General features: G+C 37.9%; 2 protein-coding genes across 8 annotated transcripts; one reads left to right on the top strand and one right to left on the bottom strand.

The window, feature by feature from the left end:
• Positions 1 to 68,837: 68,837 nt before the first annotated feature.
• LOC127435417 (synaptotagmin-1-like) lies at positions 68,838 to 378,711 on the top strand. 5 transcript variants are annotated; one of them, XM_051688899.1, is made up of 12 exons: positions 68,838 to 69,043; positions 167,354 to 167,409; positions 227,916 to 227,996; positions 251,926 to 251,992; positions 316,872 to 317,060; positions 339,286 to 339,458; positions 347,767 to 347,892; positions 355,640 to 355,807; positions 356,801 to 356,968; positions 361,067 to 361,184; positions 370,963 to 371,096; positions 374,571 to 378,711. In XM_051688899.1, exons 5-12 carry the CDS (start codon positions 316,898 to 316,900, stop codon positions 374,778 to 374,780), a joined length of 1,260 nt encoding a protein of 419 aa, XP_051544859.1. In that variant the 5' UTR covers positions 68,838 to 69,043; positions 167,354 to 167,409; positions 227,916 to 227,996; positions 251,926 to 251,992; positions 316,872 to 316,897; the 3' UTR covers positions 374,781 to 378,711. The 5 variants fall into 5 exon arrangements, with proteins under 5 accessions (XP_051544859.1, XP_051544860.1, XP_051544862.1 ...); XM_051688900.1 differs by lacking the exon at positions 167,354 to 167,409; XM_051688902.1 differs by lacking the exon at positions 251,926 to 251,992 and having other exon boundaries at positions 347,776 to 347,892.
• A 6,551-nt stretch (positions 378,712 to 385,262) lies between these two features.
• On the bottom strand, positions 385,263 to 476,057 carry LOC127435421 (PRKC apoptosis WT1 regulator protein-like). 3 transcript variants are annotated; one of them, XM_051688910.1, is made up of 7 exons: positions 475,963 to 476,057; positions 475,057 to 475,689; positions 413,491 to 413,619; positions 408,234 to 408,262; positions 398,031 to 398,133; positions 390,194 to 390,298; positions 385,263 to 386,807 (listed from the first exon to the last, which is right to left on the bottom strand). In XM_051688910.1, the coding sequence occupies exons 2-7, from the start codon at positions 475,555 to 475,557 to the stop codon at positions 386,721 to 386,723; spliced, it is 954 nt and encodes a 317-aa protein (XP_051544870.1). In that variant the 5' UTR covers positions 475,558 to 475,689; positions 475,963 to 476,057; the 3' UTR covers positions 385,263 to 386,720. The 3 variants fall into 3 exon arrangements, with proteins under 3 accessions (XP_051544870.1, XP_051544868.1, XP_051544869.1); XM_051688908.1 differs by having other exon boundaries at positions 475,849 to 476,019; XM_051688909.1 differs by having other exon boundaries at positions 475,057 to 476,019.
• Positions 476,058 to 478,015: the final 1,958 nt, after the last annotated feature.

The raw sequence follows: 478,015 nt of genomic DNA, 5'->3' as shown, positions 1-478,015 counted from the left end.
AAAAAGTGAGACAACTAGCCCCAGTCTCCCCTACAAATGGTGGTCCACTATATTAAGAACTTCCATAAAAATTCAGATTCAGCATGTATGTATGCATTTAATTCCAACAAAATAGAGTAGGGTATTATTAATTGATTATGTATTAGGATATATAATTAAGGATGTAGTTCAATTAGATCAAAGGTACAAAAGAGTCAATAAAGTACAGTAAGAAACTGTAAAGCACTACTTAAAACAGTACCACCATGCACTTGTCTAAATAAACACCATGACGCATAACTTTGCATCAATCATGTTGCATTCCATACAGAAATGATCATCCCTATGCCCTACTCCCTTCAAAGACTTTACCATCCACTGTGAGCTAAGTGTTGGGGCTCAAAAAATTATGGTCATTGGGAACTCACGTTTTAAGCCTCCTATTCTGTTCAAGTAGGGACACTTACTTTGCTGTTTGCTGTCATTTTTGACCGAACACAGTACAGGTGTACTTTTTTTTTTTTTTTTTTTTTAAGAAATGGAAGCATAAGTGTTAGTTCTGTCAGTGAGACTCACGTGGTACACGTCATCGGTTCATTCATAATTTCCTTTAACCAATCACTGTTCACCTCTTGCTTTAAAGGCCTGCCAGCAGCCAACCACTCTGCTGCTGTCAGGTGTCAACATGGCAATAATTTCTACAATTGCTATGTCCGATGTCGAGCCAGCTTCGCTCCCCGATGAGCTAATATGGATTTAATCACTGCTCTTTAATTTTATTCAGGATCTGCAGTTCCTCGCCGCAGCGCATGTCTGCAATTCCGGAGTCTCAGTGGGATCGCGGCCCTCTTGGAATAATGCTGCCTTCATGTGCTATCGGAATGATCCTACTTCCCAATTTTTAAGTGGTAATTACAAGTATGTCGTGTTCACGTGCTTTGTTGTTGGAAAGAACGGGAAAATTGGAAGATGCCAGGATCATTCATACATATTTCTTGATGAACTTTTATTTTGACACCATAATACATATCACTCAGTTAGCTTGCAGACGATCATGGAATTTTGATCAAATACAAGTTATATTCACAGTGTAAACAAATGTGCAACATTAAAGAATGGTTGCTGATATACATAAATGAATTTGACCAAAACTGCAAGCACTTACAATTAGCTGTATTTAGAAAAATGAACAAAAACTGTCATTCATTACAGAAACTGTGCTCTCCTCCACTAGGACTCCTCCCATCTCGGAAACTCGGGTATCAAAATTGTCTCAGAGTTTCCCAGTCATAATTACGACTTGAGGTGTCATTCACGTGCAACTTCGGAGTGGGAAACTCGTATTTATGATAATTCCGATAGCACGCGAAGGCAGTGTTGGGCCTCATGTATTCAGATAGAAGACAAAGGCAGGCCTAACACAGTCGTAAAACCTAACTCAGGCCCCCACATAAGTCATAAATTATACTGATAAAAATCGTGCCAAAATCAAACAAAGGGAGTCCAAAACAGACTACAAATCCCATGAAGCCTTGCTCACTAAAGGATCGAACTCTCAACTCCTATTGGATGAGGCACACAACAGAGCGCACCTCAACCATGACATCATCAGGAGTAGAAATACCTCTGAAATGCTTCCGGGATTTGCTTCCAGCAACTTTGCTCGCCGTGTGTAGATGCAGCTCATCGCTGCTCTCAGGTGCAGCCTCGTGGCACAAGGAATTAATGTCCGACTTGAAACTGTGGCCATACAATTTCCATCTCGCTGGACGAGTTGAGATTACTCTGTGTTCCACTGAACACTCTAACAGATCCGAAGGAGACCGCCGAGCAATCCGCATCTTCATCCATTTGCCTGCAGAAGTGAAGAGATAAAAGATTTCTCTTCCATCTTCAATCAAGTCGACGTCACTGATTTCTCCGCCAGCCCACCGAGAATCAGCAGCTGTACCACCCGCCGACAGAGCGAGGAAACCGGCTTTGGGGCCGTCACTTTATTCTCTCTCTCTCTCTCGTACTAACCACACACACATGCGACCCCTCACAAACACTCTGGCACACATTTTTGGCTAGTAGATAGCTTCGTGATGAAGCTCAGCTTTGTCCCTAAGCTACCATTGACTGGTTTCTCTCCACCCACATTCGCGGCCATATTCCCTGGCCGGAAGTCTCGTGTGACATACTCTCCACGAGAGTCACGTCCGCCATTTTGTGCCCGTCCCTCCTTACACACAAACACACACACACTCTCACAACTTATGTGTTATAGGATTATTTTAGTTTCCATATCTAATCATATCACTGTTTTGTTTGTAGTTGTAAGTCGGAAGTTTATTGACTGCATTGTATTAATTATTAATTGATATTACTGCATAAATAAACTGTTATATTACAAAGAGAAGTGTTTTGGTTTGTTTTGCATACACCTGTGTCATGCTGACGGGATGTCAGTGCTCGGATTCAAGCCTTCATTCATTGTTTTTTTATTTTTCGATATTCTTCGGATGTTGATTTTCCTAAGAAAACAATCTAATATTGAGACTGGTTATTAGTCCCTGATTCCAGGGTGGTGCCCCGTCAATGTTAATCCTTATTAATATTCTATTTATTTTTGATAATTGATAATTATCTTTGATGATTGTTGAATTTGAATGATCAATAATCTAGTGTTAATTTTAATTAATGTTTCATCAGTGTTAATGATTAGTGATTATCTTTGATAATTGTTGATTTAAAGGATTAAAAAAAAACTAACATTGATACTCATCAATGTTCTATTGATTTTAATAATTAATAATTATCTTTGATAATTATTGCTAATAACCAATCCCGCTCCTAAACGTAGCGCACTACATTTACTGGAGCCCCATATGAGGTTTTAATGAGTTAGATTCAATTAATTAATTTAATCATTAATTAATAACTAAAGAAATAATTACCAATTATTTCTGATAGTAACACTGATCTAAACAACCAGTAAAGCCCTACAGCAGCATAATAATAGATATGTTAACGAGGCATCTACGTCAACCCTGATCTCTCCAGACCACAGATGAACCAGCTCACATAACATCTTGGAAAGCCCGCCTTCCCTCCTCAATGATGCCGCCGCTCCATCTCAACTTTCATCAAACCTACAGGGCTTAAACTATCAGCAAATCCAGATATTCATCCAGATCTCAGTCATGTAGGAGACCTCCCTCAGTTGAGCAACTGCATCTACCACAACCGGAATGCACGACCCGGTGCTGGAAGGCCGTCAAAAGAATCGTATCAAAGCAGCAGCTGATTACCATCCGAAATACGCTAAGTTCTCTATTATTTTCATCAATTCATATTTAGAGGATGGTTTAAAGGTCTTAGGCTTTCTGCTGCAATGTTGTCTGTTCATCGCAACCCTCATCAGCATCAATATCACATTCAAGTGGCAATATTTCATTTCTATACACGTTTCACAGCATGACAGCCGTGCCATGGCGAGTAAATGAGTTAGGTTCACAATGCATGACTCAGTCACCGTGTTGCATGCCTGAGTGTACCCCTATTGGGGAATCAAGATATATTATTCAGCATGTCGTGATGCACATGTACATATCGTACGGGGTCTATTACTCCATTCAGTTAAGATGATGCATTGTTTTGCTGGTCGCTCCTATCGCACATAAATCACGAAATGTTTCTTTCTTCATACGTCTACTTCCACGTTCTCCAAATATGGAAGCACCACTGTTGTTGTGCGCCTCTGACACCTAGCGGCAGGCTCCGCTCATTACATTTCCGTTGTTCAACATCTCATTTCATTACCAGCACAATGCATTTGGCTGCCTTTATGATCAGTCAAACGGGTGTGATTCCTATTCCACATTAGGGACTGGCGGATCAATACTAAAGTATCGATACTTCCAATACTGATGTGGTATCAAGAATTTCGATCCACAAAAAAATAATATTGATTCTGATTTATTTATTTTTTTTAACTAGTGATGTTATTATTTAGATAACATGAATATTAATGCATCTCATAATCTTCTAAGTGGAAATAAAAGAATTATATTAGCTATAGTTGCATGGCACCGGAACTATCTTTTCTTCCGCTCATCCTGATGCGCAGAAATGCTAAAATACACCAGCAGTCACAGATAGTGCTCACCCTTTCAGTCATAGCGCTCGTTTACAGAGGGAGCAGTGCTTTCCTGAGTTAATGACAGAAAAACAGCATCTGGAGTTATTTACACTATGTAATGACAAACCTAGACGTGACATTTATTATAATGGGCTTGTGTGACCGTTTTTACAGGTTTATTTATATTCAGAGTTGTTAAAACATTGATAATGATCTTTAATCCTCGTTAATAAATGATAACCTTATGAAAACTTAACATGGATTTACAGTAGTAATATCATATTACTATAGAAACCACGACTGAAGTAACCATGTTTTTTTATTTTTTTTATTTCTTTTTGGCAGTAACCAAGGTTTTGATACAATTAACCATGGTTTTACTACATAATTACGTAGTATCCATATGCCTCTTGGTTTAAGTAATAATAACCATATAATAATAGCTATGCAGAGGTGGGTAGAGTAGCCAAAAACTGTACTCAAGTAAAATTTCAATTACTTCAAAAAAATTATTACTCAAGTAGAACAAAAATAATTACTTGAGTAAGAGTAAGAAAGTATCCAATTAAAAGAGTACTCAAGTAGTGAGTAACTTGTTACTTTCACAAATTACATAATAGACGTTAACTCCCCTATATTCCATTACATAATAAACATTTAACATGTATTACAGAATTATTATTATTATTAATAGAAATTCTGTCATAATTCACCATCATGTTGTTCCAAACCCGTATGACTTTCTTTCTTCCATGCAACACAATAAGGAGATTTTAGACAGAATGTTTGCCTGAGTCACTATTTACTTTTCAGTGAATGTTTATATATATATATATATATATATATATATATATATATATATATATATATAGAAAGTGAATGGTGACTGAGACTGTCAGTCCCTAATATTCTCTCTAACATATTTTGTGTTCTACATAATACAAAGCATACCCACAACAACATGAGGGTAGAGAAATGATGACAGAATATTAAATTATGGCTGAGCTATCACTTTAAAGAGATAGTTTACCCAAAAATGAAAATTCTCTCATCATTTACTCACCCTCATGCCTTCCCAGATGTGTATGACTTCTTTTCTTCTGCAGAACACAAATTCAGATTTTTAAAAGAATATTTTAGCTCTGTAGGCCAAAATTTTGATGCTCCAAAAAGCACATAAAGGCAGCATAAAAGTAATCCATAAGACTCCAGTCCATGTATTCAGAAGTGATATGATAGATATGGGTGAGAAACAGATCAATATTTGTCATTTTTTGCTAGACAGGGGGTGATATGCAGAGAAAAATGTGAATCACAAAAAACACAAGAAGAAGAATGTGAAAGTGATCTGTTTCTCTTTCTCATCCACACCTAACACATCACTTCTGAAGATACTGATTTAACCACTGGAGTCTTATGGATTACTTTTATGCTGACTTATGTTTGTTTGTTTAGCTTTAAAATGTTGCCACCCATTCACTTGCATTGTATGGATCTACAGAGCTGAGAAATTATTCTAAAAATCTTAATTTGAGTTCAGCAGATGAAAGAAAGTCATACACATCTGGGGTGGCAAGAGGGTGAGTAAATAATGAGAATTTTAATTTTTGGGTGAACTATCCCTTATAGGGCTCTTGTCAGATCTGGAGGAAATTGTCAATAAGAAGAGAGGTTTGGAAACATTTCTAGTAATTAATACAGTGAAAACATGAAAATATACCACAAGGACATTATATATAATGCTGAAATATAAACCAAAGCAAGATCATGCTTTATTAATGCCTTCTTTCACTATTTCATAGCTTTTAAAGTCCTGCACGGATTCTTATTTCAGTGTAGTTACAGTTTTCAGTGTCATAAGTATTTAGATCATTAGTTTTGTACATCAGTACCACCGCTCTCTAAATGCAGAGTACGCAGCCTACGTAGGGCACCAACTCCGGTCGCGGAACACTTGCTGTGTCTGAAACCGCCCCTATCCACTATATAGTGCACAATTTCGAGTGTCTGCCATTTTGTAGGAGTGTCTGAATTCTGAGTGAGCCACTTGTTCCCTACTTTTGCTCACTCATTCTTACCCACAATGCACTCTAATTTCAAGTGTACATTTGATGTACACTCGACAATGGTTCATTTGGTTCACAATCCACCACGGGAAAGACGTACGAGCTGGGAGTTTACTGCTTCCTTCACTCCTGCAATGTTTTATTTCATGCTGAATGTAGTAAATTACTTTTTGACAAATCATTACTTGATTAAAAAAACATAATGACATATAGAGAGGCAAAACATACAGATACATTTTAAAATGTACTCTTTATTTGATCAAATGTGTTTACTCTTTATATTAACACACAGTATATATAAAAAATTACAAACAGAATGAAGATTTATTGTATTAATATATTATTTAATAATAATAACAAGTAAGTCCCAAGTATTTATGTGATGTTGTTTCTGCGACAGCCCCAGAACTCCAACACTCATGTCCGAATTCACTCATTTCGTTCACTTACTGCTGAGATATAGTGCACTAACTGCCATTCACTATATAGGAAGTAGGGGATGAGTGAACGATTGCGGACACAGCCACTCTCTTCGCCATACGATTGCCTTTAGCCCGCACATCTCACACGCGCAGAAATGCTGTCTGTTCACGCTCCAGTTGTTGATCACATGAATGGCAGTGATTTACACGTAACTTGGATGTTTACATGGATTTATACATTTAATCCGCCTGAAGTAGCTGCAATAGTTTCCAGTACCCCCGCAAGGGCGCGGGGTAAATGCGTAAATACTGCTTATTACATGCGGGATGCGGGACAAAGCGCACTGATATATTGCTGCACTGATTTAAAAATGTACACTTAAAAACTGGTGTCATAAGAGCCCAGTTACATTATCACCCTGAAAATGACCATCTCATTAAACAGAAAAACCCGCGTTAGGATTAGAGCCAAAACTTACCTCAGCGTGCTGCCTTAAATTGGAGCTGTGATTTTAATCTTGAAATATCAGCTTGTCTTGGTGTTAAATGAAGGCATTACATGACGAAACTATACTTTTTTCACTGTGCGGAGTGAAGAAAGTGTTTCACTTTGAAGAGTTTGATGCTGCTGCAGTGATTGAATGACAGTCTGTGACAGCGGCTCAGTGTGCGCAGCTGTGTGAACTTCCGCTCTCGTAAAAGTCCCATTCAATCAAATTAAACCCAGTAATGTAATGACAGTAACACCACCCATTGTAAAGAAGTAAAAGTTAAAAAAAATTTATTAGAAATTTACTTGAGTGAGAGTAAAAAGTACCCACTTTTAAACCTACTCTAAAAGTAATTTTTTTCCCAAAAATTTACTCAAGTAAATGTAACGAGTAAATGTAGCGCGTTACTACCCACCTCTGTAACTATGTTAATTTTGAGGTTTTATACAGTATGTAGCAGGTAAGTAAGATTTTGTTTCCTCATTGGATAAACCTGTGCCGGATTAGTTTTTTTCACAGGTTTGAAATTTCAAAGCTCATTATTTCCATTCCGCTACAGTTAATTTTCTGCATCGGCTGGTAAGACATAAACTTCCTCATAATGCTTTCTACATTATTTCTACAACTATGTTTGCCAAAATGCATTATTTTTTAAAGTTACAATGCATTTTGTTCTTCGATCCTTTCACTGTTAATATATTTGCGGTCAAGACAGCTTGCATTTAGCAGCAGGTAAGTAAGATTGTTTACTCTTGATAAACCGTGCCAGATAGCATTCTTGCAAAGCAGATACTAAATATTCAGTCGACTGAAGCTTTACATGTCATATACCATGCGTCGTGTTGCTGGTTTTACGGGCTTTATCAGAGCTTTGACTTCATCACATCTTCTGCTTTACATACTTAAATGCCATTCAATGCTGGTCATGGCACCCTCCTCACCAAATCAGACATAAAGATGCTCCAAAATCATACCCACTCACCCCGCTGATTGGCCCATTTCGGCATCATGTGGAAAAAAAATAATAATAATAATTCCCTGTCCGGCTCACAACTGAGTGTAGAAGTAGTCCCCACATTTAATTCTCTGTCAGCAGGCTTATCTGGATCCTTCTAATATTTTAAGCTTCTGTCCATATGCACCCGCTCTGATTCTCTGCTCCTCTATTCCTGTCTTCTCACAGCTCCACACTGTATGTTTAAACCATTTTTCCCCTGCTAGATTCCGCTAAAGATTTAATAAGGAATGGTATTGCCCCATCTACGCTCAAAGCTTACAATTCCGCTTGGTCTCAATATTCTTCATTTGCAACTCTCACAGGACCCCTTTATTCCCAGTGTTAGTGTCAACTGTCTGTGCTTTTATTGCTTGCTGTTTTAACGTCCAATTATTGAAACCTCATCCATTAATAAAATGGTGGCGGGCATTCAGTTTCAAGCTAGATGTCATTCACCTGAATTCCCCAGTCTTTTCTCCTTTATAATCCTTCCAGCTATTTCAAAGAGGTATCAGAAAAAAATTTCCCTACCTTTCCCGATAAATGGCTTCCTAACACTTTAGACATTCTACACCTCCTTATTTCCACTCACAGAGCAGGTTGTTTTTCTAAATTCAATGACATTCTTATAGAAGCAGTTTTTTTTTATTTATTTATTTTTTTTATGGCATTTTAAGGCTATAGTTTCCATGCCTTCTTGACATTTAACCTTTTCTGATATTTCTTTTTCTCCCCAGAAAAAATAAAATAAAAAAAGAAATAATACTTTTTGTACTATTTTATTTCTTAAACATTCAAAAACCAATTAGATCATGGTCGCTCCATATCAATATCTAAAATTCAGGATAATTCCTTTTGCCCATACATCTCGATGATAAATTATCTTAGGTCTCTCCCCTTGAGCGTATTCCATCCATTCCTTCAGGATAGGAGCCACTACAGCAGCTGAGGACTTCCTGAGTCTTCCATTAAGATGCCGGGACGATGGTCTTTTTCATCATACAAGACATACATTCATCCCAACCTACATTCAATCAACCAAGCTCAGCAAATAGTAAGCAACACATCAAAGGTACTATTTTCTTACAACTCTGGTGGTGGTAGAATCACACAAAAAATCTATGCAACCCCTTCCTCATACTCCTCCAAGCATTGTTATCCTTTTCAAGAGTATTGCACAAAAAATTTTCCCCTCCCTCATACTTCCTCAAGCATTGTTATCCTTTTCAAGGGTATTGCACAACAATGCTCCCTTTCCCCTAAATACGTTTCAAGCTTTGGTTATTCTTTTCAAGAATACTGCATGACCAAACGCTCGCCCAATCAGGGCTCAAAAGCATTGCAAGCATCGGTTACTCTTTTCAAGGGTATTGCACAACCAATGCCACCCTTCCCTTCATGTGTCATAAGCTTTGGTTATCCTTTCAAGGATATTGCACAACCAATGCCCCCTTCCCTTCATGTGTCATTAGCTTTGGTTATCCTTTCAAGGGTATTGCACAACAAATGCCCCCTTTCCCTTCATGTGTCATTAGCTTTGGTTATCCTTTCAAGGGTATTGCACAACAAATGCCCCCTTTCCCTTCATGTTTCATAAACATTGGTTACTCGTTTCAAGGGCATTGCACAACCAAATGTCCGTCCAATTCAGGGCTCATACGTATCATAAGCTTTGGTTACTCTTTGTGGCAGCCGGGGCGTGGTCGAGCGTTCGTCCAGAGAGAGAGAAAGTGGTAAGGGTGCAATCACTTGAGCCAGATAACGATTAACACCTGTTTCCAATTATAGTGAGCTTGGGGAGAGCAGCATAAAAGGGACCATGCCAGTGCCAAGGGTCAGAGAGAGTCAGGGAACAAGTGTCCTGCTGTGAAGCTGATGTGTAGTTGTGAAGCTGATGATATATTGTGAAGCTGTAAGCTCAGAAAGTTGCCAATTAAAAAGCCTTACCTGTGACTGGAGAAACCCTGTGTCCTCTTTCCCTCTTGTTGTGAAGTTTGTTACACTGGTGCCGAAACTCGGGATCAAGTTGGAGGAAGTACGCCCCATGGAGTCCTCCCAGTTGGCAGAAATCCTCAAATCCCTCGCCGGCCTACACCAGACCCACCAACAATCCCTGCTTGAGCTTAGGCAAGATCAAGATCGCCGGTTCTTCAAGATCCTTCGAGCTCAAGCAGAGGACCGGCATGCGATCCGGAGCCTCATCAGCCAGGAGAAAGCCCCGGCCGTGACTCCGGACACCATATCCCCCATGCCCCCGCCCATGCTCTTGAAGATGGGGGTGGAAGATGATCCGGAAGCATTCCTAGTCCTCTTTGCGTGCTCCACGGTGATCTGTGGAGATCCAGATTTTCCCCGTTCTCTTCTCCCTCCCATCTTACTCGGCTCTCTCTCCACAGCCCATCCCAGCTCCACGGAGTTGTGGAGTCCTGCCGCCGAAGCCGGCTTCCCGTTCACGGGGGTTTGCTCCCCCGGTGACTGCACTGCCCCACTGCTCTCCCCCTCAGGTGGATGTGCCCGCCAACGCGGGTGCGGGCGTAGCATCTGGCTCAGGTGAATGCACCCTTACCACTTTCTCTCTCTTCGGACGAACACTCGACCATGCCCCTGTTGCCACACTCTTGTCAAGGGTATTGCACAACCAAATGCTCGCCCAAATCAGGGCTCTAAGCATCAAATATCACAAACGATGCTCCCCTCCCTCTTTTCCTCATAGCATTGTTATCCTTTCAAGAGTATTGCACAAACGATGCTCCCCCAACCCCCAATATATATATATATGCTTGCACATACAGGGAATTTGTCTTGGTAAGATAATAATAATAAAAAAATATAATAAAAATAAAAAGTGAATAGAAAATAAAGTATATATAGAAATAGACAATAAGACTATATATATCTATATCTATCTATCTATCTATCATCTATCTATCTATCTATCTATCTATATATATATATATATATATATATATATATATATACATATATATATATATATATATATATATATATATATATATATATATATATATATATATATATATATACATACATACACATATTGTAATGTTTAATGTATATCATGTCTTTTATTTTGTATTCTAGTTCCTGTTTCATGTCATGTGTTCCATAGTCATGTGATGTCCTGTTTTCCCTCCATGTTCATGTGTGTTGTTTTCATTGGTTCATTGTTTGATTATCTTGTTTAGAGTTCTGTTTGTTCACTGGTTTATGTTCTCCCATGTCCATGTATTTAAGCCCTCCTGTTTTCCATTGTTGTTTGTCAGGTATTGTGATTGTAACATTGTAGGATAGTTCATGCCATGCCATGCCATGCCATGCCATGTCAAGTCATGTTATGTTTATGTTATGTTTATGTCAAGTCTATAGTCAAGTCATGTCATGTCATGTCATGTCATGTTAAGTTTAGTTAAGTCGTTCATGTTTTGTTTTGTTTTGTTCACATTTATAGTTAGGGTTACTGGTTATCACGTTTGGAAATAAACTGCACTTGGGTTCCTACATCATCGTCTTTGTCATTGCCAGCACCAGCAGCATCATTACACATATGTACAATATACAAATACAATGTGGGTCTCCCACTTCAGGTCCACAATCATCTCCACCGTTTTGAGCGTGTTCAGCTCCAGGTTGTTTTGACTACACCAGTGAGCCAGCCGTTCAACCTCCCTTCTGTATACAGACTCATCGTCATCTTGGATGAGGCCAATGACAGTAGTGTCGTCTGCGAATTTCAGGAGCTTGACAGAGGGGTCCTTGGTGGTGCAGTCATTTGTATACAGGGAGAAGAGTAGTGGGGAGAGCACACATCCCTGGGGGGCACAAGTGCTGATTGCACATGTACTGGAATAAAAGAATTGGAGAGCTCCACACTGTGGCTGCCATCCGCGGCGCCATCTCAATCTCTCGATTTAGAAATATATTTAGACAGTATCAAACTATTATTTGTCAAAATTTAGCATTTCTTAACTGTTTTGAAGTGTTACAATAATGGCACATTATACTTACAGTCAAACCTGACCTAGTGTTACAAAAAGAAGACATAAAATAATAATTTTGTTACCAATCATTTATTTCAAACATCAACATTAAATAACTAAAACGTAAATTAATAATAATGTCAAGAAAATGAACAGTAATAAACAGAAATGTTGAGCAATGGACTGTGAAAATTCAATGAGTGCATACAAGAGAAGACTTGTTCTCTGTGTGCATGCATGCATGAGTGTGTGCGTGAGTGCATGGGCGTACATGCTTGACTTTGTGCATGCGTAATTGTGTTATTTCTGTCTGTGTATAATTGTGTTTTGCACTCTACATGTTGTAAAGTCTCACCCCTTCATTTCTGCAATGTGGCTGATTTATATATTGTATTTGACAAATACAAAAAAATTGCTCTGTTTTTTAGTCTTTCCCATTCATTTCCTATGGTCGGTCAAAGGTGCAAAGGTGTTGTTTGTTTGTTTTGTTTTTACTAACACTTAGACTTATCGAATCAAGTCCAATTTGTGTGTGTGTGTGTGTGTGTGTTCATATGGCAAGTGGAGGAAAAGTCACAAAGTTTACCGCTCCATTTTTATTACATTTGAAAAATGTATTTCGGTCAAAAATGACCAAACAGAATAGGTAAGTTAAGTCATTTTTATTGGAAATTCTGTTTGGGGTGACCTTACAGCATGGCTATCATGATTGTTTTACCTTTGAAGTGCCCTCCAAAGGCATTATTTATGCCGTTTGGAATGCAGAGAACAAGCAGGCAACATGCAGGGAACATATGACATGTTTGAAAACTATCCCAGGTTTCCCCATATGTTATGTGTTTTTCTAGGCCATATATATTATTTTAAATACTCATCCAAATATAAACATAACAGAATAAAAAAATACTACAAATATAAATATGAGCAAAGATAGAAAATAAATATATTTTATTTGGATTCTACCTGTTTATTTGCAACAGGTACTAATATATTATTATTATTATTATTATTATTATTATTATTATTATTATTATATAAACCTACTTAAATGGGCAGGCATTTGGTTGTAATAAGGCCCTTTAATATTTGCAACTCTTTGTTTAGATTTGCATTCAATTAGCAGATGTTGTATTCAAAGCAATTTACAAATGAGGAATACAGCATAAGCTGTTTGATTCTATTTCAAGATTAATTTTCAAGACTGAGCATGCTCTCAGTATCACCCTGGGTCTTCACTTGTGAAATAAATAAAGGCCTTATCAGTGTCTAATTTCATAATAGCTAATTATTGATCTGCATGAGTTGGCAAGAGTTTAATTGAAATGAGGATGGAATATTGTGTCACAGATAGCAAGGAAAGGAGACAAGCTCATAAGTGAATTATTCTGCTTCACAATAGATGTCAGTAAATTTGTGCCCTCCGGCAGATGAAGACTCTTCAGTAGATTAAAACTCTCTCCATATTGATGACATGAAACAGAGGAGGTTATTCGATTAGCGAGATCATTTTACCTGCTTACCTCAAATGGACTATAGAAAATGATAGAATTCCCGTAAGAAACATTTCCCAATTAAAAAACCTATCTTGGGAAGGCGTTTACCAATAAATCAAATTTGGGATTTGCAAAACTCCAAAAAGATTTCATGATCATTTTTAACTTGAACAACATTTTCAAAGGCCTTATTTTTATGTAGGCTGTGGGCAATGGAGGTCAGTAGCTCATTATTATGATCTACAAAGATCTATGAGGTCATTTACAAAGATCACTAATTAAAACTTATTTACATTAATTACAGCGTACAGAGTTGCGGTGGTTTCTTGTGTGTGCAATGCACGATAAAGCCTACTTCATTAATTATGTATACAGTTGTAGGAAATTAGCGACTTTGTGGCAGGGTATATTTACAACTGCCAGCATTCATCACTAATAGTATGTAGGATTTTATATGTAAATAATTAGTTTAGGAATCTTGGCCGCATTCGACCACCATTAGATGAAGGATGAATGACAAATGATCAGATTAGAAATCTGAATAAGAATTCTCCACCATTAAATATATAATACAACAGGCTCGCAATCTGCTCACAATTTATATGTAAGGAATTTTAGCTCAAGAAGGGAATTATGATTAATTCGGGGAATATTAAGGTGTACGTCTGATCACTCGGCCACGCTGGGTTGAAATGACACATCCATTAACTGTTTTGAGTAAGTCTATTCTCATGGCCATTGAAAATAATATCACAAATATGTTGAAATATTGTTCAAGCATGGAGCGCAAATCTGAAGAATCAACTGACAAAATTATTTAATAAAAATATACCATAGTCATATCCTCTTTGAATACAAACAAGACTTTATTGCTAATCTACAACATCAAACAAACTAATACACATAGTAAGACATAAAAACAGGTTAGTGAGTGAGCTGTAATGGAAGGTGAATTATCTGTAACAGAGAAAATTGAACTTCATGGAGTCTACAGACAATGCCTTGAGAACTATTGATATTTCATTTAGTATACCTTGATTTGCAATAGGGTTACCCAAAGTATTTAAACAAAACATCAGCACTTTCTAGCAAAAGTCTGGAGGTGTATTTGCATTTAGTTGTGTTTCGTTGCGTTGCTTTGGTTCTTTGGCTGGGTCCGTAGAAAAATCTGGTTGCTCTCTGTCAATGTTTTGGACCTCTGTTTAAGATCGTGAATGCTGGATAGTTCGGTGCTGGATAGCCTCCCACAATAGTTCGGTCACGAGGCCTCCCACAAGGGAGGCTCGTGACTCCCCGTCATTTGCATAAGTTGTAGAGCAGAGAAGAGAGAAGGGCCAAAGCAGAGGGGTTTGCCTGGTCTTTTTAATCCTTTCAGATTTTTCACACCCCGAAGAGGCTCTAAACCAATCAGAGGCGGCTTTTCAGAGGGCCTGTGGTCAGTGTGTCCTCCCCTGAAGATAACTGATTTATGGTATGTGATGGGGGCATGGTCAAGCACCGGTTTGTGAATGGAGAGCGAGTTCAGGAGATGAGAGCGGTAAGGATTTTCACCTGGAGGGAATTATTTCTAACATCTATTTCCTATTTTGCAGTGAGAGCTCGAGGGGTATAAGAGGGAGCCAGACGCCAGAACAGGGGAGGCACGCAGAGTGCAATGTGTGTTTTGGGAGCTTCACTGCCTGGCTGAATTTTTGTTTGTGTTATGTTCAGACAGTGTGTAAATAAACTCACGCGGTTCGCTGAAGCCGACTCCCACTTCCTCCTTCCCATACAACAAGAAAACTGCTACAGTGGTGCTGAAACCTGGGACTTTGGAGGAAGGATACTTTGGCATTGAGACCTCACTGCTAGCCGAAGTCATCAAGACCCTCGCTGGCTTCCACCAGGCTCAACATCAGGCCCTGCTTGAGCTTCACATGGAACAAGGGCAGCGGTTACAGGTGCTGGTCCAGACTCAAGCAGAGGACCGGCAGATGTTACTGAGCTTAGTACACCAGAAGGGGTCTTCCACAGCAACCCCAGCCGTGCCTGCAGCCACTCCCCAAGTCTCTCTTGCCAAGATGGGACCACAAGACAACCCTGAGGCATACATCGAGCTGTTCGAGCGAATGGCCAAGGCGTGTAAGTGGCCGAACACTCAATAGGCAGTCCACCTGCTACCGCTGCTGTCTGGGGAAGCCCAATTCACAGCTCAACAGCTCCCGCTTGACAACCTTCTGAAGCATGAGGATCTGAAGAAAGCCATCTTGCAGCGGGTTAGTCTCCGCCTCACCCATACACTAATGCTGGGTACGGATTGGCCGGCATTTACAACTTTATTGAGGGGAATATGTGTGAATGGGCCCTGCAACAAAGTGTATCAATGTGTGATGTACGATTTGCATCAGCTCCACGTTTGGGAGGCTCCGGGGAGGTCTCGGCTTCCCCTGCCCTTAGAGGATTCCCTGCAGGGGATTTCCCTTTGGAGCAGATGCAAGACAAGACCCTTAGGCACGCATTTGTCCAAGTGAAAGTGATTGAATGTCAATGCCTCCAGCCAGACATTGCACTCTCATACCCATATTTTTCTATTATTAAGGATCGGTTGTATCGAGTGACACAGGATGCTCAGACAAAGGAGGATACAACCCAATTGTTAATACCGAAGAGCCATTGGGAAATGCTATTTCAGACGTCTCATCATAATCCAATGGCAGTTCACTTAGGGCAAGAGAAACCACTAAACCATCTAATGGCCCGTTTCTATTGGCCGGGCATTCGCAGTGATGTTAGCAGGTGGTGTGCGGCATGCCGTGAATGTCAGCTGGTGAATACGCCGGCCACACCAATAGTGGTATTGCGCCCCTTTCATTGATTGAGGTCCCCTTTGAAAGAATTGCCATGGACCTCGTCGGGCCATTAGAGCAGATAGCATGCAGGCATCGCTTTATGTTGGTTCTGGTGGACTATGCAACGCAATATCCGGAAGTAGTGCATCTGTGCAACATCTCAGCATGTAGTGTTGCGGAGGCACTCTTCAGAATAATCTCCCGAGTGCAGATTCCGAAAGAAATCATCACTAATCAGGGCACAACATGTATGTCACATACACTATGCGAACTGTACAAATTATTGGGGATTAAAGAAATTCGGACCAGCGTTTACCACCACCAAATGGACAGCTTGGTCGAATGATTTAATCAGACACTAAAGAATATGATTCGTAAGTTTGTGCATGAAGACGCTTGAAATTGGGACAAGTGGCTCAAGCCCCTATTATTTGCAGTACAAGAGGTCCCACAAGACTCCACAGGGTTCTCCCCATTTGAATTATTATATGGGTGTCGACCGCGTGGCATGCTTGACATCTGACGGGAAAATTGGGAGGAGGGACCTTCAAACAATAAAAACAAAATTCAATACGTTCTTGACCTGAGAGCAAAACTCCACACACTGGGGCAATTAACACAGGAGAATTTGCTCCAGGCTCAAGAATGTCAAAGCCGGTTGTATAACAGGAGTTCTCGACTATGGGAATTTACACCGGGAGATAAAGTCCTTGTATTACTCCCCACATCGAGCTCTAAATTACTCACGAAGTGGAAAGGGCCCTTTGAGGTCACATGGCGAGTCTGGGAAATCGATTATGATGTTAAACGAACAGATAGAGGCAGAGCACCTCAGATTTACCACCTCAATCTCCTAAAACCATGGAGAAAGGTGGTCCCCATGACTTTGGCGATGGTGGTTCTGGAAAGGGAGGAGCTCGGACTGGAGGTGAACTTTAAAAGCCACCAATCGAGTCACAATCACTTGCGGAGACCACCTCTCACCGTCACAAGTCACAGAGGTTTCCAGGTTGCAAGGAGAGTTCTCAGACATGTTCTTGCCTCTTCCCTGTCATACAAATCTCATAGAGCACCATATCAAAACCACCCCAGGGGTAGTGGTATGCAGTCGTCCCTACTGTTTACCCGAGCACAAAAAAGAAGTGGTTCAGGAAGAATTAAAGGCCATGCTAGATATGGGGTTAATAGAAGACTCCCAAAGTGACTGGGCCAGCCCGGTGGTGTTGGTACTGAAGAGTGATGGCTCGGTCCGGTTCAGTGTGGATTATAGAAAAGTCAATGCAGTGTCTAAATTTGACACATACCCAATGCCTCAGATTGATGAACTGCTCAATCAGTTAGGCGTGGCCCGATTTTATTCAACACTGGATTTAATAAAGAGATATTGGCAGATCCCCTTAACTCCCATGTCCCGTGAAAAGATGGCATTTTCCACACCGTTCGGATTACACTAATTTGTGATGCTTCCGTTCGGTTTGTTCGGGGCCCTGGCTACATTTCAGCGGCTTATGGACTGAATCCTCAGACCGCTGCATACACCGCTTCCTATCTGGATGATATCATTATTTACAACAATGTTTGGCAGCAGCACCTGCAGCATCTGAGGGCTGTCCTGAGGTCGTTGGATGAGTGGGGCTCATGGCAAACCCAAAGAAGTGCTTAATTGGGCGGGTGGAAGTATGATATCTGGGCTTCCACTTGGTTCATGGGCAGGTGCGGCCCCAAATTGATAAAACTGCAATGATTGCAGCCTGCCCCAGACCTAAGACCAAAAAGGAGGTGAGATACGGTCCAGTGGATGGAGCTGTGCAAACAGGCTTTTATGCAAGTGAAAGCTGCACTTGCAGGCCGCTCTTACACTCTCCTGATTTTTCTCTCCCTTTTGTTTTACAGGCCGATGCATCGAACAGGGGAGTTGGGGGCCGTGTTGTCCCAGGTGGTCGAGGGGGAGGAGCATACGGTGCTGTACATCAGCCGGGAACTCTCGGTGAGAGAGGCAAAGTACAGCACCATCGAGAAGGAGTGTCTGGCTATCAAGTGGGCAGTCCTGACCCTTCAATACTACCTCCTGGGACAGGCCTTCACCCTCTGTTCGGACCACGCCCCACTCCAGTGGCTCCGTCACTTGAAGGATGCCAAGATGCGGATTACCTGTTGGTATCTGGCTGTTCTGCCATTTAAGTTTGAGGGCGCAGATGGCTGTTGCGGATTTCCTCTCCAGGAATGGGGGGAGTAAGGGACAGGCCCTCGGCCTGAGTCAGGTGATGAGGGTATATGGTGATGGGGGCATTGTCAAGTGCCGGTTTGTGAATGGAGAGCGAGTTCGGGAGATGAGAGCGGTAAGGATTTTCACCTGGAGGGAATTATTTCTAACAGATGTTTCCTATTTTGCAGTTAGAGCTCAAGGGGTATAAGAGAGATCCAGACGCCAGAGATGGGGAGGCACGTAGAATGCAGTGTGTTTTTGGGAGCTTCAATGCCTGGCTGAAAAGCAGCAGATTTCATGGGATGCTGAAAAGTGCAATTTTTGTTTGTGTTATGTTCAGACAGTGTGTAAATGAACTCACGTGGTTTGCTGAAGCCGACTCCTGCTTCCTCCTTCCCATATAAAAAGAAAACTGCTACATATCCACTTTGTTCTTAAGGTTTGTCAGTTGTCCCGCTCAAAAAGTGTACATACTTTTATCCTGACTTTTATATAATGAAATCAGTGCAAGAGACATGACATTTGTCAACATCGACATTCTCTACATAAAAAGGCAAGCATTTACATATGAAACATGACATACTTTCTCTTTATTGTTACTTCACTACACATTAACATTTGAATATACATTATTATACATTGTATATTTGAGCATCATGTATGCATGAGGCCAGAATAATGCATTCTATGATTCTAACCACAGTTAGGCATCTCGTGATGCATGTTAGCATATAAAACTCGGTTATGTGCGTTGTGAAGTGAAAAGTCACAGATTGAGTCCAGCAATTGTGTCAAAGTTCATATATTTTTAGCTGCTGCTTGCAGAAAAATGATCACAATGTCTTGTGATCTCCTATGAGTTTCAATTTGAAGTGTTGCAAACTGGTCCAAGAACAAAGAAGCCTTAGTCTAGGATTCTATGTTTTCCATTGCAATCATGAGAGTTTCTTGGGAGTGTCTCTTGCAGATGGTCAAGATGGCCATGTCATGTGATGACCATTAAGTGTGGGGGTATTTCCTGATTTATAACGAGTGAGGAGGGGTCTGAAGGAAGGCTATGTGCTATCCTGAACAGTTTCCTTTGTTTAAACGATAGTTGAGAATAGGCAGATGTGCATTCTTACACATGGTTGATTCAGAATTTAGGACACCATCTTGGCAGAGTCTATAAATTGATTACCATGAGGGATTCCAGTGTGGACTGCGGGCCTTTGTGTCTTAGTTTTTATAGCTTGGAAGGAAATATCAGCGTAGATCCTGGATTCAAGTAATTTTTCATAGAAATTGTTCATTCTTCTGTCCATAATATATTACATTATATATATATATATATATATATATATATATGGGAGGGTTACTTTTGAAATGTATTCCACTACAGATCACAGAATACATGTTGTAAAATGTAATTTGTAACATCTTCCGTTAGATTACTCAAGGTCAGTATCGTATTATAAATACTTTGGATTACTTCTTCAGCACTGGTAGATTTTTTCATTTGTTTTGACTATTAAAAACTCTGCCAGTACAGTAAACCAATATACACATGTTAAAAATACATTCTCTGAAAAACCTAAATATCTTATGCAGTGTTGTTTCTAAAACAAGATAAATCAAATTGATCTTGTTTTAATGATTTTTAGATATTTTTTACAGGAAAACAACACAAAAATTATTATCAAGAATACGATTTTTGCCCTAATATCAAAGGTCTTACTAGAAAAAAAGAAATTATGATCCAATGTGAATTTACTTGATTAAAAAATATGATCGTGCCTGGTAACATGTGCATGTAAAATGGCTAGAAATAGCATTTTAACTTAGCATAAAGCTGACAATTTACACAAGGTTTATTTCTATTTCTTCTGCTCCAAACTTACTTCAAATGTACTTATCTGTCTGCTCGTATGAATGTAACACTTCATAAGAAACTGTTTCACCACTGTTCAAATGCACTTTGGATCGCATCATTTATATGTATACATTTTTCCATCTGAAAGGACTAAATATTAAGTTAAACAAATGACAATAAAATGCAAAGGAATCTCTTCAGTAATCAAAATACTTTTTGAATGTAACTGTATTCTAAATACCAATTATTTAAATTGTAACAGTTGTGGAATACAGTTACTTATATTTTGTATTTTAAATATGTAATCCCGTTACACCATTCAAAAGTTTGGAGTCACTTGCCTGAAAAGTTTCTCATGATCTTAAAAACCTTTTGATCTGGAGGCTATGCTTAAATGTTTGAAATTAGTTTTGTAGACAAAAAATATAATTGTGCCAACATATTAATTTAATTACAAAACTAAAATTTTATAAAAATAAAAAAACTTTTTTTTTTTTTTAAATGGATGACTTGGACCAAATGATTAAGAAAAGCAGCCACTAAGTGCCCAGCATACAGATGGGAACTCCTTCAATACTGTTTAAAAAGCATCCCAGGGTGATACCTCAAGAAGTTGGTTTAGAAAATGCCAAGAGTACATTTCTGCAAAATCTAGGCAAAGGGTGGCCACTTTGAAGGTGCTAAAATATAACATAGTTTTGATTTATTTTGGACATTTTTAGTCACAACATAATTCCCATATTTCCATTTCTATTATACCATAGTTGTGATGACTTTACTATTATTCCAAATTGTGAAAAAAATAAAAAAATAAAAATAAAGAATGTGTAAGTGATCCTAAACTTTTGAATGGTAGTATATATATATATATATATATATATATATATATATATATATATATATATATATATATATATATATACATACACACTATATTGCCAAAAGTATTCGCTCACCCATCCAAATAATTGAATTCAGGTGTTCCAATCACTTCCATGGCCACAGGTGCATAAAATGAAGCACCTAGGTATGCAGGCTGCTTCTACAAACATTTGTGAAAGAATGGGCCGCCCTCAGGAGCTCAGTGAATTCCAGCGTTGTACTGTGATAGGATGCCACCTGTGCAACAAGTCCAGTCGTGAAATTTCCTCGCTACTAAATATTCCACAGTCAACTGTCAGTGGTATTATAACAAAGTGGAAGTGATTGGGAATGACCGCAACTCAGCCATGAAGTGGTAGGCCACGTAAAATGACAGCGGATGCTGAGGCGCATAGTGCGCAGAGGTCGCCAACTTTCTGCAGAGTCAATCGCTACAGACCTCCAAAGTTCATGTGGCCTTCAGATTAGCTCAAGAACAGTGCATAGAGAGCTTCATGGAATGGGTTTCCATGGCCGAGCAGCTGCATCCAAGCCATACATCACCAAGTGCAATGCAAAGCGTCAGATGCAGTGGTGTAAAGCACGCCGCCACTGGACTCTAGAGCAGTGGAGACGCGTTCTCTGGAGTGACGAATCACGCTTCTCCATCTGGCAATCTGATGGACGAGTCTGGGTTTGGCGGTTGCCAGGAGAACGGTACTTGTCTGACTGCATTGTGCCAACTGTGAAGTTTGGTGGAGGGGGGATTATGGTGTGGGGTTGTTTTCAGGAGCTGGGCTTGGCCCCTCAGTTCCAGTGAAAGGAACTCTGAATGCTTCAGCATGCCAAGAGATTTTGGACAATTCCATGCTCCCAACTTTGTGGGAACAGTTTGGGGATGGCCCCTTCCTGTTCCAACATGACTGTGCACCAGTGCACAAAGCAAGGTCCATAAAGACATGGATGAGCGAGTTTGGTGTGGAAGAACTTGACTGGCCTGCACAGAGTCCTGACCTCAACCCGATAGAGCACCTTTGGGATGAATTAGAGAGAAGACTGCGAGCCAGGCCTTCTCGTCCAACATCAGTGTCTGACCTCACAAATGTGCTTCTGGAAGAATGGTCAAAAATTCCCATAAACACACTCCTAAACCTTGTGGAAAGCCTTCCCACAAGAGTTGAAGCTGTTATAGCTGCAAAGGGTGGGCTGACGTCATATTAAACTCTATGGATTAAGAATGGGATGTCACTTAAGTTCATATGCGTCTAAAGGCAGATGAGCGAATACTTTTGGCAATATAGTGTACATACATACACACACACAGTAAATACACTGGCGGCCAAAACTTTGGAATAATGTACAGATTTTGCTGTTTCGGAAGGAAATTGGTACTTTAATTCACCAAATTGGCATTCAGCTGATCACAAAGTATAGCCAGGACATTACTGATGTAAAAAACAGCAACATCACTATTTGAAAAAAGTCATTTTTGATCAAATCTAGACAGGACCCATTTCCAGCAGCCATCACTCCAACACCTTATCCTTGAGTAATCATGCTAAATTGTTAAGTTGGTACTAGAAATTCACTTGCCATTATATCAAACACTGCTGAAAGCTATTTGGTTCATTAAATGAAGCTTAACATTGTCTTTGTGTTTGTTTTTGAGTTGCCACAGTATGCAATAGACTGGCACGTCTGAAGGTCAATATTAGGTCAAAAATGGCAAAAAAGAAACAGCTTTCTCTAGAAACTCGTCAGTCAATCATTGTTTTAGGAATGAAGGCTATACAATGCTTGAAATTGGCAAAAAACTGAAGATTCCATACAAAGGTGTACACTACAGTCTTCAAAGACAAAGGGCAACTGGCTCTAACAGCAGATTTCACCCTCATAAAAGCCCACTGGCATGTCTCCATCCACTGGACCGGATCTGGCACCCCTGTCTGCCAATCGTTACTGTATATGATAATGTTGTCCAAGTAGGCAGTGGCATATGCAGCGTGTGGCCGGAGGATCTTATCCATCAGGCGCTGGAATGTGGCTGGAGCCCTGAACAAACCGAACGGAAGAGTGACGAATTGGTGTAATCCAAACATTGTGGAAAAGGCCGTTTTCTCTTGGGATAATGGAGTTAAGGGGATCTGCCAATATCCATTTGTTAAATCCAGTGTCGAATAAAATTGAGCCGCACCCAACCGATCGAGCAGTTCGTCAATTCGGGGCACTGGGTATGCGTCAAAATTAGACACAACGTTGACTTTCCGGTAATCTACACAGAACTGGACTGACCCATAACTCTTGGGTACAAGAACAACCGGGCTGGCCCAATCACTGTGCGATTCTTCTATTACTCCCATCTCAAGCATTGCCTCTAATTCATCCCGAATCACTTTTTTCTTATGTTCGGGCAAGCGGTACAGCCGACTACACACTACCACTCCCGCTGGGGTCTTGATATGGTGTTGTATGAGGTTAGTATGACCAGGAAGAGGAGAGAACATGTCCGCAAATTCATTTTGCAATTTGGCCACCTCCGTGAGCTAGGACGGTGAGATGTGGTCTCCACAAGGGATCCGAATGGATCGGCTTTGAGGTGGTAAATTTGACGTGCTCCGCCTCTATCCGTTCGTTTAACCTCATAATCGTTTAACCTCATAAACACTTACTGTGTAACCTCAAAGGGTCCTTGCCACTTGGTGAGTAATTTTGTAATACAAGTACTTTGTCTCCCAGTGTAAATTCCCGTACCTGGGTACCCCTATTATAGAGCCATCTTTGTGTCTGTTGAGCTTGGAGCAAATTGTGTTGTGACAACTGACCCAGTGTGTATAGATTTGCTCGAAGATCAAGGACATATTGAATTTAATTTTTGCTTTGGGATGGTCCTTCCTCCCAAGCCTCCCGTATGACATTAAGCACCCCGCGGGGCCGGCGTCCATACAGGAGCTCGAAGGGGAAAACCCTGTTGAGGCTTGCAGGACCTCCCTGACTGCAAATAATAGGAGTTCCAGCCATTTTTCCCAATTCCTAGCGTCCTTGTGCACGAACTTGCGAATCATATTTTTCAGGGTTCGATTAAATCGTTCCACCAGTCCATCAGTTTGTGGGTGATAAATGCTGGTGCGAATCGATTTAACCCCCAGCAATTCATAAAGTTCACGTAGTGTACGTGACATAAACGTTGTGCCTTGGTCGGAGAGGATTTCTTTCGGAATCCCCACCCAGGAGATAATTTTGAAGAGCGCCTCCGCAACACTGCATGCTGAGATGTTGCGAAGAGGCACCGTTTCCGGATATCACGTTGCATAATCCACCAGGACTAATACAAACCGGTATCCATGTGCTGACCATTCTAATGGCCTGACGAAGGGGACCTCGATTAATGGTAAGGGGCGCAATGGCACTCTTGAGGTGGTCGGTGGATTCACCAACTGACATTCGCGGCAAGCCGCACACCATCTGCGTACATCCCCGTGAATGCCCGGCCAATAAAAGAGGGCCATTAAATGGTGCAGTGTTCTTTCTTGTCCTAAGTGACCCGCCATAGGATTATGGTGAGCCGCCTGGAAAAGTGTCTCCCGACGGCTCCTCGAGACTAATAACTGGGTTGTAATTTCATGGGTTTGAGTGTCCTGCGTCACTCGATACAACCAGTCCCTAATAACTGAAAAATATGGATATGTGAGGGCGACGTCAGGCTGGAGCTGCTGGCCATCGACTTGGTCAAAGGCGTGCCTAAGGGTTTTGTCACGCGACTGCACTAGAGTAAAGTCCCCCTCCAGGAATTCCCTAAGGGCAGGAATGCTAGAGGATTCCCCTCCTGCATCATTCTGACGCTGAGCAGACATGGACTGCCCCAGCTCTGCCTCCCCAGCCATCGCATCACACACCGTGTTTTCGGTTTGCAGGACCCATCCATGGCACTGGATCCATTCCGCTGTTCCTTGGGGCAGGCATGCTGTCAGCTGCTCCAGCACCATCAGCTCGATGACGTCTTCCATGCTGGGGCCTTCCTTGACTGGCACCCATCTTCGGCATGTATCACGGAGCTGCTGGGCAAACACGAACGGGCCGTCGGCGTCACTCAAGGTGAGGGAGCGGAACCACTGGTGATGTTGTTCGGGGGTGTGGCCAACCCAATGCAGGACAGTCTTCAGCTTGTTGTAATCCAGGCGGTCCTCAGCTGGTAGTTGCTGTTCCGTGAGCTGGACCTCCCCGGAAAGTAGCGGTAGCAGGTAGAGGGCCCATTGGGTTCGCACCCAGCCGGAGGCGGTGGCTAACTGTTCAAAAAGACTAACAAACACCTCTGGCTCATCCTGGGGCCCAATCTTGGTGAGTAGGAGGTGCGTTCTCATCACTGCCTCCGGGGTCGTGGATCCGCCTGGAGCTAGCCAGCTCCATAAGGCCTGCCGATCCTCAGCCTGGGCTTCGCAGAGCTCCTGGAAGCGATGTTCTTGTGTGAGGAGAGCTTGGTTGTGAGTCTCCTGGATGCTAGCCAAGGCACGGATGACTTCGTCCAGTGGAGAGGTGTCCATGGCGACCAGTCTTCTTCCTTTATCCCGGGTTTCAGCACCAGTGTAAAGGTTCCAGCAATAAGGAAGGAAGCAGGGTGGCAGTCCAGGTAAGTCAACCTTTAATGGTATTTCAGTTTCACAAATACTGTCTTTGGGTTTTTCAGTCTAACAAACACGGCACTTCAGCTTCACAAATAACATAAATTATACACTTCTCAGTGGTCAAACACATCACTGGTCTGTCTCTCTCTGTCTCTCTGACAGCATTCTTGGCGGCCTTTTCAAGCCCGTCTCCGTCGTCACTGTAATGAGACACAGGTGTTAAGCATCAATAATCACCAGGTGATGGCTCTTACCGCTTCCTCTCACCCCAGTGACAGACACATGACCACGTCCCACTCCACACACATAGATTCATCTTTACAAAGTTTTGCGTAAGCAATTTTTTAGTTCAACAGGGTTAAATATAGTATGGCAATAAGTGTCGAGCACATACTTGTAAATACCCTGCCATCAGTAGCTATCAAATGCTGTACAAAGCAAAAGCCAAGCAGAAAACATCAATATCAGAAACATTAGGAAGAGTAAGCTTTGACCAAACATCAATGAAATAGATGTTTTATTATTTATTTTTTTAATGGAGCTGTGAACATAAGACATTGAAAACTACCAGCCTTGAGGATTTTCCCACATATGGAATCACTTTAATGCTTTTACAAGTCATAAAAACACACTGATTTTGCACTCTTGATTTACTAGTGGGAGGAAGAGAGATATTAAGATAGAAAAGTCATTTATTTTAAACATTTTTGCACTATTAAATATCCCTGAAATAAAGTACAATGGAGTCCCATACTGAGGGAAGGGATGCTGTCCTTCTCTAAAGAGCCTCAAGAGGGAGTTTTAATACAGAGAGCCCATCAATCCTGATTCCTTTGCACAGAATATAATAAAACCCATTCTAGCACAGCAAAAATACTCAAGTGGCAGGTTTTGTTATTATTTTTACACTTGCATTGCATTTTATGATATTGAGTGAGGACCAGGCCTCAAACAGCAAATAGCCCTGGCAGAAGAGCTCTATGCCTATGTGAAGGTTGCACAGGAAAGGACGAGTCGGGAAGCACAGTCACCGTCAAAGTAAGGCTTTTATTTTATGCCCTCTGCACAGCCTGTACACTCTCTCTCGTGTTTTCCTGGGTTCACTCAGATAGTTTCACCAATAACAAAAACTCTCCATAAACATAAACATAAACTTCTTAAAAGACATGCAGCTTTTTGACATTCAGGACACATGCCAACACTGGACTGATGTGTCATTCTATGTCTCCCTTCTGATGGTGACGTGGCTGTTTTTATGCTGTTCTCCCCAACTCACTGGAATTAGAGACAGGTGTTAGACATAATTTAGCTCAGGTGTAAGTGCCCTTACCGCTTTCTCTCTCTCCGGATGGGTGCTTGACCATGCCCCCACTGCCACAGCCTAGTTAGCAGTAATTATTAGGGTTGATATCTTGTGCGGCACTCTCAGTCAGGTCTGTTGTGTATTTGCACATACGTCTGAAGGCACAGGTCAATGGCATTATACTGTATGTGTTATCTCTGACTTTATCACATGTCTCTGCTACATATTCTTCTGACACTCTCAGAGGGGCTTCAAGCTCAAGAGGAGAGATAATGTGAGCGAGGATCTGTATGGAAAGATAAGACTGAGGAAGTAGGGAGAGAAAAGAGATGGAGAGAGAAAGTGTGAGGGAGGGAGACCGTTCATGACCATTTTAACCCCAAACACCTTTTTAGAAAATGGTTTGCTCTTGCTCTTCCATTGGTCTGATGTTAACAAACCTCAGTGAGTTGTTATAAATATACTGACTCTAACTTTATTTCTTAGCGATATGCTCTTCAAACTGTTGCACCGCCATGACAGTAGCTGACATGAGACAAAACAGCCCATAAAAGCAGAAAGTTTACATTATTGCCTGCAAGAGTGCCCCTTGTGGAAATGCTAAGATTACAATGCATACATGAGCATTTTGGAACACAACGGCATTCAAAATCAAGCTTGCATAGCTAGAAGCGTCTCGTTCACGTACCTTTGCAAAGTATGTTTAGAACTTCAAAACCATCACAACCCATTACCAAACCAAACCAATGGGAATCTTCATGCAATATCTTGTAACCTTATTGACTAATGGCTTATGGGCATCGTGCTTGCCTGCCTGTAAGCTGGTGTCTTAGCGATCATCTCCCCTCCTGTTTGACCAATGAGATTTGAGGCAAAGATGAGCCGAATGCCCTCCCACCACTTACTTATCTGCCACCATCCGAGCTCCATTTCCAGCACACAAAAGAAGCTATTAGTGCTTGGAACCTGCACATGGTGGAGTACTCAAAAGAAGGAAGAATTAGCAAGTCTAAGTGTGTGCAGACAGAGGAAAGAAGATCGACTGGAGGTCTGGCTCAGGTCACCTTCATAGATTGAAGGCATGAGAGTCACTTGGGCTCATACGCAAACAAAATCTCAAGAAAGAATGTGTTGATGTGGCATTTGCTCCCTGCTGTCCATATCATCAGCATTTCAGATTTGTGCATTTACAAAAATTTACATAAAAAGTCAGTTTTACTTCTTCCAACACCAGTACTGAAAAGTACCATGGTATTACCATGATTTTTGTTTTGTTTTTTGCAAAAGGTACTGTGGTAATACCACGATTTTTGCATATGTACAATGGCATTATTTAAAGTACCTTGGAATACCATGTAAATAGTGTATAAATATGGTAATCATTCAGTAACATGGTATACACACTACCAGTCAAATATTTGGACACACATACAACGCTTGTTCTTTATTAAAACTATTTTCCACATGCTTTCTCGAAGTAGCCACCCAACAGTATGAAAGGAGTTCCCATTTATGCTTGTCATTTGTTAGCTTCTCTTTCCTTCACTATCCAGACCAACTCCATTCAAAATGTATTATACATACTGACTGAGAACTTTATTAGGAACACTACGGTTCTAATAAAGTGCCCTACGTGGTCTTCTGATGTTGTAGCTCATCAACATGTGTCTAATAAAAAATAGTAAGAGTCTTTCTCTCCTACACCAATGAAAATACTTGAGTGATCATTGTATGCCGCTATGGTGCGGAGAGAGTTGAAAAGCCTTGTGTTTTAGATCAATGTCTGGCAATGTAACTGTGGGTTACATAGAGCATCAGGGACCGTAGAAAAAGAGAGCATAATGGACAGTTCACTAAAGAGACCCCATTTCCAAAATGTACCAATTGATGGAGATTTGTCAGAATTTTCAAGATAAATATTGCTGAATAGTAGCTGCTCATTTATCCCTGTACCACTTCTGAAATGGACCTGTGTACAGATAAATAAGAGTTTAGTGTATCATCTCAATTCCACACTTTGCATTTGTCTCTTGAGTCTTTCTAACATGCGTCTGGTAATAGGAGAATGAATGAATAAACAAAATAAAGAGAGAAATGAATGCAATTATGCTCATAGCCACAGTATTAGGCATGCCAAAATGTGTGTAACAAACTGTCAAACAAATCCAGAACACTGTCTAGGATGTGGAAAGAAATGTGGCAAACTGTAAAATGGAGAAAATTGCATTTGCACGAATATGCTACAACTTCCATAGCCAAAACATTAAGCAGGACAAATGGAGGGCACATAATTGAGAGAAAATGGACATGACAGGATGTAAACAGTCAAAAAAAAAAAAAAAAAAAATGTGTGTATATATATATATATATATATATATATATATATATATATATATATATATATATATATATATATATATATATATATGTGCGTGTGTAAAAATATTAAAAATATTTAACTGACTATAAGTGACTTATCCACTGGCTTGCTACAGCTAGTAAACAGTGTTTCAACAAACATTCAGTAGACTTTCAATAGCCTGTATAACAGCAGCAAAATAACAGCTTATCGACTGACTTGCTATAGGTAGTAAACAGTGTTTCAACAAACATTCAGTAGACTTTCAGTAGCCTGTATATAGATCTTTATTAATGACCTTTTAATGAACTGATGTTCTCAACAATAATGTAAGTAGTTCATTGATAGAGATCTATATACAGGCTACTGAAAGTCTATTGAATGTTTGTTGAAACACTTAACTAGCTATTGCATGACAGTTGATAAATGTAAGTAGGTCATTAATAGAGATCTATATACAAACTACTGAAAGTCTATTAAATGTTTGTTGAAACACTGTTAACTAGCTATTGCATGACAGTTGATAAATGTAAGTAGGTCATTACTAAAGATCTATATACAGGCTAATGAAAGTCTACTGAATGTTTGTTGAAACACTGTTTACTAGCTATAGCAAGCCAGTTGATAAGTCACTTATAGTCAGTTAAATATCTATTTGGGACCATCAAAATAAAGTGTTACCATAAATACTCACTATCCATGACGTGTCATCTGTCAATCATATAATAGCTTTTATATGGAAACTTTTGAGGCAAGTATGGGAACCATTGGACATGGATCAGTAGTCTACAGTATATACATATGATGTAATTCTTGAAGCAGGAAGAATACCTTATACATTTAGATATTTTGTCAAAATACAACCACATTGCTTGCAACGAATAAAAATAGCCTTAAGTAGCAGAACTATGAGCCGGAGCACAGTTGATCAACAACTCTTTTACAAAACTAAGTCATTATGACCAAGACAGCCCATATATATTTATAAAAAATATATATTTAAATCTGCACTATGTAAGATTTTTTCTTAAAAGGGTAGTTCACCCAAAAATGAAAATTCTCTCATCATTTACTCACCCTCATGCCATCCCAGATGTCTGCAGAGGTGGGTAGTATTGCACTACATTTACTCCGTTACATTTATTTGAGTAACTTTTTGAAAGAAATGTACTTTTAGAGTAGGTTTAAAAGTGGGTACTTTTTACTCTCACTCAAGTAAATTTCTAATTTTTTTTTTTTTACTTTTACTTCTTTGCAATGGGTGGCGTTCCTGTCGTTACATTACTGGGTTTAATTTTAATTCATGTGTAATTTATTGAGAGATTATTGAATGGGACTTTTACAAGAGCAGAAGTTCACACAGCTGCGCGCGCTGAGACGCTGTCACAGACTATCACTCAATCACTGCTGCAGCATCAAGCTCTTCAAAGTGAAACACTTTCTTCGCTCCGCACAGTGAAAAAAAAAAAATAGTTTCATCATGCAATGCCTTCATTTAACACCAAGACAAGCTGATATTTCAAGATTAAAATCACAGCTCCAATTTAAGGCAGCACGCTGAAGTAAGTTTTGGCTCTAATCCTAACGCGGGCTTTTCTGTGTAATGAGATGGTCATTTTCAGGGTGATAATGTAACTGGGCTCTTATGACACCAGTTTTTAAGTGTACATTTTTAAATCAGTGCAGCAATATATCAGTGCGTTTTGTCCCGCATCCCGCATGTCATGAGCAGTATTTACGCATTTACCCCACGCCCTCGTGGGGGTACTGGAAACTATCGCAGCTACTTCAGGCGGATTAACTGTATAAATCCATGTAAACATCCAAGTTAAGTGTAAATAAATGCCTTTTGCTTTGCCATTCACGTGATCGACAACTGGAGCGCGAACAGACAGCATTTCTGCGTGTGCACAGTGAGGTGCGCGGGGCGCGCACGTGTGAGATGTGCGGGCGTGAGCGATCGTATGGAGAAGAGAGTGGCTGTGTCCGAAATCATTCACTCATTCACTATTTCCTATATAGTGAATAGCAGTTAGTGCACTATATCTCAGCAGTAAGTGAACAAAATGAGTGATTTGGATGCTGATGGATACACCGAGTGTCGGAGCTCTGGGGCTGTTGCAGAAACAATGTTACACATTAAATTTTAAAATACTTGGGCCTTACTTGTTATTTTTATTAAATAATATATTAATACAATAAATCTTCATTCTGTTTGTCATTTTTAATATATACTGTGTGTTAATATAAAGAGTAAACACATTTGATCAAATAAAGAGTACATTTTAAAATGTATCTGTATGTTTTGCCTCTCTATATGTCATTATGTTATTTTAATCAAGTAATGATTTGTCAAAAAGTAATTTACTACATTCAGCATGAAATAAAACATTGCAGGAGTGAAGGAAGCAGTAAACTCCAAGCTCGTACCTCTTCCCCATGGTGGATTATGGCCAATTAACCATTGTCGAGTGTACATCAAATGTACACTCAAAATTAGAGTTTATTGTGTGGGTAATAATGAGTGAACAAAAGTAGGGAACGAGTGGCTCACTCAGAATTCAGACACTCCTACAAAATGGCAGACACCCGAAATAGTGCACTATATAGTGGATATGGGGTGGTTTCAGACACAGCAAGTGTTCCACTACCAGGGTTGGTGCCCTACACACTAGGCTGTGTATATGCATTTAGAGAGCGGTGGAACTGCTGTACAGAATTAATGATCTAAATACTTACGACACTGAAAACTGTAACTACACTGAAATAAGAATCTACAAAGGACTTTAAAAGCTATGAAATAGCGAAAGAAGGCATTAATAAAGCATGATCTTGCTTTGGTTTATATTTCAGCATTATATATACAGTGCATCCAGAAAGTATTCACAGCGCTTCACTTTTTCCACATTTTGTTATGTTACAGCCTTATTCCAAAATGGATTAAATTCATTATTTTCCTCAAAATTCTACAAACAATACCCCATAATGACAACATGAAAGAAGTTTGTTTGAAATCTTTGCAAATTTATTAAAAATAAAAAATGAAAAATAAAATCACATGTACATAAGTATTCACAGCCTTTGCCATGACACTCAAAATTGAGCTCAGGTGCATCCTGTTTCCACTGATCATCCTTGAGATGTTTCTACAACTTGATTGGAGTCCACCTGTGGTAAATTCAGTTGACTGGACATGATTTGGAAAGGCACATACCTGTCTATATAAGGTCCCACAGTTAACAGTGCATGTCAGAGCACAAACCAAGCCATGAAGTCCAAGGAATTGTCTGTAGACCTCCGAGTCAGGATTGTATCGAGGCACAGATCTGGGGAAGGGTACAGAAAAATTTCTGCAGCATTGAAGGTCCCAATGAGCACAGTGGCCTCCATCATCCGTAATTGGAAGAAATTTGGAACCACCAGGACTCTTCCTAGAGCTGGCCGCCCAGCCAAACTGAGCGATCGGGGGAGAAGGGCAATAGTCAGGGAGGTGACCAAGAACCCGATGGTCACTCTGACAGAGCTCCAGCGTTTCTCTGTGGAGAGAGGAGAACCTTCAAGAAGAACAACCATCTCTGCAGCACTCCACCAATCAGGCCTGTATGGTAGAGTGGCTAGATGGAAGCCACTCCTCAGTAAAAAGGCACATGACAGCCCGCCTGGTGTTTGCCAAAAGGCACCTGAAGGACTCTCAGACCATGAGAAACAAAGATTGAACTCTTTGGCCTGAATGGCAAGCATTATGTCTGGAGGAAACCAGGCACCGCTCATCACCTGGCCAATACCATCCCTACAGTGAAGCATGGTGGTGGCAGCATCATGCTGTGGGGATGTTTTGCAGCGGCAGGAACTGGGAGACTAGTCAGGATCGAGGGAAAGATGAATGCAGCAATGTACAGAGACCTCCTTGATGAAAACCTGCTCCAGAGCGCTCTGGACCTCAGACTGGGTCGAAGGTTCATCTTCCAACAGGACAACGACCCTAAGCACACAGCCAAGATAACAAAGGAGTGGCTACGGGACAACTCTGTGAATGTCCTTGAGTGGCCCAGCCAGAGCCCAGACTTGAACCCGACTGAACATCTCTGGAGAGATCTGAAAATGGCTGTGCACCGACGCTCCCCATCCAACCTGATGGAGCTTGAGAGGTCCTGCAAAGAAGAATGGGAGAAACTGCACAAAAATATGTGTGCCAAGCTTGTAGCATCATACTCAAAAAGATTTGAGGCTGTAATTGGTGCCAAAGGTGCATCAACAAAGCATTGAGCAAAGGCTGTGAATACTTATGTACGTGATTTTTATTTTTTTCTGTTTTTTATTTTTAATAAATTTGCAAAGATTTCAAACAAACTTCTTTCACGTTGTCATTATGGGGTATTGTTTGTAGAATTTTGAGGAAAATAATGAATTTAATCCATTTTGGAATAAGGCTGTAACATAACAAAATGTGGAAAAAGTGAAGCGCTGTGAATACTTTCCTGATGCACTGTAATGTCCTTGTGGGATATTTTCACGTTTTCACTGTAATAATTACTAGAAATGTTTCCAAACCTCTCTTATTGACAGATTCATCCAGATCTGACAAGAGCCTTTAAAGGAATAGTTCACCCAAAATTTACAATTCTCATTATTTACTCACCCTCATGCCACCCCAGATGTATATGACTTTTCATCTGCTGAACTCAAAGATTTTTAGAAGAATTTCTCAGCTCTGTAGATCCATACAATGCAAGTGAATGGGTGGCAACATTTTAAAGCTAAACAAAATCACATAAGTCAGCATAAAAGTAATCCATAAGACTCCAGTGGTTAAATCAGTATCTTCAGAAGCAACGTGATAGGTGTGGATGAGAAACAGATCACCTTCACATTCTTCTTCTTGTGCTTTTGGTGATTCACATTCTTCTCTGCATATCGCCCCCTGCTGTCTAGCAAAAATTGACAAATATTGATCTGTTTCTCACCCACACCTATCATATCACTTCTGAAGATATGGATTTAACCACTGGAGTCTTATGGATTACTTTTATGCTGCCTTAATGTGCTTTTTGGAGCATCAAACTTTTGGCGTACAGAGCTAAAATATTCTTTTAAAAATCTTAATTTGTGTTCTGCAGAAGAAAGGAAGTCATACACATCTGGGATGGCATGAGGGTGAGTAAATGTTGAGAGAATTTTCATTTTTGGGTAAACTATCTCTTTAAAGTGATAGCTCAGCCATAATTTAATATTCTGTCATAATTTCCCTACCCTCATGTTGTTCCAACCAGTGTGATGCTTTGTATTAAGTGGAACACAAAATATGTTAGACAGAATGTTAGGGACTGACAGTCTCAGTCACCATTCACTTTCAAAATATGGAAAAAAAAAAAAAAAACATTCACTGAAAGTAAATAGTGACTCAGACAAACATTCTGTCTAAAATCTCTTTATTGTGTTGCATGGAAGAAAGAAAGTCAAACGGGTTTTGAACAACATGATGGTGAATGATAACAGAATTTCCATTAATAATAATAATAATAATTCTGTAGTACATATTCAATGTGTATTATGTAATGGAATATAGGGGAGTTAACGTCTATTATGTCATTTGTGAAAGTAACGAGTTACTCACTACTTGAGTACTCTTTTAATTTGATACTTTCTTACTCTTACTCAAGTAATTATTTATGTTAGTACTTTTACTTCTACATTTCACCTCATGCTTCCTGTAGCACTTGTCATAGATTTGGCTGTCTTGTCGGGCACTTCTCACGCACCTTACAGTCTAGCTGATCCTACAAAAGCTCAATGGGGTTAAGATCCATAACACTCTTTTCCAATTATCTGTTGTCCAATGTCTGTGTTTCTTTGCCCACTCTAACCATTTCTTTTTGTTTTTCTGTTTCAAAAGTGGCTTTTTCTTTGCAATTCTTCCCATAAGGCCTGCACCCCTGAGTCTTCTCTTTACTGTTGTACATGAAACTGGTGTTGAGCGGGTAGAATTCAATGAAGCTGTCAGCTGAGGATGTGTGAGGCATCTGTTTCTCAAACTAGAGACTCTGATGTACTTATCCTCTTGTTTATTTGTACATCTGGCCTTGTTCAAGCCAGTTGTCCTTTGTCTTTGAAGACAGTAGTGTACACCTTTGTATGAAATCCTCGGTTTTTTTTTTTGGCAATTTCAAGCATTGTATAGCCTTCATTCCTCAAAACAATGATTGACTGATGAGTTTCTAGAGAAAGCTGTTGCTTTTTTGCCATTTTTGACCTAATATTGACCTTAAGACATGCCAGTCTATTGCATACTGTGGCAACTAAAAAAACAAAACAAAAAAAACACAAAGACAATGTTAAGCTTCATTTAATGAACCAAATAGTTTTCAACTGTGTTTTATATAATGGCAAGTGATTTCCTAGTACCAAATTAGCAATTTAGCATGATTATTCAAGGATAAGGTGTTGGAGTGATGGCTGCTGGAAATGGGGCCTGTCTAGATTTGATCAAAAATGACTTTTTTCAAATAGTGATGGTGCTGTTTTTTACATCAGTAATGTCCTGACTATAATCTGTGATCATTTGAATGCCACTTTGGTGAATTAAAGTACCAATTTCCTTCCGAAACAGCAAAATCTGTACATTATTCCAAACTTTTGGCTGCCAGGTGTACATTAAATATTGATCTGTTTCTCACCACACCTATCATATCGCTTTAGAAGATATAGATTAACCACTGTAGGTGTATTGATTACTTTTATGCTGACTTTATATGTTTTTTGGAACCTTCAAAGTTCTGGCCACCATTCACTTACATTGTATGAACCTGCAGAGATATATTTTTTCTTAAAAATCTTTGTTTTTGTTTAGCAAAAGAAAGAAAGTCATACACATCTGGGATGGCATTAGGATGAGTAAATGATGAGCGCATTTTCATTTTTGGGTGAACTATCCCGTTAAAAATTTACAAAATTCCATTATTAAGTAAGTACATACAATCCATGTTATATACTGAATATTATATACATATATTCTATCTATATATTCTATATATTCTACTTATTCTACATATTTTTATGTAAAGCGATGTCTGTTGCTGTGATAATTTCTACCACCGGGATGTGCTGTGGAGTTCCTTCAAAGTTCAACCATTGTGCTTGAAATTCCTTCTCAGGCCTTCTCATTAAACTGTTTATTCACCCATTTCCCCCTCAAGATTTGTGGTACCTCAGTGACATTCCTCCTCCAGGTTAGTTCTTTTTTTTACTGTTTGTTCTGGGACAACAGTATGAAGAATTTCACTGTTTGTTGTATTTTCGAATGTGGAACTAGTAGATGACATTACATGTTGGGGAATCAATGCCATCAGTTAACAAGTGAGAACCCACTTGGTTGAATGTATAAAGCAGCATAGAAACCCACGTGTCTTACTAGAAAAACTCAACTAGACATTTTACAGTGACTGAAAAATTAAAATCATTAGAAAACATTTAGTAAAGTGCTAATGTGAGCCCTAGCAACACACTTGTTTGCTTTCAAATTGGGTGACATTTAATTGTACATAATCACAGAGCTGCACAAACTATCAACTGGTTATTAAATTTGAATAAGTCTTGCTTTGCCAGTGTCTTCATAAGAGAGCAACAAATGTTTTAACATTTATTTAACCTTAGATTTAGCATCACATAAGAAGTTAGTATATCAAAAGGTCTGTAACATATTCAATTATTTTCCTTGAATCTAGCTAAAAACTTGGGCTGTCATATTTAAATTAGATGCTGATTAATGAATCAAATTAATCACTTATCAGTATTTGTTGAGAAAGGTCTGCAAATAAAGAATTCAATATATAATAATCAAAATCAATAATCATATCAAATAAATCAGATAGTTCAGATATTACAATATTGCGGCAGACAAGTGATTATAAGAAAGTACATAAAGTGGCTTTAGAAGTCAATATATTGTTTGTTTCATTTCCATAGCATTGAACATGAGCCATTTTTGGACTATAGTCCACAGCAGTCCATTTTGCAGTTGAGTCCATCAATCTGTCAGTGTTAGACTGGGCTGTTCTCATAGGACACATTCTTTTTTCATTGTACATAAAACATGCATCAGGCCGCAGGAGTAGGCTTTTGGAGTGTCTCATAGTTGCGTCGCATTTCACTGGTTTTCAGCGTCTCATGCTTAAATGCTGTGTTTTTAGGACATTGTGTCAAGATGGCACTAGGAAGTGTAATCTGTGATGGCATGAGGATGAGTAAATGATGAAAGAGTTTTTATTTTTGGATGAATTATTCCTTTAATGCGTTAAATAGACAAACAGACAATTTTACAAAAACGATGCGGTATCATTTAATGTTAATCACTGCATCATCTGGACATCTTGGAACATTAATTTGGACAATCACACCAGCTTCACAATCACATCCAAATGCAATGAATGCATCTATTTGCGTCAACAGATCGATGAGGTAATGGATGGCTGTGATCAAAGACAGGACTCTGCATCTCTTAAAGAGTTCAGCAGAGGCTTTTATTTACCTTAATAAATTATTTGGACACGTGCAGTGTCAATTTATAATGCTCAAATGTTTAAGAAAACAAGTCTGACCTTATCTGGAGCCTTATAACATCAGAATGGCTTGGGGGCGTGATCGTTTTCTCCCATTGATCTTCACAATCAGCGTCTGTCATGTTGAGAACTTGTACAATAGCCCAATTGTAATCAAATGCACAGAATTGGTCTCATTTTGTGAGTCTCTCACGTGTTTAGGTGAGACATCCATGTGCAAGCAGATGAAGAAAAAGGACAGACTGGCTGCTTAGTTATGCTTAGCATTTTGCTGGCCTTGGTCTTTGCACTGTGTCTTTTGCAAGTTGGTTTCAAATCATCTCTTTCATTCGGTTGGTATACAGGACATGATGTATGACTGATGGAGTTCTGGTACCACTAATGGTTGAATTTAATGTATTTATTTATTTCAGTGTTATACATGATGCATAAAATAGGGCCCAATAATGCAAAACATCTTATTTTACAGTAAAAATATCTAAACACCCTTAAAACAAGATACATTTACTTGACTAGAACAATTACATATCTAGATTCAGTGAGGTTTATACTTAAAAAAAAAAAAAAAAAAAAAAAAAAAAAAACTTAATTCAAAGGGAAAACAAAGTTTATTTTTCTTAACTGGCAAATTTTTTTTTTTTTTAAGCATAAATTAAATGTTTTATTATTATATTTTTATTATTATTATGTTATTTTTCTGGAAAAAATACACATAATTATGTTTGTCAAATGTATTATTGAATTTTCAAGCAGAAGTATTTTGTTTTTAAGGATGTTTAGATATTCTTACTGGAAAAAGACCTAGTAGTCATGATATAGATAACTATTTTTGCAGTGTGGGATTTCTGCTAGGTGAGGGCGATATGACCAAAATCTTATATCATGATATAAGTAATTTTATATCACGATAACAATATATATATCACGATATAGTCACATTTAAAGAAAAGGGGAAAAAAAGTGTGTATGTATGTATGTATGTATGTGTGTATATATATATATATATATATATATATATATATATATATATATATATATATATATATATATACAGTATTTCACTGACTGAATCATTCAAAAATAGGCATTAAAATATGGTTATTTAATATTAAATAACCATATTGTAATGCCTATTTTTGAATGATCCAGTCAGTGAAATACTGTAAATACTTTTATAAATGAAAACTACTTCCTCTTTTATAATTTGCTCTTTTATTTGGAACTTGACAAAGTAAAAAAAAAAAAAAGAAAGAAAAAGATTTGGTTTCAAATCGACCTTACCATATTGCTAAATTTCACATTATGCCACATTTCAGTCTGGTGTTTTTGACTAGTATTCTTATTATTATTAATAACTTTGCTAACTAAACTCTCCCATAGCGCTTTAAGGGAACGTGTATAATGTAAATAGAGTGCTGTGCACATTTCTTGCCACACAGTGGTGATTTTGCATAACTGCGATAGAGACGATAATTCAAACTGTATAACGGTTGTAAAATTTCTACCAGTTTATCATGTCTACCAGTATATCGCCCACCCCTGATATCTGCAATGTGGAAAATGTGGACAGAATTGTTGAATGCTGTCAGAAAGATAGAATTAACTGTAAAATGCAGAATTTAACTGAATTTGACATAATTTAACATTCAATGAATCAAAATCCGTCATAAATTGTTATGTCTGTTCTCTGCTGTGGTTTAATTAATTATCAAATAAATTGACAAGCATGGAAGCCACATTTTCGCTTGTGTTTGTGTAATTTTCAATAAGAAGTGCACTGAAGTGGCAAATCGCAGGCAGTGAAGAGGGTCAATGACGTGACACTATTTTTGTTGTTGTCTGTATCCAGGTTATTCAAAAATACATAAAAAATGCAATTCACACTAAACTTAAAGGGTTAGTTCACCCAAAAATGAAAATTCTCTCATGATTTACTTACCTTTAAGCCATCCCAGATGTGTATGACTTTCCATCTTCAGCAGAACCGAAGTGAAGATTGTTATAAGCACATTTCAGCTCTATTTTTCCATATAATGCAAGTAAACAGGTGCCATCAAGCTGCTGGCTATTTGACTGTGCAAAAGGCATATCTAGGCAGCATAAAATGCGCACGACTTTAGTTGATCAATTAATGTATTCTGAAGCAAACCGATAGGTTGGTGTAAGAAACATAGATAATTAAAACGTTTTTAACTTTAAATAAATGCTTCCGGCCAGCGCTGGGATGTTGTTTGAAATGATGTTCATTCCTTTTTTGTAAACAAAGTGTGTTTCTGACTTCTTGCATGAATGCGCCAATGCGCTTATTTCACTGATGCGTCAACTGCTGGCAGGAAGCAATTTTTTTAATTTAATAAAGTTTTAATCATCAGTTTATTTTTTTACACAAACCTATCAATTTGCTTATGAAGACATTAATTGATCAACTGGAGTCGTGTAGATTACTTTTATGCTGCCTAAATACTGTATGCCTTTTGTACTGTTAAACAGCCAGCAGCATCATGGCACCATTCGCTTATTTTGTATGGACAAAAAGAGCTGAAATGTGCTTATAAAAATCTTCACTTCGGTTCTGCTGAAGAAGAAAAGTCATACACATCTGGGATGGCTTAAAGGTGAGTATATCATGAGAGAATTATCATTTTTGGTGAACTAACCCTTTAGATACACCTACTATGATGAATGTGTTTTCAATTACTGAGTTCAAAGTCATTTTGATGTTTTCTGCGGCTTAAAGAAAAAAAAATATGTGGTATAGCCATCCGGAGACAGAAAAAAACAAAAATAAATCTCATTAAAGGCTGGATTTGTTTTAAAATTGTATTTATGTTTGAAACACGTCTGTCCAACAAATCAAAGTCAGGTGGTGTAATCAACATGTAGGTAGCCATTTTGTTGTCATGAAAAAGACTTTAAGTCGCTTTGGATAAAAGTGTATTCCAAAATGAAAAGGCTGTGGTTCAACAATGGGGGGCAGTTACAGTACATTGTATTGAGGAAATCTGATGTGTGAAATGGCCTAGACCACTAACTGCTCATGTCCATGAATATTCATAAAAGCTTGTTTATTTTCTATTCCTCTTTCCTTTCCTCCTCTCATTTAGCCAGCCCTTGCCTTGTCATGGAGTTCTGACGGGCAGACAAGCTGGCTGACGCCCACACACTCACTGTAATGTAACATAGCCCTCAGAACGAATCAGCCACATTGAAGTCACAGTGCAAGGGTCTCTCTCTCTTGCTTTCTCTATCTCTCTCTCTCAGTTCCATTCAGAGGCAACGATGGCAGGGTAACGGGTGGGTGTCGCACTATCCATCATGCACTGACAGACGTGTGGCCAAGCCTCTGGTAAGGAACGCTACTGATCTGTAAACCGAATGAGAGAAGCACGCGAGTCCCGGGGGCAAGGAAGGGCCTCCCCATGTGACTCACTCTTATTTTTCCTCCATGCAGACAGAGACAGGCGAATCATTACATTTTTGGTGGAGAATGACTGATCTGACATGTTACAGATGTGTTGGTCTGGTTGTACATCTGAATTTTGAAATCTCAAACCAGTGTTGGAGAAGTTATTTTGAAACTGTAGCTTTCCAAGCTACAAGATGCTCATAACTTAAACCAGTTAAACTACAGTCAAAAAGTAAAAAGTAGTAAGCTACACTGCAAGCTATAAACCAAAGGTAACTAACTACACTGAAGCCTTTAAATAAGAAACATAGAGTGTTATTAAATACTGTAATCTTTTCTGATTGCAGAATTCAATAATATCACCTGATAGTTATATATTTAATTAGGGTGACATTCAACAGATAGGCTGACAACATTAAATTATATACCACACAATTGTATACCAAGTAGCTACTAAAACTAGATAACACCCTGCTTTATATAACTGAATCGAAATATAGTAATAAACAACAGCAATAAACAAAATATTTCGCTTCAGATAAGAAAAACGTAACTTCTGGCTGCACTGGGCTCAAGTGAATCAGTGAATCGTTTTTGTGAACTAGTTCATTTACATGAATCGACTCACTAAATTTAATCTGTGTTTTCAACCCTAAATATAAGTGAACAATTTATTTTAACCGGTTAATTTACATTAACTGTCCGAAAGAGAAGATTCACTTAAATGATTTGTTTTTTGCGGTGCCACTACATATCTCTTACAAAAATAGAGAGTTCATGGCAAATTTGCCGCAAATTCGACACTGATAATTTCACATACAAATGAGCTTTGCTGCAAACTTGTGGCAAATTGTCCATTCTTGCCAAATGTTTGCTTACACCCTCGGCTCAATTGTGACAAATGTAGCATTTTTTTGATGCTATAGTGCTACTCGTTGGAAAATGTTGCTTGGTACTGGAAAAGCTACACTACTGAAAAATCTAGTTGTAAGAGCCATTATAAGAAACTATTATGATATACATACATATACATATGTATATGTGTATATGTATATATGTATATATATATATATATATATATATATATATATATATATATATATATATATATATATATATATTTATATATGTATGTATATGTATGTATATCATAATAGTTTCTTATAATGGCTCTTACAACTAGATTTTTCAGTAGTGTAGCTTTTCCAGTACCAAGCAACATTTTCCAACGAGCAGCACTATATATATATATATATATATATATATATATATATATATATATATATATACTGGTTGCCAAAAATTGGTACTTTTATTCACCAAAGTGGCATTCAACTAATCACAATGTATAGTCAGGACATTAATAACGTGGAAAATCACTATTACAGTTTGAAAAAAATATTAGCACTTGTCATAGGTGTGACTGTCTTGTCGGGGACTTCTCACTCACCTTACAGTCTAGCTGATCCCACAAATGCTCAATGGGGTTAAGATCCATAACACTCTTTTCCAATTATCTGTTGTCCAATGTCTGCATTTCTTTGCCCACTGTAACCTTTTTGTTTTTGTTTCAATGGTGGCTTTTTCTATGCAGTTCTTACCATAAGTCCTGCACCCCTGAGTCTTCTCTTTACTGTTGTACATGAAACTGGTGTTGAGTGGGTAGAATTCAATGAAGCTGTCAGCTGAGGACATGTGAGGCATCTATTTCTGAAACTAGAGACTGATGTATTTATCCTCTTTTTTTAGTTGTAAATCTGGCCTTCCACATCTCTTTCTGTCCTTGTTAGAGCCAGTTGTTCTTTGTCTTTGAAGACTGTAATGTACACCTTTGTATGAAATCTTCAGTTTTTTGCCAATTTCAAGCATTGTATAGCCTTCATTCTGATTGACTGATGAGTTTCTAGAGAAAGCTGTTTCATTTTTTTGACCAAATATTGACCTTAAGACATGCCAGTCTATTGCATACTGTGGCAACTCAAAAACACAAAGACAATGTTAAGCTTCATTTAATGAACCAAATAGCTTTCAACTGTGTTTGATATAATGGCAAGTGATTTTCTAGTATCAAATTATCAATTTAGCATGATTATTCAAGGTCAAGGATAAGGTGTTTAAGTGATTGCTGCTGGAAATGGGGCCGTCTAGATTTGAATACTTTTTTCAAATAGTGATGGTGCAGTTTTTTTACATCAGTAATGTCCTGACTATACTTTGTGATCAGTTGAATGCCACTTTGGTGAATTTAAGTACAAATTTCCTTCTGAAACAGCAAAATCTGTACATTATTCCAAACTGTTGGCTGCCAGTGTGTGTGTGTGTGTGTGTGTGTGTGTGTGTGTGTGTATGTATATATATATATATAGATAGATAGATAGATAGATAGATATAGATATATTACACTGATCAGCCACAACATTACAATCACCTGCCTAATATTGTGTAGGTCCCCCTCGTGCCACTAAAACAGTGCCAACCCAGAGATGGTATTCTTCTCACCGCAATTGTACAGAGCGGTTATCTGTGTTACCATTGACTTTGTCAGTTTGAACCAGTCTGGCCATTCTCTGTTGACCTCTCTCATTAACAAGGCATTTCCATCTGCTGAACTGCCCCTCACTGGATGTTTTTTTTTCTTTTTCTTTTATTTTTTTTTTTTTTACACAATTCGGGGTAAATTCTAGAGACTGTTGTGTGTGAAAATCCCAGGAGATCAGCAGTTACAGAAATACTCAAACCAGCCTGTCTGGCAACAACAGTCAGCCATGCGATAATCTAATCAGCCAATCATGTGGCAGCAGTGCAGTGCATAAAATCATGCAGATACGGGTTACGAGCTTAAATGATTGATTTTCGCTGTGTTGGACAGAAAAAGTAAGTTTGGAGCAAAACAGTTTTGATGAACAAGTTAGAATATAAAAAATAAGACAAAGAAAACAGTGTAAGATGTAAATTATTTCCAGAACTGTTATGAATGTTTTTTTTTTTTTTTCATTTTGAATTCTTATAAACATCAATAATGAAGAATCCGTTGTCCTCGGATTTTCTCAGTCAAACTCACTGTCACTACTTGGCCTAAGGACTTAACATTGGAACAAAAGGAGTGCCATTACAAAGTGTTAGAAAACTATGCTCGATATACATCAATAAAAAGGAAATCTAGCGATGCCTCTTGCTTGAAAACTGATTACAAAATGAACATGGAGAGTCTGTATGTCAGCAAAGAAGTATGGAAGCGTTAGCTTGTCTGAGTGCAGAGATTAACCAACGAAGCCTACTAGCCAAATCAAGCAGTGATAGTCGTTATGACTGGTGAACAAACAAAAGTTTTAACTTTTTAAAGGTTTGCACGTATTGAGAAGTTTCTGTGGACAAGTTCTTTTTATTATTGAAAAAGAAGTCTTTTTTTTACTGTCATCAGTGATTTGTGCATTGAATACAAGTTTGCAATGGATGAGCTTAGCCAAAAGAGGGCGCCAAAGCCCACTGAAAAGGCTTTGAATGAGAAACTGCATAGGCGAGTTGGAGCAATAAGTGGAAAGTCTGCTCAGCTGACTGGGAAAATGAGAGATAGTGGAAGATAGTGCAATTTAAGGAAAGTAAAAGAGTTAATGCGAGACTTTTCTGAGTTGCTCAGAGAGTTTAAAGAATTCAGTCATACTATTATGACTCTTGAGTGACGAAGAAAGAGAAGCTGATCAAGTTTGGTTTGAAGGCAGAATGTCCATCCTGACAATGTTTTTGGAAGATACTGAACAATGTGTTGTTGCATTGTATGTACAGGGTAATGTTGAAAAATAACAGTCCCTGAAGCTGTTGCAGCTGACATTGCAATTAACAATGTGCATGATGAGGTAGAACCTGAAGACAGCATCTCACAGGTCAGGGGCGGACTGGCCATCGGAAGAACTGGGACTTTTCCAGTTGGGCCGGCCGCGAAACGGGGCTGAATGGGCCACGATAAGCTGAAATGGGCCGCCGCATTATGCAGAACGGGCCACAAAACAGCACTGCAATATGCCGAAGGGGTCAGCGATATGCAGAAAAGGACAGCGACCCCCACCCCCAACAACTGTTGGGCCAGTTTCTATGTAAAATCCCGAGCCGATTTCTCTTCCCAGTCCGCCCCTGTCTCAGGTTGACATAAGACAGAGTTTAACCAAAAGCAAAGCTGGATCAGTTCTTTCACAGCTATCAGATTTTTCATCTCGAAGTTCAAGGTCCTCAGCACGTTTGAGGGAAAAGGCAAAGCATGCCGCCCTTCTTGCACGTGCTGCAGCTTTAAAGAAGAAACAAGCACCTGAGCTTGAAGAAGCACAGACCAAAGCTAAGAAAGAGCAGTTAGAAGTTGACACAGCAATTGCAGCATGCAATGCAAAATTGAAAGTATTTGAAGAAATGGAGGAACAAGATGTCAGGAACAGTAACATCTCAATGAAGCTGTCCAAATTTAAAAAGGAAGAAGATGATGAATATTTAAACTCACATTCATCAATTCAAAGACAAGGTGCAGTGCAACTATCAACCAGTGCAATTCTTAGCTCAAGAGCTAAAGACACACAGAGCAAGCTCAGGTGTAGCACTCAGCTACAGACTGAGAGGAAAGAAGATGGTTTATATCAGATCTTGCAGAAACAGAATTCTATCACAAATGCTTGTCAAGCAAAGGACGATGCTTTATTTGCCTCATAAAGATGTGCCAGTATTTAAAGGAGACCCCTTATCAAACAAATCCTTTATAAGGGCATTTGAGCATGCTGTGGATAGCAAGGTTGAAAGCTGTCATGACAAGTTTTTGAACCTGGAGCAATATACAGAGAGGAGCCACAAGAGTTAGTCCGTAATTGTGAGCATATGGCACCTGAGAAAGGGTATAAGGAGGCCAGGAAGCTACTTTGGAAGCATTATGGAAAAGAGATAAGTATAGCGAATGCATACATGGACAAAGCACTGCAGTGGCCGATCATCAGAACAGAAGATAGCAAAGGACTGAATTCATATTCATGCTCTTTTTCTGACTGGCTGCAAGAATACAATGAATGGTGTAAAGTTTATGGAGGAAATGGATAATCCAACAAATATGAGAGTGGTTATTTTGAAGCTTCCCTTTAAATTGCACGAGCAGTGGAGGGTGACAGCCTTTGAAATTCAAGAGAGGAGAGATTCATGCGTAATATTCTCTGATTTGGTGGATTTCATAGATAGACAAGACAGGGTGGCTATGGACCCTGTGTTTTGAAACATTTTGGAGATTCATCCACTTGCAGAATGGAAAGGTAAATCCATCAAAGACAAGGGCAGTAGGAAAGGTGTACAGAAAAGAAGTAGCTTTGTTACAAGTGTTACTGCCCTTAACAAGGATAGTTCCCATGACCAGGATGCAACAGACAAGAAGGCTGCTACTGTAACATTTCAAAAATTCTGTGCTTACTGCCAAAAGAAGCATAATTTGGCTGAATGTGGTAAGATCAAAGAACTCCCACAGCAAGTAAGAATAGACTTTTTAAAGTCTAAAGGATTATGCTTTGGATGCCTTACACAGGGACACCTCAGTGAGTCATGCAAAAAAATAATGAAGTGTCAGACATGTTCTCTACGACATCCATACATACTTCATATAGACAAGAAAGACATTGCAGCAGCTGATGTGAGAGAAAAGGTTGATGGAGACAGTAAAGAGATCTCCAGTGCATATGTATCTCTTGGTCAAGAGGCGTGCACCTGTAATGGGACCGGAGAAGAATGTGTATTGGCTGTTGTGCCTGTCAAGGTCAAATCCAAGAAGAGTGAAATGTATGTAAAGACATACGTGTTTCTGGATCCAGGCAGCACAGTGACTTTTTGCACTAAAAGCTTGCAAAGACAACTGAAACTTAGAAGAAAGAAAACAAAGGTTCTTCTCAGAACAATGGGATGCAAAAAGGCAGATGAATGAAAAGAGATTGAGTTTTATCTTATCGAATCTGGAAGTATGTGGAATGAATGAAAACACATACATTGAACTGCCTAAGGTGTTTGCACACAACCACATTCCAGTGAAGGAGAACATCACAAGATTGCCTTACATCAGGTTCATATTCCATGCATTGAAACTGACACTGGTCTACTTGTAGGCACCAATGTTCCCAAGGCAATGGAGCCTTGGCAAGTTGCACATAGTGAAGGAGAAGGACCATCCGCTGTGAAGACTGCCCTTGGTTGGGTGATCTACGGGCCTTTAAGAGGAAGATGTAATCCTAACACAGCAAACGATATGTTTCAGAGTCACATAGTGAATTGCGTCTCAGTAACAGAAATTGAAGAGTTGTTGCACCAGCAGTATAATATGGATTTCCCAGAGCACAGCTGTGAAGAGAAAGACGAGAAGAGCCAGGAAGATCATACGTTTATACAGTCAGTCACCAAGTCTGTAAAATATATTGATGGTCACTATTGCATAAGCTTACCCATGAGAGACGAGTCTGTCAAACTGCCCAACAACCATTGCATTGCAGAGCAGCGTGCCACTGCTCTTAAGAAGAAACTCAAAACTAACCTTTACTTTCATGCAGACTACAAATAGTTCATGAAGGACATTGTTGAAAGTGGATATGCAGTCAAGGTACCCAAGGGTCAGCTGAATCGCTCAGATGGCAAGGTGTGGTTTATTACCCACCATGGAGTATATCATCCAAGGAAAAAGAAGATCCATGTTGTCTTTGATTGCACAGCTACCTACCAGGGAACCTCTCTTAATGAGCAGCTGCTACAAGGACCTAACCTTACCAGTACGTTAATTGGAGTCCTGATAAGATTCAGAATGGAACCAGTAGCTTTAATGGCAGACATCAAATCCATGTTCTACCAGGTGAAGGTCCCGGAGGAAGATGCTGATCTTCTTAGCTTCTTGTGGTGGCCAGAGGGCAATTTGAATGAAGAGATTGAGGAATTCCGAATGACAGTTCATCTTTTTGGTGCTACTTTGTCACCCAGTTGAGCCTCCTATGCCTTAATAAAAACAGCAGAGGATGATAGAGGAACAGCTTGTCCAGAAGTGATAGATATAGTGCTTCACAACTTTTCTGTGGATGACTGTTTAAAGTCGGTCGCGATGGAGGCTCAAGCTATTGATCTGGCAAAAGAACTTCAAGCATTGTGTTCCAGAGGAGGATTCCATCTGACAAAATGGATTAGTAACAGTAACACTGTTTTGCAGTCCATTCCAGACAAAGACAGAGCCACTGAAGTAAATAACTTAGACTTAAGCCATAGCATGATTCCTATGGAACATGCACTGGGTGTCCAGCGGTGCACAAAGACAGATAACTTCAGATTCCAGATGAAAGTGTTGAACAGGCCTGTCACAAGGCATGGAATCTTGTCAAATGTTAACTCGATATATGATCCCCTTGAATTTTTGGCTCCAGCCATTTTGCCAGCTAAGCAGATCTTGAGGATCTTGTGTAAACAAAAGCAAAAATGGCTAAAGTGGTTGTCAAGCCTGCAACTGCTTGAATGCGTGCGAAGATGGCTATGGCACTGCGTCTTCTCCTGACTAGCAATGATGGCAAGAGGATCTGCTCTCTTTTAATGGGGAAATCAAGAGTTGCACCATTAAAGCACATCACGATTCCAAGAATGGAATGAACTGCTGCAGTTGTCGCAGTTAATGTAGACAAGATGCTGAAAAACGAAATTCAAATCCCACTCCAGAAGTCTTTCTTTTGGACAGATAGCACCGCAGTGCTAAAATACATTTCAAATGAAAGAACCTTCTTGAAAACCTTCATTGCAAATCGAGTCACAGTCATACAGAAGTATTCAAAATCTTCTCAATGGAAATATGTCAGATCTGTGTTAAATCCAGCTGACCAAGCCTCCAGAGGATTGAAAATGGAAGACTTTGTCTGCAGTAAGACTTGGTTACAAGGCCCAGACTTCTTGCTGAAATCTGAAGAATGCCCAGAGAGACCTGATCTTGAAAGCTGACTTACATCAGAGGACTCGGAGGACAAGAAGTGTGCAACAGTGAACATGGAAATATCAGAGGAAAATGCTGACTCTGTTAACAAGCTTATATCATATTACTCCAGATGGCCGCAGCTGAAAAGAGCATTGCATGGTTTCTTCAACTCAGAGAAATGCTACTGTGCTTGAAAGACAAGAGAAGAGCATTTGAAGCTGAAATCAGTCAACATGAAAACTGTTTAAAACAACAGAAAGTGTTGGTCAACAAGCACATGAAGAAATATAAGATGCCGATTCAGTCAAGACAACTCTCTGTGGAAGACCTGAGTAGAGCTTTAGTCAACAACAGAAATACAATGAAGAAATCAAGGCTTTGCGAGAAAAAAGCTCTTGTAAAGAAAGGCAGTCAAATCTGCATGCTTGATCCCATTCTACTTGAGAGTTGGAGGCAGGCTTAGTAAGTCAGCTTTGCCAGAGGATGTGAAGCACCCTGCCATACTCTCTAATAACTTGCATGTTGCTAATGTAATTCTGTGGCATATACATGCTGGCCCAAAGCTCTTGAACAGTCTGCCAGCTGATATTAGAATGGCTCCCATTCTACCTGTTTTTAAATCTAGGTTAAAAACCTGCCTCTTTTCATTGGCTTTTAACTTAACTTGATACCTTGGCTTGTGTGTTTTCCTTTGTTTTGTCTTTTAACTTGTCCTTTATTTGTTTGTTTTTATTGCCCTGTATATTATACTGTACAGCACTTTGGTCAACTTCGGTTGTTAAACATGCTCAACTAATAAACTTTGACTTGACAACTTGGAGAGATTGGACATTGCGGGCGTAATTACATGCCTGCAAGATTAAGACATACGTTTTGGATTCCTCAAGCAAGTCCATCTGTGAGGAGAATCATTTCAAAATGTGTTTGTGGTGATGGGGTGTGGCCGAGCGACATCTGTGGAGAGCGAGGCCGCAAGAGGAAGAACATTAAGGATTGACACTTGTGGGAAATTATCTCTAACAGCTGTTTGTGTTTGCAGTGAGAGCTAAGAGAGATATAAAAGAGCAGTCCAGTCTGCCAGAGGGGAGAGAAAGAGACACACAAAGCTGACTGTGTGTGTGTGCGTACAATGTTATGCTGAATAGCAGATCTTTGTGTGTGTAAAATAAAATACTACATGGATTGTTTACCTGGCTCCCGCTTCCTCCTCCAAGAAGAGATTTAAAGAACCTGTCACAGTGGTGCCGAAACCCAGGATTAGGAGGAAGAAAACGCCGTCATGGAGTCCTCACTGTTGGCCGAAGTATTCAAGACCCTCGCCAGCATCCACCAAGCCCAACATCAGTCTCTGCTTGAGCTGTGTTTGGAATAGGAGCAGTGGTTCCAGATACTCTTCCAGGCTAAAGCGAAGGACCTGCAGGTGCTTGGTACACCAGGAGGGGTCTTCATCCTCGACCCCGGACCCACCTACGACCGTACTGCATGTCACACTGTTGAAGCTGGGACCCCAAGACAACCCGGAGGCATTCCTTGAGCTCTTCGAGTGGACGGCTGGAACATGGAACTGGCCCAGCGCTCAGTGGGTGGCCCACCTCATGTCGCTGTTGTCTGGTGAAGCCCAACTCACGGCCCACCAACTACCTGCATCCAACCTCCTGGTGTATGAAGATCTGAAGAAAGCCATCCTGCAACAGGTCAGCCAAGACCCAGAGCAACATCGGCAACACTTCTGCTCGCTGATGCTTGGCGAGCTTAGTTGCCTGTTCGCAATCGCTCGACAGCTCCTCGACACCTGCCGAAGGTGGCTGCTGGCTGAAGAACAAGCACCGAGGAGGTACTTGATCTGGTGGTACTGGAACAGTTCATCACCTGGCTACCGAAAGGGACAGCAGAATGGGTCCAGTGCCACCAACCGGCATCGCTGGAAGGGGCAGACCAGCTGGCTAAGGACCCTCCTTCCCCTCATCCTGTCCCTGTTCAACGGAAATGGGGAATTCCTACCCCAAAACCGATTCCCCGGTCTCATGGGCCATTCAATCCTAACCCTCTCCGCTCTCCCCCACAGGCTGGTGAATCCACGGGTGTGGGCATGAAGTCTGGGCCGGTCTGCTGGAGCTGCGGGGAACCTGGGCATTTCTGCGACTGATGCCCCACGATGGAGGTGGAGACATTGGTCAGGGAACCCGACGTGCCACAGGCCACCCCCAATTGAGCAGGAGCGTACCAGATACCTGTGAGTATTAAGGGGGTACATATTAAGCCTTGGTGGATTCAGGTTGTAATCAAACCTCCATTCACCAAAGCTTGGTTCAATCCGAGGCTTTGGATACAAGGCGGTGAAGGTAAAGTTTGTAGACAGGGATATCCAAAATTACCCTGTAGTGACAGTCACTATTCAATTTTGAGGACAAAAACATAGTGTTGAGGCTGCGGTTAATTCCCGCCTCTCCCATCCACTAATCTTGGGAATTAATTGGCCAGATTTCACTACCTTATTAAGGGGAATGTGTGTGAATGGGTCCTGCAACAAAGTGTATCGATGTGTGGTGTGTGACTCGCTGGCTGGGAAGGCAGGCATCTACGTCAGCTCCATGTCAGGAGGACTTAAGGGAGGGGGAAGTCTCAGCTTCCCCAGCCCTTAGAGGATTCCCTGCTGGGGAGTTCCCTCTGGAGCAGACGTAAGACGAGACCCTTAGGCACACCTTTGATCAAGTGAAATTGATTGATGGGCAATGCCTCCAGCCAGACATTGCACTCTCATATCCATATTTTTTCAATTATTAAGGATCGGTTGTATCGAGTGACGCAGGACGCTCTGACAAAGGAGGATACAGGACAACCCAGCTGTTAGTACCAAAGAGCCATCGGGACTAGTTATTTCAGACTGCTCATTATAATCCAATGGCGGGTCACTTAGGGTAGGGGAAAACACTAGACCATCTGATGGCCCGTTTCTATTAGCCGGGCATTCGCAGGGATGTTCGCAGGTGGTGTGCGGCATGCCGTGAATGTCAGTTGGTGAATCTTGTGGCCACCCCAAAAGCGCTATTGTGCCCCCTCCCACTGATCGAGGTCCCCTTCTAAATAATTTGTATGGACCTCATCAGGCCATTAGAGTGGACAGCACGCAGGCATCGCTTTGTGTTGGTTCAGGTGGAATACACAACACGATATCCGAAGCAGTACCTCTGCGCAACATCTCAGCACGTAGTGTTGTGGAGGCACTCTTCAGAATAATCTCCCGAGTGGGGATTCTGAAAGAAATCCTTACTGATCTGGCCACAAAGTTAAAGAACTTGTCACAGTGTTGTTTGTAGAAGGCTCAACAGCAAAACTGGAGAACAAAATATGCCAGATCTGGACCCTTTGAAGTTAAACGTGGCAGGAACCAAGTTAAAAGATATATGATCTTCACCTGGTTAACAATAATAGCTGTGCACATTGAAATCACCTATAGCCTTGATACTGACTCATGTGTCAATGCACTACGTCATTTTATATGCAGACGAGGACAAGTAAAAATTATGCAGTCAGACAATGGGACAAACCTTGTTGGTGCAGAAAGAGAGCTTTGTGAATCAATTGAAAGCCTTAGCCAAAGAAAGATTGAAGGCGCAATGATGGAATGGGGAATTAATTGGATTTTCAATGCACCTATAGCTTCCCATCATGGCAGTGTCTGGGAAAGACAAATCTGTACAGTGAGAAAGGTGTTAAACTCAGTTCTGAGACAGCAGTCAATGGATGATGAAGGCCTTCATACGCTCATGTGCGAGGTCGAGTCTATCATCAATGGAAGACACCTCACCAAGGCCTCTGATGACCCCAGTGATTTAGAGGTGTTAACACCTAACCATCTTTTACTGTCGAAAACTCAACCAAACATTCCACCTGGTGTCTTCTCCAAGGACGACCAGTATTTAACCCTCTGGGGTCGATGGACATGCCGGCTCGTCCTGCTGGATTTTTTCCTTCTAACAGCGGAAACAACTTAAAATACTCCGTCATTTTTGGGCATACAGATAAGTGTAAGACATCATTAGAAACTATAAAGGGTCTACTTTTATTTGTGTACACTCACAATAACAACAAAACCTTGTGCTTTTGTAAAATAAAGAAAATAAACAGGGTGCGCTTTCAGCCGTCTCTGTCTCCGTGAGCATCTTTCTGAAACACGTCACAAAAATGAACTGAAACTCAGCAAATTCTTATCACACAAACATGAAACATATGTCTAAAGAAAGCTTAAAATGTCTACTTTTAAATAAAACAATTTAAATTTAAAACAAATATTCTCCTGCAATGTAATCTGTATGAAACAAAGAGATGTACAGTTTCTCCTGACTCAGCTAATTATCCCTAATGTTATCACACCCACGCACAGAGGGCGCTGTTCATACGGTAATGTGCTGAGGCGATCAGTGCAAATGGTAAACACCCCCAAGGCAAGTTTTTATATATATATATATATATATAATTTTTTTTTTTTTTTTTTTTTTAAATGCACTTTATTCCTGTGATGTAAAGCTGAATTTTCAGCATCATCACTCCAGTCTTCAGTGTCACATGATCCTTCAGAAATCATTCTAATATGCTGATTTACTCAAGAAACATTTATTATTATTATCAATGTTGAAAACAGTTGTGTACAATTTTTTTGATGAATAGAAAGTTCAAAATAACAGCATTTATCTGAAATAGAAAGCTTTTGTAACATTATACACTAACGTTCAAAAGTTTGGGGTCAGTAAGAATTATTATTTTTTATTTATTTTTTTTGAAAGAAATTAATACTGTCACTTTTGATCAATATAATGTATCCTTGCTGAATACATTATATTGGTCAAAAGTGACAGTAAAGACATTTATAATGTTACAAAAGCTTTCTATTTCAGATAAATGCTGTTATTTTGAACTCTATTCACTAGAGAATCCTGAAAAAAATTGTATATATGTGTATATGCCCTATATCAGATATGACAAATTATTCTGTTCCCAGGGGAGGGGTCTTTGTCTCCTCAGGTGTGAATCACATCAGTATTCATGATCATTCACGCCTCCTCGCATATGGCCTTTCTAACTCTAACACTAACACATTGTTTTGTGTGAATGAGTGATCAGGATGGTTTTCACATCATTTTGTAGCAAAAACTCGAAGCTACAAGATCCAGTTCTCAAATGTCTTGTGAACAAATGTTTAGTATGTGTTATATGGCCTTATTTCAGTGACTTAAAATTTTAGTTTTTTCAAAAACCATGCATAAACGTTAATTTCTCAAATATACAAACATGTACATACATGTTGCTCATATATTATTGTAGCCCAGTTTGTGCTGAGTACAGTGTTATCAGACTTTAGCCATTAATATGTTTTTAAGCAACTGAAAAAACCACAAATGTCAAGGCATGTCAAAACTTCTCCAGGGCCCAAAATACCCTCAGACCCCAGAGGGTTAAGAAGACGCTGGCGTCAGGTCCAGTAAACAGTACTGTGCAAAAGTCTTAAGATGCACATAAGGTGTTTCACAAAAGCATTTGTCTTAAAGGGGTCATGAACTGAGAAATCAAAATTCCCTTGATATTTTGACATATAAGAGGTCATTGTACTATAAAAAACATCCTGTAAGTTTCAGAACTCAAAACTTTCTCGTTAGTCTAAAAAGAGCTTATATTGAAGCCAATCTGCCAAAACGACAGGACGTGGAATGTGCCACTTTATTACGTAATAGTGTGGCTAAACACAGCCTCTGCAGAAGAAGATCAATGCCTGCTTGTACATCACTGCCTGTTTAGCCCCGCCCACCGATTCACGCATGTAGTAGGTAAATAACGAGAGAGGCAAACGCAGGCCTACGCAGAAACCAAATGATAAAGATGGCTCTGAAGACAACAAGATGCTGTGCATTGCCAAGTTGTGGAAATACGCAGTCTTTGCATTGCCTTCCTTCTGATCCCAACATTAGGAAAGAGTGGATGAAGTTTATTTTAAATAAAGTTCCAGACTGTGTCAGTAAGAACTTGGTCCTTTGTTCACTTAATTTTACCGCGGATTTGTTTACAAACAAGGCACAATTCGACACAGAAAGATTGAAACTAAAACAGGATGCTGTGCCGACTATATTGGATCCGACAGTAATGTCGCACCACACACATGTGAGTAACTGTTTTTATTACGTGGTCACTATTGCTTTGTCTGTTATTACAGATCGTTTGATATGTACTGAGTATTTATGCATTTTTAACCTAACTCACAGCAGCGTTCATCTATGAAGGATGTAGGATTTTTAAATATGCTAAACTGTTAGCCAATCATACCAGTGGGCGTTTAATTCTGAGTGTACAATCCGCCATGCCTATTTAAATGGTGTGTTACGATGAGGGGGTTCAAAACAGGACAGAAAATAGCCTATTACTTCTAAATTATGATGTTTTTTTATGTAAAAATCTTGATAACATTATAAGTGGACCTCAGAGAACAGTACAAAATAAAAAAGGCGGTTCATGACCCCTTTAAGATGGTTATTTATATCTTCAGCTTTAGTGTGTCAATAGGAAATATAAATGTTAGACTCCCAAACATTACTTTTGCAAATAGAAAATATTAGAATAGAAGAACAGGGAGCCCTGGAACAGATGTCATGGCCCCCACAAAGCCCCCCACTGAACATCGTGTCAGTCTGAGATTACATAAAGAGACAGAAGCAATTGAGACAGCCTAAATAGATAGAAGAACTGTGGCAAATTCTCCAAGAAGCTTGGAACTTCCTATCTGCCAACAACCAAGAAAAACTATTTATGTCATTATTTTTGAAGACATCCTCACTATGCAACATTTTTCACAAGTGCCTAAAATGTTTGCACAGTACTGTATATCCGATCTCTTTTGGACAAGATGGACCAAAGAGTATTTGCCGTTACTTCAGGAACATCAGAAGTGGTCTTGACCAAAGAGGAACTTTGAACCTGGAGATGTAGTGGTTATAGTTGATGATGCTGCCCCTCGCAGTTCCTGGACTATGGGGCGTGTTGTCAAGACGTTACCAGATACCAGAGGTGCAGTCCGACGAGTGAATGTTCAGACCAAAACCAATAAACTGGAAAGACTCGTAAATAAGCCCTGTCTACATCAGGAAAGAACCTGATCAGTTTAAGTTGATCAAGAATGGGTCATATTAACATGTGCTTATGGCTCTTGGCAGGTAGTATAATTAGTAATTGTTCCCCCTTTAGAACAATTAGGGGCTGGAAATTTAAGAGCCATTATACATATACAATTTACTTTGATTAGTTTATTTGTTGAAATTGAGAATAATTCAAGTTCTAAATGTTATTATGGAACTGTTTAGACTTCTTCAAAGGAGTTTTCTTTGTTATGTAATCCCCCTTTTTTGGGTAGGCATTGGTACGTGCTACCTCTTAAGTGATTGGTTTTCCCTGTGTTGGACATAAGTACGGGCAAGTTAGGAGCAACACAGTTTTCTGATGATCAAGCTACAACATAAAGCATCATACATAATATAAATATAAAGAATAAGACAAAGAACTATGTAAGGTGTAAATTACTCCCAGAACTGTATGGATGTTTATTTTTATTTATTTATTTATTTTTTGTATCACTTTCAATTCTTTATAAACATCAATAACGAAGAGTCCATTGTCCTTGGATTTTTTTCCGTCAAACTCATTGTTACTACTTGACTGTTTAATGGCCTAAGGACTTAACATTGGAACAAGAAGGAGTGCCATTACATTAGTAGTTAGTAGCATAGCTACTTTTAGTTAACTACTCCTCAACACTGGGAATTACTTGCATAAAACTTTCATTAACTCACTACAATTTACAGTTTTGCTCTAAGTTGAGAAAATGAAATAACAAATTTGGATTTGAAATATGCACTGCTGAAGTTTTGTTTTTGACCTTGACAAGACAGAAAAAGAATGTTTAATTTGCTATGCTAAATGCTAAGGCTGCTAATGCTGCCTCAGAATTGTGGTCAGTATTTGTTTCCCACTTGGAAGTTGCACATGTATGACCTCTCAATTCGTAATTATGAAGGGGAAACTCTGAGATAGTTTTTAGACCCGAGTTCCCATGTTGGGAGAAGTTGTAAACTTTCAACATGCGGATGAAGTACATTTTCTGTAGAGTGACAGGTTTTATTCATTTTTCTAAATACAGCTAATTTTATAGCGCTTGGTAATTCATTCAAATTCATTTATAACAGCAACCTTTCGATTCATGTTGTGAATTTTCACACCATGAAAATAGCTTGTATTTGACAAAAAAATCCATTATGGTCAGCAAGCTAATTGAGTAATATGTATTATGGTGTGACTGGTGTCAAAATAAAAGTTCCTCAAAATATATGTATGAATGAACCAGGTTGTCCATGTTTCTTGTTCTTTCCGACAACAAAGCACTTGAACGCAACAATCTTAATTACCACTTCAGTAGGATAATTCCAATAGCACATGAAAGCAGCATAAGAAGTGCAACTTAATTATTCTGCATAACAGTTTAGAGTGATACCAACAATTGTGCATCCTAATGTCCTGACAGTTCCCTAAAAACATTTAAATATGTCTTTGTTCCAGGAGTCAAGCTCAGTGAATTAAAATTAAATATCAAAATCATTCTAGCTACTATCTCTGGTATCGTTTGAGGTTCTCAATAGGATTACATTGCAGAGAAGGAAAGAGGTTTGTTTGCCATTCTGCCTAACATTTCCTTGTGTGTTCCTCGGAAAACAAAGAAAGTCATTTGGGTTTGAAACATCAGGGTGAGTAAATTATCATAGAATTTTATGATGGTCATTCTATACCAGTATATCAACCTCTGAACATTTGAAATGTTCTTTCTGCTGTGGGGGAAAGTTCATTACTGTTTACACCAAAAGCCTCAGGAGACCTTAGATATTGGAGTACTGATTGGCTTCTGATGGCTCATGGAAAAACAGTCCTGTTCACTTTTCCCCAACAGACTGATGCGCAATCTAGCACTACAGATGGCTGGAGGGTCTCCATTAATCTTTTATTATTTTGTAATTATTTTTTACACTGCATAATTAATAGCATCACTTTGATTTTATCGTCACAGTATTTGATTACAGAGACGTGTAAACACGGCATTCTTCATGGTGATGTCGACGAGTTGTTGTATGACAGTCATCCATGTCATTTAGAGTGACAATTGACCGAGGTTTGGCCATTGTTTGCTGGGTTGTTGGGAGGAAGGCCAGACTAATGAAGCCAGCAATGGGTCAGCGCTTGATACAAATCTTGTAAGCCTGTAGAGGGAAAGGACCATGTCTTGGTACTGCTAACACTAGGCCAACATTAGGGCTTAGTTTTCTGGGAGGCCTGGGAAAAGGCCAGGCTTCTGCTGGGTAAGGGCTATTTCTGAAGGACACTGGAGGGTACAGCTGGTGTCCATGCTGTTTGGAGTGTAAAGCAGCCAGCCTGCTGAAAGAAAGCCAATCCGCTGCTGCTGAGAGACCTTCTGTCCTCAACTGCATCAGACTCGTTTCTTGTTCTCTCACCTTGGTTGTGTGCACTGATTCGCATTTACTTAGTTACAGTAGAGTACAGGGGTCAGTGATGAATAAGGTTGTCTGATGTGATACAAAATTTAAATCTTTAAAAATCTAGTTTAAAACATATGTGTCAAGTTCATAGAAATAAATGTCAAAAATAATAATAAATAAAAATAAAAATAAAATTTGAAAAACATTTCCTACAAAACCTTTCAAAATTTCATGTGGTGCAACTAGGGCTGGGCAATTAAATCAATTCCTCGATGACAAACTTTTGAGTAATTGAGTAACCTTATGCAACATCACAACATTTATTTCCATCCGGCGTTGCATTAAATTTTGTCTGAGATCTTGTATTGATGATGGGAGAGTTGAACCACTCCGTAAAGTCTTCTACAGCACATCCCAAAGACTTTAAATGGGGTTAAGGTCAGTGTGAAAATGATTCCTTTTACTCCCTGAACCACTCTTTCACAATTTGAGCCAGATGAATCTTAGCATTGTCGTCCTGGAATATGCCTGTGCCGTCAGTGAAGAAAAAATCTGTACATTCAAGTAGTCATCTGACTTCGTTTTATTGCCGCATAATGTTGCTGAACTCTAGACCTGACCAACTGAAGCAACCCCAGATCATAACCCTGCCTCCAGAGGCTTGTACAGTGGGCACTATGGATGTCGGGTGCATCACTTTTTGCGTTCCCTGTGGCTTGGAATAGGGTAAATCTGGACTCATCGGACCACATGACCTTTTTCCATTGGTCCACAGTCCAATCTTTATGCACCCTAGCAAATTAAAGTCACTTTTTTCCAACTAGCCTCACTAACAAGTGGCTTTCTTGTGGCCACACAGCTGTTTAATCCCAATCCTGTAAATTCTCATCACATTGTGCATGCAGAAATGCTCTTTCACTATAAAACATAGCCGTGAGTTCTACTGTCGATTTTTTTATGATGTGACTTAAAGCGTTTTAGTGATCTTCGATCACGATCATTAAAGATTTTTTTCTGACCACATTACTTCCGCAAAGCCGACGGTTCACCACTATCCTTCCAGATTTTAATAATGTTTTGGACAGTTCTTAACCCAATTCTAGTGATTTTAGCAATCTCTATCTCTAGTGTTTTCTTTGCTTGATGCAGGCCAACAATTTGCCTCTTCTGAAACACAGTAACAGATTTTCCACGACCACGGGATACTTCTTCCGACATGGTTGTTTAAGAAATGAGAAGCTACACACTGCATCAGTTAGGATTAAAAGAATTATGCCAGCTGAAACATTAATTACTGCAATAATAATCCAATCATAGGCTCTTAAATTATCTGCTTATTTAAATCCATATGGCAATTTTTTTTGGCCAGGCAGTGTTCGTTCTACACAGAGGATCGGATCAGGTGCGTGTCACAAAAAAAGCAGTTCGGCAAAATTATACACACAACTAACTAACTGAATCAGTCATTGAGTGAGCCGGTTAGGAAGTATTAGCTGGCTGGTGGTTACATCACCCTGTTGTCATACAAGCATATAAGCTATCTGTTCGGCTAATATGATATCGTTGTGTACTGAACTAGACCGCACTGACAATGCAATACAGCTATCGACTAAACACAACTCCGACATCAACAACTCTGCTATTTATTTATGTACTATTAAACTTTTTTTTTAAATTTTTTTTTTTAATTTTTTTTATGATCCATAGCACTGTCACACCCGAAAGTACTTCTTTTTTTCTTTTTTTTTGTGATGGTTATTGGTGGGTGGTAATCTAGCTGAGCTGGAGTCGGAGCTTCACAATAAATTATTTTATTGGAGTCAAACATTTGTTGAAGACAATTAAATTGGCGTAATTTCATCGAAAAGAGGTCACACACCTTATGAAGGATTAAAAAAATACTTCTGAATACTTTTCAAATGAAAAGGTATCTTACCCTGTAAAGTTTACTGGTTACAAAAGTTATGCTTACATTAATTCTTGAGGACTAACAAACATGTGGAATGTATTTCCTTCCCCACTAATGCTATGAAATGTATATTGTGAAAAAATATAGATATTAAACAAAAATACATATTGTGATAATATTTTTGACCATATTGCCCAGCCTTTTGGTGCACAACATAATCATTTAAAAATAAATAAATAATAATGATATATATATATATATATATATATATATATATATATATATATATATATATATATATATACAATATATATATATATATATATATATACACACACACACACACACACACCCACACACACATATATATATATATTTCAAACAAATTTGTTCAAGGTAAAAAGTTTACGCTACATGACTTTGATTTGGTGAACAACCGATTTTCAAATATTAATTACATTTGTTTGTTTTTTTAAATATTAATAAAAGTACTCAACATTTATTTTTTAAAGAATGTCAAATTTTAGCGAGTAAATTTTATTTACTGTCTACAGACGGTTACACCACATGACATTTTAGACTTTAAGCCACAGAAAAAATATCAAAATGTCTTTGAACTCAGTAATTAAAAACATATTCATCATAGAAGAGGTGTATTAAAGTAATTGTTTTGAGTGAATTGCATTTTATGTATTTTTGAAAAATGTAATAGATCTGGACAAAACATTAGCCACAAGGTAGTAAGAGATATAGCATCATAGGCAAAGTTACTGCAAATAGTACTTACCATCCATTGGTAATGAAGATCATTATTAATATCAGAAATTAGTGCTCATCAGCAACATTATGCAGTGATGCAGATATTTAATCTCAAAGTAACATTCTTATAAAATTTGTACAACACAAGGTTTAACATATGACTTATGAATTGCTTCTGTTGTATTCCTCATTTGTAAGTCGCTTTGGATAAAAGTGTCTGCTAAATAAATAAATGTAAAAATGTAAATAAATGTAATATACCCAAGCAGGACATGTTCCTGGAACAAAAAAGATCATGATCTGGGAACAGTGGGAATATTTAATAACCATGGTTACACTAGGCATTGCGCCGACTAGTTGACTATTTGGTTTTGCCACTAGTTCATGTGTTTGGTCCATTCAGTCTACTCGTGGATTGATTTGCGCTTGTTCCATATTGTGGTACCAGAAGAAAGTTTCCTCAGTGTACAAACGCCATCCTGTGTATTTGCATGCAAATACATGTTAAAATATATTTGGAATTACGCTAAAGTGTAAATAACATGCACACCATGCTGCAAATATTTAGAGTGTTAATTTACACATACAAGCCAAAATTCTTGCGACGTGACCTGAAAACAATCTAGAAACTATTGGGACATGACCATTTTTGCACCATGTATGACAACGCAAGTTGGGACATAAGCGGGCACGGGGAGAGAAAGAATGAGCACATATACCACTCACAGTAAAGATGGTTCTGTGTATTTTATCTGTTAAAATTATGGACATCTTTGAAATTACCCATAAGTATTTTAAAACTGTGCAAAATATTGGAAAAATTTTGATTAGTTTAACCTCTGAGTCATTTACAGAAGGTGAACATTGACAAACAGAGTAACCGACTAATCTGCTACTTTGAGCGGTTACTCATAGTAGCCGTACAAGCCCTAGCGTATGCACCTTTTTTTGTGCATATGTGAATGTTTTCAAATATAATTCACAATTTATCAAAGAGTTCACACTTAGGTTTATTCTGAGTTTACAATACATTTTTGAATCCAGTTGAAACCATTCGTACAAAGAAATCGCCTTAACCCCAACCCTACCCATTAACCCTTAAAATCGGAGAGAAAAGATAGATTTAAAATATTTTTGAATAAAGCTCTATTCCTAAACATATTCCAAACTCTAAAATCTGATGTCGATTCAGAAACACATCCTTCTTGAAAAATATCAGTCACTTTTGAGTGTTGTTCCCAGTACATGCCTTGCTAGACATTCAATTATGATTTCAAAAGAGTGCAAAGATTCAAGCAAAAGTAGGTGATGGAATAATTATAAGGGTAAGAGTTCTCTGCATACTAATTAACATTATTGATATTTCAAACCTATTCTTTATATAGCATATTTATGACATCCTGTCTATCATCCACTCATTTCTTTTCACCCTCAACCTATATAAAGAGCTTCTTGAAAAGCATCTAATGGATTGGTAAGTAAAAAAGCACTGCTGACATTATTGCAATGTGTACAGGCACAGTCACAGCCACCTGCAGCACACTGCATACCAATTCAAAATAAACAATGATGACTATTATTAATATTCCAGTCAGCTTAAGTGCACATTAAATTACCTACAAACTGCATCAATAATGCATGATCTTCCATTTCGATTGCTTTTAAAACAGCATACTGTCCCGAGGATACAAAATCTGAAAGTGTTTTCTTTTAAAAATGCAGAAATCTGCTGGCTGTGCAGGTCTTGGAGTGGTTGTGAGTCAGGTTATCTCAAGGTAAGAGTCGTTATGCAGACACAAGTACTGACTTTATACTTTGCTGTTCACTCTTTGTGATGAGACAATTTGCTGCACTGCAAACAGAGTGGCATCTCTCAACTGTGACAGGTTCAATCAAAGCAGAATGCAAGCTCATTCTGTGTACAATAAAGAAACATTTGCCATTTATTTGTTTATGTAAGGTTACATGGTTAATATTAAAGTCTGGAGTACCTATTCAATTAGCAGTCTCCTATCTTGACCACTCCCTGTAAAAAAGATGGTTAAATTTGAGACTAGGATATATGGAAGATGTAGGGCTTTACTGGTTGTTTAGATCAGTGTTACTATCAGAAATAATTAATAATTATTTATTTAGTTATTAATATGTAAATTAATTAATTGACTCTAACTCATTAAAACCTCATATGGGGCTCCAGTAAATGTAGTGCGCTACATTTAGGAACGGGTTTGGTTATTAGCAATAATTAATAATTATCAAAGATAATTATTAATTATTAAAATCAATAGAACATTGATGAGAATCAATGTTAGCTTTTCTAATCCTTTAAATCAACAATTATCAAAGATAATCGTTAATTGTTAACATCGATGAAACATTCATTAAAATTAACACTAGCTTATTGATCATTCAAATTCAACAATCATCAAAGATAATTATCAATTAACAAAAATCAATAGAATATTAATAAGGATTAATATTGCTGGGGCACCACCCTGGAATCCGGGACTAATAACCAGATAGTATAACAGTCTCAATATTAGATTGTTTTCTTAGGAAAATCGACAACCGAAGAATATCGATTTTCGGGAAAAAAACAATGAATGAAGGCTTGAATCCGAGCACTGACATCCCATCAGCATTACACAAGTGTATGCAAAACAAACCAAAACACTTCTCTTTGTAATATAAACAAAGTTTATTTATGCAGTAATATCAATTAATAATTAATACAATGCAGTCAATAAACTTCCGACTTACAACTACAAACTAAACAGTGATATGATTAGATATGGAAACTAAAATAATCCTATAACACATAAGGTGTGTGTGTGAGAGTGTGTGTGTGTAAGGAGGGACGCGCACAAAATGGCGGACGAGACTCTCATGGAGAGTATGTCACGTGAGACTTCTGGCCAGGGAATATGGCTGCGAATGTGGGCGGAGAGAAACCAGTCAATGGTAGCTTAGGGACAAAGCTTTTATCCCTCAGAAATGCGGTGGACGGCTCGTAAACTGTCCCACGGTCTCTGATTCTTTAATGGATAAATAGCCCAATATGGTTGGACTACAATACAGCAAATCAAATTTGTGATAATTAATTCCCTGAGTATTATTAATGAGCGGACATGGCGGTCCGTAAACTGTACAAGCAATAACCTTGATACACAAGAATAACACATTATAATATTCTATCTCTGCCCAGACGTAAACCTCTTACTTGAATCGCACGAGGATGCAGAATGTGTGTTCATCCGTCCTTTAACTCAGACTCGGTTCCTCGAGGCTCGGGTGATGACGGGAGGCCGTTTCCTCCCTCTTTCGGCGGTCGGTATGGCTGCTGATTCTAGGCGAGCTGGAGTAGAAATCAGCGATGTCGACTTGATTGAAGAGGGAAAAGAAATCTTTTCTCTTCACTTCTGCAGGCAAACGTATGAAGATGCGGATTGCTCGGCGGTCTCCTTCGGATCCGTTAGAGTGTTCGGTGGAACACAGAGTAATCTAAACTCATCCAGCGAGATGGAGATTGTATGGCCACAGTTTCAAGTCGGATTTTACTTCCTTGTGCCACGAGGCTGCACCTGAGAGCAGCGATGAGCTGCGTCTCCACACGGCGAGCAAAGTTGCTGGAAGCAAATCCCGGAAGCATTTCAGAGGTATTTCTACTCCTGATGATGTCATGGTTGAGGTGCGTTCTGTCATATGCCTCATCCAATAGTAGTTGAGAGTTCGATCCTTTAGTGAGCAAGGCTTCATGGGATTTGTAGTCTGTTTTGGACTCCCTTTGTTTGATTTTGGCGTGGTTTTTATCAGTAAGATTTATGACCTGGTATGTGGGGGCCTGAGTTAGGTTTTATGACTGTTAGGCCTGCCTTTGTCTTCTATCTGAATACATGAGGCCCAACAAAGATTAACATGTAAAGTTGCTTTGCAGCTTTTGATTTTTAGCTAACTAGGTTTTAGTGCATTAATACATGCAACACACTTGCAAGTCATTGCAAATGAATTTCATATGTATTGTTCTTTTTAAAAAAAAAAAAAAAAACATGGGATCCTTTGAAATACAATTAAAAAAGTGAGACTGATAGTTCTGTTTAATCACAATGAGCTTCCTCTAAAACTGCAATGTAACATCATGCATGTTTCTTGAAACTGAGACTTGGTTTAAGAAGTCACTTCATGCTCTATTTATCTTTTTAAAATTAAGCTTTAATTCTACCCCATCATACAGTTAGTGACAAGGATACTTTATTAAATTGGGTTTGTTCAATGGAAACCCATTTTTACAGTTCTCGCAGACATGGATGCACACAAAAACACTTTTTTTCTAACATGATGGGGACTAGGGGTTGCAAGACTACTGATTTTTAATAGTCAACTAGTCAAGCCCATTAGTCGAGTCCAATTCGACTAGTCAGGATGTTATTCCACCCCCAAACCAATGCAAAACTGTCATGAATCGCATTCTTGAAGGAGCTAACAGCATCCAAGTCATATGTCCCAACATACAAAGTTGACAATCGGATGTATTCCGTCAGGTCATTGGACTCTGCTTTTCTAACTGTCACCGAATCATGTTCTTGAAGGAGTGATCAGCATCCAGGTCAGCATAACACTAGTATTTTGGTTGTGTTCGAAGGCCAATTTGCATATACTGCAGGTTACTATAGCATTTGCTAATACTATGCTATGCACATGTGCAATTTAGATACAGAGAATATGTAAGATTGTTGTTGACACAATGATGCATTGCGTTGTTGAGCAGAGTGACACAGTACAAACACCAGTTCTGAAGTGCATTCTTTGTGACAGTGAGCCTGCTTACATGCACACCAATATGCTGATTACTCCCTAAAATCAGCTTATTTAAAAAATCTGACAAGGCAAGAAATCTGCATTTACATGACATTTGAAATAATTGCGATATTCTCTACTTTTGAAGTCAAACCGTGAAGAGGCATGTACTCAACACGTTGCCACATTGCATGAACCGGTAAGAACACTGGGTAAGGTGTTTACATGGCACGCATAATGGGCAAAAATCTACTTGTGTCAATCGGTTATTCATAAGCCGTTTATGACCTTTACACCAATAAAGGAACGCGATTTATTGCATTTACCTGACCGCATAACTGGTGTAAGAACGTGCATGTAAACGCGCTCACTGTCTTTTAATGTGAGTCTGACAGAACATAACAATCTATATTTGAGCCACTGCGCATTTTCAGTGTAGAGCCATCGGACGTCACACCTGCTGTATTTCCAACAGACGCATTTTATAATACATGTGGTGAGCGACTTAAGGCTGACAGTGTCAACTACGTTAGTTGTTGGCCCTGTCCTAAATGGCGCACTTAATGTGGACATGCGGTCTTGTGGCCTTCATTTGTGCATTCCCACAAAGTCCACGAGACCATAGGGTGTCACATTTGACATTTTAGCGTTCAGAAGAGTGCTCAGGGGTGCCTCCATTGTGCCCTCGATACACCCTTTGTCTTAGCCCACAAACTTCACTGTGGTCTACTTCCCAACAGTCCATGCTGCATATCCTCTTGATCAATCACAGCAGACTGGACATGGTGTTTCTCTAAGTAACATGCTGAATTCAGTGTTTCTGAGTCAAAAGCTCACCATCTTTAAGCTTGTTCTCTATAAGTCAAGTCTATCATTCTATCATTCTTGCAAAATATAACATATTTTAAGTTCATATACTGTGTAAGAAGGGGTGGGGGAACATATGTACAGTATATTAACTTAAAATATATGTTATATTTTGCATAAAGGCAGTGAAGCTTACATTTAGGACAAATAAGACAGGGGTGTCCAAACTATAGAGATTTTAGAAATAGAACGGAATTTGGCCGGCTATTGAGGAATTATATGAAATTCATAATCTGAATTCTGGGTGTCACCATCACGTACAGCCACATTTTACAGCGCATTGTCTCCAATAGTGCGTTCTCTTTGCAGTTGCCACCAGATTGACAGGTTTTGTGAGAATTACCCACTGACCCCATGATATTGTTTTTATACTGAGCTAATAATATTTCCTATCCCCTAATCCAACTCTTATACTTCAAACATACATTTTTATATTTTCATTAAGATGTTTACTATGTTTATTAAACAGTTTTACTTGTAGAGACTGCTGGTAAAATAGGCAAAATCTGACCTTTTCATTTCAATACTTCTTTTACAAAATGTTCACACACTTATTTGAACAATTACATTTAAGTCATGAAATATCTGATAATAAGCATATTGGATTTTGTATTTCACAACAACCTCTTGCAAGCCTGAAGAGTCTGACATTTAATTTCCAACAAAAGAGATGAGTCAGTTACCCTTCTTACTTTTTGAATCTTTGTTCTTATGCAACAATCTGCCCTTTAGAATTAGAGGCATTTCACTGTAAAATAAAATGTCAAACTCAGCGCAGTGATAGAGGGGTGCCCAAAAGTGACATCAGGCAAACCACTGGGAACAGTTGTTATCTTATATCCACGGTCCAGATCGAGGCCATTTAGAAATGAATGAACATCGGACGAAATAATAGCCACTTTATAAGCATCCTTCTTGGAGACTGGTGGTCAGGTTAGGCCCAGAATTCATCTCTTAATTAGTACCTGCCCTTGTCTGACAGTGAGCCTCTCTTGCAATTGATGGAGCTCTCTCTGGGGAAATCACAACCGCTACACCTAGACATTCTTTGGAGACTTGTGGTGAGTACACACGTTTACAAGCCATGCCACAACTTGCCATATACACTTTCCTGCTTCCCACCTCCTAAAGTACTTTCACAAACAAGCACCAAGAAGGTTTCGGAAACACCCTTGCATGTTCTTGCCCTCTCTTCACCCTTTGCTTGGGATGTGCAAGAATGCTAGTTCTAGCTGAGAGGGTCATCTTAGTTTATATTTGTCAGAGCTATCGCCCCTGCTGACTGCATCACCACCCTTGATATCCAATCACAGCCAAGGACTCGGTGATGCTGTGCCACTCTCACTGGAGGGATTCCGAAGGAAATGCCTAGTGACGGCGCATGGTAGAACATGCAAGAGTCTCTCTCTCTCTCTCTATCTCCCTCCCTCCCTCTCTCTAATTCTGGACTAGATGCATGCACTGTCTGGTTTTTAACAGGGATAGCACATTACCATGCATGCTACTCTCTGCAGGCTCAGCAAAGAATAGTGGCAGCAGCTCTCAGTCTCTCTATCCCGCTCTTACTCTCTCCTCCTCCAGACAGGACTCCTCCTCTCCATCTCTCTGTGACTCCCTCTCTCTTGCAAATGATCTGCCCTTCACTTCCTCCCAGCTGAAGCAGGAGATAACAACAGCAATCTACACACAGGTAGGCACTCCATTTCCCCCTTCTCTATTTCCTTTTCTTTTTCTATTTCCTTTCTTTGACGTGCTGCTAAAGTTGCATGCAGGTGTTGCTGGTTTGTTTTGTATTGGATGCTATTTCTAAAGTAGACCCATACTGGGTTAGAGTAGAACGTGCCATCAGAAATTCCCGCCCCTACAGCGTGGCATTTGTTTTCACACCAACACCGATTTTGGCACCAGTACCTTCCTCTTTCGGTTGGATAATTTCTGCAAGAAACCCATCATCTACTGACATGCTTAGCTGAGATATGCTTAACCAAGTAGAGAAGAATGATTCACACATTACTGGCTAGAGATTGGAGATGTGTTTCCTTGTGTGTGGAAATGTGTGCGTGCGGGTGGATAGTTGGGAGGATGGAAGGGAGGGGAGCTATATTCATCCCAGAGAAACTAATCCTGCTGCAGTCCTGCGTATCCGATAAAACACTCTCTTCTTCTTTGCTCCTTCTACCCTTCACCTGTGATGGGTTTATCTGTGGCTAAGGATAGTGGAGAAAATTATTACAGAATTGAGGATAATTCCCACACTAAAAGAGGTTCTTCTCTAGAAACCCTTATTTGCTCAGCTCGTTGTGCATATGTGGAAACACATCATCATATATTCAGGAAGGCAGTTTGTTTCTTCTTCAACCTAGAGGAACAGGTGAAGAGAATTAGATGTATAGGAAAGTAGGTTTGTCCATATGTCATCCCTCTATACGAATTGCAAGACTGGCTGTTTGTAAGATCATTATCAAACCGTACTTGAGGTCCCTTCTTAACTCAAGCCCTCCCTTTGTTTGCACCCACGAATTGAGGATAGATTGTATAACATCCAATACATGTTGAAATCTCCTTTAGCTATTGTGTTCTGAAGGACTTGGGCCATTGTAGCTAGCCACACTCACAACTGAGTCTGAGCCTGGTCTCTCTTGCAGTCTGTTCCTGCGTCTGTCATTACCTCATATCTCTGTTGGGCAGATCAGCAGTTGCTATGCACGCCTAGTGAGAGCGAGGTGCAGGGATTGCTCAGCTGTAGCTGTGGGCTTATCCAATTCAACTGTGCTGATCCTCCACTGGAATACATTAGTGCTCAGGAGCTATGATTAAACAGTTGCCAAGCGATACCAGAGGAATAGCTCTCAAAACTCATCAGAACAGACCACAAGAACACATTAAGATGCAAGTTCTGTAAGATGCCATTATTGTTGTCTCAGCTTTGCTTCTCAGAATCATACTATATTACTGTATATTAGAATTATTGCTTTGATGGTAAGATATTTTAGCAGTCACATAATGTGAACTTGAACTAGTCAACAAAGCTGGCTGTGGCTTTGTCGTTTTAAAGAGAGAGTTCACCCAAAAAGAAAAAACATAGAATATTCTGGCAATCATCAACAACATTCTTTCGCCTGAGAGGAACTGTTGGCTTGAGTGGTTCCATTTTCCCAGAGGGCGTTATACGTAATATCGTCCCACGAGAAATTTCCTGGCAACCACGACAACACAGCGCATGGACCGTAACTGCTGGGGGATGGCTGATCCCCCAACAAATATTTAATGCCCCCAGCAGTTGCTAAGGCCAATGTCGTGCATTATCAGCCTTGTTAAATATCCATTAATGAGGGGAGATACAAGCCCAGTACTATCGAAAGGTGGAGTTAACAATCTCTTCTATTGTTGTAAACGCTCAGCAGGGTATCTCTGGAAGTCTTTAGTCAAAACCTTTTAGATAACGATCAGTCACCTTTATTATTTTGTGTCCGCTACAAATTTGCCTACACAGTTTCCTTGCGTGATGAAATTTGAAGGTAGAAAAATAATTGTTTGAGTGCCTGTATATATATATATATATATATATATATATATATATATATATATATGTTATAAATGTTTGTCTGTGTCTGCAGAGGCCAAAGCACTGTTGTTAGGAGTAATAGAAGCCATAATATAAAAATAGCATCTCTGTTATGATTTGACCTTGGACAGCTTGTTGCATTGCTGCAGATACCTGGACGAGGGAAGTATACGGATCACTGACATGCTCCACAAAAAGTCTAAGGGCAGCCATGATGAATGTGTGCAATAACAAAGCGGTATGTTTTTCGTCAGGTGCAGACACCATCTCAGTGACACTGACTGTGAGTAGCAAGGACAGATTCAAAAACCAATATCATTGTTATCACAAACATGGAAAGACACATTTTGTAGTCAATGCAATGGAACTTCTAGCGAACTTCTCATATTTTTTTTTTATTTTTTATTTTTTTAGTGACATACGTTCAATCAAACTTCACAGTATTTTTGGGGCAACTTCATTGGCCACTTCGTAATATGGTTAATACTATTACAGTATTTGACTGTGTGTTTGTTCTATGTGTTAGGCTGGTAAATCACACTTCTGCTGTTTTTTGGGACTATGTAGTTTAACGTAATATTAATACATTTCAGTGTTAGATTTTAAGGACATTTTTGTATAATAAACAATTTTGGTAGTGTGTTAGGTCACCACTTGATGTCCTATGTAAAATATGTCAAGGCTATAAGGGGTTGTTATAATTTATGTCCAGTGGATTGCTCACAATGGAAATAACTAATTCAAGCATTTCAACCTATCAGTGGCTTCTTTTGGGACCCTCCTGAACAGTAAGGCTATAATTCTTCACCCAGCGACTGAGATGGATAACAAAAAACAAGGCTATGTTTGTACAGGCAAGCAGCAGGAGTCATACATATCACAAGCAGGATAGCCTCATGGGAAAGGCTGTTGAATAAATATCGTTTGATGTATCAGAGCGCTGGAGCTCTTTCAAGGTCAGTAAAAGAAAGATGAGACAGTAATTTTTTTACAAGTGCTTTGCTTTAAAACAATATACAAGAACTGAAAAGGTTTGGTTTTTCAATACTTTTGTGCGAAATGTATACAGGACATTTTTACACTTTGTAAATACATTAGTTACATAACTCTTGACCTTGTGAAATGAATGTGCTACCCTAGCCAAAAGTGGTTCTGCTTCCGTATTTAGTTTTTTTTTAAAGACATTTAAAATGAAAATAGTATACTCAACGTCATATCATTTCAAACATATATTACGTTCTTCTTCAAAACAAAAGAAGGTTGTTGTTTTTTTTTTAATGCAAAGACAGTAAATTGCGACTGAGACTTTTGGTCACTTGCATTCTGCCTTTTGTGTTTCACAAAATAAAGTAAGTCATACGGGTTTGAAACAACATGAGAGTGAGTAAAGGATGATATAATTTTCATTTTTGTAAGCAAGATTATACGTCACTGCATTGTACAATATGCCCAGCATTATAAATAGACTAAAGCACAGGAGTAAAGTTGTTATCATAGTCAACTGCCAGTTCCACAATCTACCATTTCTATAAATGACCTTGTAAATTCATAAAGTCCACCTTTATTACAAAATATCAGAAAGTGTTTCTTGTGGATGCTACAGTATATAACTGAGTTTTGTCCAGTCTGTATATTTCTACTAGGAAATACAGTAGATGCAATTGTATTAATACGGCTGCTCAATGTTCCACATATTGCTAAGCAACGGAGGAGAGGTCCTCAGAGAATGTAACCAGCCTTCTGACTCCATAGCACAGCCTTGGCACATACGCACATACACACACAGATAGTAGTGAGCAACGCACGTTCCATAGCATTTGCCATACCCATGTTGCCATGAGCAATGAATGACTACAATACACAATTAAAACCCTTTACAGAATCTAATGCATCTATATTGTTTCTTACCAATGCTGATAGGCGTTCAAGATCTTGCTTTTATCTGGTTTTAGAGGGATATGAATGCCTTGATCGCTGTGGATCTACACTGATAATACTTGGATTACATGATCAATACTGACTTGATCAAAACAGAGGAAAACTGTTAAATGGTTTTGCAGAACTCCTCCTCAAGGTACTGCATCAGATGCAAGACAAAGCTCTACTAAGATTGAAATATTGTATTTAGTTATTTGTACAAATAATTATCTATTTGATGTGGCCCACTGGCCCAGAAATTCTCTTCCTGCATGGCTTGTCTCACTTCTGTTTTAGCTATAACAATTCAGCATGAGTGTACTCAAGTGACAATTAAAAATAATTGAATGTGTTTGCAAAAGTCACAGCTAATGAGCATCAGCATTTAATTTGGTTAAAAAAAATAAAGCCGTGAGTTATCAATTTGTCTTTCAGGTGACATTTCCCAGAAATAGTAGGGGGAATCCACAAACCATAATGCATCATAAATCTCGAATGCCATGTGCTGCCAAGTTTTATTGCATTTAATGAACAAATATAGATCAGCATCTGACGTCTTTTTAGCCCCAAGATCTCAAAAGATATTACAGGGCTAGGTGCGTGGGAAGATTGGGAGGTGTGGTTGTACGATGAAAAATATTTTCCTTTCTCCCCCGAGAAAGTTCTTGGAGGAAATTGCCGCTCCCACAACATTTTCAGATCCCGGTGTTCTCGCACCAGGATGACATCCTTCAAGCAGAAACTGATTTCAGTACTCTGTATGTCACACATGTCAACCATTATAACAGATAAATTGTGGCTGTATAGATGCCCCAGTTGTGCACGGCAGCATCCCACCGATGCCCCCCACTCCCACACCACTTCTTGAAGGTGAGTGTGTCAGGGGGGATTAATTATTACTAAAGGGCAGAGTCTGCCACAGAGGTGGGCTGGAGGACATTTTGAATGTTTTATGAATCTAATAAGGGAGGAAAGATAAAAGCAAAAAAAAAAAAAAATTGTATTTTTCTGCGGTTTGCTCATCGTTCAAAAGCTGTTCACGCACCATCAGGGGGGAAATTACAATATCCCAGGATGCATCAGGAAGCCGTGTGCTGCTGTCCGAGTTTCAAGGAGAGATTCAAACAAATGGAATTAGAAAGACTATTGTGCATGCTACGATATCCAGAGGTCTTTAAAGGTCTCTTTGGATTAATGCTCCTTGAGGAGTTGTAATTACGTTTTATAGGATATTTTAATTTTTTGTTGGCACAGCTAGGGCAGTATACCATGTAGCAGTAGAAATGTGTCAACCATGGTAGATATATCCATGTAGCTATTAGTAGGCTGGACTGCTTTACGCTATTTACACATGAGAGAGTGATAAGGTCATTTGGATTAATGCTAAAACACAGAGCAGGATACTTGGGTGTAACACAAAGTGTTAGTTTTCGGTTGCCAAGAAACATCACAAATTGCCGCATTAATATATAATTATAGAATTAATATAGTAGAATTGTGATTTGCTGCAGATATTTGCCAGAAGTTTGCAGCTCTTCACCAGTAGTGGTGAACCTGCAGCAAACCTTTGGCAACAATGAAGAGTTTGCCGCAAAGATCATTTGCATGTGAAAATAATGAGTGGCGATTTTGCGAGAACTCTCGATTTTTGTAAGGGGGCACATGTCGTAACTATGCCTTTTATAATTTTAGTTTTACTGTTTTGAGGATTTAAACTCGTGTTATGAAACTGAAGCTTATGTTGCATTGATGCAAGACTTATCATTCATTTGTTATGTATTCATATTCATCATTTGATTTGTGTCCATTAAGTTCCACATACAAAGTGATAATCAACTGCGATGAAGTACCTTTCATATTTCAAGTATTCAAATCACATGGTTATCAAAAAAAATGATATATCATATAGTGTACTATTTAGGCTACTTATTTTAAGGGGTATTTACACTTGGTCACTTCATGCATTTTTGCATGAAAAGACCAAGTGTAAATGCCCTCCAAGACAGTTTCAAGATGGATATAAATCCGATCACATCCTCCTTAGGCTTAGGTGGACGAAACCCAGTCAAAAAATGCATCTGGCTGTTTGAGCCACATATGTAAACTTTACTCCACCCAAATAGCACTATGTCAGCATGGGTAAAATGCAAAACATACAGCAGCTATCAAGTATTTAAAATTGGCTTACATAGCGCAATGAATAATAACAAAGTACAAAAACGGATGCATGTTGTAGGAGAGAGAACTTTTTTCTTAATTGATGCAGATCGCGGACGAAACCAAACCCTGACAATAAGCGCAGCTAATGCGCATGACACATCTTAACTACAACAAGCCCCGAGGGAAAAAAATACACAGCATGCAAACACATACATACCCGTGCATGGGGTAAAGTCACTTGGAATCAAATAATGAATCACATCTGAATGGGATATGTTTGCATATAGCACAGGAGTTAAAGATCAGATTTGTTTTTGTGGAGACATATTAATGTGGCCAAATGTAAATTGAATGTGCTTAATTGAATAGCAATCCAATCAGAAAAAAAATGCATGTGACAAAGTGTAAATACCCCCTTAGTCATACAATCTTTTCTTCTCACTTTTCGACTTACGTGCTCTTCAGGACTCGTGCCCCGGTCCTTCATATCGCAAGTGCAAAGCTCTATCTGTTGAGCAACTGCGCAATTCGAGCGCTTTCAAACAAGATTGTAAATGTAGCCGGTTATGTAATCCAAACATTAAAATGTATCTCCTTATCCCCTGCTATAATAAAAGTGTTTTGATGTCATACGATAGCAATGTATGAGGAACAGGGTGAAGTTTATAAACTGATAATCTGCCGTTTTACTCGTGATTTGTGAAAGTGAATAAAAGTCATTGATGTTGTAGCACCTCTAGTGTTTATTTCAACAAGAAAGTGGCACAATACATACAAAGAGCCATGTAAAAATCAGTCATGTGCAAAAATGTATAGTAACATGATTATATGAGACCATGTTGACCGTCCGCCCCAGACCCAGTATGTAAGCCTTTGAGTACAGCCGAGTCTGCAAATAGATATACATAAGATCCACATCCCCATCGTGAACTGCATGAAGCAAATTACTCTACATATACAACTCGCCCTCCTTAACAGTAATCAACAACATGAGTCACACAAAAGTGTGTGGGTGTGTGTGATTGAATAAGCGGTAGTGCAGTTTCCCTCTAGTGTGGACTAGTTATTGCATTTGCTCTTATATTGAACAGAACCCACTGTCTTTTATTAAGAGTGGTGAATCCACCATACCAGTTCACTGAAATGAAACTTCTTATGATGGAGAGAGAGAACAATATATGTGATATACGTATATATATATATATATATATATATATATATATATATATATATATATATATATATATATATATATATATATATATATATATATATATATATATATATATATATATATATATATATATATATACATACACACACTACTGTTCAAAAGTTTTGAAACACTTTTTTTTTTATTTTAGAATAATAGTAAAGTCATCAGAACTATGGAATAACATCAATGGAACTATGGAAATTATGTTGTGACAGGTGTATATATATATATATTTCTGTTCAATTTTAAAGTGTGAACTTCAATACTTCTTTATTATAACTAGAGTAAGGTGCACATATTGGCCACCTCTTTCCACATTCCTGTCATTATCTCTCATGCAAGCGTCATCGCTGTCGCTATGGTAACCAAGTCTCTTGCCTGCTGTAACTCAAATTCCATGAAGATGTACCATCCTCATTGCATTCGTGTGCTGTGGGACTTCTGGTGTAAAATAATGCTTTCACACTTAAAATTCCGGAAAATTCTGTCATCATTTACTCACCCTCATGTTACTTCAAACCCAACTTTCTTTCTTCTGTGGAACACAAAAGGTGAATTTTTGTAGAATGGCCACTAATTTCAAATAATGTAAACTGGTGGGAGCTGGGTCTGTCAATCTCCAAAAAACATGAGAAATGTTACTTAAAAGTTGTCCATACAACCCGTACACTATACACTATACAATGTGCACTATACCAGGGGTATTGAAACTGGGGTTCTGGGACCTCAAGAAGGCTGTCTGAGAAGTTTTGAAGTTTTGTCTGGAAAACAGGACAAAAATACTGAGTAGGAAAAGGATTTTTTGCAATGTAGTCACAAGACACCTAAGAACATTTGGTGTCAGTGATGTTGACACCATTTTTTAATTCCATAGACTTCCGTAGTCCATTTTAGAGCTTCCGTGAAAGGGCAGAATATCAGAGAATATGATTTTTGATCAGTACCAGTAGAGGTCGACCGGTAGAGGTTTTTGCCGATACTGATAACTAAGATGTTGGAAAAGGCCGATAATCGATTAATCGGCTGATAGTTTTTAAAATCGATTTATAGAATGTTTTTAAAAAAATTATCTTAGTCTTTCCTTACAATGATGGGAAAAAATGTTACAAGAGTCCAAAATTAATAAAATCCCAGATGCAGTCTATTGTGCAACCAAAATCCCAATAATAATTAGAAAAATATGAAGATTTTGAGCATAACAAGCCCGATTAACACTTTTTTTGGTACTCTAATTTTGAAATGACAGAGACTTGGCTACAATGCTCTATATTTAAGCATTTAACAAATTAAGCTTTTGAAAGCCTATATAGATATTCACCAGTTTAAGGATTTTGTATAAATATATATTGGAGACTCAATGTATGTGCTGACAAGGCACGATTCCATATAGTCACATTTTTCTGGTCATATGGATAAAAATATGGATGAATATTGTCAGTCAGTAAATGTTTTTATTTCACCTCTAAAGGCTGCTGTTATACTGTAGAACCAAGTTGTTGTAACTGTATACTCCTCCAGCACCAGCCAAAGAGGAGCACAGAGGAATAAAATAATAAATAAATAAAAATTGGAAACTATTGGCATACATTTTTGCCAATAACTGATTGTTCCAAAAAAGCAACTATCGGCACCGATTAATCGATAAAACCAATATATCGGTCTACCTCTAAGTACCACAAACAAAGGTAAAAAGTGGCAATGATATTCTTTAAAATTTCACTTTTTGTGTTCTACAGAAAAGAGAAAATGGATTTGGAACTAAATAATGGTTGAGAAAAGGATGACAGAATTTTCATTTGGGTTAACTATCCCTTTAACTCAAACAAACATTAATACAAGTTTGCATTCTATGTCCCATGGCATGCTGCCTTGGAGAGACGTGCATGTCTATATACTGTTTCTCTAGATCTGAGCCGATATTTTCCTCACCAGCAAGCCTGGTTGCTGTCTTCCTTTCTTTTTAATATTCCGTTGAAATGCACAACTCCCTATTTTAGCTTCCCGTGAAGTCAAAGCAGCACTCTTTTGACAGAAAACTAAATTGTTGGCGAGCAACGTACAACACAATTGCCGGAATAATAGTACGGCACAACAGGCCCACGGCATAGCTCTCACCATGATAAAATCACATAGACTGGCCTCACTCTTTGCTTCTCTCATTTTTCTTTCTTACTTTTTGTTTATCTTTTTCTTGTTTAAGCGTCTGACAGATTTGGGGCTCCCCTGAAGGACATAACGTTTGAAGCACTCGCAGTACTGTCTACACATGCTGTGCTGCGTCGAGACTAAAATGAGGCTTTCCCCTAAAACATGTCCACCCATCCCCATGTAAAAACACTCATTATCCACTTGCCTAACGGGCTGCTCGCTCCAGCAGGGAGCCAGGCCAGTACTATTATTGACTAATGTAATGGTTTATAAAAGAGGGTTTATAAAAGAGAAGCAGGCACAAAGATTATCTAATGAACAAAATGCAAGACTGCCAGAGATTAATGGCATTCTGAACTCTGTGCTACCCATCCATGATTGAATCACACTGGACAATCTAAGATGAATCTGTAGTTACCATACTAAATAATAATAACTACCATGATGGTGAGAGCTAAGCTTGTTGCATGAATGTGAAACAATTAAGGTTTTTAATGGCTTGTTCTCTCTCAAGTTAGTAATTTAAAGGAATTAATGTTTATTAGATAAGTATTTTGGGTTAAATACAATTTAAAGCTCTGTGGCATGCTGTCGATTACCATAGAAAAGATTTGACTTGTTATTTAGTTTGTAAAAAAACAGAAATGTGTTAACCATGAAGCCCAAAACATACTTTATGCAACTACGTTAACGCAGACACTTCTAGCTACTGTAATGGCATAGCAACAGTTTGAAGAGAAAACTGCTGAGCAAGTAAGTTAAAGTGCAACTTACCTGAATAATGACATCCAGTTTCATGGCACAAACTTTTGAAGGTATCTCTATCGCCTCCTTAAGTACTGAAGTTTGTTACCGCCACAGTAACGTAAGAATGCATGCTAATTATGTTCAACTGGACTGCGCATCTGTGTTTGTTTGCTTGTATAAGCATGTTTTTGGCCTAATGCACTTACTAAACCTAGAGGGTTCAAAAGCAGAAATGTGAAGCTTATGTTCTTGCTAAAGCACTTTCATGAATTCTTCAGTAATGTTTGCTATTTGAGGTAAAGTTGTCTAAATTGTCCTTATGAGTTGGGACTACTGTTCTAGGTGGAAGCACGGACATATACAGTGTCTGTCTCTTCTTAGTATTCCAAGTGAAAGTATCCAGGATTAGTTTTTTAGCTAGTCATTAAATGAGTAGAAACACTGGAATGATACCAGCTTACCAACACTTATTGTGCAAAGTTGTATCCAGTTTCATGCTAACACGTGTAATGTATTAGTGTTACGGATATACTTTAGAAACCAGATTGACAGTTGCATATTTTTGGATTTGCACGCTCACCTGCAAGGGTTTTCGTTCAAATAGTAAGTAAAGCAGTACTATAATATATTCAAGGGGTCAGCTGAAGACAGATCAGTGTTTCAGCAAATAGGTGAGAAGAAACAGAAATAACACAAATAAAGTGGTGGCATACATTATATTTCCTCAGATTATGGTGAATGAAAAACAGCAGGATCAAGCATTCAAACACAATGCCATAAATAAAAGTCAGTTGGGTGTTCAGGAAAGCTCCCCAGGTTTTTATATACAAGGGAGGCAACAACTGTGTGACCTTCAACAGAGATGGAGAGAGATGGGGTTACTCTCAAGGCAACTTATCTGAGAGACAATCAAAGCTTTGCAGGAGACATACTGTACATGTATATGAATTCTATAAAGTTTTTTTTTTTTTTTTCTATCAGTCAGGAGTAGTCGGTCGACAAGCCATAGAATTCGGAGAAAGCCAAAGTAGCCTATCACAGATTATTATTATTTTTTTTTCTGGATGGATGTATCATCAGATACCAGAGGGAGCATCAGATTCAAAATGAAAGTAGATGGTCCTGCAATTTCTCTCCCCTCAGCCAAGTTTATTGAAGCATATGGCAAGAAAATTGAGACTGGAAAAGAAAGGTTGATAGAGGCAGCGAGAAAGAGAGCAAAAGAGAGGTCGGGATGCAATCTCAGCTGGACTGAATGCTTTATGTTCCTTGCACTCTTGTGTCCCAGCATACGTACAGTCACACATACACACAAAGCAACGCACAATGTCTTTTCCACTCTGTTGGCAAACTGGACACAACATTCCCCTCTCATACTTTGTTTGATGGTTTTCATCGCCCTTTCTGACCGGTCCACTGTTCCCATGTGTTCCAACATGATGAAAACAACACATTACGTTTCATTCTGCTAACCTTAAAGGAATGTTCCAGGTAAACTCAGTCTACAGCATTTGTGGCATAACGTTAATTACCACAAAAATTGTTTCAAATTATTTTGAAGCAAATTGTGGTTACAGTTGAATGGGGCCAGACGATAAACATTTATATACACACTGTTTCAAAGTATAGTTATAAGGTGTTAACAATATACATGTTAACATGATTTTAGTGCAATAAAATCACTTACTAAACTTATCTGTGTAGAGTTGTATCCAATATTACAACTTCATTGTCATGATGATGTAATTCCGAAAACCCTGTAATCTGGTAAACGTAATGCCGGTAAATCCCTGATTTTATCACACTAAAATCCTGTTAACATGCATATTGTTCACATCTTGTGTCTATACTTTTGAATACTTTTTGTAGTAATCAACATTAGACCACAAATGCTGTCAATTAAGCTTATCTTGTATTGAATGTGAAACATTCCTTTAATTACGTATGCAGATTTGACAGGCATGCACTTGCCTGCTGAGTTATGGTTGTGCTGAACTTAATGAAGAAGCAGTCATTTAAACACTTTTAATTACACATGCAAGAATCTGAAAACCTGTAATCATTAATGACAATTACACCCAACATATATTTAAATAAATTAATGCCTTGCAGCCAGAGATACAGCTCTGCAGATGCAATGATGAACATCGATCTAACAGATGTTTTATATTCATGTAATCCACACAAGGGGTGTTGAATTTGGTAGAAAGTTTGTCTGTCTGTAATGGAGGGACTTGTGCACAAAACTTGACAATGGAGAGAAAAATTGGGATGATGCTAGGAGATTTGTCAGAAAGAATGGGGAACGTAGGTGTTTATATAACCTTAGTGTTGTAATTGATGGGATTACACGAACACACTCCTCTTTAACTTTCTTGAAGAACTCCATTAACACAAGGTGCGCATTCATCATGCCAGTCAGGATTGTCAATGCACAGTAAGCTAATGCTCCTGGGAAATATCGCCTGTCATTTTCCCATTGCTTGTTCATTTAATTTCATATTGTGCAGTTTTCATTTTTGCTTTGTGCTGGCGGTTCTTGCTGAATGCTTATCTACCTTTGCCGTCAACCTCTGAGAAACAGAAGAGACTAAGATTGATCATCTATGGCATAAAGGATGATAGATCGACAATCCAGCGGATATGATTATACTATATCAGTTCTCTTACTCAAACGTGCTTTACAGAGGGAACCGGTTATCGGAATAAAGAGGGCTAATATGGGTGTGTATGAGAGAGAGAGAGACTGCTGTAAATTACATGATAAAGGTAGGGCAAGACGGACGGGCAGGACATGCTGTACCTTGGTCTCCGGCAATAAGCATCATGTTAAAGGGTCACTCGTGTGTGAAGCAGGAATTTCAATCTGTTTTCATTTAGCATCCTTGTCAAGGACGGCTTCAATGTCAGAAAGAAACCCACCACTGTGCACTGAGTCCCAGGCCCTCAGGGGCCACTCACAGATTACCATACACTTCAATCAATAACCTTGGATCTCCTGTTTGCTCCTGTTCACACACAGGACAATGCAGGTCCATGCAGTACAGGTAAATGTGTATGGATGCAATGAAGATTTACAAAAGCAAAGGTGACCTCTGTTTTATGCCTTGACTCAAGGCACTAAACAATATGGACAAAAATATTTGGACTGTTTGTGAAGATTTATTTTTTAAATCATGGGAGTTGGACCTTTCTTTGTCGTTATACAGCTTCTACTCTTCTGGGAAGGCTTTTGACTTGATGTTGGAAAATGGCATTGGGGATTTGTTTTCATTCAGTCACACAAGCAATTAGGTTAGGCATGATTTTTGGTTTCAGGTTTTGTCTCACAGTCTGCATTCCAATTTATCCCAAAGGTGTTCAACCTTTGGTCAGGCACCTTTGTGCAGCTCAGTCAAGTTCTTCCACACCAGATGCAGTAAATACTTTCCTATGTGTATTTGTAGTATACATGATGGAACAGAAAATGGTCCTCACCAAACTGTTAATTAGAAAGGGTATCCACATACTTTTGGCCATGTAGTGCGTTCAAGGACCTTGGCACGATGTGATTTATACAAGTAGAACACGTTCCTCTATTAATATCATTTGTTGCTCCTTGAATAACATTCCTATCAAAACAATCATAACGCTAACCCTGCCCCTAACCCTATACCTTACCCCAAAAATAGAGGGCACTGATTAGTTGATAGGAAGGATGTTCCTGGATCATCAAATGATGTGTAATTCATATTAAGCTGTTAGACATTGTCCTCATACTGTAAATAATGATATGGCATTTGTCAACTCCTGCACTAGGGATGTGCCCGATGCCGAATACCTTATTCGGAAAGGCACGAATAATGACTTCAAATGGAATAGTTACATTTAAAATTGGCCTTTAATTTAGTTTAATTTAGGTTTAAGCCCTGCCCACACATGGTTATATCTGAATACAGATACAGATAATGTCTTCGCTGCACACTTCTAGTGTGCACCAACTTTTTCAGCTGTCTTGTTTCCGGAAGTGTTTCCTACAGGGATTTCATTAGATTCGTCATGAAATAATTGTAAGACATAATCCAAACCAACAAGCTCTGAGATGAATCACAAGACTGTTTACTTAACGTCTTTCATGAGGGTATAAACTACAATCACATGAAACATTGAGAATGACGTAATCAAATTAAAAACGATGGAAACATATAAAACTATTGATTTAAAGTTGTTGATTATAAGTATAGAAACAATATATTTAGATTTTATTCCAAAATATTCATATACATATACATATACAATTATACAACAGTTAGTTCCGGTCATCGAATCTGATTGGGCGAGAGGCATTCCAAGAGTGCTGATGTCTAGGAAAAGCAGCACTCGGAAGCTTTACTGTTTGTATCACTCTGCTTTTGTTCGTGGCGTTCTAATTAAAGTGTGAAGTTGAGGGTGAAGGAAGACTGACTCTAATGCGTCACTTAGAGTGCTTCATGAAAGAGGGTGGTCTCTTCTGAGCTTTTTTGGGGGGGCTTGCTTGGCCGCAGTTCTCTGATTGGTGGATCTTTCACTGCTGTACCACGGGTAGTGTAGTTGTTCACTAGGAATTCTGCTATTAAATGCAAAGACTGATGGCTTCAACAGAAACATATACCATGGATTAACAACCTCTGAGCTCACGGTAGGTCTTTAAAGGTTTATAAGTTATTGTTAAAAATCTATTTGTCTATGAAAAAAATGAATGGGATTTTTACTTCCAGAACCTGACTGTTTAGCTCTATAACTTGTTAGAAACAGTCAAAGCCATTGTTGCTAGTTCTAAAGCGACATTTTTTGAATTAGTATCAGAGGCTTGGACACATCTTTTGAACTAGCAATGGCAGATCCTGATCCATGGCATAAAAAAGTAGTTCCATGCACAAGTGTGTTTTGTGTGTGTGTGTGTGACAGTTCTTAGTTTTTCCTAATTTTTTTATTTTTTATTTACTTGTACGTTGAACTGTTGTATAAAAGCGATATCACACTCACAAGCGTGCTGTATGGCCCTAAATCAGCACGGGCCATACAGCACTCTTGCTTGTGTGATATTGCTTTAATATACAAGTAGTTTCAGAGTGTAGGTAGGCTGATTCGATTTTTTTACTGTACTGACTAATCCCACAGCGTGAATTATTTAATGCGCACTCTCCTTACACTTCACAGCAGACATACCGGAGGAAGAAATGTAATGTTATTGAACACAGTGTGATTTAAACATTTTATAATGATTATGATAGAAAATGTGTGCTTACAAAAGTGATTGCCGGTAAGTGTGCCGCCATGTTGTTTACATCGCAATGCAGCATGGGATTCTGAGTCACAGCAAAGATGGTTCTAAAACACTTGCCCTTACACTTTGTTGCACCAGAAGTGGTGAGAATGAGTGACGGTAGAACAGGGAGAAAGCTCAAGTGGACTAATTAGTATATACATTCTTTATTTGAAATCAGAAAACAGCATCACATCGCTGCATCAAAACAGCCAGATCAGACGGTAACAGCTTTAAACTTTTATTTTGTGATAACTGGAATATTTGTAACATAAAAAAATAAACATATTATAATGTTGAAAATACTATTTTAGCAGCTGTTTCACTGTGACACATTATGTTTTATTCGTTCTTTCCTGGTAAATAGAAGTGCAAATGCAGATTACACCAGTCTGATTGCACGCCTCTGACCCCAGAATAGTGTAATCTGACTGGTTTGATCATACATGCAAAGAGGTTTAAGGTTTATATTTTCCTATGAATACAATTAATGGAATTATTATTTCCGGAACTTGATTGTTATGCTCTACTGGCATTCATCTCCTGTCTGCCAATCTGAGAAAAGCTGACATGTAGAGCTGTTCCTGTATCTGAGTTTCATGGCTCCCTTTTAAAAGAAATATCTAAGACTAAACATTTAGATGCACTAAAATCACCAACAGTTAGCACTGATTGCCTGTAGTAACTCAATGTGAGATTATTCTCTTTAGTATAGTAAATAAACCCTCTTACTAAACAGCCACTGGAAAGAGTCAGCTCTTAGTTTAGTTAGGATGCTGCAGTGAAGGACTGCTGCCACTAGATACTGCTCCTACCTGACAACTGCAACTCTTACCTCTCATGACACACAGGTTGGCACCCGACAGTCAGGCGACTTAGCACTCAAGCACTGTATTCTGCATATGTCTGAGAGAACTAAGTCTTTAGTAGGCGGGATGGAGAGAATAATGTACACTGAGTGAATTATCTGCACTTCAACATAGGCAATTTAAAGCTGAAACACCGAGGAAATAAGTCAAAGTCATGGTGATTGTTCATAACTGTTTTATAAAATCCTTTGTTTTAGAGAGAGAGTCATGACGATGACTTGTGTGAAATCTGTTGGGGAAAAGTAGGACTGCTATGATGTGTATTTAGAATCCCCAGCTCAAAACCAGGATTTCACTGAGACCAGCCCATTCTCTTTCTCTGATCCGGGATCTGCAGCCTACTTAGTGGATTTCAACTTTTTCTACTGACTCCAATTAGCCTCTGGTTTTTCAGCTGCCCTGAAGTCTTCCTCTTTTCGAGAAGACTACGATTTTCTGAAGTCTTGTTCTGTAACACAAGGTGCTGCTTGTATTAAACTACGCAGATGCTTGAGGCATTACTGACAATAAATCCCCCACTGTTTTCAGTAGGTCAGTCTTGATAAAAACAACAATTCACAGCAAGAGCTTTGAGTAGGAGCAGTAGACTGTTTCCCTTCAGTTTGTGCTTTAACTTCAGTCTCTTTCTCAGAATGGCCATGGGGCTCAGTTCTAACCTCACTACATTTTACATTTACATTTATTCATTTGGCAGACGTTTTTATCCAAAGCGACCTACAAAAGAGGAAAACATAAGCAAATCATCTTAAGGAGACAGTGGTATGAAAAGTGCTGTGTTACAAAGTTTCACTAGCATCATAATAGTATTCAAAACAGAATAAAGTGCAACAGGAAAACATTTTTTTGTTTTTGTAATTACTGGTTAAGTGCTCATGGAAAATATGTGTTTTTAGTCGTTTTTTGAAGACAGAGAGTGAGTCAGCTTCACGGATGGAGTTGGGAAGGTCGTTCCACCAACATGGTATGATGAAGCTGAAAGTCCGGGAAAGTGTTTTGGTGCCTCTTTGTGTTGGTAATGGCACTATGGCTCTGTTCCAAAACCTAGGGCCTTACCTTGCTGTCAACTGCCTACAAAGGCAGCTGCCTTCTGCTGACTGGTATAGAACCTTATAAGTGACTAATTTGGAATTTTTAAAGAAGTAAATCCATCTAGAAGATGCACCCACAAATTAGCGCTATTCATATGAACACAGAAGACTAGACTCATAATTGATTGCAATAAAGTTTTGTGTCATCATGTGCAAAGCTAATAACGTGATACTCTAAGTCGAAAAATTCACAGTTCACCCAAATATGGATAAAATATTCCATTTAATTTGGATTTAATCATTTTTAATCAATTCACGCTAAAGACTTGACTTACAATTGATTTCAGTGGTGTTTTGCATTAACATGTTGCTAAACTAACAACTTGATACAGTAATAAGTGAGAAAATACACAGTACACAAAGATATTGGGTAAAATTTAGATTTTTTTTATATAAAAAAAAATTTATCAATGCTTACTGGAGATTCAACTCACAGTTGATTACAGTTTGACTTTAGCATGTTGCTAGCTATCAATGTGGTACTCTAATAATTGAAATAATATACAGATATTGGGAAAAAATATCTAATTTTAATTGACTTAATCATTTTGTATTGATGCGCACTGGAGACTCGACTCACTATTGATTCCCATAGAGTTTTGCATTAGCATGTTGCTAAGCTAACAACGTGTTTCTCTATTAAGAGAAAAAAATACATGATGCACCAAGACAGTTGTAAAAAAAAAAAAAAAAAAGAAAGAAATTGCGTTTTAATTGGATTTAACTTTTTTTTAATTTTTTTTTTATCAATGCTCACTGGAGACTTGACTCACAATTGATTCCCCTAAAGCTTTGTATTATTATACATGATACTCTAATAAGTGAAAAATACACAGTAAACACAGATATTGGTTAAAATATTGCATTTAATGTGTTTGAATTTTTTTTTTTTTTTTTTATCGATGCACAATGGAGAGTTGACTCGCAATCGATCCAAATAGAGTTTGACTTTAGCATGTTGCTAAGCTAAAATCATGATAGTCTAATAAGTGAAAAAAAAAAACAAACAAAAAAACAAACAACAACAACAAAAAAAAAAAAAACAGTACACAGATATTTGGTAAAATATAAAACTTTACTTGGATTTAACAATGTTTTTATTGATGCGCACTTGAGACTCGACTCATGATTGAGTTTTGCTTGTTGACACTACAGTAGGTTGCTAAGCTAACTCTACGATACTTTTATAACCAAAAAATACGCAGCACAACCAAATATTGAGTAAAATAGTCTATTTTAATTGCATAATTATTTTCATTATGGGATAAAATATATTTAAAATCATTTCTCCCTACAACTGCATTAGATTACAATTCAGAACACGGATTATTGAAAATGGGGGATTTTAGATTTTTACAGATGGCCCCACCCGTCTCAAGCCATGGCTCCAGGCTTCGAGCCATTCGCTGCATGGATGGCAGTTACCAAACGCTCGTCTCCACTCTCACCCCAGGCTCAGACCTAACTGCAGCTGGAACAACACACTTTATCAAATAAACGTCAAAGCGTGTTTGCCAAACCAGTCTGGAATTACCCACAATACTATTGCAACCAGCGGCAACAAGAAAAGACAATAAATGAATGTAACAATGTCTCTGACCTGATGACATCCTTTACCTTAGCTTATCTATTTCTTTTGTGTGCATCCGTGCACATTAAATGAAAGATGAAGGCTGCATAGCATACCGATGGGTATATGCATTGCGGAGTCCATGTACGGATTGCAGATGGGGTGCATTTTGATGTGTGTGTACAAAGGAAGAGATGTCTTAAATTATGCACCCTTCCTTTTGAAATAACCTGTACTTTAAAAATGTGTGCCTATAATGCCTTGAAATCTGGGTAGGAAGCTTACTAGGTTTTGCCCCAACATATATATGGGTGGAAGTCAGATGCAAGTCTCACCATCACACGAGGTGATGCTGTTTGTTATACAGGCAATGTCAGAGAGTGTTGGTGCAGAGTGAGGGTGGTCAGGGGCGGAAGTGACATCAGAAGGTGTCTGTTCTTAATCATGGAGTTTTGATGTCAGTCTGAGAGTAATGAACACTCAGCTGTGACAAGATGGAGCTAGTTATGTCATTCCCTTCCAAAATACTCATGGCAGACCTATGTGTGTATCAACATGGACAATTTGTGGCCCCAAGGGCTACATGCAGTGTGGACATTTTTTTTTATTTTTTTTATTGTTCTTACTATTTTATTTATTTTTTTTGTCATTAAATACACAAAAATGTCTTGTACATAATTTGAAGATAATTCAACTCATTGGATTCTAATTAGTCCATAGGAACAGTTCATTAAAAAAATAAAATTCTGTTATAATTTACTTAACCTCATGTTTTTCCAAACCTGCATGAGCACAAAAGGAGATGTTTTAACAAATACTGCAGTCTGTCTTTTTAATGCAATGGCAGTTAGAAATTAAAACAATACAAGTTCTTCTTTTATAATAAATATTTCAATAGTTATGTAATGATTCCAGCTAATCATGTCTGGTCAATCGAAATTAGAGAGAGAGAGAGAGAGAGAGAGAGAGAGAGAGAGAGAGAGAGAGAGAGAGAAGTGAGAAGTGAGAAGTGAGCTATGGTGCTCACGTGGGCATCACAAATTCAAGTCTGGCTCACTTGTGTCATTTCCCAATCCTGATCTCTCCACCACACTCAATGTAGGCAACTACAATTCCTTAATATTTCTTTTGGCTCATTGTGTGTTACAGGATGACTAGACCTGCTCTCAAGGCTGAATATGTATGTCTGAGTTTTTTTCTTTGAGTATTTAATGAGGTGGATGATTTTTTTGTATTCATGCCATGGCTATAATTGCAACCTCTTATACAGATATTATATTTCTATTCTTAAGTATATACAGTATAACCATAAAGACAGAGAGAGAGAGAGAGTTTAGCTTCACTCTTCTGAGTTCTGAGCCCTAGCCTGACTTTGGAAACTCTGATAGCTGTATGTAGTTACAGAGGCCACACTTGATAAGTGAGATTCAGCACCTGCATTGTGGACAGCTCCCTTTGCAATAGACAGGCAAATCTTGTTGCAGGGCCATAAAGAGAAAATAGTCCTCGTATATCAGACACTTCATTTTAGTGTGAACACCACAAATACATCTTAATAGGTTATAGAAAGTGACATTTTGCACATTTTTTTACTTGCTACAGTGCAGAGCATATTTAAACTCACTTCATATATTTTACAGCTACATTTACATTTATTCATTTAGAGGCTTTTATCCGAAGTGACTTACAAATTAGAAGGAAACCAAGCAAACATTTCTCATACAGAAGCCAACATTATTAGCAGTAATGCAATACCAAATTTCAAGAGTAAACAAGCATAGTACAAAAGTTAGAGCAGAAGTCTAATTGCAGAAAAGTAGAGAAAAGAATAAGAGACAGATCCTTACATTTCCCTCTGTTCCAGATCAGTACCACCAGTATCGTTCTGGTGTCATTTTCTAATCAGATGAGCTAACAGCATATGCATGTTTATTTTGTGAGTATATTTGTGTGTTTGCATTTGTGTGCTCTTTTTCCTGTGTGAATCATCAATGACCTCGCTCTGATCATGGCAAAACAGCCATGTAAATGCCCAATACGGCAGCATATGCATAGATCAAACAAACACGCTACACACACCTGTTCCAACAAGCTGTCAGTTAACACGTGCTTCGTTCTTTGAGGCACAAACCACTCCTAAAAAAAGCCTGTGAAACCATTTTGTTGTGACTAACTTCAGCTATGTTGAATATTATGGGTTGGGGTTATACTGTGTAGTGGTTATATTAATGCAATACTTGGCCTTTTGTTTGATCCATGTGTTAATTCACACTTATGTTTTTGTTTTTGTATAGACATAATTGACCAATTATCAATTGTCTTATGTTATTCCTATGCTCTGTTAATATTTGTGTAATGTTTTGGGCATATGCTGTTTACTCAAAATTAGTTCTAATTTAGTTTTGAATTAGTATTTTTTTATACTGTATTTTACTGCACTGGTATATTTTTTCACTTGTTTTATGCATAAACCAGTAGAAAACAGTTGAAAAAAATCTGCCAGTGCAGATATTTTGTTCTAAAAAATGACAAAAATACTAATACTAGTAATATTAATCAATTTCAATGTTTGACTTACAGACCACTTTTCATTGGGTTTGTCTTGTTTTGTGTAATGTGTGTCCAAAGATGAGATCCACACAATCCAATTGTCATTGCATAATGTCTCTTTAATAGGGCAGCGCAAATAAACTTTGAAGCATGCAGACTATTTATTAATTAAATTGCAGCCCTTTGCGATTTAATAATCGCATGAGGTCATATCGCGATTTCGATTTTATTTTGATTAATTGTGCAGCCCTACTCTTTAATATCCGTTTTGTTCTTTACAATCAGTTTTTGATCTAAAGCAATACAAAATAAGCAATCAATTGTAATCGCAAATAGCATGGATAAAGAAGCTCTCGTTACTGTGTGCCCAACCAAAACACTTCTGTGAAGCCCATTGAACTGCTGGTATTCTAAAAGAGACAGCACGTTTTCTGCAAATCAACCTAAATACTTTTAAATAGTACAAATTATGCATGTGAACATTAAACATGTAACAAGATAGATAGATGTTTAATATTCACATATTGCAAAAATAAATTATCGCCAAATAAACCCTGACAGGTTGATGCCTTATTTTGCATGTTCATTATCCCACTTATTACACAGCTACTAACCAAATAAATAAATAAATCAACATGAAATATTGATTTGCATGTAAGAAGACATAGCCGAACAGCTGATTTGTACCTCTGTTCTGTTGAACAGAGTTCTGTTGGTCTGACTGCCATTATCCAGCTTATTACAAGAATACTGCCAAATAAATAAATAAATAGACATGACACATTGATATTATTTTAATAGCTTACTTTTAGAGATCGCAAATTGATACATGAAGTAGGAGTGATGTCTCGCAATACCCGGATGACCGGTCTGGTAATACTTCATCCCCAGATGTGCGGTTCTTACTCAGAAATATCATACCCCAAGATGGTGCCATTGACAAATCAGAATCAAGGATACCAAAGACCTGTGTAATAAATATACACTGGCGGCCAAAAGTATGGAATAATGTACAGATTTTGCTGTTTCGGAAGGAAATTGGTACTTTATTTCACTAAAGTGGCATTCAACTGATCACAAAGTATAGTCTGGACATTACTTATGTAAAAAAACAGCACCATCACTATTTGAAAAAAGTCATTTTTGATCAAATCTAGACAGGCCCCATTTCCAGCAGCCATCACTCCGACACCTTATCCTTGAGTAATCATGCTAAATTGCTAATTAGGTACTAGAAAATCACTTGCCATTATATCAAACACTGCTGAAAGCTATTTGGTTCGTTAAATGAAGCTTAACATTGTCTTTGTGTTTGTTTTTGAGTTGCCACAGTATGCAATAGACTGGCATGTCTTAAGGTCGATATTAGGTCAAAAATGGCAAAAAGCAACAGCTTTCTCTAGAAACTCATCAGTCAATCATTGTTTTGAGGAATGAAGGCTATACAGTGCTTGAAATTGCCAAAAAACTGAAGACTTCATACAAAGGTGTACATTACAGTCTTCAAAGACAAAGGAAAACTGGCTCTAACAAGGACAGAAAGAGATGTGGAAGGCCAGATGTACAACTAAACAAGAGGATAAGTACATCAGAGACTCTAGTTTGAGAAATAGACGCCTCGCATGTCCTCAGGCTGACAGCTTCATTGAATTCTACCCGCTCAACACCAGTTTCATGTGCAACAGTAAAGAGAAGACTCAGGGGTGCAGGCCTTATGGGAAGAATTGCAAAGAAAAAGCCACTTTTGGAACAGAAAAACAAAAAGAAAAGGATAGAGTGGGCAAAGAAACACAGACATTGGACAACAGGTAATTGGAGAGTATGGATCTTATAGAGTGTTCTGGATCTTAACCCCATTGAGCTTTTGTGGGATCAGCTAGACTGTAAGGTGCGTGAGAAGTGCTCGACAAGAAAGGCACATCTATGGCAAGTGCTACAGGAAGTGTGGGGTGAAATGTCACCTGAGTATCTGGATAAACTGACAGCTAGAATGCCAAGGATCTGCAAAGCTGTCATTGCTGCACATGGAGGATTTTTTGATGAGAACTCTTTGAAGTAGTTTATGAAATTCTGAAAAAAAAAAATTTCACATTATTAATGTCCTGACTATACATTGTGATCAGTTGAATGCCACTTTGGTGAATAAAAGTGCCAATTTCTTTCCATAAGAGCAAAATATGTACATTATTCCAAATGTTTGGCTGCCAATGTGTATAACGTAATAATATATACTGTGTAGAGATATGACATCATATCTATTATTATACATGGATTTGTTCACTTTTAAACAGCTTAATATAATATACCCATATATATCTGAATGGAATCAAATTGAGAGCTTGTGAATCGGAATTGAAACGCAACAGGAAATCTGTATCAATACCAAGCCCTTATGTTGGGTCGCCACTTGATGTCAAATGTAAAATCTTGGTTCTGAGGCAAAACCACTTCAGAATTAATGATGTAGTCATTAGATGTTTACATGTTATCCAAAAACAAAGTCTCAAATCTCTTTGTGCAACACAATCCTGGATCAGTAATGGTCAGTTAGCTTTACTCCAGAGTTTCTCTTCAGGTCAAACTTCTTCTGTCCTTCTTGAAGTGAGAGCCAGAGGGTAGACATTTCCATTAGAGCAGATGTCAAACCACTCGCCTGTTCTTGTATTGTGGGCTATCTGTTTCTTCTGTCACTAACACAAAGAAAAAGGCAGTAAACTGTAGCAACTTGATGACCGCTCAGTCAGTAATGGCTCTTTCAGCTTTCCATCTACAAAGCAACAAAAGCTCTCTGTTTCACACCATCATCTTTATTCAATGCTTTTCAAAGCAACTCTGGCTTTTTGGACTTCACTTGACTTAATGAGATTTGGCAGTGGATGGCAGCGTTGTGTGGTGTTGTTTGTGTGTTCGATATAATGAAGTGCTTGATGGATGTAAAATACAGATTTTATTCTAACAACTTCTGAGATATCTGCATCACTTTGATCTTTGCCACATTGTTATTGCCATCCTCTAATAGGCAATCACACAGATGCTAAAACAGAGAGACTCCAAAATCACTTTCATATCCAGTATTCACCATAGCATTGTGATTTAGCTTTGACTGGGCTTTTATTTTTTATTTCCACCAATTTTTGGACCTCAGTAAAAGGCAGCACCATCACTCACAGAATACAGAGCTGCCAGAAATGTCAGAATTTACATCAAAGGGGCATGGAGTCAACAAATGTGACCATGTGTGTGTGTGACAGTGTGTGAGTGTTTAAAGTGATACCTCAGAGAACACTTCCTTTTTTCCTCTCTTCACTTTCTCATGGCTGTCGGCAGGATGTGCATATTTATACAGACTGTCATGGCTGAGGGATTCACAAAGACTCGCTTTCTAAAACAATGAGCCACCAACAAATATAACAATCAGCTTTAGAAGGTTCCATGTAATTAATATTAAATATTGGCTCTGTTCCAAACCCTTGTGAGCTGTCTACATAGGCAGCTGCCTTCAAAGGTGGCATCCAAACATAAATGGAATCTCATAAGAATTTAAACACTGCACTACATAGTAAACAAAATATTCTTGCATGTCACAGTACACCCTGAGATTGCCTTATCCGAAAAGGATACATGTGATTATGCCTTAAAATGTGGCCAAAAGCAAAGAATTGTTTAAGGGGGCATTCACACAGTATGCTTTCTTGGATTCTGCTGTGCTACTTTTTTATTGTTGCTCTATGTAAACATGCTAGACATCTTTGATGTGCAATTAACAGTAACATATTCAAGCACCAAAAAGAAAAAAAAGCAGTGCAGTAAAAAGAAAAAGTGTCTCAAGAGCTGTTTTTAAATGTTACATTTCTTTTTAACTTGACATGGCAACTAAAAAGCACACTTCTCAAGCATGAAATGCTGTAATAGCAGCAAGACGCAGCGCAATGATCAAAGACGTCCGTTTAGTGCATGTTTACATAGAAAAACAATTGCAAAAACGTGTTTGGTATGAGCGGACCCTTAGGCTCCGTATTAGCAATCTGTTTGAAACGGGACAACACAAAAGACAGGTGTAAACGGGGTCAAAAAAGTTTTAAGATTTCAGAGTTGGTTGAAAGTGGTTAAAAATGCATGTGACCACATTGGGCTCATAGTTAAAATGCTCGTTCGTTCCATCAATGCATTCGAACAGCAGGGAAGCACCTGTCAATCAACTGATGTGCTAAAACAAGAGTTTAAGCTTTGCCGGTTATGTGTGGCTTTAAAAATAAATTACCGTCTGATCGTCAAATTTTAAAAAGCGCATACATATACATGCACAAGACCTCACAAAACTTTTTTGGTGTGCCTGATAGCAAGAAATCTGTTCTTAAAATCATGTTTGCGCTTAGATTAAATGCAAGTCAAAGGGAAACAGTTCGGGGTGCTTTGTGCTTTGTTTACATGCAATTACACATTGACGTAATGATTAATGTACACTCACTGAGCCACTTTATTAGGAGCACCTGTACATCAACTCATTCATGCAATTATCTAATCAGCCAATCATGTGGTAGCAGTGCAATGCATAAAAGCATGCAGATACAGGTCAGGACCTTCAGTTAATGTTCACATCAACCATCAGAAAGGTAACAAATATGATCTCAGTGATTACGACCGTGACATGATTGTTGGTGCCAGACGGGCTGATTTGATTATTTCTGTAGCTGCTGAGCACCTGGGATTTTCACGCACAACAGTCTCTAGAGTTACTCAGAATGGTGCAAAAAAGATCAAGTGAGTGGCAGTTCTGAGGATGGAAACAGCTGGTTGATGAGAGAGGTCAACAGAGAATGGCCAGACTGTTTCAAACTGACAGAAAAGCTACGGTAACACTCTGTATAACTGTAGTGAGCAGAATAGCATCTCAGAATGCAATAAATGTCGAAGCTTGAGGGAGGCGGATGGGCTACAACAGCCGAAGACCACGTCAGGTTCCACTTCTGTCAGCCAAGAACAGAAAGCTTAGGCTACGGTGGGCACAGGCTCACCAAAACTGGACTTCTGAAGACTGGAAAAACATAGCCTGGTCTAATGAATCTCCATTTTTGCTGAGGCACACAGATGGTAGGGTCAGAATTCGGCTCCAACAGCATGAATCCATGGGTCAACCTGTCTTGTGTCAACAGTCCAGGCTGGTGGTGGTGGTGAAATGGTGTGGGGACTGTTTTCTTGGCACACTTTGAGCCCGTTAATACCAATCAATCATCGCTTTGGTGACACAGCCCATTTGAGTATTGTTGCTAACCATATGCATCCCTTCATGGCCACAATGCACCCATCTTCTAATGGGTACTTCCAGCAAGATAATGCACCATATCACAAAACAAAAGTCATCTCAAAGTGGTTTCATGAACATGACAATGAGTTCAGTGTTCTTCAGTGGCCTTCCCAGTCACCAGATCTTAATCCAATAAAACACCTTTGGGATGTGGTAGAATTGGAAATTTGCAGCATGAATGTGCAGATGCCAAATCTGCAGAAATTGCATGATGCAGTCATGTCAACATGGACCTTGTGGAAGATCATGTGGAATCCATGCCACAAAGAATTGAGGCTGTTTTTGGAGCAAAGGGAAGCCCTACCCAGTACTAGTGAAGTGTTCCTAATAAAGTGCTTAGTTAGTATATGTTGTCATGAAATCAGAGACACTCACCTTAAAATCCAAGTGGTAAAAAGACATGCAAATTACAACCAGGTGTAAATGATGATGTATCTCACTTGTCCACTTGTGATCAGAACACTCAAAATGCATATAAATAACAGGTTTAAACAGGGCCTAAGAATGCTTTTTATCTTTTGGATTGAACCATTATGCTAATAATTACAAACACCTTAATGCCAATGAAAATGTGCTTGTGTAGTGTCTAGAATTCAGCTTAGCTCCACAAAAGCATGGGCAAATGGTTGATTTCTTGACTAAAATATTTTTGTGTGTCAATAGGTGTCCATATTTTTGTATTGTCTGAGTGTGTTTGTGCATATCCCCTTTGTCAGGCTTATTAATTTGGAGTGAGCTGCTTTGTCCGTTGAGCTGGAGGGAATGACCTTTCACAAAGCGCTACAGGCAGATTAATGTGCTTCACTCTGCCACTGAGAATCATTTGCACATTCTAATAAACTGCAGGCTTGCCATTGAAAATTAATTAAACCTAAAAATCTGAAAGGCCCGAAATGAATTGAGACCAAAGCTGGATCTGTCTATCCCAAATCTCTTTGTTCCCCCAAATAAAACACAAGAGGTAGATTTATATAACAGTTGTTTTTGGGAAACTGCCGAGCAGTCACATTGGCCTTGACGTGCAAAAATATGCCATGAAATGCAGACTAGGTGTTGGTTTTAGTAGCTTTTTGAAGCAAAAGTCCACCATGTGTACTTTTAACATGCCGTAAAATGATGTCTCCTCTAATGTCTGCAGGTAGCCTTGAGTTAAGAGAACGAGTCAGTTAAGTTTTCATCAAGCATTAAATATGAAATCATAGCGATGTAATGGCACTTGCCACCTTTAGCCCTCATGATTTGAATGCCTGCTGCATAAATAATTCATAATTCGTCAGTAATGGCAATGCACCAATGTTGTAGTAACCCCAGTTAGTGTAATGGACTGAGGTTACTTTAATACTATGGCTTCACCACCAGCTATCTTAATGACTTGCCCCTGCCTTCACAGAAGTCTCAGTTTAAAGCACATGACTGTTTATAAAACCAATGAGTCTCCTCTGAACATGAAAGCCCCTTTGCTTTCACCTGCTTAAGTTTGGTGTACACCCAATCGATGGTGTCATTTTGTCGCCTTGCCTTCAGTCCCCATTGAATCTGCACAGCAAAGCGGAACTGTGAAAGACCATGAATATGGAATGCATCCTCAAAACGTGTTTCCAGTTATTGAAGAATAGTTAGTTACGTGCACACTGCTAAGTTTGGGAGTGACAAACACGTTTAAATGTGAGAGTGAATCACATATTTTTTACGGATTACAGGAGTCATGCCTGAAATTGCAGTAACTGACATTGTGAAAACCATAGCAACTTTAGGTATTCTTTAACATTAGGTATTTTTACCCAAAGTAACATTAGCGACTAGTGAGAAGGGAGACACATCTCAGACACACTATTCATTGTGTCATTAACAGCTACAGTAGTTGTTCAGTTTGGTTCTGTACACACAATGCAGAATCTATGTAAATGCAGTAGTCACTACCAGACATTTTCAGGAGTTAATTCACTTTGACAATGCAGTTGTTGCTCCCGTAAACTTTGTGTGTACAGAAATGTAATAAGTAGTAGTTATCATCTAATTTCACAAAGAAAAGTGCTGCCAAATTGGAAAAGATGGAAAGTGGATTAGCGGCAAACATTCCTCAATTTGTCTCATCAATTCTATTGATGAGACAATGTCAGGAAAGCCATTGAGTCTCTTATGTTGGCCATTCATCTTCTTTCAGACAAGACTAGGTACACTAACAATGCTCACTGATTACAGGACCTCTCATGGGCAAATTCCAATCGGTTCCTTGTGTACATCCACAGTCAGACTAAACTTTGAGCATGCAAAATTACTTCAGACCCTGCAATGAAGGAGATGATGTCACGCTCTAGGACTGCAGTTTTAAGTAAATAATACATCTGAATTTAAAATAATAAATAATATCACATTTAAAATGTAAAAAATATACTATCTACTCCTTTTCTGGCAACAATAAAAAAAGAAGCTTTGAAATTCAGTCAGTCTGTGACTTAATCTTCTTTTCATTACACATCTACTCGAAATACAGATTTGCATGTTAGAGTTCACCAAACATGGCAGAATGAGAAATTACTTTGTGTAAGCTTGTTTTTCTGGTCTCCTGTGTTCAGAAGTGTATGGAGCATGAAGAGTAGTGTGACCGCACCTTTAATGCATACCTCTGGTCTTTTGTGATCCGGGACTTCATTCCACCCCCTGTACCTCATAAATGATGCCCACACCTCTAGTATTCCTCAACCTTTCTCTTTTGAACAGTGTAATAAAAAAAATACAAAAAGAACAAATTGCATGTTTATGTATAGAACTGCTTAGTTACCATAGGGTCATTAAAGACCGTAGAGATGTAATAGTGTCTTATTTTTATAAAAAAAAAATTTTTATTTTTTTTTTTATTTTTTTTTTTTTTGCATTTCCATAAATCATATGTTTATGATTATTTCATATCTATATATGTTTACTTTCACAGGATATATATTTCTTTGTTGTGAATGGTGAATTATCAGTATTCCATATGCATATTATACATGCTATTTCTTACTCAAGGTGGCGCTGATGTGTCAGTGATTGACTTAATTTACATTTGACATTGCTATTTGATGAAGCAGCAACGTGGAAGGAAACTATAGCAAATGTAACACATGAACAACAGGGGCAGACTGGGAAGAGAAATCGGGCCAGGATTTTACTTAGAAACTGGCTTGTTGGGGAGGTGTCACTGTCCTTTTCTGCATATTGCTGCCCCTTTCGGCATATCGCGGCGCCGTTTTGTGGCCCGTTCTGCATAACGCGGCAGCCAATTTCAGCCCATTTCACGGCCAGCCCACCGGGAAAAGTCTCGGTTCTCCTGATGGCCAGTCCACCCCTTATGAACAGTACGATTTTGCCATTGTCATTTGGGTGTACTACTGAAATTATGTAAATTGTGTGTTTATTTAGACTTAGAAAGTGCATATGAAAATACATATGTGTAGATTATGTGTTATGTCTAGCTCAATATGCGTGAAATTTCAGCATGAAAGTAATGAATCATGTTTCTAGATTTGTTGCATCATCTCTTTGATATACTGTATGAAAATAAAACATCAAAATATATCAGAATATATACTATTCTATCATTTTGTAATTGTCTTGAAAATGTTTTGATAATTTGACACTATCTGGGTATTTTGTAGATCAACTGGTGATAGATACATGTGCCGGGTCTCTAAAGACCCAAGTATGAACAAATATTTGGCAAACCACCCATGCATTTAAGGGTTAAAGTGTTGAAGTTAAACTTCAAAAGATCCACTTTGAAGTTCATTACAGGAACACAATTCCGTTTGCCCAAACAGCAATGTTGGGAATAAACTAAATAAAGTTGCAACACATAAAACAGATAAAAACAAAATATCGAGCTACACTATGCAAGTTTTTTTTTTTTGTTTTTTTTTTTTTAAATAACAAAATGTTATTAATGAGAGAGTGCAACAAATATCTTCCAAACCATGTCTTTACCCAATTACACTTTGATAAACCTATAATAATAATTTATATTTTAGAGCTGTCGGGACGGATTTTGTGGGAAATTGCATACATACGCCATGTTGTGCGTGTTGATGTCATATCCATACATGGAGAAAATAAGCTCCGGCTACTGTAGCGCGTGTGTGGTGTGGGAGTAACGTGAAGCTGAAAGTTTGTTGTCACAACGAACAAGAAAATTGACCATGGATCATTCAAAACAGCAAACCTCCGGGGAATCAACAGTTGTAAAAACAAAGAAACCCCAAACAGATCAGAGTCTACAAGCAAAAAGGGAAAGCGGCAGAGTCCATAATAAAACCTGAATCAACATCAGCTTGGCTTTTCAGAGGTGGTGACAACTCCAAGATCTGAAAGGATTTAAAAGTGACCCAGAGATGGTTACTCAACAGGTAAGATATTTTATTGATATGGTTTATGTATAGTTGTGTAATCACACACACACACACACACACACACACACACACACACACATCTGTGTGTGTGTGAAGTGAAATATAATAATTATACTGTAATCAGTGCAGAACTTTTCACTTGCTAGCACACGTGTATATTTTTCTTTATAACGGCAATAATTTCTATATATAAATCCTTTAATCCTAGGCTTGCCAAGAACATGTGATTCTTGAAATGATGTTGAGCACTGGTTATCTATAAATCTATAAATTAGTTACTACCGTGGTCTATTTTGGCCAGAATATCCTGCAGTTATAAAAACTTTACAATGTTTGATTTTATCAGTCTAGCAATCATTGTCTAATATTAACATTGTTGCCTAACTTTGTAATGTAATTTATTTAAAAGCAATGTTTTTCAGATGACATGATTTCGGATATCCATCTTTTCCTTTCTTTTGTTATTGATTTGTCCATTTGCTCTGATAAGATCCTGTATCCATGTGTACACCGATTCCTCGAACCACATTCATCCGTGCAGAGGAGCAGAGCCGAAGCACAACTTATGTCATTACTAAAACAATGTTCTTCTGCAAGATGCATGTAGTTTTATTTTTTAAACGCTAGAGGGCCAAAGTTATATAGTATAGCTTTAAGTACAATTTTTAGTAGCGTGACAGTAGCTCGCTTGTTTTTACAAAGTACAGAGTAGCTTTTCCAGTCCAGTAAAAAAAAAAAAAAAGAAAAAAAAAAAAGGAATTCACAGATTCATGCAAGGCATTGACTGTAGTGAACTACTTTAAATGATGAGTAGCTTGAAGCTTGACAAGCTGCAGTTTCAAATTAGCTTCTTCTGGCAAGCAGCCAAACACAGTCAGAGCAACAAAACTAGCAAACATACTGTACTTTTAATAAACATTTTCATTTACTATCATCATTTTCCATTCGGGATTGCATTTAAATGGCCATTGTAATTTGAGACATTGGATACCTCCAATATTATATCCAAACATAATTAAATGTGGCACACCACAAACCTGTTTGGATTGGCAATTGTGATTCAATTGTAGAATTATCTCTCACTCAAGCTGTAAAAAACAAATAAGGAACATTGTTGGAAAGCTTCATTAGATATTGTCTTGGGAGTCTCAACAATTCTGTTTGTGCTCCTTAAAACGTCACTAAGACAGGCAAGGGTTTGATGAGCAATTTTATGCACTATGAATGGCTCCGGGAAGGGTTGTGATTGAGTGATTTGTTAAAGGACTGGTGTGTTGTTTATAGAGACAATGTGATCCGTGTGGTGAGCTCATCAACCGCAGAGTTTTTAAGCTTGTGATGATTTGCAGGGCTGTCTGCTCACTCAAAACTGGCATTTTATACCTTGGTGATACATTGCACTGGAGCAACAGGTGTCAAGTGAGGAGGTCTGCAGCCTAAAACCTGTAAAGCCTTACTCAGCTGATGCACAACCTGTCTTCTGCCATCTTTGTTTATGGAAACTATGAACATCTTTTGTAAAATAATGGACTATTTGCATGTATATGTACACAGCTACTTTTGAATGGCTGTCAGTGGAGAAAGATGCTTTGTAGTTACGACATCTACTAGCAGAGTCGAACTATTTCTGCTCATTGCTTTTATTTTCTTAGCATTTTTATCTCTTGGCTGTGTAAGAAATGTATAAAGTGCTTCAAACTCTCTCATGTACAGATCCCTCCTTAGGAAGGTTAAGACATTTTTGATCTCTGTGCAAAATAGCCACATTTGGATCTCTTGAATTACATGCCCTTGGAGAGGTACAGCTGAGTTAAGACTGTTTTGACAGTGCCATAAGACTTTATTTCTGCTTCGAAGTAATGGAGTATAGTAACTTTCTTCAAAAACTTGATGGATTGCATAAACTGATCCATACCAAACCGACATCTCTTGATTTACAAAAATCGAGAGTTCATGGCAAATTTGCCACAAACTTGCCACAAATTCGACACTGATTATTTTGACATGCAAATGAGCTTTGCGGAAAACTTGCAGCAAATTGTCCATGTCGCCAATGGTTTGCTGCAGGTTCACCACTACTGGTGAAGAGCTACAAACTTCTGGCAAACATTTGCAGCGAATCTAAAGCTAATTTGCATATGGAAATAACGAGTGGCAAGTTTGCGGCTAGTTTGCTAGAACTCTAATTAATAATTGTAATTATTATTATTACCCTTACAAAGAAACTCTAAGTTTCTAAGTAGGGTATGGAGGTAATAGATTTATGTAGGATTATTTTTAAATGTGTCTCCCAAAATAGTCCACTGAGAAATTATGAAAAAAATTATAAATTATATTCTTTGGCCAACCATATCCATTTGATTTCCATTGAAGAAAGATAGTCATATAGGTTTGGAACAATATGAATGTGATTACAGAATTAAATTTGAAAAAAAAAAAATAAGCAGCAGATTCATTTAAGCAGTTAGATTGCACCTTTCATACAATGACAATGCAAGTCCACTCAGGCCAAGTAAATAGCTACACAGATGAAATGGAAACAAGGCATTATAGATCTCATCGTAGATCTGTTTGCAGTTGTGGGTTTGTGTGTGTGTGTGTATTTTGTGCCAAGACACATTATCATCACTTTGTTCTAAAACACAGTCTCGTTTAACGAACAGGTGCTCACTAAATGCAGAACAGAGACACATTACAGCGGCTAATATGTCCCAGTGTTTCCAATGAAGGAGCTTTTTCTCCAGTAGAGTCTGCCGACCTTTGGCTAATAGGCCCTGATGAAAGTCAATGTACTGAGCGCCTCCCTGCTCCACTCAGAGGACAAAAGAATATGAGACTTTTATGCAAGTAAGGGAGATACTGACTGATGAAACCAGGCCTGCTGCACAGATTTCTTATGGGGAAGTATAAATGTCTGATCACTTGCATCGGAGGCTATTTGTAGCATAGGAAGCTATTTGTAGATTGCTGAAATTAACCGTAAGTAGCATCAGATCAGAATTTGATCATGGAGTGTGAGTTGGAGTGTGCATGTTTGATTCATTGAACTTGGTTCCAATTAGTTGAAGGTACATGCTTTACCTTCAACCTCTGTATAAAACCAAAATCCTTGTGTTAGATTGGACTTTGTACATTTTGATGACATTTCCAAGGTTACTGTCTCAGGTTTTACTTGGACAGGCAAAAGTGAAGTCTCTTTTCATATGAGGATTAGTCTGCAATGGCTGCAGCTCCATAAAACCGGAATCTACGAGTTGGCAAGTTTATTTTCAACCAATTTTATTGCAGGAATCCACTTTAATGTGGATTTAGCAAGATTTACAAGTGCTGAGCCACAAAAGGAGACTCATCGCAAAGTTTTGTTGGACAGAGATTTTGTTTTGTTAGCTAAAACTGTAAGGTGAATTTTGGGTATGCATAATTAAGATGTTAGTATGCAAAAAAAAAGAGAAATTCTTCATATTTATGTGCAGCTAAAGTGCTTGTCTAGGTTTACAGATCTTTCCTGACTGCTTGATCAGGCCTTCTGTTTGCTCTCAGAGTACACAATCACTGGCAACACCATCTGTGTTCTGGACTGTCCATTTGCATTGTAGCAGGGGTTAGATGGTGTCCCCTCTTGCCCTGAACAATAGTACTGTGATACCGATAATAAACATGCTGAGGAAATGGATAATGTGGGCTGGACCCACTCCATTCACTTAACATCTGATGCATAATGCATGCAAAAAAATGGCAAATGCTGACTGAAATTGTCAGTTCCGATATGATAAGTATGTTTGGAAAATGAGGGCACACATTTATTTATTTATTTTTTTTATCAGTCTGCCAAGAAACAGTTGTTTACAAGGTACCAGATTGATTCAATTAGTTTGTTTGAGGCACCAAATATCAAGTTAACTTAATATCCATGAGCAGAACTGCATATTCTGCTTTGCTTTCTAAGTTATGTCAGTGGAATAATAAGCACTTGTTACTTTAGTACAGACAAATATTCTGATCAATTTTTACCACACTTACAGGAAAACCAGGCTTCATTCGCTTTGCACAAATAAATGCACGCCTCAGATGAGAAGCATATTTAAAGTGTATAAAGCACCGAACACGAGTTGAAAATGATTCATTTTATTTCGGCGGTTCGAAATTTGGTTGGGCGGCTGCTGAAAAATTTTCAATGCAGGACAAACCCTGCTTTAGCAAAGTACCACTATCACAATTGTTCAGAACTTTTTTAGGAATTTTCCAAAATCCCTAAACCAATTCTTGTTCTTCCGCCAAAACTTTGCCATGTAACTCGTCCCACAACAATTGTTGTATACACATGAATGAGGTCTCAAATCCACCAGCTTTATGAGGAGAAACAGTTCCGATATTGATGATAAACTTTTGAGTAATATCCATATTTAGCCTATGTTCTACATCTAGACAATCGGATCAGGTGTGTGTCACTAAAAATGCGAGAAGTTCGGCAAAGTTATACATACAACTAGTTACTTGAATCACAGTCATGAAATCAGCCATTTAGAAAGTATTAGCAGGCAGCCCTGCTGTCATGGAAACCGGCAATGAGGCTCAGAAGCTGCTTGCTAGCAGGTAGCTATCCAGCTAAGATGATATTGTTGCGTAACCAAAAAGGACAGCACTTCACCGACTGCACACAGCAACATCTTTGACATCAACACCATTGCTGTTTATTTATGTACTATTTAGTTAAACGTTTTATTTATTTATTTATTTTTTCATGATCAACAGCACTGTAGCAGACAAGAAAGTGTTTTTACTTGTGATGTTTATTGGCGGTTGGCAATCCAGCTTTTGGTGCATTACTGCCACCTACTGAGCTGGACTGTGAAGCGTCACAAGAAAGTCTTTCAGTGAAGACAAACATCAGCTGAAGATGATGAAATTGGCTAAATTTCAACAAAAATATGCATATGTAGAATTAAATTCTAAACTGAGTGACCTTACCCTCTGGAGTGTAAACAAACGAGTTATGTTTAATTCATTCTTGATTAATGGAATGAAATGTACCTGTATATCGTGATAAATATCGATATCAAATGATATGAGAAACAATATTGTGATCATTTCTTTGGCCATATCGCCCAGCACTACATGGAGGTGGGCTCTTTTGACTGGGGGTGGTGTACTGATTGCCTTGGTGGGACATTGTGGCAGCAAGTTTTGTCACGGCAAGCACCACTCACATTTTTTTCAGACAATGTACCCCTGGTATCTAGTTGCAGTATAATCTATTTCAGATAACCCAGCCCCCAAACAGCATGGATGAACTGTGACTTGTTGATTAGACAGTCTCTTCCTATCTAAGTGGGTGGAGCTTGGCCAGAATAAGTTGTAATGAGGACCAGGGAGGATCTGTTAGTCTGGCTATGTGAGATTACCTGTATATGCTAGGTGACACTCTTGGTTACTGATGCAGTCCACTGCAATTGCTTTTGAGCACTAATATAATGGACATGTGGTTTTACAATGCAAGCTGCCCTAAAAAAAGAGTGCAGGCCTTGTACTTGACGTTTTGCAGGTAAGCCATGTGTTTGTGGCTCAGAATGGTGCTTATTACACTAAGTGTGCTAGAGGTCATGTTCGAATCTGCCCTTTTCTGTTCTCTATGGTGACAAAAACAGGAAATGACACGCACTGCTCTGAGAAGGTGAGGGAGAGAGTGGCCCGTGCACACGCACACACATCATCACAAACACAAACCCATACGCCATTCTTCTGTGATACAGCAATAAACAGACACTGATGTCTGTATGACTTCCCCTGGTAGATAAAACACTCAAGTCTTGAACCAAAACACAACCTTAATTAAAAGAATGTGTATGTTCATCCCATGATAACTCAATGTAAATCGTCTCACTGCTTACACACATTGTAAGCAGTATCTACTTACAGTTAGTGCCATTTATAAGACTAGACACCTAGATATAGCATGTAATATGTATGAGAACATGCACTCCTTTAAACACACTTCAAGAAGCGACAAAGAATAATAGAGAAAGGCGAAAGACACCAGCACACACATATGGACATAATAGCAGCACTCTGTCACAGGGACACATTAGTGTGCACTAGCAGCCTGATTAACCAGTATCAAATACAATGTTTGTCTGACTCTTTCAGGTAAAAGCCAAAGAAAGTAAAAGGCTATGTTTGGAATGGACTAGCATACTGCTTAATCCAATTTTGTATAAAAATGTATACATTTTTGGCCTTCCGATCAAATAATGAGCTAAGTAGCAGGTTCTTATTGCTTCACTTGCCACACTGGAAATGCGCTTCTCAATTTCAGTTTGAGTGCATAACATTGTGGGATACAGTAATCCATGCAGTGTACTCTGTTGTATACTGCACATGGTATTCCATGCATACTGATAACTCACATACTGTGCACAGTATGCATACTTCATAGTGCAAAAATAGTTTGAGTAGTGTATATAGTATGCTTTTCCAAACATACCAAAAAAGAGCGCTAGATGAGATACATTTTATGACGGCGTGCTAGCCCAGCAAACACAGAACATTCCCCTAGTGCATGGTTCCCATTTGGTTATTTTATTGAGAACCAATTCCTAACATTCTAGGAACATTATTTCTAGGTTTTAATTTTGATAACATAAATATAAATGTTCCCAGAATGTTCACCAAACCTAAAGGGAATGTTCCGTTTCTGTTAAAAAACAAAAAACAAATAAAAAAAAAAACCTTTGGCTAACCAATACCTAGCAAACCAAAAAAAGAACATTAGGACGTCTGTTCTGGAAGAATTAAGAGGATCAAAACCTAACGTTCCTGGAACATTCTAGGAAGATTATTTGTACGTTTTGTTTTTTATAACATAAACTGACATTTACAGAACGTTCACCAAACCTTATTTAAAATACAGTTTGGCTAACCAAAACCTGGCTTACCAAAACAAGAACACTAGGATGGGTGAACATTCTGAGAACCAAACCTAAAATTTCTGGAACATTCTAGGAACCAAATATTGTCAGATGAAGCTGGTACTGGCTCTGTTGTGAGCAGGTAAAGGTCATAGCATCCTCCTTTCAGACCACCTCCAAGTATGGAGTTGTAATCTCTGTACTTGTGCCAAACCTCCCACTGACCTCCAGTCTGCCCTACAACAGACACACACATACACCTCTTATCCTATAAAAGGCCTCTCGTCTATCCCTTGCTTTCTGTTTCATCTCAGTTCTTCCCAACTTTCTATCACATTCAGTTTGCCCTTTATTAATTTCACACTTTAAACTAATCCTAACGGCCCCTCAAATTATGATGGAGCGTGACTAGACGTGTTGGACCACATCGAGTTGATTATTTATTCCTCGGGTGGTGCTTGAGATATGACCTGCTAGTTTTCTCCCCAGTCTCTTTCATTCTGTCTCTGTCTGTCTCTCTCATGCAAATGAAAGAAGTTATATCACTATTTGGAAAATCCAGTTAAACAAGCTTTCTTGTGGTAGGTGGATTTACGTGGTTGTAAGGTGGTCATTAGCTGGTCTAGATGGTTCATCGGCTGGACTTCCAGCCAATGTTGCAGTGTCTGGCTGGTTGGGATGCTCAAACAGATCCACTGCATTTACACTTTTCAGGCAAATCAACTTATGAATTGCATACATAGAGATGTCTATGCATATTAAGTGGGTATAGGAGAATTTTAACATTAAAAAAAACACATCAATCATTCCAAATTGACTCTAAACTCTAACATCTTTAGGCTTTGACCCCATCATTAGACATGTAAGTGGCACAGAGTTATTTATATTTAGGTGTGTCTGCATTTCTCTGTCGTGCTGGGGCTGTTTTTCTGGGTCAGAGAGAAAGTGAGAGACGCGAACAGGCGGATCTTACAGGATGCGTCTTCTGCGCAGAGGGGAAGCGGGCTTATTCGGTTGGCACATCTTCCTCCTCTTTTCTCTGGCTAAATATAAATGTGACTGCCTGTCAGCAGGGGCTGTCGCTGTTGGTCGACCTTGGGGAGTTACCAGTTCAAATAGCTCACTACTGAAACAGTAGGGCATGGGTTGTGCTGGTAATGAGAAAGAAAGAGGGGGATAGAAAAAGAGGACAATGTGTAGCATATAAAACAATATTATTTTTCTTGGTTTCTTGCATTCTTCTGTCACTCACAGGCACATAATTGCTGTGGGCTTTGCAGTTAGAAGCTTGCAGGTAACATTACAACTTTAGAAAAGGTTACTAGGTGGACTCTGTATTGTAAATTGGATTAGAATGTCTGGATTGTCTGTTCCACATCAATGGATTCTGTATGGAAAAAGTTGCAATGTATCATTGTTTACAAAATTAGTAGTCATTTGTTTTTAAAGTTGTGGGGTCAGGGTTAGCAGTCTTATTTTAAAATTTGTATTTATTTATTTATTTTATTTGCCTTTAAATATGTTAAGCATTTTCTACCACTGAATTGTGAGTAAATATATTATAATAAAATTGTATAATTATAATAATAAATATATGTTATGCTTTTATCTTATTATCTTTGACTTTTTTAAAGATTTTTTTTCTAAAATGATCTTCTTCCTAATAATAATAATAATAATAATTATTATTATTATTGATAATAGTAATAGATATTTTATATATATCACTTTTTTCTTATATCCTTATTTATGGCTATTCTTAGTCTTTTATTGTCACTTGATGTAATTATTATAATTAAATAGTTAGATATTTGTGAGTGAGAGTCCCCCAGCCACCGGGGGTTGCATCAGGAAGGGCTTCTGGCATAAAACCTGTGCCAAGTCAAATATGCGGATCACGGATGGTCCGCTGTGTGGCGACCCCTAACGGAAGAATCCAAAAGAAGAAGAAGAAATGGTTAGATATTTATTGTGAAAATAAAAATGTGTATTTTATTAATAATAATAATTATTATAATTAATAATAATAATAATAATAATAATAATAATTATTATTATTATTATTATTATTATTATTAAATGCACACTAATCTATTTTATTATTACTAATAATTTTATCCTTTTTTCTATTTATGGATTTTCTTGACCCTTTAATGTCAAGCATTTTCTGCCACGTAATTATTAAATTGAAATAATTTTAAATGTATTTTAAAAATAAAGTATTATATTATATTAATAAAATAAAAATACTATTTTAATTAATTGTGTTTTCTTTTCTGTTCTGTTCTTTTGTTTTGTTTTTTTCTGTTACTTATACCCTTGAGCCCATGTTAGGTGATTCACACTAAACCCAAAGGCAACTTTGTGGAAAAACCAACAACACAACAGCTGTACGTAATGAAAAGCCGAGCTGACAACATGCAAGACTGCCCATCACCCCTCATTTTCACAAGCCCCCCAGTGCCGTATGATGTCCAGGGCCGAGTCTCTGTCTTCTCCCAGATGAGCAGGCGGAGTAAGCGCAAAATACTGAAGCCTCATCTGGATGCGGAGGCTGGCAGCTCTAACTGCAGCCCCGGGTCTTTACTTTGTCACTCATATCAATCATTCCAACTCCTCCACTGATGCCTCAGTGATCATTGTTTTAACCCTGAGCATTTTTTCAACCCCGTCCTCATCGCCACTATCAGTCACACAATGCCCTCCTCTCACTTCATCTCGTATTCAGGCAAAAAAAGAGTAAGTTGCTTTTTATTTTGTTTTGTTGTTTTTTTCCTCTGCTCTACCCTCTAATTATTATTTCATACACCCTCACTGTAAATAAATTGAGCATTTGGCCACCGCTGCTCAAATTGTGCTCCTGTCAAGAAGGCGGCAGTGTACTACACACGCTGTATTTTAAACATTTTGTACTCGTTGTTCCAAATCAGAGGAAAATTACTTTGATAAGCTGTGGTAGAGAGCTCTGGAGGCAGAGGTGGACTACAGCAAACATCACAATGCAACTTTTAAGGTTACATTTTTTGTTCCTGCCCTCTGTTGTGCTTGGGATACATCCTGTCCCAGTGAAAAGGACAGATCCCAGGACGTAAAGGTCAGAGAAGACAAAACTCAGCAGCGGTGACAATTTGTCACTCCCTGTTTTGCTGAGAAGTGCAGCAGCTAAGAAGCAGCAAGCAGCATTAGAGCTTAAAGACAGAAGCCCTCAAGACAGCACTTCAAAGAGATATTGATATTTGGCCTTGATGAAAAACTTGTCTTAAGCCCCCCACCCCACCCCACCCCACCCCAAAGCAAATGAATATGCTTTGGTTGTAATTTAAGATAGTAGTTTTATAAAAGGGTATACTAGACTTTCAAAAATATGTTCTGGCATTTAAACCTTATTAATTATACCATAATTATTTACACAATGGCAGTAAAATTAACAGGATGGAAATCAAGACGTAAATGTAGCCGTTGCTCAGTTATGGATTGTGTAATTAAGTTAATTTTGATATTTATCATGTTCATGGTGGAACCCATGTTAATTTAAGCAAATGGCTTATGTTTACAGGATGGAAAGTGAAATAGGACATGTAACCTTTAAAATGATTACCAATTTAAAATTTGATTAGAGGAATAAAAATAAAGTAAGAAATGCCAGAATATTTCTTAATAAATTACAAGTTTGTCATGTTAGAATTTAGTAATAGCACCCGTGGATATAGCAGGAACATCCATTCAAACTCAAAGTAATTGTTTAAAATTCATGCCTATATTCACTTATTTTGTGATATTGTGATTATAGGAAATACTTATATATGACTAATATTAGGGATGACTATCGATAAAAATTTCCAATCTAATAATTTACAAGATATGACAATTAATTAATAAAATTAATAACTTACATCTATATTTTCCATGAAAGTCCCCCAAATAAAACTAACTTAATATATAATTATTAAATAATTATATTTAAATAATTATATATATATATATAATATATATATATATCTCACTGATGAACCAAAACATTATGACCACTCACAGGTGAAGCAAATAACAATGCTCTCCTAACAAGGCCACATGTCAAGGTCTGGGTAGATTAAATGGTAAGTGAACAATCAGTTCTCATAGTCAACATGTTGAATGCAGGAGAAATGGGTAGAAGACCTGAGCGACTTTGGCAAGAGCCAAATTGTTATGGCCAGACGTCTGGGTCAGAGCATCTCTGAAACGGCAAGGCTTGTGGGGTGCTCCCAGTCAGCATTGGTGAGTACCTACTGACAGTGGTCTGAGGAGAGACATACCACAAATCGGCAACAGGGTGACAGGCACCCAAGGCTCATTGATGTGCGAGGGCAACGAAACCTATCCCGTCTGGTCCGAACTGAGAGAAGGTCTACTGAAAGTCACAGAAAATTGTAATGATGGTTATGAGAGAAATGTATCACAACACTGTGCATTGCACCCTATTGTGTATGGGGCTGCGTAGCCATAGACCAGTCAGAGTGCCCATGATGAACCCTGTCCACCGTCGAAAGCACCTACAATGGGCACACGAGCATCAGAACTGGACCTTAGAGTGGTAGAAGAAGGTCGTCTGGTCCGATGAGTCCCTTTTTTTTTTTTTTTACATTAGGTGGACAGCCGTATATGTGTGTGCTGTTTGTGCCTGTGAAAGAAAGTGTGATGCTCTGGGCAATGTTCTGCTTGGAAACTCTGGGTCTGGCCATTCATGTGGATGTCAATTTGACATGTGTCACCTACCTAAACATCATTGCAGACCAGGTACACCCCTTCATGACAATGGTATTACCTGATGGCAGTGGCCTCTTTCAGCAGGATAATGCACTCTGCCACACTGCACACATTGTTCGGGAATCATTTGAGGAACATGATGAAGAGTTCAAGGTGTTGCCCTGGCCTCCAAATCCCCTACATCTCAATCCGATTGAGCATTTGTGGGATGTGTTGGAGCAATAAGTCCAATCCACGGTGGCTCCACCTCGCAACTTACAGGACTTGAAGGATCTGATGCTAATGTCTTGGTACCAGAAACTACATGACACCTTTGGGTGTCTTGTAGAGTCCATGCCTTGGTGGGTTGGCGCTGTTTTGGCAGCACACGGAGGACCAATACAAATTAGGCATAATGTTTTGGCTCATCAGTGTGTATATCTATCTATCTATCTGTCTATCTTTCTATCTATACAGTATACTGTATATTTAGGGCTGTCGGTTTAACATGTTAATTCAGTGCGATTAATTATTTAAAAAAATAATGTGTTAATTTTTTGAATGCGTTATTTTGTATAAAATTCATTGCACTAAATTAACATGTTAAATCCAAAGCCCTATCTAGTATACTGTATAAGTTATATGATTTCCAGATTTTGTGGGTTGAATTTTTTTTATCTAATAAATTAAAACATGCTGTATATGATGGGCACATGACCCTCTATATAAAAAACTGTGAATCAACACCAATCTGTGATGACCTGCTGACCTTTCTATTTCAAGGTCCTTTTCATCTCCTGACCTCCTCCCGGTGCAATCAGTTTGAGTATCTTTGGTAATCGACTGTTCTTTTTCCATCGGCTGCAAAGCCATGACCTGGATTAAACGAGAAAATCAGGCAGTCGCCTATCGGTTTGTGATGATGTTAATAATGCCCGAAGAAGATAGATATTCCAAGGCGTTTTTTGTGAACCCTTCACCATTCACTCTAGATGAGGCAATCATGACTTCTTATTGGCCTGGCTATTGAGAGGTTGTCTCAAGGGGCACACTGTCAGACAGTTGTCTCCAGACCTTTTTAAGAAGCATTTGCCATTTGGACTGCAATTAGCTGAATAGCCTCAAAGGAACACTTCCATAAACTAGTTGACCATTCAGGTTGAATTAAAAAATCAGAAGCAACTCATTTTATAATGCATGGGGGTCTTTGACTGGGCAAATGCTCATGAAATACTGATGCTTTTCATGAATTACTAATAACTATGAGGTTTATCTGGGATTCAAGCATACTTTACGCCTTGCTGAGCAGATGAAGTGCATTCAATATTGCTCTCCAGTTGCTTTGTTTTCTAAGCAATACAGACTTCAAATTCAGTTGGTCTATTGTGTCAGTCAAATGACAAGATGAACATGAAAAAGCAACATTCTGATCATTTTTGCAGCCTTGTAAACAAATATGTTTTGTTGAAATACTGTACTGTAACATTCATACACTGTTTACGTCGTGTCCCACAAATGCAAATCTCATTTTGCAGAGTAAATTTACTATCTAGACATGACCCATTAAGCTTTATTCACAATATAGAAATGCTACATAATGAAGAACATTGAACATTGAGCTTGTTTTGACTGGATCTTCATTTTATGTGTGCTTGAAATTCGATGATCTCCACCACATTTGACAAATGCTTACTAAATTATTCGATGTGCTACTACTGTATAGATATTGAAGGGAAAGCCTGCTGTGATGCGTTGTTTCATAATCCGTCTGTTTCAGTGTATACACAAACACACAAGCACACTTAAACACATACACATATTCCTATGACAGGAGTGAGCCATACTGACATGAAGGGCTAAATCCAGCACAGACTAGTTTACATGATGCAATAGAGAAGGTTTACATAACACACATCCCTGTTGCATCCAGAGCACAGCTTCATGTGAAAGAGAAATTGAGAGAGACAGAAAGAGAAACACAAATCTATCATACCTATACAATCTAAATGTCATCATGAAATCGGTGTACTAGATATCCAAATATGGTACTACCTATGGAGTGTGAAATTCTCACCCAGCTGGGTGACAAATCTAATCACACAAACATATTTGATACCTGTTTGCTCAAAGATTACACTAAACTTTACAGTATAAAACCTGTGTCTGCTTGCGGACAGTAATAAAAATATCGAAATGCATTTTATATTTTGCCTGATTACTATTATTTTCATTAAGCTGTAATGAGCAATAAGTATGTGATTTTCCTGAAGAGGGCTCCATCGCACAACACTAATTACAGCATTCAAATTCCAGACAGGCAAATAGGATACAATTGGTTCAGACTCAGTACAAACCCAGGATCCTTTGTTTACCAAGCAGTTATAATGAATGTAATGTGGAATTAGGAAATTACAGTGCTCGTTTTGCTTTTGCCAATAGACATAAAATCCAAATTACAGCTGGAAATTGAGTGTTGTTAAATGAAATGATTGTCTGACATTGGTTTCACACACAGGATACAGCCAATCAAACTGAGAGGAAATACACGATTGTGCATTGCATAATATATTGAGGGTGCATAAAAAGTCACTTACTGATAAAGAATGTCTAGAAATAACAATGTTTGGTCCTTTTAGAAAGTGATAGAGCTATAAATTGTGGATGAATCATCTAATAGTCTGTCTAATCTGCCTTTTCAAAGAGTTTTGGGTTGTTAGGGTTAGTTTAAGGGTGAATGTCACAAAACATGTCAAGGACATGTCTGGGAAATATGTAAAAAATAAAATAATAATAATATAGTCTTTATAATATCATGCTCGCTATATATATATATATATATATATATATATATATATATATATATATATATATATATATATATATTTTTTTTATTTTTTTTTTCAGAAAAATATAAAAAGGCCATTATACATTAAAACACTAAGCTGTTAGTTGCAGAAGAAATAAAGGATATTTAAATTGTATAACATTTATACAGCACATAATGGTAGTATTTGTTGTACTGCATTCATCCAAAAATGAAAATTTGCTAATAATTTACTCACCCTCAGGCCATCCAAGATGTATCTGAGTTTCTTCTTCAAAACAGAAGACTTTTAGGATTTCATTTCAGGCCTCCTCCTTTAAACAATGCAAGTGAATGTACTCCATTTTTGACTGTCCAAAATGCATATTTAGGGTGCATCAAAATAATCCACATGACTCCAGTCGACAAATAAAGTTCTTCTGAACCCAAAAGACTGATTATTTTTAGAAACAAAACAATACTTATATATATAAGTATATACTTCCTGCCTCGTCCTCCACGTGACGCGTGACCTTACCAATGAGCTTACATCATCCCTCTCATGAGCGCGCGTCCCAGAGGTGTATGGAAGCAAATATTTGTAGTTAAAAAGTATATAAGTATTGTTTTGTTTCTAAAAATAATCAATCGTTTGGGTTCAGAAGAACTTTATTTGTTGACTGGAGTTGTGTGGATTATTTTGATGTACCCTAAATATGCATTTAGGACCATCAAAAAATGGAGTACATTCACTTGCATTGTTTAAAGGAGGAGGCCTGAAATGAAATTCTAAAAGTCTTAAATTCTGTTTTGATTAAGAATATTTAAGCATACGCCTTCAGATCAAAAGATGTTTAAGATCATGTGAAACATTTCAGTCAAGTGTTTCAAAATTTTTGACCAGTAGTGTGTGTGTGTGTGTGTGTGTGTGTGTGTGTGTGTGTGTGTGTGTGTGTGTGTGTGTGTGTATATATATATATATATATATATATATATATATATATATATATATATATATATATATATATATATATATTTATTTATTTATTTATTTATTTTGTGTGTGTGTGTGTTTTGATTGAGATGAAATGTGACCTGGATATGTTTCACCCATATAGAGAATGCCTTCATAAGGGCTGAATACATTTCCCAGTAATCAGAGGTCTGAAATAACATCCTGCATTCAGTCAAAACATGATCCCTTTTCAACCCTTCAAACTGGCTTATTTACAAAAACCCCTTCACTTCATTACATAGAAACAAGGTCTGACTGGCAGCACTCAATTTCCTTATAGGTATCTTTGAATTATACTGCCAAACCCCTGCTGGGAGGCACCAAACACAGCACTTGTTTTTGGGGTTTCAGAGGCAGGAAATACCCATCTTCCCATCCTCCTGCTCTATTGCACTGCTCTCTAGAGACATTCTGTCTGAACGGCCAAGGATGACGATAACAAATGGTCTTGATGAGGCAAAACTATATAATAGGTTCTGGGTATTTATCTCATTAGTCAACTTAAAAAAGAGCAACAACAAGCCCAAATGAAATGGCCAAATGGTGGGCAACACTGTGATATTAAGTTAGCATGCTAATGCTAAGTCCTTCGCACCGTTTGTGCCGGTGAGAGCTGCAGGGTGTGTTGTGTAAGTGCTGGAGGGTAATGAGCAGATAATTATCTGCGTGCCCCATGGGACCCCTGCAGTATAGACCCTGCTGAGGATTGTCTGTGTTATGAAAAAGCCTGTGTGCTAAGGTTAGCATGGTGTAATGAGTGTATACTTAGCCTTTAAGGTGTATATGTTTCACTAAACTAATCGCTAAACAATCAGCACTTAAAGAGAAATGTTACCTGACATTTAAACATATGCAGTGACTGACAAAATATTGAGAATACATTCACTGACCTTAAAGGGTTAGTTCATCCAAAAATGATAATTCTCTCATGATTTACTCACCTTTAAGCCATCCCAGATGTGTATGTCTTTCCTTCTTCAGCAGAACCGAAGTGAAGATTTGAGCATTTCCGCTCTCAGTTTGTCCATACAATGAAAGCGAATCAGTGGTTTTACCATTAAGCATGTCCAAAAAGCCATGGTATTACCATGGTACAATGTCTAAAATCTATGGTATGACCATGGTATTTTGTGGTACCCCAAGGTACTTAAAAGAATACCATGGTTTTACCATTGTACAAATCCATAAACCCATGGTATTATGATGGTCCCATGTTCAAAAACTTTGGTAACGCCATGGTACTGAATGATTTCCATATTAATATAGGTATTTACATGGTACTCCAATGTACTTAAAAGAATACCATGGTTTTGCTATGGTACAAGTCCAAAAATACATGGTATTACCATGATACTTAATGATGACCATATTTATAAGTCCAAAAAGCCATGGTATTACATGGTAATTTAAATAATACCATGGTTTTACATTGTACAAGTCCAAAAAGCCATGGCTTTATCATGGTTCCATGTCTAAAAAACATAAATGTCATGGTACTGAATGATTATCTTATTTCTCGTTACCATGGTATTTACATAGTCCTCTAAGGTACTTAGAAATACCATTGTTTTACCACAGTATAAGTCCAAAAAGCCATGGTATTACCATGGTACCATGTCCAAAAACTATGGCAATACAACATTATTTTCTGTTAAATTTTTTCGTAAGTGGAATGAGTTCATCTTCAACAGAATAATTCCCATTCTTCATGTGTGGGACCTAAAATGACCCTCAAGTCTCTGTTGATGAAGGTGATATATTTATCTGTGTGTTGTTGTTTTGCGTTTGTGCATTGTGTATAAATGTAATATTTTCAGCATTATTATGTCATTACTGTCCAACTGTTAGAATAGTTTGTTTGGATGTGAATTGCAGTTATTTGTGCATTTCATCATATTCACATTGCAGTATTTTTTATTTTTTTTAAATCTTAATTGGTCAGAATAAAGGCTTTTGATAATAGCCCTGCTCAGATTCTGCTCTGCAAAGATTTCATTTTCCTACACAAGTAATTTCACCTGAAAATAAATAACTACCTTGAAATGAAATTGTAATGGCTATAATTATTTGTAGTGGGCTTTTGGTGAGAGCATCATTAAAAGCACCACCATCTTAAGACTTTTGACTGTGTGAGTGTGTTGGCATGGAAGATGTTAATCTTGGCCATTCTGTCTTATTTCTTTTTCAGTGGCTCACTGTATCTCCGAAATATGACTTGCTCTTGTTTAGGGTGACCAGACATCCCTATAAAGCCGGGAGAGTCCCGATTTTACAAGCTGCGTCCAGATGGAGTTACAGTCAGTCTTAGCTATAGTTTAATTACTTATAAGCATTTAAATTTACATGGCTGCGCATTGTGCTTTTTCTGTAATGAGAAAACAGCAGAGAGTACTTTTACATTTATTTATTTAGCAGACACTTTTATTGAAAGCGACATAAAAAATGAGGAAAGATACAACATTCATCTTAAGGAGACAGTACCATGAAAATTGCTGCATTACAAAGTTTCAACTGCATCAGAAAAGTACTATCCAAGACAGGGATTAGACTGCAAATATATATATATATATATATATAATATATATATATATATATTAGTGTATGGTCAAGTTCTCACAAAAAAGATGTCGTTATCCATGTAAAAGGCCATTCCGCTGGTCCGATGGTGGTATTCCAACAGGATGGCAAAGATATCTGCGCGTTCGTCTTTCTGACATGACGTTGGTTTTACGTCTTAAACTATTTGATTTAGTTAAGACCGAATCTGACACAATTAATAATTTAATATGACTCCAATTTAATAGATCTTGAATTTAGTTCCAATTAGGGTTGCAAAGGGCCGGAAAATTTCTGGTAAATTTCCGGAAACTTTCCAGAAACATAACAGAAGCTGGGGAATTTTGGAAATATTGGAAAAAACTTTGGGCACTTGGCTATATGCTGCTGCATCTTTGTGGCATTCTTAACATAGGTCTTTGCACAGTATTTGCAAATGTACACAGCCTTTCCTTCTACATTGGCTGAGGTGAAATGTATCCACACATCAGATGGCGCACGTGGCATTGTTCTGTAGAATAAGATTAGAAAAAGCTAGTAAAAAACACTAATGCAATGCCATGCACAGATATATAAATAGTTAGCTAAACAACTGGAATATTCTGGAATGGTAAAAATATTTTACAGTTGATGCTGGACAAATGAATAGAAATAGGCTAGATGAATAGATGAACACTCCTCAATCAGCATGCTAAATCAAACTATAACCTACGTTCTTGTATGATAACAGAAAACTGGCTAGCAGAAGAAACAGCATCACAGTTGAGCTAGCTAGCACCATGATAGCTTGCCTCTTAAATTGTCAATGAAATGGTGTTAGCTAGCTTACATTTAGCATATCTGATTTAGATAGCCTGCAGTAAGTAGTGTGCTGTGTGCTTGTGATTGAGGAATGCGTAGGGTAGAAATTCAACTGAATTTGCATTAAATCTGGTTGTTTTAACCAAGATTAAGCTGCAAGATGTTTTTGTTTTTTTCAACTACATTTAAGTTCCCTGTTACTAATACCATTAAATTAGGCACACAACCAAATACACGACTGATAGTTCATTTAGTCATGTACATACGGCTTGCTTAAATGAGTGATAAGTCAGTAACTGATGGTACCTGAGGATTTGCTCGCATTTGCATTGTTTTCCTTCATCCAGGCCGAGATATCTGTCAAACCGGCTGAGATCCGAGCAGTCACCGTTGGGTCGTTGGGCTGGAAAGACAAGTAGAGCTGCGTGTTATCGGTGTAGCAGTGGTAAGAGAACCCATGTGCTTGAATGATGGGTCCCAGTAATGTTGTGTATATAGAGAAGAGAAGTGGGCCAAGCGCTGAGCCCTGAGGGACCCCAGTAAGTAGCTGATGTGACCTGGACACCCCACCTCTCCAGGTTACCTTGAAAGACCAACCTGAGAGATAGGACTTCAGCCAGCCAAGCACAGTTCCTGTGATGCCCAGAGTAGTGAGGGTGGAGAGGAGGATCTGATCAGAGAATAACATAAGTATTGCTCATTCACGCAATTTGATTTCAGTGGGGTAATTTTCTCCGTGCAGCTCCCTGCGCTGAACTTCTCTCACCTCTGGCCCCTCTCACCACTCCTGCTATCTGTCCAGGAAAAAATAAAGTCTCCTTACCTGCTGGAAGCCACAATCGAGTAGGATTTCTGGGCTTAAAAGATACAAGAACCAAATCAATGCAGAACATTGTTTCTCAAAAGGAGTACAATGTGGCCCCCTATGCTCTACTTAAAGCCCAATGTGGCCCCTGTACCAAAATAATTGTCCACCCCTGGTTTAGGGTTAGGGATAGGTTTAGGGTTAGGGGGTAAGATTAACAGTGTAACTAAAGATGAAATTAAGGTACTTTAAATGAAAGTACAATGCAACAACATATATGTACATGATAAGTACATTGTTTCAAATGCATAAGTACATAGTAGTTAAAGACACCTAATATGAAAATTCTCACATCATTTGTTTACGGATACCACTTTGTTTTATATTTTGTTATCTAATGAATCGGCATTCATGCATTTAAAAAGTGTGGCTATTTTTGGGGTCACTGTACATGTATGCATTGCTTGATCCAAAAGAATTAAGAAATGGATAAAAAACTCATTTTAAAGTACAAATGGAGACACGAAAGGGTGGAGTGTTTTATCCTGCTGCCCGCTGGCTCTAATTGAATCGCTCTGAGCTCTGGTGCCAGCTGCAGCCCTGAGTCTAGCCAGATCGCTGTCACCCAAACCAGATTAACGGCTCTAATCTACAGGGCTTTCAGATGCTGCTGTCTCCATGCTCCTCACTAAACCCACGTACGCATTAAAACATCCAGCTAATCATTCGGTCCAGGCCAAAGATAGACTCATAAATTAATAAGATTGAGCTCCTAATCCAGTGATGGATGTTTTGATCTGGCTGGTGTAAATCAAATCTTGTTTGACGTAAAATATTGTGTAAGTGTATGAAGTAGGAAAGTATTTCAGGATTCTGAAGCTATCTGAGGTTTTGTTAGGGCCAAAGTCCACATGAAGTCAAAATGAACACTACTTAATTTCTAAATACACTTTCCTGGTCTTTTTGTGATGATTAATCAATTTACTGTATGTAATTCAACAAAAAGCTTGCTACAAGTCTGAAACGATTTTTCAGCTGAAGTCACCACCAAGCAAGTTTATTTTTCAACTCATTCCCTCACAGTACCTATCATATAAAGATGACTTTTCACCACCCACTTAATTCTCAATGGATAAAAAAGTTCATTTCAAGGAGATTGTTTGTTTGCAGGTTACATTAGGTTAAGATTATGTTCAATATCTATGAAAATAATGTGTAGGATAACCCTACATTGTTTTTCTTGTTGAATATCTTGTTTCAGTTGAAATATGTCACATTATTAAAGTAAATGGTTAACAAATGCCATTTCAAATGACTTTTTGAGCCTGATCTCATTAAAATTATGTGAATGTGCTGACAATTTTGCTAAATTACGCATATCGCTGCAGATCCGAGGTGAAACGTCCTCTGAGTGGCGCTAAAAGCAAGTAAAATTTTTGCCCAAACTAATGAGGTTTTTAAGGTTAATGCTCTATCGAGTTTGAAATCAACAAAACCTACCTCTTTCCCTAAACCTTAACCTTGTGCGTGGACATTGTATTTTGGCTTTGATGATCTCAGTTCAGGAGATTCTGTGCTGTCAGTAAAGGGTTAAACTTTCAACGCATGAGTCATGTGACATAACATCATGGCGCCGATCACAGCAGAGTTTGTCTTTGGGAGAAACCAAATTAGGTTTTTGCATTGAAACCTGTTTGACTCAAATGATTTGGCTCTAGTTTCATCCGATATGTCATTTTTTAAATTACAGCGATGTATCATGGAACGCTTTGCTGCTAAACACATTGTACTATATAGGAGACAATAGCACTAGGCTTTCCTTAGAAATCCTATATTTACTGTGCATTTTCACATTTCACATTGCTTTCAGAGGCTTTATATGGAATTATTATGAAAATAAGGTGCATTTCGAGCTGTTCTGAGACCAGTGCAGACAGACAGCACACTGGAGGTTAAGTCAGGCTGCAGATGATGTTTGAACCACTCAACATGGTTGGTAGACATGGGACCATGGTAATCAGTACTCAGATTCAGAATTTATCATATACAGGTGCATCTCAATAAATTAGAATGTCATGGAAAAGTGCATTTATCTCAGTAATTCAACTCAAATTGTGAAACTCGTGTATTAAATAAATTCAATGCACACAGACTGAAGTAGTTTAAGTCTTTGGTTCTTTTAATTGAGATGATTTTGGCTCACATTTAACAAAAACCCACCAATTCACTATCTCAAAAAATTTGAATATTTTGACATGCCAATCAGCTAATCAACTCAAAACACCTGCAAAGGTTTCTTGAGCCTTCAAAATGGTCTCTCAGTTTGGTTCACTAGGCTACAAAATCATGAGGAAGACTGTTGATCTGACAGTTGTCCAGAAGACAATCATTGACACCCTTCACAAGGAGGGTAAGCCACAAACATTCATTGCCAAAGAAGCTGGCTGTTCACAGAGTGCTGTATCCAAGCATGTTAACAGAAGGTTGAGTGGAAGGAAAAAGTGTTGAAGAAAAAGATGCACAACCAACCGAGAGAACCGCAGCCTTATGATTGTCCAGCAAAATCGATTCAAGAATTTGGGTGAACTTCACAAGGAATGGACTGAGGCTGGGGTCAAGGCATCAAGAGCCACCACACACAGACATGTCAAGGAATTGGGCTACAGTTGTCGTATTCCTCTTGTTAAGCCACTCCTGAACCACAGACAACGTCAGAGGCGTCTTACCTGGGCTAAGGAGAAGAAGAACTGTTGCCCAGTGTTCCAAAGTCCTCTTTTCAGATGAGAGCAAGTTTTGTATTTCATTTGGAAACCAAGGTCCTAGAGTCTGGAGGAAGGGTGGAGAAGGTCATAGCCCAAGTTGCTTGAAGTCCAGTGTTAAGTTTCCACAGTCTGTGATGATTTGGGGTGCAATGTCATCTGCTGGTGTTGGTCCATTGTGTTTTTTGAAAACCAATGTCACTGCACCCGTTTACCAAGAAATTTTAGAGCACTTAATGCTTCCTTCTCCTGACCAGCTTTTTAAAGATGCTGATTTCATTTTCCAGCAGGATTTGGCACCTGCCCACACTGCCAAAAGCACCAAAAGTTGGTTAAATGACCATGGTGTTGGTGTGCTTGACTGGCCAGCAAACTCACCAGACCTGATCCCCATAGAGAATCTATGGGGTATTGTCAAGAGGAAAATGAGAAACAAGAGACCAAAAAAGGCAGATGAGCTGAAGGCCACTGTCAAAGAAACCTGGGCTTCCATACCACCTCAGCAGTGCCACAAACTGATCACCTCCATGCCACGCCGAATTGAGGCAGTAATTAAAGCAAAAGGAGCCCCTACCAAGTAAGGAGTACATATACAGTAAATGAACATACTTTCCAGAAGGCCAACAATTCACTAAAAATGTTTTTTTTAATTGGTCTTATGATGTATTCTAATTTTTTGAGATAGTGAATTGGTGGGTTTTTGTTAAATGTGAGCCAAAATCATCACAATTAAAAGAACCAAAGACTTAAACTTCTTCAGTCTGTGTGCATTGAATTTATTTAATACACGAGTTTCACAATTTGAGTTGAATTACTGAAATAAATGCACTTTTCCATGACATTCTAATTTATTGAGATGCACCTGTATATTTTTATTTTAACATGGTTGATAGTGATTGGACAGTGCTGGCTATCACTTGTATCAGAATTAATTATGATGATTTCTCATTTGTAAAATGCTTCAGCACTGGCTATCACTTGTTATAGCACTGAGATTTTGTTGCCAAATTAGTTAAAAACAAAAACAAACAAACACTGTAACATAAATCAAATCAAATCAAATAATTTGTATTGGTATAGTTTTTATTTGTGCTTTTCCGTATACACACTGTCCCAAAGCAGCTTTACAGAAAATCAGCTGTAATGTCTGTAATGTCCCAAAAACATGAATAACCAACACTTCTGGAAACATTATAAACAATTTGAATAATAATAATAAAAAAATCTTAATACATAACTTGGTATTATTTAAAAATTTCACAAACTAGTCCCTCTGTCCACATGTGAGGACATCATAATTTAGGGAAACTATTTGCTCAACTGGTTTTTATTTTATTTATTTTTTTGCATGTTTATTAGGTGCTACTTGTTACAAAGCAAAAAGGGAAATGGAAAATGCTCACAGCAGTCATGGTCTGGTGTCATGAGGTTTAACATAAACAGATAGTGTCATAAAAAGCAAATGTGAATGAAAAACGCAATTGCTGATGCAACCATGCCATTTTGTAGTGCTTCTGCGAAACTTTCGGCTCACGTGTCGACTTGTGTGCTCTTCAGTACTTGTACACCAGTCCTTCGCAAGTGCAGCGCTTCGGATAAGCGACTGCACAATTTTACGTTAAAATGTATGGCCTTACAAGTAATAGTAAAAGTGTTTAGATGTCATAAAAAGCATTTTATGAAGGAAGAGTCATACAAGTGTTTATGATAATCTGATAATCCCCATTTTTTACTCATGATTTGAGTGAAAGTGAACAAAATTATTTGCTGTTTTCGTGCCTCTAGTGTTTATTTCACAAGGAAAAATCATTTTTGCAAAAATGTAGATATAGTACTGTAGTTATGTTGTAACTATGTTCTATTTCTATAACTCTCATGTTTCTATGAGACAAGGTTGGACTTTATATATGTTACCCTAAGAAAGAAAGAAAGAAAGTTATTGGGCTTAATTTCTCTCTGGACTCATTTTTACCAGAGAAAGAGGTTTGTGTGTGTCAGGTTTTGCCTACATTGCAGGGACCAAATGTGCCCACAAGGTTAGCTAAACCTGAAATCAGCTACACTGTGTGGAGCAGCCAACAGTTCCCACAAGTAAAACGGCTTAACAAACTTATAAAAATGCAAAACGTTTGGTGTGAGGGTTAGATTTAGGGGTAGGAGTATGGATAGGAACAGTAAAAGTAAATGGAAAATCCCCATCATGATAGGAAAACAAACACATGTGCGGTGTGTGTGTGTGTTTGTGTGTGTGTGTGTGTGTGTGTGCGTAACTGGGTTTAAGTCAGAAGGATACTCACATACATACACAAAGAGAGACAGATGGACAGATACTTTGAAGAACATGAACAAATATGATGAGTAATCGCAAATGGTGCTAGAGTGAAATTTCAGGGGATCTCATTAAAAATGCCACCTGACACTTCAAACAGAAGAGTATGTGAGTGAATTAAAAACACCTACCAGCCTCCAGGCCATATCAGACTGCATACACACCACTGCAGGCAAGCTAGTGCGGATATCTAAAGAGTCTATCTACTCTGAATACTTTATGCCTGTCTGCAACCTTCACAAATGTCTAATTCTGGCAAGCAAAGCAAAGTAGGACACTTTCAAAGATTATGCCACTCATCTGAACCTCTCCTCTGATATTTCTCAGTATTCATGAGTGCACAGAGAATAAACCACATGCTAAACAGCAGGGTTGGATGCATATTACAAAAATTTCATGCGCTGCAGCGGGGGGCAGCCTTTCACATTGAAAACGCTCTGCTTCTCCATTTCAAACGCATTGTAGTTCTATCACAATGGCTTTCTGCAAGTGTACCTTTCAGCCCATTGCGTCTATCAGGCCATCTCTAATATGTTTCCCCCCTTTCTCACACAGCGAGGCAATCTAAGGGAGATCAACTGTAAAAATGCATTTCATTCCATGCTAAAATTGCAGGAACGGTGCGGACAACCAAACAGCAGCAGATCAAGTCAGAATGCAGAAGTGTTTCATCTATTGTGATAGAAAATATAGCAACACTCCTAGGCATTTTTTTTTCTTTTTTTTTTTTTTTTTGTAGTACAGTTTATTGTTTTATCATGTGGTCGCCTGTGGTGTTCAGCTGGCCACTCAAAGCAAAATAGTCACGCGTCATCTCATGAGATGAGAGAATGAATATGCTTATCTCCTCTTATCCATTTCAATTGCTGTGGAGGAGTTGAAACAAGAAGTGTATTCAATCAGAAGACAATGACTGTGGATACTGTATACTGAGTACAGAAAACAAGCAGAATAAACTGCATCTACCAAGCAACTAATCACATTATTATCACGAAAACATTACTAACATATTCAATGTGTATAATTTCTGACCCATTAGCATCACCAAATGGAACTGCAAATATACCTGTGTGTGTGTGTGTGTGTGTGTGTGTGTATATATATATATATATATATATATATATATATATATATACACACATATATATATGTAAAGAATAGCATCTCAGAATGCTATCTATTTCTGCCTAAAGTAGAGTTAATGTTACTATAGTAAATTCAAGGGTGGTGATGTAGAGTTCTGTGCTGAATTCAAATGGTTTCCGCTTCTCACTCCTTCCTTCTCACTGATTCTCGCAAAGCTGTGAGTTTAAGAGCTCGAGCTTTAAGAGCTTTGCATTTGCACTGCTCTGTCCATTGAGCCGTATCCATCTACAGAGCCATACAGGTGCATTAGCCGAGGTTGTGCGTCCGCCTGTGTATTTGACGCTGCTAAACCAGATACCTCAGATGCGTTGCTAGATTTCAAAATCAGATGTACCGCGGTACAAATGCGTACCAACCCGTATAATTGAGAACCAACTGATATACTCCAAGTCTAGATAAATGTTTTAATGCAAAGAGGAACTTTACGATAGATTTGATTATTATGACTTATAAACGCCCCCCATTTGTAACCTAACACCCCCCTGTTTACTAATTTGCTCTTAGTGCCCCCTGGCATCCTTTGAACACCCCCTGGGGGGGGGCGGTACCGCTCCGTTGAGAACCCCTGTTGTATACTGTATGTATAACTGAAAACGCCCCCTGTGTGACATTAGTTGGCCAAGCAGATAATCCCTACCCAAACTCACACCATTGGTTTAGATGGTGTTGCTGTGTCAGGCTGGTTGGGATGCTCAAATAAAAAGAAAAATGTTTTGAAAGTGCCTCAGGGACACAGTGTTACACTTTTCAGGGAAATCAACCCAAGAATGGCTTACTTATAGTTGTCTCTGCATATTGAGCTGGGTGACAAGAAAGTATTTAAAAAAACAATTTAAATCACCTTTAAGTAGATTTAAACATTTAAACTAAACGCATAGCCAAGAATGTACGTATAAATTATGATGCTTAAATTTGTAGCTGCATCCTTTTCCTCCAATACTCGAACCAAATTAGACACTGGCTTTAATGAGGGTTGCCTAGCAACTGGTGAAACATCTTTTACACAAAGTTAGCTTCTCAAGGCTTTTCAGAAAGTTGTGCCCAAGATTTATTTTTACCTTTTCATGTGCCATCTGTCACTATTCAGAAATAATCATTTTCCTCCCATCTCTCACCATCCAAAAGGCAGCTTTCACTTGGTAAACGTGAGTGCAATTCATCATTTGCATGTTAACTGTAAATCATACATTTTACACAACTCAAGAAATCTATCCAGTTTGATTTTTACTCATTTTACATATCGGTATCACATAATGCTGTCTTTGGATTAAGCATTGTTTACTTATTTTTACTGATTGTTAAGATGAACAGTGAGACATTTTGAACTATTAACCTGTTTACATTTTTTTAAAACTGTACTTTCTTTGTTTTTAGTCCGAAAGATATAGTAATAATAATAGTAATTGGGCCATTGACAAATAAGGTTGTGATAAAAAACAAAAAAAGAGAAATGTAATCATTGTGTCCAATTTGGTTTCATAAATTAATAAATAGCATTTTCTACAAATAAATAATTATTTAAAGGACTTTGAAAATTTAATGTGGTGTAACCATCAAGTAAAAGGTATTTAAGTTCATGACCCAAACAAAATGTGCCTTTTCATAAAAATCTAGTTTTTATTTCAAATATTCATCAGATTTTTAAATGCAATTGTTTTACTGCTTATTTTTGTTATTTGTACTACTCATGCCAACATTTCTTTTTTCAAGAATTTCAGCTTGTAATGAGACTTTTTATTTATTTATTTATTTTATTATGTATTTTATTTTTATTTTATTTATTTTTTATACTCTCACCGGACTGTTCCACAACATGACATTTTTTACTTCAAGCCCCAGAATGAATATCAAATTGACTTTGAACTCAAAAACGGAAAACATGTTCATCATAGAAGAGGTGTTTTCAAGTAATTGTTTTGTGTGAATTGCATTTTTATGTATTTCTGAATAATTTAATAGATCTAGATAATAGATTTGCGCCATGTCATTGACCCACTTTCAAAATTAACCAACTGCATTATCTTCCATTCAAATTATTTTAATTTAATATGTTCCTCTGACCTAATCAAATCTCAGTAGGAAGATATTACTAAAGTTTTAAGCTTCTGTTATTAAAAGGATTGTTCACCTAAAAATGACAAATCTGTCATCATTTACTCAGCCTCATGTTGTAACAAACCAATATGACCTTCTTCCTTCCGTGGAACATAGGCAGGATATTAGCCTCAGTCACCATTGTTTTTCATTACACCTTTTTTTTTTTTCTTTTTTTTTTCGCCCAATGAAAGTGAATGGTGACATTCTGCCTAAAATTTCCTTTTGTGTGAAAAAAAAAAAATAATACATGACGGGTGAGTTAATGATGACAGAATTTTCATTTTTGGACAAACTATGTCTTTAAGCAACCTGATACTTCAATGTTAAGTGTTTTTATCAAGCTATTAAAAGGCCACGTGGACGTTCAGACCCCAACCAGAAAATAAAGGTTAAATAAGAAACATAAGTATAATTATTTTACGATTGTATGATTTTATGTCTCTCGCTGAGTATGAGCAACCAGAGCTTTAGTGACTGAGTTTAAGCAAAAATCAACAAAGCATTTCCATAGCTATAATAACCCACATTCCTATTTTATCACTCCATTCTGCTCTTCTTATGATAGTGTCCATCTGAATGATGATTTCTACAGAGACAGATCAGGAGAGAATGAACCCAATTTAGTACAGTGCGAGAGAGGCTGTACTCATTGCCATTTACCTGAAGAAGCCAAATAATGCATTTTGATTGTGTGATTATAGCTGTGGCTGATTCTGAGTGCTGTCATTTTGTTTTAATGGGTTTGCAGAGAGGACTACACTCATTCAAATCTATAAAAGTCATGGAGCTCATCAAGGTAAAGGGAGCTGTAGTATTAATGGTACTCCATGAGAGACCTATGATCTAGGTATCATAGGACCGGAGACTAACAACAGAGGAACTGGAGCTAGCTCTAGAAACCACTCTGTTAATGTGGTTCAAACAAAGCTCTTACACGAACATGAAAGCTGATTATGCATTGTAGATTAGTGAAGGGTGCTAGTTTGGGATTAGAAGCACTGGTTTAACCAGATTAGCAGATACACTGATCAGTATTGGGGAAGCTACTTTGAAACTGTAGTTTCCCAAGTTACAAGCTACTCATAATTAAAATAAACATACTGCTTCCAAATATTCACGTACCTTAAAATCGACCCCATGCTGCCGAATTACTGACAAGCAACATCCCCCATCAGACATTTTTGCATCAAGGAAGTTATCACATTTACATAAACAATGGTTAGTGCGATTCGAAAGCTGCATTTTCGCTTTAAATGTAACTTTTTTCTTCACTGACAGTTAGGTTTAGGGTTGGGGTTTGGGTTAGGGGTAGAGTTAATAAAATATGCATTCCTGTTTACAGTATTACATCATTTACAACTAAAACTCCAACTCACTTTTGGCACCACACTTTGGACATTTTACCAGTAAGCTGGTCAACAACACTTCCAGCTTCGACCACTAGGGGCAGTGGTTAAAATGACGGTATGCACAGACAAATTTCAGCAGCAGAACTATCGACCTCCTTTCGACCCGCCAAATTCACAGTCAAAGTCTACTGTCATAAAAATGTTAAAGGAATATCCTGGGTTCTATACAAGTTAAGCTCAATCGACAGCATTTGTGGCATAATGTTGATTACCACAAAAGCAAAAATTTGGGTTACAGTGAGGCACTTAAAATGGAAGTGAATGGGGCCAATACGTAAACATTAAAATAGTCATTGTTTCAAAAGTATAGCCACAAGATGTAAACAAGATGCATGTTAGCATGATTTAAGTAATATTTAATTTTACAACTTCATTGCCATGGCGACATAACAGTGTAAACCCTGTAATCCTAGTAAACAACAACTTAAGCAAATTTACAGCTCAAATATTACACTAATTTTAACAGAAGAATTAATGTAGGTACATTTATAAAATATATAATCATCACATTTCTGCCTTTTAACCCTCCAAAAATGGGCCCATTCACTTCCATTGTAAGTGCCTCACTGTAACCTTGATTTTTTTTTTTTTTTTTTTTTTTTTATAAAAAGAGGGATGAGTCGAAATTATGTTTGGTGGTAATCAACAGAAGCTGGGATATTCCTTTATGTTTGTAACATTGCTTTTTTCAGAGAGTTACTCCCCAACACTGGTACTGATGCTTCAGTTAGAGTTAAACTAGACCCGCTATGGTGCATTTCAGCAAGCAGGTGAAAGTAGGTTAAAAGGTGGTAAATAATGTGCAAATTACTTTCACAGTAAAACCAGGGCACCAGAAGAAATGCAGTATTACTCTCTGCACATTTCAGCAAAAGACCTACAATATGTGGGCTTTTCCAATCGCTTTAATGCTCCATTTCTAAACGTTCTACAGTTTTATGAGACTTACACCCAAAGGCTTTTTACAATACCAATCTACCTCTCCTAGCCAGGTAGCAAACATATTTCCACACATATGTTTTCCCTACTTAATTATAGTGATCTATATTTATTTCCAGCCACTGGATGACAGCAGTCTGGGCTATAAAGTAATGCATGGTTGGGCACTGTTATTTTTCTGTGCTGTGGACTGTGCACTTTTCTGATTGCTACCTGCAGGAAGAACAGCTGTGTTTCTACTGCTTTACTACTAGTTTGTCACCCAGGCTAAGAATGAGCTGATCAATCAGACCAAACTCTGCATGTCCAATTCCTTGTGGCTTGTAAGATAAAAAGGTGGAAGATCCATAGAGACAGTTGATGGTGGAACAGTGGTCAGGTTATATGCAGTACTTTTCATGGTGGATTTCTGGGTTACAGGCGATATAGTATCTAGCAATTATACTGAAAGGTATATTCCTGCTTAAATGCATGCTGCGGTATCTACATGCACCTCAGTTTAGGGCTGCCATTAAAATTTAGGACAAACTTTCTTCTGTGGAGCAAAAACAAAGATAGTTTGAAGGATGTATGATGTGTTTTTCTCCATATAATGGGATTCAAAACTTTCAAGCCCCAATAGGACATAAAGTATTCCATACAACTCTAGTGGTTTAATCCATGTCTTCTGAAGCCATACCATCACTGAGTGAAAAACAGATCAAAATGTAAGTCCCTTTTCACTATAAATCTATAAATTCCATGCATCAAGCGCATGGGAGTAAAAATTAGCTTCTCTCCTGAAGCAAAAGAGACTGAGGATGTCAAGATTTATAGTGAATAAGGACTTAAATTATTATCTGTTTTTCACCCAAAGCAATCGTATTGCTTCAGAAGACATAGATTCAACCACTCATGTCGTATGGATTACCTTCATTCTGCTTTTATGTCCTTTTTGGAGCATGAAAATTTTGATCCCATTGACTTACGTTGTATTGGATAAAAACACAAAAACAATTCTTCAAAATATCTTCGTTTGTGTTCCACAGAAGAAAGAAAGTCATAAGAGACAGCATGAGGGTGAGTATATGATAAGAGAATTATCCTTTTTGGAAGCACTATTGCTTTAAAATGTAAGTCTTTAGGAAAGATGAGCAACAATTATTTTGTTTGTTTTTTAAAAAAAGAGGCGCATGTTGATAGACCTAATCTTGCATTTAAAGGGATAGTTCACCCAAATATAAAAATGATTTCATCATTTACTCACCCTCAGGCCATCCCAGATGTGTATGACTTTCTTTCTTCTGCAGAACAAAAATGAAGATTTTTAGAAGAATACATCTATCATATTGCTTCTGAAGACATGGATTAAACCACTAGAGTTTTATGGATTACTTTTATGTGGCCTTTATGTGATTTTTAGAGCTTCAAAGGTCACCATTCACTTGCATTGTAAGTACCAACAGAGCTGAGATTTTCTTTTAAAAATCTTTGTTTGTGTTCTGCAAAAGAAAGTCATACACACAAAGTCAAGAAAAAAGAAAAGTAGGCTGTTAAAATGAAGTTGAAATAAGTTATTTTCTGTGGTAATGAGTAAAACAGTATACCAAAGATGCTGTCAAAAGAGCTTCAATGACCCAAAATATTCCTTAAAAGTTTATTCAACATTAAATCCCTTTATGTGTGCACAATTCATCAGTGGAAGATAAAAAAAAAATCATAATTTATGAAAATCTTTAATTACTTTTCTGATTAACATGTTTCCCCCCCTGCCAATCCGATCAAATCTCGATAGATAAAAAGTCCCACCCTTCATTGCTTCCACCGCAATATTCTGTTTCACTCTGAAATGTCACATTATGGAAGTTAAATGTGTTGTGAACACCATTTCATGTCATCTTTTAAGGCACTATACAATGTAAAGAATTTTCCATTCAATCTAATGTAGTTAAATAATGATGTGGAGATCAGAAGGTCTAATATCAGAAGGTTGCATGGTAGTGATCTACAGTATGGACCAAAATTCAAGTTGCTTTTAAATACAACTAAGAAAATTCTCACTGGCAAATTACACTTCTTCAGAGTGATTTGCATGTTTTCACTGCTTCTAGAATCTGCAGGTAGGCGTCTGAGCCTTGCGTTTTTTGCTGTGAAATGTCATGCAATTAATATGTATGACAAAGCGGGCATTCCAGACGGAGTGCTGTGCCATCAGAGCAGACCGCTGGCTTGTTTTCTCCTTCATCTGAAGCTGCATGATTATCGCTGCGTTTTGATAACGCGTGAGTGATTCTGAGTGACAGCTCTGAGACCTCATCCACAGCCCCATCAGGACTGACAGCTAGCTTCTGTGTGACAGTCGTATCCAACAGCCCCCCCCCCACCCCAGCTCCAAGCCCTCCGTAAGATTTGTGAGGACATACAGCCGGAGAAAATATTAGAAAGGGGAACAAGAATGACACTTCATTTAATTATGCCACCAGCTACAAAAAACTGTAAACCGGAATTGATGTTTTGAATTTAATCTTTACCGACGCGTCCATGGCTCATTGTGGTATTTCATAAATGATGACTTTTGTGTTATCTCCTTTCAGATTTGCTTGCCTGGCAAACAAGTAAAAGGTTATTTAACAGAGTTGAAGTAATTATGTCTTGCTTATGAACTGCCCAATAATTTCATGTGGGGAAAAAAACACCCATTTAAAGTGTTAGTGGACAAACACTGTGGCTCTGTTGTGCTTTCTTTTTTTATATTCATTTTTTTTTTTTTTTTTATTGATTCCTATATTAACACATAAAAGCAAGAACATATACAAACAGAATCAATACTTAACCCCCTCTATTACTACACGACAAAATAGCATTATATCTGTATTTCAGTTGAGTCAATTCTCTGAGGCCATCAGATGACATTCTGCGCTTCAGCTCTGCCTCTGCACTTTTAATATCCCCTTCCAACTCCACAAATTCTCGTGTTTTGGATTTTTTGGTGAATGAGGCATACTGTATGATCCGACCCCTAAGAACCGCCTTAAATGCCTCCCAAGCCACGCCCACAGAGGATACTGAGGACCAGTCTCCATATAAACATTGATTTCGGTCTTTAACATTTGTTGGAAATCAGGATTTTGCAAAAGGGATACATTAAAGCGTCAACTATATGATTTATTTTTATCTGTATGTGGCAACATCTCCAAACTCACCAGGGCATGATCTGAGACTAAAATGTTTCCAATTGAGCAGTCGACAACAGATGAAATGAGGGACTTAGATATAAAAAATAAAAAAATCTATTCTAGAATAAATCTTATGGACTGATGAAAAACAATTATAGTCTCTACCAGATGGGTTCAAAAGTCTCCAAATATCTGCAAGACCAAGATTTTTACACATCCTGTGAAGCATCACTCTCACTAACACACTTTTGCTTCACTGTGATCAAGGACTGAGTCCATCAAAAGATTAAAGTCTCCTCCCAATTTTATATCATGAGGGGTGCCAGCGACTTGCAACATCCCTTCAAGATCTAAAAAAAAGCCCTGATCATCAGCGTTATGTGCGTAAATATTAGCCAAAATCAGACTTTGTCCCTGAATTTCAGCTAAAAAAATAATGACTCTCCCTAATTTATCTTTAATCTGTTTGAGACATTTGAATTGTAGATGTTTATTAATTAATATAATGACTCCCTTGCTCTTACTTGAGCCAGCACTGACGAAAACATGTCCACCCCATATCTTACCAAATTTTTCAGCTTCCTGTGGGGAAAGATGTGTTTCTTGAAGAAACACAATATCATATTTCTTACGTTTAAGAAAAGAAATAACCTTCCTTCTTTTTATGGGGTGCCCCAACCCATTCACATTCCATGTGGAGAGAGACAACTTATTCATATTAACATTTGACATATTGATATAATAAAAAAAATTAATTGTGTGTCAAAAACAAGATTACACAGACCACATTCCCCATTAATGCAACAATCAAACCCTGAACTTCCCCCTGAACAAAACATACAAAAAAAAAAGAAACGTGCGCATTAACCCCGCGCACAACAGCGTCAACCGGCGTCAATCCCTAAAGAGTCCATGTACGCCTTCGAGAGCCCCCGCGACAACTTTGCCATCGGATTGCTCAAGTCTGGTGCTTCTATACAAATTTTGTGAGGTAAAATTACATAACAGAAAATACTTTGTAAAACAGACCCCAGCCAAAAGGCAGAATAACAGAAAAACATGTAGACTCATTCACAGAACCGTCTCAAAGGTGTGATCCTCCGCAAAACAAACTCCAGCTGATATAAAGCTGTTCAGTTTCCTCGGACAGACAAACAATTGTTCAGTGAGCCAGCTGTTATGAATTCAGCAGATGACATAATCATTCCAATGTCCCATAAAAATACTCAACAAAACAAACTCCAGCCAGCAGGAGGAATAAGCATGAAGAACGAACAGATTTATCCACAGCTGTTCCAAAGGAGTGTTATTCAACAGAACAAGCTCCAGCCACTAGGTGGAGCCAGCACGAAAAACAAAACCAGCATCCCGGTTCCTTGGATGATCAAGAGCCAAACTAACTCAGAGGCCGCACAAAAAAAAAAAAAAAAAAATACATCATAACTTACTCAGCCCATCAACTTTATAAAAGACGTCCTTTATGTGAGCATGTAGATATTTTGCGGTCATCCATAGTGTCCATTCTCGATTTGGCCGGGAACTTCAGTATAAAAAACGATCTTCCATCAATGCAAACGTTTCTTGGAATCATGCCATAAAACAAACTCCAGCCGCTAGTCGGAGCCAGCGCAAAAAGAAACAAAAATGGCAACCAGCTTCCTCAGATAATAGAGTTCCTGAACCGCGAGTCAGTCCACTAATATAAGGAACATCAAATGGCTTACTCCAATGTATTTATGGAGGAGAGTGCCTGTTTTGGACATGTAAATACTTTGCGACCATTCTTCGTTTCTATTCTCAGTTTGACTGGGAACATCAGTGCAAAAGTGATCTTCTGTTGGTGTAAGAGTTTCTTACATTCCTTGAACCGATCGCGTTTCTCTCTTCGAATTCGCAAAGTCCGGGAACAAGAAAACATTGTGATTCCTCCAAGAAAGCTTTCCTTTGCTCCTCGCCTGGCACAACACGAGATCTTTATCGGATGACCTCAGAAATTTGGCCAGAATGGATCGAGGCCTGTCTCCCTCGGCAGATCTGCGAGCCGGGTCTCTGTGAGCTCGCTCGATTTCCAGTTAATGGCCTGTTATGTCGAGCAGACTCGGGAAAAGCTCGTCCAGGAATTTCACCATATCTCTGCCCTCTTCATGCTCAGGAATTCCAACAATTCGTATGTTATTCCTTCAGCTCATGTTTTCAAAATATTCCAGTTTTTCCTAAATTGATTCCAAATCTGTTTTGGACACGGGCGGATTAGCGGATAATTCCCTTTCCAGTGACTCAAGATAATCGATTCGTTATTCAACTTATGTCACTCTTGTAACCAATTCAGAGAATTTTGATCGATCAACGTATTACAGCGAGATCTTCCAAGTCAGCAACAACCTTCGTCAGCATTACCGAGATGTTGGACAGTTGACGTTGAATTTCATCTACCGACGTGCTTCCCAAATTGAGTCCCCGGCTCGCAGGCCCATCAGAGGCCTCAGCTTGAACATGTAAGTGTCTTTTAATGTCTCCAGAGTCTGAGGATTTTGACCACTTTGCCATGTTTACCTCAAAGAGCAAGTATGTAACTGGGTGTATCGAATCTCACCGGATTATAACATGAAAATTATTAAAAAACTAGCAAAGTTCACAGAGCTCGTGTCTCACACGTCTGCTTCTCGCATGGCGTCCTCGGACTCCCTCTCTGTTGTGCTTTCTAATAGTTGTTCTTTACGAGTATACCGACCAGCCCTACACAGCAACAGTGACTCAACCAATGGTGTGGGTTTGGGGTGGAAATATATGTTTGTTGGACCAATGGCAGGCATGGGGAGTGTTTAGGAAACCTCTTTGTAAACATTATTCATTGTATTTGTTTAATACATTTATCCATTAGTCATTGTATGACATTTTCGAGTGAAACGGGATATTCAACAACAACAACAAAAAACCTATGGTGGGTCTTATATGATGGGAATAAAACAGATAACTGGAAGAGAGGGGTTGAAAAATAAGAGGTCTTGGTGACGTTAGCTGAAAGAGGAGCATGTCATTCATTTTCATGAAAGATTACAAACATTATTTTTTTTTCCCCTTTAGAATAACCTGCTTTGTTGAATAGTTCACAAAAAGACAATAAGTATAATGATATTAAATAGCATTAATTTAGATTTCATCGTGACTTGTGCGGTATGACTTGAGTTCAGTTGCACCTGGGTTGGTGTCATGTGTTAAAAAACAACAACAAAAAAAACAGGAAATATCTCTAGCAGAACCAATCTGAACTGGTGAGTAGGCTGTTAATTTGCATGTGTATTCAGAGGCCATCTTGCATGTTCCCTCAGACTTAAAGTATGGATTGTTACCTCACAGCTACGATCACACATCTTTCAATGTGAAATATTTCTCACTTGATTCATGCTGCCAGAATTTTTTTTTTTTTTTTCTTCACTTCAGATAGCGAATCAACACTCACACTTTCATTTGCAGTTTTGAAAGTTTAGGTACTCTAGGGTTTCAAAGGGATGTTTTCTAATATATTCAAACCGTGTTTTTGATGCGAGACATCAGAATATAATCTGCCATTTGGCTTTGTCAGGGACCATCCCCAACAAATTTGCCCCTGCGTTGTAAAGCCCTTGAATTTTGTCCCATGCTCAAAGCATAATAACAGGATGTTAACCTTCAGGCCTTTGTGAACAAACTTCTATTGTTTTGTTTTTTTCAGTTGTGAATTGAAGATGAGGCCTGAGATTTCCATATTAATAAAAGTCACACTGGCTGTTTTTCCGGGTTATCATCTGAGCACCGGATATTATGCCAGGCTTTCTGTTGCCAACTGCTTTATGCATCTATTGTCCAATCCATTACTCCTATTTACCACTTATATTGAACAGACTGTGATCACATCTTATTCAGAATTGCATTTAGGATTTGTTCATTTAGCTTCTGTTTGTGTTGTAGAACATACAATGCAAAGTAGCTTTTAATGGAAACGAGGCTGGCTGCTTCACAAAAAGGGTAGCTTGGAAGATGGTAGCTTGTGTGGGCCTCACATTTGTTTTTAACCCTTTTAGCTCAAAGGGGCCTGTCTTGACCAACAAAAAATAGGTATCATTTAAAGCTTATAAGCTTTACTTTGACTTTACTTATGATCAAAACTGAAGAAGTGCTTTGAAATTTGCAGACTAATCAGAAGTGTTCCATTATGATAATTTATGAAAAAAATAAATAAATTGCACTGTACATACTGTAGACTGGTAAACCAAAATATTATGACCACTCACAGGTGAAGCGAATAACGTTGATCATCTCCTAACAAGGACATATATCTGGGTAGACTAGATGATAAGCGAACAATCAGCTCTTATTGTTAATGTGTTGAATGCAGGAGAAATGGGCAGGAGTAAAGACCTGAGTGGCTTTGACAAGGGCCAAATTGTTATGGCCAGACAACTGGGTCAGAGCATCTCTGAAATGATAAGACTTGTGGGGTACTCCCAGTCAGCAGTGATGAGTACCTACTGACAGTGGTCCAAAGAGAGACATACCACAAACTGGTGACCGTGTGTTGGGCACCCAAGTCTCATTGATGCACAAGGCCGACAAAGGCTGGTCCAAACCGACAGAAGGTCTACTGTGGCACAAGTCACAGAAGATTTTAATGATGATTAAGGGAGGAATGTGTGACAACACACAGTGCATTGTACCCTGCTGCGTATGGGGCTGCGTAGCCACAGACCGGTCAGAGTGCCCATGATGACCCTTGTCCATCATCGAAAGTGCCTACAATGGCATCCCATTTTCTTTTACATCACATGGACGGCTGTGTAAATGTGCAGGTGAGGAGGTGATTATCTTTCAATCGAACCCACATACAAGGTAATTAAATGCATTGATCATTAGATAATTGACATAAAGTGCAACATGCATATTGCACACAGCATCTGGCTATCTGGCATCTCTGGCACTCTGGCTGAAAACACGTTAGCTTTCCTGCATCAAAATACGTCATTGGAAATTATGTAGCGTCATGGAATGCTAAACCAATCAGATTGGGTTCAGATTGAGGCAAAAAGTCATCCATATTTGGGCAGAGAGACATATGATTGGTGACTGTTACATATGGCCACCAGGAGATGGTGCCAAGTGCATGATATATACTCAATGACGAATCAAATGGCACTCATTCTGTGAAATCTCATAACTAAAATTATGTCTGCATGCTGTGCAAACCTTTAGTCATTGTTGTGTTTACATGTGTAATTAGTTCTTATGTACAATTATTATGTTTTATTTGTTTAGAGACATTGTTGGACACTGGGGTAAATCATTTTTGTAATGCTATAACTTTTGTTTGCTTTGTTGAATCAACATAAAATTTTACTCAGTTACAGTTGACATGATTGGGAACAAAACAAAAGCAGTCAGAACAACCTTATTTACACCCAGAGATAAATAATGTCATATCATGGTTGTTTGTTTTCAGCAGTTTCTTAGGCCGAGAGTCTCCAAATTTATCATAGTCTATATCATTAAAAAAGTTGAAACGTTTTCTTTAAAATTATACCAAACACTTAACACTTTTTTTTTTTTTATTGTTGAGCTATAAGCCTTTAATTTTGGGTATGACTCTGAAAAGAGCTTAAAAGGTTAAAGCTACAGAGTTGTTTTCACCCCCACCATCTAGACCAGCAACAAACCAAAATTAAAAAGCATAACTCAGTCTGGACCAGCATGGAAATTCATGCTGGTCTTTTCAGCTGGGGCAAGATGTGGGCAGTAAGTACCTGCATAATTAAATCATTCAACTAATATATTTCTCCCTAGGCTTTCACTGGATTATTCAGTTTGTGTCCTTGTTCCAGTTTAGAGCAAATCTTTCTTTATAAGATTCATGATAATATAAGCAATTTGGTTCAAGAACCTGTGAGCTTTGAGCATTACAATGCACTCCTCAGTGCAGAGCCCCTTGTCGTGCCTTCTTTAACCAAATGAAGTCCGACCAGTCAGATCTCCCGCTGTAGCTCCGTCTCCGCCCAACCAGCGCCACTTTGAAGTCTGGAGTAATTAGCAGCAGCCTGTGAAGTAGCATCGCTAACTGTAATGTGCACACTCCATTTTCACTGATAATGATCTTCTAGGAAATGTTCCAGCACATTTGTTATCAAATGCATTGAAATTCATGTCCTTAATCTTTGCAAAAAAAAAAAAAAAAAAAAACCCCAAAAAAACACCCAAACTAGTACTGTACCAGCATGGACTGCTGAAACACTGACCTCCAGGAGGTCACTGCAGTGGATTTTTGTATGATGGCTACTCATAGTTTATTCAGTCAGTTCTGAATCTAAATCACAACATAGCAGATGTTGTTATTAAACAGTATGATAAATGGTATCCTATATTTAGAGGCTTTTGTAAATTCTGAAGCAATATAATGGCACTAAGTGAATGTTTTTCATCTCTAAGTCTTTATTTATTTTTATTTTTATTTATTTGCAATGCATACATTGTCCTTACTATCTGACAAATATCACTGGAATAGGTGTCCTTAGAAATCACACCCGTCTCTGTGACTGGCCTAGGCTCTATAAACAGTAAAAAAGAATCAAGTCTGGCTGCATTTTAATTTTTTTTTTTTAGCCAATCAGAAAACATAGTTCATCAGAAATGTTCTGTGCCTCTCAGGTATTTGGGTTTGCTGGGATTGAATTGGCTGACATGTCTTTGAAAGACAGGGTTTTGGAGAAAGGTATAGTTGAATTCAGTGGCTAAGTTTAGCTAAGTTAGCAAAGTGGCTAAAAAAAAGTCTAAACTGCTTAGTACAAAACACTCAGGTATACATTTCTTTTTGCATTGTCAATAAGTCATTTGTGAACACTCCGCTCAGGTCAAAGCTTGATTGATTTTTAAGAGGTAAGTGGCAATATGCCAGAGAGAGAAAATAAAAACATCACATACCAAGTTTAGCTAGCCATTAGCATCTGTTCATTTCTGTTGTTTCAGCTCTGTTACTGTATGTTTTTGTAGTTTTTGTCCCACTGGACATATGTGCAGGCCTTTTTCATAAATTCCTTCATTATGAAAGATCAATTGAAGACTATTCTGTGAATCTCTGGTTGTGTAATCTTGCATGGCAAAGGTTATCATTTGTAAAATGAGGCAATTCTAGAGAATCCCGATCTGCCTGTCACATCATGTATCTTTCATAATCTCCACTCCAGAACAATTGAAACAATGACCTTTTTGATATGCACTGGGCATTAGGTTAAATATGGCTTTTTAAGTCTAATGAAGAGAGATCATGTTTACCCTCTTAAGAAGCCTTAGATTATTTATAAGGGCCCCTAACTGAGCCTTTCACAACTATCTTCAAAGAAGGCCTTGATTATTAGCACACATAAGGTCATGTGGCAGAACATCTCAGTATTGGGCTCTCTGGCTTTTGTACTCATCTCTTCTTTAATGAGAGCCATGAATAGATATAGTCCACTGGTACTTTGGTGATTGCTCGAATGAAATAATCCCCAACACTGATACCTCAGTCTAATGAAATAGGAATAATTTGAGAAAAAAAAAAAAAAAATCCATTCCCACTAGTGGAATTGTGGTGTAGTAGATTAACCCCCTAATTGACAGTTATTCATTGTAGTTGTCAAATAAGTATGGGCAGAGGTATGGTCATTTTTAAAGAACATCAGAAAAGCCAAGACCATCTCTCACTGGAATTTAATTAGGAACATGCAAGGTGGCATAGCATTTCGAGAGGGATATGCACAGGATATACTGTATATAGCTCAACTGATGATAATAATCTGAAAGCCAGAGACTATGATAACCCACAGCAGTCAAAGTACTGGATCATTTGAAATCTGAATGTTAACATACCATGCACAAATGAGGTCCAACAAGGGTAATTAGCAATGAAGGCAAATGAGACCTTTGACAGGACTTTTGGGTAGGGTGACCATACGTCCTTTTTTTTTGGACCTGAAAAAAAGCATCCGGCTGGGATTTCAAAATTGGCTATAAATGTCCAGGATTTGGCTTTCTTCATACTGATGTGCAGTTAGGACTCTCATACATTCTGTGTATTTGATACTCTGCACCAGTTTTCGTGTTCAAGTGTCCTTACGTAATTATTCTGACAGAGAGGCTGCAGCCTCGTTAGGCTGGATATCTCGGCTGCCACGTCATCAAGCACCATCAAAGGCCGTCTCAATTGTGAGAACACTTGGAAGACAGCCTCGTTTTGCAGCCTACTTTGCCATATTTTGGAGGAGGCATCAGGTGTATCCTCTGTGGCTTTCAATCACCCACAATCCTTTGCACATGTCCCAAATTATGTTTAAAAAAGAGTGGAAAACGAGTTGCGTGATCGCAGAGGCAGAAACCTTTATGACGCTGCTTACTTTTTCTTTCTCTCTTCAAGTTTTTATTCACATTTACACTGACAATATGTAGAAAAATAAAAAATGCAAGTTTAGACAATACAACAAATTAGAAGATACAAAGCACACATACACAAATTAAATTAATAAAAGGGCAATAACATGAATTTGAAAAGTTTTATAGTTTTTACAAGTCTAGGTTTTCTGTTTTGTTTAAATATAAATTCTAAGATCAGTGTTGCCTTTTTTGAGTGACTAGCTTTGTGAATAAAACACAGTGTCCTCTTTTTGGACAACCACAATATGGTCACCCTACTTTTGGGACATTTTGTTAAATGTATAGTCACTAATTTCATTCATTCCTATATGCCAAGGAACTGTTTTATTGCTCAGAGGTTGCCCTCTCATAGCCCAGAAGACAGTTCCTAGTAGGGATGTTCCGACACCATTTTTTGGAGAACGAGTATCGATACTTCCTTTTCAGTACTCGCCGATACAGATACCAGTTTTTTTCTAATGTTAACTGAAACTGTAAAGAAAACCAAGAGAGATGAATTTTACTGATTTCAGCTATTGTAACTCAAATAAGATGTAAAGGCTGTCTAAGAAATATTTAGCATATTTAAGGGGAAGATTCTTTTTCATGACAAGAAGCATCTCTGTAAACATGTATGGCCCTATGAAATCCATTTCATTTTTTTTTCTTTCACAAATTCCATATTTAACAGTTTAATTCAATATTATCATTATAGGGTGTCCAGACAAATTACTTCAATCAAATTTGTATTAAATGAAAATAGAACAATTATCAGTCATTTTCAACATATGAACCATGCATTATTTTATTATATTAAGTTTTTTTTATTTTTGTTTTATATTTTTTTACAGATAATCAAAATACAGCTGTCAAATAAAGTACTGCACAACAGATCATTACAGATGTGAGGTATTGCTTAATATAATACAATTATTATTTTATTATTACAGTAAACATACATAATTATTCACCTTATTCAGCCCCGCCTCTTGTCCATGCTCCGCTCTTCCTAGTTTTGTCATCTAAGTTCCTGTTTGTATTGAAGCTACTGAGAAGATTCAGGCAAAACGGATTGCGTATAGGAGCACAAAAATTATTATTATTATTTTTTTTTTTTCCAAGAGTTGATGGTGTGAGTCTACTCCACCCCTTTACTACGTGAAAATTCTAGTGAGGTGTTTTTTCTGTCACTGTAAACGTTCTCCTTAATTTTTTGGTTTCAACTTGTTAATAATTTGTTAAAATGTGCAGTTGAATTGAAATTTCTAACATTGACAGTTCGTAGTATTATTAGACATGCAAGTTCAGCATTAAAGAAAATTACAATTGCACAATTGTTTTTATAATGAATTTGTCACCTTACATTTTGCTTAGATGTGATTAAAATTGTTGTAAAAGGAATGCAAAATAAAACATACACTTTCGCATGTGTGTGTGTAAATATAGTTGCACCCCTCCCCCCGTCCTTTTTTAATGCTCAAAAAATCTGCTTACCTTAAATATAACGCGATGGGTGAATGACAAGAGAAGATGGTCAGAGGTGTCGTACGAGATATTTTAAAATATTTTGTCTCTTGGAGTTTCATGAGCACAGAAGAATATCAGTACGTCCACAGCTTGAATGTAGGATCTTGTGTATTTATGAATGAAGTACTCTTGTTTCAAAATCTCCCTGCTCTGCTTCCAGTTGTTAAGACATCCCTTGGACACTTTAAAATACTCATGATACGTTTTGACAACTCTATAACTTGTAAATCCACTTCGTTAACTAATTATACTTTGACATCAACACCATAGATATCTATATAGAACCGCTAGAACAGAAGTTCCGAGACAAAATTCAAGATGGCTCCGCGCTAGTTTCTTTGGTGCATAAGGTCAACTCTTATTTTGACGATTTACTCAGCAGTGTCGCTTCATGATCTCATGACTCACAGCTAAGGAAGTGCAGATCGCTGGTGACTCAGAGTGAATTTAAACTGCTAAAGGCAATTTTTTAATCTACTAACTGCATGTGCACATGCAGATTCTTTATGTATTTCATTAAATTGCAGCCTTTGCTGTTTAATAATAACACTAGGACATATCGTGGATTTAATTTGTGCACTGTAAGCTTACGCAATGACGTTCATATGTCAGATGGTATCGGTTTTTGGTATCGGAGCCTTTTTATGAGTACGAATACGTGAGCCCAGTATCGGACCCGATTCCGATACCAGTATTGTATCGGGACATCCCTAGTTCCTAGTTATGTTTAATTTAAGTTTGTTTTGTTTTTCCCCCCACAATTTATGAGAAAAGTCAAAATAGACAAAATTAGACAATTTATGTATAAAGCTATAAAATCAATATGGAAAGCATAGCTCAGGTTTGGTCTTGGAAGAATTTACAACATGATCGCACGGGAAGTCTATATGCTGCTTCCGAATGTACATGTACCCTAAAATTGACCCGATACTGCCGAATTATTGAAAAGTGCCATCTCCCATCAGACATTTTTTGCTGATGATAGCATGTTGCATGTGCAATCTCTGAGATATGGGTTCTGGTCCCAAGAACACAAAGAAGAAATCGCGTTCCCTTCAAGACATAGGTTATGGTACCATGGAAAAACAGGAAGCAATTCTGTTTACATAAACAGTGATGAGCGTGATTCTGAGGTTGCACTTTGGTTAAAAATAAAACAAAAATTCAACTGATGGTTAGGTTTAGGGATGGTGTTAGGGAGTATGTTTAACAAAATATACATTTCTGTTGACAGTATTACATAATTTACAACTAAAAATACAAATTGCTTTTGGCACCACCCTGTGGACCCTTTCACCTTGTGGACATTCATCCCAGATATGTATGACTTTCCTTCTTCAGCAGAACTGAAGTGAAGATTTTTATAAGCACATTTCAGCTCTGTTTGTCCATACATGCAAGTAAACGGGTGCCATCAGGCTGCTGGCTATTTGATGGTACAAAATGCATATTTAGGCAGCATAAAAGTAATCTACATGACTCCAGTCAGTCAATTAATGTCTTTAGAAGCAAATCGATAGGTTTGTGCAAAAAATAAATCGATAATTAAAACGTAATTATCTTTTTTTTTTTTATCGCTTCCTGCCAGAAGTTGACACATCACGTGACGTAAGCGCAATGGCACGTTCACGAGAGAAGTCAGAAGCGCGCACTTTGTATACAACAGAGGAACGAACGTCATGAGAGAGTTAGGTCATTTCAACACTTTATAGTTAAAAATGTTTTAAACCTCTGGAGTCTGAGGCTTTTTTTTTGGATCCTGCAGATGTTTTGACATGCCCTGACATTTGCACTTATTTCAGTTACTTACACCATATTAATAGCAAAAGTCTCTACACTGTGTTCAGCACAAATTGTGCTACAATAATATGTAAGCAACATGTACTGTATGTACATGTTTGTATTTATTTTTTTTTTTATATTTTTTTTTTTTATTTATCCCCAATTTTGGAATGCCCAATGCACTCTAAGTCCTCATGGTGGCGTAGTGATTCGCCTCAATCTGGGTGGCGAAGGATGAATCTCAGTTGCCTGAGACCGTCAATCTGTGCATCTTATCACGTGGCTTGTTGAGCGTGTTACCGCGGAGACATAGCATGTGTGGAGGCTTCACGCTATTCTCCGCGGCATCTACGCTCAACTCACCATGTGCCCCACGAGAGCAAGAACCACATTATAGCGACCACAAGGAGGTTACCCCATGTGACTCTACCCTCCCTAGCAACCGGGCCAATTTGGTCGCTTAAGAGACCTGGCTGGAGTCACTCAGCACACCCTGGATTCGAACTCGTGACTCTAGGGGTGGTACTCAGTGTCTTTACTCGCTGAGCTACCCAGGCCCCCACGTTTGTATTTTTGAGAAAATAAAGTGTAAAATTGGTTAGCAAAATAATGACACCGAAATAGGGCCATAAAACACATACAATTTTTTTTTTCACAAGACCTTTGAGTGCTGAATTTTGTAGACCAGAGTCTTTGCTACAACATATTGTGAAAACCATCCTGTCCATTCATTCACATTAAACAATAAATTGATTTAACTTTTGGAAGTCACCTTTTGTTTTAGAAAGGCTGGATGCAAGGGAGTGTCAATGGTCATGAATATTGATGTGTTTCACAACTAGGGCGATAATGGCCCACCCCCTAATGGGGCTATCAATGTGGAATGCCACTGTGAGAAGACTGAAGAAATAATGTTTTCTTTTCTTTTTTCTTTCTTTTTTTTCTTTTTTTTTTTTTTGACAATGTAGTTCACAATATAAATTATTTAATTATTACTAACAATATAACTATTTTTTTTTTCAAGAAATAGTGTAAATATTAGGGAAGTAGTTACATGGCATAATTTGTCAAATATTGCAAATATGTTTGAGACAGCAAGATGCATTTAGAGTAACAAATGAAGGTAATGCTTGTTTAAAATAAAACTTTAGAAAAGGGTGGGCCATTTCTTGTTCATTTCAATCATATTTGACATATCATTACCTCTCAAGTATTCTATAAACAAATAAACCTCCATTGTGATTGGAATAATATATTGGAATAATATATAGTATGGAATAAAATGTGTGCTATTTAGTGTTTTGGGAGAAAATAAAAGGAGCATTTTACCCTGCAGAGCATTTTGCCCTGTTGTACCCTATTATCACACAGTATGTAAACAATGAATAGATGAATAAATTACTTATTCATCAGAAATTATGTCCTCTGCTGGATCATTCGATATTTAAAATGCAAGCATTTTTCATCAGTCTCTCGATCTTCTGATGGAAATTTGAATTATTTCTCACAGTTCAGGATCAATCTGTAAAGTTTCATCACATGTGTAGTAGGGGTGTAACTGGTCGAATTTGTCACGGTTCGGTTTGTATCATGGTTTTAGGGTCATGGTTTCGGTATGGTTCGGTATTTGCTATGTTCAGAAAAAAAAAAATATTACTGCCAAATCCAAAGAATAATCAATTTGGGAAACACTTCAACTGGTTTGCCCTTAATAAAAATCATGGTTTTACTACAGTAACCATAGTTTAATCATGGTATTTGTAGTAAAATCATAGTAACCACAAAATCAACATGGTTACTGTCATGGTTACAATATATAGTAAAATCATGGTTACTATATGAAAACTGCAGTATTATTGTTATAAAACCATGGCTAATTGTAATCAAAACCATGATTTCTGCTCAGATGGTTAATTATGGTTCATGGATACTACAATATTACTATAGTAAAACCATGGTTAATTTTCAACAGGGTCCTTAACTAAAAAAAACTTTTCTCTAATTACTGAATCAACATTTAAAATTAATACCTTGACTTTAATCTTACATGCATCAACATAAAGTGCATTTTAATCTTAACATATATTCAACATTCGGAATTTGTACATCACTATAGAAGGAATAACCTTGCTATTAAAATGAATACAAGAAGGGATGTTGTCATAATGCGGCTCAGGTATTTTAATGATACATGGAAATCACACATGAACACCCCTAGCACTTTAGTTATTGTTTCTTGTCTGTCCAAATTGGAACCAAGTGCTTAAAAACAGAAGGGAGTTAGTGCAATTTCGGCTCACCTGCGGCCCGGGTGATGTCGGCATAAATGATTAATCATGCAACGATGTATTACTATAACAGCATTTTAATGCCATTAATCAAAGTGCATTATTGATTCTCACATGCAAGACAGATTACAACCACGCGAGGAAACAGGAAGAACTAGCATGCGCATTTTAAACCTTCGCTCGCTCGCATTTTTGCAAAAGTAAATAGAGATTTAAGCAGCAGAAAGTGCATCCTGTTTTTTGGGGGGGGATTTTCTCCTCTTTTCTCCCCAATTTGGAATGCCCAATTTCCAATGTGCTCTAAGTTCTCGTGGTGGCATAGTGACTTGCCTCAATCTGGGTGGTGGAGGACAAATCTCAGTTGCCTCCGCGTCTGAGACTGTCAATCCGCGCATCTTATCGCGTGGCTTGTGGAGCGTGTTACCATGGAGACGTAGCGCATGTGGAGGCCCACATTATTCTCCACAGCATCCACGCACAACTCACCACGCTCCCCACCGAGAGCGAGAACCACACATTATAGCGACCAAGCCCCTGTTTTTTTTTTTTTCTGTATTTTACAAAAGTGCAATGTTTTGTTTTTTATTGTGAGTGGACATAAATAAAAGTAGACCCTTTACATTTATTCCTTTTATCTGTATGACCATCAATGATGGAGTATATTAAGTCGTTGCTGTTGTTATTAGAAAAAAATCCAAGTGGTCATGCCGGCACATCTGTCGACTCCAGAGAGCTAACCCTTTAAGCCCAGACCGATTTCAGCAGCAGAACTTTTTACCTACTATTGCTGAATTCACAGTAATGAGAATTGCTTGACATTTTTGTTTTTTGATCACAGACTTTTGTCATATTTTTCTCAGAAGAAACATCTGAGCAGTAGAAGATTTTATAATATGCAAGTCTCCATTTACTCTCTATTAAATCTCATTGCTATCTTGCAAAAATAATGTAGATATTAAAGAGATCTCACTTGTTATTTTCTTTCCCATGAACGTGTTTCTGTTTACAAATGAAGAAATAAAAAGCAAAACTAGAACATTCAGATAGAAATGAGGTGAGCTAATGTCTGTCAGCCTCTAATGCCTAAAAAAAAAAAAAAATTCACATTAAAAAACTTCAATATAAGCCATTACACAGCGCTAAAGTGTACAAATAAAATCTGTTTTTTCAACAATACCATGTGTCAAAGTATGGCATGAAAGTGTTCTCTTAGTATGATTTATAAAGTAAACACAGTCTTTGAGCAGTTGAGGCTGATAAGGTGGAGAACACCTTATGTACTGTGAAGGGGAAAATGAAACATGCCTCCAGGGCCAGAAATGAGTCTAAATCCATGAATCCACCTCTCTCTCAGACAGGACCTGATTGTGTTTGTCCTTGTAACAGACCAACCAACTCCCTTGATGCTTATTTCAAAATCATGTTGAAGCCAGACTCATCTTTAGCCATTTTCCAGGGAGACTCTCTAGAGTGTGAGCTCAAATTGCTGCTTGTTACATTTAGGCAGTGTTGATTCTACTAATTGCTGCCTTTCTGTCTCTCCTCTCTGTTGGCCTGTACCAGAAAGTTCTATTAAGTGGGGTAGCCAAAACTGCCCCCTCCTAGTCACATGCATACTGCAATTCAACGACACCCATATTTAACACTTACTCATTTTGGAGACCAATGCAATTGTGGGTCTGTCAACTGCTGTGTTGTTACAATGATCTACACAGCACCTTTGCCCAGACTATGTTGTATAGCTTTTGGACTAGGCAACCAGTTGGGAGCTACTGGCCATTTGGACTGCAATTATATTGCCATATCTGATGTTTACACACTCTCTACAGCTCTTCACGTGACAACTGAGAGCTTTTGGGGATTTACTTAGACTTTGTGCAAAAACTTTGCAGTCACATCAATTGCTTGGTATAGCCCGAAGAGTTTTTCTCTCAATGAACAGTCTGCTTTTAGACACTGGATTTCGAAAACTTCATTATTTACATTGCAGCTGGTGTATTTTTTAATTTATTTTTAATTTATTTATTTATTTTGGGGTATATTTCTTTTCTATTCTTATACCAGTCTGAGGAAAAGAGTTCCCATTTTGTAATATACAAACATTAGTAGATCATTTTCAGAATCAATGACAGACCATTAGTGATCTTGTACAGAACTCTCAGATTAAGAACCATGACATTTAGGAATGACATAAAGTTTGCTGCCTTCCTGCCTTCCATTTTTAAAAGCATGTTTTGCCACACCTGACAATGGTGGGTGAACTGAGAAAATGTACTGGCCTTAAATGTTTCATACTGGCTGTGAAACTTGTAGCCAGTTATTTTGTAAAAATAATTATATATTTTTTGTCCTTAAAACAAAGGAATAATTTAGCTTTGTATATATATATATATATATATATATATATATATATATATATATATATATATATATATGATTGTGTCAAATAAATAAATATTGCTATGTTACAAAAAGTTACCAGTAAACTGTTCAGTAACATTTTGCTGTATATTATTTAGTGGTTAAAGTGATTTTTTACTTGCACTTGGAGCTTGATGAGTGGTAATTTTGGACTCTGGATGGAGCTAAACCATTTAGCTGTTTCCATTAATATGATAATATTAATATCAATATAAAGTTTCACAAAATAATCTAAAATACATCAGACCTACAACCCAACTCAGAGCTCTGTTTTATTCTAGATTTTTCTGATGTGAAGTTTGGCAGTGCAAACAATGCAAAACAAGTGCCAAATTGATTCTCTGCCATACCCAAAATCACACACACAGACATTGTGATTAAATGTAAAATTTTTCCAAGCACCCTACAATTTAGGCCTAGTTTGGGCCTATTGTTCACTAAATGAGTGCCAGGAATTTTTGTACTCAGAGTGATTACCTCAGCATTAGAGCACTATTTTTGGAATCATCAATACCCAAACACTTGAGCTTCAGGGAACCGTGCTTATTGTTAAACCACAAACCTCCCCCCCCCCCCCCCTTTAAATCTGGAAGGACAGTGGACTGGATTCTTGTTAAACAACATGATCACACGGGAAGTCAGCATGTTGTTTCTGAGAGTTACGGTACCCTAGGATCGGCCATATTATGCCAACTCAACGACAAGCACCATCTCCTATCAGACCTTTTTTCATTGGCTCAAGTGTGTTTACCTTCCCTTGTGGCATGACCAGAAGCACACAGCATCAGCATCATCAGCATGGGAGACCCAGGTTTGAATCCCGTGTAGAAACCATGAAGTAATCACGTTCGCATAATCAGTGATGCACGTGATTCGGAGATTGCAATTTTACTCCACTGATGGTTAGGTTTAAGTTTGGTAATTGGGTTGGGGTGTGCAGTTTATAAAATATACATTCTTCTTCACTGTATTACAGCCAGTACAGTTTAAAACAACTTGCTCCACGGAACCCCTACGTGGACATTTCCCCCCCAAGATGGAGCTCACATGCCATGTGCCCAACAACACTTAGCGCTTTGGCCACTGGGGGCAGTGTTTTGAATGTCAGTAAGCACAGATCGATTTTAGCTAAAGAAAAGTCAACATACTCTTTCTGATTTTACTGTGAGATCAGTCTGTGTTAAATGACTCTTAAATGCCCCTTCAGCGAGAAAGCCATGAAGTATCAAAAGCTTATATATATATATATATATAGAGAGAGAGAGAGAGAGAGAGAGCCATGCACACAACAACCAGTTTTCCACTTCTAAAAAGCCATGATAACAGTCCCTCATTCCAAATCAAAAGAAAGATATGACTACCAGGACAGTGCTGGACAATAAATATAATGCGTGCCGTTAAAAAAAAAAAAAAAAAAAACTGTTGCTGTGAATTTGTGGTGCTTGCTTAGACAAGCATCATTATCATTTTCGCTCATCATTTTTTTGTAATTTTTTTAAGACATTTCTAGGGACCAAAAAACCATAGAGACTTGGATTCTTTTGAACTGGGTAAGCAACTACCCTACCAACTACCTAGCAATGTCACAATAACCACCTATAGCACACTCTAAATTGTATAGTAATGTACTATCATGAGTGCACTTTTTTATAATATAAAATTTTGCTCTTATTCCATCTTAATATGTAGAGTTAACTATAAGTAAGCCATTTGTAGGTTGATTATACCTAAAAGTGTAGCATTGTGGTACCATCAAACTTTCTGATATTTGTTTGAGCCAGCCAACCAGCCTGTCAGAGCAACATTGGCTCGACCAATGGTGTGAGTTTGGGTGGGACTGTCTGTTTGTACAACCAATGAAAGACATTTTCGTGAATCTGTTTGAGAACGGTGATTATTTTTGCAATTTCGTTTGGTGACGATAGAGGCACAAAAATTACACATTTCAGCTTTAACTAAACATTTACAATTTGACACTATTAGGAGCAGCTTTTAGAATTGGCCATTTTCTCAGCCTAAGGATGACAGTTTTTTTTTTTTTTTTTATAACCAATGATATCCCCTATTCATCCCATTTTCATGTTTCCTCTGCACAACTCCTTTCTCCAAAAGGAGCTAATTGCATGACCACAATAGCTGCCCTGTGCTGTCAGTGTTGCAGGTATATGTCCTATAAAAACCTGCAATTAGCTCTCTGTCCTTTTACTGAAGACCTCTCTTATTGGATGAAAAGACATGTTGGCCTTAAAAACAACATCTCAAACCCAATAGCTCCATTAACCTTCATCACCAACCATTGTACAGGTCCAAATTATGCCCTTTTATGTCAAAATGAAACCACTCACAGAAGCTTCAGATATTTTTGATAATAGTGAAAGGAAACTTTTTAACTTTTAATGTAAAATATTTTTACTTTTGAGCCTGAATATCAGGTCACCCATGACCCTGTGTTCCTTTCAAAGAGAGTTTTTATAGAATGTGATGTACTTTTCTACCAGACTTTGAGGAATAAAACATCTACAGTATTAAAATAGTTTCTTACATTGAAGTTTAGAGTAAGTAAAATCTAATTAGTTGACCTTACTTTTTAAGGCAATCGGTTTACTTGCTTTTTCTAAATAAACATACTTGTTTGGCTCAAGTAAAGTTAACTTAAATTTTATAAATAAACTTAACTCATTTGTGATTAAAGAGTTGTTTTTAGTTAATTATTTAAATTCAGTTATAGAACTTTTACAGTAGAAGGGAAATAATGTGACTATATGGCACATTGGATTCTCCTCAGTACTTCATAGTGCACACAGATCTGAACCCTTGTAAAGCACAATTGAGTAGATAAGAATGACTTACATTTAACAGGCTCCCCAACACGAATCACCGTAATGGTGACTTCACACAAATCACAACTATCAACCAGCTACAAGAAAACAACAACAAATTCAAACTTTTTTTAAATAATAATTTTTATATTTTTCCATTATTTCCCTTGACTCGACCAAACAATAATTTATTCAAGCACAAGAGCGTATGGGTATCCCACACAGCTGCAATTTTGTACTTAATAAATTTGAGTTAGTAGTACTCGAATCCAAAGTTTTAAAAACATATATATTTTTTGATATATGATTCCAAAATGTGACATTTCAAGTACTGTTTAATTAAGACCTCTTGATTGTTTTTATTAATGACAACTTTATGGCTTTAGAGAGTAACGGTAACTTAATTAAAACTAATGTGAAAGGTAATAAATAAAGCTTAAGTTGTTATTTTTTCTTATTTAAGATTACTATTAGTTTTACAGTGTAAAATACACAACTCTTCTGATTTTTGATGAACATTGTTATTATCTCATAAATTTCCCAAAACCCACTCAAACTTGCTTTTCTGCCATAGCTCTGCACAGTTGTTGCTGGGATAAAATGTTGCCGTTGCTATAAGGCAAACATTAAACAAATGTATGGATTATGCATGGACCATAGTCTTTGTTTAAATGGAAGCGTTAGACAGCAAGAATCATGCAGAGCTTTGCTCGCAATTTAAAAATACTTTAAACTGCACTGGTGCAGAAGTGGGTAGAGTAGCCAAACTGCACTCAAGTAAAAGAAAAAGAAAATAACTCAAGTAGAAGTAAAAGTACTAACATAAATAATTACTTGAGTAAGAGTAAGAAAGTATCCAATTAAACGAGTACACAAGTAGTGAGTAACTCGTTACTTTCACAAATAACATAATGGACGTTAACTCCCCAATATTCCATTACATAATACACATTTAACATGCATTACAGAATTATTATTATTATTATTATTATTAATGGAAATTCTGTCATCATTCACCATCATGTTGTTCCAAACCCGTATGACTTTCTTTCTCCCATGCAACACAATAAGGAGATATTAGACAGAATATTTGCCTGAGCCACTATTTACTTTCAGTGAATGTGTTTTTTATTTATTTATTTTTTATTTTTTTATATATTTTGAAAGTGAATGGTGACCAAGACTGTCAGTCCCTAACATTCTATCTAACATCTTTTGTGTTCCACAGAATACAGAAGGTCACACTGGTTTGGAACAACATGAGGGTAGGGAAATTATGACAGAATATTAAATTATGGCTGAGCTATCTTTTTAAAGGGATAGTTCACCCAAAAATGAAAATTCTCTCTTCATTTACTCACCCTCATGCCATCCCAGATATGTATGACTTCCTTTCTTCTGCAGAACACAATTAAAATTTTTAGAAGAATATTTCAGCTCTTTAGTTTAATACAATGCAAGTGAATGGGTGCCAAAATGTCGATGCTCCAAAAAGCACACAAAGGCAGCATAAAAGTAATCCATAAGACTCCAGTAGTTAAATCCATATCTTCAGAAGTGATATGATAGGTGTGAGTGAGAAACCAATCAAAATGTGTTATTTTTTGCTAGACATTCTTCTCCATGCCCAGCAGGATGGGCAATATGCAGAGAAGAATGTGAATCACCAAAAACATAAGAAGAAGAATGTGAAAGTGATCTGTTTCTCATCTACACATTCTCATATCACATCGCTTCTGAAGATATTGATTTAACTACTGGAGTCTTATGGATTACTTTTATGCTGACTTATTTTATTTATTTTTAGCTTTAAAATGTTGGCACCCATTCACTTGCATTTTATGGACCAAAAGAGCTGAGAAATTCTTCTAAAAATCTTTATTTGTGTTCAGGAGATGAAAGAAAGTCGTACATATCTTGGATGGCATGAGTATGAGTAAATGATGAGAGAATTTTCATTTTTGGGTGAACTATCCCTTTATGGGCTCTTGTCAGATCTGGATGAATTTGTCAATAAGAAGAGAGGTTTGGTAACCTTTCTAGTAATTATTACTGTGAAAATGTGAAAATGTTCCACAGGGACATTATATGCAATGCTGAAATATAAACCAAAGCAAGATCATGTTTTATTAATGCCTACTTAAACTATTTCATAGCTTTTAAAGTCCTGTGTGGATTCTTATTTTAGTGTAGTTACAGTTTTCAGTGTCGAAAGAATTTAGATCATTAGTTTTCTACAGCAGCAACGTCACTCTCTAAACGCAGAGTACGCAGCCTGCATAGGGCAACCACCCCGTCGTGGAACACTCACTGTGTCTGAAACCGCCCCCCACTATATAGTGCACTATTTCTGGTGTCCACCATTTTGTAGGAGTGTCTGAATTCTGAGTGAGCCACTCTTTCCCTACTTTTGTTCACTCATTCTTACCCACAGTGCACTCTAATTTCAAGTGTACATTCGACGTACACTCAACGATGGTTAATTGCCCATAATCCACCGTGGGGAAGAAGTACGAGCTGGGAGTTTACACCATCCTTCACTCTTGCGATGTTTTATTTCATGCTGAATGTATTAAATTACTTTTTGACAAATCATTACTTGATTAAAATAACATAATAACATATAGAGTGGCAATATATATATTTTATAAATGTATATTTATACAGACTTTTGCCATTAAGCTGAAGAATTCTTTCTTTACTGGTGATATTATTTTAACTCAGGAGACTGCACACAGTGGAAATGATAATCCTGTGGATGATTTAAATATTCGGTTATAACACCATTTCATTAAACAGAAAAACCTGCATTAGGATTAGAGCCACAACTTACCTCGACATGCTGCCTTAAATTGAATCTGAGATTTTAATCTTGAAATATCCACTTGTCTTGGTGTTAAATGAATGCACTGCATGACGGAACTATTCTTATTTCACTGTGCGGTGTTGCACTTTGTTTGAAGAGCTTGATGCTGCAGCAGTGATGTACTTTGCTTGAGTGACAGTCTGTGACAGCGCGCACAGCTGTGTGAACTTCCGCTGTCGTAAAAGTCCCATTCAGTAATCTCTCAATAAATTACACATTAACTAAAATTAAACCCAGTAACGTAATGACAATTTATTTGAGTGAGAGTAAAAATGACCCACTTTTAAACCTACTCTAAAAGTAATATTTTTCCCATAAAGTAAATGTAAGGGAGTAAATGTAGCGCATTACTACCCACATCTGCACTGGTGGTAAAAAATAAAAAATAAAAAAATAAATCTTGCTCATGCAGTTTTGTATTTCTGTTTATTATCTGGACCTATCTAAACTGCTTGTCTTTTGTTTGTTTATATGATGTCTGCTTCTTTGTGGACCATCTGCATCTAGAAAATGAAGCCACACTGTCAATTTCTGTAACCTATTGTTGCAGCCAAAACTATTTCATATTTAGGACACAAAAAAACATAGTGCAATGATCATTAGTTTGGATCTGAGATTAAAAAGTGGTCTTTGTTTGCATTTGGCAGTTTTAGATAAACTTGTCTAAACATAAAAAAAAAAAGTGTGAATTTGTGTCATTTTATGTAAATCTTGTGTTGGAATGACAGTAATTCTGGATAAAATCGTAGTCATTTGAAAATGCTTTTTAACAGGTGGCCTCCCATCTGTCCAATGTGCTTTTTTACTGTTCTCTAATGAGCAGTAGGTCACCTTGGCACACTGATCGCCCATAAATTGAAAACTTTCTCTCGAACAATAACTGTAATATGTGGTTCCTGTCCAATCTAAGCCTCAATATGGCTGTCATGTGGTTTTCTTGTTTCTCAGTTGATATACTATGTTGGGGTAGTACCAGCAGGGGCTTTCAGCCGATGCAAAATGTCATGGTGTAGTCATTAGCCTTTACTTACTGTAGCTGCCTCCATCATGCAGGATGAGCTTTGAAAGCTGTTGCTTTTGGCCTTTGTCAAGCAAATTTGATGCTGAGTCATGAGAACGGATCACGCGGTGTATCAGCAAGGGCGGTGAATATGAAATGTCAAAGTAAGAATGGATCCCAGAAGGTCTTTGACACAGAAAGTGTGGTATTTTCAAAGCTCTCTAAAGCAAATTAGACACTTCATCACAATGAAATTGTTTCTTTCAGTAGGAAATCATGACTTACACCCAAATTATTACATTTTCTGCCTGCTGAGTCAATACCAAGAGAACTTAGAAGAAGGATAGAAATGCAGAGCACACTTCTGTGACTATGCTTGGGAATCTGATTGCAGATTTAAATGAATAGTTTACCCCAAAATGAAAAGTTCTGTCTTTTTTTTTTTTTTTTTTTTTTTTTTGCGTTTGTTTACCCTCATGTTGCTCCAAACCCATATTACTTTTCCTTCTCTCATGTATCTCAAATAGTGACATTCAAGCTCCATAAAGGACAGACAAGCACCATAAAATCACAGTAAAAGTAGTTGATACACTATTTTCCAAGTCTTATGAAGCTATATGATCACTTTGTGTTCACTCTCACATCAAAAATCAAATAACTGATCAACCCCCATATAAAGCGGCCAAATAAAATATAGCAACACTCAGTTACATCAAACCTTATTGGTTCATGCATTGGTTCTCAGTGGGGATTGATGTGTTTTTTAACGACTTACGGGTGAGTAATTAATTACAGAAGTTTCATTTTTAGATTATCTGTTAAGTTTTAAATATTTAGCTATATATGCAAAATAGGATTTTCCTTTTATCTCTCCTGAATGACATATTTCTAGGTGCAGATAAGTTTTATTGCATTTGATTAATTTCAATGTTAGGCCTCTGGTAATATAATTAATTTGAACTTTCGAGGGGGCGGGGGGGGGGGTGGATTCACTAAGAATAAATTGCGGCCGATAGAAGCACGGGTTAATTGTACGCGCTGTCTGCGCTGGTTTAGCACCCGATTCACTAAAGGAATTATGCAGATCAGGCAACGGTGCACATGCACCCACAATTTTTGTGAATGAAGCACAATCTATAATAAGCCTAATTTACAAAGAATTAGGCATGTTTGCGTGGAAAGGAATGCCAGTGACTTTATTTAAATTCTCAAGATGCAGTGCAATTTCAGTGCTGATTGCACCTTCTTAAACTGGATTGCAGGTGATTAGTGAAAAAGATGCAGGTTTTTGGCTGGTCTCCAACAAATTAAAAAAAGTTTTGGATCATTTTGTGCCAGTGGAAGAAGTGAGACTCAAATCACAAAATATATATATATATATATATATATATAAATCTCTCATCATTTATTCACCCTCATGCTATCCCAGATGTGTATGACTTGCTTTCTACTGCTGAACATAAGCAAAGATTTTTGGAATAATATCTCAGCTCTGTAGGTCAATACAATGCAAGTCAACAGGGTTCAAAACTTTGAAGCTTCAAAAAGTACATAAAGGCAGCATAAACGACTCCAGTGGTTAAATCCATGTCTTCTGAAGCATTTTGATAGATTTGGGTGAGAAACAGATCAATATTTAAGTCCTTTTTTACTATCAGTCACAACTTTCACTTCCACGTTCTTCTTTTGTTTTTGGAGATTCACATTCTTCATGCATAACGCCACCTACTGGGCAGGGAGGGAATTTATTGTAAAAAAGCACTTAAATTTTGATCTGTTTCTCACTCACACCTATCATATCGCTAGGTATATAATTTTCATAATAAATTATTTATTTGAGAATCTAAATGTAGATTTTTAGCAGATAGTGTTGTATTTTATTTAAAATGTAATTGCTTTTCATTTACCCTCTTTAGCCATAGCAAAAAATATCTTTGAAAATATAAACATACTATATTAGGCTATCTATAAAACAGCCAGTAAGATGGATTAATATGATACCTGCAAAAAAATAATCGTTTTTAATTAAAAGCTCAAGATTGCTATGGAAAGGGGTGAATGCCACCCAAACCCCTTCTTTCTTTCATGGAGTCGAGATGAACATACCGTATTTTACTTTAAGTTATAATAATATAAGCAATAAGCAATATAAGCAGTACACAAAATATGTCTTTTATACGTATTTTGTTATTCGTCATCTTATTATTGCATACCAATTCTTTGCATACAGTATTCCAAGTGTTCACTTTTTAATGAATCAATAGTAGCCTTTTTTATGCTTTTTATTTTTGCATTTCTTTTTACTAAAGACAATGTACAAATTGTACATCAAGAAAGAGAAAAAAAAAATGTTATTTTGAATAACCATATCAAATAACCAGTCACAACATATTCTATAAATAACGTGTAATTCATTCATTTACATGTTATATTTTATTTCAAATAAACTGGAAAGAAAGTTAAGGCATCATCTCCTTTTTTTTTTATTTTTTTTTTTATATTAAATGAGATAGGACATCATGCCTCGTATTTTAACTAATTTTATTTAAAATTCAAGAATCTGAAGGAAACAATCTATCTAAATTAATTTATAATATTTTTAAGTAAATCCCATTTATGTTCACATTCCAGACTTTTATTATTAATTTTAAATGTTACTTTCTCCATTTGGTATATTTCCAAAACTCCATCTTTGAAATTATGGGGGTTCTGGTTTAAGCCAATTGTTTTGTAATCTGTTTCAAAGCTGCTATACTGATTACCCTAAATATATTTTGTTCAGTTTGATTTTTTAAGGACAATGGCATTTTACCCAAAATAAGGTTTTCTAGATGTATTTCTATTGTGCAGTTAAATATTAAATTAACTATTAAATATTAGTCTAATCACTTACAATAATTTGTCAATTTAGAGCACTCATATAGAATTTGACAGTAGTGAGCATTTTTTGTTTCTCCACAATTTCTCCAACAATCCCCTTTTATCATGCTGTTGTATTTACTTTGAATAACAGGTGTTATAAAAATCTCATTTGTATCTTCCAAGCATATTCCCTCCAAACACTGGATTGAGTAGTATGGAATGTATTATATGATATTTCTTCCAGTCTTGCTGACTAATTTTTATTTTTATTTCATCCTCCCTCCTACATATACTTTTATTCAGAGTGTCCTATATATCTCTTTCAAGTGCACTCTTTAAAATTCCTAAAATGTTTATTGGATTAGTTGTATTGTATGTATCAATTATATAATTTATTAATGGATGCATTTCCCTTTTTATTTATTTTACTTTAACTTCTGTTAATAAATATCTTACCTGTAAAAAATAAAAAAAATTGTGAATTTGGAAGCTCATACTTTTTTGCTAGGTTTGAAAAGGTCTCCATTCTTTATCAGTGAACAGATATCTTTTCAGACCTCTATCTGCCCAAAACTTAAATGTATTATCTAATCTATTTGGCATGAAATTGGGATCTTTAACAATTTCTTGTAAATTAACAATATCTTTCTTAATTTTACTATTTTTTTTTTTTCTAACCAAATTCTAAAAGTACTATTAATACAAATATTATCTATTGATTTAAATGTGTTGCTTTAACAGGGATATACTAATAGGTTCCCCCATTTGATACATTTCCATCTTCCTCCATTTCACTTTAGATTCTTCATTCATCCAAATCAATATAGGTTAAATTTGGGCAGCTTTATAATAATTTATTAAACTTGGGAATTCTAGTCCTCCAAGCCTTTTTGACAACTTAAGAATTTTGAGGCTAATTATAGGTTTCCTATTATCCCATATATATTTACACAGTAGTTTATTCCATTGTCTAAAAACACTTTTTGATATAATAACTGGTAGATTTTGAAAAAGGAAAATAAACTTAGGGAGAGTATTCATCTTTATAGTCTCTATTAATTTTGTAATCAAAAGCATCCTGTATTTAGTTGTAATAGTATTGAATGATATATAAATTTTTAATTCAAATAAATATAAAAGCTTCTATATTTTAAATAAATTTAATATTTTAAAATTAATAAGCCTGTGTGTTCTTGTTGTGGGCCTATATGAATTCACTCACAATATGCCAGCTGTTGCCAATATGCCAGAGAGGTAAATCCCGCTGAGTATCTCACGAGAAGTGAATCACGTTCTCTCACACGATTGGTTGTGCGCTGCAAACGTCACTCATTCATGTACACGAGCGCATAATCTAATCTTAAAGTCAGGATCGAAGCCTGAGTTGACAGAGAAAACTGATGAGCTGCTTCATGGTACCAATTAAGCCTGATTGGATTGGTTTGAATTTGTCAACCTGAAACCAATCCTGAAACCCTGAGTTCATTCTGCGACCTTCATGGTACAGGCCTCGGGAGAGAGAGAGAGAGAGAGAGAGAGAGAGAGAGAGAGAACAAAGCTGCAACAAATAGTTTACAGGGAAGATAACAAACACAACATCCTCTTCATAAACACCATTTATCAATCAAACACTTAACACGCAGTGCACCAATCACAAGGGAGAGGTACACGTGTACTCAATGACGGAGAATTGAGCTTAATATTAGCAACAGCATTCTCTAATAAGAGGTCGCACACCAAGCACGCTCAATAAGGAATGCGCATAGACACTGACAGACATGATAATGATTAAAAATCATATTAAAGCCATCTTATAGGTCACTTATAATTACGATGCATGCAACCTTTTAAAACTCACATACTGGGTTTCCATCCAAAATGTTTAGCATTTTTGAGTGCATTTCTAAAAATTTGACTTAAGCAAATACGAATCGTTGTGCATTTCCATCCACTACATAATGCACATTATCATGAGGGAGTCGCCTCGTCATGATGGAGCAGCTGAATGACCTCTACCTGCTTTGGGGGTTTTCAGGGTTTTATTTACAAGATTGGAGCAAGTATCTCATTTTATTAAATGCATCCACGAGACACCACAGAATAAGTGTAATATCTGATATAATGTGGACTGAAATAGCTGTGATGCCCACACACCACCAGTCTCCGCATACCTGGGAGCGCCCGCTCTCAAACCTGTTCTGGCAGAATGTGAGGACCCACTTTATCGACCAGCTGTGGGTTAAACACTTCCGAATGACAAGCGCTACGTTGAAAGAATTGTGTCCCAAGGTCGGACCTTTTCGGTGGGCTAGTCACATCAAGCTGTCGCACACTCATAACACATGCACAAATGGTCAAAACTTGTCATTGTTTTGCAAATAAACCGTTTCCATCACATTTATGTGCATTTTAATGCAAAACTCTAGAAAATCCACCTCCTCCTAGCGCATTCAATTTTAAGCGATTTTAGAAAGTTTGTTCTCATATCAAGTGTTTCCATTCAGGATTTCTTATGCGCAATTTAAAAATGTGCATAAAAATAGTTGGATGGAAACCCACCTATAGTAACTGAGATAGATACATTTAAAAATTCACTTGTTACACTGAACCATTTAAAATTAACTAGTGAATTTAAAAATGTGCTTAAAAATTCTTAAAAGAATCTTAAAGGAAATGGTGACCATTTACAAGACATGTACATGCTGATTATAGCACATGATTAAATTCTAACCTAAAATCTTGATGTAGCCTATCATCAGCCTTCATTTTGCCCTAGAATTTTACTGCATTAGTCATTCTAAAGAACAGCATGGCAACATGGCTTAAAGTTTGTGGGTAAAACCATAATGTTAGGGTGTATTGACTAATTGAAACATTTGTCATTTGCCTGTTTGTTTATATATTTTAAAATTAAATTTTTCACATTTTTACTCAGATTTGGTGAATCTTTGGTTGTCTTTAAACAATTGCACGTCCACAAATATTAAAACAGCAAATTATGTTTTATATGTGTACAGGGGACATTTAAGGTATAATACAGTTGCCCCCCTACATGCAGTGGTGGAAAGAGTATTGATTTTTTATTTTTTTATTTAAGTAAGAGTACTGCTACTGAAGAAATAATTCACTTGAGTACAAGTAGAAGTACTGAGAAATATTATGACTCAAGTAAGAGTAAATAAGTAGTTTGCTGAAAAACTAATCAAGTAATTACGTTAAAAGTTACTTTATGAAAATGATATTATATATAGTATATACGCTTCCATTTTTAGAATACAAAGACATTTTTGTTCTTGAACTAAACTTATGCTTCCTTTCACCATGGATGCATTAAATTGATCAAAAATACTGCAAAAATCATTAATTAACAATATTATTACAGTTTGAAGTCATTGTTTTAAGTGATATTTATTCCATTTTTTCTTTACCTGTGATGACAAACATATACCGTGTCACCTATTCCTTACAAAAGCATTCTAAAGTACTAATTTGGTACTCAAGAAAATGTTCTTATTATTAGAATAATTGAAAATTGTTGCGCAACCATGTGGAAATCACAATACAGTGGGGTTTTCCCCCATTTACTGAGGTATTGAGTTTTTACAAGTTGCTTTACACTTGCAAGTAGCATTTTGGTTTTAAAAATAGGTAAAAAGAAACACAATTCTCCTGAAATTCTATTTTCTCCTAAAGTCTATTGTTTTAGAGAGATGAAGGCTATTCCATGCGTTACTGTTTTGAAAAAATAATCTCTAACCAGGATAGAGAGGGAAGTGGACGGCAAGATGCATAACAAAAAGACAAGTAAATCACAGTCTCTAGTTTGAGAAATAGACTCCTCACAGGTCCTAAACTTGCAGATTCTAAATGCCAAAGACCTGCACTGCTGCAAGAAGATTCTTGGACAAACAGAATATTTTAAGAATACAACATTTATTTAAAAAGAATTAGCCATTTGTAACATTCTAAATGTTTCTAAATCGTCTCTAAACTACATAATGTGCATTGTGACTGAAACATTACTATTTCAGGCTTATTCTCATTCACGTACTGTATGTCCAAGTATTTTGGCTATTAAATTAACATACTGTACAAAACTAATATAATGCAATACCATAGAGGAAATTTATCTTCTATGATATTGCAGCAATTATCCAGATATGGAATGAGATTATTAAGAAAACTGTTATCAACTCCTACATGCCAACTGAATAAAATAAGGCTAAAATAAACATTTCACACAGTGTTTAGTGAGAGATATGATTGATTCAGACACTAAAATTGGCGGTTCTGTATATGTATTATTGTATTACAGTTGTAATAATAAAGTATTAATTAACATTATGGTTATTTAACATATTGAGATATTATTATTAAGTAAATTGTAGCATTTGGTTACATTAAGTTTTGTGATTTCTTACTTTATATGACATCCATCCCTTGCGCACTCTAGGCCTCTAGACAGGACAGCTAAGTACAGTACAGCACCGTGTGCAAGAGTGTTACCCGCTAGGACAGTTTATTTTGGACAAGAGGGGTGAGTGGTTACAGAGTTTAACGCAGGAGTACAATACCGAACTGATGCCAATTGATAGAAGCGGACAAGTCTGTGTACGCGATGGTGCGAGGAACTGGACGTCGGGGAAAAAAAATGATGTTCCGTGAAAAGTCAAAAGAAGATCGCAATGTATGTAATTGTAACTATATAAGATATTATTCATAAAACACGGGAACCCGTTGCGTGGGCATTTTTTGCCCCCATATTTCGAATTTCGGGGATATTTTTGTCAATTTCAGTGGCATTTTTGCTCTGAGTCCCTGTTAATTTCTGACACTATTGGCATTGTATCTTTCTAAGGTATTTAAAAAGTTTGTTTTAGACATATAGTTGCAAATAAACAAGATATCCCCACATATATGTCAAACTACACTGTGTTAATGTTTGACACAGTTAAAATATTGCCTACCTTAAAAACAAGTGAAGGGGGGCCTGGGTAGCTTAGCGAGTAAAGACGCTGACTACCACCCCTGGAGTCACGAGTTCGAATCCAGGGTGTGATGAGTGACTTCAGCCAGGTCTCCTAAGCAACCAAATTGGCCCGGTTGCTAGGGAGGGTAGAGTCACATGGGGTAACCTCCTAATGGTCGCCATAATGTGTTTCGCTCTTGGTGGGGTGCGTGGTGAGTTGTGCATGGATGCCGCGAGAATAGCTTGAAGCCTCCACACACGCTATGTCTCCACGGTAACGCGCTCAACAAGCCACGTGATAAGACACGTGGATTGATGTATCAGATGCGGAGGCTACTGAGATTCGTCCTCTGCCACCCGGATTGAGGCAAGTCACTATGCCACCACGAGGACTTAGAGCGCACTGGGATTTGGGCATTCTAAATTGGGGAGAAAAAAAAAAAAAAAAACACAAGTGAAGTTTGATCAGTGGTTAAATGTGTTCTGACGGTTCCCTCGTACCTGAATGAACAACTCTTTTCCAGAATAAAATTAAATATGCAGAAAATCACTATATTACAGTTCTTGTATAGTGACAGTGCAGAAAGACTTGGAGAAGCTAGAGAAGCGAGGACACCGGCAGCAGTTTATGAGAGCTGCTGTGCTCATGATACTCTGTTCTGCGGGCTTTCGTTGTGCCGTGAATTGCGCATTTTAGTTTATAAACAGATTTGGCACTTATAACTTTCTTCTTCCCAAAAATTTAGAAATATTAATTTTTATTTTGTATTTTTTTTTTATTTGTAATTGTGGTGAAAAATTATTGTAGCGAAATTGAATACTTCATTTTTAATCAACTCAAGTAAAAGTAAAAGATCTATTATTTATTTATATTTAAAAAAGTTGAAAAATGTACTCAAGTACTGTAACGAGAATAGTTGTAATTTGTTAATTTCCACCTCTGCCTACAAGCACACCCAGCCCCACCCTGGCCCCCACAGTAAAAATGGTCTAGAACCGCCCCTGATAATCTCATGGTTTAATATGCAAATATCCTGCAAGGACTGAGACCATGCTCTGTAAATTTAGCCATTATTGTAAATTACTATGCAATATAAGGCTCATTCTTCCACATTTAGTTCATACAAGCAATTTTGTGCTGAACTGCAAACAAGCTACTTTTAATACATTTAGAAATAAATGAGAACTACATGTTAACTAAATGTAAAGTCTTTAGATATTAGATACATCAGATTTCATACACCTCTTTGCATATCAGAGACCGATTTAGCATTTACATTTCACACATATTTTATGTGTGAAATATATATACTCCAACCCCCCCCCCCCCCCCCCCCCCAACACCCAATTTCTTTACAAATAAGAAGACCAATATCATTCTTATGTTCATTATTTTCTTGTTTTTAAATCTTATGGAAAATTTCAAGGGAACAACAGTAATGCACAAAGTACATTTAATTTTAACATTCCATTAAAGGTTGATGGCTGTACCCAAGGTCAGTTTCAGGGTCATTGAAGTTAGGTTAGGCTGGTTTTACAAAGGTTTCCTTCTTCTACCTTTTAATACAGCACAAGAGAATACATTTCTAATTAACAGAACATTAATTTACCATTAACTCTCCAGAGCTCAAACCTACTTCTCTTTCATATTTAATTTAAGTTGACTTTCTCAGCACAGGTCTTCATGTGGACATTCAGACATTGTAAATCATTTCTTCAGTGAACAGTCTGTTTTATTTAGAGCTGTGCTAATTAATGAACACCATACTGGCACACTGTACAGCTGTGCCTTCAGGCCACTTTAAAACTGTTATTCAAAACATCTTTAATTGAAAATACAGGATAAAATATATGATCCTCAGCCCCATTGGGATTCATGTTCTGTCTTATGTCAATGAAGAATCATTGTAAGTTAATATAGTTTGAAGTGAGGTATACTAGGTTTGAATTGAGGTGACTGTCAAGAAGTGGCCCATTTTACCTGAATTCACCTGGTCCTTTAAATCTGACTGGCCGGCGGAGCTCCAAGATTGCTGATATTAAGTATCACAGCACAGACTGATCTTGCAGGATATCAGCATCATTTTATTTTTATTTTTTGTCTGCTAAAATTTGTGTGTGCTTTGCAAATTTCCGAACTGTCTCCCAGTGGCTGAAGCTGGAACTACAGTTGAACGCATGCGCAAGACATGAGCAAACATGATCTGAATTAAACATTTGAGTAGTAATTACATTAAACGTTTGAGTAGTAATTACATTAATATAGTCCTAATCAAACACTAACCCTAATGTAACCTAATGTAATGTGACCAAAACTCAGTTCAGTTGAAAAAATTCGGAAATAACATACAAGATTGGCTTTGTTTTGGCACAATTTTCATTAGCGGAGCAAAAATAGATTAAAAAAACAAAACAAAAAACTGTCCATATTGTCCTAAAATTATATTAACTTCTTGTTTATAAAACTGTTGTGTGAAGGCAACATCACACTCTCAATCGTGTTGTTGTACTGAATATTAGGATGACTAAATATTGCCAAATCACACTCTGTTGTATATATAGTAAAACAGCACTCTTGCTTGTTTGATTTTTCTTAAATAAATAGTTGTGCCCTGGCTTACTTTGCAACCTGGGCATGTCCTTGTTTATATGTACTTTAAAGCAGATGTCACCATCCTATGGGTCCATTGCTGGACACCCTCAAATGTTTGTGGCCTGCCCTGAGGCTCAGATGGTAATGTGTCTTTCTCTATAGTCACCCTGGGCCAGTGTTGTGCTAATGTGATCTTTTCTCCTTACCTTCCAGTGAGCACAAAAGAAGAAACGGAGAAGAAAAGGAAGAGACTGTTGTGGATTCTGGAGGTACTTCACTCTTTGTTCACTAGAATCTTATCAGTGTTAGGATAGTGTTGTTTGTATGTTGCAGTACAACACTGAAGATACACAGTGCAATTGTATTGTAGATATATTTCTTTTACGAACAAAAAGAGCAGCAGTTTTTCCAGAAGTCTAAGATAAAGCTATACCTTGAAATGATCCTGCCATATTTCACAACTTATAAATGTTGTGCATCAATCATGGACCAGAATTTGATGGACTAGAACTCTCCACACTGAAAAATATCAAAAAATAGTGGAGTATTTTCCTGACTACAATCTTCTGTGCTTTCTCTGATTTTAGTAGTTTATATTTATCTAATATACACAGATGAGCCAAAACATTATGACCACTCACAGGTGAAGCAGATAACATTGATCATCTCCTAGCAAGGCCACATGTCAAGGTCTGGGTAGATTAGATGGTAAGCGAACAATCAGTTCCCATAGTCAATGTTTTGAATGCAGGAGAAATGGGCAGGAGTAAAGACATGAGCGACAATTGTAAAGGTCAGACAACTGGGTCAGAGCATCTCTGAAATGGCAAGGCTTGTGGGGTGCTCCCGGTCAGCAGTGGTGAGTACCTACTGACAGTGGTCTGAGGAGGGACAAACCACAAACCGGCAACAGGTTGTTGGGCACCGGGCGCCCATGGCTCATCGATGCGTGAGGGCAACGAAGGCTATCCTTTCTGATCCGAAACCGACAGAAGGTCTACTGAAAGTCACAGAAAATTTTAATGATGGTTATGGGAGGAATTTGTCACAACACAGTGCATCGCACCCTGCTGTGTATGGGGCTGCGTAGCCACAGACCAGTCAGAGTGCCCATGATGACCCCTGTCCACCGTCGAAAACGGCAACAATGGGCACTCGAGGGTTGGGACTGGACCTTGGAGCAGTGGAAGAATGCCGCCTGGTCCGATGAGTCCCGTTTTCTGTGCGCCATTTACCTGGGAAAGTGATGGCACCAGGATGAACTGTGGGAAGGCGATAAGACGGTGGAGGGTGTGTGATGCTCTGGCCAATGTTTTGCTGTGGAACACTGGGTCCGGCCATTCATGTGGACGTCAATTTGACACATGCCACCTACCTAAACATCGTTGCAGACCAGGAACACCCCTTCATGGCAATGGTATTCCCTGATGGCAGTGGCCTCTTCAGCAGGATAAAGGACTCTGTCACACTGCACACATTGTTCGGGAATGGTTTGAGGATCATGATGAAGTGTTCAAAGGTGTTGCCCTGGCCTCCAAATTACCCAGAACTCAATCTGATTGTACATTTGCAGGATGTGCTGGACCATCAAATCCACGGTGGCTTCACCTCACAACCTACAGGAGTTGAAGGATCTGCTGCTAATGTTTTGGTGTCAGATACCACAGGACACCTTCAGGGGTCTTGTAGAGTCTATGTCTCGGTGAGCAGGCACTGTTTTGGCGGCACGTGGAGGACCAACAGTATATTAGGCAGGTGGTCATAATGTTTATAGTATATGGTATATAAAGTGTATAGTATATAGTGTAATTTATTAGAATTTAATTGCAACTTTATACTGAGACACAGGGAACAGGGCCAGGAAATTGCTGTGATGTTTCAGCATTGTGCTGCAATATTAAAATGATTAGCTATATATGTCTACAATTACAGCAATCACTTTTTTACTTATTTACAGATTAACTGCAAAAGTGTGATGCTGGTTGCATTTTTTTATTATTAGTTTCTGGAATATTTTTGTTGTCATATGTTGAAAATTGTTGATTTATTTAGTTAGTTATTAACACTAAAAAATAATTTTTGCTGCTTGTTCAATTTACTTAATTAAAATGAACTAAAACAGCACAATCCTACACAATTTTGTTACATATTGATTTTATTGCATTCCATTTAAATGTATAAAATCGAAGTTTACTTAATCCTTTTCAGTTGGGACTACATGAATACATTTGTGGTGTTAATGTAGCATTGGTGAAACTGGTGAGGGGATTTCCATTTCCCAGCATACTTTGCAGGGGACCGGCTAGGGAGAACAAATGTTGAAATTAAGTGTTTTTTTATGCACTTTTTTGTTAATGTTTAATGTTCTGTTATACTGTTTTTTATTTTTTATTATTATTTTAAATTTTTATAAAGAGTATCTGTTATACTGGAGTTTTGGAGGTAACCATTGTGTTGAAGAAGGGCGCTTGTGCTTAGTTTGAGGATGGACTTTTATTTTCAAGTCATACTTGATTTGAGTGCTGCTTAACTCTATGGTCATGTACACACTGCCCTAAATTTGGTTGTCAGTGCACCTTTTAGGGCTTCAGTCTGTTCTGTACATACACAGTTCTATAATTTACGGGAGTGACAACTGCATTCTACAACCAAATTAACTCCTGAAATCTTCAGGAAGTGACAACCACATTTTCAGAATTTCCAAGTAGTGTGTACTGAACCAAACTGAACAACTAGTTGTTAATGACGTGATTAATGCTGCGTGTGAGATGTGTCCGTCTTTTCCTGATGTAATTCACACAAACAGAGGTACAGTATGTGTCTTTATTCATTCATATATTCAAGTCGGTCTCTCATCTGTTATTCCTCTCATCAGTCCTGTGGTCTCGGGGTAACCCGTACATTACAGTCTAGAGAAAGCGTGCGCATTGTTTAATAACAGCTGCAACGCGTGTGAACAAAACACTGCAATTCTGTTGATGCAGCTAACTAAACATTGCCGGATGATAATACATCTCTGGTGGGTAATCTCTTTGCTCAAAAATAAGAAACACGAAACGGGTTAAGCTGGTGGCATTCATGTTTCTTTTTCACAGGCGCGAGATGCTGAAGCATTGCTAAGGTTATCACTTCGTAAGTGATCAATCATCGCAATTGTGGGAGTCAGTCTTGTATTTCCGTACACACACGGAATGAAAATCTAGGGAATTCACTCCCGCATTTAAATGCGGTTGTCACTCCTGAAACTTTGTAGTGTGTACGTGGCCAATAAGCATTTGCTATTAAATTAACAGTGCAAGTTTTACTGTCCTAACACTTGTTCACTTGACATATACTAGTGATTAATAAAATAAATTAAGTTGGATCAACAAAAGAAAGTTAATTAAATATTCCATAGTAAATCAAGTCTGACTTAATCAGAATAAAAGACATAACATTTGGTGTAAAAACTTTATCTAATTCAATTAAGTAAGGGTAATGACTTCATTTTTTGAGTGTAGTCAGTTAGTTAGTTAGTTAGAAAGTTAGTTAGTTAATAAAATTATGTTTGTTGCTTGTGACCGTTGTTGAGTTTTGTATGCTGTGCATCAATGGTATTTAGTTGTAAGGTATATAAAAGCTTAATTTCAATAGAAAAAAGCCGTGGACAGCTCTGGGGACCATATCAAGCCATACTGCCTTTGAGTTTCAGTGGACTTTACAATTAATTGTTCGACTTTACAATTGGACGTGTCAGGGATGTCTGGAGAAACTAGTAATTAATGTTTGCACTGCTACTTTCCTGAGCTGTGTTTGTCTCTCTCATGATGAATGCAGCTCCCGGACCCTGTCCCAGCTGTCATCTATGATTGATGCACTGTGCCTGTCTTCGTCAGGGGCTTCTTGTGCTTGGTACAGCCGTTCAGCCTCATCCTATTAACTACAGTATTAATCACCACCAGTGCTGCTAATTGCTTTATAATCCCACCCCTGAGCCGAACAATGTGTTGAGAGAAGTCACCTCTGTATTCCGCCACTTTCCATGCCAGCTTCATATAAATCCTCTGCCATGCTTATTTTTTTGTTTTTTTCAATAGTAGTGTATTAGCCCCGATTCCCTTCCTACCTTAATCCTCTACAATTTCCTTGAGATAATCTAAGCAGTCACTCGCCATAAAAACTGCAATTCTGCTTCCATACTGATGTAAGAGACAAAGGGCCGGGCCGGATTTGTAATAAAGGTCAAGAGGAGGATAGGAGGCAAGAGGAGGTCAGCCTCCAGTACTAGAACTAAGCAATTTTTTCCCATTCGTAGGAGTGAAATGGAAATAATTTTTGTTTTCGGGTTACTCTGTACAACTGATTAGTCTAGGCCAGGGGTTGTTCACCTTTTTCTTGGAAACTTGGGTATCAGATATGCCCTGAGCGTGTGTGATTTATTCCATCTGTCGCGACTCTCAGCTGTGATTGGCTGTAATGCTGAAGCTGTCTATTTAACTCTATGTTTCAGCTGTAGTGTAGTAGTAATTTGAGTGATCATGGAGTGAGAGACAAGCTGATGACGTCAGTGAAACACACTTACTGACTGACAGCGCAGACTTCACCACAACTCAACTCATCAATTAGCTTATAACACATAAAATACTTTCTTTTGTCGCCACCTGCTGGCTCAAATCTTTAATGTCACAGGGATGAGTAGGGGCCTGGGTAGCTCAGTGGTTAAATACGCTGGCTACCACCCATGGAGTTTGCTAGTTCGCTAGTTCGAATCCCAGGGCGTGCTGGGTGACTCCAGCCAGGTCTCCTAAGCAACCAAATTGGCCCGGTTGCTAGGGAGGGTAGAGTCACATGGGGTAACCTCCTCGTGGTCGCTATAATGTGGTTTGTTCTCAGTGGGGCGCATGGTGAATTGAGCGTGGTTGCCGCGGTGGATGACGTGAAGCCTCCACACGCGCTATGTCTCCGTGGCAGCGCGCTCAACAAGCCACGTGATAAGATTCGTCCTCCGCCACCCGGACTGAGGCGAATCACTATGCGACCCTGAGGACTTAGAGCGCATCGGGAATTGGGCATTCCAAATTGGGAGAAAAAGAAAAAAAATGTCACAGGGATGAATGAAAGTTCACACATCTAGCTACTTTACTTTCAAAGAGACACAAGGGAAAAATAACTGAGCAAAGCAATTTCTGCCTTACAAATATTATATCTACTGAAAAAGACTCCACAACCAAGCTCTTGAAGGTGTTGCATATGTTTATATATGTATATTATAAATTACATTCAGTATATCATATATTATGCTTTACTAATGTTTAATAAGTGTTAATTAAAATTTTTAAGGAGTGTTAACTGGTACTTAATACATTTAAAATTAATTCATAGTCCATGGACCCTCAGTTGAAATCCTTGGTTTAGGACTCTAGGTCATCCATCCATTTAACATCAACTGAGGGGTGATTTGATATTCAAGTTCAATCCCAGATGTGGCTTTGGGTAACTCTACCACCATGAGAGAAGACAGTGCATGGAGCATGGAAATTAAGCATTATAGGGAATAAACTCAAGCTTGAGCAATTGGTTCAACCAGACGAACCTGCGGTCATGCATTGATATATATTTTTTTATTTATTGTCTCCTTTGCTATAGATGGAAGGTATCTAGTTCGGTGCTCTTTGTCAACCAGTTAGATTGACAAGCCACTTAAGGCAGCCCTCGCTAATCAGAACTCCCATGTGGAGAGCAAAGCCCCAGGAAACTCATCTAAAGATGTTGGACACATTGTAATGCAAAGCACATCAACATTAATAGAGAACAATCAAGAGAAATTTGAGAAAATCAATCCATCTGTGCGAATAATCAACACGCCACAAGAGTAGCAGCTTCCTCAAATGTCTTTCTTCTCTAGACAGCCATCTGAATTTGGATCAAAATAATTTTAAGATATTTGCAAGGTTCAGTATTGGAGGACCTTTCTGGGGATATTTGGATATTTTGAGATTTTACAGTGCTGTTAGCAACAGCTTCGCCCTCTGTGCTATAACGAGGTGAACATCATCCCGCTCCCGAGTGCATTAGGGGCAATTTGTGCAGGCTTTTAGTTACTCTCTTCCACAAGCAACTCTCTTCCCTCTCTTTTTCTACACTTTAAACAGCATATTACAATCACCAGCCCTTCTCCCTTATTTTCTCGACAGATAAGGCTGCTTTTTTCAGGCCTGTCCCTAACTGCACAGGCTATGCCCAATGTTCCTCTTTTAATCCATCACATTACATTACTTCATTTCTCCTCTAATTCGTTAATCAGCGAAGCGCCCACGCTGATATGACCACAGTCATACCGAAGCAATTTCACATCTCCGGTTTGTCTTTCGAATTTCTGCCCGGCGAATCCTCAGATTGTTATTTTAATAACCCTGTTATGAATGTATCACAGCTTTTTCGGCACATGACTCGCATTAATGCTTCAGTCAATTATGGGGAAATTAAGGGACAAATTTGTGCATTGGACTGTCTTATCAACTGTTGACAGATGGACACGTCAGAGAGACATGCCAGGGGGATATTTGGATCCAGCAATGGATGCTGGCTTGTTAATCCTGCTGTGTGACTTATAATAAGAAATTAGACATGAAATGTTGCAAGTACCAGTGGAATTATAACCAGTAAAAAAATAAATAAATAAAAATAAGCTCAATCGTGATTACCACAAAAAAAAAATATTTAGATTTCAAGTCCCTCCTTTTCTTTAACCCTTTCATACATACCATCACACAAACGTGATGGTTAATAACTGGCCCCTGCAGAGCAGTGTCACACATACCGTATATGTTACTGCAATAGCCAGTTACGTTACAAGCTTCCAGATTCAAATCAGCTTTCACACCGACACACAACTGCACTGAACAAGCGCCTGACATTCATATTCGCACAAATATTGAATCATACAGTCTTTTCAAGCATGTTAAGTTTATTTTATACTCATACATCCGAATGGTCATATCACAGCTCATATGTGCACAGTCAACACATCAAACGCGATCATCCAATCCGTGCAGCCATGCTTATTTACATTAGTGGTTATGCGATGTAGTGTCATTAGTGTCATTTGTCACAAACAGTCTTTTCAAGCTATGATACGTTTGTTTTATGTACTAAGAGACTTGTCACCAGAGTACCACGATATCAGTTTACTCCCAGTCAACACAGCGCGGTTATCCCGTGCATGCAGCCGTCTCCTTATTGGATGGACATGCGGTTATCATTCACACAAACAGCAACTCAAACAGTGTTTTCAAGCATATGATACATTTGTTTTCTGAAACAGACAGCCAAACTATCACAGAAGCACCACGATAACAGTTTAGACACTCGTATACTCACAGTCAACACATAATCGTGTTCATCCTGTGCACTGCACGCAGCCGGCTGTTTACATTAGGTGATGATGCGTTTGACACACGCACAAATGTTTCTGAAATTTCAAACCGTGCAGTCAAACTGTACTCCTTATATTATTTGCCTATTTATTTTTATAGCTATATAAACGAAAGAAAATAAAACAAATACAGCACAGTAGACATCGTTTAAAAAAAAAAAAAAAATTATGTTTACCATGGTATATATACAGTTATTTTATTTATTTATTTATTTTTAAATGACAAGAAATCAGGAATTCAACAAATGATTAGTCTACAGTCCACCCCCCTCTAGTGGCTGTGCAGTGTCCCGCACAGAAATAATTCACTCTGGGGGGCACTGCATAGGAAAAATCTGGGTTCCAGTGAGGCAGTTTCAATGGAAGTAAATGGGGCTAATCCGTAAAATGTTAAAATACACACAGTTTCAGAAGTAAAGCCATAAGAAGTAAACAATATGCGTGACCACCAAGAGTCACTGATAGTAGTCCTACAAGATGTATATCTGAAAAAATAAATGTATGTCTCAACAAAGTAGCATATTTGCCGCCAGACCTTCTTTACTTCGTTTACGGTCTTGGCATAAAAACGCACGGACAAATAACGCAAGCGTGAAATTTACTGCCAAATTTAACCCGACAGCTCTAATTGTAAAATCATTATTGTAGGCTAACCGTAGTAAGTCAGGGTAAGGCAAGAACATGGTTTTGAACACATATTTAGTTTTATTATTTTTTTGAACACATATTTGGCTCAATACTTTGTGAATTAAATAAGAAATCATCTGTAGTGTATCTTTAAGAATCAATGTCTACCCTTAAATATGACTTTTGTTTATGTAACCTAATGTTGTCAGGTTGATTCAGTCATATTAAATACTTTTTTTGACTTGAATAAAACTAGTTCATTTAGATGCTACCACATGAGACACATTTTTAGTTGGAAATTTCAATAATATTATACTATAATCCATGTTTTACACCAAAGGAATTAAATGGAGCTTGGGCAGGCCTTCCACAAATGGCAGGTTGCCTTATAGTTTTACACACCATCTGGGGCTGCAAGCGTGCCACTTCTACTACTAAGATGACATCACTTACTAAACAAAGTTCTGATGTGGTCAGTGTTAACAAGTGGGAGGATGGACCTATTTAGGGAATATATTAGAAATTTCCTAACATATCACAGTATCACATGTGACAGTCAGTGCCAGACTAACCCACATAGTGGGCTGGAAAAGGAAAGTGTTTGCCCATCAAGCCATGTTATTTGTGATATACATCACAGCACAGCTAAGAAAGGTGCTTCCTCTAGCCTTATTATGGTAATGACAAGCCATGCTTATTGTTTGTTTAGTTCGCTCATGTAGTCCTGACTGTTTTGCAATACTTGCACACATGATCCAAAATTAATACTTGCAAAGCGCAGAATGTAAGTAAAAATCTGCTAAAAATCGGTCACTCACCAGTTTGCTGATAACTTGATTAGGAACCGCAACAGAAATTCAAATCGACCCTCGCCTTAATGTTTTTGTGGCATGTGCAGTTTCACCACGGAGCAGTCTTAATCTAGTCAACGGAATTACTGACGGAATTTTTTTTTTTTTTTTTTTGTGTCATCTATAAGGAAGATGAAATAAAAAAGATGCAGCATTACGATAATCTGACAATTTTGATTAAAATAAAATATTAATGAAAAATATGAAAATAAGAAAAATAATACTGCAAGATCACAAATGTTTTTAAGAAAAGAAACATTTTATGGATACAAATAATCCATTTCATATGATTGGTTGAGGTCAATAATTTTTATTTATGGCCTAAGGAAAAAAAAAGTATTTTATACTAAAAGGAGTTTTTTTTTTTTTTTTTTTTTTTAATGAAAGTACATATTCTCATTTCATTCGCTGTGTGGCTGTTCATTTTATTTCATTAAAATTACCTGCCACAAAATTACATTTTGGACCCTGCTTGTACAAAAACTGTGAGGTCTAGCTCTGCCTTTTTAATAAGTCTGAATTTTTGGGAAAAAGAAAGTTATAAGCGCTAAATCTGTTTATAAACTAAACACAGGACACAGTATCATGAGCACAGCATGTTTTATGAATAATATCTGTTATAGTTACAATTACATACAGTGTGATCTTCTTTTGACTTTTCACGGAACATAATTTTTTTGTCCCGACGTCCAGTTCCTCGCACCATTGCGTGCACAGACGGGTCCGCTTCTATTAATCCGCAGCAGTTCGGTATTGTACTCCCGCATTAAATTCAGTAACCGTTCGCCCCTCTTGTTCAAAATAAACTGTCCTAGCGGGTAACACTCTCGCTCACGGTGCTGTACTGTACTTACCTGCCCTGTCTCACCCGCTAGAGGCCTAGAATGCGCAAGGGATGGATGTTATATAAAGAAGGTATGAGAAATCACAAAACTTAATGTAACCAAATGCTACAATTTACTTAATAATAATATCTCAATATGTTAAATAACCATAATGTTAATTAAGACTTAATTATTACAACTGTAATACAATAATACATATACAGAACTGCCAATTTTAATATCTGAATCAATCATATCTCTCACTAAACACTGTGTGAAATGTTTATTTTTACCTTATTTGATGCAGTTGGCATGTAGGAGTTGATAACAGTTTGCTTAATAATCTCATTCCATATCTGGATAATTGCTGCAATATCATAGAAGATAAATTTCCTCCTAGACGATATTGCATTATATTAGTTTTGTACAGTATGTTTACTTAATAGACAAAATACTTGGACATACAGTACGTGAATGAGAATAAACCTGAAATAGTAATGTTTCAGTCACAATGCACATTATGTAGTTTAGAGACAATTTAGAATGTTACAAATGGCTATTTCTATTTAAATAAATGTTGTATTCTTAAAATATTCTGTTTGTCCAAGAATCCTCTTGCAGCAGTGCAGGTCTTTGGCATTTAGAATCTGCAAGTTTAGGACCTGTGAGGAGTCTATTTCTCAAACTAGAGACTGTGATTTACTTGTCTTTTTGTTATGCATCTGGCCGTCCACCTCCCTCTCTATCCTGGTTAGAGATTTTTAGAGAGTTTTTTCAAAACAGTAATGCATGGAATACCCTTCATCTCTCTAAAACAATAGACTTTAGGAGAAAATAGAATTTCAAGAGAAATGTGTTTATTTTTGCCTATTTTTAAAACCAAAATTTTACTTGCAAGTGTAAAGCAACTTGTAAAAACTCAATACCTCAGCAAATGGGGGAAAACCCCACTGTATTGTGATTTCCACATGGTTGTGCAACCATTTGCATTTGTTCTAATAATAAGAACATTTTCTTGAGTACCAAATTAGTACTTTAGATTGCTTTTGTAAGGAATATGTAACATGGTATATGTTTGTCATCACGGGTAAAGAAAAAAATGGAATTAATATCACTTAAAACAATTATTTCAAACCGTAATAATATTGGCAATTAATGATTTTTGCAGTATTTTTGATCAATGCATCCTTGGTGAAAGGAAGCATAAGTTTCTTAAGTGTCTTTGTGTTCTAAAAATACTATATAAAATACATTTCATAAAGTAAATTGTAAAGTAATTACTTGAGTAGTTTTTTGGAAAAGTACTTATTTACTCTTAATTGAGTCATGATATACTAAGTGAATTATCTCTTCAGTAGCAGTACTTTTACTTAAGTAAAAAAAAATAATCAGTACTCTTTCCACCACTGGTCTCATCACACTTTCTTTGTATGCCTGATCTCATGTTATCTTACAATAGAGCAGTGATGATGTTAGTGTCAGGGACACATTTTACATCCATTTATAATTAGAACAGAAACCTTACATGGCTGTTCAGACAGATGCTAACAGTATCACTTTCCATGCCAATTTCTCCATGGTAACAGAGCCATGTGACACAGTTATTCCGCTGCCTGTCAGTGAAGCAGAGCCAGTGAGGGGCGTAGAGACTATCTAAAGGTCTCACGTACCCTCAATAATACCACTGTCTTCAGGTCAGGTGATCTCTCCCTTTGCATGCTCTTTCTGTTCCATTTCTATTGTGTTAAAGGGAAAGGCCAAGAGGAAGAAGGACATTTTTAGATGAGCTACAAGGTCATCTCTGAGCTGTATGTCATCTCTACACATATAGACCAAGTGATGCTTTTTGGAAGCTTTTCATTTGACACACACCCACACACCCACACACACACACACACACACACACACACACACACACACATTAAGGTTGTAAATATTAATCACAGAATATAGTAAAATAACATTACATTAATATGAAAGGAAATGAACTAAACATACTGTACTATAGAAAGTGTCAGTTCTATTGAGGGGATGATGATGTCAGAGAGGAAGCAGCAGAGATGAAGTGAGGGAGCAGAGATGAGAGAAAGTGAAGAGAAAAGTGATGAGAGAAGAAAAAGATTAGCACTGTGAAGCAATGTCATGTTGCAAGGGTAATACCATGATACTGAATGATTATTATATTTATGTTGCTTGATATTTTCATGGTACTTCAAAAAATACCATGGTTTTACTATATACAGTACAAACATGGCATTACCACGGACCATAATTTAAAAACCTGTAATACCATGGTACTTTTTGTGTGAAAAATAGCAGAATAGTCTAATATTTGTAATGAAGGAAATAATTGGAAAATTAGGATATGTATATAATAAAAGAAAATCAATAAGTAATGTAAAAGCAAACAAATAAGTATATATATCATTTATACATATTTACTGGCAGCCAAAAGTGTGGAATAATGTACAGAATTTGCTGTTTCAGAAGGAAATTGGTACTTTATTCACCAAAGTGGCATTACTGATGTAAAAAACAGCACGATCATTATTTGAAAAAAAGTCATTTTTTTATCAAATCTAGACAGGCCCCATTTTCAGCAGCCATCACTCCAACACCTTATCCTTGAATAATCATGCTAAATTGCTAATGTGGTATTAGAAAATCACTTGCCATTATATCATGCACAGTTGAAAGCTATTTGGTTCGCTAAATGAAGCTTAACATTGTCTTTGTGTTTGTTTTTGAGTTGCCACAGTATGCAATAGACTGGCATGTCTTAAGGTCAATATTAGGTCAAAAATGGCAAAAAAAGAAACGGCTTTCTCTAGAAACTCGTCAGTCAGTCATTGTTTTGAGGAATGAAGTCTATACAATGCTTGAAATTGCCAAAAAAACTGAAGATTTCATACAAAGGTGTACACTACAGTCTTCAAAGACAAAGGACAACTGGCTCTAACAAGGACAGAAAGAGATGTGGAAGGACGGATGTACAACTAAACAAGAGGATAAGTACATCAGAGTCTCTAGTTTGAGAAACAGACGCCTCACATGTCCTCAGCTGACAGCTTCATTGAATTCTACCCGCTCAACACCAGTTTCATGTACAGCAGTAAAGAGAAGACTCAGGGGTGCAGGCCTTATGGGAAGAATTGCAAAGAAAAAGCCACTTTTGAAACAGAAGAACAAAAAGAAAAGGTTAGAGTGGGCAAAGAAACACAGACATTGGACAACAGATAAATGGAAAGGAGTGTTATGGATCTTAACCCCATTGAGCTTTTGTGGGATCAGCTAGACTGAAAGGTTTCCTCCAGCCAGGTCTCCTAAGCAACCAAATTGGCCCGGTTGCTAGGGAGGGTAGAGTCACATGGGGTAACCTCCTCATGGTCGCTATAATGTGTGGTTCTCACTCTTGGTGGGGCGCGTGGTGAGTTGTGCGTGGATGCTGTGGAGAATAGCGTGGGCCTCATACATGCTACGTCTCTGCGGTAATGCGCTCAACAAGCCACGTGATAAGATGCGCAGATTGACGTTCTCAGATGCGGAGGCTACTGAGATTCGTCCTCTGCCACCTGGATTGAGGCAAGTCACTGCGCCACCACGAGGGCTTTGGGCATTCCAAACTGGAGAGGGAAAAAAAAGACTTTTTTCAAATAGTGATGGTGCTGTTTTTTTACATCAGTAATGTTCTGACTATTCTTTGTGATCAGTTGAATGCCACTTTGGTGAATTAAAGTACCAATTTCCTTCCGAAGCAGCAAAATCTGTACATTATTTCAAACTTTTGGCCGCCAGTGTGTATATATGTGTGTGTGTGTGTGTGTGTGTATATAGTATATATATATAGTATATAGTATATATTACACTGACATTCACTAAAAAAAGAAAGTCTAGTCAACACTTTGGGGTTTCAAATACAGCTGGTGAGCGAGTGACTGAATTTGGCTCATTTGTTGGCTTTTGGAGCAAATGGGAATGCAAAAATAATATTTGTTGTGGTCTTCTATTCACTGCTTTAGAAGTTTACACTGCTATAGTTAACTTCCACGTTCCAAACCCGGAAATTTGAAAAAGGTCTGTCCCTGTTTGCACACACACAGATCACTATCAGACATTACCAGAAGTTGCGTCTTGTATTTCCCATGATTCTCTATCTGTGCCGTTTAAAGGAAGCAAGGGAAAGCAGTGGTCATGCATTTCAGCCAGACCTCTCCAAAGTGAGAAAACAAACACTGCAAATTACCCTTGGGAAAGCAGGAGTTCACTGCAATCTGCCTAGACATCAGAGACAATGTACTCCACTGCATGCCCACAAATAAGTATTCTCAGGCCAAATAAAAGTGAGTGGCACCTTGACTATCAGCATATGAAAGCTTTTACCATTCAAAAACAAGGCTGGGTGGAATTTGTCCATAGCTGCATAATGCAGTGGCATTTTGCCACTTAAACATAATAAAGACTAATAGAGCAGGCTATTCCTATCCCCTCAGCAATTAGAGAATGCCCACTGTTGCTGATTATTTAGACAGGTTGGATAAATCAAAAAAGCACAGAGACTTTGATTTCAATTAGGTTTGGTGAGCTTGAGTCAGTGGTATTGGTAATTTAAGGAGCTTAAAAACACCACACATCCAACTCGGCTTCTAAGCTGCATATGACTCACAAGTTGTTTTCATCCCCTTGAATGCTCCACGGCTTCTCCGCTGTGAGTTGGTCACGATGAATGCCAACCAGCCTCTAGGGGCTTTGAAGTCAGATGCTTGCATTGATTTTCAGAGCTGCCCATCATCTAAGCTCAGCTGCAGAGTGCTATCCATTACAGACTCACCTGAATCTCCTGAAATTCACATTTTGGAAATTGATGCAATTGAGTTCAGTGAAATTGAAGCATACAAATGGCATTGCATACTAACAAAGGAGCTGTTTGTCAAAAGAAATGTATTTATGTAGTCTGTCTCCATCAATGATTGGATCCACTGAGTGTCAACACACCATGCATTTTGATACATATAGAAATATGTTTCTCAAAACTGTGAATGCCTCTTGTTCGCTAATAAGCAGTAAGGAAATGTGCTTGGCCAGCAGCTGGTACCATTGCATTCTCTTGAAATGGCAAATTACAGAATTTAAATACAGTGCAGATAAAATCCCTTACAAAAAATCACCACGGTTTTACTACAGTAACCATAGTTTCACGGTGGTATTTTTAGAAAAAACATAGTAACCACAATATTAACTGTTTCATGCTGTCATGGTTATTGCAATATTACTATATTTAAACCATGGTTACCATTCACCTTATTCAGCCCCGCCCCTTTTCCGTGCTCCGCTCTTCAGCATTTTGTCATCTAATTTCCTGTTTGTATTGAAGCTACTGAGAAGAGTCGATCAAAATTAATTGATGGTGAGTCTACTCCACCCCTTTACTACTTGAAAATGCTCATGAGGTGTTTTTTCTGTCACTGTAAATGTTCATTTTTCCAACACCCAAGGAGGTAAATTGGGACCGGGCAGATCACATTCAGACAGCTATAAAACAATGCACTTTTTAATGATACAAGCTTTTAATTGTTATATGTGGAATTCTGCTTATTTTTAAGATTTAAACTTGTTAATAATTTGTGTTAAAATGTGTAGTTGACATGAAATGTCCAACAATGACAGCTCATTTTTTGCAAGTTAAGAACATTAAAAAAAATTACAAATGTACTTTTTGAAATTAATTTGTCAACCTACATTTTTAAGAGGCTTAAATGTGATTAAAATGGTTGTAAACGGAATATAAAATAAAACATACACTTTCACAAATATGTGTGTATGTGTGTATAAATATAGTTGCACCCCTTCCCCCGTCCCGGTTTAACACTCAAAAAATATACTCACCTTAAAGGTGCTGTAAGCAATTATTTCATGGAAAGGTATGCAAAAAATGTTCCTACTCCCTGAAAGATATTAATGAAATAAGAGTCCTGAGATATCTCACTAGTCTCTGTGACAGCTCTAGACTCTGTAAACGGCAAACAAAAATGTGTCTGCGGGCCACGGTCTCTGACGCTTTCGACCTGTCAATCATTTTGCACGTTCTCATAGTACTGTAGTTTCAACAAATTATTGAGGCTTAATGCCATATTTAAGCCATTTTGCTCATAACAGTTATCAGTTGAGGGTGCTATTTTGCTGCTGTTGTTTTTTAAAAAAAAGTTTCTGCATGATGTCGGTCTCAATAAAACTCATTTGGTACCTTTGTAGTGTGGGGTTTTGGAATGAGGGGCATGGCTAATTCGACGACTCTGTCTCGTGGAAGTAGAATGGATAAAATCGCTTACAGCACCTTTAAATATAGCACAATGGGTGAATGACACGAGAAGATGGTCAGAAGTGTCTTACAGAGATATTTTTAATGATTTTGTGTTGTCTCTTGGACTTTCATGAGCACAGAGGCATATCAGTACGTCCACAGCGTGAAGGTAAGATCTTGTGTATTTATTAATGAAGTGCTCATTTTTAAAATCTCCACCGCTATGCTTACAGCTGTTATGACATCCCTTGAACACTTTAAAATACTCATGATAGCTTTTGGCAACTATGTAACCTCTAAATCCACTACGCTAGCTTATTACACTTTGACATCAACACCATAGATATCTATATAACAACTGCTAGCCATGAAGTTTGGAGACAACATTTTCAAGACGGCTGCGTGCTAGTTTCTCTGGCATATAAGGTGAATATTGATACTATGGTATTACTGTATTAAAACCAGTGTTGTAGTACTCGAGATCATTCTTGGCTTTTTGAAGGTCTCGGTCTCATCTCGGAATGGACCGCATTTTTACTCGGTCTTGTCTCGGTCTCAGACAAAGAGGACTCGGGATTTTCTTTCAAGACCGGTCAAGACCACAACTGTGGGGATAGCACTAAATTGCCTGTGCATTGTCTGATTTATTTGTTAACATCATTACTGTGATTGGATGTAAAAATTCCTGCTTCAAATGCAAGCAATAACTTGACTCATTTCTAATTTGAAATTTTTGTTACTGTTAACGGCTGTCACCCCTCCCCACCCCCCTTCACATGCACTCCAAGAAAGTGAATGCGGGAGACAGGTGAAAATTTTTTTGGCTGTCTGAGAGATGTCAGCCAAATCTTCTGTAATACAGTCTGGCTACCTAAACCAGTGTTTCCCAACCACTGTGCCCACTAGTGTGCCATGAAAGATTGTCAGATGTGCCATGGAAAATTATCAAATTCCTCAAAATAAATAAATAATTTTTTTAATGGTATTTTAGTGAAGGCATAGAGATGGTAGAAGAGTTTTAAAGTTGCCAATTCAGTATATTTTCCATTACAAAGTATTTTATGCAACCAGTTTAAATATTTTGTCCATCATAACATTATTGTTCTGACAAACTCTAGTCCGCTGTCAAACTCCTCACATGCCCACAAAATGAGGTTTCATCATCACACTTGTAGTAAAAACATTCAGTCAGTGAACCGAATGAATGAATATAATACAACAGGTGTATTGTTTTACTCACAGACTAAAATGTTTTATTTGTGTACAGCATAGAGTTACAGAAGATGTGGCTTACTTGTCACATTTCTCTCATGAAACATAAAGAGAATATGAGAAACTGTTACATATGATTACTAAAAGCAAATTCAGTCCAAAAACACTGTGATACGATGTGTAGATTCTGAGGTACTGTAATCTTCATGGAGCACGTTTGACATCTGAACTAATGAATGGAGGCCGGGCAGCTGCACTCGGGTCCTAATGCCTGCCGGATCCAATCTCTATCAGTGCGACTTGTGTTTTTTTCTCTCTGTCAGCAACTCTATTTTGACCCGGTGTGACTTAAAGTCAGGTGCGACTTTATTCCCTGAAAATACAGTAAATAAATAAATTATTTTCTGTGCCGTTGCAAGAATTAATTTGCAAGAACAAATCTACAAATTGGAAAAGACACAAATTTGTTGGTTTTTCATTATCCAGTTAGCACTCTTGGCATCTGTGACCTCATTATACAGCGTACCTATGTTACTTGCATTTTTGCATAGCCAAATTTCAAACATTACGAGTTCACGCTACACAAACTATCGACGATGGTTATGTGGGATAGTGGTGTCCCATGGAATTTTTTAATCGTAAAAAGTGTGCTGTGGCAGAAAAAAGGTAGGGAAACACTGACCTAAACCACAAAGAGTTCATCTGGAAAAAAGTGTCCAAAAGAAAATGCACTGCAGTATATCAATTCTGCAATGCAATGCTTACTGAGATGGCTGGGACCACGTCAAACTTTTATTGGTACTTAGAAAGGAAGCATAAAGAAAGTTAAGCTAAGTGTAAGTGATGCTAGCAAAGCTAGCTAGCTAACGTTAGCAATCTGTCTCTTGCTGCAATTCATTCAACTCGGAAAGTCGGATTTTCCAACTTCATACTGGGAAAAGTGCAATGGAACACCATTCGAAGTCGTAATTACAACTTGGAAAGTCATGCGGAAATTTTAAACTCGGATTTTGCCGAGATGCAGGTGTGTGATGTCACACAATCTTGCAGCACCCAAGATGTACAAAATAAGTGATTAACATTCACTTTTATTAAATAATATCGATAAATTAGTCAAAGTTCTGACATTACAATATTAAAGCTTGTTTAACAAACGTTAGCAGAGTAGCAGGTGTTCAAAATATGGTAAATTATACTCTCTTTTGATAATCGTACACCTGTAGCACAAATGCCAATGTTGCAGATTGTTTATGAATTGGGATGTTAGGAGACATCTCTGGTGACAGTCAAACACCTGCTCAGCTAACAGGAACGTTGCGGTTTTGTTTCCTTAACGTCATCTTCCGAGCATCTGGCATTGAAATGCCTTTAGTCGGAGATAGGAGATGTCAAGTGGAATATCCCACATCCGATTTGAATGGAACACAGCATCTGTACCTAAACTCATCTTCACCCCTCACCCAAAGAGATTTAGCGAGTATTAGCTATACATATTAGCTACCTATGTATTTACTGTTTTTTAAGGCGCTAGTTTCAGTTTCTTGCCAGGTATTTGCCACCTAGCTAGGTGCGCAAGCTACCTAATTTAGTTAACATATATTGAGGGATGTTGCTAATGCAGTGTTAACTTTGTGAGAGATTGAGGGGACAGGGTATGTAGTGACAAATTATTGTTCCCAAGTTACGTTTTTGCTTGTGATAAACAATGACGAGACAGGCCACATAAAGGTATGTAGCTAATGTATATAAAGTTATGTTACATCAACTTTAGGTAATGTCAGCTCCGACATAAATGCTACACGCTTCTTTGTTCTATTTTGTAGATTTAGCTATGTGGTTAGCAAATTGCACACATTTATACAAGGCTTGTTGTTGGTTCAAAAACAACAAAAAACATACTATATTTTTTTAAGAAAAGACAGAGAAAAGTGAAGACTTAAGTATTAAATAATTGTTTGATATATTCTGTACTTAATGATGGTTTCTAGGGGAAGAGTCTTCCAGAAAACCTGATGCGATGTTTGCACAAAAATTTTATTGTTTTATGTGGATGGTAAAACTTGGAAAAGGAGTGTTAAATAAAGATGGTTAAGTTGATTTCACCTCCTTAGTGTTTGTTTATATTTGTTTGCTCATAAAAAACAAAGGAAAATTCACACGTAAAATTCACCTCTGCAGTGCCTTTTGATTATTTTATCAAGACATTTCTTATGGTACACCGATACACACACACACACACACACACACACACACACACACATATATATAACGATGAAAGACGAAGATGAATCTTCATTTGTTTTCTGTGGGTGTTTTTGTGGGAATATGGATCTTTCAGATTAATTTGAGGAGTGCCTATGGTTTGCATGTTCCACATTTTGTGTGTCATGCAGTGTGGGACTCGCACTGGTCTGGTCTTGGTCTTGACTCGGTCTCGCCCTGCCTTGGTCTTGGTCTTGACTTGGTCTCAAACCCTCAAAGTCTTGGTCTTGTCTCGGCCTTGATACACTCTGGTCTTGGTCTTGACATGGTCTCGGTTTAGGTGGTCTTGACTACAACGCTGATTAAAACTATGGTTAATTGTATCAAAACTATGGTTCCTGCCAATAAAACCATGGTTACAGCAGTCATGTTACTTCAGTTAGGTTACTACAATAAAATAAATAATAATAATAATAAAACCATAGTTAGATTTAGTTAGGGTCCTTAACTAAAAAAAAAAAAAGAAGAAGAAAAAACGTAAAAAAGAAAAAAGTTTTCTTTAAAGGTGCTATATAATATTTTTACGGTACTAAATCATAAAATGACCATAATATGTCATTAGAGAATTAGGAAACATGCTAAGTTGAAATACTGGCTTCTCCGATAACAATGCTACAGCCAGTATATTCTCCTTTGAAGTTTCCATTCTGGGCCGGAATTTCTGTTTATGTTTTGGGCTGTGTGATCCCACCCACTGCCCACTCACCAACAATATTTCGACACCACTGGGTTGCCAGATTTGAACAAGTTTGCAGGCAAACAACACTATGTGCTGCAGCCATGGAAGCCAGCAAACGAACTGGATCAGAGATAACAGATTGCAACTGACCTAAAAAGCCTCACCATCCATCTAAAAACCACCATGACCAGAGGCGTAGTAAAACAAGGATACATACTGGAGATGTCTTTGGAAGATGGAGACAGCTTAAAGCCCAGAAATCCTTTAAAACTGATGCTGAGTTGGCTAATTTGCTTGTCAACATTTTGACAACCCGCATGAGTTTCAAACAACTCTCCAATATTTTGAATTTGGACTGCAGTACCCATTTCAAACGCTTGTTGTCAATCGTACATATTGCACCTTTAATTGACCCTTCACTAAGCCCCACCTTAAAAGCATTTCTGACCAATCCTATCTTAGCAACTGTTGCCCTCCACCATTTCTCTGACAAGCGCTTGGTTTTTTACAACAAGAGTCTACAGGAGTTATGTGTTTTTGAGTAGTCTTGTGCGAATTTTACAGAAATTATCCAAAAATTTTAAAAATGTTGTTGCTGGGTCAAGTTCTGCAAAACTTGTCAGAGCAAGCAACAGTAACCAAGGGGGTGGAGCTTAGCGAAGGATCAATTACTAAATCAACATTTTAAATAAATACCTGCATTATTATGCTACATGCATCAGCATAAAGAGCATTTTAAACTCAACATAAATTTAATTTTCAGAAGATGTACATCACTATAGAAGGAATAACATTGCTATTAAAATGGATACGAGAAGGGATGTTGTAACGTGGCTCGATGTTGAAATATTTTAATCATATGCTGAAATTCCCTGTCTTCATCAATGGAGTAGGGCAGCATACTGTATCTTTGGCAATTGTTGGAAACTCTCAGAGAAGACCAGGAGACTCGGGTAAAGCTTCAGCAGGATTTTTTTGTAGAAGTTAGGAGAATCAGTATACACATCAGAAGGTGCTGTCTTGCGCAGCAGTCATCATGTCTGACTTAGGGAGGTATACACTATATTTTATAGGCATTTATTGGGCAGTCCTTATCCATATTGGCCTTACACACAGGGGTGAAACAGAGGTGAGACAATGTACCCCTGACTGTAAACTCAAATAGACCTAATCTAGATAAGTATCACCAAATGGCTTGAGGCCTTGTAAGCTCCAGCATGCCTAATCTAGGTAAGTATCACCAGAGGGCTTGATGCCCACCTGGTCCAGAGAACTAGAGACAGGTCAACATTCATGCACAGTTTGATTCTCCTCAAGAATGAAATAAGAAACAGGCATAATTTATCTGTGCTCATCCTGAATGCTAGATTGTACATCAGTGTAGTTTTATTCTTTCCTGTGAAGATAAGGGAATGACAGAGAATGAGCTGATCTTAAAGTGACCTTTTAAATTTGCATTCCCACACAATGAACACCCTAAGCTCTTTATTTATTGTTTTATGTCTGTCCGAATTACTACTGAGTGCCTACATAAAAAAACGAAAAGGAGTGCGTGCAGTTTCATGCTCACCTTCGATTTTCTGTGTGCCACACTTTTTATACCAGAGTCATCGTAAATAGCTATTTTATTTGATGTATTACTATGAGTCAGATTATCTGTTCTTCAGTGCACAGTTTTGTCTTGGCCCATGTTTGTTTCTAGCAACTCACGTCGAAGCGGGGATTATTAATTCTCTCTTTTGAGTGGTGAACACGTAAAGACGGCGTTTATACAGCATACATTTCAGAGCAATTTTAATTGGGTTTTTCCAAATATTACAAGGGTCCGACGGGGACAGGCTCACAATTTCTCACCACGAGGTATTATCCCCACTTGATCCAGGGGAAAGAGTTGGTCAGGGCAATGTTTTTGTTTGCGAGGGTGTTTTGCATTATCTGGGTACTACACGTTGTTCCCCCATTATATCTCGGGACCGGTTTAGTGTCTAACCCGTTTTTCTGTACACCAATTTAGCTCAGTTTCCCCCGTAATTTATGCTGGCGAACAAGCATTGAATGTATTCAGCTTGAGTTTTGCTTCTGCCTCCATGACCAAGGGTCTCGGGGCATGCGTAATATAATTCAATGTACAATAAAAAATAGGTCTACACATGAGCTACTGGGCTTGCTGTGTAACGAAGGATGAACCCCATTCAGTGAACAAAATTGGACCATATAAACGCATCTGTTTCTCTCCTGTTTGCCATTGCTTGCTGGGGAGTGAACATTAAAAAAACGTTTCCCGAATTCAGCCTCTGTCTCCAAGTCCAAGGGTCTCGAGACATGCATAACAGAATTTGATGTTCATCAATCATAAGTGTACTCAAAACACAGTGAATATAAGCACTTCAGCATTGTACCCCCATAAAGAAGCTGGGGCCATTGTGGCAAACCTGCTTGCTCTCAATTCCCTCCACATTCGCACATTCTTCCCCGTTCTATGCAAGGGAAGATTGTTTATCTGGCGTTCTCTGCTGTAAATACATTGAGAGTGACCGCTTTTATAATTGCCTGATTGAATTCAGCCTCTGTCTCCATGACCAAAGGTTCTGAAACATGCATAACATAATTTGATGTTCATCAAGCATAAGTGTACATAAAACACAGTGAACATAAACACCACACATTGTCCCTCCATAAAGAATGCTGGGGCCGTTGTGGTGAACCTGCTTGCTCTCAGTTTCCTCCATGTTTGCACATTCTTCCCCATACTATGCGAGGGAAGATGGTTTATCTGGCATTCTCTGATGTAAATACATTCAAAGTGACCGCTTTTTATAATTGCCTGATCTACTTCGGCCTCTGTCTCCATGGCCAAAGGTCATGTCACATTATCAAATTCCTTTCAACCAGCCACAGTATTGAAGGAGCGAAGGCTTCCCTCCGCTGTGCCGCTGGTTCTGGGGCAGTCTCCAAAAGTAAACCAAGTGCGGCATCTAGTGGTGTCAGGCCAGGGGACTGGTTTGTGACAATAGATTTAAAAAATCCACATTTAGATTGTGCCAAAGCACAGACATTTTCTTAGATTCGCTTTCGGGGGCAAAGCATACCAATTTTGTGTCCTTCCGTTCGGACTTTCATTTTTTCACAAAATGCTTGGATGCAGCATTGACACACTTGAGGTTTCAGGGCATCCACATTTTGAATTATGTCGATGATTGGTTGGTGTTAGCCCACATGGAGATTTGGCTGCCCAGCATCGAGATGTCGTTCTCAGCCATTTGAGCAATCTAGGGATGTGTGTAAACCTTGACAAGAGTGTTCTGTTGCCAGGACAACAGACTAGTTTCTAGGAGTGGAGCTGGACTCACTTGTGCCCTGCTATATGCTTCCCACATGGTATTAGATAGTTGGCAGTTACCGTTCGCATGGCGTGAATGTATATCGTTCCCGTAGCATTCATACGCAGCTCGAGTTCTTACGAAAGGGAACGTCTCGGTGACGTGGAACATAACCCTGGTTCCCTGAGTGGGAGTGAGACGCTACGTATCTGGCCATACTCTTTAGCAGCTGCATAGGCTTGTGCCTTCCTGCAGAAAATCTGACTCGATGGTGTGAAAGAGAGTGCCTTTATAGAGCCTGTGATGTAGCTCCCTATGGGCGTTGTTATAGCACCATCAGCCAATAAATTGGCAGGATTGTATAAGGGCTTCAGACCACGTGACACTCAGACGTGTCCCGTAGCGTTCATACGCAGGGTCTCATTCCCACTCAGGGAACCAGGGTTACATTCCATGTAACCGAGACGTTTTCTTCACCAAACCATATGCTACAGATGCGCTGTACAAATGCTTACTAAACCATACTGAGAACCGCTACACCCCTGTTATGTATTGGTCCTCTCTCTTATGTAACACACATGATCTCTCTCACCTTTTCAGCTTCAAAGAGGCTTACCACTTTTCTTTACCTCTTGCTGTCACACCTGCAGATTTGTAGCACTCATCTGCTTCAAGGCAGTTGCAGAAAGCATTCAAGACCAGAAAAAAAGCGGTTGGAGGAGAGAGCCAAACCACGCAGTGAGCTGACCTATGCCTATTTCAAACTAATAATTTTATACACGGTGGCACAGCAGAAATGTTTCTGGATGTTGCATTAGAGGGATCAAAGCAAGAGCATCTTAATCTGTTCTTGAACTGTATGAAATAGGCTATCTAGGGCAGGTTTTTCTCAAACAGAGCTAAGATCAGCCACCAGTGAGTCATACGCATGCTTGCAGGCTTTAGGCGCTTTTCAAAGCAGCACCACATTAAAACGAAGTAACATTTGGTAAGAGTAAAATATGCTAAATCACATAAGAGACGCAAAAATAACTGGATTTGTGCTGATGGAAGGGCTGTATGTGTTTGTGAGAGTATATGTGAGTATGTTTGAAAGAGTAGCACATGAAAAGTTTAGGCAGGAACTGTCATCTAAATCCTTTTTCCACCATTTAACATGCAGTGTAGATGATATGCTTAGGGATTAGGTCTAGGCTTTAATATTTATTCACCAAGCACACTAGTTTAAGAGAGCCTTCTCTTGCTGCATAAAGATCAAACCAATTAAACAAGGCCAGCAATAGAGGCCTATTAAAAAACAATATATACCACAGTCAAATTATCTTTGAATACAAACAAACTTTATTGCTATTCTAAATATAAACTAATCTAACACATACAACACGAAACAGGTTGGTGAGTAAAGTGACAGAATGTGAAATAAATGATCAATACAGAGAAAATGAACTTTATGGAGTCTCTAGACAATGCCTTATGAACCATTTATCCTTCTCTGAGTCTAAATCAATTTGCAATCGGATTACCCAAAGTATTTAACTAATACACCAGCCCTTTGAGCAAAAGTCTGGAGATGTACTGCATGTCGTTGCGTTTCCTTGCGTTGCTTGTTTCTTTGGCATTTGAAGAAAGTTTGTTCCGTCGATGTCTTGGACTCTGTTATGATTGTGGATAGTTATTGTCTTGATGGATGATGAGGTGGGCTTTGAAGCGAGGCCTTCCGCAAGGAGGACTCGCGACTCCCATTATGTGTGTGTGACCCGTAGAGCAGAGATTGAGAGACTTCCTCGGGACTTCGTAACCTGGGTTCCTTGGACTCTACATGGCACGGAGGCTGCAAGCCACGAGGGCAAGAGCGTGGAGGATGAGGAGCTGCAGAGGAAGTGAAGAGCAAGAGAGCCGAAAAAGTGAGGAGACCACTTCCGAGGACTTCTTCCTTGGTAGGAAACTTTTAAGCTGAAATTGGCCACACCTCAATGGTGTCCCAATCCAATCAGAAGTGGCTTTTCAGAGTCACATGGTCAACTGGTCTGTCCTTTTCCAGTTGATTTACAATCCTTTGTGTGGAAGATTCTTTCAAAGTTCCCACTCATAATAGTGCATGTTTAATCATGAACTTTATATCTTGGATACAACTGAATATATCAAACATTAATTAATATAAACATTCCTGAAATGCAGAAAGAATTTCAACAATAGTAAACATGAGGTGTTTTATCCTGAATAGTTACCATTCTTAGTAAAAACGATATGAATAACACAAGATTAAAGATTATAATCATTGATTTGTCAGTTATAAGTGATTACAAATCACTACACATATTTTAAAAGGTACATCAGGCTATAATCATTCATTTGTCAGTTATAAAAAGTAATCACAGGTCAAAGTAATTTTCAGAATTATCTAGCGAGGTTAGGTATTGTGTACATTTTGGGTCCAAATGCATTCTGTACATTTTAGAGGGTTAACCCAGCGAAGTACAGTGACTTTGTGTGAAATGTTCATGGATTCCTTTTTAGCTGCTGTTTGCAGAATAATGATCACGATGTCTCATGATCTGATGAGTGTAGTTTAACTGTAGCCAACTGGTTTATATCAAAGGACAAAAACAGAGTTTTAAGTTTAAAAAAACCCCAGAGTTTTATGTTTTAAGCCTTTCCCGAGGTTTCCAGGGAGTGTGTTCTCTATCTTTTATTGCCCATAACCTTTGCCTGCATAGACAAAATTATCATTTTGCGCTATTTTAACTTAATATGTATAAAATCGTATTTAATTGCAGAATTTCTGGTGAAGAACTACACTACCTGTGATCCTGAAGAGAAAACAACCACCAATCAGAGAATTGCTGCATACAAATTGCAGCAAAAGATCTCTGCAGCAACCACCCACTGGCATGACATACTGTGAATGACGCAATCGAGTTGGTCTCCCTACACTCTCTAATTGTATATATCTACACTACTGGTCAAAAGTTTTGAAACACTTACTCATTCTTTATTATAATGTTTTTTCACATTTTATAATAATAGTAAAGTCATCAAAACTATGGAATAACATAAATGGAACTATGGGAATTATGTTGTGACTAAACAAAATCCAAAATAAATCAGAACTGTGTTATATTTTAGCATCTTCAAAGTAGTCACCCTTTGCCAAGAATTTGCAGACATGTACTCTTGACATTTTCTCAACCAACTTCTTGAGGTATCACCCTGGGATGCTTTTTAAACAGTATTGAAGGTGTTCCCATCTATGCTTTTCTTTATTATTTGGTCCAAGTCATCAATTTCAAAATCTTTTTTTTTTTTAATTAAATTTTAGTTTTATAATGAAATAAATTAATGTGGTGGCACAATTATATTTTTGTCTACAAAACTAATTTCAAACATTTAAGCATACGCCTTCAGATCAAAAGATTTTTAAGATCATGAGAAACATTTCAGTCAAGTGTTTCAAAACTTTTGACCGGTAGTGTAAATATTTGGCAATTAAATTAAAATGTATTGTTTCCATACTTAAAATCAGTAACTTTAAATTAATACTTTATATTTTTAATTAGATTTCCTCATTTGCAATGCTTCATTGGATTGTAGATTATTCTCTCATGAAAGATTGTAGGTATGCAGTCTTTTACCTTTGTTGTTTTGTCTGATTTTCAAATACTAATCAAAGTTTGCTTTGGTTCATGGCATAGAACTCTTTTATAAATAATTTTATGAAATCCCTATGGAAAAAATAAATAGGAAAAATACATCTGGAACCAAGACAGCTGAAAAAGTGGGTGGGCCCTGTTGTGCTATATAGCAATATAACCCTTCTGTCAAAGAACTATTCACAGTAAATGTCACCATATAATGGGAAAGATTCCTTTAGTCGAATAAATCCACTGGAGTTGCTCTTGCTTCCTCTGAACTCCCATGCTTTAATAGTGTGGTCCTTCACCTTTTCATTGTAACTTCTTCCTGTAAGACTGAGATAACATCTACTCAGTTCTGTGGAAGCTATCTTGTTTTCTCTCTCATGGCAGTTGATATTGCATAAAATCGATGCAACACAGGCTTTTGTTGCTTTTCGGCACACGTATGTAGGCGACTCATACAGAAACATGTTAGATATAAGTTACAATGCACAATTAGCAATGCTAATTGCATGCAAATTGTGTGTTCAGCTAACTTAAACTGGCAGATAAATATATAAACAGTGCATGGGGTGAACTCAATAACACACTAAGCAATCAGAGCTGGGCGATTCCAGGAAAATATTCATAGACTCTCCATTGGTGTTGAAGGAATGCCACACTTAACCTATTTTATCCTTTTAATGTTATACAATACAAAAGGGACCTTCTCTTTTACTACATGTGCAAAATGCTATAATCTACTTTCTGTTGCTATTGTTTAAAAGGTATATTTCTCCTATGTTAAATAACAGTAATGGATAATGGGTATAGTGAATCTCTAACTGTAATACATGTTCCTAGTCTTATTTTGATCAATTCATTATGCATGTTAAGAAAATATTTTTGTCCTTTTAATTATTCATAAAAATTTAATATATTGCTCCATATCTGAAATTACTTTCTTTATGGCTAATGTCACCAATATAGCCAATACAGTGTTTGAGGTAATGCATCCTTTCTAAAATCTTGCCAATAGTTAACACAGTAATTTAATGTTGGTTAATGTGAATGTAATGAAGGTCATGGCAATAATAGCAAATATTAGTAGGTTAAAAAAAAAAAAAAAGGAGCATTACCTTCCAGTAAGTGGATGAAATCGACAGACATTTGATTGCAAACTCACATTCAGCTCTGATTTCATTTTATGGAACGCCAGTTGTTTGCAATCCAACCAGTGCCCTAAGGATAAAATCATGTCCTGCCCTACATTTTGTTTTCTCGTCGAATATTCTGTTCTGTTCAAAATTGTATCACATTACGTAAATAAAATTTTGTGCGAATGCAATTTTATGATGACTTTTAAGCCTTTAAAATTCAAATGTGTTCTATGAACATTATTTACTAAATGAAACATGTCTTGTAAAAGTCATTTCCAAAGGTGGTATCTACTGTCTGTGCTACAAAAACAGCGCACAGGATCTCCATCCAAAGGAAAAAGGGATTATTCTCAGGTTGGCCTACAGTAGCATGAGCCAAAACGTCCAGATGCTTATTAAATGCTGTATTGGCTCACAGTTGGCTCTTAATTGAACATGTGAGTGTAATTCTGGAAGTCTGTTTGTTGTGTTCAAACATAGACAGTCCGTCTGCCACCCTTATCCGTTCGCATTTCTGAAATCAGCCCTTCATAGCTGCCCACCTGACCATTAGAGTAAATATATCCCTTAATTAAGATTTGTTAATAAAATATCAAGAGTATATATATATATATATGTATATGATGTTCCCAACATAAACCCTAATTCTCATGTTTTATATTTCAGTATTTCATCATAAGAACTGAACCACAACTAAATTCCTGTAATTCTTCCTGTATGTACCTGGAGAGGCAATAAATTCTTTATGGTGTGGGGTTACACTGAGGGTAGCCAACATACAATGAAAGACTATAACACCTATTGTAATTTAGCCTTCAGAATACAAGCAATCAGGTCACATTCGCCAAAACAATTTTAATTGTCTTGGACGTGTCTCAGCTGATTTAAAGTTTCAAACAGCTGTCACTGTTATCAAAAATCACAGGCCCCTTGTGTTTTGTCCTTTCTTTGTTCTTTGTGTATCTGATCCTTGTGCCATGTGTGCCTTGTTTCCCAAATGACCTCAAAATAACCTCCCCATGTCCTGTGGGATCCAACGGCTTAAGAGCTAAGCTTTCTTGATAAGGCCATTCATAGGTCTGTGGGACTGAACTCCAATGAAGCTACGCCAAATATCTCTCCAGTGCTGTTTTTGGAAATCTCAGCAATTTCATCACTGCCTTTCTTTTAATCAATACCAAGTTTGACACTTTTAAATAACAAAAATGGTACACATTTCATAATTAAGGCAGCAAAATGACTTATTATGAACCTTTTGACTACACTGCTACATGGAACTTGAGTGCAAAACACTGATGATGAGGGAACGGAGGTGAGAGTTTCACCAGGCATCTCAGACAGTTATATAAGTGCCCAAGATGATAAACCTGTCAAAGCTTTTCTCCAAAAAATCCCTTAAGAAGAACCACAGTCTGCAGGACAGCACAGGAGATGAGAGGGAAAAGTTGCTAACACTTTAAAGTCAGCCAAGGAACATTACAAGAGAGCTGCAGATCAGAACAAATGTTCTACAAGCGCTTCAGAGTGCTTCATCACAAACCTCAGCTGAAGGGAGCTGGGATGCTAGATGGGAAACCAACTTGATACCAATAACACTGCTCATGGCTAAGCTATCCCAAAATATTTTCATCAATAAAAGGGTGCCAAGACACCTTCAAGCTAAAGACCAAAGTATACTTAAGTTGTCCATGTTGCTGATCGTCATCAGCACAGTCTGCGCGGACTAAGTATAAAAACTAAGTATACCCAGGCCTGAAGTATGTTTACCTCTTTCTAATGGTTTCAAAAACCTGTATCGGGTCGATTTGGCCTTCTAAATACATTGATTTGCTCAGTTCATTGGAGCATAGCTGTAGGTAACAGCTATAACCTACACCACCATCAGATATTGAGCTGTTTGTAGGAAAACCAAATATGGGGTAATACTAATGACACTTCAAATAAACACAGATAGGTGATTATCATGGATCAGAATCCAAGAATATTACTGTAGAGCCGAGGAGGGCGGGGCCGGGCTGGAATGAGACACACCCGGTCCCCAATCAGCCTGATGGGGCGCGCGAGGGATAAAGGCGGCCGGGGACGACAGTTCGAGAGAGAGAGAATTGCAGGCAGCTGGACTGTGTGTTTTTGGTTGTGTGTTTTTTGTTTAAATTGTTTATTAAATTATTATTTAAGTTGTCAAGCCCGTTCTCGCCTCCTCCTTTCCACTGAACCCCCTTACAATTACCTTACCACCGACAAAAGGGTATCACAAAACCTTGAAGCTATGCTTGATAAGTAGGCTTATCCCTTCTGTTGGTTTCATAAACCTGTAAAGGCTTGATTTGGCCTTCTCTGTATATTGATTTGCTCAGTTCAGTGGAGCATAGCTTTAGGTAAAAGCTGTAATCTACACCACCTTCATATTTAGAGCTAAACGTCATCATTAGGTCTGAGTTATGAGAGCAGATTATAGGAGGTTGCTAAGGAACAAAAAAGCTACTTCAGAACATTCAGTTATTTTTTATTTCAACGTCATGGCTTTTCACACCTCCAAGAACAATGGCCAAGAATGTGGAGAGGAGACGAGAAGGAGATAATGTGTTATGCTGCCATGGATCATTGAATGGAATAACTGTATACTATCATTTACCAATGTGAGATGGAAGCCACATAAACAAGCACTTAATACGGTGTTTAAACCATAAAAAAGTTAGGTTTTAAAAGCTGACTCTGCATAACACCTACAAAATCTCATTATCTGCTATCTTGTGCCTTCTGTGACATTCCTTCTCTCTTTCTGTTTAGCTTACCAGCTTCCCCTATGTCTTATCTCCTTTTCTCTGTTATTTGAACCGCCCCAAAGCGAGTAGCATATTGGAAATGTCAGCCTCTTTTTTGCATCAGCCTTTTGGCTTGGGACACATTACAATGTCCAGGACAGACCATCACCCCAGCAGAGCTGAAGAAAGTATTCTGGCATCATCCCATTTCCAATAAGATCCAGCTACGGCACAAGAACAAAAAATTGGGTGAGAGAGAGAAAATGTTCCAGAGACTGGCATTGCAATATATTTGCGACAGCCTGAAAAAACAGCCAGAATGGGTTGGTTAGATACAAAATCTGAAATGCGTTCTCCCTGGACAGACTGTTCACACTGAAGTTGGCAACAGTAGGTCAAAAGATTTGCTGTTGAATTCAGTCTGTGCTTAATGAAAATCGACTGACCGACCTCAGTTGCCAAAGCTGGAAGTGTTGTTTAACGTATGGGCACATGTGGGCTCCAGTTTCCATTGAAATGTCTACAGAGTGGTGCCAAAAGTGAGATGTATTTTTAATTGCGAACGATTCAATACAGTCAACATTTTATAAATCGTATCCCCTAACCTAAACTGCAACCCTAAACCTAACAATCAGTGGAGTAAAAATGTAATTTTAGACAAAAATGCAATCTCTGAATCACACTCACCATTGTTTATGTGAATGTGATCACTTCCTGGTTCCAGTATGATCAGCACCCATGCCTTGGGGCTATCAGTAGTGCTAGAGGGAACTGTGTTCATGTCTGAATTGATGCAAAAATGTCTGATGGGTGATTGCGCTTGTCAGTTTTTCGACTGAAAGTGGCTGATTTCAAGGCACATTAACTTTTGGAAGCAACATTTAAACCAAAAGTTTCGGCGCTTCATAAATGGTAAGCCAATGTTTTTCCCCTTCTGCTCTAGTGTGCTGAGGGGCGCTGTGCCTTGTTATAAAGAGAGTGAACGATTTTGGTTTCATGTCTTATTTGGGTTTAAAATCTGGCTTTACAGGTTGGGTTCAGGTTTAATATCTGATGATGGTTCGGGGTTCATTTTAAGGCCCTTGCTGACCACTACAGAGTACCGACTCAATTCAGTATCTAACAACGTATTAATATGTACTGTTTCTATAACTGAAAAATAAATGCTATCGTTTTAAATTTGCTATTGTTTTTTATATCTGCCTTTTTAAATAAAGGAATGTGTTATATTATAGTTACATTTAATATTGCATATTCGTTTTTGCTGTGTTATTAAAATTGGTGTCAGGAAAAGTGAACTTTTACTGGTATCAAGTTCTGACATTTTGGTATCATGACAACCCTGGTGTAAAGGAACAAAATGGGATTCTACAGCCATCTCGCATCATAAGAAGCTGTCTGAGGTCTGCTGGGCCAAATGTTCCTCGCCAAAGGGCAGGGTAACAGTAGGAAACAAACAAGCCAGGGTAAATCTTTTCACAAGCTGAGAGCACACTGTTGACTCTCTGGATATATAGCCATATTGTTCAGAGGGGGGACAAGTGACTTGACCACTTCTCTCCACTAACTGGGTTTTACTCCGCTGTGCCCTGTGCACAGTGTTTAGTGTTCACCTTAGCTAGCTCACAGTGTGTCACCAATCCCTGCATCTTTCTACTCAAAGCCCACAGCACATTCAACACAAACTGCCTTTCCCCATGCACCCGATTGGTAAGGCAGCATGCAGACCCACCTGTAAAAGTCCGCATTTAGAGAGGAAAAGAGAACAGGCTTCTGCAGAGCATCCACTGTTTATAATGATCACCAGCATAAGGGTGTACATGAAAGTCTGAATAACTCGCCTGTGCCCCTGAGTGAAGCTTTCACCGGGCCTAGGCTTGCTTTGATCCCTCCCTTAGAGAAGCCTGGAGGAAAACCATATTAAAAAGGTGGGGGCAGCAATCTGATTGGCTTTGTGTAAAAATATGTAATGCTGAGCCTCCATTTTGTTGCTGTTGCACATTGTGTAGGCTCAGATTGGCAAAATTGAGTGAGAACAGTTAGATGAAGCCGGAAGTAACAGAGTGCAAGCACACAATGCCAATACTAGTGCACAACACTCAATAGAAGTCACTTTGACCTTGTTAATAGAGGGTGGATACAATCCCATTTGTGACAAGGTATTAATTTGACTGAGCCACAAGTATTGCACAAGAAAAAAAAAAAATCCAGGTGCACGTTGTACAATTTTTACAGTCCTTTACGGAAAAGTCATTATGTCAGAATGTAGCCCAGACTTTGGTTGCAATTGTCCTGATTGACAGTTTTGACTGGGTGTACAGGAGCGGTCACACTGCAGGACTGCGGCACAAAATTCTGACTCTGCCAGAACTTTGTTGGAGGCTAAGTTTAACCACAAAGGCAATAAGTAAACATCTGTTGGTGAACATGTCACACTAAGCAATCAAAGACTGACAATTTTGCCCTACAACAAGATACATATTTTATGATTCTCAAAATTTGTCTCAGATGGTAGAATCATTGCTGAAAGTGTACAGTGTGAATACGGCTTATGCAGGTGGTTTGGTCTGTGTCACTTATGTTCACAAGAAATGAAGGAAAGTTTTTGTTGTTGATGTCTTGTTCTACAAAATTGAGAACCAAATGCGCATTGGGGTGTACTTATTTGTTTTGATTTTTGGAGGGGTTATCTTTCCCCATTTCGGGATACACTTTCAGAAGCAACTAGGCGATTTCTCATATGATCATGTTGTAAAATGCAGAAAGGCTGAAAATCTAGCATTTGCTGGTAATCGCTAAAAAATTGCTGGCTTTAACTATATGAATAAGAAATTTACTAGTGTAGTCAAGGCTATTGTTCTGATCTTGCTGGTCACAGATGCTAATGAACAGGAGATAAGAATCAAAGTGGTGTGTTCAGCTCTTGTCTTCCCGCTATAGTGTTTGATGGTACCAACGCTGTGGCTCTGTGTACTTCGTCACATGGTACAAGAGTTAGAAGAGAAGCATGTATGGCGATGCCACTCATGCTATGCATGCAATAGTATGGGTCCATCCCTGCCGTCACCATGGAGACCTCCTTACTGCCCCAATTGGAAAGGCTTGCCCACACATACACAAATGGTTGAGTAGAAACACTTGGCTCATTTTGCACACGAGTTTGCACACAGTCATTATGCTCTCTCACACATACATGCAGGCATCTGTTTGACATCTGTGCTGGACTTAAAAGGCCACTTATGATCAGCAGACCACTTAAAAGTTGCCTTTGAGACCTTATTTCTGCCCTGCTTTAGTGCATTTCACACAAACACACCATTATCAGGTTTCCATTATTACCCAACTGTTTACCGTCATATTCTGTGGTAACATTTTATAAGATTAGTTATTAAAGGCATAATTCATCCAAATATGAAAATTCTGTCAACATCTACTCACCCTCATGATGTTTCAAACCCGTATGACTTTCTTTTCATAATGATACAGATTCAGCTAGCCAGCTACACCAGATACTTAGTGGATATAGATTGAAATGAAATTGCTCCACCTTGTAGCATGCATACCATTCAGACTCATGAGTATAGTTCCATGTCTCTTTTAGAGACAACATCTAAATGCAAATCTGTAGAGATCTCTCATTGGAAAAATACAGGACATGGCTTCATTGGTAATACCAATGTTCTTTACTTTCTGAAGTGGCCTCTTCCTGACCCTTATAGACTGACTTCAAAAAACAGAAAGTTTGCAAAGTTTGTTGTATTATTCTCTGTGCAAGATTGATCTAAGCCAGCTATTTATGCACTGAGAGTTTGTGATGCAATCAAATTTCATAATTTAATATGACATACCGCACCTCATTTGTGTAAACGAGGTGAGCTTGTGAAATGGCTGTGAAATTGGACATGCAGCCGAGTTCTTTTCTCCCCAAAACCCATGGATAATGATCGTTTAAGATGAAATGAGAGAGAAAAACATTGTTGGAAGAGGCAGTTTCCCACTGCACTTCATTTACATATCTTTTGTGAAAGGACACGAGAGTGGAAGGTAATTTTAAACTTACTTTTCCATTCTGAAGTGGAATTTTGCTGCTAGTTTCTGATGGCCATTTTAAGCCAACTTCTTGTTTTCCTTTTCTCTCTCCTTTTTGTTTTTCCTCTCTTTCTCTTTCTCTTTCACTATTCGCGTTTTATTTCTAGCCATAGATATCCATATTGCTTTCTTAAACATATTTATCAGCTGCTGGACAAGCAATGCAGGAAAGTTAATGTACAGGATATGGTAGAATGATATTCACCACTGCACCACTGTTCAGCAGTGATTCTCTGCTGCTACTGAATCTCCACAGCAAAATAAATTATATTTTACTCAAGTTGTGAGCTGACTGCCTGATTTTTTATTTATTTATTTATGAATCACTCGAATGACTTACCAACTGACTGGTTATTGGTTTGAATCAGTCAGGTGAATCATTTACTAAAGGAACTCACTGATATATACAGGTGCATCTCAATAAATTAGAATGTCGTGGAAAAGTTCATTTATTTCAGTAATTCAACTCAAATTGTGAAACTCGTGTATTAAATAAATTCAGTGCACACAGACTGAAGTAGTTTAAGTCTTTGGTTCTTTTAATTGTGATGATTTTGGCTCACATTTAACAAAAACCCACCAATTCACTATCTCAAAAAATTAGAATACATCATAAGACCAATTAAAAAAAACATTTTTAGTGAATTGTTGGCCTTCTGGAAAGTATGTTCATTTACTGTATATGTACTCAATACTTGGTAGGGGTTCCTTTTGCTTTAATTACTGCCTCAATTCGGCGTGGCATGGAGGTGATCAGTTTGTGGCACTGCTGAGGTGGTATGGAAGCCCAGGTTTCTTTGACAGTGGCCTTCAGCTCATCAGCATTTTTTGGTCTCTTGTTTCTCATTTTCCTCTTAACAATACCCCATAGATTCTCTATGGGGTTCAGGTCTGGTGAGTTTGCTGGCCAGTCAAGCACACCAACACCATGGTCATTTAACCAACTTTTGGTGCTTTTGGCAGTGTGGGCAGGTGCCAAATCCTGCTGGAAAATGAAATCAGCATCTTTAAAAAGCTGGTCAGCAGAAGGAAGCATGAAGTGCTCTAAAATTTCTTGGTAAACGGGTGCAGTGACTTTTGGTTTTCATGGACCAACACCAGCAGATGACATTGCACCCCAAATCATCACAGACTGTGGAAACTTAACACTGGACTTCAAGCAACTAGGGCTATGAGCTTCTCCACCCTTCCTCCAGACTCTAGGACCTTGGTTTCCAAATGAAATACAAAACTTGCTCTCATCTGAAAAGAGGACTTTGGACCACTGGGCAACAGTCCAGTTCTTCTTCTCCTTAGCCCAGGTAAGACGCCTCTGACGTTGTCTGTGGTTCAGGACTGGCTTAACAAGAGGAATATGACAACTGTAGCCAAATTCCTTGACACGTCTGTGTGTGGTGGCTCTTGATGCCTTGACCCCAGCCTCAGTCCATTCCTTGTGAAGTTCACCCAAATTCTTGAATCGATTTTGCTTGACAATCATAAGGCTGCGGTTCTCTCGGTTGGTTGTGCATCTTTTTCTTCCACACTTTTTCCTTCCACTCAACTTTCTGTTAACATGCTTGGATACAGCACTCTGTGAACAGCCAGCTTCTTTGGCAATGAATGTTTGTGGCTTACCCTCCTTGTGAAGGGTGTCAGTGATTGTCTTCTGGACAGCTGTCAGATCAGCAGTCTTCCCCATGATTGTGTAGCCTAGTGAACCAAACTGAGAGACCATTTTGAAGGCTCAGGAAACCTTTGCAGGTGTTTTGAATTGATTAGCTGATTGACATGTCACCATATTCTAATTTTTTGAGATAGTGAATTGGTGGGTTTTTGTTAAATGTGAGCCAAAATCATCACAATTAAAAGAAACAAAGACTTAAACTACTTCAGTCTGTGTGCATTGAATTTATTTAATACACGAGTTTCACAATTTGAGTTGAATTACTGAAATAAATGAACTTTTCCACGACATTCTAATTTATTGAGATGCACCTGTATATACACTATAGTTAGTTCTGGTCCTCAAATCTGATTGGATGAGAGACATTCCATGAGTACTGATAGCCTCACACCATCAGCACTCAGACGCTTCACTGTTTGTATCACTCCGCTTGTGTCGTTCTAAACTAAAGTGTAAGAGCAGTGCATATGTGTTAAGAGCTATATGTGTCTTTTTACCTTTAATTTTGTGACTTTACATATTTTAGCCAGCAGGTGGTGGCAAAAGACCATTTTTGTGTGTAATATGAGCCAGTTAGTTGATGTGAAGTGAGTCAGCATCAGTCTGTGTTTTCATTTATCAGCAGTGCACTATGTGATCACTCTGATTACTACTACACTACTAAAGCTAGGAAATAGCTTTAAACAGCTTTAAACTAACAACTTCATCATTAAGGCTCATCACAGCTGAGAGAGACAACAGACTGATTAATTACACAAACTCAAGGTGCTTACCTCTTACCAGAGTTTCCACATTGGAGAGGAAATACTGTTCAAAATGGTGGTGGAGAATGTTGTTTCTATAGTGAATGACTCTTGCACACCAGCTACTGCGAAATAGGGAGGAATACCCCCGCTTGTACGGCTATTTTTCCACTGAGAATATTGCATGAATTTGACCAAAATTACATTATCTTCAGAAAGCTGACTAACAAACTACAGCATCTCTGCTTGGGAGTGGCAACAGGTGATGGCACATGCTCCATCTCTCTCTCTCTCTCTCTCTCTCTCTCTCTCTCTCTCTCACACACACACACACACACACACACACCCTTGTTTCTCCAATATCTTGTTAGAAACAGCTCAAGCCATGATACTAGTTCTAAAGTGTCATTTTTGAATTACTAACGAAGGCTTGGACACATAATTTGGTTTGAACTAGCAATGATACATTCTGATCCGTCGCGTAAGAAAGTAGTTTCATGCATAAATGCATTTTTTATACGTACCCATTTTTAAAAATTTACTTGTTCATTGAACTGTAGTATATAAGCAATATCACGCAAGCAAGAGTGCGATATGGCCATACGTCAGCACTGCTGTGATTATCTATGGCACTCGGCCTGAGGCCGAATCACAGCAGTGCTGATGTAGGGCCATATCGCACTCTTGCTCGTGTGATATTGCTTAAATATACACACACACTGAGCACTTTATGAGGAACACTATGGTCCTAATAAAATGTCCGACGTGGTATTCTACTGTTGTAGCCCATCTGCTTCAAGGTTCAACATTCTGAGATGCTATTCTGCTCACTACAATTGTACAGAGGGGTTATCTGAGTAACCATAGCCTTTCTGTCAGCTCTAACAAGTCTGGCCATTCTCTGTTGACCTATCTCATCAACAAGACGTTTCCGTCCACAGAGCTGCCGCTCACTGGATGTTTTTTTCTTATTTATATTTTTTGTATTTTTTTTTTTTTTTTGGCACCATTCTGAGTAAACTCTAGAGACTGTTGTGTGTGAAAATCCCAGGAGATCAGCAGTTACAGAAATACTCAAACCAGCCTGTCTGACAGCAACATTCATGCCATGGTTGAAATCACTAAGATCGCAGTTTTTCCCCATTCTGATGGTTGATGTGAACATTAACTGAAGCTCCTGACCCGTATATGCATGATTTTATGCACTGCACTGCTGCCACATGATTGGCTGATTAGATAATTGCACGAATAAGTAGGTGTACAGGTGTTCCTATTAAAGTTCTCAGTGAGTGTATTTTAGAATTGTGAAGAAATACTGATATTGACTTTACTGCACATTATCCCTACAGCAGGGTCCAAATAAAGGAACCTCAGTGGGGGTAAAGGAGGCTGGATGTTGGCGATGAGAATCAGCCATACTTGGACATGACAGAGCCCACTGTCAGGCAGCCCAGACCTAGTGGAGCATAAAGCTTGTCTCCCCGAACAACAACACCCCTCCTATTCCTCTCCTTGTCTGCAGGGACCTTTTGCCAGACAACCAATCCACCAGAGATTATCTGACACCATCCTTTTTAATCTCCTTTGTACTGCTTGCAAGTCCCAGGAAAAAGAAAAACATATTTAGATACGAAGTGGCTGTTCCAGTGACAAAATTGTGACCCAGTGGAGCCAGGTTGGCCATGGGAGCTAGGTGTAGTAGTTCCAGGCATTTGGGCAGGGAATGCAGGCACCCAACTTGATTCAGTAAAATGGATTTGTTCCTGCAGAGCTTTGATTGCTTTGGCAATAACAAGTGGAGTCATGCAGAGGGAATTGCCTTCCTAATGTACCTTCTTCCAGGTGGTTTGGAGATGGCTACTGTTAACCAGTCCACCTCCAGCACCCCTTCCCTACCACCCAGACTTGTCTCTCTACTGCAGGGATATTCAATTATGTTCCATAAGGGCCACGTCCTGGAGATTTTAGCCCCAACTCTAATCAAACACACCTCAACAGGCTTATCGAGGTCTTCAGGATTACTTAAAAATCACAGTCTGGTGTTTAAAAGCAGAGTAAGACACGCTGTTACTGGAGGTGACTCATAATGACAGGTCCTATTTCTGAGTTTTAAACTGAGACATAAGACTGCAAAGGGTTAAAGGGATGGTTCCCCCAAAAATGAAAATGATTTTCTCTTTTACTCAAGCTCATGTTCTTCCATGGAACACAAAAGCCTCCATTGTCACCATTCACTTCCCATTTCCTAAAATTCTGTCTAACATCTCCTTTTATGTTATATGGAAGAAATAAATAAAGTTGTATGGCTTTGGATCAAAATGAGAGTGAGTAGATGATGAAAGAACTTTCATTTTTGACTGAACTATTCCTTAACAACAAAGATCTCAAACCAAGCAGTGACAGATGCAAGGTACATCTCTCACATTGACATTCTCTCCGAATCTTATCGTTTATAAGAGTATTCTTAACACCAATCATTCATTTTGATGCAGTCCATTTATAAACCTCTGCTGGTACTCTCTTGCAGAAGCGCATTCATTTGTCTCTAATGGATGTGGCTGAGTACTAAATCAGTGACACATTTCAGCGGGCTATGTGATCCATGGTGAAATGTACCATGCGTTTACAGCAGTGCTCCATTTTCTGTGCACTTTTTATTCTCTGGTTTTTGTTTCTCCGCCCACACAAATGTGAAGAGCTCATTCCTCCTCTCCATCTCCCTTGTTGTGTACTGGTATTGTTTACTTGTAATCTTCTTGATCAAACTGATGGTTGAATCGCAGTTGATATCACGTTCTGCTGTATGCATCGTGATCGACCATCTCCAAAGCTTTTAGCATCCTGTTTGAGAATGAGTCACAGCTACACTACCTTGAATGAGGAATAAACAGTGCTTGTCTTTATCAAGGTAAATTCTGTTTACTCAGATGGAACTGCCAATAGATGATAGAGCCCCTCTATGGAATAAAAAGGCTGCCTTGGAGATTCTGCAATGCCAATGATCCTGCTTTCAAAAAGAGAACTTGATTAGATGGCCTCAAGTCCACTATATTGAAGCTGATGAATCATGAAGCACAAGCCCCCTTAAAAAAGGCTTGTTTTCATCGCACAAGGCTGAATCAAGGGCAGCATCCAAATATTTCTGCTTCTGGGAAAGGTTGTGATGCACAAGGACACTGCTATTGAAGGTCCAGTTGTATGAGAATAATAACTGCAGGATGAATGAGTCATTTTCAGATCACAGTTTTTCATCATGCTTTTACAATATTGGTTATATAGACTTAATGCACTCGTCTCTCTTTTTTTTTTTTTTTCTCATTCCTCATTCATGTCTGTCCTAAAAGCTCACAAAGTTTTCTGCAATGCAAGAACAAACAACATTTTGGCCCACAAATAATGTTGTGTGTGCTGTGTGCATATTGTAGGCTTTGTTTTATAAATATGTCGATTCATATCAGGGCATTTAATATCAGTGGTTCTCAACCAGATTTGCTTCAGTACCCAGATTTTACATTGGATATCATGTGTGCCAAAAATGTATTAGCCTATTTATTTTGCTATCCGAAATGCACACATTACAAATGATATGGTTAGTTGTATTTAGCATTTTCTTTTTCCCTGAAGTTGATGCACACGTCATAATCTCAGTAGATGTAGTAGGTCATTTCAGTAGGTATTTCTTACCTTATGTTTTTGGATATTGTGGATTCAGACACAGGGATCCAAAATGTGCAGTGCTGTGGGTCCCCAGGACTAGGTTTCTCAATCCTTACTTCCCTATATGTCGTGAATTAGTATTTCATAAACACAAATTTGGGCACTAGCACAGGTGTTGATCGACTAAACACTGGGATACTAATGACTTAATTACCTGCGATTATGAGGTGGTCTTCTGCTGTTGTAGTCCATCCGCCTCAAGGTTCGGTGTGTTGTGCATTCTGAGATGCTATTCTGCTCACTACAATCGTACAGAATGGTTATCTGAGTTACTGTAGCCTTTTTGTCAGGTCGAACCAGTCTGGCCATTCTCCATTAACCTTTCTCTTCAACAAGGCATTTCCGTCTACAGAACTGCTTCTCACTGGATGTTTTTTTGTTTTGTTTTTTTGGAACCATTCTGAGTAAATATTTGAGACTGTTGTGTGTGAAAATCCCAGGAGATCAGCAGTTACAGAAATATTCAAACCAGCCCGCCTGGCATCAACAATCATGCCATGGTCAAAATAACTGAAATAACCCATTCTGATGGTTGATGTGAACATTAACTGCTCCTGACCCGCATATGCATGATTTTATGCATTGCAATGCTGCCACACGATTGGCTGATTAGATAATGACATGAATAAGTAGGTGTATAGGTGTTCCTGATAAAGTGCTCAGTGAGAGTACATAAATGAAAAAAAAGGTATTATTTAAACAATTGAAGGAATGTTTAACTTTAATCCGCATAATAGATGGAAGATAATTACAAGCAACATGTCTTTTAAATGAAAAATAAGGTTTAAATCATAAATTTACACTTGGCTCATCTTCTAATGACTCGAGAGACTTAAGAAGACATGGCAACATTTCCGGTTAGGGAACATGCTCCCTGGTTTTTAAGGTGTATTCTAGAAATATTTCTCAGAAACAAATGTTTCAGTGCAATGGGATGATTTTGTGAATGGGACAGCCCTAAAAATGGCCAACTCCCTGGCCAGTGCCTTGACTACTGAACTAGGGAGTCGACTGAGATGCACCCTAAAAAACACTGCTTCATGGGCACTTTCAGAGTATGTGTAGCATGCTTATGCATACTTAAAGATTACTTACAAAGTATGTGTAGCATACTTATATAAGAGCGAAAGAGAGAGAGAATATTTGTCACCTTCCAAGGCAGAGCAACTTTCAGTTGATTACCAGAGACAGTCTTGTCTTATTAGTCATAAACATGGAATAGCAGCTTCTGCTATGAGGGTCGCGATTTAACACAAACCTTTGGGTTTATAATTACTCTCTCCAGGAGCTGCCATTACAGCAGAGAGGCAGAGGATGGCAAAATGTGTCACAATAGGATAGGTAATCCAGGCACGCCACGGATGCCGCAGAAATCACTTCTTAACTGGGTGTGGCGTGTCTCTCCTCCAGACTTATGATTCTAGCACAGCGGCACGTCAAAGGAAGGAGGGGGAGGAGGGAAGCCTTGAGAAGAAAACAGATTTAAAAAATCATAGAAAAAGAAGAGAAATGGATAGACTCAACTCACTACAATAAAAGGCATCTCACTGTTCTTATTTGTCATCCATTCCTCCATCAAACCACTCACTGGGCTCCCTCTCAGTGCATTTATATTTTACTCTGGCCCTGGCATTTACACACACACACACACATACCCACACACACTCTGTTTGAAATGAATGGCCAAAATGAGCACAGTATATGACTCGTCAATGGCATTCTTCTTAAGCCAGGAAAACCTTGTCTCATGGGAGTCGTGGTGGGGAGAGAAGGGAAGCACCTGAAGAGCAACTGTAGTTGGAGAAAAACAGTGACTCAATGAATTTCCGCAGGGTGGAGTGACACAATCTCTCAAATAAGCTGCCTTCCTGTTCCAATATAAGACTATTAAATAGCTTGAGATGAATGTCTGGGACAATGAGAAAGGTAAATCCACGGTATCCAGCAAGTCACTGATTCATTTATTACCTTTTGTCACAATGAAGGTACTGGCGAAAGCATTGGATGAATTACCCAGAGCGACATGTCCCCAATGCCGCATGTTTACATATTGCGACGTCACCGCGGAGGTTACCTCGGTATAATGAGGAGGCCGAAATTGAGGCAGATGGCTGTCTCTGGTCTCCCTCCAGCTGAGGAGGTCTCACTATTTGGACACACTGGGGGAGGGATGGTTTCTAATCATCTCAGAGGCTGTTAGCCAGCTATTCTGCAGTGACTGCGGCATGGTGTGCCAAGACTAGTGCATACTGCTCATCTAACAATCACACCCTCATCATCGCTCTTACAACCTGCTCTGCTTCACTCCAGGGTGAAGGCTGCCCAAGCTATTTCGAAACATAATGATCTGTTTCTTTTATCCTTTATCTGCAGCTGTACTTCAGCATTATGTTATGAGAATTTGGCTAATGAGTGCAGAATATGAGGCAAAACTTCCTCATAAGTTTTGACTTTAGCAACAATAATTATATCATCCTTATAAAAGTAAAACAAACACAAAGACAATGATGAAATGACATCTCAGTAGCTCTATTTCAAACCCAGTGAGCTGGCTTGCTGTCTACTGCCTACGTAGGCAAATAGAACTTTATAAGTGACTAATTTAGATAGCTAATTAGACAGAAACAAGATACTCAATAGAATTTGACATTAACATATTGCTCAGCTAATGACACAATACTCTAAAAAGCATAATAATACATTGCAAACTCAAATATTGGTTCAAACAGACAAATTTAAATTACATTAAACTATTCTTTTATGTCTGCATTTAAATAAATATGTTTATCTATAATCAACCTTTCTCTTGATTTACTGTACTTGTGACCTTTGATCAACCTTTTCTTGGATAAACCTTTGGTAAACTTTTATGATGCCTTAAAAATGCTACTAGGACACTTTTCCCTCTTTTGGCCCAACAATTCTAGTTGGAGAACTGTGCCATTCTGTACCTATCAGGGCTTGTTGGCATAGTTATGATTTCTTTTTTTTTCACTGTGGTGCCTGCAAAATCAATATTAGAATGAACCGATTGGGCAAGTGACCAATCATGAGTTGCTACGTCACTAAAGATGTGCCACCAAAATGGTTCTCTGTCCTGAGTACGTTTAACTGTAACCGTTCAACCCATTGGTGGAAAAGGAAGGTTTTAGGTTTTGAAAGAGGTCTAAGAGCCCGTTCACACCAAAGATGTTTTTGCATTCTTTTCAATTTTTAAAATGTTTTTTTTTTTTTTTATGCAAACATGTGCTAGACAGAAGTCTTTGATCGTTTGGCCGCATCTCACTGTTTTTTTCAGCATGTTGTGCATGAGTGCCACATTTTAGACACCATGTCAGGTTTAAAAATAGAGCAGTAAAAAAAGATTATCTCAAAACACATTTGTTGTGCTGCATTTAACTTTTTTTTTTTTTTTTTTTTTTGTCTGGATGGTCCCTAATATGTCATTTTAGGGCCTCTACTATGGCCTTCCACGATCAATAAAGACATCTTAAAATCCTAACACTGATCAAACAATCCCTGGGAAACAGTTTGAGATGTGGCTGTGTACTACAAGGGCTTACATGCACACCAATAGACATAACTGGGTCTTGGACGTCTGTCTGAATGATCATCAAGTGGATTCATGTCACTATTGGCAGTGGGAAGTCACATGGGTCAGCATGCTCTACCGTTCAAAACTCAAACTGCATTACAATTGCAATATCTCTGCTGTCATACGCACTACTGCGCCTACACAGCTTTTAATCACAGGACACAGAGTTGTTGTCTCCATGTCCTTCAGTTGTTGATACATATTGGAATGTAGAAGCAATTAATAAACACGGATTGCATTTAATCCCCTCTCCTCTGTTCTGAAACACATCGATTTGAAATATGTCAGTGTGTCACCTAAAGTGGTTGTACTCAAGGTGACGGATGGCCTTGTGATGGCAAGTAAACATATTCTGGCTGCTTGAAGGCTAACATAATTCAAGAGATAAACATCTTGTATTAAAAATTAATGAGTGAAATTACACCAGCCCAATATATTGGGTGTAAAATAGGAAGTCCCGCCTTACCGGTAAAAGGACCAATCTTCTTTTTGGTACATACATTGTCTGTCAGTTTTCTCGAGAATGCGCATGCACATTAACTGAACCAGCCTGACAGCAAGTGTTTTTTTTGTTGTTGTTGTTTTTTGTTTTTGTTTTGCTTGATATGAGATAAACAGGTACAGTTTATGATACTATTGTTGTCAGATTTTACTGCTGATTTGAAATGTTATTATTATGATCGTAATATTGACCAACCGTTTTGGAGATTTTGGTCTTTCCCTATTAAAGTTGATAAGAGCTTTACTTGTATGCCACTTGTATCCAAAGAAAATAGCTGACCGGGGGAGCATTCCCAAGACAGCTGCCAAGTGGACTGAGTTGCCTTGAAAGGGACTTCGGCTAAAGTAATAGCATAAGCTTTAAGCTTTAGTGAATAACTGACAATAAACAAACTAATAATAAATGTAACAAAAAAATTTGCTGACATTATGGGTAAGAAATGAAGATGAACACAAAATACCAGGTACAGCATAATATATTGTCTAACAAAGTGAATATGCAAAATACCCTAGCTGGCTAAAAAAAAAGTTGCATACTCTATTATTTTGTTGGGCTGCCTTTCTCATTGATTACTGCACGCATTCATGATGGCATTGTTTCGACAACCTTATGCAATGTCACAACATTTATTTCCAACCAGAGTTGCATTAGTTTTAGGCCGAGATCTTGTATTGATGATGGGAGAGTCGCACCACTCCGTAAAGTCTTCTCCAGCACATCCCAAAGATTTTCAATGGGGTTAAGGTCAGGACTATGTGGTGGCCAATTCATGTGTGAAAATGATTTCTCATGCTCCCTGAACCACTGTTTCACAATTTGAGCCCAATGAATTTTAGCATTGTCATCCTGGAATATGCTCATGCCGTAATAAAATCCATTTTTGGGATAACCTGGTCATTTAGTACTTTCAGGTAGTCAGCTGACTTCATTTTATTGCCGCATAATATTTGCTGAGCCTAGACCTGACCAACTGAAGCAACCCCACATCACAGCACTGCCTCCAAAGGCTTGTACAGTTGGCACTATGCATGACGCGCCCATCGCTTTGGAATAGGGTAAATCTGGACTCATCAGGCCACATAACATTTTCCATTGCTCCACAGTCCAATCTTTATGCTCCCTAGCAAATTTAAGTCATTTTTTTCCAATTAGCCTCACTAACAAGTGGCTTTCTTGTGGCCACAAAGCTGTTTAGTCCAAATCCTGTAATTTCTCGTCGCATTGTGCATGTGGAAATGCTCTTACTTTCATTATTAAACATAGCCGTGAGTTCTACTGTCAATTTTTTACGATGTGACTTCAAGCGGTTTAGTGATCTCCGATCACGATCATTCAAGATTGTTTTCCAACCTCATTTCTTCCGTAAAGCTGATGGTTCACCACTATCCTTCCAGGTTTTAATAATGCATTGGACAGTTCTTAAGCCAGTTCCAGTGATTTCAGCAATCTTTTTAGTTGTTTTCTTTGCTTGAATCAGGCCAATAATTTGCCCCTTCTGAAACACAGTAACATATTTTACACGACCACAGGATACGTCTTCTGACATGGTTGTTTAAGAAATGAGAAGCTAACACTGCATCAGTTAGGGTTAAAATAATTGTTGCCATACTTGTCAAGGATATGGTATCAAACCATTAACATGCATGCAACACAAGGTGCATTAAATTATCTGATAATACAATGCTTACAGAAAACATGACGAGCGAAATAAATACAGTAGATCTGGCAAATAAACAGCCAAATAAGGTAAAATTAAAGATCAATGAGACAAATTAGATTGATGCCATTTTAGTCAACAAATAAAGATTAAATGTAAGTAGTTCTAGCATAAATCTGACAATATTTAAAAGTCTTCAATATGTGACAAAAAATTAAGCTTCCCTTCAATCTAATTTAAAAACACTATGACTGAAACTAATGAAAATGTGTTGCCAAAATGAGAGATTGATAGGAGTACTCATTCCGATGCAACCCCATTTTAGGCAAGAATGGCTAAGAACGTAAACAAGGACACTACAGCTCCCCGAATGGAAACAACAAAGAAATTAACTAAAGTAATGAAAGAATGAGCGATGAAGAGAAAAGCCAGTCATGAATTCTGAATGACATGTCATTCTTTTACGGACACAAACATGAAAAACAGCAGAGACTAATTAACTGGTGAGCTAGACAGCAGACAATCGTGGAACGGGGTCCGTCATTTTAAGCATTTGTTTCAGGAGCTTGTCAGTAGGAGCTGTCAAATTGCTGGTGCATCATTGATTGGGGGGCAGGGAGGCTGGGCATTCTCATGGTTACAGCCTCTGCATTATACAGGATGATTTACACACTGAAGCAGCTGTTAGTTCTGGCAGTGGTTCAGACCTCACATAAGTAGTTTCAAAGCAACTCTAATGGACTCAAAGCTGGAACACGACCACAGCCAGCCAATCGGGAAAAGTGATATCGATAGAATACCGCAAACTCTGGGTCAACATCAGCGACATTTAGACACAAGCATTCTTATTCTAATTACATAGTGATACACAGATCCTTATAACATAGGGGAGACTGGGGCTTATTGTCACACTGGGAAGTTGTCACAAGGGCTATATCGCACTAGTAAGAAAATCTGGAGACAAAAGTCTAATTGTGCAAATGTGGGTTTTGTGCAGCAGTTGTTCTCTATTGAGGTCACTCGAGCTGCGTAATAGCTATGGGGACACATCAGAGGGTTCAGAGTTTTATGTGTGATGTATTGGACACTTAAATTTCATTTTGCCCCAGACTCTGTATTTTAGGCGATGGGGTGGTCATTAATATAGGGGATAAATACATAAAAAAATTGGACTCTAGCCAGTGTTATGATCGGTAGGCAGATCATCCTTAGGGGATGGAAGTTGGCTGGAGCACTCTCATTTCAGGAGTGGTGCATAGAGATGGGCAGGGCGGCGGCATTTGAAGAAATGTCATATAGAAGGCAGGGAAACTTGGAGTTATTTAATAAAAAATGGGGCAGCCATTAGATGACATTAGATGGCACTACAGCTTTGCCTTGGCACTTTTAATATTCCCTTCTAATTCCACGAGTACTTGTGCTTTGGATTTTTTGGTGAATGAGGCATACTGTATGATCCAGCCCCTAAGAACTGCCTTAATTGCCTCCCAAGCCATGCCCACAGAGGATACTGAGTACCAGTTGGTCTCCATATAGATATTGATTTCAGCCTTTAGTATTTGTTGGAATTCAGGATTTTGCAAAAGGGATACATTAAAGCACCAACTATAGGATTTATTTTTCTCTGTATGTGGCAACACCTCTAAACATACCAGGGCGTGATCTGATTGTTTCCAATTGAGCAATCAACAACAGATGAAATGAGGGACTTAGATATAAAAAAAAAAAAAAAATCTTATGAAAATCTTAAAAAAATCTTATGGACTGAAGAAAATCTTATGAAAATCTTAAAAAAATCTTATGGACTGAAGAAAAAAATGTATAGTCCCTACCAGATGGGTTCAAAAGTCTCAAAATATCCAAATATAATACACTATATTGCCAAAAGTATTCGCTCACCCATCCAAATAATTGAATTCAGGTGTTCCAATCACTTCCATGGCCACAGGTGTATAAAATGCAGCACCTAGGCATGCAGACTGCTTCTACAAACATTTGTGAAAGAATGGGCCGCTCTCAGGAGCTCAGTGAATTCCAGCGTGGTATTGTGATAGGATGCCACCTGTGCAACAAGTCCAGTCATGAAATTTCCTCGCTACTAAATATTCCACAGTCAACTGTCAGTGGTATTATAACAAAGTGGAAGCGATTGGGAATGACAGCAACTCAGCCACGAAGTGGTAGGCCACGTAAAATGACAGAGCGGGGTCAGCGGATGCTGAGGCGCATAGTGCGCAGAGGTCGCCAACTTTCTGCAGAGTCAATCGCTACAGACCTCCAAAGTTCATGTGGCCTTCAGATTAGCTCAAGAACAGTGCGTAGAGAGCTTCATGGAATGGGTTTCCATGGCCGAGCAGCTGCATCCAAGCCATACATCACCAAGTGCAATGCAAAGCGTTGGATGCAGTGGTGTAAAGCACGCTGCCACTGGACTCCAGAGCAGTGGAGACGCGTTCTCTGGAGTGACGAATCACGCTTCTCCATCTGGCAATCTGATGGACGAGTCTGGGTTTGGCGGTTGCCAGGAGAATGGTACTTGTCTGACTGCATTGTGCCAACTGTGAAGTTTGGTGGAGGGGGGATTATGGTGCGGGGTTGTTTTTCAGGAGCTGGGCTTGGCCCCTTAGTTCCAGTGAAAGGAACTCTGAATGCTTCAGCATACCAAGAGATTTTGGACAATTCCATGCTCCCAACTTTGTGGGAACAGTTTGGGGATGGCCCCTTCCTGTTCCAACATGACTGCGCACCAGTGCACAAAGCAAGGTCCATAAAGACATGGATGAGCGAGTTTGGTGTGGAAGAACTTGACTGGCCTGCACAGAGTCCTGACCTCAACCCGATAGAGCACCTTTGGGATGAATTAGAGCGAAGACTGCGAGCCAGGCCTTCTCATCCAACATCAGTGTCTGACCTCACAAATGTGCTTCTGGAAGAATGGTCAAAAATTCCCATAAACACACTCCTAAACCTTGTGGAAAGCCTTCCCAGAAGAGTTGAAGCTGTTATAGCTGCAAAGGGTGGGCTGACGTCATATTAAACCCTATGGATTAAGAATGGGATGTCACTTAAGTTCATATGCGTCTAAAGGCAGATGAGCGAATACTTTTGGCAATATAGTGTATATGTAAGACAAAGATTTTTACACATCCTGTGAAGCGTCACTTTTGCTCTAAGGGGCTTGCACACTTTTGCTTCACTATGATCAAGGACTGAGTCCATCAAAAGATTAAAGTCTCCTCCCAATATTATATCATGAGGGGTGCCAGTGGCTTGCAACATCTCTTCAAGATCTATAAAAAACAAACCCTAATCATTAACGTTAGGTGCATAAATATTCGCCAAAATAAGACTTTGTCCCTGAATTCCAGCTAAAACAATAATGACTCCTAATTTATCTTCACTCTGTTTGAGACATTTGAACTGTAGATGTTTACTTATCAGTGTAATGACTCCCCTGCTCTTACTCGAGCCAGCACTATAAAAAAATGCCCACCCCATATCTTTCCAAATGTTTCAGCTTCCTGCGGGGAAAGGTGCGTTTCTTGAAGAAACACTATATCATATTTCTTATGTTTAAGAAGAGAAATAATCTTTCTTCTTTTTATGGGGTGCCTCATCCCATTCACATTCCACGTGGAGAGAGACAATCCACTCATATTAACATTTGACATTTTGACATATAAGAAAAAATAGATAGTGTGTCAAAAACAAGATTATAAAGACCACATTCCAACATTAGTGCAACAGTCAAACCCCGAACATTCCCCAGAACCAAACAAACAGAAAAAAGAAAAACATATGTATTAATCTCGCGCACGACAGCGCCAACTGGCGTCCATCCCTCCAAACTCAAACAGTCCATGCACGCCTACGAGAACCCCGGCGACAACTTGTGTTTGTTTCTATAAAGATTTTGTGAGACAGAATTACACAGCAAAAGATAATCTATAAAACAAACTCCAGCCAATAGGCAGAATAAACACAAAGAGTGTGTAGCTTCCTAAAGCTGTATTATTCTACAAAATAAACTCCAGCCGCTAGGCGGAACCAGCACAAAAAGAGCGCGCAGATTCTTCAGACAGTCAAACGAATGTTCAGCAAGCCGGTCCATTTGTCTGCAACATGAATGCCAGCAAATGACTTAATCACTCCAATGACTTAGCCAAAAATACTCCACAAAATAAACTCCAGCCGATAGGCAGACTAAGTACAAAGAGTGTTAGATTCATCCACAAAACCGTCCCGAAGGTGTGTTGCCCTACAAAATAAACTCCATCCGGTAGGCGGAACCAGCACAAAAAGAGCATGCAGAATCTTCAAACAGTCAAGCAAATGTTCAGTAAGCCGGTCCACTCGGCTGCAACATGAGTACAACAATGTGACTTACTCACTCCATTGACTTTATGAAGCACATCGCTTGCTGTAGGCATGTGAATGTTTTACGGCCATCCTTAGCATCTATTCTCAATTTGGCCAGAAATATCAGTGCAAAAGCGACCTTCCATTGATGTAAATGTTTCTTGGATTCCTTGAATTAATCACGTTTCTCTCGTCGAGTTCGCAAAGTCTGGGAACAAGAAAATGCTGTGGTTCCTTCAAGAAAGCCTTCCTTTACTCCTCACCTCGTGTAACACAAGATCTTTATCTGATGATCTCAGAAATGTGGGCAGAATTGATCGGGGCCCATCTTCTTCTGTGAATCGCCGAACTGAAACCCTGTGAGCTTACACGATTTCCAGCTTATGGCCTGCTATGTCGAGCAGATTCAGAAAGAGCCCATCTAGGAATTTCACCATACCTTGTCCTTCTTTGCCCTCAGGAATTCTGACGATACGGACGTTATCCCGCCAGCTACAGTTTTCCATGTCCTCCAACTTCTCCCAGACATGCTCCAAATCCATCTGGGTTGCTAGCGGATTAGCAGATGATTCCCTCCAATAATTCCAGATAATCGATCCGATTCTCGACATCCCCCACTCTTGTAACCTTATCAGTGAATTTTGCCTCCATGGCAGTTATCGTTCAACGTATCACAGCAAGATACTCCAAGTCAGCAATGACCTTCGTCAGCATTGCCGACATGTTCAACATCTCTCACCACATTTCCCGCATCTCTCCGACCAAATCGACTCCCGGGCCCGCGGCCTGCTCAGGGGTGTCAGCTTGAGAATGTATGTGTCTTTTAATGTCTCCAGAGCCCAAGGATTTTGAATGCTTTGACATATTGTCCTTCTAGAACCGTTATGGAACAGAGTGTATAGAATCTCATCGGATTATGTCATAACAAAGTGTGCAGAGCTCACCGTTCACACGTCTGATCCTCACATGGTGTCACATGACTCCCGAAATTGGACCGTATTAATGTATCCGGTTCTCTCCTATCTGCCCTTCGGGTTGAGTTTACTGTTGTATGTGCCTCGAATGTCCGACAACCAGAATATTGTTCAGTTTTCCCCCGCAGCTTGCTGGGGAGCGAACATAAATTTTTTTTTTTAAATGCTTCCCGACTTCAGCCTCTGTCTCCATGACCAAGGATCTCGAGGTATGCGTAACAGAATTCGATGTTCATCAAAGCACAAGTGTACACAAGTCACACAGTCAGCATAAGCACCACACGTTGTCCCCCCCCCCCCCCCCCACGGCTGTTGTGCAAACCTGCTTATTTTCTCAAACCCCCTCTCATGTACATTTCTTCCCTGTTTCTATGCTAGGGAAAAGGATTTATCTGGCATCCTCTGCTGTATAGACATTCAGAGTGTCTGGCCCTTTATATTTGCCTGATTTAATTCGGCCTCTGTCTCCAAGACCAAAGGTTTTGAGACATGCGTAACAGAACACAAAACACATAGTGAGCATAAGCAGCACACGTTGTCCTCCTATACACAGTTCTGGGGGCATTTTTACAAATCAGCTCTCTCAAATAAACATCTCCCCCAATGTTCATACACTAAACCACATTGAAGATACCAGGGAAAGAGTTTATTCTATTCTGCTGTGAAGGCATCTCAGGGCACCTATATTTCATGCCTGAATATAATAAAGGCAAAGACATTATTAAAACCTCCTCAGCCGGCCTCAAGAATAAGCCAAGCGCACCATACAAGCCAAAACCATGTATTAATCCCTCTGTCTGCCCGTCTGTCGGCTTGGCAGCAGTTGAAGGGCATCTCGAAGTGGGTGCTACGAATGATAAAGCATGGGTATATAATTAAGTTCATGCAAAATCCATCTGTGTTCAACAGGGTTCTTCCGACACAGGTTTCTGTTCGAGAAGCCCCATTTTTGAGGCAGGAAATTCACTCTCTCTTAGAAAAAGGGGCAATAGAGGAAATTTCCCCTTTTCAGACAGAGTGCGGTTTTTACAGACGTTATTTCCTGGTCCCAAAAAAGTATGGCAGCTTGTGTCCCATTCTGGATCTGAGGCTCTTGAATTCTAAGCTGATGAAATGTCTATTCAGAATGCTAACACAAAAACAAATAATGTCACAAGTGCAGCTGGGGGACTGGTTTGTGACAGTAGATTTGAAGGGCGCTTCCTTCCATATTCAGATTTGGCACAGGTGCTTTCTCAGATTCGCTTTGGGGGGCAAAGTATATCAATTTTGTGTCCTTCCATTCTGACTTGCATTGGCACCATGCACTTTCACAAAATCCATGGATGCAGCTGTGATGCCTTGAGGCTTCAGGACATCCACATTTTGAATTATCTCGACGATTGGTTGGTGCTAGCCCACTCGGAGACTTTAGCTGCCCAACATCGAGATGTCATTCTCAGCCACTTGAATATTCTAGGGCTGTGTGTAAACCTAGACAAGAGTGTTCTGTTGTCAAGGCAACAGACTCAGTTTCTAGGGGTGAAGCTAGATTTGTAGGCGATGCAGGCATGTCTGTCTCCAGCTCACATTCTCTTATTCCGCCATTGTCTAGCGATGTTCAAAGTGGGACATGTTCTCCCTGCGAGAAGATTTCACAGGCTTTTGGGGATCATGATCGCGGCTTCAGCTGTCATTCCCCTGGGCATGTTGTATGCGAGAACTTTTTAGTGCTGGATGAACTCCATAAAGGGACTTTAACCACTGACACATGCATTTCGTTCCTTCAGAGTGTGTGGGTGCTACCGAACACTGTTACTATGGAAACAGATGCACCTTCTGATGTTGGGTGTTCCGTTGGGACAGGTGTGCCACCGCAGAGTTATAATGATAGATGCCTCCTCCACGGGTTGTGGCGCTGTATACGAGGGCCATCCAGCCTATGTGTTTTGGAGGGGTCAGCAGCGATATTAGAACATAAACTGTCTGGAGATGTTTATGGTGCTGCTGCTGTTAGAATATTTCTGTCCGGAGATTCAGGACTTTGTCCTTATCCGGACAGACAACAGAACAGTGGTGTCCTACATCAATCGCCAGGGAGGGGTGCGCTCTTATGCCATGCTGAGGCTGGCATGGCACATTCTTCTGTGGGCACGGTACAAAGTTCTGTCTCTACGAGCCGTACATGTCCCAGGCCGATTGAATTTGGGGGCGGATCTCCTGTCCAGACAGGGTTTGATGCCCAGAGATAGGACATTGCATCCTCAGATTGTAAAATAAATCTGGAGAAGGTTTGGCAGAGTGGAAGTGGACTTGTTTGCCTCGAGCGAGACATCACACTGTCCCCTCTGGTTTTCACTCTCGCCCCCGGCACCGCTGGGAAAATCGATGCGTTGGCACATCAGTGGCCGACAGCGCGTCTTTACGCATTTTCTCTGATCAGTCTACTGCACGCATTGCTGCAGAGAGTTCGGGAGGATCGGGTTCGGCTTCTGTTAGTGGCGCCGTATTGGCCATCTCAAGTATGGTTTTCAACACTGGTCTCTCTCCTGGAGGAAGCACCTTGGGAGATTGGGAGTCAGAACAGACTGTTGTCTCAGGCTCGGAGCAGCATTTGGCACCCCCGACCAGACTTATGGAAGTTATGGGTATGACCCCTCAACAGAGCGCTCTATTGAACGATGGTTTATTACCTGCGGTGGTTGACACCATTTTGAATGCTAGAGCTCCATCAACCAGGAAGCTTTATACGTTTAAGTGGTGTATTTTTGCTTCTTTGTGTACGGCGCGAGGTGAAGATCCAATTCTCCGCCCTGTTGGTACAGCGTTTTGGATCCGGGGTTGCCCCGGCAACATTTAAAGTGTATGTTGTCTCTATAGTGGCTGAGCGCATGCTTCTTAATGGAGTCTCTGTCGGTAGGCATTCTCTTGTCTCGCATTTTATGCACAGCGTATGCAGGCATAGACCGGTGCGTCCTGTCTGTGTTCCCTTAAGGAATTAATCTGTTGTTATAGAAGTGCTCTCGGGAGCTCCATTTGAGCCCTTGGCAACAGTTACTGATAAATTTATGACTCTTAAAACGGCCCTGCTGGTAGCATTGGCATCATTTAAAAGGGTTGGTGATTTGCATGCCCTGTCGATCAATCCATTATGTGTGGGTTTTGCACCAGGGTATTCAAGGGTGGTGTTAAGACCTTGCTTGGGCTATTTGCCCAAGTTCATGTCTACATCCTTTCACTCACAGACTATCAATTTTCAGTTTTTCTATCCTCCCCCATTTGAGTTGGAGGAGCATGAAATATTGCATATGCTTTGCCCAATTAGGGCACCGCAAGTTTATGTTGACCGCACTAGCCAGTGGCGTAAGTCAGTGCAGTTGTTTGTGTGCTTTCTGGTGTCTAAGCAGAGACTGTCTCATTGGCTCGTCAATGCAATTTTGAGTGCTTATGAGGCATGTGGTTTACATTCGCCTTCAGGTATTCGAGCCCATTCTACGATTCCATTCTAAGGTGCATTGCATCCTCATGGGCTTTGGCTAGAGGTGCGTCATTGGAAGACATTTGTTTGGCACCACATATATTTGTGAGATTTTATAATCTGGATGAGGGTTTGACTCCTGCTTCCCATGTTTTCTCTGTCGGAACAGGAGTAAGCTCATAATTTTCTCTGTTTATTCGGACACTTTAACTCGTTTGTGCACCGCTTTATGCTTGCCACACGGGCATAGACAGTTGGCAGCTTCTGTTCGCATGCCGTGAATGTATATCATTCCCCATAGTGATTACGCAGCTCGATTGACCTTGATAGGGAACGTCTCGGTTATGTGAAGCGTAACCTTTTTTTCCCTGAGAGGGAACGAGATGCTGCGTAAGCTTGCCATACTCTCTAGTAGCTGCAGAGTCTCGTGCCTTCCTGCAGAAAATCTGATGCGATGGTGCGAAGCGTGTGCCTTTATGGAGCTTATGAAGTAGCTCCCTGGGGGCGTTGCTTAAACGCCATCAGCCAATAAACTGGCGTGATTGTATAAGGGCTTCAGACCACGTGACACGGGACATGTCTCAAAAGCGATTACGCATCGTCTAGTTCCCTCTTAGGGGACCAGGGTTACGCTTCACATACCCGAGACGTTTTGTATGTTGGTTTTAAACACCTAGTTTGAAACCCTCTTAAATTAGATATATTTTGTGAATTCTACCCTCTAAAGTAAATTTTCACTATCATAATATATTTGATATAGTTTGTGGGTAAACAAGCAAACATAATCAAAAGATAAGGATCAATTATGAAGGGCGATTTTTACTAAAAGATTTAAATGTGTTCTTAGGACAAAGGTATGTTTCATAAAAGTTATTGCCAGGTTGGGGCATATAGTCACATTTTTATTCGGGCAGGTTGTCACATGTTTTACATGTCATAAATGTATTCAGTTCATCAATTACATTATTTTCTATATTATAATATATGTTTTAATATTTTTTTCAGATTACCTGTTTCATTTTTCTTCTGCCAGGAATTGTTTTGTGCCTGTTAATTGTTGTACTACTTAAGTTTAGCTGAAAACCCTAAATTGGCTATTGTTTTAATGCAGGTGTATATAAAGTGAGGTGTGGATTTTGTTTTGGTGCTTGTGATGAGAGGGTGATGAGGGAACGTGTCCCCCCAAATATTAACATGATATCTACGCCATTGGTTTAACGGCAGGTTCCACGGTGTCAATTCTCCCCTATATAAGCTGTCTCACAGGTAAACGTGTGCTCATTGAACTGTATCTTTTATCCTGGGCAATAACGGTGAATATGTTCATTATTTTTTTTTTTTTTTTTTGCAGCTGAGACTTCAAGGTACACTCACTAAGCACTTTATCAGGAACACCTGTACACCTATTTATTCATGCGATTATCTAATCAGCCAATCATGTGGTAGCAGTGCAATGCATAAAATCATGCAGATACTTGATGATTTTTGGTGCCAGACGGGCTGGTTTGAGTATTTCTGTAACTGCTGATCTCCTGGGATTTTCATGCGCAAGGAAATATCAGTCCGGACCAAGATCTAAATCTTTGTGCTAGTAATCTGACACCTGGCTAAGTGATTGTGTAGGCATATGTGAATAAACAAACAGGTTTTTGTTATAATTATGTGAAAATTAATCAGAGATGTCATCATGGCATGGATGGCAAGGCAAGCATTTTTATACTTAAATTAAGCAAACAGTATTTTAATGCTTCACTGTTATTATGTAAATTTTTTGTTTGTTTGTTAGTAGATTCTCACATTAAGGAAAATATAAAAATGGTCAATTCAGACTTACATTTTTATACATTTTCTCTCAGGGGACACCCCTGAACCCCCATACATATATATATATATATATTTTTATCCGTGAAATGTCCCATACATATACTATATATTCTGAATGTAATAATATTTCAACACAAAAACTGGACTGCTGTCATTCAGCTTCAAACCGAACTGTTGATCTTATCTTTTAATTTTCATATCCAAGTACCCTCGACTGATGAAGTCTTAATGAAATATTTTAATCCTTCGGTAGAAGATCCTTCAGACCCCACTACTTTGGCTGTCTGTGGGCCCCCAATGTCCTCATCCCTGCACACCCTGCTACCAACGTGGCAAGTTATAAAAACTATTAAAAACTATATATTATATAATTTCATAGCCATATGACTACTGACACCATGGAAGCTACGTATTATTATCCTCTTGGAAATTTAATTGAATACCCCTGCACTAGAGTTGACTTAGAATGGTGCCAAAAACAAAAAACATCCAGTGAGCCGCATTTCTGCAGGTGGAAACGCCTTGTTAATGAGAGCGGTCAACAGAGAATTGCAAGACTGATTCAAGCTGTCAGAAAGGCTACAGTAACTCAGATAACCACTCTGTACAGTTGTAGTGAGTAGAACAGCATCTCAGAATGCACAGCACGTCGAACATTAAGGCGGTTGGGCTAAAACAGCAGAAGACCACATCAGGAACTTTTTAGGACCATAGTGTTCCTAATAAAGTGCTCAGTGAGTGTATGTGGCTATACAGAAATTTACTTTAAAAAATAAACCTACCTGGAGAAATATCCACTGGAGTAAAAAGTGTGACATCTAGCCCCGGTCTCCCCTATACTGAAGGCAGTTTACAATCAAGATTTTTTTTTTTTTTTTTTTTTTTTTTACTGGTATTACCAGCTCAAGTCATATAAAAGAACCATTTTACACCATTGTTGGCAAGTCTCCAAAATGGAAATTAAGCACTTTATGTAGATGGAAGGGAAATGGCTCTGTAGGCCTTGGCTTTTTTTTTTTTTTTTTTTTGTCCCAGAGGCAGCAATGTGTTATTTCTTTGACTGATAAAAGGCTTGGTTCCATATAAAGAGAAATTGTTTTCTTCTTTCTCAATATGTGAGTGAATAAATTGCCTATCCATGCATTGCTTTCCAACACCTGCCAGTCTAAAGTAATTGCTTTTAATCTGTGAATCAAAGCCCAGATAAAGAGCCTCTGAAGAGAGAGGATATCTCAGTTCTGACCCCCTCCCTCTCACTTTCTCCCTCATAGTTGCTTCTGAGAGCATGCCATTCTATCAATAACTGGGCTTCAGCACTATGACAAAGATGAATCACTTTTTTACTTTCACATTAAAAAGAAAATGACAATCAAGTCTGCGAGAGCTTGTGCATATGATTGTATTTAGAATAGTCAACTCAAAAATCTGCTCAGCTTGGCAGCCACATGAATTCTGTTGGCACAATTTGTCCTTGTATTCAAATAGAATTAGCCAAATGTGTACTTTAAAAAGAGTTTGTGTTCTGGAGATGTTGTTTAGAGCCGTACCTGTGGGCAAAGTGTTGTTACTCCCCAAGAGGAACATTTTATTGCTCAGAGGCTGCTCTATTATATCTCATGGGCACGACTGGAGCTTATGGAGATCTCAAGTATGCTTTATCTAAGTATCAACTTTGTTGAGATGTTTTTCCTAAAATGCCTTAGGATGAATAAAAATAAAGGAAAATGAGATGATTGTTGACAAAGTACAGAGTAAAGAGATATAAAACAATTAATGTTGATAGCATAGCTCAGAGTCATATTGAAGCCTCTGACATTTGATTGCAGACTATATTTTCTGTCTGAGCACAGTGAGACATTGTTGAGATCTCTTCTGGTACTGGAAATGAAAAGTCTCCATTTTCTCTCCATTTAATCTCATTGCTTTTTAGGACAAAAATTGAGATATTAAAGAGATCACTTAACAATTGTATTTCCTATGCGTCATCCTGGTTCACATACTCTATAGGCAGCATTATCTAACCCCATGCCCCAATGACAGGCGGCACCTGTGGTGTGGAGATTTCCAGCTGCTCTTTATCTTGGTTCAACGGCACGTTACGCAATTTAACCAGCCCACAAATTAACACACAGAACGTCAGCTGTGAAACTGACCTGTCGATACCGAACTCCCCATTCCCCACTGAGAGACTGAGATTACCCAGATGATTGGAAAATCAACAGGAGGAAATTACACTGGCATTATGGGTTATTTCTTAATGCTTGCATTTGAGGCTGCATGTGGCTCTCTCTCTCTCGAACTGGCACCTCCGGCTCATCTTTATCCTCCTCCCGGCTGATTAGCCCGATTCAGGGCCAGGCGTGTGTCCTCACGGCACGGCCCCACCCTCCTCCTCATCACACACATTAGCCGAATAAACTGCTATTGAATTTATTTGGAATACAAGATGCGCATCAAAAAGTAAATTGTCTTAATAACTTGTTCATAACTGGACTAACCAGCGGACCAATAATTGCATCTGAAATGTAGCTCTGGTCATCCTGAAATAACAGTGTCTAGGAAATGTAAAGCCTGCAAAGAGGTTGCAGAGCAAATAAGTCAAATACCAACGTGAACTGTGACGAAGAGCAAGTTTATTGACACTTTTGAAAAATATTTTATAGTTCCACACGGCAAAGACAAAAGAAAGAAGGAACACACACACATAGTGCTCCCAGAACTGTGTGATGCGCTGTCGCTTCCAGACATGAGACAAAGTTCTTTACAGTTTTTTTGTCTGTGCACTCCAAACCGTGTGCATTTTATTAATAAAAGAGTCACAGTGTCTACAATTTCTCCGGAAGGGACGATTTTGTTCTTTTGAACACAAGGATATGGAAACGTGGCTTTATTCGCACATTGTTTTTGCAATATTATGGTTTTTCTCATAAATTAAAATCGTAACTTTGATAGAAACATAGCTAATGTTGTTGTGTTTGACTGGCCTGGCCACTCAAACAAACAGAGCAATAATGAAAGTGTGAAACTTACAAATGCTTTACTTATAATTGTCTCTGCATATTGAGCTGGTATTAGAGAAAGTATTTTCACATCGAAAAAAATGACACAAATTTGGTTTATTATTTAGCCTATTATTTTCGTTGAACTCTGTTCTTTCCGTTTTCAGATCAGAAGAAGACTGCTACCTGTGACTTGAGTGAGAGAGCATCTGAAGCCAGATTCAGCAGCAGGCTACCTTGAGTTAAAGGTTAGTCTTTGTCCTGTGGCTTCAAAGACCAGACGTACACACACACAGACATGCATGCATCCGTTTGGTTTCATTAGAAATGCCAGGGGGCTGGAGAGGTTCCCTGTCCATTCACAGCCGAACACCTGCACAGCTTTCATCCCCTATCTGTCCACTCAGCCTTTATCACCTGCCACCCAGCCAAACACAGTACACACACACACACACGCCCATCTAAACACACCGTACACATGCACTGCTGACTCACATAGCCACATGGCACACACCAATCGAAATACTACACAGAAAAAAAAAGCACACCCTGCTGCAAAGACCAGGTTAGACCAGCATGATTTTCCATGTTGATTTATGTTGGTTAGTGTTGTTAAAGCAGATGGACAAGCATAGCAATGCTTGCTATGTGATTTGATAAAATAAAGTGATTTGATTTGATTTTCTCCCATCAAAACACAACAGCTCTGTTCCAAGAACCTAGTGAGCTGCCTTGCTGTCTACGGTCTACATAGTCAGCTTACCTCTAAGGCAGCATGCTAATTGATATATAAAAATACACAAAAATACACAAATATTCAGTAAATCTGTCCATTTTAATAAGATTTAAATATTTCTAATCTTTACTTTTGAGTACTGAATGAATTATAAAATATAATTAACATTTATCTAAATTTTTCTTGCAATCTTGGATGTATTTTTTTACTGAGCTTGTTGAAATGTATTCTGTATTGATTGTGCTACCTTTACAACCCTCTTCCATAATGGAACAGCATTTTCCTTCACCCAAAAACTGAGACTTTCGAAAATGCTCTCTAGTACATCATACTTTGGTAAACAATGATGTTCGGAGTTATTAAAATGGAAAATTTGTTAGTTTAAACGTTGCCATAGAAGGCAGCATAATTATGCTGCCTACCTTTTGTTGAAATATGGAAAATGTTGCCTACGTAGGCAGCTGACTAGGTTTTGAGTCAACATGATGACCAACAATGCTAGTCACCCATGTGAGCAGGACACACGTACCAAGAACTCCACCCCGTCGCTGAACAAATCAATACATACTCCAAATAATATATATACATTGTGCTCTCCCTCTGTCAATCTGTCATTCTCATTCAGTATGCCAAATACTAATCTGTAACCCAATTTCTAAGCAGCATCTTTTCATTCATGTGGGAGGTGCTGGAGCGAAACGGTTTGTGTCACTTAGCTGCACGTTTCCCCTTCATGGGTTAAAGACTTTGACTAATGCAATATTGATTTAGCTCCCTGGCTGGAGAAGACACAAACACACCTTATTGAAATATGGATAGTCAAGCCTTCGGGAAAATATTAAAAGTCCTCGGGGGGAGGTGGAAGCTAACATTTAAGATGGATTTTACCCTTCAGGAGAAGAAAAGAGTAAAAAAATCCAGCTCGTATTGATAAAGGATTAAGGAACGTTTTGCAGCATCCCTTGGCAAAGCCGCTTAATGTCAACACTGGTGCAGTCCTCATTTTGTTTCAGAACACAGTGTGTTGTCCTTCAAATTTTTGAATTGAGTAAGTAGCCATGCACAAGAATAGCCCACACAGTCAACAAGGACACTGTAAGACTGCATAAACAAGGAACAAAGAGAAGTAAGACTATAAAGGTGTTAAAGAAATAAATTGGAAAAATGGAAATTCTGTCATTATTTACTTATCAGAATGTCACTACAAACCTGTGTGACTTTCTTTCTTCTGTGGAACACAAAAGGTGAATAAAAAATAAAAAGTCTTCACTGGTTTTATTTATTTATTTATTTATTTATTTATTTTTTTTTTTTTTTTTTTTCATAATGCAAGTAATATGATTCTGGTCTGTGAAACTCAAAAAAATAAATAAAAATAAAACCACAGTAAAAGCAATCGATATGACTTGTGCGCTATATTCCAAGTCTTCTGAAGCGATACAATCGCGATTAACAGAACAGAATAAAGTCGTTATTCACTCTGAAATAAAATAATTAATAGAGCACTTAAAACGTCATTGAAGTTATGTCACACATTTGGCCATGAAACACGATGAGAACCAATGAGGTTTGATGTTATTGATATAGCCGCCATATTTGATCTGATTGACATTAGGGTGTTTGTTGATGACAGAATGTTCTTTTTTTTTAATTATTATTCTTTAAATATAAGAAGGCTGAAAGAAAATGCAAACACACACATATGGATTTTAAATTAAGGTAATCAGCCTGGCACTTTCACAATTATTTAACGCTGTTATACCTTTGTAAACCAGCTGGGTATTGGCCCTGGTTGTGATTAATAACTCTATACTTGTGCAAGGTTAGCACCTTTCTGCAGCTGTGCCAAGTAAAGGAAGCTGAGTGGCCATTTGGGGAGACACTGTGTTTGATACAGTCCTTGTTAAAATGCCATTTTGCTTTGAGCGTATGGTGGCTCGGCACCTCTAGGCAAGTAGGGAAGGTCTCGGGCATGGGCTCTGAGCGGGATTGGCGTGAACAGTCCAATTTTTCATCCTTATTGGTCATGACATATCCAAAGTGGCAGAGCGTGAGCTTGAAGGAGAACGGTGGATGCTTCAACTGGGCAGGGAACTCTCACTCCGCCAGATTTGTCCCCGCAGGGTCTTCTGCACAGATGTGACAACAATGCAATTTACTTCTGGCTATTATAGACAATGAGGTTAAAAAGAAGAGCTCATGGTTGTTCTTATGCATATCTCTTCCCTTTCACATCCTCAGTGTGAATTATTAAATTTCTAGTGTTGTAGCATTAAGCTAGCAGCAAAGAGTAAGGACCAAACAAGATATCACATCACTCAAAGTCTCACATAGCCAGACGTTTGACAAACAGCATACAGTATGGTTCAATTTGCAGATTTTTCTGGCCAGAAATGAACAGTAATCAATTCATATCATAGTTTTTGTGTGTCTTTTAGTTGGTCTGTCTGAAACAGTTGATACCACAATAATAGACAGATGCTGACAAAAAATAGTGTAGATTTTGTAACCAGAATTTCTGTCAGTCCAGCAGTAAAAAGCACAGATTTTTCTAGACTGGATGTCCAAAATGCAATTTATATTTGGCCAGATCTGAGGATCACCATGCGTGAGACTTTAGCAATAGATGTTGATGTTGCATCCACGCACAGCTCACCACGCGCCCCACCGAGAGTGAACCACATTATAGGGACCACAAGGATGTTACCCCATGTTACTCTACCCTCCCTAGCAACCGGGCCAATTTGGTTGCTTAGGAGACCTGGCTGGAGTCACTCAGCACACCCTGGGATTCGAACTCGCGAACTCCAGGGGTGGTAGTCATGGTTTTTATGGTTAACATAAACAGCAAAATACCCACAGTCGTCATGAGAGGGCGCACTTCCAACAAGAGCCTCTCTGTCATTTTGCACCCTCGGCAACTGCCTATGCCACGGGCCGGCCCTGGTTACACCCAATGACTTTGACTTGGTGGACAAAAGCATTTTTAATCATATTTTAAAACGCAATTGTTTCACTGCTTATTTTTTTAAGAAATAACAAAAGATTATTCTGCACTAGTCATGCCAACAAATCTTTTTTCAGGAATTTCAGCTTTTAATGAGACATTGACTTTTTTTTTTTTTTTTTTTACTGTCTCTGGACACCACATGATATTTTTCATATTTTTCTCCCCCCTGCCCCCCCCAAAAACAATTCAGCCAATTGTGTATTTTTTTTTGTATTTTTTATTTAATAGATCTGGACAAAAATGAGTGTCACTTCATTGACTCTTAGGACACACGGCCATAATATGCACCTGTTACCCTCTGTTATTGTATTTTATGATGAATCTTGTAAAAAGAATTCACATTATGATCATGAAAATGTTTTTTTCTAGATGCTGCAAACACGCATTTTTTCTACTCCAATCTACTACTTGACCATGTTTGAAAGTGCGTGAAACTTTTTTCACACAATTGGCTGAACTGTGTTACGTGAACTGGCGGTGTGTGGTGGGCAGACTACTGTGTGCCTCATAGCCAGCACACCAGGTCGAAACGTAACCTCCCCCAACATAGTTATGAGTGTCGAACGGCCCTTTTTGGGGACAAGTCGACTACCCAAAAGATAGAGACAGGCTTAACCCAGTAGTGGCCTCTTTTCCCCTTCTTTTTTTTCCACTCCCTAAAAAAGAAAGGGGATTATCCAACTGGGCCACCAGGTCTAGTCGGGGGTGTCCCTCCCAAGGGGAGGACACCGCGGAGACCACACCTCGCCCAAAGAGAGGGGGGGATATTTAAGTGGAAAAATACATCACATGGTCTTTCCAACCATGTGGAGAGTCTTCAAGGTAGATCCTGCCCAATTGGGGAGGAGTTACTACAAACATGGAGACTGGGGCAGAGGGGCTCTGCCCAAGGAAGACGCAGTTTGCCAACAGGGAAACGAATTAGCAGAAGATATATATCGCATGGGGTTTGCCTTACAGGGAACCGCCACATGCGGAGCACCTACCCCAGAACAGGACTCTTAGTTTGCATGTGTACTGGGCCGGCAGCAAGTCTCTCCGAAAACTCAACTGCCACAGGGCTCGGAGGAAGTCAACCAGGGAACAAAGTTTGTGAACACTACTGGGAATTAATGGCGCACGTCTTCAGTTCCAAGGGAGGTGGAAGGCGCTATGTGCAAGTGATACACCCGGCCAGCTATCCCAGGCTTATCCGCTTGTGTTGTGTGACACTACCTGGGATGAAACTGGTTCCACCTGGAGGTTGTAGAACCTTGCACAAATGTCTGTTAGAGAGGCTCCCCTGGCCAGGGCCCAGGGAGCTGCTACACCCGATAGAGTGGGCTTGTAGCCCTACCGGGGCGGCATGTCCTGGGCGACATATGCCATAGTTATGGCGTCAATGAGCCAGTGGACGATCCTCTGCTTGGAGACAGCGCTTCTTTTCCACTGTGCACCAAAGCAGACAAAGAGCTGCTCAGAGATTCTAAAGCTCTGTGTGTGGATTTGTGCCACAGCTGGGCGCTCAGGGGCAGGAGACCACCGCTGGAGCGCCAAACCTGCCAAATAGAGTGGTGGACGGTGGTCGTGATGACAGCCGTGCACACCAGATATGTAACCCAGGGACAAGGAAACCGCTCTTGCAGAGCTCTTGAGTACTGCAGCCACTTGGGCATGCAGCGCAATTAAATGCAAAAAGATGGAGAGATCTGCTTACCAGCTCCAGAGCAGTGGGTTTTGTTGTCCCTGGGTCACCCGTCTCAAGGGCGCTTTGAAGCCTTTCACGGGTTCTGGGTGGCCGCGAGACGGGTGGCGTCCGCTTCCTGCGGTGGGCTCCACGCCGGTGCCGGGCCGAAGGGGCGGACTGCGGCAGAGCCGGTGCAGTCACCGCAGGGGGTCGCCCTTGGCGATGTGTAGACGGGGTGCGGGATCTTGAGCCACGCCGGGGCAGGATATGCCGGCTAGCATCTGTCTACTGCTCCACCATCGAGAACTGCTGGGCAAAGTCCTCGACTGTGTCGCCGAATAGGCCCACCTGGGAAATGGGAGCAGCAAGGAACCGTGTCTTGTCGGCCTCACCCATCTCGACCAGGTTGAGCCAAAGGTGGCACTCCTGGACCCCTAGTGTGGCCATCGTCCGCCCGAGAGACTGCGCCGTGACCTCCGTCGCTCGGAGAGCGAGGTCGGTCGCCGAGCACAGTTCCTGCATCAGTCCCGGGGCGGAACTACCCTCGTGCAGTTCCTTTAGCGCCTTGGCGGACTTGCAGGAGAGCCATGGTGTGCAGGGCGGAGGCGGCTTGTCCAGCGGCACCATAGGCCTTGGCCGTCAGAGACGACGTAAACCTACAGGCCTTGGATGGGGGCTGTGGGCACCCGCGCCAGGTGGCGGCGCTCTGCGGGCATAGGTGCACCGCGAGCGCCTTTATCCACCGGGGGATTGCCAAATAGCCCTTGGCCGCCCCACCATTGAGGGTAGTGAGGGCGGGGAAGCTGAAAAGATCGGGACCGGGCAGTAAAAAGTGCCTCCTGCGACCTTGTCATCTCTTCATGCACTTCCGGGAAGAAAGGAATGGGGCGAGGCGTGGCTTTGAGCGGCGCCGCGAGCCCAGGATCCAATCACCGAGCCGCGAGGGTTCAGGGAGAGCAGAGGGTTCCATTCTAGCCGACGCTCGCGGCTGCCCGAGAAAGCATGTCGTCATTTCCGCATCAGCCTGTGACTGGGCAATCGTCCCCGAAGGGAGAAGCCCAGCTGAGGCTTCCGACTGGACAAGCCCGCTCTCCGATGCTGCGCTCGAGAGCTCATTACTTTCGCGGGCTCCGAATAAGAGGTCAAACTCGCCATGAGACGAGCCGGCGAACTCATCCGGAAGCCCGATCGGGGCAGACGAGCGTGCTGGGGAATGGGAGGTCTGCGGGGGGATACCCGGCGGAGGCGGTCCCATTGGGGTCCCCAAATTGCCCCCAGTGCTAGTCACGCTGGCCTCATACCCGTGGGTAAAAGGACCGAGGCGGGGAGCCTCTGGGATGGCTCGCTTTCTTACGACCGCAACTTTTAGGGAAATATACTCTTTTATTTCTGCCGAAGCGCCCAGGGGCATTCTCTGCAGTGCACCAGTGCAGAGGGGGGAGAAGCCGCTGAAATGCGCCATCAGATCCAGCAGAGGTGAATGAACAGTCGTGGGAATTCAGCTCAGTGAGCATGACCATTCGGCTCCGAAGAGTAAATCTGAATGAGTGGTTGCATACCAGCTCCTTTTATACCCGTATGTCCAGGGGAGTGGCATGCAAATACCACTCGCCAATTTTCATTGGCCTTTTATCAAAGACCAGAGGTGTCTCGGGCTCCCAAGAGTGACCCCTAGTGTCACTACATCGACACAACTTCGAGTGAGTGACAGAAAACCGGCATATTTTTCGCAGTAGAGAGGGAGCTCGCACGCTCAAGGTTGCCAGATTGCAGGACTAAAGCATCACCCTGGCGGCATATATCCAAACTGTACAAGTGTACAGATCTGATTGGGGAATTTCACCTATAGAAATCTGGCAACCTCACATATGTCGAAATCAAATTCTGACCAGCTAATCACCCTTATTTAAAGTCTATTATGTATCAAACATATTAAAATTTAAATATTAAATATTTTACTTGCATGATTAGTTCTAAGTAATACATGACACAATTGATCTAAAGGGGATGGTAAGGGGGGATGGTGGTTTTACAAGGGGGATGCTTTTTGGTATTTTTTGCAACAAGGGGGATGGCATACCCTCGTATCCCCCCTCAACTCGAGCTCTGCATATGACACACAGTGTGTCGTCTTGTCCTAACACAACACATGACAACCCATCGCACAATGAATGAAGTAAATCCACTTGAAATCTGACCTGATTATTCAGACACATTCATCAGATTTCAAACCACCAATGAAGGTTTTGTGTAAATCGGATTTCATGTGTTTTTTCCCTGTTCAGATAAAAAAACAAAAAACAAACAGATTTGAGTAGGATGGGGAATCAGGTTTTTGTTGCCTATATGCACAAGGCCTAAGTGCCTCAAACAAAATTCTGAGGGATTAATTCAACAGTTTCAGCACAAAAACTTGCATCTTATTTACTATCCACCTGGAATCTAGTTTAAGCAAGCACAATCAGTGCATGTCATGAGTTTTTAAATTAAGTAATTGTCATTCCTTTCCACGGAATCACCATGTAAATTAGGCTTGTTATATATTGTGCTTCATTTACAAAACTTCGTGTTATTGGCCCGGCGAGCTTAACATTGTGCTATTACAGCCTGAGCTTGGCAGTAAAATTAATTTTACACTCAGTGAGCATTTTATTAGGAACACTATGGTCCTAATAAAGTGCCCAACGTTGTCTTCTACTGTTGCAGCCCATTCGCCTCAAGTTTCGATGTGTTGTGCTTTCTGAGAAGCTATTCTGCTCACTACAATTGTACAGAGTACTGATAACTGAGTTACCGTAGCCTTTCTCTCAGCTCGAACCAGTCTGGCCATTCTCCGTTGACCTCTCTCATCAATAAGGTGTTTCTGTCTACAGAACCACCATTCACTGGATGTTTTTTATTTATTTATTTTTTTTTTGGCATCATTCTAATTAAACTTTAGTGACTGTTGTGCGTGAAAATCCCAGAAGATCAGCAGTTACCAAAATACTCAAACCAGCCCGTCTGGCACCAACAATCATACCACAATCGAAATCACTGAGATCACATTTTTTTCTCCATTCTGATTTTTGATGTGAACAATAACTGAAGCTCCTGACCAATTTCTTGCTTGATTTTATGTATTGCACTGCTGCCACATGATTGGCTGATTAGATAATCGCATGAATAAGTAGGTGTACAGCAGGGCTGCAACAACTAATCAATAAAATCGATTATTATCAATAATGGAAATCTTCGATAGCTAATTTAATTATCGATTAGTTGAATATATACCACGAACACGGAGAAGCTCCGTCAGTGATGTCACTTTACAGCCCACTGAAAATGCATTGCATGATGAAACTCATTTGAAAATCAACAGAGACAAGCTGAAGCAGAAAATGTATAAACACTTTGTATACATTTCTAAGAAAATCATAATAAGCATACAGTTTAATGTGGAGAGGTTGCTGCATCAGGTGCATTGAAAGAGTGATTGTGCCGTTTGATGCGCTTTAGAGTTGTTTCTCTCCAGCGCATAAATTACATTTCACTGCTATTTTCTGTTTTATAATGTATACAGGTTATGAATTCAAAATTAGGCACGTTTTATTTTGCAAAACTGCTTGGTTTCACCAAATGCGAGTCTCCATTAAACTTAACTGAGCAGAGGTCCTGGGTAGCTCAGCAAGTAAAGACGCTGACTACCACCCCTGGAGTTGTGAGTTCAAATCCAGGGCATGCTGAGTGACTCCAGCCAGATCTCCTAAGCAACCAAATTGGCTTGGTTGCTAGGGAGGGTAGAGTCACATGGGGTAACCTCCTCGTGGTCGCTATAATGTGGTTCTCGCTTTCGGTGGGGTGCATGGTGAGTTGTGCGTGGATGCCGTGGAGAACAGCGTGAAGCCTCCACACGCACTATGTCTCCGTGGTAACGCGCTCAACAAGCCATGTGATAAGATGCGTATTGAATGTCCCAGACGTGGAGGCAACTGAGATTCGTCCTCTACCACCCGGACTGAGGTGAGTCACTACGCCACCACGAGGACACAGAGCGCATTGGGAATTGGGCATTCCAAATTGGCGAGAAAAGGGGAGAAAAAAAACGATCGCAATGGAGAAAGTGAGCACATTCATTTTTATTAAACTTGTGCAACATCATACAGCGATGTATGTAATCAATTGTGCAGCTTTCATTGATGTCACGCTGATGTCTCAGAGGTCAAAGTGTGTGGTTTAAAGTGTTTTAGATAGTTTCTCACCATGTGAGCTCATGTAATACAATGAGCACCGGGATGAGACTTTTCAGCGCAAGAGTGAACCTGCGCTGCATTTACAGATGATTGTACTATATTAAACTGCATATAATGCTGATTACAATGCATAATAATGCTAAGGGTCCTGATATTTGAATGTCCTGATAATGCCAAATGTAATGTCTGATTTCACCTGTAAATTTATACTATGGCAAACATTATTTTATTGGGTAAACATACACATATTTGAAAACATACACATATTTTAAAAGAATAGTTTAGAAAAATGTAATCAGCGACAATACCATTTTAAAACCTACAATATTAATTTAAAATGCTTAAAATGTATGTAATCAGTGACAGTGTGCAAGCATATATATCTAACATAATTATGCATTTTTCAGCTGGGCAGAATTATTAATATTTCTATTCTGGGGTCACCATTGCCCTATGCTGGGCTGATTTTTTTTTTGTCCCACTCCATCCATGATGGAGCATTTTACTCTTTAATGAACAGTACTTTTTGTTCTGCAAAGTTTTACAGTGTACTGTACTGAAAGTAATAATAATAATAATAAATTCAAACTGAACTTTTCATAATTCAGTCTTTGTTCAGTTTTGTGAGAGTATAGATTCATGAATTCAGTAATGTAAATCGAACCAAATCCTTACGGCCTTTATCATTTCTGGGTTTTTTTTTATTTTTATTTTTTTTATCATATTTTAATAAAATACAGGAAACAAAATTTATCTTTTATCCGATTAATTGATTAATCGAAGAAATATTCAAAGATTAATCGATTATCAAAATAATCGTTAGATGCAGCCCTAGTGTACAGATATTCCTAATGCAGTACTCAGTGAGTGTATATTATAGAGATGTTATAAGAGTCTGGCTTACAGTGGAGTGATGCTGTACAGTCCTGGTAGAGATTGCAGTGTTCTGCTGCATCCTCCTCTATTTTGTGCTCAGAACCGACCTTCAAGATCAGAATTGCGCATGTAAATTTAGTTCAGCATAGATTTTGTGTTTCTTGATTTGCATAATTCCCACAGACCCTGTTTACACCTGGTATTAAGATGCATCTCAGGTTATCAGATCACATAAGGTCAGGCGAGATGAATCACTGTTTACACCTGATATTGCCATGTGTCTCAAATGTGTCCTCTCTGACCACTTGTGTTTGGATTTCGATCACAAAATGTTTTAGACCCCGTTTGTACCTGTATTTAGAGCTGACCACTTATGCATATTAATACCAGTTGTAAATAGGGTCTTAGTGAATCGGGCGCTAAACCATCGCATGCAAATTAAAACAGTTTTTACTGGACGCAATTAATTCTTAGTAAATTCCCCCATGAGTATTTAATGCCACCATCCTGGCAAAATTGGGCAGATCTGGAGATTAGTTCTTCCACATTGTATGACGCCAAAAACCTCTAAACAGCATAGTTTCCAGGCACACTTGCGCAGCCTGACTCCCAGAAGTTACGTAGAAAGCAGCTAATCAGATTGGAGCTGGCCATTTCAGCCATCTATTGCCATATTTATGTGCAACATATATCTGACTGTGGGCTGTCCAAGGGTGTGCAGTCTGAGACTGAGGCTTCCTCGGGTCCCTTTGGAGAAGATCATTTCTTGTAGAAGAACATAAGCAATCTAATTCGGGAGATTCCACATGGCACTCACTTGTCGTCATTGACAATTAATTAATTAACACCACTGAGATAGACGCTTCTAATTGCAGAATGCCATTTCAAGGGTGTCTCCAAGGTGATGTGGGCCATGAAGGTGCCGAAGCTGTGTTTTAGCAGCGTGGCTTGGGATATCTCATCAAAACCAGCATGTTTTACCACCCATAGTAAAAATTGACATCTTGTGTTTTAAGTACTGCTGATGAACTAATTAAAACCATTCGATATTTTCACCAGAGTTAGGGTTTTCAGAATTCGTATTGCAATCAGATTGGTGGTTCTAGATAACTACATCAACTACAGATCTGTGGTACATGGAAAGCTGGGAGTGTCAAAGCATCTTTTGGATTCACAGCACATGATCTTCTTCAATAACCCAGAGAACCATATGCCTTAGCGTCAGCAGGAGACGCCCAAACCCCTCCCAACCCAACTGTTTCCATGCATCTCACACTCTATAATGCTGCATAATAAACAGCAGTTGTTCACAGTATAGGAGAACAATCACATGCTTTGCATGCAGACATACCGATTAAGGACACAGCTTGAATACAAAATGTCTCACTCTGAAATATGAATTTTGAAGCATTGGGACATTACATTGAAATAATTGCTGTGCTAATACAGTGTACACCACAAATGGAAGCAAAGATCATTAAATGCAGTATTTAAAATCAGTAAAGCCAAGTCTTATTGATCTTTTCCACAATGACCTGTTTATGTGTTTAAGCACGTTTTCCCATTATAAACACTTCCGCATGCGACTGCTGCGTTTTACAAGGAATCTATTGATGTCCCATTGCCGCTGGATAGGGCAATCCGTTCAGGCATCATGATGTATTACCAAGGCCCAACTGTGTTGTTGGGTCATTAGTTTACTTATTACTGGATCCTGGGGAGTGCTAAAATGCTGTGTTCTCTTGCAGATGCATCACCTGCTGTATATGTACGTTTGTTTGTGTGTGTGTGTGTGTGTGTGTGTTTGTGTGCAGCCAGCCACTATTTTGCCTTTTCTTACACAAAAGTCTCTGAGAAAGAGGAAAAACTATTTATGATATGATGACTGAAGCTTATATGTATTAACTTTAAACAGGTACCTGTAATAATCTCTGACTGACAGCCAATTAAGGTCGTGACATGCATCTTAATTATATTGTCAGCCAAAAAGCAGAGAGGTGATTTTATTCATGTGATTTCAACATCATCCGCCCACGCTGGTGAAAATTATGACAGTCTTGAAAAATATGCTGTTAGGGAACAAAAAGCTTTACATTTTAAGTTAGTTTGAGAACACATGAATACTGCAGCTGATAAAAGCCCAAATGATTGCTTTTAATTCCGAAATTCATTCAGAAATTCTAACGCCTTAAATTGCGGTCTTTTCCCCACCCAAAGCTATTGAAAGTCTTCAGAAGACTTGGAATGAAGCACACAAGATGGAATCATTTTATAATGCTATACATCCTTTTTGAAGCTTGACAGTCCCCTAGACACTGTATGCTTTCCTATTATGGAAAGCATTGACTCAGAAATTCTTCCAAATTTCTTCAGCCTGCTTTTGTTTACCACGGAAGAAAGAAAGTCATACAGGCTTTAGGGTGAAATAACTTTTTATGGGATTATGTTAAAGAGAGAGTACTGATTTAAATTTAACATAAAATATATACTGTGTGTGATATATATATATATATATATATATATATATAAAGTCATTTAGTTTTCTGTGTGGATAGAGAGAGATAGAGAGAGAGACCGACAAGGTTACGGAGTATTTCTCTCTCTCTCTCTCTCTGCCCATCCCATTCCTCTCTTCACTCTCTATTATTATTATTATTAGATTACAGTGCATTAAAATGCATATTTCAGACCCACTCTTTCTTACGCTTCAATGAACGTCACTCTTGAGGAATGTTTAGCATCTAGGGAATCTTCTAGGGAACTTTATCGTAAATTTTAAATGAATTTAAGTGCAAACTTATTGACGAATCATGATATCTGTTTTAAAAATGTTTAGTGAATGAGGCCCAATGTAACTACAAAAGTCACACTGACAGTCCAGCATGAGGGTCCTGATTCCAATCCATAGCTGGATTACTTGCACAGGAATAAAGCGGATGGTGCCACAGTTGTACAGTGTTCATGATAATTTAATTATCAGATGCTCGACAAACACATTTAATGAGTGTTCTCCAAAGCCGACCTGATCCTTGGCCCAATCCATTGAGCCGACCCTACCTTAGAGACCTACACACAAACATAGCCTCACCTGTCCGGAAAGTGTGTTTGTGTGTCAGTTTGTATATATGCATTACCATCTTTGAGTTTACCTACTTAAAAAGAGTAAACAGTTTAAAATGAAGAGCAGTGTATGTGAGAGTGTGGGCATCTATAATAGTTTGTATAAACAAGAGTCCTCTCCGCCGCAAACCCACTTGTGCAGTTGTGGAGTTCCTCCTGGTCTAAGGTCATCTGGGTCAAGGTGAGGCTATGAATGAGTCTTAATTACTCACCCTGAGTGGAATGGACAATGAGGCGGCTCTTCTAGACGTTAAATCACAGCAGCTCACTCCAAGTCTCTGATGCCCCCATTAAATTGATCCCTGTGGGAATGGCTTCCTCACTCTCGTTGACGCTGTCTTCCTCTTTAATGCGAAGAGCACAGGTGTTTACCAGCTGCTGGTGGACAAAGAAATACAACTAAGATTAGATCTATGAAGCACTATGCTTTCTATTAGGATTGTGTCAGAGTAAAGCCTGGGCGGTAACATTGTTTCTTAATTATTTCTATCTTACGTTAACTTGTAAGTTGTGTGAAAGCATGTATTGTCTACATATCAATACATTTTCAATGGATATCAGTTTAAAAAGTGGAGGTTCCATTTTATTTACTCACCCTCATGTCATTCTAAACCCATATGACTTTCTTCTTTTGAACGTAAAAGGAAAATTTGAACGAATTTTCATGCTGCAATTTCCCATACAATGAAATCAAACAGTAAAAACACTATAAATGTAGTACATAAGACTCATGTGCTATATTCCAAGTCTTCTGAAGCTGTATAGTGGCTCAAATTTAAGTCATTACCAATAATGTTCTCCTCCACATGCCTATATTCAAACTAGGAGTCAAACGTTTAAGCACTAACTATTCATTTAATACACATAATTGAACTGGAACTTTCTCATACAAATATATAGACAATGAAAAATACACATACCACTTATTTTTTAGAAACAGCACATTATCCCTAAATTCTCATTAAAGTAGTCGCTTCCAAACGTTGTAATGAGAATATCATAATTGCCATCTTTTTTAACTGTCATGAAAATAATGTCACAGTGTAAAAAAGTTAATGGGCCTAAAAATGAGCTTCATTTTCTGGATGAAAAATATGAGTTCTTATTTGTTTCTTTTGATTTTTGAGTGAAAAAAAAGGCCTGGACATGTTCTTGACAGGTTTCATGATAATTAGCATGGTATGCTGGTCTCTAACTAGTTTAATCAGCAATATTGTCTTGGTAAACCTTAGGAAAGGCTTTATGACAAGCTTGTCCAGCTAGTTTTGCTGGTGAACAGTATGGAAATGCTGGTCTACCAGCCATACTAACACTCAACCAACACTAACCAGCATCAACTAGCCTGAACCAGTATTTACATTTACACTGGCCTAAGTTGGCCTTTTCAACAGGAATGAAACCAGGATCGGCGACGACAAAACAGCAGCATCTAGATTTACCTATCTCCATCCTTGCCAAGCTGACCTGATCTGCATTAATTATGTGGAGGAGCCAAGGATGGGAAGTGCAGAGTATGATTACAATGGATGTCCTGGACGTCTCCTCTCTCACACTTCATTACTATCCCAACATCTGCAGCGTGTCCTCCTCTCCTGTCAGAGACAATGGGCTTCACAGGTGTCAGGAGGAGAAGAGAGATTGTGTATGTGTTTGTTTGTGTATTTGCGCCTCGTTGTGAAGCGTTTGCAAGCGACAGCTCCTGAAATGAACACTTGCGTTCGCTCAAGAAATCTTGGAGGGTGCCCAGGCATCCAGAGAAGAACTGAAAGAGATAGTGAGGAGATGATGAAAATAAAGCTGTTTCGCTTAAGTCTGGCAGGTTGGTGCTCCTGGCAAACGGGAAGCAAAATTAATCTATCAGAAGTAATTAAGGGAAGTTTCTCTGCATAAAATGCATTCTCTGCCTAAAATAAATCTGCTCCAGATCCTCACGCAAACACACCCTATTAATTCGGTTCATTTTAAACTGAATACAATTTTGCCAGTTTTTCAAAGATGTCTACAAAGTCTCGTAAAGCCACCTTAGAACTAGTGTATGAATGTATTCAATGTGACACAAAATGGCTTTATGAAACTAATATCTCTCTGGTCTGAAGAGGTGATTATGTAAAAATAGATTGTATTCTCATTGTTATACCTCCACTTGCGAAGAAATGCGGAAGCACATTTCTCAAACGCCATCGATTGATTACAATGGTGCTGAGGCCTTAATGCGTGTATTGTGTAACTCTGAGACTGTATATCACATGAAAGTTGAGAACAGGAATAGAGTGAAAATAGAATCACTGGGTGCATCCAATTTTCACAGCTTAAAGTACCATTGACCTTTTGTTTGGCTGAGAGCTCTCTTGTGCAGGAGACATGCTTTGATCAAGACCTCCCCTCCTTCCCTCCATTTGCACTTTCTTGGTCATTCTCTAGTTAGAGACACATTTTCAAAGAGTGTTTTATTTTTTCAAGGAGAGACTCTGTATTTGTGGTTTTGCATTCAAGGAGTAAAGTCCTGTTTGAGGCAGGATGATGTTGCAGAGTTTGGTGGCTTGAATTGAGGAAATGAGCTGCATTTGACTGTTAATGGCTCTATGAAAGATGGAGTTAACAAAAAGCTTAAAAAACAAAGGAAACGTTAAAGGCACATTTCAGCCAAAATTTTTAATTTGATGATCATTTTACTCACCCTCATATTGTTCCAAATCTTAATGACTTATTTTCCGCTGTGCAACAAAAAAAGAGATACTTTGCAGAATGATCACGCAGCTCGTTTTCATACAACAAAATAGTACAGTGACCAGCGGTTGTCAAGTTACAAAAAGGATGAAAAATCACCACTAAAGTACAATAAAAGTAGTCCACACCAGGGGTTTTCAAACTGAGGTGCAGGGACCCCCAGATGGCCGCAAGGGAGTGCTATATGGGGACCACAGAAAATTTCAGAAAAACGGTAAAAAAGATCATTTCAATCAAATTTGACATTATTACTATTTTATTCTGCTTTCTAAACACTGGCCAGAAATGACAAAATTAAATGAGTTAATTTTATTTTATTGACAATTTCACCTCACCATTGTCGCCTGACCTCTGCTAGCTAGTGTTGAAAGTTAATATTCCTTGTAAAGCTGCTTTGGAACAAAATATTTGTGAAAAGTGCTGGATAAATTATTTTTTGTATAGTAGACTCAGAAACAAAGATGTTAACTAGTTCCAATGATTCCTACAAGTCTTTAGCTGTCACTAGGGTTCTTTTTTACCTCATTGAGCATTCTGCGGTGTGCCCTTTGAGTCATCTTGGCTGGACGGCCACTTCTAGGGAGAGTAGCCATAGTATTAAATAGTCTCCATTTATAGAAATGTGTCTAACTGTGGGCTGATTAATATCTAAGCTCTTCGAGATAACTTTGTAACCCTTTCCAGCTTTATGCAAAGCAACAATTCTTGATCGTTGGTCTTCTGATATTTCTTTTTTCAAGGCATGGTCCATGTCGGCAGATGCTTCTTGTGAACAGCAAACTTCAAAATGTTTGAGTGGTTTTTTTTTTCATTAATTGAATGCCAGGTTTGCCAACTCACATACTTTTTCCAACCTACACTGTGAATGTTTTAATGATGTATTTAATATGTACAAGAACAATACAATAAGTCTGTGTTATTTGTATTGTGAGATGAAGATCAAACCAGAATTTAAGACAAATTTATACATAAATGCAGGTAATTCCAAGGGTTCACATAGTTTGACTTGCCACTTTATTTAATTTTGCAAACAACATGTAGTCTGTCTTTATCACACTATTTTTCTTATGCAATAAAAATGGGTCTTTCAACATTAAAATAAATAGCTGCTTTTATACTTTAGAAAGAGGTTCCATCACAAGGGGATGGTCATATTTAGGGGTTTTTGACATCAAAAAGTTTGAAAACCCCCGGTCTATAGGCCTGAAACTTGTGTGCTATATTCCAAGTCTTCTAAAGCCATAAGACAGCTTTGTGTGAGGAACAGAACGAAATAAAGGTGATGTTCACACTAATCCATTTAAGTTTGAATACTCTGTTTCCTAACGTCATTATTTTTCAAAGTATGCTGTTATGGAGATTGTTTTCCAAAGTTTCTGTTTTTCGGTGGAGAAAAACGCTGTTCCTGTTTGGATGAGAGGTGCCAAATGTATCAAAATCAAACCGAAATGAAAACGTATTAGTGTGGATGTGGCTTAAGTTGTTATTCTCTGAAAATCTTGACCTGGCAACATGAACATTCTGCAAAATATCTCTTTATGTATTCTACGGAAAAAAGTCATATAGTTTTAAGTGACACGAGAGTAAATTATGACAGAATTTTTGTTTTTGTGTGAACTATTCTGTTAAGGATAGATAAGCATGTCTTACCATAAAAGTAACTTTAAAAGAAACTTTAGCCAAAAATAATTATAAAATAATTTAAATAATTTAAAAAATAATGTAAAAAATACATGTAACACTGACTTTTGAGTTTGTTATGAGTATATCTCAATAAAGTCTTGTTTGAAATAGGCTATGTTTGTCTTTCAGTGTTCTTTTGTTTTCCCTAGCACATTCTCTTTCTCTTTTCCTTTCTTTCTGACTTTCTCTCACTTTCTAATATGAGACAAATCACTGCGTTGGCACTAAGTGTGGTTAGCAGGTGTAAGTGAGCTCTGTGTTCCTGCTTTACCTCATTACTGTGGCAGCTGAGAGCTCAATCCTTAATTTACTTTTCTGTGCTCTCCTCCATTAGCACATCTGAGATTATTGTATTAAATACTCTTCTCTATGCCATTATTTTTATTTTATTTTTATTTATTTTTTTCAAATTTGTTCACCTTGCTAAGTACTGACAATGATCTTCAGAATGAATTGACGTCATAGTAGCTTTCCGTGTTCTCCTAAGAACTTGCTTTGATATTATTGAATAAGCTAAATTTACAAAAAAGTGCATTGTTGTTATGGTGCATGTTCATTACACTTAGGGATTACCATGGTACTATATAAAAAGAAAAAAAAGAAAAGCTACTCAATGCCCAAGTTTTTATACAACAATTTAACTTTCATTGTTCCCGTAGTTTATAACGCATAGAGGCATTACTATGGGAACAGATGCACCCATGGGAACTGAGCCATTATGATTTAAAAGAGAAGAAAGGCTCAACAGATGAGTTACTCAAGAACTATCTGACCTAAGATCACAGATTGGGATGTTTTTTTTGTGAGACGGACACCCTCTCATTGTTTAAGTCTGGTCCAAAGGTCATTCTTCGTGTTAATTTAGAGCTGTCATCCCAAAGAGGGCAGTATTATCCACTAACTGCATTGTAATTCAGCAGCCAAGCTAGCAGTGCAGTAAATTATGCACCATGAGATTCATTGTGGTTCTTACCAGCAAGTGACAGGTGAGATTTGATAATGTTCCTGTATTGTTTTATTTCTTGAACGATCCATCATTTTCAGCACTGAATGTCTATGGATGCTGCGCAAGGGGCATGTGTGTGTGTGTGTGTGTGAGTGTGTGTGTGTGAATGTTTGATGTGCACTTTGAGGTGTCATGGGAATGCACATGTATATAGTATGCTGTGAGCTGGAGAGATATTGTGGATAAATCCAATGTGGCATGAGATAATGATGGCTTTGGTGAAACACAGAGGTAGAAATGTGAAAAATCCTGAAACAACCCCCCACATTTGATCAATAAGCTTACATTTATGTGGCAAGCAAGCATACACACTGATCGTTGTCAGCATTATCACCTCTGTTACAGCATCGGTTGGCCAGCTCAATTTTTTCATCTACCTACACTGCAAGACACAAAGTCACACAACACCATATCAAATTCAATACACGTCAGTTTAAATAAAAAGACAGCAAGAGACATGTCCCCCTCGAAAGGTTTGATGTTTAGAGCAGACGGCTTAACAAGAGTAATCATGAAGCTTTGACTCTGTTTGCACTGGGTTTGATTTCCTGCCTGACTGCCTGTGTAAGCAGACACACTTCCTGTTCCATCAATATCATTCTATACACTTCATCATACACACTTACAGTATGTATGTTTGGAGATGCTATCCCAAAAGGATTCTTTGTTAGCAGCTGATTGTACCGTATTGTAACATACTCAGTCCTGGATTATCATTGTTTTTCTTAAAGGCATAGTTCACCAAAAAATGAAGATTCTGCCATAATTTACTCACCCTCATTTGTCTCAAATCTGTTTGACTACCAGTTCATACATGAGTGACGGATGAACTGGGAGAATGCTCAAGTGGACTAATTAGTTTATACATTCTTTGTTTGGCATCAGAAAACATTGCAGCCAGTTCAAACAGTAATGGCTTTAAACTTGTTTAAACCTGGTACTGTTGTGATTATTTAAATGTTTGTAACATAGAAAAGACTATTTGAGGAGGTTTTTCATTTAGACAACCGCTGCAGTCGTTCTCTCCTGGTAAAAAGCAGTGCGAATGCAGATCACACCAGATTGATTGTACACCTCTGAGCCCAGGCTAGTGTAATCACACAGGTTTGACCGCACGTGCTAAGAGGTTAAGGAGAAGTGTGCAGTTTCTGCAATGAATTGCAATGATAATTGATTTCAAAACGTTTTCCAACAGTCAACCTGCCCCCTTGTCTGTCGTTGGTTAGGACAACTGGTAGTCCCACCCCAATCTCACGCCATCGAATAGGACTGTCCCGATTATGAAATTAGGCTGATGATTAATTGTCAATCAAATAATTGTGATTATGATGATTAATTGTCTGTTTTAGGGCTTTGATGATTAATTGTCAAACAAACTACCATATTTCTTAAGGTGCATGTTTGTTTTATACACCTTAAAATGTCATTTGTTTATATATATATTTAAATGATATTATATTATATGCATACGATGATAATGATAATTCTCTCATCATTTAACTTATGCCATGTTAAACTCGTTTGTCTTCCTTTCTACTGCGGAACACAAACAAACATGCTTGGATGGAGATATGATGCGATTAAGTATAGTCAGTGCAAGTCAATGTGGTCCAAAACTTTTAAGCTTACAAATGCCATAAAAGCAGCAAAATGATAATCCATCATAATGGCTATATGACCAGTTTTGAGTGAGAAACAAACCAACAAATCATATAAACACATAATATCAAAATGTCTTTGTTTGTGTTCCGCAGAAGAAAGTCATATGAGTGTTAGATGTTATATGGGTGAGTAAATTATGAGAGAATGATAATTTTAAGCTGGGATAGGTGAAAGGTTTTTAACATAAAAAAATGTACACACATCACTTTCAATTGCAAGGCTGTAGAACAGGTTGAGGGATAATATTTAAGGTGTTGCGAGTGTGCACATGAAAATAAAACCTTGTATATCTGTGTGCTCAGAAGCTGTCTGAGTGGATGTCATTAATGGCCAACAGCTTATTCTACTGCTGGGAGGCTTTTGCTAATGTAAGCTGTCAGATAGAACATATTGCTGCCTGAAGCACACGTGCACAATGGAAAAAATGAACCGTCACAGTGTGAGAGCGGTATAAGACAGAGTGTGAAAAAGAGAAAGAAAGATAGAGAATGAGGTCAAGAGAAAGACAAAGAGAAAGATAGAGATTGATACAGAAAAAGAATGATTCTGATATTCTATGCATCTAACCTGAGTGATCTGAATGTGTAAGGTGAGCAAAGGCAGACGTGCATTCAACCCGGAGTAAGTCCACCCCCTCTCACATATCCACGTCTGCAGACTGAAGCAGCGATGAGTCTTCCTCGCTGAAGGGCATGACCTTGAAGAGAATTCAAACCATTCTCATTCTTACTTCTCCACATGGAGATGCCAAATAAGCAGATACCCAAAACAGCACCTAAGAATCAAGCCAACAAATATACAGTACACATCAGTTGATTTAGAAAATGACTATGTTTAAAAACTCACTATTAGCATTAATGTTATACTAAATTGGTTTGTCAGCAAGCTGTGCTCAAGCTGCATTTATTATAGTGTCTTTTTGTAGTCCCTTTAGACCACTGTTCTGCCCCTCTCCACTCCCGGGCCAAGCATCTGGACCAGGGGAGGGGCCCGGCAGCTGCTTTCGGCTCACATTACATTTGCATATAATTTCTTTGGGAATGCCCTTGACTGACTACTTAAGGGGATGTGGGCTAAATCTACACTACAGAGAGAGAGAGACAGAAAAAGACCAAGAAATGGTGGCAGCCTAAGGAGGCGTTCACACACGACACTGTCTTGCATTAAAAACATCTAGTGCAATGGAATTAAGTGTTTTAATGCATTAACTTTCATACAGGGTTGCTAATATAAGCACTCAATATGCTTGTCCATATGTAAATATGCTGAGCTCCACCCCCAGGTTAATCTGATAGGTCCATTGTTTTTAACCTGACATTGATAAGCTGCGCTGCATGTCAAAAGTTGAACTATTTTTAACTTGACACAGCATCTTAACAACTTAGTGCTCATGGCGCAAGGCACTAAAAAACAGCACAACATGTGCCATAATGGCCAAAGATGTCTGTCTGGTATATGTTTACATAGACAAATAGTTAAAAAACTACGCAAAAGGATTGCACAAAACCCCAAGGCTAGAAAGATCTGTCAAAAAGGCTGTCGATCGATTAACATTTTTAATCAAAATAACTGCAATTGAGTTTGTCAATCTTTCTTGTTCTCACAGGATGCGTTCTTCCGTTACTTCTGCACTATTTTTAATTGTTGGACTGTACATATGCGTTATACGGATGCTTTTGAAGCGTCTCACTGGTTTTCTGCATCATAAATTGTACGGCAAACTTTGAAAATCACTGCATTCTGTTGTGCTTCGTCCAGGTGTCAAGAATGTGTCCTGTGTTCCCAGCTGCACTGCTTGTGAGGTTTGTTGAGCTGCGCTGACAGCCCCCGCTGATGTGGCTCATAAAATGACAAATTTACATGTACTTCAAGCTTGAATTGCTCCAACGGTAGTTTACAAAGGGGTTAGGGGGCATGATTACTTGGGTAAAACAATTTTACGCATTCTTTTTTATTTAATAAATCGCACTAAATTAACAAGTTAAATCGACAGTCTGAGAAAAAGGACTACGGAATCAGTAGTTGTAAATAAAAGCACATGCTCTGACATCGCGTGTTGTTGCTTATGTACTAGAGTTGTATAATGTAAACAAAAAAGTCACATTGCTATTTTACAACAGATTTTGTGATTGCGATTTTAATTACGATTTGTCAAATGTTTTTCCTGATTCATACATTTTACATTCGCATGTGCATTCCAGTGTTAGAAAATCACATTTCAGAAGGGAAAAAATTAGTGGGTTATTTGTTTGTGCCTTTTTGTTAATTCTATATTCTTTATTCACCTTGATACCATTTTTGTGCACTGCATTCTAATTAGTGAGATCTCGCCAGTGTGCATGAATCTGAATGGTGAATTAAACCACAGAATTCTGAGAATTTTATAACATTGCAGCTTGCTGCGATTTAGAAATTGCTCATGCTAATATCGCAGATTTACTGTGATAGTGATTAATTGCGCAGCTCTGTTATGTACTATTTAAATAATAGTACTAGAAACAGTAGGCATTATTGCACAGTAAATGTTTCCTACATTGTTGTCACACGATGTTGCTTGTGAGTGTCATCCAGTTATCATCTTAGAAATGAAAGCGATTCATTTGAATAATTCAATTTTGTATGAAAATGTCTTAACTCTTTGCTTTCTGATTAAATAAAGAGTAAAGAGATGTTAAAAATCACAGCCGTACTTAGTTCCAGTTCATTCATCATTCTGTAAATGGAAGGTTGAACATTTTTATATTGTGGAATATAAATGTTGGTGGTCATACAGGAATCATACAAGGTCAAACAAGTGCATACAGGAAATCTGCATCCTGTACAAAGCATATCTATCTATCTATCTATCTATCTATCTAACTGTCTGTCTGTCTGTCCGTCCGTCCATCTGTCTGTCTGTCTGTCTGTCTGTCTATCTGTCTATCTGTCTATACTGTAAAATATAAGGGGAAAGGGCTGGGAAAACCAGGTGGGAATGTGCATTCATTAGTTACGTTAAAATGGTACATGTGCTTGCTCATTCCTGTTTGTGAAAGACAAAAGCAGAGGAATAGCTTGTTTGTGGATTAAAGAGACCAGGCTGAATGTATGTACAAGAGAGTGCATGTGTCAGAGCGAATGAGTGAGCGCCTGGAGAGAGGAGGAATCAGTGAGTGTGTGCATGTGTGACTGGAGAGAATGACTGTGTGTGTGTGTGTGTGTGTGTGTGTGTGTGAGAGAGAGAGAGAGAGAGAGAGAGAGAGAGAGAGAAAGAAAGAGATGGAAAAGGGAGGGTGTTAGGGGTAGGTGGGCGGGAAGACGAGTAGGACCAAGGCTGAGAGAGAGAGAAAGGGAGAGATTCACTGCTGCGTGTCAGAGCCGTGGATCTGTGTGTGTGTAAGAGAGAGAGGGAACGCGTGCATAAGGGCATCCGTATTTCTACAGGACAAACGGCAGTGTTTTCACTTTATTCTATTTCAGCTTCCGCCTCCAGCTCTCCCTGTCGTCCAGCTCTGAACGAAATCCAGAAGTGACTACAGACCGCCAGGTAGGGGCAGATGACTTTCACTGTACTGAGAACAGTGCTTCCCTCTGTGTGTGTGTATGTGTGAGTGTTACTTACCTATGACCTCTCGAGCCAACTCTACTGAACTGTTCAAGGAGATTCTACTTCACATGAGAGGCTGCTTTGGGTTTCCAAGCCTTCAGATGGACTAGATATGATATCTGACCCTGCTCAAATGTTGTTAATGCTACACTGCTTGCGTTTGCCTATGTGCTTCTATATATGTCTTTTGTGTGGGGGTGTGTGCTCAACCATGTGTGTGCTTAGTAATGGCAAGGGTTTTTTATCATTGAGTGAAAATAGTCCATAATAGCACTCACTGGAGTGAGCATAAGAAGCACTGCCTCCGCTGCCTCGTGACTTACTGATTCTGAGAGGAATAACTTCAGTCGCCAACTGTCATCTACTGCTGTTCTCACCCATTCTGACACCAGCAAAGGGCAGGTCATCTCCAAATATGAATAACTGGTCTTCTGCCTATTTTATGTCTCTCTCAACCCTGCTTATTTGCCCTAAATCTCTAGCTCCTGCTTTTCTCCTCTACACTTTCCTTGAAAACTGTCAGCTTGAAGGGAGGGCAAGTGTGTTTTTAACCTTTCTAGATACGGACATCTCCGGCTATGTTTGATTGTTGTTAACACACTGCATTTGTGTGGACAGAGACTTGACCATCTCCAAACTGAAGAGTAGACACGGTGCAGGCAGAAAAACAGGGATTCTGTCATTATGGTGGAGAAATTGTGTTTTTGGGCTTAGTGATGGTACTCTCACCCCCTTTCTCCATATGCAAACTCACACACACACATGCTCACATCTCTTACCTCATTCTGACTGATGATCTTCCTAGTGTAGGATGCAAGAAGTATCCTTGCTAGTTAGCAGTCCCTGACATACCACACCTAATTTATGGATCTCTTCTGGCTTCACCATTTTCAGCCCTTCTGTTCAAGTAAACCTGCTTCTCCATTAGCTTGTGATCTATTGAGGGAACAAAGGAGGCTGTTGGATTGTAAACAGCACAGTTGTTCCTTCATTTCAAAACATGAAAGAAGGGAAGAGTGGTTTAATGCTGAGCTTCAAACAACTTCCCTCCATTTGATTCAATTGTCTTGCCTGCCATGATCCTCAAAAACCAATTCCTGCCACCCAGCCCCAACCTCTTTTTTTTAAAAACAGATTTCTATTTAATCGAAGCCAACTTCACTCAGATTTCAGTTCCTTTTATTTATTTAATTTTTTTACATTCAAGGGAGGTCAAGGTGGTACAGAATGAACAATGAACTGAGATTTTTTTGTTCAAAATTCTCCTACAAAGCTAATATTGAGGGACATTCATTTCTTTATGGCTATTGGTTTTTAATAACTCAGATTTTCTCAGTAGGTTTGAACACCTTGGTCTGAGTTTAAACTGCCTCCCCTCCCTTATTTGTTCCAGTACCATGGAGACTGCTTTGAATTGGTCCATTGTCAATGAGCTTAGGAATAAACAATATGTGTGTGTATGAGTGAGTGTGTATCCAGCTGTGGCACCAGTTTTCACACAGCATCAATAGTTAATGAGTGGAGCTGGCAATAGCTCTATTGATATGGCTGTTTTTGTTTTCCTAACAGACGTTTTGTTATAATCGCTCACATGGACCTACATCCACCATTGAATTAGCCTAGGTTAATACTTGGAAAAAAAGTGGAGCGAAACATATGTTGAACACAGGACCATAACTAGCATAGACGCTGTAGAGGACTAGTGATTGATTGAAATGGGTTTTTGCAATACAGTCTCATGAGAATTCGTAAGAATAGTCCGAGATGGTGAATTTGTAAGAAATCGAATGATTTTGTTCGTACGAAAACATATGACTTATACACCAACCAGTAACATATGCTTTCCTAGTCTCCTTCAAAACCCTCATATTTCCTTTCTTCCTTCGTACACAAAATGTATTTATCAATTATAATCATGGTCACTGATTCAAATGTATGGTTAGGTTTAGGTATAGGGTTTGGGTTAGGGGTTAAAATTACAAAAATATATCACAAACGTGTGTTTAGAATCTGGAAGTTTCACTTTTTTCGCTGTACACAAAAGGGCTTTCTACATTACTATCATGGTTAGGTTTAGGGTCTGGTTTGTTTTAAAAGTAAGAAACAAAGCACTGAGGGTCTGGGCGGTCACACTACCCTTCGCACTCCATTAATCCCCATTCAAATACATCCGAACGGGGAAGACTGGAAACTCAAGCGCAAGTGAAGAAATTTCGTACTCTGTTGTGTACAAGAGTTCACGTTTGGCTAACTCTGACCAGCGAAACTGTATGATGAGAGCAACGGTGATCAAAAGAAAATCGAAATTTATATTTGTATTGGTTCAATACCAAGAATACATATTTCAAAGATGTGTGTTTTATTGTAGCAGGAAAGTGAGTAGACAATATATTTAAACATTTTAAATGTAATATTATTTGTTATTTGTGGGTTTTTTTTAATTACAAAAAGCACTAACCCAAACACCAGAAGCTGTCCCACATGACATCATATCCTGCTCCGTGCGTTGTCCGAAATAAAATTGGATGCTCAAAGCCTAGTGTAATCTCCCCTTAAAGGCTAATTTATACAGTGCTGGGCGAACAGGCTTGCTTAGTTCGCCTTCAAATGATTACGAAATGCAGTGACGTTTTTGTTCTGCCAATGTGTTCGTTTTGTGATATTTCTCCTGTTCACACACATCTCTTGAAAATTCTTGACTTAGGAGAACTCGGCTGGTTGAAGAGGTTTGATGATTGGTTAAAACTAATCATAGGTGTGGTTTGGATGTGACGTTTTTTTATTTACAATCATTCGTGCCAGCTGAGGAGTTGTTACCTAGGTTACTGTCGTTCAGTTGGATAACTTTGAATCCCGTCTCTCGAGACAGCTTACCTGATGTGTCATCCGCCAGAGATTTGAAAAACTTTCTGTGACGTAACCCTCAACAAACTAATTTTTAAACGATGTTGCACGTAGTCAAGGATGTAGATTTGGCTTGAACATTGGGGGGATTACAGTGTGAAGAATTTCCATGTTTCCACTGATCATGTTATAAATATTGGGGTGGGGGGGGGTGTACTTGCTTGTTTTGATTATTGGGGGGTTACCTCCCCCCCATCCCCCCTGGAATCTATGCCCCTGCGCGTAGTATAAACACCAGCTTTGCTTTAGTTCGTCCAGGTGAAAAAAGTTTGGCTTCTTCCATAGTATAATTCAGGCTTAAATCGTACGTTTTCTCGAATGAAATTGTACAATTTCATGCGAATTCTCATGAGTTTGGGTTAGTATTTTAAATGTATTATTCTTAAATGATAACATTTGGCCCCCTTAACCCCCTCAACAGACCTTATTCAAAGTAGCATATTTGATTTTTGGCAGGAATAAAAACAAGGCTGTGAGGGACAGGTGTACAGTCTGTTCAGTGGCATGCACAGTAAAAAGATGTATAAAGCTGCTAAATCACATCTAATTTTCACAATTCATGTTTTCTGGAGTTTTTTGTTTACTTAAATTTTTTGGAAAGATGTTTGTCATCAGCTAAATGGGCAGCACCAGTCTATACAGCAGTACAACCCACTGAAGAGGCTGAAGTCTACCTCTCACAGCATCGTTTCATTTCTGTCCAACATTAAATATGACCCTACTCTGAATAAGGTCTATATGTGGTTTAATCCTTGAGTAAACAGATAATTGACATTGAGCCTTGACTTTCTGCTAAAACATTGTGAAAACCGCCACACGCATTTGTGAGGAAGAAAGACACCAAACTAAAACTAAACAAGGTGTAAACGACGTGTGAGAGATTGTTCTCGAGGGAGTATATGCAGTACAGTGACAGGTGCTAATCTGAAGAGTGTTTTACCCGTTTTTGTCTTCCAGGGCCGTCTGCGTTTACTTGCCCTTAGCGGGATGCTTTTTGTTTCTCTTTCACTCCTCACGAGCTGCGCCTTGTGATTGGCCGTCTCGCTCACACTCCGCGAAAAAAACAAAAACAAAAAAATGACAGAGAGGAAGTAAGGTCACATGACCATCGATGTGGGATTCTGCACATCTCTCTCTTTAATCTCCCCTAGATTCACTCTTTCTCTCTCTCGTTGCGGATTTGGATTATCCATCGCCACCGGGTTTATCCAGCTGTCAAAAATTAGCTGTATGATTGTCTGCTTTAGTGTATACGCTTACCGAGCAGCTGTTTCGAGCCATAAATCCTAAAACTTGGAAACGGGCCGTTCAGACAGAATGCGTTCTTGTGCTAAAAAATAAAATAAAATAAAATAAAAAATAGACGCATATAACGCAGGTGTCTCGAGACGCGCGTTTAAAAGGTGAAGTAGACACACACAAAAAAATAAATAAATAAATAAATAAATAAAAATAATAATAATAAAAATCAGCTGGACGCGGCTAAAGATGTCCGTTCAGCGAAACATCAAAAAACAGCGCGGAGGTGTGAATGGCACCCTCTCAGAAAAATAAAATAAAATAAAATAAAATAAACAAATACTGTTTAAGGTAGGCCTACAAGGCCGTCACTAGGTGGAACCCTTGTTTTGGGTACATATTTGTACCCTTAAGGAGAAAAAAAAAAGTACTAAAACAGTAAAGTTTTTTTTTTTTTTTTTTCTCTGCCCCCAGAGGAACAAAACATTCAATGTACCTTTAAAGATTCAAAAATGTCCTAAGGGTACAATTATGTACCCAAAATAAGTTATATATTTTAACTAGAGACAGAAAAAGGTCTTCTTTTTTTTTTTTTTTCTGAGAGGGCTTGAGCAGTCTTAAAAACTTAACCTTCATGTCACGAAACGCATAACCGCATGTGTACAGAGCGCGATTATTATAAAACAGCGCACATGAAACATAAAAACAGGTCCTATGTGAACTGGAAACTCTTGACAGCTCTCAGTAAACTAGCCTCGCAGCCGCCCACAGGCGGAGAATTAGGTTTTCCACACTCTTAACAAGACACGCAAGCTTTCAACACCCCTCCTGTTTGGACAGCGCCACATGCCTCGTTCGTGATAGGCCGATGTGACTTTCAGCACCGGACAGCGACGGGCTCTGAGACTTTGAATGAGCGGGCTGCTTTCAGCACCGCTGTTCTCTGATCAGAGACAATGTCAAAGGCCTTTCAGTAAGTGGCTCAAATATAACTTCCGCTCTTACCTTACACTGAGACAGTTCATATTGGTCCACGTATCTCTGATGTTATTTCATGCTACTGTTTATACTGGTGTTATGATCTTAGAGAGGATTAAAGACGACACTCTTCTGTAAAAGCTAATGTTTGATAATGCTAGAATGTAATAATAATAATAATAATAATAATAGTAGTTATAATAGTAAGAATTATTGTATTATTATTAGGCGAGTAGTAGTAGTAGTAGTAAGAATAATTTTATTAGGCTATTATTATTATTATTATTATCAATAGTAGTAGTAGTAGTAATAATAATAATAATAATTAGTATTATTATTATTAGTAATTTTATTATTATTATTATTATTATTATTATTATTATCAATAGTAGTAGTAGTAATGATGATAATAATAATAATAATACTAATTATTATTATTATTATTAGTAGTAGTAGTAGTAGTAAGAATAATTTTATTATTGTTATTATTATTATCATTAGTAGTAGCAGTAAGAATAATAATAATAATAATAATAATAATAATAATAATAATTAGTATTATTATTATTAGTAGTAGTAGTAGTAAGAATAATTTTATTATTATTATTATTATTATCATTACCATTAGTAGTAGTAGTAGTAGTAGTAATAAGAATAATTCTATTAGGCTATTATTATTATTAGTAGTAGAGTAGTAATAGTAAGAATAATTTTATTATTATTATTATTATTATTATTATTATTATCATTACCATTAGTAGTAGTAGTAGTAGTAGTAAGAATAATTCTATTAGGCTATTATTATTAGTAGTAGTAGTAGTAGTAGTACTAGTAGTAGTATTAAGAATAATAATAATTAGTAGTAGTAGTAGTAGTAGTAGTAGTAGTAAGAATAATTCTATTAGGCTATTAGTAGTAGTAGTAGTAGTAAGAATAATTCTATTAGGCTATTATTATTATTAGTAGTAGTAGTAGTAGTAGTAGTAGTATTAAGAATAATAATAATAATAATTATTATTATTATTATTATTATTATTATTATTATTATTACCATTACCATTAGTAGTAGTAGTAAGAATAATTCTATTAGGCTATTATTATTATTATTATTATTATTATTATTATTATTATTATTATTATCATTAGTAGTAGTAGTAGTATTGAGAATAATAATAATTATTATTAGTAGTAGTAGTAGTAGTTGTAGTAGTAGTAAGAATTATTTTATTATTATTATTATTATTACCATTACCATTACCATTAGTAGTAGAAGTAGTAGTAGTAACAATAATTCTATTAGGCTATTATTGTTATTATTATTATTATTATTATTATTATCATTAGTAGTAGTAGTAGTAGTAATAGTAGTAAGAATAATTTTATTAGGCTATTATTATTATTATCATTAGTAGTAGTAGTAGTAAGAATAATTTTATTATTATTTTTATTATTACATTAAAAATAATAATAATACAAAGATGACAGTGTCAGATTTATTTTACAGGCAAATTTAAATGCAAGTCTCGTAAAGGGGTAACCAGAACTCTGATCTGTCAGGTTTAGTCAGTTGTGTGAGCTATAATGTCCTTTACATCTTTGTGATTGATTGGTTTGCTATTGTAAACAAAAGGCCTTGGAAGCGTTGCATTACACAGTGGCATAAATGCTGACACATACAGACTATTATATATAGACTCAAGCGCTTTGCAGTGAAATGGGATGTAAAATCGTTGTGTCACCCATGTTGTGCATGTATGTTTAGCAGGTAAATCGTGTAAGTCTTGCATATGTGTGCGAGATGCTAAATAATGAAATGTTCCTGTGTAAGTTAAGATTGTTGCACACATGGAACTAAAGCACCTTTTCTGTCTTATAAGCCAGCATGGTGTATGTCACAAATCAAAATCGATGCTATTAATTCAGCCCAGACCATTGTGAATATGATACATTACTCACCAAGCCTCTATCAATTCACCCGATTGATTTAAATAAGTTTTATTTTAATTTTTTTTAACATTGAAGATACATGCTAGACATGAAAGCCGAGCTTTTTATTCAGATTTATTGCACAGTTAAAAGTTACCACTGATTCGGGAATGATGGCTACAATAATGTAATGCATGTTGAGCTACAATAATATGATAATAAAATGTTGTGCAGCTTAACTCGAATTGGCCGGAACTGCTCGGTTTGATCAATACACTTTACATGAACAGCCATGGAATGAAAAATAAAGGAAGGTAGCGTAGGACAAAAGCTGATTCAGATCTGACCTTTCAAGACTGTATATTGTCTTTAACCCCTCAAAATTTTGACTTTTATTAGATGATTCATTTTTCTGGCCAGTGCATTTAAACACTAAGCCAGTAAAACATGTGAAGATGCACGTCCACAGTCTCCCACACGTGCACATTCAGTTGCTGTCTGTCTGTGAATCAACCCACCCTCATTCTCTCTCATTCAACCTACTGATGTCTACTGATAATAATCACAGGTCAAAAGCTGTTTGGTTGTGCTGTTGTAGTAGATAGATAGCTGGACAGTAATCCTGCCCTGTCTCTAAGTCCAACTCTTGTGAGCCTGTCACCTAATCGAGACAGCATGGTGTTGCCAACCATGGTCATTTGCATGTGTACATTAGCATAATTGAATAGGCATGACTTAAGTGCATTTTAGCAGGCTGTTAATAACATGGCCCCCGCACCGTCAGATAAATTTGCCTCACTGTTTGCTCTCCTCCATACAGCTGTGAAGAGAAGGCAACCATCCGTTTGCACACTCTCTCCATTACTCTCCTCTACTTCCATTTTTCCTTCCCTTTATCCACTATCGGCGAGCAGAATAAAGTTAAGGGTCAGTTTTCTCTCCCCTGAGGGAGTATAATTCAGTGTATGTTGTCCATAATCCACCAGATCATTCTGACCCCACTTACTCAAGGTGCTCTACAAGACCAACATGCAGGGACAGATTTAGCACTAGACAAAGGTAGGCAACCGCCTAGGGCCCCCAGAAGCCAAAATTACAAATGCAATATATATACTTTATTATTATTATTATTATTAAAGGGATAGTTCACCCAAAAATGAAAATCCTCTTATCATTTATTAACTCTCATGCATTCCCAGATTTGTATAACTTTCTTTCTTCTGCTGAACACAAAGTCTTTTAGAAGAATATCTCAGCTCTGTAGGTCAATACAATGCAAGTGAATGGTGGTCAGAACTTAGAAGGACCAAAAAGCACATAAAGTCAGCATAAAAGTAATCCATATGACTCCAGCGGTTAAATTCATATCTTCAGTAGCGATATGATAGGAGTGGGTGAGAAACAGATCAATATTTAAGTCCTTTTTTACTATAAATTCTCCTCCATGCCCAGTAGGTGATGATATGCACAATGAATGCGAACCACCAAAAACAAAAGACAAGTGAAAAAGGAGATTTATAGTAAAAAATTACTTAAATATTTATCTGTTTCTGAGCCACACCTATCATATTGCTTCTGAAGATATGCCATTTATTTGCTTTTTGGACTTTTAATCTCTGGCCACCATTCATTTGCACTGTATTGACCAACAGAGCTGAAATATTTTTCTAAATATCTTCATTTGTGTTTAGCAGAAGAAAGAAAGTCATACACATCTGGGATGGTAAAAGGGTGAGTAACTAAATAACGTATGCTTTAATCAATGCAAGGAACACCCCTCCCCCTTCAGGCTGTAGCAGAGTATTCCAAGGTTTTATGCCACTACGCAAGTTCGTAACTGGTGAAATCGAGTCAAACTGCTCGGAGAGTTTTGTGTGATTCCGCCATATACACTGTTGCTAGTTTGGTTTGGTTTGATGTTGTGGAGAGAAAAAATTTAACTGAATTATTCTGGTGGGGTGGAGAAAAAGGGAGGAATCTAAAAAGTTTCTCTCAACACATTTCTGAAGGTAACATAGCCTGCACTGCAGCCCACCGCTGCTTCCACGAGCATAGACTCATAATCATAATCAAAGATGATTATGATGTGGGTGTTGACACTCTTGAAAATAGACCTCTTTTTCTCAGACTTATGACCCGTTTCCACCTTATTTAAAGTTATTTGTATTACCCCTGGAATTAGTTAAAAAAACAACTACTTACCGCAGTTACCTTGCAATCGTTTTCTTCAGCGTTCCATAGTTCGACCCTGAAAAGGTCTACAATAGCCATGATGTTGAAGCTAATGTTGGTGAAACTCTGCTGGAAACCGTCAACTTTTAATCTGATACTTTGTATTGTTCATAGAAAAGTGCATTAAAGAAAGAGGACGAGTGAAAAACAAAAAAGGTATTGCATTGGTATGCATTGTAGTTTATGGTTGCCAGATTGTGTTTTCATATAATGTGTTGTTAAGCATTGTTATTCACTTCTTTTTAGAAAGATTACACATCCAGGAGGCAAGACACAACCGTGGACACATTTTTGTTTGCTGTTTGCACAGTCTAGTGCTGTCACAGAGACCGGTAAGGTATCTCAGGACAATTTTTTTGTGTGAAATATTTCAGGGTGTAGAAATATGTTTCTCTGTACCATTCCATAAAAAATGAATTGCTTACAGCAACTTTAAGAGAAAATTGAGATAAATGTGTGCCTCATTCCTGCACTTTGCCTAGGGCCCCCAAATCACAAAATCCGCCCCTGCCAACATGGTCCAGTGTGAGGTAAATATGACGCTAGATTATATCTGAAACAATTGGTTGAGTTATTTTTCATTGGATTGCTCTGTTAAGGAAGAACATCACACATATGTTCCAGGTGTATGTTTATTGGGTTTTCTGCACAGGTGGAGCAACCAATGCATCTAACAGATGAGACTGAAAGTGATAGTAAAGAACAGAGATAAAGAGAGAAGTGTTGGGAGGCATTAATTTATTTATTTTTCTTTGGCTCCAGCTGTTGTCTTTTGCAATGGAGCATGTAAACAGGGCACTGACTGACTCTATAAGCACAGGGAGAACAGCTTGCTCTTTTTACTTCAGGTTCACAGCAAATGAACTCACTTCTATTAACTCCACTCCCTTTAAGCAACCAATATATTTATTCATTCTTGTCTCAAACCAATCAGATGAGATTCCTAAAAATCATCCTCCTACATCTACCTAAAATGTTCTATAAAAATGGAACATTGTTGTCACATGACCTCATTAAACTTCATGTGAGTGACATCAAAGTCCCTTTCAAGGCAAGGCAGTCCACTCTGCAGCCATCTTTGGAACAGTCCCAGGCAGCTACTTTCTATGAGTAGAAGTAAATGTACAGCTCGTATCTACTTGAATGGAGAAATACCAAAAACTCCAAAACGATTGGTCAGGATTACAATCAAAGAACATATTTCAAATCAGCAGTAAAATCTGACAACAGTAGTATCATAAAATGTGCTTCTTAAATTCAGATCACAAAAAAAAAAAAAATAAAATATATATATATATATATATATATATATATATATATATATATATATAATTTTTATTTTATTTTGTATTTTTTTTTTTTTTCAGTCTAGTCTGGCTAATGTGCATTGTCAAGTAAACTGACAGGCAGTGTCTGTATCTAAAAAAGATTAGCTTTTTTACCTGTAAGGCAGAACTTTTCTACACCCACCATAATGGGTGTTTCATTTTCTCCCATTCATTTTAACAGAAGTGGTCCATCTCGGGCTGGAAATGGAAAGTCAAGTCGAGCTCATTACAATGTGGGATACAGTATCAAATACAGTATGCTCATACATTTTGGCAAATGAAGGTCATCTGCATGTTCTATTATGAAAAAATTTGAATACTGTGCACAGTATAGTACATAATATATTCTCCAGCAATAGTTTAAGTGGTTTGTTAGGGTGTTATTTTTAACATAGCCCAAGTTAGATTTATGAAGTTATTAAGCTAGTTATGAAGCTAGTTAGATTAAAATGAATGTCTTTTGGATACAAGTTATACTGCCATATGTCTCCTGAATAATTTAGTGCTAAACATGGTTATTTAACACCTGCACCTGTTAATTAGATTTTTTTAAGTAATATCATGTTATGCAAGACATGAGGTCATGTGTCACAGGAGTGATTATAAATTGTCAAAAGTGTTGTGTATTGTTATACAGCATTGTTTATGGTAAATGCATGATGCCTTTACATTTACCACCAGTGTTGGGTATGTTACTAAATAAAAGTAATCCACTACAAATTACTAACTACTACTTTAAAAAAATTATAATGAGATTACTTTACTGATTACTTAATTTAAAAATGAATCACATTACTAATTACTTTAAATTTACTTTCTAAACCTCTTGTCACAAATCTTTTTTTGTATTTCCGCTCAAATTAAAAATAATGTTTTTTTTTTCTCCTTGTTCATAGTCGCACACCCTTCAGCTGTCACAGAAATGTATTATTATATAAACATATTAATTCACATTTTAATTGTGTTACACATAAAAACATTTTTTGGGAAATATGTGTAACCCAAGTAATGTACTTAAAAGTAATTACTTTCACTGAAAATCAGTAACTGTAATCTGATTACAAGACTTTAAAATGTAATGTAATACACTACTTTATGTGCCTAAAAGTAATTATATTACAGTAACTAATTATTTGTTATACAATTACACCCAACACTGTTCACCACAAACACTAAAGATGGCCTTTGGATTATGAAGAAGGGAAACAAGTGAGGGATTGATTCAATATTTAACCAAGGTCACAAAGTATGCATCAGCCTCTCACCTGAGTAACATGATGGGTCACCAAGCTAAACCTCTTTATTCTACACAGCTGAAGAGTCCTTCCCAGCCTCTAAATGACATTGATGACCTTCCGATCATAAGATCTCTAATCTCTGACACCCTCAAGTCTTCTTTTATAGCTTTGCATTTACAATGACTCAGTTGCTGCATGTCAAATAAGTCAAGATTCTGCAGCCACTGTGCCTTAATTAAAGGCAAGGGAGTGCTTTCTTAAGAGCCCAGTGATGGATTGAAATCTTAAGAGTCATGACTGTATCGATGAGGGGAAAGTAGCTCTGCTTATCTCTAAATGTTCTCCTTTTTCTTCCTCCGTTTGCAAGCACGCTCCTGCTTGCCTGCATTGACATGTTCGCCGGGGAGAAAGATTATGCGGGAGTGGAGAGTAATTACGGCTCTAAGCCAGTCATTTGTGAGGCCTTATCAGACAAATGATCATTGGAGTCTGGTGTGGATCACATTAAAAGACAAAGGCCATGACATGTCCTAAATGCATATTTCAGTGACCCGTTTTTCCATCTTTTCTTTTGTTTAGCAAAGCCTTTTCTTTCAAATCTTCCTTGATCAATGTTCTTAATGGAAATGTAGGCATTTGTGTTATCATTGAAGGTTAGAGAGCTGTTTAGTTCTCCTTTTGCTTAGATGGACTGATACAGTAAATACAGGGTTGGGGAGTAACAGAATACATTCAAAAAGTATTTTGATTACTAATGAGATTACTTTGCCTTTTATTGTAATTTGTTTCATTTAATATATAGTCTATTCAACTGGAAAACATTTATCCATATAAATGATGCAATCAGAGGAGCTTTGGAACAGCGGTGAAACACTTTCTTATGATTTGTTTCATTCATACGAGCACTTTCACACTGTTGTGAGCGAAAAGGTGGAAATGACATCATTGAGGAACTTTCCCTTGGGAGCTTAATACAGGAGCTACATCGTATTGCTACAGCTTAACAAAAAACAGTTAGAAACGCTTTGACAGATGAAACATAAATCCAATAAATACACCATTACATGCCTCGTCAATGTTTTTTATGCAGTTTGGGTATTTTTACAAGAAATGCTTACTAATGTTGTCTTTAACATTGTATAGAAAGCTACAAATAATATATTTTCTACTTCATTCTATGAACAGAATCCACATAGGATGTCGTTGTGTAAACTCTGTGAGGTTTTGAAGTTTGGAGCAGCAAAAATAGTTAACCTTGTGCATTTTGTCATGTGAACATTTAGTTTTATGCTAAGCTAAAATGCTATTTATTTCCTTTGTTACCAGGCGCGATTATATTTTATAATGAATTCTATGAAGAAAATTCATGTTAGAGCATAACTTGTTTCCTCAAGTAAGACCTTTGATATAACGGCAAAGATGTACTGCAAAACTTGTATTCTTAATGAGAATTTAATGTTTCTGTTAAACATTCTGCTGTTCTATTTATTCATTGTTGGCTTTGTGTTGCATCTCACAGTTCTGTCAGTGTCTTTCCCCTTAAAAGTAGTTCAATTCTGATGCTCATTGGTGGAAGGTGCCCATCTTTGTGCCTGTCTTTGCATATGTCGCGACTTTTGTCACACAGTGTAGTGGATCATGTCAATTTTAAAACAATGGACCAATCAGGTGAATCTGGTGATGGGATAAGCATATTTACAGTATATACCGACAAGGGTAATAAGCGTTTATATAGATGACATGAAATAATGCCCAGAAGTGTGATATGCTACACTTCATCTGAACTATTTACTATTTTAAACAGCATTTTGCAAATGTATTTTGGACTAGGACTAGGGTTCGGGTTTTTATTATGCACGCAGTTTTTACATTGTATATTATTGTTTATTATTATTATTATTATTATTACTATACATTTTTTGCACTGCAAGACCTTTTACTGCTCCATTTAGCTGTTTTTAATGCAAGAATGCATTTTGATGAAAGTTTGTGAATTGGTTATGAAGTTGTCAGTTTGGCAGGAGCTGCTCTTAAATTTAAAAGCAATCAGATGCTCTTCACCTCTCTAAAGACATTGACTCTGTATCCACTGTCTTGAACTAAACAAAGAGATGTGTAAATGAGAAAAAAAAAAAAAACACATCTTGAGGCTACATCTCTCTCTCTCTCTCTCTTTCTCTCTCTCTCCATCTCCTCATGATTAACACCGCAGATAAATGTCATGTATTATTCATCCACTCTGCCACCTTCACTTGCCGAATGGAGGCTGATTTTCAGGTGCCACTTTATTCCTAAAAAAAAACTTTAGTCACAATGACAGTTTGATACAATCAGCTCCCTCAGGGCCAGTGTTCTCACTTATTTAGCTCTCACGGGCAGGGCGAGAGCTCTGGATCTGCCCTCTAGCTCTTTTAGATCTGAAAATATAAAGATAAGCAGATCTCTGGTGGTGCTCATGGCTAAATCAAACGCATGTACAGGACAACGGAAAACTAGGGGTGAGCGGTTTGATCAAAATCATATAACACCGTATAAGTAATTGTGTATCATGGAAACTGTAAATAAAACAGTAGATATACACTCAGAATGCACTTTATACACCTGCTTATTCGTGTGATTATCTAATCAGCAAATCGTGTGGCAGCAGTGCAATGCATAAAATCATGCAGATACGGGTCAGGAGCTTCAGATAATGTTCACATCAACCATCAGAATGGGGAAAAATGTGATCTCAGTGATTTCGACCGTGGCATGATTGTTGGTGCCAGATGGGCTGGTTTGAGTATTTCTGTAACTGCTGATCTCCTGGAATTTTCACACACAACAGTCTCTAGAATTTACTCAGAATGGTGCCAAAAACAAAAAACATCCAGTGAGCGGCAGATCTGAGGACGGAAACACCTTGTTGATGAGAGAATGGCCAGACTGGTTCGAGCTGACAGAAAGGCCATAGTGTTCCTAATAAAGTGCTCAGTGATTGTAGATAAAAATATAAATAAAATGGTTTATATTAAGCTGAAATGTCTTCCTGAAAATGAAGGAAGGAAAATTAACACAAAATTAACACAATTAATCATGCCTAAATTCAGTTACAAGGAATTTCCCTACTGACAGACCAATTCAAGCTTGAAGCCTTGAAGTCTCTCATGTTTTTTTGAGTTGCAGTCAGCAGGGGGCAGTCAGCGCAACACCAGCTGTATAAGCAACAAAACCGACAGCTATTCAAAGACAGCTGGATGGAGCTTAACAGAATTACTTTCTTCTGCAGAACATAAACTGAGATTTTTAGAAGAATATTTCAGCTCTGTATTTCCTTAAAATGCAAGTGAATGGTGACCAGACTTTTGAAGGTCCAAAAATCACATAAAGGCCATATAAAAGTAATCCAGTGGTTAACCACTGGAGTATTATGGATTACTTTTATGTGGCCTTCATGTGATTTTTGGACCTTCAAAGGTCTGGTCACCATTCACTTGCATTGTAAGGACCAACAGAGCTGAGATATTCTTGTAAAAATCTTTGTGTTCTGCAGAAGACATAAAGTCTTACACATCTGGGATGGCATGAGGGTGAGTATGTGATGAGAGAATTTTAATTTTTGGGTCAATTATCACTTTAAATCAGTTAATCTAGATTATATTTGATTAACTTTGTCCCTTGTTAATCTAAAACTTATATCACTTAATTCATTATTCACAAATTATAATTCATCTGTATGCCTTGATGCAGAACAGTTCAAAAATAGTTTAAAATAGATCCTGTGTTCACCAGAGCTAGTAACACTGGGTCTTGCCGTGGCATGACTGTCAGTGTAAATCATTCACTAGCGTACTGAGATGATAAAGCCCTGGGAGAAATCAATTACCCAGGATGCACCAGGAGTGCCGGGCATAGACAGGATGAGATAGTGGCTAATGTTGCCCACCTACCCATTCCACAATCTCTGGACTCGGCCAACATGAAAAGAGTCAATCGCTGGCTCTAGTGCGGTCAATAATAATGAAAATGCGAGGGGTGTATATGGAATGACTATACTATATGCTGTGGAAAAACCTTGAGCTGAACCAGCACAGATGAGTGCCCAACCTTACCTTTTAATGGAGCCCTTGACAGAAATTTGCATTGGTGCTGCAGGCGACCGCTCTGTGTACTGTGCATAATGCAGTCTATTGGGGACATACACACTCACACATGGTTGCACTCATAACAGTCATAGAATTCAGCCATTTAGCCAAGAACACAGCAGATGCATTATTGATAGAGTCGGTCTAGGCATTTCGATTTCCAAATGGCAAACAGCACTAAAATTTTGGTAAAAAATATTATCTAAATGTATGAATGTATATTACTACAAATAAATAAAACAAGTTCCATGACAAAAGTATAGCCACTATAAATTAGTTTGTATTCCTTATTATTTTCTTAACTTTCCAGGAAATGTGAAAGACCCCAGGTTTCTACTCTGCCATGGGGCAATTGATAGGTTCCAAGTCCATTGCATGTCAAATCTGAGGGGTGGAGACGGCAACATCCCTTTTGGGCTTATTATTGAAGGGACGACCGGGCCAATGGGACAAGCAGGGTGAGACATACTGTAGTCTTTGCCACTGCCAATGGCTAGAGTAACATTCCAGGCTACTGCACGCAGCTGCAAATTAATTTAATAGAGTTAATGGAGGTTGAGGACAGTGGTAACCCAGGCTTACATTGTATGGGGCAACCTCCAGAAAACCACATATATGGATCTTTTATGTATTGAAATTGAAAATATTTTGATTTGAATATATTAATTTCTTTAACATAGGATTACATTACAGCAATAAGCCACGAGTAGTTATGCAGTACAGTGATTTTTTTATTTTTTATTTTTTTACCACAGTTAATGGGTGTTCATAGGGTAAAATCACTGTAATGCACAACCTTGAGTTGCTTATTGCTTATAGTGGCAACAGTGTTATTATAGAAAACACCAATATTAAAAAAGAGTTACATTTATTAATAATACTAAGAAAATAAATTACTCTCCCGTTATGTAATATAGTTCATTAGCCTAATTGTGCGCTCTGTTTGTCAACATGTGTGTGTGTTTATGACCACTGAAGCATGCTGGGAGACATGATGCTGCAGGCAGGCGGAGATAGAAGGGGGAGGGGGGGGTCACCCAGCATCACGTTTCACTGCACATGACGCAGGATGGACTGGGAGTATTGGAATGCCCAATCAGCAGAGAGGAACTAATAAACATGAGTCACCACCAAGGCCTTGTGTGCACTTTGGCAGTCCAAACGGCACAAACCCGGAGTTATAATGTGGAATAATAACCTATGAATGTTTAAGTGAAATTGAGTACATTTGTTACTGACAGATCACTTTATATCTTTATTGGATATCTCTTTATTCAACACATATTATTTCTATTTATAAACCTAAATGAAATGTTCACTCTGAAGTGTGATTTCACACACTTCATCGCAAAGCCTCAATACCAGCATGTAGACATCAAATTGGACAAAAGGGGCACAACGCTCATGCATCTGTTGCAACAAAACCCATATTTAAGTGCAAAACTTCAAAAAGCAATCACTGCTTCGATCAGCTTATTCAAGAGTTGTCTGTACAACAAAGTTAAAAATGTATTCTTAATGTCATTAGTGTAATCATTTGTGTCTTGTTGAGGTGTTTAGTGTAATTTATTTCACTGTATTTTTTGTTTTGTTTAAGATTTATTTTCTTAACCATTACTGGAGGGAAAAAAGAGAACAAAGTAAGGAAGGAATGAATGAGGGAAGAAGAGAGAGGGAGGGAATGAGAGAACAAAAGAGGGACGAAAATAAGGAAAGATAAGGAAGGAAAAGTAAGGAAAAAAGGAACAAAAAGAGGGAAGGATATAAGGATGAAAAGAAAGAAAGAAAGAAAGAAAGGGAGGGAAGACATGCAGGGAATGAAGATAAGCAAGGAAGGACAGAGAAGGAAGTTGGAAGGAAGGAAGGAAGACAAAAGAGGGAAGGAAGAAAAGAGAGGGACGTAAGGAAGTAAGAATGGAAAGAGGGGAAATGAACGACAGAAGGAAATATAGATAAAACATATAGAAAAAACACAGACAGAAGAAACTGGATAAGTGTTCAGTGTGAGTATAGAAATGACCAAATTTTTTTCCCCCTACTGAAAGTTGCTTCACATATCTTGCTTTGAGAGTTCTCCTTCTTTCTCTCAGTTTCTCTCCCTCTCTCTCTCTCTCTCTCTTTCTGTCTCTCAAGTACGATTCAGCACTTCAGAAGCACAACTTTGAGCTTCTCTTTGGCAGTGTTACTCCTATCTGCATCATGCATGAGTAGTCCATAACAAACAGATTTATTGAACATAGACTGAATTATGGATGTGCAAACATCATCCAATGTTTGTGGTCTTTACACCAAGATCTGTTGTTGCCATGACAACAACAATCTCTGCAAGAGATGGTGATATCCAGTGGCAGTTACTAGTTGATGCTTGGAATTATATGTTGATTCTTGGACTACACACACAGACACACACACACACAAATGCTGGTGCGGCTATCCTTATGAGGACTCTCCATAGACATAATGGTTTTTATACAGTACGAACTATAGATTCTATCCCCTAACCCTAACCCTACCTCTAAACCTAACCCTCACAAAAAACTTTCTGCATTTTTACATTTTCAAAAAAACATCATTTAATATGATTTTTTAAGCGATTTGAATTATGGGGACACTAGAAATGTCCCCATAAACCACATTTATAGCATAATACCCTTGTAAATACCAGTTTGTACCCTAAAAATATGTCCTCGAAAACCACCCAAACCTCCCACCCAACTGCCCCCCCTCACCCAAACACACACACACACACACACACAAGGAAAAGATACACTTTGTAGTTTAGCTGACCTATAAAGGCAGTGCTGCCTCAGTTTATTTATAGGCTTCTGTTAGAATCTGAAAAATGTCATTTAGACAGATGGCAATTTCGCTAGTGTAGGAAATCTTCTATTAATGCAGAATGATTTTCTGATTCTTCACCTTATGTGTTAAAGAAATGGTTTACCCCAAAATGAAAATTCTGTCATTATATATGGCCTTTATCACACTTCCGCAGAGCGGAATTTTCGCTTAGTAGCATAAAACAACTTCTACAGCATGGAATTATTATGGCCTGTTTTATGTACAGTTCATCTCAAATACTTAATCTAAACAGACCTACCTCATCTTACAATCATTACTCAGGGATGATGAAGTATAGAAAAACTGTCATGTTGTTTTATTATTTTAAACTGGATGTATGTGAGAAAGGGACCACTTCACAGAGTATCAGTATGTTTTTTGTTAGAGGAATGCAAGATAATACAAACAAGAGTACATTTACACATTAAAAAGCATTAGAACAAGATAAGGGTATACGTAAGTTACAAAAAAAAGTATATTCCGAGTAAAGATTCTACAGAGTATTTGCGATGATAATGATCACATTGCTTTCATGTACTTACTTTATATAATCTCCATGTATGATATAAGATCCATTTGAAAATGTTCAAATAAAGAAACAGTTCCATCCCAGAGTCCGATAACAGAAATTAACTGGTTAAATCATTGTAAACGTGGGGTTATATCCTCGTGGTTTGAGGACGATGACTGAAGCGTACGCTCATGAGTCGTGACTGAATGCAATATAAATAAATCATAGAGGTGAAACTGTCCCAGTGTCTACAACTGTATAATATTCACAAACGGGAGATGAGCATGCTGCAATAGTGAAAACAACAACATTAAAACACTAAAAAGTTGTCTCTCCGGACTTGAGTTGAGCACAGCAATCACCTAGGAGTGAGCTGAATAGTGCACGCAGCTCCTCGTGAACGAGGAAAACTTTGCGCTGATAATCGCCTCGCTTAAATACTATTACACATTAAAGTGGTAGATAACACATGGTGAAGTGCTGAGTTACTCCAAAGAAATGATTAAACGGCTGATGTTTACTGCCAAGTGCATCCAAGTTGGCTTAATTCATTTAGAAAAACTGCGATCGTCCATTGGCAGATCGATGGGCAGATGTTTGGTTACGCTACTATTCGGAGCTGGATGTGACGACACGCGGACTACAATAAAGGCCTATTATATACTCACACTCTTGTCATGGTAAGCCCTGTTATTTTTTCCATGAAACAGAACAAGGAGAATTTCTGAAGAATTTTCACTCAGATCTTTTTGAAAGTTCATAGTCACTGTTAAGCTCCAAAATGACAAAAAATGTACCATAAAAGTAGTCCATACATTATATTCCAAGTCTATTGAAGCCATACGATAGCATTGTGTAAACATGTTTGTAAAGACATGCGGACGAGTAAATTATGATTTAAATTCATTTTTAGGGGTGAACTATTCTATTGAAAACAAGCTCAATTTCCAGCACAGAATGCATCCATGTCTTGCAAGAAGACGGATGTGCTTTCATAACAAATAAGATCAAGTCTTGTCTGAGAAAACCCACATGCTACATAATCAAATTTAATGTTGCTGCAGTTTCCTCAACAAAATGACTTGATGGCAACAAACATGCCCTCCAAAATGCAACTTCATTGGAAGCGTTTGCCTTGCCATGTGCCATTACGCAGTAGGGGGCTGTGTCCTTGCTGTATTATAAGCACTAAAACAATCATTTATTTCACAAGATCCTGCCTCATCTCAGTAGAAGCAAGCCGGCCAGGGTGGAGCTGCAACCTTCTGGCTATAATCATAGCATTTTCTGCTGTTTCATTCCATCCCCCCGATGTGAAATATGATTTTATTTGTTATTAGAAGCTTTTTAGCTGTAAATGCACACTGATTTGGTGCCGAGAAGGGAAAAGGCTCTCAGTGCCTCGATGCAAAGTGTAACCTGTATCTGTCACATCCATCTTCAGGGCTATGTGACAACGAACAGTCCATTCCTCAGGCACAAGACAAATTATCTTATTATTGAAAAGAGCCATTCAAAATTGGATCATGTCAGGCATAGCAAACGCCTGCTTAGAAGTATATAGACCTGTGACCCTAAGTGTAGAGAAGTCACTATATAGAAACTATAACCAGCTGCAGGGTGTACTGCAATGCACACTGAACATGGTTGCGAATTCACACTTAAAACCTCTAAATGTCATGTGTTGTTTCCCACGCTGTTGTCGCATTAGTGATGCTAACAAGTATATGTGGGTGGAAATCTATATTTGTGATATTTAGAGAACATTAAGGATACGGTATGAATGATTTCTTGATTAAGTTCGAATTTCAAAACCTAGTGAGCTACCTAGTTGCCTTCTAAGGGGCTGTTCAGACCAAACAAATTCTTGCACTAAAAACAGAACGCTAACAGAACGCATGTGTCTCAAGACATGCTTTTAAAAAAGTTTACGTTCTTTTAACCTGACATGGCTTCTAAAAAAACCATGATGCTCCTGGGCGAGATGCTGAAAAAACAGCGAGACATGGCGCAGTAGTCAAAGACATCTGTCTAGCACATGTTTACACAGAAGAAGAATTGAAAAACAGTGCAGATGGACAGAAAAATGCATTTGGTGTGAACGACCCCTAAGGCAGCATCCTAACTGAAATGGAATCTACTGAAGTCCGCACCAAATCATGGAACCCTCTGTATATACACTACAGGTCAAAAGTTTTGAAACACTTACTCATTCTTTATTGAATAATTTTTTTCACATTTTAGAATAATAGTAAAGTCATTAAAACTATGGAATAACATAAATGGAACTATGGGAATTCTGTGACTAAACAAAATCCAAAATAAATCACAACTGTGTTATATTTTAGCATCTTCAAAGTGGCCACCCTTTGCCTAGAATTTGCAGACATGTGCTCTTGACATTTTCTCAACCAACTTCTTGAGGTATCACCCTGGGATGCTTTTTAAACAGTACTGAAGGAGTTCCCATCTATGTTGGGCACTTATTGACTGCTTTTCATTATTATTTGGTCCAAGTCATCAATTTCAAAAACTTTTTTTTTTTAAATTACATTTTAGATTTATAATGAAATAAATTAATATGGTGGCACAATTATATTTTTGTCTACAAAACTAATTTCAAACTTTTAAGCATACACCTTCAGATCAAAAGATTTTTAAGATCATGGGAAACATTTCGGTCAAGTGTTTCAAAACTTTTGACCGGTAGTGTACATGCAGTGTGTTTGTGAATTCACCGTTAAAACCACTAAATGTCATTTTTGGTTCCCCACGCTGTTGTCGCATTAATTACATTATCAATGTGTTATATGTAGGCTGAAATCTATATTTAAGACATACAGTAAAGATAGGAAAGATTGGTTGGTTTTTGAGCTGCCTTGGTGTCTACGTGCCCTCTAAGGGGCCGTTCACACCAAATAAGTTATTGTGCTAAAAAAGCTAGACTTAGCGTAACTAATATTACAGAACGCAGGTGTCTTGAAATGCCTTTTAAAAAGTGTTTTTAATTTTTTTACTTGACACGCTGTCTAAAAAATGTGGCACTTCAGCTCAAGGCCCTGAAAAAATAGCGCAACACAGTCAAAGACGTCCATTTAGCACGTTTACAGAGCAGACAGACTGAAAGACGTTTCGTTTTCTAAGGTGGCATCCTGAATGAAATGGAACCTACTAACGACTGATTTCAAACCCTCTACATAGACAGCAACTCAGCTGATTTAAGTTTGTCGTTAGCATGTTGCTAAGCTAAAAACAATATAAAACAAAACAATAAAAATACCAGGCACACACAAATTATTTGAAATCATAATCATATGACCTTCTGTACATTTTGGAACAGCCTTCATGTCACGAATGGTCCTATGACACCTTAAAATGCTACCTACATACTATAGGCAGCTCACAGGGTTTAGGAACAGAGCCATAGAGTTCCATGTTTATTCATACTTCTTTACCATGTCAGCTGACGTCTCATAACACCATCTTAAACATTCTCTGAAATAATCTATAGCTAGTACATGTGTAAAACAATCTTAGGCCATATTGTATAGTTTGTTTACTGAATATTCAGTGTGATTGTTCTACTGTAGTAATTAAACAGTATAACAGAGATAAAGAGAGAAAGAGAGTGAGTAAGAGAGAGAGACAGAGAGAGATGAGCCAGGCACACTTTGTTCTCCCTGCTGGGAAATTAGTGTCCATTTGCATAATTATGGTAGTAACTAGATGAAGAGTGATTACTTTCTGTTTTGTGTATGAGAGTCAAACAGCAATGTGTGCACAAGACAACATCCCCTCCTGCACTATCGCTGTGTTGACCTTCTGCAAACAGCCTCCATTTCAAATTCGTATACACCAGTAAACACACTGGTTGTCTCCCAAGACCAAATAAAGGATGTAACTGCTGAGAATTTACAGTGGTCACACATCAGATTGACCTTAAGGGCAGAAAGGTCAATAGAGTCAATAGAATAGCTTGATAAGATTCAAAAATTCTAATAGATTTAAAGGAACAGTTCACAAAAAAGGAAAAGTCTTATGTTATTCCATACCTGTATGACTTTCTTTTTTCCGTGGCACACAAAAGGAGATGTCAGGGAGAATGTTAGCCTCAGTCACCATTCACTTTCATTGCAACCTTTTTCCATACAATGAATGTGAATGGTGACTGAAGCTGTCGTTCTGCCAAACATCTCCTTTTGTGTTCCATAGAAGAAAGAAAGTCATATGGGTTTGAAACAATACAAGGTTGAGTAAATGATGACAGTCTCTTTAACTGTTCCTTTAAGATGCAATATGTGTTTGGATTTTCTGATGGTGTGCCGGTTGCCCTTTACTTTAATTTACTTTAAGGCAATCGCTTAAGAGTTCCATATTGACCTCTCAAAGTCTTTCTCTTATTCGGGCGATGCAGCGTGCTGGCTTGTGGGTCAGCTGCCCTCTGTAACAGCTGTGATGTATACAGCTCATTTCCACAGCACTGTTGTTTCCCTTTTCTTTTTTGCTGAGCTTGTCCGTGGCCTAAAGGGCAAGCAGCTTTTCACAGTGTGTTTATGTAGCCTGTCAGCACCTGAGATCTGCTGAGCTGGCCGCTCCGGGCTCTCGCTCCACACAGCCCTGCATCAGTCAGTCTCAGCCTGCCAGACCAGAAGGTTGTGACAAGGTCGAGGTGAAGTACTCAGCGTGGGCTTCGGAAGTAGGATTGATATTTGCATAGACTGCTGCTCCCAGTAAACATCTGCAGAGAGATTAGTGATGGTGACATCTACAGCAGTTTTCCTAACCCGGTTCCCGAAGTCCCCCCAACAGTACACATATTGGATATTGGACACCCAATGGATCCTTTTCACAGACTGTGATGATATGTTTCCACCTTATTTAGAAGTGTAAATATAGCAAACATTTTTATATTTAGTGTACATTTATAACATTATTCTTTGTGTTATAATACCTTTGCTTTTATATTAATAGTAATAAACGTGGATTTTTTTCTTTTGGTGTTGGAGCAAAAGTGAATGCAAAAATAATAGATAAGTGGTGGACACACTACACTCTGGGCACCATTCACTCCCATTCAAATGCATCCGAACGTGGGAGACCGGAAACGCAAGCTCATGCGAAGGAATTTCATGCTCCGCTGCATAAAAGAGTTATATTTTGGCAAACTCTGGCCTGCGAATCTGTATGACGAGAGGACGAATGACCAATAAAAGATATAAACTTCATGTTCTCGGAAATCGTAAGTACGATATTTCCGACTCCACTCGAAGGGCACGTTCCTAACAGGCTTATTTCATGAATGTAACTCAGTTAGATAGTTGTGTGTATAACTTTGCCGAACTGCTCGCATTTTTAGCGATACGCACCTGATCCAATCGTCTAGATGTACAACATAGGCTAAATATCGAAAATTACTCAAAAGTTTATCATCGATATCGAAAATGATTTTTTTTTCGATAAATGTCGATATTGTTTCAATGACCAGCCCTAATAATACATCACAAATATCAAATAATATTATTTCAAATGTTTAAATATATTGTCTACTCACTTTCCTGCAACAATAAAACATCCAGCTTTGAAATATGTATTCTTTGCATTGAGCCAAGGCTAAAAATGCGAGCAGTTCGGCAAAGTTATACACACAGCTAGCTAACTGAGTCACATTCATGAAATAAGCCTGTTAGGAATGTGCCCTTCAAGTGGAGTCGGAAATATTGTACTTACGAGTTCCGAGAACATGAACTATCAAACAAAGTCGTACTTACAAGTTGGAAACTCGGAATTCTAGATGATACACAAGTTGCCGAGATTGGATGTTGGAAGGGGCTTGTCGACAGGAAAGATGATGGACTAATGATTTTGCAAAAAATATTTCAACTTCTGTACGTTATTTTAATAATATTAATTTGTTATAGATGACAGCCAACTATTGACTCACCTTTCGCGGTTTGTTTTAAGCATATTTATAAATAATCTGTTAGATACGATGCATTTATAAATCATATATGTCGTAAATAACTGATGCAAGTGTATTTATTTATGTTTATTCACTGGTACAACAGAAAAAGAGCTCGCATTTGTCAGCCGCATACATCATCGAGGCTGTCTCGTTTCAGAAAAGCGAGTAGGACACTTTGAATGCAGCCTTCGAATGCGACCTTCTTTCATGGGAATTCGGAGGATGCAAGAGGTGTATCCTTCGTGGGCACTCACAACCCACAATTCTTTGCTTCAGCGGAAATGTCTAAAAACCCGTAAATACGATGTTCAAGCACAAGTAATGTTAACTAAAATGTACTTCATACCTTCCCTTCCAAAGGGAATTTGTTACCTTCTCACTCAAAGCGCTCGTGCTTGTTAAAGAGTGGTGTGCTGTCATAGCAACTATGTTACCTTCCATTTCTGTCTGTCCTACGAAGGCTGTCTCATTTAAATGAGACTTGTTTAAAGGAGGACGCTCAGTATACTGCAGCCTTCAAAGGACGCATCCTACCTAGCATGCAGCCTTCGAAACGAGACACAGCTACAGGCAAGAAAGTGTTTCTTCTTCTTATAATGTTTATTGCAAACTGGCAATCCAGCTTTTGGTGCATTATCACCACCTACTGAGCTGGACTGTGGAGCGTCACAAGAAAGTCTTTCACTGGAGTCAAACGTCAGCTGAAGATGATAAAATTGGTGAAATTTCATCGATAAGAGGTCACACACCTAATGTAGGATTAGATACTAACTAAGTGTACTTTAAAGGTAGCTTACCCTCTGGAGTTTACTTGTAGAAAAACAAGCTATGTTTAATTCATACTTGAGGTCTAACATGTGGAATGCAGTTCCGCCCCATTAATAGTATGAAATGTATATCGTGATGATTAATTTCAATATCAAACAATATGAAAAAAAATATATTGTGATTATTGATTTGGTCATATTGCCCAGCCCTATGTATTATTTAATTACACCATAAGCTATTCCATGTGACATCACATCCTAGTCCGTTGCATTGTCCGAGAAAAAAAAAAAGAATTCGAAGTCTGGTGTGACTGCCCCTTTACTATGGTCTCCCATTCACTGCTATAGAAATTTACCCCGCTATAGTTTACTTCTGCTTTCCATACCCAGAAATGTGAAAAGGGTTCATTTAGGTCATAAGCTGCATCCGAACGCTAAGGCAGTGAACCACACGCAGGAGTTTTGAGATATCAAAGTCAGTGAAGGCTGGATCTATGTTGCCTTCAGAAACTGACCCGATATATTGGATACATTGGTCAGTAATACATTCCTGGACATACATCATCCGGGAATGTGAACATTATCCTGTTACCCGAATCTATGACATGGTTACAACAAACACAAAAATAATTGACTAATTAAGTACAATTTTCTTAAAGCAGTTACAGTAGAAAAGAGCCGTCTGACTTGCGGTGTTCCACCATTTCTTTTTACAAATTCAATGTTTTGAATATGACATCTCAGCTCCCGTGACATTATGGGATAGTAAAGTGTCCAGTGGATGCACACTTAAGAATCTCAGCGGATGTAGTAGGTCATCCGGGTAAAACTACTGTTTTATGAACACTGAGGATTTGGACACATTACTTATTTGAAAACTGATTTTGGCATACTATATAGAAAAAAAGTATACATATTTGGATGTCCATATACATCCATATTGGCAATGGATGATGGGGGTGAGGCGGAAATGCTGTAGAGCCACTGGTTTGCACGATCGTCATGGCTGGTGGCTTTACAGTGGCATGAGTGAAAGATGCAACATGTCACACTGTGACACAGATGCACACTGATGGAAGTAAGACTGACAAGCTTGAAGGCACACGGTGACTTGAAATGGCAGATAGCTCCTAGTTGAGAAAGGTCTATTTTGGGGGATATGCAGACATACACTCTGCGGATGACAAATGTGGCTGACGAGATTAACACCTTACGGAAGTCAGTGAATTATACAAGGCGTAGATCTCAGACTATTTAATTAACTGCTTAGAAAAGACCAGCATGAATTTCCATGTTGGTCAGACTGGTTATTGCTGGTTTCATGTTGGTGTCATGCAATATTCAGCCCACCCATGAAATCCTGTTCCCCTTTGGGAAGTTGTTTAAAATGCCTGATCAAAAGTGTCTGATACTAATTCCTGTTGCATGCTGAACCTAAAAACAGTCAGTCAGTACAATATAACCTTATCCATTTACCATGTGGCATGAAATTCAAAGTATTTTTTTTAATTACTATTAATAATTATGTGAAGTACACTGAATATGTTAGCTTAGTAGGATAATTGATTAGCTTGCTAACTGTTGGGAATGCATGATGGAATGTTAGCTTAGCAGGCTAATTGGTTAGCATGCTACCTGAAAACCCAAAGAAAAATGTTTAATTTGAACATTTGTTGGTCAATGCTTTGGTTTTATCATGTCATATGCCATATGTAGCTTACGCAACATTAACTGATGTATTTTCAAATCTTCAAGCAATTTGTAGAATACACTAAACAACTTCCTTCAGCCAATATAATTGCTTTCTGCCTGCAAAAAATGCTGGTCAAACAGCATGATCTTTCAGCTGAGGCTGGTTGACCGAGAAAGTCTTGCTGGTTAAGCTAGTTAAAAAAGTGGGCTGAAGAAACCAGAACACCAGCATCCTATGCTGGGGATCAGCATCCAAAACACAACAAAGTGACCACAATGCTGGTCTTTTCAGCAGGGTATAAACAAAGCCGTAAATCTGTAGTATAGCAAAACTTCAAAAATCTTACATTTGTACACCCATCTTGTTTTGCTTACCCTTATTATCAAGGCAAAGCAGTCCACACTGTGCGTTTAAAGATGTTGTCCACACAGTGAGGTGTCAAAGTCCATTTAAAGCAGGCTGCTCCATGCAGCCTCTCAACCAGCGTTGCTCGGAAACGATTCTGTAAATACTTGTCTCGCCCAGCTGTCTTCAAAGGGACAGGCCAGGCTTAAAAAAACAAGGGCCAAGTGTGGTGGGATAGATGCTCATCTCTGGTCCCATGTTCCATGCTCCTGTGGTGAGCGGCTGGAGGCAAGACCCTCGTGGTAATACTTGCTTATTAGTATGCAGATTTATGCTGGCCTCTCCTGATAACACTTCTGGAGCTATTGAGTTGATTTTTCAATTTTGCGCTGCTTATTCCCTGCTTCCCTGACCATAATGGAAATTTCCATCTTGACTATCACCAAGAGTGAGCGCGAAAGAGCGGCACCACTAATAACTACCTTTTTCTGAGTGACACCCTCTCTGACAAATGTACGCAATCACTTCTTATTCATGTCTAGCATTGATTGCGAGGCATCGGTTGAGTGCAGCGTTGTTTTACTGTCTTACAGTGAATTGCATCGAAGGCAAAGCAAATGTATTTAGCTTGGGCATCTAAAATCCTCTAGAAACATGTTAAAAGGCTATGATGAATGGATCTGTGACTAAACAAATTCTAGGTTTGGACTTTCCTCTCAAAAAGCCTAAGGCAAATCCACCAGGACAAAAAAGTAATATCTCTGTCTCTTTTTATTTTCAGTAAACAGCAAAACCTGTCTTCAGTTGTTATTAAATATGGCTTACAACAAGGGGTCAGGGTTTGGCTGGTTGGCATGAGCAGTTATCCCCTGCTGGTAGATTCCATATGACCACACTATTATAGGGGCAAACACCATCTTTAGCCATTGATGGATATCCAAATGTAGCCATGTACGTATTATGGCGAAATATCTTTTAACAAATAAATCGTTTTTGACATATACACATATAAACACATATATGACATATAAATATTTCATTATAGTAGATATTCTGTCAAATTACTTTTTTTTTTTTTTTTTTTTTTTTGCAGGGCCCCTTAGAGGACAGGAAGGGAATTTTTTTTCTGAAATAGTTTTGCGTTCATCGCAATACATTTTGCATTCCCTCGCAATTATTTTGGGTTCCCTTGCAATACCTTTATTCATCCCTTACACAAATTAACCATGGTTTTTCTACATTAACCATAGATGAACTACAGTATTTGTAGTAAAACAATAACCACAAAATTTTCCATGGTTTTACTCAATTAACCATATTTAACCATGATATTTGCGGTAAAACCATAGTAATAGTACAGGTTAACCAAAACTAATGGTAGTAAAAATCAGAATCATTCTGCCCAAAAAACCATGGTTAGTTTTACTATAGCAACACCATGGTTAAATTGTGGTATATGAACAATGGTTTTCCACACAACAATGGCTACATGTTTACTGCAGGTTTACTAAAGGAAAAACATACAGATCATAATATGGAGCCCCTTAGAGGACAGTGCGGGAATTTTGTTTTCTGAAATAGTTTTGCGTGCCCTCGCAATAAGCTTATTGCCTCATGATAAGGCATGCAAAACTCTTGCAATAAGTTTTGCATGCCCTCACATAGTTTTGCGTTCCCTCACAATATATAGTAACCATATTTGAACCTTGATAATCATAGTAAAACCATAGTAATAATACAGGAAAATGAAAACTATGGTAATATTAACCATAATTTTGTGGTTATTATGGTTTTACTACAAATACCATGGTATGTAACCACAAGAATTACCATGATTAATCTATAGTAATACAGAACAACTCTCTGAGATAGATTAAAGATTTTTATTGATTGTAACGACAGTGAAGTAAGCTTAGTCTTGGTGGAATTGATCTGCTTTACGCATGCTGCTGCTGCTGCTTGACATGTGTCAATATGCTGTTGCTGTTGGCACAAAAAACATGATGCTGCTGAGACAGAAGAGACATGCTGCTGCTACTGTACCAACATCAAGATAAAGCCCCCCATTAAGCATATCTAGACAGGTGGTGCTGGGGAGGTGGAGGGATAACCCTTCACATACTGCGCTGCTGTAGCAATTTCCCAGTGTATTGCGTGAGGTGAGTAGCAGCTTTATATATTTTGACACAAGGGAAAACCTTCTGATTGGGTACGTAGGACGAGGGGCACCTGTTCGACCTGTTCTATCATCCGTGGCATGTAGAGTTTCCTAATTGAACTTACTTGTCATTATTACTATAGTAAAACCATGGTTTCTGCCCAAACCATGTCCAAGCGTCCACCATTTTTTTTTTTTTTTTATTGTTTGTTTTTGTTTTTGTTTTTTGGTTTTTTTTTTTGGCGAGAACCAAAGTTTTTAAAAACATACTTGTACCACAAATTAACCATGGTGTTACTATAGTAATTATAATTATTTTTTTTATTTTTTATTTTTTCAGAATCATTATGATATATATATATATATATATATATATATATATATATATATATATATATATATATATATATATATATATATATATATTTAACCATAGTTTTGGTTTTCCTGTTTTATTAATTCTGTTTTACCAAAGATATCATGGTTACTGTTGTAAATCCATAGTAAATTTGGTAGTTATAGTTTTACTACATGTTGTTGAATTATAGTTACTGTAGTAAAACCATGGTAAATTATGTGGTTATTATGGTTTAACTACAAATACTACAGTTCAGATATAGTTACAGTAGTAAATGCATGGTTAATTTTCGTAAGGGATGAATAAACATATTACGAGGGATCCCAAAATAATTGCAAGGGAAGGCAAAAATTAATGTGAGGAGACCATTTTTATTTTTTTTTATTTTTATTTTTTGGTGAGAAAAACAAGAAAATAAATGTCCTTCCTGTCCTCTAAGTGGCTTCGTACTTTTTGTGGGGGTGAAATTATATTTCCCTGTCTTCTGCCAACCAACCAATTAGCATTGAAAGAATGTCAGGACATCATTTTCCCATGGCTGCAGAGTGATTAGTCACATGGCTCAATAAGTGCCCATGAGCAAAGATGGCAGCCTGCAGGTTGTGAACTTTCTGGGCTTCATGTTACAGCCAAGCAACTGCCATTGAGATGAATGAGAATGCTAACAGACAGCTCTCGCCAGACCTCCCTCGTTTAAGTTTTTGTATTAAGTTAAATGAAAACAGCATGTCAATTTGACATTATATGGTGTGTCTGTGCATTTTTCTCAGATATTTGAAAGCACTCATTTGCAATTAGCGTGATCTGTGGAGGAATCATATACTGACTGAAGGAGCCATTTTATAGCATGGCTGATTTCTCTATCAACTCCCTCTCGGGCTGACTAACAGCTTGTTCAGTCAAGGGTTATCAGCTGCAGATGGTTTCAGACAATAAACATTATCAAATATGGGGGCGGTTTCACCGTGGCGCCCTGGCTGAAACATGGCTTTGATGCTCTCTGGTCTCTATACATCCCTTTTCATTCGGCTCATTCACTCGCTTCTCCTTTATGAACCCATTCTCTGCATAAGTTTTCAATGATATGGCTAGATGATTGTCATTATATGATTTGTCCTATTCGCTACATGACAGTAAGAGCTTACTCAGATAAAAAACACATCAAAACTGAATGAATGAACTCTGAATCTGCAATGTTTCAGTCTGTTATCTGCCTTCCCACTCAAGCTGTTTTCAATTAAAATTATGTTTCATTGAGAGGTAAAAGAGTGGGGGAAAGACCTTCATCACTATAGTTACAATTTGTAATCAAAATTACTCATTAATTTGAAAGAAAACTTTGATGAAAAAGGTTTAATCTGTACTGACTAAACAGTTAAAGAGAGACAGTAGTTCACTCAAATCTCAAAGTTCATTGGTGTTCAAAAACGTGACAGTGGCGCATTTATGCAAATTCATGATGCATTTCGCAGCAGTTCTGAAGTGAAATGTCCACTGAGTGCCACTAAAAGAGAGTTAAAATTTCTTCCAAACAGATGAAGTTTTGATGGTTAATGCTCGATCAAGTTTTAAATGAACAAAACCAACCTCGCTACCCTTAACGCTAAACCAAAACCTAGCCGATAGTGTCAAATTTGAGATGAAAAACGTAATTGCTGAAACAACCACATAATTTTGTGCTGCTTCTATGACACTTTTGGCTGACATGACGACTCGCATGCTCTTTAGGACCTGTACCCCGATCATTTGGAATGCTCTATCTGCCGAGCTACTGCGCAAGCTTGTAAATGTAGTTTTTTATGGAAACACTATAGTAAAATATCATTGTGTGATAAACATGGTGAAAAGTACGTTTTTATAAAGTTTTAATCTGCCCTTTTACTCATGATTTGTGTGAAATGCAATAAAAGTCATTGTTGTTTTAGCACCTCTCATTTTACCAGGAAACTGCCACAATACGTAAAACAAGCCACACAAAAATATTTTTCCAAAAATGTAGATTCAGATTCAGATAAGACAAATAAATATGTTAAGATGCGTCATACCAAACACCATTGGTTTTCACACGAAATGGCAGTTTGAATAAGTGTGCAGGAGATTTGAGAGCTGTGATGGTGGGCAAAACTAGGGAATACTGAACTACATTTTGTTCCTCACACAAATCTATCATATGATTTGGAATATAGCACATAGGAAGTCATATGGACTACCTTCATGGTACATGTCATTTGTGGAGCTCCCCCATTCACTTTGTTTGTTCATTCATTCAACTCACCATTTAGGATTATTTAATGACATCCATTACATCAACCCTTACTTTAATTATCAGTCACTTTATTTAAGGAGCATGGATAGCAAAGCTTAAGGAGTCAAATAAGTGGATATCCACTTATTTCCTTTATAATGCATTACTTAATGCCTTCACCCATTGTGCACATTTACAGTGAATAATTGTTTTTCCCCCATCCAATCAGCATAGAGAATGCGTTGGCTAATTGTAGTGGACTTTGGCTTGATTCTCTCAGAATCAAGGCTTGGGTTCTCCAAACCTCAATGACCTCTTAACTGATTAAGCCTGTTTGGCTCTACTGAAAGAGTTTGCTGATTCTGTACAAAAACACATCACCCGTATAGTCAGTGCTAATCGTGGTATTCAATATGAATAAATTCATGTAATTCAGTACAAAACATGCTTTGTCAGCTTTCCACAAAGCAGAGGGGTCCAATCCATAATTGTCTGCCATTGTAGTCACTGAGTCCTGTTCTGATTGGGGTTTTTATAGTGAAATTGGTTTCTGATTATCCAGCTTTGGATAGCAACATGTTTATTAGCCCATGCACTGTAACCAGCATCTGATTGCTTAAACATAGGTTGCAAAAGCAGTATAAAGAAAGCAAAGCATTGGGTTTTGTCCCATTTGGCTAATGATCATACAGAAGAAAGTGTCTGCTTCACCGACAATGCATTCTGATTGAAAGCTACTCAGGAATAGGGATGCATCTGATAAAGTCAATTGCAAACCTTTGCGTTGAGCGATTTACGCAATACAAGATTGAAATGTGCACAGCTCCAGCCCCCCTGAACCCACTTCCACGTCACATCCTCAATCCTCGATCTTCATTTTTCTCTTTGTTTAATTTCAACCTACCCAGAGGACTTCTTTCAGACAATATCAAAACTCATTCACCTTGCCTAAGGAAGACTGATGTGCAGCCTTGTCAAGCATTTACTGTTTTGGGCCATATTGCCATGCTCTTGTGTTTGAAAATGAACTCTAGTGTGCCAGTCAAAATTACAGTATCCTCCTTATACTCGCTTACAATGTAGTGGCTAATGGAAAAGTAGGTGCGGTCAATTTGTTTATTTTGCCTGTTTTGCTCCGTATAGATTCTGTCAGGTTAGAACCTCAGCCATGAAATTAAAGTTATCCTCAATAAAAGGTTGCAGTCATGCATTAGAAGGATTTATAATGTTTAGGTCAGTCTGGTATTGAGTGTTCACTCGTTCACTCTAGCTTTTTTTAGCGCATGTGTCACAAAGTTTAGATGTTCTGAAGTAGCTCAGGTTGCAAAGACATAGGGCCCTATTTTAAGAGCGCTAGCACTATGTGCTATGCTGTAAGTCAAACATGCAAAGTCAATGGGCATGGCCATGAAGTTTTGGTATTTTCGTGCAAGCATGCGCTAAATCTAGGAGCAAGTTGGTTTGGTGAAGTTGCACACGTAAAGCGCTAATGGGCGGGGTCAAGTGTAATCTAATAGAAATGTGTCTTTTTTTGTCAGAATTGAGAGAGATACTACTTTTAATTCAGTCCATTTCTAATAGTGATAATAAAGAAGATTTGATGAGGTCACGTCAAAATGATTACCTCTTGAAATGAATGTGTAGGTGATTGGATCACAGGTTAATTGATTTAGGCACATGTCCTGTGCTTCAAAACTAATGGAAAACTGAAATGGTGGATCAGTAGTGGAGGGAGTCACGATACAGGTGTAGTGTCAGTCACAATGTCCTATAAAGCCATCAGAGAACTCTTTTGAGATAGATGGAGAGGACAAAGAGGATAGCTGTGGCATCAGCACTGAAATCTATCATTCCCCTGTCTCATTCACCAAACTCAAACAGAGCTTCCTAATGGAGCAATTTTGACTGTGCCTCTGGCAAAACCTTTTCTCCTCCCTTTCTAACACACGCTCCTTGGACAGGGCGGGGAGCAGGCCCCCTGGTGAGCAGGGAGCGGTTGAGCACAGTTGGGTGGCTTGATGGGACACAGCAGCCTCATGGTGATGCTGATGCTAATGGCCTGTTTAGAATGGCTGACACCAAACGTAGAATCCAATTCCAGTTTTAGTCTTTCAAGGACAAGTCAAAGTCTCAGGTCCCTTTTTAGAAGTCCAAATTAATTATGGTATTCATTTTTTGTACACTCTGAGTCAAAGAACAAATATTTTCATATATTTTGTTAAAATGAAAACAAAATATTTATAATAATATCCTCTCTAAATGTGACTTCAGGATTATGGCTTAAAAACAACATGCTGTTGGTTACTTTTAAAACGGCCCTTTTATTTCCAACAATGCATTACTTTATGTTTTAGCTTTTTTCTGAAAGGTGAGAAAGGGGAAGAAAATTAATTGTTGCCATATGGCTACACCGTACCAAACAGTGCAAGCCTCCCCTTGTCAACCAGCTTCATCACAAAGACCATGCTTGTTGACCAGAACTGTTTTCGATGTTGAACAATATTGCTGTGCTGGTCCACTAACTAGCTAGCATTAAAAAAGCTCTAACTAGCATTAGCCAATTTGGGCCTGCATGGAAATTCCTACTAAGCTGGTCTCACAGTTAACTGCCTTCTGTCTGTCTGTCTTCCGCTGTCTTTCTGTACTATTCAGTAACACTCATTATCAAAATACTACTCAGCCATGATTAATTAATTAACATGCTCGTTTATATTTCCCACTGTCTGGCTCCTGCATATGCAGACGTTTAAAGAAATCAGTGCGGAAGAGAGGGCTTGGCAGTGATGCTTATAAAGGAATGACTTAGCCTGCCTTCTTACAATTAATTTGTCTGGAATTAGCAGATGGCTTTATTTGACGGGCCAGCCATCTAAAACGTTTAACACTTTATTGCTCACTGCCGCCGGTGCTGTGGGAACTGTTTAGAGTTCTCACACCTGGGTGTGCTGCTAGGCTTAAACATTTTGCACTCTTTAAAAGGTAACAGTGTGTCTGTCCACATGAGTACCTCTGTCTCAAATACACCTCGGACATAAAAAAATCATCCAAAATAAACTACAAAAAAAAAAAAAAACGTTAAAATTTTATTGCCACTCAGAATGGCACTCACTCATGCTCATTATTTATTTATTTATTTTTAGTATTTGTTTAGCAAGAAAATATATTTTTTGTTTGTTTGTTTAGTTTCAATTTGTTTTGTTTTGTTTTTTGTTTGTTTTGTTAAGTTTAGTTTAGTTTCGTGTTTTGTTTTGTGTTTTGTTGGTTTTGTTTTTGTTTTAGGTTTTGCTTTGTTTAGTATAGTTTAGTTTAGTTTTGTGTTTCGCTTTGTTTTGTGTTTTGTTTTTTGTTTTGTTCCAAATCCAAGACTAATCTTACAGTAAAATCAGAAAGAGTAGGCTGACTGTTAGAAGTATGTGCACGTTTGAGCTCAATTTTCTGGGTGAAATGTCCAAAGAGAGGCGGCAAAAGCGTGTTGTTTTTTAGCTGTACAGGAAGTAATACAGTGTAGAGGAATGCATATTTTATAAATATGGGGGGGGGGGGATGCAACCTCTAAATTGCGCTTATCACTTACTATGCAAACGCGACTACTTCCTGGTTTCAATGCGGGACACAAACTAAGGTCTCCCACACTGCTGACACAACATGCTTCTGGTCAGTAAACACACTTAAGCCAATGTAAAAATTGCTGATGAGAGATGGGGCATCTAAAGACGAAATAAAGATTTTGTTTTTGAAAGCTAGTGATTACCATACATTTTTATTGTAATGTATGGAAAAGTTCAGTGTTGACATTTTCATGATAACTCCTGTGTTCCACCAAAAAAAAAAAAAAAAAAAAAAGCCATGAGTTTTGAGCAACATGATGGTGGGTAAATCATTTTCTGTTTACAGCAAATTATCAGCTGAAGGTGCGACTTAATTTAACTGACCAAATTTAGACAAGTGAATGGGTGATTTCTGCCACAGCATTTTAAACAAACATATTTTTACCACCCCTACCACAGCATCTCTCTGGTCAGTCACCAAGGGACACTTTTACTTCCTCATTCTCTAGTTTCTATGTCCCTCCCCCTCACTGTGCCAATGTCCCAGTCAGTGAGCTGTTAAATGAGATGGCAATCAATAGGAATTACATTTCTCCTGCCATTTACAGCATTGTAATTGAAGACAAGGTTATTTTTGTGAAGTCGATCGACAGGGCCTTTTAGACACTGAAGCTTTAACAATCCCTTTTGCTGTTGACAGCCCAGTTGCTAGTACTCCCAGTACCATCTCATCAAATCTATTCAGAGAGAGGGAGAGAGAGCAGTTCGATGTTTTTACACACACACACACACACAAAATCCTTTAAAAAAGATTCAAAAAGATCAATACCCCCCCCCCCCCCCCCCATTTTTGGTATGTAAAATAGCCTTTGAGCAGAAGACATGAGCATACACAATCACTGCAAATCTACGTCCAGTATACTGGCAAAACAAATCTGAATATGTGACTCAGAGTCCTTTTTCAGTGTCTGTATAGAATATTTCTAATAATCATGCCAGGAACAAGTATGTATGTGCACTTTTAGAGCTACTTGCTAAGACAAGTGTCACTATTTGTATTGATCATACATAGATTTGGGGGAACAAACCCCTAACCTTGAGTATTAAACTTTCACATGTAACTTGACCAACACCGTTTGTGCTACAAATATGAATACAGTATCTTAAATTATGTGGCTTGTTAAGTGTTTAAGTGTTTGATCTTGTGGATGATAAAACAGGTGAAATCACATAGATTTAAATTAAAGAAGGGGGCCAGAATATCATAGAGATTCGGGGATGTCGTCTTTTGACTTTGACCACCATCAAGAACACCACAGCAACCACATAGCAACACTCTTGAAAACACTCAGAGCACCTTAACAATGACCGGTAGCCAACCACAATACTATAGCATTCTGTATTTTGCAGGGGCAAGCACCACTTCCATTTACATTGGAAAATGTTAACATCTTGATTTTGGCTGGTATAGTGTATTAGTTCTCACTCTTTAGCTTTGTTTCTATATACTCAATGTTAACTACACAAATATGCTCAGAGACAATCTTTGAAAACCTTATTCACACATAAAGCCACTCCAAAGGGAAGCCTTTGCTATGACCAATCTCAATTTCTAAAATAATTAGAAGGACTTTATAAGAAGTGACAGTCTAGGCTTTGCCTGCACAGTTCTAAATGATCGTAATGATTCTTAACTTGAGCAATAAAAACAGTCTTCACTTGACAAGCTTGACAGCTCTCTATCCCTCGCTTTTATCAATCTTCTCATGATTACTAATCAGCCTTAATGAGTAAAGTGCCAATGTAGGACAGGCAGAGATCTGCAGATCTCAAGCAGAATTATTTTAGTTTTGAATGTTTAATGTAGTTTTTATTTCTGTTTTGTCCTCCTGAGACCTGAGCATGTCTGCTGTGTGCATTTTACACTTCCCTTTTTGATTTGTAACTAGTAGCATCTAATAAGCATGCAACAAAATACATATAGGAAAACAATTTGCTCTAGGAAAAAAATAAATAAATACATATGTGGACATCGGGACTAGGTTGTGAAATTTTAAATAATACTAAGCTATAGAATGTCAGTTTTGTTTTATTGAGACGTTGCAGACATTGCATCAGAAATTAGCATAATTAATTCTGATTCAAAGTAATGGCCAGCATCATCCAATCACTGCCAATCATGTTAAAATAAAATTATGCATTATAAATTATGAATCTATGTACTGAATACCATTGTCCCATGTCTGCCAAGCATGTTGAGTGATCCAAACATCATCTGCAGCCTGAAACTGAACTTTTGGTCAGATTTAAGGAGTGAATGCACTTGACTGCATTGAAAAGTTATAGGATGCTCCCTTGCTCCTTGTTTAGTGAATGACTTAATCTCCAGTGTGCTGTCTGTCTGCACTGATCTCAGAACAGTTTGAAATGCACCTTATTTTCATCCTAACTCCATACAGAGTCTCTGAAAGCAAAAATGTACAGCTTTTGGATGAACCCATTGATTCTTAATGTGAAAATGCACAGTGAATATAGGATTTCTAAGGAAAAAACGTGCTTTTGTGCACATTAGTTGTATCTGTATAACTGTGTATCTAAAACTAAAACTAAATTATTTTAGTTAAATGTTAGTATTATTGTGTTTCTTTTATTTATTTATTTAAAATTATTATTTAAGTTCGTTTTGTAGTCATGATAATGTATTTTATTTATAGTTTTTATATATATATTTATTTATTTATATTTTACATTTTTGTATTTTAATTTCAATAACAAAAAATTATGTCCGTTTAGTTTTCATCATGATAACAACACTGTTGTCAAGTCTTCCGCTTTTGGCCTCTGCTTCAAGCAACATCATTTTTTACTCTCCACTAGAACAGTTTGTCCTTCACAGAGCGCGAGAGGGAAAGAGAGATGTTACAGCTTGTTGAGACATGCAGGGAGTGAGAAGTGGAAACATCAGTCAGACTGTCCTGTGACTGTCAGTTCACATCAGAGAGGAGAATTCTAAACACAAGAAGCACTGCACTGTAGATTACCTGTTAGAATCAAACCATCATACACACACCATCATCAAACTCTTTTCCATTACACTTCCCCTCCTTCAAAAAAAAGACATGCATAAGTTGCCCATTGGTTTACAATAAAAATAAAATAAAAATTTAAAATAAAAACATCATAACCAACTAAATTCATCTCGTAACTTGAAGTTTAGCTTCATACACAAACTCTGTCATCGAATAATACATTTATTTTATAGTCTATAATTAAATTATAAACAAAACTTTTCACTGCCCAAAATATCCTAATATTTTATTGTGCATGGTTGAATGTTGTGAATGGTGGGCAAATGCTGTAAAAGAATGTATTTTAAGCAGCTCGTCAATGCTTTGAAAATAGTCAATCAATAATAAATAGGTGCTGTTTATCTGTTTAGAGTTGCTGTCTGCTTTAGCAATAAAGTTTTTTCCCCCGACTATTTAAAAAGTTACACCGTTAATTCATCAAGCTATTATGGACCAGTTCAAGCTGTCAACACTGCGTGGACCACAAGAGACTACAGAAGCCTACATGTGTAGATACATTACGCTTAAAAAGATTTAATATCCAAAATTAATATTATTTTATTTATTTTTTTATTTCGATATGCTGTTTTTTAGTAAACTGTGAGAGACAAGATGTGGGTGACTTGACTCAATGAAGTTCTTGATTTTAAGTTTTTAACCTTGATGAAACCGCAATGTGAGCACCGGCTTGGCTGCACAAACGGCACACACAATTTTACCAGTGTTGTCAGGTCCCATGTTGTGTGGTCTGCCGTGTTTAGTTTCTATTACGTTGGATACATACCCATCTTTATGTTTTCGTCGTGCCAGCCACCTCGGTATTCGATGTTATACAGTAGTCTCTGTAGTAACATTCAAGCATTTTAGTTGACTGATGAGTGTGCCTGTGCACGTGCGTATGTGTGTGTGCGTGTGTTTGCTTAAACACATTTAAACAACTCTGGATATGTCTACGACTTCAGGGGCTAATACAGCTGCATGCAGACAGAGATGTGTTCATTAATTAACAGTTTTGTTATTATTTTTATTTATTTGTTTCATTGCATTACAAATGGCATGGACTTGGCTGGACTCTGAAAAAAATCCCGAGTCCCAAAGGCTCGAGTCCAAGTCAAGTCTGAGTAAAAATTTTAAAATTGGACTCGTGACTCGGACTTGGACTCGGAATATAAAAAAATAACCCACAGTATCAATATATATATATATATATATATATATATATATATATATATATATATATATATATATATATATTAGATTTATATATATTAGATTTATATATATTAGATACGTTAGAGAGTACCTTTTCATCAGCTGAAAAAGCTGAACTTCATAACCTCTTCCTTTGCGCAAATTGTTGTGGCTGCTATTACACACTGAGCGCACTGCAGATTCACAGACAGAGGTCGAAGGTTCTGCTGTTGAAATCGGAAATTCAAACTACTGCCCCTAGTGGCTGACGCTGGAAGTGTTGAGTTCCAGAGTGGTCTTTTTATTATCTAAATGATGTAATACAGTCAACATGAATGCATATTTTATTATCCATACGTCCTAACCCCAACCCTAAACCTAACCGTCAGTGGAGTACAAATGTAATTTTAGAAACTGCAGCCTACAATTTGTGCTCGCCATTGTTAGTGTTAACATGTTTGCTTCCTGGTTTCCACAGGACCAGAACCCATGTCTCTTGTTGCTAGCACAATGTGCTATCAGTAGCGCCAAAAGGAAAGGTAAAAATGTCTGGTGGGGATGTCACTTGTCAGTAAGTCGGCAGAATGGGGTCGATTTCAGAGTTCACGAACATTCGGAAGCAACGTGTCGTTTTCCTGTGATCATAGTGGATATTAACCAAAAGGCTTGCACAAAAGATACCTTATTCAAGTAAATATGAACTGTACTTGCATGATTAGAAAACAGCTGTCTGGGGACGTTACCAAGAGCCACCGAGCGAGGTGACTTGAAAGACTTTGACAAAAACAACTCATAAAATGGCAAAGTCCTAATCTCTAATCCTCACCTATGGATGGTAAATTTAGTACTGAATGGAAAAGGTACAGGGGAGCCATCTGGATTAAATCATTTTGCTATTCTTCTAAATCAATCAAGGGGAAAACCGGAGGAGGTTTGGATTAGGCCAAAGCCTTAAAAGATTAGAAAAGTCAGACTGTCTGTGGGACTACGTATGTACATTTCAAAGCCAGTGTGTGACGAGGAGAAGGGCGTGGCCGGGCCGTGATGGAGCACGGCGCTGAATCAGCTGATCAGCGGGAGAGTGAGATAAGAGGAGGCCGGAGACGCCAGTTTGAGAGAGAGAGATGCACGCAGCCACGTTGTATGTGTCTGTTTGTGTTATGTTTATGTTTGTTTTATGTTGAGTTTTGCATTAAAACTTTATGTTGATTGTTCAGCTGGTTCCAGCCTCCTCCTTGCCCGTCCTTTAACTGTTACAGTGGTGGCCTGTGCGGGGATTGAACCCGTGACCTTGGTGTTATCAGCACCACTGTAACAGTATACGGATGGGCAAGGAGGAGGCAGGAACCGGCTGAACAGTAAACAAAGTTTTAATGAGAAACTCAACTTAAAACAAATGTAAACAGACACATATGCAACGTGGCCACGTGCGTCTCTCTCTCTCTCCTGAACCGGCATCTCCGGCTGCCCCTTATCTCACTCTCCCGCTGATCAGCTGATTCAGCGCCGGCCGTGCTCCATCACGGCCCGGCCATGCCCTCCTCCTCATCACACAGTGCATTCAGAGTTTTATCAGAGGTGGTGAATTCATCTTTTCACATAGAACTGCTCAGTAGGTGAGGGGATAAAATCCCTTTAAAGTGTGTAGAGTATTGCACAACTCAAAAAAAAATAAAAATAATATTCAAATTCACACTCTCAGGACAAACAGTACTTCTGATGCAAATAGACAGTGACTGTGTGTGTGAGTGTATGTGGAGTGCCAACTGCAGAATACATTCTTATTCTACTCAAAATTAAAGATTTAGATGTAGGGTGCAGAATGAGTGTTAAGAGCTACATCTGTGGCAAGAATGCATATTTGTGGACAGGTGATGTAACAAAGAGTTGCGAAAAGCAGGGAAAAATGTTAAATGTTAAATGCACATAATAAAATGTAACTAATTGGGCTGTCGTTAATGTGCATATATTCTTACCTTTGGAGCAATTCAAACTTAAAGTACATGTAACTTCGTGTTTTTAGGACCCACGTTAGCAGGGGGCAGTCAGTGCAGCTCAACAAACTTCACAAGCAGTGCAGCCACAAAATAAGAGCCGGTCACACAAGAATGCATGGATCTTAATACATGATTTTCAGCTACATTTACTTGACACAGCATCTGTTTTATGATGCTGAAAACTAGAGAGATGCTCAAAAAGTGTCCATCTGACACCTATGTACATAGACCGACAATATATTTAAAAATAAATAAATAGTGAAGATGGAACATAAGAATGCGTCCTGTAAGAACAGGACAGATTGATGAATTGTAGTTCATTTTCAGTGATATGGGAAAACAAACAATAAATTGACTTCTAAAATGACTTTTTGTATTGTCTAATCCATTGGTTCCCTACTGGTTTTGCTTTAGAACCCAGATTTAGCTTTGGACATCAAGTGGTGACCCAACACAGTAAAAAAAAAAACTGTATTTAATGTAACCAGGGTTGAATTTTCTTTTATCTTGCATAGTTTTGTTCATGGTTTTGTTTTATAGTTTTGTTCTCTTCAGTGATGTTTAGCATGTTAGCGCTGTCTAGCTGTTTGAGAGGTTTGATTTGCTCCATAGCGCTTTAAACTAGAAAATTCTCATTAGAATTCAAATGGGTCACATCAGTTTTGTGGTTTGCAGTGAGATATTGAGGGAAGTCCACTGCGTACGCTCAGTAGCGTTGGTGGGTGATGTTGGTGGGCCCCCCGCCCCGTTAGGAAAGCTCCAATAACCACTGGAGGAGTAACATGTTCTGGGTACATGCGCGAATACGCTGTTGTCAGCACTCTCAGAGTGGTTCACATTAGATGTCCGCCGAGCTTGAGTCAGTTTTTCAAGAAGGACCTTGGGTTCAGGTTTGTAATTTATGAAAAAAATTTGCAGCCCACACGCTCTCACTCACAAATACGTGCGAATGGATGAGGGACCGTGCACAACGGACGCGTTTTTGCATGCGTCTGCACTGTTTTTCCATTGTTTTCCTATTTAAATATGCTGGATGAACGTCCTTGACTCCTGCACCGTGTCTCACTGTTTCTTCAGTGTCTCACACAGAACCGGCACATTTTTAGACACAATGTGTCAATGTAAAAAGAACTTCAGGTCTCAAAAATGCATGTCAAGACACCTGAATTCTGTTTCATTCGTTGTGCTGCGTCTAGATTGTTCTTAGCGCAGGTGTGACAAAGATTTAACATTCTGAACAAGTTCAGGTTGCAACAAGGTGACTTTTTTATTGTTTAACATCATTCCAGATTGTTCTGCACCAAGCAAAGCACTTGATAAACGTCAGTGTTCTTTTACCTTCTGCTCTAGTGTGCTGAGGGGCCGCCGTGCCTTGTTTACTGTTACAGTACTGCTACGAATGTTGCCTATGGTGCTTACAAAAAATACAGCCTTCTGCAACATGGTGAACAATACACTGCAGCATCAGAATATAAGGTGAAATTAAAGTAAATAAGACAGATTTACAGTATATTACTATTGTATACAACAAATCCTCAAAATAATAACAATAATACTGCATCATATTATAATGACAATCTGGACATTAATAAATAATTGATGGGTTATGATAATAATAAATAACAACTGAATTCTGAAAAGTTATTGAGTGAAGCAGTAGGTTTTGCATACACTGTTCATTAAAAAAGAAGAAGAAAAAAAGTTTTGTAAAATAAATGTAGGTAAATATTGCTTTTTTTATATATATATAACTGTATTGTGGAAAAATTGGAAAACATGCATTCATTATTTTTAACTAGATTTTTATTTCATTAAACATTTTGAATGTACTTGGCAATGATGGCTGATAGGATGAATTTAAAATTATGATTTAAAATAAATTTTACGCAATTGTTTAAGCAAAAATGTTCTAAATGGGGCCACGAGTTGGTCGGTTGCTTGGGGCCTCAGAAATCGTAAACCCGCCCCTGTGTGCACTTCAGAGATACAGCAGGATAGAGCACAGCAGATCATTGGCGTGAGTGGTTCTGCGATGGCTCGCACCAAACTCGCGCAAAAAACAGGCTTTAATCGAACCATAAAAATGCATTTCAGATAAGAAGCATATTTAGTGCGTATAAAGTGACGAATGTGAGATGAATATCATTAAATTTGCCTTCAAAATATTTTTAAAAAAATCAGTTATTATTTGAGTAATTGAAATAGTTATTCAAATAAATGTATTATTTATTTAGAATTATTTATTTATTTTATTTTTTTGTGAATAATCTTTATTTTGGGGCTTTCTCAACAAATATTGATACATGCAATTAATTCTGATAATTCGATTAACTTTTTTAATTCCATTGAATAATCGGCATGTCATGTAATTAATTCAGTTACAATTTTTAATCCATTGACATCCCTAATAATCAACCATAAAATCATGAATGAGCAAATTTGGTACTGTGCTGGGTCGCCACTTGATGTCCATTGTAAAATTTGGGTTCTTAACCACCAGTTAAGACCACTGATGTAGAATGATCTAGTAATTTATGCATCTAGTCTGCGCTTAGGTGACTTGTGTATACTGTGAGAGAATAAATAATGTGGACTCATATCTCTTTTTCCTGTGAAATGCCATTCTCAACCTAATATGGTAAAACATGTGAAACATTTTGACAGGTTATATCTTATGCAGGAATGTGACCTGTATGTTTATATTATTAAGGATACATTGTGGATTCATACTTTATTTCTATCTCCATAGCACTGACTTAGGCTATATAAACTGCTACTTAAAAATACAACACAGACAGAGTAGTATCCCATCATGCTCTGCTTCACCTTGTCACTTATGATCTTTTTCAGCTAGCTTTTTTCCCTCTAGCCCCAAGGGTCCTGCCCTCTCTCTTCCCTTCCCTTCCCTCCCCTTCCCTTACCCCATCTTTGTCTGTGTCATCTTTCCTGTTCTCTGAAACATATAATTTTTTAACCCACATAGTCTGTCTGTTCAGCTCAGTGTTGTAAAATGGCAGCAGGCACAGCACAAAATGGAGAGCTGTGGGTTTCGACACAGTGGGCGGACAAGATACTGACATTTCTGGAAGTTTATGGAATTCTCTGTATTTTTTTTATTTTATTTATTTCATTTTTGTTGACATTTATTTTCTGGTCATAACGTATCTGTCAGTTATAGCACAGTGTCTTTTTTTAAGGGTAACTTGAAGATGGATTGTTAGACCCAACATTACAAAATGTTGGACTCACAGATGAGATCTTTTTTAATATCTAAACTATTTCTCCTAGACAGCAGTGAGATCAAATGCAGGTCAAAAAGGAGACTTTTTTTCTCCTCTGAATAAAAATCTGATAAGTAATCTCATGTGTCTCATCTAGAGTTTCAGTAGAGATCTCGATTATGTCACATAAAGTGCTCAGATTTGCAAAAATGCCAAAATCAGCCATCAAAAGTCAAGAAATTTCATTTCTCATTAAATTCTCCCAAAAAGCAGCGCAATGCTATCCACATTGTACTGTATGTCAACAATTGTCTCATTTGAGTAGCTTTTTATTCATTCAAAGGAATTTTTGTAGAAACATTGGCGGCAAAGTTTAAATATTTAAATGAAACATACGTACATAACTGAGCTATCCAATAAGTCTCTTGACCGATAAAAGAACAACCTCTGAGCAGAGAAATCTTCCTCTGAGAAAAACTAGTTAAAGAAAGTTATAATCATTTCCAATATACAGCACCTGACCTCTGTAATTAGTATTTTAGGATGAGTTGTTACCATGTGTGTATTTTCACAATATACGTTCATTTCGTCATTTAGAATGCATTTCAATTAAGTTATTGGCTGAACTGAGCTGTTATTTGACCTGATGACTCAGGTTAATCACCCCCGACATTTCCAAGAATTCACACACCAATAGTTTTCACATCTATATACATAGACTCAAGTTCAAATCTTAGCTTGACACCAGTGGTCATGATGCCAGCAAACACCAAGCTCCCCAAAGATCTCCATATGTGGCATGACTTTCTGTCTCTGTAAACCACTAAATGTGTGTGTGGGGTGGGGGTGCATAAGGCTTGGGGTTCCTACAAGTCCAATTACTCCAAAAACCAGCATAAAACATGTTGAAATAAACAACAGATATCCTGGCTTTGGACCATTTCCTACACTGGATGACTAATAGCATTTAACGTCATTTAGCATTTCGTGTTTGACTGGTGTCATGTTACTGAATGAGCTGATTGGTATTTTTGGTCATAAACAAGTCGGGCTGTTAAAAACACGCACACAGTTGGCCTGCTCTTAAGAATACACACTCATATGTGAAGAAAACTCTCTCTACTGGGTCATTATATGAGATGTGTGCCTTTTTTTGTGCCCTTTTGGTTTGACGAGGTGACTTTTCAAATAATTCTCTGAAAGATTTTAAACATTTTATTAGATAAATGATGTTTTCATGTGTTAATAAATGGCATTGCACATATCGAGATAAACTGGCAAATTTTATCATTTGTCGGTACATATTTTTGTCTTAGGAAAGGTTACAGGTTTGAGAGTTTTACAGTTTAATTTGACATTACAAGCCTTGTGTTTAAGGTTATGAAACTACAAGTGGATTCATAGAAAAATAATGTAATGTTGGTATAAGATAAAGTTAGTAAGATAAATAATAAGATAAAATTGCTGAATTTTTGTTGATATGTTTAAAAAATGTCTGTATTAACACAGTAAAAGTTGTTGTCCACTATTCATTGTTAAATTTATTTTTACACATACTGTAAATGAGGGACACAAATGGCACCTGTTACTCCCCTCTATTACTTCTTGCTTCCCAAAGGCAGCCTCTCTCCACATCACCCCTGCACCGTCTGATCCAAACGTCCATTATTTACACTTGTTTGGGGTTTAAATGAGAGCAGCTGTGAGCCGATGAGCGAGAGATGCCCTGAGGTTTGCTCGCACACATCGGCTTTCCAGCCCAAGCTTATGCGATTCTGCAGAGTCCGTTTTCCAAGGTAGTTTATAAGCAACAAAGTGGAATTTGGGAGGTTTCTCGTCATTCTCCGCTGCTGCGAGAGGTAATTGAAAAAGGGGCGGATTTTTGTGCATGGGCTAAACAGAAAGGCAGTGGCCCCGTCGCAAAGCGAGGTTAATAGCTTTTCCACTTTCATTACCCTAGAGATGGACTGCAGGGGATATAAGCGCAGCCCCTGGACACCAGACGACTCTACTTCTCTTTCCCCTTACTTTCAGTTCTCTCTCTCGTTCTTTCACTTATTCGCATGTACATTTTGACACACACAGCTTATTATCAACAAATTGTCTTGTTTCTTTCTTGGATTGGTGTGGCGAAGTGATTGAACAATGATACCCAGGATGTCTTTGTACGAATGTGATTATCTGCCCTGATGCCATGTTTTTGCATTTATGTGTGCTTAACTGTAAGCAATTCGAGAAAGCAAGGTTCATCAAGACAAACTGTAAGTTTAAAACAGCTTTAAAAACCTTGAAAATTGAAGGTTATGAAGGCCTTATGTAATTTCAACACTTTAAGATCTACATAGCATTAAGGGATGGATGGATGGATGGATGGATGGATGGATGGATGGTTGGGTGGGTGGGTGGATGGATGGATGGAATTGTACAGTTAGAAAATGTTCAATGAAGTCTAAGGGATCTGGGGAATTTTGATCATCAGCTATGGGAAAACCATGAGTCAGATTGGTTAGTAAAGATATAGCACACTCAGAACAGGCTGAATGCCTGTGCTGAGTTTGGTGAATGAAGCTTGAAAGCTCCAGGAGGAGAATTTTTTAGTATTGGGTTTTTGCATCCTGGTCTCATGACAGGTCATAATAATAGTACGAGATGGCAAAATTGTAAGATATTGCATGAGTTGGCTCATACAAAAATGTATAACTTTTACTCCCATAGAAAAAAATAAACAAATGGCTATTACAATTTTTCCTAAGTCTAGCCACTAACCCAAACCAAAACCTATCCATAATGTGTAACCCCATTCCCAAACCCTAAACTTAACCATGATTATAATCATGCACGTTTATATTCAGTCGACGAGCCAGGGTGGGGGCTTGCGCTTGGCGGGGCACCCCCTAGATCTGGCTATGGTCCCACAGCAGAAATGTCTCCTGGTGATTAATTATTGTGGTTCCCCCATAGCATGCTGTAAGAGAGAGGAGTTAAACATTGATATTGTACATTTGCCCATGAGATTCCAGTACATTCCTTACGCCCCAGTTATTCTACCAGACACTAGAAAAACCTACATTCACTTTAGCATCCAAACAATCCCTTCATATTTCAGACCCCAAGTTAATATGTCATTACCCAAGTTACTATTTAATGACTTATTAAAATTGCACAAACCAAACACTTATACAATGCTGGAAAATAAAGATAATGTTCTTATGCTAATCACCAGCAGTCCAAAGCACAGCATGCTCTGAAATATGTCAGTACACAATTTGCATATTCATATACTTCCTGTAGTCTTCCTTTAAAGATAACTCTTGTTTTGATCATAAAAATTAAGCAGCCTTTACTTTAGAGGCTTTAATTGGTATTTGTCCGATAAGCAACATACAATTCAATAAAGTGCTGTTAATTGTTTGATGCAACACCAGTGAACTATTTATTTCCTTTCATACTGCCTTGTGTTCCGTTCTCCTTTTGTTATTTTTTCATTTTAAAATAATTACATTGTTAGATCTCCCTTCAGATCAAAACATTGTCCTCGCCATGATTCTTGCTGTATCCCCATGTGAAAGTAATTTGTGCATCTGGGTATACATAATCTTTAAATGAGACACAAAACTAAGAGTCCTGTCATCAGAACCAGACCAAAACTCACCTGTGTAAACACAACAGTTGGTCCAAATCTTCAGTGACTGACTTTAGTGTATGGGGTTATCAAAATTTTCAGACCTTCCATGGGATTCCCCACCCAGACTATATAATAATGGATAATAAATTTAATTAATAAATTAACAAATATTATTTCATTATGCAAAACTAGTGTTGACCTACTTTCTCAATTAACTTAGCCATGTCCTTGATTGAGCCACCTGTATCCAACAGAGATATATGTATTTGTGTCCTGATGGATTTACTGTCCATATATCTGCAGAAGCAACCAAATAAATCATACTGTGTGTGTGTGTATATATATATATATATATATATATATAGTGCTGTGATTTCTTCTATTTTTGTGTATTTTTCATACTAAATTGTTTTAGATCTTCAAACAAGATATAACATAAAACAAAGGCAACCTGAGTAAACACAAAATGCAGTTTTCAAATATATATACATATATGTATTTTATTGAAGCAAAAAAGTTATCCAACACCTATATCACTTATGTGAAAAACTAACTGCCCCCTTAAACTTTATAGCTGGTTGTGCCACCTTTAGCAGCAACAACTGCAACCAAATGTTTCCGATAACTGGAGATCAGTCTTTCACAATGCTGTGGTATAATTTTGAACTGCTTTAGTTCAGCCACATTGGAGGGTTTTTGAGCATTTTGAGCTGTCCGTTTACAGTCGTGCCACAGCATCTCAATCGGGTTCAAGTCAGGACTTTGACTAGGCCACTCCAAAACTCTAATTTTGCTTCATTTGAGCCATTCAGAGGTGGACTTACTCCTATGCTTTGGATCATTGTCTTGCTGCTTAATCCAGTTGCGCTTCAGCTTCAACTCACAGACTGATGACAGGACGTTCTCCTTTAGGATTTTCTGGTAGAGACCAGAATTCATGTTTTTGTAAGTCGCCCTGGCCCTGAAGCAGCAAAGCATCCCCACACCATCACATTACCACCACTATGCTTGACCGTAGGTATGATGTTCTTTTTGTGGAATTCTGCGTTTGATTAATGCCAGATGTAACAAGACCCCTGTCTTCCAAACAGTTCCACTTTTGACTCATCAGTCCACAGAACATTCTCCCAAAAGTTTTGAGGATCATCAAGGTGTGTTTTGGCTAAATTCAGATGAGCCTTAATGTTCTTCTGAGTTAGCAGTGGTTTTTGCCTCGCCACTCTTCCATAGATGCCATTTTTGCAGAGTGTCTTTCTGATAGTGGAGTCATGAACAGCGACCTTTATTGATGTGAGAGAGGCCTGCTTGGATGTTGTCCTTGACTTTTTTGTGACTTCTTGGATGAGTCGTCGCTGTGCTCTTGGAGGAATTTTGGAAGGTCGGCCACTTCTGGGAAGGTTCACTACTGTTATAAGTCCTCCATTTGGAGATAATGGCTCTCACTGTGGTTCTGTGGAGTCCCAGAGCCTTTGAAATAGCTTTGTAACCCTTCCCAGACTGATTTATTTCAGTCACCTTTTCCTCATCATTTCTGGAATTTCTTTCAAACTTGGCATAGTGTGCTACTGGGTGAGACCAACTTCATGCTGCTGAAAGGTGTTGATTTGATTGAACAGGGCTGGCAGTAATCAGGCCTGGGTGTTTCTAGTCCAGCTGAATCCCATTATGAATGCATTTTCATAGATGTGAGATTTAGTAACTAAGGGGCAAATACACAGGCCCAGTTGGTATTAGATAACTTTTTTGCTTCAATAAATAACATAATCATTTAAAAATCGTATTTTGTGTTTACTTAGGTTGCCTTTGTTTTATGTTAGAATTTGTTTGAATTTTTGAAACTATTTAGTATGAGATATACACAAAAACAGAAGAAATCAACTTTATCACAGCACTTATATATATATATATATATATATATATATATATATATATATATATGTATAAGTGCATATTGCAATGAATATACAACATATAAATTAGACTTCAGGAAACGTTTAATTTTACTTGAATTGGTGATATTTTTGTGCACTATCTTTATACTGTGAAAGGCTTTGTTTGGAAACTGTTAATAAAGCATTATATTGTTACATAGCGGTTTGTTTTCGTTCCTAAAAAAGGAAATAAATGCATTATGACAAGAAAATAAGCATATATAGAGTCATATTTGAGCACTTTCAAAATCTGCGACTATGACAAATTATGTGAATAATCGTAATTACATTTTTAATCGACTGACAGCACCAATAGTATACAGTTGCAATCAAAATTATTCAACCCCCTGACCAGCAGTACATTCTGGTGATGTGAATTAAAACACATCAACTAAAACCTCAGTAAACAGTCAAAGTAAGTTTTTAATACACATTTGAGTGATTTTGAGAACAAAGATTCCAGTTTACCCAAATTTTAAAATAAAAACTAATAACTAATTCTCTCCACAAATGTCATGTAAAAAATATTCAACGCCCAAAGTCAATCATTTGAGGAGCATCCTTTATCCTTAATAACAGCCAATAAATGTTTCAGGTAAGTGTTCTCAGGCTTCAGACACCTCACATTTCTCATGAGCAAAAGCTTCCAGCTCATTGACATTCTTTGGTTTCTGTGCTGCCACTGCTTCCTTGAAATTGTTGGTTGTTGGATGTAAAGCTGGTCGGTAGTTATGGCCGGTCATCCGTGTACATTGCCTGTAGCATCCAATCTCCACCAGTTTGTGTTGCCAATGTTTTTCCTCTCTCTCTTTCCCTCTTTATCTCTGTCTCTCATCTCATTGATTTGTACTATTGATCCAAACCATAGCATTTATCGTGATGCTTTTTCTTTCAGAATTTCTTTCTTTCTTAGACTCAAGCAAATGCGTCCTTTTTCTTTGTTCTCTTTCACTTCCTCTGCTCCTGACCCGTTGTTTGACAAAACGATTACACACCATTAGCCCCTTCCCACTCCAGCTCTTTTCAGACTCATTACTTCTGAAAGATGCACCTCAGTGCTGAAAAAATAATTTTTTCTTCTTTGTAGTATTCTCACTTTGTACAGTCAACTATATACAAGTGCATGTATTATTAATGCAACACAACATTAGAATGAGACTAGATAGACAGACAGACCAACAGAGACAGACGGATGGACGGACGGATGGATGGATGGACGGATGGATGGATTGATTGATTCAGTTCCATGGTAGTATCAAAGTACTGTTATTATTATGCCCCTGTTTTGGCATTTTGTTCATTATTTCTGGAAATTTAACACTTATATTTTTTTCTCTCCCTTCAATAACACAAATTCAACACATTTATTAATAGAAACCTATGAACAAATTTGCTTTGCAAAGTTAAAATTAAACTGTCACTCTGCAGCTTCTTCCTAACAATGTTCCTAACAACTTAATATCAAAATTCCATTTAGAAACATGATTTTAAACCTTCAATACAAACCTTGAAACAAAGCAGAACATTACCTAATCAAAGGGTGAATATGTGTGGGACATATTGAACATGTATTCATATTGGATGCACACACATGCACACAAGCTCAAGGATAATGTAGAGATTGTCATGACAACTCACTGCAATCCACACCATTTCACACATAAGGCATAGAGACTGGTACATCTGCAAGTATTTCACATAAATGACACAAACACGTAATCGAACTTGTGAAGACACATTACACACATGGCGATTCATCACTGAGGTTGAGTGCATGAGTGAATAGGACATTTTTCTCTTGGTTGTAACTCCGCACTGCCATTCCTTGATTGCATTATGCATGCATTTGTTTTTTAATATGCAATAAACATGTCACAGGGCTATGTTGTTGGTGGCAAATGGAAGTCAGCTCTTGTTAAGTGGAAGTAATTGATGATTACATGCTTGATTAAGCTCTGAAGGCTGAAAGATTTAAAAAGGATTTAAACATGGGCATATAGGCGAGCAACCAAGATCAAAGTCCAAAGCGAATGACATTCATTGCGATTCAAGGCGTGCGCTTATGCCACTGTTTGTAATTTATGCATGATGAAAGAAAGTGCAACGCATGGGCCAAAACGTCCTCCCTTGCACTCCCTCGCTTGATAACATGACTAGCACTTATCGCCTGGGTGATTTTGGGCTGAGGCGTCACTTTGACGCACAGCGAAGACCGTGTGATGTGTCCCCTTGCCACAGCTCAGAAAATACTACACTCCAGGGCTCTCAAAAATGAGAAACGGGGAGTCCAACCAAATCAAGCAACTCAAGCACCAAATGACTGCATGACATGCGTAGAAAGGCTGCATGTGTCTTACTATGGGGAACAGACAGGATGTGGAGCCATAGCTTTGCTCTAGTTGCAGTGGAGGTTTGCATGGAGAAGTGTGAACCAGGTGGGGAAAATGGAGGGATGAGCAAGGAAGGGAGAGAATTGAGGTTTGATGTGCAGCGCACCGTAGCGAGTAAAATGAAAGCCATGCGGTGCCATCTGGCGGAGTGGTAATTGGGTAAGGATTTTTCACCTGCTCAGTGCCATGGCCCACACTGGGATTTTTAAATAGAACAGGGTGCATCCTGGATAGGAGTGCAGCACATACCATATATACATGTGTGAACTGTTAGACTTTGAGCAGGGTGAGATAGAAGACAAGGTGAGGTTATGATTAGTTTAGTTTCAGCAGGGGCGCAAATACCCATTTTCGAGGGTGTATGGGATACCAACAGTGGCGCCCCACTTTCGGTCTCCATGGGGGTCCCAATTGCACCCCCATGGTGTGCCCCCCCCCCCAAGGCTGTCAAGGCTGGTCAAGGCTGGTCTATTTGTTAGATACGCCCACTATTTTAGATAAACCCAGCCCTAAATGACACAAATACAAAGAAAAACAAAGAAATTGTGAAAACAAAGAAATGTCGATCAGAGGGTCTCATCCTCTTAAGTTGGTGGATCTTGGCCAGAATAAACTGTAAAGTGGACCAGACTATATGCTGATAGTCAAAAGTTAGGTTTTATACATCATTGTATGTATGGTGACACCTGAAATCTTACACAATTGAGAGACAAAAGTGCTATTCTTATAATGCACTTTAGTGCTCTCAAACTGTAGGACTGTTTGTGTGGAATAACATGTTAAAATTTTTTTTAGCCTTTGTGTTAAAAGGTCAATTCTGAATTGTGTGTGTGTGAATGTGTGTGTATGTTTGTTCTAGAATATGGCAGACTGATCACATTGTGAATTCAGTGACAGTATGTCGAAATTTCTTCAGTTTGTGCTTATCGAAATTTGAACTACTGCCCCCAGTGGTCAAACTGGAAGTGTTGTTGAATGTATGGACATGTGTGAGCTCCAGTTTCCAGTTGGCACCAAAAGCGAGTTGTTGTCAGTTTTTAGATGTAAACAATGTAATACAGTCCACAGGAATCCATATTTCATTAACATTATCCCCTAACCCAAACCCCAACCCTATACCACACTGCTAGCAGTGTAAAATGTAATCTTAGAGGGTAAATGCAACCTCCGAATCACGCTTGTCATTGATTATTTATTGATTGCTTCCTTGTTTTCTGTTGGACCAGAACCTGTGACTCTGAGGCTGCTGATGCAACACGCTATCAGTAATGCCATAGGAAAAGGTAAACATATTTGAATTGATGCAGAATGGAAATTTATGGGAAAATATCTAATAGAAACCTGCAGAGATGTCATTACTGTTTTATGTACATTTTTATTTTTAAGGCGAGCTGATTATCGTTGAGTTGCTTTGCTTTTCCGGCGTTTGAACAAGCATGGAGGGAACTGCAATATAAGATGACTGTTTTGCAATTTGGAATGAAGGCAGGTTGTAATCCTTGCAAGGTCTTTTCAATGGCTACTTTCACTTGATTTACACAAAGTTGACCCCTGTGGGCAGGTTTCTTGCATCCTGCTGTTTTAGCTCTAAGACTTGCAACTTTCTTTTGTCTGAGTGATACAAATAGTAATGGCCTAATGGATATTCTTGCACAGCCTCAACACTCTGTAAGTATTAATGGCTTTTTGTGTAGGTCTATAATGGACTCCTCTGACTCACCATGTGAAGCAGTCTAGCTTCGCAGGTGTGCGCCAGTGCTATTCATATGTGTTGCACATACACACACAAAAGCTCACAAAATCCATCTTACCCCCCCCCCCCCCACCCCAAATGCTGCCTACGTCATATCATGAGAGTGACACGCTGCCTTCAAGTACTCTCAGAATTATCCTTCTTCCCACTTCCGAAATGGTAATTACGAGTACGTCTCATTCAAGTGCTTTGTTGTCGGAAAGAACAGTCAACATGGACGACGCCAGATTCATTCATACATATTTTTTTGATTAACTTTTCTTTTGACACCAGTCACACCATATTACATATTACTCAGTTAGCTTGCTGACTATAATGGCATTTTGATCAAATACAAGCTATTTTGACGGTGTGAAAACGTACAACATGCATCAAATGGTTGCTGATATACATAATATATGATATACATATAATGATATGACTGAAACAGAAAGTGCTAACAATAAGCTGTAGTAGCTGTGCGTGTATTAGCAATTAGCTTTCTCTATAGATACAGTCCTCTCCTCTGCCTTGTTGAAAGTTTATTTCTCCTCCCAACTTGTAAACTTGGGTATCAAAATTATCTTCGAGTTTCCCAGCCATAATTATGACTTGAGGGGTTAATGTGCAACTTCCGAGTGGGAAACTCATATTTATGATAATTCCAATAGCACATGAAGGCAGCATGAGTCTAGCAATAGGTAGCCCGTGTCACATCTGTCAAACCCTGTGCTCTTCACACCCCAGTGTGCCACGTAGCAGACCACACAGCTGCTGCTGTGTACTTATGTAAACACTTCCCCATAGAATCTGCAGCTCTGTTAGATGTGTTAAAGTCATTAGCGTCAGTTAGCACTCAGCAGCATAGAGGCTTGACCAGCTGTTAGTCAACATCCAGTGGCCCAAAAAGTATTTGGATGCTTGATGCACACTTAAAAATATATGAACGTCATTGCATTAACCAAGTTGCATTTAATTTAAAGAATGATAACAGAAGCAAACTTAACAAGCTGAAAAAAAAATAAAAAATGTTCAGCTTATAAATTATATAGCAAGACATATACTGTTCAAAATTAAATAGTTGGACACTTTTTGGTTGTCAAACCTGGAACATGTCCATATTTGTGTGGAGTAAGACAGTTGTGTGGGATTGAGGGTAACAAATGTCACACATCCATTAAAAATGATCTTGAGTCCAGTTGGTTAAAATTGCAAAAATGACATAGAAAAGTGAAGTTTGTTCTGAGGAAAGGGTCTAGCTTCTTTTGTTTACAAATGGCACTTGTTTTGATCATTTATTGTCTAATGCAAAGACATTAGTTAGGAGTATATGTCGTAGAACAAGATTTCTTTACAAAAGAATGACATTTGTGGAGATCACATGACGCTTTCATGGGTCTAGACGCACATTAGCCAAACTCTGCGTATGTAGCCCTTCTTTTACTGTTTTTAACTTTCTTTCTGACATCTGGGGTAGTTTTTTCGTTGGCCATCAGTTTGTAAATGTCACATAGTCGGAAACTTGCTTATCTCTCACCATCATCTTCTCCAGTAAAGAAGAAAACTAAATCAGCAGCCGCTGCAGGCCGAGCAGACCTGGAAGACAGCATGGCGACCACTATAAAGCGATTTGAGGACATTTTGAGAACTGAATTAGCAGCAATGCGCACCGAATTCACCTCTCACATGATCACAATTCAGAATATGTGCTCTAAAATTGACTTTTTAACCGGGGAACAGAGAGAGCAGAAAAAAGTGGTCAACGAACATACTAGGCATCTGGATGCCCTCAAGCAACAAGTGACAGATCTACAAGACCGCAGCAGACGCAGTAATCTCCGGCTGCTCGGCTAACCTGAAGGGGCCGAAAAAGATGACCCAATTGGCTTCATGAAACAGTCGCTACCGATATGGATTCCAGCACTAGCAGGCAAAGAGATCGAAGACGAACATGCACATCGAGTTTACACCAGAGTTTCAACTGATCAGTCCAAACCGCAAGTGTTTCTTTTCAAACTGTTACGCTACAATGACAGGAATCTGATTCTAAATGAAGCAAGATGCCACGGTACTGTAAAAACAAATGACGGTGCAATGCTGAGATTTTTCCCTGACTTCTCTCTCGTGACGGCAAAGAAGCGGAGCTCCTTCACTATAATAAGGAAAGAATTGAAAGAGGCAGGTCTGCAGAACTTTCTTCTGTATCCAGCTATGCTGAAGATTGTCATGAAACACGGAGAGACTAAACTACTGTACTCTCCGGAGGAAGCACGTCAATTCCTAAGCTCGATCCCGACCTCATTCTCCAAGGATGGACGTGGCAGAAGAGATTATTACTGAGTGACTCCTGACTTGCTAATCTAGAACTACATATGATGGTCGTCTACCGGCAGTTTATTTATTTATTTTTTTCATGTAAGCTAGGAGACAAGGTATCATTAATTTACAGTTTCGTACTTATATGATGTAGTTATCTATATTTGCTTCCTCTTTATAGGAAACATAATTTCTGTTTTATCTTTGCCCCACTTCTTTACTGTGTGAATTCAAAAAGCTATTTGATTCTCTTATAATAGGGCTAATGGTGGTGTACTAATGTTTCTCAGGCTGTCATGTTGCTGTCACTGACAATGACAGGGGAGGGTGGCAGCCTGGGGTTTGTTCTTACCCCAGCCTGCAATAGTACTATGGGGTGGGTTTGCTTTATGTTTCAGGGTTGTTCGATGAGTGAGGGATGGGTTAAAGGTAGACTTAAGATAATACATTTGCATTGGTATTTGTTCAAATAATTTATTTGTTTGACTCCTATGACTGAATTGAATATACTAAGTTGTAATGTAAATGGTTTAAATGGCCCTCATAAACGTACTAGTTTTTTAGAATTATTGCGATGAAGAAAGGTTGACATTGCGTTAATCCAGGAATCTCATTTGAGGAAAGATGATGTTCATAGATGCAATAATACATTTTACGAGGTGGCCTCTTTCACCGCTACTGACGATAAAACTAAAGGTGTATTAATAATTGTTAGAAGAAATTTAAATATCTCCATACTAGACAAAAATGGTGATAGTGCTGGCAGAATAACTTGTATAAAAACAGTGGTTGAGAATAAGAACTTAGCTTTTCTTTCCATTTATGCACCATGTAGTCCAGATCCAACTTTTTTCTCTGAACTATCTACCTATCTCACAGATCTAACGGACTTTGAGATAATAATGGGAGCAGATATGAACGCTGTAATGTCCCATGGCAAAATGGCAAATTTTCTTATTCCCAGAATGTTTCTACTGAGCAACTCAAACAATGCATAACTTCTTTTTCATTATTAGATACATGGCAGTGATTTAACCCTTCCCAAAAATTGTATACATTTTTCTCAGCTAGACACAAGTCATATTCACGGATTGATTACATTTTTGCTTCCTCTACCTTGACCTCAATGATACTTGAAGTCGACATTTGTCCCCCATCTCTTTCAGACCATAGTAGTTATTTTTTGAAATTTTCAATTACCCAGCATCCTCCGCAAGCCCCTAGGTGGTGTTTTAACACTAATTTATTAAAGATGAGGTTTTTTGTCATCAATTCAAAACTAAACTGTGTATTCATTAACATCAATAAATGCTCGGTAGTTGACCCACGAATACTATGGGAGGTGATAAAGGGCTTTATAAGGAACTTTTCGATTTCATATGCTTTTTTCACCAGAAAATTTATCGTAAGAAAATATCTGACCTGGAATCTAAACTTTGCTCACTAGAACAGGCAAACCAACATTCTTTTTCTGATAGTACTGCAGCAGAAATTGAAACTGTTAGGAAAGAACATAATTTATTATATAGACACTGAGCTGAATTTCTTATACAGACAAAACTATTATTTTCATGGTAGTAGACCTAGCCATTTACTGGCTTTAAGACTACGTAATAGCAAAAAATTTGTTAATATTACAGCAGTGAAATCTCAAACTGGTGAGGTTCTGACTGACCAGGAGAGTATAAACGACACTTTTCTTTCCTTCTATTGTGAACTATACAGCTCCAACTCTAAATGCGAACCTACCCCCTTTACTTCCTTTTTATCTACTCTTAACCTCCCACATCTGTCAGAATCAGATTCTGAGCTCCTAGCTAGACCTATATCGCTCGTCGAATTAGAATCATCGGTCAGAGGTATGAGTAAAGGGAAATCCCCAGGCCTAGATGGCATACCAGTTGAGTTCTATTTGTCCTTCTGGGCCAAACTGGGTCCACTTATGCTAGATATGATGCAATATTCAATTGATCAAGGATCCTTTCTGCAAAATATGAACATTAAAATCTTGTATGCTAACCCCTCAGCTACCATTCTTACTGGCCAGGTATGTTCACAGTCTTTTCCGATTAGAAGAGTCACTCGTCGGGGTTGTCCTCTTTCACCTTTACTGCTCTATCTTTAGACCCTCTTGCTCAAGCTGTACATCAGTCAGAACTTATATCGGTTAGGAACACCTCACATCATATATCTTTATTTGCAGATGACATATTGCTTTTTTAGACAATCCTGTTCAATCAGTCCCCCATGTTTTACATTTATTCAATCAGTGTAGTAATCTGTCTGGGTATAGGATTAATTGGACAAAGTCATATCTGCTCCCTCTCAATTTCTGTGTTGGATCTGTGACGTTTTCTGGTTATATTCCGGTGGTGCATTCCTTCAAATACTTAGGGATAGATATTTATCCCTCTCTGCAAGATATTGCTTCAAAAAATTTTAACTACAACTTGGCCAAAGTCACCTCAGATCTCGCAAATTGGTCGCACCTTCCTACTTCTTTCTATGCAAGAATATCTGTGGTTAAAATGAACATCCTTCCTCGTGTTAATTTCTATTCCTCTATGATTCCTTTACCCCCACCAGCTGGCTATTGGAAAAAACTCAATTCAGTAATTTCTCATTATATCTGGAAAGGTAAACGTCCCCGAATTAAGTTATCTACTTTACTGCGCAGCAGAACAGATGGGGGTTGGTCCTTCCCAAATTTTAAGTTATACGCTGACTCCTTTACTCTTCGTGCACTGTCATCCTGGTTTAAACCAAATGTGTTGACTTCATGGTGGGCTATTGAAGAATCGCTTGTTTCTCCTCACAATATAAAGCATTTGGTTTTTGCTGGTGTCTCACTTAGACAATGTAAACTTCATTTTGGCCCTATTATAACACATTTTATTTCTACTTGGAGAACATTGACCAGGAAGATAGAGCCAAATTTGATTTGGCATCGTCATTCACCTTTGTTCCATAATAATAAATTTTTATCTGGAAAGAACCCATTTCATTGTGCACAATGGGTTAAATGTAAAGTAAATTGTCTCGGTGTCATTTATGATGACAAAGGCTTAAAATCATTTCAAGATATTAAGACTCTTTTTAATTTACCAGGAACTTCCTTTTTTATGTATCTTCGTTATTAGGTCTGCGCTTCGCGCATATGGAGTTCCCTGGGATGCACAATTACCCGTACACCCCTTGCGAAAGGTAGTTCTTCCAACTGATAAATTGGTTATTTCTGCCCCAGCTATTTACTCTTTTCTCCTCAAAAACTCATACAAACCACTTTCCATAACATCTATTTGGTCTAAGGATATCAGCGGTGACATACAATCTTTATTTACTGATCAAATTTGGGAGACAATCACATCATCTTCAAAAAACCCAAACCATCAGATGATCCATTGGAAACTACTGCATAGACTCTACCTGTCCCCTTTAAAACGTTTCTATATGCATTTGTCACCTTTCCCGAATTGTAACTTATGTCTGCAGAGAGCACTTGGTACCTATTTAAATCTTTTCTGGGAATGCCCTACACTTAAGTAACATACTTTTAGCTGCTTTCACTGCTGCAAAGAAAATGTTAGTCAGTCGTTGGATCCCTCCACATAGGATGTGCAGGCCTTATCTTTGTTGGATATAATTTCTTTGGAGCTATCAACAGCTCGCATTCATGGAGCAAAGACAAAGACTTGGAGTTCTACTTTTGATATTGTTAAATCTTTTCTTTCTTCCTTTTGATGTGAAAGTCATTTTGTATTTATGTATATTTTCTACTGATCTGTTGATCTAGAAGTTTTTCTTTTCTCTTTTACCATTGCAATGTCCTGCAATTCCTCATCACAGTATAAGTCTACCTGGTGGGTGGGGGTGGTTACACTTTAATAATTATATATTTTTGTATTGAACTGACCACTCAATAAAAACAATTGTTCACAAAAGAATGACAATTGTATAACTAATTTTTTTAATTGAATATCCTATTAGAAAATACATCGCATTGCGGAAGTAAATGGGTTTGCAAATGACATTTCATGTTGACTTTAAAAGAATAGTCCACCCAAAACATTTCCTTTTGGTTAATGTCATTTTGTGTAAAGAAATAAATAAAGTTGTATGGGTTTGGAGTGACATTAGGATAAGTAAATAATGACAGAATAAAACATTTTGGGTGAACTATTCCTTTAAGGGGGCGTACACACACCTGCGTTGTTATTATTTTTATCTGTTGGTATTATATTAATATATATTTATATCTATTTATATCTGTTGGTTTTAACTGTAATATATGTCTTATATTGTAAAATATGTTGTGGCTTGTATAATTAGTGTTGTAAGATGCCACGTCACGTTGAAATTAGTTCCAGCTTTTAAAATGTGCCTCGAGACCCTTTTGTTCTGTTCAATTCCTTTACGCTTCGTCTAGCTGTTTTTTAATTAGCTGTTTATTTGTTTGTTTTTTGCCAGATTTTGCCTAATTCCTTTGTACTTTTTGGTGCTTATTGGTGCTTATTATATAAATATGGTTTGTATAGAAAATTGATCTATACACAGCCCTAAATGTATTTTCCGCAGAAAAAAACAAAACAAAAACAAGTATCTTCGATAAGTAATGGAGTCTGATTATATGACACTGTTAGAGATCAAATTTACATTTCATTTGCCAGACTAAACACTACTATGTCTCTAGTTTGCCCTTGAACACTCTCTCACACAGAAAGAAAATCCACCACATACTTCATACTACCTATAGCCTATCAATCCTGCTGTCACCATAATGACATGTGCACAGCGATGACCACATGCCCAGAGTAACAGCTCCAACGGTCTCCATAGTCTTTCCAGCAGTCACCTGAAGAGAAAGGAGGAGAATCATCCCACCCAATACAAAGCCTAATTAAAATTGCTGCAAGTTCGTTCTGACTCCTCTAAACTTTAAGGTTTCATACCTGCAGCGCTCACTCAATCTATTATTATTCCATCTTTGTGATTGACAATGGCAGTAATTATAGAGCAGGTACAATGGCAGCAACGCCAGCTGTGCAGGAGTGGGTGGATCTCGCTTGTCCCGTGGCTAGAGGAAAACACAGCTCACAGTATGCTCGATGTTCATTAGCACATACTACAAACTTCAGCAGACCTTCTGGGGCCATGGTTGTTTAACAATAAGGGTCTTTTTCTGCTTGCCCATTCAGGCAGTAGTTCCGGGCAAAGATGTGTACAGTTCTAGTGTTTCTATCAATCTGATACATACACTGAACCATCCAAAAATAATTTAGCAAAAATGATGCTATAGCAACGTGACTCTATGAGGCCAGGTTGGAATTAGCAGCATAAATGCTGCACTTCTCTCACAATGACCCTGGGCCATCCTTATATAACCCTGGGTAAAGATACAATACTTACTTCACATGCGCTGGTGTGATTGAGAGACTGAGTGTATAAGCAAGCGAGTGAGTAAATGAACAGAGGACTGAGTAAATGCAAGCGAGAGATAAGGAGGGATGGTTGGATGGATAGGAGTATGTTTAACAGCTAAACACACCTCACAGTTTGCTTGTTCTGAACATACGGCAGTGAAGCACCTCTTGTAAATTCACACCTCATTCTCCACCTCCCTTGCACACTAAATTAGACACTCACACACTAGTATTCTTGTCTTCCTCATTCTCACCATATCCCTCACATGCTGACCTGTTATGCACCTTCTATCTTTATCAACCATCTTCAACTGTCTAACATTAATTTACCATGTCTCACAGAGTGCAAACAGTCTCCCCAATCCGTTCATGGATTTTTAGGTTGTTTATCAATGGTATAGTCTTCTGTTAAAGCCATCAGTATGTGTTATTTCCACTTAATAAAAAAAAACTGTGTTTAATAGTGGAATTGTGCTGAGTAACTACACTATCCATGATCCTGCAGAGAAAGATCCACTAATCAGAGAATTGCACAAACAAAGCGTGCCAAAAGAGCTCTGCAGCAACCATTACTCCCATGGCCCACTGTGAATAAAGCAATAAAGTTGTTCTCCCTATACTTTCAAACTATTTTTAGATATCAATATTAAGCAATAAACATAAAAAATATATAGTTTCTTGACTTATGATCAACAGCATTAAATCAATACTTTTAATTTTTCACATTGTTTTTGATTACATCATTTGCTATGCCTCATTGAATTGTTGTTCATTCCCCTCTTAAAGACGTTAAGTAAACAGTCTTGTACCTTTTGTCTTTTTGTCCACTTTTTAAATGCTTTTATTGTTTTTTTTGCTTCAAATCAAAGTTTGTAATGCTGTAATTCTTCTTGGATGTGGTCGGTTTGGTTCATGGCTTAGAATTTGTTTCTGAAAGATTTTATGAAATCCCTATAGTAAAAATGAATGAGAAAACAACTCACGGAACCAAGATGGCTGGAAGTGGACAGGCACTAATGCACTCTATTATACAGCTCTCTGGAATACTTGTTTCTGATTGGACAGTTGTGGGATTATGTGGTTAAATATGTTTGCAAAAAGAGAGTTAAAACTGTATAATCGACAATTGTCTCAGTAAAAAATAAAAAAATAAAAATGATTTCCTACATTGGCTTTGTTAATTTCATGTCTCTCGAATCACTTATTCTCTTTTTACATAAAATAATCTAAACTCAGATCAATATTTCATGTCAATCTACACCATTTATTTAATTGACAAGCATATGGGATAGCGTACAGTCAGCGAGTTACTACTGCAACATAAACCCCTTCATAGTAATATAAGACCAGGTTCTGATGACCCTTTCAGGGTTTATTTTGTGATAATAATCAATTTTGAATAATGAATATAATTAGTATTTTGCAATGAAAACCAAAGCAGTATTAACCGACAGACAAAGATACTGAAAGTTGGTATTTCTAATTAATAATCCAGATGACTAACAGTAAGTTATCTTCTTTTCTCTTTTAGCTTTTGCCTGGCTGCCACATCCAGCGATGAGTCGAAGGGAGGCTCTGGTGGGGAACCCTGCGCCCAGCGCGGCGCCTGAGGTACCGAGCAACAACACAGAGGCGGTAGGTCCGGGTCCCCGCGAGACCAAAGATGAGATGTTCTCCAAAGTCAAAGACAAGTTCATGAATGAACTGCACAAAATCCCACGTGAGTGAACTGCATAGAAGATTTTGATTATATTTTACCTGTTTGCATTATTTTTACATTAAAGGGATAGTTACAACAGAAGTCTGAGTAAATTATGACGAAAATGTCATTTTTTGGGTGAACTTTTGGGGATGGCATTGATTGAGCACCAAAATTGGTAGTGAATACCAAACTCTATCAGATCCATTTCTGATTTTTTTGTTTGCATATTTTAACTCCCACTGTCAGTGCTAAATAATAATGAGCTTCAAAAACAGGCAGCAACTGAACATGTTTCTTTTCATTCTAATTGTAAATAAGCAAAGAAACGAGTTTTGTGATTTGCATGCCTTCGTTTGTCCCAATGCCCTCTGCCTCCATTCTCAGTGAATAAATTAAGGCATTGTATCTAACCATCAACCTATTAACTGTACACATATTGTTGTTTTCATGTAAACATGCAAGTTGAAACATCTGTAACTGCTCATATGTACATTTCTGTAGTTCAATAGTGCTCCACTTTTCACCCCAGCACATAGATGATGACTAAACATAACATAAATGTATTGGCTTTTGTGGAAGAGAATCTAGTGACAGGAAGTGGCTGGTATGAAAAGATTGTATCAGATTGCACTTTAGGCCACCCAGTTGATGCATGGTACTTTACCACACTACAGATATAGTGATAGAAGATTTACTTTCCATTCTGTAGGATGAAGAGATGTTTGTTTTAGAATTTTATGCACTAAGAGGTTTTCGCTTGTGAAGGTTATGCTGTATGTTTCAACAATGTACAAGCTCTAAAGCAGTGTTTAGTTACATCTGTTTTACTCAAAAAGTCTGTTCCCAAGCAAAATGAGCTTCCTCACTGTTATTTACTGCCTACATTTACTCCATTATTACTAAAATGAAACCTCGTAAGGCACTGACTTGAAATCCTTTCCATAGGCAGTCATTCAAGAGACATGTACAAGCAAATTTTACACACACAGTTCACTCCAATAGAGTGCAACAGTGCCCCTCCATTTTTTCAGCCGTCTTGGTTCTGAAAGTCTTTTTCCCATTCATTTTTTTTCATAGGGATTTCATAAAGTAATTTATAAAAGAGCTTTAATCCATGAACCAAACCAACCGGCTCCAAAGTGAATCACAACATTATAAACTTTGATGGGAAGGAAAAAAGTATTTGAAAATCGGACAAAAAGACAAAGATATAAGACTGTGTACTTACCGTCTTTCTTGAGGGAAATAACTACAATCCCATGAAGCATTGTGAATGACCTAAACAAATTTAAAATGATGGAAAAATATAACACTATTGTAAAGTTGTTAATTATAAGTGTAGAATCAGTATGTTTAAAGTATTAAGCAAATATATATTATATATATTTGAGATATACAAATATATAAAGTAAGTAGTTTGACTGTGTAGGCAGTGGTTTCGCTCTAATGTGTCTGATGTTAGCATGTTGCTAAGCTAACGTCTTAATACCCTAAAAAGCACAAAAATAGTGAACGAAATAGTCCATTTCTGATTATATTGAACAAAATATATTTATAATCAACATTGTTCTGCCATCTTGAATGAAAATTTCCAAAGAGCTTGTCACAATTCTGGGATTAGAAAGGACACCTGCTTGCAATATTTGGCCAAAAACAAGGTATAATTCAGCATAATTCTGCTGCCTACTGAACAGCTTTGTTTGTTTGGAGTGCACTTATGATACCTAACAATTTTACCTAGGTAGACATCTCACTATGTTTTGAAATTGAACTGAAGTTGAACAAGGCAGAATATTGAATGATTGTCTATTTGGACTGCTGGATTAAACTCTAGCATTCAGAGTTACATAAAGGACACCAAGCCTGACATCACACAATTCCCCAGACCTGAGAAAGATCACAGTTCTATCCTACACCTACTGTACCTTACCATAGGTGTCTGGTCATTTCTGCCAGAATATTTCTCTCTTATTCTCAGTTTCTCACATCAGCCTTATCTCTGTCTCTTTCTCACACTTGCACACACGTAACTCTCGCTTTCTCGCACCCACATGCACACTTCCACCCTTCTTTCACACTCGGAGACACACTCACCACATTAATTATCACTTTGCCTTCCTGCAGACAACTGTAAAATAAAGGGTTGCCGCATTTGACTCAGACAGATATGCCCTCTTCTGAGAGCTAGCCAAAAAAAGACACTCCATTACAGTGGCTTAAATTACTGTTTTAGCCGCCTCCCCCCATCACGCGCACATCTCCGTGCCAACTGGTGCCTGGGCTGATGAATGTCTGGGGTAGAAGGGTGCTATATTGACTCGGGCCAGTGTTATATTTTTCATGTTTTTAAGTTTGAGTATTTTGACGAAAATGTCCTTTTAAATTAGTCGATAAAAATGTACAGTTTCAAACTGTAACAGACCAAACTTTAATCATATATTGAAACATTTAGAAAAATGTTTTACATATTCTTAATTTAAACATGTATCAAACATATAAAAGATAGTTTAAGTTCACCTGTACATTCGCTTTAGTGTCTGTGCAGATGTAAGTTGTAATATTACATACTGTATAGTATGTTGTGGATACAGTGATTAATCTCATGTATAAAAAATATGCGTTTGAGTGAGGTAATTAACCTGTTTTAAAGCGGTTCATTTTGCTGGTGTTCAGCGTGTTCAACTCCAAAAAATAGATGGTCATTTCTAATATCTTCTATAAACAAATGTTTCTCTAGATGTTTCTTTTTCTGTTAATATCTTGCAGTATTATTTATTCTCGTCATATTTTCGTCAACAGTATGTTTTAAGAAAATCGTAAAATTATCGTCATAATGCGTCTTTTTAGTCTGGTATTTGTTATCGTTGATGAAATAAAAAAAATAAAAAAACATTTGTCAACGAATGTTTTCATCAGTGATTTCACTGATGAGATTCTGGATGTCCAGAATTTTTGACAGACCATTAGTGATGAATAGACGAGCTCAGATGCAGAATACTTTAGCTGGTTTGTGCCTATATATTCCAGTGCGTTGAATATATGCAGGTGCTGCCGGTAGAAGTAAGACGCATGGACCTGTCACGATCTGCCATCTAGCATGGCAAAATCAGAGAAGCACAGACAGATGCGGGGTAGTGTTGATAAAGATTTACTGAGCTCCATCCCTTCTGCCTTTCTGTCAATGTGCTATGTAGACAAAACATTAAGATGAATTGGGTATGAGATCTATTTCCATGCCGCTGTCATACATCAAGAATTACTCCCTGGAACTGTAGACTGAGGGTAAATGTACACAAATGGGTAATTTGTTTTTGTAGCAATTTTGCATAAGTGATGGTTTTGAAATGATTTTCAAAGGCAGCAACACTCAGTTTATTCTACTGTAATTGAATCTGACGTTAGCATATTGCTAAGCTAAATTGTCAATACTCTAATTAGCACAATATTAAATTTGTTTTCATAGCAACTTTGCAGAAGTGACAGATTTGATGTGCTTTTCAAAGGCAGCAATTCTCAGTGTATTTCAGTTGATTCTGATGTTAGCATGTTGCTAAGCTAATGTCTCAATACTCTAATAAGCATGATAATAGGCAAATCATACAAATATTATGCTGAAAAGTCAATATTAATTACATTGAAATTTTTTTCACTTCTGAATAGAAAATAGGCTATTTATAATCAGCACTGCACTTTAATCTGTCATGTTGGATAAAAAAAAAGTCACTCAGGGAGGTGGTATATACATTTAGACAGCTATTTTCATGCCACAATCATATGTCAGCAATTACTTCCTTGAACTGTAGACCAAGGGTAAATGTAAATGAACAGCTAATTTGTTTTCGTGACAATTGCACATAAGTGACAGATTTAAAAGTGCACAAGAAACTCGACTTCCTCTAACAGTTTATTCCAACTGATTCTGATGTGAGCATGTTGCTAAGCTCAATAATAAGCTTGATAAATTATAAATGTTTAATTAGATGGATATGTTGGATAAAAAAAAGTCACCCAGGCAGGTCTAATGTATCTTGAGAGAGATATATTCATGCCACAGTCATCCTTCAACAATTACTCCCTGGTACTGTAGACAAGGGTTAATGTAAATGAATGGGCAATTTGTTTTTGTAGCAATTTAGCTCACGCTCACGCTCTCAGATGGTGACACATATTCAGAAGGGCTTTTGCATAACCTGTGATTACCAACATTTCCTCAACCCTCACGGTCACATCGCTTCCACGCCACCCTTCACAAATGGTCCTCCATGCAGAATCACTCTGACAGGTAGCTCACAGTACGCCACACTCATTTTGTCATGGTTCCTCTTTGGAAATGTTTCCCCTCAAGTTTTGAGGCTGGTTGACAAGCCCAGCTGTAGTGTTGTTATCACTAACAGAAACTAAAGGAAACATGTTTTTGCTAACTTAAATCAAAATGAATACTTGCAATACTGGAAAAACTTAGCAATAAATATTCTTTCATGACTCCAAAACTAAATAAAATAAAATAAAATAAAATAAAAAATGACATGATATTTGAATAATTTACAACGCACTTTCATTAAACATGACAAATGCTACCAGATAGCGATAGCTCCAGACAGCCCTGAGAAATTTAATGTCATTAAACATTTAAATGATATGAGTTAATGCATTAACTCTGGTAGCCGTAAATACTAAACTAAAATAAAAACTATACTGAAACTAAACTAAAACTAACAGTCAACTTCAGGGAATATTCTGGGTTCAATGCAAGTTAAGCTTAATCAACAGTATTTGTGGCACAGTGTTGATTATCACAAGAAATCATTTCGACTTGTCTCTCCTTTTCTTTAAAAAAAGCAAAAATGGAGGTTACAGTGAGTCATTTACAGTGGAAGTGAATGGGGACAATTTTTGCAGGGTGTAAAGGCAGAAATGTTAAGCTTATAATTTTATAAAAGCACTTTAATTATTCTGTTAAAACTCATGTATTATTTGAGCTGCAAAGTTGTTTAAATCATAATTTTTACAGTAATTTTAAATAATTACATCATCATGGCAATGAAGTTGTAAAATTGGCTGTAACTTTGAACAGAAGAAGTTATTAAGCAATTTTATCACACTAAAATCATGTCTTGTGGCTATACTTTTGAAACTGTTAGTATTTTAAAGTTTACCGATTGGCCTCATTCACCTCCATTGTAAGTGTCTCACTGTAATCCAGATTTTTGCTTATTTTAAAGAAAAGGAGGGATGAGTCGAATTTTTTTTTTTTTTTTTTTTTTTTTTTTTGTGGTAATCAATATTATACCACAAATGCTGTCAGTTGAGTCTGGAATATTTAACTATAACTCTGCCCAGCTGTTTGAACATGGCCATTTTGGCCTGGAAAGGTCTTTGTACCGCTGTAGTTGCACAGCTCGGTTGACTCTGAGCGACAAATGAAAGCGACTGCAGCGCAACAGCTTTGGTGATTCTCCCAGCGCTCCACTGCTCAAGCTCAAGGCGTCTGTTTTTCATGATAATTAACCTCTCTGCAAGAGAAGGTTTGAGACCTAATTCAGTTCTGCCACAATTAATATGAATAGTAAACACACATCGTCCAGCCTCTTAAAGGCACTCGTGCACACTGTGTATTGTGGTCCCTAAAACAATGCCCCTTGATCTGAGCAAATTTATGAGATGTTCTATCAAACACCAGAATCATTCTAATTTTATAGTTGTTAAAAGGTAAACTTCACTGACAACTTGTGCTGTGCACAGTAACTCCAAATTAATGTAGTTAAATTTATAATTCCCCATTATTCCAAGAAATCTAAATGTACTTGCATTTCAGAATGAATACTTTGATGTTCGCAAGAAATATGTCTGAAAAATGTCTATTTGTATCTGACTTTAGTGTCTGTGAACTTGTTTACATTCAGCTGATTTGGTCGCCACTGAAGTTAGTTGGAGGTATACTGTTTGATATAGATATATACAATACGGGAATACAAATGTCAGACTTTTAACTAAATAAAAAATTCAAAGTGTAGGATTTTTGCATTGTAGGGATGTACTGGCAGATTTCACATATAAAATCGGTGTTTGAATGGCTAAGGTTTACTCACTGGAATGAGAAGATTTTCTATTAATTCTATAGGCACACTGGAATGTATGGGTATAGCTTCAATGTTATGACATCATCAGTAACCCAGTTCTATATTATAGATCAGTGGTTTAACCACGAACAGAGCTCAGCCTAAATGTGAAATCGCTTACTTGTTCACTATTCCATATACAGTCATTGCCACAAAATTCACTAGGGAACAGTGAGCGATTGATCTGTTCAGACTGTGCTTAAGGGAACTGAAAAAATAAAAGCTACATGCCGGCTGATTAAAGTTATCTCTATGAGATGGTCAATGACATGCAGCTGCCACAAAAAGATCAAATATTTTGGTAACACTTTACAATAAGGTTCCATTTGTTGTTTTTGTTTTTTGTTTGTTTTTTAAATTTTATTCCCTTTTTCTCCCAATCTAGAATGCCCAATTCCCACTACTTAGTAAATTCTCGTGGTGGCGCGGCTACTCACCTTAATCCAGGTGACAGAGAACAAGTCTCAGTTGCCTCCAATTCTGAGACAGTCAATCTGCAGATCTTATCACATTGCTCATTGTGCATGACACCGCAGAGACTCCCAGCATGTGGAGGCTCATGCTACTCTCTGCAAACCACGCACAACTTACCACGTGCCCCACTGAGAGTGAGAACCCCTAATCACAACCACGAGGAGGTTACCCCATGTGACTCTACCCTCCCTAGCAACCGGGCCAATTTGGTTGCTTAGTAGACCTGGCTGGCGTCACTCTGCATGCCCTGGATTTGAATATCACGACTCCAGGGGTGGTAGTCAGCATCAATACTCGAGGTTTCATTTGTTAACATTAGTTAACAGTAACTATGTAACAATACTTATTAACCATTTAGTAATCTTAGTTAATGTTAAGTTCAACTTATAGTAATACATTTTTAAAATCCAAAGTTGTATTTGTTAACATTAGTTAATGCACTATTAACAAACATTAACTAACAATGAACAATTCTATTTTATTAACTGTTATTTAAAATTAACAAAGATTAATAAATGATGTAAAAAATGTATTGTTAATTATTTATTTATGATACCTGATGCATTAACTAATGTTAACAAATGGAACCTTATTGTAAAGTGTTACCAATATTTTTATCTTGTGCAGTGTGTGGCATAAGTAGTCATGCTAGAAAAAGCAGCTGAACGAGCTTGAAAAAAAGCCACGTTCATCCGTTTAGGCAGCCACCTTTCTCCGATTGAAAATACAGAAACTGCGGCTACCGAGGAACCATGTGAAACCGCCTTTCGTTAATTTATAATGACTGGAATGGCAAGGATTCACACTGAAAGAAGACAATAAGCCACTGCTTTCTTTAAACATGAAGAAAAGAGAGTGTACATACTCCGCTAAACCTGTCACATGCATTGGAGCACCAAAGGAAATGAACAGCCTGGTTTCATTACATGACTGTGGCAACATTTTTGCAAAATGAAATTATGTGCTTCATTACACATTTAGCTGCCGTTTCCGAGTGAAATGTCCAGCAGGGGGCACCAAAAGTGAATTAAATGGTGTCATAATCAGACAAGGTGAATAATAGTCAGGTTTTAACAAGTAAAACTTACCTCCCTAACCTAAAACTTTAACTTAAACCTAACCGATAGTGTTGTAAAATGAAAGATGACTTGAAAAGAAATTATTTTGAAGCAACCACGTCATCTCGTGTCGCTTCTATGACACTTTCGTCTCATGTGTCAGTTTGCGTGCTTGACTGGTCTTGAACTGTGGTCTTCCGAGTCCAAAGTCCAACACTCTATCAGAGTGAGCTACCGTGGAAGATAATCACATAAGTGTGTAAATGTAGGTGGTTTTGTATTACAAGCATTAAAATGTATCGGTTTTCAAATGATGCGTTATAGTAAAGGTCTTTTGATGTCATAACATAGCAGTGTGTGAGTAATAGAGCAAAAAATACATGTTTATAAAGTCATAATCAGTCGTTGTAGTCATGATTTGTGTAAAAGTGAATAAAATGCACAGATGTTGTAGCGCCTCTAGTGTTAATGTCACGGTCCTGTCACTCTGTCAGTTTGGGTTTTTGTCTGACAGCACCATGGCATCATCGTCCCATGTTCTGTCTTGTGTTTCATTGTCTGTCTTTGTATGAGCACACAGTTTCGGTTGAATTCCCTGCTGTGCCCTCTTCGGTCTGTCTTGTTTCATGTCCAGAGCATGGTGTCTGGATCCTGACTTCCTGTCTAGTTCGGTTTCGGTCTGTGTCAGGATCCGGACACTCATGCCCCATGTTCTGTCTGATATTAACGTGGGTGCATCACGCTTATGTCTTCTTGGCGGCATGCACTCACATCAAAAGTTTATGTCTGTCTCTCGCGAACACGGGAGCGCCTCGCGTTGCATGCTTGCGGTCACGAGCTGTCTTGTGTTTCATGTCCGGAGCATGGTGTCTGGATCCTTATTTCCCTGTCTGATTTCATTTCGTTCTGTGTCGGGATACGGACACTCATGCTCCATGTTCTGTGTCTGTCTCTCATGACCGCGGACACACGTTGTGCTTTCCCGAGTCACAAGCTATCTTCACGTTGTGCTGAGGTTCTGTCACTTCAGTCTGAGGTTTCGGTTTTGTGTGTGGCCGAAGTCTCGCACAGGTGTCCTGTCTTGTTTTTGTCACCTGTTATGTGCATCGCATGGCGTTTGCCTCGCAATGTATGCTCAGGTTTTGTTTAGTGTGAGAATTCGTGGTGTCACTTTGTTTGGGGTTGCTACGCATCCTCTCATCTTGTTTGTCGGTTGGCATGAGCGTATATTGCCTTATTGTCTTGGAGATGTGCGCTCATGCCATTCGGGTGTTTTGTTGTCTTGTGAGAGCACGTGTCTTTGTTTCTGCATTGCCACATGTCTCTCTGTCTTACGCCATACCCCACCTCCTTGTTTGCTTATTATTAGTTCATTTGCCTCACCTGTCCCCTGTTAACCCATTTGATTTATCTCCCTATTTTAGCCTCCTCGTGTGTGCTGTCCAGTGCCAGTTTGTCTTGTTTTCCAGTCGGTCCTGTGTGTTTGTTTATTCCAGTCAGTCTGTCGGTCAGTCGGTCTAGTTTCCTGTCCTGTTTATCCCTGCCCGGTCGGTCCTGTTCCCCGCTGCCTTCTGCCCCAGCCCTGGATTACCTTTTTCCCCTACGGGGTAGTTTATGTTTGATTTTCCCCCTTGTGGGAGTTTTGGTTCATTTTTGCCCTTTTTGTGTTATTAATAAATCCTTTGTTTTTTAAACTCTGCACTTGGGTCCTGAGCCTCATTCTCTGATCCTGACAGTTCATTTCATCTGAAAACTGCAGCGAAACATAGAATTAGGCACGTATTGACTGTTCTACAGAGATCAAATATAGTTGGTAAACGTTAACTGCACTGTAGTTGATGCAATCAATTCGTTTTTATTACCATAACACCACAATTTCCCCTTGTGCTCAACCTTTCCCGTGAGCGCAATCTCCGAGGCAGCCACGGGACACCACCTATAGCGGAACATGTGACTCGATTGTACTGACAAAATTTAGACAGGTGAATAAAAATTCCTACCACAGACATTCCTTTTTACATGCAGTAATCATTTAATTTAATTATTGAAGGTAAAAATACGTTTTTGAAATTTCAGATAATCTATTCAAAATTCTCTTGACTCAAAAATCTAAGGGTGCATGTGCCCCCTCAGTCTGAATGGGCATGATGCCTCTGTTTATCAGTATGTGTGGTCCCTGGGAACCCACAACCTTGATGTTGTGTGCTCTAGTAGTTAAGCTACAAAAACACCAAGACAAGACAAGTTGCTGGGTCTCCATGCATGTTTGTGAAGTATGGTGTGTGTCAGAGTTGTTCACTGGGTTTGTGTTGTTTGCCAATGTGTACAAAGTCTCAGTTGTGGTCTGTAACAGGAGGCAAACTGGAGAAGGTTGCCAACCACAACCACAGCCAACAGTCTGACAGATGGAGCAGCTAGCCCTCCCATTCTGCTGACCTTTGACCTGATCCCATCTCCCTCACTTCCCCTCTCCCTTCTGCCCCAAAAACCATCCCGGAGGAGATCTGAAGGTTACCAGGCCTGTCAACTCAGCTCCTTTGAAATTCAATTATGTACACAAACAAAAATAAAATCCCAGCCCTCTCCTTCTGCCTACTTCCCATTATAAAGACTTCTAGCTCCAGCGTTGGAAGAGAAATAATCTATTTTAAAACAGGTTAAAACTGCATTACAGTAGTAAACAAACATTATGAGAAAAGATGAAAAAAGGCAAATTTCTCTCACTAAACCCATTATCCTGACAAATGGGATAACCAACATCCAATTAGCAGTCAGCAGATGGGAAAGAAGGACAAATGGGACTGAAAATAAGGGTGTGGGTTTGTTGTGTTGTTCCTCAAAGCTGTCTTCTTTGATATTTTGAGCCCCATTATCATTATTATCTGCCTTTTGTCAAAGTCTCATCAGTGGTGTCACTCACCATCTGAATGCTTCGTACATCACAGACCGAACAGCGTCACCGGCTGTAATAACAAAAGATATGATCTGATCTGAATGCTGCTGAGGATATGAGATGGTGGATATTAATCTGCTTGCAATATCACTCAAACTGTTATCACAGTCTGCTTTCTTTTTCAATCCAAATATCAGTTTGTTGATTTGTTTGGGAGAGACATCCAGTTTCGAAACTAACTAATAGGATCGAGATGCTACTAACTTGACAAAATGTTTAAGTTGTGTGACAGTAGTTCAGCTGTTTTCAAAATAGTGTAGCGGAAACACTTTATTTTAAGTGTCCACAATAATGCACAAACCTTGAATATGTAAAATTTTCACTTTAGAACAGGGTATCAAGTTGTCTTTAATCAAAGATTTGAGTAATTTATTAGTAATAGGGATGTGCACAATTAATTGATTAATCGAGTACTCGTTCAGCTTTAAATATTTGACTAGTAAAACACTACTCGAATATTGCAATTTGATTTTCCTTTGTGCCTTTGCCTGACATGGGCAACAATGAAACTGCTTCTCTCACCTAAAATTTGCCATTAGTTCTCCAAAAAGACAATTCATGCCATTATTTAAAGTGATTGTATCACTTCAGAAGACTTAAAAAGTATGTTTCTATGTGTGAATACAAATGATTTTTTGTTTGTTTTTTGAATCCAGAATCTAGTTGTTTTTGCTTAGTGTTAATTTTTTCATAAGAAAAACAGGTTCAAAGTTGAAGGTTAACTTAAATTCTAGATTTCAAGCAATCGATTACTCGTTTTTTTATTAGTTGCAGTACTCGACTACCACATTATTTGAAATGCCCATCCCTAATTAGAAGAGCAGTTCAAATTAACACGTTAACGCATGTAATTAATTAAAAAAGTTCAAAAGGTATTTCTTAATCGTGATTAACACGTTTACCGTTAATAAAGCATAAACCAGCATAAACACTGGTTAGAAGGGCGGAACCTTTTCGATGTTTCTGCCCAGAGTCATTACACTGAAGGACACACCACAAGCATACAACAGCGATGGGAAGAGACCTCTTAACGCTATGTGTATGTACAAAATAAGCCCAGATGGGACTTGTGACAGAGAGCAAGTACTTTGCAGCCTCTGTAAGGCGGAATTGAATTACCACAGATGCACGTCAAATCTTATCTATCACGAAAACATAGAATGAGACGTTGTCAGCAGCCCTTTTCATGTGGAGAGCCGCGGTTGACGCTGACATTGACTCCGTGCCGGGTGATTAATATTGTGGAGGATGACAGTTTAAGAGATGTAGTGCCCATTGTAGTGAATATGCAGCCTATGGGGGACTAGTTATTTCAATTAGTCAACCTCCCACTTAGACTTTGTGAAATGTTTAATGTTACTTGCATTGGTGCTATTTTAGTGCATTTCTATCTTTATACTGTAGAAGACTTTGTTTGGAAAATGTCAATTAAACATTATATTGTTGCATATTGTTTTGCTTTTTTACCTAAAAAAGAAATAAATGCATTTTACTGTATATAGAGTCAAATTTCAGAACTTTCAAAATCAGCAATTAATAACGATTAACTATGAAAAATTATTTTTATCGACTGACAGCACTACTAATTAAAAGGAACAGCTTTGTAAAGCCAATACTAATTCACCTTAATTAATGGCTTAATATTGTTTAGTAAACTTGATTTACTGTATAATGTATCTCTGAAATAAAGCATTGGTTACATTCAACACAAAAATAAGACATTTAATAAGGTGTTAATTGTGACTAAAATACGCCTAAATTGCATTCAGTTAATTATTAATTACTGTATTATTCATGCTTAGTGAATTATTGTGGACCCTTAAAATAAAGTGTTACCTAGTGTAGCTTTTTCAATAACGAGCTACTTTTTTGAGACAAGCGATGTTACTATTTTTGTTACATAAAATTTTATAAACATCTTTACAGCAGCACAAACTGAATCAATAATCAGATGTGTTTGCCAAAAATGTCTTCTGTCTCGCTCATATGAAACACTGGGATGTCCGATTCATTTAGGTGAATCTATTCTTCTACTTCTATGGGTTTCTGGCAGGTGAGTGCTGAATCGTTTCCTTCAGACAGTTAATTTCAATGAAAAATGATTCACCGATTAATTTGAGTCTCTGTGGAGAATTTACACATTATTTCTGGTTGGGATATACAAATTATGGGTATTATGTTTTTTTACAATCATTTAAAAAATAGTATAATATTAAGCTAAATGCTGCTGTTCATCACTGTGTTTTCGACTTAATTGTATGAATTACGGTGTTTTCTAGTCTAGTTTACCTGTTGATATTTCAAAAAAGCTGTTCACCCTAATTAAGATCCTTATTGTTTTGATGCCTCAAAAGTACTGTTAATAAATAAATAAATACAATACAATACAATACAATACAATTATATCTTCAGATGCAGTTTCCAAGTAGCTTCCCAACACTGGGAATGTTAAACAGTATGGAACAATTCGGTTGTCACAACGTTACGAGCACTAGCAGTAGCAGTCCAACTCTTTCTTTTGATATATTAAAGTTTCAAACTTTCCTACATGCATATTCAAATTACCACCCCTCTACTGGACGATAACGAAACAACATGGAATTATAAATCCCTTTCAAGTAAGTTTCCTTAATGCAGACAGTATCTTTGCAAGGGTTGTCTTTCTCTCATGCTGTAAAACATGCTCTAGTACCAGGGTTAATTGACCAACAGCATGCTGTCACAACACATTAGTTTGGGTTGCCAGTGTGTGGTGTATTACACTGATGGATCATTTTACCCTCCGCCTGGCCCGTACGCTCACTACTGCTCTAATAACGCACTCTCAATCAAATCACACCTGTTAAGAAATCACGTTTTTCATTTTGTTTGGAAGTGTGTTAACAAGTGTGTGAGTGGGTAACTAGGCCCCACTGCATGCCCCCTGGGGGATACATCGTGTAACCGTTAGCTTCATGTTAGCAAGATACACAACCTTGCCAGCCAGAGATGCTCATATTACATTAAGATCAGATAAATAACGAGATAATGAGCTGGGCTGCCCAAAGCGAACCTCAGCATGGTGTCAAAACTGTTGTTGACTAGTTTACTCGAATCATTGTGTTCCATGTAAATGAGAGACCTGAGTGCAACTGCTGTGTGCATTTTCCATTTCCTTTTTTGATTTGTAACTAGTAGCACCTAATAAACAAGCAATATATATATATATATATATATATATATATATATATATATACTGTAGCTAAAACAGGCATATGCAGAAAAAAACAAGGACAACCATAGTGATTGCAGCGTGAACATTTATGTTTGAAACATATCATAATGTTACCATAATAATAATTTGGTGAGAAAGCCCATCTATTGCAGCCCTGCACTGTAAGCCTATGATAAGGTTCTTTTGTAAATCTAAGATGCCAATCTCACAGTCACTATTCTCTCTATGCCCTGGCACGACTTCTAAAAGCTGATTGGTAAGATTTTTGTCTGAACCAGGTCTGATAAGTCTGATGCTGTATTCCTTTGTCACAGAAAAGGTGGAGAGCGAACAAGTGTGCTCAAGATCCCATTCACACACTTGATTGAATGAGGTCGAGCCAGTAGCGAGAAACCAGTTGCAAGATGGTACAGTTTACTCATTGGCATCCTTGTGCAATTGTGTCATTGTTCTGGGATGTGTTTGGATATACAAAACCGTGCACCGCAGCCTCGCTGGATTTGAAATATGCTCAACAACGAAACCTCATTTTGCTTTCCCAGCTGAGAGTTTGTGCATGCATGTGCATTGTGAAATAAGAGATAACTACTTGAAGTTAAAGAGCACATGCTTGCTGTGCACTCCCAAAGGACAATAGACACTTACACAATAGAGTTAATTGGAAAATGTTTCTCTTTCTTTCTAGGTTTTAGATTTGTTTAATTAAGAAACACAAAAGTGCTTTTCAAAATGGAACATTTGCTTGATGAAAAAGACAAGCTCTGAGGTCTATTGCATTGGACTGCGCAACCATAGACTTATTTGCTTCTTTTAGTGCACAGCCAATGCAATTTCACTCCTTTACAACTACGCCTTGTATTCAAAGTATTTTCTTTTTTTTCAACCATGATGAAAGTAATCCAATTGCAACCGCAGACTGTATGATTAAAAAGACGGCTAATATACTCATCACACAAGTCCATTTACTTTGACTCAAGCTGTGTTGTTGTATTCAACATAATTCTTTTTCTCTAAGCTTTCATTAAAAAAGTGTCAGAATTGCTCAGCGTATACAGCGGCACAAAATGGTTCTTATCAACCTTTACAGGCCTTAAATATGAGCTTGCCACTAGTGAGATACCTCTATTAAATTATATTCATCCGAGGGGAGTGATGGAGCGCTGGCTGGTCAGAGCCTAGGAAGGCTCAATGCTTTGTGAGGTTTGAGTCCCACGTGGCTGGGTTTGCTCCAGTGGAAGCATAGAGATGAAAGGGACTCTTTATTCCCCCAGCAGGCTAGTATGCAGGTCAGAGGTGGAGAAAAAGAGAGTCTAGGCTGGAGAGAAGGTTTCAACAGCCGTGAGTCAGAGGTCTGATGCTAGGCAAGCTTTAGGAGCAATTATGGTCTAAGCGAAAGCTTTCAGTGAAGACGAGGCAGCTGCCCAGTAAGAGTTGCATTTAATATGGCTGACAGATTCGCCTCTTAGTGTAAAGGGCTGAAATGATGGGGTTTTGGAAAAAGCTTTTTGAAAGCTTGGTGAGAGCTGGTGAAACAGTAAATAAATCACTCATACACTGCCAAAATGTAATGCTAAATGAGGAAAACACATTTGTATTGCTAATCGAGATCAAATTGTAAAGTCAATGTAAAACTAGGGATGCACCGATATTAACATTTTTGCCCAATACCGATACCGATTTTAACAAATAACTACTGGCCGATACCAATGCTGATACCAATATTTTGCCACTTAACTTATTTTGTCATCAGATCACTGTTTTGCTCAGGAATTGTGTTATAAATATGTACAAAGAGGTACAAAATCTTTTGTCCTAACAATAAATAATTTCCATTGAACATGGATTGAATCTGTTGAACCCATGACAGGCCAAATTTTAAAGAGAGATAAAGAAAGATAAATAGAAGATAAAAAAGATAAAAAAATATTGAAAAATAAAAAAGGTTATGTTATATTTTTTAAATATTTTGCACTTGTTTGTGCAGTTCAAAACAACAGAACTTAAATTTTACATGTCTGTACTGTATAAAATAGAATGTCACAAAATCATATTATGCACATGTTGGGCAATTCCATGAAAATGTCAATCACATCATGGAAAAATACAAAGTTAAGTACAAAACAAAGGAACAAAAACAGCCTTTTAGGTTCTATAGTGGTATAATGGAAAATACCATCCAGACCGCCTGAGGGCGCCGCTTGCTTACACAATGCTGACTGTAACACTGAGTAAATGCAGCCTTTGATTTTTAAAAGCAGCCTTTCAAGTTTGTAATCGCACAAGACCTTATTGCAATTTCCATCTGAACTCAATCAGTCGTGGAACCTTAATGAATACCAATACCAATGTCTCAGAAGTCAAAATCTGCTGTTTTCAAAGTGTTTTGAATGGTTTTACCTCATCATGCATATTTAAGTGCCGCTTTCACAACTGTCACATAACAACGGTTTTTCCTCATAAATGTGAGAACATGAAAGAATAAAAGTTAAATATTACATGTTCTTTGGAGTGCCAACCCTTCTACATTATGTGGATATAATTATTTCTGGATTGTGCATTTGAATTCAAAGAGTTTATACAAAGTGTGATGATAATTAATTATACTGTAAATGAGCCATCGATTTTTTTATATCTGTGTTTTCATGGTTCAAACCAGTTTGCCGATGGTTTTAATTTGGTCTATAATTGGCCGATAATTATCGTCAGTCGATAATTAGGTGCATCCCCATGTAAAACAATGTTTGTTAGCCATTGCATTTCCGTAATCTGACATATTTCTGAATGAAACGGGACATTCATTGAAAAACGTAAGGTGGGACTTGATTTTGTACTTCAGGAATTGATTGGATGGTGAAAAGTGGGCATAACATACCAGAATGAAGTTAGGTGGTTGGAGAGGAGGGGTTTCGAGAGTAAGGCTGTGTCTGAAATTGTGCCTCACTTCCCAGTAAGTCAATGACTTCACAGGCAGCAATTTGCATTTGAAGGCACCGTGTAGGAACGCTGGTTTTGGACATCCTCCCAAGGCACCATAAAGTCATGTCTAATGATCTAAAACAAATTCAAATGAACTTTGGTCATAACCAAGCAAATATTTAATAACTACATGGTTAGAAATGGGGACATTTGTTGAAAAATGCAAAAGAAGAAGAAACAAAAACAAAAAAACAGGACATTTATTAACAAATGACAGCTTTCACCTTCATCAGACACCATATTTATTATTTCATTCAACCAGCGAACTGCACGTGTTGGCTTGTCCTTAAGCCAAAAATTTTTTTTAGAAAAAGATGTAGTGAAGTCGTTAAAGGTTGATGGGCTGGGAAGGCAAGAACAAAGTAAAAGAGTCTAGAATTGTCACCTCCATTACCACCCTGCCAAGTAGAGGCCATGGGCTGATGATCCCAAACTTACTTTAGACTATCACTCACAGTTTTCCCTCGTAGGAGAGTGCTTATCGATTTTGTCAACAGCCCATTGATTTTTGTCTCTCTCTCACACTCTTTTTCTTCCCATCCGCTCTGCCTCTGGACCTCGCAGTGGGAAATGTGTCCTGCGCTTGCAAGTCTAACCCTCTTGGGAGAGAGAGATACTAACATGCACTTTAATGTTTCTTTACTGCCAAATAAAAAATAATGCCTTCACAGCATGATAAGCGAAACAAAAGATGTTTTAAATTGGGAACGCTTACAAATAAAAACCTGTCAGGTTATTAGACATGCTCTAAAAGGCCAACTGTCCTGACTGGATTTGCTTTGGAAAAATGAGTGTATCTCACAAAAACATGTCCATTTCGCCCTAAATTCAAAGGGGGAAATATAAAAATTTGCATGAAAAAATTGATGAACTGTCATATGTTCATGACAGTGAAGCACATTCCCCTCGCTTCTACAGTAATTATGGCTTTTGCACACAACGCAATAAATGCCTGGCAAAAAAATGGCAAAAATAAATAATGTTACTTTCTCCGTTAAAGAGATATTTTGTATTTTGTTAATGATGGTCAAAAAGGCTTTATTTCCAAAAAGGCTTTATTATCTGTTTTATTTCTGTCGGTTGTTGTTGGGGTGAAATATTACAGTAAAAATACATATAATATATATATATATATATTTTTTTTTTTTTTTTGCATTATGGTAATGATGGTCAAAAAGGCTTTTATTTTCCAAAATACTTTATTTTCTCTCTCTCTCTCTCTATTAGAGTAATGAGAATGAAACAGAAATGATGGTTAAAAAAAAGGCTCTATTTTTTAAAAAGGATTTCTGTCTTATTTCTTTCTTTTGATTTTGGGTAAAATATGACTCAAATGCTGTATATCCCTGACATGTTTTTTTTTTTTTTTTTTTTTTTTAACCTAACATGTTAAATGCTTGCATTTTTGACAAATGCCAAATACAAGATGTCTTTCATGCACAGTAGAAAGACAGTATTTATAAAGTCCTTGACTCTGCATTGTCTTAGAGCAATTCAAACACACATCCAAACCTGGAGTGGCAAAATTGGCTTATTTTCTGGAGAGATCTGCCCGTGCATTTCCCTGTAAAGAGGAAGTTGACAGTTGGTTGCCAGGTGTTTGTTGCATTGTGCTCAAATGCCATAAATACTGTACTAGGATTCTTCCAACACATTTGTCTCCCAGTTATTCCCAACAAATGTTGGATTGGGGAGAAGGTTTTTCTTGCATCTCTAAAACTAAAGTTTTCCTATCTGTAGCATGTGCTCTGTTAATGCATGCAGTTTTAGCTCTGCTATACAAGAGGCATCACTCCTTCTCTTGGCAGGAGGCTGTTAATCTTGTCAAAAAGCTGAGGAGCGCCGAAGCTTAATTGTCCTCCACTGACAACACTTTCCAGAGTCTTCAACTGTATTTATAAAGTCATTTCTCTACAGGGGTGAAAATAGTGTTTAAAACCATTCACTGTGCTGAATTGATTTGCTCAAAACCCTTTTGAAAAGTCCAGCAGTGCTGGTCCTAGATTTGTTTTATGTACTCCTTATTAAATGACAGAATTCTCACAAGAGGAAGAAATCTTCAAAGACCAGTTGATGTATCTGTGTATTTAGTTCCGCTCTGTCCTCGACAATCAAACAAATCCTGTTCTGAGAGTGATTGCTTTAACAATGTCACGCTCGAAAAGTCTTACAAGAGTGTTCTGATCAAATGACAATTTTTGAATGCCAACAGTTCCTATTTTGAATGTAAGTGGTCGATAAGATTGTTAATCCTCTGCAACCGAGCGGTTGACATGATGGTCTCTACTAACTGACCAAAGAGTGTCAAACAACAGACTGAAACTTTTGTAATTTTTACTTGTTCTTTTTCTTCTTTAGCTCATTGAGGATATTGGACTGTAATGCGCAGCAACCTGTCAACTGTTTTGTATAATGCCAATGAACTAGGTGTTTTTAATGTAACCTTTACAAAAAATCTAAACTAGCCTCAAACTTGCTGCAAATTTGCCGCTAAATATTTTAACATGCAAATGAGCTTTTGATTTGCCTCAAATGTTTGTCAGAAGTTTGCAGGTCTTCACTGGTAGTGGTGAACCTCCAGCAAACATTTAGCAACAATGGACAATTTTCTGCAAGTTTGCCGCAAAGCTCAAAATTATCAGTGGCAAATTTGCCATGAATTCTCGATTTTCGTAAGGGATGTCAGCACACTTGGTGGCCATTTTGGAAACTCCCCAACCAGTGGTGGCCCATCAGAGGAGGCAAGGGAGGCTGAGCCTCCTTAAAAAAATTCTTCAAAACGATTACAACACCAAAAGTTATAAAATGAATCATTGTTTTCATTAATTTACCAACTAACATACCAACCTAGTCTCATAGAATGAATGTTACTATAACTATATTTTTGCAAACTGAGTTTTACATGCTACTTTCTACATTTTGCTGCAGTTTCCTGGTGAAATTAACACTAGAGTCACTACAACAACTGCACGTTTTATTCACTTTCACACAATTTACGATACTTTAGCTGTTTATGACTTTATAAACACTTATTTTTCGCTCTATTACTTACACCAGATATTATTTAGCGGAGATGGGCCACTTCTATTAAAATGAATGGGAGAAATTGGAATGCCCAACGGCAGCCAACGGTCATCGGATGTAGAAAGGAAATCCCACCTTACAGGTAAAAGAGCCAATCACCTTTTAGATAAAGACATCGCCTGGCAATCGGCTTGACAAAGCACATGTGCATTAGCTATACAAGCCGAGAAAATTTGGTGTTTTAGCATAATCTAAGGTAAAGAAGCACAATTTATGATACCAGTGTTGTCAGATTTTACTACTGATTTGAAATATGTACTTTGATCGTAATCTTGACCAACCGTTTTGGAGATATCGGTCTTTCCCCGTTCAAGTAGATAGGAGCTGCAGTGTCATGATTGGACATAGCCTTCCGAGCGCGTTACAAATATGGCTGACCGTGGACTGACTTGCTAGAATGACTTTGCTTACACCCTGCTATGTTACGATTTCGAAACATTTTTATTTTAACGCATAATTGAAAAACGATACATTTTAACACTTGTATTACAGACCCACCTACATTAACACACTTATTTTAATATGATTAATTTCTGCTGTAGCTCACCTCATAGAATGTTGGATTTTGGACTCGGAGACCGATCCTCGAAACCAGCTAAGGACTCTCTGAGTGAAAGTGAAGTGAAAATGCCATAGAAGAGACACGAAATGACATAGTTGCTTCACCAGATGTACTTTTCATGTCGAATTTGCTTTTAAATCACTAGGTTAGGCATTGGTTAAGTGCAAGGATGTCTGTTTTGTTCACCTCTAATTATAATTTGTTTTGGACACTATTGGTTAGGTTTAGGTGACCCTTATAAAAATCGAGAGTTTTTGATTTGCCGCAAAGGTTTGCCGGAGGTTTACCACTATGGGCGAAGTGCTGCAAACTTCTGGCAAACATTTGCGGCGAATCAAAAGCTAATTTGCATGTGAAAATAACGAGCGGAAAATTTACGGCAAGTTTGCGGCTAGTTTAGATTTTTTGAAAGGGGACAGAGTGAAAAATATGTGTTTATAAAGTCATAAACAGCCATAGTACCCTTGATTTGTGTGAAAGTGAATAAAACGTGCAGTTGTTGTAGCACCTCTAGTGTTAATTTCACCAGGAAACTGCAGCAAAATGTAGAAAGCGGCAAGTAAAACTCAGTTGGAAAAATATAGTTATAGTAACGTTAATTCTATGAGACTAGGTTGGTATGTTAGTAGGTAAATGAAGTCAAACAACTATTAATTTTATCACTTTTGGTGTTGCAATCATTTTGAAGAAATTTTCAAGGAGGCTCAGCATCCCTTTCCGCCTCTGATGGGCCGCCACTGGTTGGGGAGTTTCCAAAATGGCCTCCAAGTGTACTGACTTACATTAAAAACTCTGACCTAGTTCATGAGCATTATACAAAACAGTTGACAGGTTGCTGTGCATTACGGTCCAATATCCTCAATGAGCTAAAGAAGAAACAGAACAAGTAAAAATTACGAACATTTCAAGCTGTTTTTTGACACTCTTTGGTCAATTACTAGAGACATTCATGTCAACCATTCGGTTGCAGAGGATTAACAATCTTCACTCAGACAGAGATGGTGCAATGCTTGACTCAAAGTAATCAACCACTTACATTCAAAATAGGAACTGTTGGCATTCAAATCCTGTCATTTGATCAGAACACTCTTGTTAGACTTTTCGAGCATGACATTGTTAAAGCAATCACTCTCAGAATTTTTTTGACTGTCGAGGACAGTGCGGAACTAAATACACAGAAAAAAGTACTCCAATTGGTCTTTGAAGGTTTCTTCCTCTTGTGAGAATTCTGTCATTTAATAAGGAGTACATAAAACAAAGATTGGGACCAGCACTGCTGGACATTTCAAAAGGGTTGTGAGCAAATCAATTCAGCACAGTGAATGGTTAAAAACACTATTTTCACCCCTGTAGGGAAATGACTTTATAAATACAGCTGAAGATTCTGGAAAGTGTTGTGGAAGACAATTAAGCTTCGCCGTTCCTCAGCTTTTCGACAAGATTAACAGCCTCCTGCCAAGAGAAGGAGTGATGCCTCTGTATAGCAGAGCTAAAACTGCATGTGTCAACAGAGCACATGCTTCAGATAGGAAAACTTTAGTTTTAGAGATGCGAGAAAACCCTTCTCCCCAGTCCAAAATCTGAAAACCAGGCAGAACACCTAGCAACACCTAGCAACCACTTAGCAATGAACTGTCTGTCTATCTGATATTCTGTCTGACTTTAAGGACTTGATAAACTTTAAAACTTTTTAAACTATTTTAAACTTTCAGGCAAGGCTTTGTCAAGCCAGCCCTATGTATGTATTTTGTACTTTTTTGTACACTTTGGCATTAAGTTTTCTGAATGTCTTTGTCTCCGCAGTGCCATCATGGGCCATCGTCGCCATTGCGTTTGTTGCTGTTGTACTAGTTGTTTCCTGCTGCTTTTGCATTTGCAAAAAGTGGATTTTCAAGAAGAAGAACAAGAAAAAGAACAAAGACAAGGGCAAGAATGCCATCAACATGAAGGACGTCAAGGACGGTATCAAAACCGAGGTAAAAACATTTTTTTTACTCCTTTTGGATTAGCCTCATTCTTTAGTTAACAGCAAATGCATGTAATTTATTGTCTAAAGTATTATTGTCGTACAATGCCAGTTACTCATATGGTAGAATATTCTTAAGATAACTCAATTTAGATTGAGACCTCTGTTGATCATGTTGTTTCACAGTTGACTTTAATTGCAGGACTGAAAACCTGGGCTTGTTAGCAGTTCATTAAAGTATTGAGTTTTTCTGTTTCTCTTGCATTTAGCTTAAGTTACAGTCTTTGTAAAGTTGCGTATGGTTTACTGTGCTATGATGTGGTATCAACCCAGAGAAATGACGGTAGTTAATTAAAACAATGGGAGATGGAACATTAATGCAGTTCCCTTTTTCCCCACACACCAACAAATTATATGGAACACTGGCACTTTAACCCTATTTAGCATGCTAATTGCATTAACGATCTCGCAATAGTACACTTGTAACAGAATAATTAACAAAGTCGACTTAATTTGTGGTGTAAGGACACCAGCTTTGAGACCATGCCAAGACCACTCAGATCTCAAATTAGGGACATTGATTTTCGAGCACAAAGCACAGTGAAGAGGAACAGACACAGAAAATTAACAACTCTCTTTTAAATGCAGTACGCCATTCCAGATTGTCACAGTTCGTTAGCGTCATCGCAGATTCTGTGCGAAAACCAAATGCTACTTGAGGTAGATGAATTAAACAGTAGCAGCTATATAATATTGCTATGTAATACACCACTAATAATGAGTGCATTTACATTCACAATCTTACACCGTTTCTGCTTAATAACCTGGCAACATGTACACTGGCGGCCAAAAGTTTGGAATAATGTACAGATTTTGCTGTTTCAGAAGGAAATTGGTACTTTAATTCACCAAAGTGGCATTCAACTGATCACAAAGTATAGTCAGGACATTACTGATGTAAAAAAACAGCACCATCACTATTTGAAAAAAGTCATTTTTGATCAAATGTAGACAGGCCCCATTTCCAGCAGCCATTACTCCAACACCTTATCCTTGAGTAATCATGATAAATTGCTAATTTGGTATTAGAAAATCACTTGCCTTTACATCAAACACAGTTAAATGAAGCTTAACATTGTCTTTGTTTGTTTTTGAGTTGCCACAGTATGCAATCTAGCATGTCTTAAGGTAAATATTAGGTCAAAAATGTCAAAAAAAAAAGAAACAGCTTTCTCTAGAAACTCATCAGTCAGTCATTGTTTTGAGGAATGAAGGCTATACAATGCTTGAAATTGCCAAAAAAACTGTAGATTTCATACAAAGGTGTACACTACAGTCTTCAAAGACAAAGGACAACTGGCTCTAACAAGGACAGAAAGAGATGTGGAAGGCCAGATGTACAACTAAACAAGAGGATAAGTACATCAGAGTCTCTAGTTTGAGAAATAGACGCCTCACATGTCCTCAGCTGACAGCTTCATTGAATTCTACCCGCTCAACACCAGTTTCATGTACAACAGTAAAGAGAAGACTCAGGGGTGCAGACCTTATGGGAAGAATTGCAAAGAAAAAGCCACTTTTGAAACAGAAAAACAAAAAGAAAAGGTTTGAGTGGACAAAGAAACACAGACATTGGACAATAGATAATTGGAAAAGAGTGTTATGGATCTTAACCCCACTGAGCTTTTGTGGGATCAGCTAGACTGTAAGGTGCGTGAGAAGTGCCCGACAAGACAGCCACATCTATGGCAAGTGCTAGAAGAAGCTAGATTTTGATCAGTTGAATGCCACTTTGGTGAATAAAAGTACCAATTTCTTTCCATAATAGCAAAATCTGTACATTATTCCAAACTTTTGGCTGCCAATGTATAAGATCATGTAAACTTCCTTAAGTGACCATATAGTATTTATCGGGAAAAAGTTTTAAACTGTTTAAGCAAAAACAGATTGGCACATATAGATTTTTGCCCATTAGGCGGATTTCGCTCTGCGTGCAAACACCTTTACCAGTGTACTGACAGCTTATCTAAAGTGTGCAAGTGTTGTGCCTATGACTGTTTACGTTTTGACATCAAAACAGGAGGATAATTTCAAATCTCATATAAAAAGGGTTTTCTTGCGTTGTCAGGTTTTTATAGTTTTAATAGCATTTTGTTGTGCATGTAAATGCACTCATTGTGTATTAGAGGATTCAGAACAGAAAAAAAAACAGCTATGTCCATTGAATTCAATATAATCAACTTTTAGTACAAAAAGCAATATACTGGTTTGGTTAGGTTAAGATTCATTGATGACTCATATTTTGCCAATTAGAACAGATATTATAATGATACACAACAATTAGAGTAATATGCCAGAGTCCAAGTGTACATGAACAACATACATCATTGTTCTTTTGTCAACAAAAGGAGCTTTGAGCTTCTCGGTAGTCATTTCTCCTGGTGTGCCCCGACTCACATGGTCGCCTTTGTGTGTGGTTGTTTTAATTTGTGTCTCTTCCTTCCATGTCCTCCTTATCTATGTTTTGTCTGATGACTTTGCGGGATTGCGACTGGCGGTAGGTTCCCAATTGCTATTGGATCTCCTATAGCCTGCTGCAATGACTTTTAATAGCCTCTTGACAACTGGTTTACTCTAGAGTAAAATATATGTTACTATGCATACAGTACATGTATATCTACAATATATATGTGTGTAACTCTACATATACACATACATACAGTATATGAAGAGAGAAAATGGACTTGGGTATGCTTCAGCAAGGTTGAACCACATTGATTTCTCCTTTCAAGCATTCTTTTTTGAAGACCAAAACAGAAAGAGCTATTTCAAAAAGTGATGGCTGTCTTTGAGAAAAAAATTGTAACTGCTGGTGATATATTCTGCTTTTTTGACTGTCCTTGCCCAAATTATCAGTTCATATCTGGTCTTGAACTTAAACACTGCAAAAATGTCCTGCAGGAGAAGAGCACCCACCTAATTAGCAGGACAAATTAGTTCAAGAAGTAATTTTCAAACACAACGACTAGTCTGATCTTTAATTGGCTGACATATTTTTTTATACATTGCCTTTGCCAGTCAGACAGAAAGGGCATCAATAAAGGACATTCAAAATGGCAAAAAAAACACTAGCAGAATATTATGAAATGTACACTTCCAAAGTGACTTAATCACATTCTTAAATTTACCAGAACTTTGCTGAAAAGACCAGTATATGTTGTGTGTCGGATGCTGGTCTCCAACTTGGGATGCTGATGAGCTCGGACCTGTTGTTGCATAAATCTTTTTTAATCTAGTCTTACAAGTTAGTTGTTTAATATTTTCCTTTAAGACTGGTCTTAACTTTTTAAGTCAGTTATATAAATACATAAATCAGTCTAATTTAAGAAAAAAAAGTAAGACTGCATACCGCTAGGCCAACTTTGTTTCATTTTATGTCCATGTGGAGCCTTTGTCGCTTCGCTATGGGTAAATCACTGATGATAACTCTGCTTAGAGTTAACGCATGATTTAACACATTAATGTGTGATTAACAATGTATATAAAAAAAAAAACACAATTAATCATGGCTCCTGTCCTGTACGTAAATTTTGTAATAAAAGTATTTTCTTACAATCAGCAATTCAAGCTTAAAGTACATGTAACTTCGTGTTTTTATGAGCTGCGTCAACAGAGGGCAGTCAGCGCATCTCCAGCAGTACAGTCAGCGCGCCTCAACAAACTTCACAAGAATGAGAGCCAGGATGCAGAGCACAACAGAATGCAGGGATCTTGAGACGTGATTTTCAAAGTTTCAACTATTTTTAACTGTACACACTGAAGCATCTTAAAAACGCACCATTTATGACTCTGAAAACCAGTGAGACGCTCCATCCGACAATATAATTAAAAATAGTGCAGTTGGAAAGTAAGAACACATAAGAACTGTAATAATTTTAATTATGTATTATTTACTTATGTTGAATTCTCTTTATATTGGGGCATTTCTTGAAATTGATATAATTTCTGCTTAATTATTTAGTCAGCATGTCATGTAATTTATTCGATTACAAATTTTAATCGATTGACAGCCCTAATTTCTGAACATCTGTGACGGTTCAGTCGAACGATGGATTAACACCATTTGCTTTCTTCGTCATAGACCTTATGCACAGCAGCGCCATCTGTGAGATCTCACAGAAGGCTGTGAGATGTACAGTCAAAGATGGTGCTACTGTGAATAACAGCCTGGTCTCATGAAATGTACGCAACAATGGCAAAATTTTTGCAAACTTTAAAATTACGTGCTTCATTACACGTTTAGCTGCAGTTTCCCGGTGAAATGTCCAGTGGGGGGCACCAGAAGTGAGTGAAATGATGTTGTAATCAGAGGAGGTTTTTAAGATGAATATTAGATCAGGCTCGAGGCTCGATCTCCGAGTTCAAAGTCCAACAATATATCAGGTGAGCTACCGCGGAACACATTGGAAAAAGTGTGTAAATGTAGGTTGGCCAGTACTGTTTGAGTAACTGAGCGAAAAAAAAGTGTTTATAAAGTCATAGACATAGTACTCGTAATTTGTGAGAAAGTGCAAAAAACGTGCAGTTTTTGTAGCGTTTCTAGTGTTAATTTTACCAGGTAACTGCAGCAAAATGTAGAAAGATTCATGTAAAACTTGGTTTGCAAACATGTAACGTTCATTCTATGAGACAAGGTTTTTTTTTTATTATTATTATTTGCATTGTAATCACTAAATTAGTTCATTAAAATTGATTTGGCAACATTGGCAACAAGTATTTCTCTATGTGAAATATGGACAAATTTATTTAGCACCCACTGTCTGACATTTTGTTCAGTTGTTCAGTGTCTTAATTTTCCTACAATGCATAGCAAATTAGACTGACTAAAGATAAATGTGAGCTTCGTTTATACAACAGCCCTTCTCAAGCGTCCTTAGTTAGTCCAGTTGTTAGATGCTATGTTTATGCAACTGGCCACTGGTGTCCCTATGGCATGTCATGTGATTAATTCCATTCAAATTTTTCGATTGACAGCCTTTTTAACTAGCTTAACCAGCTAGGCTTCTTTGGACAACCAGCTTCACCAGAAAAACCATGTTGGAAAAAAAATTGGTAAACATTATGGCTATAACCATTGGGACCATCATCACAACAACACCTACCAGCATAAACCAGCCTGGAATTAACCTTTTTTCAGCAGAATGAACAAGCATCCTACAAAACTTGTTGAGTAAATGCACAATTGTTTGCTAATATAGTTTGGGCCTCAAAAGTAGACAGGACAGCCAAGAAATCAGTTTTGTTCAGCCTTTTGCTTTGACACTAGTAACCCAACAACTAATAAGACAGGTCCTGTACACATTATGATCCCTCCCACCAACACCTGCTGCTGGCATGATGCTTACAGCTTCCATGAGTGTGGTGGTTATCACCAATAACTAAGTCATGACAATGCTACTGTGTGGAAGATCATGTCACAGAGAATGAGGGTCAATATATGAGCACTCTTCTTGAGAACGTGAATGCCCTGCATGCTTTACCGATGAGCGAGACTGCCCTTTGGGAAGGCAACTGTTTTACAGTGAATGAATAGAGCTGAGTTTGCCTCGCATGCTTTCCAGAGACTACAAACTTCCCCTTTAACACTGCCACTGCCTTAGACTCAGGTTAGCTGGAGAGCTGGTGTCAGACCATCCACGGCATTTCCCTACTGATTTGTCAATGATAGAGGCTGTTCTGCCTGAAATATCATAAAATAAAATTGAATGATATATTTCTTAAAGGTATAGCTCACCCAAAGATTTAAATTCTGTCATTTATTCGCCATCATGTTGTTCCAAACCTGCATGACTTTCTGTCTTATACGGAACACAATAGGATATATTTTAAAGAATGTTGCAATCTCTGATTTCCATGCAATGACAGACAATAGTGACTTTAAAGCTTAAAAAACCACCCACAAGTCACATAAAAGCAGTCCATAAGACTTGTGCATCCAAGTGTTCTGAAGGCCTACATTAGGCTTTGGTGAGACCAAACCGGACAGTTATTTTACCATGAAAATCTTCCACCATAGCACGTGAACACGTGAATGAGCCCCTCTCATTAACTCAAATGTGAAAAATGAGAGCTATGGTGGGGTTTTTGTGGTAAAATACCATACATTTTGGATTGTTTCTCATCAAAATCTAGCGGATTCCTTTAGAAGACTTGGAATATGATACACAAGTCGCATGGACAAATTTCATGACAATTTTGGGTCCCTTTTTAAGCTTTAAAGTGAGTCACTATCAACTGTCATTGTATTAAACAGTAATCCAGCACTGATTACATTAATGTATTAAAGGAATGGTTCACCCCAAAAATGAAACTTCTTTCATCATTTACTCACCCTCATGCCATCCCAGATGTGTATGACTTTCTTTCTTCGGCTGAACACAAACGAAGGTTTTTAGAAAAAATATCTCAGCTCCGTTGGTCCATAAAATGCAAGTCAGCAGAACTTTGAACTTTGAAGCTCCAAAAACCACATAAAGACAGCATAAAAATAGCCAATATGACTCCAGTGGTTAAATCCATGTCTTCTGAAGAGATATTATAGGTGTGGGTGAGAAACAGATCAATATTTAAGTCCTTTTTTACTATAAATCTATTTCCAAACAGCCCTCCTATGCATGTTCACTAGAGTTTTTTAGCTATTTGCTTTCTTCGTGCATATCGCCACCTACTGGGCAGAGAGGAGGAAGAAAAAAATGGCGGGATAAAGGAAAGGAAAATAATAAATAAATCAGATTTGAATAACAGCTCAGTAGGTGGCGATATGTACAAAGAATGTGAATCAGAGCTGAGATATTCTTCTTAAAACTTTGTCTAGACATCTGGGATAGCAGGAGTGTGAGTAATACATGAGTGTGAGTAACTATTCCATTAAGTACCAATTAACACTACTTTAATTAAACATTAGTAAACATTAAATCAAACTTCAGCGTGCTATTTGTCAGTCGCTGAATAAAACAAAAGGTACTTTGAAAGGGCAAAAAAAGGGAAAAACTAACACTATGTTACCAAAAAAGGAAGACAATGATAACATGCTTGTGTTTTTAATTTTAAGAGAATTGTTGTTATTAATGGAATTAGGTATAGCTATTGGATTATTTGTATTTATTTATCTATCCAGCTTTGAAATTAATAATGAGTGTCTCTAGTCTCTGTCTCTAGATATGCTGTAGATAAGTAAGATTTGTAACTCCTCATGGTTATTTATGAGAAGGTGTGGCCTTTTAACCTGTGACAGATGCTTGTTCTGCCATCCTGAAAGCATGGGATGAAGTGCATTTGCATGGTGCAAAAGAACAAAGTTGCATGTGACCGGCACCTCTGAAATGTCTGTTTGCAACATACGTTTTTTTTCCAAAGAGTGTCTAATTATGGACAGGTGGATGTGGATTCATTTGAAACACTGACACACTATTTAATACAACACCAAACTATTACACATGCAAAACTGCATTAAGATTCTAAAGATTTGATGTGGAGTGTTTTTCAATGGATATTATTTTGTCTTCAATGTATGCAGTGCTGTCTAGTTAGGCCTTTCACATGTATTTCAAGCACTGGTTCAGATGCTCTTTTAAAATTCAAGAGCATTGTTAGTAAACTACGCACTAGCCTTTGGTTGATTTGTAATGTAATCAGAAATGTATTCCAAAAAGTAACTGTAATCTGATTACACATTTTAAAATGAAGTATGTACCAATTACAAGTACTTATTACTATAATTTGATTAGATAATACAGATTACATGTAATCCATTACAAACAAACTATGGTACTTGGTTTGTCAGAGAAAATGGCGTCCTTTAAAATTGCTCCTTGTGTGTTCCAAAGAAGAAAGTCAAATGGATCTGGAAGAGCATGCTGGTGAGTAATGGATGACTGAGAAAAATAAGAATTACATTTTTGGGTAAACCACTCCTTTAAGAACATCTGTCTCCTCATATTGCCCCTCCCACCAACCTAAATTGCTTGCACTCATTCAGATCATCTTCTTGCAACGCATTTGCTCTTTCCACAAATATCCATTTTAGCAGACCATAGGGGAGAAAAGGGTTCACAGCCCAAGTCTAGTGCATCACCGAGCATGTCCTGGTCTTAATCACTGTGGTGTTTTTAGTGCTTGCTCCCCCCACACCCCTCCCCTAAAAGAGGTGTGGTTGAACAGCAGGCTGGTCCAGGGCGGGCCCGGCGCTCTGGCGAGGGCAATTGGGCAGCGCCAGCGTTGGGCCGACAGGACTGACTGTTAGTGGGTGTCTCCTTCAGGCCTTGAAGGATGAGGATGATGCGGAAACAGGGCTAACGGATACAGAGAAAGAGGCGGAGCCTAAGGAGGAAGAGAAACTTGGCAAATTACAGTACTCCATGGATTATAATTTCACAGAGAATACGGTAAGTGACTGTCTTTAAATCAATGTCATTGTGTGTGGTGTTTAGTGAGGTCTTCTTCATAAGTGTAGTGATTGTATTGTCTGTTTGTCCATCAAATTGCTACTGCTTCCACTCTAGGATATTCTCATACATTATTGAATGCTTGCTATAAACTGCATATTTAAAAAAAGACATAGATTACTGAAAAGGCAAAGATAAAGCCTTTCATTTTGTCAGTTTTATTGCTGTGCTCTATTATTAAGTGGTATCTGTTGAAGCTGGAGGAATTCAGTCTTGGCACTTAAGGAATAATGCCCATCATCCTGTAAACTCTCTAAATGCCGTGAATGTCAAGGGCACATCAGTGTACTTGGATTTTAGCCCCAGTGCTGACATAACGAAGGAGCTCGCTTGTCTTCAACTCCGAGGTTTAGCTAAAATTCATTGGCTGCCTCTTGCAAGTGGCTGAGCTTGAAAGCTGAGTGACTTCCAGAGTGGATGTACTTCCCTTCGAAGGATCCTGGGTGACAGATAATTAAAGCTGTGAATAGTCCAACGCCAAGGGCGAGCAGAAACAAAGCAACAAACCTGAAAGAGACAGATTATCTGCAATCACATGCACTCAAATTACAGCTTTTATAAGAACGACCTCCACTGTGGCCTTTTATTGTATGCCTTCAATGTATGTGTATCTGTGAAATGACAAAAATTACGGCAAATGTCTGGTAATACATACAATTTTTGGCATAGCAGAGTTTCAAGATGTTTGAAAATCATTTGCTCTGTTCTTTTGACCATTGATGTGTAACAAAATTTACCAAATGGTTAATTGCACTGAGGACTTCATCGGAGGTATAAGAATGGTAGTGTAGAACTTAGGTACTTTCAGTAATCTTCAGCCTAAAGGCACAGCGCAAAATCAGGAGATTCAAAGACATCTTGGACCACATCAGCCTGACCCAGATTCAGCCCAACACACACACACATGCATATAGTCTCACAATGCCTGCCGGAAATCTGCGAGCTTTTTTCCTGTCTGAGTTTTACGTAAATCAAGTTGAGTATTGCTTCAGAGAGATAGGCAGTCTGGAAGGTTTTGTTCTGCAATCACTGCCCTTTCCAAAGGGGAAAGGTTCCAGGGAGCTTGACTCAACTCTGGGTTTGTTTAAAGGTAGTCTTGACCTTTCCAGCCCTGCTGAGCAAGCTGGAAGTTAAAAAAAGAAAAGTACAAAACATGGTTGGAAGTCACAATGCTACATAACACAATATCTCAGAATCTAGGGCAGTCCATCAGGGAGACACAGGGACAGGTAAGGTGCATGTTATTAATGAGAGTAGAAAAAGAGGTGTTGATCGAACTTTGGATTCACTGACATGAATTATAGCGATTGTTGTCTGTTTTCTAATGCATCTAGCATCCAGGGTTGAGAAAAAGGCAGAATTTAAATTGGCTCCCTTACAGTTTATGAGCTGACATTTAAATTGAATTGGCCACGCCCACAGGATGTTGAATTAGAATGACTGGTGGAGGAATTTACTGAAATCCAATTCAAAGAAATCCAACAAAATAGAGGAATTTCATTAGTCCAAATCAAGAACAAAATAGGCAGGAATATATAATCTGTATAAATGAGTACAAATTAGAGCTGTCAAAGTTTATGCATTAACTCATGCAATTAATTAAAAAAGTTTAACGCGTTCATTTTTCTTAATTACGATTAAGGCATTTAGCGTTAATAAAGCATAAACACTGGTCGAAGTTGGGTGGAACCTTTGCGATTTGTCCGCCTGGACACATTACACTGATGCACACACCACAAAAATACGCAACAGCCTTGTCAATGATCAAGTGATGGGGAAAGGACCTCTTAATGCTATTTGTTGTACAAAACAAGCACACAGAAGTGTGTCAAGTCTTAACTATCTAGAAAATGCTGAACGAGACGTTTTTATTAAGCGCTTTTCATGTGGAGTTTAAAACTGCGGTTTGACACTTGCATTGACACACTGACGTGAATCGTGAAAGCAGCTGCACGACTGCTATAACAAAGCATATAAGCACAGTCTGACTGCTAATTAATAATGAGGAGGATGACAGTTTAATGTGCATTGCAATGAATATGCAACCTAGTTCTTATTAAGTATTTATAGAGTAAAATTTTAGCATTTGCAAAATCTGCGATTAATCACGATTAACTATGAAAAATTGTGTGATTAATCATGAAAGCGGCTGCACGATTGCTGTAACAAAGCGTATAGCCACAGACTGTGGGATGATTAATATTGTGGAGGAGGAGAGTTTAAGAGATTTAATGTGCATTGCATTGAATATGCAACCTATGGGGGGACTAGTTCTTATTAAGTATTTACAGAGTATAATTTCAGCACTTTCAAAATCTGCGATTAATCGCGATTAATTGTGATTAAAATATTTAATCAACTGACAGCACTAGTGCTAATATAATTTGTTTGTATAATCTGTGAAAAAAAGTTTCTGTTTACTATTTCAATTCCGTTCGGAAAGGCTTACAACCCTGCTACTAGGTTTTTTAAGGACAGAAAACCCTCACTATTTATGTGAAATAACAAACCAAAAGTAAACAGTTTGTCTCAGAAAGCTGTAGCAGCGGTAATTTAAGATGACGGCTCCCAGCCTCTAGATGAGAGATTGTGCACACTTCACCCACTGAGGTTAAGTCATACATCAGAATTTCCCTCTAGCATGTCCCGCATCAGTCTGACTGAGCTGTGTGATGCTTTCATAGCCTGCAGAGCAAGAGAATGTTATTATGACCAAAGTCCCATCAGGACCAAATAGCCCTTCGCCCCCCATCTATGCCCAAAACTCCCAGAGACAGATCCGCCCTGACTTATGATGCTATGATTGTCCACAGCTATTCAGCATCTCACAGCTTGAAACTACTTACAAAAGACAACTTGTATAGATTTAGAGATGGTGGCTGATCTATTCCAAAGTTCCAGTGAAACTGACAAAGATGCCACTGAGAGATAGATTGTGAAATCATGTGCACATACAGTAGTGGAACCACAGACAAGTTGTTGTTTTTTTCCCCATTCTTATGTTTGGATTAGTAATTACAAATAATCATAAATTCCAAGTTACTAATAAATGCACTTAGCTAACTAGCACCACTCTGGAGCAGTTCCATTTTTTTCAGAGGAGGCAAGGGAGGCAGTGCCTCCTCAAAAGATTCAGATGAGAAAAATAATCGACTGTACATAAAAACAATATTACTTAATGTGAGCTCAAATAATGTGTATAGCAGTCGTATTTCTAAAATTACACTTTCCAACAGTAACATCATCAGATAAAGTTTCAGAGGGAGGCATCGCTCATTGCAATCTCATTGAGCTCCTAAAGCGTGGCATGAGTGAGTGGGATAACTGCAGAATATAGGTGAAAAGTCATGTGAGAGGAGGCAATGTCTCCACTTAGATTTGATTGGTCATTACTCTGTCATTTCGTAAATGAGATAATACCCAGCCTGCCAACAGTATCATGCTCACACAGATCCTTAGATTGCAGTGAATGGAGCGAACTGGTGGAAGCGTGCAAACTAATTACAGAGTAAACAACTAACTGACACTGAAAACCACTTCTGGTCACATCAGAATCCAAATGAACTTGAAATGACTGAAATAGAACATGAAATGGTATGTGAGTGAGCCGGTTTTAGTGAGCACTTCTGTTAATTGAACACCTCCGTGCCATGACGTCTGTGGTGCTTACCAAGGAGTACATGATCTGAACATGATTTTTTTTTAAATTATTATTATTATTTGACTTGGTTTAATAAATAGTCTGTTAATATGATCATATAAAACATTATAGTACTGAATGCTTGCTATTAATGTAAGTTTTAAGGTACTCCATATCCCTTCCCATACTGAAATCTGATATACAGTATGGTCATGAACATTTAAACTATTGTTCATATAATTGGACATTCATATTCAAATTCCAAACAAAATATATGTTGCATATATGAAAACATCTTCTGTAGTATTATTAAATATGTTATATATACATATATACATGCACAATTATGTGACTTTTTATATTGGTTAAACCCATACCTTAACATAATAAAGTGGCCGGTGAGTGTATTTATACTGTACATATATATATATATATATATATATATATATATATATATATATATATATATATATATATATATATATATATATATATCAGCCACAACATTAAAACCACCTGCCTAATATTGTGTAGGTCCCCCTCGTGCCACCAAAAAAGCGCCAACCCGCATCTCAGAATAGCATGCATCCAACAATCATCCATACGATTATCTAATCAGCCAATTGTGTGGCAGCAGTGCATTGCATAAAATCATGCAGATACAGATCAGGAGCTTCAGTTAATGTTCACATCAACCATCAGAATGGGAAAAAATGTGATCTCAGTGAGAAAAGTCACATAATTGTGCATGTATATATGTATATATAACATATTTAATAATACTACAGAAGATGGCTGTTTTCATATATGCAACATATATTTTGTTTGGAATTTGAATATGAATGTCCAATTATATGAACAATAGTTTAAATGTTCATGACCATACTGTATATCAGATTTCAGTATGGGAAGGGATATGGAGTACCTTAAAACTTACATTAATAGCAAGTCACATTTGGACCATGGCATGATTGCTGGTGCCAGATGGGCTGGTTTGAGTATTTCTGTAACTGCTGATCTTCTGGGATTTTCACACACAACAGTCTCTAGAATTTACTCCGAATGGTGCCAAAAACAGAAAACATCCAGTGACCAGCAGTTCTGTGGATGGAAACACCTTGTTGATGAGAGAGGTCAACAGAGAATGGCCAGACTGATTCCAACTGACAAAGTCTATGGTAACTCAGATAACCACTCTGTACAATTGTGATGAGAAGAATAACATCTCAGAATGCTACTCTGAGATGCGGATTGGCACTGTTTTGGCAGCAATAGGGGGACCTATCAGGCAGGTGGTTTTAATGTTGTGGCTGATCGGTGTATACTGTATATGTGTTGTACATATATTGTGATATATCAGATATGTGTATGCATTTCACCTTTCATGTAAATGTAAATGTCAAATGGAACTGAAATAGGAATTTAATTTGGACTTAAAAAAAACAAACAAACCCTGAGATGGCACTCTGCCTCCTCATTTCAAAAGTCCGCCGACGTGAGTTTGGCTCTGGAGACAAACTCTAGCTGATATCTAAGAAATATCATCCTGCCATAGTAGTGTGAAATGTTAAAGACTGTCATCAGTCGATAGCAAAATCTATGTGACAGTACTCAAAATGTCAATGATGAAGTCCAGCCGTCTACAGTGAAATCCACTAGACATGCTGTCACCTCAAATGTTCACAATTCATCATGATGAAATAGAGAGAGCACTGCTCAATAATAGAAGAGAGGGAATTTATTTTGTGACAATATTTTTTTCAATATGATCACACTGGAATTTGGTATGTTGGTTCCAAAATAAATTTCACCTAAATTTGGACCATATTCACGTTCATGCCCTGAAAATCACCTGTGCCTTTGACATCATATTCTTTTTGATCTCCGGTTAACAACGTTACATTTGCACAGCAGTATGAGAAAGAACGCTGTTTTGGTCTCAGTACTGGTAGGGTTGGGGTTAGGACTAAATTAATGAAATTATTACTGAACCTTTTCTGAAAATCAGATGTGCTGTGCCTTTCACGTCACATCCATGCAAAGAAGTAAGGGTGAAAGAACAGTTATGGTTTGAAAGTAACACTGTTGCGCATGCACATGACTGTAGTTCCACTGAGAGGCAGTTGGGACATTCGGAAAGCCAAATTCTGAGACCTTCTGTCACCCGATTTTCCCTTGAGATCCAGACTGATCACACTGCGAGTTTGGCAACAGTAAGTTGAAAGTTTTGCTGCTGAAATTGGTCTGTGCCTACCGAAATTCAAATCACATCTCCCCAGCAGCCGAAGCTGGAAACGTTGCTCACACAGCACTCTATCAGTAAATGGAAATGTGTTCATGCTTGAGTTGATTAAAAAATTCTGACAGGGTATGTTGCTTGTCAGTAATTTGGCAGAATGGGGGGAATTCTAAGGTACATAAATTTTTGCAAACAACATGTTGATTTCCCATGTGATAATGTCTGACATTTTCACCTATGCTTCATGGAAGCAGTGATATGACAGTGATGGGCATTATTTGAGGAGTATTTTCTACCTCACAACTACAGTATTTATTTCAAACTACAGAGACATTTTTGTTTGCTTGTGTTTGTGCGTGAAGTTGTTTGTGGCATGTTTCTTGTGGTTAGAACATCTCCTTTCCTTATCTGAGATAACATTCCTCATATCCAGCAATAAAACTGTCCAGACCTGACACCCACCACCATTTAATGACAAGAACCAGACATTACTATAGCCTGACAGGATATTAAAATCCTTTATAGTTCCTTTGACAAAAGAGCAATCTCACAGTTCTGTGATGACCACCATCTCAACCAGAAACTCTGGCAAAGCTGCCTTCTCCTTAGCTACTGTGCTTCCTAGGGCAGCACAATTAGAGTGTGCCAGCTGGTCAGGGTGAAAGAGAAGGTGAGAGGAGAGAGAGAGAGAGAGAGAGAGAGATAGATCGAGATCTCCATGCCCGAGTGCCTGTGTAGACATAGAAACAGGGAGTTTTATGGGAGGCTGATGGGAGCTTGATTGACTGACTCAAGGGCCCAAGAGGCCGTGCAGGGGATGTAGTGACTGGCAGGTCAATCAGGGCCTCAGCCCAGCCAGCCAATCAATTATCAGAGCTGATGGGGAGATAGGAGCAGGAGCAGCACGCTTGACATGGCATGATCCCCTCCTTAATGCCGGGATTGTTTAAAGAGTAATGCAGCCCATGACTGAAGGATGCACCTCAGCATTAGGAGAATCATAACTGTCCTCTTGGTAGCTCTATATTTAACTAAGCAGATAATCTCAAGCTAGATCAGGGCTGATTTTCCATAGAACCACCCACCAATAGAGGTGAGCAGGTGTAGCCAGACACAAATTGGAGTTTATTCACAGTAGATTGCATCAAGTTTATCTAAAGGCATATTTGAATACATTTATTTTGGAGTGCTACTTGCCAGAATCTCGTTGCATGTAGAGAAATTATAGTCCAAGGCACTTTCTCTGGTACAAACATTAAAAAGCCTACCTCAGAGTGTGTCATGGTACCAGGGTACCGATATCAGAAGGCAATCGAAACTTTTTCCAGGTATGGAAGTTTCTGGTAATGGGAACATTGAGGCATCTTTGAGGGGGACAAACATATGTGACATATCCTGCCCAACTTTGGGAAAACATCAAATTGTCAATATTACAATCGAATTTATTGATTTGGAAGTTTGAAAATGTATGTGATTATCTAAGCTTGGAAGAGACCAGTTTCAAGTAAGGGCCCTGGTACTTTTAGGAATAATGCTTCATTGGCATGAGGGTTTAGTGCTCAGAGCGGGCAGCAGTTTTTTTGTTTGTTTGTTTGTTTTACCCTTGGGAAAAGATCAGGAAGTGTCTTCATATAAATCTGGTCCAACACTTAAATGTACGGCAGATTTAGTTACATGACAGAATCAAAACCTTATCTACTTTGAGACCTAAACATTTGAAGAATGGTGGTGGATAGATGGTTCAGACAAAGACCTCTCTCCTCTTCAAGTTCTTTCTGTTCTCTTCAACTTTGCCCTTTGACCGCCAGCTCATAGTGGGGATCATCCAAGCAGCAGAGCTGCCCGCCATGGATATGGGTGGCACTTCTGACCCTTACGTTAAGGTCTACCTTCTTCCAGACAAGAAGAAGAAATTTGAGACCAAGGTCCACCGGAAGACGCTGAACCCCGTTTTCAATGAGCAGTTCACCTTTAAGGTAGGTTGCATAGACATAATCTAATTAAAACAGTGTTGAATGCTCGCATTATAACAACAAAATCCATTTCTCATTGGATCCGTGAATTTGAACATGAGTACACACACAGTAGATCAAGTTATACTTGACTACTTCTACTGGTGCATTAAAAAGCTGTGCCATTTCTAGATTTAGTGAGGTGCCTCTTGGGTAGAGTTTGCACAGCAGCCCCCCCTCCAAGGGGCCCTAAGTGGCTGCTTTTACCACTTATACCTAGAAATTGCCCTGTTAACAGAACAATAACTAGCATGAGGCATAAGAATAAAAACATTCAAACAGGCTCCTGCCTGTCCATAATCTGAAAACTTGAATAATTTCTACTTTGAATGTTCATTAAGGTCAGCAGGGCTTTCCAAATCTTTTTACCAGACATCATGTTGCTAGAAAGACCTTTTTCTGTAATTACCACAGTCAGACCTCTAGAGATTTTTTAAATTGCTAAGTGAAGTGTTGAGTTCTTGAAAGAATTGCAAATGTATAACTGAGCCAGCCAAGGGTGGTTGTGGACTGTTTTCTTGTTTGTTTCTTGTCTAGCCCAAAACAATTTCAACTATGACACGCTACCTTGAGAACGAAAAATGATCCACACACCAACACTCCGTGAGATAGCCACACAGCTGTGACATGTAATCACAAGTGCCTCCATTATTGAAATGAAGAGACTGGAGAGCTGGTGTGTGTGATAGCGTCAAGGACAAAATAGCAACCCTTGGGTCTTATCTCTTTCCCGGCCAATCAAGTAGTTTGTCGCCATGTTGGAACAAGTCCTTCGGGATAATGAGTTTTGTGTGAAAAACAGCTCAATTGGAGGCAATCAAGAATCAAATCTCTCTTCTGCACATACATACACACAATAGTCCTTTAGTTTCATCCCAGCATCTCTGCAGTAGATAAGTCTTGTAACTGGATTAGACCGGTTTGCGTGGGAGTAATTTCATCTCTAATATCCCACAGGTTCCCTACACTGAGCTGGGAGGAAAAACTCTAGTGATGACTGTGTATGACTTTGACCGCTTCTCCAAACATGACGCCATTGGAGACGTGAAGGTGCCCATGAATAAGGTGGACTTTAGTCATGTCACTGAGGAGTGGAGGGACCTCCAGAGTGCTGAGAAAGAAGAGGTAAGAACTATGATCCATGGACGGCAATAGTCTGTTCTATGCTTAAACTTAATTAGTTTGTTGATTCGTTAACTGATTCGTTCAGTGACCCTTCCTGTAGTCCACATCATTGCATCAGTAGGTTGTGACCAGTGACTGACTTTTCGCTTAAAGGGACAGTTTAAATTTAAAATTGAGATTTGTTTACTGATTCGTTCAATGATTCATTAACTTATTCAGTGAAAAGGAACTTTTTGCTTAAAGGGAAAATTCTTTATTTTCTCAACATGATGTTGTTTCAAACCCCTTTGACTTCATTCAAACCCATCATTCTTCTGTGGAACATAAAAGAAGACAGGAAGAATATTAGTCTCAGTCACCCTTCACTTTTGGGGAAAAAAGATGCAATAAAAGTGAATAGTGAATAAGACTCAGTCATTAACGTTCTGCCCAACATCATCTTATGTGATTCAAAGAAGAAAGTTAAATGGGTTAAGAAAAACACAAGAGTGAGTAAATGATGAAAGAATTTTCATTTTTTATGACTTTTTTTATGAAATTTTTTCATGTTTTCAACTATACAATTATTCAAAGATTTAATAAAAACATGTCATTTATGACCTAAACAAGTTTGTTGTTCACTATTGTAAAGGTCGTACACAACAAGAATACACATCAGTTGGCAGGATTTAAATTGAAATTACGCTTAATGTAAAGGTGAAAGACTTGAGGGCTCTCAATCTTCACTGGAAATGTCAGTTAATCAGCTGGGCTATGCCACGTTTTTATTAATAAAAAGTGGGACTTTCCAAGCAGTGGTTTGGGAGATGCAATTTTCTATGGAAGCCCAGGAGTGCCATTTACAAAAGAATGAAGGAATAAATTATCAATCTATTAATTTTAAAATAAAAATGTGAATAAATAAACCAATTTATAAATGGACAAATTAGTAGACACATTTAAATGTGAATAAATAAACCAATTATTTTTTTTACAAATCAATAGACACATTTAAATGTGAATAAATAAACCAATTAAAAAATGTACAAATAAATAGACACATTTAAATCTGTTTATTTAGTTCATGTTTTAAAATGTCATTATATTTAACAATAAAATAACATATTTAAATGTACCTTTTAAATTGTGTTTTAAAAAGCATTTGGCAATTGCTTTTCTTCATCCATTTGCCAGTTGCTTTTCTTCATTGTTTGACTTTTCCTTTTTTTTTTTTTTTTTTACCATTTGTCAGTTCATACCATCTGAGGTCCAGGAGTGACAATTAAAAAAATAATTTATCAATCTATTAATTTGAAAATAAAAACTTGAATAAATAACTCAATAAATCAATTTATAAATGGACAAATACAAAGACACATTTAAATGTGTTTATTTAATTCATGTTTAAAAATGTCATTATATTTAACAATAAAATTCTGCATTAATAAATCAGATTTATTTCATGTTTAAATTGTCATTAAATGTAGCAACAAATGAGTACATTAATGAGTCTTTTAAATGCACTTTAAAAGCACCTTTTAAAATGCATTTTAAAAAGGTATTTGGCAATTGCTTTTCTTAAGTCATTTGCCAGTTGCTTTTCCTCATCCATTTGCCAATGGCTTTTCTTTTTCATTTTGCTTTTCCTTTTTTTTTCTTTAACCAATTGAGAATTGAGTTTAAAAAATGCCATTGAACTGTTGACTCGTGAGAGCAACCAATGAACTTTTGACTCAGTTATAAGACACACCCCCTCTCCCACATGCCACTTGAAGAGGATGTAAGATGGCCTGTCTTTGGACGATGGTATGAACAGTTTACGTGATATTATTGGATCTGTGAATCCCGCGCACAAGAAACGGATGCGTAAAATAATTTATCAATCTATTAATTTGAAAATAAAAATGTGAATAAATAAACCAATTTATAAATGGACAAATTAGTAGACACATTTAAATGTGAATAAATAAACCAATTCAATTTTTGTGTACATTGTGTATTTACTGTGTGTATAGCTCCTGTCAGTCAATAAACATCTTTATGAAGATGAGCACAACAAAAGTTGAAGCACAAACTTTATTTGCGATGTTATAAACAGATATACACAGCAGGTTGGTGTGTGGTTTTATATATATAGAGACACTCATAATACACATAAGTAATACACAACATTAGTTTAAACACTGCCATTTGTTCCACAAAACTGTGCTCGCTGCCTTCTCTGTATCCTCAGCTGACCGTCATTCCGACAGTCCGCCTTTTCTCGATCATACACAGGCAGTTATTTTAATAAAAATAAATGATTTAAAGATGATCATACAGTGGGTTTTTTTATGAATGTGATATCACTGAAAGGGGATGTGCATTTTCTTCAGTATAAGTTCTGAAAAGTCCATCGGCTTTCTCCAGCGACTCGAGCCAATGCCCTTGCTCATCTCAGTCGTGTGTTTCAGTTCGGGGTACGGGTCGGGAGGCTGGTTCTGTTCACAGCATCACGATTACCAGCTCCCATCCTGGACACGTATCACTGTGCACACTCAAGTAGGGCCGCGTTCTGTATTTCACAGCAACAGTGAACGAGCCATCATTAACTTCTGATATGTTTCGCATCCGTTTCTTGTGCGCAGGATTCACAGATCCAATAATATCAGGTAAACTGTTCATACCATTGTCCAAAGACAGGCCATCTTACATCCTCTTCAAGTGGCATGTGGGAGAGGGGGTGTGTCTTATAACTGAGTCGAAAGAGCATTGGTTGCTCTCACGAGTTAACAGTCCAATGGCATTTTTTTTAACTCGATTCTCATTTGGTTAAAGAAAAGGAAAAGAAAAAGAAAAGGAAAAGCAATTGGCAAATACCTTTTTTTAAATGCAATTTAAAAGGTGCTTTTAAAGTGCATTTAAAAGACTCAATGTACTCATTTATTGCTACATTTAATGACAATTTAAACATGAAATAAATAAATAAAGATTTATTAATGCACAATTTTATTGTTAAATATAATTACATTTTTAAACATGAATTAAACACATTTAAATGTGTCTATTTATTGTAAATGTTTTAATTGGTTTATTTATTCACATTTAAATGTGTCTATTTATTTGTCCATTTATAAATTGGTTTATTTATTCACATTTTTATTTTCAAATTAATAGATTGATAATTTATTCCTTCATTATTTTGTAAATGGCACTCCTGGGCTTCCATAATTTTCATGGTAAATGTCATGGAATATAGCATTTAAGCCGCCGTTTCTATGGGAACCTTGTTTTTGTGCCATGGTTCCTTGGTGTAAAGGTTAATTATTATGCTGTCAAATGTCTGCCGAGGGCAGGGAGTCGAAGGCTATCTACATATGTTGAAGGTTGCACTTTAAGTTTGTGCAGCTGTTGCATTCTATCCAATGGACTAGTGGAGCTCTTCAAGGAATGCTTGAGAAAGCTGGAACGTATTGACTTTTTCTGAAGGACCTGTAGAGTGGGGTCCTGAGGGTGGCACTTACAGTGCCTGTAAGAAATAAACTCAAACGAAATGAAAGTCAACAGCAATATGTTCTAGCTGCTCACAGTTTCTGTTCAAATCAAGTTCAGAGGTATTTTCTAAAAACAGAAGTTACTCTTTTTTTTTTCCTCCACAACTAATTAAGTCTTCTGCGGGAGAGTTGTAGAACTAATTTAATAAAGCTATGAAATGTTTTTTTTTTTTTTTTTTAACGCAGATGACCTTTTTATTGGCAGAAAATTGATTGTGCATAAAATGCCATGAGCCATTAAAACTAAGTAAACTAAAGTAGCCTTTTCCCCTGCCTGTTTTTTATACTGTACTGTATACATGTCATAGCCTGTGTTTGCGTCCATGTTTATGAGAATGATAAAACCTTCATGTGTACATGTAAATGTGTAAATGTATTTTCAAATTGTTTACAAAGTTAATTTGTTTCACATATAGAGTTCAAAAGCTGTGCTTCTTCACTCAATCTTTCTTATCAGTCTTGTTGAGTGTTCCTTTTCTTGGCTTTTTTCCTCTAGAACTAATCATTCTTAAAGAATTCACTCTAAGTGCATCTAATAAGCCTTGACAATGATGTCCCTGATTGAACTTTTGTTTATCACTCACAGCAAGAGAAGCTGGGTGACATCTGTCTCTCCCTGCGGTATGTACCCACTGCTGGCAAACTGACTGTGGTCATTTTGGAGGCCAAGAACCTGAAGAAGATGGATGTTGGTGGCCTGTCAGGTGAGTCCAGTTTCTGAGTGAAACTGTCAACTGGTCCCTGGCACAAAGATATCTGATGGATTTGGATAGTGTCTTTTTTCATCAGCTCTACTTAATATTACTTAATCTACTTAAATTATTTGTGTCACTTAAAATGTGATAAATATGCAGAGACAACTATAGGTAAGCAATTCATAGGTTGATACCTCCAAAAAGTGTAAATACTCTGTGGCGCATTCAAAAGTTTTACTTGCAAATGCATATTATGGAAGTTAAATGAATTGCGAATGCCAAGAACGTTTCAGTTTTTCAGACCCTTTCAGTTTGATGCAGTGTACTGGTTCGCTTGGCAATATTTTTATCATATTCTGTCTGGAATAAATGGGAAAATACAACCTTTTTATATACCAGGTTATTTGTATGTTAATACAAAGTCTCTTTTAGTATATCTTTCTTTACTGAAATCATGGAATACATACACAGGCATTCACAGCTACAAGTCCCAAGGGCGTTGAAATGTGGCTTGCATTGATCCTACATTTCCTGAACCTGTGATTATACCGAGAGCCTCACTTTATCAACTGCAGTAATATTCTGCTCTGGTAGTATATAACAGATGAATACATTTTCAATGAGTAAATGTACAGCTCAGCATTCAGAAATAACTCCTCATCTAAACAGCCTTGTCCATCCATCCATCCTCCTCCACTCTCGCTCATTCTCTCGCACCTGGTCAATCTCACACCTGCTGTCAGGGAGGCGGAAAGGCCATCAGAACCAGAACCCACCTGCTGGGAGTCAAGAGGCCCCGACTTTACTTTTCATCACTCAAAGAGGGCAGAATAGCGATTACCACCACAATCTAGACCAACTCTCTCTCTCTCTCTCTCTCTCTCTCTCTTCTCTCTGGTCCATTAGCATTACAGATTAAAGCTGGATATTAGGGTGTTTCTTCAATTATGAGCATATTGGCCCTCTGGGCTTTTTCACACTCTCACCACTCTCGCTCTTTATATAAAGGGATAGTTCACCCAAAAATTGACATTCTCTCATCATTTACTCTCATACCATCCCAGATGTGGATGACTTTATTTCTTCTGCTGAACACAAACAAAGATTTTTAGAAGAATATCTCAGCTCTGTAGATCCATACAATGCAAGTGATTTGTGCTCCAAAAATCACATAAAGGCAGCATAAAAGTAATCCATACGACTCCAGTGGTTAAATACATATCTTCAGAAGCGATATGATAGGAGTGAGTTAGAAACAGTTCAATATTTAAGTCCTTTTTTTACTATAAATTCTCCTCCCTGCCCAGTAGGTGGCGATATGTACAAAGAATGTGAATCTGCAAAAACAAAATAAGAAGAATGTGATGTGAAAGTGGAGATTTATAGTAAAAAAGGACTGAAATTTTGAAATGTTTCTCACCCACACCTATCATATCACTTCTGAAGACATGGATTAAACCACTAGAGTTCAAAATTTTGGTTCCCATTCACTTGCATTGTATGAACCTTTTCCAAAAAATCTTTGATTGTATTCAGCAGAAGAAAGAAAGTCATACACATCTGGGATGGCATGAGGGTGAGTAAATGATAAGAGAATTTGGTAACACTTTATTTTAATGTGTCATTGTTACACATATTACATGTATTTACTATAGTAATAACAGTCAATTATGAGTAATTACAAGCAACTAACCCTAAACCTAAAGTAAGTACATGTTGTTAATTAGTAATAATCGGTAATTACATGTGTAATTACACTGAAACTAGGACACATTAAAATAAAGTATAACCGAGAATTGTAATTTTTGAGTGAACTATCCCTTTAATATGTCCACTAACAACGTGAAATATATCACTGAAGAATTCTGTCATTTTTCTCAAATGTAGTGAACATTTTCCACCACAACGTCATTTCCACCGCATCTCAAATTATGTGTTGTGTTTAAACGTATTGTGTGGTGGAAATGACTGTGATGGAAATTACATTTTAAACATTTTTGGAAGGCTAAGGGCATGTCTACACTAATTCATTTAAGTTTGAAACCTCTGTTTTCAGTTTCCTAATATTATGGTTTTTCAAAATATTTAGTTATGGAGAGCGTTTTAGTACCTTGTGTACACTTTTCAGACGGTCCCTTAACCACCGTAGGCCAAATTTACAACAAATATCAAAGATAAATTAACGATCTTGAACATTCTTGACCTGATTAGATACGTGACGCATCATTTCATCTTTAAATACGGGACGATCCCATATTTTACGGGAAGGGTGGCAACCCTAGGACGTGGCCTAAGGATAATATCATAGCTGGCATTTTATGTATTCTAAACACACAATTAAATTATATTTTCACACTTTCTGAATAATTTGACAAAATTACCGCTGATAATGATCAAAAATATTCTGTTCAACTCAATTTTTTATTTTATTTACACATCACAAGTGTCATTTAATATAAAAAATATATTTTTTTATGCAGGATTTTTATACTTTAAGATTGAAAGTATGGGTCTGAGACAGTAAAACGGTACATAAAATGCATCATAAAATAGCAAAAATAAATGATGAAGGCATGGTAAAAAGTTTTCAAAACATTTTTAATGTGACCTTCATATAACAAAAAGAAAAAGTTACAAATCTGTATTTTATATATATCAACCTCTGGGACATTAAATTGTCTGTAGTTGCAAACACTGTCAGTCATTTTCATAAGTACTCCAATGAAGATCTGAAATTAACAGTGTTAAAAGCTCTATTTAGAGGTTTGTGTTTGGAGGACTATAGTTTTTACAATGTGATAACTACAGCCCCCAAACCTCCTTTCGCCCATCATCATTGGGCTTGTTGAATTGGTTGTTTGCCAGATCGTTCAAATCCTGTGTGAAAATTGTGCAGTTAAGTATGCTTTCACAGTCATTTACTGGGATTTTGACAGACTCCAACAGTTTATATTTTGAAACAAACCTTTTTTTTTTCTCTTTTTTTTGACAAAATCCTCAAAGTTCCCATTGATTTTACTAGAAAAGCACTTCTGTCCCTGCTTTGCCTCTGTTTTTCTTTTCATTGCAAGTCTATGGAAATGGCTCAGATTTAACTGTTGTTATGGAGGAGTCATTCTCCCAGTGGAGTCACTTTAGAGCATGTCCAAAGAGTTGTCACATGACTACAAACAATAGGCCCGCATGGATCATGCCAATAATTTGTGACTGTTTCCATTATGATTCAGCTACAGAGAGAATGACTCATCGGAACACTATAATTTATCCTTTTCTCTGCTCAAACCCTGTTTACCCTGCCTAATCACGCAAGACATGGTTGTTTCAATTAAAATAAATGTCATTTGGATTAATTCCATAGAACACTGCTTACCATTCTCTGCATATTCTGCATTCTTCATTCTTCTAGGACTATATTTGTGGTTTAGGCATTGGTTATTGAAGATTAGTTGTTGTATATGGATACATACAGTGGCCTCAGAAGGTATTTGGACACTTAAGCCACCCTTAAAAATGTATCAAAACCACTGAGAATATTAAACCAAGTGTCATTTACTTTCAAGAGATATAGTAAAAGTACACTTTTCAAGCTAGATATTTTAGATTTGTTTGTGGTTTGTTAGGTTTAAATGAGAAAGCAATAGATATACCATTCACATGTGTAAACTTGAATTGATCCTGACTAAAAATCATCTTGAGGCCAGGTTGAAAGTCATTGTAAAAATGGCTCAGAAAATTGAATGTAGTTCGTTCAGTGAAAAGGTCTGGCATTATTTATGTACAGATGCCATTTCTGCGTGTTTTAAGTGTTACTCAAGTATCCTAATTCATTTAGGGGCTACTGTATGTATGAAAGACTATTAATTGTATTTGTAAATGTATTTAAACATATCTCAAGCGTACTGATTGTGACCCAGAGGTTAAATGGCACTTGTTTGTGTGCCATTCATAAAAGATCAAGAAGTTAGTCTCTGAGGTTAGATCAGCATTACCTCAACTATTTGAAAATCTATGGATCCTAGAAAACACCTAGTTCATAGCAATACATGTAGTCCACCACTAGGAGACACCTATGAGTCTGTAGACCAAACGTTGACAGCATTCCTACATGCTGGAGCCAATGAAAGCATACCACATCATAGGTAAGGGGCAGTTTTATTTTCACTTGGATTTTGAGTATCCCTTTTAGATGAAGTTCTCCAGTGGCTATGTGAACCATAAACACAAATCATTACAAGCACTGCCATCTTCTTGAACCACAACTTTCTGGCTTGGCTTCTGTTTAAGTGTAGATTACCACAGATTTCCCAAATAACCTAAAACCTCAGTCACTCTGTTGCCAAGCAACCGGTCCAAAGCACCACCAATAATAGTGTTAGGCTTGTTGAAGTTCTGTTTAAGTTCAGCAGCATAAATGGCTGAGGTCCATGCTGAATGGTCAGTAAAAGCTTTTTAAATTGTGCAGTTTAAGTGTTAGTTCAGTAGGAGGTGATGTGTTGCTCTGTTATGGGATAATATTCTGTTGCATTTCATTTAGTCTTAACTAAATTCATCAGCATGCATTCCATATGTGATCCCACTATCAGACTATGAAGCTCCATGGATGAATATGGCAAATAAGACTTTTTAAATGATACCTTTAAACAAACTACATTGTGTGTTCCCCTCAATACCTTGGTATTTGTTCTTTGAAAAAAGCTGAACTTTTAATTTAAAAGATCTTCAAGTTAAAGGAATATTCTGGGTTCAAAACAAGTTAAGCTCAATCAACAACATTTGTAGCATAATGTTGATTACCATGAGTTATGATTAACATAAGTTGTCATGACAATGTAATGTCAACAAACCCTAACACGACTGTAAAAATGAAGAATTACATGAGCTGTAAAGCTCAAATAATACTGAGTTTTAACAGAATATTTAATATAAGTGCTTTTATAAAATTATAAGCTTCATGTTTCTGCCTTTAAACCGTCCAAAAATTGGCCCCATTGACTTCCATTGTAAGTGCCTCACTGTAACCTCCATTTTTGTTTTTTTAAAGAAAAAGATGGATGAGTCGAAAATAATTGTTGTGGTAATCAACATTATGCCCCAAATGCTGTCGAGAGAGCTTAACTTGTATTGAACACGGAATAATGCTTTAAAGGTTACACTAAGGTACAATGTTCAGACCTCAAACAGACAAATCATTTGTTATTTACACAGGATACAATCACATACCAGTACTCACATAATATTATAATATAGTATTAAATATATAAAATATATTATTATTATTATTAATAATAATAATAAATATAATTACAGCAACTCTAGAGCAAAAAAATGAGCATGATCTCTTCAGCATGGCAGCCAATATGAGTAATATATAGTTTAATATGTACCTACATAATTTATACATTCTTGGGTGATACAGTATATTGCTTTTAATGCTTCCACAGTGTAAAAAAATGCTTTTGTTTTAATGCAGGAATTATACTACGTTATCTATTTAAATATCTATTTATATATATATATATATTATTACAGGGTTGGGAGGGTTACTTTTGAAATGTATTCCACTACAGATTACAGAATACATGCTGTAAAATGTAATTTGTAACGTATTCTGTTAGATTACTAAAGGTCAGTAACGTATTATAAATACTTTGGATTACTTCTTCAGCACTGGTAGATTTTTTCACTTGTTTTGACTATAAAAACTCTGCCAGTACAGTAAGACAAAATACACATGTTAAAAATACATTCTCTGAAAAACCTAAATATCTTATGCAGTGTTGTTTCTAAAACAAGCTGAATCTAATTGATCTTGTTTTAAGGATTTTTAGATATTTTTACAGGAAAACAATACAAAAATTATTATCAAGAATACGATTTTTGCTCTAATATCAAAGGTCTTACTAGAAAAAAAGAAATTATGATCCAACGTGAATTTTCTTGATAAAAATATATGATCGTGTCTGGTAACGTGCATGTAAAATGGATAGAAATAGCATTTTAGCTTAGCGTAAAGCTGACAGTTTACACAAGGTTTATTTCTATTTCTTCTGCTCCAAACTTACTTCAAACTTACTTCTCTGTCTGCTCGTATGAATGTAACACATCATAAGAAAGTGTTTCACCACAGTTCAAAGGCACTTTGGATTGCATCATTTATATGTATAAATGTTTTCCATCTGAAAGGACTAAATATTAAATGAAACAAATGACAATAAAATGCAAAGTAATCTCTTCAGTAATCAAAATACTTTTTGAATGTAACTGTATTCTAATTATCAATGATTTAAATTGTAACTGTAGTGGAATACAGTTACTTATATTTTGTATTTTAAATACTTAATCCCGTTACATGTATTCCGTTACTCCCCAACCCTGTATGTATATATATATATATATATATACAGTTGCAATCGAAATTATTCAACCCCCCCAAGACAGTAAGGATTTACAAAGGTGAGCTTTTCTGATGATCTATATCAGTTGAGTGACACATTCGAAGTCATAGTGTGAATATATAACCTAATATTTCTAAATAGGAGGATTTTTTAAAAATACAGCCATGTCATAATTATTCAACCCCTATTGCATGCAGCTGTTTCTTAAATATGTAAGGCTACACAAGTAATTGTTTTAAAACAAAATTAAGTCATCAATCTGCAATGGCACTTATTTAAGTTTTAAAATTTAAGTTTAGCGTTGTAAGCAAAAATGTATTTCTATGCAAAAAATGCAATTAAAAATAAGCTGTCTCAAAAGCTAATAGAGGAGATTATTTTATTACACAAGAAAGGCACTTCAATTTCCAATAGACAAAGTTGGCAGCACCATTCATACATTTTTTAAATATAGTAAAACAGCAACCTTCTTGGGGTGTGGAAGAAAACAAAACTTCACCAAGGGAAATGTTGACTCCAGTTGACTGAATATTCAAGAAGTAATTAGGAAAGACCTGTGGAGTCCTGGAAGAAGGTTTTATAGATGTATGACACTAAACTGAAAATGAGTTTTAGACCCATGGGTCAGCAGTACGTCTGGAGTAAGATGACAAGGTGATGACAAGAACGACACCATCCCCAAAGTCAAGCATGGAGGTGGGTCAGTCCTGTTATGGGGTGATTTGCGGCTGCAGGAAACGGCTATCCTGACTATGTGACTGACGCCATGGATTCTTTCAGGTATCAGGCCATTTTGGCATGAAAAATGTGACGCCTTCAGTGTGTAAATTGAAGCTCAGTGATCACTGGACTTTCCAACAAGACAATAACACCAAGGACACATCCAAGTTGTCCAAAATCTGGTTCAGGGATAGGTCATGGAATGCCCTTAAATGGCCCTTTCAGTCCATCATTAAAATCCCATTGCAAACCTTTGTTGGGATTTCAAGGCAGCAGTGGCAGCACAGAAACTAAAGAATGTCAATGAGCTGGAAGCTTTTGCTCATGAGAAATGTGTAAAAATACAAACCCACCTTTGCTTGACCAAACAGGACTGGCAAAAAGTGCTCTTCACTGACGAGTCACGGTTTTGTCTCGCCAGGGGTCGGACTCGTGTTTATCATCGAAGGAATGAGCGTTACACCGATGCCTGTACTCTGGAGCGGGATCGATTTGGAGGTGGAGGGTCCGTCATGGTCTGGGGCGGTGTGTCACAGCATCATCGGACTGAGCTTGTTGTCATTGCAGGCAATCTCAATGCTGTGCGTTACAGGGAAGACATCCTCCTCTCTCATGTGGTATCCTTCCTGCAGACTCATCCTGACATGACCCTCCAGCATGACAATGCCACCAGCCATACTGCTTGTTCTGTGCATGATTTCCTGCAAGACAGGAATGTCAGTGTTCTGCCATGGCCAGCGAAGAGCCCGGATCTCAATCCCATTGAGCACGTCTGGGACCTGTTGGATCGGAGGGTGAGGGCTAGGGCCATTCCCCCCAGAAATGTCCGGGAACTTGCAAGTGCTTTGGTGGAAGAGTGGGGTAACGTCTCACAGCAAGAACTGGCAAATCTGTTACAGTCCATGAGGAGGAGATGCACTGCAGTGCTTAATGCAGCTGGTGGCCACACCAGATACAGACTTTTACTTTTGATTTTGACCCCCCCCCCCCCCCCCCATATAAGGAGCAGGGAAGCACAGAATCTGTGGTATGCCATTTCTGAATGTAGATCTTACAAATCTAGACCCATAAGTAGAGACACTACCAGTAAAATGTTTGCACACACTTGACTAAATGTATGTTTCTCATGATTTTAGGCTTATCTGCATGAAATTATTTTATAACACGTGTATATATATATATATATATATATATATATATATATATATATATATATATATATATATACACGTGTTATAAAATAATTTCATGCAGATAAGCCTAAAATCATGAGAAACTACATTTAGTCCAGTGTGTGCAAACATTTTACTGGTAGTGTCTCTGCTTATGGGTCTAGATTTGTAAGATCTACATTCAGAAATGGCATACCACAGATTCTGTGCTTCCCTGCTCCTTATATGGGATGGGGTGCGGAGTTCATCATGCCTCCTCTGGCTTTTTCTCTCACTGTCAGTCTATGGAATGTACTACTCTGACTCTTTTTGAGAGTTGATAACATGTATTTACATAAGTTAAAAAATGAAAAAAGGATTGGAAATGCCAGAGATTTTTGAAATCCTTCTTGGAGCAGAGCAGAGAAGGTGATAGCGACAGAAAAAGACATATTTAAAGGCAGGGGAACAGAGTGACAGAGAATGGAGTGAATTGAAATGACGTGTTGCATAAAGAGTGGTTCTGGAACATTGTAAAATCTTTTCGATTTAACCATTGTTCACTTCAATATCTGCTGCCATTTCCATTTTATTGAAAGGCTCAGGAAGGCACATGAAATGTCTTATCACCCCTCTTTACAGTCACAATATAACACAACATATAAATGTTCTTTCTCTTTCAGAAACAGGAGGGAATATAGATGTTGAATCAGATATTTTGTGATATTTTAACCTTTATTTGTATTGTGAGATTTCAATCAAAAAGCTGTTCTGTGAAGCTGATCCAATGTTGCAATGTCCAGCTGATCAGGATCATTTTGAGAAAAATCAACGTACAAATTCCTTACTTGTAGTTGTTTCTGCATAAAAAGCTGGAATAGGGTTCAATACATGTTAAGCTCAATCGAAAGCATTTGTTGCATAATGTTGATTACCAAAAAATAAAAAATAATAATTTTTTTTTAAAATGCGTTTTTAGTGAGGCACTTACAATGGAAGTGAATGGAGCCGATCAAATACTCACCATTTCAAATGTATAGCCACAAGACATAAACAAAATGTGTGTTAACATGATTTTAGTGTGATAAAATCACTTACAAGCCTTTTATGTGTAAAGTTTTATCCAATTTATTACTTCATTGCCATGACGACATAATGTCAACAAACGCTAAACCCTAAAACGACTGTTAAAATGACAATTTAAACAACTTTACAGCTCAAATAATACATGAATTTTAACAGAAGATTTAATGTAAGTGCTTTTATAAAATTATAAGCTTCACATTTCTGCCTTTAAACCCTCCAAATATTGGCCCCATTTACTTCCACTGTAAGTGCCTCACTGTCACCTCGATTTTTGCTTTTTTATTTTTTAAAGGAGGGACGAGTCTAAATTTATTTTTGTGGTAATCAACATTATGCCACAAATGCTGTCGATTGAACTTAACTTGTATTGAACCCGAAATATTCCTTTAATTAATGTGATCTCTAATGCTATGTCCTGTTACTGTGTGTTGCCAGATCCCTATGTGAAAATCCACCTGATGCAAAATGGCAAACGGCTGAAGAAGAAGAAGACGACAATCAAAAAGAACACCCTCAACCCTTACTACAATGAGTCTTTCAGTTTCGAAGTGCCATTTGAACAAATCCAGGTAATGAACTTGCATTTGTCTAAATTGTTTTGAAACTCTAATATGGCAGAAACAAATCCAACCTAAATTTTCCATTTACTTGTTTGCCCTTTTCAACGACTAATTAAATGCACCCTGTACAAAAAATGTATAGAGTCTATGAAGCATGATAAGGTTCTGCGTTAGGCTTTTAAGAAAGTTTTGTTGCTAATTAGTTGAAGAATAAATTAAATGCAACGCTTGGTAGTACAATAAGAGTAAAATTACTTCAAATTGATGTAGCATTTCATGGATCAGAGGACACATTTTATGCTCTGAGTGAGCTGCTTTAAATTCAAAGTGTGCCTTGATGTCTGTTAACCAGAGAGGCCAATTCTACATTCTGACAAGGCAGCACGCGTTTCTCAAAGCACCTATCCTCAACTAACAGTTCCTTGCTCTTATCCCTCAATATTTTATTATATGGCAAATTAGCTCTGGCTCTCGTGAACAATGGCCCCGGGCCTGTTCTCATCGGTCAGTGAAATCCAACTAGTGAGGTGGATCGAAGGATAATCAGGCCTCTGAAGACGTTAATTCATATTGTCAACTTGCGTTCCATGCTTGGGCATGATCAGGCGCTAAGTAAGCAAGCTAAGAGGGAGCCACTGATCCCGAAATCACACCAAACAGTCAATTTACCGTAGTTGTCCGGACCTCTTTGATGGCACCCGCTGGCCTTTCTTTGGTATCTGTCAGCTTGTTCTTCAAAGGCCCACACCGTTTCAAAGTAACAGACTTGAACAGACTCTCACACTGAGTATTTGGGAAAATGGTCGGTGGCGTGAACTGTTGCATCACGTTTATGAGTATTTTTGGTCATTTTTTACATTGTTGTTCGAACATAATAACACTGGGAGATATACTCATCATGTCAAAGCTGTCTAATTAAAAATACATTGATTTTAGTCAGTTTTAACGGAATGTTTCGAATTCAATATAAGTTAAACTGTATTGACAGCATCTGTGACATGCTGTCCATTACCACAGAAAACAGTTTCGACTCATCCTTCAGTTTGTATGAACAACTACTGTGGCAAGAAAAAGTATGTGAACCCTTTGGAATTACCTGCATTTATTTATACATTTGTCTTAAAATCTGGTTTGATCTTCATTTAAGTTACAATAATGAACAATCACAATCTGTTTTAACTAATAAGAAACAAATTATTGTATTGTTCTAGAAAATACTGAATACATCATTAAAACATTCACTGTGTCAGTTGGAAAAAGTATGTGAACCCCTAGGCTAATGACGTCAACAAAAGCTAATTAGAGTCAGGAGTTGGCAAACCTGGCATTCAGTTAATGAAACAAGATTAGAGGTGTGGGTTAGAGATACTTTGACTTATAAAAAGCACTCAAACATTTTGAGTTTGCTATTCACATGAAGCATCTGCTGACATGGACCATGCCTCGCAAAAAAGAGATCTCAGAAGACCTACGATCAAGAATTGTTGCTTTTCATAAAGCTTGAAAGGTTTACAAAGTTATCTCGAAGAGCGTAGATATTCATCTGTCCACAGATAGACAGATTTCTACAAATGGGGATGATTTAGTGCTGTGGCTACTCTCCCTAGAAGTGGCCGTACAGCCAAGATGGCTCACAGGGCACACCGCAGAATGCTCAATGAGGTAAAAAAAGAACCCTAGAGTGACAGCTAATGCTACTGGGAAAATGTTTTGTGGACTGATGAAACTTGGGTTGAATTGTTTCGGAAGAACACGCAGCACTACGTATGGCAGAAAAAGGGCACTGCATACTAACATGAAAACATCATCCCAGTGGTGAAGTATGGTGAAGGGAGCATCATGATTTGGGGCTGCTTTGCTGCTTCGGGGCCTGGACCGCTTGCCATTATCGAGGGAAAAATTAATTCCCAAGTTTATCAAGGTATCATTCAGGATAATGTATGGGGTGGCTGTGCGTCAGCTGAAGCTCAGTAGAAGTTGGGTGATGCAGCAGGATAATGACCCTAAACATCAAAGTAAATCCACTACATAATGGATTAAAAAAAAGAAAATACACCTTTTGGAGTGGCCCAATCAGAGCTCAGATCATAACCCAATAGAAATTCTGTGGAATGACCTCAAGAGAGCCATTCACACCAGACATCTTAAGAATATGGCTGAGTTGAAACAGTGTTGTGAGGAAGAATGGCCCAAAATTCCTTCTGAACGTTGTGCAGGTCTAATCCGCAGCTACTGGAAACGCTTGGTTGAGGTTATTACTGGCAAAGGAGGATCGACCATTTTAGTTGATGATAATGTGCTAAATGACAAAAACTTACAAAACTGTAAAAATTAAATAAAAAATATACAATTATTTATATACAGTATGTATAGTTTTATAGGTAACATTAAACAACATGAGAAAACTGTCCTGAAACTTTGAGATCCTAAAATAATAGCATATAATGAAAATACTGAAGTACTAGCTACTTTTTAGAAGTTACTTTGTGGTAAATTCCTCACGTTTAGACAGTTTAGGATATTGCATTCCTTTTTAAGGAACCAGCATTTTCACAATGCAAGTTACGCATTCTGACTAGCGCGTATCTTCAAGTTCACCTGTTTATTCAAGTTGAAATATTATGTTTTTGTTGCAGATATAGCTGATTAATGTCACATATTAACCTGTAAGTATCGTTTATTGTACAGTTCAGCTCACTTTGCTCAAACGGGGTAATCCCCAACATAATATGACTAGATTATTTTAATCAATTCTTTCTAGATTAAAAAAAATTAAAAAATAGTGTTAGTGCATTGTTAAAGCTGAAGTATGAAATTTCTGGGACACTAGTGCCACCAAATGGAATTGCAGCTTTCCGAAAACGGCCCTCATTTTCTGTTCTTCAAACCATGAGATAGCCCCGCCCCCAACTCATGCCATTGGTTGAGTAACGTTGTTGGGTCTAAGCAGGTCTCTCAAAACAAACAGGAATTTTATAGTTCAACAGATACACAGTGTTTACGGTTCTTGAGAAAATTAACCTATGCATGGCTTGTTGTCTCTGCATATTAAGCTGGGATAGGAGAAAGTATTTTAACCCTGAAAAAATTATGTACTTCAGCTTTAATATCATGGAATGTTATTTTAATAAATTTGAAATAAATTTGAATTAAAACTGTTTATCGTCATGATTTGTCTTTTCCATCTTGTCTTCATTATCTTGACAAAATAAAAATTAAAAAAACCTATGCAGTAATTTAATTGACGTGATTAACAATGCACACATTTTTGTATGAAAAAGCAAAAAAAAAAAAAAAAAAAAAAAACATATGACCATTTCTGTTCCTGTTTCTACTTTTATACCCTCCAGAATGCCTTGCACCCTACATATGTGTTTATACAAACTGAAGGACGAGCCAAAATTATAGTCTGTGGTAACTGAAAGCACACTACATAGATGTGCCATTTCATTCTATAATTGTGTCCCTTAATTTCTATTACAGAAAGTTCAAGTTGTTATAACTGTTCTGGACTATGACAAGATTGGCAAGAACGATGCCATCGGCAAAGTGTTTGTGGGCTTGAACAGCACAGGCACTGAGATCCGTCATTGGTCAGATATGCTGGCCAACCCGAGGAGACCTATCGCTCAGTGGCACGTGCTCAAGCCAGAGGAGGAAGTGGATGCACTGCTTGCTGCTCAGAAAAAATAGAGCAACCCCATGACCCCCCCCCCCCCCAAAACCCACCCGTGTAGTGCTCTTTACCCCGTGCGTGTAAATACCTCAGTGAAATAAGGATCCATGCACCCTTACTCCTAATTTTGTGTCTAACAAAACCTTCTCGGTACTTGGAGCACCACACCCCTTCAAGATGTTGTGTTGTTATGTCGGTTTCGAACCCCTCATTTTGTCGATAAACTTTCTCTGTTGTTTTTTGTTTTACCTCCATCCATGACCTTAAAAATCCCCAACCAAATGCCCCCTTCTTTTAAGCAATATGATCTGTATAGATAGCGCATGACTGGAGGAATTTATTGTACCACAAGTGTATATATATATCAGTATGCAGACAAAAATGATTTCTAGTTTATGTGTTTGTATGTTGTTACCCGTTTCCTAATCTGTGTATATCTTGATGTTTTTAATAAGATGTTCTATTTTAAATTATGTAAATGCAGACATAGAAGAGCCAATATTATATATAATGGGATTTAAGAATTTTACCTTATTGCATTCCACTAATATATACAATATATCTATATATAAAAATATTTAAGAGTTAACAAATTCCAAGATGCTAGTGGAGGTAAACTCACTTCGTAAAGGATGGTTTTGTGCTTCATGGTTACTTAAAAACATACAGATATAACATACACATACAGTACAGTACACACAAAACACGAAGGCCATTAACCAATATGGTTTCATGATATAAATATAATATGCTGCTGGAAATTCTACAAGCACATGATTTCGTAATAATGTTTTTGTACTAATTTATCAAGCTGAGGACCTGTATGCTTTGCTTGAACCACTATATTCTAAAGTATTCTTACTTGACGAAAATCAATCAGCCTTTTTTTCACATGGTGATGCTGTTAACTTTAAGTAAAACGGGTCCCCAGTTTGCTTCTTTCTTTGAACGATATTTGCTTTATTTTATCTTCCTGAAACAAATTTGTCTCCATCACAAAACTGGAAATTATGGGACAGTCACAAGCTATAGCCATTGCGTTCCTTGAAGCTTGATTACAATATTTTGTGAACTGCTTACTTTCAATAGTCTTGTTGTTGGATTTGTTGAGGAATTATGGTTCAACCTCCAAAAAACCGAACCAGGAGTTTTGACTCTAGCTTTAAGACAACTATTTTTTAGATTAAGTCAACGTCTGAATATTTTTGGTAGCTGCATGATTTTTTTTTTTTACGATCTTTGCTAAAGGCTGGGTAATGGGGGAGGGAGTTCTACTTACACCGGGTGTCTGTTTCAAAAGACTCCCTTGCCTTCAATCAAAAGGTAATCAAAGGTTTAGGGATCGTCACATTTGAAGTAAAACTTTAGAAGTGGTCAATCCTGTACTATACAATGTTAATGGAGAAGAGGCAAGCTTTTAAACACTGCCATTTTTTTTCAGGGAGGTACGAAATGTACATGACACCTCCCTCCATGAACACTCCTCTTAAATAATGGTTGTAGCTTTGGTTTATTGGGGAACAATGTATTTTTGGCCACAATGGTGCCCTAAACAGCAGTCTTTGCTTTCTGTTGCCTTTTCACAGTGACAATAGAGTTAGCCATGCATAACTGCCAATCCTTTCCCCTGTGGCTACTGTTTTGCACTGTACCGTCTCTGAAAAAGACAATTGCTTGTTAGAAAACTGCGACTATGTTGACTTAGTTTCATTTAGGACACCGGGTTGGAAAAATGAGCAAGAGCTCAGCTTGCACAGTCTATTCAATCGAAACCACGTGAAAGCACCAATGCTAATGTCTCGGCCAAGCATTAGCATTAGCGTATCTTTTAACAATAACCGTAAAAGTTAATGGTCTGCACAGGTGATTACATTACATACTAATGTCCTTTACTACGGGTCTAACAGGGGGCGAATCTAAGTTTTATCCATTAAAACCATGCGTCATCTTGGAGGAACCTCTTGCATACACTAGATGCTAGCTTCGGGAGGACTTTCTTAGTGTTTTCAATGTTACTGTATAGGTGATAGCACTGTTACTTAAAAACAAAAGAAGAAAAAAAGCTATTTGTCATTCCATAGGAGTCTTTAGGGACTGCTTTGTGTATCACTGTGACTGCGGTGTATGCTTAGCGTTGTAGTTTTCAGTAGGTAGCGGCCATTTTGTACTATAGTGATGTTGTGCTACCATTCCCCTATTACATGCAGAGAGCGTGAAAGTGTGTGAGTGAGAGCACATGTTGAGCGTCGTCAGTTTCTAACAACCGTTGACTGTAGGAATGGCAGACAGAGCTATTCCCAAGCGAGGCGAGAAGATTTCAAGCGCACGTCAGTTCACACAGCATTTTGTAGAGCACTGTGCAATACTTGTAAGTGTTGAAATGGGTGGTATCGCCCAATGAGGGACAAATAAAAAAATAAAAAAATGAAACCCTTCACAGGGAAACGTATTCCATGACCATAGTCCGGTTAGGTCACAGCACACGTACATCTGTAAACCTGTTAAGGATTCCTCCTTTTTTTTCCCGTTGAGTTTTTCTGCACACAGAACTGACCATCCAAACATTCGGGGTAACCATACAGGAAATACCCCAAATATGAGATAATCTCTCTCTCTATATAAATATATACAGTGTGTGTGTGTGTGTGTGTGTGTGTGTGTGTGTGTGTGTGTGTGTGTGTGTGTGTATATATATATATATATATATATATATATATATATATACACACAGTACAAATTTAACCCTTTCTGTCCTAAATAGGTGTATATATTTTAATATTTGTCCTTCTATAATTTCCTCATTGTTGAGATCACCATGGATATAAGAGAACTGTATCGATCTTGTTATGGAAACTTATCTGTTGTACTATTAATATGATTGGCTGTACCATTTTGTTATCGCTGTTATGATTCCACTCATGACTATTTGGTTATTGTTCCTTTAGTGCCCTATTGAACACCATTTTATATTTATTATGGATTTCAGAATGTACAGTATGGACTGTGTGTTTCGTTTTTACTTTTTATTGTGGGACCAAGTATAGTTGGCACTTTCATTTCAATGTTGCAATAAATATTTATTCATGTGTTCTATTCATAGCTGAATAGGATTTCTTACCCTGACAGAGAGATCTAACCGAGAGAAAAACTCATTTTAAACGTATAATCGCAACTATAATTACAAATTATTACTCAACTAAGACAACCCCTACGTAAACTTGTGTACTCTCATTTATACCAGTATCTACAATAATATAGCTTGTTTATAAAACAAGGATAAAAACACAGTTTTAGAGTCATAAAAATACAAATATCTTGATTACAATATAATATATTTCATACGGCAAAAGGGTGTGATTGTAATTTCAGGTGTCTACACGATAAATCGAGTGTAGAACTGGATGTACAGTAAAAGACAGCATTGCTTTTTACTCTTCAGAGGTTTGTAAAGTAGTCTGAAAAGCCATTTCTAGCCCTGCAAAGCAATGCTATCTTTTTCAGTAGCCTACCAAAGCACGCAAACAGCTCTGGCACCCGACGACTACCATTTAAAAAATCCCAATTACTCAATGTGTAACAATACTCCGATACTCTACAATGACAAAAAGCCACACTTAACCTTTCAAGAAAAAGCTGTGTAAAGAATTAGAATCTGATGCTGTAGGAAGATCCTAGTTGCCTTTGTGTATATCAACTGCCTGCTTGAGTATTTTTGTGTGTGGAAATTTTCTCTGTAATCTTGTAGAACTGTTCGGGGTGTGTTTCCTGCCATACTGCTGGCCCCAGCGGCAATCTGACAGTTATATTGCTGTGTATACCTTCATTATGATGAGGTGTTTAACAATTTTGTTTCACTTTGTGTAGTGATTCACTCTGTGGAGTTTCTGACTGTTGTTATATAACTTCATATACACAAATGTTCAATAAAAATGTTTTATTTCCTGTTGATACAGAACCTTCCCAAGAGCTTTTATTTTGAATTTGTTTTACTTCAGTGACCTTTATTTCTTTTTCTGATTATTAAATTGGATCCAAAATGGTGATTTGGGGATCATTTGAACCATGTGCTTTCACATAACCTTTCACACAACTGAAGCAAGCAAACATTTACCATGGTACCCACCAGTGTTGGGTGTAATCCGATTACAAAGTAATTAGTTACTGTAATCTAATTACTTTTTAGTCAAAAGTCGTGAAATACATTACCTTTTAAATTACTGTAATCAGATTACAGTAACTATCTTTCAATTAAAGGAATAGTTCACCCAAATTTGTGTCATCATTTTGTCATTAACCTGTTTGATTTTCTTGCTTCCGTGGAAGAAATGTGATGGAATGGAAGTCGTATGGTTTTGGGTGAGTACATGACAGAATTTTCATTTTGGGGTGAACCTTCAGTTAATTACTTTGAAGTACATTACTTTGGTTACACATATTTCTATATTTATTTAGAATGCATTTAAAACATGAACTATGTTTGTATATATATATATATACAGTATATACATCTTACAGTATGTACTGCATTTATGTGACAGCTGAAGGGTGTGTGCCCCCTAATGAATCATTATAAGTGTATGACTTGTGTGCGACAATGAACAGACTAAATTTAGACATGATTTTGAATTTGGAACTTTTCTGTTAAAAGTGTTTTTGAAAGTAACTTAAAAGTAATCAGATTTGTGGTGGATTATTTTTTTTAACCACAATTCCTGTGAATATACCATGGTATGTAGGCTATAGTTATCGCAAGTACAATAAAACTGTGGTAACTGACCTTTCACCAAATAAATACATAAATATTAAAAAATTTTAAATGACTGAAATTCTAAAACCTTCTTACACTGCTTTAAAAAATTTAAAAAATGACCCGGCTCCAGTACAGAAAAAAAGATATGATTACATATGTAATTTCAGACTCACAAATTGCACAGTATTTATATATATATATATATATATATATATATAAAACTATCTAGTAAGTTAGTTAATAAAATAAAAATACAATTATTAAGTATTTTGTACATTTAATTTCAATTCAAAAATTTCCACAATTGCGCAGATTCCCATTGAGATTATTGTATTTCGCCCATGGAATTTCGCAGTTCGATGGTAAATGTGACTGCGCCTTTAATGCAATAGGGGGGTTAATTATAGTTATTTTTATTATTTATTTCCAATTATTCTAGTAGGTTGTTTTTTGGTGGATAGTATGGTTACTATGGTACATGTTTTGTAAGGATGGTTTTAAAAGAAACTACTATGTCTTCAGCTGTGAAATGATAAAATGATGTTAGCTTTTATAAAACGATGGGGTTGTCACATCAATAAATGACCTTGACCTTTTAAGGAAGGTCAAATTTTGGAACCCTTTTAGTCAGACGTGTTTGGACAGTCACGCATCACCACAGGGTGAAAAGTTCAAGGCTCTAAAAATACTAGCATTTTTACTTAAATTCCGATTAAATAATGAGTCAAGAAATACAACTGAAATGTCCATGAATGTACAAAATCTGCAGAGTATACATACTATATACTGAAGAAATAGTAAACCTACTCGGGTAGTAATTCTCTATGGATGTTTAATGTGATAATGAGATCATAATAGTAATTAAGTGCTTCTGTACAGAGGATTATACCACTGCAATATTAAAATGTCTGCATTTTGAGGGACGAATCAAAGGTATAACATTTCATGTGTTATAACCTCCATTTCAGGCTTACTGAGTGTGGAGCAACACAGAGATATCCTAGAAGCATACAGGCGCTCAGGACTAAGCATACGGAAAACACTGATAAAGAAATATGGGATCATTCATGAACAAGATAAGAGAGGAGCCATTTGTGTGTGTGTGCGGGGGTCTCAGGGCTATCAGCTCCTCAGGATCAAATGCATTTCGGTATACATGACTCTGACCATCTCGCACCATTACCTACATATTACTCAGCAGCCGGCTGCTTCATCTCTGAGTAGATCTTCAAGGTCTGCTTAAGAGCAATGAATAAGAGATGAGACCTGTGGCTGGGTGCACCTTCTCACCATCAAACTTAAGCTTTAATGCAGAATTCTGTCATAATCTGAGAAAGGTTACAAATCCTTCAGGTTTGTCTAAAAAGCAGATACAATCCCCAAACTACCATGGATTCTCAAGTAATATGTTCATAATACATATTATAATACTATGAAAAAGAGCCAAGTATGCTCACACACACAAAGAATTTGTCTTCTGTGACAGAAGCTTCCAGTACACATAAAAAAAATATATGACAGTGAGAGACAGAATAAAATAAAATGTGAACAAAAAAACACAATAAAATGGGAAAGAATAATGTTCAGATATACTATGCACAGACATGTACAAAGGGATGTGAGGTACAGAAGAGGTAAGTATGTACATGGAGTTTGAATAAATGAATTAAATTTACACATTGCACATACAATTATATAGCACAATGACACATTGCATATAAGAAATATAGCCTTGCAAGGCTGTTCTTGTGCTCTGTAGCTCAGGACTGAGGGCAAAAGTATATAGTTTATTATATCTATAATAATAGATAATAATCATGGTCAACTATTTGGTTATTACAACATTAATATAGAAGCATGGGGCTGGCCAGATGTGTCTCTGTGATATGTTGTGACTCTGAACCTCCATCCAGAGCACCAGAGGGCACCCTCACTTGAATATTGACTTGTAACAACTCATTACTCTTCTTGTTCTCAAATGGCTTATTTCCTGTTTGGGAATGTAAGTACAGCACACTTCAAGTTGCAACTGCCAATTGTTTGTTTGATGTAATTGTGAGTGGTCTTTATGGTTTGGCTTGTTAAGGTTATAAGTCCATGCTTGGTTGTTCTTGTTTTGCATGTTGTTTCTGTGTGATGTTTACGATTTTGTTGAGTTTGACCCTTGCATGCTCACTTAATGTGATTTTAGACAACCATATGGTTAATTTTAAGTACATTTCTGCCTGTGGATCCAAAGTCTAAATTCCTCCTTGGTTTGCAACATTCTCTTACATTAGCATCTTTACATTGAAAAAGCAGTGTGGTTTTTACTGAAGTAGTTATGAAGATTTAAAAAACAATTTTTGTATTGTATGCTAATAAAAATGCCACTAAGCCCTGAATTCGTACTTAAACAGCATTCTCAGTAAAATAATTCACAAAATATTGCCTTTAGAGTCACGTTAGGTAATGTTTTACCTTTGGCTAAAAACTTAATTCAACTTCTAAGTCTTACTATACCAGAACATATTTGGGAGCTTCATATGTCAATTCAGTAAAAACAATCAGTAAATGGATCATTTTAGAAGTGCAAAATCCACTAAAAGTGTTTACAGTTTTTCTGAATTGCTAAAAAACGTCTTGAAACCTTCCCCCATTTTCTCACAACTTTAAACACAAAACCAAATCTTCAAACTATATTCACAAAACCCCTGACTCTTCTGGCAAAATCAAACAATCGTCTCAAAACCATTTAATCTGTGCCCAAAATCAAACAATGCTTTCAGATCATACACGCAGCAAGTCGATATATAAATACTACAGAGCATTCATTAGACACTATATCAGAAAATGGAGAACACAGCATCCAGGGCATGTATTTACAGATTCAAAAAAAATAAAAAAAATAATTGTATATAGTAAGCACATTTTGCAATTACTGTCAAAAATGTATAGTAATCACAACTTACAGTTGTACAGTGAATATATTGTATACTGTAAGTACTGCACGTAATACAGTATTGAATGTCTGTATATTCAGCACTTGCATACTGTAAAAATACAGTAGTACAACTGCAAAATCCCAAAGAACAAAGAACACTAAATTAAAAACACATTACAGTACACTTACTCACAAATATTGTGCAACTGCAAAATCAAAGTCAATGAGAGATTCATTCTGCCTCAGCATCACGTTTTCACAGCATTAGAAACAAGTGTGAACAATTTTGAATTGTTGTGTGTTAATGATGACAACTGTGTTGTAGTTGTGTTAACTTTTGCTGACTGTGTTTACCGTTTTGCAACACAAGTGCATCACAGTGCGAAATGTGTTTAGAGTTTTGCAAAAAGAGTGACTGATTCGACAAATAGGTTTAGGCCACTGAGCATTTGTTTCAGAGAATGGGGTTTAGTGCTTTAGCAATTCAGAAAAACTGTAATTTCTACACTCTGTATTTGCGCACATTGGATAACCTGGTAAGGATGTCGGAAAAGGTGTTTGCATGCAGTACGAAATCTGTAAAATGATCCAAATCAATGTTTGCAGATTGTTTTTTGCTTAAACTGTTTACCTTACCCAATAAAGGCACACTGTTTAAGGCATTTACATGACCTTACAAATTGTTGGCTTATTAGTCATAATCAGTTTAAGAATATGCATGTAAATGTTCTCTATGATAACATGTTGGTTGAACATTGGTCCTATTAGGTGATATTTGCACGAGGTTCTGTTTAGATTAAAATCGCTTCCTTTGTTATTTACAAGTTGCTGGTGTAGTGTTTAAGGTTTATGACTGGTAACCAGAACATTGCACATTTGCTTCCTGCAAGCCACAGCATCAGCCACAGCATGTAACTCTTCTACCCATCTACTAATGTGCTGTTTTCATGGTAACATCATTAAAATTCAATCAAGCTTTAAGAAAGATTTTTAAGAAAGAGCAGTTCTCATTGAGACTCATTAAACTGTTGGTGGATGGTTGAAGAACTTCCCTCATTAACAGCACCATTGTTTTTTTTTTTTTGTTTTTTTTAATTGGTTAGCTGCATGATTTAAATGGATAAAGCTCATAGGAGAACTTCTCTTCTTGTGCCGGCACCAGTGGCTCACTGGTATGAGCACTGTAACTGAAGCAGATGGTCTAGGGTTTGATCCTGGCCAGAGCTGGGTCTGCACTGGAACTCATGAATGTACACTGAAACCCAAGAGGGGGGGGACACTTGAATGGTGTCCTCCCCCACCTTTCTGGAGTGTTGACCACTGGGGTTATGTGTCAGGTGAACATGCTTTAAGTATGTGTTTTACAGAACTAAATTCTGAAGCTGAACCAACTAGTCTCAAAATAAGCCCAACACAGTTCTTGTTGGGTCTCAAACCATCAATCTTATGGTCTCAAGGCCAATACTTTCTAAACTGAGCTAACAGTTTAACGCAGCAGCAGGGGTTCTGTGGGCCTCCTTGTCTGAGTTATTCTGAAGATGAAACAACTAGTCTCAAAACAAGAGTAATACTGCTGTTGTTGGGATTCAAAACAGTGCTCCTTCACTCTCAAGACCATTCCCTTCCATACTGAGCTACCAGTTTGACACAGCAGCAGGGGTTCTGTGGGCCTCCTTGTCTGAAGTAATTATGTAGATGAAATAACTGGTCTCACAAAAGCTCTATCCTCTAAAGCACAAGTTATGTGGGCCTTAGATGAGCTAACAATTGTCAAAACATACAGAGCCAATCCTAAGAGATAGCAAGCATCCAGCATTCTGAGATTTCTAACCAGATATTTTACACTCAGAATGGTGTGATTCTCTGGTTTCTTCTGGTTTCTTAATAGAGCTGCTAGTGGATGCCTAAAGTCAGCATTTCATTTTTGCAATTCACTGCTGTTTGGCTTCGCAGTGGCTCATGTATACAGTATAAATAACTGCTTTCTATAAATGCTTTCCAAGTTCTTCTGTCTGGTTTCATACAATTCTAATAACACAGGTACAATTTTAGTCTGAGCCTCCATCATCATTGCACAGAAAGAGAAATCTGAACAGGTCTGTTAACACCAGCATCCACTACTTATTACTTAAGCATCAAATAGTTTAAAAGGTGGGGTAGTGTTGTAGTTCACTAATGGATGTGTTTGCGTCTCGACTTTTCCAAGAAGAATCTTTCTCCATAAAAAATGCTAATTCAGACACGTCTGTCCTGGAGCGGCGAAGAGGGGGATGAAGCAATTACTAAAGCATTAGTGTGAAAGTGGGAATTCCTCTCTCAGGGTCAGGGCTCTAATGACCACACAGGCATTACTTTAATATGCAAACACACCTTACTGTGTGAAGTCCCTGCATCCTTCAGATAGCAAAGCCTCCTGCCCTCTATCCTCTGTCTGGTTTTTATGAATTCTGTATAATTTCCTGCGGTGGCAATCTGTGCCTGTTCTATTCATAGAGTAGGAATTATATCAAACATTGTAAAATGCTGCACAACTGGGTCTATATGCTTTAGATGCTAAAGGGATGTCCAGTGTAACCCCAAAATCAAACAGGAGTTATATTTTGCATAAAGAAAATTAAGCCTATTTTTTTAAAACCGTAAAAAATATTTAGCATTGAGACATTTGTAAAGTACGTTTCTAAAGTTTGATTGTGAGTATACATTATTTTAGTGTTTGCTGCACTTTATGGTGATTTTAATTATTTTCATTGACTGTAATGACTGTAATAAGAACAAGATTCTCACATTAGCGAGTAATACACTTCACAAACACAAATACATTGGTGGTCATGAGAGTTTTTTTTAATTTAAACTTTTATTCAATCTTCTATACATTCATTACGCAAAGCAATGGGCTACAGAAATCTTCCACCTTGATACAGTCTAAAACAAATGATACCCTCCAAATACATGTCATTAGCACTGTAGATTAGCATCAACGTACATATGTACCCCAAAGTGGTGACCAATTGCAATTTACAGTAATAAATGTCACATTGTGGTCTTATTTGGCTATGAGAGACCACATGAATGCATTTAATAACATCTCCACCATTTGATTTGGTTAATTAAAAATGTGCAGCAGTAGCCTAGGCTATAAATCTTACAAACCGTACATAATGAATAGTTACCTCTATTGATACCACAAATGAAAAACAACTTGTTGTAAACATTTGAATTACGTTTAAAATGATGATAAATCATAATGATAATATTCACTATACACAAAACATCTTATGAGCTCCAAGATGGAGACTTAATCCTTGAGTCATTCTCAAGGCTGAAATGGGCAGGGATGGAATTAAAGGGATAGTTCAACCAAATATTTAAATCTTTGTTTGAACCTGTATGACTTTCTTTTTTGTAACACAAAAGCAGATGTCAGGTTAAATGTTAGCCTCAGCCACCCTTCAATTTCATTGTATCTTATTTCTATATTATGAAAGTGAATGAGGCTAACATTTAGCCTAATATTTCCTTTTGTGTTCCAAAGAAGTCAAACAGGTTCGAACCAACATGACAGTGAGTAAATTACAGAATTTTCATTTTTGGGTGAACTGTCCCTTTAAACTACAAAGTACCAACTGCCATGAAGTGTCATTAGTTACCCCAGGTAAAATAAGCCAATAAACTCAGATTGAGGCCATCATGTAACAAGCACATTTTCCTTTTCATTTGTTCTTTTTGTCATGAAAGTAGTCCTACGGAAGCATGCTACAAAAAAAAAATGGGTGGCACGTTTAACCTGCATTATATGCCAAAGAGGTTTTTGTTGCCACATTGGTCAAATTATAGCAATTTGAAGGTCAAAACCCTTGAATCTAGAAGAAAAACATGAACAAAACACTTCTTAATTTGGTGCCACACCACGTACATTCAATTGCATTTCCTCTATTATTTAGTTTTTTTTGCAAGCCTTAAAACAACAGTCAGCATTGCCTATGTACACACACACATTTACATTAAATATAATATCACTTCCTCATTACAACCCTTATAAAAGGAGGAGGTCTCAAGTAACACTGTCGTGTGGCTGAGATCTTACGGATCTTCAGATTTTTGAAGCCTCCCAACAACACAGAAGGATCCTCTTCCAGAGAGCGACAACAACATTGACAGACATGTAAGACCAGAGCAGATAGTATACAGGATGGTTCTGAGAGATGTCGTGTTCTTCAGCAAAACCTCTCAGGGTGCCACAGCAAGACATTTAGACTCCATTAGTGATCTTTAGGTCACTTGGTTCTACCTTGTGAGTTGACCAACCACTTTGAGCAAGGTCTTATTCTCCTGTTTCAGCTGCTCGTTCTCATCTTCAGCGTCATCCAGATCCTGCAAAACACAAAAACATTGGAAGAGCATTATATTTCCATGTATTCTGCTGGAGAATATTTTCTGAACAAACCAAAAGTAGACAGATCCATCCAACTTAAAAATCACTCTTCAAACTGCCCATTCTGACTGGGCAAACTGAATTAAACAAGGAATGTCCCTCTCTTCTACTATACAATAATGATGTCCTTGTAAAAGTGTTCCAATTACATATTTGCTATCGTTGTGTGCTCTGCCATTGTTCTGTGTGCAGTAGAGACAGACGGCATCTCTATTCCTAGGCCTCCTCTTCAGTGGAGCAAGATTAATAATAACAAATTAAACATTAGCAGCTTCAATTAGCTGTAAATGAGCTGACCTGCTGTCTCATCAAAAGCGCACTAAAGTGACAACATTCATTTTCAGTTTCCTCCATCAATGATGACAATCCGTGGGATTACTTGTGCCACGCTTTTTCTAGACCTCAAAAGCAAAGATTGTTAAGTAACAGCAGAAGCTCAGCAGAAGTTGTTAAACTCAAGAGGTCATGGGAAAGAACATGACGTAATTTAGCAATGTGTGTCTACGTGCACGACTACGGAAACTTCCACTATTTCTTTTCAAATAAATTTCTCATTATTAAAATCCCATTCAGGGATAGTTTTTAAAGGGAAACCAGCAAAACCTTGTATAATGTACTTATGTATGGACTGTGGTTTAAGTATTTCTTCTCTCGTCTTGCATGTCACATTCTGCATGTTAATTACAGCGGTGAAGCTTTTATCATAGACTGCACTCCAAAACAATCTTTATTAGCCAAACCAATCACAGGCTGTGTCTGAAACCTTCTCAGTTCTCAAATACATACAAATATATATGTGTTTGTGTGTGTGTATATACAGTATTTATATCTTTAAAGGTATGCAGTGTGAAGGTTGTACAAAGTAACATTTATCTTTAACAAAACTATCAAAGTGAATAACAGGCACAACAACGCCTCCTCAACATGGGTCTGCTATCTTGATAGTGTTGGACTGAATGGATCATGTGGACTGTGTCACGACAACAAATACATCATAGTTTTCAGATATCTCTCAGATTTATATCTCTCTATTTAATACGAGGCTCTACATCTGTTTATCTTAGAATCCAACAAGAGAAGGGACTGCAATCACAGACAAAAAGGGTCAATTTTGATTTAATGTTGACTTCAACAGTAACTGCCGTACAATTTCTAAACTGGTTCAAAATAAAACGGCATGAAACTGTGGGGCAATAATCACTGCTTCACCGAGCGTTCGTCCACTCCCACTGTGAGCATAACAAACCTTGAGATCCAACCACATAAGACAAAATGAGTTTGGAATGTTGATCAAGTAACCAGTCAGGCTCAATTCAGTGACAGCGAGTTCACACAGAGAGTTATAGGAGGAAATGCAATCTGAGACCTGTGAGCATTTGTTTCTCTGAAGCGGAGGATAATTGTAATCTTCCACTAAGCTGCAAGAGCAGCTTTACAATATGGAGCTGATTGCTGTGACATAGCAACATGGTAATTTGGTAATCGTTTCAGTTTGGTTGCCAGGCTGCGAGAGACACATCTGTTGGAGGACAAGGAAATGGACGGGAAAAGGGGGAGGATAAAAGCTGCACTGAATAAAAACACCTGTAAGCAAGACAGACGAGAGATGCACCTTACTAAGTAGCGTGAGTGGTTAGCTGATGAGTAATATCCATTAGCACACAGGAAACAAGTGTAAATATATCGCGTCAAGCTCTTATCAGACACAGATGCTTTTAATTAGGACTTAACTTAATGGGATACACAACACAATGACAAACACATTAAAAAAGTAAAGCATGCCTGTGTAAAAGTCATTGCAACTGGGGTGTAAAAGTCATCACCATCATTGCTAGAGTGTTGGGGGTTGTAGCTAGGACATTGCTATGTGGTTGCTAAGGTGTTCTGAGTGGTTTTAAGTGTATAGCTATGAATCTGCTAAATTGTTTGGGTTGTTTTCCCACATTTCTTTACTGTCTGCCAGGTACAGAGCCCCTTATAGGACAGGGAATGTATTTTTTGAAATAGTTTTGCATTCCCTCGCAGTACCCTTATTTATCCCTTACAAAACTTAACCATGGTTTTACTACAGTAACCATAGTTAAACTGTGGTATTTCAAGTAAAACCATAGTAACAATAAAATCTACCATGGTTTTACTCCAGTAACCATAATATCCATGGTAAAAACCATGGTAAAACCAAAACTATGATGATAAACCTCAATCATTCTGCCCAACAAAAAAAAAAAAACATGGTTACTACAAGTTTACTATAGTAACACCATGGTTAATTTTTGTTATAAGTATGGTTTTTAAAACCAAGGTTTCCAGCAAAAAATGCCCTTATGAAAATTAACCATGGTTTCACTATAGTAAACTTGCAGTAACCATAACCATTTTTTTAAACCATGGTACATGTACCATAAATTAACCATGTTGTTACTATAGTAAAACAAACCATGATTTTTGACAGAATGAAAATAATAATAAAACTTAACAAAAAAAAAAATCAGAAAATCATATTGAAATATTAAAATAGTGTTTTTATGAGCCGAATATTTAAAGCTGAACGAGTAGAAAAATTTCATAAAGAGTGGATAAAGAATGCAAGGGGAACCAAAATAATTGCGAGGGAATGCAAACTATTTACGAGTCTGAAAACTAGCATGCTTAATGATTTGAGCCATCATTCATATATGTAGCAGGAATTGTGCAGGACATGTTATGTTTAAAGTAATAGTTTACCCGTAAAGGAAAATGTTGCCATTGTTTTTAGTGCTAAACAACGGTTGAACATGCAAGCCTCTATGAATGAGCTTCTCTCATGCACTCATGAACGTGCAACGGACGTCAAAATTTTCACTAATAAACCACTTCAATTTCAGGTTGTTTTACACCAAAACGTTTAGTTTAGATTTCAGAACACCTGGAATATGATGCAAGAGTCACATGGACTAATTTTATAGAACTGTATTTTTTCATCCTTTTTTAAACTTTAAAGTGAGTCACTATTAACTGACTTTGTATTAAAAATTATCCTGTTTTGTTCAGCAGAAGACAGAAAGTCATACGCATTTGGAACGACATGAAGGTGAGTAAATTACTCCTTTAATAAAATGTAGGGGACTGTTCAAATAAAATATAAATGAGCAATAGAAATAATGATGCTTAGCAAGCACCACTGATGACCCTAATCTATGAATATTTCTACCAAATCTAAATCTCTTTTAAATCCATTACGTGTAGAGATGTAAAGGGTAAGATTATGTGAGATCCAGAATATTCTACGGCATGTGCTGTTTAAATTACATGTTTAAGTGTTACAAGGCTGCTATCAGTTTCTCACCCTGTTTAGCAGGTCGATCTCCTCTTTCAGCTTAACGATCAGCTCGTCCTTGTCCTGATGGTCCTTCAACAGGTGAGCATTCTCCTGTCTCTCCAAGGCCAGCTCCTGGAAACACACACACACACACAATTCTGTAAGACAGAAAGCCTTGTACACATCTCAGCAATGTGTCATTACAGTACAGTAAATTACCCTAGCAATTCTACTGGAAAACAGAAATTTTGGTTTAGCACTTTTGCAGCATTTTATCTTTTTTCACCAAAGACAACTTATAATGTTAGTCAATGTTTCTTGCACCAAAAACAGTCGTAATTTAGTTTAACTTGGCCATTTTACACCCTCTCTGAAGTTAAGAATTAAAATAAAAACTGTTACTGCTATTGAATCTTGAAAACTTCTGTGTAAATGAAATCTGTTATGATTAGATATGTTTAGAAACCAAGGTTCCATAAATTTTTTTTTTTTTTAAATACCAGAACCAAATGATTTTCATGACTTTCGATTCTGTAAACAGTTCTCGAACATGCATTCTTCATAAGGACGGGACAACATGCTAAAATACTCAGTTCTGCAATTCAATTCAGCACTATTGAATCAGCAGTGCAAAACGCACAGTGCGACCAGTTTAGTCTGATTCCCTAACGAATAACACTTATGTGTTGGTTCTTTTGAATCCACTGTGCAAAATATACAGACAGGGTTTGCTTAACAGAAAATTCTCTGCCATTTACTGATTTTTAGTGAAACATTGGCAGATAATTCCAAATGCAGCGACAGGGGAACGGACTCCGTGGCCACTGGCAGTGAAGGGAACAGACTCCATGGCCGTGGGCACTGGCAGTGACAGGAACGGCCTCCGTGGCCGTGGGCACTGGCAGCGACAGGGGAACGGCCTCCGTGGCCATGGGCACTGGCAGCGGCAGGGGAACGGCCTCCGTGGCCGTGGGCACTGGCAGCGGCAGGGGAACGGCCTCCGTGGCCGTGGGCACTGGCAGCGGCAGGGGAACGGCCTCCGTGGCCGTGGGCACTGGCAGCGGCAGGGGAACGGCCTCCGTGGCCGTGGGCACTGGCAGCGGCAGGGGAACGGCCTCCGTGGCCGTGGGCACTGGCAGCGACAGGGGAACGGCCTCCGTGGCCGTGGGCACTGGCAGCGGCAGGGGAACGGCCTCCGTGGCTGTGAGCACTGGCAGAGCCTGAAGAGTAAGGGCCCTTCTCCCTCTCCTCCTCTTCCGGGCGGTAAGAAGCACTGCAGTGGTAATGGCCACCGCCTCCTAGCAGTCGGCAGCAGGAATGACCGCCTCCTCCAGGTGGTCGGCAGCATGTTTCCTCTGGTGATGGCGTCGAGAATCCCGAAAGGTGCGTTAAAGAGCTGCCGTTGACTTGGCCGGACATCTCCTGGTGGACAATATCGGGCTCGGCGGGCCTCTCCAAATACACCGACAAAAGGGAAATTTTGGGATTTGGTGTTCCACCCTCGCAGCAGACGTTCCATCTCTGGCAACCGGCAGAGGTGGTCCACCAAATCCCAAAAGGAAAAATGAATCCCAGCTCCTCTGGACCAATGGGCTTGTCCAGACCTGCCCAAAAAATTAACCCAACTCCTCAGCAAAGACGTCGACAGGTCAACCGTGCTGAAAGTAGGCCAAGGGATCTGGGAGACAGATTCCTCAAGGGCCAGAGCTGGGTTCAATAAAACACTCCTCATGCTTCCGCTGGGTCCAAAGTTGGTCAGATCGTTCTGTCACAGAATATTTAAGGTAGGACCCAAGGTGTTTTATTAGAGAAACAAAAACCAACAAAACACAAACAAAACTGTCACGAGGGAGAAAAAATTAAAGCAAGGCAAAATAAGAACTGAAAACAAACCAACTAGGTAAACAGGACTAAACAGGAAACAAAACTCTCACAAGGGAGAAACCAAAACAACAGGAAGAGAAAACAAACCGACAAACTAGACAAGAACCAACCAGACTGGACTGGAGACTGAACACAACAAGACGATCTGACAATGAAGATGAAACAAAGGAGGGAAAATATATAGGGATAGGAAAGAGCCACAGGTGCTGCTGATCTACTAATGAGCAGAGCAAATTGCACTGCTGAGCAGCACCAGTGAGAAATGCGAGGGAAGAAAACAAAAGCACATGGATAACCTGAGAGAGAGGTGGAGGAAACTGTCACAATCCTGCCACATAATGGATAAAACCAGACCAAAATGGCAGGATCATGACACTCCTTCCTTCAGTCACGCTATCTGATTTTAAAGATTTTAGTTTTGTGTCAACACGTTCAAGTTCACGTAACTAATGCATTATTAAGCACTAAAATCGTTTTTCTGCAGTGTAAGCATTGAAGACCTAGGCAGATTTGGCAAAGTTAATTTCAATAAAAAATATTGAACCTTCAACGAGCAGGCGATAGCGGAGATGTTCATTCGCAAGGAGAGATGCATGGATTTTGTGTTCAGGTAAAGTTAATGTATTTATTAAAAATCTGTGTTATTGATACTATGTCATAGATACTAAGTCATTGTTTCTGGTTACTCTGAGGCTATGATGTATTGATCTGGCAATCATGCCCTTCTTGTGTTATGTCTGTTTTATAGTTGTAACATTAGGGCGCAGTGTCTGTTTAAAACAATTTAGTCATGAAGTTCCCCACTGTAACATAATTGTTTCCATTGACTGGTGGGTTCTAAGGCAACAATTTACATCAATAACATTTTCGCGACATTACACTCACTCGTATTATGTGTTTTGGGCACAGCGTTTGATAATGTGTATTAACAAACTTTGATGCTTGCCCAGTCTCAAAGCCCACGGCACGTGCCTGATATATCATATATACATTATCAAACGCTGTGCCCAAAACACATAATACGAGTGAGTGTAATGTCGCGAAAATGTTATTGATGTAAATTGTATACATACTGTAAACATATATACATACTGTAGTTGAAGTCAGAAGTTTACATACACTTAGGTTGAAGTCAATAATACTAATTTTTTAACCACTCCACAAATTTCATATTAGCAACTATAGTTTTGGCAAGTCGTTTAGGACATCTACAAGTAATTTTTCCATCAATTATTTACAGAAAGATTGTTTCACTTTTAATTGACTATATCACAATTCCAGTGGGTCAGAAGTTTACATTCACTAAGTTAACTGTGCCTTTAAGTAGCTTGGAAAATTCCAGAAAATTATGTCAAGCCTTTAGGCAATTAGGCTAATTGGAGTCAATTGGAGGTGTACCTGTGGATGTATTTTAAGGCCTACCTTCAAATTCAGTCCCTCTTTGCTTGACATCTTGGGAAAATCTAAAGAAATCAGCCAAGACCTCAGAAAAAAAACATTGTGGACCTCCACAAGTCTGGTTCATCCTTGGAAACAATTTCCAAATGCCTGAAGGTACCACGTTCTTCTGTACAATCAACAGTATGCAGGTATAAACACCATGGGACCACGGTGCCATCATACCACTCAGGAAGGAGACGCATTCTGTCTCCTAGAGATGAACATAGTTTGGTGCGAAAAGTGCAAATCAATCCCAGAACAACAGCAAAGGATCTTGTGAAGATGCTGGAAGAAACAGGTAGACAAGAATCTATATCCACAGTAAAACGAGTCCTATATTGACATAACCTGAAAGGCTGCTTAGCAAGGAAGAATCCAATGCTCCAAAACTGCCATAAAAAAGCCAGACTACAGTTGCAAGTGCACATGGGGACAAAGATCTTACTTTTTGGAGAAATTCTCTCTACTATTATTCTGACAATAAATTCTTTTTTTTTTTTTATCTCCTTTTCTTGCAATTTGGAATGCCCAACTCCCAATACTTAGTAGGTCCTCGTGGTGGCGCGGTTACTCACCTCAATCCGGGTGGCGGAGGACAAGTCAATCTGCGCATCTTATCACGTTGCTCACAGTGCATGACATTGTGGAGACTCACAGCATGTGGAGGCTCATGCTACACCCCGCGACCCACGCACAACTTACCACGCACGCCATTGAGAGCGAGAACCCTAATCGCAACCACGAGGAGGTTACCCCATGTGACTCTACCCTCCCTAGCAACCGGCCCAATTTGGTTGCTTAGGAGACCTGGCTGGAGTCACTCAGCACGCCCTGGATTTGAACTTGTGACTCCAGGGGTGGTAGCCAGCATCAATACTCGCTGAGCTACCCAAGCCCCGACATTTCACATTTTTAAAATAAAGATTACTCATGGATAAGGTGTTGGAGTGATGACTGCTGGAAATGGGGCTTGTCTAGATTTTATCAAAAATGACTTTTTTCAAATAGTGATGGTGCTGTTTTTTAAAACAGTAATGTCCTGACTATACTTTGTGATCAGTTGAATGCCACTTTGGTGAATTAAAGTACCAATGTCCTTCCGAAACAACAAAATCTGTACATTATTCCAAACTTTTGGCTGCCAGTGTACATATACAGTGCTGTGAAAAAGTATTGATTTCTTCTATTTTTGTGTATTTTTCATACTAAATTGTTCTAGATCTTCAAATGAGATATAACATAAAACAAAGGCAACCTGAGTAAACACAAAATACAGTTTTTAAATATATATATTTTTTATTGAAGCAAAAAAGTTATCCAACACCTATATCACCCATGTGAAAAACTAACTGCCCCCTTAAACTTAATAGCTGGTTGTGCCAACTTTAGCAGCAACAACTGCAACCAAATGCTTCCGATAACTGGAGATCAGTCTTTCACAATGCTGTGGTGGAATTTTGGCCCACTCTTCTTCACAGAGCTGCTTTAGTTCAGCCACACTGGAGGGTTTACGAGCATGAACTGCCCGTTTAAGTTCCTGCCACAGCATCTCAATCGGGTTCAAGTCAGGACTTTGACTAGGCCACTCCAAAACTTTAATTTTGCTTCTTTTGAGCCATTCAGGGGTGAAACTATGCCAGCCCTACGGCACAAAACATAAGAATAATTTGTTCAAGAATCAGACTACGCTGGTCGCGTTGTAGGTTTTGCACTGTAGATTAAAAGAATGACTCATAAGAATCATTCATTCAGCAATCGGACTACACTGGTCACACTGTATGAGTCAGTTCTTTGAATATACAGTGTAAAACACAGTGTGACCAGTGTAGTCTGATTCCCCAATGAATAACTCTTCTGAGTTGGTTTGTTTGAATCTACAGCGCGAAACAAAGCGTGACCAGTGTGGTCCATTTTGGCAGCTTAGTTTAAGTAAATGGTCTTGATGGACTGGTAAGGGAGCTTTGCATTGTGAACGTATAGAATGCCAAATTCAAATTCTTGTTTTATTTTATTTTTTAAAGCAAAATCATGTTTTCCATGATATGTCCCCTTCAAAAGTAGCTTTTCACTTCTCTGAAGAGTTGAGTTATTCTCAACCATCAAAACCCACGTCCCCTGTGAGACCTAAATGTAGGACCACTTGAACATATGTTTCCATATCCTCTGCAACACATGAATATTTATGACTTTGTGATGAATGGCTATAAAGCAGCACATCTCAGTTTCATTTATCATAAAATATGAGTATGTATCTACCGACATAAGTGGCCTTAATGTGCCTTATGCCTTTAGGACTTCTAATCTATTAACCTAAAAGTTTAAGCATAATTTATCTCTGCATTCAAAACTAGCTAAAGTTTTCACTGAACATTTATATATGGATTTATTGCATAACATGTCAGAGTCCAATTGAGTTGATGGTTATTAAAGTGCAATCTACGTCTTGTTGAGAGATACAGTATGTAACAATATGAACCTACTGCAAGACAAGAAGCAAAATAACTCATGGTTTACTAAATACTTAAAAAAAAAAATAATAATAATAATAATAATATAAGTATATAACAAACAAAGATTTGATGTGGGGCTCTTGCTTTAAAAGTATGGTGACATTTGAGAACCGTGGCACAGGGTTTGGACTCGTGGTGTTTCATAAAAGCGGTGTGGACAGAGATGTCTTCCAGAGAAAGGTCAGAGTTACTTTGACAGATTTTATGGCAGCCAGAAGCACCACCGATTTAGGATCAGCTAAAACATAAGCACAAGGATCATGGAAAGAATCATAAAGGAAATTATATGTGCAAATTTTCTCCACAGGTGAAAGACAAATCTGATCTAAAGGATATGTGGTTTAATGTCAAACAGAAGAGCAGAGTTTATGGACTTTAAATACATAGATCAAAAGACCACTTCATGTAAAAATTATGTCTTAAAGGTGTCATGACATGAGAAATCAAATTTTCCTTGATCTTTTGACATATAAGAGGTCTATATACTATAAAACATACTGTTAGTTTCAGAACTCAAAACTTCTTCCTTACTGCAAAAAGAGCATTTGTTGAAATCAAGCTGCTAAAATGACTCTTTTTCAACTTCTTCCACATTGTGATGTCACACTGTGGTAGACAATTATATCTGACCACCTCCACAACAACATATCAAGGCCTACTTTACCTTTAATCACTTCTGTAGCCTGCCTAGTAGCGGTGAGCAGTGAGATGGCAAGAAGAGAGAGCAGGTCAATCGAAAGCAGAGAGCCAATCAAAACAGTGGGTTGTCAGGCTGTCAAAACAGACTGTCAAGTCTTAAAGGAGAAGCAGCACCAAAACAGAGTATTTCTGACAGAGGGTCAGAATAAGAGTGGAAAATCATCAATATTTTACAAATATATGACTGTTTTTTTTTTTTGTTTTGTTTTTTTGCGCAATAAACTTTAGTAATATTATAAGTGAGCCATAACGTATTAAAATAATTTAAAAAAAGGCATGTCATGATCCATTTAAAAACTAGACGCTGGGTCATTTCTGACCCACATATGCATTCTAGGGTTAAAATAAACGAGGGATGAGTCAAAATTATTTTTTGGAGGTAATCAACATTATGCCACAAATGCTGTAGATTGAGCTTAACTCGGAACCCAGAACATTCCTTTAACTTTTGCGGTAATGCACACTGACATCCATTGACCAATGAGAATTTCAGAGGATATGGACCAGTGTCCGGATTCACAAAACATTCTTAAGAAGTAAATTCTTCTTGACTACCATTTATTTCTTAATTTCTAACTTAAGAATAAACTTTTCTTAAAAATCGACATAAATAACATCTTAAAGTTAAGATAACCTCAAAGTTGTCTTAAAGGGTTAGATCAATATTTAAGCCCTTTTTACTATCAATTGGCACTTTCAAATTCTTCTTCTTTAGTTTTTGGTGATTTGCATTCTTTGGGCTTATCGCCACCTACTGGGCAGGGAGGAGAATTTATTGTAAAAAAGGACTTTTTTTCACCCACACCTATCATATCGCTTCTGAAGATATAGATTTAACCACTGGAGTTGTATGGATTACTTTTATGCTGCCTATATGTGCTTTTTGAGCTTAAAAGTTCTGGCCACCATTCATTTGCATTGTATGGTACTACAGAGCTGAGATATTCTTCTAAAAATCTTCATTTGTGTTCTGAAGAACAAAGAAAGTCAGACATATCTTGGATGGCATGAGTAAATGATGAGAGAATTTTCATTTTTGGGTGAACTATCCCTTTAAGAATTTTAAAGAGTTGAACATTCTTATAAATCTTTCAAACAGTTACAAATTTATCCTAAAAATCTGGCTCCAGTTGCGTTTTCGCAAATCCAATTGGCTGCATTCTCACTTGATTTTAAACGGTTCCGTTACTTCTATACCCTCAAAACTGATCTTCCCATCAGTCAAAAGCTCAGTCAGAGCTTCCTCTTGTGTGAGTGCTCAAAGGTCTATGATGTGAAAAGATGGATGTGTGTAGGGCAAATTGATCTTGATAATAGACATGGAAACACACCCTTTCTAGCTCTTCTATCCTCCTCTCCAGGGCTATAGGCACGGTGGCGCTGCCTTCCCTTCCATGTCGATGACGAAGTCGGTTTCCTCCTCCGTCCTCATCACTGCGCAAACATACACACAAAAACACACTTTTGAAATACGCACAAACATTGCTAAAACCAAATGCACTTATTCAACATATTAACTATAAAAATAATGTCTAAATAAATAAATATACTTTTTTTTTTTTTTTTTTTACGTGAAGTACACAACCAACTAAAAGGGGTCACAGTTATAAACATTCATGCACTCTAACAGTACAATACCTCTAATGGAGGGCCTTAAAAGCATAAAAAAAAAGTGTGCACATTTTCACTCAACATTCTGCTTACAAAAGATGCTGTCTTTTCACACATTTCTTACTCTTTAAATGAGACTTCAACCTTTCTAACATATCGGCTTAGAAATGTGTCATTTATTTCGCAGGAGCAGAAATAGAAAACTGATGTACAAAATTATTAGAGTATGAAAAGCCGTTTAATGGCATTGGAGCAATACGCTTTCATTAGTGAGGAGAAAAGACCTGCTTTTACCAGGACTATGCCTTAGGACACTGCTGTGCAGCTAGTCGAAGAAAAAAACAATCTGTCTTTTTTTCCCATTAGTTTTCACTCTCTCCATATCTTTCACTTCCTCTGCACCTTCTAGGCCCAGACACTCCAGGAAAATTCATGTGGAACTTTTTTCAACCAGCTTTATTTCAGTAATTACAGACATGGAAGGATATAATATTTTACTCTTTCAATTGGTAACCCTCTTTGGGAATCAAATTATTGGGCCTTGTTTTCACTTCAGAGTGTAGATGTGAGCAAGGGATGCATGTACATTCCACAAAAAAGGGAGAAAAAAACAACTGGCATGGAATCAGAGGAAAGTTCAAATGTGTGGTCTGTTTTTTTCAACCACTTGCCCAAAGTCAAGGATTAGCAGTTTTATGAACTGGCTGCGATGGAGATTGTAGGTCATATCAACCCTTTAAGCTCAGAAGGGCCTGGGCCCATTGAGAAAAAAAAAAAAACTACAGTCTTGACCAACACAAAATAGGTATCGTTTGAAAGCTTAGAAGCTGTACTTTACAATGCATGTAGGCATTATGACCAAAACCGAACAAGTGCTTTGAAACTTTCAGACAAATCAAAAGTTTTTTCCATTTTGATAATTTATTAAAAACTTCACACTGTATATATTATTATAATCAGCAAAAACATCAAACTGATCAAATAGCCATGTCATCGGAAAGCTCTCAGAGTAGAATACAACCAGCCTATTTGTTTTACTCACAGACAAATATATAGCGAGTAATAGCTAAGTACATGTCTTTGACATACCATTCAAAAGTTTGGGGTCACTTGCCTGAAATGCTTCTCATGATCTTAAAAATCTTTTGATCTGAAGGCGTATGATTAAATATTTGAAATTAGTTTTGTAGAAAAAAAATATAATTATACCACCATATTAATTTATTTCATTACAAAACTAAAATTTAATAATAAAAAAATAATTTAAAAAAATGTAAAAAAAAATTTGAATGAAAAAAGAAATTGATGACTTGGACTGAATAATTAAGTAAAGCAGCCACTAAGTGCCCAGCATATAGATGGGAACTCCTTCAATACTGTTTAAAAAGCATCCCAGGGTGATACCTCAAGAAGTTGGTTGAGAAAATGTCAAGAGTACATGTCTGCAAATTCTAGGCAAAGGGTGACTACTTTGAAGATGCTAAAATATAACACAGTTTTGATTTATTTTGGATTTTGTTTAGTCACAACATAATTCCCATAGTTCCATTTATGTTATTCCATAGTTTTGATGACTTTACTATTATTCTAAAATGTGAAAAAAAAATAAAAAAAATAAAGAAAGAAAGAATGAGTAAGTGACCCTAAACTTTGAACGGTAGTGTACGTTACATGTAAACAGGTGTTGCTTATAAGCCACATATTCACTTATAATTCCAGCATTACTTAGATGGGGGGATTCCCGTCAAAATGAGCCAACACCCAATGTAACCGGATGCATAGGTCATTAGATAATCTACACAAAGCACAATGTGCACACAGCACATAATGTGCAATCTGGCTAAAACATGTTAGCTTTCCTGGATCAGATGACTTCAATGGAAATTATGCAGTACATTGTCCAGCATCATGGAATGCTAAACCAATCAGATCACTGCAACCAGAGGAAGTCATCCAAATATGGCCAGAGAGGATCGTTCACTCTAATTACATATGGCCACAAGGAGACGGCGCCAAGTACATGACACAGACTCAATGACTGCTCAAATGACACAGAATGGAACTAAATAAGATCTCGTTACTCATGCCTGAATGCTTTGGAGAGCACACATTTAGTCATTGTTGTATATGCATGTGTAATTAGTTCTTATGTACAATTATTATGTTTGTTTTTTTGGAGACGTTTTGGACACAAGGATAAATAATTTTTGTAATGCTATAACTTTTGATTGCTTTGTCATTTCAACACAAAGTTGTACTCAGTTACAGGTGACATGATTGGGTAAAAACAAAAGCAGTTTTTCTGAGCTACCTTATTTACACCCTGAGATTTATAATGTCAAATCAGAAAAATAAGAGAAAAAATAAGAATTTTTGGCAGATTTATTGTGATTTTTCAGCAGTTTCTTAGGTTGAGAGTCTGATCATTTACAATGATCTATATCATTGTTTTTAATGTTTTTTTTTTTTTTTTTTTACGTTTTCTTTAAAATTATACTAAACAATTGACCGTCTTTGGTTATTTTGTAGAGTTATAGGCTTTTAATTTTGGGCATGCCACTGAAACAGGAAATCTTTAAAAACACCTTTAGAGCTTAAAGGGTTAAAGTTTAATGTATTAAGAAATTAAATGTGGCATCACATTGCTTGATTGTGAAACTTTTTACATAGCATGGCTTAGTACTGCAGAAATGCATTTGTGTACTTTGTCTTTGAAATATGAAGAGTGATCTGCAAAAATGTATTCTGGATGGTGGTCAGGTGGAAAGACATACCTGATGGGACAATTCAGTAATATTTATCAGGAAAGTGCTACCTGATTGGTTGGAGAAACTATAACCTAACCCTACCCCTAAACCTAACCCTAACTAATCAGGTAGCGCTTTACTCATAAATATAAATGAGCCTTCCCCTGCCATCCTACCTTTTGGAAATTCGCCAGAGCATTGCTATGTGGATGATAAGGTGTTCTATTTGGTGGTTGATAGTGGCACTGCCATACAATTGCTAGGGTGTTCTGGGTGGTCACTTTAGGTATACTTCCATTTTGACGTGAATGCTCAGCGTCTGTACAGTCAAACGAGAGCCTATCAAAGTATACTCCATATAACTGTGCGCACATACACAGGCAGTTAGTGACTATGCACAGGCACGCTATGACTGCTATGAAACATCAGACTTTCTCTTCAGGAGTTTAGACCAATAAAGATGTCCTTATATACCTTCAGACTCGAATTTTACAAATGCAGGTATCTCTTGACCTCCTCACACACATGCTCTACACTTGCACATCCACGGTTGCTGTTTTTACCTTCATCTCCTGATTTCCAGTGCCGATTACGTCGTCTTCTAGCACATCTTCATGACAGCAATGGCTCAAAATGTATGTGTTGCCACCTCGTGAACCCACTAATTAGTTCAAATAACTCCAGGCGCACGCAGTTAGAAAAATCAAGCTGCCCGCGATCAGTGCTTGCGCACTCTGCTGATGACGAGATTTGCATCACATGTCCTGTACGCGGACGCTCAACGTTCGTGTCTGACCAAAGTAAACTTTGGGCTTTACTAGCCAAAGTCAAAAGAGCCAAACCCCACAATTCTATGATATTGTGGTCCCTAATTTGAGCTAGTTCTCTCCATCAAAGTATACTGGATTTTTTTTTTTACTCGTTTTAGTGTCCGCCAGGGGTCAATCGCAAGTCAGATCACTTAGAAAAATAATAGAACACCTCTCCTCAGCAAGCCATACAATTTCATGTTAGTAGCAGTGTGGGATGGGTTACACACTCAAGTTTAATATTTAAAGGTTTGTTCCCATCCCTAACATTTGAACTATATTAAGTAATGCTTGCCTAAGACACACCACTAATTAGAAGTCACTCAAAAGTCTTTGATTTTATGTCTTCTTGGCTGATCTGAATTTCATATCCAGAGAATTAAGTCATTATCAAGCATGTTCTTAGATCTACAGCAGTTGTGGGCACTCTTAAGTTAAAACTGCACAGAGCCCACTCTAAACGATGTGTGATTTTACATTTCAAATGCTTACATTTCAGCTAGAAAAAGAAAAAAAGAATTGAGAAATGTTCTGAAAATTGCTGTGAAATTAGCTGTGAAAGTGACAAAAGCAACAGTGGCCCTAAGAAATATCCCATTCTATGTAGAAACCAGCTTGAATCACCTCATCTCTCTCCTCTAAAAACCCTAATTTCACAGAAAGGCAGAAGGGGGCTTTGGTCCCCATAACATTAACAGCCTTAAAGGTCTGTAAGACTCTTTCAGGCACTGAAAAACCATTTGCTAGCTCAAATATTCAGTGCAGTTATTCCCAGAATGCCTCTGTTTTGACTGACAGCCATTCTAATCCTCCTGCTAATGAGAAGGTATGGTGAAGCGCTTGATCTAATGAGGATATTCAGGTCATGCGAACAGAAAAGAACTGATGTGCAACCAACCAGGCTAATGCTTATGGACCCAGACAATTTATTGCAAAAGTAAGCATCAATATTATTATTGCTTATACTTCGGGTATGAAGTGTGCTATTACATTTCTAAGCCATCTGACTTATGATTTTCACCTGGCGGAAAATAAAATGGGCAAATAAATCCTAAAGACTTACACTGAAAGAGGAACCATATCAAGGGAGCAGAATATCACAGCGATTTGGAGGTGGACTCTTTTGGCCTGTAATCAAAATCTAACCTACTCAGAACACCCTGGGAACCACCCACAACACAACTTAGCATCATGGTTATGCACAGGTAAGCTCAAGTAAACTCAAGTTTCAAAAATGCATATGGTCATCTTTCAAAGACACTGCTGTTTTGTACAACACTGAAGATAACTGAAATTATGAATAAAATATTATGAATCTTCAAGGAAAAGAATGCATATTTTAATGCTTCCAGATACGGTGTGTTATATTTTTCTTTGGCTCTATCAGTGTAGTGTTATTTGAATCTGATTGGCTCAGAAAATGGACCAGATGTCCAATCTGAATGTTCATGTTCTGAAAATTTAACAGCCACTCTGTAGCATTAGTCCCCTGTGGAGAGGAAACAGGAGGCGGCAGAGGTAATGATCTGCTCCTGGAAACTCAGCGGTAGGGTGAGTGAGTGAGAGAAATAGTGAATGTCATCACTACAACTATGTTGGACATACAATTTGGATGCACCGACCTACAAAGGAAAAATAAAGTAACTACGTTAACATTGAGACCAATTTCCCTGCTAAATGTGGACTGCAAATTAGTCTTAAATTATTGTCCCTGAATCCTAGCAGAGTTGAGTCAAACCCATCTGTCACAGGACAGATCATCATCTGAGAGGCCCGATTTAGGTCAAAACTTAATTTTGACAAAAATGTGGTTTGCTTTTGCATGGCAGATCTCATTAACTCTGGAAACACTGAAATACTTCTACCAAGGCTGAGCGGTATGACTATCAACTGTGCGACGGTACAAAGGTGTCAACAATACAGGTATTTTGCTATATCGTTTATACAGCGTTTGATATATTTGAGCGGCTATAAATTTGCAAGATTGCTTTAAGTTATTTACATATGAGAGTGACAAGAAACATGGAATAATGCAATAAAGAGTGGGACGTCTCTCAAAACTAGTAATCATTTTGAATTAAGAGTTTTTGTTAGGCAGAATTTAACTGGTTACTGGTAAGGATTTGACAACTGCTTGCCTTTGAATGTGGCACATCCAGTCACAACTTAAGGCTTGATTACACTACACGACTTTTAAAATCTGAACTGTTTATAAAAATATAGATATCAAACACTTACCAACTTTTTAAATGGCTACAGATAAAAATTGGGCATCACACACTAAACTACTGACGATCATACACTTCTTGACTGTCAGGTCGATCCAAACTGGTTACAAACTTGCACGGAAACACACTCCCCGTTCTAGAAGGTGCATGACTGATGTAAACAAACATCATATTTCATATGGGAACTGGCTGCTGTTGCTATTACTCTGTGTTCAGAGTTGTGAAATAAATTTGGTGTGGTCTTGGTTGAGAAGACACGTCCAGTATGGCCTCTATAAACGACAACACAAGTTGGAGGTGAATGGCATTAAGTTAAACTCCACTTGAGTGCTTATTCGCCATATCCATTTCTCGAGCTCTGTGGCCCTGCACTTATAATTTCAATTGGCTGTTCACCTAATTACTTCAGATAAGGGTCGTGGAGCATCATTCACAACTGGTTTTCATCTGTAGGCATGTACAGTCGGCTCAAAAATAGCAAACATGTTTGATATCCTCTGACAGATGGAATAGCAGTATGAAGGGGAAGAATTCAGAGACAGTGCCCATCGTTTACTACACTAGTTAGTGTGAAATCTGTCAATTCCGACTGGCCCTAAATCTGCAGACTGGACCAACAAGCAAAGAAGAGCACAGACTCGGACTGACTGCAAACCGGGGCTTAAATTTGTGTTAAAATTATGTATATGTAATCAAGTCTTTAAAGTTGGAAACATCCAAAGTCCAACTTTAAAGTCTTGCTTTTAACTCGAGATTAACTATGTTTTTGAACTGATGCCAGATTATTCATTCGTTCAGAAAAATTGTATCTATGGTTAACATTCATCAAGTTCCAAATAATATTTTGTTAGCACTGAACAAATGAAACACCACAGTAAACCATTGCAGACATGTTCTACCTCTCTTTGGTGTTTCTGAAATATTAAATACAGCAATGGGACAGTTTTTTAATTTGATTGTTAGCTGTCGCTCTGGCATTGTGACAGTTGGAAACGTTTAAGAAAAATACTCAATATTGGGGCAGGAAGCAAAATCGTTTAGAGTATGTGACGTGAGAATTGACAGAGTCACTAAGTAAGAGTAAATACAGGAAGACAAACACACTAAGTGTTTGTTTTAGGTTAAGGATAAGGGGGAAAGAAAGTCCAATTAGGTCTCAAAGTTTTCATTCAACTTCTCTTTCAAATTTGTCTGCTCAGCTTGATACAAACAGTCCACTTGTATAATTTAAGTGGGAACAAATTCAGGCCTGACTTTACTGCCAAATAAGAGAACGAAAACTCTTCTGGCACTGTTACAATAGCTCTGAAAATTAGTCCAGTTAAGCTATGCTGTCATTTCACAGGCTTTAAATCCCTTTCTTCTGACAAGAGTCTTCTTTTTTCTTAGCAGTTTTGCTTAAACAAATGTTCAAACCAAGTTTTTTTTTACATTTGAAAGAAGCCATGAGATGAGTGCATGGTCCAGAGCTGTGGTTAATGACTAAAACTGAGGCTTTAATCTCTCCAGTCAGCCTGTGTGCAAAGTCACCGCAAGGCTGGAAACATTATATTTTACCTGCTGATAGATATGTGCAGTGTGGGGTGGTAACTGGAAGTACTAATCATACTACTGTGGCAGGAAATTACCTGCATGTACTGTATTTATAAATTTGTCTTAAAATCTGGTTTGATCTTCATCTAAGTTACAATAATGAACAAACACAATCTGTTATAACTAATAACACACAAATTACTGTATTGTTCTTATACAAACTGAATACATCATTCAAACAATCACAATGTAGGTTGGAAAAAAGTATGTGAACCCCTAGACCAATGATGTCAACAAAAGATAATTAGAGTCAGGAGTTGGCAAAACTGGCATTCAATTAATGAAACAAGATTGGAAGTGTAGGTTAGAGCTACTTTGAATTATAAAAAGCACCCAAGCATTTTGAGTTTGCTATTCACAAGAAGTATCTGCTGACGTTGACCATGCCTCACAAAAAGAGATCTCAGAAGACCTACGATCAAGAATTGTTGCTTTGCATAAAGCTGGAAAGGGTTACAGAGCATCTTGAAAAGCTTAGATATTATTCATCTGTCCACAGTTAGACACATTGTCTATAAATGGAGACAATTTAGTACTGTGGCTACTCTCCCTAGAAGTGGCCGTCCAGCCAAGATGACTCAAATGCACACTGCAGAATGCTCAAAGAGGTCAAAAATTAACCCTAGAGTGACAGCTAAAGACCTGAAGGAATCATTGGAATTGGTTAACATCTCTGTTCATGAGAAGGACGGCACTGCTTTCCAACAAAAACATTGCTGCGCGCCTGAAGTTTGCCAAAGAAAAAACGAAATCCACCTTTTGGAGTGGCCCAGTCAGAGTACAGACCTTAACCCAATAGAGATGCTGTGGAATGACCTCAAGAGAGCCGTTCACACCAGACATCCTAAGAATATGGCTGAGCTTAAGCATTTCTTTAAGAAAGAATGGTCCAAAAGTCCTTCTGAACTCTGTGCACATCTAATCCGCAGCTACAGGAAATGCTTGGTTGAAGTTATTGCTAACAAAGGAAGATCAACCAGTTATTAACCCAAACAATCACTAAATAAAAGTTTAAAGCAGTTACAATGGAGCGCACTGTTTTGATGCCGCAATGAGGCCATGTTTCTGATGTAAAACCAAGAATATGCAAACTCGAGCCTTCTCCCATTCCATCTGTCACTCATTTTAACCACTTCCGGTGCTGGGAAAGTGGAACGGCTAGGCTTTCAGAATCTTCTATGCTTCTATCACGGACTCAGAATCCCATGTTGCATTGCATGTAAAAAATATGGGGACACACATAGCTGGCAAGTGCATTCTCGATCACATCTTATCAATCACAATCAATCATTATAAACATCTAAAAACCACATTATGTGTTTGATAATATATAATCTGTCCTTCAGTGCACCTTCTGTGACATAATCTGTCCTTCAGTGCATTTGCTGTGAAGAGTAAGGTGAGATTTTTTTTTAAATCACAGCGCGCATTAAAGAACTCACGCAGGGGGGTCCGTCAGTATAGGCGGAACTCACCTGCAAAAAGGTTAAATCCAAGGGTTCACTTACTTTTCCATAGCACTGCGAATGTTTAATGGGATGTGTCCAATTAAGACATGAAATATTATAATTGTTTGTGTGTTGTTACCTTAAGCACATTGCGTTGGTCTATACTTGTGACTTTGATGTAGATGAGATCACATTTTTGACCAATTAATGCAGAAAACAAGCTAATTCAAAAGGGTTCACATACTTTTTTACATACTTACATAACTACATTTTGTAGTGTGAAATTAAGGGGCCGTTCAAACAGAAAGTGTTTTTGCGTCCGTATGTGCTATTAAAAAAAAAAAATGTTTTCTATGTAAACATGTGTTGGACATTTTTGACCACTGCGCAGCATCTTGCTGTTTGTTTTCAGCATCGCACACAGAAGTCCTACGTTTTTAAGATGGGTCAAGTTAAAAGAACTTCAACTTTTAAAAACGTATCTCAAGACACCTGCGTTGTTTCATTCATTGTGCTGTCTAGCTTTTCTTAACGCAAGAATCTGTTTAGTCTGAACGCCCTTTAACCCAGCTGATTCAAATTAGTGTACTTTTCTAGTAACAAGCTATTTATTCCAAAAATTACATTACATAACAAAAAATTTTGTCACATTATATTTCATTCACAGCCTTGCAATCAGTTCATTCTAAATAAAATAAAAAATTCACCCATTTCTTTGAATCATCACTCAGTTGTGTTCCTGGAACTTGAGTGCCATTTTTCATCCTTGTATTTAAAGCTAAATAAATCTTTAGAAAAATACTACTGTTTAGCATCATTAGTGTGCATTTATGTGTATTAATATATTAAGTTTGATACTGTCACCCTAACTGATACCCTTGTGGTGTCAGATAAACGCTGCTCTTCCTAAAAAAATCATAAAAAAGTTGATATAGCTTCAATGTAGTTAGCTACTGTTTTGTTAGCAGCTTGTAGTTTAGTAGCTGACTACTTTTTAAAAGGGAAGCTTAAATGTAGTTTAACTACTATAATGTATGAGTAAGCTAGTTTTAAAATAGCTTCCCCGACACTGAATATGACAGACACATTTACACTCACCTTTTATGAGACCTGGATCTCGGAGTGTCCTGAAAGAAAAAGCAGAAATAATGAGAACACACCACAGGCAATAAATAGACAGATGCTAAAAAAAACAAAACACACACAGCTTCTTTTCTATTGCTCTTTCAAAAGCATGACTTTTTCATGGGCCCCTTGCTAAAGTAGAAAAGCAAATCCAAAAAAAATAAAACAAAAAAGAAAAGAAAACTATAAATCCAGGTACTCAGCTGGACAGCTCAGAGCCATACAGTAGTGTTTGCTCCAAAGAAACACATCAAAACAAGCTTCATCAATGTGATAGCCTACTGATTATGGTTATCATTCTCAGATGTTCACTAAAGGGCTGAGAGATATTGAACTCTATAATACCAAAACGTTACTTTTTCAGTTCTTTTAAAATTCTATCTCAGTGTGACAAAACCTAAAATTGAAAGTCATTTTGATCAGCAAATACTTTGGTAAAAATATGAATTAATCGGCTAAATATTTTGGTTAATTTGATTATGCTTTCATGCATCAATAACAGTTTGGCACTGTCAGCTGTTTAAATCAGCATAATTTGACAAAACCTGAGGTTAACATGCTTTACTCAAGGGCTCAATGATGATACAGCAGGTTTGTGTAGGACCAGGGTAAATCGATTGCAGAAATCCTTAAACATTAACCTTAAACCAGGGTCCTTTTTCTTTAATCAGAGATGAAAACACAAGAGCAAAGAAATACAACAGAAAGTGGTCTAGGTGAGAGAGTGTGAAAATACACAGAGCGAGCGAGAGAGAGAGAGCGAGAGCGAGAGAGAGAGAGAGAGAGAGAGAGAGAGAGAGAGAGAGAGAGAGAGCGCGAGCAAATACACTCATTGTATTCAGACCAGTTTCAGTTCTCATAAATTGCCCATTGCTTAAAAAGGAATCCATAGGTGTTTACGGATCTGACAGGTTTTGTGATTTTGACAGCCAATTTAAAAGGAAAGATCTCAGAACGCAGGTGTAATAAAGTCCAGAAGAGGCCTGATTTAGCATTCCAGAGCTGTGCTCATGTGCCCTAAATCTTTCCTGCTTTATACGATAAACATTAAAATCCTGCCAGAGACAAGCGGCTAGGCCTGTCCCCCATTCACATTATCCACACAGGCCTCGTACGACTTATCACAAATGCTGAAAAGCCTTGAGCTTACAGTGCAGATAAATAAACAACCAAAAAAAAAAAAAAAAAAAAAAAGGGAGAATTTTTATCAATATCTGCAGCATTTGTTTTTAAAGGAAAATGGGTTTAATTGCACTATGGAAATTCTGGTCTTCTCCATAACGATTCTAACAGGCGCCTTTGTCAGGTGAAAATTACACTGCCACTATCGCACAGTTCTTATTGCTGGGGTCAGCTCTTTGACGCATGGGAAATCCCTCCCAGCTCATCTAATGTCTTCACAAAAGAAGTGCTAATTAAAAATGCAAATGAGCATGAACGCTTTGAGGCTATGAATTAAAACCATACTGTCACACAAAGGCTGCATCGCAAAACCTAGTGAGCTGCCTAACTAGAAAGCATTTTCTGGCAAGTAAGACATGTTGAAAGTGCCTTGACATCATTGCATCATAGGCATGTTTGACTCCTTACGTCTATGCTGCTCAAAAAAATGCTGCCTAGGTAGGAAGCTCGCTAGGTTTTGAAACAGCATGTGTGTGACAATTAGTGGTTACTTCTGATGTGAAACTTCAAAAGTGCCTAAGATGGCCAAATATTCTGTCTAATTAGGCAGCCCACTAGGTTCTGAGACACAATGGCCTTTGTGTGAGTGCATGGAGTTAATTCAGAGCCTTTTTGGGAATTGATTTAAATGTTCAAATGCATCTTTGATGCCCAAAAAATGCTGTCAAGGCAGGCATCTCACTAGTTTGAGAGACAGAGCGGCCTTTGAGTGACAATGTGAAGTTAATTCTGAGAGGTTTACGCATCGATTCGAACGTTTGACCGTTCCTATGATGCTCAAAAATGCTGTAGTTATGCAGCACACTAGGTTAAAGACATAGTGGCCTTTGTATAACAATATGGAGACAATTCTGAGATGTTTTGGCATCACTAGGTTTTGAGACACAGCCTTTGTGTGACAATATGCATGGATTTGAGCTTTCAACCATTTTTTATGCTGTCTAGGTAGGTAGCTCACTGCGTTTTGAAACGGTGGCCTTTGTGTGACAAAACGGAGTTAATTCTAAGACGTTTTGGCATTGATTCAAACATCTGAACGCACTTATGACCTCAAAAATGCTGTCTAGGTAGGCAGCTCACTACGTTGAGAGAGTGGCCTTTGTGTGACAATATGCAGTTAATTCAGAGATGTTTTGACATTGATTCGAACATCTGACCGTTCTTATGATGCTCAAAAATTCTGTCTAAGTAGGCAGGTCCCTAGGTTTTGAGACACAGCCTTTGTGTGACTATAAAGAGATAATCTGAGACTTTTTGGACATCGATTCAAACCTTTAAGTGTGCCTACAATGGCCAAAACATGCTGTCTATGTAGACAGCTTACTAGGTTTTGAGACACGGTGGCCTTTTTTGACTTAATTCTAATCCATTTCAGGCATTGATTTAAACATTTTAGTGTGCCTATGATGGCCAAATGTGCAGTCTAGATAGGCAGCTCACTAGGTTTTGAGACAGTAGCCTTTGTGTGACAATATGGAGTTAATTCGGAGATGTTTGGCATCGATTTGAACTTTCAATCATTTTTTATGCTGAAAAATGCTGTCTAAGTAGGCAGCTCACTGGGTTATGAAACACAGTGGCCTTTGTGTGACAAAATGGAGTCAATTCTAAGATGTTTTGGCATCGATTCAAACATCTGAACGCACTTATGATCCTCACAAATGCTGTCTAGGTAGGCAGCTCACTACGTTGAGACAGTGGCCTTTGTGTGACAATATGAAGTCAATTCTAAGATGTTTTGGCATCAATTCAAACATCTGAATGCACTTATGATCCTCACAAATGCTAAGTAGGCAGCTCACTGGGTTTTGAAACACAGTGGTCTTTGTGTGACAATATGGAGTCAATTTTGAGATATTTAGGCATCAATATTCGACCGTTCCTATGATGCTCAAAAATGCTGTCTAGGTAGGCAGCTCACTTGGTTTTGAAACAGTGGCCTTTCTGTGACAAAATGGAGTCAATTCTGAGATGTTCTGGTTCTGGATGATTCAAACATCTGAACGCACATATGAAGCTAAAAATGCTGTCTAAGTAGGCAGCTCACTAGGTTTTGTGACACAGCCTTTAAGTGACAATATGCAGTTAATTCCAAGATTTCTGGCATCGATTTGAACTTTCAACCTTTTTCTTTTATGCTCAAAAATGATCTTCAACAGTGGATCATTAGTGACCGCTTGTCATAAATTTCCAATATGGCCTAATGATTGCGAACTGCTCTGCAACAGCTGAAAACACTCACAAGCCCCCACGTACTTGGAGAAAATACAACAGTGCCACAATTTTACTCTAAAGGAAAAAGCGCATGCATTTATTTAATGAAATCATATTCTTTTGAAGTTTGATCATCACATTAGGTCATCTCATGATTCCTGTCTTTCCGCTCCCAAATTTAAGACCTCTTTAAATGCTAATTAAGACTTTTGTTGTATCATTTAAGATATTTAAGACTTTCTATGACCTTACATTTCGGAAAACTGAATTTAAGACATTAAGACTTTTTAAGGATCCATGGGAACCCTGTCTAGGTAGGCAGCTCACTAGATTTTGAGGCACAGACTTTGTGTGACAATATGGATATAATATGAGCCTTTTTGGATATCGATTGAAACCTTCAAGTGTGCCTAGGATGGCCAAATATGCTGTCTTGGTAGGCAGCTCACTAGGTTTAAAAATACAGGGGCATTTTTGTAAAAATATGGAGTTAATTCAGAGACGTTTGACATCGATTTAAACTTTCAACCATTTTTTAATGCTCAAAAACTGTTTTAAAAATGTTCAAAATGTGGAAGAACTAGAAGATTTTTCCAAAGATGTACTGCTGCTCTGGCACCACACTGGAGAGAGATGATCCTGTGGAATGTTCTGTATGGTTCTGCAAGTTCTGGCGGTATCAAAGTGTGTTTTCTTTGAATGGCAGAAGAGAAGAAAGGTAAAGCCCATCTTAAACAGAAGCAGATGGAGGCCTTGAGCTGCTCAGGACTTTATTAGAGAGAAGCAGCAAAACAGCACACACAGAGCACCTACCTGAAGGGGAAATCCTTGCATAAAATTATCTAGGAATGAACCACATTATAGCAACCATGAGGAGGTTAACCCAACATGACTCTACCCATCCTAGCAATCGGACCACTTGGTTGCTTAGGAAGCCTGACTGGAGTCACTCAGCACGCCCTGGATTCGAACTTGCGACTCCAGGTGTGGTAGTCAGCGTCTTTACTTGCTGAGCTACTCAGGCCCCCCTGTCAGGCCTTTTATTAATATTCTAGAAAGCTCTGTTATGGCCATGTGTAGTGGCTGGTTAGAGAGCAGTAAAAAAAAACGGCATGAAACTCCACAAATTATAAATGCACATTTTTGGGAAACGTGTCTGACATGCATGTGTACGGTAAATCTACCATCTCTCCACATGCAAAAAACTAAACCATTTGACACCTGCCAAAGCAGGGACATAATGTTCATGCATTTCACAATGCCTTTAATTTTACTACTTGTGTATATGAAAACAGGTATATACTATAATTTCTAATATATTTCTTTTTAATGTCAACATTTATTTGACACTATAAAAGTAAAATTCAGTATAATAAATGTTATATTTATTTTTAATCTTTTAATATGATGTTTTTCAAAACCTTTTAAAAAAGAAATGTGCTACAAGCTTTTGTTGTGCTTTAAGGGCCCTTTCAATATGAGAAAAATCCTGCTGAATTCTGCAGAAAACAAAATAAAACCAGTGCTTATAGTATTTTGTTGCCTGTAAGAGCTCAAAGATGATCTGGTATCAACTGTAATTTTATGTACTGCCATACAACCATAAGAATGTTGTAAATATAAGACAAACACCAAATGTCTGGTTTCATGTTATTATCCTGCTTTGTAATATGGCGTTAAGCAGCGTAAGTGTCGGTTCGAATGCTTTCTGTCTCTTGATGTGATTATGGGTTTTTCTTTGGTCAACACTGCCTCTGTAAGGCAGAACAGTGATTGCACTCAAAACACACCCTTCAGAAGATAAACCAACACACACATGCTCACTCTCTCTTACCTGTATTGAGTGGGCTGCTCCGGGGTCAGATGTCATTGCTTCATTCTGGACTGTGTTGTGCTGAGTAAGAGTTTCACCAATCTTCATCCCCTTTTCCTCACCATCATCATCATCAAGCTCATCCAAGCTCTGCAGAGAAATTTCAGGCTAGATTAGATTTTTTATTATTATTATTATTCAGATCTATACTAATACAGGTTCTATTGCAATGGCGATTAACATGGTTTGTGCAGACCACAATGTGTTTTGTTTACTGAATCGTTGGCCTAATAAATACGATAAACATTTATAAAAATAAAGAATGTCAATGTTTGATTATAATGACATTTTTCTTTAATTTTGTGCTAAACTATTTTTCTTCTGTATTGGGTGGCAACTTGATGCCAATGTAAAATCCAGTTGAGAACACTTTTGAGCACTTTTTATGACTTCATAAAACACAAGACAAAACACACGCCCCCATATACACAAACGGACACAGAAAGTGTGCTGTTTGCCAAGTGCAAAGTAACATTTCTCAACAAACATGGCAAATTTGATGAGTGCTAACAGTTTGACAGTCATTTATGAATGACAATTATAAATGTGCCCATTGCCCTACATGATCAAAGTGACACAGAGAGAAACAGGTTTTCTGTCTACATATAAACAAGTCTTTCCTGTATCACGAAGATCTGAGAGAACGAATGGAGGAGGAGCCCATTGGCAGGCTGGGGAGGGTAAAAAAGCCTTACAAGGCTAAACTGGAATGTAACAACAGGCAGGCACACACACAAATGAAAGTACAAAAGAGGTACTTAAATGCACACACACAAAGAGGCACACCATATCCTTTTCACCCTCCCCAGGGATCAGTAAACACACTTTATCAGCCCCGCTGCACCCTTAAAGAGGTCACTTCTGCTTCTCGCTGCCCGTTAGCCAAAATGAGACATTCCCCTGCCTAATGACAATCATTTATGTCAATTAAGACAGCTCATAAACTTAGGGGCAAATTACTGTCACAACAGTAAATGACAAAAGACATTTTCAAAGGAAGCCATTGTTGTGTAAATATGTAACTATATATATATACTCATAATAAAAGTGACCCATCATTTACTCACCCTCATGCTATCCCAGATGTGTATGACTTACTTTCTTCTGCTGAACACAAATGGAAGATTTTTAGAAACATATCTCAGCTCTGTAGGTCCATACAATGCAAGTAAACTTTGAAGCTCTAAAAGCACATAAAGGCAGCATAAAAGTAATCCATACGACTCCACTGGTTAAATCCATATCTTCAGAAGCAATCTGATAGGTGTGGGTGAGAAATAGATCAATATTCAAGTCCTTTTTTACTATCAATCTCCACTTTCACTTTCACATTCTTCTTCTTTCACTTTTCACATTCTTCGAGCATATCGCCACCTAATGAGCAGGGAGGGGAATTTATAGTAAAAACAGTCTTAAATATTGATCTGTTTCTCACTCACACATATCATATCACTTCTGAAGACATGGATTTAACCACTAAAGTCATATGGATTACTTTTATGCTGCCTTTATGTGCATTTTGGAGCTTCAAAATGTTGGTACCCATTCACTTGCATTGTGAGGACCTACAGAGCTGAGACATTCTTCTAAAAATCTTTGTTTTTGTTCAGCAGAAGAAAGTCATGCACATCTAAGATGGCAGAATGAGAGAATTTTCACTTTTAAATGAACTCTCTCTTTAAGAAAACAATAAAAAGCTAATAGACCTATTAATTTTGAATTGCAGCAGTTCCTTTACATTTTTTTAAGAGAGTCTAGTTCTGAAACTTTTATATGCAGTTAAAGAGGTTAATTTAAGAGGAAAAACATTGTGTAAAATTTAAAAAGATATTGGGGGTCTGTTACTTTTCTGGGAGAGAGTCTGAAGAAAGAGTTAGTTTCCTGCACCACTAATCTGCAGTGCCATGGCAAAAGAATAAAATATTCTGTGAGTGAGTTTGCATTTAGAATTGATGAGATATAGACTGGGTACCATAAAACAATAAATACACATGTTTCTATTATCTTCGCTGACTACTAACTGCAATGCAACCAGTATAGTTCAATTCACAAAGGAATGACTCTTATGAGTCCAAAAAGACTCACAAAATCACAAATTATGCAGCGCAATGAATGAAACAGAATGCAGGTGTTTTGAGATTTAAAAAGCTGAAGTTCATTTAAATTGACCTGGCATCTTAAAAGCGTGCCGCTCCTGCACGAGATGCTGTCCGTCCGTCTGTCCAATGCATGCTTAAATAGAAAAGCAATTAGAAACGGCACAGATGGATGTAAAAACGTGTTTGGCATGAACACATACATACTCACTTACTGACTGGAGGTTTATGATGTGTAGTTAATGATAAACATTTCACATGGTGTTTTCATTACAAAAAAAATTATAAAATGATAAAAAAATCATTTTTTTCAGTATGTGGTTAGAAGAACCAGAATTTTTAATAAATAAACCTCTTAGACATTCATACCTTTAACCCTCTTGTGTCTTTGCCACAAGGGAGAGGGGCTTCATTTAAAACAACCCATCTGTGATAATCCTCTGCTTTATTAGGAATGCAAGTGCGGGTGGAAATTCTGTCTCGTCGTTGAAAAAAAAAAAAAAAAGATACACAATCTATCATGTTAATACTCCTTTTCTGGCATGCTCAACATTCCTGCCCTAAAACTATAGTCTATCCCCCTCATCTCAACCTCCAGACTATGATGCTTCTCTGTCTTGTGTAACATATTTTTGGCTAGGAAAAGAGGCAAGCCCTATAATTATCCTAACAGTCAGAACTCATGAAAGAGATGTGCAAATATCACATGGTATATTCATTCAAACATTCATAAAAGATCTTGCATCTCACTCCACTTCCTACTTTTAATAAACTACATTTTTACATTTTCTGAAGAAATTGTGAGTGATGCGTGCCTGTGCAAAACTCGCCGCCACAATGCTATGTTGTGGGCAGGGGTTAAATTGGGCCGGAACTGTTATTAACACAAAAAAAAAAAAAAAAAAAAAAAAAACCTTGCCAAAAAATAAATAAATAAATAGATAAACATGACATTTCCCTGGAAGTTCTCATGTGAAATATATATATTAATAGGAAAAATGTAACTGAAAAAGATCTATGAAAAAAGTGTGTGTGTGGGCAGGTTTAAGTGGTTTACGACATTTGACATTGACATACTAAACGGTGTTTTATTGAAAATGTAAAAGTGCAGAAAGTTTTTTTGTGAGGGGTAGGGTTAGGGTTAGGGGATAGAATCTATAGTTTGTACAGTATAAAAATCATTATGTCTATGGAGAGTCCTCATAATGATAGCTGCACCAACATGAGTGTGTGTGTGTGTGTGTGTGTAAAAATTTTAATTTGGAGAGCTGAGCTGACCATGGCCACTGGGCTGTCAGAAAATGGTTAATGCTTACATTTAATAACCAGTGAACTCCTACGATTCTGCCAGCATGAAACTATAAGCACCCGAGCTGGCTAAGCCACAAATGTGTGTGCACCAGGTAAGGTTACATGCCTGTCCAGTGCAGGATAGAGATCGACGAGGTTGCCAACTTAATTCTTTTTCAAATACTTGCATAATATATGCAGGTGGATCTTATTACAGGTCCACTCTGAAATATTTAAATTGTGAGGTGAAATTCCAAAAACACAGTTTTTAAATAGTGGTCAACCAATATGGGTTTTTCAGTGACCAATGCTGGCATCTTGAGATTAGAGAGCAGAGAGAGAGAAAGAGATGTATATTCCCCCAGAAAATTGGGGGGAAATTATTTAACAAATAAAATTTTTTAATTAAAAATGTAAGAATTGCAGTTACAGTAAGGCAGTTACAATGGAAGTGAATGGGGTCAGTCTATAAACTTTAAAATACATACTGTTTCAAAAGTATACACACAACAAGATGTAAACATTATATGTGATAACTTGATTTTAGTGTCATAAAATCACTCACTTTAGTTTTTTTAAAACTAAAATAATGCAGAACAGAGATTTTATAATAGTAGAGTCATGTTAACACGTCTAAAATTTACGTCTTGTGACTATATATTAGAAACAGTGTGTATTTGAAAGTTCATGGACTGGCCCCATTAATTTCCATTGTAACTGTGATTTTTAATAAGAGACAAGAATATTTTCAGTGGTAATCATCATTATGCTACAAATGCTCTTGATTGAGCTTAACTTGTAATGAACCCGGAATATTCCTTCAACAAGGCTGAGTGCCTGTTGAGGAAATGTGACCAATATTGCAGCGTTTTATCAATGCGGCTTTGAAAGAAAGCAGTTTGTTTGAGAATGGTCTGTCTGCGTCCTGCAAGACTACAACCACTACAAGGCATGCCTACTACAAGTTAACAACAGGTGAAATGCTACAGTCTTGCAACAGCTGGATGTCACATTCATACACTGTTTGTTGTGTTTATCTGAATCCCACAGCAACCCTACACTTATCCCTACCCTTAAACTTAACTACAAACATAAACAAAATTAGAAGTTTGTCAAATTATTAAATATACAGAAACGTATAAGTTCTTTTGAATACAATCATACCACCGTATCAGTAGGTGGTGACAGTGAGGAGAAATGTGATGTAAATGAAGAGGAAAAGAAGCTAGCATATGCTAAGCTAATGGGCTAACCAGTTAGCTTGTGAGCGAGCTTGACAAAACAAAACAGAGAAATGTTTAATGTCACAATTTATATCTTCGGTTTAAATAAAACGGTACGTGATGTAGAATTTAAAAGTTGTTCTTTTTCAAATTTACACAGTTAAGACAACATGAATCATACAGCAAAATAAAAGTTATTTTAGCCAATAGAAATCACTTTTTTGTTCCAAGGGGGGTGTTCCTTGGACAGATACACTTGGTTTGTTTTGCACCAAAGTCGAAAGATGGATTCATTCTCATAACCACACTTGACACTTAAAGGGATAGTTCACCCAAAAATAAAAATTCTCTCATCATTTACTCACCCTCATGCCATCCCAGAGGAGTTTCTTTTGCGGACTACAAATGAAGATTTTCAGAAGAATAATCACCTTTGTAAGTTCACACAATGCAAGTAAATGGTGCCAGAAATTTTAACGTCCAAAAAGCATATAAAGGCAGCATAAAAGCATGGTTAAATCTATATCTTCAGAAGCAATATGATAGGTGTGGGTGAGAAACACATCAATATTTAAGTCCTTTTTACTATAAAACTCCCTGCCAATAGGTGACGATATTCACAAAGAATGTGAATAGCAAACAACAAAAGAAGAATGTGAAAGTGGAGATTTATAGTAATTTTTGGGTGAACTATCCCTTTAAACTAAACATGTCTCTGCAGCCCTCCAGGTTGTTGAAAACATAAGATTTTAATCTAATGTGCGCACATCAGGTTTTCAATTTAATGGATTTTAGCTGTGCCCAGAATAATCTTGGGATTCTGGGTTAAATCATTAAGCCTTTCCACGAGACTGTAGGTTTGTGATGATTAAAGGACAGTTGACTGCATCACACACACTCGTGCACACACATTTCACCTTCCATGGGTGTAATACATCATTCTAATGAACCTGTGTAGCCAGGGCATGCGATACTTGATTAATCTACAGTCATTAAATGCAGTCTGCTGAGGACATCAGGACGGAAGAGCATCCAAACCCTCAGCTGCACTCTCCATTAATCTACAGCGTAACTGGCCTCAATGCAATACAGAGAAACTCCAGCAAGTTTGGTACTTATTTTTTTTAGTTGCTGTGTATGAAACAAAATGGATTATTTGAGGTGTTTGCCAAGGCAAGCATCTACTATTACAATTGCTCATCCTTACGGTTAGAGGGTTGTTAAAATCCCAAACGCAAAATACCAACAGTGAAGTTTGTATTTGAAAGAGCCACTAACAATTTCAGTAAAAATAGGGTTCTTGCATTGAATTGCTTATATTAGTTGTAGTTTGGTTAAGACGTGTTAAAAGCTGCCAACACATAGAAGAGACAAAACACATTCTGCATTAACAATTGACCGAAAAAGAAAAACCTTTTCCTCTTTCCTTGTGAGCAGTCAAACCACACAGTGTTTTCTCAGAGAAAGTAAGTACTGTCAATCTATACGCCCCTTAAAGCGAATCAAGCATGCATAACCCAAGCCCACTTTTGATAACAGACACGGCAGGACTGACTCCATCAGTCAGACATAAAACATATACAAGTATTAGGAAGACGAAGTCAAAGTTGTCAGAGCTCAACATCAGACTTTATCCATTGCTTTGAACCATGTCAAGAGCTGTTTTCGAACGTTCCAGCAGAGCTGCTTTTAATGTAACCACGACAGTCCGCAGAGTGTATGAGGTTTTGGAGGAATGTTTGTGAGAGCTGAGGAAGCATTCACAGCTCTGTGCCATCTCTCCTAAAATGGTAGCTTTCTCTCTGAAACAACATACTTCCAGCAAACCACTGAGCTCTTTCCTGGTTGGTTCATAAATCTGCTGTCTGAGGGAATTGTGTGCAGATTTGCAGTCCGTAAAGTTATTGCCGACTACAGCAGGCTCCAGCAACCTCTTCTCGTACCTTGTCGTTAAATCACACATCTTTTGCACACACCGCCCCAGTATGTTACATTTGAGGAGCTGCATTTCATGAACTGAAGTACAGTTTTCAGTAATTGAAATAGTGAGAATACGTAAATGGAGGCAGAGAGATGTAGAGGAGAGAATGAAATAGGTTATCAACAAGGTTTCCGGAACACTCCAACAAACAGTCCTGCTTCAAACGCGCAACTGTTTGAGACAATGTTCCTATGTCGATCTAGTCAGGATACTACAAAAAACAAAGCATAAAGTAGTTTTATTCATAGAATAAAAGCTCTGGAGGAGGTTGTGTAAGATTCTTTTGAGGGGTTTCACAAACCCTTGCCACGCACCATCCCCATTAAAATCTTCTTACAACTGACTTATGCGGGTGTTTTTTCAACTTCAAAACATACATTTTCACCTATGATTTTGGAGCAAAACCACAGATCAGAAAAATAAACATGGAAGGGTGGCAGCATCATTGTTTTATTTTTACACAGAGATTGGTAGTTCTGTTACTAAAATCAGTTGACTTTAGCAATGCTTGTTGCGTTATATGCCAACGGTGACACTTTTCCTGTTCTTTTTCCAAAGCTGACATGCCTGTAAGTTAAGTATTAAAAATATCCTAAAATCCTTTTAGATTCTGGTTCAGAACAAACTTTTAACTTGGTATCTTCATGTATAAGGCCCAGTATGGTTCAGTCCCAGAGATATGGGGATCTCAATGTGGCTCCAAGTGCAAATTGTTGAATTTTACCCATTTTCAACGGTCGAAAACCAAATGTGGGTCACTTTGCATAAAACTGATACTTATTGCACTGATACTGATACTGTCTGAAGAACAAATAATGCTGAAACTAGAAATGTACCTTTATTTATTCAACTTGACCATTTCTGTGTATTTTTGGCACTCAGACATTGTTAAAAATTGGTATGTTCTATGCAATTGTTTTGAAAGAGGGACAAGATAAAGTTCCAGTTTCACATTATTGGTACTTCAGACAATCCTTTTTAAAAGACAAAAAGTATCAGCTGTATGCAAAGTGACCCACATTTGGTTTTTGACCACTGAAAATGTATACAATTTAACAATTTACTCATGGAGCCACATTGAGATCCCCATATCTCTGGGACTGAACCATATAGGGCCTTAAAAATGAAGATCCCAAAAGAAAATATTGTTCTGAACCTGAATCTAAAAGGATATTAAGATGTCTTTAATACTTTAGTTACAGGCATGCCAACTTTGGAAAAAGAACATGAAAAGTGCTTATAATACAACAAGGATGCTAAAGTCAACTGATTTTAGTAACAGACCTACCAGTCTCTGTGTAAAAATAAAATAATGATGCTGCCACCTTTCTAAAGTTATTTTTGTGATCTGTGGTTTTGTTCCAAAATCATAGGTGAAAATTGCCTTTTTGACCCCCCTCTACAAAATAGTGGATTACTCATTAAATGTTCATCCATGGCATTTAATATTTTGGCTTTCATCTTTACTTATGTATTTTGTTCACCAGAAAAAGAAAAGAAAAAAAATCTAAATTGAGCTGGGGACCTCTGGTTGAGCTGACACAGAATGACCCCCTGGCAATCAGAAAATGTTCATTCAAATATAATTTAATTGTGTTTATTTAAGATACATAAAATGTTAGCTATGACATTAGCTTTAGAAAGACAAAGGAGTCAATATTTTATTAAAAAACCAATGTATAAGGTAATTTCCATCACAGTCACTTCTGTGATGCATGTACTGTACATACACTGTTGGACATTGTTAGTAGACAAATTAAATAAACTACTGAGAGGGTGAAAAATGTTTTAATAGTATTTTACTTTCTAGAAATTCACAATACCAGAAGAAACATCCAGGCGTTATGTTTTGCGCTCAACGCAGTGGCTCACATGGTCAGTAGTCACTTGTTTGGAAAATTATTTCTTTTAGCCTAGTAAATGGAAAGTTTGTTGACTGCATAAAACAAACAAGAATTGTTCTCTTCAATTAGCAATCCATCAGTTCAAGGTTACAGATCTTTTAAACATACATGAAAAGTAGGGGTGGTTAAAAAGAACGATTTTTACGATGCATTGCAATCTTTATTTTAACGATCTTGATATTGATTCTTGAATCCCAAAATCAATCTTTTACATTTGCGCTATGCAACTAAAATGTATCTAATTGGCAACTGGCTGGTAAATGTTTACATTTCATTCACCAGTAATTGTGTAGTATAGTGGTGGAGTATTCAGCAGCGAGATCCTTTCACTACGTGTTGAGAGTAAAAGTTGTCCCGTGTAATGTGTGTCCAAAGATCCACGCAACCCATTTGTCATTGAATAATGTCTTTTAAAACCCTTTCTGTTCTTTACTGTCAGCTGTTGGTAAAAAAAAAAAACAAAAAAAAAAACATTTATATCTAATCATGCATGGCACAGATGAACATGCGCACAGACGCTTTTTACAGAAATGTCGGTTTTGTTAAAGAGACAGTACCATGTGTTCAGCAAATCAATGTAAATATGTGTAAATAGTACAAATTATACAATTAAACAATAAACATGTGACTAGAAATAATATATAAAATACAATATCTCATTTACTGATTAAATACATGGATTTGTTCATTTTTAAAAAGCCAAAATGTGACTAAAATAATACAAAACAATAAAATTGTCAATTTATTATTCAAATATTATTATTAAAATTAATATTTTTGTAATTTACCTAGTTTGAAGTTTGTCCCATGTATAATTAACAGCATCAGCTGGGACAGAATTTCTTTCATATGTAAGCAAAAGGGACATTATAACTGAAACAAACACCTATGAATCGATATTGAATCAAAATCGGAATTGAAAGCTTGTGAATCGGATTCGAATAGAAAAATCTAAATCAATACCCAGCCCTAGTGATTAATGCAGATCTTAATCAACATCCATCTGAAGATTGAAGCAATTATCGTAAAGCCTAAATTCAATTTTATGATAACCTTGTTGCAAAACTTTGCATGGCTGTTGCGTGTTGAATTCAAACAAAAAACACATTGTGACAGTCGCTTAAAAGCAGAAAAGAAACAACTTAAATTTCATCACTAGAAGAAAAACAGTTTAATGAAAAACATCAAGCATGTCAAACTCACAGCAGAAATTTCCCTGAATTTCTACATTCTGAGTGACTCAAAAGGTCACTTTATAACATCATTATGTACTTTCCTTTACAAAATCAAGATTATTTTAATTTTGGTGTCTCTGGATCTGGATGTTTTTTTAACATCTTGAACTCTTTTAGTCTTTGTGGAGCTACAAAGATTATTAACAGTCACAGAACCGCAGCACCCAATAAAAATTGTGCAAAATATTATGAATGCATGAAATTCCCTGATCACAAGCTGCACTGTGTTATTTTCCAGTCATATGGAGAACTGGCTAATCACATACCTCTAATTCCTTGTGCTAATAGCTGCTTGATGTTTTGCTATATTTGTCATGAAAAAGATGTGCATTATATGGCTGAGGAAACAACCAGAGCTCTGAAGTAAACCTGAGACTCGTTCATGCCCTCAAAAGAGAATATTCCTCCAACAGAAAGTGTATACAGCTTAGGGCTGGGCGGTGTATCGATTTTTTAAGATATATCGATATATTTTCAAATGAGATATAGGATGAGACAATACAGTTTATATCGATATAGTTTGCTGTTGCGTTACATAACCCGTTTCTTCTGTAAAGCCGTGCCATGTTTGCATCTCTTCTCTCTCACACTCTCCGCGCAACCCCGCCCCCACTATCCCTCTGCGTCTGCGCGCAAATCCGGCCCCACTTGCTCAAGTTCTCCTGCAACATGGAGAGAGACAGCGCTGGTTCACACTGCCAAGAAGACCTGGTTAGTTAAAAGGAAAACAATGGTTCAATTATTTGGAGATGATTTGGATTTAAACGATCAGATGAGCAGCAAAACAGCTGCACACTGTTTGACTGACAGGCGGATTGTGTGTGTGCGGCGCGCTTTACATGTGTGTGTGCTCCGAGAATGCTCGCGCCTAAACGGTCAAATACACTTCAAAATTCCGCCAAAATGCCCATCTTGGTGAGGTGTTCATGTAAACACAGAGAGTGATGTCTAAATGAACATAAACATTAGCTGATTTGTATTGAACTGAATGACTTGTAAGCTTTAATGTAACCCAATAGACCTGCCGCGGTTTAGTGTATCCTTAATATTAATCAAACAACAATAACAAGAAAACACCAAAACCACTCACTGCTCTTGGCTGGATAACTTTACTTGTATACCTCTAGTATAAAAGTATTAAAGCCTTATTCATACAGGGAAGACCAGTAGTAGTTTTATGTCAAATTCATTCTGAATGTTTAACTGAATACTTGATACTGTTAATTTATTTTTTATTTTTTTTATTTTATCCCCTTTCCTCCCAAATTTGAAATGCCCAATTCCCAATGCGCTCTAAGTCCTCGTGGTGGCGTAGTGACTCGCCTCAATCCAAGTGGCGGAGGACGAATCTCAATTGCCTCCGCGTCTGAGACAGTCAATCCACGCATCTTATCACGTGGCTTGTTGAGCGCGTTACTGTGGAGACATAGCGCGTTTGGAGGCTTCACGCTATTCTCCGCGGCATCCACGCACAACTCACCACGCGCCCCACCGAGAGCGAGAACCACATTATAGCGACCACGAGGAGGTTACCCCATGTGACTCTACCCTCCCTAGCAACAGGGCCAATTTGGTTGCATAGGAGACCTGGCTGGAGTCACTCAGCACGCCTTGGATTCGAACTCGCGACTCCAGGGGTGGTAGTCAGCGTCAGTACTCGCTGAGCTACACAGGCCCCTACGATACTGTTTATTTCTTTAAAAGCTGTTAAAAAGTACAGTTTTTAAAAAATAAAAAAATTTTTTTATAGTGTTTATTTTTTTTTTTCAATTCATTGCTTTTCTTTTGTTATTTTATAACTGACTGTTTACTTCTCTTGAATAATAACTTGAGAACAATTCTTTTATAATTAACAAATTAGTTAGTGTTAGGCTATTATTTGTTGTGGTATTTAAGCTGGTATCAAAATCATCACATTTCACTGAAGACTACTGAAATTTTGGTATTGTGATAAATGTATATATTGTGCATGGCTGATCTTGCTGTAATAACATGATGAAAAAGTAGATCTTATTCCATAGAAGTGTGAGCACCCCTGCTGTAAATGATGGTGATGGATGCTTTCCTTTATTTGACTACCATGCATACATGTAAAATAAAATGACCTCCCTGCAGTATGTGTTAAACTTTGTGCTGCTGCTGCAACCCTGGCTGTAAAGCCTTCAAAGCACGAAAAGTCTTCTGCCCCGAAACAAAGCGCGATGCAAGCTTTATTTACCATCTCACATGTGGCTTTGACTTACAACTGAACTTTTAGCTAACTTCATAGAAAATACTGAGATATATATCATGTATCACCATTCAGCTTAAATACAGAGATATGATTTTTGGTCCATATCACCCATCCCTAATACAGCTACATATCACACTTGTTTACAACCAGGGATAAACAACCTAAAAGCCTACACAGCCTAAAAGCTCATTATTATGAAGCAATACATGCGGCCCCCATGACAGCAGGAAGTCGTAAATATCGTTGCATATTCCCTACAGCCTACTTTCTCGGCTTAAAATGCATTGCTATGGTCAAGCCAAGTTCATTCTGAATCAATAACCAGTTCTTCTTTTCTCCCAGGGGACTAAGAGAGGTCATTTGGTGTTAAATAACCCTTGCAGGGGCTACTGACCAGATGAGGCTGGTTATCTCGAAACGTCTATCCAGACACACTCTGCAGAGCTCTCCTGATGCGCGAGTAAATATGGTGAGATGGCTTTCCATTAGTGACTTCACTGTTTATTTTGGCCTGTGTTTGACTAGGGAGGTGAGTGTTCAGTCACTACCAACAGAATAGTGGAGGCAACAGTATTCAGTCTATCTACTATGTGACAGTGTAAAGCTAAAGAGTTTATGGGCTTATAATTCACTGCACAGGATAATTTTGCAGGATGATATGCTAAATATGCTTGTATTAAATATGATGATATGGATGCTGACTGGTCAATACAGCATTCCAGCTATTAAAACACATTAAATAATAAAAGTTATGACACAAAACAGCTTTCATGCCTTACTGCTCACATCAATGAGTGGACGTTGTATTTTAGCTTTGCTATACGCAATGCATAATTTACCGACTGATCTCAGTTCAGGACACTCTGGGCTGTCAGTAAAGAGTTAAACTTTAAGTCATGTGACAAAACAACATGGTGCCGATCACAGCGGAGTTTGTCTTTGGGAGAAATGGCAAAAGAGTCTCTAGTTTCATCCAATATGCCATTTGTCAAATTTGAGCAAATTATCATGAAATGCCACGCTGCTAACACAATGTACACTATAGTGGGCAATAGCACTAGATTTTCATTAGAAATCCTTTATTTACATTTATGCATTTTAGGGCTGTCAATTCGGCAGAGAAACTAAATTCAAATTGTTACCTTAAACATTTTCTAAATTCAAATTAAATTCAAATTTTAAAGTCAGCTGATTTTTTAATTGACGTTATTTTCTTAGTCCACAAGAGGGCGCACTGAATACATATAACCATACAGCACCGTGTTATATTATTGCAAAGAACATTCCTGGCTGTTAAAAAAACATTCCATTTTAAACTAAAGTGCAGTCAGTTCATATTCTCAAATTTTAAGTCAAAAGTAAAACGAGGGGGGAAACGCTTCAATAGGCACTTCTGTGTTAACATAGTGTTACACTTGCACTGGTGCCACAGTTTAAACTACCACAGACTCAAACTTCATAATAAAAGCGATATACCACAGTGTGTTTCATTAATTACAGCTGTATGTAGGCACAGTCAAAGCAGGATATATTACCCGAGGGGACATTCGAAATTTCGAAAGGGGCACAGACTTGCCACTATACCATAAGATTTAATGTTGCTGAAAATCACGTTCCATCTTTAGAATGGTCCCAGGGAGCTATTTTTCTATGTAAACAAGTGGCATGCCAGTGCAGCTGCTATCTATTTGAATGAGGAAAGACAGAAATCTCCAAAACAATTGGTCAAGATTACGATCAAAGAACATGTTTCAAATCAGCAGTGAAATCTGACTACACTGGTATCATAAATTGTTCTTCTTTACCTTAGATTACGCTAAACAACTAAATTCATGCGCGTTCTCGAGTTGATTGATGGCGATGTCTGTGTCTAAAAGGTGATTGGCTCTTTTACCTGAAGGCGGGACTTCCTTTCTACATCTGTTGACCGTTGGTGACATTTGGGCATTCCAATTTCTCCCATTCATTTTAACAGAAGTGACCCGTTTCTGCTAAAGAGTCTCTGGGCTTGCAAATTACATAAACCTAAACACCCCCTAAAGCAGAGTGCATGATATATGTTCACTTCCTGGTAACTGTTGTGAAGCAGAGGCTGCAGCCAGAAGACACTCAGCATGGTTGGCAGACATGGGAAAATGGTAATCAGTACTTAGATTCAGAATTTATAACGTATAATTTTTAGGGGTGTCAGAATTAACGCGTTAATGCATGCGATTAATTAAAAAAGTTTAACGCGTTAATTTTTCTTAATCGTGATTAACACATTTAGCATTAATACAGCATAAACACTGGAGTGAAGGGCAGAACCTTTGCAATGTGTCCACCCGGAGTCATTACATTACACATTAGACACTTCAAAACACACACGCCAGAGCCATTCTACCAAGGGAAGCCTACAAGCTTAGCATAATGCGGTGGTCCCACAGACATTCTATGGGCGGTACTGTTGTAACACGCTAGTTGACCGTTACGCTCTGTCCAATAATAGAGCCACAGAGGTTATCTCACTAAATAAAAGAATCTCTGACAGTGCTTCCCTGTCAGTGATAAAATGGTGGAGAAAGGAGCTCTTAGCCCTACTTGATGTACAAAACAAGCCCAGATGGGACTTGTGATAGAAATAAAGTATTTTTCAGCCTATGTAAGAAGCATGGTGAGTTCAAAGCAGCGCTCAATGCTGGTGTTGGCTCTCTGACGCAAATCATGAACACAGCTTTACGATTGCTATAGCAAAGCGGATAGCCACAGTCTACCAGCAGATTAATATTGTGGAGGATGAGAGTTTAAGAGATTTAATGCCCATTGCAATGAAAATAGAGCCTATGTGGGGACTAGTTCTTTCAATTAGTCAAACTCCCACTTAGACTTTGGGAAATGTTTAATGTTACTTGAATTGGTGATATTTTAGAGCAAAAAAACAAAAAAACAAATTGACATCTGCTTTTCCGCACTTCCACAAAAAGATAATTACCTCCAACCAGTGAACGGAAACCAAAGTAGGCTGTTGGTAGGGCTTCTAAAACATTTAGTTTACACAGCATTTATTGTGAACGAACCCTCCCCAGCTAGCTGCGCAGGTGTTATGCTAACTGCTGTTTAGTCCATCACCCTGAACTTGTATCTTCAACCCTTTAGATGTCAATTTCAACTTCATGCCACTGTTTTAGTTTGCTATAATCTCAGTTTCAACATCTTTCCTGTAGAAGCTGCAGTGTTAGATCTGAACAGATCTGTTCCTCTAGTTTCAGTAGCTGGCAGTAGTTTTGCTTCATAGAGAGCACAGCAGCTTTGTTCTCCCTCCATAACCACACACTTCAATCACGCTCAGAGACCATGGCGCATGTCGGGATTAGCTACAGCACGGTGTGAGGGCAGAGTGCACACTAGCAGTGAGTCATCGCCCCCCTCTTGTCCTCCTTCACATTCTTTTACTCACTTTTTTGGGAAAACTGTTCCTATTCCTTTACTTTTTCTTGTCTGTTCTCTTCTCGAGTCTAATGAGTCTGACACTCAGCAGGTCTATAAGACTGCTGACTCATGGTCGAGGTGTGACCTGATATGTGGAAGCGCATATAGCGATGGGAAATCTGAACATGTAACTGTGCGATTTCATGGACCATAAGAGCAGAAAGAGCAAACCACTTCCAGTGTGGAGTGACTAACCTCTCCTTAAACTTCCTAATATGCAAGGGACCACTTCCGGGTTCTTTTGGCACCGCTAAAAAGAATTACTTTCAGTGGGGGCTTAGCTTAAATTAAGCTAAAAAACATTTGTGGGGTTGAAACACCCTGTTTCTGAAAGATTATTGGAAATTTGGGCTTCTTTACATTTCCATCAGGATCGGTGGATCAGGGCAAACCCAGGATTTGACATGATTTATGAAATTTCACAGATCATCGTCACTGTTATCGTGTTTGCTGTAATAAGACCCCACAGCTGCTTTTGTGCAATCAGAAGCTGGATTTGATGTAATGGGAAAAAGTGTTTTTTTTCTTTCATTTTTTTTTTTTATATTTATATTGTATAAAATTCAAAGCAAATTAATACACAAATAAAATCTGTAAGTTAAATCATTTAATTTCAGAAATACAGAGAAAATACACTGCTAGAGTTGCTATAGCCATATATCAATACTTACAATCCCAAGATCGATCTTTTACTTTCACTTTAAAGTTTACTTTAGTTTTGGTTGTTTTATTATATCTGTTAAATAAATAGCAATTGAACTGCATTGTTTCGGTCTTGATGATATTTTAAAATGAATATTTTTGTAATTTACTAAGTCAGAAGCTTCCCTGCATAATTTACAACATTAGCAGAGAGACATTTTCATATGTAAGCAAAATGGACATCATATCTGAAATATACCCAAACAAAATCCAATCAAATCCTATCAAAATCGAAACAGAATCGAGAGCTTGTAAATCGGAATCCAATCAAATTCAGAAATCTATATCAAGACCCAGCCCTACTCTGCAGGATAGAGTAGACAGAGGTAAACAGATTTATTGGTTTTACTGATTATTCAGTGCCGATAGTTGCTTTTTGGTGTTATCAGTTATCTGCAAAAATCTGTCGATAGTTGCCGATAGTTTTTTCATAATTTAGTCATTTAAGTCCCCAGTGTGTTTCGGGCTTGTTTATACTTAAAAGTCCTGCGTTATGTACCAAATCTTATTTTTTTTTCTAATTGTTATTAGGATTGTGGTTGAACAAAAAACTGCATCCAGAATTTTTTCATTAATTGGTTATCGGCCTTTCCCACCGCCTTAGTTATCGGATTCGACCTCTACTCTGCAGAGCATCAAAAATACAATTGGGCAGTCCAACAACAGAACATGCATTTCAATGCAAGGGACACTTTCACTGTAGACAGCTTCATTGATTACAATGGGAGAAATTTCATTTTTACGTGTTGACAACAGAGCAATGCAACAAACTAGAGCACTCCTTTTACAATCAAGAAAGCACTGATTATAATGGGTGCGTTCTAATTGTTTACATTGCTTGCTTGCAATGTAGATGGGGTCTAAATTCAACCTGACCCACCTTGCTAAATACACATCACACAATACAATAATGCGAAACAAGTGTCTAATTTTGCCTAAGGTTCTTGAGTCTAAGTAACTTGGCCTGACCCAGCTCCCAGAAATTCCAGTGAAAATCACAACTCATCAGACTAAACAGTAGGTTATTGTGTCAGCAGTGGCTCCTAATGACAAAGGCCAACAATGAGGAAGAGATGTCTTGGCAGGGATCGTCAAGCCAGGAAGAACTTACGATGCTTAAGGAAGAGTAGGTCATCTGTTCACGCTCTCTTTGATTGGGTTTATCTATCCAAAAGAGCCATCCATTACTGGAGCCAACCGCATTCAGGCCCGGCTCCTTTGTGAAGCGCTCACTGGTTTCTTGGCTACCAGTGCTGAGTTTCTTGGCTCTGGAATGCGGCTGTATTCAGAAAAGCTCAGCGCTGGGACAATTCAGGTTTCATAGAGCCATCAAAAGAGCCACAAAAAAAACTCTGTGATGCTGAAGTCGGTTACTGCGTGACAATGAATGGTTGCCCTGCGCTGCGAACAGTCGCGATGTCAAGCTTTATGCTTTTCAGTGGCTATTCTGCCAAATACAAGTCACTTTGACAACAAAAAATGCTGTATAAATACCACACACTCTCACGCTTACAGGGTCACAATTAATGACTGATTTGACATAAATGCTGTCTGAAAAGAGATGCAGACATATGCATCATTAGGACTGGCTTATATATACCAAAGTCTATAATAATAGGTTAAAAGGTGAATGCTAGACATCAATAGTGAGCCTGAATTAATCAATAGCAAGTGAAAATCTCTTAAAGGGATATTTTAGCCAAAAATGTAAATTCTGTCATTATTTAATCACCTTCATCTCGTTCCACACCTCAATGAATGGGGACTGAAGTTTTCAAGCTTAAAAAGTAAAACATTTGATTTTCCGATGCATCGCAATCTTGGTTTGAATGATCTAGATCATGATTCTTATACTGGCTGGTAAGTGTTCAGATTTCACACACAAGTGATTGAGCAGTATAGTGGAGAAGAGGTTAACAGCACTTCGATTTTTTCACTGCGTGTTGAAAGTAAAAGTTTGGTGTTCAAAGATGAGATCCACGGATCCATATGTCATTGAATAATGTCTCTTTTAAAACCCTTTCTGTTCTTTAGACTCAGTTGTTGATTAAAAACAACAACAAAAAAAGAAACATTTAATTCTAATCATCACACATGGCTGCGCTACAGAAATGACGCACATCTTCTCGTTATATGTGCTCACTGGCTGATGCCGCTAGTCTTAAAGAGACATTACCGATTCAGCATGTGTACTACATATCAATATTAATACTTGTAAATAGTACAAATTATGCAAATAAACAATAAACATGTAACAAAAATACATATATGAAACATAATATATGCAAGTCATTAATTGATGGAATAGGCTGAATTAGAACATTTTTCAAAAGCTAAAATGTGAGCAATTTGATGAAAAACGAATGCCAATTAATATTTTAGCACTGTACCTAGAAGGGTTGCCTAGAAGTTTCCTTTATAATTAAGAGCATTAGCTGAGAGAGAATGTATTTCATATGTAATCAAAATGGACAAACAGAAATGCACCCATATGATTAGTTATGAAATCGAATCGAGATCGGAATCAAAAGCTTCGATAAAAATCTGTATTGATACCCAGCCCTACTTTAAAAGGATCATAAAATTGGTCAACATGACTTGTGCACTATATTTTACGTTTGTTTTGTGAAGCCATGTTATAGCTTTGTATGAGAAACAGACATATTTTTAAGTCGTTATTTACTAACCCTTCATTGAGCTCTTAATTGGAGAAGTGCTGCGGCCTGGTTAATTGAGTCAGTAAGTATATCATATGGCTTCAAAAAACTTGGGATATAGTGGGAAATAGCAGATAGACTGTTGTATGGACTACTTTTTTGGAACTTTTTGCATCCTTTTTGAAGCTTGAAAGGTCCAGTTCATTGTAATTGCATGGAACAGAGCGACCAGTACATTATTCTAAATTTCTTATGTGTTCCACAGAAGAAAGAGAGCCATGCGGGTTTGAAACAACCTGAGCGCGAGTAAATGATAACGGAGGTTTCATTTTTCAGTGAACTATCTTTAATTGCTTAACATCAGTGACATATTTGAGAGAAATTAAGGTTTGGCCTCTTCTATCACACAATGTTAGGTGTATTACCCTTCCCTTCACATGTTCCAGAGAGGTCTGTACAATTTAGAAACTATTTCAGAGCACAAACAGCATTCTAACCGACGAGACAAGGTGTTAAAGCATCAAACAAATACCTCCGGCAACAGACAGAGACATTCTGCTCAGAAGTATGACATTAATCTATTCCAGTGCAGAGCATTTGTTATAGAATCCAAAACACAGGGATAAACTCAACACCTTTTTTTCCGGTTTCCAACATTGTCAGATTTTTCTCCATTTTCAAAGCCCCAAAATGTCAAATGAAACCCAAGGTATTTCACTTTGGTTTATCCATAGGCCAGCCTCAGACTTTCAAATCGCTCTAATCAAACAAGATTATTTTACCTATAACTTTAATTTGATTGGTATCAACATGCACAAGTTGTTCAAAATGGTAAGAATGGAATTACAATGTCTGTCAATAATTAGCCAACAAACAATTTGCTACTTGCTCCTGCTAGTCAGAAGTGGGTGGTATCGGGGAGGAATGTTCTCGTTCTTGAAAGCATTTTGGACAAAATGAGTGCAGGGAGTCTTCAGTATTTTCAGTCCATAATTCTTGAAGACAGAGACTATAATTTTAAATAAGTATATCTCCAAAAGAGAATTTTGTCAACATTCAGGGTACGCTAGCTTGATTAGAAGCCATTACAAAGCTCCAGTTTTGAATTCATGGGGTAATAAAGGGTCATGAAACACTAAAGTAAACTTTCACATGATAAAAGACAATGTTAGCATCCATTCATTTTAATATGAGGAGGAAAGTGGTTAATTAAGGGATTCTTTTGCGCCATTTAAAATCAACATCAAGTCAAAGTCGCTCATTATTATGTGAGAGTTTCGATATATGTGGTGAGGTGGACTGGGGCTTGTTTGAGGCGCAGTTTACACTGATAGTCTGACACACAATTGCTATCGATCCATCCATCATTACTGTGAGTGTGTTAACCGATCTAAGCACTTCTATTTGTGAATCAATGTTTTGGAATAAGTCTCAGAAGTTATAAAAATGTAAAAAGCATTCATATATTTTCAATACAGAGTACAAGGTCTTGGCATTTATTTGCACTTTAAATTACAGCTTAAATTACCAGTGTGTTTCTTTGTTAGTATTGTGAGCTTTCAAAACAGTTTATAATATATTTGTGCATTTTAACGAGCAATTGTGAGAATCTTTGAAGCAATTAACTGCATTAGCTGCTGACCACGCCCACTCTCCCTGGCATTTTTTGAAACTGTGTTGATAACTCAACTGTGCTGAAATAGGGTGATTTCATGACCCTTTAAAGGCTTCTCAGTGGTACTTTTGCTCATGTCTATTAGATATGCACAATCACAGTATGGCCACTGTCTTGAGACCCTGTCACTTTGATTGACAGTCCAAACAAAAACAAAGCCCTCCTCCACATCCAGCTAACTATTTATCCTCTCATTTCCTCCCTATTTCCTGAATCTGAAGAAAAACAGACAAAGAGAGGCAGAGAATCCAGAAACATGCAGTGGAGAGAAAACAGAGTTTTCAAACCAAAAGTCAAGATTAGCTGCACTGTATATTTAATCAAGAGATGACCCAAAGCCTCAAATTCCTTCAAGATAGCTAATGAGAAAAGAACAGAGCAGAACTCAATACCACACTGGGATTTGGTGGTTACAGACCCAAGGGCAACATGGTGTCATAAAGCTCCTCCAGCAACCAGAGGAACGCATGTAACACCAATGGTGAGAGCTTCCCATTCTGAAGGTTTGCTTTGGCTCTTTCATGATAAGCTCATGTTCTTGTCGAGGACTCATTGGTAAAGCAGCAGACGCAACAAAAATATATCCTTTTCCTATCGCCGTGGTGAAGAGTCAAGCGCTTGTCTGAATGACGGCGGGCTGGGGAGAGCAGCCAAACTGCAGCGTCTACGGTCGCTCAGTTGTTGAGAACACAGTAGCACTGTAGTTATCAGACCGTGGTGGTGGGGCTGGGGGAACGCCAATGTGAGCATTTGTGTTTGGGGTTTTGAGGCCTGTTATTGTAGAACCACTGACAAGCCTCTTCAAAACCAAATGCACAGTAATGAAACATCATTGACCTCTCATGGAGCTCAAACATGAAATTAAGCAATGGGCAAACCAGGAAAAATACGCCTCTGGACCCCACAGGAACACAATATACAGAAAAGTAACTTCTGGGAAATAAATTTGCTTTACTGATTCCTAAAAGCATTTTGCCCAAAAAATGTAATGTGACTGACAAATTTAAATAATTTTAATACTATTGCTGTGACTTCTGTGTGCCTTTGTATAACAAAAACATGGTGGTTTCTCCACAAAATTATGCAATCGTTATTGCTGTGCTATCGTTAACAGTCATTAATAGCTGTACTGTTGTTAACAGTAAACTATCTAATAATGGGTCACACTGAAGATGGGTTTTGTGTTCAGATTTCATCACGTTTAATTGGTAACATGCAGGGTTTTGAGCAAATATATAACAAGTAGATATATATGGAAAGACACAATCAGTATTGTTCCAATTGACAACATTTGTTTTAACAGTCATTATGTGAGTGCATTACGCAGTGATTTTAAATCATCAGACAGTCTACATGATAATACTGTCAGTCAACTTGTCCAGCAGGTGAATTGCAGTAGCTTGTGAAGTGTCTTGAATGTTTTCTTCCTCGTTGGGCAAATCAACAACACACTTGTCATTGCTGCTGCAACTTTTAGAGAGATGCGTTTTGTTTTATTGATCGTCTCGCTAGAGAACTCGTTTGCTTGTCTTTCATATTGTGATTCCATGGTAGTTCTTCTCATCCATAATGAGCGAAGGGCAAATCAGCTAAAAGATCACCGAACGTAGCGGGCTAAAATTGCTTGTCAATTAGCTCCACCTATTGTAAAGGCGTGAAAGTGCTAAGGGCAATAATTCAGGGCCATTCGTCAATCAAATGCTTGGTTCCGAGATCAGCTGGGGCCTCGGTAGACCTTGTATGGTGGCCCCACTGAGAGACGTAATGAGTAGAAATCAAGCCTGAATTTATCAGACCAATCCTTCAATCCACAAGCAGACATAACCTCAAAAAGATTAAACCATAAGTGGTGACTCAAGAAGTGGATAGTGCTTTGATTTACTGCATGCAGACTCTCTTCATTAAGTAAACAGATGTGTTTAGAATTTGGTATTTGAGGTAGACATGCAGGTGGCTAAAGAACTGATTAGTGTAAAAGGGAAATCGGTGTAAAAGCACTCTAAAAACAGGTTAATCTCTTCAGCTTGTTAAAGAATAAGAGCGCCTAATTAAATTGATATTACTCTGCAGATATTAAAAGCTATTTCATGGCTTTAAACTTCTTCACTTATTGTGAGAGAATTAAAAATGGTAGAATCCCCTTGGAGTGATGCTTTAAAGCACATCAAATGCACTGCTCACAGAAAGCTATAAATGGCCCCTTCGTTCTCCCTTTGTGGTTCTTACGTGTCACGCGCACAGGCGTATAAACAGTCGCACAGGGCAAATAAATATGCACGTGTGCAGACTAATTAATAACGGAATCCAAATCATTTCATCGCCAAAGTAAATGTGAACTTGTAAACTGGATGCCCGTCTTTCTTGAAATCATCAGTCACTGAGGGGCTAATGAGTGCCAGTGTTTTTCTCTCTGTATATCACCAGACGTCCAAATCCTGTTTCCACTTGTACACTCTCTCCACAATGTCCTACATTAGAGGCTGCAAATCTAATAAACTTGCATCTGTATGGTTATAACCAGATAAGGATAAATTGTTAATGAGCAGGAAATACAGTCTGCTATGACATATAAAGCTTTTGAAATCAGGTATAGATTGTTGTGAAACCACAGTTTTAAAATCAACTAGCCGGTAAGTTGCCTGAACGACAACCCAGTCTAATGGGGTTCACGTAAATAGGCAAAATTAAAGGTATAGTTCACCCAAAAATGAAAATTCTCTAATCATTCAATCACCCTCATGCCATCCCAGATGTATATGACTTCCTTTCTTCAGCAGAACACATTTGAGGAAAAATAGAAAAATATCTCAGGTCAGTATAATAGAAGTGGATGGTAACACCATTTTTGATGCTCCAAAAAGCACAGACAATCAGCATTAACGTCATCCATACGACTCCAGTGGTTAAATGAATGTCTTATAAAGTGTTACGATCACTTTTGGTGTGAAAAAGATCAATATGTAATTACTTTAACTATAAATAATAGCTTCCGTTAGGCAGCGGTATGCACGTTCACGAGAGGGCTGAGTGTGACGTATTGGCACTGGCATGTTCACGCGAGAAATGACACATGCGCAACACACCCGGAAGAGCAGCGCTGTTTACAATGGAGTAGGTGGAACTCTGTACAGACCAAACACCATAAACAAACTGAAGCAAATTTAAACAAAGATGTCAGAAGATTTTGATTTAAGAGGAGAAGAAGAGATACAAGTTTTTGCACAGCCATATTTATTTGAATCGAAGTACTCTGACCAGGAGCACAGGGAGATGGAGGAGGCTGGACCAAGAAGCCTCAGAGACAGAGAGCTCAGGAGACGTGGTGGTGCACATGTAGGCAATTCCAGGCAATGCCAACAGAGGTAGAGAGCGTCAGCTGCAACGAATGGAACTCTGCCATGCCATTGCTGGAAAGACCTCGTGACCTCAGCCCTCTCATGAACGTGCATACTGCTGCTTACCGGATGTGATGATTTATAGTTAAAAATTACTTAAATATTTATCTTTTTCGCACCAAAAGTGATCGTATTGCTTTATAAGACATTCATTTAACCACTGGAGTCATATGGATGACGTTAATGCTGATTTTCTGTGCTTTCTGGAGCATCAAAAATCGTGTTACTATTAATTTCCCATTATAAGGACCTTTTGGAGCGTTTGATGTTTCTTGTACGCAACAGAAAATGGCAGCGCATCATCAAAAGAGAGTTGGTCTTTAAAGTCACCAGTGCGACGGCTGGAAAAATGGTTGAAAAATGCAACCATTTCGCAGCAGTCTGGAGCCCTGGATTAATTTAAAGATGCAACTTTTTCAAAAGTTTTACCACGCAAAGAGTACAGTAAAAGCATAGCATGTTGTCAGTATGCTAATTAAACCGCCAGCACTAAAATGATCAAAACCAAAATTATAGCTACAGTTGTGCTCAAAAGTTTACATATACCCTGGCAGAAATTGTGAAATTTTGGTACTGATTTTGAAAATATGACTGATCATGCAAAAAAAAAATTATCTTTTAAGGATAGTGATCATATGAAGCCATTTATTATCACATAGTTGTTTGGCTCCTTTTTAAATCATAATGTTAACAGAAATCACCCAAATGGCCCTGATCAAAAGTTAACATACCCTGTTGTTTGGCCTTGTTACAGACGCACAAGGTGACACAGACAGGTTTAAATGGCAATTAAAGGTTAATTTCCCACACCTGTGGCTTTTTAAGTTGCAATTAGTGTCTGTGTATAAATAGTCAATGAGTTTGTTAGCTTTCACGTGGATGCACTGAGCAGGCTAGATACTGAGCCATGGGGAGCAGAAAAGAACTGTCAAAAGACCTGCGTAACGAGGTAATGGAATTTATAAAGATGGAAAAGGATATAAAAAGATATCCAAAGCCTTGAAAATGCCAGTCAGTACTGTTCAATCACTTATTAAGAAGTGGAAAATTCGGGGATCTCTTGATACCAAGCCAAGGTCAGGTAGACCAAGAAAGATTTCAGCCACAACTGCCAGAAGAATTGTTCGGGATACAAAGAAAAACCCACAGGTAACCTCAGGAGAAATACAGGCTGCTCTGGAAAAAGACGGTGTGGTTGTTTCAAGGAGCACAATACTTGTTGACCCCTCTCCAAACATAGCGCTTATGGTTGTGACCATAAAGCTCTATTTTGGTCTCGTCACTCCAAATTACAGTGTGCCAGAAGCCGTGTCAAGATGTTGTCGGGCATATTGTAACAGGCTTTTTTGTGGCATTGGCTTCTTTCTGGCAACTCGACCATGCAGCTCATTTTTGTTCAAGTATCGTCATATTGTGCTAAAATTTCACAATTTCTGCCAGGGTATGCAAACTTTTGAACACAGATGTATATAAGAAAAATTAAAGAAACTAGTTGACATCACTCATGGACTAGTCGCATTATGTACAGTTTTCCATAACCAAATAAGGATAAACGGTTTTAATACCCAGAAAAAAAATACAGTTTGCTATGACATGTAAAGCTTTCAAAACCAGGTGTAGACTGTCTTTTGAAGCATAAGCATTCTGTCAAGTGCGATACAGCTCTGATAAACATGGTCTGTGAGTCATCACAATTGGGGCAGCAGTCAGAGAGGAGGATGATGATGGGTAAACAGAGTGTGAGGTGAAGTGAGGAGACTGTGACCTCGCAGTAAGGCTGATTCCCTCCAAACTTTGAAATTAATATTGCGTAACCTTTTTTCTCTTCACTGTTTTGGCAGATTGTCTTTTGCCGAGAGAGTTGTGTGACTCTCAGAGCACATGTCTGGACGCAAATCAAAGAAACAATATTCAGACATTAGGTGCGTCAGTCAGGCATGAAAAAGCCTTGATGTGCACAATTGTGAAATTCTTTTAATTATGCCAATGGAGATTAATGCGTCAATCTGGATGCCCGAGAGCAATAGAAACACAAGGGGCAACAACAAAAAAGTTTCTCAGTACAGCCAGTACAACATTCATTGCCTCTATTGATATAGCTACCTACATTTTGTGTATAGGAATCGACATTTGACTGAAAGTTTATCCAAAGAGAGGAGCAAAATCATGAATTTATTTCCCCTGAACCAGAAAGCAAAAAATAAAAAAAATAAAAAAATAAAAAAAAATCAATAAGCAGAATATAAACCTTTAAATTCATTCCGGTTGACTGCAATTCTTTTTTGCCTGGAGCTTGCAAACTATTTTTCATCTACTAAATAAAAAGTGTAGCCGCATTGTGTGTTCAGCATGTTCTAAAGCAGTGGATATCTCTTGCATGGCTGCTTGTAGCCTTTGGTCGTGAATGCCTCCCAAACATCAGTAAACAAACTGAAATGATTACTGAATTACTCCATCCACTCTTTCGCTGTAGTAAACAAACAGAAAAATGCAAGATAAAAAAGGATTCTTTTTTCGTTTGTTGTGTCTCAGGTAATGACTTTGACATTTTGTTCACTGTGAATTTTGTTCAAATGTTAAGAAACACTTTTGCAATTTCATTTGGTGCCGCTAGTGGCACAGAAATTACATACTTCAGCTTTAAAGGTGCACTCCTAAAACTCCTAAAGACATGAATTGTAATTTTGCAATATATGTACGAAATCATGATCACTCACATATAGTGAAGACTCCAGTCATATCAGTAACCTTATAAAAGCTGTTTTATTCTACATGGAGAGGGTCCGCACATGGGGGCTGCCATTTTAGAATCACATGACCAGCAGAATATTACTCAATCTCAGTAACCGTCCTGTTATTTGACACTTTAACTCATTGATTAAAGTTATCATGGTTGACTGTGAATAATACATTTCTACAGTGGCATCTGAAACTGAAAACTATTGATTTTAAATGATGCTGCATCCAAGCCACTAGGTGTCAGTGTAAGTCCAAGACAACACAGAGACAAACGTTACGGAGTGCACCTTCAAGATAGTGTTTTTGATCACTTTGATGCATTAGAGTTGAAGAGAAGCATCAATTTCTTTCAAGAACAAAAATGTCTAGTTTTCCAAACATTTGAATGATAGTGTACTTAAATGCTGAAAAGGAAACTCTAAAAGTTAATTAAGAGTTCTTAAATTAGAGATACACCGTAATGTGTGTTCAAGTGAATTTGGCCGGAAAAAAATAGATGCATTGGCGAATTTAATATTTATTTATTTTTAATTTATGACAAAGAAGGGTAGCTTTATAGCGCTAGTGCAGCAAAATAAACTAAATGTGTAGTTGATGCTTCCAATTTTATCATTTGCATATTGCCAGAGAGAATGATGGTAAATGTAGTTTTTTCTTCCTCGCACAAGAGTGTTATCTCATAAACCGGCTAAATGGGTAGTAGTTTCTGGCAAGCTTTACTGCTGTTCTACATCAACAGCATGTGAAATGCAAACAAACTAAATCATACAGTCAACATTCACAACATTTTACAACTTAAAATGAACAATACACAAGCGTTCGCCATCATTCTTTAATTGACATGCCCCCAACTCTGAAAATTACAGGTAATTACGCTATTGTGGTAGTGCTTATGTGTGCTAATCTCGTCAATACGATCATTCAGACAAGACTTGGCGACAGCAATAGCTGAGCTCCAAAAGTCGATTATGTGATGCAGTACAAGTTTCCAAAAAAATCCATTATTCCAGCTCACTCAGTAGCACAAGTGTAAGTAAAATCCGTCAAGACACTATTCAGACAGCTCAAACAGCAAAATCTGTGTCTATACAGGAACACAAATGACTAAAATTGCCTCACTAGCAAACGCCTATCACCACCAACAGACGTAAAAGGATGCCACTGACAACATTCATAGCTTGCAATTCCAAGTGCCAATCATATTCATTGACTCTCTTTGCTTATGTATTACTTGTATTTAATGAAAAATTACTTATTCATTAAATTACTTCAGCAGAAGACAAAGACCTACTCTGAATGTTCGACACGAAAGACAAAAGAGAAATTAAAGTGTGTTTATTATGTTGACTTATTGGACCATCACTATCTATGTCTCTTTCAAAAACATCCCAGACAGAAAACAATTACTTCAACAAACACTTACCTGTAAGTGTTGTGTTGAACTGAAGACGTGTGTTTAAAAGATAAGGGACAAACGAATGTGAAAGCTGAGAGTATTTTTTCAACTTTAGTCTATAGTCAGTATTATGATTAACATGTCCATAGAAGCTTTTATAGTGCAATAGTTTAACATTTCTGCAAACAAACAAGCCTCTTCTCTTTTGGATAAACACAGTGTATCTTTGTATCAGACAGACTTCTGTTACAAAGAAGGACGTGTGTCTTTTGAAGGTGAAGTGTGTCATTTATGCGCCACTAGTGGCACCAAACAGAACTGCAATATGTTTGTTTGAGCAACCCAACCACAGGTTTCCGATAACTCAGGATGACACTCATTTAGACTCATTTACATTTATGAGATAAGTGCTACCTGTTTGGTTAGGGTTAGGTTTAGGGGTAGGGTTGGGTTATAGTTTTAGATATAGTTTTAGGTACCGCTTTCCTGCGGAATATTACAGATTCATCCAATCAGCTATGGCTTACTTATAGTTATGGCTTTCCTTATGACTCTTCCCCTTTCATCCTACGTTTTGGAAATTCATGGCCCGACCAGGTCAGACATAACATTGGCTCAGACAATTTGGTATGTTTGGGATGGGACTACCTGTTTGCTTGCATTGTTATTATCGTTAGCGTTAAAGGAATATGCCGGGTTCAATATTTCTTTCCTTTAAACTCAATCAACAGCATTTATGGCATAATATTGATTACCACAAAAATTTATTTTGACTTGCCTCTCCTTTTCTTTAAAAAAAATAAAAAATCTGGGTGACTGTGAGGCACTTACAATGGAAGTGAATGAAGCCAATCTGTAAACGTTCAAATTCTCACCAATTCAAAAGTATAGCCACAAGATATAAACAATATGTGTGTAAATATGATTTTAGTGTGATAAAATCACTTACTAACCTTTTCTGTGTAAAGTTATAGCCAATTTTACAACTTCGTTACCATGATGATGGAATGTCAACAAACCCCAAAACCCTAAAACAATGGTAAAACTGAGGATATAAACAACTTTACAGCTCAAATAATACATGAATTTTAACAGAAGAATTCATGTAAGTGCTTTTATAAAATTATAAACTTTACATTTCTGCATTTAAACCCTCCAAATATGTGCCCATTCACTTCCAAGTGAAGTGCAAGTGCCTCATTGCAACTTAAATTTTTAGTTTTTTGTCGAAATTATTTTTGTGGTAACCAACATTATGCCACAAATGCTGTCGATTGAGCTTCACTTGTATTGAACCCGGAATATTCCTTTGATAACTAATACAAAAACTAAATGAAAACATTTCCATTTACTGAAATAAAAATAAAACATGATTGAAAAAAATAAATAAATAAATAAATAAAAATTATATATATAATTTTTATTTTTTTTTCTCCATGACCACAAAACTAAATAAAATATAATCAAAATACACAGTATATTGTAAACTATTTTCATTTAACATGAAAATGCCACTAAATAGTGATAAAACTAGACGGTTCATTGAGTGAACAATAATGAAAACTAAACTACATTGAAAGCACAAACTGGAAATCAAAAGTAAATTACAAAATATTAAAAAACTATAATAACCTTGCTTGCCAGTGAATAGAATAGAAAATATACCATTTTAAAGTTACTGGTTGTGCGACAGATGTTTGTGTGTGTGTGTGTGTGTGTAAGAGAGGAACACACACCATGATTAAGGTTTAATTCAATATGAAAAAAAAATATATATATTGTTTGACTTGAATAACAGAGTGAAGCATCTGCCTAGATTAAAGAGCGTCACAACATTTCTGCCTTCAAATGAGTGGGTATACTTGTTTTTCTGGCTGGAACAGTCCACACTTTCCAGACATACCCCTTACTCTCAACTAGCTTAAACAGTTCAGCTCAGTTTGGGGCCCGTTGTTTTAGAATTAGAGAGAGAGAGACTTTGGTGATTGCATTCCACAGCATTGCTCCCCTGCAGCATAAAAGAATGGTACAGACAGCAGGCAGGCCTAAGACCTTACAATAACAACTGTACACGTCCACAAAACCTGCTGCAACAGACAGAAATGTCACTGTGTTCAATCATATTCTTATCTCCTAATACACATCCATCTGCACTTTTGTGCTTTTTAAACAATCAATAAAAACACAGGCACACAACAGCATTCACAAACTCTGTTAACTAATGCCGTCACTCTTCATTTGCATATACAAAAGAGTGGAATGCTGATCTGATGCCTGGCAGTGCCCTATTAGAAAGGATGATTGCAGTGATTTCCCCATAAACCCAATTAGATGCTTTAACACACACAAACAGACACCAAGGCCCTGCTCAGTAAGTTAGTCAAGTAGTTGTGCTAGCTGATCAACATTGCCGAGATCCTACAGACAGTGTTCTCCTAAACATCTCCAATTCAAAAAGCACAATGAAAGGGAATTGTTTTAAATTCAAGTAAATGAAAAACAAATTGGCCAGCCACAACAACATTTCTGTCTGTTCATTATACAAAGTGATCGAATGCCTTCAGAACACTTGGAATATGACGCATTAGTCAAATGGATGACTTTTTGGTGCTTTTTTTAAGCATTGAAGTGAGTCACTATCAAATGTTATTGTATTGAAATTAACAAAAGGAACATCCTATAAAATATCTCTTTTTGTGTTCTGCAAAAGTAAAAAAAACCATATGGGTTTGGAAAGACATGAGGGTGAACATTTTTATTCTTGGGTGATCAAGAATAATTGCTGTCAGTTTGAATGACCCTGAAGTAACCTCTATTATGAAATCAATCCACATTGAGCTTGTTTACATCCACACCAATACGCTGAGATGCTGAAACTGTGTTTACATGAGATTTGAAATAATTGAGTTATTCTCTGCTTTTGACGTCAAACGGTGAAGAGGCTTGGGTGCAGAACACTTGCGCACATTGAGTAAGCTGGTAAGAACACCAGTAAAGGGGTTTACATGCAATGTGAAATCAGAGTAATGGGTACAAATCTACCCGTGTCGATCGGATTATTCTTAAACTGCTTATGAACTTACACCGATAATGGAAAGCGGTGTAATGCGTTTACATGACCACACACATTGATGGCTTATTAAGCATAATCGGTGTAAGAACGTGCATGTAAATGTGCTCATTGTCAAACCTTGAGAAACACAGTGCCACAATTGCAAATGGGATGTCACACCGCTCCCCCAAACAGTCACAAACTCTCCTCTCACAAGCCTAAAGAATAAATCGCTGCATTAATGTCCAATAAAAATACCAAGGAAAACGAGAGAGAGAGAGAGATAAAGAAAAAACTAAAGAATGCCTCTGGGCAATTAATATGTTTGGTTTTTCATGAGAAAACCACTACTGTGGCTGGCCAATTTCCCCTACAACCACGGGAACCCTCCTTTCTGAAACAATAACCCTTGTGGAACCTGCTGCCAAATGACTGTCGATATTCCCACGTCCACAGAGGTCTGGCACCCGGATACAGCTCATCCACCATAAAGGATTGAGAAGTTGCACCTTGGGGAGTTAAGGCTCTGGTATACTTCCTTTTTTTGTGCACATGGTCGAGCACTCAGCCTTTCAAAGTCTGGTATTCCATTTCCTAATGTCATTGTTTTCCAAAGTATGGGGTACAAGCGCTTTCTAAAAATCGACTTTTTAGAAAGTACCCGTTTTTGGTGGAGTTCCAGTGTGGATGACAGGCATAAATGTAGCAAATCAATGCATTTTCAACCAAAAACATTTAAGTGTGGACGTGTCAACAAGAGAATTTACTAAACGTTAATAATAAATATCTTAAAATTTGTGTTTCTGTAGCTTAAATAGTAGAGCATGGTGCTAGCAACGGTAATGGATTCAGTTCATATGAAACACAATGAAATGGGTTTTTTATATATATATATATATATACAGGTGCATCTCAATAAATTAGAATGTCGTGGAAAAGTTCATTTATTTCAGTAATTCAACTCAAATTGTGAAACTCGTTTATTAAAGAAATTCAATGCACACAGACTGAAGTAGTTTAAGTCTTTGGTTCTTTTAACTGTGATGATTTTGGCTCACATTTAACAAAAACCCACCAATTCACTATCTCAAAAAATTAGAATATAGTGACATGCCAATCAGCTAATCAACTCAAAACACCTGCAAAGATTTCCTAAGCCTTCAAAATGGTCTCTCAGGTTGGTTCACTAGGCTACACAGTCATGGGGAAGACTGCTGATCTGACAGCATTGACACCCTTCACAAGGAGGGTAAGCCACAAACATTCATTGCCAAAGAAGCTGGCTGTTCACAGAGTGCTGTATCCAAGCATGTTAACAGAAAGTTGAGTGGAAGGAAAAAGTGTGGAAGAAAAAGATGCACAACCAACCGAGAGAACCGCAGCCTTATGAGGATTGTCAAGCAAAATCGATTCAAGAATTTGGGTGAACTTCATAAGGAATGGACTGAGGCTGGGGTCAAGGCATCAAGAGCCACCACACACAGACGTGTCAAGGAATTTGGCTACAGTTGTCGTATTCCTCTTGTTAAGCCACTCCTGAACCACAGACAATGTCAGAGGCGTCTTACCTGGGCTAAGGAGAAGAAGAACTGGACTGTTGCCCAGTGCTCCAAAGTCCTCTTTTCAGATGAGAGCAAGTTTTGTATTTCATTTGGAAACCAAGGTCCTAGAGTCTGGAGGAAGGGTGGAGAAGCTCATAGCCCAAGTTGCTTGAAGTCCAGTGTTAAGTTTCCACAGTCTGTGATGATTTGGGGTGCAATGTCATCTGCTGGTGTTGGTCCATTGTGTTTTTTGAAAACTAAAGTCACTGCACCCGTTTACCAAGTAATTTTGGAGCACTTCATGCTTCCTTCTGCTGACCAGCTTTTTAAAGATGCTGATTTCATTTTCCAGCAGGATTTGGCACCTGCCCACACTGCCAAAAGCACCAAAAGTTGGTTAAATGACCATGGTGTTGGTGTGCTTGACTGGCCAGCAAACTCACCAGACCTGAACCCCATAGAGAATCTATGGGGTATTGTCAAGAGGAAAATGAGAAACAAGAGACCAAAAAATGCAGATGAGCTGAAGGCCACTGTCAAAGAAACCTGGGCTTCCATACCACCTCGGCAGTGCCACAAACTGATCACCTCCATGCCACGCCAAATTGAGGCAGTAATTAAAGCAAAAGGAGCCCCTACCAAGTATTGAGTACATATACAGTAAATGAACATACTTTCCAGAAGGCCAACAATTCACTAAAAATGTTTTTTTTATTGGTCTTATGATGTATTCTAATTTTTTGAGATAGTGAATTGGTGGGTTTTTGTTAAATGTGAGCCAAAAATCATCACAATTAAAAGAACCAAAGACTTAAACTACTTCAGTCTGTGTGCATTGAATTTAATACACGCGTTTCACAATTTGAGTTGAATTACTGAAATAAATGAACTTTTCCACGACATTCTAATTTATTGAGATGCACCTGTATATATATATATATATATATATATATATATATATATATATATATATATATATATACACACACACATTTAAGTCACTTTGGATAAAAGAGTCTTCCAAATGCATTAATGTAAAATTATAAAGTTTACAAAACTCAAAAATAGATTTCACACCTAAAGCTGAAATTATCTACAAAAGAAAGTTTAAAAGGTAAGTTAAGGGGGAAGGGCTGAATTAACTGTAGAAGCTTAAAGGGATAGTTCACCCAAAAATGAAAATTCTCTCATCATTTACTCACCCTCATGCCATTCCAGATGTGACTTTTTTTTCTAAAGTGAACGGTGGCCAGAACTTTGAATGTCCAAAAAGCATATAAAGGCAGAATAAAAGTAATCTATATGATTCCAGTGGTTAAATACATATCTTCAGAAGCAATATGATAGATGTGGGTGAGAAACAGATCAATATTTAAGCCGTTTTTGACTATATATTCTCCTCCCTACCCAGCAGGTGGCGATATGAACAATAAATGCGAATTGCCGAAAACATTCAAGGAGAATGAGGAAGTGAAAGTGGAGATTTACAGTTTAAAAAAAAAAAAAAAAAAAAAAAAAAAAAAAAAACTTAAATATTGATCTGTTTCTCACCCACACCTATCATATTGCTTTTGAAAATATAGATTTAACCACTGGAGGCTTATGGATTATTTTTATGTTGCCTTTATATGCTTTCTGGACCTTCAAAGTTCTTGCCACCATTCACTTACATTGAATGGACCTACAGAGCTGAAATATACTTCTAAAAATCTTTGTTTGTGTTCAGCAGAATAAAGAAAGTCATACACATCTAAGATGGCATGAGGTTGAGTAAATGATTTAATATTCATACAGAATATTTAAGGAATATCAATACAGTGCTGCCTTCCAAGCACCTGTAACTTGGTATCTGCAGGCCAAATTGCTGGAATTTTCCATTCTAAACAAAACCACACCGCAGTTGAGTTCATCAGCATATATAGACTAATGAAATAAGATACACTGTACAACAAACTGCAACATATCAGGTTACAGTGCCACTCTACAAATTACACTTGCACAATAACAGTATTAACATTTAAAGGAAAAGCAATCTGGGTATTTTTGTCGATGCTCGCATTTCCTGAAGTGTAGCTGAGAGAAATGGAGGTAAGTAAATGAGGTGAAAGTGTGAGGGAGGGCTCATCACATGTTATCAGTGCATCCACCTGGAAACATGTTCACCGGATTATTGTGAAGAAGAAACTGTATGCAGAGGGCTGATTTAATTAATGGATAAGACCGCAGCACACACTGTTAGTGAAAGAAGCGTAGGATATCTGCACCCTTCTGAAATAGGAAGCGTCAATATTTATACAGATATATGACCTCATCTGTGTGGTCACCCATATATCAAACATGGTTCTGATGACTAATTATATGGAGGAAATCAAATCTAGATTAAGAACAGTTCAACACCACTCTAAATTACATACAAAATTGTTATATTAAAGGGACAGTTCACAAAAAAAATTTAAGTTACTCACCCTTGTGTTGTTCCAACCCCACGTGACTTAGAGTGCATCCAGAAAGTATTCACAGCGCTTCACTTTTTCCACATTTTGTTATGTTACAGCCTTATTCCAAAATGGATTAAATTCATTATTTTCCTCAAAATTCTACAAACAATACCCCATAATGACAACGTGAAAGAAGTTTGTTTGAAATCTTTGCAAATTTATTAAAAATAAAAAACAAAGAAAAAAAATCCCATGTACATAATTATTCACAGCCTTTGCTCAATACTTTGTTGAAGCACCTTTGGCACCAATTACAGCCTCAAGTCTTTTTGAGTATGATGCTACAAGCTTGGCACACCTATTTTTGGGCAGTTTCTCCCATTCTTCTTTGCAGGACCTCTCAAGCTCCATCAGGTTGGATGGGGAGCATCGGTGCACAGCCATTTTCAGATCTCTCCAGAGATGTTCAGTCGGGTTCAAGTCTGGGCTCTGGCTGGGCCACTAAAGGACATTCACAGAGTTGTCCCGTAGCCACTCCTTTGTTATCTTGGCTGTGTGCTTAGGGTCGTTGTCCTGTTGGAAGATGAACCTTCGCCCCAGTCTGAGGTCCAGAGTGCTCTGGAGCAGGTTTTCATCAAGGATGTCTCTGTACATTGCTGCATTCATCTTTCCCTCGATCCTGACTAGTCTCCCAGTTCCTGCCGCTGAAAAACATCCCCACAGCATGATGCTGCCACCACCATGCTTCACTGTAGGGATTTTATTGGCCAGGTGATGAGCGGTGCCTGGTTTCCTCCAGACATGATGCTTGCCATTCAGGTCAAAGAGTTAAATATTTGTTTCTCATGGTCTGAGAGTCCTTCAGGTGCCTTTTGGCAAACTCCAGGCAGGCTGTCATGTGCCTTTTACTGAGGAGTGGCTTCTGTCTGGCCACTCTACCATACAGGCCTGATTGGTGGAGTGCTGCAGAGATGGTTGTTCTTCTGGAAGGTTCTCCTCTCTCCACAGGGAAATGCTGGAGCTCTGTCAAAGTGACCATCGGGTTCTTGGTCACCTCCCTGACTAAGGCCCTTCTCCCACGATCGCTCAGTTTGGCCAGGCGGCCAGCTCTAGGAAGAGTCCTGGTGGTTCCAAACTTCTTCCATTTACGGATGATGGAGGCCACTGTGCTCATTGGGACCTTCAATGCTGCAGAAATTTTTCTGTACCCTTCCCCAGATCTGTGCCTCGATACAATCCTGTCTCAGAGGTCTACAAACAATTCCTTGGACTTCATGGCTTGGTTTGTGCTCTGACATGCACTGTTAACTGTAGGACCTTATATAGACAGGTGTGTGCCTTTCCAAATCATGTCCAATCAACTGAATTTACCACAGGTGGACTCCAATCAAGTTGTAGAAACATCTCAAGGATAATCAGTGGAAACAGGATGCAACTGAGCTCAATTTTGAGTGTCATGGCAAATGCTGTGAATACTTATGTACGTGATTTTTTTTTTTACAGTGAAAGTGAATGGTAACAAAGGCAGTAGTTCTGCATAACATCTTTTCTGTTCTTCGGAAGAATGCAAGTCAGAAGGGTTTGGAACAACACGAGGGTGATTAAATGACGGAATTGTATTTTTTCTTTATGGTGAACTATCCTTTTAATACTCCACATTAGCATTAAAACATTTGAGGATAATGTTATCTCACTTTGAGACAGTCGTTTGTAATCCACTAAGGCTAAGAGAACTCTAGCAAAGCACATGCATAGAAAAAAAATTAAGGGCAACTTCCAACATGCAGGTCAATGCTTAAACAGTAATTACAGAGAGAGAGAGTGGGAGGGAGAGAGAAAGGATATGACAAAGATGGAGTCACATAAGAGGAGAGAGACAGAGACAGAGACAGTGAGAGGAATGGAGAGAGACACTGGGTGTGGGGTGTGATGGGATCTAAACTATGCTCAAGGCATAAAACAGTAAAGACTCATTATCTGGAAGAATTTTAACTAGCTGTTCTTACGCAGCATTAAAAAAAACGAAGGCTGGGCTTAGATTCCTCAGTGACAATAAACATGATGCAGAAGTTGCTTTTTTTCCATGTGATAGCAACACACCTTAGTCTGAGTAAAGGGCTCAGCAATAAATATGGCTCAGGGCCAATATGAGAGAGTTTCAAGCTAGCTGATGAACAGTCGCTTGCACTATTGGGCCAATGGTGCATTCTTGCAACATCTTACATTCCTGGATCATATGTGTTATGCTTTGCAAACTTGCATAGCTGTTTCTGTACAGCTATTATTGTAAATTAAAAACATGATTTGTTATATTAACCCTTTATCTGTGTTTTTAAAGATTTTCTGTTTCAGTGGCATACTCAAAATTAAAGGCTTATAACTCAAAAAAAAAAAAAAAAAAAAAAAAAAAAAAGGGACAAGTGTTTGGTATAAGAAAACCTACAAAAATTAATGATAAATATGACGATAAATTCTGAGACTCTCAGCTTAAGAAACTACTGAAAAAAAATCACAACAAAACTTCAGCAAAACATGAACTTTTTTCCTTATTTTTCTGATTTGACATTATATATCTCAGGATGCAAATAAGGTAGCTCCAAAAAATGTTGCTGATACAACAAAATCAAAATTTATAGCATTACAAAAAATTATTTATCCTAGTGTCCAAAAACAAACAAATACAACATAATAATTGTACATAAGAACTAATTATACATGCAAACACAAGTGACTAAAGGTTTGCCTAGAATGCAGACATGATTTTAGGAATGAGATTTCACAGAATGGGTTTCATTCTGTGCCATTTGAGTCATCATTGAATCTGTGTCATGTACTTGGCGCCATCTCCTGGTTGTCATGTGTAATTAGAGTGATTGATCACATGACTCTCTGCCCAAATATGGAGGACTATCACCACTGGTTGGAGCAATCTGAACCCAATCCGATTGGTTCAGCATTCCATAACGCTACAGCATTTCCGATGACATCATCTGATCCAGGAAAACTAACGTGTTTGTAGCCAAATAGCAAGATGCCAGATAGCCAGATGCTGTATGCACATTGTGCTCCGTGTAAGTTATTTAATGATCTATGCATCCGATTAATTTGTGTGTGGGCTCTTTTTAAAAATAAATCGCTTTTCCAAGTAATGGTGTGATATTTTTTGTGAAGTTATAAGTGAAAACGCAGAATATGGACACCATCTGTTCACATGAAACATGTATGTCAAAGACATATACTTAGCTTTTAACCGCTATATTTTTATCAGAGAGTAAAACAAATAGGCTGGTTGTATTCTACTATTTGTGAGCTTTCCAACAACATATGATACATGGCTATTTGATAAGTTTGATGTTTTTACCGATTACAATAATATATACAGTGCAAAGTTTTTAATAATTTATCAAAAATGGAAAACACTTCTGATTTGTCTGCAAATTTCAAAACACTTGTTCAGTTTTGGTCATAATGCCTACATTCATTGTAAAGTACAGCTTCTAAGCTTTAAAACGATACCTATTTTATGTTGGTCAAAACTATAGTTTTTCATGTCATATTTAATTTGACGCAACCAAAAAACAAGTCTGTGATGGACAGAAATTCAATATTTTGCAAATAAAAAAGAAAAAGAAAAAGTATTAATTTTTCTTGTCCCATGTACATTTTTTTGAAAGACATTTGAAATTGTTCATTAACAAATGTTTCATGAAAATTGAACAGCCAGGACATTTAAATCACTTTTAGTGCCACACATTGGACATTTTACCTTGGAAGTGCCGTGATGCGTGTAATGATCCACCTAAATGTAATTTTGCAATAATGTCACCACAGTTACATTATTGACACCCAGGTACACGGCAGTAGGGATGTGCATGTGTTATCGACTTGTCGAGAAATTAACATTTGACACTCAAGTGCACAACAGTATGATGTATTATCAATGTTTCATCAAATGAACTGACTATGGTCTGTTTCCCTGCCTGTCACAACCGTAAATGTACAGTGCACACTAGAACACATACTACATATTTACAGCAATTGAGAAAAATGCACATGTAATCTTCACCTTTCTACTATTAACAGGGTTAAAGTCTTGTCCTTTAGTTAAAAACTGTTAGTAGATCATCATACTTGAGCTACTTTTTTTCTGGGAAAAATGTAGCACATGGTGAACAGGTTTTGCCACACTTAATGTTCACATTTTGCAAATTCATCCTGTGCCTTGCTAAAAAGGATGCCAACCCCATTCAAACAGAGGACAATGTAGTACAAAGCCTCTCTATGTCTTCTGGGAAATATCAGTAGAGCTTATACAAACATACAGAGAAAGAAGTTGGGACAATACACCTGCATACCAGGAAAGCCAAAGAGCATTCCATGTGCACTCTCAGATTCAGGCCAATGTTAATCAGCGGTTTGGGCTGGGACCATTGGAGCATGCTCGGCCCACTCTACACACTGGGGGCCTCTGTATGGAGCCCATTGTGTTCCAACATCAACAGATACAGAGGCATGAGTCACCTTCAAATCGTGTCTGGTTATTACCTACCCTGTCCAATCAGATCGCTGGGAGAGGTGAAGACCGGGCACCTCCACAGCAACGCGTGCAACGCAACTCCTCGTTGGCATGGTAACGCTCAGAGGGGCAAACCAGAGTTAAAGCCTAGCTGCGGGCTCATGGTCAAGATTTCAGTTATTTAAACCAATGTTCGGACTGAGTCACAGACAGCAGAAAAAGAACAGGGTTCTTCCTCCATTTAAATTTGTCCACGGTCCAAGGTAAATTTCAGCCGATGAGGTAAATTTAATGATATTCGTCTTGTGTTCGGCGCTTTTTTTACGCACTAAATACAGTCATGTGAAAAAGAAAGTACACCCTCCTTGAATTCAATGGTTTTATGTTTCAGGACATAATAAAAATCATCTGGTCCTTAGCAGGTCTTAAAATTAGGTAAATACAACCTCAGATGAACAATAGCACATGATATATTACACCGTGCCATGATTTATTTTACAAAAATAAAGCCAAAATGGAGAAGCCATGTGTGAAAAACGAAGTACACATTATGAATCAATAGCTTGTAGAACCACCTTTAGCAGCAATAACTTCAAGTAATTGTTTTCTGCATGACTTTATCAGTCTCTTATGTCATTGTGGAGGAATTTTGGCCCACTCTTCTTTACAACGTTTCTTCAGTTTATAGAGGTTTGTGGGTATTTGTTTATGCACAGCTCTCTTACGGTCCCACCACAGCATTTCAATCGGGTTGAGGTTTGGACTTTGACAGGGCCATTGCAACACCTTGATTCTTTTCTTTTTCAGCCATTCTGTTGTAGATTTGCTGGTGTGCTTGTGATCATTGTCCTATTGCATGACCCAATTTCTGCCAAGCTTTAGCTGTTGGACAGATGGCCTCACATTTGTATCTAGAATACTTTGGTATACAGAGGTGTTCATGGTCGACTCAATGACTGCAAGGTGCCTAGGTCCTGTGGCTGCAAAACAAGCCCAAATCATCACCCCCCCCCCTTGACAGTTGGTATGAGGTGTTTGGTTTTCGCCAAACACCTCATGGCGCTGTGCATTATGGCCAAACATCTCCAATTTGGTCTCGTCTGTCCAAAGGACATTGTTCCAGAAGTCTTGTGGTTTGTTCAGATGCAACTTTGCAAACCTAAGCCGTGCTGCCATGTTCTTTTTAGAGAGAAGAGGCTTTCCCTGGCAACTCTTCCAAACAAGCCATACTTGTTCAGTCTTTTTCTAATTGTACTGTCATGAACTTTAACATTTAACATGCTAACTGAGGCCTGTAGAGTCTGAGATGTAACTCTTGGGTTTTTTGCAATTTTTCTGAGCATTGCACGGTCTGACCTTGGGGTGAATTTGCTGGGACGTCCACTCCAGGGAAGATTGGCAACTGTCTTGAATGTTTTCCACTTGTGAATAATCTTTCTCACTGTAGAATGATAGACTTTAAATTGTTTGGAAATGGCCTTATAACCCTTCCCAGATTGATGGGCAGCAACAATTGCTTCTCTAAGAACATTACTGATGTCTTTCCTCCATGGCACTGTGTTAAGTACACAAGGGTGTACTTTCTTTTTCACATGACTGTATGCTTCTCATCTGAAAAAGCGATGTGAATGAAATCTGGTTTTCGCGCAAGTATGCCAGCACAGAACTACCTACTGTATCTAACCTACTGTATATCTGGAGCGTGCGCATCAACCGGGCTTCACTCAATATCACGCTGCAGATCACAACACTGATGCGACCATCACCTTCCAAACAGCTAGACAGCCCTGACATTATTAATAGCATTTACTAGAAAAAAAGCTACAACAATTTTTATGCCCCAAAATAAAAGTTTTTCAAATTACATATTCTAACTAAAATGAAATACGATACAGTAAATGTGGTATTTTGACAAAAAATTTATAGTTAATAATCTATTATGTGGAATCTATTGAACCTAATTATTATTACAACTATGGCAGTTGTAGTTAAAGTTTTTACATTTGTTTAGGCTACTATTGTTTCATAACAAAATAATATATATATATATATATATATATATATATATATATATATATATATATATATATATATATTTATTTTATTTTATTTTTTTCCATCCATGGTCTTACTTGTGCTTATTTGGCATTTAATTATAAGGGTAAGTACATGAAGTCTGGACCTCAAAGACTTATGGACAAATTATGGACAATTTTCCTCCCGTGTAATATACACTCACTGAGCACTTTATTAGGAACACTTGTACAATTATGTATTCATGCGATTATCTAATCAGCCAATCATGTGGCAGCAGTACAATGCATAAAATCATGCAGATATGGGTCAGGAGCTTCAGTTAATGTTCACATCAACCATCAGAATGGGGAAAAAATGTGCTCTCAATGATTTCAACCGTGGCATGATTGCTGGTACCTGACGGGCTGGTTTGAGTATTTCTGTAACTGCTGATCTCCTGGGATTTTCACACACAACAGTCTCTAGAGTTTACTCAGAATGGTGCCAAAAACAAAAAAACATCTAGTGAGTGGCAGTTCTGTGGAAGGAAACGCCTTGTTGATGAGAGAGGTTAATGGAGAATGGCCAGACTGGTTCAAGCTGACAGAAGGATATGGTAACTCAGATAACCACTCTGTACGATTGTAGTGAGCAGAATAGCATCTCAGAATGCACAGCAAGTTGAACTTGGAGGCGAATGGGCTACAACAGCAAAAGACCACGTCAGGCACTTTATTAGGACCATAGTGTTCCTAATAAAGTGCTCAGTGAGTGTATGTTGCATTCAGGTCGTTAGCAATACCTAAAACATCGCTAAAACAAAGACTGGTAAATCCCTGCTATGACATTAGCCGTTCCTATTATAATATAAGCCTGGTAATGTAAACAGGAAAGGGCATCTCTCCAGTAATAAAATGTGCCTTTTTTTTTTTTTTTTATTAATGAAGTGACTGTCCTTAGTTTACTACTCATAGAGGAAGTATATAAAGTTATCTGGCTTACATCTGACAAGGGGGTAAATAGTAAGAGTGAAATGTAGCCTAATATTATTGCTGTTGTCGATTTCATATCCTGCGTCTGATGCTTTAGTTTGTCGATGGCTTGGTATCAGTTTAGGAAATACATTTTTGGGTCTCTCATTCTCTCTCTCTCTCTCTCTCTCTCTCTCTCTCTCTCATAGACAAACCACACAGTCCAGCCAGACTATGTTTATTAAACAGTGCAGTCTGTCGAGTCTAAGCCACCTTCAATGGTCTGCAGGTAACTGAAAGTAGAGAGGATTGTTATGGTTATTCTCGAAAGGTAGGAAACAAGAACAATTAATCCAAGACTTCAAAACAAGGAAAATTAAAGAAAAAATTAGGCCATTTAGAATCAAGATAGGCAGACAATTATACATTTGTCTGAAGGTTAAAAGACAAGCCCAATGTCCAACAGCAGAGTCAATAGAGGCAGAAGAGAAGGGGAGGACAGTGAGGAAAATGAGAAGCTGAAAAGAATGCTGAAGGAAGCCTTTAGGATCAATACAGACATAATGAAATCCCAAGATGAAAATCCAGTCTTTTGAAATTCATCATTTAGAGGGCCTGTCTGCCATTCCAGGAAGGACAAAAAGAGCCAGCTCATGGAGTCTTTAATGCAAATCAGCCAAAAAATTTAATCAGTCGCACATTTGATCAAACAACAAGTGTGGCAACAAGGGGAAGGGCAAGTTTCTAATAATCATATTTGCTATGACAAACTCAGAATCATACCGGTAATTGCATTCGCAAACACATTTTAATCATAAATAATGATAAACGTATTAAAATCACAATAGGCTGTATGAATATTAATATACACTCTGTCCTTAAGTGCATCAGCTGCGAAGTGTAATGTGATTTTTTTTTTTTTTTATCCAGCACTAGGGCTGCAACTAATGATTATTTTGAAAATTGACTAATCTAACGATTATTAGAACAATTATTCGATTATTTGGTGATTATTGCGACGATTAATCATTAGCTCTTAACCAACTATTCATCTTGTGCCTGACTTAAAAGGATGTATTAAACGTGCTTGCTAACAATAAAGGACAAAATCATCTTTTAAAAATACCTATAAATGGCATTCACTGAATGAAAAAAATATACTTTTTATTACGTTTGATTCAGTAAAAAAAATCACTGCAAAAAATCCTAGTGTTAAGTGTTTTTGTCTTGTTTTCCATTTAAAATGGTCTAAAAACACATTTACTTGAGAAGCAACATAAGATATTATTTAGACTTGCTTTAAGAGACAAATATAAGCATATTTTTTTCACTTGGTAATACTTTTGCGAGTAAGGACAAAATATACTTATATTCAAGATCTGTTCTCTAAAAGCAAGTCTAAATATCTTATATGCTCCTTCTCAGGTGAATGCATCTTTTTTTCAAGGATATTTAGATATTTTAAAATGTCTGCATTTTTAATATTATATTCAACATTCTCAGATAACAATGTTTTCTTCTGCAATATAACTGCTAGAATAAATGTACGCTGTTTTAAAGGAGTTTTAGATATTTATATTGGAAAACAAGCCAAAACAAAAACAAATAAAAACATATTTTGTTGCAATGAATAATCGGGCAAACACTACCCTCTCTCACCTTTCTGTTCACTTCAATCCATCTTTAACACACACACACACACACACACACACACACACAAAAAAACTCTCTCTTATTAATAAAGCTGCGTAGTGCCAATTTTCTTCACGATAAGAAATGCAGAGTGACATATATATTATGATTTAATAAGTCACGGGCCATCACGTTATAATCTAGCTGCAGCAAGCACCTGCTCGAGGGACGAGCAACCCTGCGACAGAGTGTGCACCAGCCGTGTGCAGTTTCAATCTCTCCCCCTTAGATCGGGACACTTCACGCAACTCACAGGTGCTGACCGCACAGAGAAATTCCAGTTTCGGAGTTTGTAGTTATTTACATGACCTGCTTCTGTATTATTTGAACTTTAATAAAGCTATAATGCATTATATTAAAGAGGTAACGCCGGGGTGTTTCCTTTAAAGACGCTCGACACGTAAGTTTTGCTTCAGTGAAGCGGCAGCTCCGGCTCTGCTTATTCCACAACGAGAGTGCTTCTGTATTTACTTATTTTGTATTTTTATATAATTCCCTCATACTTTGCAATCTACATCACCTGAAGCTGTTTGGAAAATTTAGTGTGCGTCTGGACTGTGAGCTGTTTTCTTCCTCTCTTCAGTCAGGTGTGAGATGCAATGCTGCTCTCGTACGACATCATTAGAGTTTCGTATGATCTCATGTTACGTTAAATGACATCAAATGACTATTCGACAACGAAAATTTGTCAACAATATTTTATTGTCGACGTTGTCAATAACATTGACTAATCATTTTAGCCCTATCCAGCACACATTAAAAACGTATGCTGCCGATATTAGTCAGTACAGTTTGAACGTATGTGTGAAAAGGTTAGGGTTAGTTAAGGTTATGTTAGCTGTAAACTCTAAACCACTGTAGGCATATTGACCAAGTTTAAACTTAAGGCAGTAAATTTCACTATTGAAGGTTAAATCAAAAGGTCTCAAGGGTTCGAGAACAAAAAATAAAGGAAAAGAAGTGAGCGGATATTTGCGGCAAAGTCCCAAAATGACTTAACATCAAATACTTCAAGCTGGTTAATAAGACTTTTCACTGCTCTCAATCTCTGTTATTCAACAACACCCTTTCAGGTATTTCAACCTTGCCAATCACCACAGAGAAGCACACCTATCATGGGTGCATGTCTAGCCTTATGATCCCAATCTTAGCTGGTTCATTTGCATTAAATTTAGTTGCAAACTGCCTAAATGAACAAAACAAAAACAAAAGTCAATTTTACTTAAAATCAAATCCTGAAATATCCAAAATAGCCTTTAGCACACCTAAGAACACATTTAAACGCTATCCTCAACTGATTCTGAAAGAAATCCAGCAAGTCAAACATTAAAACACAAGTTCAAAACATTAAACCTACACCCTGCTGAAAACAATTTTCACTACTTTCATCCTTGTATAGCAGGCCACTCTACAACAGGGGTGTTTGTTAACTTTTATCACCACTGGTGATAAAACGTTCAGTTTAACAGGTGTCACAATTAGTCTCATTTTGAATAGGAAACCAAATTTCCTAGATCGGTATATAGTAGAGGCTGACCGATATATCGGATTTACTGATTAATTGAGGCCAACAGTTGTGTTTTTTAACTATCAGCTATTGGAAAAAATCAGGGCCGTCCAATATGTTTCAGTCAGGTTATAAACATGAGCGCTCTGAAGACATTTTGTTTCACTGAATTTATAAGCTAATTATCAGTGGTAAATCAATCATTAATGCCAACCTTATATGAATATGCTGCCTGAGTGTTTGCTTTTGCTTGGCCGTTCGTTTGCATCAGAAGACCAAGCGCTAGCAAATTACTGTGTGAATGCATGTGCACAGGAACAGTTTTAGAGTTTTACGTTTTAGAGTTTTTTGACTACAAAGTATCCCAAACTTTTCTCCATTCTGAGAAAATTAACTTCTGTCCAAGCTTCCTAATTGTATGATGTAGTTATGTACAAAGAACAAAAACAAAAATGTAAGAGCGTGGTAAAATATATATACCTGACTCTGAAATATAAGTTTAAAATGCATGAGAGAGCACATTGTTATATAATACAATGTGTTCATGTGAGGACACATGGATATGTAATATATACAATGCCATTCTAAAATTACCTTTAAAAATGAGTTTAAAAATTGAGTTGATTTTATTTCTATCCCTTTTTCTCTCTCCCTTTGTTGTAAATCAATGACAATAAAATATATTGTCAGTAGTGATGAAGCATAAAGTCGCTATTTGGCTTCGTCAGACAGTGTTATATGTTACCGCCGAACAACAAACACATTTGACCTGTAATATTTTTATTAATATTTTTATTAATTTCAGATGGCAAAGGCATTGAAGAAGGTACCAGTGTGGGAGAAATGTATAAAGTATTGCCATTGAAAGTGATACTAACGTTCAGCACTATTTTACAGTGAGTGGAAATTTTTCATTCATATTATACATTTTAAAAACAATCTGCCGATTAATCGCTATCAGCCTGTTTTCCCACCTTAGTTATTAGTATCGGCAAAACCCACTATCGGTCAACCTCTAGTATATGGTTCACCCTCATGTTTTATCGGGGAAATTTTACTAGGGTACATCAGAACTTTACAGTTAAAGGGGTATAGCAATGCCCCTGCTCTGTGGTTCACAGTCCACTCAACCAAGAAAAACCCTTACATGCTGGATTTCGGGTGAGCTCGGTGAGTGAGGGTCACTATAAGAGCACGATTAGGCCTTTGTTCGTGCACTTGTGTGAATAGTACTGCTGAATGCAACAGGAAGTGCAACAGAGTTGTCCTTTATAGAAGCAACCCAGTCAGGTGAAGGATAGTCCATAAAAGTCTACCACAAATGTCTTAAAATATTTTGTCTTGATGCATCCGATGACGCATTCAAGTAAGGATTTCATCACACTGTCAACACAATACTGCAGGCAAGGACTTACCTGTCAGTCACTTATGACCATAAACAGCGTTCAGCCCTGGGCGTGTGATCATTATCAACATTCCTGCACCTAATGGCACGGTTGTTTGCTTGGTTTGGTTGACATGTTGTAACTAAGAATTATGCAGTATAAATTTTATATGACTGATATTTAAAGCCATGACGTATAGCTGCCACATCAGCCTGACACCATGTGCCTCACTGCATTGATTGAAAAATCAATGGTTTGCGAACAATGAGTTACCTCCTGTTTGTTATATTTGGAAGCTATTCTAAATCACACCCTCTGGAAGTCTCAGGATTAGCAGGTGTTAAGAAGGGAGTTGACCCCCTAACCTCTCACGTCAACCGGAGTCAAGAGGTTAACAGATGTCGCCCCTACAAGGGCATAAAACAAGACCTTATGCCAAGGTGAAAGACATTTTTAAGCAATTGCCCAATCATGTGGTGAAGTCTTATAAATTTGAATAACACCACCATAGAACTTTGAAGGTCCAAAAAAGCACATAAAGACAGCAGAAAAGTAATCCATGACTCCAGCGGTTAAATCCATATCTTCAGAAGCAATATGATAGGTGTGGGTGAGAAACAGATCAATATTGAAGTATTTTATTTTTTTTACAATGAATTCTCCTCCCTGCCTAGTAGGTGGCAAAAAGAATGTGAATGGCCAAAAAGAAAAGAATGTGGAAGTGAAAGTGGAGATTTAATGGTAAAAAAGGACTTAAATATTGGTCTGTTTCTCACCCACACCTATCATATTTTTCCTGAAGAAATGAATTTAACCACTGGAAGACAGTGCGTTTTCATGGAATCTGTCTGAAAATAATTATTTTTGCAATTCCGTTTGGTGACAACAGAGAGGCAGAAACGACACATTTCAGCTTTAATAAACAGAAACGCAAAGGGCGGTGAATATGTAGAATGTTTTTGATCTTTCTCTACTCTCCTGTCTTTTGATGTGTCCATAGACACTCTTCATATGGATCGGTGGAGATCCCTGGGGATTGGTCTCAACTTCAATACAAGATACAAGATATGGGAGAAGATGTAGACTCTAGAAATGATTCACATTCTTTATGGCTTTTGTCCAGAGAAATAATAATAGTTTGCTTGGCTATATAAATGTAGAGCTGAGACATATATGTGAATTTGATGATGGAAAGTCAATATAGGCACAGAATTGCATACAGCTCTGCACATTTCTACATTCTTTAAGGCTGTTCGGCAGTAATGTGTCTTTAAAAAGAGAAATGGCAGGTTGTAATTTTATGGCGCACTGTGCATTCGTTGTCAAAGCTTTGCAACAATGCAAACATTTATTTGAGATCAAAGTCTGATGTGTAACCATGTAGATGCACCACGAGGAGACATACTAGAGAACGCATAACCACAATGACAAATCCTTGGGGGGTACTCACAATAATATGAAACCACCAGATTTTCAGAGTATAACATGGGCTGTCACAATGCCATGTTGTTCTGGACAGTTGCTAAGCCATTGCTCGGTGGATGTTTTATGGGGCTTTTATGGGTGGTTGCTTAGTGAACCAATTTAAAAGTGCCCACAAATCTCTATGATATTCTGGTCCTTAGATGTGGCCCGGGACCCTCCTGATTTTGTTCCACATATTTTCGGACCATGTCCACAGAGGCAGACTATTTGTACGAATGAACAGAGGCAGAGCAATATGGCACTTTAATAGATATGCAAGAGCACAGGACATGTTTTGAGCATGCACATGCACTCTTTAATGTGAGAGCAGGGAGATTTCATTAGAGAGCAGCTTACATTTAAGATCACTCCTCCAGTTTTGTGTGAGAGTGAAGGAAATCCACTTCCTACTAAACAAGAAAGTAGTATATTAAATCAGGAGAAACTGATTTTAAATCTACCAACATATCAGCACATTTTAGTAAGCACGACATGATAAGAGACTAAAAGAGAAAACAGAAACAGTAAGAGATGTGGAGACAAGCTGTGTAAAGAGATCAGAGGCTGACAGTAAGAAAAGGAAAATACAAATAGGCAGAAAGAGAGAGCATTGTCTTGTTGTGCAATGGTGAATGTAAGCAGACAGGCTAATGCCTAATCACGCAGAGTGGCCTGGTTTTACCACGGACTCATACCAAGCGCCCAGCTCAAAGGAATATTCACAAAGAACTATTGACCAAATCCATTCCATTTTATAATCATTGTTTCTGCTCACACAAAATAAAAGCCAACATGAGAGCAAGTAAATAAGCATTGATTGACAAAGTGTGGAAACAGTTTTTTCAATTACTTGTTGATATCATAAAAACATTTGTTTTTTGCCCTGGAATCTCTGCTAAACTGTTTTGCATTTGTTTTTGTTGTTGCTTTGTGTAAGACCAATTAAATAAGATTTTACTTACCATAAGAATTTGACAAACTACACAATCAAGCCCAAGGCTACACATACAAACTTTTTGCACTGCTGGCTGGTAACAACACTGCTAACTTAACTGCATTTTTCAGAAGCGTGATAGCAGAGCAGCTTCGAAAATAGATTTAAAAATGTTGTGCTATATAAAAAATAAATATATAATGGTCATATATTTAAAAAGATACTGACATTTTAAATAGGTTCAAAGAATATTTCCCACAAATATTTAAATTCTGTGGTATATTTACTCACACACATCTCATTCCAAACCTGTATGACTGACTTTCTCTTGTGGTGCATGCGTTGTGCTTTGGTGAACGCTATGACAGAAGCTTGTTCATAGTTGCTTGCGAATTTACACAAGAACATTTATTTGTGCTAAACAGTGCAAGTTAGTTCGTAAGTGCCACAAACCACTGTGAACGACAACGCAAATTCTAACGTTCACGCATTGTTTTTAGCGCTAAACGATGCAAGTTCGTAAGTGCCACAAACCATTGTTACGACAACGAAAGTTCTAACAATCACGCATTGTTTTTAGCACTAAACAATGTTAGTTTGTAAGTTCCGTGAGCCACTGTGAATGACAACGCAATTTCTAACGTTCATGCACTGTTTTTAGCATTAAGTGCCACGATCCTCTGTAACGACAACGCAAATTCTAACGTTCATGCATTGTTTTTTAATGCTAAACAACGTTAATTCATAAGTGCCACAAACCATTGTAAATGATAACGCAATTCCTAACGTTCATGCATTGCTTTTAGCACTAAACAACCCAAGTTCGTAAGTGCCGCAAGCCACTGTGAATGACATCAAATGTTCTAACGTTCGTGCATTGTTTTTAACACTAAACAACATCAATTCATAAGTGCCACAAACCATTGCGACGACAATGCAAGTTCTAACGTTCATGCAATGTTTTTAGCGCTGAACAGCGGTAGCTCATCCGTGCCGCAAGCCACCGTCAATGATAAGAGAAGTTCTAACAATCACGCATTGTTTTTAGCACTAAACAACGTTGTTCATAAGTTCCGTGAGCCTCTGTGAATGACAATGCAAGTTCTAACATTCACGCAATATTTTTAGCACTAAACAACATTAGTTCGTAAGTGTCGCGAGCCATTGTAAATGTCAACAAGTTCTAATGTTCATGCATTGTTTTTAGCGCTAAACAATACATGTTCGTAAATGCCGTGAGACACTGTAAACAACGCAATTTTTTTTTTTTTTTTTAGTGCTAAACAAAGCATGTTTCCATTAATACAAGCTTGTGAGTTTCTCTCATGCACTCATGAACATGCAATGGACATCAAGATTTTCCAAGAAAAAATGACTTACATTGAGTTGTTTCTCACAAAAACCTTTTGTATGCATTCAGAAGACTTGAATTATGACACACAAATCACATTGACTACGTTTATGATACTACTTTTTTATATACTTTTATTGGAAAGAAGAATTGCATTATGGACATAATATTCATTTAAAATTCTCCTTTTGTGTTCAGCATAAAAAGAGTTTCGAGTGACATGAGGGTGAGTACATTATAACAGAATTCTCTTTTTATTTTCAATATAGTTGGTTACTTTTGTTACTACTGCACCAAAAGGAAAGCTTGACTGTTGTTCTCCTTGTTTCTTGTCTGTTATAAAGTGGTTGCCCATCTCAGTAGAAGAGGTTATACAACTTAATCATCTTTTAAAGTTGGACAATTCCATAGGTAACTCTGCACAATTATACCAAGGTATCTATATTAGCCTAAGAAAGCAGCAGCTCTTCAACATAAACAAATAAGCTAGATAAGAGTTAGGTCATATAAGGTGAGCAGCAGGTCATACAGTTTATCATCTATGTGGAGGCTGTTCCACGTTAATCAGTGACAACTCAGTCTAGAGCGCTGCGTCACCACGACACTGACGAAGCACAAAGATATTTCTCAAGCAAACAAAAAGGCAAGTTCAAACACACAAGGCTGGACAGGGCTATTTATAGAGTTTATGCCTATACAACGTCTACACCTCTGAGGAAAAGTGATGAACCACCCAAGACTGTCATAATCAACAGGCTACACAGTTCCTAGAGAGCTGCTTGGAAATAATTTACCCAAAAATTGTAATTCTCTCATCCAAACCTATAAAACTTTTTTCTTCTAAAAATACAAAAGGGAGATGTTTGAAAGCATGTTAGTCACCATTCACTTCTATTGCTTTCCCCCGCCCCCCATACAATGAAACTGTATCGTGAATGGGGCTGTCAATCCACTAACATTCTGCATCCATTTGTGTTTCACAGAAACAAGTTATTTCAGTTTGGTACAACAAGAGTGAAAGTGTCATAATTTTATTTTTGGGTGAACTAACCCTTTAAATTATGTGCATGTAGGTTGACTATTGCTAAAATCATTCCACTCCCAAGAGACGAATCCATATGAACGCAAAAGGTGCCGTTCACATCATATCATCATCATTACTGCAAGTAACTGAATTGCCTGTGGCTCGTGGAGAAATAACTTTGTGGAAAACTTGTCATTGTCATGCATCATAAACAAGGAACGGCATAAATTATGGATTGAAGCAAGTCGGTAGACATCATGTTTGAAAAGACAGAATGGCTAAATAAGACAGAGTGAACAGTAATCTGAGGAGAAGGGCGACCGCAGAGGGCCAGTGCTTGACTCCCTCCCCTTGCATTCCACGCCTTTGATTGTGTGCGCTGATTTGGTCCGACAGTTAAATGGATGGTAGGACATCATGCCTCAACTGTTAAGCAGCACATTAATGACGACTGACATCCAAGGGACCTTCCCAGAACAGGGAACTGCAGGATCATAGCTTGTTGCAGGAAAAGCAAGCAGTAGTATCTGTGGGTAAGGTGAGAGTACTACCTGTTTTACCAAGTCACATTTTCAAACTTTCCCTTCTATCTTCTCGTAATCCCTTCTTAATGGCATTACACCTTAAATGGAGAATAAGGGAATGCTTTGTAGCCTCTAACATAACTCAACGGCCATGCATGGTAACAAATAAATGAAGGAATTTCCCCCATTGAAAGGATTACAAAAAATACACTGATTGGTATATAGTATGGAATGTTCTGAGAACAAAAGGAGAAAGAGTGAAGGGTTGAGCTAATAACTGGTTGCTTACTTTCCTTTCCCATGACTGAATCTCAGAGGTATTCGTAGTGTTGATGTGATCTTGTTTAGAAAAAGTGACAAGTGAGTGAAATGCATGGTCGTTTAGGTGGCAAATCTCATTCCAGACAGTAGACCGTGGCCAACATGAAACATAAACTGCCATAAAAGTGCAAAACCAAATTTGTATGATTCTCACATATTTTTGGGGGCCATTAACATTTTCTTCCATTATGAAAATATTGTCATGAGATTTACACGAAAAATGGTCATAATGATTCTCGTTACCACAATGTGAAAAAAATTATATATTATTTAAATTGTAAAACATTTATACATTATAGTAGTACTCCCTTGGTAATTCCTTTAATTTTTGCTGATTTCACTTTTTTAAATTATTGTACAACAGCATCTTTTGTTACTGTAATACAATAAAACAAATACTGTTACTGTAATGAGAATCATTACTGAAAACAATGGGAATAGTCAAATTAAACTGTTCGGATGCATTAAGGTAATGTGAATTAGGGGGTAAAATGTGCTTAAGAGTCCTGAAAATAACGTCACAATGCATCTTCATAGGAAGTGTATGGTCTTATCGATGTATTATGACATATAGAACCCTGGCTGCAAGTAATTTGTGAAGGAAGGATGTCTGGATGGGAAGGCAAGGATGAGAGGCATTGGAGGGAATCCAGTGTCCAGCTGCGTTGAAGACACTGGTGGAGGTGTGGCAGGCAATAATGCCCGGCAGGTTATTACAGCTACCTGTGCATCTGATTCTTTTTTTCTGGAACACCAGTGACTACTGTGAATACGGCAGTTGGAGTCCAGGGAAGACAGAAGTATGGTCAGGAAAGACTGGCTGACAGCAGGAAAGTCTTCACAGGGGTGGGCAGGCTAGTTACCTTACCCACAGGTCTGTACACAGGGGACACTACGAGCACAATTAAAGGAAAACAGCCCAGTGGTCCTCCGAGAGGCGGGATGGAAGATGGACCAATTAGGACAGACAATATGAACATGACTGGAAGGCCATGGATAATGAGCAAAGGATCCTTGCTCACAAAGGAAAGATGCAGTTGTGGGTGGATGAGGGTAACAACTTACAAAGGCCTGTGGATTCATCAAGGAAGGATGAAGTGTGGCAGGAGCAGCCAGACACAACCTTGCACTGCAGCAGCAGGTCAGACAAGAAGGATACAGAGCCCAGTTGAGCACCACAGTGCTACTGAATCCACTGTTGTGGAGGGGCACCAAGAAGACCAGTACCACCAGCAGGACAGGTCAAGCCTGAAAGGTGAGCCGTAAGAAGAGACGACCTTCAACCCAAAGACAAGGTAGGGAAGACATGACAATGAGAAGAAACCAGGGAGAAGGAGGCTAATCAAGTGACCGAGATCTAATGATAAGGATGCATGGAGCAGATTAGATGAGGACCTGTGCTCCACCTTAGAGGATTAGCCCTTACTGGAAGGGTGGAGGCCAAGCTTATTATGTTTAGCGATATTGTGCATGAAGAATGTATAGGTAGATTTGGTGAAACAGTGGTCCAAAGAGTGGTCCCAGGGTGATGGGTCAGAGAGATGGAGATATTTCAGCTTGGAAAAAGCAGAGGCAGCATTGTAAGGCTTGGAGGAAGGCAGAGGAGCAGGAGAAGGCTTGTAGGTATTGTGGGATGGCATATGGGCTAGATTAGCGGTCTTGAGGAGGGCAGAAAGAATCCGACAGCGGATAAGAAAGAAAAAGCATGAAAGGGCAAAATTCATCAAGGGTCCTTTTAAGTTTGCCAGAAACCTTCTGGAAGAAAAGAGTGGGAAGCTGGTGATGGCAAAAGAGGAACTAGAAGACCACATGGAACAGCAACTTGGTGACCCCTACAAAGACAACCCGCTTGGCTCCCCTGGATATGTCCAACAGCCAGTAGAGCCAGTAGTGGAATTTGACGTAGATCTGCCCAAACTGAGTAAGATGAGGCAGGTGGTAAAAAAAAAAAAAAAAACCAAGGCAACTTCAGCCCCAGGCCCAAATGGGACACCATACAAGCTATATAAATTCCCCATGGTTCTTAAAATGTTGTGGAGACTGTTGAGGGTTGCCTGGAAGAAGCAGTGCATACCTGTGGAGTGGTGAAGGGCAGTGGCCATCTTCATACCCAAAGAGCAAGAATCCACCAACATTAGTCAGCTTAGGAGCACTGCTCTATTGAACATGGAGGGAAAGCTTTTCTTTTCAGTGGTAATGAGGAGGATGTCTGACTACCTCTTGAAGAATGGATACATAGAAACAATTCTCATTACTGCAATGTGAAAAAATGATATATTATTTAAATTGTAAAGCATTTATACTTCATAGTAGGACTCTCTTGGTACTCCCTTTAATTTTTCCTGATTTTAAATTAAAAAAAATATTGTACAACAGCATATTTTTTTTAATTGTAATACAATAAAAAATGACAATTACAGTAATAAGATCATAATTAAAAACAATGGGAATACTAAAAGTAAAATGTCCGGCTGCATTACTGTAATAAGAATTAGCGAGTAAAATGGGCCTTCTGTAATTTTCTTGAAAATAATATCACAAAGCAAAAAATCTAAGTTGTCCTAAATGTTGGCTTGATTGTTTTATACAAAATATTATTTATTTATTGTATTGATATGGGGTTATAGGAATGTTCCATGTTCAATACAAGTTGAGATCAATCGACAGCAGTTGTAGCATAATACTGATTACCACAAAAATTTATTTAGACTCATCCCTCTTTTTCTTTAAAAAAAAAAAAAAAAAAAAAGCACAAATGTGTTACAGTGAGGCACTTAAAATGGAAGTGAATGGGGGGGGCCAATTTTTTTGTGTTAAAAGACTCGCTGTTTCAAAAGTTTAGCCAGAAGACGAAAACAATATTTGTTAACATGATTTTATTGTGATACCTTTTCGGTGTAAAGTTATAGCCAATTTTATAACTTCGTTACCATGACGATGTAATGCCAACAAAACCTAAAATCCTAAAACGACTGTAAAAATGAAGATTTAAACAACTTTACAACTCAAATAATACAAGTTTTAGCAGAATAATGTAAGTGCTTTTTTAAAATTATAAGCTTCACATTTCTGTTTAAACCCTCCAAAAACCGGCCCCATTCACTTCCATTGTAAGTCTCACTGTAACCTCGATTTTTGCTTGTTTTTTTTTAAAGAAAAGTAGGAACGAGTCGAAATTTTTTTTTTGTGGTAATCAACATTATGCCACAAATGCTATCAACTGAGCTTAACTTGTATTGAACCCAGAACATTGCTTTAAATATTACCAGATTTGAAAGAATCACCCGTTTTTGATGTTTAACTATAAGCCACAGATCACTAACAGTAATTTGACCTCAACCCACATATTAAATAGAAAAAAAAACAAGACTCCGCAAGTTGTAAAGGAAATCTGGTGGTCTAGCCCAAGTATTCAGACTTCCTCTAGTTTTGATATGAGGGCCATGTTTGGTAAACCAATCCCCAGCAGGTCACTTGAAAGAGAAGATAACAGATTGTTAAGAGAGGACTGTTTCCCGTCCACATCACCAAACATTTGCCAGTTATGCCAGTTTCCCTGGATCTACAAGAACCTTCCTTCTGCACTCAGATGATGAAAATAATTATGCGAGGGTGTGAAAATGACAGATTCCCAAATGGAAAAGTAAACCATAGGGTATGATTAAACTCTCTAAAACCCTTGCCCCGCCTCAGCATGAATTCAAGCTTCAGATTTGCTCATCTTCCTCTTGTAGAAAGAAAAACAATCTGGCTCATTCCCGCTACCAACTCCTTTAGCAAAACAATCGTTAATATTTTTTGTATCTAATCAGGGTTGTGAATTCCATCTAGATGGGTAAAATACGGAAAGGACACAATATGGGGCCGTTTAGATGGAATACGTTCTTGCGCTAACAAAAGTGCAACCAAAAAAAAAAAAAAAGAATAGAATGCAAGTGTCTTGAGACACGTTTTTAAAAGTTGATGCTATTTTTTACTTGACACGGCATGTACTGTAAAAAAAAAAAAAAAAAAAAAAAAAAAAAAAGTGGCGCTCCTGTGCAAGCAGCTAATAAAACAGCCAAAGATGTCCATTTATGACGTTTACAAAACAACCAAAAAAAAATATAAATAAATGATTCTGTGTGAACAGCCCCTAAGTAGGAACTATATTCAGGTTCAACCTGGATCTCAGCATCTCTGCCAAGCGGACCGGACATGAGGCTTTTAAATGGGACGTGAGCACTTTGAAACTTGGCCAGATGTCAAACAATAGCATTTGCGTTTATTAGCACTGTGCTGGCCTAAACACTGCAATTAAAACAAACTTCACAGTCAAACTAGCAAAACATATGTTACAGTTAACTCCGACAGAATGTTCTGGCTGGTCGTATGAACTTTGAGATGCACAAACACCGTGTGGATTAATGCTACAGTGGAATATACACATATTCAGACCTCGAAGGTGGTGGAAATGGATAGTTCATTTGTAAAGTCGCCACCAGAGGTACAAAAATAAAATATTGCTGACAAAAGGTTCAGAGAAAGGGGTAGTGAGTTCCAAGTATGCTTTACGGAGGTTATCACCCCCATCACAATGACAGCGTGAAACAAAGTTTGGGTTTCGGGCAGAAAACTGGGAGGCTCCGCAAGGGTCCAATAACTCACAGTGAGCTGCTTAATGCACATGGATAAACAATGAGCCCTATAAATCAACTCAGGCTACAGAACGAAGTGCAGAGAAACAAATACATGCACAATGCAACGAGAAACTGCCTCTTATCTCGACACTGTTCAGTGGAAAGGATAAATCCTTTTAAAGTGCATTTTCACAAAACCAAAGGTGCACTGCACATTTAAGAAAACACACACATGCACAACTTTGCTTGATCTGTGCAAGAGGTGTAAAACAGTGGGTGGGACTCCACATCTTGCATAAATGAAAGTTTCTGATTGATGGAACCCTGGCTGAATGTTTTCATATGTCACGCCCATTAACTGCCTTTATCAGTTTACATCGATCAGCCACAACATTAAAACCACCTGATTAATATTGTTTAGGTCTCCCTCGTGCCACCAAAAAAGCGTTATCTGAGTTACTATAGACTTTGCCAGTTTGAACCAGTCTGGCCATTCTCTGTTGACCTTTCTCATCAACAAGGCGTTTCCGTCCACAGAACTGCCGCTCACTGGATGTTTTTTTGTTTTTGGCACCATTCTGAGTAAACTCTAGAGACTGTTGTGTGTGAAAATCCCAGAAGATCAGCAGTTACAGAAACACTTAAACCAGCCTGTCTGGCACCAGCAATCATGCCATGGTCCAAATCACTGAGATCACATTTTTTCCCCATTCTGATGTTTGATGTGAACATTAACTGAAGCTCCTGACCCGTATCTGCCTGATTGTATGCACTGCACTGCTGCCACACGATTGGCTGATTAGATATTCACATGGATGATTGTTGGTGCCAGACGGGCTGGTTTGAGTATTTCTGTAACTGCTGATCTGATGATATCAGATGATTCTTCATGTCATGACATCTTTAATCCCCAGAAAAAGAAAAAAAAAGTGACTTTGAACTGAGTTTGAGTTTTTTAAACCAAGTATTGAGCAATGAGTTTGTCTACATAATATGCTACAGAAATATCTTAAGTTATTTAGCATTCCCATCATGTTTTGATCAAATTCGCACACAGTCCATGACCTCTTTTGCCCAGCCGCAACTGACTCCAGACACCTTAACCCTGTTTTATTTTATTATTATTATTATTGTTATTTTACAAGCAAAACATTGCCAACACTTGTGCACAGGCTTGCTTGGTTTTGTGCTGTATTCAAATGTTATGTAAATGAGGATGTCAGAATGGATGAAGACTGGTGATTTTAAATGCCCAGTTAATGCTGTCAATCATGAGTCTTAGCTAAGAGGTATATCATACAGTCTGACATAAGTGACAGTGTTGCACAGATGTTGCATAGGCTGCCTTAGCATTTACAGTCACCTTATTGTACAATATGACAAGCAACAATCTAATAGGAAAAAAAAAAATGTATAGAGTGCAACGACTTTACACACTACAGTCTGGATCGAGTCCTCAAACTGTATGTCATGCTCCCGTGTTCACTTCAACACCAGACAGAATAAAAATATAGGGGCAACATAAAATATTTAACCAGCCCAACAGTTTTATTCCTCCAGTTACAGACCTGGTGAGACTGTACAGCATGAGTGTGTGTGTATACTTGCACACTTATCTCTCATTCAGACCTAAAGTCTTGGCCAGCACCCACTTCCCAAACTACTTTACCCTGGCACAGAGTGGAGTCTAATGACAGGATGTCCTCAGCCAAAGCAGACACACTGGTCAGTCTCCAACAGTAATGATCCGAAGGGCAGGGCAATGCAGTGGAGCTGGGTGGTACGCAGACATTCTCAGCTTCAGTATGTACCCTGTGCAGTAACTAGGCACTATGCCAAAGGCAAACTGTGCTAACAAGCCTCACTTTGCTCATTTAGGGCAATATGATGGGTTGAAAGGTGAGAAAAAGTCATGAGTAAATTGGTATGTTGTGGGACAAACAGTGCATGCATCATTGAGGGCTACTGTTGTGTAGCATATTCACTGAATTTCTTGCATACACAAATACAGGTCTGATCAGCTGAAGAAGTGTTATGGTTTCAGTCAAACACTGATAACTTGTTCTACATCATCTTAATCACTTGATCTACAATGTCACTTCACAACACAGAGTCTTTACAAACCATGAACTGGAGCAAATACTGTATGTCTAGTCTGATAAATCCATGTGTCATAAGAGCTCTCATTGCCTCCTACCCTTGATTTAAAGATTGCTGCTTAAAAAAGAACTTGCATAAGGAAGGCATGCAAGTTAACTGATACAGTGACATTTGACGATGGATTAATTGATGACATTGAGATTACAGTGTGTGCAAGAGGACAACTCTGTTTTTTTTCTACTTAAGTTACATAACTTGGCTAGAACAGAGTCTGCAAAAGCAAATGTGTTTGCAATAATGCAAACTTAGCAGAAATGGTCCTATAGATCATTTATTAAACAAACAAAAAAAAAGTACCATGGTATTCACATTCTTTGGACATTGGTACCATGGTAATACCATTTTTTCTAAATTTGTAACATAACTTGGTAAGGACACTATCTACATAAGCAAACATGGTTGCAATAATGGCAACTTAGTTAAAATTTGACCAATAGATCAACAAAAATGCTACTTAGTAGAATTAGACCATAGATCATTTATTTACAAAAAAGTACCATGGTATTCAAATTTTTTGAACATGGTACAAGGTTATTTTCTACATTAGTTACATAACTTGGTTAGGACACAGTCTACAAAAGCAAACATGGATGAAAAAATGCCAATTTACGTAAGTAGAACTGGACCATAGATCAATTGCAAAAAAAAAAAAAGTTCATGAAAAAGTTCAAAAATCATGGTATTACCATATTTGTAGACATGGTACTATGGTAAAACTATGGTTATTTTCTACTTTAGCTACATAACTTGGTTAGGACACTGTCTACATAAGCAAATGTTGTTGCAATAATGCCAACTTAGTTCAAAATTGACATATATCACTTTAACAAAAATAACCATGATATTACCATGTTTTTGGGAAACTGGTACCATGGTAATACCATTTTTCTACATTTGTAACATAACTTGGCTAGGATACTGTCTACACAAGCAAACATGGCTGCATTAATGCCAACTTACATTAGTAGAACTGTACCATAGATCAATTACAAAAAAGAATCATGGTATTACCATATTTTTGGACATGGTCCTATGGTAAAACTATGGTTATTTTCTACTTTAGCTACATGACTTGGTTAGGACACTGTCTACATAAGCAAATGTTGTTGCAATAATGCCAACTTAGTTCAAAATTGACATATATCACTTTAACAAAAATAACCATGATATTACCATGTTTTTGGGAAACTGGTACCATGGTAATACCATTTTTCTACATTTGTAACATAACTTGGCTAGGATACTGTCTACACAAGCAAACATGGCTGCATTAATGCCAACTTACATTAGTAGAACTGTACCATAGATCAATTACAGAAAAGAATCATGGTATTACCATATTTTTGGACATGGTCCTATGGTAAAACTATGGTTATTTTCTACTTTAGCTACATAACTTGGTTAGGACACTGTCTACATAAGCAAACGTGGTTGCAATAATGTCAACTTAGTTAAACATTGACTTATAGATCACTTCAACTACAAGAACCATAACATTACCATGTTTTTTGGACATTGGAACCATGGTAATACCATTTTTCTACATTCGTAACATAACTTGGCTAGGATACTGTTTACATAAGCAAACATGGCTGCATTAATGCCAACTTACATTAGTACAACATGACCATCGATCAATTACAAAAAAAGTACCATGGTGTTTTGGACATGATTCTCAGGATACTGTTTACATAAGCAAATGTTATTGCAATAATGCCATATTATCATGGTTTTGAGGACATGGTCCCATGATACAACCATGGGTTTTTGGACACAAGCATAATGGTATTATTTGAAGTACCAGGTAAATATATGGAATATGATAATGGTAATCATACATAGCTAAGTACCATGGTACAACCAGGTTTTTGTACATTTACTTTGGTTATACCATGGTAGGAGTGCCTTGGAGTACCAAGTAAATGTTTGGCATATGAATATGACAATGATACAGTACCATGGTACTGCTACTACTTGAATGAAATGGTTAACAATACAACTGTGAACTCCAAACTCACCTCACTGGACGGTATGCTGACTACACCTGTTGACCTCCTCTTCTCTCTTAACTTCCTCTTCTCTATCTGTCCTTTGCCCTTTCTGGCACTGGGTCCTGAGCTCTTCTTCTCTTTGCTCTTGATGTGAGTGGGACTCTCTTTATCGCTATCATCCACACCAGCGGGGCTCGAACTCTCCGTCTGAGGGAATGCGTTCACTTTTTCCGGTGTCTTCTTCAAGTTTCCCCCGGGCGGCTCGGGTGTCTTCGGCTCGTCCTCCGGCCGACTCAGGGCGGACGAAGAGGAGGACCGGGCCACCGAATAGGGGTTCGAGGAGACACAGTTTACCGAGCTGCCGTTATTGTTTAACTCGGTGTTTTTGGCGGGGCTCGCGACAGGCGTGCAGACACCGGTGGCCGCGGCGATGTCCCCGAGCATCTTCGCTCTCATCTTCTCGCGCTTTGCTTTCCATTCCTCCAGAAAGTCCGTTGCGCTGTTGGATTTAAATCCGCCGGTTGCCATGATTTCTTTTTTTATATAATGTTTCGAGAGGTTGTAACTCGCTTCGTAATAACACAAATTATACGTATGGTTGTTCAGATCCGCCACATTCCTCAGAAGTATTTTGGGGATTGATTAAAATATACACAAAGTCTGAAAAACAAACAACGGAAGTCAAGCAAACTCTCTGATAACACGTTTGTAAAACACATCAACAAACTGCCATAATGAAACATTAAAATCACTTCTAGTGTACAAAAGTAGGATATAAATAGTTTAGTTACAACATTGCACACGTTTCGTCGCTGTTACCTACGACTTTCCCAAGTGTTTGAAGTTGACCGAAACTGTAGTTAAGTCACCTAAAACACTCAAAAACTATCAGGTTACTGTTGTCTCCAGAGAAAAGGGTCCAATAAAGCTCACCTGCGAGCTTGTGAACATTTGTCAGGAGTTCAGGTGAACTGATCGATGGAATGAACTGGATTAGTTACAGGCGCACTGGAACTGGAACAGTCCTGCCCCTCTGCCGGAGAGAGTTTCCGAACAGTTACGAAGATGAACGTAAAAAGCCGAATAGAAAGATAGATAGACAGACAGACTGAATCAAACCCTGTTTTAAACAACATTTTTCTAATTGCTGTATTATGGTTATACATTGCATTTTAATTATTTTATTTCAATTAAGAGACATGGAATATTTTTATTTTTATTTGTACATTAATTGGTCACACAGGGCTATTAAAATTAGCAGCAAAAAAGCTAAAAGGTGAGTAATGGTGAAAAGCTTTAAAGAAATGATAACGAGTCATAGCAGCTGAAATACTGTATACACTTTCCCTTATACGCATAGGATATACTTTATACATTTTACACTGAAAGAATCTGAAGATGTTGCAAAACATTTACATCAGTGTTATTTTCAACTACCCACATGCAGATGGCAGATAATACAGTTAATACAGGGTACACTATAACATTACTGTTGCTAATTGTGTAAAGCTTTAATGTTTTTGAATCTCACATATGCTACCCGTCTGTATTCCACTACAGTTACAATTTAAATAATCGGTAATTAGAATACAGTTACATTCAAAAAGTATTTTGATTACTGAAGAGATTACTTTGCATTTTATTGTCATTTGTTTCATCTAATATTTAGTCCTTTCAGATGGAAAACATTTATACATATAAATGATGCAATCCAAAGTGCATTTGAACAGCGGTGAAACACTTTCTAATGATGTGTTACATTCATACGAGCAGACAGAGAAGTAAGTTTGAAGTAAGTCTGGAGCAGAAGAAATAGAAATAAACCTTGTGTAAACTGTCAGCTTTACGCTAAACTAAAATGCTATTTCTAGCCATTTTTATGCACATGTTACCAGGCATGATCATATTTTTTTATCAAGAAAATTCATGTTAGATCATAATTTATTTTTTTCTTGTAAGACCTTTGATATTAGGGCAAAAATCATATTCTTGATAAGAATTTCTGTATTGTTTTCCTATAAAAATATCTAAAAATCCTTAAAACAAGATCAACTAGATTTATCTTGTTTTAGAAACAACACTGCATAAGATATTTAGGTTTTTCAGTGAATGTATTTTTAACATGTATATTTTGTCTTACTGTACTGGCAGAGTTTTTATAGTCAAAACAAGTGAAAAAAATTTACCAGTACTGAAGAAGTAATCCAAAGTATTTAGAATATGTTACTGACCTTTAGTAATCTAACAGAATACGTTACAAATTAAATTTTACAGCATGTATTCTGTAATCTGTAGTGGAATACATTTCAAAAGTAACTCTCCCAACCCTGCCCGTCTATGCTCTTTATTTTTGTTAGCAAGATGCAAATCTTTATAAGATATAAATCTCAACATCTAGAATTAGATTTTTGGACGCATTGTTTATTTACTGATACATTTGTCCCTGGTGAGTGATGAGACTTGCATGTTTGAAAGAGTATCAGAGTGGTTTGTGATGAATATGGACTGTTCTCCCACACAGGTCCCTAGAGCATGAGTCACTATTCTCCATCGCTCTACTGTTTGTGGCCTAAAGGCTCTCAAATATGATGGAAGTCAATGTCTTAGAAAACAACAGTGCTTACAAAGTCATGTCTGATTATCACACCATGACATTAAATGGTTCAGAAACTGGCCATGATTTTGACACATATAAAATCAGTGTCCAAAATAGTAATTGGATAGTCATGTTTAAAATGGGTACAATGTGCGATGCTTGAGGAATAATTCAGAAATATCCCTGTTTTTGTTTTGAATTGTGCATGTTGTGTAACATCGGCTATTGTCCTGTATCTTACTGTTTTTGCAATTTTCTCCTAAAAAACAGAGATCCACTGAAAAATATGAGTTCCTTTAAAAACAACATCTTGTATCACACACACACAAACACAACACAGATGTAGCTATTAATGCTATAACTCTAAATGACAGGTCCAGTAACCAGAGC

This window comes from Myxocyprinus asiaticus, chromosome 45 (genome assembly GCF_019703515.2).
Source record: "Myxocyprinus asiaticus isolate MX2 ecotype Aquarium Trade chromosome 45, UBuf_Myxa_2, whole genome shotgun sequence".
Lineage (NCBI taxonomy): Eukaryota > Metazoa > Chordata > Actinopteri > Cypriniformes > Catostomidae > Myxocyprinus > Myxocyprinus asiaticus.
The sequence above is the reverse complement of the archived record's forward strand: the minus strand, read 5'-3'. Positions and strand labels throughout refer to the sequence as shown.

Bases quoted from the DNA above. Each gene is read 5' to 3' on its own strand.
- LOC127435421 (XM_051688910.1), bottom strand. From the start codon at position 475,557: ATGGCAACCGGCGGATTTAAATCCAACAGCGCAACGGACTTTCTGGAG. The intron at 398,134-408,233 runs GTGAGTGTAAAT...ATGTTTGCGCAG, and splicing joins AGATCCAGGTCTCATAAAAG to TGATGAGGACGGAGGAGGAA. The intron at 386,808-390,193 runs GTGAGAAACTGA...TGTGTTTTGCAG, and splicing joins AGATCGACCTGCTAAACAGG to GATCTGGATGACGCTGAAGA.
- LOC127435417 (XM_051688901.1), top strand. From the start codon at position 316,898: ATGAGTCGAAGGGAGGCTCTGGTGGGGAACCCTGCGCCCAGCGCGGCG. The intron at 347,893-355,639 runs GTAAGTGACTGT...TTTGACCGCCAG, and splicing joins ATAATTTCACAGAGAATACG to CTCATAGTGGGGATCATCCA. The intron at 361,185-370,962 runs GTGAGTCCAGTT...GTGTGTTGCCAG, and splicing joins GGATGTTGGTGGCCTGTCAG to ATCCCTATGTGAAAATCCAC.